Here is a 530,811-nt window from a genome sequence, read left to right as displayed (position 1 = left end):
AGACACTTCAGGCAATACTGAAGGAACTTACATGCAGAAAGACGCTAATTGGGTGTCGCCCACAAATGAATGGTGTTATCAAACTCCGACAGATACTGTTTGAATGCATCTGGATTTCCAGTTTCTATTAAATGCATTCCCATCCTGTCCAAAGCCTCAACTCGACTACTTGTTCAGAGCTATTGACAATTTGAGAAATTTCAAACGAATGCACTCTAAGCCACAGCTTAAAGAATGCACAGAAAAAAAAAGAGTGAATTGTTGGGAAGAGCTAACCTTTACGTTGTTGATAAACGTGAGTCGCTAAAACCCTAGCTTGATGTATTTGCAGAGATTCCAGACCGGCCAGGAAAAAAGAAATCTGAAAAAAAAAACGCCATTCCAGTTTTCCAAAAATCGGCCGCCTAGGCGGGCTAGGCGGGTTCTTTTTATTTTATTTTGTAAATAGTATAGCCGACCGGCTGTACTCTTGAAATAATATATTTAAAGAGTATGGCCGCGCGGCTGTACCCCTTAAATAATATATTTAAAAAGTATAACCGCTCGGCTATACCCCTTAAATAACCAATATGTCAATATGTCTATGACGAAGATCCATTTTTCCTCTTAACCTGATTTGATGTTTCCAATATGTCTATATGAAATAGAAATAACAATCGCTACTCGACGAAGATCTATTTCCAGATCAGAAAGCAAAATTTCCTTGAGGCCATTGACAAATGAGAACATCACAAAACGTCCTTGACGTTTGCGAAGCTATCACATTGCATCCTTAAAGTTTTTTTGTATCACTCATGGTCCCTAACGTTAATATAGGTGCTCTTAAATAGTCATTCTGTCAAAAAAACCTGTTAAATCCAGGGGTATAATCGTCAAATCAATCCAAAATTATAAAATATATTTTTTTTAATTTCCTTCCCCGTTCTGTTCTTCTGTTCTTCTCTCTCTGTTTCTCTTTTTTTTTCTTCTTCTTTTTCTCCTTTTCTCTCTGTCTTTCCTCCTCTTTTCTTCTTCTTTTCCTTCGCGTGGTCCTTCGCAAAGCTGCAACTCACCTCTCCAGTTTGCACCAGCAGAGGAGAGAAAATTGTGCTCAGTCGGCGAGTTGAGAAGCATTGGCGTCTTATTGGGTGGGGCACGATTCAAGCTGGAACTACCCCTTGATATCCCACCCTCCCCAATTTGATTAGACTCCACAAATTGGTAAGACAGAAAGCAAGAAAACCACTAAGACAGGTAAAGAGTACGGAAGATGTGGGAATGCAAGCAATTATTGGGAACCATTTTTGTCAGATGGAGGAGAAAACAATGTTGGGATAATTATGTTTTCTGTTTTGTTTCTTTGACTTTTGATAAAATCATGCTTTCATCTGCATTCTTATTCTTCGAGTTTTGGACCCGACTCATTCCAACAGATGAGGGAATGAAAGATGGTTATGTTATCCCTTCCAGAAATTATTGTGTTCTTAATTCGATGAAGTTTGAGTTGATTTGGACCTTATTAGAAATTAGTGATCGCCAGTATCTTTAGGGGAAGGAAAGAGATCGGTGGGTGTATGGGATTCATGCCATGGAAGGAAGGAGGAGTGGGTGGGGAAGGAAAGGAAGAAGAAAAGAATAAGAAAAGGAGAAAAAAAAAAAAAACGGCCGTGGGCAGGAAAGGAAGAAGAAATGAGGAACAAAGAAGGAATGAGGAAGAAAGAGAGAAAAAAGAAACAGCGAAGGAAAAGAAGAAGAAAAGAGGAGGAAAGAGAGAAAAGGAGAAAAAGAAGAAAGAAAAAAAAAGAGAAAGAGAGAGAGAGAGAAGAAGAGAAGAAAAGAACGGGGCCATATCTGGCGGAGAGAAAGAAGAAGAAGAAAAGAGAGAGAGAAGGGAAGGAAATAAAAAAAATATATATATTTTATAATTTTGGATTGATTTGACGATTATACCCCTGGATTTAACGGTTTTTTTGACAGAAGGACTATTTAAGAGCACCTATATTAACGTTAGAGACCATGAGTGATACAAAAAAACTTTAAGGATGCAATGTGATAGTTTCGCAAACGTCAGGGACGTTTTTTTTAAAAAGCTTCTTATAATCTATACATAAACAATCTCTAAAAAAATACCATGTTCTGCATGTTTTTGGTTCATTCTTGACATCAATTGTTGCGCCAAGGCATTAGATATCCTCATGAAGGATCTCAAAGTTTTTGCCAAAGGTAATCAGGAGCTGTTCAAAGAAATGCATCACATGTGTATGGGTTCAATCCAACAGGGATCATAAGGCACTCTCTATGTGTGGAGATATAATGTTTATGAGGAAGAATATGATGAAAGAACTCAGGCAAATAATTGAGGCAAATCCGGTTTTCCGTGGCAAACTGAAGTATATCCTAGCATCAAAAGTCATAGATTACATGAACTCATTAACCAAAGGTAATGCTTCCTCTCTAGTTTTGGTCTTCCTTTCGATTTTGTGATTGCATATGTTCATACATATGCCAGTGTGCGTTTGTGAGAGAGAGAGAAAGAGAGAGAGAGAGAGAGAGAGTACTTGTTATTCTCATATTTAGTAAAAGATTTAGTCACTTTCTGTTTTTTGTAATTGGGAGAGACACTGACTTGTGTGTTTAACTTGACAGCTTGAATTGGCAGCATTAACAGTGTAAAGACCCTCGTCAAAATCCAGTCATTAAGACTCTTTTCGTTGATCATGTTTGTGAACCACAAGAAAATGTTCGTTTGCCTCCACCAATTGAAAACAATTTTTAAGTAAGATATGTTCTGGTGACATAAATTTATTTTTCCTAAGTATTTGTCCTCGTTAACCAATGATCCTGCTCGGTGTCTACACTTACTGATTTTTGTCCAAATCCAGTTATTAAAACCCTTTTCATTGATCATGTTTGCGAATGGCAGGACTGTTTGTCTTTGTCTCTATCGACTGGGAACAGTTTGCAAGTAAGATATGTTCTGGTAAACTGAAATTCTTTTCGTATTGGTCCTCATTAACCAATGTTTCCTGCTCATCAGCCATACTAGCTGATTTTCTTTTTCTATTTTTAAACAAGATTTTGTTTAGTCTTTCTGGTATCTTCTAAGATTGCTCTAACCTTATGTATTTAGCCTTCACAAGCAACATTAAATCCACTTCCAACTGCTTCTACTGAGCCAAAAATTTATCTGTAACACAAGATGCGCTCTCTCCGGGAGCAGTATCTCTCAATGCTGCAAAGAGCCCAGGTATTTTATTTTAGTTCTTCAAGTGATGTTGTTGGGTACTGGTACCCTCTAATTTATGTTTCAAGTGTGTTGTCATTTTACACATTGCATAGTTGTTATTATTAACTTTTGATTAAAGTTTTGTGGCTACAGCTATAGAGGTTATTGACTATCCATGCTTGTCCATAAAAATGTTCTTTCTGATTTTGGATGAGGTAATCTGAATCAAATATATGTACAGAATTACATAATTATAGAACTTGTGTTTCTTGACCTTGGTTTTCTTTCATTTGTTTAGGTAAAATCAACTGTCACTGATCCTAGCCAAAGTCACATGTCTGCGGTTGCCATACCCAATGGTTTGCCCGCTACTGTTGCCCTGACACTAAATGAGGGCTCATCTCCAGTGAGCATGGATTTTCATCCCACTTGGCAGACTCTTCTTCTATGTTAAGTAATGAGAAACTATGTTCTTTTTTTTCTTTTTTTCTCTCCCATCGTTTATAAATTTCCTGTCTTTTTAGGATGATCGTGTGCAGTAACTACTTTTGATAGTTCACTCATGAATCCTGCTAATGTGATTCTTCAGTTGGAACCTGTGTTGGAGACATAGGACTATGTGATGTTAGTTCAGGGGAAAAGTTGCTTTCAAGAAATTTTAGAGTCTGGAATCTTGATGCAGGCTCGATGGCCTTAAAGGTGCGTCTACTTCTGGATTATGCACTACTCTTTCAACCTTACTGATATGATCCGAAATTTGAACCAATGTCAATTATTTCAGGAAGCTCTGGTCAAAGATTCATATGTATCTGTTAATCGTATCCGATAGAGTCCTGATGGTTCTATATTTGGTGAGAATGTTCTCATACTTAAATGGTATGGAGTTGCTGATTTTCATTTCTTGTAGTTCATATTCACTGCCGTCGTGTTCTTTATTGAAGAGGGGTTGCATATGCAAAGTGCATTGTGCAATTATATTCTTATAATGGAGGCAACAACAATTGGAAGTAAGTTATGAAAAAGAACACATAAATTCTCAAGGAAACTGCAACTTTTGAGTATGTGACCTATAAATCTAACCCATCATTTTTCTTACGTAGATTGATGCTCACTTGGGAAGTGTAAATGATTTTGGCATTCTTTTCCCCTCACGACCAACTTTTGGTCATAACTTGTGCTGATGACAAGACCGTCAAGGTTGGTTTCATTAATGTATGTTTAAGGTTTGGGATGTATTTTGTGGCCAAAGACTGTTTCTTTTGAAGGTCATGAAGCTCCTGTCTATTCTGTCTATTCTGTCTATTCTGTCTGTCCTCATACCAAAGAAAATGTCCATGTAAAGACCACTTTGGGTATTGATGTTGTGGTTCTGGTGATGTTTATGTTTTGAATCATCTGATTTACTTTCCGGTTCCTGCAATATACTATACAACACTTTTTTTCATGCTTCATGCCTCAGTTGTCTTTTCAACATCAGTGGATGGCAAGATCAAAATATGGTTATATGATAGCTTTGGAGGCAGTGCTGTACCAAACTGGCTCATAGTGCTGATGTTCGAAGGTTCAACTTATATGGCCTGCACTGCAATTGCCATCTTTTATTTCCTGATTGATATCTTCGGGTGAATATAGTAATGTTAGTTTTGATTGGGATCATGTGGGCTTTTTTTCATGTGGGATCCGCCAAGGAGGGAAACAATCAGAGTCACAAGCGACCAAGAACAAAAGACAGATATGTTAACATGAGATATAGCAGATGAACCCTGGAGATGATAAGTACAGCTATGTTAACATGAGATATAGCAGATGAGCACAAGAACAAAAGACAATTATAAATGACACACAAATTAAGTGTTATGTTTGTTTTAGGTGAACCTGGAGATGATACTTAGGGTTGAATCCCATACTCAAACTCATACAGATCCGACTATGGAGATCTAACCAAACATGTTACCATTGAAATTGAATGAAAATATGGAAAAATGGGTACAACTAGTCAACCAATGGATCTCCCTGTCCCCATCCATTTCATGTTTATGCATTCTTTAACTCATGTCCTGCAGATAACACATAAAACAACAAAAGTGGATGCTTATTGAATGTAAACAAGTAACTCAGGATCACCCTCATTGCTCTCCAAGTGTTCCTGCTGCAGAAAGTAGGATTAGATGTAAACCTGAACTGAATCTCAACCAATGATTCAGCAATTTTTTGGCCGAAGATGAGGAGGGTTTTCCTCTTCTACAGCAGCTATATTATCTTGCATGTCTCTGGGAGTTTTTGATTTACTCTTTTTGCCCATCTTACGGATCCAAAAGCTGCATTTCACCCAGATTACATTACTGAGAATTGACAATAATGAAATTTAAAAAGAAAAAATATTCAAAAGAAGAGATGACTCAACAATTGGAGCCCCAGAAACCAGCATACTCCTTTTGGCTCAGTTAACCAGACCAACTCAGTTTGTAACTAAACTAATCAATACAACAAAAGAAATATGAAACTGAATATTCAGGTAAGAGAATATTTGTTCATCATCAGCTTCCTAGCAACCAAACATAACATAAACCAAAACAGAAAATGGAAAATACTGATTTTCAGAGATGCTTTTACCTTGTTGATAAATGTGAATCGCTAAAACCCGAGCTTGATGTATTTGCAGAGATACCAGACCCGCCAGGAAAAAAGAAATCTGAAAAAAAAAAAAAACGCCATTCAAGTTTTCCAAAAATCGGCCGCCTAGGCGGGCTAGGCGGGTCCTTTTTATTTTATTTTATAAATAGTATAGCCGAGCGGCTATACTCTTGAAATAATATATATAAACTGTATGGACGAACGGCTATACCCCTTAAATAATATATTGAAACGGTATCGCCGTTCGGCTTTACTCATTAAAGAGGACCTAAGAAGCTGCCACCGATACCAACAGCAATGACATCCTTCAGGGCTTTTCCTGTGGCACCAACCTACCAGAATTGCCAATTACTTCACAGTTCAGGCAATATGGACACTAAAAAAAATTGTAGTGATTACCCAAAATCCACTTCGAAAACTCTCAGAAATGGATCTTGTCCAGAACTTCCCAAACATCTAGGACCACATTTTTCCCATTACTCTGTATAACTGCATCCCTTGGAGCATGAAGAGCTACATGAAGCACTGATCTATTTTCTGTGCTGTTTATTTGAAGGCACCACCCAGAAAAAGAAAAACAGAATGCACAAGAATCACATGATAATGGCTTCAGAAATAAGCTGGTCTCATCTTTACCATAAATCCTATAAAGCTATCAAATATAAGTTATTGTGATTTCAGGGCTTTTCCTGTGACACCAACCGATACAATCTCCACTCAAAATAGGTAGTTTGTTTGTTCTTGTAAAAAAAAAAACAAATCATGCTCGATGTTGTGATGAAGCAAACCCAAAAAGTTTGTCATTGCCTTGATTTATATATTTTGCAGGTTACAAGGAAGCTTGAGGGTCACACCAAAAGAGCCACTAGCCTTGCCTTCTCAAACACTCTGAATGTGCTAGTTTATTCTGGTGCTGATGCATATTGGAAACTACAATTGCTTTCAGACATGGCTTCTACTCTAATGTGACTTCTGTTATTTAAAGACGTCATTTTGGCCCTGCAGATTTTTGTGTGGGGTGCTGCTGGGATGGAAAAACAGAGAAGCAAATTGAAAGGGATGAAATAATGATCAAAACCAATATTCTAGATGCAGTTAACTGAAGAGCTGGAGCCAAACTTATGAGCAATGAAAAAGAACCATTTTGCAGTCTAGGTAAACTAAGTTTAATTCTTCAAAAAAAGACCCTCACATTTTTCCTCTCAACCTGATTTGATGTCTCCAATATGTCAATATGAAATAGAAATAACAATCGCTACGCGATGAAGATCTATTTCCAGATCAAAAAGCAAAATTTCCTTGAGGCCATTGACAAGTGAGAACATTTTTTGAAGCTTCTTATAATCTATACATAAACAATCTTAAAAATATACCATGTTCTGCATGTTTTTGGTTCATTCTTGACAGCAATTGTCGCTCCAAGGCGTTAGATATCCTCATGAAGGATCTCAAAGTTTTGGCCGAAGGCAATGAGGAGCTGTTCAAAGAAAAGCATCAAATGTGTATGGGTTCAATCCAACAGGGATCATAAGGCACTCTCTATGTGGAGATATAATGTCTATGATGAAGACTGATGAAGGAAAACGCTAGATCATTATTCATTGTCATATAAATAAGGTACAACAAGCACCATATATGTATCTTTTCAATATGGTTGATATATTTGCCAATGATCCTCGTACAACTTGTATAAGAATTGAAGAAATATTATTACATAACATTCTATAGTACTATTAGCTACTACATTTTCACATCAGAAAAATACTAAATTCAAAATTCAAAAAATCACTGCTCTTATCATTGACCTCGAGGGTCTTGCCATCTGTTGGTACTAAGCAATGAATCCCATCCTTTATCTACAATTAAGAATCATACAAGACATCAACCATACATGCAAAACCATATAGAAAGGATGAAATTTTTGACGATAATTCGTGTTCAGCTCAACACATGACCTCTATCAAATACAAGGGCATTATCAATTCTCACAAAAACAAAGGACATTCTTCATGCTGTTCTCTGAGTTGTAAGTGACATGTTGCAGGACATTCATCTGAGTAGTGCTACAGAGAAGGATTCGATCAACTGATATGTTGTATGGCACATTTGAATCGTGATCCACTGGGGAAACAACAGGCGGCTGCTGGAAATGATTACTGTTTAGATGATCATTTCCTTCATTCTCATTGCCTAGAAAGGGCTGTGGTTGTATTTCAGTGCTCATGTCATTTATATTGACAGGGAAGCTTGTATTGCAGCCAGCACCAAGCAGGGTGTCTTGCTCCAGTGAAATGTTGCATTGGGATGTGATATAATCAATCAATTGTTGGTCTTCAGAGACCTATGAATTTGACAGTTACAAAAAAAAAAAAAAAAAAAAACTATTTGTGAGAGATGTGACCAAAATAAAATTTCAAATCTAACATAAGAAATTAAAGCAGGGTTTGAGTGAAGCATCATAAAATATCATACATCTTTGGAGACAAACAGCTCAATCAACCTTCTGCACTTGGAACCAAAACTCTGGTCCCATCTCTTTCCTGCAAAATGTAAGTAGAAATACACAGTTACATTTAATTATATGTTCAGAAAAGGACTTTCTTTTGGAACTAGCTAGGGAAAATGGGAACTTGTGAGCTCACTGCCATGGCACTTGAATCTCTGTTAGAAGATGAGTTCAACCAAATGGGCTGGTTTGATATTAATGGATGTGCATAAATCCTGCTCATGAGCAGCCATGGTTAAGGATATAAAAAAAACTAATTAATTTCTTTTGTCAAGATATGTATGGTGGTAATTGGTAATTATGATTGAATGAGTAAACAAAAATGCTAAAATGAAAAGGATATGTAGGTACCCAGAGTCTAAGGACAGAGAAGAAGGAAGCTGGGCAAGAAGATCACAGGAATTTATTCTTGAGTGCTGCATTGTATCTCTGCATGGAAGGACTGGATAAACTGGAAAAATAAGTTCATTTCCTCCATTAGTCTGAGTGTTCTCATCAGCCCCCGAAAAACAACAATCCATCAACTCAATAAATAACGGCACTTACAGTACAGGGAGTTCGACTAGTGCTGCAAACGTGCCTACTAAATTTTAAATTTTTATCTAGTATGGTTTTGCATTTTAGATTTATGTGGTTTTAGCTTTGAGGGCATTTGAGTCTATTTAAGTGGATTTTTGGCTATTTTTGAAAGTTCTTTACAAAACTGACATTTATGAAAGTAAGGGGTAAATTTTGGCTATTTTTGAAATAATATATGTAAACGTATAGCCGCCCGGCTATACTTTTTCTTTTTTTAAAAAAATTTCCTACGCAAGGTTCATTCTTTCTTATGGAACGGATGTGCCTTGCTGCCAATCAATGTCGTTGGCCAATCGTGATTTGTGTAAATTTCTATCGACACTCGTTTCTCACCTACGCGTTAGGTTCACTCTCTAGTTTCGGAACATGGCCAGAAACTTGAGAATTAAAACTTAAAATCTAAGCTCAATATCCTAACATATCAACTCTGTTAAGAATGGAGTGCACTTAAAATCTAAGCTCCATACCCCAAACTCTGTCAAGGATGGGGTGCAACTTTTATTTCGCTTTGCCACCTCTCACCAAGAGCCACCTTTTTGTATGAATATATTGACAGGATTATTACACAATTAGGATGGGTCTAGATTGAGTCCAGATGATCTTGATCACATTTCAACCTTGTCACTTGAGCCAAAACTCACCAATCTCTCTTTGACAAAGAAGAAAAGGGTCGGGACGATTGATCGGGATCACTAGTTATAAGTTTGGGCTCGAGTGGGATTGAATCTCTAAGAAAAATTAAAGACAAACAATACATGATCTGATATGCAACTAAATATAAGAAATCAGAGGATATCCATTATTAGTGGCAATCTACAAGCAGGAGGAACTGTTGGAAATTTGGCTCACATTAAGGTTGCAAGTGAAGGAGACAGCGACCGGTCGCAAGGTTTGGGCGACCAGTCGTTTTTGGACAGAGTCGAAGTCTGGAACAACATCGACGAGCGACCGGTCGCCAGATCTTTGCGACCGGTCGCAGTAAGCAAAAGCGACCGGTCGCGTGACATTTGCGACCGGTCGTCCAGAAGCAGATTCAAAGTCTGGAGGGAAAACCTCTGGCGACCGGTCGTCCCAATCGTGCTGTGACGTTTTCCTTACGTGTTTTCAACTGTGTTTTCGATGGCTATCGCTTTCCACAAGATTTCAGAGGCCTAATGGGTCACTTCTGAGGTAAAAGAAGGTGGACTACCTGCTGGATAGTTGGGAGAGCACTCATTGCCAATTGGTTGTCTTGCTTTGAAGGATTCACTCTCCATTTTCTGGTTTAGTGGAAGGTGGCTGAAGTGGGAGTTGTTTACTTGCATGATCTGATCTTTAGCCTAAGTGGGAGACTAAAGGAAGGAACGTGGAAGACAAGATGGTGCCTTATCTTATGTCCATTGGTCTGTGTAAGTAATGGGATGTAAAGCAAGACATTATAAGATGTGAAAGCAAGTTGAAGTTAGGTGTGGTTAATCTCAAGGTGGTCAAGTAGCTGGGTGCTATTGTGTTCAAAGGAGGTTAACTCACCAAGGGAGAACGTGAGAGAGAGCAATCAGTTCAAGTTTAGAGCTGAGTTGGGGTCTTGAGAGTCTGGACACAAAGTAGGGAAACACCAAGGGTTGTGAGAGTGTTCACAAGTGCATCAAAGTGTTGAGCAAGGGGTGTGAGAGAAAAGAGAGCTTGGGGAGAGAATAGAGTTCTAAGGGGGTTTTCTGTGTAAAACCAAAGTTGTAACTTATTCTTTCATGAAGTGAATTTCTCAAGGGGATCACCAAGAGGATGTAGGCAATTGCTGAACCTCTATAAATTCTTGTGTCACTTTGTGCTTGGTTGTTGTCTCAAGTGTGTGTGTGTGTGATTCATCCATCATTGTGTGTGTCACAAAGTCCATCAACAACAAGATCATTAGGGGAGTAAGTGAAAGTGTTTATCCATTTTTCACAACAGGAACCCTATGAGGGTTCATGAAATGCATATTTACTATTGAGTTAAACATTAAATAGCATCACCATCAACTCAATATGAAATAGAAATAGCAGGGATATCTTTAGGACCTTCGTCCTGATGAACTCAATAAATAGCATCACCATCAAAATCGAAGAGAAAAAATCACATAAATTCATAATCACCAACGGATAATGAAAAATTGTTAATTAAATTTAGTGATAATCTGAATGTTTAATCAACTAAAGGCAAGAGAACAAAGGAAATTGTCATACTGTAAGATTAGTGATGACTGCTACCATTCCATATACTTTGCAACTGCATCAGGCCTGAAATTGTTACGCTCAATCATGAGAAAGAGAGAGGGGCAGGCAGATCTTCAAAACTTACATTTTATCGATCTGACAAAATCAATGATTAACTACAAAGACATAATAAACCTTCACTCCATCATACCATCTTGAGGACTAAATTATTCAATTATAAAGTTACTAAGCTATTCCAAATATGATTCATTCCGCCCACTCCCAAGCTCATTCACGTTTGTTTAAATTAACCCAAAGATTATTAAGCAAATCCTAAACTGAAACAACGTGTTCATATACTTGAAGAAGTGCTAGCAGTGCACTGACCCGAGAGAAGATGAAATCCATTCCCGAAGGGTTTGAACATTCAACATAGTTTCAGCTGTTGTAAAGGTCTTCAAAACTACCACAACTGCAAATATCAAAAGAATATGAATGAACGATAAGAAACCCCACATAGAGCTTAGATTACAACAGTCAATATTTAGTGATATAAATAAACTTAATGCTTACCGAGGGTAGTTTCTGGGTTTAACCCTGCAATATTTCTGCCAACATCAATAGGATCAACGTTTGGAGGTAACCAGAATATGTTAAAGAGTCTCGAGACAAAGGAGCGTGAGGGTGGAACCTGGGTGGCTAGATAAGATTAAGGGTTCAGTGCAAGCTCAGAGCGAAGCGAGGGTGCTAGTGAGGATATTCTGATATTCTTTTTCCTGCTCGACCTGGCAACTCGAGTACAGGTTAGATATGGAACTTTTTATAGTTTTCATATTGTAGTAGATTAAGAGGTACAAAATATCTCTCAATTTCTCTCGATTTTGTTAGTCTAACAAGCATTTGCCTTTCTTGGGGTGAATTGGTGAGAAGAGTCCACGGTCAAGTTTACTCCTGAACATCTCACACTGATTATTTGTTCATGCACAAGCAGATAGCATGGTGCCGCTGAATGCTGATTGATATACTTTGCTATGCTTGACACTGACAGTAAAACACTAAGATACAAGTGTCAAACTAAATTATTAGGGCCAAACAATGACTTGGCCGGGGTGAGGGTGGAGATCTACTTGCTCCTTAACTCAACAATATGTAAACGGAAGTAACAAGTAACAAAACGAGGTTCCACAATTGTTTCTCAAAATAACAAGTAACATTCAACCTCTTCACTCAACTCAACAATATGTAAACGGAAGCAATAAGTAACAAAACGAGGTTCCATAATTGTTTCTCAAAATAACATGTAACATTCAACCTCTTCACTCAACTCAACAATATGTAAACGGAAGCAATAAGTAACAAAACGACGTTTCATAATTGTTTCTCAAAATAACATGTAACATTCAACCTCTTCACTCTTACTCAGCCTGCAAACAACAACAAATAGTGTATTAGAGGAGATGCAGACATTCAATCTCTTCAAGAAAAAAAGAAATACTTATGATAACCATTCGAGCAGATGAAATTTACCACTTACAAAAGCAATGGGACCAATTCCAGGACCATCCAGCATAACAAAATCAGCCGCACCAATTCCGCAGTAGGCAAAAACACCCATGCATGCATGCAAAAACTCTTTGAACTCAATCAATCCCGGGAAAAGCCGGGGATTCAAAAAATGCATAAGACCAGAATTTCCAATAGTCATATTGGGAAACACCATTGCTTGCAACTTCAGCTTGGCTGCAGTAAAGTTACCATGATCATAAACCATGCCCCTTGCGCACACAGAGTGCTCGTGAAGAATATCTTCAAGTGAGGTTTTGAAGAATTCTTGTCCAAAATCCAAAGTAGCTAACCTAAATAGAACCAGGGGGATCCGAAAAACTTTTTGATATTCCACATAATCACAAAACTCTATATAAATTCATATACACAAGAATAAAAAAAGAAAATGACTAATTGCTCTACATAATCCAAATGAGGATTGTTATAGGTCTGAGTTAGTTAGGCTAATGGGTTACTTAGTAACACTGGTTGTAATACGATCATTCTTACAAAACATAATAACATAATCCTATTATTCTTCTACAATTCTCTGAAACTACTCCTCTATTTCTTTAGTGTTATCATATGGTACCTTGATGTATATATTCTAAAAACGAAGAAAAAAAAAGGAACCTTGAAGGTCGAATATGAGATCCAGAAGCCTTTTCAGTTTTCACAAAATCAAGATTATATTCCATACAAGCCAAGGTTAACAAATTAGAAGTAGAAAACAACTAAAATAAAATAAAAAATCAATTATTTAACAATTAAAAAAATAACATTAAAATAAAAGAAAGAAACCTCTGAATCGTGTGAATCGTCTCAGCTGCAAGTTCTCCCTCCAGGACCTCAGCTGCGAGTTCTCCCTCCGGGATCTCAGTTGGGAGATCCTCCGGGATCTCATCTGGGAGTTCGGCCAAGATTTCCACGAGCAGCTCCGCCAGGATCTCCGCTGGAAACTCCTCCTCTGGTAACTACTCCTCCTCCTCTGGTAACACCTCCTCATCCTCCTCTTGTAACTACTTCTCCTCATTCGGTAACTAATCATCCTCTTTTGGTAACTACTCCTCCTCCTTGGTAACTCATCCTCCCTTCTCCTCCTTCGGTAACTCATCCTCCTCCTCTGGTAACTACTCCTCCTCCTTCGGTAACTCATCCTCCTCTTCTGGTAACTAACAACTAAAAGACACTTTAGTTTCCTAAAATAAAAGAAGCAGAAAACAACTATATAAAAAAAATTCAATTATCTCATAATTAAAAAAGTAACATTAAAAAAAAACAATCACCTCTCATGCTTCTCCTCTGGGATCTCCGATGTGATCTCCGCTGAAAACTCCCTTCTAGTAACTCCTCATCCTCTTTCGGTAACTACTTTTCCTCCTCTAGTAACTACTCATCCGCCTCCTCTTTTGGTAACTCCTCCTCCTCTTCCGGTAACTCCTCCTCCTCCTTCGGTAACTCATCTTCCTCCTCCGGTAACTACTCCTCCTCCTCCTTCGGTAACTCATCCTCCTCCTCCGGTAACTACTCATCCTCCTTCGGTAACTCATCCTCCTCCTCCTCTGGTAACTATTCCTCCTCCTTCGGTAACTCAACCTCCTCCTCCGGCAACTACTACTCAACCTCCTCTGGTAACTATTCCTCCTCCTTCGGTAACTCAACCTCCTCCTCCGGCAACTACTACTCATCCTCCTTCTCCGGTAACTCCTACTCATCTAGTAACTACTCATCCTCCTTCCATAACTCATCATCCTCCTCTGGTAACTACTCATCCTCCTTCGGTAACTACTTCTCCTCCTTCGGTAACTCATCATCTTCTTCCGGTAACTCCTCCTCCTCCTCTAGTAACTATTCCTCCTCCTTCGACAACTACTAATCCTTCTCCTCTAGTAACTACTCCTCTGGGATCTCCCCCGCTTCTATCTCCTCTACTGGGATCTCCACAGAGCTCAGCTTGCAAACAACAACAAATAGTGTATTAGAGGAGATGCAGACATTCAACCTCTTCAAGAAAAAAAGAAATACTTATGATAACCATTCGAGCAGATGAAATTTACCACTTACAAAAACAATGGGACCAATTCCAGGACCATCCAACATAACAAAATCAGCCGAACCAATTCCGCAGTAGGCAAAAACACCTATGCATGCATGCAAAACATCATTGCTTACAACTTCAGCTTGGCTGCAGTAAAGCTACCATAATCATAAACCCTGCCCCTTGCGCACACAGAGTGCTCGTGAAGAATATCTTCAAGTGAGGTTTTGAAGAATTCTTGTCCAAAATCCAAAGTAGCTAACCTAAATAGAACCAGGGGGATCCGAAAAACTTTTTGATATTCCACATAATCACAAAACTCTATATAAATTCATATACACAAGAATAAAAAAAAGAAAATGACTAATTGCTCTACATAATCCAAAGGAGGATTGTTATAGGTCTGTTATGAGTTAGTTAGGCTAACGAGTTACTTAGTAACACTGGTTGTAATACGATGATTCTTACAAAACATAATAACAGAATCCTATTCTTCTTCTACAATTCTCTAAAACTACTCCTCTATTTATTTAGTGTTATCATGGTACCTTGATGTATATAATCTAAAAACGAAGAAAAAGAAAAGAACCTTGAAGGTCGAATATGAGATCCAGAAGCCTTTTCAGCTTTCACAAAATCAAGATTATATTCCATACAAGCCAAGGTTAACAAATTAGAAGTAGAAAACAACTAAAATAAATAAATAAATCAATTATTTAACAATTAAAAAAATAACATTAAAATAAAAGAAAGAAACATCTTAATCGTCTTAGCTGCGAGTTCTCCCTCCGGGACCTCGGCTGCGAGTTCTCCCACCGGGATCTCGGCTGCGAGTTCTCCCCCCGGGATCTCAGCTGGGAGATCCGCTGATTGCAACGGTTCACTCACTCACTCTCTCTCTCTCTCTCTCTCTCTCTACAATCTCTCACTCTCTCACTCTACAATCTCTCAGACTCTTTTAATACTATTGTAGGAAAGGGGCCAAAGGTTTAGGGTTTAGGGGAATCCGGAGAACCTTTACAAATTACTGGGCCAATTGTTGTCCCAGTTTTCACATTATATGGCCATCGGGTCACGTCAAATTGACAGTGCCACTCCTGTTAGGTCAACAAATGAGAGTGCATAGATTTTAAATACAAATTTTTTATTTAAAAAAATACAAAACAAAAAAACAAAAAGATTGGGGAGCTAGGAGTAAAGTGAGGAGAGTTCATCTTCCCAAAAACGACCAAAATACCCTTGGATTAGTGGGAAGAAGTATGGCCTCCGGAGATTATACCCAGACGACCTTGAGAATTAACATAAATTATTATGAATGAACAAATTACAATGAGCACAACTTCTCTGGTAACTACTCCTCTGGTAACTACTCCTTCTCATTCGGTAACTCCTCCTCCTACTCCAGTAACTACTCCTCCTCCTCTGGTAACTACTCCTCATCCTCCTCTTGTAACTACTTCTCCTCCTCCTCCTCCTCTGGTAACTATTCCTCCTCCTTCGGTAACTCAACCTCCTCCTCCGGCAACTACTACTCATCCTCCTTCGGTAACTCATCCTCATCCTCTAGTAATTATTCCTCCTCCTTCGGTAACTCAACCTCCTCCTCCGACAACTACTACTCATCCTCCTTCTTCGGTAACTCCTTCTCATCTAGTAACTACTCCTCCTCCTTCGGTAACTCATCATCCTCCTCTGGTAACTACTCATCCTCCTTCGGTAACTCATCATCCTCCTCTGGTAACTACTCATCCTCCTTCGGTAACTACTTCTCCTCCTTCGGTAACTCATCCTCTTCTTCCCGTAACTCCTCCTCCTCCTCTAGTAACTATTCCTCCTCCTTCAACAACTACTACTCCTCCTCCTCTAGTAACTACTCCTCTGGGATCTCCCCCGCTTCTATCTCCTCTACTGGGATCTCCACAGAGCTCAGCCTGCAAACAAAAAATAATGTATTAGAGGAGATGCAGACATTCAACCTCTTCAAGAAAAAAAGAAATACTTATGATAACCATTCGAGCAGATGAAATTTACCACTTACAAAAGCAATGGGACCAATTTCAGGACCATCCAGCATAACAAAATCAGCCGCACCAATTCCGCAGTAGGCAAAAACACCCATGCATGCATGCAAAAACTCTTTGAACTCAATCAATCCCGGGAAAGGCCGAGGATTCAAAAAATGCATAAGACCAGAATTTCCAATAGTCATATTGGGAAACATCATTGTTTGCAACTTCAGCTTGGCTGCAGTAAAGCTACCATGATCATAAACCCTGCCCCTTGCTCACACAGAGTGCTCGTGAAGAATACCTTCAAGTGAGATTTTGAAGAATTCTTGTCCAAAATCCAAAGTAGCTAACCTAAATAGAACCAGGGGGATCCGAAAAACTTTTTGATATTCCACATAATCACAAAACTCTATATAAATTCATATACACAAGAATAAAAAATAAAAAAAAATGACTAATTGCTCTACATAATCCAAAGAATGATTGTTATAGGTCTGTTATGAGTTAGTTAGGCTAATGAGTTACTTAGTAACACCTAATACGATCATTCTTACAAAACATAATAACATAATCCTAGGCTAATGAGTTTACTTCTATTTCTTTAGTGTTATCATGGTACCTTGATGTATATAATCTAAAAACGAAGAAAAAGAAAAGAACCTTGAAGGTCGAATATGAGATCCATAAGCCTTTTCAGCTTTCACAAAATCAAGATTATATTCCATACAAGCCAAGGTTAACAAATTAGAAGTATAAAACAACTAAAAAATCAAAATCAAAATCAATTATTTAACAATTAAAAAAATAACATTAAAATAAAAGAAAGAAACCTCTTAATCGTCTTAGCTGCGAGTTCTCCCTCCGGGACCTCGGCTGCGAGTTCTCCCTTCGGGGATTCAGCTGGGAGATGCTCCGGGATCTTAGCTGGGAGATCCGCTGATTGCAAGGGTTCACTCTCTCTCTCTCTCTCTCTCTCTCTCTCTCTCTCTCTCTCTCTCTCTCTCTCTCTCTCTCTCTATAATCTCTCACTCTCTCACTCTACAATCTCTCAGACTCTTTTAATACTATTGTAGGAAATGGGCCAAAGGTTTAGGGTTTAGGGGAAACCGGAGAACCTTTACAAATTACTGGGCCAACAATTGGCCCAGTTTTCACGTTGTAGGGCCATCGGATCACGTCAAATTGCCAGTGCCACTCCTGTTAGGTCAACCAATGGGAGTGCATAGATTTTAAATATAAATTTTTTATTTAAAAAAATACAAAACAAAGAACAAACAAAAAAACAAAAAGATTGGGGAGCTAGGAGTAAAGTGAGGAGAGTTCATCTTCCCAAAAACGACCAAAATACCCTTGGATTAGTGGGAAGAAGCGTGGCCTCCGAAGATTATACCCAGACGACCTTGAGAATTAACATAAATTATTATGAATGAACAAATTACAATGAGCACAACTTCTCTGGTAACTACTCCTTCTCATTCGGTAACTCCTCCTCCTCCTCCAGTAACTACTCATCATTCTCCTCTTGTAACTACTTCTCCTCCTTCGGTAACTAATCATCCTCTTCTGGTAACTACTACTCCTCCTTCGGTAACTCATCCTCCTCCTCTGGTAACTACTCCTCCTCCTTCGGTAACTTATCCTCCTCTTCTGGTAACTAACAACTAAAAGACACTTTAATTTCCTAAAATAAAAGAAGCTGAAAACAAATATATAAAAAAAATTCAATTATCTCATAATTAAAAAAGTAACATTAAAAAAAAACAATCACCTCTCATACTTCTCCTCTGGGATCTCCGATGTGATCTCCGCTGAAAACTCCCTTCTAGTAACTCCTCATCCTCTTCCGGTAACTACTTTTCCTCCTCTAGTAACTACTCATCCGCCTCCTCTTTTGGTAACTCCTCCTCCTCTTCCGGTAACTCCTCCTCCTCCTTCGGTAACTCATCTTCCTCCTCTGGTAACTCCTCCTCCTCCTTCGGTAACTACTCATCCTCCTTCGGTAACTCATTCTCCTCCTCCGGTAACTACTCATCCTCCTTCCGTAACTCCTCCTCCTCCTCCGGCAACTACTACTCATCCTCCTCTGGTAACTATTCCTCCTCCTTCGGTAACTCAACCTCCTCCTCCGGCAACTACTACTCATCCTCCTTCGATAACTCCTCCTCCTCCTCTGGTAATTATTCCTCCTCCTTCAGTAACTCAACCTCCTCCTCTGACAACTACTACTCATCCTCCTTCTCCGGTAACTCCTCCTCATCTAGTAACTACTCCTCCTCCTTCCATAACTCATCATCCTCCTCTGGTAACTACTCATCCTCCTTCGGTAACTATTAGTGACTCATCATCCTCTTCCAGTAACTACTTCTCCTCCTTTGGTAACTACTCATCCGCCACCTCCTTTGGTAACTCCTCCTCCTCCTTCGGTAACTCATCTTCCTCCTTCGGTAACTACTCCTCCTCCTTCGGTAACTCATCCTCCTTCTCCGGTAACTACTTCTCCTCCTTCGATAACTCTTCATCCTCCTCTGGTAACTATTCCTCCTCATTTGGTAACTCAACCTCCTCCTCCGGCAACTACTACTCCTCCTCCTCCTCCGGTAACTACTCCTCCTCATCTAGTAACTACTCATCCTCATTCGATAACTCATCATCCTCCTTCAGTAACTACTTCTCCTCCTTCGGTAACTCATCATCTTCCTCCGGTAACTCCTCCTCCTCCTCTAGTAACTACTCATCTGGGATCTCCCCCGCTTCTATCTCCTTTGCTGGGATCTCCACAGAGCTCAGCTATGGAGAGGCAAATCATATGAGAGAGAAAAAAGAAAAAGAAAAGTAAAGTTACAAGTCGGACCAATAAGAGGAATTCGAAGAACTTTTACAAGGCCTGTTATCTGCCTGTTTTCATGTTATATGCCCAACTTCTAGGCCCAACTATTGACTTATTTTAAACAGGCCTGTTATCGGCCCGTTTTCATATTATTGGGCCAATTTCTAGGCCAAACTCTCTCTCTCTCTCTCAATAAGACAAAACTATGGATCCAAGTGGGCCCATGCATACAGAAAACATTGAAAATGATGAAATCAACAAATAGTTGAATAGTTATAATTGAAGTCATAAACGGAAAGGTTCTAGTCATTCAAAATATGAGAATTTCGTTAGTTTGCTAAAGTCAAGTTTCTTTTGCTCTCCGTTTCGTCGAGTGTGATAAAGTGAGAAAAGCCGAGGAAAGAAGAAAATACTCAACCTGCAAAGACAAAATAGTATGGTATTATACACTGCTCATTAATACATATTACGCTACTAAAACAAACTATAAAATTACCACCTGAAAATTGAAGAGCACCAATTTAGGCACCGGACAGATTGACAAACTTTGCAGCACCCATTGCAGTGTGCGCAAAGACGGCCATGCAGGTATCCACAAATTCAGTGAAGTTGAAGAGCCCGGGAAAGGAGTGCGGATTTATAAAAAAACAAAGTGCGGCCTCGCCAATCGTCAATTGGGGGAAAGTCATATCTTGCAGTTTTAGCTTCAATGCACTTAATAAAAGCCGTCAATTGTGAGGAATAAAAGCCGCCAAAAATTATCTTCAGAAAATGATTATTTCAAAAACCCATTTTTCATACTTAGTCAATATTTTAACATAAAATAATTTTTCATGTATGATATGAATGCATGAAGAAACTAAGGTCAATCTAGGTAAAAAGCCTTAGATGTTCAATCCACTATGGTGTTAAACCCTATTTGGTTTATGTTAAAACTTATTGAAAATTAGTTTATGGAGCTATGAACTAACGTGGTTTATATAATTTAATGTTTACTTTTATTTCTACAAAGACTATAGAAATTGTAAGTACCAAAAAAAATAATCATTAAATTTTAAGCTAATAACTTTAGCTAGCCCACCCATTGAAAAATTTCTAGTTCCGCCCTTGGTTTGCAAGACTGCATACAGAGGAAAACAAATTATTAGAATACCCTTAGACCCGAATCATCGATGCTCTGATAATAATAAAAAAATTATATGCCACAAATATTTTTCAGAAACCGAATACTGCCACTCTTTATGGGCCATGCTCTCCACCAAACATTCGGTTAATCTTTTCTTTGAGGGATGCAGCCTGCATTGTGGCATAGACAACATTAATAACACTACATTCACCCAATCCCTTCCCCCCACAAGACACTAGTTATGAACGGCCCAACCCCACCTCTGCCAATATCCAAGGTTTCAGGCGTGGCACGTTGCTGATTTTCACAGATGCCTTTATGTTGTTGATAAATATGAGTCGCTAAAACCCTAGTTTGATGTATTTGCAGAGATGCCAGACCCGCCAAGAAAAAAGAAATCTGCAAAAAAAACGACATTCAAGTTTTCCAAAAATCGGCCGCCTAGGCGGGCTAGGCAGTTCCTTGTTTTATTATTATTAAATAAATAGTATAGCGCGGCTATACTATATTTAAGTTTCATAATTGCAATAGACCCGCTATGAGAAAAGAAATCTGGAAAAAAAAAGCGCCATTCAAGTTTTCGAAAAATCAGCCGCCTAGGTGGTTCCTTTATTTATTTATTTTTATTTATTTATAAATAAATAGACTTTTTTATTTTTTTTATTTTTTTATAAATAAATAGTATAGCCGCGCGGTATACTATATTTAAGTTTCGTAATTGCAATTCTGTCTGAAGGTACTCTATCTTTCAGAAAAAGAAAAATAAATAATTCAATATGAGGTCTCTCAATTCCGAGACTGATTTATAGTTTTTCTCTGCCTATGCACTAGGAGCATATAAGCATGGGAATATCCAACATTTGAGTTTCCGATTTCGCCATTAAATTGTTTTGGTAGCTTTTCATTACATCAAGGCTGGTCTACACAAATGGAGGTGATGCCATTTTGGTGTTAGCATCAAATGGCATTCATTTTCTCTGGAAATGGCCATGGGACCTTAATTATAGTGGAGTGCTAAAGAATGACATGCTTTATAATTCTTTCCTATAAAAGTAAAACCCACAGATGCAGATGAATTTTCCATATGGGCCATACAGAGCACTTTGCACCAAAACGTCTAGCGAGGCCCACAAGGGTTTCTGAATTGACTATGCCCAACATGCCTCTGAAACATTAAACTCAACGCATTTCCTTATTTAATACACTGCTTACGATATTACGCAAGCCTCCCCATATCTATTAGAAAAGTGGTACACAATGTGATATAAAAATGTGATATGCTTGGCATTTTACTTATGGACTGCAAAAATCGATCAGAAAGAATATAATTTCTAGCTAATCTATATATATAAAGCAAAAGACAGAGAATGGTAAAACATTCAAAATACCAGAAAATGTCCTTGATTAATGCAAACATTAAAAATTGAAATTATTCATTAAATGAGGATAATATGGTAAATTCACACTTTTTCATATTTAAAAAAATTAAAATTAAAAGAAAAATCAGATAATAGATCATATTTTTATGGAACATAACTACCCATTATCTTTTTTAATTCTAAAATAAATTTAAATTTTTTTTTAAAAAAAAGTCACTCATAATTGCGTGTGGAGAGGCTAGTATATATAAAACCTATAGCTCCTTTATATAGTATAGATATAAATATAAACTAGCCTCTCCGCGCCTGTGAGAGGCTTTTTTTTAAAAAAAAATTTAATTTATCTTAGAATTAAAAAAGATAATGGGTAGTTGTGTTCCATAAAAATAGGATCCATTATTTGATTTTTCTTTTCATTTTAATTTTTTTATATATGAAAATGTGTGAATTTACCATATTATCCTAATTTAATTAATAATTTCAATTCTTAATGTTTGCATTAACCAATGGTATTTTTTGGTATTTTGAATGTCTCACCATTCTCTGCCTTTTCCTTTATATATACTAGCCCCTTGGCACATGTGTCACACATGTGCCAATTGGTTTTCTTTTTTCTTTTTTATTTTATTTTTAGAATTAAGAAAAGATAACATTGGTAGTCATGTTCCATAAAAGTAGGACCTATTATCTGATTTTGTTTTTATTTTTATTTTTTTAATATGAAAAAAATGTGAATTTACCATATTATCCTCCTTTAATTAATAATTTCAATTCTTAATGTTTGAATTAACCAATGGTATTTTATGGTATTTTGAATGTTTCACCATTCTCTGCCTTTTGCTTTATATATATAGATAGATAATACTAAATTTGGACAAACAGATATATAAAACTATATTAATTAAAGCTGAAATTGTTCCAAACTATCCATATAAAAAGCTGAAAATACAAAGTCTGAAGTACGCTTAATCTAAACACAACAACCTGAACATACAGAAACACAAACAATGATGTGATTCTCTTCTTCTTCTTTGTCCCTCTAGCCATGGCATTCTTATTCAACACCACCCATGTACCTGAGGATATTGGAAATCGCTAGGCACACCCATACACAACACGAAAAGCTTTAGCCTAAAGCTTTCCCTGGCAAATCATCTCGAGCAAATCCATCTCCTTTTTGACATGGTCATCATCAGGCCCTTGCATCAGGCTCTTAATCTCCAACGCCAACGGCATCTCAGCCTCCATGCTGCTGCCCCGATATTCCTCAACCCCGGTTACCTGGTCAACCAAGAAAGATCCACCAAACCCATAACTTTCAAAATTGAACAAATTAGAAACAGAACCCATCTGACTGTACATATTATTGGACGTCTCATTACTGATATGATCAGGATGATAAGATGTCAGGGCCCAGTTTAAACTCTCGGCATTGTTTTGGTTGAAGTGAAAGCCCCTGGAGTGATCGGATGAGAGAGCGTTTCTCTGCTCGGTTGTTTCGGTTGAAGCTGAAGAAGTCGAAGAAGAAGAAGAAGAAGAAGAAGAGAAAACGCTCCTGATGTAGTCCTGCAAGAGAGAGCTCTCGGGGGAATTAATGTTGTTGTTGGGGTCTTTGTTGGTTTTCTTCTTTGAGTTTTGCTTTCTCTTTGTTGCGTTCCAATGATTCTTGATTGTGTTTTCGGTCCTCCCCGGCAGCCTCTTCGCAATTTCCGCCCATTTGTTACCGATTTGCTTATGGGCTTCGATGAGTATTTTGTCTTCTTCTTCGCTCCACATATCTTTCTGCAAATTTGCATGCACGCAGTAAGTATACATGCGATCACCATATATATAAAACTCAAAAGCTCATTTGATCATGCATAGTTTGACCTGTTCAGTAGAAAACAATGCACGTATTTCATCGTCCTAGGGTTTTATATCTATATGCATCCATTTTTAATTAGGTCAAGTACTCATGATGAAAGTGTCACCTTATAGTTCAATAACCTCAAAAGCAGCGAAGTAGAGATGAAAAAGGGTCAATTCTGTTTTAGTTAGTCCAATTCAATAATTTGTTAACTTAGGGCCCGTTTGATAACTTCAATTTTAATTTTTAGTTTTTAGTTTTCATTTTTTTGCTAGAATATAGAGGAGAAAGAGGGAAAATGGAAGTGAGAATGAGAGTGGAGATGAGATTGAAAGGGAAGATGGGAGGGAGGAGTAGCAAAAGTGAAAATAAAATTTAAAAACTGAAATCTATTTGAAATTGTTTTCACTTTCAAGTTTTTGTTTTCACTTTTGTTACTCATCCCTCCCATCCTCCCCTCTCATCTTCCCTCTCAATTTCATTCTCACTTCAATTTTCCCTCTCATTTTCCTCTATACTCTAGCACAAAAAATGAAAATGAAAAACTAAAATTGAAATGGTTATCAAACGGGCTTTAGTAAAAAAAAAATCAATCAATATATACTAACTCGACCATGACAATAAGTATAGTAATAAAGAAATGAAAAAGAAAATTAAGTTTTTACATGTAATCAAACTTTATATAACAAAATTATTTTACTCATCTATATACAAAAATTGAAAATATATACGAGAAAAGAACAACACCGAATCTCATATTAACTACATAATTTTGGTTCTCTAAATAAATTTGACTTTAACCCAACTTTGGTAATAAATTCTATGCTTATGGATGATAATTTGACATTTTTAGTCATCCAAATTTAAATGAATTCGGATTCGGATTATTTTATACTCATGAATCAACCCTGACAAGGGTAGTTTTGAAAATTCATCATATATCTATATTATGCTTAATTATTACTGTCTAATTAAAATCATGTGATCCAACCTAGCACTGGTCGAAACGCAAGCTCATGCATTGGCAAGCAGATATCGACAAATCGGACCTTGGGGCGGAGCTAGACTCTACATGGTGGGCGGGGGGGAAATGAACTTAATTACACACAGATTTTCAGGTTTATATAAAACTTCAAAGGAGTTTTGGGACTTTAGGGGGCCACAACCATCTCAGGCCTATATGTGCCTCTGTCCTAAATCGGATAGTGCTTTGTCAATATGCTTTACAAAATATGTAAATGGAGAAATGACAATGACAAAATAAGACAATGTAAAGAGTGTATATTCACGACATGCGTCAAAAAAGTAAATTTATCATAATTTCTAATAAATATATAACCAAATATGCGCGAAACCATATATGTATGTAACTATATGCATATATGTGTCTATATACATTAATATAATTATGAACCCAACGAAGGACCTAAATTGAGAACTTGCGAATGTCAGCTATTAGATTAGTCTAATAGTGAAAGAGATATTAAGTTCAAATCTCCGCTCGCGCAATATAGTAATCAAATATAGTGATTACTCAATAGGGCCTATTAAAACAAAATTTTAATGAAAATAAAAGGGTCTATATAGTGAAATTAAGAAATAAGCTAGAGGTATGCTTGCATCTAGTTATGTTAATGGAGTTGGATATATAGTGAAGAATTAAGGGGAAAGGGATATAAACCCTAATGTCAGGCCGCAGATGGTTGTGCCATCTTTCTCTACATTGCTTTCCCACTCTCCCAGTCAGCATCTTAGCAATTTGAGACCACTTCTTAATGCCAAACCTCCCAACCAATTGCACCAAAAGTCTGCAAATAGAGATTTAATTGCATTACCATTCATCACATAGAATTACAGAAACATCAAAATTAAAAAATTCAATACCGATCAACCTAGCTATATCGTACAAAATTACAAATTCAGATAGAGCAAGAAAAAATAAATCTCTACCTGTCTTCTTGGGGGGTCCATTGGCCTTTGATGATGGTGGGTTTCTTTTGCAGTGCCTTACTACTGGTGGGTCTTCTCATACACAAACTCTTGGTCTTCTTCTGATCATCAGCTGAGAGTCTCTTGCAAAACTCAGTCTCTGTGCTGCTGCTGCTATTGCATGTGACCTCATCTGAAGGCAAACTTATGTCCATAGCCGATGATGATCCGAATTCTCCAAAATTGATCAACGGCGGAAGTTGTATGCAGCTTTGTGGGCCCATCTGCGCCTGGTCATCTGGAATTTCCTGACCATCCAGATGATGATGATGATGATGATGATGATGATGAGCACCCCAATAGGCCCCCCGAGCACCATGGAAGCCGATACCATCAGGTGCTAGAGGAACAGCCACAAAATCATGAGGATTTGTGTTGTAATAAATCCCACTGAAGGGGTTTGATGAAGACCCCTCAATGGTAGAGAAATGATTGATATGATCAGAACTGGTTTTGAAGTCATCATGAGAATGAGAATTCAGATTCAAATGGGACCCATGAAGGGGTTGATGATGATGGTGATGATGAAGATGAAGATGCTGATGATGAGGATCAAAATGAGGAACCAGGGAAGAAAACAAAGGCTTGTAATTGGGTGGTGGTGGGGAAGAAGAAGAGAGTTGTGGGCGTAGGGAATTAATCCCATTGTTGGTGTTGGAAGGATGCTCTGGTTTCAATTTCATAGGGGTTGAAGAATCAGAGAAAAGGATTGAAAGGAAAGGAAAATTATCTAATTCTTTCAAGTTTGTTTCCAACTCCATGCAGTGGAGAGAGAGAGAGAGAGAGAGAGAGTCTAAAGAGAAACAAAAGCTCAAGAAAGGAAGGCTGGTTTAATGTTGTGCTGTAAATGGGGGGTGCGTTCTCCTCTATGTAGTTTTTTATGAGTGAGGTCTGAGTCTGAGAGCAAGGTAAATGTAGGGCCCAATCTAGCCATCCAAGGGCTCATGTTTCTTCCCTTCAGTGACTGTTCAGCTTCTTTAACATTGCTTTTTCTCTAATTTTCGAAGCAAAAACTAAAATAAAAATATTTTTACAACAACAAAAAACATATGCAAAATAATCATTAGGTCGTTAGGAAAATTCTCAGACAGGGTTTCGCGACACGTGGCAGACATGTACCGCCCTTCGTTATGTTTTAGGGCCCCCTATGTTTTATGGCGTGACATTACCCTTGTATTGTATTTTCTTCATGAAACGCAGCGCTTCAGTGTGTGTTTTTCTTTAATAAAATGACAGCCAACGGTGGATTGGATGCACTTTGCCCGAGATGGACCTCACATTATTTCTTTGCATTTCCAACTAGGAAAAAACAAATTTACAGCTCCTTTTAAAATAATTTTAGCTTTAATTATGAAAAGAGTCAAGCTAGCTAGGAAATAACAACTCTCAATTTCATTTGCAGCAGAAAAAACTCTCAATTTCATTGAGGAAAAAAAACCTATTAATTAAATTCATTTGAATATAATTATTTTGATCAACATAGTCTAGCCCAGTTACGTACATACCTAAGATAAAGAGCATTGACTAGCATACCTGGGGTCTCATGTTCGAATCCACACGGCATCATAGTTGTGTGTATGTGAAAAATCCTAAAACTCTCTAGTTTAGACTATCACTTGTAGAAAAAATAAATTAAATAAAAATTTATTATTCTTATTATTTTACTATGAAATGATTTTTTTTTTTCAAGGTTATCAAATTTTATCTCAGTCAAACTTATCTACCAGTCCAAGTCAGGTAAGTCCCAGTTATTAATTATGCGTGCATGAATAAGGCCTGCCAAAAATGTAAATTACAAGGAAATATCAATTTTAACTATTGTTATATTTTTCTCTTTGCCTTGGTTAAACATAGTTTTTTATCTTTAATGGAAAGTGTGATGCATGTTGTAAGGTTCAAGTACTGAATCTCATAATTACAAACCTCCAAATCCTACTTACCCTTTTTTTGATAATAAATTTATAATTTAAAAAATAGAATAGAAAAAAAAAAAGGGGGCCTTCAAAATGAAGGATTAGGGCAATGAAGTAATTATGCAGATGGGTTTTGTAACCATATATTTTGTCCATTTTTGGAAAGGAGGTTAAAACCTGGATTGGATTTGTCTCAACTCAAGCCATGCATGACCTATGAGGTGTATTTGTCCAATTAAGGAAATGCATCTTTTCTGTAACTGAACTTTTAATGCATCCTAAATTGGCATCTAATTGAATGGATATCTATTTATTTTCATAATAATAATTAAGGTCTTGCCAAATTTTGCTTTGGATTTTAAATTTTGTTCAGTTACAGCGCAATATGCCCACATGGTTAAAGCTAATTACTCTAGCAAAATAAATCTGAATTTGACTATTTTAATTAATTTTGTTTTGTTTTTTGGCTTAATCTATTTGACTATTTCCACTCCACTCTTCTAAAATACTAGGTAGTGAGTTAGAGTCACATGTACCAGAAGAACTTGTATGGAACAGGGACAACACTATTTTGCTATCTCCAATTAATCACATACTGCCACATGAAAAAATTATCACGCATGACATAACGTGAGTGGCATAACGTGATTGGCCGATGATAGTAAAATAGTGTTATCCTCGTTTCATATGAGTGTTTCTCCACATGTAGGATTGAATTTAGGGAAAGCGCTGCAAAATTGAATATTAGTTTTAATGTGCTTTACTTTCAGTAAAAGGCTTAATCAATAATAATAATTATATTAAAAAAAGTCAAAATACATTAGCTTTATTTTCGCTGTGGTTAATTGATGACAAACAAGAGGCCCTAGATTCAGTACCTTTTGTCTCTTTAACCGCTGAAATAGATAAAGCAATATTTTACCTTCCACCTGAAATTTAACAAACATTTTAGTTACAATTTTATTGGACTTCAAAATTTAATGAACAACCTCGAAGCTTGTTGTATTTGTTTATCATTTATTAAGAAAAAATAATTAGCAAAAGACGAAATATTTAATACATGGCTTGGTTTGCATGAGCCCAGTTTAGTTGAAGATTTGAGACTTAGAAATCTTAATCAAACCGGACGAGCCCATCCCAACCCAACCCAACCCATTGCAGGCTGCTACTTGGCCACGGACTTTATAACTGCTGTCCACGTGGCAATCAATATCTAGTATCCTACGGCTGAGAAGTGATGGAACAAACCCCATCAACCACAACAAACAATAATGGATCAGAATCAGATATCATAAACTTGCTGATAAATAATTACTATATAAAACTGCATTTCATAGAACTACACCTTGATTACATTTATAAATATTTAGCTAACAAGTGCTACATCTTCTTTTGTGCCCTTTCTTTTCTACCCAAAAATTAACACAAACAAAAATGGAGACCAGGAGACAAGAGGTTCGTTCAGCAAGGGATGAAGAGGTTTAACATCAAGAGTTTTTAGCCCACCTCAAAATCAAAAATCAAAAATCAAAAGTCAAAAGTCAAACTGTCACATCCTGGTTGCGCTTTGTAAAGCTTGCCCCTACAGAACACTGCCGAAACACCAAAAAAAGGACAGCCAGCAGCAGAGCATATGTTCCCCCCCCTATAGGATAGCTGAAGTTACGCATTTGCAATATGATACCCACCCTCCTCTTCTTGAGGTATCATACCTTCCTCAGCTTCATCCACCCCACCACCATACGGGAGTGAGCGTGGAGGTGGCGGCGATGACCGTTCACGTTCCATCATTGCTTTATGAAAACTCCACCCTGCAGAGCCTCCACCTGTAGGCAGAGCCTTGTCGAACCTCTCAAGACTACGACTACGGCTGCGGTTAGAACCTCTATGTCCTGACCCCTTGTCAGGGCTTCGGCCTCTATCATACCCATTGTTGTGACCACGGTCATACCTGTCCCATACAACAAAATGCATTCCAACCGTCACTCCTCAAAGCACATTTGACACCACAAGACATCAAAGTTTAATTCCATATTATAAACCAGCCTGAATAGTATTGATTATTGAAACTTTAATTTTGTACTTGTTTCTGTGCCTAAAAGTTCCACAACTCTTTCATGCAAAGATTATATCATATTATTTACAACCAAAGCAAAAAGTTCAGCCGAATAATTCAATCCACTTTGGGAAACAATCAGATCCACAATAATACACATAAAATAAAAGCATCAATAAAAATAGTCCCGTACCTGCCAGAAGAGGGAGTAAATCCCCATCCGCCTCCCCTCCCACCATCCCTTCCACCATAACTTGAATCATTTCGTCCACCACGACCCCCATCACGGCCACCAGACCCAGAACCCCAACGTCTGAACCTGTTCATCCCACCACCACCACGGGTAGCCATCTCACGAATTTCTGGGGGGACACGCTGATTTGCCCCTTCCAAAACTTTGATGAGATCTGATGCATACTTTGAATCCTGATCACCGAAGAATGTGTAAGCCAGCCCAGTGGCACCAGCTCTTCCAGTTCTCCCAATTCTGTGAACATAATCCTCCACTCCAGTGGGGAAGTCGTAGTTGATAACCACCCTGTAACAAAAAGAACACTGCAATCTTAACCACCAATTTTATACAAATCTTAAGCAGGTACGGAATGCATGGTAGAAGCACCAGATTATCTGAAATAATTGTTTGGCCAGACAACTATCCACAGATCCACGATTCTAACACAAGTATAGATATATGACTATAAGCTGGGCAGTGCGAAACCTTATGTCCTTGATGTCCAATCCTCGAGCTGCAACATCAGTTGCTACAAGAATTGGAGTCCTCCCAGAGCGAAATTGATTCAACACGTAGTCCCTCTCACTCTGAGATTTGTCACCATGAATTGCAGCAGCTCCAAACTGGCGGGTTAGGTTGCGAGAAAGTTGATCGCACATCTTCTTGGTTGAACAAAAGATTATTATTTTGGATCCTGGCTCTTGAGATCGCAATATTTGCTCCAGTCGCCTGTGTTTCTCCATTGGGGCGAGTACTTCAATATACTGTAATACACAATATTTTTTTGGTAAAGCTGTAAGACAATATTTCAAGACTACATAAAACACAAACTCATTATTCATTCCTCAATTGGTGCTGGGGATCAAATATGGAAAAGAATTTTTCTTTTTAAATAGAACATTTAAGTGATCATTCTGATCACCTAGAGTGATATTCTAACAAGTAAGAAAACATGTATTGATAAGTCAACTAATAGCTATAGACTTTAGTACGGCCAGCACAGATAGAGTATAATACCTGTGTGATGGATTTATTCGCAACCAGTTCATCGACATTGCCAATGTTAACCTGAACAGGATTGACCAGCAGATCTGCTGCAATCTTGCGAACCTCCTTCGGCCAAGTTGCTGTATACATGAGGGTCTGGCGGCGAGCAGGTACCTCATTCACGATCTTCCTTATTTGAGGTTCAAAACCCATGTCCAGCATACGGTCAGCCTCATCCAACACTAAGTACGAAACTTGATGGAGGCTGATTCTCTTCATTTCAAGAATATCATTCAAGCGGCCAGGAGTGGCAACCACAACATCGGCTCCTCGGTCAATATCTCTCAACTGTGGACCCTTTGGAGCTCCTCCATACAAACACTAGAAACAAAACAGAAGAATCATTTAAAAGGAAAAGATAACGACTGGAATATTACAGTGGAGTTGGAAAAAGGACCAGAAGTAACATACCACACAAGATATCCTTGAGGTCTTCCCGAACTTCACTGCCTCTTCTTGAATCTGTGTTGCCAGCTCCCTTGTTGGTGATAAAACCAACACAGTGGGACCCAACTGAGGGTCATTACGGCTGCGCTTGAGATGGATGAATCCTGGAAGTAAATACCCCAAGGTCTTCCCTGAACCTGTTTTAGCAATGGCTACTATATCTCTACTTTGAAGAGCAACCGGCCAAGACTGTGCCTGAATTGGAGTTGGGGCAGAAAAACCTGCATTTTGTACCTGGAAAAAGCAAAAATTCCAGGAACCCCTATAAGCAGACGTACTTGCTTCAAGATTTGTGATTTGTTTTCTTTTTGGGCTTATAGAAGAGTGGAATGGCAGAAGAAGCAACACCCCCATTGCAGGCGACCAAAGCTTGCATCAGCAAGCTGGAGCAGGAGGAGGCCTCTTCTTTCATTCGGGCCGAGTGGCAGACTGAATCATGACCAACGGCAGTCCCAGCCACAAACTTGGGTGATTCGGAAAGCCCTTTCCAAAAATTGGTCCACCGTAAAAGGGCGCTCCAAATTAAATGCAAGCCCCCACAATGAGGGCAGCACAGCGTACGACATTAGCTCCTCCCAGGAGCAAATATCGCACCTGCGACAAAAAGTACAGATGGCAAAAGAATTAACATGAGTCTGAAACTCAACATTGGACCTCCAGCAATCACATAACTTTTCACAAAACACTCGGGGTTACTTACAGCAGCTAATGGCCAACAGTATTGCACAAAAAAGAAATACCAAAAAGGATAAAAATAACTCAATACCTCTCTAAGAATCTCAGATGGGAAGCCAGTAGCTTCAAATGAAGTGAAGGGTGGAGGCACATTATCACCCTAACAAATGCGGCAAATCAAAAGAAAACAAAACATCATTCAGACATACAAGATAACCGTAAACAAAATCACAGCAGCTCTAAACAAACCAACTATCTGACGGAATCACAAATTCGTACCATATATATATATAAAACTAGACAATTGATAATAATAACAATTATAATATAGGAGTGCATGCATGTCAGCCTATAGATTTGTGTTTAGGAGAGGGAAGGGGAGAGAGAGAGAGAGAGAGAGAGAGAGAGAGAGAGAGAGAGAGAGAGAGAGAGAAGTGGCAACATAACTCCATTGAAGAATCCTAATACGACATGAGAAGCCTCTATCATAGTGAAACACATGCAAGAAAAGTGTGCATTTTGCACCAAAATTCTTTATTTGAAGAATCAAACTAAACCAACAATTACTAATGGATAAAATATAGAAGGAAAAAATATCGCACCAAATAACAGAGTACTGCATAAAGCATCACAACCAAAAACCAACTTACGCATTATGATACCAAGCATATATAAGAAATTCATTAATACTCACAATAACAGATATTTCATGTCGACGACTATAAGCCTCAGCAGACAAACCAATTCCAGTGTCTGATGATCCATTTCCTCTCAGAGAAGATCCTCCAAGTGCACTAAGTGTCCCATTCGGGGTATTATGAGAAGAAACTGTTGCACTTCTTGCACTCTAATTCATAAATAAGAACACCATATCAGTTCCCATATGAAAGCGCTTACCAAGCAGGTTGCATGGAGCTGCAACAGTATTAAGAAGTCATCCAACAGCTCCTCTAAACACAACCCTAAAACAGTCCAAAACTTTCACGGAAAATATTTTGGTTCGCAACATGAAAATACAACAAAACATTCTACTAGCAATATGGGAAAACATATAAAGTTAAAGGTAACAACACAGACGGTCTATATAACTGAATATACGTCAAATCTGTACAGAAAATCTACCACCAGTACTAATAATATGGACATCTACCTGCTGATTTCTTGGTCCCGCGTCAAATTTTGACCCACCATTGCTGCCTCTGCCATACCTATCATCTCCCTCATCAGGACGACGTCCTTGTGAAGATTGTTGAACATGAACTGAAGAACTTATAGATTGTGCCGAAGACGGCTTTAATGGAGGAGCTGAGCCCGTAGGCCTGTCATATTGGGTAACATTAGTCTCGGGGTTCCAAAAGTAAAGATACCCAGTTTTACCATCAACCAATCCTCTCCATGGTTTGGGAAGAGTGGGGTCCTCCGGAGCATATCGAGGACCACTAGAGGCAGTTGCAGTGGCAGCCATGGCAATGGAACACTATCCTATAACATTACAAGGAAAAACGGAAAATACAAATGTTAGCAACAAATACAAACACAAAGCAAACAAATTAAGAAGAACAATATCTCCAATAATAAATCAATATATCGGACAAGTGACATGCATTATGTGAAATTACCGCTAGAGAGGACATAGAATTAAACCCCAACATTTTGAGAAATAAATACAAGACATCGGAAACCTAAAGTTATGAAGAACTTGATAATTATAAAGGCAGAAAATCCGTTCCCAACAGCAAAATGAAAAGGAAAAAAAAATTACATTTATGCCCCGTTACGAGAAAATTAGAGCATATGAAATAAAACGAAACAAAAGCCAACAAAATTCTAAGTCTCCTAAAGGAACCCAAATAATCAAGGATGCAATTAAGGTCTAAACCTAGCGTTATCGGAGAAGCCCTAAGATAATCGGATATGCATAAACCCTAGAACCAACTCAGACGAATCATGCATGCGACCTAAAAAGAATACAATGAACACACAGAGATCTAAGAGATCTATAAAGAGGGAGTTAGGGAGACGCAGAAAATCGGACCTGACGGCGTCGTTTCGGAAAGTAAAGGAATGAGAAAAGCTGCGATGGGATCTGATGGCGTAACCCCCTGGCTCTGTGAAAGTGGAAAACTACGCTTCCGAAGGGTGAGAAGCGTAGAGAAAAGTGGGAAGCCAAGGAGACGAGCCAATAGGTTATTTATAGAAATATCGGCCAGAAACTTGGGTGTGTTATTTTGACCACGGTTAAATCTTTTTATTTATTTATTTTATGGGCCTTTTATTTATTTACAGCGCCTGAAGAAAATATCAGGCTCGTTCGTTCGTTAGCACTTGGAACCTTCGGTGGGTGGGTGGGCCTTCATATAATGAATTACTAGTTTGTTTTGGATCAAACTCATCATCAATTTGCATTAGATTTTACAATCTTTCTTGACGAGAAAACAAAGGACTGGATATAGAGCATATGCTTAAAAGGACGGCTTTACTAAAAAGTAGAAAATAAAAGACATCGTTTTTGCATTTTGCTTTGCAAGTGTATGTATATAAGTCGGTCCTGACTGAAGCTTTGATCAACTGAAAATACGAATTTTGATTTTTCTTTTTGCTGTATAAAAACCCCTCCTCACCGGCGACCAGTATGAAAATGGAAAAGTATTCTTTTCTCAATCGATGGGGTCTAATTTACGAAAGGAGGACCCAACTTGGGTGCAATAACCCACTCGTTTTCTCTCCATCTTTTCCAGACAAGAGAGGGAGATGGGGCAGAAACCAGGCAAATAAGACTTGAGACTTGAGACTTGAGAGAGCATCAATTTTAAGACAATTTGAAGTTAAAAGTCAGTTCATAACAACTACCAGAACCGAATATCCAAACTTGAGAAAAAATAAAATGCAAGATCTTTTCTTGCTTGTCGCGGTTTCAATGCCATAAAGTTACTTAAGCAGATGATTTACAAGGAATCAATTGTTCTTTGACATTATACACTTGACCAAGTCTAGTATACGAAAGTAGTCATAGAAGAGTGAGGATTCTTTACCCTCGAGTCCATCTCGATGATGCCTGTTGCTGCCTGCAAGATTGTTACATGGACTCCCACCAACTACAAGATCAAAACCACCAAATAAATTCATATAATGCTCCAGGCTGTCACCATTCAGCTGCTGTACATCATCAAGGTCATACAAATTCCCTCTCTGGTTAGTTTGTTCCCACCAACTCCTCACAACACTTCTGTTCACTGCAGATTTCTCTACCGACACGACATTCTTCAGAGGGATACCAAGCCGGTGAAGAGCTATTTCTGCCCCACCAATCCCAGAGAAAAGAGAGAGGAGGTTTATGCCATTAGGAAACATCTCTCTCAAAACTGACAGATGGTATGCCACGGTATCAACCTGGAATAAGTTGAACTTGTAATCAAAATGCATATAATATCTGACAAACAGAAAATTCTAACTTGAAACTCTACTAGGGAAACCATGCAAGGGGGGAAAGACAAACAAACAAACAAGCAACCATTTACATTAACTATTTCATGATTCTTACGGCAAAGACATAAACTTTTTCAAATTTTCGGGATTTACCCGCACATATGAATCAATGCATCATATATTAAAAATGAATATTAAATAGATCTAAATTCCAATGAAACAAAGACAGAATTCACTACCTGGAATGAATTCCCGAGTGATTTGTATCTGTCAGTCCTGCTTATTCCCCTTGTGTGGTTCTTTGGGAATCCCAAAAGCATTTCCACTTCATCAGGCTCAAGTGGGGCGACCTTGTTTCTTCCTACCCACACCAGATTCCACTTCCGGCATTCATCAAGAACATACTTTTGGACTCCTAGTGGTGGTTCACCATCATAATCCTCAATAGCCTTCCTGATCCTCTCTGTTAATTTTGCACTGGCAATGCAAGTTTGCAAGCAGTTCAGCTTTGTCCGTGTGTCCCATGAAGGCCACCATTTCCTTGTCAAGGGAAATGCCTCATGTATGGTGTTTGGAGGAAGCGGAATAAGAGGAAATCTATTATCAAGAGGAAGATTGTGAACATAACCTCTTTTCCTCGCGGCCGCACAAAAGTACTTGGAGTCAACAAACTCCGGTTGCACGTCATACAGGAAGCGGGATATAGTGGTCCAAACCCCTTTAGGAGCAAGTGCCACATTCTCATAGTAGAAATATGGTGGCCCTCTAGCTGCCTCTGGAAGATTCCTCTGTGTTTTCAAACATGGTTCAGATGGGATGCCAAACCCGACCATTGGATTTGGGAGATGAACCGTCTCATCATCTTCGCCTGTGGTCTGGTTCCCAAGTCGCATCTGCCTTTTCTTTTTCAGCATCTCGTACTCAAGAAGTTTCCTCTTCTTGTATGCATGATTTGGTCTAGGCTGCAAAAGTAGAACCACCAATCACAATCTACTGAACATGGCATGAATAAATAAAACTGATTTTGTAGAAAACTCAAGAGACTATTATATTCTATACTACTAATACCTTCTCTTCAAGAGGAAAATTGACATCTTCTGCCCTTGCCATCTGAGCAGCAAATATGAAATCAGTCAACTCAACAACCGTGGAGTCAAGACCTGCGGTGTTTGAAAGAGGAAAAGTGGGGCTGAGGAAGGAGATACTGGTAATCATAAACTATTAGAATTGAATAAGAGACTGAGAAAGGATGGCAATGGCATAATCAACTGACTCAACTAGCAGAATCATCCAAAAAGAATCAAAGCAAAAGTAAAGTTATACCACATCTTTCTATTGCTATTGAAGCCTCCTCTACCGTGTACCCCATATTGACCAAGGACGACATCTTTTTCTCTTTCTCAGATGTAGGATTTATGATTTCCTGCAAAATAGTTAAATTAAAATGTCTTTGTCGTGAACCCACTATCCCTTGTATATTCATGTGTTAGCATATAAAATAGCGTGGACACAAGTTTTAATGATATTGCAGAAAGAAAAATGATATAGTATATTTGTTGCTTGGAGGATTGGGGAAAAATGAAATAGAAAGCTTAGCAAAAATAAAAGGAAAATGTCAGCTCACAACCGTCTAAAAGACATAAAAATCCATAACATACAACCTATTAATGAGGTCAATAACTACCTCATTATCAGAAAAGCTATCCATATCTGAAAAATCATCCAGAAAACTCCCTTCGTTATCAGAAGAACAGGGATTACAATCAACTTGTTGCTGTGCTTGAGGAGAACTTTCAAGAGCCTGCGAAAATATAGCAAGAAAACAGATAAATGTGAATTCTTCTCCTTCTTTTTTCCTTTTAAGTCCGGAAGAATTTATGTTCTTAAAGTTTGGGAACATGAGACCCAGGATACCTGTGATCCATTCACCTTGCAACAAAATTTTAAAATATGTGCTTTGTGTTACCAAGCTCAAACCCAAAATTATCTATATCTCCAAGAATAAGTATCCAAAGCAGCATTGGCAAGCGAAGAAATGTTGACTCACCGAATATGTGAGGAGGGTTTCCAGAATTGAATCCGTGTTCTCCTCTCCTGGATATTCCATAAAAGCGATGTTATATAGTGTTATAATTGAAACAGTCCAGGGAAAAACTCATGCTGAAATGACATGATACAGCTTACCATGTTCCTGAATTGCTTTGGCAACCATTTTTCCAGAAAATCCCATCCCAATAAAATGATCAACAACTTTGGAATTGGAAGGACCTGGAGATGAGCTCGACTATAGGAAGAAAACAGAATTGCATGTTAATTATGTAATATATATTAAATACCCCATCAAGATATTCATCTGGTATATATTATATTTCAGAAAAACTAATGCAAAAACATTTACCTCCCCACAGCCCACAACAGCTTCTCCACCAGGAACTGTCAGACTTGAAGAAGAAGATAAAGTGAAGTTATCAATTTCCAGCTCATCTTCTGTATTCCAGTCAATATCATTCCCATCTTCGCCAGAAGTATTTCCATCCTGCACAAAGTTTATATAAACACACGTGAACAACAAAAAGAAGTAAACTGGACTGGCAAATACTAGACAGAATGATTTTAGTCAACTGAGGGTTCACGCATTACAACTGCAGTGAACTAACAATACATCTATCAAATACAGCCAAACAGCCCAGACTGTAAAAAAAATTTACAAAAACCCAATAAATAGCTGCCTAAATTCCACATTCAGCAAGAAAGATCAATCTTTAAATTCGGAAGAAAACAGACCCCGCAACAGCAGGTGTTAACAAATTGTGTGCAATAACCAAAAAGGTCTGCAAACAGCAATAATTTAATAAATTCAAAATGAAGAGTGACTAAAAATTAACAAGGGACTAATGAATACAGAACTTAGTTAGAAAACTAGTACCATTTCTCTTCAAGCTATGTTTGGCCCACGCAGAGGTTTGCAAGCTGTCCAAGTAATACACAGAAGGAATAAGTGCCAAAAAAAATGCAAAGTTTAAATAATTTCCTAACTTCCATAACAGGCTTTGTAATAGACAACTGGGATTACATACTCATACTATTATGTACCATATCTGTAATAAAAAAATATTACTTAAAAGATCAAGTAATGAAAGTTGTTGAGCCGTCTAAAGAATGACTCAACCAAGCCATTGGCTGTGGCATACGGATCTTTTTTATAGGGAGATTGATGATGCAGAGCTTACATGGGTGGTTAAGCAATAGTAATCGTGTCCCAGATGAACCCAGCTGCAGAGCTATCCCAAGAACCGTTGCTGAAGAGATTCTCATTAATTAGTGTAATGTTAATGAAGGAAACAAGAAATAATAATATCACCATCAACAATAAAGTTACAATCATAAATTCTCATGATAATACCTAAATTGGAAAAACCGTACATAAAGACAAAGTAGCCCAAAATTGGTAGCGAATGAATTCAGGGGAGTTGCCCTGACTACCATCACAGGAAATCATTCTTAGCATCTTATGATTCAGGGCAGACACGTAATACTTTTAAATGTAAAAGCTATGTTGTCATTGTATGTTATGGCTGAATCATTTTAAAACGTATGCATCATTTTGTATGTTATACTTGAATTCAATTTCACCATTGATGTATTTCTATCTCCTAAGATTCTAAATGATAATTTCCAAACTTAGTGAAAAATTTCGTGCTTAGGGAGTTTAAGTCTTACAAACAGTATAAAACCAATATTCAAATAGTAGTAACATGCAGGACGTTATCAACTACTTCTGAACTGGAGTTGACTAGTACTTGACACGAACACGCACAACCCAGAAAGAAGCCGACAAAACTCAATTATCACCATTATCACCAAAGGGGTTGCAAAGAATATAACATCCATGAGGCCACAAGTTAAAAAATTCATTTAGCATTGCCAAAGAAATATTTGATTTTTCATATATTCTTTAAACAATAAATGGCCAGACATTGTAGATTTCAATATGGACCAAACCCCTTTTATCCCCTATTCTTCCTAATTTCAGGATTTGAAAGCCACAACAGTCTCCGCCATCTAATAACATCCACAAAACCCCCTCTTTCTTCAACATCAAGCAGACTAGGAAACAATCTCTACTCTCTATTAATGTAAAACGTAAACCCCCCATTTGTTTACTGAGACAATTGAGGAAAATGAGGAACGAAATCTTTAAAAAGTTCTCAATATGTCCTACTTTCTATGGCAACCAAACAGTGCATTACATTACATCAGTTGCATAAAGAAACTCTTAATCATTAACAGATTCATAAAATTAAATTAAAAAACCCTAATCAACAACAAACATGACGAGAAAGTAATAAGCTACAACTTATAACCGCGATTTGAAAAAAAAAACTAGCCTTGCTCAAAGAAAATTTACCTCCGCAAGCTGAAAATGCAGAGTACCTCTGTGATCGTGAAGGCCTCCTTGTTAATATCGGAAATGCACTTCACCTCACCAAAAATTCGCCTTGTGGCTTTGTACGGTGAATATGAATAGAGCTCCGAGCCTCCGCCCGTTGAAAAGAGAAAAGGGAAAAGGGGCGAGGAAATCTGCAGGGAAACAAGAAGAGCTACTTGCAGAGAAAACCTAGAGAGAGATAGTTGTCGGTCTATATAGAGACACTGGTTGCAGTCGAGAGTTGCGAGAACCAGCGCTGAAGAACCCAAGGGAGGAACATGGTGCCTGCCTGGTGCGTTTGGAAACGCACAACGACACGGCGTGCTGTGAAAAACGTTCAAATACTCGCTCGCTCAATCGGTAACTCCCGCTGTATATTTTATAATAAATTTGGGTTAAATTATATAAATTCATTACAGAAATTAGTTTTATATTCTCTCTCTTTCGTAACACTTTTCTTGAAGCTTCTTTGCGTTATTTATACGAGTGTGAATAGCGTTTCTCTTTTATTTATTCAAATTTTATATATTAACTAGAAAAGCAAAAGTTGGGTCCAGTCAATGGGCCTCACCTTTTGCTGTGTGGTGGGATGAGCAAGTATGTTAATTCCATACTCTCAGGAGTATGAAATTAAGATTCTCATTTTCTTTTTAGTGGAAAGTGACATAAGCAAGTCAGAGCAATAATTATGAAGAGTTATCCCAACTTGTATCTCAACCACTTCACATGGCATGTATAAGTGAGTACAAGCAAAAGACAAAAATATATTTTTTAAGTGAAACTCAAACAAAGTGTCAATAACATTTGTCTATACTCCATATAATAATTTAGCATATAGAAAGGAAACTTTGTTCAAGTTAGAAAATAAAGATATATATGTATTTTTTGGTAAAATTCACAAAAGCGAATAATTGTTTATAAAGTTAAGTTTCCAATTTTCCATATTTACGTGATTTTGTTGATATACTTTTAACGTTGATTACATAGTCCCGTGTCGGGTTTGTTTTGTATGATCTTTCTAATAGGGCATGACAATAAGGAAATGTGTGTTTATTTGTATTTGATGAAATTACTCTTTTGTTACTCATTAATTATCTTATCTTCCCTTTCAAACATTAGGACATAATAAAACCAGCCATCATGTTTAGCAATGGTCACGGTGGTGGCCGCAGCTAGCTTGGAAACTGACCATATCGGCCGACTGACAAGAGGAGAGGGCCGGGGAACATGGGGAATTAAAAACTTTTGCGTGTTCGAATGCTTAAGGGGAAAATGAGAACACAAATCTAACAAAAACAAAAGCGAGAGTGAGAGCCGAGTAATTTTCTTGGCTATAGAATTACGATATGCAAACAATTCAAGTATAATCAGTCTGGCATGAGCATGATCAAGATCAAAATCACTAGAACAGGTGCGATATATCACATTGTCGCCTAGTTACCAAATCTGCAGAGTTTAGGCTACCAAAGAATTCAAGCATATTGGCATAGCAGGCCGCAGTAACACATGGAAACTATACTTATATGCACTTGAACCAATTCTAAATCATTAGATATCTCCACGGAAGCACAGAAAAAGGGCGGGAGGGAGGTAGAGAGAGATTCTATTTAAGTCTGATAAATCTTAGTACATACATGATCCAATCAATAGTCAGTCAGGAGTTTCGAGCGTGTAATGTGCCAGATTGAAAAGGAAGTGTTGGAACTATTTCAAGGAAACAAACTAGGATGTCCATAATTTTTCGCTAGCATTACAATAGTACAGTCTTGCTGCAAACGAATTTGCCTTGGTGTGCCTTATCTAGATACCTAGAAAGGCACATTGCTTTCGGGCATGCTCAGGTATCAGTCTGGACAGAAGCTCAAAAGTTGCTCCCTTCAGCTCTGCACGAGCATCATCATTACAAATGCATTATCAGCAGGATATATATATATATATATATATGTACAGGGATATCAATCACAGAAATGAAGAGCAAACCTTGAGGCTTGAAGTTGAATAGAGGTGGCAAAGGGCGCCCATGAGGGAGACGAGCATTAGGATCACGGAGTTGATCAAAAAATGGGTGGACACAGGCCTCAAGCTGCCAAAATAAAGAAAATAAACAACTACATTTGATATCTAATACGGACATAAGAATTTCAAGTTCAATGGAATTAAAAGTTTAATACTCCAATGCCCCACTAATGTCCATCATAAGAAACTGGATTAAATAGAAGATCAGAATAACTAAATCTCATCCTTGCCATTTTCGCATGAAGACTTCAAAAGAATAAAGATACTTACAGCAGTGCACCTTAGGCTTGGAGAATACTGAAGTAGTCTTGACACAAGATCTACAGCTTCTGGGGGCATGCGCTTGTGGAATATCTGCATGAAAAGAAGATAATACGAATGAAAATGGCATGCAAAACCATCAGAGAAGAGCAATTGTCAGCAAGGAAGCTAGAAACTCACTTTGTGCCAAGGGTGAGCCTTGATTTGGGGGAATTTGAATTCTGTGTAGTTTGGGTTCATACATTTAATTTCCTCACGAGTTGGTGTTCCCAGTACCTAATTTCGGAGGAGAAATGCTAATTCAGTTCAAATTGCAGAAGCTGATTGATCAAAATTTCGAGTTGATCGAAAGATGGATATATACTTTCCACCATGCAGAAGGTAGCGAGAACATTACCTTAATAATCTCAACAAGCTGATCAACTCCACATTCACCTGGGAACAGAGGCTACAACAAGGGTTGCCAAAACAGAGATGAAAAAACAACAAAATGTGAATCCATTTCCTGCTAAAAAATAAAAGAATAAGTAGAACTTTTTATCCTGTATAGAAAACCTGTCCAAGAAGCAGTTCAGCAAGAACACAACCCACAGACCATATGTCAATGGCAGTAGTGTATTCAGTTGCCCCAAATATAAGCTCAGGTGCTCGATAATAACGAGAACAAATATATGATATATTTGGCTCGCCTTTGACCTGTCATGGATAATGATGAAAAAGTTCAGACAAAACAAGGAAGGCAGACCCAAACATACCATGCATGCAACTGAAAATGGATCAAGACAGTTGGCGTCATCTGCATGAGCATGAACAAGAACACAAGTGTAGTAATGCATTTAAAGTTGTACTGGTGAGTCTAGTTTTATGCATTCATCCATGCATTATATATTGCTCTATCTCCAATAAATGTTCTACTGCAAGAAATAAGACACTAGAAGAAGAGAATACCAGGACTTTTGCACTTCCAAAATCACACAGCTTAACCTGATGAGTATGGGGATTGACCTGAAAAAACATATTGCAGTGCCAAAATCAAAATATGATTAAGTAAAAGAAAAGGGGAAAAAGGAAGAAGGATATATTCAACTACAAACCAAGAGATTCTGCGGCTTAATGTCTCTGTGGCATACACCTATCCCTCCATGAATATATGCCAGAGCTCTACAAATCTGACAAGAATGAAAACCAAGCAAAATAAAGTTACCAAAAGAACTCGTACCTGAAAACCCTAAAATTTCTGTCATAATCTTTTGCACATTAATATACTAGTCAACATCTGATTTTTCAATTTAGTTTCTACAGATAGTCCAAAGAACAACAAAAACCTGATAAGTATAAAGTTTGACATATATCAGAGGCATCCGCTGATTGGCTTTGCTATAGTGCTTTGACACACGATAAACAGTCTCAGGTACATATTCAAGCACCAGATTCAGATACAGCTCATCCTTATCTGTGGTTGAAAAGAAACAATGTTTGAGTGACACAACATTCGGATGGTCAAGAAGACGCATTGTTTGCAACTCTCGGTTCTTGTATCTCTTGTCCTGCAAAACCTTCTTGATTGCAACAGTTTCTCCAGTTTCAAGGCATTTAGCCTGCAAAATAAGATAATTGAGGCTTCAAGTATGTGATATGTGATAGTCAAAGGAGGTCAGCCTTCCTATTATTAAAGATTTTTTTCTCTTCATAAATAGATAACTAAGAATCTGTAAGTCAGACATTACCTGAAATACAATACCAAATGAGCCTTGCCCAACAACACGCTCTGCCATGTAACTTATGGTCTGCACAATGAATCAGAGAGGATTTCATGCTAAGTGCTTCAACATGTCAGATAAGCATTGAAGTTTAAGATACTGTAACTTATAGCTAACTAATAGCACTAATAATGGATCAGGATTCTAGCACAATGTAGTATCTTAACTTGCAAGGACAAAAATATTGAAACACTCACTATTTGAGGTTAAACAAATTACAAAATACTGATTTGGGAGACCATGTATCTCCTTTGGTTTTAAGTTATATACTACACGTTTGCCGAAACTTAGGTATGGCGCTTAGCCTTTTTCTAATCTAAGCCTTCTGTAGCTAATATCTAATTGGGTGTTCATATTTATGTGCACATATTGTCTGTATATATATCACATTAGCATACGCTTTCCATATTAGTGATTCTATAATTTAATCCCTGATAAAAACATAAAAACTTCATGGCACTTATCCAATTCTTTTCCTGAATGATTCATGTCGTAACATAATTTATCTATTCCTTCATCCCACATCTTAACCAGCAAGTAATTACAACTGTGATTATTAAACTGAGCAAAATGCACCTGTTTAGGCTGACCATTTCGACCACCAATGGTAGTTACAATAATGTGGCCAGTTTCAGTTCCATTGCCATTCACCACAGCTGTTTCCATTTCCTAACAAAAATAAATAAAACTGTCAACAAATAAATGAAATATAAGTTGAAGTTCTTAAAAGTTATATAACTATAAATAAATAAATGCTGCAAAACAGAAACAATTCAACTTAAGCAAAGCACCTTTTCATCTTTGATCTTCATTTCATTAATTTCCTCTGGGAGCTTATCAGCAAACTTTGTGTTGCCACTATGATTTTCAGCAGCCGGAGCAGCTGCTGTACCAGCTGAAGCCATGTTTCTTGTACTGTGTAAGAACCAACAGGTTCGAGTTTGCAATTTCTATGGGAGCTACGATGATTTATAACCTGAATTTTTTATAATAAATAAAATAAAATAAAAATTATAAATCACAAAACTACACTACAACAACAGTATAAGTAAAGAGAAAACCTGTGAAGCTGCAAGTGCCTGGCATTCTACATTTGCTAGCTAGCTGAGCTCGTCGTCGATCTGAACAACTTCAATACTGGGCTGGGGAGTTGAGCGAAAAAGAAACCCTAACGATTTTCTAGCAACAGAAAATATGATTAAAAAAGAAAGTGAAAAGAGGGAGAGAGGGAGAAAGTTTTTTAACTCCTTGGAAGTTTCAGAGACGTTTCTTACGAGTTTGACTAAGCGAGACCCCTTTGGATACTCTGTCTTTCTGATTCTGAATAAACAGAGCGGGACCCAACCTGTTTTATCAAATCTAGTTAAGAGTTAGTTGGTGTCCATGTTTGAGACTGATTTCATACGTGGCACTGAGCTGGACCGTTTCAAGACTGACGCCACAAGGTTGGCTGTCTATATAGTAGACACATGAACACTGTTAAGCAGTTTACGCATATCGTTCGTGAAGGAAATTTTATAGCAAATACTTTGGCGAATGATGGACATAAATATGCTCATTCGCGTACGGTTTAGTGCACGTTTGTCATTGCTTATTTGGGGTGATAAGTGATTTTTTTTAAAATTTGGGAAACTCAACTCGTTTGGTAAACTGTAAGAAAATCATTTATTGTTAAAAATTGCTGTGAGAGAAAGCTATAAGGGAAAACAGCTAATGAGGTACTTTCATTTTCTTATTATATAGGAATCAGTTTCGAAGAGACGCTGGGTTTAATGATTATGCAACAATCATTTTCTGATTATGTGAAAATCAATACCAACAACACTTTTAACAAAAATTTTACCAAAAATTTTACCAAACGACAAACTGCTTTCTCTCACAGCTGATTTCTTTCACAGCAAATCCAACAACGATTATTTTCACAGCACAGCAATGCCAAACTGGCCCTTAGTAATTTTCCTTTTAATTCATATTTTTAAGTTAAATTTGATTGAAGAGATTCTTAGAAGATCCTCTTAGATTAGAGCTACAAATCTCTTAACACGTATCCTTATTAAAATTGCATGTTAACATAAAAGTACATGTGTAGTTGATAGTGTTGATACATATTCCTTTCCAAGCTACAAATCTATTAATGCATAATGTTATTCTTATCGCATTTTGATACCGCAATATAGCCATATTTTGTCATTGAGTCGACGATTGATATTTATACCACATCCTATGTGAGCATCCCTACTACAGGCAACTTATCACCTAACTTCATCATGTGGTAGGCTGGATAAAACACTCTCAAGATGATGCGAACAAAATATACTAATTACTTTAAACAAATTTTGTATATTGGCACATAAATCTTTATTTTTCTTCTTTAAAACAAAAATCTTGCCGCTTAAACATGAAATTGGAACAATGTTTAAGTTCTGATAGTTAGAGCATCTCCAGCGGGTCAGTTTTGTCAAGGCAAAAGGGAGCCCGGGCTAGGTTTAAGCTCCCCGGCAATGAAAGGCAGCCCGAGCAAAAATAGGCCCCATTTATCCATGCAAGAATTACCTGAATTGCTGCTTGGGTTTGCTGACATCAGCATGATGTCAACAACCAATTTAAATACCAAATATATATATATATATATATATATATATATATATATATAAATACCAAAAACATCATATTTTTTTTTCTATAAATACCTAGCCATGTTATTCACTTTCCACATCAAAACTCCATACAAATTTCTCTGCTCATATCTCATGTGAATAGTCATTGCTTTTACTTGCCATGGCAATGGGTGGAAAATAAAATAAAAAAGGGTATGGCAATCACTATTCACATTAATAGTGTCTGCCCTTACTTGCCATTGCCTTTTATCATGGCATCATGGGTGAAAATGCTCTTAAGATGCCATTGTTTGAGTGGGGGTAGAAGAAAATGTGGCAAGACTTAATCGTATGTATCATAATCATACCCATAAATCGGTGCATCCAACAAGTGTCATGGAAAGCCTATGTTTGAGTTTTATATCTAAGGTCATCTCCAACTTAAGGGGCTAAATCCAAAATATCCCAAATTATTGCCTAAAACCTCTCCCAACTCAAGAAAATGAAGGGGCCAAAATTTGGGAAAACCCAAACTTGGACCCAAATACCAGTCTAGGTATTGTCTGGATCCAAAACTATTAATGGAGTCCACCTACATATGAAACAGACCACATGTGAAAAGATTTTGACGTGGGCCCTAGCGCCAAACTTGCTGCTGCTTTTTGTCTTCTTATACTCGGCCACGTGTCGCTCTCCTGTGAATCCGTTGGAATCCAACGACAACATTTGAATAAGCTGCTAATTTTTTTTTGGGTATATACATATAACTTAAATTAACGATCTACATTAAATCTAATCTATTTTAACGGAATAAAAAATAAAATAAAAAGATTCAACGGCTGAAATTTAAATCAAACAGTCAAAATAATATTTTAAAATAATCTAGATCAGATCCAACCCCAAAACTCACTCTAAACTCTATAATACCCATCCATTTATCAAATAATCTACCAAAAACATTTTATCTATTTCTCAATTTATTTTTCCTTTGTCAATCTCATCAATCTCCTTTCATTCTTGTTGAAGATGTCCACAAAATCTCAAAGATATGTGAATTGTGTGTTTTCTTTTGAAATAAAATTATATTTGTGGAATTTTAAATTTTTTAGGTCAAATTGTTCAAAAAATTTAATTATGAAGTTATTTAAAAAGATTGAATGAAGAAAAGTTATCCATAAAAAAAAAATTAGACTTAAATCATTCTTAAATAATTTAATAAGTTGCGGACTTAAAATTTGAGTCCGGAGGATTGGGAGAAAAAACTATTTGAGTTCAAGCAAAACCCAAATAATTACTTTTTTTAGCTGAAAAATTTAAGTTTAACCCCTCATGGGCTGGAGAAGGCTTAATATGGCCTCTTTTATATCTATGTTTGAGGGAGAAAGTCTTTTTACTCTTTTAAAGTGTGAAAAAATGAAAAGTCTGAGGTTGTACCTAAGATATGGGCCTTATATTAGAGAATGGGCCCATTAAGTCTTCATTGTATTTCACGTCTGTCGTCCTAGTCTACGGGCTCACCAATATGCCACAGCTTAGCAAACCCACAAACCCCTGTCCAATTAGCCCAACACGCACCTAAACGTTGTCATGATTTTTTTTATTTTTTTATTTTGGAGCAGTGATGTTTTTTATAATTTTGAATACAAGCAACAAATACCCTTTTTCACTCGACTATATCTCGTTGGCGGTTGTGATGATTTTTAATAATCAGTGTAATTTGAGGCTATAAATTTATAATAATAAGGGTATTAGGTTTCTAGATGTAAACATGGAGTTGTATCAAATGCTATTGGGGGATGAAGATTTCAGGTGAGATCAAGAACATAGAAAAAATAAGCAGCAAAGTAACCAAAAGTCAAAAGACATGCTATGCTTTTTCCAAATAGTTTTTACAAACCAAACCAAACTATTTCTTGATAATAACACTGTCCCTCTAGAAGAAGGGGCCAATCATTTTTCATTAAAAAATAATAATAATAATACTAATAATAATTCATAAAATTCACTGTTCAGCAGAAACATTGAATTTGTAAGAAACAAGCAAATCAATTATGACAGATTTGTGTCGTAGAATACGGCTCATCCTGATGATAAATAAAATAATTTAAATGTCCTAATTAAAGTGCTACCGATACGGCGTGATGGGTGTAAATTTTGATATTATTCACGCACGAGTAAGACTAATCTCTATAGAGAGTTATCCATATTTCAAACATTGCGTCTTCGACTAGCATAGTTAATTAATTTACTAATTGTTTATTTATTGCTGATCCAGTGATGACTTGGAGTTTAGAACAACAATGGTACACTTTTTAGAACCATAATTACCCAGCTCTATCTTTTACTACATGATTAATTAGTAAAGCGATAGAATGATTATGAACAAATTAGACAATTTAATTATCAATCTGCATCTAATACGTACATGATCATTATCAACAAACTTGGTTTACTTTACTGTAGACAAAGCAATGGCATGATATCTGGAGTAACCGATTTAACGGTTTTCTGTTGTCATCGATGATGTATAAGAGCAAGCATGATGCAACCGTCACTTTCACTCGAAAATTTCAAGAATTTTTAGTTGCCCGTGTTTTAAGGTACAAGGCAACCCAAAAATACGCCACTCAAATTCATATTTATTTTAATATTGCCGTATTTTTTGGTGTGAAAAAGTCGCTACAATAAAGTTATGTAACATTGATTTGCTGCTAAATTCAAGCTCTTATATTCCTTAACTATGTGGTTGGGGGTTCGATCCCCGTCCATGGGAATGGAGCGCATTTCGTGGCCAGCTGTTTACCTCATTTAAAGAGCTCCCGCGACGAAAGGGATTAGTCACTACTATCAGCGGTGGACACCCTTGGATCTCATCCAAAAAGCTCTTACGGTTGTAATTGGGTGAGTACTAAAGTCGTGATTATCTTTTGTAATCTGTTGACAGCGCGTGTACCGTAGTCGTGATTATCTTTTGTACCCCATTTTTTGAATTCTTGTTTGGGTCGAATATAGGTTCAAGTGATTAGTTGTCTTTGTGGCTATTGTAATTGAGCCTTTCGACTTTTATCAATGATATTTCTATCGTTTGGTGAAAAATAAAATTATATCAGGTGAAAGAGAAAAATAAGATCATTACGATTACGATCATGTACTCTGTCGCTTCCATTGGTTTCCAAGCAAATTTTAATGCATCATGTTGGCATCACGTCTGAGTGTGTTGGGAGGCCCTGATTTTGGGATTTGAGGTTTAACTTTTTTTTTTTCTTCATAGAAGCTGAATAAGTCCAATTTATAAGATCATGCACTAGATATGCGTACGCATGATGTTGCACGACAGTTGGTTTAGAATTTGATTTGACACGTGCCATGCCATGCCAAATCGGTTTCCCAATTGATCCTGACCGGCTGTTTGATAAGATCCAGTTTTCTTTCTTTCTTTCTTTGAATTTCTTACTTTATCCAGAGCAAATCTCGTTCAAGTCACTATTTGTTTCTTGACTAAGAGTTGATGAGGAAATATGAACACGTTTTGTTATTAAGTTGCTCATTACTGAGATTATGGATGAAGAATCTCGTGTGTTTTTAGGAATTTGTTAATTGTGGGTTTAGGAAATGGTTAATTTATCAGCTCATGTGCTTATCGATTCCAATTAAATATATACATACATTCGCATGCCCATAATAATAATCTACCAAGCCTTATATTGATGTATACATGTTTCCACCATATTCATTGAATTCTAAAATGACTAATATCTTTTAAGTCTTTATATTGATGTATACCCCATTTTCTTTTTTGGGTAGAGAAGAGAACCCCCCAACCCAGACAATGAAAATCAGTTTTTTTTCCCTGACATAAGCGATATTGGGCGAGGGATCGAACACATGATATCGGGTGCAAGGTAACTGCTCTTAAGCATTTGAGCTACAATCCCCTTGCTATTGCATATGTATGCTACGAACTGGTAAGGAAAATGGCAGGAGCAAAATAAGGGGGGGAAATTGGACACATGTGAATGAAGCAAAATGATGAACGCAACGCAAACTTTGATATGGTTTGGTTGAAACAAGCCAGGGTTGGGAGAAGCTGACGCTGCAAAACGAAATTGGGTTTAAGACTAACTAGAAATGTCCTGTGCTCACGTGAAGAAATAAGCTGTTTGGTATGAAATCTTAGATCAGCGTATATTCTATATCGAATAATTTCAGATTTCTAGTTGGCCGGTCATCCAAGTTGTCTTTCTGTTCGAGTATTTTTGTTGTTAAGGCAAAACTAAAAGCATGTGAGGTGAGTATTACGGCTGAATTAACTATTAAAAAAAAAAATACAAGAAAGTGGAGTTGGACAGAAAATTAAGAATTGAAAACGGACCCCTTGGAAGGTTTAACGTTGTCATTTTGTAAACTGTAGAGTCATGTGTGTGCACAGTGCAATGAGCTCTTTACCTATATATAATGTCACCCCTGCACATCATCCTGTGTCATTAGCCATATACGGAAACTTCAAGTTAAAGCCTCTGTGATCTCAAAACAAATTAAGATATGATGATCACATTTAAACTAAGAAGCCTCACATTCTTTATTTTCATTGCCTTTTCTATTTGGTGTTCAAGCTTGTTAGAACCTTGTGATGCTAGAAAAGGCGGCAAGCAGTACTGGAGGCAGAACAAGGGTGCATTGAGGAAGGAACAAAAGGGTTATGGCGGCAATCACCACCGCCACCCGGCAGGTCCTAGGGTGTCTACGACACCGTTGAGGGGAGACAATTACATCACACCAGAGGAAACTGCAGCAAAACTGCAAAAAAACAGCGGTGGGAATTCCAACGTCTTTAATGTGTTGGACTATGGTGCTAAAGGCGATGGAAAAGCAGATGATACCAAGGTGAGTTTGGAAATTACATAGCTCATTCTGTTCCACTACTATTTGTATTATAATATTGACTAGTTCTCTTGCATTGCAATGCAGGCTTTTGAAGCAGCGTGGGCAGCAGCTTGCAAAGTGCAGGCATCAACTATAAATGTTCCTTCCGGGTCCGTGTTCCTCGTCAAACCAATCTCTTTTTCTGGCCCTAATTGTGAAGCAAATATTGTATTTCAGGTGAGTTTTCAAATCTTAAACCCACATCATGTTGCCTCTTATCACAACATTAAGAGTAGCAGCAGCATTCCAGTATCATGAGTTATAATTTTGCTGATGTATATATACGTTTGGTCAAATGTCATGCAGTTAGATGGCAAGATCATAGCTCCAACAAGCTCAGTAGATTGGGGTTCAGGTCTTCTACAATGGCTCGAATTCACGAAGCTAAAAGGGATTTCAATCAAAGGCAAAGGAGTAATTGATGGGCAAGGTTCAGTTTGGTGGAGTGACTCACCCACATACAATATTCCTGCAGATCAAACATATAGCAGTTCACAGGACACGGTAATTAACTATTCATCCATCTTATGTCAAGCCAAAACGCAGCCGGCCAATGTTTTTATTATGCTGAAAAAAACCTCATTGCCACTTTTATTTCTAGTGAAACTAATTGAGCACGCGTGACTTTTCATGTCAACTTTCATCCGCAGGTCATAGAAAGTGACAGTGGAAAAATGCCAAGCACCAAGCCAACCGTAATAATCTGATCACCTTTCAGCTCCTTGGCCAGTTCACAAAATCAATTACTTATTCTGACCGGTGCTATATATTTTGTTGTGCACTGCAGGCTCTTAGGTTCTATGGAAGTGACGGCGTGAGTGTCACTGGTATAACACTTCAAAACAGCCCTCAGGCCCACCTCAAGTTCGACGCCTGCACGAATGTTCAGGTTTCTGATATAAGTATTTCCTCCCCTGGTGACAGCCCCAACACAGATGGAATCCACCTCCAAAACTCTCAGGATGTTGTCATTTTTGGCACCAGTATTGCTTGTGGTAATTTTTCAAAATTGGACCATTGAGTAGGGCTGGACCAAAACAGAAAGCCGAATCAAAGGAGATTAAGCATAAAGAACTAGAATTTTAATGAATGCAAAAAAACTTTAACATAAACATGGTCAAAACAGAGAGCCGAATCAAAGGAGATTAAGCATGATCTTAATCAGAGTCCAACTAGCAAGCATGTTGACCAGCAACATAACGTGCATAGCACAACTTACTTCTTTACCAAGTGAATGACATTTAAACATATGATCTGCAGGGGATGACTGTATATCCATACAAACTGGATGCTCAAACATATACGTACACAACGTGAATTGTGGACCCGGACATGGAGTCAGCATCGGAGGGCTAGGGAAGGATAACACTAGAGCTTGTGTATCGAACGTCACAGTCCGAGATGTTAAAATGCACAATACACTCACTGGAGTCAGAATAAAGACCTGGCAGGTACTGTTTCATATTAGAATACATACATCATTATGCCCCTTCTCTAATAATTGTAAGTTTTAAATTACAAATAGAGCAATCAAGATTCTATAGTTGTCCGTGAGTATATGTATGCCGAACCAAATTATATATGGTTTTCTACTGCAGGGAGGATCAGGGTCAGTCCAAAACATAATGTTTTCAAACATTCAAGTATCAGAAGTTGCAACCCCAATCATGATTGACCAATTCTACTGTGACAAGAGCAAATGCCAAAATGAGACATCAGCCGTGGCAGTTTCGGGTGTAAACTATGTAAACATACAAGGAACGTATACGACGAAACCTGTGCATTTTGCATGCAGTGACAGCGTACCGTGTACCGGTGTTTCTCTAGACACCATACAGCTGAAATCAGTTGATGAAGGCAAGCAATTGTATGACCCTTTCTGTTGGGAGGCGTACGGAGAGCTCAAAACAAGCACAGTCCCTGAAATTGACTGCTTGAAGAAGGGGAAGCCATATTCAAGCAGCACAGGAGCTCAGTCTGGAAGTAGTGATTCTTGCTAAGCTCAGGCTTAGCTTAGCTTAGCCTAGGGAGTTGATTAGTTAAAAATCAAAAACACGTGTACATACCTCAAAGTTTGGACGGCTCGTCTCTGAAGCCTTTCTTCTATGGCGGTACCTCAAATTACGCATACGGCCATAGAACAACGACGTTTGCAGTTGGAATGTCTTTGTCTTGTATTTTGTTGCTTTTCCTGCTACAAGGTTCTGTTTTTATTTGATAGATTACATTTCGCCCGCCGAATATAAATTAGCGGGATTGGAGTTTGGACTGATCTGGATGGATTGAACTTAATTAGATATTAATCAATGAAGAAATGGTTTATGTTTTTATTTCGTCCAGTTATTAGTTGATTAAAATCAGGGAAGAAGGGTGAGAGTTGGTATCAAAGGGTTAGCAAGCATCTATGGCGATGGTCATGATAACTGAGAACAACAATGGTGCTGTAAAATTTAATCTCATATTATGAATACAGATTCATGATGGTGCCTAATTATAATTAAGCAAAATCATCTATGGAGCTAGACGATGTAAAATTTGTGTTAATAAACAAAATCATAAATTACAATATTGGCCTATACTAATTATGATTTGCCAAAACCAGTTGCAGCCTTCATCCTTTTGCGGGTTTGGATCCTTTCAGGGCTTGGAAGTCCTGTCTTATCCTCGTACTTCTTTTCTAAGGCCTGTTACCACAAGATAACACAATAAAAAACAAATTAATATAACACTAATTGAATATTTAGGTAAAGAAAGCCCATTTGGAATTTTATGATTACTAACCTGTAGCTGTGCACAAACGGTTTCAAGAACTCCTTCACTCATTCTATCAAAGAAGAGAATACCCTGCAGATAAAGGAGTCATATAAGAGGAGGGAAAAGAAGAGCAACCATACACAAATCCCTTCTCACTAAGATCCTCTTTAGGCCATGAAACTTTAAACAATGACATAGATTGCCAGAATGTCCATATCATAGATTTGTATTCTCCGTATACTAGATGCCTCGACGCAATTTCCTTTTTTTACCCAATACTCAGGGGCATGTATGCAGATGTCTCATCTATATTTTATCATTCATACTTTTGGTTTCCATTTATGTAACCATATAAGTACTTTATTTAGCTGGCAAAAACTTGTGTGACCTTCCATACTTTACTCAAGTCAAATACACTTCAAAAAGTGATATTCAAGACAACAAGCCCATCTCAGTTTATTAAATTCTAGCTAGGTACCCCACAAGTGGAATGTCTGCAACTAATCCTAATCTCCATAGCATGGGGATCCATCCTCCACAATGGCACAGCTTATGCAAACTATAAGTCATCAAATCCAAAGAAATCTTGCACCTAACTCTGCAAGTTCTGCTTTCCCTAATGCAAAAGGGAACCAAATCTCCACTGTAAATTCTTTTTTTTTTGTTTCTCCATTGTTAAATTACTAAATAGTAGCTGAATAATGAACCTGCAAATGGTCAAATTCATGCTGAAACACCCGTGCTGGAAGACCCGACAAGTTGACTGTAAACCTTGCACCGTTGATGTCCCGTGCATCTATTTTCACAGATTCTGGTCTCTGCAAGCACAAAAAGTTAGAGACATCCAGAGCAATACCATGTATCACTACATACACACACAAAACAAGCAGTTTAAGCTCATTGTACAGTATGAAAATTGTATTAGGTGAACACGACTTATATTAAGATTCAATTTCTTGCACATTTTTCTTAGTCATTTAGAAACCAATTGGGGATAACTTAAAGCTCTAATACACATGGAAAGACATTAATAGCAGGGTCAAACAAAGCAGACAACTTTGAAATCAGCATATAGCAATAGCACGCACCACAACATCAGCATAAATCCCCGGGAAGGATAAGCAACCCTCGTTAAAGGGTCGCGTTTTCTGGGAATATCTGGAAACCCTTGGATTCACAAGCACAATTTCCTCCCCTTCGCCACGCTCACCAACTGGATTGAACACCATGAGCTGCACATTGATCCCTACTTGGGGCGCCGAGAGCCCTATGCCATCGGTTCTGTGTAAAAACCAAGCCAACAACTCCTGTGAATTGCAAGAACTTCTCAAAATCCCTTTTTTTTCAGGAGGGGGGGGGGGGGGGCACTTAGCAAATTAGCAAACGCCAAAAGCCATGGATGAGGGAACTCACTTGTACATTATATCAAACATTTCGTCTACCAAAATCTTCAACTTTTCGTCGAACGAATCGATTCTCTTGTTCTTCGCTCTCAGTATAGGGTCCGGATATTCCACGATTTTCAGAGGCGTCTCAAATTCAACATCAGCAGCTATATTCAATCCATCGCAAAATCAAATAGGAACGAATCAAACACATAAGAACAAGCTTTTTCTTCTTCTTTATTAATATTTTTGGTAGCAATATTGGAGTTTGGCTTACCAGTGGCCACTTCGTCTTCTTTGACTGAGAAGCCTCGTTTGGCCTGAGCGTGGACAGGAGTCGACCGGTTCATGGTGGATACTAGCCGGACGGTTGAGGAGAAACGAGTGAGCCGGTGGAAGATGGCGGGAAAGGTGGGCTGGCGGCAGAGAGTTGGAAAGAGAGCGTGGGATGAGGACAATGGCTGGAGCCAAGCCGCACAAGCCATGCCCAAGGTGGAGTAAAACAACTGTGGATAGTTGGGCCGGAGGTGTTGCCTACTCAACGACTGAGAAGATATATATGCATCTCGCGTTTTTTGGGCTTCTTAAGAATACGACATCGTTTTGGGCCTAACCGCGGTGATTAACTAACTGACCAGGGTCCAGGAGAGAGAAAGCATACCAATAAAAATCGCGGCTTGCTGTGTTGGCTCCTCCTCTCATTTTGATCCTTCCTAGTTCCTCCAGGTGAGTCTCTCTCGCTCTCTCTTTCTCTCTCTCTAGTATTTCGTCGTCCGTTTTGTGAATTCTTCGTTATCAGATGTGAATCGTAGATCTGCCTAATCGATCTTGATCTCCATGTAAAATGAAACCCCTTTTCGTTTTTTCAATTCACGAGATGGATCTGACTGAATTTTTCATTACGATTTTAAAGAATATTGGATTGATTTTGCTTTATGTTATTGTAGAACGAAATCCCAGCATGAGAATTTTGCTAATTTTGATTTTACTGTATGGTCTGATCGTATGTGGCAGATAATTTGATAAAAATGGGGCTTACCTTCACGAAGCTCTTCAGCAGGCTCTTTGCCAAGAAAGAGATGCGAATTCTCATGGTGGGTCTCGATGCCGCTGGTAAGACCACCATCTTGTATAAGCTCAAGCTCGGAGAAATTGTCACCACCATCCCTACCATTGGTAAGCCCCAATCCAATATTTTGATTAAAAACTCAATATTTTGATTCAAATATTTAGATCAATTACGTTGTGGGGTTATAAATTTTCCGCACATGAAGAATTGTATGTTGGTTTTGGTTTCATTGGTGATTTTTCTCCCAACCATCTGTTGTAGTGAAGATGACGATTTGTTTTATTTCTCTGAATTCTTCCGGATCAAAATTGTTATCACTTGTCATTTTAATTACGGGAGTGGTTCTTCTGCAGGATTTAATGTGGAGACAGTAGAATATAAGAACATCAGCTTCACTGTGTGGGATGTCGGGGGTCAAGACAAAGTAACTATCTCTCTCTCTCATTCATGCATCTATGTGTGCGTCCATAGATGCACACTGTGATTTTATCCTTGGTTTTGCAATAAATTTTTAGTCATTGTAGGAATCTGCTTATTGTTTCTGAAAGTCTTCTAAATAGGCAGTTAGATTCATGTATTATGGGTGCAATAACATTTTATATAATTTATTTTCATGGAATAATTAGAGATTTTGAAATTACCTTTTAATGTGTATCTTCATCTTATGAGGACATTTTTCTGAAGTTCTAATTATGTGTAGCCAGTGACTGATCCAACTTCTTCCAAATACAGATCCGTCCATTGTGGAGGCACTACTTCCAGAACACACAAGGTCTTATATTTGTGGTTGATAGCAATGATAGGGATCGAGTTGTAGAGGCAAGGGATGAATTGCACAGGATGTTGAATGAGGTAGCTACTTGTTTCATGTCTTATATTTTTGTTTTCCTTATTTGTGCTGGGATTTCTAAAGTTCCCGTCATTAATGGATCCAAGGGGGTTGTATGCTTCTAAATTAAGTTTTATGTTATTTTGTATTGTTCTGTGTTTACTTGGATTTTTTGGCCTGGTAAGTTTTGGTTTGGTTTGGTTTGGTTTGCGACATACTTTCCCAAAGTGATCTGATAGAGCTCTGTTTGTATTAAGATAGAGCTCTGTTTACATTCCCTGAAAGTGATCTGAACCTTGTTTAGGATGCAACAGTTGCACATACTCTTAGCACTAGATTTTGAAGTTAAATGTTTGATATGGTTTCAGGATGAACTGAGGGATGCTGTTCTGCTTGTATTTGCCAACAAACAAGATCTTCCTAATGCAATGAATGCCGCAGAAATAACTGATAAGCTTGGTCTTCATTCTCTCCGCCAACGTCACTGGTAAATTATTTTGTTAATTTTCACCCTGCAACTGTTAGTTCATAGTTGAATTGAACATCAGTTATGACCATGACTTTTTGTTAATTTGTGTTATATGGTTGATCAAATTGAATAGGGAGCTAGCCTAATGGCTGAGACTGGAATTATGGCATTATTTGTTTAACATGGGAAATTTCACTCATTAGTTTCTCTTAGATAGGATCATAGGAACTAGGAGTATTGAAAACTCTGTGGCACGTTGAGTTAGCTATGGATGGTTCAAACTAAACAACTAAGAAATTGGGAATGAATTTTTCTTGAATGTCATGTGAAGATATCAAACGAAGATGAATACTGGATATAATGGTTTTGAAGATAGAAAATTTTGGCCTAAAGTATTGTCGGTAATGTTGCTCTTTTTCAGGTACATCCAGAGCACTTGTGCAACCTCTGGAGAGGGTCTGTACGAGGGGTTAGACTGGCTTTCCAACAACATTGCTAGCAAGGCAAGTTTTCCCAAATTAAGTTTTTTATTTTATTTTATTTAATAAGAGTATCCGATCATGGTATTAATTTCTGGAGTATTTTACTACGCAGCATTCTTAAATGTTGGACGAATTACATTAACAATGGTTTTTTTTCAATTACCATCCATATTTGCTGTGTCTGCTTGACCCTTTCGATTCTATATTTCTGACAACACTCCCTCTGTTAATTTACAGGCATGAGAGTCGAGGTCAAGGAGTTTGGTTGCTTGACTTGGAGATTCTGGGGAGGATAGTTTTCCTTTATTTCGATGAATGTTGTAATAGCAGAATGTTTTGGCGAGACGTTGTCAGAATTCATGTGTGTATTTGCTACTCTAGCTATAATGTTTAGCTGTAAACGAAGTTGCTATGTTGTTACAATCGTTTTGACGCATGAGCCAAGTTTATATTTATCATGTTTGCTTCAATTGTCTGCTCTTCGTGTTTCGACCAAAACATCAAATTTTGAAGTTAAAAAAGAAAAGAAAAACAGAACTAGAGATCATGCGCGGCTGTATTTTCTCATGTTTGAGTGTCAATAATCCTTGGTTGATACTCCATAACTTTAATTTCCTGGCTGAGTAAACCCTTCTGGATTTTCATTTCTAAGCTCTTCTTTTTGAAAGAGTAATATTCTAATTACTCTAATGTACGGGAAGGGGGATTAACCTCAGGTGCAATAGAGTACGGGTAGGAGATTAAACTCAGGTGCAATAGGGCCGGCACTTCACATGTGCTTCATTTCTAGGCCCTTCGAATCTTTAAGACTCTTTTGGGCCCCGAATGGGCATATGGATTCAAAACCCGACGTGAAGTCTGTTCTCAAAACCCAATTGTATTGTACGGTGGGCCCTACTTCTACCTTGCTAGCCCATCTGCTCCGTCTCTCTTTCTTCGATTAGAAGAAGAGAGCTAAAAAAGAAGTCGGCGCATGCTTTCCTCCTGAGTCTCCTCTCTGTCTCCGGTCTGGATAATGATTTCGAGTTACTTTCTTGTCGCATGCTTAATTTCTCTTACAAATATTTACAAATGCCTTTTTTCTTAATGACTTATAATTTAAACTTTTAATTAACAATGTGTTCATCTTTAAAATCTAGGGCATTTAGATCTCTGCGTTTGTGTTATTAACATCTCTCTTTGATTATAACACAATTACTTTTTCATCCCCTAGCTTCTAGGTCAAATATTTAAAATTCCATTGTAAAGTACCTCTAGAACCATCTCATTGTTTACAGATTTTGTCATCTAAAATACTCCTAAACCTATATGTGCGTGCATAATTTGATAATAATATCATAGCACTTAAATGAGAATTCAAATTGAAAGAACAGTTTGCTCAAAAATAGAAAATTTATAACAAAATTTCATTTTTTGAATTTTAATAAATAAAACATACGGCGCCAATTTTTTTATTCATAGAAAAACTCATATATATATAAACGATATCTTACTTTAATCTAATCTTAGAGAGAGGGGGATTCGAACTCGAATACAGAGTGGGGAGCACATCCGCTCTAGTCAACTTGACTAAGTCCATATTTGCAAAAGCATATATCCTTTAAAGATTACAATTTATTTTTCTTAAGAATCTAAGCTAACCCTTATCCTTATCTCCATACCTGCACAAGATTTGGCCAGGAAAGCGATCTTACTCGCCATGTTAACACTTAATTGACAAGTCAGAAGCCATAAGTGAGTTAACACATAAATGAAACTTGCTGTCATCCAAACCTAATTAATTTGAAAAAATCTATGAAATCCCATCAATCTTATGGCAACACAAGACCTAATGGATAGTGGTGAGGTTTGCAAAAAGGAGAAGCACCATCAAATCCACAATGTGAGTTTGTCTTTGTTTCTTTTTATGGCTGAGGACAGCTATCTCATTAATCCTTGACCTCAGCCACATAAACAAAATCAATCTCGTGGCTGAGATTATCTAGACTTTCATTTGTGAGTGCAGTGGCAAAACTAGTGGCCCAAAACTCAGATTGTTAGCTGTGATCACATGTCGTGCTCTAAATCAAAGGATCATGGTGGTGCTCAAACAACCTCCTGGCCAGGCTGGCCACTAATTCCTCATCCTCTTTTCTTTGAGCACTTGTTTCTGTCCAAACTTTTTCTAATTCAGAAACAAAAGCAGACGTACGTGTATCTCCCAACTCCAAGGTCCTTCCCAATTACTATATACATGTATATATGCATTGTATTAATTACGACGGTGCTGATCAGTCTAACTTGTTTTCTTCTTTGTTAATACTTCCACTGGTAGTTTTAATGTCAATTGTTCATGCAACGATTGATAACTGTTGATTGATATTGCATAAAATTACGTAAATATATGAATATAAACTTTAATGTTCGTGTATGAGATAATTGATAACCATGAATCGATATGGATGTTATAATATATGTACAATACGTGTCTTGATCTCATGGAGAGCCACAAACCCACAACAACATGGGTTTCTAAATGTAGAATGCTTCCACATGACTTTTGCAGGAAGTGTCAAATAATAAGTACATAAATGTAAGGTTTTCGTGGGGTTGGGGGGAGAAGACTTTCTTATTTAGACATATAATGAGTGGCTAATACTACGCTGGTTAGGTATTTAATTTAGATTGGTTAGTCTCTTTCTTTTTGGTCTAAATCAAGGATCACGATTCAGATTATGCCAATTTGTCCTCTCCTCCTCTTGACTTTATACGTTAGCATGCATGTACGGATGAGAAACAAACGTATTCATCTTTTATTCGGTCAGTCAAATTATTTAATTAAACACGACATATATATAACTTTTGATGTGTTTTGCAATTTCTTTAGTACTAGAATGAATAGGGGAGATAGAATGCATGTGTACTAGAATGCATGCGTATCCATCACCATCTTCCTCTCGGTTCTTTGGCTCTTGTGACTTCTCTGGTGGTTTTGGTCTTGCATTGGGTGCCTTGCCAATTGGTTATTGGTGGTGCAGCATGTCTCAGTTTCTTGTATTACGGACTTTCTTTCTGTTTCTTAGTTGTTGTTGTTTCCTTTTTTTTTTTTTTTTTTTTTTTTTTTTTTTTTTTTTTTTTTTTTTTTTTAATTTGATTGGGTAAGAAGCTTGGTTCTAGCCTTGAACTGAGGTCTAGCTGCTTTTACCTGGTTCGTGTATTTCTGGCTCTATTTGCAATCTATCCCGTTTTGGTTTCTTTGAAACCAAACATTGACCAAAAAAAAAAAAAAGAATGAGGAGTCGAATAAAACGTTTTCGATAAATATGAATACTTTTATCACAAAACGTTTTTGAGGTTTATGAAACTATCAGATTGTGTCCTTTTTATTTTATTTTTTGTGTGTGTTATTTGCCCGGATTAATGTAGGTTTTGAGGTTTCTCTTTACTATAATATGTATATTTGTTTTTTTTAAGGTTTCTTCATACAATTATATGAGTAGGTCAAGCTCTTTTTGTATTGGTGGTAAAAGGAAGAATAAAGAAGAATCCTTTAGAGACTTGTTAGATTTGAACTTACAACAAGATCCAACAAAAAGAGAAATCCAAGAATGGTATGTGTGACCTAGCTAAAAATTTGACTAAACTTAGGACATGATTTTAATAAATTGATTATGATTGTAATAACATGAGAGAATTGATAATCAACATTACGTGTTTTAAATGATATTTTAATTTTGTCAATAATATTTAGCCTAATGAAAAAGAGCATTAACTTGTAGACAAGAGAAGAGGTCTCGAACTCCAATTTCTAGTTGGGATGAGATATGAATAAGAATTTTGTTGCTTAAACTGAAAAGAATTTAATGAAATGGTGTCCTTATTGAAGTGGGCCGCCTTTGTTCAAAAAGAGAGCTATAGGCCGGCCCTACAAAAGAAGAAAACATCGCAAGAGAGGCTCTCTAGGGCGCCAAGCTAGCAGTAGGAGTAGCAAGGGAAATATATCGTTTGTGGGTCCCGACTCGAACGCGAAGAAATTAACAATGTCCAGATTTTAATAGGATTCAAAATTTTATAAAAATATATAATGTAGAAATTGGCGAAACACTAAGCAACTGGTAAAAACAGTGAAATCAACAAGATTATGTCACCTCATCATGCTCTGGTGGCTTTCTTCAAGAATTTCCAACTGGCGCGCACATGCATGCATTATCCACACAGTACTTTTACGTGCTTATTAACACAACAATCAGAGACTAAAAATACATAACAATTTATTTAATCTACAATACAATTAAAAAATTAAATGGGAGTATAAGCATATATAGATATATTTGCTGTTCATATACAATATATATATATATATATATATATATATAATACAAAATATATATAAGTGCTCGAACGGTCGAATCATACATTTTCTCTCTCTCTCTCTCTCTCTCTATATATATATATATATATACATACATATGCTCCTTTCAAATTAACTTGTTTTACCTCAAGTTATACATACGTGTTTCTGGGATACATTTTCCAATTTCTTTTTTTGTTCTAGATATTTTTGTATATACAATATTATGCTTACGTAGGAGTGCATGTGTTTATGTTCGCTATTAAGTACAGATGATCATGCATACAATATACATGATTATATAATTAATCAAACCAGTTGGATTAAATCTCTCTACTCCAATGCCGATTAAATACAGCAATATAACGTTACTGGGGAAGTATATTTTGCTCTCCCTCTATAAAAACCCCCAGCTACCCCATTATCTCTTATTATCTTGCCTAACTGCCCTCTCTCTCTCTCTCCCTCTCTCTCCCTCTCTCTCTCTCCCTCTCTTTCTCTCATCTCTCATCTCTCATCTCTCTATCTCTCTTTTCTCTATCAGAAACGCACAATCACACAGACAAGATGGATAAAAAGCCATGCAATAGTTCATCCCAGGATGTTGAAGTGAGAAAAGGGCCATGGACCATGGAAGAAGATTTGATTCTGATCAACTATATTGCAAATCACGGTGAAGGTGTATGGAACTCCCTAGCCAAAGCTGCTGGTATAACACGTTTGATCTCTAAATATTAATTAGTATCTAACATAAAATCAAACCCTAGCTAGAACCTTTTAATCATTTTCAAACTACATACATATTATGTAAATGTCACTAGGAGGTGTATATTATGTCACTAGGTCTCAAACGTACTGGGAAGAGTTGCCGGCTCCGGTGGCTAAACTATCTGCGGCCTGATGTTAGGAGAGGCAATATTACACCTGAGGAACAACTTTTGATTATGGAACTGCATGCCAAGTGGGGAAACAGGTGATCATCACTTTTTTTAAAAAATTTATTTATTATACACTGAAATATCAACATATAGGTACACACGCACCTTGATATTTTAATCACAGAGACAAATACATACATATATGATTATAGTATATGTGGATTTCATAATATATTTCTCTCCGTGATCACCTTCTTAATTCCTTCTTAATTTTGATGACTAAGTAGGATTTGAGATCTCATATACATAGGACCTTGATAGTAGCCCTATTTTTATAGTCTGGGACCTATGAGGGAAGAGAGAGAGAGAGAGAGAGAGAGAGAGTTACAACGTGAACGTGTGGGGAATTTGAGTCATTCTTAGGTTTTTACGAAAATGATATAGAACACATGAGGAACTTATGGCCAGCAAAAATCCGGAGAAAGATCTGTTTCTTGTACTTTCATGGCTACCAAAAATCCCTCTTCAATTCTTTTTCTTCATTTTGATTCTACGTATTATCCATTATTGTGATTTCCTCCACAAGGACGTTTGAAAAAATAAATCTCTAAAAAGTGCATATAAATATATATATGTGCTTAATTGATAGCAGTCTCTCTTAGATGTGTTATAGGATGGACTACTGGAGAGTGGAGGCCTGGGGCAAATCATTGCAGTGGACCCTTCTTCTTTCAAGGGCAACATCAACCCTTCTTCTTTCTTCATTATCACTTTTTTTAAAAAACATATATCCAAAGCTAGCTAATTAAGAAGACCAAGTAATTTATCATGATTTTTTTTAATTAAAAATTAAAAGATGCAGTTACAAAATGCTATTGTGAGTCTCATGTTTTTTGGACCCACCAAATCAACAACTGATAGTCGTTCACGTGTGTGGGGAAAATGTGTATATTATAAGTATAGCTTTATAATTACATAGATAACCAAAAAATTTGAAATCCAAATTTTTTGTATAGTTTGCGGAAAAAAAAAAGGTCTAGTCTCTTCTATGTGATTAACCCATGATATTGTGGGGCATACACCATTTGAGAAAGTAGGAAAAATTAAGAAAAAAAACCCTCTCCCTAGTAAAGTTGAAATTAAAATTGGTAATGAAGTCAAAACAATTATAAATGTTCTTCCAGTATAAGTAAATAAATAAATAAAGTCCAAAGGTTTTGGAAATAGTTGTCTATGTGGGAAGGAAAGAGAAGAAATACCTTAAAACTAGTGGTGTGTGGTGTGTGGTGGTGAAGAAGTTGTGATATATTAAGACGCGTTCTAGACTGGAACCCAAAAAGTATTGAAGGCAATAAAAACCTTCCATTTATTGGTGAACCCTGTAAACTGGTCACATGCCAACCCTCGCATTCAGAAGAAAAGGACAAACTCTTTTGCTTTGGGTTGAAATAGACGTGAACCATACTGTTGTGGCTGCTTAAGGCAAGGACTGAGGACTGGCCCCCCTTGTTTGTACACATAAAGATCCGTCGATGCATGGAGGAGGAGGCAGCAGCTGCTAATCAAAGTATTAATCTTGCAAAACAAGGCAACTGCATGGCTAAGTGGAACTTTACTTAGTAATTTGAATATTATTAATACTAAATTATGTTGATAACTTGAAGCCTCTTCTCCGGCAGTTGGCTCAAATTTTCTGCCGAATACGGTTCGATTTTTTCAACCCCCTTCACCTGGTAGATATGGACAAAACAGAACCATATCGATATAGATATAAGAAATAACAATTCAGAATATGCACATATATTATGTATATATACTATACCGGTTATATGCATAGAGTCTGGGCTTTGCCTTTGAATCTCAAGGATAGAGCTCCCTCGACTAAGCTAAGCCTGAATTGGACAAGTGGTTGGACATGGAAACTAAGCTTGGAGATGGAGATGGAGATGGAGCTGTTATCTGTGTATATACATACACGTACACAAAGTAAATGTTTTGTGTTCTTATAGATGACCAAGTCCTGTGTCCTGATCTGCCTTATATATACGTGTGTGTGTGTGTGTGTGTAAATGAGTCCAGCTGGGAAGGCTTTCATTCTCACCCATAATAGAACATGCTTGGCTTGGAATTTTCAGTAATATTTATTTGCAAAGTTGAAGGTAATTTTTGTTTATAGTTTATGTTTTAATTAATTGTGTTTATATATAGATTGAGATGTTCCATTATTTTCTGCAGTGAGTGTTCTTTCTGCTAACAATGCTTCTGATACCACTTATTTCTCACAGCAGCTACTTTTTCTTATAGGAGTTTCTGTAGCAAATAATGGCAGTACAAATAATTTATTGTGGCAGTTTTAACATTGGATGTTGTGTTTTCTTGCAACTCAGGTGGTCGAAAATCGCAAAACATCTGCCAGGACGGACCGATAACGAAATCAAGAACTATTGGAGGACTAGAATTCAAAAGCACATTAAGCAAGCAGAGAATAATATTATACCTGGACAAAGCTCCGAGGTGAATGATCAAGCAAGCACAAGTCAGGTGTCGATCTCCAGCGCTGCTGTGGACACAATGGAAATTACCCACGCCGCACCGGCTAATTACCCACCAAACATGGATGCTTATCCTTCTTCTTTACCTGCTGATCACTCCCATGAAAACTACTGGAGCATTGAGGATCTCTGGTCTATGCAGTTACTAAATGGAGAGTAATTAAGCAACCCAAATCATATATTATGCTCCAAACTCTTATTTGGATAATTAATTATTAGGTTTGTCTATATAATATATATATATGTTTCTTTTATATATTTATATATATAATATAAACATATATCTTGGTTTATACTTAATTTTAGTTTGTAGTAGGATCGTAAGCTTTGCAGTTTCCATCCCTATATACAGTAAAAGAGAGTATTGGCATATCTATCTATATATATATATATATATATATATATATCTCTCTCTCTCTCTCTCTCTATATATATATATATATATATATATATATATGTACATTATTTTGATGGCTTAATCTAATATGTTTCCCAAAATGAGGTTTCGGATTTGTCTTAATTGAAGCACTAATTAGTCGAGGCTTTTGTATTGAGTTAATCTAATATGTTTCCCAAAATGAGGTCTCGAATTCATCTTAATTGAAGCACTAATTGGTCGAGGGTTTTATATGGAGTTCAATATGATAGGGACTGAAGAAAAGATTAAGATAGAGACCTGTAATTTTAGTGTTTTATGAATAATAAATAAGGCTTAATGTTATTTAATTGAGTTAACACATCTTTTATTTATTTTTCGATGAAGAACACATCTTTTATTTAGGATGTGAAGACCACATGAAAATTTGAAGATATGAGGGATGTGAAGTTGAAGAATGAAGATACGTACACACACACACACAAAACTGAACCACTGGGAAATCGACACGTAGAAAGCCATTACAGCTATTCTTGTAAGATTCCATATCGGCTTTTCCAAAGTTGTGCATGGCCATGTAAAACTGATGATGGACGTGAGCCTAACTTGCAACCACTGCAAGCAAGTTTTCACATGCTCTCTTTATTATCAATTCCCCACACAATTTTTATTTTTCGGCACAAAATAAATTCCTCATAAATTTATGGTATCTACTTCTCCAACGTGCTACCACATGGCAACACTCATCACTCAATATAATTGTCGCTTTCTTTATGGTTTTTATAGTTTTGTGTGTGCGAGAAATTAATCTGTTTTGTAATTTAGACTATCGCTTGTACTCAAAATAGAATATGAAGACTTTCAATTAAGTTGGTAAGTTGATATTAACAACTTTAAACTCTTTAGATATTTTGTGGGTCGAGAGAAACATACAAAAACAAAGTTAGGTCGACTCGTCCTGGATGACACAGAAATTTACAGCTAACCTTAAACTTTAGCATCCAACCCTCATTCAAAGAAAAGGCTTATAAAAGAAGCTCGAGGGCCCATTTCTCCGGACTCTGCATTGCCAAATATGGCAAATATAATCGAGGACAGATCTTTGGTTGTTGCCCGAGGTCATACGAAAAGGAACTTCATCTCTCAGCCACTCCTTTTTTTCAGTCACATGTTTTATGTGCGCAATTTGAATTGATTGCAGAGCACAAACGATAACTATCACGTGGAAGATGAGGAAAAATCACATGTTGGGTCGGCCATGAATGTGGAAAAATTAACATGTGGACATGTTGACAGCAAAAATATCCCCAGGCCCATTGAATTAAGCAAGGCTACTGGTTTTATTTCACTAATGGGCCTTCTCTAATCTAATTTAACTTTTCGAACTAGTGCTAGTTTCATTTGGTTCCGGGTCTCGAATCTCGATCGGCCTGCAAAGGTATCATGGTGGTTCTAAAATGAGTGTTCATTTAGTAGATTTGGATATTAGTGAGCCGTAAAACTTCTCTATTTCCGTTTCATTGCTTTATTCTTTTTATTTCTCTCATCATGTCACTTTTCAGAACATGAGAAAGATGAAGAAACGGAGAATCAAACGAGGGAAAGGGAAATATTATTTCTCCTAATATAGGCTTCGATATTTGTGATTAATTTGTGGGATGGTAATGGTGCCAACAAGGAACATATAAATGGCATGCAAAGTTATTATGTGATTCCATGATGACTAGTCTTGGACATATGTGATGTGAGGACGCATAGCAAACCGTAGTTAATTGGATGAAAGTGAAAGTACTTGGAAAGTCGACATTCAATACACAATGAATTATGCAACGGGATCTTTTTCCTATCAAGGTTATCTTTCGTCTTCTACAATTTATGGTTTGCATGTGCAACAACCAAAGTCTCTAATTCTTTTCTTGTAAGGGTGTGCAAGGAAACATCGGATTTATCGACAATTTTAAAAGTGTTATATTGTCAAATTATCGATTAGAAGTTACCATGAATATTCTATTTAGTAAGAGGCTATTATATTCTTGATGAAAGTTGTTGGATTATTAAATGAGTTCTTCAAGTTGTGGTTTAATACATTATTTTAATTCACAATCCGACAACATTACATGTCACGAAACCGGTAAAGAAAAGACTATTCGATACCAACTACTACTAGAGAGGAAAATAAAGCTGATCCATGCTTGGATCTGACGGCCCATTATACAAAACAGAGGTGGGCTCTGGGTTGCCCATGCATGATCCCAAGTCTGGGTTTGGAGATGAGAAAATGGACATGATATAAGGCCCAACACTAAAATATGACAAGTTCTTAGTAGGTTTCAATGTAGTTAGATTGGCCCATGTTTGACCTTAAAATTTTGGTCAAACTACACTTTTGACCTTACATGAGTTATCCGCCCAAAAAAAATTGTGGCTACATGGTCAATAATTATGAATTATGAATTTGTTTTAAATATAAGCGACAATCTAAATTACAATAGTATGGGCATTTCTCACATGAGACCTAACAATGACATGTAACTCAATATCATTTTTCACTAGACTATACCCTATTAAATAATAATCTAAACTACAATAAGTGCCAGTTTGGTATTGCTTATTTTAAGTGATAAGTGATTTTTTTAAAATTATGGGAAGCCCAACCTATTTGGTAAACTATGAGAAAATCACTTATTGTTAAAAATTGCTTTGAGATAAAGCTATAAGGGAAAACAGCTAATGAGGTGCTTTCATTTTCTGATTATGCATAATTTAATTTCGAAGAGGCACTGGGTTTAATGATTATGCAGCAATTATTTTATGATTACGTGGAAATCAGTACCAACAACACTTTTAACAAAAAGTTTACCAAACACCAAATTGCTTTCTCTCACAGCAAATTTGATAGCAATTATTTTCATAGTACAGCGTCAAACTAGCCTAAGACCTTTTTTTATCTATTATTTAAACACTCACAAATTAATGAACCAAATATTATACTTTTCAAAGATATATAAGACAACGATATTATATCCATTGTACCTCTCAAAATGCAAGAACCAAATTTTTTTTGAGAGGATAAGTTCAAGAAATAAAACGTGTGGCAGAGACACAACGCAAGGCTCATCCATGATTCAGTTACACGAGGTGTTATGGAACCACTTGCCCCAATCCTCCTCCTGACATAGCTTGATCTTCCTTCGTTCCTTCCCCTCCTTCCATGCTCGTGCTCGTCGTCACAATTCCCAGTAACAACAATTGTTATGTTATCCATCACAACATGGCGTGATGAACTCATAACACGTGGCAGTAAATGACTCGCTGGGCTGACCCAATAGAACAAAAGAATGGTCCACCCACGATCGCAGATAGGGTCCCATCCCACAAATGAACCTCATCAACGGTATATGGCATACAATCCAATCCAGAAAAGAAACAAGAGCTACAAGGGTATTATGGTAAAACCGTGCATCTCTTGATCTGGCTGACATCACACTCGCGAGTCACATTCATATTTGGATTGAAGATTAATGAAAGTGTTGTTCATCTTTCTTGGGAGAGCCTTCTTCAAAGCAAGCTCTCCCTAGAATCAATCTCTTCAAATTACACACACCACCCAAAGGAAGAGGGGAGAGAGAGAAAGAGAGATGGGAAGGGCATTTCTGTATGTGATTCTCGGAGGAGGGGTGGCTGCTGGCTATGCGGCTCTTGAATTCACAAAGAGAGGCATCTCTCATGGTGAACTCTGCATAATTTCTGAAGAACCAGTGAGTTTTTTCCTCCCTTTCTTCTCATTTTGTTTTCATGGTATCCAATTTCTCAGAGCTAAACAATTCATGTCTTTGATGGGTATATATATGCTCTTCACAATTGGGTTATTGCTCTTTCGAACATTTAATTCTGTATTCGAATATAAAAACAAGAACACAAACATTAATTCTTATACTTTTCAAATTCCATTCTATGAGATATCAGTTAAGTTGATGGAAGAGAAGCCCAGGGCTTAGAATTGTATTGGAGAATGGTTGATATTCTAAAGAACAGCATTGGCGCTTGTATTAATCTGTATTTCAAATATTATTTTTAAAGGTGCTATCAGTTTATTGGATTTACAATGTGGACCTTCCCACCTATGAACACACTCACTTACAGATATATACTTATATAGTTCTAAATCATTGCATATTTTTTGGGTAGTTGTTCAAACCAGAGTGAAATTTTTCACATAAGTTAAAAGTTGCTTAAGGGAAGAGGGGAGATGATACGCATGTTAGGAAGATTTTGTCCAAAACACCTCTTTCTCATATAAAAAACCCAGTGAGGTGTTTCCTTTAAACTTTAGATATATTTGACTGATGAACTGGATCTGCAACAATAATTAAACATTGAACCGCCTTATTAAGTGACATACTCTTGAACTGGTCCTTTCCGTTGCCCCTTGCTAAATGAAATTTGTGTTATATATCAAACCTTGTATTGTGAGAAGAATTCATATCAAGTAGATAACCTGTTCCCTGCGCCTCTGTTTTACATGTAACGTTCTTTATTTTTTTATTTCTGGAATGAATTTGTAATATAAGTGATAAAAGTTTGTGCAAGTAAATTCCTTGATTTGAGAATATCCTTTTCAGGTGCCGCCTTATGAGAGGCCTGCTTTAAGCAAAGGCTTTCTACTTCCTGAAGGTACAGAGTCTCTTTCTCAGCAATAATAATATCTTCATTGTATATTGCTCTGAACTATTTTTCTTTCCCACATTTTTATTTATGCAGCTCTAAATTGAATGATCTTTTACTGTGATGTGCAGCACCTGCACGCCTTCCATCATTTCACACTTGTGTTGGTGCTAATGAGGAAAGGTTAACGCCTAAATGGTATAAGGAGCATGGTAATTATCTATGACTTCTTTGTTTCCTTTATTTATTTATTTATTTTTTATGTTAATGGGAATTGTAGGATGTGGTATTTCATCGAGAGAATATGCGTGATGCTTATGTGCTATGAAGTACAATGTTGTTTGTTCTTTCCATAATTAACTTTTGTGTTGTCTACGCGTTTGGTTTGACACTTGGTTCTCTATAGATAAAATCAAAATACACAACGAGATATATGAATAATAAAGTTGAATAACGTATCCTTCACTTTCCTTGTGTATAATCATTTTTGTTCTTGTTCCTCTCTCGCTCTCTCTCACACATTGGGGAATTTGGGCCTTTTATTTATAGGGATCGAATTAGTTCTTGGAAGTCGAGTTAAGTCTGTTGATGTGAGACGCAAGACACTGTTGACAGGATCTGGAGAGACCATAAGTTACAAAGTTCTCATCATTGCAACGGGTGCTCGGGTATTGAAACTGATCTCATAATAGTCTTCTACCTTTTCTTGCTGCATATGTTCTGTTAAAGCTAAAAGTAGTAGAATGTGAAATGCAATTATTTTATATGCAATTATTTTATACGCAATTAGAATGTCAAATACTGATTAAAAATGAGGATATTGTATTAGACCTATAACGCTAATAAACTTTTCTACATCTTTGTTAATGTGTTTGTATTTGACATTATTTTCAGAAAATGTGATCTTATCATTCTAAGGGTTATTTCCCAAGGACAGCATTTTATGAAAAATTAGCTTTCTTGCCATAATGGATTGATGTGTGTGTGCGCATGTGTTGAAAGTAGGCACTGAAGCTGGAAGAATTTGGAGTGAAAGGATCAGATTCTGAAAATGTGTGCTATTTACGAGATTTGGTTGATGCAAATAGACTTGTCAACTTGATGGAATCTTGCCCTGGTGGGAATGCTATTGTCATTGGTGGTGGCTACATTGGAATGGAGTGTGCTGCATCATTGGTGATCAATAGGATGAGTGTAACAATGGTTTTCCCAGAAGAACATTGCAGTATGTACTTTTATTCCGATACTGTATCTTCTTTGTTCATCGAGCTTTCTCGAATGCACCCTTTCTATTTGTGGTGAAAGAGTAGTTGTAAGCAAACATATCAACTTTTTTCTTTTAATTTTAATTTTGCAGTGGCCCGGTTGTTCACACCCAAGATCGCAAGTTTTTATGAAGAATTTTACAAGTCCAAAGGAGTAAAGTTTGTTAAAGGAACCATTTTGTCCTCGTTTGATATTGACTCGAATGGGAAGGTAAATGCTAAAATGCTTCTAATTTGAGTTATTATTGACTTCAAATGTCCTCACTTGAGTGTTTATACTCACATGCATGTTGGGTAAATTTTCTTTGAATCCAATCTTCTAATTGATTTGCTAAATTTTTGCTGGTAAACTCTTGCACAGGTCACAGCTGTTAATCTTAGAGATGGAAGTAGTCTTCCTGCAGACACGGTTGTGGTGGGAATAGGAATCCGTCCCAACACAAGCCTATTTGAAGGTCAACTTACACTGGAGAAAGGTGGGATCAAAGTGAATGGGAAGATGCAGTCGAGCAATAGTTCAGTCTATGCAGTGGGAGATGTTGCCACATTCCCAGTCAAAGTATTTGGCGAGTCCCGAAGGCTTGAACACGTTGACTCAGCCAGAAAATCCGCAAGACATGCTGTTGGTGCAATAATGGAACAAAACCAAGCGGGCGAATTCGACTATCTACCATTCTTTTACTCCAGAGTCTTCACCCTGTCATGGCAGTTTTATGGGGACAATGCAGGAGATGTGGTCCATTTTGGAGATTTCTCAGGAGGCACATTCGGAGCTTATTGGGTAAGAAACAGCCATCTTGTTGGTTCTTTCCTTGAAGGTGGTACCAAGGAAGAATATGAAGCTATAGCCAAGGCCACGCGGCTGAAGCCAGCGGTTGAGGACGTGGCCGAGTTGGAAAGGCAAGGCTTGGGTTTTGCTGTGACTGTTAGTGAGAAACCTCCACCGTCACCACCTCGTGAAGTTATTGGTTCTGGCATTGTTCTGGAGAGACCAATATATGCATTCCATGCAACCGCTGGTGTTGTTCTGGCTGCATCAGTAGCTGCGTTTGCATTCTGGTACGGAAGGAAGCGCAGAAGGTGGTGAGCAGCTCTTTGTTCGGGTTGATGTATAATGATGTATTATACCCCCATGTTGTATGGCATTGATAGGTGTAGGAGATTTACATACTTCAAATATTTGGTCGTATTTATTGAAGCAAAACTGTAGTGGATTAATACAAAAATTATATACGTCCTTATACGAAAAATTGTTTCCCTTCATGGTCATCTATTTTGCTCAACCAAAAGAAAAACGGAAAAGACCCAAAAAGAGTTCATGAATGCGATGCAATGCAATATATATCTATGATGATCGATACTTCATTTTTACTAACTCCATTGAACTAGTGTAACTATGTTCATTTGTATTTTCTTCTTCCTTTTCTTAAAAAAATAATAATAACATAACTACGCAGGTAGCCGTTCAAACAAAGAAAGAAGAAAAGGAAAATGATGAGTCGAAACCTGTTTTTCTTGTTACTTATTTGATATTATAAAGAAAACTTCCCAAGCGGGCATTTGGTCTAGTGGTATGATTCTCGCTTTGGGTGCGAGAGGTCCCGAGTTCGATTCTCGGAATGCCCCGAGCCTGCGACCTTTACTTTTTGTTTTTCCTTTTTATGCCCCCGTACAAACGACAACGTAATTTACAATTTGCAGGTAGTTTTTATCAAGTCACAAGGGTAATTCCGTCAACTAAAAAAAACACCCGCTACATACCCCCATGGACACTAGTTTCAGAATTCCCCCTTATCCTATCTTCTTCTACTCACTCTTGCTTCTTTCTATCTCTCCCTCTCAGAGTCTCAGACCCAAAACTCAAATCCACACCACAGCAATGGCTGCCTCTCTATCTACACTCACATTGGGCACCCCATCTTATCTCAACACACCCGCGACATCCTCTTTTCCTCCGCACACCCCCAAACCCAGCCTCCAATTCCCCTTCAACCCCCAAAACCCTAGCCTCACCCACCGTGCCACGCACCTCCGTCCCCTCGCGGCCGTGGCAGCCCCCGAGAAGATTGAGAAGCTCGGCGCCGACATCTCCAGCCTCACCCTGGAGGAGGCTCGCATCCTCGTCGACTTCCTCCAAGACAAGCTCGGCGTCTCCGCCGCAGCTCTGGCTCCAGCCGCCGCGGTGGCCGCGGCGCCAGGAGCCGCCGAGGGGCCAGCCGTGGTGGAGGAGAAGACGGAGTTCGACGTGGTCATCGAAGAGGTGCCGAGCAACGCAAGAATTGCGGTGATTAAGGCGGTTAGGGCGTTGACGAGCTTGGCGCTGAAGGAGGCCAAGGAGTTGATTGAGGGCTTGCCTAAGAAATTCAGAGAAGGGATTTCCAAGGACGAAGCCGATGAGGCGAAGAAGCAGCTGGAAGAGGCTGGGGCCAAGGTTGCCATTGTGTAATTTGTCTAATGAGCTTCTGCTTTTTGTGTACTATTTGAACTTGTAGGTGTTAGTGATATGGGATTGTTCTCTTTCTTGCTTCTTCTTCAAAGTTCAATTTCAATGCAATTGGAATTGTAATTTTAAGGTGAAGAATTTGATTAATATGCTCTTTTAGTATGGTTTATTATGCTCTCTAGTTTTGCTTGATGGTAGAATTGAATTGAATGTGTATGTATGCAGTATGTATGCTACATCTGTATGTATATAATATGGATTATGTTTGTGCTCAAGAAGGAAGGTAACCATTTCTTATGTACAAAAACATTAGGACAAACTACATAAAAAAAACCCCTAAATTATAGGGGGTCATTTTCAAGTTCTTACACAATTTTAGAGACATTTACGAGTACATACTCAAACTCCCGGAAACCCTACAATTTATTATTTATCATTTATTTTATTAATTTGATTTCTTATGTGAAGTCCACGTCAATTAAAAAATAGGTTCCACAAATGCCACATCAGCATTTAATAGATTAACTAACGTTTTGGCTAACGGAGGGGGTAAATTGCAAGGTTTCCTAGAGTTTAAGTATGTACTCGTAAATGTCTCTAAAATTGGATATGAACTTGAAAATAACCCTATAGTTTAGGGGGTTTTATGTAGTTTGTATGGCTTTTGTTCAGAATGAGGCCAGCTAATCACGACAGTGAATCGGTCCCTCGCACTCAAGTTTGAATCCTCTCATTATATTAGTTCCCGTTTCGTGGAATTTGGGTGGTCCACGTTATTCATAATCCCTTTCATTCTTTCATTTTCAATTTGCAATTGGAATTGGAAACCAACCAAGGTCAGGGTGGGGAAATGGGAAAAAGAAAATATATGAAAATTGGTAAAATGTAACGAAAATGGCCCAAGTCTAAAATGTCAAGCCTCTTTTTCCGGCTAATAAAAGAGCTAGCTAGCTTAGGCTTAGATCATCCCATTGACAGGACATGAGGTGTGTGTGTAATTGATGGCTTGTAATTATTCCAACTTCGATCATCCCATGGATTCGCTGGAAAAACCTGTGCGTGGATATTAAGCTAATCAACAAACAACCGAAGAAATAATTATGCAAAAGCTTCTTGCTATGCATAAAAAGCAAAAACTATAATAGAGAAACTTTCAAGCTAGGAGGAGATAACACTTATAAAAAGCAAGCAAACCGCCACTGACGACGACGCCGTTTCGCAAACGCTCGCTGGGATCGCCAATCAGCGTTGCCTTTTAATATGGGCTCCGTTCAACGAAGGCTAGAAGTGACACGTGGCGAATCATCCTAACATAGTACAACTCTTTGAGCCGTTTGATGTCCCCAATGCCGCCACATCGAAACTGCAAACACATGCATACTCGTGGAGAAACAAACCCTTTGAATCGCTACAGAAACAAACCATACATGGCCCTAAATCCCGGCGAGTATGCTTCCTTAACGTACTCTTGCGGGTACCTATATTTCAAACCCAAATGTCAGCTTGCCGGGTACATAACGTGGAGATGGCCGCTCTGCTAGAAAAGGACAACAAAAACAAAATAGCCGCTTCTTCTCGCCCTCTTCTCTGCTACTCAGCTGTCAGCTCCCCACCACCGCCTCATATTCCAATTTCTCGCCACTTTACCACGATATTTTCCCTTTCACAAATTTCAGTTCTCTCTCTCTCCTCTTTTCTCTCTCTCTCTCACGCACACGGCGTTTTCAAAATTTGATTTTTAGTTTTCTCTCTGTGTGGAATTTGATTCCATTCCTTTCCATATTTTTTTTAATATTTCTCTGAGAATCGCTTCCTGAGCTTCAAGCTTTTGGTTTCTTCAGGTATACATATATATATATTTTTTCATTTCGTTTTTTTACTATTTATACGACTATTTTATTCCATGTATGCATTATTCTCGTCTGCTAGTGCACATTTAGTATTATATTAGTCCCATTTTCGAGCTCTTTCTTGACGAAACCAAAACCCTAGAATGTGCTGATTTACATACTTGCTTTTGTTTTTGCTTCTGGGGTTTGTATGCAATTCGTTTCAGCTGTAAAATCAAAGTCTGAGCTTGATTTTCTCGAGAGAAGATTGTCCTCGAAATGGGAGCGGCCCCAACACGATCTACAGCCGTAGAGGGTGGTTCAGCTTCTGCTCTTGAACCACCTAAAGGTCCAGATGCAGAGGAGAACACGATCGTCGAAGATATCAACGGCTCGGGCGGAACCCAGCCCGGTCCAGGGGGGTCCGGTCGAGAGAGCTCTGTTGGTGATGTGGGTAGCAGTAGGGTCGGTGAAGTGGTCAAGACTCAGGTAGTTGAGCCCAAAAGTTCGACTCAGAGAAGTTTTGGGGACCTGAATGTTGGTCTCTCGGATACTGAGGAGGGTGGGCTTGTAGAGTCGAGTTTGCTGAAACTGAGAGGGGGTGAGGGTAGTGTTGAAAAGTTGGAGTCTTTTTCGAGTAAGGAGAAAAAGGCGGTGACGGATGCTACTATGGCTATGGCTGGTGTGAACGGAGGGGTTGAAGAAAATGGGAGTTCTTCGGATGAATTTGAAGAAGACCAAGATGGGAAACATGAGATCATTGAGGGTAAGATTGGTGTGAACGGAGGAAGGGCTGAAGAGAATGATAGTTTTTTGGATGAGATTGAGGAAGACTCAGATGGGAGACCTGAGATCACTGAGGACATGGGTGACGAGGGACATGAGTTTTCTGTGGGAGATTTTGTGTGGGGTAAGATTAAGAGCCATCCATGGTGGCCTGCCCAGATTTGTGATCCTTCTGATGCGTCGGAGTATGCAGTGAAATTGAAATATAAGGACAGACTTCTTGTTGCTTATTTTGGGGACGGCACATTTGCTTGGTGCCATCCGTCGCAATTAAAACCCTTTGAGGAAAATTTTCAGGAGATGTCGAAGCAGAGTAGTTCCAAGGCTTTTGTTAATGCCGTGCAGCAGGCTGTGGATGAGATTGGAAGACTTGTGAAGTTGAAGATGAGTTGTGTCTGCGTAAAGAAAGAGTTTTTGAGTGATATTAGTCAACCCTTGGCATTGAATGCTGGAATTAAGGAAGGAGTTGTTGTGCCTGAAGGTAAAGTTGGGAAGTTTTTGGGTCATCTATCTGAATCAGCAAACCTTCTTGCTGAGTTGAAGCATGCTGCACAAGTTACATCCGTGAGTAGTGTGCTTGAGCTCACTGTGTTAAAGAGTTGTCTGTCTGCATTTTATTTTTCAAAAGGGAGGTATCAATTGCCTGTATTCTGTGAAGCCCAGCCAATTCCTGGTCTTGAGGATGATGAGAAGGCAGTGGAAGTGCCTGTCCAAGGGCCATTTGAAGACTGGCTTTCTTCTCCCGGAGGCGCAAAGACTGGCCAAACTGATCAAACATTTTCGCGAAGTTCACCTAAAATTTTAGAGGATAGGCAATATCAAAGAAGGAAGCAGAAAAGCATTGCTGATCTCATGGGAGGGGACGATGATATTCAGGTGAAAACTAAGGATGGCGGGATTATGGCTAATGAGGGAGCAGTATCAGAGAAACCAGAGCAGAGGAAGCGGAAAGGCAGTGAGAGTCATGATGAGAGTAATTTGGTTTCTGATGTAGTAAAGAGAAAGCTCAGACTCTCAAAGTCACCAACAAGCACTCTTACCAAAAAAAATATGAGTGTTGAAAATGATTGTAGCGGCAGCAAGGAAGAAAGTAAGAAGGGTCGGTTATCAAGGAGACGGAAGAAGGATGAGAGTTTTGGCATGGATAGTAATGATGGTAAGATGAAAGAAGAAACTGGTGACAGCCCTCTTTCAAGAGATGGGGAATTGCGCAGTGGTGGTTTACAAAGTGATATGAAAGACCAAATTGACAACCGCCCCTTGTCGAGGGAAAGGAAAAAGAGCAAGTACTTGTCCCCTCCGTTCACAAATCTTAACATGCTGAAAAGGATGCGAGACATAGAAATAGAATCTGAAGTTTCTAATGAAACTCAGTTAGGGGAGCGGGCTGCTTCTAACCTTATTGGGTCCCCTCATATGTTGAATTGCTGCACGGAGACATTAAAGAAGAAACACTCTACAGAACTCAGTCCTAAAGCACCAGCAGAAGATGAGGAGAAGAGCATTGATCCAATGAAAGCTAATGCATCAGCTAGTCTAGTGCTATCTGAACTCCGCTCTGCAGCTCTTAATCCATCATATCCAATCAAAAGGAAATCCTTTGAGATTTTTAGTGACTTTATGGCCATATTCAGAGATTCAATTTATCGCAATGGCTCCAACTACGAACTTTACAAGAACCGCCAACCTCATAGGAAGAGAAAGAATTTAATATCTGAGCCTGGGTCACTGGGGAAAGACCCAAGTCAAACCGCAGAAAATGTACCTGACGGTGAATCTGGGCACAAGAAAATCAAGAAGAGCTCTGATAAGCCTATAGGAAAGCATGCTGCTGGAACACCGGATTTGAAGACAAGGCGGAAGAAGAGGGATGAGAAAGCTTCACCTGCATCCCTTTTTGTGACATTTGGCCCTGGTTCCTCTCTGCCCACGAAAGTTGATCTTATCAAGATATATAGTAAATTTGGAGAGCTGAATGAAATGGAAACTGAGATGTTCTACAACAATTTCTGCGCTCGGGTTTCCTTCTTAAGGATCTCTGATGCAGAAGAAGCCTTCAACCATTCGCAAAATGACAGTCCGTTTGGTGCTTCCAATGTCAACTTCCGGCTCCACAATCTCTCGGCTGCTTCGAAGGTCCGTGAACTGAGTGAAATATCCAATTCTCCACCAGCTAAGTCCAGGGGCAAGACCAAAAGTCAGGCAGTAGGAACAAACTCACAGCCCCCTGTTGATGGTGAGGCGTCACAACTCGACTTCATTAGGCATAAACTTGAGAAGTTGACCTCAATGCTGGACAATTCGGATGGTAAAGTGTCAGCTGTAACGAAATCCAAGTTGGAGAGTGAGATAAAAGAGTTATTGGAGACGGTAAGCACAATGGTTGAATCTTCATCTTAGATCGGTTCACTGTTTGTATAATGGACCTTTTTGTTTCTACACACAATCCCTAGTATGTCATATAAGCTAGTGATCCATATGTAGGTTTAGGGATAATATTTCTACTTTCTTTTTGGATGCTTGTGGATGAAGTTATGAACTAGTTTCTTCAACTTATCAATATAGAGATCAACAGGAGCTTTTGGTGAGAAGCAACTCTCAGTGTTGATTTTCAGCCACCAGTTTCAGTTGGATGTAAATTTCACTTCTTTTTGTTTCAACTCCTACACCAAACAATACATGAGCACCTCTCTCGCTATTGAATTCTCCTCGGTCGGGTTCACAATTCTTTAAAACGTTTCGAAATAATTTGCTCTAGTTATCAGAAATATGCCTGTACTGTAGCCAAACTTTCAAAAGCGGGCCATAAAGTGCCTTTGACAAAAGAATGCCTTTATACTTATGCTAATCATGATTCAAAAAAGTTGGGCAACGAGCTAGCCTGTGACTTGGGTTTGTTTTTCCCACAACTCACAACATTATATCTCCAATTCAAAAAAGCAACGAGCATGGCAAAGACATCATCATATTAAGCCAATATTATATGATAAACAATAAAGCTCCTAATATTATATCATAAACAAGAAAGCTCCTAAAATGAACGCCCAAACTAACACAAAATATCCAAGTTCCTTCGTACATTTCGCCGTAATTCTTCGTCTGTGCATAATTGCAAACAGAAGCAATACATCTAATTTGTTCCCAGTTGGTGTTTAGGTACACAAGGGTCTGATGTAGAAAGTGACTGGACAGAATTAAAGAATTCAAACATGCACATTCCAGGAAAACTCAGTCATCAACAGGATCCTGAGGTGTTTCCTCTGCGCTGCGCTTGATTGTGATCACAGGGCACTCAGCATGCTTCACGCAAAATTCACTCACTGTCCCAACAAAAACCCTGCAGAGCAAATAAAACAGGGAAACTTTCTTAGTTAAGTGGATAGCCTTCAATAATATGATAGGTATATAAGCCAACTCTGCTTCAGGGCTATCAGAATATATATGAAAATTGCAAAAGATGTTAGAAAAGGATGTCGGCAATGTAATAATACTAATAACTGTGGTGGAGATCAGGCATGTGTATATAAAAGGCAAGCACTTAAAGCATACCTCTGGAAAGGACCAAGGCCCCGGCAGCCCACAACCAGAAAGTCTGGCCGCACACGCTTCACCTCATGACAGATTACTTCCTTGGGATCCCCCTTTTTGATCCATGCTTCACAACCAACCTACAAGCATTCCAATATATAGATTTAAACTTCAGAATACTAAGTTGTATGTTTCAGATGCGATTATTTAATAATGCTGTCCCAAAAGACACACGTCAGTACCTCAATTGCATGACATCTTTCAACAAAGAACTCCAGCAGATGAAGCCCTCTGGCGCGGTCTCTATTCCTCAGATTTTTGAAATCCTCAGGTGATGCATAGACACTGTCCATGTCATCAAAACCTATTATCGAAACAGGGCACAACATATTATTACAAGTATGGTGAGGAACATGGTTCAAAGTTGAAACAAGTGGCAGGATCACATCGTAATAAGAAGGAAAAAGGATAAGAAAGTTTCTGAGCAATGGAAAATGAAGTGTTAAGCATGCTCAAACACAAGAATATACAAAAGCTCAACTAGATACAATATAAATGGACTATATGCATATTCATTCACATTTTTCATATAACAATGAACTCAAATCAATTCAGGGTCATAATTTCTCTATGTTATGATCATGGTCGATACTTGAGGACCACAATAACAACAGTTATGATGATGATGATGATACTTGGGTCACATAACTCATTTTAGAATGACAAGAAACTACATGATTTAAAATGAAGTCACCATAACAAGCCAACTTTGAGAAACAATCATATAACCCAAGGGAAATTGTACAAAAAGTGGTCAGATCTTGTAACCGATCAAACTCAATATTGAACTCAAATTACAAAAACTCACCACTTAAACGAACTAGCAAATTGACTATAAAATTGAAAGAAGTGGCAGAAAGCTTAAAAAGTTATCAAGCACCTTTCATACATACTCAATGCCTCCTGTTTGGTACCAAAACTTACTAACGATTTCTTAATTACGATGAAGATTATATCAAATCAATGATCATCACCGACTAATTTCAATTTACAAAACCAAATGACATCAACTTACTGATCGCAAAGCCAATTTTTCACTCACACATAATCTGCGATTCTTTTAACATTTTCCATTAGAAAACTATAGGTTCGGTTTTGACTTCCCTATCCTTTCAATTTTTGCTTCCGTTTCCTCCATTTTCTTTGCAATCAAATCAAGCATAGCACAAACATAAGTATTGAATGGGAACAACAAAAGAAAAACAGAAAGAGAGAGAGAGAGGACCGTCTTCGTCAGGGACTTGGACATGAAGGAAGAGGAGCTTGAAGCCAGAGGTGTTGGAGCGGACGATCTTCTGCAGAGTCCACTCGAAGGCCTTTCTGCTGCTTATGGAGGCGTGCGGGTACCCCTTGATCGTCGACTCGTTCACTGCCAGCATTATCCGAGTTGGCTCACCCTCCATCTTCTTCGCTCACTGAGTCACTCCCTCGCTCACCTCCAACTCTATCTCTCTCTCTCTGGTGACTAAGTCGGTAAGCAAGCTGAAACACTGGCTGCTCTATTGTTTCCCCGTTTTGTATTTAATTTGCAAGCCATAAACCCGAGTGCGCGCACCACTCATTGGGGCGTACGATAGTTTATATTTACAAAAGGATGCTAACATGCGCGCTTCTGTTACTGCCAGTCTGCCACCCGGCAATATATAAACCCAGGTGTCATTTGCCATGGTTTGCCAAAAAATTGGCGGGGCGTGAAGTGTCTTTTCAGTCTCTCAATGAGTCACCGCCAGTCCGATCCTTTTTAATTACCAAATTGCCATCGAATTTATTTATTTATTTTTGGAAAAATTGCCTCCATTCTTTCTTTTTATTTTCCTCCAGAAAAAAAATGCCCAACCATTTTTATTTTTATTTTTATTAGTCGTTCAATCAAGGTACTTTAAACGTGTATCACATCATCCCGAAAAAAAAAAAAATTTGTATCACATCACAGTATTTGTGATACAAGGAGAAAACGCGTGTCCCTACATAATTGATTGTCCTATTCTTATTACTGTTATAAACCATTATATTACATGATAATTTCTTTTTGGTAACGAAATATACCTACAACTAAAAACCTACATAATAAATAATTAATACAAATATGCACCGTTCAATTATGAATTATATTTTTTCCAATTGAATTATTATTATTTTAAATGAATATTATATAAATCAAACATAGAAGTGAGGTGGACATGAAGCTACTCGAAAATAACAAAAAGTGGAGTAAATTATTCTTATTTGGAAAACAAGTGTAGAGGGTATTACATTTTGTTTCCGAGTTTATATAGAAAGCTCTTCCTCTTCGTTTATTGATAAAGATGCAGTTTTACAATCAAATTAAGAATGGGTTTTTAATTAGTCAATTAGAACTTAATTCAAAATGCATATATGAGCTTAGTCAAGTTGGCTAGACGAACGTACTTCTCACTTTGCACCCGAGTTTGAATCCGCTCCAGTAAGTTAAATTAGATTAAAGTAGAATATTATTTGTATAAAATAAAATAAAAAAACTTAATTCAAAATATTTGCCTTGCATTGGGCCTTTGGGCATGGTTCAACTCCATATTGGGCTTTTTTTCTTTCTTCCAATAATCAAATTGGGTTTGTTTGTATTTTTTTCCCGTAGGAAATGGGCTTCTTCATTGTCTGCAATAATCGGGAGTCATTTTATAGTGAGGGCCTTATATATGACCCTTTGGTGAGGTTCTATTCCTTAGCCGTTTGATCAAATTAATTGACCTGATCTAACGGTTAAGAGATAGAACCTCACCTAAGGGTCATATATAAAGCTCTCATTATAAATTTCTTGCAATAATCGGATGGTAATTTGTGCAATAAAAATCAAATAAGCCGACTGTGAGATTCTTTAGAATCCGAACTAAACTTCAAATTGTTTTCCGGGAAAAGGTAGGCAAGTGCGAGTTTTCTCTTGGCAGCAGGCAACCATATTTCCTCCATGAGTCTCTGCAATAAATTCCCACCATTTAAAGACAAATAGGATAACGATTACTTTAACAGCAAGAAAATGAAAATACAAAATGGAAAATTGGAACAGAGCTTTCTTTTTTAAATTCAAAATTTATGGAATTTCCAATTATAAAATTATCTCTACTCCATAAATGTTACATTATGAATATACGAAGGAAACTAGTAATAGTGATACACGTATATATCTCCCAAGTGTACAAAATAAAACCAACCAAGGTATACAATAAATTATCTTCCCTAATTGGCCTTACCCAGAGATTGCATACCACTGAAAGACACCCTACCAAAACCCAGATGACCAATCTGGTACAATTCTAACCAAACCCTCTCTGCCTCCAGCCTGGCACTCACACACTCCATTTGGTCTGATGAAATTTCTGGCATTCTTTCCTCTTCTTCTCTCTCCACCTCACACTGACGATGGTGATCATCATCATCAATACTGCTGCATTTTCTCTTGCTTTTACGCTTTTGCCCCTTGGATTTCCCCAGTCCCAAACACTTCCTGCCCACCATCCAGGGCACTTTAACGAAGGCAAGAGTGAGAAGATTCAGCAAAGCGCAGGGGCAGCAGCAGAGTGCCACGCAGTCGGCTATCAAAGCGCCGCTGCATGACTTGCAATACTTGCCAGAGCACTCGATCCGGTCCCCCGCGTCATCCACGGCGTACCGGCTCTTCCTTGGGGTTGTGTGTCCTGCAGCTGAGGATGTGTCGCCCTGATGATCGGATGACGTCCCGCGTTTACGTGACGACCGAGGTGGGTTAATCTCGTCCATCTGGATTATCTGACCTGCAAAAAATGATGAGAAAACTTTCAACTCCGATGAATTTGTATGCGGGTGCTGGGTTTGGAATGAGGAGCATATATCTTGATACCAAGTTTATATGGGAGAGGGCTTTCCAACTTACCACGTAAGGGAATATGAAAGATATTGCTTCATGCATTTTTATCTTGTTAATTACACAAGGGTAAAAGGGTCCATGTAAATATTTTGAAGGGAAGAACGATATAGAGATTCACGCGCAGCCAACTCGATTGAGCCCACTTCGATAGGCTATTGGAAATAAGAAGGAAAAAACACTTGTCTTGACGGTATAAGTTATATAATTAAGGATCTTTCTTCAAATAATACTTGTATTTGGTTTTGTATTTTCGTTTTTAAAGTGTTACGTAAATTTAAGTTTGATTTGTATAATTGTAAGATCCATTGAATAACTTCCCTTTCATCCTCAAGATTTCTCTGATATAACCGAGATTTAGGAAGAATAAGCAAAGATGACACACCAAATCAATATATGTGCTAAATCCCTAATTGAATCACATCCAAACCAAATAAGTCCTAACTAAGCTATCTATCTACTAACCCTAATATTTCCTTAGATTTGAGTACTGAGAATATCTATAGATCTAGTGTTCGAGAAAATAATATACAATTGATTCCAAATTTATTTTACAATCTTACCTACATTTTGTTCATTAAAGGAAGGTTTAATACTATCCAACTTTTTTTCTTTGGGACTGAGCGATTTCAATTTGACTGGCTCAGAATGTTTTCAAACTCTAATAGTACTTAGGGTGTCACCTAAATCCCTTGTTTTCTTGGAATTTTTGTGTACGAAACATCCATGCTGTGACAGAGATTACATATAAAACTTACCTACAAAGTAATGGATGTACAAAAATGTTTTCTTTTTTTCACTGGTTTTGGCAGATAAAACCAAAAAGGGCTTGAATGACAGATATACCCTATTACCATGGTTTTTCATGTGAAGTGACAGGCAATGCGAATGAGGCAGCTGTTCACTACTTCACTGGCGAGCCAGGGCAAGTTGGTAAAATGGAGTGGTGTTAAAGATGAGAGAAAGAGAGAGATACTGCAGAGCAGTAACTCTGTTTTTCCTTGAATGAAAAAGGTGAGGTTGAAAATGGAAATGAGAGTGAGACGAGACACGTCAGGCAGAGGCCAAGTTTATGAATAAGTTTCCCTCAATGTGTTTTCGTGAAACGAACGATCACTTCATGTCCCATGCCTAATTTAGCTCTGGAGCAATTCCTGCTCTGCCCTATCTCGCCCACAGGCCCTTTAGTGTTGGGCCCATTGTCCTCTTAAGTGCGTGAAACACTTATATTAAACGGGGATAACATTATTTTGCTATTCTCGATTAATCACATTATGTCATGCGTGATAAATTTTCCATGTAGCAAATTGTGATTGACTATGAATAACAAAACAATGATATTCCCGTTTCACAAAAGTTTTTCTGCTAAGTACGCCAAACTTAATTTCCTAGGTCCGTCCAAGCGTAACCCATCAAGTTATTGAGTTTTATCTCAAAAAGTCTCGGTACAATTTAGAATGATGGTTAGCTCAACTTAATTTACCCTTGTATGGACAATTAAATTTTGAACAATATCCACCGATTAATCACAATTCGACATTCTCTAAATCTCATTATAAATCATCTGAGCCATATCTCACCTTTAAACAAGAATCATCTCATGTGCAATTTGACCTCGAACCTAATTCTTTTGAGGAGAGCTTCAACCTAGTTTGTATCTCTTAGGGGTCTATAAAGCTACCCCATTCCTACCGTTTATTTCATGACTTCATCTTCACCAATGAATTGAATTTCTCAAAGAATATAACTTTCATTTTTTCACACAATTATTCAATTTATTATTTCACTATCAATTGCATGTTAATCATAATCATAACCAGTGATGCATAAAAAAGCATGCAAATGGGCATTCTTTACTTTCCAAAATAGAGTTCTTGACTCAAGTACTTGGCTTTATAAAAAATAAAAAATGATACCTCTAGGCATATGCCGAAAGCCATGTGCAAAAGGAAAATGGAGGTCGGCCTCTTTATCCCGAAAAAGACAACTGATGAAAATTGAAATTTTTGTCCGAATGGAATTTAATTGGAAATGATACCTTAAAAGCGTGACAGAGGAAGAAAAAAAAAAGGTGGGATGGTATCAATTTCCCTATATGCCGAAAGGTATACTTGATTTTAATAATGCAGTGTCAAAATCAAAGTGATGATCAAACGAGACCCAAATTGAAGAAATAAAAAAAGAAATTCTAAACACAGATGGGGAGATAAAAAGAGCATGGAAGTTCACATGGGGGCATAAAATATGCACCCAACTTCTAAATGGCTCGTGATGTGATGAAAACAGCGTTATTTTTTTTTTATTAAAAGGGGCAATAATGTACTAAATTCACATAAACTACACGAATATTAGGACTCAAACTCATAATCTTGTATGAAGGGAGTAATTGTTTCAAAGCACGACACTAATGGGTGATTTGCAAATAGCGTTAATTTTGAGGTGAAGTATAAAGTAATGCAGTATTTTTTAAAATAATGGCACAATGGTGTTGAGTGTTTTGACTAATACTTTTTGAAAATATAAATTCCATCATGTTGGGCAAATGCCATGTCTTGGAAGCCGAAAGAATCATTTCATCAAACAAACAATAATCAAGATTGGCAGAGAAGAGATTCTATTGTAATGCGAAAATCAAGAGATGGGATTTGTGGATTTGAGTTGTTGAATAAGAGAAAAAGAGGAAGGGATTAATTAATTAAACATGGAAAAGAAGAAAGTCATTGATTCAATTTTGAAAAAAACAAAGTATCATAATCCGGTTAGATTTAGAATTTGAAGGAAGAAGCATGTATATTATTATTATTATAATTTATTGAGCTTTTTCTGAAAGTAGAAAGTTGAAAGAAACAAGACTTTCTTTCTTCTCATCTCCTCAAGTCTCAAAGCAGATGGGCTTACAACAAAAAGGTTAGACATTAGTGGGACCGATCCACAGTGAAATAATCAGCCAATCAGCAATTAGGTAATTAGAAAGAGTGAATAGGAGCAGATAATGCGCGTAAGGAAAAGATTGAAGAGAAAACAGAGGTGAGCAAGAGCTAGAGCTGGCTTGCACATTTCAATTGCATGAAAATGTCGTTGGAATATATTGAAATGCAGAGAGAGAGAGAGAGAGAGAGAGCACATTCTTAATTACTTGACATAGCATAAGCAACATTAATTAATGCAGGTGCAGTGCAGCAGGTTGATTGATATGGAAAAGAAAATAATAACAACTGACCTCAGGACCTGGACTGGAGAAGCAAGCAGATCAAAGCTTCTTCACTTTCACTGCAACTAAGTCCAGGAAGATTCTTGTCTTGTTGGTGATGGATTAGAGCTCATCTCATGGGTTGGGTTGGGTTGGGATATCAGAAAGAAAGCTCTGTGACTGTATAAGTGTAGTAATGGAAGCACAACAAGCTTGACCGATCTGATCTCAAATGCCCAGATTATATATAACCTTTTCTTTGTCTAACATTTCTGCAACTGCAAGCAGAATCACTCTCTCTCTCTCTCTCTCTCTCTCTGCTTTTATTAATCTATTGTTTACTGACTTACAAAAATTTGTTAATGAAAGCAAAAGATTTTCCTTATAAAAAACTCTGGAAGACAGAATAAACAAATTAAAAAAAAGTACTACTACCATCCTCAGTCATAAGTTAACAAGGAGAGAGAGAGAGAGAGAGAGATGGATGGGGATGGGGGGTATATCATAGGCATTTGGTTTCATGAGTACCGATGACAGCGAATATAGGGAATTGTTCCCAAATGCCTACCGAGCTCCTTTTCCACTCCCCTGCTGCTCTACCTCTCCTCCTCCTCTAATTTTTTACCTGTCTGTTAATTAATTAGAGTAAATTTATTAATTAGTGTAAGGAATGCATGGCATGCAAATTCAAGTTTGAACCTAATAAATTAAAGAGGAATATTTGACCAATGAGCGGCAGCACAATGTGACCACCAGTGTGCGTCATATCTCATTTGGTTCTTCTCTCAAGTCAAGTTTGAATCACCTCCTGTCAGCGGTCTGTCACGCGAATCTTTCTCACACCCCCCACCCCCCCACACACACACACACATGTATATATACACATTACTTACTTCAACTTCAATATCTCTATCCTCTTCTTCTTCAACTTAATCTTTAATCATCACCACCACAAATGCATGTCCCTGTCCCTGTGTGGAGAGTGTGCCTCTCACTCTCTGCTCATCTGCTCATCTGCTCTCTGCATCTCTCTCTAAAGAAACAAAAGCTGACGGGTAACCGGCCTCACTTATAAAATTTAGTGGTTGCCAAAAACCTGCATATACAAACATTCACCATGGCCATCATTGCTATTTGGTTTCAAATCTCCAAGGGTCTACTGGTGTACCACTACCGCCAGCCCAAAACCAAACAAAAAAACCATAAAAACGAGCATAACCAAACATAAAACATTATGGCTTTTACATTTTTGTACTCGCGCCCTTTTTAGTTGGTTAAGGTTTAGCTAAGGAGGTATAGGCCCATAAAAAATGGGCTCATTTTGCATGTCCAACTTCTTAATTTAGGGTTGGGTTCAACTTGCCTATAAATTCTCGCAAGCAGCCCTCCCTGACTCATACTGAAAAACCCTAGTCTTCCTGACTTTCCTTCGGGAGACCATTTCTCTCCTCTCCTTATCTTGCCCGCTTGCAGCCGCTTCTATTTCTGCTTCTTCGTCATCTTCTCTATCTTCTTCTTTGTTATTCTGAATTTGATTTCGTTTATTTGAATAGACTTGTGGGTTATATGTTAATCTGGCAACGATGACGAGTGCTTAAATTTCTGACACCTCTTGTATGAGAAGGGCCTGTAAAAGGGCTCTTCCTTGAGCACAGTTAGCAACTCTCTGAGCCTCACCCTTTTTCTTTCTTTCTTTCTTTCTTTACTTTTGTTTTCGCAATCACCCAGATAAATTGTTATTAATACTTTGTTTCATATTTCTTTTATTTCTCTGAAAGATTCATTTTTGATTGAGAATATTTTTGCCCTTGTCTATTTGCCCAACATTTTTTTGAACTACAAAGATCGTTTTGTTTTTGAACTTTTAGTTGTTCTCTAAAACACTGAACAATCTACACATTTTCTATCCCAATTTTTCAATTTGGAAGTAATTGGCTTTTGGATTCATTGCTTTTGTTGGTAGAATGAGAACCCAACTTAGGTTATTCTTGCAACAATTTTATTTGATCTTCTTCATTAAGATTTGCCAATTGCAATACATATGGTTTTGAATTGATGTAGGATGCTAATATAATCTCTCTGGTTTAAGACGAAAACACGAAACAAACACGGATACTTACATTCATTTCTAAAGTTTCCAAAACTTTCCATTTTGCATTGCTCAACCTAAGCCCCAACGGGAAATAATAATATCAGGATGGAACCTAAATGTAATGCTGGCTTTGGTTATAACAGTATCTCAGTGATCCTGACAAAAGGTTTGTGAGCTTCCTATTGGACAATTCATATCGAACTTGGACATTGATGGACCCGTTGCCCATAATCTTGTTCTTCGACATGCTTGTCTCCTCAGCCAACTTTTCTGCCACTTCCTCTGTTTCAATGACTTGATCGAAGCAAATGTATCTCCCAAATGCTGTCTTGTTCATTGCCTCAAACACGCGCACATGCGCGTTTGCCAATCTCATCATATCTACTGTGGCTAGCAGCCCACTTTGGTACATTTCTTGGGATCCTGTAATCATATTTACACAGTAAAAAAAATGGAAACTAGAATTTGTGTTTGTGTATGCATTTTGGAAAGCAAAGGTGTGTTTGATGAATGATGATGGGTACCTTTGAGATATGCAATTGTTGCTGTTGGGTTTCTGGTAGAGAATTCAGGACCAGTGATGAGAGCTGGGCAGATGGTTGCCAACTTCATCCCCTTCTCCTCAGCTATTCTCCATGCAGCCTTCTCAGCCCTCAGCTTGCCCAAGGCATACCAGAGCTGCCATTTTTTTTTTTCAAATGAAGTTAAAATACTAATAATTTGTCAGCAGAAAAAGAAAAAGAAAAAAAGAGGGATGTAATTTGGATGAAAATAATACCTTTTTGTCTATACAAAGTGACTCGCTGCTCCAGCTGTCATGGTTAATTACAGGGGAGGGGTCATGCAGGTTGCTGCTGTCTTGCCATACGCAGGCTAAAAGTGAAGAAGTCAGCACACATTTTCTCACAGAAGTTGTCAATGAACATGCCTTCATCACATTCTCACTGGCCTTCACTTCTATCTCAGCCATGGATTTCTAATCACATGATTCAAAAATGTTAACAAATAGTCTCAGCCATGGATCTAACAAATAATCATGCCAACAATATATGTATAATTGAAGTCCAAGTTATTGAGTGGGATGAAGTTTTTCAACTTGTGTTTGAGTGTGCGCTATGAATTCCAATTACTTGCAAGTATAATTGGTTTTGTCTGAATGATTTGGAATTTGGTAAAACGTATACATCTCTAGATTGACACTAAATTTGATAGAACTCGCTCACAGTGTAACCAGAGAGGCCAGCGGGGTCAGTGAATGCAGAGGAGTGGAAGACGCCACAACAGCCATGGAATGCTTGAGATAAGCTTTCAACATCTGCTAGATTTGCCATAACTGCTGATATCTTATAATTATTGGTCCTTGTCCTCATCTCCCCCAACTTTTCTACATCTTCTGCAGAGACCACATGATATATATTAAATATATAATAATAATAACAAAAACTTGTTTGCTTGCAATCATACCAAAAGCACATAGACACATACGCGAAAACTTAATTACAAGAATAGTTAAAAGCTAAATCAATAGGACTGCAATCAAACAAAACAAAACAAAACAAAAATGAAGAAGACAATGGAAACTTGATCGAAATCCAAGTTTTGACCAAATTGTTTGAAGTATTGAAGAAACGAAAGCGACCCGAACGTGCAGTTTGTTAATTACCTGGGTTATCAACGAGGATGCGGACAGAGTAGCCACGGAGGAGGAGGCGGTTGACGATGGCGAGGCCTAAGAAGGAAACGCCGCTAGTTACACAAACCAATCTGTCTTCTTCTTCGTCGTCGGTCAAGTCGTTGGTTTTGGATGGAAAACGCAGGTCGTTGGGTTGATGTTTTGTGCGGTGGAGGCCTGCGGCGGAGGCCACCAGCATACGACAGAATTCCTGTAACTCAACGTTGTCCCTCTCTTCTAAAACCACAATTCCCATTTTGGATTTGATCTAAGGCTAATAATATCAGTTGGCCCGTTAATTATCTGCCTTCCCCTGGTTCTTCTCTTCTTCTCTTCTTTTCTTCTTTTCTTCTTTTCTTCTTTTCTCAGGCACAGACACAGACAGTGACAACTGACCACGCTAGAAAACTCACAAGACAATATATTTCAGAGACAGACAGAGTGTTATTATTATGTAACTAATATTCTGTTGACCAAAAAAAATAAATTATGTAACTAATATTCTATAATCTCTAGTCATGCAAAGCTCACTTTAATCTCATACCTCATAAAAAACTGCCCACAGCCTAACAGTCTAGAGCTAGCTAAGCTAACAGGCTTGCCTTGGCTTAGCTAGCCAGTTAGCCTTACTTTTACTCTTTAGCATTTGCAAATTTCAATAAATCAAATTAACAACGGTGCTATTATTTCCAATTTATATCCTATTTTTTCACTCACCTTATTTTTAAAATTTTAAAAATAAATTTACTCATTTGTAAAATGACTTTTAATAAGAACTTAGGGAAAAAAACCTCAACTCGTAACACATATGTTTTCTATTGCTCTCTTATGACTCCTCAATTTCACTTAATAAGATAAAAAATAAGATTAAACAGTTTCAAGTATTAATTCATAGTGCTTGCAAAATGGTGCCAAGTTTATGAATAACTAGATAACTGCAAAGTTGGTTAAGCAGGCTCAGATTAGCTAACGGTGCCTCAAATAGTTTCATAACAAACTTAAGTCACAAAATTCTCTTTATTGAATCATCAATTCTACTCATGGGAATGGTTTTATGTTTTACCATGAAGGTTAAACCGTCAATGAATTTTGTGTAGTTGTATATAGAACCATGACCTGTAACATGCATAAAAATAGGTGTTAGAAGACAAATAACTAACATCATAATGTTTACTGTATCACCACGTCAGCTGGTGATACTCCCACTCAAAATATGCCATGTGTCTTAATTTTTTAACAACTCAAATTTTATTTTACACCTGGAATTCAACCTAATTTTAACCCTTTAAAATAAAATTAAGAAAATAAGAAAATCGAAAGAAGAAGAAAAAAGAGCAGAGCCACCGCCCACCGCAATACGCCAACCCCGCGCCGCCTGCTCTGGCCGTCGTCCCTTCCCTATCTTTTATCTCTCTCTCTGTTGCCCTTTTTTTAACTTTCTCAACCTTTCAGTGACTATCCCCTAGATCCATACATATTTTCTCGTTGATGAAGGTTTCCCTAGCAGATGTGATTCGCGAAGAAGATTGGGATGGGAGGTGGGTGTATCATATCAACCGTAACACAATCCCCAAAACCCAACAACGCCCTTTAGTCTCACAAACGACACCCCGACTTGAGTCTTGAGGGGCCGTCAATCATGCTTTACCATGTCACCATCCAAATGCTTATTAGATCCAATATAATACCTAATCTTCTTTGTGATACATGGTTGCAATAATTTATTGGGCTATGGGGATTTGGCTTACTCACAAGCAGAGGAAGAGGAAGATCTGGGTGGCGTGGGGGTTGGGGTTGGGTTACTGAGATATTCTCTTTTCTTTTTTCCTTTAAGTTTTTTTTTATTTTTCTAATTTTATTTCAGTGGATAAAAATAAGTCCAGCTGTAAAATAAAATTTGAGTTGTTAAAAAATTAAGACACATGGCATATTTTGAGTGGGAGTATCACCAGCTGACGTGGTGGTACGGTACCATTCTATAATTTCTCGAGTAGAGACTCAGTGGCGTGAGGTGGAGAGGTGTAATTTGCTTGAATTAATAATTAAAGGATATTTTGGGAATAATGGTGGATGAAAAGATATTATTGTGTTTTTTCATATTTACATGATGGGTGGTAAGATAAGATGGATGAAAATAGTAGCACTCATAATGAAAATGTTATTCAATCTCTCATTATTCAGCTTTCTTTTTGTTTGTTTTTTAAATTAATAAAATACTAATTTTGGAGTGCTGTGAATAGTAGCAGGCTGCTTTAAATTTAAAAAAGAAGAAGAAGGATACATTCAATAAATAATGTGATGTGAAGCTTTTTTGAAGTAAAAAAAGTAGAGTATTGTTAAAAATGAGAAAATTGATATGGCTTGGCTTGGCTTGGCTGGGCTTTAGGTTTGAAGAAGGGCGGGTTTGTGGCGGCAAGAGCAGCTCACGTGTTGAATGACAAGTGAGCACGGGATATCATCTACACACCACGACCACACACGCGAGACGAGAGTTAGTTGCCACCATTAAGATCGTAACTAACACGTATCTGATGTGACAATTATATCATTAATGTAATTAAACTTTTTGGACTTTGTTTTAAACTTTTTGGACTTGTACAAGTAAAGTCCAAGTGTGGACCACCACACTCTAATTAAATATTTTGGGCTTAGCTTAGCTGGGCTTGAAAAATTTAGGCCCAAAACAAACAGAAAATAAATCAACTCACACTGAAAAGAAAAGAGAACAAGGTGAATTTACAGCAGTCTGGTCGAGTCCGCTGGTGTAAAAGTCGTCTTGAGGGCGTAGAGAATCTCAGAGATAGTTATGGGCAGCTTCCCTGTCCCCCACAAGAAGCTCTCCTTGGAAATTAAGGTATTTTATTTTCTGCTTATTCATGTTCGATCAATTACACTTGTTTGCTTCATTGTCTTCTCCAATTTTGTTTCTGCTACTCTGCGACTTCCGCGTTACTAAGCTATTGTTGTTGTTAGTTGCGTTCGAAAAATCGGGCTAGGCGGGCTAGGCGGCCGCCTAGGCGGAGCGGCTCTTGTTTTTATATAGATTTTTTTTTTTCTGACTTTAAAGAAAACCAACCTCACGCTGTCTCCTCCTTCTCTCTCTCTCTCTCTCTCACGAGTCGACGACCACCATCAGGCCGCGACGACCCCTCGCCTAGTCCCCGATTTTTCGAACATTGATTGTTAGAGCTAATTTGGGTTTTCTAATTTGACTTTGAATCTCACTCACCCAAGAATTGCCATGGTTTCTGCTTGGCAGGGGAGCAAAACAGATGTAGTCATTTGCAGTTATGATGATCATTTCCTTGTGAGTGTTGGGTTTTATTTTTATATTTTTTTTGGGATTGGGGGTGGTGGGTGCATGGAAAGACTGCAGTCTTTTTGTGCCAACTTCTAATATTTTAAACACTTGCTCAGGTCATTGCAACTCAAATAGGAGCTATGGGCACCATACTGCAAGCCAGGTATTCTGCATATTCATTAGTTTCATTTCTGTGTCCGAAGCTTTTGTTATTACTAGTGTTGTTTACATTGATTTGTACTTTACCCATTTGATACCTGAAAATTGCTATATGCCTATTGGCAATGAATGGTGTAGTGCCCCGTCGAGGAGCTTATGTGGTGTATATTATTTTCAACTTCAGGAAGGAGGAAGGGATGGCAATCCATCCAACATTCAACGTGTCTGTAATCTTTGGCAAGCGAGATGAGGTAAGATTGCCGGTGCAATATAGCCTGTTAGTTTTATATATTCCTTGCTGACTGACTTTTGTGCTCATTTATATCCTCTTTAACATCTGCAGCCAATGCTAGTGTCCTGTGCTCGTCAACTTATTGAACACATCAGGTATATCTCTATTTATAGGAGTTTCTTTTTCCTTATTCAATACCAGTTACTGATCCTGTTAATTTTTTTTTGGGTGAATATTGTGAAGCAAGGTTCGCTTGTTAATGTTCTATTTCTAATATGTTTGTTGAACAGCCTGTTTCTTTCAGAAAGTACTAGCTGAACATGTAATGTTCTAACACAGCGGGTTGTGTTTGCAGTAACTCAGGCTCCTCCAGGCCATTAATGCTTTCTCTTGGTCTCAAAGACCATTCAGTGGTACTAACCAACCCCCTAAGTCTATAGATGCTTTTTGGCCAATATATTTGTTGTAATTCCAATTATGTCATGCAGGAGACATTGAAAGGCATTGTTTCTGCTGTGATCGGGAATCGTCTCTGGTAGTAGTGTGAAGTTGTGATCAGGATTCGCCCTGCCTGTGACGAATGAAGTTTGCTATCGAAACCCTTAATTACTTTCCAGCAAGAATCAATCCAACCCTCACCACAAGTAATCAGTAGTAGGGTGTCATCATGTTATAATTTCATTGCTTGACGAGTAGCACACATCTTACCTTGGAGACAATTCGAAGAATTGAAGAACTGATTGATGAAACAGATTATTTAAGCTCAATTGTAGTTTCTCTTATTTTGGCACATTCTGATAACTTTTAGTGAATTATACATTTAGGCCGTTGATATGACTTAACACTTGACAAATAGGGTTGATGGTTTCGATTGAATTAGAATCTGTTTTGTTGTTTTATAATCCAAATTGAATTTGATTTGAAACTTGGTTCATTTTTTAACCCTACTAAAAATAAGATTTTATTCTGTTTTGAGAGTTGTTTGGTCGACAAGTTGCATGTGCAGCCCTTGAAGCTGACACAACGGGTAGAAGGCGCGACTATGAAGAGAACTATTTTTTTGGTCGAACAGAAAAAGAGAGAATTGAACTAATATGAATTATAATTACAATATCAGTTCAATAAATTACTTGTTACACAACGGGATTCAAGGAATAGCATTCTCAAAATTTGAACGTCTGCACTAACACACATTCACACATATGGTACACTACGAGTACAACAAAAGAAAGAAGAGGAAGAAAATTGCTCCTATTGCAGATTCCACATACAATCAAAGCACCAACGAAATCATCAAGCGGTGGCCACAACACCGCCGTCACACTTCCATCTTCTTTCAGCAACATTTTCTATTTTTCCGCCGAAGCAATTGTATGGTTGACAATGGTAGACTGCAGACATGACATTGCCATTATCCTTCACTTCCGTTTCTAATATTTTCGTCTTTGTTGGTCATAACTTTCAATTGTCTTTCTAACTGCAAAAGTACGAGAAGACATCTTCTGATCACTTACAAGAAACATTCTGATTACAGATAACCCAAAAATATATTTCTCTTCCCCCTAGAATATAAAATCTCCAACAAAAGCCATTCAGATAAATACACAAACCTGGGCATTTTTCAACTTCTGTCTTTGCAATTGTTCAACGAGATTCCCGACACTGACATTACAGATGGAGTATAAGTAGAACGTTGATAAGAAGGTCCAAAATTACATCACCAAAAAAAACTTAATTACTCATATACCTCTGTTGCAGATGAATCACCAGAGACTGTAATTCTCTCTCCCTCCCGGAGGCCGGAGGCATCTGCATCAAATATGACATGTGGCATTGTCAAAATCTAGCTCAAGCTTAAAGTCCATAAGACCAAATTACTTTCAAGAATCAGATGTAACACAAACTACCACTAGAATGGGGAGAAAACTATTGTAGCTTATAAGCATTTTCAATTAATAACGACTCATCAAGCAACAATATTATAAAGTCACTTCATGTAAAACGAATATGATTTCGAAAAATGGCTTATATGTTAAAGGTAACTAAACCCAACCTTTACCTGCAAAAGATCACTGCTGCTTGCGTCAATGGACTCCCCTTGTGTTCCTGTGTGAAGCTGAATGTATCAAACCCAACAAAAATTTGCAGACACAGTTAAAGGCCAAAAATGTGAGATGAAAAGTTTGGGAAATTACCAGAGGTCTGTTCCACATATTTGATCAATTTAACTATTTCTTCCTGTCAAATGAGGAAAACAGAAAATTGAGACATAATATCTCCTCTACAAAATTGGGTAAGAAATAGAAACTGGCACATACCCTTTGCAAGCTGTTTTGCTGCAGAATACATTGTAATGATGGGAGAACAGTGGTGGCTCCAAGGTTTGTGGTTGCTGGACTAGCTGAACCTCCACAAGCAGGACCAAAAAAGCAGTTCGAAGGACCCTGGAAAATAGATTAGAATAGCAATGGTTATAAGCCCATTGCCTAAAAGATAAAAGTTACACCCCTACTGTTTTATGAAGTGAAACATCATAAATAGACAAATTTAATGCAGCTAGCTATTGAGCATATACTAAACTAGGAGGAGAATTACGAGTTAGATTCAAAAATCACAAAGTAGACATAAAACCCCAATGGGTGCTGAGCAAAAATCTGATGAAAAACTGAAACCAGTAGATGGGTCAAACAAAATGCAATTGCATTCTTGAGAGCCAAACTTCTGATGAATAGCAGAGAACATTCTAAAGTATATATGTTATAAACCCACAATTCAATCAATTTTGCAAACCAATTTCCAATAACCAGGCCTCATAAAGATAAAAATTTACAAGTGGTAGCTACAGCATAAGCAAACTGGTAAAAGAGAATAAAAATTCTTCAAGATATCAGATTAATGGCTCTGCCCTTGTGTTAACCACAAGCTGAGCACATAGCGAGGATAAATTCTTTATTCATATGTACCTTGGGACTGAGGTCCGCTGAAGTGACCTTGAAGCGCCCCTTACGTTGGACAACTGCTCCTTCAGACATATCCTCAGCTGCATAAATAAATGCAATACCATAATAGCTTTAAATAAGGACAAATAGGTGTGGCATCAGAAATTAGACATAGGTAATAAATGAGAAGCACAGAACCACAGAAGACAAACCAGAAGCAGGGTTATTGGCATGACCCTTCTGGCGATACAGCAATGGACCACTATAGTTCCGCTCAGGTTGATGTTTTAATTGTAGATGATCCCTTCAAAATATCATGTATGCAGTTATATAAAACAAGAAGTAACTACATATGGAATTCAAGGAGCTTTCGTTTCATTCAGTCAGAGATAGCATGAGCATGCAAACAATGCTTGATGCATTGAAGGGGAGAGGCAAAGCTCACTTTCTTCTGGTTGAAAAAAGGGAAAGAACAATAGAGCATTCTACCGATGAGGTCATTCTAGAGAACCTAGCATAATAAACAAACCAAAAAACTTTATCCTGAAGAAAGCTTACCTCTCCCCATCACCAATAACCTTTTTAGGAGAAAGCACACTATCCGGTAGTACTGAACCACTCAAAAAATTTTTAGGCTCGGGAATGACATGACGTGGTAAATAACTACTTTGACCTGAAGTCTCACCCTCGCTTCTTCCATTTTCTTGAACAATGGTTCTAGGACTAGTCGCACTCCCATTATCCTCACAAACATCAAAACAGCCTCTGCATCAGAAAACATAATTAATTACATAAATAATATATTTTTTAAAATTAAATGAATTTTTAAATGTTTAAACAGCCAAGCAAACATGAAAACAACTTTTACATTCAAAACATGAAGTTTCCAAAAAAGGGAGCGATTACAGCCCCAAGGAAAATGAAAATGCTAAATAAATTTACTCCAAATAAACACAAAGTATCTCAATAAATTTTGGGAAATCCCATATTACATAAAATGCAATAACTTGCAGCAAACATCTTAATATATTGTATAATAATTTCAGACTGCAATACAAAATCTGTTGCAGAATGATAATTCTTAGACAACTATTTTCCCTGCCCACAAAATCAGTTTTTGTGTTATCAGTGGAAAATATGACTAAAAAGGGAAAGCAGTCATACTTAAGTGCTTGAAGAGGTTTAATAGGAAATGAAGCAAGTGAGCTGTCCAAATCATGAAGATCGTTGAAACCATCCTAAAAAAGGCAGATGCCAAACACAAAAGGATAATTAGAACTTCATAAATCGAATATCTGAGGGCAAGGGAGATTAAAATAAATCAATACAGATATCATTTTTCACAGTAGTTCCCATACCTCCTGTGCAGCATTTGGTTGGTTTTCCATTTCAATAGCTGCCCCCTCAGCTGGAAAACTAACATCTTCATCCTTCTCATTTTGCTTCTTACTTGATGCATTGGGCATGCCATCTTCCTGAATCTGCAGGCAACACTGTGTCAGAAATAATATAAAAAATAAAAAACAATAATGATAAATGAATATTCCATTGACGAATAAAACAATTTTCTTAAGAAATTAAGAATAACGAAGTATACATAGGCTAGAAATTCACATGACTTACAAGGGCAGCTTGATTTTTTAAATCCTCAAGGTTGAAATTCCAGGCACTGATTCCTCGGATATACTCTTGCTGCAAGTGAGTACAATTATATCAGGATAGTGTTGATATTTGGCTACCCAAACTCCAGGAATAATGATCTTAGATATTGAGGAAGATGATTTGATTACACATTATAATGCATGCACACAGAGACAAATTTGACTATGATGAAGAATACAAACTTAACCGAAGGCCCTATTATGTTCCATTCGTTTGCAGTATTAGACAAAAGCTTCCTGTTCATAAAATATAAATGTTATGGGCCTTAAAGAGGGCGATGGACTCATATCTGTGACTTTCTGAGTAACTAAATAATATGTACTCATTTAGACCTTTTAAACACTAAAGTGCTGAAGACTAGAATGTGGAGGGTAAACTTGAAATGCCGAAGCCTAAAAGACCAATCTAGACTACAAGAAAACACCTAACCAAATTTATATAATTTTGTACACAACTCTCACCTGCGATAAGTGTTCTTTATCCCCATACAGAGCCTTATTCTGCACAAGGAGATCAGCTTCTTTTGCCTAAAACATAACAAGTAAAAAATGAAGCTGAAATTATGCCACACATCACAACTAAATAATCAAGCAGAGAAGAGAGTCTGAGAGTAGCACAAGACCTTCAGCATCCTAAAACGATCACCTAGTGGAGAAAGGCCATCAAGAATAGTACGAGCCAGATAATCAACTGGTCGTGCATGTTTGAAAAAATGGTGCTTTAAAAGCTTCTCTGAAGTTGGACGTTTCTTTGGATCCTTCACTAAGCAAGCAGCTACCATCTCTTTGAAAGACTGGAAAATGTAGCACTTCATGAATTAAATTTGAGAATGGAAGATGTGAGTTTCAACTGGCCAACACAAACCTTTGAAAATCTCCTGTCTCTTTCATAGTCAAGGCCTGGGGGTGCATTTTGTAAAGTCATCAGCAAAACCTGCAATAAGGGTGGAAAAGTGAAGAGAAAAGTTGTACATTCTCATTATAAGCACCACTGAAACACTTCTAGCAGGAAGATTTCATTAAATATCAAAAAATCAAGATATTTACTTTCATGGGTGGATACTTGGAAAATGGGGCATGGCCATGAGCAAGCTCAAGTGCTGTTATTCCAAATGACCAGATGTCTGCTCTGTTCATGGAGAAAAAGGTAAAACATAACATAAGAAACTTCAAGTCTTCAACCAAAAATACATTGCAGTAGACAAACAAGTGAAAAAAGAGAACAAAGAAAGTCAGAGATCGGCTAAGCAACCCACTCACTTGAAGTCATAGCCATGCAATTGCTGCATAACTTCAGGAGCCATCCTGAGGAAAAAGAGCAAAATATAGTATTTTAACATACGTAGAACTTCAATTGCCCTAAGTGAATCAACAGTGGCAATAGGATCTTTAATATTAGAGCATCATATGTAAGTCTGAAGGAAAAGATTGAGAAAATACCAGCACGGAGTTCCAACAAAAGTATTTCTGGAACGCTGTCTATCTCCAGTATCAAACATGCATGCTGACACTCCAAAGTCACCTAACTTGACTGCACCATTAGAGTCAATTAAAATATTCCCAGCCTGAAAATGGAAGTTAGGAACATGAATAAGAAAACAAGTGCATCTCTCGATTATAAAAAAAACTTAGTGCAGACCATCCTTCAACATAAAAAGACATAAATAACAGCATGCTAAGAAATATAAAGCAAACTGAACGCAAGCTTGTCACATACAGAGGACACACACATGTAGGCCTATGCACACCTGTAAGAGGTTTTGTACAAAGATTTAACAATATATCACAAAGCATACAATTAATCTCTTCAAAAGCAAATAAATAAATTTCTCATGTATTGAACCGGAACCCTTTGTTCCAAGGATACAAATTTCATTCGTTCTCTAGAAAAGTCAATGATTATTACATAATGAAGACAATCAACAACTAAATATCCCTGAAGTACATGAATATACACAAAAATTGATGGTAAGATGATAGGATCAACAAGCCGAGTATGATACCTTCACGTCTCTATGGATGTGGCCATGAGCATGTAGATATACAAGAGCTTTTAGAACCTCATGCAATAAAGTCGCAATAACAGGCTCTTCAAAACCTTCAGGATATGCAGATTTCATTATATGCAGGCAGGATCCCCCAGCCATATATGGCATCACGACCCAAAGGCTGTGGCCAGCAGTGAACGAACAATGTGCTCGTAATAAATTTTGGTGATTAATCAAAGTCATCGTATGTACCTCCCTCCGGATACCATCCTGCATAATTTGACAAGAAAGATACAATTTTAGATGGTCCTTCAAATTTATACTTAAATCATCCCATCAAACAGCTTCAAGACAACAAATCAGTCAATCATACAGAAAATGTTCTTGGAGGGCATTTGAATTCGTATGATGACCTTAAAAAGTGTTGTAATCAGAAACTTATTTTTTTCTCAGATAAATCCTGTTATAAATGCCTCACAGTTGTACCCAAACTTTAAGAGCACATTCAACATGAAAATAATGAAGAATAACTCTCCCATAAACTCCTGAAGTCATCCATGATGTGATGGGATTCCTTCTCAAAATAGTATGCAATACATGCATAGATTTCAATTAGTCCAAATATATTAAGACATAGAACCCAAGTGAACAAGACAAGCCAAATATTAGCACCATTTAGATGTCAACCAGGTGCATTAAAAAATAAACTCGACAGATAAATTGTGATTTACAAAAGAGAGTAGTCCACATACCAGGTCATTATTGCACTTTTCCAGATCAAGAACCTTGATAGCAACTATCTCATTAAGTGGTATACAGAGTGCCCTGTACACAGAAGCACTAACACCTTCACCGACTTCTTCATATAACTTATAATCTTTTGCATCCAGAGGAAATCTTTTGTCTGATACATACTCCATGCTTTCTTCTTATATCACACTGTTGAAACCCTCTTTACTTCTAGATATCCCAAAGAACATGAATAAAGTGTACCCAAAGGAAATAAGCATCAAATTAATACAGGGATTCCAATTTGATAGCATTTTCCCTTGGTTCAACACAAAATTGCATGTTCATCCAGTAACTCCATTCAGATATTTCTTTCACCAAATGCTTCCATTTATGACCTAATTAATTTCAGGAACTCTAAAACAGCACTAGCTAGTTATACAATAGGCGACAATATAATTACATACACTGACAAGAATTCTGGATAGAACTTGCTACCATTCAATTGAGCAGGAAACCGTAAGACAAAAGAAAGGTATCAATCTGAAGCACTTTTAGAAGGAATTAGCACTGAGAGCACAAAGCCATATCTAGTAACGTCATCAATAGTGCAGACTAACGCTGCCTGACTTTGAACTGCCCACTATTCTCACAAGACCAACTTGAGTGTTTATCATATATGGTGCACGCTGATGGCAATGATTGATGTCTTAGGAAAAAATAAGAAACAATTCCTACAAAATCAAAGAGGAACAAGTTAGCCATATTAACACAAGAAAGAAGGCCAGAAATGACTACTTCAGCGATCCAGATTATTATTTTGGCAGAAATAAGGAAAATATCAAACTTGAGGCCATGACATTGCTCATATAAATCATAACAAATAAAATTCCAATAAACATAACTTAACCCACCAATGGGTTTAGTGAACACCAAACACAGTTCAAAAATTAATCTTAGCTCAGTAATGGGTAACCGCACTTGCTTTCTGGATCTTAAAGGGCCGATTGTATTGGAAAGTACAAATCTACTTAAAATTGTGTCCAGAAAACAAACCATCTTACAAGAGCTCTTGTTTGATCAGTTTCTGAACAATTCCCACTTCCTTACAGTCATGCTTCTATGCAACAATTTACTCATTAGAGAAGTAGAAAATAAACCTTCCTTGCAACAATTCATCACAACTTGGATTTTTAAGACAGAAGAGGGCGGAGGCGGGGGATTAAAATTGCGATGCTACAATCGACCATTCTAAATTTCCACATTTTTACAATCAAATTAGCAACACTACACATTCAAATTTAAAACTTGCCACCTCAGAACCATAAGAAATCATCAAACTGAATTCCAGTTACCCATTTGTCAGCTCCACCAAACCAGATTACTAGATTTTAATATAAACATGAAGAAATGAAATGAATTAAGCAAAACAACAGAAAAAATAACAACACTTTTTAATTGCTGCTAAACAAAGTTATGAACTTGAAAAAAAATCCGCTAAATTCAATTGCTTTAAGTGTACGGGCGGATGATGAACCTGAAGAATTATCAGCGGGAGTACCGAGTACGTATGGAGTAGGGTTTCGCCAGCAAAGTGGAGCTCGTTGTGTTTCGTCGTGAAAGTGGACGAACCAGAAGGTCCAGAACTGAATCTGAGTTGTTCTGACAATTATTCAGACAAAATGAGAACTCCCCCCACAAAACGACGTCGATTCAGCTCAAATTGCTCGTCGATTGAAGTCCCCCGATTGTCTCTCTTATTCTCTCTCTCTCTATATCCAACTGTCGCTCAGGCTTTGGTCCTCAGATCGAATCTCTCACCATTTTTTTTTCTTTTTTCTATAAATAATTTCTGTTTTTAAACGAAATTTAAATAAATAAATAAATACAACAGGTAAAAGGAAAGCCCCTTTTTCTGCCTTCAATTTTGTGGGGAAAATCAAAATCAAATATCATTGCAGACAAAATATATATATATATATATATATATATATTTTTTTTTTTGGTAACAACAAAATATATTTTCACAGGGGGCGAGGCAAGGCCAGGGCAACCGTGATTGCAAAATGGGGTGGGCCCCGCGTCGAGATTTTAGTTCAAATAGTCAATGTATCGGAGGGAAATTGCAAGTATCGGGTATTTATCGTGATCGCAGCCCCTGAGAGAGAGAGCCCTAAATTTGGGTCACGAGAGAGACAGTGCATGATTAGCTGGCTTTAGAACAGAGGGCTCTGATGAGGCCCGTCCGCTGTGGTGCCTTATTCAACCCAATTGACGATATTGGGCTTGGGCCAAATTATTCTTAACACACCCGATTTCAATGGGTTGAGCCTTGACTACACTCGAAATTACTTTCCTAACCCCAATAGTTAAGATAGGCTTAATGCGGGCTTTTGAACCAAGCCTTTATATGAGGAAGCTTTTGGGTGCAACTGAGAGAGCAAAACACCGTCACATGATGTTATTAATGCACGATGTAACATGTAATAATTTAACGGATTTGGCTACATCGCGAGACGGTATTTCAGCAGCACACAATAATTTCGGCCCAAAACGAGCACACATGTATGTCTGACACGTGTATGAGATGGTGTGTATCTTAACAATGATTAAAGATGTATAATAATTGAGGACGTGGGATTGAATTGGCACCTTTAAATTAGGTGGGCCAATGACTTTGTACACAAGACAAGAGTGGCGGCAATGCATGGATGTATGGGGGAGTGAGTGAGATGAGATGGGTGCATGTGCATGTGCATGGATCGTGGATTATAATCTATCTAGATTGCAGTGTACGAAAGTGAAGGTGGAGATGGTGGCCGGGCCCGACGGCAACAATGACATGAAATGGAGCCCAAATTACACGTGGCACAGTGTTGGAATCCGGCTTTAGAATTTATACGTCCTAAAGCTTTGAGGGTCCCACCATGCCACTCTCTTGTCTTGTCGGCCGGAGGAGAACCCACTCGGGTCTACCCGCTGTCACTCGAGCCACCTGTCTCAAGGTGAGATTTCCATTTTCCCACCATGAGCCATGGCCCCGAAGGCTTCAAGCCTTTAAGGAGGGAACCGATAAGACTTGAGACTTAAGTTAAACTTAACAACCTTTTTTAGTTTCTAATTATATATTAGAGCTTGACACAATTTCAACTAATTCATATATTCAATTCATCATCTGTTGAAATAAATACAAAATTCAAGTGTATAAGTGAATATTATTAACCACTTAAGCGACGAGCATCTGAACAATAACAGAAGTTTAATTTCTTAAAATTGATTACTTAAGCATAAGTTTCTGTTGTTCCAAGCATATGTAATTAAGCTGCAAGCTCGTAGACAAATAGATGACTAGGCAGATCCCTCACCTTTATTTAATTTGTAATTTTGGACCAGAAGTTGAGATTGAGAACAACATGGAAGGACACAAGGAAAACCGTGTCAAGTCAAGCTTTAAATTTTGTGCAGTTGTGCAGTTGTGCAGGTGAAACCGTGAAACCATGGAACAAAACAAAATGTGCTCAAAATAACTATTTCAACAGAAAACGACGTCGTCCAAGACGCCCTTTCCTTTTTCGTTTTTTTCTTCTTTGTCCGTTTTGTCAGCATAAAATTCTTTTGTAATTTTTTTTTTCTTTCCCAAAATGAAATAATTAAAGAGTAAAAGGAAAAAGGAGGATAAGGAATTGTTTTGTTTGCTTTTGCGAAGGGGAAGGGGAAGGGTCAAAGAGGGAAGGACCCAGCGGCGCAATCAGCCACGTGTGCGGCAAAGATTGAGAACGATCTTCATCTACCTTACGTCATCTTTCATCGTCTACAGACTCGAGACTCGAGTCGCACTCGTTACGGCATGATCACCTGCTTCGCCTCCTATTTTTACCTATGTATATATATAAAATATATAGATCTCTCTTCCCCTCTATGTCCCCAGCTTTTGCTTACTAAAGCGGCAAAGCTAACTACTAGTACTACTCATACAAAGCTCACTTTTTTCATTTTACTCTCTCTCTACATTTGAGCTGAAACCAAACAAGCAACCACAAGAAAGAGATCTCTGCAGCCTGGAAATGGAAGTAAGGAATTTTCGGAAACACAACTTCTTCTAGGGTTTCCTAAAATTCCCGTCCTAGTTTTAGCTCTATAGCACTTGCAATCTTTGTTTTAAGTTAAAATCATCAGCCTTTCTTTGCTTTTGCCTTTTTTTCTTTTTTTAAATAATTAGTCTGTGGGATCAAAATGGAGCTTTAAGATATATACTTTGCTCACCGACTTTGTGTCTCTGGCTACGCAAGGCATTCAAAGCTCTTATGTGTCGCTCAAGTTATGATCTTTTAGCTCCTCCAATGGTTTTGTCAAATTTGGGTAGATTGTGTTAATTATCTGCTACTCCATTGGCCTAGACTAGTAGAGAATTTGTTTTGATTGGTCAATGTGTTTGCTTAACTGCGGGTATATTGACTGCGCAATGGTGGAAATTTTGTGTTTTGGGAAGTAGGTGCGACTTGTTTGGTTGGTTGGTGATTTTCCCAGAAAGTGAAAGAGGAATGTGGATGGAAATTTGAGTGGGGAGAGAATTTAGTGACTGAGTTTGAGGTGCAACCTTGCAAAAATGACAGAAGGGCGGAAGACAAGGCGTGGGATACATTTTAGCAAACTCTATTCGTTTTCGTGTATTCGATCTACTTTTCATGATAGTCATTCCCAAATTGGGGAAAGAGGGTACTCAAGGGTTGTGCATTGTAACGACCCTGATAATCCTGAGGCACTTCAGTTGAGAGACAGGGGAAATTATGTTTCGACTACCAAGTATACGGCAGCTAATTTTATTCCCAAGTCTTTGTTTGAGCAGTTTAGGAGGGTTGCAAATATATACTTTCTTGTTGTAGCTTGTGTTTCATTTAGTCCATTGGCGCCTTTTAAAGCTGTTAGTGTTCTGGCACCCTTGTTAGTGGTGATTGGAGCTACTATGGCTAAGGAAGCTGTTGAAGATTGGAGGCGAAGAAAACAGGTAATTATCTACATGTCAATGCATTGCACCGTTGATTTTACACGCGATAGCTTAAGCTTATTTAGTCATTTTTTAATAACTCTGTAAAGAATTTGGAGTATAATTGCATTAGAATTATGGTCCTCAATTGTAACTCTCTCCCGCTGGGGTGGGCAAGGGGGGGCAGCAGTTTAAAAGAGTAAAAGTTAATCAGACAATCAACATATATTTTTGTTAATGTTTTGCAGGGAAGGTTACAACTTACATTATGTAGTCATATTTGTTGCAAACGGTCTTTTGAGCATTTGTACCGATGGAGATTGTGTACATCCTTTTAGTATGTATTGATGCTTACTGTCTATATCCAAAATGGTTGCAGCATAATTGGAAAGAGCAACATTATTAGGATACCTTCAAATTAATGTTTTGATGTTTATTTATTTGTTTGTCCTAATTAAGTTGGCTATATCTTGAAATGGTTTCAGGATATTGGGGCAAACAATCGAAAGGTTAGAGTTTATGGTAGGAATTATACTTTCTACGAGACCAGATGGAAGAAACTCCGAGTTGGTGATCTTGTGAAGGTGCACAAGGATGAGTACTTTCCTGCTGATCTGCTTTTGCTTTCATCGAGCTATGAGGATGGGATTTGCTATGTTGAAACTATGAACCTTGATGGAGAAACCAATTTAAAATTGAAGCATGCATTGGAGGTGACATCCCATCTTCAGGATGAAAATTCCTTGGAAAAATTTAAAGCAGTGATCAAGTGTGAGGACCCGAATGAAAATCTGTATTCATTTGTTGGGACTTTGTACTATGATGGCAAACCTTACCCACTTTCCTTACAACAGATGCTCTTAAGAGACTCTAAGCTGAAAAACACTGAATATGTCTATGGTGTTGTTGTGTTTACTGGTCATGACACGAAAGTGATGCAGAATGCTACAGATCCTCCTTCAAAGAGAAGTAAAATTGAGAGGAAAATGGATAAGATAATCTACATTCTTTTCAGTACTCTGGTTGTGATAGCCTTTGTCGGATCTGTCTTTTTTGGAATTGACACTAAACGAGATATCAGTGGTGGAAAGTATAGAAGGTGGTATCTTCGTCCAGATCATACCACTGTGTTTTATGACCCCAAAAGACCAGCACTTGCTGCTTTTTTCCATTTCTTGACTGCCCTTATGTTGTATGGATATCTGATACCAATATCTCTGTACGTATCAATAGAGATCGTGAAGGTACTACAGAGTATTTTCATTAACCAAGATCAGGATATGTATTATGAGGAAACAGATAGGCCAGCTCGTGCACGCACGTCTAATCTGAATGAGGAACTTGGCCAGGTTGATATGATACTTTCTGACAAAACAGGTACATTGACATGTAACTCCATGGAGTTTATTAAATGCTCGATTGCAGGCACTGCTTATGGCCATGGTATGACAGAAGTGGAGAGGGCACTGGCAAACAGAAGGGATGGACTGCCTAAAACTGGTGACATATCATCTGATGTACTCAGGGATACAAGTGATGTTGTTGCCTCTGGAAAGTCAGTTAAGGGTTTTAACTTTAGAGACGAACGCATCGTGAATGGCCAGTGGGTCAATGAACCTCGTTCAGACACAATACAGAAATTCCTACGGGTTTTAGCGATGTGTCATACAGCCATTCCAGTTGTGGATAAAAAATCAGGAGAAATAACTTATGAAGCTGAATCGCCAGATGAAGCAGCTTTTGTCATAGCTGCCAGGGAGCTTGGCTTTGAGTTTTTCGAAAGGACACAAACAAGCATATCATTGCATGAGTTGGATTTTGAAACTGGGAAAAAGGTTGACAGGTTAGCTCCATCTGTACTGTGACCTGTTTATTTTTACATTCAGGCTCCTTGTAGTCTTTAAGCAGCTGGAAGGCCATAACAATTACAGCATGCGTATGTATGTGCGAGCTCATGCATACATGTAACTAATTACTTATTTTAGTTACTTACTACAACCTTTGCTTTGTACAATATATATGTGCGAGCTCATACATACATACATAATGTGACTAAGTTTCTATATCCCAGGGAATACGAGCTTCTTCATGTCTTAGAGTTCAGTAGTTCGCGGAAAAGAATGTCAGTAATTGTAAGGAGTCCAGAAAATAAATTATTGCTCCTTTGCAAGGGTGCAGACAGGTTAGACTCTTGAATTCTCATGCTTACAGTTCACCGTTTGAAGGTGCCAGCAGGGTCTGTTGAATCCATGATTTTCATTTATCTGCATATGTCCAGTGTAATTTTTGAAAGGCTTGCAAAAGCTGGGCGGCAGTTTGAGGATCAGTCCAAGGAGCACATTCATAAATATGCTGAGGCAGGTTTACGAACTTTGGTGATTGCATACCGCGAGCTCGGTGAAGAAGAATTTAAAATATGGGAAAAGGAGTTTCTGAAGGCCAAATCTTCTGTCACCGAAGGTCGAGATGTACTGGTGGATGGGGTTGCTGATAAGATTGAAACGGATTTAATTCTACTTGGTGTTACAGCTGTTGAAGACAAACTGCAAAAGGGGGTGAATATTAAATTTTGATAGCATCTGTGATAAGTCTTTTCACCTGTATTCGTTTATGCCCAATAATTGTTATTATGTCCTCCCTGAATTTAGAGCCCTGTACAATTCAACACTGATGTGAATTGGAAGTTCATATCAGAAGAACAAAACTATGGCATACTTTTATATTCATAAGGGATTGTTTGCGTTCCTAGATTAATAATTCCATACTGATACTGTTCTCTGGGACGCAGGTTCCTGAATGTATCAACAAGCTTGCCCAGGCTGGGATAAAGATATGGGTATTGACTGGGGATAAGATGGAAACTGCAGTTAACATAGGGTATGTCAGCAGTTTTAATGCTAGATTATATCTTCTGCAAATTACATATTATAGTTATTTTAAATTTTTTGTTACTAATAGTTTTTGTAAATTTTACAGGTATGCTTGCAGTTTACTTAGACAAGATATGAAACAGATTGTCATCAGTCTTGATTTGCCAGATATAAATGCCTTGGAGAAACAAGGGGATAAAGATGAAGTTGAGAAGGTACAGAATCCTAAAGCAAAAAACCATGACATTCTCTTTTTCCTTTATTTTTCTTTTGCCCTCAGGTAATTTCTGAAACCTTGATTGTTATAAGGCTTCTCTTGTAAGCATAAGGAAGCAAATTGGAGAAGGTGTTTTGCAAATTAATCAAGCTAAAGAAAGTTCTAGCCCAGCTAAGTCATTTGGCTTGATAATTGATGGAAAGTCCTTGGAATTTTCACTCAAGAAGGATGTGGAAAAATCGTTTTTTGAACTTGCAATTAATTGTGCTTCTGTTATATGTTGCCGTTCTACACCCAAACAGAAAGCTCTTGTAAGTATCTCGCTCATGAGCATGTCAATCCAAATTATCCAAGTTTTTTCATATGGCCATCTGCTGGCATCAAATAATCTGATAGAACTATTAAATATGTGCAGGTTACGAGATTGGTAAAACTTGGAACAGGTAAAATAACACTTTCTGTTGGTGATGGTGCAAATGACGTTGGCATGCTTCAAGAAGCTGATATTGGAGTTGGCATTAGTGGTGTTGAAGGGATGCAGGTGACTGTATTTTTAATCTGATTTGTACACCTTTGCAAGATTTCCAATAATAATCAACATAGCATGCCTTCAATCCGAACTCCTCTGGGGCTGCACAAATGTGGCATTTCACATACATATTTTTTCTATTCTTCAACATCTTCAGTGCATGCTTGTTCTAGTATTCTATTTTCTTTTAATATATTCACATGTTTATATTGCTTGTAAAAGATTTATATGCCCGGATTTCTGTCAAAGTAGTAAAAGCTAGTGTTCATATTGTATGTCTGTTTCCCAGTGGTTAGTAATATATATTTGATCTGCTGCTGGTGGAGAAATTAATTTTTCGGCATCTTATGAAAGCCGTGAGAATAGAGAATATATATGTCTATCACACTATTTACCAATAGTTGTTTATTGTGATTTTTGGTCTGACAGCTCTCAGACGTGTAAATTAAAAAATTTATATTTTACACCCAGCTTCTGATTCCTTTTGATTCCTAAACGCAGGCGGTAATGGCCAGTGATTTTTCCATAGCTCAATTCCGTTTTTTGGAGCGGCTCTTGCTTGTACATGGGCACTGGTGCTACAGGCGCATATCAATGATGGTAAAACATGTTTCTTATAATTGTCACCAAAAAGAAAAATTAAAAAGAAATAAATAAAAATGCTCTTCCCTCAGTAAGTTGAGGAACCAAAGCCACCCTTTCAAAGTAGACAATCGTTGTTTCTTTTTAATCTTTTGGCTTTCAGTTTCCTTCTTATTAGCATGATTATTGCCAATAAAATTGCGTTGTAATTTGTAATATGTTTTGCATAGTCTGGAGGCTTAGGCAACAAAGAATCAACGAATTTATGCATGCCCTGTTGATAGGTGCCATTCTATTCTTTTTGGCTAATGCAGATATGCTACTTCTTCTACAAGAACATTACATTTGGGTTTACTCTGTTTTGGTTTGAGGCCCATGCTTCTTTCTCTGGTCAACCTGCTTACAATGATTGGTACATGTCATTCTACAATGTCTTCTTCACATCACTTCCTGTGATTGCTCTTGGTGTTTTTGATCAGGATGTTTCTGCACGACTATGCCTTAAGGTATACAATTTTTCTCTTTTGAAGAGCTTAATATACTAATAAGGAAAAATGAATGGGTATTCAGGGGGTAATAGATACTGAACAAGCTATAGCTCTAAGGTGACAGTTGACTGCAAAATCATGATATATTCTCTATGTTACTGCTATATAGCTTGGCGTTTGGTAATTAGAGTATTCCATTTTAAGAGTTCTGTTAGCAATTATCAGCTCTAGTAGCATGTGCTTCATATCTGTTAGCAATTATAGTCCTTGAAGCTTTCTGGAGCTACGAGAGTTATTTATTGTTCATTCTTGTTCTGTTGACAGTATCCCTCCTTGTATCTGGAGGGAGTGGAGAACCTCCTCTTCAGCTGGACCCGTATACTTGGTTGGATGATTAATGGCGTTTTGAGCTCCATAATTATCTTCTTCTTTACCACCAATTCCATGGTTGGCCAGGCTCTCCGTAGAGATGGTAAAGTAGTTGACTATGAAGTCCTAGGGGTCACAATGTACACTTGCGTAGTGTGGGTTGTAAACTGCCAAATGGCACTCTCCATCAACTACTTCACTTGGATCCAGCACTTCTTCATCTGGGGAAGTATCGCCTTCTGGTATATATTCTTGGTGATATACGGTTCCGTCTCACCGAATGTTTCCACAACAGCGCACAAAGTTCTCGTGGAAGCCTGTGCTCCCAGTCCTCTGTATTGGCTGGTGACCCTCCTCGTCGTCATTTGCACTTTGCTACCGTATTTCTCATACCGGGCTTTCCAGACACGGTTTAAACCAATGCGTCATGATGTAATACAACAGAAACGATTAGAAGGTTCAAACCATGATGAGACTTCTGGCGAGTTGCCTCTGAGAGTGAGTAGCAAACTAGAGCACCTGAAGCGGAGATTGAGGGCTAGAGAATTGTGAACAGCCAAACCGTAGTAGTAGGGTAATGAACTTATGTGATCAGATGAGGGAATAGTTGGTTGTTTGTTTGTGTATATGTTTGACAGTTTGAGAGAGGCATTTGAAGTGTAAGTTGGGGGCAATGGCCAAATGAATATTGTAATGGACAGGACATGTACTTTGTATACCACTCACCTCCCTTGTAGGTTTAGCCATGTAAAGCTGATGATATATCAAATTATAAGAAAACAAAAAGAAGATCCAGTTTGATATCCCCATGCCATGTCCCAATTTTTAATCTTGCGAGTTGCACCCATTAAAGTGAAGTTAAACCAGCAATTGCTTGCTGCAGCCTATGTTTTTTGCACACTAAACTAACAATTAAACCATGATTAAAATGATGCAGAGATTAAAAATTAAAAAGATTGATAGAGGGTGATTACTGCAAATCCAATCCCACTAATTTTGCAGATCAACATTACAATCAATATATAAGATATCAAATGGAGCTGGAAGGTCCACCAAGAACATAAAACTAATTGCATTAACCAGAGGAAAGTTAACCCACGTGGTGGATTATTAGTTTATAATTAACAACACTAATACCTCCACAAAGCAAAGCCATTAAGAGACCCTTAGCATGCATTTAGCGTGCAGTACGGATGCGTTTTATTTGAAAGGCTCAAGGCTGGCCAGTGGCCTGGCTTCAATTGTTTATTGTGTGAAACACAAATTGCTAGTCTGGCTGGCATGAGGAGAAGGTCAATTTGCTGCTACTGCTTCCGCTTTTCAAGTAAGAACTTTCTGATCAGCACAATCTTTTTTCCAAGATACTTGTGGCAAATGGTTTGTTGTTCTTGTAGCCGGAAGATATAATCACTTTCGTGTTTTTCACGTTATTCAACGGATTTCATAATAATCTATAGAGTGCTTCATTTTCCTTAATTAAAAAGACTGAGAAGGCCTTGACATTCAAGACCAATGGATGGCTTCTGCCTGAGTTCAAGAGTTTTTTAATGTTTGAATATAATTAAGTTGGACTTTGGAACTTTCGTTCTTCTTATTTAGGGTTTAGGTATATTGTCACTTTTGAAATTACTAATGAAACGAGAAATTGAGTAATACTACTACATGTATGATGTATCGCATTTGCTGATCATATCTCTCGTATATGAAATACATGTTGTCGCACTTAAACAGTAATTAAACAAGACTTGCAAATTAATAATGCGGGTTATATCTAGCCACGTGGCTTTTCTACTAATAATGTGGGTTATATGAAGTGTGTGCATACGTATGTATAATGTATGCTTAGACATGAGAATCAGTAAACTCTATACACATAAGGTCAGCAATTAGGCGACACATTGAATTGAAATTGATATTAACATAACCTCAAAAGTCCACACTAGTAGTCGGCTTTTTTTTCATTTAAATAATAAACGTAACTTTGGCATGGCTTCATGTGGCTTCTTGTGTTTCAAAGAGTTTTTTTTTTTCCCATCAATTTAGGCCAAATTGCATATATAATAATAATAATAATTGCATATTGAAAATTGATATTGCTTCCAAAACAAGGTTATCTAACTTATCCTATTCTGTTACTATCCCCATTATTAATTTCCATGTCACTTTTATCAACGGCTCTGCTGGTTTTCCGGTGCACGATTTTCCTTCTAGAAGTCTACGGCCCCACGGGGTTCGCATGGGGTTAGTTCTAGAACCACCACGTTTCAGTGATCTGTTTGAATACTGCTTCTTTCATTCTTTTTGTCTATCAAACCAAAGAAACTAGGGCAAGTTTATCTTATTTTATTAATTTGTAATTAGATTAGAAAGAATTGAATTGAATTATGTTATTTTATTTTATTTTATTTTTCTTTATTAAATATTGAACCCGTCAAGTCTTTTTAGCTTGTTACCACTTAATTGTTACTAGTGTATTAGTACTTCTCTTCTCAATATTAAAAGGATTTTAAGTTTGAATCCTCTATCACACGCTAGTAAAAAATTATATTTATAACTCGTGCAATATATAATATCATAATTAGACAAGTTGAAAAACAAACTCGAAAATTATATTGCAACAAACACAAGATAAGAGTGTAAGTTTTAACATAAAGAGACGTTTCAAAATTAAAGAAAATTGAGAAAGGGACTTTTAGTGACCATTTTACAATGTTAACAACCTAATAACTTTTTTTTTTGTTGATAAATAGTGATAGAAGTTTATTAGATCATCAAACGGTCACAAAGAGTATAAAGGAAAAAATAACTGAAAATGGAATCATCACAATAGCAATATAGGACATAGGCAAAACTTTCCCGAGTGATATGAGCTAACTAAAAACCTAAAACGATCTAGAAAGAATCACTCCCAAAAAAACAATTTTTCTAAAATTGATAAAATTGAGAAGAAAAAAAAATCAGATTCATTATATTAACTTGCCTATTTTGCTTTGTTTGTTTCCCAATCCAAATAAGCATCCAACACTAACAAGAAATTGTTGATTTATTTCCCTTTGTCTTTTTGTGTGGCAAGATATTGCCCTTTTTGGTGCATCTTGCCTTTGTATCCAGACACGCGGACACGTTCGTGGGGTAACGACGTCAAGCGTGTGAAATTAATGAGCGATAAGAAGGAATAAGGAAAGTTTACCAACACGCTCACACACGTAACACCTTAGAAACAAGAAAGAAACAAACTTATGAGAAGCCCAAAGACTCCACCGTTAATAATGTCACAACTTCATTTAATCCCTAATTACTTATTGATTTAATTATCACCTTACTCCGCTCCTGCCCCACGTTATATATCTAATCTCTCTCTCTCTCTCTCTCTCTCTCTCTATATATATAAGCATAGAGGGAAAACCAACTTACTCACAACCCTTCTATTTCTCCCCCACAGCCAAAAACAAAAAACAAAAACAAAAACAAGAACAAAAAATATGCAAGACGACGATTTCGAACAGGGACTGGTCTGTCCCAGCTTCAACAGCTACGCCTCCAGCAAACTTGCAGACGTCGCAGCCAAAGTCTGCCGAGAGTTCGACCACCTCAATTTGCTCGACAAATCCAATAACTCCGCTGAACAGCAAGAACACGATGATCATAGAAACGACGACGTCGACGACGACTTCGAGTTCGTCTCCTTTCAAAGTACCGGAAGCCAGGTATTCTTTGACGACAACCAGATCGGTCCCGTTTTCCCCGTATTCAACCGCGACCTTCTGCTTGACAAAAGGCAACGAGATCTCGCGGCCGCCCCTAATAATAAGGCGGTTGCAGAGGAGGAGGATGACGACGATGATGCTGCTCTGCCGTCATCGTCGTCCTCCGACGTGGACGAACTGGATGCTGTCCCACAGGGGACGTACTGCGTTTGGAAGCCGAAATCCGCGGTGGCACAAGACGCTCGCTGGAAGTGCAAGATTAAGAGCAAGTCGACCGGAACGTCGTCGTCTAGGCGGTGGAGCATAAGGGATTTGCTGCGGCGGAGCAACAGCGAAAGCGGTAGCAAGGACTCGTTTGTGTTCTTGACCCCTTTGTCGTCGAGCTCCAAAAAGGCAGCAGACGAAGAAACCAAGGAAATTAAGAAGAGCTCCGGGTCCGGGTCAGGGCCTGGGCCGAACAAGCCCAAAGGGTCGAAGGCGGTGTCGATGGCTCACGAGGCGTTCTACGTGAGGAACAAGACGGTGGCCAAGGACGGGTATAACAAGAGACGGTCTTATCTTCCGTATAGGCAAGACCTCGTTGGGTTCTTTGCTAGCGTCAACGCCATGAGTAGGACCTTCCCTGCTCTCTGATTGGCAGGTGCAGGTTCTAATCATAGTTTTGTCCTCACTATAAGCTTAATTATAGTTTTGTTTTTTTCTCCGAGCATATCTAAGTTATAGTTTTAGACGACTGATGCTTATTTTGCCTAATTTTGGACTTAATTTACTTCCCGTACATGTACAGGTTAGTGTATTTGAGTGAGTTTTAAGTTAATTGATAGTTCAGATCAATTTTATGGGTTGTATTTCATTTCGGCATGAATTTAGTCTTTTTGGCTTGGAATTCTTTTTGTTTGACAGACGATATTGTAAACTATATAATAGACTACGACAATAAGAATCAAACTTGAGTGCAAAGGATAGATTTGCATTAAGGTTATTGTAAATTTGTTAGCAAATCTTCTCTTGTTCTCAAAGCTCATGTATATCTATAATATTTTTGTTACTGTCCACATATATGATACTTTTTGAGTTATGATATTGGTAGAATTATGAACCCCTAACCCTAAATATAGCCATTCATGTATAAGATTCCGGCACATCAACGATTAATAATTATTCGTGCATGTAACTTTTCGAGTCCCAATTCAAACTCAAACTCCGATTCAAACTAGCCACACCTTGATTAGGTGTAGCTATTAACTCGACCTACCGGCCACACTTTGACTGGGTGTTGCCATCAACCGGACGAACTTAGACTCAAACTATAGCCTATGAATCTTCCGTTACACACAAACCCAAATAATTAACTTTGATGTGGACTTAGCTCCACGTGTAGCCCATTATGTGGTGGCCCCATGTGAGGGGGCGTGTTGAAGAATATAAAGTCCCATATCGAAAACTTGACTGAATAAACTACAACTTATAATAAGTGGTTCCACTCCTAATAACACCAAGGCCTTTTGAGATAAAACTCCACACCTACTAAGCTTTGTGGGCGGCTAAGTTGGAGACAATATATCTGAAATTTAACATTAAGATTGCTTTTAAAAATAAAAAATAAAAGTTATACGGTGAAATTGGCTTTTGAAGTATATATTTGGGTGTAATGTAAATGTAAACAGTTAAAAGTTGATATATTTGTAAAAAGTCAATGAGAAAAAGTGAACAAAAATCTTACGCAATGCCTTGCTCTTGAGGCAGTAACTACTCAATACATATGTTGTCTCATATATAAGGCTTGATTTTCAATGTTTATGAATTGCCGCAAATTTGGATGGTAGCTAGCTAGCTTTAGGTTGCGCAATAAATTATGGCTCGATTATGACGCAAATGCGCACGGTGTTAAAAAAACGACATTTGGAGGGGACAATTACAAAAGCGAAAGAAAATAAGAAAAAGGTCATTACAAAAGGCAGAGAGGTATTTGCGCGTAATTACGTCGTTTGTGCTCACATCCACACCAGCACTAACGAATAATAAATTATATCAGTATTAGGGTTTCAATCTTAATCCGAGAGACAGTGAAATGAGAATGCGATGAGTGATTCGTGAAATGAGGTTCGAGTTTTGTTGTGCTCTGCTTAAAATTGGAGGGACCACAAACTACAATTAAATTGATGGTGAGTCCGGTGCTGGCTGTCATCGGGTCCCAGACTTTTTTCTCTGTTGTTGGCCTGCCGTCTCTCTTTTATCCGAGTTTGAATCATTCTCTCTATAAATTAGATTAATTTATAGTAATTTAGATTTATCGTGTGCATTCAAAATATAGTATATGGTCGTCGGTCCAAAAATAAAACTTGTCCCTGTTGAAAAATCAGAATATTTTTCTAGCTTGAATTCTATTCTTTGAACATTTGTCCAACTGAACTGGTTACGCCGCTGCTCTGCTGCTGTTATTTTCCAATTCCGCCACTTTTGCACTAATGTTGGAAAATCCGAGAAAGTAAAAGCCGGGATCTTCACTTCAGACCTTCAATCCTGAAACTTTTGTGGACAAAATGGGAACACTACGCAAGCAAGTTGACCTAATTTTCTGAGTGCAAATCTGCCAGCTGCTAAGCTCTGAGAGCCCCATTTTGCTCCATTCACACAAATAATTGCTCAAAATAATCAAAGATTAAATGATAATTAGTGTTTGGGTAGCTGATTGGCTCCAGAATAAAGTGGGTGTCTCCATCCTTTGAATTTTCAGACCAGTTTACTGGTTGGCAGTCCTCTCAAATTTCAATCGGGGGTTTTTGCATTAATTGGCCACCATAGAATACCAGGATACCAAAGGTGGCGTCCCTCTATGTTTATTAACAACATTAATGGAAAATTGATGGTTTAACAAATTAATAAGTATAGCCAAATTTGCCATTAGAGTTTAGCCCGATAAAAAATAATGACCTTGACTTGTAGACTACTAGACTAGTGGTCTCGAGTTCAAACTCCATTCATTTAGTTCCTCTATGTTTGATTAATACGCTTTGTACAAATCTCATTTGGTTGTTGGGTCATCGGTCTCATCTCAAGCTGAGCTAGCCATGTCCCGATTGACAGTTTCAAAATATGCTTTGAATGTGAATTCTCAGAAAAATACTTTCACCTACCTCACCTTGATCTTGTTGACATAAAATAAAAGAAGAAAAAACAATGTGAAAATGTGAAAAAAATTAGGAGTGTGTATCAAGTTAACTTCATTTGTGGAACATGCCTGGAAAAGCACATTATATTATTAACTAACGCCTAAAATATTATTAATTTTGTGATCCGAGAGGTCAGGATCGTGCTTCGCAATACAACGGCTTGGAAATTGTGCACCATTATATATAACATGTACTATAGGGCTTCGAAAAGCCTTTCTTCTTGTTGATCAATTCCATTCTAACTTATATTATATAATTGGTCTTCTCTATAAAGAAATGTTTTTATGGGTTGAGTGTAAAAAACCTTTTTATGACATCCCAAGTGACATTTCAAGGGACTCAATTTGCTATTAATGTGATTAAGTTATCTCGGAAGATTGCTCGTATAAGAAAATTTATAAAAATCAACAAAAAATATGTATCGTATCGTAGGAGATAGATAAATCGTATCAAAAGATGATGAATATCACTCTTCTTATAATCTCTTATATCATGATAAATTAGACATTCTCGTACTTTTCAGTCTCATCACTTTGTCAAAATGATGATGTAGGGATGAATTACCAAAACATTGATTCATCCAAAATGCTCATAAGGAAAAGGGTCATTTGCTGTCACAATTGGGCAATTGTTCCATGCCACATTTTTAGATGTTTTGCTGTCCACTCACTAATCTAGTCACTCAAGTCTGCAACTTTACCAAAATGCCAAAGCTAATTGGTTGGATACATTGAAAGGTCAAGGTTCTTCTAAAATAGTCTGATAAGTTCATCAACGGTCAGAAATGCATCGTAAAATATCTGGCGGGAAAACATATTCCCATGCTTCTCGTGACTATTCGTGATTGATCTACGCTCGTTCATCATCAATTCAAAATTACGATACTTTCCTTACACAAATCAACGTCATCTTTTGTATGGGCCATGAGTGGTGCAAACTTTTTTATACTCATCCGACGTGGCACTGCAGATATCCGGAAACGCCAAACAAACAAAAAGCGCTGGAAAGCTCGTAGAATTCAGCTGAAGCTTCCAGCACATGATCTGAAGCTCCATTTCACACTTTGCAACAGAAAAAAACTGTCTGGAATTCCTCAAGAACATGGTCACTCTGCAACTGCCGAGTAGCAGAGCTCTCGATCCTTCATCTCCGCCGTTGCTCCACGGCTGCTCCTCCTCCTTTTGGGGCGGACGCGTGTCTTTCATAAATGGCCGTTCAACGATGAGTCGTCCAGAGAAGCTTCGCTCCAATGGCGGAACCGTTAGGATTCTCGCGATGTCCAACAGTTCGTCATCATTCAAGATGAACTTGAATGAGTACATGGTCACTCTCGACAAACCGCTCGGAATTCGATTCGCGCTCTCCGTCGACGGCAAAATCTTTGTCCACTCCCTCAAGAAAGGGGTATTTCCGTCCGCTCTCTCTCTTCTTTCAACAAAAGTTCAGACCTTTTGGTCTGACTGATTCTGTTTCTCTGTTTTGATTGGTTTATTTGTTTTCTTGAATTCGATTTTTCAGGGCAATGCGGAGAAGTCGAGGATAGTAATGGTGGGTGACACACTGAAAAAGGCTGGTGATTCGTCTGGAGAGAGGCTTCTTGAGGCCAAGGACTTTGGTGATACACAGTATGCTATTAACATTTTGCATTTCATAATTTCATTGAATGAATTTTGGATTAAATGTCCCAATTAGCCTTTGAAAAAATTCAATTTTGTTTGTGATTTCGCTGCGAAAGATTGTCAGTTCATTTTTGTTTTTGTTTTTGTTTTTATTTTTTTCAGTCTTTGGTTTCTTCAGGAAGATGCTCACGGAGAAAGCAGGATCTTTTAGCCTGGTTCTTGAGAGACCACTCTCACCTTTTCCAATTCAGCAGCTGCTTCTTTTGAATGATCTTGATAATCTTTTCAATAGAGGTCGAGTTCCTTTTGCCACTTGGAACAAGACTGTGTTGGCTTCAAGTTTGCAATCAGCTACCGAAAACACTGGGAAGTCTGGCTTTGTTACGTTCTCCTCAAAGTTTCTAAAGTCACAAGGATGGAATTTGTTGAATGGCCAAAATGGTCGTGTTCGATCACAAATGCAGACGAATACTCTTGCCCAACCCTTGAGCAAACTTGTTTGTATATTTTCTGAAGAGGAGTCGGAACATGGAGAATGGGCTCATGGAAATTTCCCACTTGAGGAATATATTAAGGCACTGGATCGCTCTAAAGGCGAGCTATACTATAACCACTCTATTGGCATGCGCTACAGTAAGGTGTGATATGCATCAAATTCTTTGACTATATACTTGTACTGAATAACTTTTTGTTCTTTCGATAGCATAGTTTGTATGAGTTGGAATTTTCGTTGACTTGCTCATTCATTATGTTTTTCATTTGTTAGATTACAGAGCAAATATATGTTGGATCATGTATACAAACAGAAGATGATGTGGAGACATTGTCCAATGTCGCGGTGAGTGCTGTTACACCATGTATTTTTATGCAAAAGAACTTTTTTTTGGTTGTTGTGTCATTGGAAATTTGTAGTCTACATACGCATTGTGATATTGTATCAACTTCCTTTCCATATCTCTCTTTAACTTCTATGGAAATTCTTCATACAGGGAGTCACTGCTATACTGAATTTCCAAAGTGGAACTGAGACAGAAAATTGGGGAATAAATTCCAACTCAATAAATGAGTCGTGCCAAAAATTCAACATTCTGATGATCAACTATCCAATAAGGTAAACAAATAAAAAATTCTGTACAATCTTCTATTTATTGATGATATAAATTTGCTAGATCTTCTTTTGAAGTCACTTCAAATCATGGAGGTTGTGCATGTGCTTGCTTCTTGTGGTTTCAACAATTGTTTAATCAAATATTAATCAGGAATAATGTTAGCACTTCTGATGAATTATTAAATTTCAGCATCTGACTAGTTTCTGGACATTTAGCTTAAATGCATTAGTAGTGTCATGTACTTTCAACCAAAGAAGGAATTAAAATTAATTTAGGATGATATTCCTCATAATGTAATGCAAATTTCAGAAACGGAAAGGACTTTCTGAATGTGTCAAAGGGTAATGCTTTAGTTGCTTATAACTCACTAGCTAGACCTCATAAAATGTTTGAACATTTTTATTTTTGGCAGGGAGGGAGATTCTTTTGATTTGAGGAAGAAACTACCATTTTGTGTGGGCTTATTATTACGCTTATTGAAAAAGAATCTTCGTGTTTTTGTGACTTGTACGACTGGTTTTAATCGGTCTCCTGCTTGCGTAATAGCATACCTGCACTGGATGACTGATACTTCCCTTCACGCAGCTTATAATTTTGTAACTGGGTTGCATTTATGCAGGCCTGACAGGTTATTCTCGTTAACCCTCCTCATTTTTTGAGTTCTATACAGAATGAAAAGAAAAAATTCCCTCGCTTGTGACTGACTAATCAAAAGAAAGAAGTCACTTATTGTGATTCCGGTATTCTTGAAATTTTTATGCAGACCGGCAATTGCTTGGGCAACATGGGATCTTATAGCCATGGTGGAAAATGGCAAGCATGAAGGACCTCCAACACATGCTGTGACATTTGTATGGAATGGGCAAGAGGTAGTTGACAAGTTCAGTTTCAATTCAAGTATATAATGTATACTTTAGCAGTGGCGATGGTCATTGAATAAATCTGAAGGGACAATGAAAGAAATTTCTTTCGCAATGCCTTACATGGCCTAGGACTAGTTCTGTAAATAGTTTTTAAGCATGTAGTCTTTAAAGCATATTATACCTTCTATATTTGAGCAGTAATGGAACTACTTTGTGTCTGTTGGTGCTTCGTCTCTGTCTCTTTTTACAGGGGGAGGATGTAACCTTGGTTGGAGATTTCACTGCAAATTGGAAAGAACCAATTCGGGCAAATCACAAAGGTGGATCACGATGGGAAGCAGAAGTTAGACTTTCACAAGGAAAGTAAGTGAAAAAGCATTGTATTACTTATTTTGTTATTGTCAAAGGGATCAAAATACGAGACCTGATGCCCTTGGTTAACTCCAGTGCTTGAAAAACTTGTAAAGCTGATGCATTGTGATTTCTATTTTTCTTAATTAACTTTATCACTTAAACCTCAGAAACACATTTAATATGCATATGTGTAGAGTTAGAGTTTTATACGCATGAGTTTTTTGTTTAATTTTTTCAAGTTTTCTTAGACTAGCTAATCTGGAAGTATCACATGATGAGTTTATCTAAATTTCGTTTTAAATGGTATTATGCTCATGACCTGCAGGTATTACTACAAGTTCATTGTTAATGGGCAATGGCGGCATTCGACATCCTCCCCCTCTGAAAGGGATCAAAGTGGAAATGTCAACAATATAATCATCATCGGTGATACTGCCAGTGTGAGACCTTGTGTTCAACAACAGATAAAGGTCAGTCATTGCACTTGCGCATTTCTGTTTCGTCAATTGTTTTCATTTTGATATAAATTTAAACAAGTATTAGTACATTAAATCTCTGGACTTGTTTTCTCTTCCAAGAAGCAGAAATTGGACTTGTCCAGTGCGTATGCTTCCCAAAGGATAATGACACATGATGTGCTATTCGGGAAAGATTGATCTTTCTCCTTTTATATATCCTATGATGACTATGATCACTTCACTTGTGGGGGGTTGTATCTCCAATTCTGATGGCTGTTTTGACTTTTTTGATAGGATGTGAATGTTGTGAAGGTGATTGAGAGGCCACTGACAGAAAATGAGCGGTTCATGCTGGCAAAAGCTGCTCGTTGTGTTTCATTCTCTATATGCCCAATTAGACTAGCTCCGAAGTAGATGGCTGGTGATTTCCATCATACGGTCGTCGTCTTACATTTTTCTTTTTCTTTTCTGAGGCTGGTAGTTTAGAACATATCATGGAATTAGTTTCCAAAGTAAAAGACATTTTCATAATTGTAACTTGATTCGATTCTTGAGGTGGTTCTGTATGATGTTCATAAATTGAGTTGGTATTTGCACTTGCAACATCTAAAGAGTTGGTAAGTATATCTTATGTTTAAAATGCAAGCCAGGTTATTTTCTTACGATGGGCCCTTTTGGAGGGTTTTGCACCAGTAGTAGTAGAACTAAGAAGAACAGTATCAAAACAGAGACGAGATAGACAGAACAGAGAGATTGATTGTGCCACTCCACACCACAATCCGGACGATGGATGAAATTCAAGCCAAAATGAATAGTGGTCTCATTTCATGCCTGCCTTAATAAGATTGCATAGAATGAAGTGTACGTTTGTGCTGCGTGCATACACGTTTGTGAATGAGAATGTCATTTATACCATGTCTTTATGTCATTTTGCTCTTATTTATAAATGTATATATATTATAGATGTATATAAGTATTTGTGTGTGCTCATGTGTGTGTATATATATATATACTAGCCCGCCAATTGGTTTTTTTTAATTTAAATTTTTTTTAAAATTTTTAGAATTAAGAAAAGATAACATGGGTAGTTATGTTCCACTGAGAGGTGGGTAGTTTATCTGGGGCGGATGCCTCCTAAAGATAACATGGGTAGTTATGTTCCATAAAAGTAGGATCTATTATCTGATTTTGTTTTTAAATTTAATATTTTTAAATATGAAAAAAATGTGAAGTTACCATATTATAAGGGTAGTGTAGCTGAGCCCATATATCGGGATCGGGATTAAGGCTTTGTTGAGTTGTAGCCTTTCTTTGCTGGTTTCTACTTAGCTCACGGGTACTTTTTGTGCTGATGTGAACTGGAAAATCAATTTGTTAGTAAGTATTTGTAGTCCAACACAAATCATATAATTTGTAGTTCATGGGTAAATTGAATGGTTTTAACTCAGCAACTCAAACTTTGGAGAATCGATATACACTTGAAATTGAAACCGGGCTCCTGCCTTTGATATTTCAAATAGTATGGCCGCGCGGCTATAATCTTTGAATATAATCGAATATTTTAATATTATAGCCGCGCCGCTATACTTGTTCAATGTATTCGAATATTTTAATAGTATAGCCGAGCGGCTATATGCTTTGAATATATTCGAATATTTAAATCATATAGCCGCGCTGCTATACTCTTAAAATATATTTGAATATCTTAATAGTATAGCCGGGCGGTTATACTTGTTGAATATATTCGAATATTTGATAGTATAGCCGGGCGGCTATACTCTGAATATATTCGAATATTTGAATAGTATAGCCGCGCGGCGATACTCTTGAAATATATTTGAATGTTTTAATAGTATAGCCACGGCTATACCCTTTAAATATATTTGAATATTTAAAAATATATATTTAAATCCAAATTTTCATGATTTAGCACATTACTTTTAACTTAAACCCGTTGAAATGACTACTGTATATTTGCTCTGATTGCTAATGAATTCATGGACACAGCAAAAGGGTTACCCGGTTATTTCTGTCAAAGTCAAAGATCAGAATTTGGAGTTTGACCAGGTTTCCTTTTGTTTCCTTTTGTCTGAGCTCTAATGCAATAAAAACAAGGGAGCTTTAGTAGTATACCCAAAATAGGGGTTGAAATTATAAAAAAACCCCACATGGAATGCACTTTAGAAACATACCCAAAAACCATTTACTACATAAGAAATGAGTGTTGAAGTTCCTATAAATTACATGACTGCCATTGATTAACTTAAAACAAGCCCAACATAAAAAACTCAAAAAACACCCAAAACAAGCCCAGCAAGCCTGAAGTACATTGTTAATACCATATCATAGAAGTACATTGTTAATACCATGTCATAGAAATAGATTGTTAATACCATTTCATACAAAAATTCAAAAAAAAAAAAAAACCAAAAAAGCCCAGCAAGCCCGAAGTACATTGTTAATACCATATCATAGAAATACATTGTTAATACCATGTCATAAAAGTACATTGTTAATACCATTTCATACAAAAATTCAAAAAAAAAACAACTCAAAAAAGCCTAGCAAGACATCCGATATCCTTTGCAGAAACCACCTCCAATTGTCCACAGTTTCACCAGAAACAATCGCAAAGGCAAAAGGAAATACCTTTACAAGAAAAAGAAAAAAAGTACACTGTTAATACTATGTCATAGAACTATATTCATAGTAAAAATCACATTATGCATATCATAAACTTCAAGTGCACAACTATATATAGAGCAAAATATCGAGCATGGTTTGTTACTGAAAATCTGTTAATACTATGTCATAAAAGTACACTGTTAATACTATGTCATAGAAATCCTCAATTGCAGGGTATGAACAGTATAACAACTGTTCATACCACTTACTGGAAGTTAACAACTACATAATTTCATTTGCATAATAGGTACGATAAAGAATCCAAACAGTACCAAACATCAAAACCAAGTCAACACTAAATAATGGTTTGCGCATTAAAATCACAAAGAACCTAGATCACCTAGAATCTAAATCCAAGAACATTAATTATCATTTTTTTTTTCTTTTGTTCAATTTGTATTAGAAAAGAAAATGAAGATGTAGTGGCAAGATGCCACACCAACAATACAAATATATAGTTTAAGTTCTTATATGCAAAATCATTGTTAGCTAACTCATAGTGGAAAACTGGAAGGAAAAAAGCATGCACTCTCTGCCTTTCTCCTTAATAATATTACAAACTCATGAGGATCTTTCTCCCACTAACTAATTCACATCATCATCAATTTGGACATCAATTTGGACAAATTTTACAGAAAAAGTAGTAATTCCTTTTGCTAATCCTTCAACTTTACAAGTAAATGTAAATTCATTTGTTAATTCCTGTTTGATGCAACTGTTTTCCAACTCTAATCTCACTCCTTCCAGTGGAAAGACAACATAATGAGAGTAAGTTTTTAATATTGTACTGTTATGTTCTATCCAGTTTGTTTCCTTTTATATTGACACTGCAATTTCTTGTTTCTGTTCCAAAGAAAAAAAAAAATACAAAATATATATGACAAAGAAGGGCTACAATGAGATGAAACAAATCCTATGGCCTATACAAACAAGTGGTCTAACATGCTTCCAATAGCCATAGCATAATTAGAGAAGAAATTGCAATTGTTACCCAGCTCAGGTACGCCAATGCAACTGCCATATGGTATTTTTGGCATTCCTCTCCAAAATTGCAGTGGCTCAAGTTACTAAAGTACAACACAGTTATGCAAGCTGAGGCAGAAGCTGCTGCAAAAGACATTGTTGCTGTAACCTGTTAGAAAAGGAATCAGGTAGCTAATTGCTTCAATGACCTACAAACCCATTGAAGCAATTTAGGTAGCTGCAAAATGAGCATTGCCTTAAACAAATATTACAATTTTTTTTCAAGACAAGAAATGGCATGTGATGCATCAACGATATGCTGAAATCTGCCTCATAAGCCTACATAATCAGGTTACATAAAACTAAACTTAGATGGCAATTTGCTCACAAACATTAGATAGCATACACATATAGAGCCAAACAAGCCAACAACAGTGAGAAAAACATGCATAATGAATTCTAAATCACTAATTCCAATTATTATATCATTCTAAAATCGAAAAGCCAATACATCAATGACTCATATTGACTAATTAAGTATTTTACACCAAGAACTCATCCCAAAATTCTAACAACCACCAACTCTGCCACCGCTGGTGTGCAAAAGAATGAAGAATCAAATTGAATCACCATATCACCATCGCCAAAACCTCAATTCAATCATACACTAAGCAAACACAGAAATTAACAACAACAAAAAATACAAGAAATTAAAATTTTCACAATAACCTGTAAGAGCTTTTGCGTATGAGAGACTATGAGTAGTTCTTCAGAGAATCTCTCTCCTGGCGTCGTATCCGTACTGAGATCGACGAATGTTATCCAACGATCATTCCAAGTACGATCTCTGCCTTCCTTGCCATGCTCATTTCTCTAGAGGAGTTCTTAGCTACGTCTCCGTTCGAGGTTGCTGTGGTTGACCTCGCTCGGATTCGACGGCGCTGGAGAAGGAATTGGAGGCTTGTCGTCGGCCAACGAAGATTGAGACGGAGATGATGGCGGTGGCGCCGAAGGTGAAGAAGGATGTGGTGTGTTAATTGGAGCATCCGACAGAGATGGAGGAAGGAAAATCAGAGATGGAGTTTTGGGCGAAGGTGAATCGGCGGCGGGTTGCGGCGATGGCGTCGACGAGAGCTATGGTGGAGAGGACGAAGTTGGACTAGGAGAAAAGCCAGAAGCAGAGCTCAATGAACCTCGCCATTGTTGAAGAAGAAGAAAAAAGTTCGAGATGCTGGTTGATGAAGATTGAGTTGATTAATAGACAAAGCAAAAGGGCAAAATAGTAATCAAACATAGCTGTTGAATTTAAGAAATCGATAGCTGTAAAATTTTGGGTTTATTTTGGGTGTGTTTATATATAATGAATGGTATAGGGTATATTTATAGTTTTATGTCTAGGAATGGGTATTTCACTAAATTTCTATAAAAACAAAGCATTATGCATTTCTAAGTGAAGTTGCACTTAGAAATGCTATAGAAAAGAAACACTTGTCTGCGGCTGACAGATTTGGTAATCATATTTTTATGCACACTTGCTTGTCACTTTGATAGTGAAAATGATAGTATTTAGTTTTCATCATATTTTTTTCCCCTTGACAGGAATTTTGGCTTGCCAGCAGTCTTTTGCTTCATTGCTTCTTGTTGGGCAACTCAACTTTGGAGAGGTAGACTTCCTGCCTGTAATGGGTGGTAGCAAGGAGAATCGATACACACCTGGAGTAGATCATTGGAGTCTCGCTGTTAAAGATGGGAAGCGCTTTGCTTTCACTGCTGAATGCACTTGAAATTGAAAATTGGGCTCCTCCCCTTGATATCGGCTATACTGTCTAAATATATTCGAATATTTTAATAGTATAGCCGAGCGGCTATACGCTTAAAATATTCGTCTAGTGATTTCATCATACGGTGGTCGTCCTACATTTTTATTTTTATTTTCTGAGGCTGGCAGTTTAGAACAAATCATGGAATTAGTTTCCAGAGTAAAAGACATTTTCATAATTGTAACTTGATTCGATTCTTGAGGTGGTTGTGTAAAATATTCATAAATTGAGTTGGTAATGGTATTTGCACTTGCACAACAATTAAAGAGTTGGTAAGTATATCTTAATATGTTTAAAATGCGAGGCAGGTTATTATCTTAGGATGAATACTGGTTTCATTTCATGCTGACACATAAGATAAGAGGGCATCTACATATGTCGCACTCGCATGTATATGATACCAAAAATGTCGACATAATGTTTGTTAGAAAAGAAAAATGTCGACATATAGAATGATAGAAATTCATATAATGTTTGTTACTGAACACATCCCCCTCCCTCCCTTGTTCTCTCTCTCTCTCCCTCTCCCTCTCTCTCTCTCCCTCTCCCTTTTTGGTGTTGTTACAATTGCGCCCAAACCTACATTGTCCCTATTTTCACCTCTTCTTTTTTCTATTCTTTTGGTTTGAACCTTTTGATTCTTGATACAAAGCCGCGGTTGCCAATCAGCTAGTGATGATGCGTTCTGTCCGGCCACTTTACGCTGCTGAGATGCACAAGAGCAGGGAAGCGTTTTGCTTTCACTACTTTCAATCCCAACTTCCTAAATTGATTCGGTTTGATTCCTAGTAATTTCTCGGCACGACAATGTCACTTCAAAATTTATCGTCTAACTCTATGAGGCCTGTCGACCCAGCAACCACTGGGATTTGATGGGACTCTTCGTGCTGAGAGAGGAAGACCCAGAAGATCATTTGTTTTGCACGACTTGTGATTTACATGGTATGCATCGTGAAGCAGCAAAATGGAAGAAAATAAATGGGTACAGTGCAGGCATGAACTCATTTACATGCCTTGTTTTTACATCCTGCATGAAATTCTTCTTGCAATTTCCACTTTTATTTAACTATGTAATTTTGGGATGGGTAGCCATATTGCAAATTCTATTGTGGGCTTTAGTTGGGCAGCCCAAAACAAATTGCAAGCCCACAAAGGTGAGAGAGTGAAAGCAAAAATTAAAATAAAAAAAAAACTTGACCTAGCAATATTGTTCATGATTCCCTACAAATCCTAAGTATAGGGACATGCCGACAAAATCCGTAGAATATAAGACATATATATTCCCGGGAGCCAGAAAACAGACAGAAAAGCCAGAAATTAGTCATATAAACCAGAATCCATTTTCGACCCAAAAAAGAAAAAAGACAAATCCACAGGAACCATAAGTTTGAAGTTTTGAGGATAGGACCTTATCTTTTTAATCTATCACCCATCATGTCTGTCGCATGTCAGCCATTAATTCCATTTCACCCTACGATAGACAAACCCTAGAACCAGAACCATGTCTTCTTCTTGTTTTTTTCTTTTTCTTTTTTATTTATTTAAAAATAACTCACATTTAGCTTGTGGTGGTAATATATTCATAGATTAGGATGTAATTAATTAGTCAACTTTATCAACATTGAATATATGGAGAGTGTAGATATGTAGCTATTATGGCTTTGGAAATTCAAGACAGAAGGTTCATATATGCAATATCTTAATATATTTTTAATTTAAGAAAAAGAAAACACCATGGCCTGGCTAGGCTATATATCTAGGCTCTAAAAGTCCCTGAATATTGCCAGCCACCAACTTTTACAATGAATCAAAATGCAGTAGATTGTTGAGTAGGCAAATGTGAGTTACTTAATTTACTTTCATTTATGAACATACTTGAACTTGTCTATATACATATTACGTTATGTCACTCACTAAGTAATTGAAGAAGGGAAGGATATCGGGATGGATGTGAAGGAAGTTGAGGTTCCACCTTAAAATCAATTGGCAATGTATGGATTAGTCCAACTCTGCATTTACAAGATTTTATAACTTTTCAATGTGAGACATTTTCACCACATTCTCACATGATGGCGGGGTGTTTCATGAATGAAATTGTACGTCTTATAGTATTGTTCAAACTATTAGCTAGCTAGGAAGGAAATTAGGAATGAAATGATTACGTATCTAACTCACTATCGCATTAGTATATAAAAATGAGATGCATCTAACTCATATATACTGCATTATACATTACATATTAGATCATATTTCTTTTGATCACTCACACTCAGAGAACAATCAACAACGGCTATAGGAAGAAATCGGATAGGAGCACCAAGTGGTGTGCACACTCTAAAGTTGAAGATAGAAGGTAAAAACACCAACGGCATTGTGGCACGTGTCCAATTAATAAACAACCAAATGCATGGAAGCAGCAATTTCCGATGAAGGAAGGAAGAAAATAGTTGGTGTTTGTTATTATTAACTTGTGTTGTGTGGCGACAGGCGGAGGATGGAGAGAGAATGGAGAGATATGCATGGGTGCATCTCCAACGTCCAAACCTCATCCTTGAAGATTAGAAGCTCCCGTTTACTTGGCTTTCGCTATCACAATTCAAATGCAGAGATAGCTAGCTAGGCCCCTTGGGTGGATATATCATATTCATATAGAGGAGGAGGTGGTAGGTTGGTGAGGTGTATAAAGGCAGGAAGGTCCAGGGTTCGTTGCCCACCATGTCTTCAGCTTCGCTAGTTAAGAGCTTCAAACTCACCTCTTCTTCCTCCTCCTCACCCTTCTCTCCTGCTACCAGCAGGAAACCTAGTCCTTGCAGTGTTTCTGCCAGGCTCACTACTTCTCCTGCTTCTCGATCTCCTCCCCCTAACCTCATCCAAAACAAGCCTGTTGTCTCTGTTCCTGCTCTCACTCGGGTACTCTCTCTCTCTCTCAACTAGTACTAGAACTATATAAATATATTATGACAATGTGACTAGCTAACCCTAGCTAAGGTCTGCAGAGGTTTTTTTTGCTTTGTTTATCAAACTGACATTTTACAACAACTGTGATTTAATTGATTAACTGGTTTCGTGGCATTTTCCACTCTGGTCTTTGGTTCACGTGGATAAAGTAGTTAGAATGAGAATTAATTACTATATATATACGTGTCAAATTATTTATAAATGGAAGCTTCCAGCCTTGAACACGTTTGATTATATTTAATCCGTTTTGTTGTCACACAACTAATCCTCTACTTACCGGGACGACGTGGACGCTGCTCATTGATTCACCATCATCTCTTTATTGGTTCCTCATCACGGCTGTTTGATTTTCATCACTCAGAAGTGACACGTGTATGGTCAAAATCAAAAGGCAAAGAAAAAAAGGAAAAAAGAAAATGACACATGTATGGTACTAATTTTACCATCAAACACTTCCTCTCCAATTTTAAAATTGACTGGTGAAAGAAGGGTATAAATATTCAAGGGCCTACCATTCTCGCCACACGCACCAACTTAATCTAAAACTAGAACTGAAAACGGTGCCGTTGAGTCAATAAGTAAGAAAATATATCCCTAGCGGATATTCTTTGTAATCACTGGTTGTTATTGTTCACTGTATGTGATTATATATGGAAAGTGTAAATCTCTTGTTAACTGACAACATGTTATATTTCTCTGCGGATATTTTGTAGAAGGAAGAAATGGGAAAGGAATATGAAGAGGCCATTGCATCTCTCCAGAAACTTCTCAGGTACTTTCTTTCTGTTCAACTACTAGTTTGTGTTTGTGTTCACATTTGGGATGCATGGCATGGGAGGATTAAAAAAATCAGTAAAATGCTTGTTGGGTTAATTGTTCATGCAGTGAGAAGGCAGAGCTGAAAGCTGAAGCAGCATCCAAGGTGGAGCAGATAACAGCCCAATTGCAGACAGTCGATGGCAGCAGCACCAAGACTTATGATGCCGTCGAGAGACTCAAGAGCGGCTTCATTCACTTCAAGAAAGAGAAATATGAGTATGTACACTTGAATGAAGCTCATATCATTTATATTTAGTTTAGCCATGCATTTTGCTTCTTAATTAAATTAGTAAATTTGTGTTTTTCACTTCACAGCACCAACCCAGCTCTGTTCAATGAACTTGCCACAGGCCAATGGCCCAAGGTATAAATTTATATTCATATATCTGAATGATAATGAGTTTTTTTTTTTTGTGTGGCAGTTTTGAATGAATGAATGTCGTTTGTTTTGCAGTTTATGTTGTTTGCATGCTCGGATTCCCGGGTTTGCCCATCACATGTTCTGGATATCCAGCCAGGGGAGGCTTTTGTGGTCCGCACAGTTGCTAATTTGGTCCCACCCTTCGATAAGGTTTTATTTCTTCCTTATCAGATTAATCACATTCACAATTCTAAATTTGTACAAATGAATCAATGACAGTTTCTAATTTTGGAAGCCTGGAATTGTTTCAACAACAGACTAGATACTCTGGGACTGGGGCGGCCGTTGAGTATGCTGTTTTGCATCTTAAGGTAATCACTTTCATTCATCTCCAGTTTTTTCTTCCTTTCTGGGTTAATTTAAACTAACTAACTTGATTTGTGTACAAAAAAAGGTTCAATACATTGTGGTGATTGGGCACAGCGCTTGTGGTGGGATTAAGGGACTCTTGTCCATCCCAGAAGATGGAAAAACCTCCACGTACGTAAGATTAATTAAGAACAAGGCCGCCTGCCTCTGTTAATCTTAATTATTATTTTGTATTTAACCTTGCGGCTTGATCACGATTCATGTCATGATGATGCAGTGACTTCATAGAAGACTGGGTGAGCATCGCCTCCCCTGCAGCGAAGAAGGTGAAGGCAGACCATGGCGCTGATGCTCCCTTCGCTGAATTATGCGCCCATTGTGAAAAGGTTCCCTGCTCTGCTCTGCTCTTCCTCCTCCTCTGTTTTTGCATTGCGTCATTGCAATTTGCATGCATGCATGCTTATTATTGAATTAATTTAACAAGAGGAAATGAATGAATGAATGCAGGAGGCGGTGAATGTGTCTATTGGGAATCTGCTGAGCTATCCATTTGTGAGAGATGGTTTGCTGAAGAAAACTCTGGCAATCAAGGGAGGCTACTACGACTTTGTCAAGGGAGGTTTTGAGTTGTGGGATGTTGACTTTAGCTTCTCTCCCTCTCTCTCCGTATGATCCCATCTTCATCTTCGAACCATCCTTTTTCTCTTCTTCTGCCCTAATAAGTATCCATCCCATTATGTTTCTTTCTTTCTTTCTTTCTTTCTTTCTGCAACTGCAAATGCAATGTAAAATCTAGTGTATTTCCCTTCCCTTTTTTCGTGTCTCTTGTTTGTATCTACTACATGGTTCGCAAATAAATATATAACGGAGAGCACGTTGGTTGTTGGCTTGGCTCCCTCCCTTCACCTTGTTTGTTTGACAAAATAAAAAGCACTTTTTCTGGTTTATTTTCGTTAGAGAATACTGCAATTTTTTTTTCTGGTTTGTTTGTTTAGGTAAAAGAGGTGGCCACCGTACTGCAGTGGAAGCTCTAGGGGCATCACCACCAATTCCATTCCATGGGTTAGAGAGAGAGAAAGAGAGAGCCTTAGAGATGATGATCGTTGCAAACATGCGGCTCCATCTCCTCATCATATGAATCTAATTACGCATATATGATGACGTGAATTGGGTTATGTAGACCAACAATTCAAGCCATCTTTCTTTTATCTAAAGTTTGGGTTGTTTTCTTAATTTCTTCTAAGCTTCTGCGTCGGTCGGTTATTGGAAATATTTTAGAAGAGCTGAAAGCCAACCACGAAACCACAAAAACCAAATCTTATTGCTCCCTCCCTGTCAGACAATTTCCATCTGTTCAAGCCAAACTAATCAAAGGCTTGAAATGAAGACAGCAAGGGCAATATAACCAACATATACTGTGATGGAAAACATTCACAGCTTTCATTCAAAGCCCTGTCTACTGACTAAATCAGAAAAACCACCCTCCACGAATCCACAATAGAACAGTTCTTTATCCGATCAATACGTGCGCCCTCAACTCCAATTCTTACAAATTTTGCACTTTCAATAATGGATGTATTGAATTCTTGGTTGAATCATACGGACAATGCATTCTCCGTCAATACAATCCCTGTTCTTGTCAAAGCATTATAAACACAATGTTGTGCAGATACACAAGAGTTGCTTAGAGTTCTTCTACATCATAAACATGAAACTGCCATATCAAGGATGATGATTAATTACAAAAGTTCACAGATATATGTACAACCGGACCCTTTTAAATAAAACCATCAATACCCAAAAACAAATGGTAATCTGTCCCATTTTTCTTGGTTAACCGAGAATTTCATTAGATCAGAGGCGATTCGTCCCATTTTACATACACAAATCAAAGCATTTGATTGGTCATGTCTCGTCGGCCTTTGGTTCAAGTACAACAGGGATCTTCTCCTTCTGATCACCACGCAACACCTCCACAGTCACCTGCGTTCAAATACTACATTATTATGTTGAACTACATATATAAGCTCAATATTAATAAATAAATAAATAAATAACTACCCTATTCTTTTTAAGTCCCAAACAAGCTCAGATCTACATTAGTTTGGCCAACTGGAAGCCCATCTGAGACCAGAAATACTAGAAAACCTAGCACCAGATAAGTGGAGAAAAGTTTGCTTGTACTAGGGTGGGTCAAGACTTTTTACAGGCCACATATAATCTGGGAAATAATAAGGGACAAAGCGAAAGGATGAAAGACCATACCTTATCACCCACTTTACATTGGTCGAGAATTCTATACAAGTCGCTGCCATTGCTGACCTTTTTACCATTCACAGATGTTATAATGTCACCCAAGATGAGTCTGCCATAGGCATCACGCTTGGTTGGTAGCAGTCCCTGCAAATTGGAGGTTTATCAGCTCCAGTTGAATGGAAGCACAACTAACATCTTTTCACAATTCGGTTCTAGTTTAATCATATTATCTACCAAAAGGAAATTAATTTCTGTAGTACAATACTTATATTGGAAAAACAGAAAGGGGAAAGAGTACCGCTTTGCCAGCTGGACCATTTGCTGGTGCGTCTAAGACAAGCACTCCACTAACCCCCAACTGTTCAACAGATTGATCAGGTGCAAACTTAATTCCTAAAACAGGTCTAGTGACCTTCCCAAATCTGACCAACTGGTCAACAATACCATTTACCTGAATATGTAAAATATTCAAAAGAAAATCAGAAGAATTATCTCAAAGCATGACAAGAAGGAATGTTAACAGAAGGACCTTCACATGATGTCTACTCACAGTGTCAACTGGAATTGAAAATCCAACACCTGATGATGCACCAGAAGGTGAATATATAGCCGTATTTATCCCAATAAGGCTTCCTGTGCTATCTAGAAGTGGGCCCCCACTATTACCAGGATTAATGGCAGCATCAGTCTGTATAACATCTTGAATTGGACGGCCAGTAGCAGCAGAACTAATTTCTCTGCGAAGCCCACTAGATAACATGAAAAATGCATCAGTAAAATGCGTAGTTTCTCATTGACAGGAATCCACCAGCAGAATGCAAACCCTAATGAATAGAAAAGCAACACCATTGCAGTCCATTCAATGCTAGAAGTCATGCATGACTCATCAGTTAAAAGACCCAAACAAACATAGAATCAATAGACTACGTACCTGATAACACCAGTTGTAAGAGTATGGTCGAGCCCAAACTGCAAAGTTAAACACGAAATCAAATTGTCAGTTGAGATCGACCATACAGTTAGTAATACTGAAACCTTTCATAGACTTTTGTGAGAGAAGAACATCAACTCTGTTAATAGCTATAGAGCATCTCCTGTTTGATACTAGGTAACTATGTGCACAACCATGCTGTGGGAAAAGCCTTTCTTGAGTACTGATTTTAATTTCCATCTACTTGAACATATATTTTGGTAGAAAAGATGGGTAAAATTACTGCATTTAAGCTATTCTCTATGGACAATTGAATCGATACATTTTAAGTGAACTAAATGAGTATATCAAGTATCTTAGTAATTCACAGGTTGTCTATCTGCTTGGTATTTTAAAACCTCATGATATCCCCAATGTATTTGAAATAAAAAGATGAGAGTAATGCATCAAAACATGTAGGAAATAAAACTATACTTACAGGATTGCCAATAGCAAACACTTTCTGACCAACAAGCAAGTCTGCAGAGACACCAATAGGTATAGGCCTTAGTTTGTCTTTGGGTGCATCAACATGTAAAACAGCAACATCCTTGTCTTGGTCAAATCCAACAACTTTTGCATCAAAAGTTGACTGGTCAGCAAGTGTGACCCTGTAAATAACTAGCAGTGATTTAGATGCAAACCATGAGGAGAGGTTCCATTGTCACTTTTTCAATTAACACCACAAAAGAAAAAGAAAAGAAGACAATAGAGAATCTCTGTCAAACAATCTAATGACGTCAAACCAAAAAATTATCTCAATTTGCAAGCAAAAGATGTCTCACACATGACCAGAAAAAAAATTATACTCGGCCCTTAAGAAGAGTGATATGGGGAAGCCAATCAATTAATCAAATATACAGTTCCATAATATCCCCACCACAAACGTTGACAGGATTCTATCGATCCCTCTTCATTCTTATAAACACATCCTGTACTCTCCAGACTCCATAATTCTGGTGACATGATGCTTAGGTTGAAGAATAAATGGGCCATCACAGAGCCACATTTTACAACCCATAATGGCATCTAGCCTGTAGGCTATAAACTACAACGAACTTATCAAAATTGAAGGAGGTCCAAACGTATATAGAACTCGTATATCTGTTGTCCACGACATTGATGTTGAGGCAAAGCAGAACTACATTAAATCATCAGATTGTTCTGATACTACAACTTAATTAGAATTGCCGAACCAAAATTGGATGTAACAAAACAGTAAATACATTTCAACGAAGAAAGAATCAGAAACCAACTAACCTGAGATCAGAAGCACCACGAATCACGTGGTAATTGGTGACAATGTGACCGCCTTTATCCCATACAAAGCCTGACCCAGACCCCTGCGGTACCTCAAACACGTCCAAAGTAAACGCATCCTGCCTAAAACCAACAAACACCCACCACCACCGCTTCAAAATCACAATCCCAACCCAAAAGTAGAAACTAAACATAAATTAAAAGTAAGCACAACTGAGAATGGTCAAAGTTCAAAAATACCTGGCTGCAAGATTGGTGATGTAAACAACAGAGGGAGTGTTCTCCTGAAAGAGCTGAACGGTAGCGAGCTCATCGGACTGCAACTTTCTCGGCGGAGTGACCACGAAAGCCGAGGCCGGATCCACATCGGCGATGAAGAGGGACAGAGCTAGAGCTACCGAAGTGCAGAGAATGAGCAGAGAATCCAAGGCGGGCGAGAAGGGGTTCTTGGTGGTGAGCAGACGCTTGTGGAGGCATGGAGGACAGTAAGTCTTGTACGGGATCAAAGACCTTTTCTGGGTTTTATGGTGAAGAAGGGAGAGGATAGGTGAGCTTGTTGGGCTGGGGGATTTGTGGAGGGAAATGGATTTGGAGAGCGGAAAAGTAATGAGCTTTCTGTTTGGAAAGCGAGAAAACGAGGGAAGGGGAGAGAAAGTTGGGGAAGAGTGGAAGTTTGTGGGAATGAGTGAAGAAGCAGCCATCTGGGTTTTGGGGACAGCTGCCCTGGAAGGATTGCCTAGTTTGATTCACTTCTTATTAATATCCAAGCCTTCATATAACGAACGAACATTGTAGATTAGTGTAGATTGTACTCTAGTGGGAGAGTTGGGACTGTCATAGTTGAGTGTGAGAGAGTAACTGGATATATAGTACAAATAATTGGCAAAAGAGTTATTTTTGTTCACGCTTTAGTTCTCGTATTTCAATTTTATTTTTCTAGTTTCAAATCTAACACGTTACAAATCATGTCAAAATTATTCCAATTCCGTTATAAATTCTGTCAAATCTCATGCTCAAAACATAACGAAATTGAGAATAATATGACATAATTTGTATCCTTTCAGTGAATTGCTCGAATTTGAAACTACATAGATAAAATTGACAAAATTAAAACTACATAGACCAAAGATGTAAAACCATAGGTGATTGGGAGGTGACCTTTAGCCTAAATAATATATATAAATTATTTTTTCTTTTTTTTCTTTTCATATTTAACGGCTAAACTGCCGGCCCAGACAAGTAAAGGTTAAGCCCTTTTTGGTTTGCTAGCCAACGAGAATGAAAGAGACTGCGGCGAAAAAGCCCATAGGGTTTTCCGTTATGTCCAATGCGTCAAATTACAACTGTTTTTCAACATATCCAGGCAATTTCATGCTTACGAAGACACCAAACACTTACAGTTTGAGTGAGTATTTGTCCACACGCAAAGCTTTGTCAATATGGTAAAGATTTATTTGTCTTCAGCCATTCTATTAATATTCGAAAGTTCATATCCTTTTCCTAACAAACATTTTAAGTTTCACATCCTTATCGTAACAAACTACTAGGATGTTTCAGATTCAATTCAATCCATCCCGATCAATCACTCTAATTCATTTCGATGACTTCAATGGATGGATTATTGTAAAATTATAAAATATGAAACCCAGTTATGGGGTTAAAAGTAAATCCTACGAGTCCCCAAAAGAAGTCGGCATGCATACTCACAAGACCCATGAATCGAAAGAAGGAAAACCAATTGGCGATATGGGGAGTAGCCCAACTCCCCCCATTGCCAGTGCATCAGCAGCCAGGCAAGCTTCAACTCCAAACTCGTGGTTTTGGGCATGCTCATAAAAGTCACAAAGAAAAATGATAAGTTACAAGATTTTCCCAAGGGGTCTTAATTCCTTTGGTATGCCGTCAAAATTTCCAGCATTTATATCTGATTGTAGCATCGGTCTTTTCCCAACTTTCCAAACAATGCCTTCTGCCAGGTGCTCCTTATTTGGCGTCAACATTACAAAGTTTGGATCGGCTCTTTGATAACTGCAAAATGGCTCAAACAATCAATTCATTTTACGTGAGACAAGTTCCATATACCTTCAGGAACATTATTACAAAATGAAGAGTGTCGCATATCCTATTTTGAAACAAAACGCACTACATGCCCTCGAGGCACTCTGGACTAGGACCAAATGGCCGGCCATTGACCATGTACATGCGCCAAAATAGGATAGTTTATCCAAATATGGAAAAACAAGAAACAAATGAACGAACCTGGCTTGTCTAAGATTCTCAACGCGAATGCCAAAACCATAACCTGTATCCCCAACAGTATGATCTCTGGTAGCTGCAATACACAAGGGGTCAGCTTGTACTCATTCAGTACTCGGACACGCACATTCACATGCAAAGCAGGACTTCTTCTATGTCATTCAGGCCCAAATCCAAGACCATTGGTGAATTTTTGTATAGCATAGTAATCTTGGCAATAACATGTTTCCTGATTTTATAATTAGGTCATAAAAATTTACTAATTAGAGATACCTGAAATGCTGAATGTGAAAGAAGGTTTCCACCATGATTTAAATGCCAATGCTATAGATGAGCTGAGAGGGCCCACCTTTCCCTGCATGGATGAATAATGAGTCTTTCATGAACTTGACATGATCCAAAAATTGCAAGCACAAGATTACATTGAATATGCTACCTTCAGCAAAAAGTTTTTATTGGCTTGCCAGGATGCAGCTACTTGAAAGGTGGAATCTGGGACTTGAAGTACATAGCTTGATTCTGGTACATCGTTTGACGATTTGGTATCATCAACCCTTTAAAACAGCATCACAATATAATCAATTATCGCCAAATTTGTTGCATATCAAATATATTTGATTATTTACCTGGTCTGCAATTCAAAGCCAAAATCGATATAATTCGTAATTCCAACTACTTCATTTTCTTCGAGGGGATTTTTCACCTGTTTAGTTAAAGCAGTTCAAAGTTAGTCAGTACAGTATATGATGATTTAAATACACAAATTAAATTAAAAAGAACTTTTCTGTAGCATATAACAAACCAGGGATAGACAATACCCGTCTTTGGACCACCACATGTTGATAGAATGAGGCAATGAACTGCAGTATAAAAATCACAGCTTGAGCTCCACAAAAAGAGTTATATAACATGCTGTCAATTATGATTTAGAACTCGAGTATCTAGCATTGGAACACAACCATGCATAGATAAAGCAATTAACTTCAAGTTTTGGAGGTGCTAGGAAAACTATTGAATGTTAGCTCCTAAAACACTAGAGACTTTGATGGAATCAATTAAACTTAACAAATGTATCAAAACTAAACAAAAATAAACCTGAGAACTTTTTGATAGCTCGAGACCAAAGTTGAACGATGGACTCAAAGGGCTGCTTGATCCCACTCCATAACCGATTGCACAACTCCAATTCTTTAAATTTCTGTATTTTTGACCTTCTTTACTCCCATCTAAAAAGAATTAATCAACAAGATTTACATTTGAAATAAAATTGTATTAAGATCCTTTTAACATATAAATAAGCAACATCAAAAGAAGACAAAAGAACTTCATTCAATCGTTCAGGGCCAAAGGCTCCAGTTATGAGAAGGCATATGAGTGGCTTACATTCAGGCTCATACTGCACCCCGGCTGTTAGTCTTCCCATCTTGCTCACCAACCATGCCCTTCTTGGACATTCATCTTTCACTGCAGAAAAAGATAGTTACATAGCACACAAAGTTTTCACTGCACCTAGTAAGTGCAGATAGAAATGATGACTTCAGAGTTCTCTCCCCTTCTAAAATTCAGATGATGCAAAATTGCAATCACGGGTTATTAGAGGAGTTGATAACATCTTAATTCACATCCTTACGAGATAAACTTGATAGCTATGCCATAATTTAGATATTACCAAAAATTAACTGAATGTTCAGAACAACAACACTGGTAAGTATAACTCATGGGAAAAAAAAAACCCATAAAATTGAAATTCAGGTTACATACTGGAGAAAGGCATGGCTGTGGCGCCAATTGACAAGTTTGTGGAGCCATATCTCAATCCCATAACACCAAAGTCTTCAGAAGTTATTCTGCAAGAGTAGTGAGCTCTGTAAATATTATACATTCATGTGTATGTGCACCAACTATCCCAAAAGTCATTTGGAATTTTTATTAAAAGGTTTTTACCTTTTTTTCAGCAGCATTGGGAAAATTCCAAACGCTCCAAATCCATATTTAGGGTAGTAAGCACAGGCCCTCATCTGCAAAGTCCTAAAGTGACAGAAAGTATGGCAATATATAAGTAAATAACATGGCTCTGGATATGAAAAACCGAGAAATTAAAAGAAAAAAAAATGACACTTCAGAGAGATGTTCCTTACGGATCAGTATTCGATACAAAGAGGTCCATGAATGTATGAGGATCATCAACATCACTGCTCAATGAAACAAGCATTACGAAATTGTTTATGTCACTACATGTACGTCCAACTTATCGCCCAGAAAAAAGGCAATTCATGTACAATGGGAATCTGAATCTACTTCAAAGTACCTTTGCCAGCGGAAGAAAGCATTTCCAACAATACTCTCCTCGGGTTTGTGATCAAGTGGTCCTGAAACCTAAACATGTTAAGGAAAACGGGAAGATATTTCCCGTGGATTCAAACCATCAACTTTGAAATTTCAGATTCAGCTAAATCACGAAGGATACAGTTGCAACCAAATCGACATGAGGATCATCTATGGGCTTTAGCATGATCATTGTGCTAAAATGCCTTGCTTGTTCAAAATAATCGTCAAACAGACATTTCAAAGCAAGCTTCCCAAACAACAAGTCATATGAAGACTCCAACATCCTGCATCGAAATTACTCACAATATAAAACAATATTTTGAAAATATATATACATAACAATTTAATTGCAGAAAATCAAATGCTGGCCAATTTCAACCAGGAGTGGTATTCATAAGCAAGCAGTGAAGACCAGTATTCAACATAGCTAAGGGCTTATGCACTGGCAAAAAGAGCCTTGTGCTAAAAAATTGAAATGAAATATAATGAGTCGAGAATGGGAGCATAGGAGGTGTAATTAGAGCAGAACCTGGTGCGGGCTGCGAGAGGAGGAAAGTCGAAGAGAGGTGGGACCAGCACCATAGGCGGTGGTGGCTCCTTGTTCATCAAGTTCCCCATATCTATCTGCTTTGCTTTGCTAACAATGTCAATGCTAGGGTTTCCGAGTATTGAATGGATACATAGACATGGAAGATGAGGAAGAAGAAGAAGAAAACAGTGAAGAGATTGTTGCTTGTTACTTGTGATTCCGTTTTTAGGAGCGAAAGTTGCGAGATTGGCTTCACTTTACCAAAAAAATATTAGAAAATGAAATTACGAAACCGCGCCCGCGCATATCTCCACTCTAAACTGCAGAGGAAAAGGCTCAAGCCTCGATGACCGTTTCAACGCTCCCACCTACGTGGCAGGTCCAGGTGGTACTCCAAACTCTTCAAGTGACACGTCATTCAAAAACCCCAAAGTTCACTTTTTCACTTCTCTTGGGCCTCCAATGAGGACCAGAGGGCCCAACACTCATTAACATCTTGGAAGAAAACTCATTAAGGCCTGGAGCCCATTGGCCATTATTAACTTTATTTATTTATTCAATAGAAAGGATATTAGGAAAATAGGAAATCAAACGCAAGTGCTCGTATTAGTTTGGGATATGACTAACTCCTTAAGCTACAAATCTCTTGCGATTATGAATAAATTTTAGAAAGTAAATATTGTACATACAATGTCATTAAATTTCTATAAGAAGAAAAAGATATAAAAGTTATGTCGCAGTTTAAAGCTTAAGTTTCATAAAATAAAATAAAAACCCAAGTGTTTTCTTTATGTTCACTCATTTTATTACTTATGTTACCCAACCCAAACGCTAATGAATTTTAGGCTACGTAAAATCAAGCAACTCATGTCATTTCAATCATTTTCTAATGAAACAAAACTAGCCTAAACAATGTTCCAATTCCATTCAATTGTCTTTGTCCTTATTGAATTTTTTCGGTGCAGCTTACTGCTTTTGTTTGGCCTCAAACTTCAAAAAAGGTTCCTCTTGACTCTAGAGTTGTCTTGCTAATTAATTTAAAGACAAGTTTTGGACAGCGATTACAATTAATTTTTGTCTCAATTTATCTTTTTGAGTGACCTAAAGACACGTCAAAAAAAGTGGACCATACAAAAGACACGTCATTACTTGACGGATTTTCTGTCAATCAACTTAACAAAAAGCTTAAATTTGTCAGATTTGAAAACAATTGGTGTAAATTGATGAAATTGAAACTTAGGAGTCCATATTGAGAATGACCCCAAACCTTGAGGAGGTCTTTTGAGGGAGCTTCTACAATGAATAGTTTAGAGTGATGAGCTTATTTGAGGGATTCAATCTTACCATCAAACCATTTAAAGTGTTTAAGTCCATTGATTTTCTCGCATTTGTTGATGATGGGATTAAACTTCTCAAATAAGTTCCTCACTCTAAACTCCTCATTATTCCCTTTTCGGTCTTTTGATGTTAGCCCAATAAAATAAAAACCCTAGTGTTTTCTTTATGTTCACTCATTTTAGTATTTATGTTACCCAACTCACACGCAAGTGAGTTTTAGGTTATGAAAAATCAAGCAACTCATGTCATTTCAATCATTTTCTAATAAAACTAAACTAACCTAAACACATGATGTTCCCTTTCCATTCATTCATTTTTGTCCCTATCGTATTTTTTCGGTGCATCCTACTGCTTTTTTTGGCTTCAAAGAAGGTTCCTTTAGACTCTAGAGTTGTCTCGCTAATTTAAAACAAGTTTTGAACAGTGATCAAAATTTATTTTTGTCTCTATATCTCATTTCGAGTGACCTACCACGTAAAAGAAGAGAAAAACACAAAAGGGCATTGAATCCGTCACATGGAAAGTTATTCAGCATGTTAAGTTCGAACCCATGATTAAATATAAGGAAGTATATTATAAAATGACCTAAAATGTCAATAATGATGTATAGAATTCCAATTTGAGTTTGTTTCCTAACGAATGGGATTCCGTGGTATACATTGTTACGGTCCCACTTGAACAGTTCGACTAGGTTTCTATTTGCACGTAGATGTTAACAAAATGAGACCCCACCCACCAGTCCACCGCTTTTCTTTTTTTTTTCCTTCCACTTTGGGTGGCCAATCCATGATCACTTTTTAAAGATTATGATCTAGTGGCTCCAATTTCTCATAAATACACCACGAACCTGTCTTATATTTTCCCTAACCTTTTTTGACCAAGCTAAAGTTGATCAACTGCCTCCTCAGCTTTTGAATGGACAAAAAACGCTATACAAACTCATTACAATTAGCCACCGACTTAAATTATTAAACAACACTGATTTTGCCAATTAATTCCAACTAATTTTTATTATTTTATTTAATGACCATTTAACAAGATTTTGGTTTTTCAAAGGAAAAACAGAAAGAAGAAAATAAATTATACTACCAACCACTCTTGCCTTCTTGTTTACCGTTTTCTATTGCATAGTGGAATGTTATGGTCCAACTCCGAAAGAATCATTTCATTGTCTTGTCTATTCTTAACTTTTATATTCAAATGGTTCAATGGAAAAAAATAAATAAAAAAGCTCTCCCATTTTTAGCTAGGGTTTAGTAATGAAACTCAAAATTGTATTATTAACCCTTTCATTTCTAGTGGATCACTTATATTAGAAGTCGATAATGATTAAACTACAAGTACGAATTTTTTCTAATACAACATTCTAAATAATATTAGGAAGTTCCTCATATTTTGAGTTCTCTATATGTTTATATTTCACATCGAGAGCTAGATTTTAATTTAGAATTTTTCAAATAAAGTGTAGAGAAATTTTCAAATCATGATTTTTATTTATTATTTTTAGTTGAACACAATTTTTATTGTTTATATTTTGGCTGAATAACAATATTTAATGGTTAATGGTATAATGGTATATGTTAATATTAAATTAATAATCAGGTAACCGTTATTAATGAGGACAAAGAATGAACAATCTCAGCACAAAAAAACAAAAAAGGTAAAAGGAAGGGGATGGCTGCACATAAGGAAAGTATGGCGCGAAGTTCGACGATGGTTCTCTAGCTACAAAAAGCTTCAAGCTTGGGCGTTGAATCTCGTGAATGTAGGGAATCTTTCCTCCTCTTCATCTTTCTCTTTTCCAATCGGTAATCTCATAATTCTGTTCTTATGTTCAAAATCTATTTGTTTCTTTTGGGTTAGATTCATTCCTTGAAAAGCAGCAAGGCCCAAATTCAGATACGTTTCGTCTGTCACTCTGTATCAAGAGTGTCTGAAATACTTGGTTAGAACAATCTCTGTAAGTACTGAGGTTCAACTGTTTGGTTCTACGTTTTCAATGGGTTCTTGAATATGCCAATATGGTGTGGGCTTGTCTAAATTCAAAACTTTTTTGGTGGGTTATTGAATCTGGGTTTTGTTCATCAGTATGCTGATATGTTCAGTTTTCATTTTTGTTTCTTCTTTTTGTTTTTGGGTGAAATAACTTTCTCGGTTGCACGTTTTGAGTAATGACACCTCTGCTTAGATGATGGGTGGCTGTTTTCCTGGTGATCAAAATTTCTGGTTAATTCAAATCATAAGTTCTGCTTAATCCAGCTGTTTTATTTCTTCTCTTTTGTTGCACTTCTTTTTACTAGTTTTGGGATGTTTTTTATTTTTGGCTAGATACAAAACGGGATCTAAAAAGTGTCAACCTTGTCCTTTTTATATACATCTTTGCTGATGATGAATCAGCTTATAATTTTAGTTCTTTGGTTAGTAGGTTCGTTTTACTCTTTTTTTTCTTTCCAGTTCTATGATGATCAGAATGTGTGTAAATTTTATATTATTTTTCTAGATACAACAAGATACAGATTCCTAGTTACAGTAGCTGATATTGTTTGCTTCCCATAATCTTGTTAACCTACAGAAAGATTGCAATGACAACTTGTTTACCTGCTGGAAGTGGCAAACTGCATTATAGGGTGAGGGACTTCAAGGGACAAGGTTGTAGAAAGGCTTCCTGGGTTTCCAGTGTGACATTCAGTGGAAACATACATAAAGAGCTTTCGTGGTATGGGACCTGATTACTGCCTTGGTCCTGTAGTTAATTTATATAAGACGTTTGCTTTGTTTTTTCATGTACAAAACTCCACATTCTTCTGAAGTTGATGTCCCTGCTGGTCCACCATATAGATCTTTTTATGCCACACTTATGCTTTATTCCACAATTATCCAGGTCAGCTGGGGCATCAAAGTTCTTGCAGATCCAGAGATGTAACTTTTCTCAATGTCCAATTAATGAGAACTCAAAGTCCTTAAGAACAGTCACTGTATCAAGCCTGAGAGATGATTCCACTAAGTTTTTTGATTTTGCCGTTATTGGTAGTGGAGTTGCTGGCCTTCGTTATGCTCTTGAAGTGGCAAAACATGGATCTGTTGCCGTGATTACCAAGGCTGAGCCTCACGAGAGCAATACAAACTATGCTCAAGGTGGTGTTAGTGCTGTGTTGTGCCCTTCGGATTCTGTGGAGAGTCATGTACAGGATACAATTGTAGCAGGGGCTTATCTCTGTGACGAGGAGACTGTCAGAGTATGTTATTGGACTTTTAAGTTGACACAAATAAGTTGCAGATGATAATTGATTATTGTCAATAAGTTGCAGATGATAAATGATTATTGTGATATTTTGTCCAGGTTGTCTGTACAGAAGGACCTGAAAGAATTAGAGAATTAATTGCAATGGGCGCATCATTCGACCATGGGGAGGATGGAAACTTGCACTTAGCAAGAGAGGGGGGTCATTCTCATCACAGAATTGTTCATGCTGCTGATATGACTGGAAGGGAGATTGAACGGGCTCTGTTGGAGGCAGTTCTTAAGGATCATAATATCTTCATGTTCGAACACCATCTTGCAATAGATTTGCTAACTTGTCAGGTTTACTTTTTCCTCATGCTTTGTTTGTGAAAGTGTGTTTCACTTGCTCCTGCACAAATTGGCTTTAGTGGATTGACTTTCAGAAAGGCAACTAGGTTCTATCATAGTATTAACTCTAACACACACCTAGGAACTAAGTGAAAGCTTTGGTGGTCTAAATTAGCTCCATGCTGATTTGATATAGTTAAAATTGATTGTAGGAATTGTATGAATTCTTTTCTGTTTTTTACTAACAGAAAAATGTATTTCTGGCAATACAGGATGGTTCTGACACAGTTTGTCTTGGTGTTGACACTTTGAATACAGAAACACAAGAGGTGACTACAATTTGCCGCATATTCTCTTTAAGGTTTTGTAGGGGAATATTTTGCTAGAATCCATCATCTTCCTTGCCTTTGTCCGTTAATGGAAACATATATCCGTATTTGTTTACAAAATTCCCTTATTTTGCACTTTCAGGTGATACGATTTATTTCAAAGGTGACTTTACTTGCGTCAGGTGGGGCTGGGCAAATCTATCCGACAACTACAAATCCTCCGGTACTTAATGTTTTTGAAGTACCCCTGTAATTTTTTTTCCCTCTGTATATCCTTGAACAAAGATGCAATTCCTTATTTGAGTAGTTAAGAGACAAAATTGAGTGATTGTAGAAAAATATAATCAGAGAATGATTACCTGTTTTATCATAAGTAAAATACTCTATCTGATTGCTTGTGATTTATTCTTATAGGTGGCCACAGGGGATGGAATTGCTATGGCTCATAGAGCTCAAGCTGTGATTTCCAACATGGAGTAAGTAAACATACATCACTAATCTGATTATTTTTTTTGAGGAAAAAAAAACTGTGTTGCAAATCTTGGTTAATTGATTATGCGAGACAATCAAAGGGCCATTTCAAAAATTTTGTACAAACATTACAACTTTGTTCCATAGCGCTTCCGCTCACAAGTTTTTCTTCTAGTATGGTTCAAACTTATAATACTCTGCTGGTGCCCAAACTGGCAAATTAGTTTTGAATGATCCTCCAGTGGCAAAACCCATGTTGTCATGATTTGTAAGGGTGGAACTTGATATTGGATAAGCTAGCTTTAAGTGTAATATTGAAGGCTTTTGAAATTGTTAGCTATCCCCCTTTTATGTTTTTATGGTTTGTTTTTCTTCCACAGGTTTGTTCAGTTCCATCCTACAGCCTTAGCTGATGAAGGCCTTCCTGCCAAACCTACCAAGGCTCGAGAAAATGCATTTCTCATCACTGAAGCCGTCAGGGGTGATGGAGGCATCCTCTACAATTTAGACATGGAAAGGTTCATGCCACTCTATGATGAACGAGCAGAACTTGCTCCCAGGGATGTGGTGGCAAGGGGCATAGATGACCAGCTTAAAAAGCGTAATGAAAAGTATGTGCTACTTGATATAAGTCACAAGCCGAGGGAAAAAATTATGTCACACTTCCCCAACATAGCAGCTGAGTGCCTTAAGTATGGCTTGGACATAACTCGTCAGCCAATTCCAGTGGTTCCTGCTGCTCATTATATGTGTGGGGGAGTCCGTGCTGGACTCCAGGGAGAGACAAATGTACGGGGCCTGTATGTGGCAGGTGAAGTTGCTTGCACAGGTTTGCATGGAGCAAACCGTCTTGCTAGTAACTCATTGCTTGAAGCTCTAGTTTTTGCACGAAGAGCAGTCCAGCCCTCAATTGATCACATGAAGAGCTCTAGCCTCGACTCCAGTGCTTCAAATTGGTGGTCCAGACCAGTTGTGCCTGTATCACTTGAGAGCAATGTCATCAACAAAATTTTGACAATGACCAGGGAAATAAGAAAAGAAGTGCAATCAATCATGTGGAAGTATGTTGGAATTGTTCGGTCTACGACAAGGCTTGAAGCAGCAGAGCAAAAGATTTGTGATCTAGAGGCTAAATGGGAGGAATACTTATTTCAGCTAGGATGGGAACCCTCAATGGTGGGGCTTGAGGCTTGTGAAATGAGGAACTTTTTCTGTTGTGCAAAGCTAGTGGTGAGCAGTGCCCTTGCTAGGCATGAGAGCCGTGGACTTCACTACACAATTGATTTTCCTCATCTTGAGGAAAGTAAGAGGCTACCTACAGTAATATTCCCTTGTTCATCTGTACGGACTTCGTGGAGTTCACGACAACTACACAAACAGCCAATTTGTTAGGAAGTGCAATTGTCATGCAAATAATTTAAAATGATAGGGTCTCATGATCATCAATGTCTCAAGTTTTGGCCTCCAGAACCGTTTTGGTTGGGGGTTGAAGCATCCGCAATTTAAGCAGCTTCTGGTGAAAGCCGCATCAGGTTGCACCTTTTTACTTTTGGTTTATAATTCCTTTTACCTACTATACTTGTTTACTGATTCTTTGTTTAAATAAAAGAAAGAAAATTTCAGCAGAATTGGTGACATTTACTTTGGCATTATGCCATTGTCACATTATTGATATCAGAAGAGTGTCAAACCTAAGACACATCGTTTGTTCACATATGCTGTATAACTTATAAGTGGGTTCTCCATCTTCTCGACTGAAAAAGATGGCCTGCAGTTTCAGAGAGCTCCTGATGTTTCTTCCTTATAGGGTTAGCTGTTATCAATGTGCCAAATACGAGTAATGCTAGGGCCGTCTGCTGCATTTTTAATTTCGCCTTCTGATGATTGCATTGCTAATGCCTAATGCAAGCAATCCACAACTACAGGGAGTTCTTTCTCAACTTTGCTACGAATCAGGTTAAAACCCAAAGTTGAACTGGAAGAATCCCTTTAAGCTGATGATGATCCACTCATCAGGATGGTATGAAAAAGGGGATGAAATACAAGAATTTCGATGGAAGTTGAGTATTGTTCATTTCAATGAACATGTTTTTGCTCTCTTTTTGAAGGCAGCAAAAACAGAAAAACTGGTTGAAAACTATTTACATCCAGTTAATACTTTTTCTCGAGCAAAAGAAACAAAAAAAACCCGCTGGGATCAAATTAAAAGCATATTACTTAGTGGCAATTACATTATAATCCTGCCCAAAATGTTATGTTTAAAGCATAACCCTCAAAATCTACAGAGGATTAATATGTGCTAATTATGTTTACCGAAGCAGAATCTACAGAGGATTTACAATTTTACATTACTATTTTATTTTCTCCAGGGAAAATTGCATTATCCATTCACGTGTGAATAGATGCGGTGGACCATGATGTCATGTTCTCTATCGTTTTTCCTGAAACCAATTTCACTATTTCTGTACATACATACTTTTGTGCCAATTGAATTTAACCCCAAATTATGTTCTGATAATTTGCTAAGCCTACCATGGATCTTGCCAGGCTACTTTGTGCACTTGGGCTTTTAGTTTTGGTTCTGCCTGAGCAACTGAAGGCAGTGAATGTTGGGGCTGATGGCGGTTCTAGGAGTTGTGGGTTTCCAGCAATATATAACTTTGGGGACTCAAACTCTGATACAGGGGCAATCTCAGCAGCCATATCTGAAGTTCCTCCTCCAAATGGTGAAAGCTTCTTTGGACATCCTTCTGGCCGCTTTTCTGATGGTCGTCTCATTATAGATTTCATAGGTAAGCAACTTCTCTATTTGTCATGTCACACTCTACATGACTCTTTTCCACTCGGCTATATCGGGCAAATAATAGATGACCTATTATTTCTTATTTGGTTTTAAACTTTGTGCAGCTGAGAAATTGCAGTTACCACACCTCAGTCCATACCTGGACTCACTTGGGACCAATTTCAGGCATGGTGCAAATTTTGCAACTGGTGGTTCATCTATTAGGCCGGGTGGCTACAGCCCATTTCATCTTGGCATTCAACTTTCCCAGTTCATAAGATTCAAGTCTCACAGCATTGCTCTCTATAAACAACTTAATTCAAACAGTTAGTCTTCTCTCCTTCCCACTACAGCAAATTTTGATCACTTCATGTCTCATTCCATTGAATATATATATTGGCACCAGGAAGACTTCCTAGGCCAGAGGACTTCTCGAAAGCTCTGTACACATTTGATATTGGTCAGAATGATCTCGCCTACGGTCTTCAACACGGGATGGTAGAAGAAGTTAGAGCCTCCATTCCTGCAATCCTGAGCCAATTGTCCCAAGCAATCTCTGTATGTATGCATCAGCATTATTAACTTAGTTGGACCTTGGACGTGACCGAAACATAGACATGTACTGATTTATATGTGCCATATGTTTCAGCAACTATACAAGGAAGGAGCAAGGTTTTTTTGGGTGCATAACACAGGCCCACATGGGTGCTTGCCCTATAGTGTCATCTATGATCAATCAAAGCCTGTCAATCTGGACCAGAGTGGCTGTGTGAAGCCTCTGAATGAGGTGGCTCAGGAGTTCAATCGGCAACTTAAGGACAGCGTATCACGGTTAAGATCAGAGCTCCCTCTTGCAGTATTTACATACGTCGATGTGTATTCAGCTAAATATGCACTGATTAGCAATGCAAAAAGTCAAGGTAACTTCAGTTACCATTATCAAACATGTGATGGTGATTCAAGAATCATTTATGTCCTAATATTTCTGCGTATGGTGATGACAGGTTTTGTTGATCCATTTGACTTCTGCTGTGGCAGTTACTATGGCTACCATGTTGACTGTGGAAAGAAAGCCATAGTGAATGGAACCGTCTATGGTAATCCTTGTAAAAATCCATCAAGGCATATTAGTTGGGACGGCATACACTACTCTCAGGCAGCGAACCTGTTGATTGCTGAGCGCATTCTCAATGGCTCATTCTCCAACCCACCAGTTTCAGTCACAGAGGCTTGTCGTCTCTCCAAGAATGTATGAACACCATGCCATGAGTCGATAACCACGGTTTGTTTGATTAAAACCATTAGCTGTGTACACTTTTGGCATTAGTGAGGGTTTGTTTTAGCCTTTTAAGTGATTTGTCCACTAGGAAACTTTAGATCAGAAGTACTTTTGAAAAAAGTGGAAGAGCAAGTGAGCCACCCATAAATACCCTCCATTAATTTCAGATGTTCATTCACCTCAAAGACAATTGCTGCCCAACTACTCGATAAGCTATGACTTTTGAGGCTTCGAAGACAAATAAGCCATTTTAGTTACTCTGAAAGCACACACATACATGTAGTAAGAAGCAATTGAAGTTGTCTAACAGGCATTTTGGTGCACCAACAGAAGAAAATGATGCTCCACCAATTCTTTATTGAGTATTAACATTGAGACATACAAAGAAGAATCTGACAAAGGAATTTTATCACGTCTAGAAACAATTGAAGCAATAATAAGCAAACCTTTTTCTTTTGACACTTACAAATATTGGAATTATTAAACTCATACCAGAATCTCTTTCCTGCTGTCATTTACTTATTCTTTAAAAATTTCCACGACCACCTAACAATCGCAAACCAAATAAACCTCTACTAGGACATCCTTTACATATACGAGCCTATATACTTGATTGCATCATAATACCTCAATGATGCCATTTTCAATGATTCTGGAGTTGGCAGTGTCAAGAAGTGTCTCTAATGATCTGGGTTTCCTGCTCCGAACCCTGCCTGCTTCTTTCAACAACTCAGCCAACCTCCGCTTCTCATCGGCCACATCAGGATTTGCTGTTCCAAGTTTCTCTTCTCTCATGCCAACAACATATTCCAGAATTTCAATGGCATCATCCAATCTGTGTTGGTTACAAAAGAGACATTAAAGACTTAAAGCATTAGAAAAAAAGAAAAGAAAAAAAGAAAGAAGAAGAAGCTTAAAGCATGCTATATACTTTAAACCTCATTGCAGGGTGAGAAACCTTATAGCATAAGATACTAAAAAACACAGCAAAAGATTGAAAAAGTGAATGCCAGAACAAGGAAGAGCATAGTACCTTCCCATTGCATCATATGTGCCAGCCAAATTACTATACACCCCTAATGTATCAGGGTGATATGGCCCATACTCCTTTTCTAAGATGTTCCGTGCTTCTTCAAACAGGTCTGCAGCCTCATTTATTGAATAACGCTGAACACAGACTAGACCCATTTGGTTGAGAGCAATACCAAACAAGGCAGATTTCTTCTCTCCAGTGGCCCTAAACTTTGATATGGAACTCTTGAAGGTGTCATAAGAATCAGAATAATTTCCCATCATATAGTACATGACCCCCATCTGAGCCTCAATTCCTGCAGTTGTGCTTTGGTGGCCAGGGGCGTCACCAAAGATTTTCAAAGCCTTCTTGAGTAACTTCAGGGCTTGCTCCAAATCATTCATAGATTGATAGATAGCAGAAACATCAATAAGACCACTAGCAATCTCTTCTGAGGGGGTGCCAGGATTGGGCTTCCCATAAATTCGATGTGCATTTTCACAGTACGACTTTGATTCCTTAAACTTTCCTATCTTGTTGTATAGATCAGCTAAACGAACATAAACAGAAGCTACTGCTGGATGACTCTCTCCTTTAGTTGTCTTAAACACAGTAAGTGCTTTCTGGTAAGAAAACACTGCCTCATCATACCGAGCCAAGGATAGGTAAGCGTCTCCAATGCTGCAATCAATTGAAGCAGCATCTACTTCCTGGTCATTGGCAGACATGGACATGCCTGCTAAAACATAATGCTCAAGAGCAGCTTCATAGTCTCCTTTTGAGTCACAAATAAGTCCCATGAGTCTTCTATCTGCTGCTTCTTCAAGGGAAGCAGGGGAACCATTCTCCCTGTGAATTTCAAGAGCCATCTGGCAGAGCTTCTCGGCCTCATCGAATTGCAATGCTTGAACATGGGCCTCTGCTACATATCGACATGTCTCACCAAGACGAGGGTCTGTTTCTCCCAGGACTTGCCTTTGTATTTCCATACCTGCTGTATAGAACAGTATTGAATTCTCAATCTGACCAGTCATTGCATAAATATCACCTAATTGCATGCACCCTGCAAACTTGGCTAGTGCATGGTCTTGGCCATCCTCTATAGCTGGAATATCAATGGCACGCTCAAGAACTGGAATTGCCTCATTATACTGGCCTAAGCTGCAATAGATTGCTGCCAAAACATGCAAACACATGACCAACTCTAAACTGGGTTTCTCCTTTGTACACTTCTCAAACGATTTCACTGCCCGAAGAGCTAACTCAAGCGCTTTCTGGGGATTTTCACCAGAACCAATCAAATCCCTTGCTTGTTTAAGCAAGAACGGGCCAAGGTCAGGGTTATCCAATCTCGCCTCAAGAGGATCCTCGACTCCATTCTGAAACCTGACCCCATGTAAAGCAAAACTTCTCTGCTTGTTCTTTGAGAATACTGCATTGGATTTTTTCGGATTCATCTCATACCTCTTATCAAGCGGAGGCTTATCATGTGGAGAATTGCTCTTAGGACTTGATTTTGCAGACGGTGTCTTTACCCTCGTTGTTGGGGACTTTTTAGCAGCAGACACAATTGCTTTCTCAGGTGTTGAGTCACTACCAGTACCCGCCTCTTTAGTTTCTAACACAACCTTTTTTCGTATCTCCAAATGCTCATGAACATATCCAACAAGATGGTTCAATTCGGAATCGATCCTCGACTCCGCACCAAATGATCCAAAGCTAGCCCTGGATGGAGATTGATCAGAGCTCTGCATCTCACAGACATTGTGATACAACTGCTCAATAGAGGTGTCAATCCCACCATCCATAGCCAGACCAATGGAGCCACTTTGAGGACTTTGAGGACTTTGAGGACTCAATGGACTTCTTGGAGAGCCTTGCTGACTATAGCTTTCCTTTTGAGGCGCATAGTCTCCATTGGGTTCATCTACTTCACTGTTCCCATTCGGTGCATCCATAGCCAATCCAGGCATTGCTTTGTGCTTGCTCTGGAGTACGAACAAATGGAATCAGAGCAAAACCAATTAATCAAACAAAAAAAGTACTTGTGACCAAGTCATTGACTTGGGAAATTCATCATAAGCTTGGGGAAAAAATATTTGTTGGCACATATATATAATCCAAAAAGTCAACGAAATAAACATTACAATCCCAAAAATGTTTTCATATCAGAAAAAGATAACCCAGAAGAGAATGGAATTCAATAGCTATGGTTGTCTCCACTTAATACATAAACGACAAAAAAAAATCAGAACCTGTCAAGCAGACACAGAAACCAAACACTAACAACAAAGACAAATAAAGAGGCAATGCCAATAAGGAAAAAGCTCGAAGCTTTAGCAGCAATAAATACAGAAAATAGATAGAAACAATAAATGAGTGTTACTTGAATATTATTGTGAGAGAAGCGAAGCTGAGAGAATGACAAAGCTTGAGGCGCCTCTGTGGGTGTCATGTAACAGATAGACACACAGACGAGCTGATGATGTGTCTCTGTTTTCTTAAATATATATACAAGTTTGAGGGGTAGAAGAAGACAAAGAGGCAGAGAGACAATGGAAGAACGGTGAGGGGCAAATTGGGTAATTGAGAAATAAATATATACAGATAATATATATAAGTGTATATTTAGTCTTAGGTGTGGGGTTGCAGAAGAGTTGGAATGTTGAAGCAATGAGGAAGGCGACCTCCCTCCCACTCTTCTCTCTCTCTCTCTCTCTCCGTGATTTTCATTATTAATGAATTTTTAAAAAAATTAATTTTGATTTTTTCGCTGTGACGTCGCAAGTTGGCGGGATTAACGGCTTTTCAACGCCAAAAGGCGCTGGAAATGTTCGGATGACAGAGCTGTTTGTTACGGGAATATGAAACTTTAATCTCACTTTAACACGTGGCATGAGTTAAAAGGAAGAAGCCTCGGCTTTTGTGGACTGTGATTTAATGATTGGTCGGCTGTTTGTACGATTCCACGTGGATCACGCCCAGCTGGATTCGGCTGGTCGCGAGTTTCGGCCTTCGATGATAATTTGATAATGGGCTATCAGCCAACTGGACTTTGTGGGCCCAAACATGTTCAAATTGGAAAGTTAGCACACCCACTATATTTTTCAAGTCGGCTCACCTTTCTAATTCCTTCCTCCTTGGTTATTAGTAATGCATGAGTATTAGAATGATTTCAATTCCTTACTTTCTTTGCTTCTATTTATACAAAATGAAAAACAATGAGAGGTCCATGTTAAAATCCGTAATCAGATACACTCAAAATTAGAAATTATATCAACTAGGAGAGTAGTTGATCCAATTTCTATTCCTTATTCTCTTATTCTTAAGTTCCTCAATTCATGAGTTCTCCCATTCCTTATAAGTAAACATGCCATGAAAGTGAAAATTGTTGACGAATGGGATAGCAAGGCTTTTTAAAAATAAAATAAAATAGATAAACACTATGTTACAAAGGATACTGCTTGTATCCTTACTTGGAAGGAGATACTCATCCTTACTGCAAATCACATTTTGACACATGTGTAAAAATAAATTCATCAAAAACACTAAAAAAATAAAACTTTACACACATGTCAAACTATTCTTGACAGAAATGTAGAAGTTCCTACTTACAGAAAAGGCAACAAGCAGTGGCGGATCCAGGATTATGTGGCCAAGGGGTCACAGTGTAAAAGCTCCGAAATTTTTTTACAAAGGAAATAATACTAAAAAGATAGAAAGATAGTTGTGATGGAGGTTGGGAAGTTAGGGTTTGAGAGGCTGGGAAGAGAAGAAGTGAAATTGGGATTTTTTCCCCCCCCCCCCCAAAACCTAGTTCAAAACGACATCGTTTTGAGACCAGGTCAATTAAAAAAAAATTGATTGAGCCTTGGACCAAACGACGTCGTTTGGCAAGGCTCGTTTTAAAAAAATAGAAGGCAGCGCGCGCGCACAAGGCGCGGCGCAGCCCAGCAGATGGCTTGGGACTTTCTCTTATTATAAAGTTCCTCAATTTATGAGTTCCCCCATTTCTTGTAAGTAAACATGCCATGAAAGTGAAAATTGTTGGCGAGTGGGATAGCAAGGCTTTTTAAAAATAAAATAAAATTTATAAACACTATGTTACAAAGCATACTGCTTGTATCCTTACTTAAAAGGAGATACTCATCCTTCTTGCAAATCACATTTTGACACATGTGCAAAAATAATTCATCAAAAACACTAAAAAATTATAACTTTACACACATGTCAAATTGCTATTGATAGAAATGTAGAAGTTCCTACTTATAGGAAATGCGACAAGTATTTTCCTATTACGAGAAACAAAATAACAAAATATTGTAGAAAATTTGAGTAACATGTGACTCGTTAAACTACACCCTAAAATACGTGAATGTATTTTGCAGAACTACTCTCAAAAGAAAAGAACAGAAATTTGCATAAATACCAACCTTTAAGCATATGCGCCACGAAACTTCATACAAGTTCAGGTGATATTTATGTAAATTTTCCAAGAAATGAATAATCAAAGTGATAACGAGCCTCAAATCCCGATGATTATGGGCAAAATAAGACACCCTTTTGGTTCACTTGAATTAAGGAAATGATCCTCTTATGTAGGGTCATGGCAGACAAAATCAAATGATTTGATGTTGTTGGAGACATCTACTGCTATACTATTCCTTCACAATATCTGATTTGGTGTTGTGATGGTCAAATGCCAACGGCACCTACTAATAATATGTCCACGGGTTGATCTAACTATAACAACATTAACCACCAAAATGAATGATTTTCAAGAAAACGGTAAACAAATAATGTTTTTTTTCCCCTTTATATTTACTTCATAAAATATAAAATGAATGATTCTGCTTGGCCTAAATGTTTTTTTTTTTTTTCATCATAAAAAAAAAGGGTTGAAATGAAGTTGAGTAGGTGAGGCACCAATTCCATGATAGGGAATCTAAAGTTGATGCAGCAACAAACAAGTTTATTATATTTATATAAGTGATTAATAAACTAATTAAGTTGGAGCTATCTCATCTTCTTCAACAGCAACAACAAGGACAAACGCCGACCTGAGACCAGTTGTTTGGACCTTAAGACTTATGGGCCTTCTTTCTACCCCCCGTTGGGTTTTTTTAATGATATTTTTGTCTATTTTTTGTAAATTTTTTTATAAAGGTTGCTTTCAGAAAAATATGTGAAGAGAAAAGTATTTATTTTGCAAAATCATTTAAAGATAAAGAGTATGAAGCTGGGTTTTGTTCTTCTCACCAAGATAGCCCTGGCTGGATGGCCCTGCAATTTTTTTTTAAAGGTGCACGTGTGCAAGAGCATTCATTCTTTGGTTGTCAATGTCATCAGGATGAAGAAGAAGAAGAAAGAAAAAGCATCATATTTTAGCTTTAGCTCTCCTTTTTGCTTGGAGTTTGACTTTGTTCTGAAATCAAGTGGACACATTATTATGGATCACATAATTGCCCAATAAAGGTAGCTTGGTCCATGTCATGATTGGCTCATGATAAATCTTCTATGACCACCTCAACGAGAAATTATAAATTATAGAATAAGCCTATATTACCGTATCAGTTTGTGATATTTTCATTCAAAATTTGTCATTTATTATTTTTAAAAACAAAGAAAAACAGAGAACCACCCACCCCCACTATTCTTTTGCCCGCAACTATTTTGCACCGTGAATTTTATGAAGAAAAAAAAAGGTTATTCTCTAATCCGAATGTTCAAACGGATGCCATTGTAAATATGAGGAAAGCATGAAGGAGTAATAGAAAATATATAGCATCCATATGATAATAACGTCTGCTCACATAGGAGAATTTATGATATATGTAACATCAATATGTTAAATTTATGCAGAGAAAGTTTTATGTACTAGAAAATGAAAATGTAAACGTATACATACGTAACCGTTGATGAAAAACCTTCACATATATAATTTTCTGACCACATGAAAATTAAGTATGCCCTTAAATTTGTCTAAAAACATATATAAGATGCTCAAATTTTGTTCTTGTCTTGAGTAATGCCAAAGCATTTGCTTGTCAATACCATCACAGAACATGACATGAACTTTTCACTCTCCAATTACAGGCCATTTAAAGATGGCAGTGGCAGGCAGCTGTAAAGAATCAGTGAATTCGGGTCATTTCATTTCGCGGCAAAAAGCAGAGGCCAGGCCAGGCCGGTAGATTTATATACATCTCCATTAATACTTTCTTTTGCCTGAGTTTTTTGGTTTGACATTCGAAACAGAAGAGAGAGAGAGAGAGAGAGACGTACCAGAAATACATGTGAGTGAGTGATGATAATATTGGTCAAGGAAGCATGCAGTGGTGCCATATTGCATGGCAGTGGTGGACCAGACCGAATCAAGAAATTAGCTTTCTCTGTAAAACTTTGCTTTTGGTTTTGGAATATCTTCAAAGCTCGAATGAATTAAGAATCTACAAGGGGCCCTTTCTGGTCAAAAGAAAGTCCTACTGACATTCCCCCATCCCATGCCCTGTTTTTTTCTAAAGTCAAAATCCTCTGTCTCTGTCTCTCAGACTCTCTGTCCTCATGCACTGGTTCTGTACTACGCATATAAAATAAGCTTAGCCTTAGCCATACATAACATAACCAAGAACATAAGCACAAAAATCAATTTATTTGTTTTGTTTTGTTTTGGTTACAATAAAGATGAGATCAGATTGCGCATATAAGAAGATTACCTTACCTTACCCAGGTTGAAACCCTTTTTATCTGCAACTAGCTCCACCACCATGAACATTGAAACCTTTGCCGAAAGTTAAAAAGATTTAACCTTTACTTTCGTAACTTTTATCTGCTACCTTAGCTTTCGGGCGTTTGCCTTATCAGCCATCATGCTTTATATCCCAGGACAGGAAAAAGTTTCATTCACATCCATCATTAACGACTAAGTATGCGTACAGTTTCTCATTTCTGATATGCATGTATCAAATCAATACACTTAAAAATCTTTGACTCGAATATATATACATGTATCAAATCAAAGATGATATGAGATTGAAAAAAATAGAAAAGGTTCATCTCATCTGATTGATATTTGATGCTGCATGGGACTCATAATATATCCTTGTGATCAGAAATAATGGAATTCATGAAATATATAGCAACCTTTTCCACTGTTTATTAGTTCAATGATGTGATGGTTGAAGGCATAAACAAACCACATTTGTAGGCTAATGTAGTACTGTTCATCCTATTACAAAGAGAGGAACCAAATGGGCAATGCTACATAAATTATATGCTTTTGGTGCAGATGGAAGTCATTCTGAAAGAGAGATGACGGGAGAGCAGGTAGCTATGCAGGAGAGAAATATTCTGGTTGAATGAATGGTGGGCCCCAAGCTTTTGGATCACAACGAATGTTCTTAGTTATAGGATGGTAAAACCAGAACTTAGTAGTATTATAGTGTGGGACAAACCAGAGTTCTACAAAATCCAAAACAAAAGGATAACAACATTAATTGCTTTATTTTTCTTCAAGGAATTACATATCATCAATCTCTCTCTAGATGCTTACACTCCCACTCAGAAGCTATTCTCTTCATCCTATGGTAGACTGCTATAAATACCTTCCATTCCCTCTGCCTTTCCCTTCAAGTCTTGTTCAGCTTCCTTAATTAATTGCCTTTTTGTTTGAGTAGTAGTCTTTCAACCATCATGGACTACAGAGTTGAGTCTTCAGAAACTCTGAGGTACTTGACTCTCTCTCTCTCTCTCTCTCTCCATATCAATCTTCTATGCATCATGCATGATACTAGTTGTTTAACTAATGACAATATATACATGTTTTTGTGACTTTTAATGATCAGGAACAAGTGTGCAGCATGCTACAGACAATTCAACAAAATCGAGCACTTAGTGGAGCACATGAGAACCTCATATCACTCAGCTCATGAACCCACATGTGGAATCTGTAAGAAACATTGCAGATCCTTTGAATCTCTCAGGGAACATCTTATAGGTAATCAAACCAATTAATCAATTAATTCTACTCTTGCACGTAAACACACACACACATATAATATATATATATATATATATATATATATATATATATATTATATTCTTTAATACTCCCAGAATTCTTTTAATTTCTAGTTAATAGTATGTATGTATTGGTTTTTGTTCAGGGCCATTGCCAAAACAAGAATGCAGGAATATATTCAGCACCAGAGGATGCAAATTCTGCTTAGCTATCCTTGACAGCCCTTATGCTCTCAGGGTTCACCAGGACAGATGCCAACTCTCTGGTGTAAATGCTGTAATAATCCTAAATTAACACACCAACTTAATTATGAATTTTATTTATTTCTTTCTTTCAATGCAAATTAGCTCAATTCTTAATATTATTCATACATGCAGGGCCTACTTGGTCGCTTTGCTAATTTGGGCATTCGTGACAATACTGAAAATGGTAGCACAAGAGGCACCCAAGTTGTTGCACTTGCTTGTAAAATGGTTGGTGGGGGCAGTGATGGCTCCCTGGATCTGTGCGCAAAGGTCTGCCTCATCGACGAATACGAAAACATCATCTTCCAGTCTTATGTCAAGCCACTACTTCCGGTCACAAACTATAGGTAGTTATATTATATGGAAAAGATGATATGTAGGTAGAGAGCTTCTTCTAGTATATACTAACTATAGTACATACATATACGTGTGTATATGCATATAGGTATGAAACAACTGGCATTCGTCCTGAATACTTAAGGGATGCAATGCCTCTGAGGCAAGTGCAAAAGAAGATTCAAGACTTCCTCTGCAATGGGGAACCAATGTGGAAGATTCGACCTAGAGGCGGAAAAGCTAGGATTCTTGTGGGGCATGGTTTGGATCATGATCTTGACTCTTTGCAGGTAGAATATCCACAAGTAATGATCAGGTAATTTTCATTTTCTTCTATCCTACCAAAATTAATTGCAAGATAAGCACAAAATTACTTGTGTTACTAATCATCCCATATGTTGTCTTAGTATCGCAAGAGATGATTGGATCATATATAATTTTAGATCGAGCCCAAAACTTGGGAAACATCATATATGTAGAACTTTCCATTAGTAATTTCAAATGTATGTGACTATATGTAGGGATACTGCAAAATACCCTCCATTGATGAAAACAAGCAAGCTCAGCAACTCACTCAAGTATCTAACACAAGCATATCTTGGGCAAGTACCCTACTATATCAATTTCCTTAGCTTTCGTCTATCTCAAATTCCAAATATAAACCTAGCTAGCTAAGTGAGTACTAATGGAACTTCTACATATTTACAGGTATGACATTCAAACTGGCATTCAAGACCCTTATGAGGATTGTGTTGCAACAATGAAGCTCTACATGAGAATGAGGTCCCAAGTTCATAAGATAGAGGCTTACCCACTAGCTTCTGACCCACAAAACAGGAACAACTTTGCATCATGGCGCCAAAATGAGCTCGAGAGGATGAGCCCAGAACAAATGCTGGAAGCCTCAAGGTCTGATTACTATTGTTGGTGTCTGGACTCCAGGGATATGTAGTGCCTGAAAGTGAAAGGAGGCTATATAAAAATATTAAGGAGATTGGTAGATGATCTTACAAGCTAGCTGTTTTTACCTACGTATAAATAATTAATGTTCAGAAATAACTTCAAGATCGATGGAAATATATATGTTATATTATTTCCATTTGATCGTATTTAGTCACATCTTGTTCACCAAATTCTTGGACTACGCGTGAATTTATATATATAATGCTTAGAATTTTTATCCAAGTACAAGTATAGTTCATTAGGTCAAGTGGTGCATATATTTATACTTACCTTAAACTTTGAGGTTATTTTAGAGCTCTATAATTTTTCCAATTTATGTATTTTCATTATTAAAAAAAATAAACTAACTATTTAAATTCCGAGTTAACAAAAAGGAAATTTTTAAACATTATAATTTTCCCTTCTCATTATAATTAGATAATTTTTTTTCAATAAATGAAAAGGCAAAGGGGCAAGGAGCAACAGCAGCAACAATAACCATAATCTCACGGATTAATGTTTTGTTATTTATTTTTGGTTTGATCACAGATCAATGTCTAGCAAAAGAAATATATAATAGAGAATTTTATACAGGTCATGATCCCAAAATAAACAAACGAACCCACTACATAAAGTGGAGAGGGGGAGAGAGAGAGAGAGAGAGGGCTAGCTCACAGGTGAAGGAAAATCAGTGGCTATGAGAAGCCCAAGGTACACCCTCAACAGCCTAATTAAGGTCTGCACCTGCAGGCTGGCTGCAGCAAGTGATGATGATGATCACCGACAACCTTGTTCAGCAAACCATGTTTCAAATTTGTCCTACTCTTAGTATACCCAGAAAAACCCTTATTAAAGCTAGAGAGTACTTAAGGAAACAGTGGAAGCCGTGGCCTGCAGCCATGGAAGGATATGTCCAAGAACCTAGTTGAAGTTGAGGGTTTTTTTATAAGATTCCAAAAGAACGAGATGGTGTTCCTGTTTCTTGTTAGTAGTCTTTACTCGTTGTGTTAAAGTGATTGACAGGTGTCGAAATATAATTGGGTGGGGAGACTTAGGTGGAATGCTTACCTTGGCATACTCGTGCCAGTCAAGTTTTTCTCGTGATGGAGAGAGGCTGAAAGGGCAGTCATAAGAGCGAATCCAGCGGCCCCGGGCAAGGGGGGGCCTAGGCCCAAAAAGGGCTTCCAGCGGACAAATGCTGTCAGGGCTGTTGGTGGGCTCCACAAGCTTGGGCTGACCCTCATGCAAAACTGGCCCTTGCTCTAGCTTGGGTTTGCTAACATCAGCAACAATTTTTTTTTTTTTTTTTTTTTAAAACTAAAATTTTCAGAATTTTTTTAAAATAAATACTTAGTCATATTTTTCACTTCCCACACCAAAATTCTATACAAATTCTTCTACTCATGTCTCATGTGAATAGTAGTTGTCATGGCAATGGGTGAAAACACCACAAGGCTTTTGCAATGACTACCACTATTCACATGAATAGTAATAGCCCTTGCCTCCCTTTGCCCTTTGACATGGCAAATGAGCGGAAGTGCTCAAAGAGAGAGATGAAGTTTGGATTGACCGGAAAGAGCAAAAATCGGTGCCACGTCATTTCCATTATTTCTTTCTTGTAAGTTTCATTGTATTGGCCAATACAATAACTTTAGATAATAAAATAATGTCAGACAAAACAAGGGAGAAAGATCACTTGTGATGCCACGTATGTCGGCATCCATATTCTTATTATAGTGTGCAACAATAGGAAAAATACTTCATGCCCCGGTGCCAACCCTCTTTCTATCTCTATAGATCACATGTCACATAAAGAGAGAGATATAAAGATAGACTGTGGCACTGAGACAAAGAAGTTTCTTCCAAAACAAAAAGGCATACAAATTACAAACTCCAACTTATATTATGTACAACATGAAATCTTGCATTCCCTTACTACATACAAGAAGCTAGTAATTAAACCAAGATCAAGCATACATATATTAATTATATGAGACAGAAACTCTAAATGATCTCAGCTCAAGGGATTGGATGCACAACCACCTTTCCAGTAGCCCTGGAAGTTTGAAGGTAGGCTAATGCTTCAAGGGTCTTAGAAAATGGATATGGGCCTGTGGGATCAATAACTGGTTTCACCTTCCCACTCTCCAAGTAAGGCTTGAGTTTCTCCAAAATGGACCCAGTTGAGGTGAGCACAAACATGGAGGCTGGTGGTGTTATTGGACCTGTTAATGTCACAACCCTTCCCCCTTCTTTAACCGCCTTCACTCCCTTATCCGACTGACCTGTTTATTTTTTGTTCATTTCAAAATTATTTCCCTTTCATTTCACATAATTAGTAAACAAACAGAAATGAAGAATAAAGAATAATTCTTAATTAATTACCAACTGCATCATACACCACATCAAATTTCTCGGGCAGGTCTTCCACGTTTTCCTTAGTGTAGTCAATAGCCAAATCAGCACCCAAGCTTCTCAGCAAATCAAGTTTTTTAGTGCTCGCAGTGGCTGCCACTCTGGAGGCACCAAAAACATGCTTTGCTAGCTGCCACAAAATTAACACAAACATTAACCTTAAAACAACCAAAACGTATGGGAGGATTGTCTGAGGTAAGCTAGAAGAATAAGAACAAAAATGAGCATTATGTACCTGAATAACATGAGTTCCACAACCCCCAGCGCCTCCCAAAACAAGAATGGACTGGCCAGCAGAAAGCCCAACTCGTTTCAGCCCTTCATAGGCTGTCTCAATAGCCGCTGGAAGGCTAGCAGCTTCCACAAAGCTCAGGTTTTTGGGTTTCAGAGCCAACAATCTTTCTTCTGCAGCAGTGTACTCTGCCAAAGTCCCAAACTTCTTCAGGTTTATGCTACTCTCCTCATTGATATCTCCATACACTTCATCCCCAATGTTAAATTTGCTGGCTTTGCTTCCCAACTTCACCACCACACCAGCCACATCATACCCTGGAACTGTCTGCAAACAAATCAGATTCATAAATTCATTATGATAAGTTTTTAGTTAGTTAACGATTTAATTATGGAAAAATGAAAAGAGAAAAATGAAAAGGGGGCAGCTGAGTTGAGTGAGCTCACAGGCAGAGCAGTGTCAGTGGCCCTGAAAACGCCAAGGATCCTCTTGGCATCAATTGGGTTAAGGGCTGCAGCAACAACCTTGATCAGCACCTGGTCTTCCTTTATTTGAGGAACAGCCACATTTGTTTCAAACTTCAGAACATGTGCAGTTTCTCCATGTTCTCTGTAAATCCAAGCCTTGTTTACGGAGGGTGGTGCGGATACACACGAAGCCTCAGCCATGTTGGATGTACAAGAAAGAAACTTTGGTTGTGGTAGAACAAGAAAGGAACTTAATAGAAACCCCTTAAAAAAAACCAGAGCCTGATTTTTAGAAAGCCAGAGAATGAGATGGGATTGTCTGTTCTGTTCTCTCTGTTTGTGCAATCTGTTTTGATGGAAAATGGGTATTTATATCTGTTTCAAGTTTGAACTTTCATTCAATCATGTCTGCATAGTTTGACTCGTCGCCGCTGTAAAGACGAACACAAATTGCTAATTGGTTCGTTCATCCAGTAACATACAGATAATAACGTAAGCTGTGACAATTTACTGGTTTTGTTTTGATAGTGTATGGGGTCACAATTTCTGGCACGATTCGAAATCCGCACGGAAAATATTCGCACGAATAAATTTTCGAGTCAACCCACTATGATCCGTTTAACAAATAAGTGGGTTTCGAGTCAACCCGCTAACCCACTAAAATACCTATATAATATGCTTATGAAAGGATTCTACCCACAAACTCGCTAAAATATGTAACTTGCCAACCAGTTTGTTTGTTTCTTCTTCATTTTCTTCATTTTTTTTAAATTTTAAAAAAAATTTAAAACCCTTTTTCTCAATCTTCTTCATACATAGAGAGAGGCAAAATATAATCAGTATTTTATATATAAATTTTTTTAAAAAATGCAATTACTTGTTAAATTATCAAAATTCTTTGAATAGTCATTTCTTTCTCTACTTTTTTTTTTGGTCTACATTTTTATCTCTCTACTTACTAGTTTACCACTTAGAGCATCTCCAAGGGAGATGTCAAATGCAAAATGTTAAATTTGAATTTTTGCTATTTCATATACATGTGACAATTTGATATATTGGTTGGAAATGCTCTTAGGGGATTGTTTCCCTCTTTTCGGCCGGGTAGGCCGATTGAAGGAGTTTTTGGTCCTTCTTCTTTTGGATGCGGGGCGTGCCACCACCAAGCCCCGAATTTGGGCTTGAATGGAATGTGAGTAGATGGATGTGTTGCGCTTCTAACTTCTGATCAAACGATTGATCGGCCAAGCAAGGAACCTCCTCTTGGCCTAGGTTCTTTCACTTCCTCGGGCTCGAGGATGGTTAGGTTTCGTACGGATGTTTTTATGATTTTTAAGGTTTTAAGTAAAAATAATGCAATTAAACTAAATGTGCGTATAAACGTAAAGACAAGAATTGAGGTGCGATAAAATAAATCAAAGCGATAAATAAAGCGAGAATGAAAATAAAAGCGATAAGAACAATAAGAACGATAAAATAGAATAGACTTGAAATTGAATTTAATTGAAGTGCGATAACAATGAAAAGCAAAGCAACGGAAATAAACTTGAATCTAAATGACATGAAAATATAAATTGAACAAGAATTGAAACTTACACTAGGAAAAGGAAGAACTCGCTACATTAGGTGCTTGAAAATAAAATCCTAAGTCTAGGAAAAGAAAAGTGCGAGACGAAAGATAGGTTTGTCTGTTTGATGTTCTGTCCTTGTGTCTTCACTTGGTGATGTTTATATAGGGCACTCGTCAGCCCATGGGCTGGCCATTGACTGGCCAATGTCAACTCTTCTTAAAGATCTTTCCTTTTGAAGCCCTCCTAAATCCGTGGGATTGCATTGATTGAGATATTCTGACATGCTTGATTCTTCCTTGCTTTGGAACTTTCGGATTTATCAAACTCATTGATTTCTTTCCTTGTGATGCTTCCGTTACGTGCATATGATCCTCCGAAAATCTGGGCTTGAATTGGTGGCTTAAACTTGGGCCTCCGATTTCTCTTATATTGCCACCCATATAATATACATTAAATTCCAAATATATATAAGCCTAAAATGGGATGAATAAGGCTTAAACTTGGGAGCTGGCCGCACATGCGTATTCATCTACTTATATATACTTATATATATATATATATATATATAATATTATATTATCACAATATATGAGATGGAGGGCTTAAGCTTGGGAGCTGGCCGTACATGCAACAACAATTGCATATATATATATATAATATCAATACAATATTAGATAAAGGAAGTTCAATAAAGCCCCGGCCGCATGTTTTGAAGTTCCAGCCCCACTTATTTGAATATATATATATATATATAATAATACAACTAAACTTTCCAACTCAAACAAATCCTTTAGCCCAATTTGCAAATAACCTAGATGCCCCAAACGTGGCCATTTCCACACTTTAGTCTAAAAACCTTCGGCCGCATCTTCCTCTCAATATACTTCGGCCGCATGTCCCTTGGAAAACCCCCGGCTGCACTCTAGCCATACTTCGCACACACTTGGCCGCCTTCAATCTCCAACCACGCTTGAAATAAAATCCGGCCTCGATTGAGCAAGGCCCGACCGCACCTGGTTGCCTAGCTCCGTACCCGGCCGTGCCTTCCAGCAGACCCGGCCGCAACTTGCGAGCCCAAGCTCCTTCGACCGCGCCCAACCATGTTCGCACGTAGCCCGGCCGCATTCAAAACCTCAAGCTATTTTGGCTGCTTCCTACTAGCCTTCAAGCTTCGGCCGTAGCTCCGCAACTCAAGTACCCGGCCGCAATTTTCCAGATTTGGCCACGCCCAGCTGTCTCGCAAGCCCATGTTTTTTTTCTAGTCGTGCCCGGCCTTTTCGCAAGTTCCCACTCTCGACCGCTGTTCCTCCAATCAGGTTGTGTCCGGCTTTGCATTTGAAAACCCGGCTGGGCATAATCCAGCCGCCCTTCTTGAAGCTCCAAACCCGATTGCCAAGTTTCAATATCCCAAGCCGCTTGAATTTCATCAAGTGCTCGGATTGGGTGGATTTTCAACACGCCCAAACAGGGATCAACTCGAAACTCACACGGAAAATTAGCAAGTCAATCCAATACGACACGTTTATTAAATTGATCAAACTTAAATTAAGCATTCTTGACATGTATATGATCCTAACACAACACGAATACGAATAAAGTTTGACACTTTGTAAAAATTAATAACGTAAGTGCGGATCACATTTAAGAATAGAGTAAAACAAAGCTGCAACGGGCAGTCAAATTTTGACATTTGCTCTCGTTGCCTTGAAAATCAAAACCCACGCGTGATATGTTGTTTCTATTGGAGCCCTAACATGCATCATTGCTTTGCTACTATATATTTTTATCTCCACTGGATGGGTGACACTTCAACCATAGATGCTGTCATTAATATAGTTACTAAGACAGAAGGTTGTGGCTACCATAGTCGACCGTAGAAGGTTGTGGCTACCATGGTTATTGAAAATGGTGATTTTATAACAAATTAAAGATTAAGAAAGAAAACTAAGACAGAAAGAGGAACAAGAGGGTGGGGTGGGTCCCATCGGCGGGGTGGTGGAAGCATTTAGTCTATCATGTAAATATTATATAGTATATTATTAGTTAAAGGCTTAACTCTTGATTTGCTCCTTGAATCTGTACATAACTTTCAACTTATTCTATATTTTATAAAATTAAGGATATGAACTTTTTTTTTTTTGTTGCCAATTTGCCCCTTGACGTCTAAATCCGCAACATTTCATCCAATTTGCTGTTAAATATGAGAGCAAAATTGTCATTTTGTATGTTAAAAATATATAAATACTGAAAAATAAAATGAAAAACTTCAAAAAATTGATATATATATATATATGTGTAGGGGCTTTTTCGTTCCGGAAGCTACTGCGGGCCTGGGCTGCCGTAAGGAGAAAACTAAAGAAAATATCCCCTTGTGTCTGAGTTCAAAGATCAGACCCCAAAATGTTTCGAAAGGGTTGTAAAGCCTTAGGAAACACCTTGGTTACCTTCACCAAAGAAAATAATGGCTGCTTACAGATAAATTATTGGCTTGGCATGAGAAACTTGTGGCATGAGAGCAAAATCGACATGAGTTTAGCACCAAAGAGAAAACTGAGTGTTCTTGGGGGGAAAAAGGGTATTAAGGTAGGAGGTGGAGAGTTTGCAAAGAGGTTTGGTTAGGAGAGAAAGGGATGATGGCTTGAGTGCTATTTCCGGCAGCTTGACAGTGACTCTGTCAAATGTCAGAATAGCATAGCAAGAGGGAAAACTGAGGAAGGAGATGAACTAAGCACGAAAATTGCTGGATTTTGCATGCAAGAGAGGAAGCTTGCTCTCTGGATGTGTGTTGTGATGATGGGTAGGAAATGCCTCTTTTTATAGGCGCTGGAAGCTACCATTTTCCAAGAAACCTTAATGGCTTCTATCCAATTTGGCCAAGTCTTTCCCTTCCTTTCTCCTCTCATCTCTTCAATCATCTTCTTGTAGTGAAATCTACTCTGCTCCTCTGCATAAAATCAGGAATTTTGGGAGCTCAAGGACCCCTCTCCCGCGGCTGCCTCTGTGAAGAATTCCTATTTTCATCCATTTCCTTTTTCTTCTTTTCTCCTCTTTCCATGGCCAAATCTGATGAAGAAAAGAAATGGCTATGTATGCTGGTTTGAAAAGTGGCATCCTTCCTTGCGCGCCAATATCCCTTGGTCCCTTGAAGGTTTTTGCTTGGAACTTGTTCCTTCCATGGCTGAAGCTTGTTGAGGCCCAAAAAATCCATGGTTGGGCCCGAATAAATTCCTAACCCAAGACGATATATTATTGGAAAAAGACCCGATTTGGGATATACAAAAATCTGCCATGCACAAGCCACATGCCATGCCAGGTAAAATCCATCATGCTAGAAACTGAGATCAAAATTATAAAAATGCATTTAGCTATGCAAATTCATGCCAATTATCCTATCAAGCGTCATAATTAAAAGCATGCCAAACGACATGTCATGCTAAGCGGGAAATTATTATTTCACACCCAATCGCACTACAAGCTTAAGTGGGCCCAAGCCACTCGAATGCCCGGGGCTTGCTTGAGTGGGTTGTGGTATGGATGGTAACAAATTGTCATGGGGCCCATCGATGGGTTGAGAAATGGAAGTCTCGGGTCGCTTGGGGCCTCGGGACTCAAGCCCATTTTTAGGCCCAAACGTGGGTAAGCACAAGAGAGAAAGTAGCTCATTGCCTCAACTAGAATAGCCCAACCAAAATAGCCCCATTACTCCAACTAAAATAGCCCAACCAAAATAGCCCATTGCCCCAATTAGAATAAGCCAACTAAAAGGCCCAACACTTGATCAGATTATCTCATTCATTGGATTAATCATGTGGTGGACTTAAAAAGCATATGTAATTAGAATAAAAAGGCAGCACAAGTCTTGGCACTCAGCTGGGAGAGAAAATCACGAAGGAGCTTGGAGAAGTCCACAAGTGAAGGGCTGCTGGGAGGCTTGGGAGCAAGTTCCAAGCAAAAATCCTTCAAGGAACCAATGGATATTAGCACGCAAGGAAGGATGCCATCCCTTAAACCAGCAGGTGCACCCACTTTCTTTCCTTCATCAGATTTGGCCATGGAAAGAGAAAGAAAGAGGAGAAAGGAGATGGGTAAGAAAGGGAAGTTCCCCTATGAGGCAGCCGCTGGAAGAAGCCTGGAGCACCCAAAATCCCTGATTTTGTGGGATTGGGCAGAGCTGACTTTGCCACCATGAAGTAAGTCAAGAAAGAGGAGAAGAAAGGAGGAGGAAAGCTTAGCTAGATTAGGAAGAAACCATTATGGTTTCTTAGAGAAGAACAAACCCCAGCAACTATAAATAAGACCTCTTCTACCCAACACAACACAACCCACAACCTTCAGAGAGCAAGCTTTCTTTCTCTCACTTGCAAACCTAGAAATTTTCGTGCTTTGCTTGCCCATTTCCCCCATCTCCCCTGCTTTGGCAGATTGCTACAACTTTGAGAGAGTCACTGTCAAGCTGCTGGAAGCTACAAAAATCACCCAAAACTCTCCTCCTTAGAACTTCTCTTCCCTTCCATTAGGACCTCTGTCCTTCGTAGGAACCCACAACTCTCTCTCTCTAAAGTGCTAAACCCATGATAATTTTGCTCCCATGCCACATGCCTCTCAAGCCAAGCCCGAAAGTTTATCTGTAAGCATGAAGAAATTATCTGTAAGTTGCTGTTGTTTTTGTTGGTGAAGATAACCAAAATACTTCCTAAGGCCTTGCTGCCCTTTCGAAGCATTTTGGGGCTTAATTTTCGAGCTCAGACAAAGGGGACAACTTCATCAGCCCAGCCCACCTGCTGCAGGAAGAAAAAAGCCCATACAAAGCTCTACAGCTGCTCTGTGCATGTGGTCCTCCAAGCTCCTTGCGCAGCTTTGTCCTCCAGCCAAGTGCTGGAGCTTTTGATGTTTCTTATCCTAATTGTATGGGCTTTTCATGACAATAATTAAATAAATGGGCTACCCTTAAGTGTTGGGCTATCTTGATTGAGGCAATGGGCCATTCTTGGTTGGAGTAATGGGCTATTTTCTGGTTGGGCTATTTTGGTTGGGGTAATGGGCTATTTCGGTTGGGCTTTTTGGTTGGGATATTTTCTCTTTGTGCTCACCCACATGTTTGGGCCTAAGAAATGGGCATGAGTTCCGAGGCTCCCAAGCAACCCCGGGACTTCCATTTCTTGGCCCATCAATGGGCCTCATGTCAACTTATTACCATCCATACCACAACCCACTCAAGTAAGCCTCAGGCATCTTGCGTGGCTTGGGCCCACTTAAGCTTGTAGCGTGGCGTGTTGTTTGTTTGCTTAGCGTGGCGTGTGTGCAAGCTCATATTACGAACTTTCGCATGTCCTCGGTAAGGTATTGCATTGGGCCGAGAATTTATTTGGGCCGAACCGTGACTTTTTTGGGCCTCAACAATATGTATATACATTCTCTCTCTCTCTCTCTCTCTCTCTCTCTCTCTCTCTCTCTCTCTGTGCAAGGGTGGGAGCATGGATCTGTTGCCGCTACCGGGGAGGAGAGGGATGAGTCTAGTGGATCTCGGGGGGTGAAGGGAGGGGGGGTGGGAGGGAGGTGTTGGGGGATGGGATGGGTCTGGGCAAGGGCTTAGGGATGCGTCTCAGGTGGGGCAAGGGCTGGGGATGGGTCTCGGGTGGAAGCAGGGTCTGTGAGGTTGAGTTGATGAGGGGGTGGGGGTGCATCGATGGGGTTTGTGGTCGATGGGGTTGCGTGAGGAGAGAGAGCGAGAGAGATTAGAGGGGAAAGTGGGGGAGATAAAATGGGAAGGAGGGGAAAGGGAGGAGGAGGAGGAGGAGGACACGGGAGGGGGAGAGACAGAAGGGGAATGAGGGATGGGTTCTTCGGGTTGGAGGGGAGGGATGAAGGGTTGGCATTGGGTTTGGTTCAGTGGGACTCACGGAATTTGTTTTCTTTTTTTTTTTCTTCAATTTTTTTTCCAAAAAATAATTTTTAAAATGGTTTAACAGAAAATTGGATGAAATGTTGAGGATTTAGGTGGCAGAGGGGAAATTGGAAAAAAAAAAAAAGGTTCATATCTTTAATTTTCTGTAAAATAAAGAAAAAGAAAAGAATAGTGAGTAAATCAAAAGTTAGGTACAAATTTAGGGGGCAAATCAAGAGTTAAGCCTTAGTTAAAAGATGGTGGATTTCCTAATTGTTATGTTATCAAACATAATATAATCTTTTGATGGATTGCCTTTATCTATATCCGTTGTGGAATGTATGTGTAATTGGTAAACTTGTAGAACAATAAAAAAAAAAAGGGCAAAAAAGAAGAAGAAGGAAAATACTTCATGCCCATGTGCCAGGAAAATACTTCATGCCCATGTGCCAATATCATTCTCTCTCTCTCTCTCTCTCTCTCTCTCTCTCTCTCTCATGAGGTTACATAAGAGCATTTGTAATGGTTAGGAGCAATGCAATTTTATTGTATGAAATTGAACTAAAACAATTAAATCTCACTTGCAATGGTGTGATTTAGTTCATTGCAATAGATGCAATTGCAATAGAGAGTGCTATGTGATGAACCCTCTATTGCAATTGCAATAGACTAACCGTGAGATCCACATGTCAATAAAAAATATATAAAATACAGCAATTAATGCATTATGTTGTTAAGAGCATCTGTAATGGTTGTTCAATAGTTCAATGCAATAGAAAAAAAAAACAACAATTAATTTGTTTTTTCAAATATATTCAAAATTGGTCTTTTTTTAAAGATCTCTTTGAGAATATTTCAATGATACAATTTTTTAGTGTTATTAAATTTTATTTGAGTATGTAAAAAAACATGTAAGTAAATATAATTATTGATATGAAGCTATTGAACTGTACTATTGCAAGTAAAACTGCAGTTCAATTCAATAGATGCCAAAATAGTTCAATATTGAACTATGAACTATTTGACATCTATTGAATAACTATTGTGGATGCTCTAAGAAAAGCAATAGAAAGATAGACATTGACATCAAGCTAGAGAAGCATTTCTCATCACAAAGGGGTATACAAATTACAAACTCCAACTTATATTATACAACATCAATCTTGCATTCCCTAACTACATACAAGTAGCTAGTAATTAAACCAAGATTAAGCATATATATATTAATTATATGAGACATAAACTCTAATTGATCTCAGCTAAGGGTCAGGGGATGGGATACACAACCAGCTTTCCAGTGGCCCTGGAAGTTTGAAGATAGGCAAATGCTTCAAGGGTCTTAGAAAATGGATATGGGCCTATGGGATCAAGCACCGGCTTCACCTTCCCACTCTCCAAGTAAGGCTTGAGTTTCTCCAAATTGGACCCAGTTGAGGTCAGCACAAACATGAAGGCTGGTGGTGTTATTGGACCAAATATTGTTACAACCCTCCCTTCTTCTTTCACTGCTTTAACTGCCTTGTCCGACTGACCTGTTTTTTTTTTTTGAATTATTGAATTATTTCCCTTTCATTTCACGTAATTAGTGAACAAATAGAAATGAAGAATGAAGATTAGTTCTTAATTAATTACCAACTGCATCAAACACCACATCAAATTTCTCAGGAAGGTCTTCCACATTCTCCTCAGTGTAATCAATAGCCAAATCAGCACCCAAGCTTTTCAGCAAATCAAGTTTTTTAGTGCTTGCAGTGGCTGCTACTCTGGAGGCACCAAAAACATGCTTTGCTAGCTGCCACAAAATTAACACAAACATTAACCTAAAAACAAACAAAACAATATATGGGGGGATAATTGAAATTGCTTTTGCTAAGCTAGAAAAATATAAGAACAAAATTAATTAATTAATATGTACCTGAATAACATGTGTGCCCACCCCCCCAGCGCCTCCCAAAACAAGAATGGACTGGCCAGCAGAAAGCCCAACTCGTTCCAGCCCTTCATAGGCAGTCCCCATAGCCAATGGAAGGCTAGCAGCTTCCACAAAGCTCAGGTTTTTGGGTTTCAGAGCCAACAATCTTTCTTCTGCAGCAGTGTACTCTGCCAAAGTCCCAAACTTCTTCAGGTTTATGCTACCCTCCTCATTGATATCTCCATACACTTCATCCCCAATGTTAAATTTGCTGGCTTTGCTTCCCAACTTCACCACCACATCCAGCCACATCAAACCCTGGAACTGTCTGCAAACAAATCAGATTCATAAATTCATAATGATAAGTTTTTAGTTAGTTAATGATTTAATTATGGAAAAATGAAAGAGAAAAATGAAGAGGGGGCAGCTGAGTTGAGTGAGCTCACAGGCAGAGCAGTGTCAGTGGCCCTGAAAACGCCAAGGACCCTCTTGGCATCGATTGGGTTAAGAGCTGCAGCAACAACCTTAATCAGCACCTGGTCTTCCTTTATTTGAGGAACAGCCACATTTGTTTCAAACTTCAAAACATGTGCAGTTTCTCCATATTCTCTGTAAATCCAAGCCTTGTTTACAGAGGGTGGTGTGGTGGATACACATGAAGCCTCAGCCATGTTGGATGTAAAAGAAAGAAACTTTGGTTAATTGTGGTAGAACTAGAAACCAACCAGTGCCTGCTTTTTATAAAGCCAAAGAAGGAGAAGGAAAATGGGGAGGGAGATATTGCATGTCTGCCGAGTTTGACTATTCGCCTCGGTTGAGATACTAGGCTTATCACATACTACCTCTCTAATAGAGATGGCCCCGTTGTATTGGTGGGTTCCGCCTCTATTAGAGATGTGGTATGAAAAATATGGTAAACATAGCATTACCCATTGTTAATTGGTTCGTTCATCCAACAAAAGATAATAACGTAAGATGTGACAATCTACTGGTTTTGTTTTGAGCAAGTGAAAAATAATACATTATTATGTCATATTCTCAAAAGCTAAAACAAAGCTGCAATGGGCAATCAAATTTTGATAGTTGCTCTTGCTGCCTTCAAAATCAAAACCCATGCATCATTGCTTTGCTACTATATATTGTTTATCTCCACTGGATGTTATGTTTGACACTTCAACCACAGATGCTCTCATTAATTAAAGATTGCGAAAGAAAACTAAGACAAACTGAAAGAGGAAGAAGGGGGTGGATCCCACCGGCGGCGGGGTGGAGGCTGGTGAAAGAACATTTATAAAATATAATGGTCCATCACGTATGTATATTATACATGTTGGATTATGGGGTAACAAGAACAAATTGATTTTATTTATTCAACAATAGATGGGTACAAGGCCTTATAGAGGACTAGGCTTATTGGCCTTCAACAACTAGAAACTTGTTTACTAGGCTTATTGGCATTTCACTCTTTGCTGCCTTATTGGCCTTTTCACTATTGGCTTATTGCTTGAGACTGGACAACTGTAGTTTTCAGCTTACTTCTTTGTTCAAGGCAACAAGCTATATAGGAGAGTCACCGACTTTGTATACAGCTATGTCGGTTAATTTATTATACTACAGCTATGGTTAGTTTATTATATTACAATTTCTTGATTATTTTATAATAAAATATGCTTTTGATATCATGATATTTTTGGAATTACCGACTTTGTTTAAGTCGGTTTGTTCATTTCTCAACTATTCTAGATTATTCTAGATTCAAATGTGCATTACTTTTCAACAATACAGTATATTATTTGTTAAAAGATGGTGGATTTCCTAATTGTTATGTTATCAAACATAATATAATCTTTTGATGGATTGCCTTTATCTATAGTGGAATATCTCTGTGTGTACACAACCAAATAGCTCTGCTTCTAGCTTCAAGATAGGCAAATGCTTGAAGGGTCTTAGAAAAGGAATATGGGCCATTGGGATCAATCACTGCCTTCACCTTCCCACTCTCCAAGTAAGGATTGAGTTTCTCCAAGACAGACCCACTAGAAGTCAGCATAAACATGAAGGCTGGTGGTGTTATTGGGCCTGCCACTGTCACAACCTTTCCCCACTTTTTCACTGCCTTCACTGCCCTATCCGACTCTCCTGTTTTGTTAATTTCCAAAACACAAAAGCAGATAAACCATAAATTAATTAATTAATAAAATGAAGAATGAATTATATCCATATTGAAGTGTTTTGTTTTGATATATCAGCAGAGAAAGAAACAGCAATGAAGAATGTTCAAATATTCACCAACTGCATCATAGACTACATCAAATTTCTCAGGCAGGTCTTCGAACTTGTCCTTGGTATAATCAATAGCAAGATCAGCACCCAAGCTCCTCAACCAATGCAGTTTTTTAGTGCTTGCGGTAGCTGCCACTCTGGAAGCACCAAAAACATGCTTTGCTAGCTGCCCCATGTGGAAGCAAATATCTACAGATCTACAGTTTTTTAAGGACCCAACTTTCGTTAGGTTTAGGGGAGGAAGAGGCACGTTTGGATCAAGTTTCAACACATCTGCAGGTTTTCCGTACTCTGCGTACACCCAAGCCTTGTTTACAGAGGGAACATTTGCTTCCGCAGCCATATTGTGCGTACAAGAAAGAAAACTCTGTTCTTTCTATCTGTGATGGAAAGAGGTACGGAAACTGGGTATTTATTATTAAGTTTGAAGTTTGAAATTTGTATTTATGCATGTAGATGCGTTTACGTTTAGGGTTCATTCATAGTTTGATATTACCTCAACTAAGTCAAATGTTATTACTTTAATGGCGGATATGACGAAAGCTGTTTAATATGTTCTTGTTCAATGCTGATTTCCTGAGACAGGTTTTTCTAGTTTGGACGGTTTCCGTCGTTTTTGTTTACAGCGTTAACCAAAAAATCTGCTGTCCCCAAAGTTGGTGGCTAACTTAACAGTGTTAATCTTCTGTCAAGTGGGTGGACATGTTCAAACAATTAGGAAGGGAATAGCCAGGAGACAATTAGATGAATAAATAAAGTCGTTTCTACCGCACCAGACAACAAAATAAACAAGGGTATATCTGACTGTTCAACTTTGTTACCAGCTCTAAATCGTTCAACTTTATAAACACAGCAATGAGCAACTAGGAAGAAAACAGAGTGCAAAGTACCCAAACTCCCAACCAACTCCATTTAAGTATATAAAACATGCATCATCTCACATCCCATTATTACAAGACTTGAAGTTTAAACAACCAGCAGCAGATTACAAATACATAAAACACAAACTGACGGATTTAGACTCTCATGTCGATCCGAATGAATTATCCTTTTCACGAAGGTATATCTTTGCAAACTAGGCAAGAGAACAAGAAGTTACAAATCCTGTTTCAGAACAATGCACTTGGAAAAAGTTTAATTTCTTATTTTTCTTATTTTTCACAAGCCGATATACATATGCAAAACTCCCGACTTCGTATATAATACATATAAGCATCTCACATCCCCATTATTACATGTTACAACAATTTAAGTTTACACAACCAGCAGATTACAAATACATAACTTACAAACTGATTGATTGCCTGCCTGCCTGCCTGCACAATCTCTATCATCTTTCTTATGGGATGGGATGCACAACCACCTTCCCTGTAGCCCTGGAAGTTTCAAGGTAGGCAAATGCTTCAACAGTCTTGGAAAAGGGATATGGGCTTGTGGGATCAAGCACCGGCTTCACCTTCCCACTCTCCAAGTATGGCTTCAGCTTCTCCAATACAGTCCCAGTTGAAGTCAGCCCAAAAAAGAAGGCCGGTGGTGCTACTGCACCTGATACTATTGTCACTACCTTCCCACCTTCTTTCACTGCCTTCACTGCCCTATCAGACTCCCCTGTTTTTTTTGTTGTTGCCAAAAACATCATAAAATAATGAGTCTCTGATTCATTCCTGGTAAATAAATAAACCAATAAACTCCCTTGTTGGTGGGTGCATGCCTTATATGGATGACATCATGTATCGAATTATTAAAGAAACCAGAATGAAGAATCTTACCAACTGTATCATATACCACATCAAATTTCTCAGGCAATTCTTCAAACTTCTCCTTTTTTGGGTTCTGCACAGCTTTCTCATTCAGATCCCCATATACGTCATCCCCCACCTTAAACTTTGTTACTTGGCTTCCCACTTTCACCACCACACCAGCAACATCATACCCTGGAACAGTCTGCAAAACAAATTAATTCAATAAACAAGAATTCTTGCTACATTCTTTGTCACTTGCCAGCCCAGCTGGATTACTAGTAACAGTAAACATGCTAAATGGTAACATGCAATAGAAACAAAACAAGGTGACAAAACTTCCTTCATTAAAAGCCCAATTCAAAATACAGTCAAATGCATTAAAAGAAAATGAAAGAGAAAGAGGCTCTCACAGGTAGAGGAGAGTCAGTGGCCTTAAAATACCCAAACATCCTCTTGTAATCAACTGGGTTAAGAGCTGCAGCAACCACCTTGATGAGCACCTGGTCTTCCTTTATTTCAGGCACAGGAACATTGGGATCAAGTTTCAAAACATCTGCAGACTTTCCATATTCTGAGTACACCCAAGCCTTGTCTACAGATGGTATGGAATCAGTTGAAGCCGCAGCCATTGATGACTAAAATGCACAGAAAAACCAAACTTTGAGGGGAATTGAAGGGTTTTCTTCTTGTAAGCAAATGAGTGTGATGAGCAAACACACTCAGATAGCTCTTCCACTTTAATAGAAAGAGATCAATATCAACCATGTCATCATGGGAGGGAGGACCTATGAGACCTTGACAGCGTGTCGTTTTGTTGGTGAAGGAGAAGAATGTGGTGGAAGCTTGGATATTTACGTACGTACGCGGCCACAGAAAGAAGAAAGGAAAAATAAATTTCAAATTATGCATCTGGACGCATATTATGACTCAGGTTCATTGTGCCAGAAGAGAACAGGACAATGCAATTGGAAAACGTTTTTTTTTTTTTTTTTTCACAAGAAATGTATGCAATTGAAGTTTTGCTTTTTGTTTTTCTTATTTGTCACACTCAGTAAGAAAAATAAGAAGAAAGAAAGAGAAGAAAAAGCAATATACTTTTTTTTAAAATTCTTTTGAATTTAAGTTATAGTCTAAACTACAAGATGATAAGGTTTCTTGCACGTGGCATAGTTTGACTATTTGCCATAGTAAAGACAGACACAAATTGTTTTTTTTTTTTTGACATGTGAAAAATAAAATTAGAGCGGACAAAAACCCCACTAAAACTACTAGCCCACATCACCACATCCACAATTAATCATATGCCCAAACAAAGCCTACAAACCCAACATGACCGAAACCCTAAAGCAACTCATGAGCCTAAATGAACCCTGCCACCACCACCTGAAGAAGCATTGTCATGGCCACACCCACCATCGTATCCATAACAGATTTGGGGAAAATATAATTTCCATTGATCTATCTGGGTATAATAGTGAAAAAAAATCAACGAAAACAAGGACCATGCCAAAGAACAATTGAGTGATTTGCAGCAACCTTGGTCAAAGACGATGTAGAACTAAAAGAGAACATGAGCAGTGTTAGAGAGCGGGTTTTGGGAGAAGGATTTGCTTGAGAACATAGCCTAAAAGTGGTGATGGAAAACTTCAATTTGAGCATGGCTAAAAAAATCACCACAAGGGGTTTCTTATTAAAAATTTCACAATGAACTTATTCACTAACCTAAGACAAACACAACTTATTGATTGGCTCATTCATCGAGTAACATACCAGATAATAACGTAAGCTGTGACAACTTACAATTTTGTTTTAATGTGTATGAGTAAAGTTTGACACTTTGTAAAAAGTAATAACGTGTGCCGATCACATTTAAGAAAAGAGTAAAACAAAGCTGCAATTGGCAATCAAATTTTGACATTTGCTCTTGTTGCCTTGAAAATCATAACATGCATCATTGCTTTGCTACTATATATTTTTATCACCACCGGATGTTTGACACTTTAACCACAGATGCTGTCATTAACATAGTTACTTTACTTTCTTTTTTTTTTCCCAAGAACATGGTTACTTTACTATCTAAATCGAATTTGGAACTTTCAAGATGGTCGAAGATTGTGGACCCATAGTGGAATATCTTTGTGTGTAACTGGTAAACTTGTAGAACAGTAAAAAAAAAAATAGATAAAAAAAAAGGGCAAAATAATAAAAAGGTTAATGGAACCACTAGGCTAGGTGTTTTCGATCCTTATTGATTATTATTATTATTATTATTGTTTGGCGTCCTCGTTTCCTGGTTACATTGCAGCAAAAATAACACAGCAACAAGCAAAGCTAGTAGCATGAAAAAAAAGTAACGAAACTCCAACTTATGTAACATGTTTCTCATATCCCCTTCTTTATTTTTTATGAGGATCTCACATCCCCTTAATACATGTGTGCGCGCGAGTGCGCAGAAGCAAACTCTAACTCTGTATTTCATGGAGATGAGATGGGATACACAAACACCTTTCTTATAGCTCTGCCACTAGCTTCAAGATAGGCAAATGCTTCAAGGGTCTTAGAAAAGGGATATGGGCCATTGGGATCAATCACTGCCTTCACCTTCCCACTCTCCAAGTAAGGGTTGAGTTTCTCCAAGATAGACCCAGAAGAAGTCGGCGTAAACATGAAGGAATTATGAAGAATGAATTGTATCCATAATGAAGTGTTTTGTTTTGATATATCAGCAGAGAAAGAAACAGCAATGAAGAATGTTCAAATATTTACCAACTGCATCATAGACTACATCAAATTTCTCAGGCGGGTCTTCCAAGTTGTCCTTGGTATAATCAATAGCAAGATCAGTACCCAAGCTCCTCCACCAGTTTAATATGTTCTTGTTCAATGCTGATTTCCTGAGTTAGGTTTTTCCAGTTTGGGTCATTTTTGTTTACAGAGTTAACCAAAACATCTGCTGTCCCCAAAGTTGGTGGCTAATTTAACAGTGTTAATCTTCTGTGAAGTGGGTGGTCTTGTTCAAAAAATTAGGGGAAATAGCCAGGGGTCAATACGATGAATATATCTGACTGTTCAGCTTTGTTACCTGCAATGAGCAACCATGAAGAAAACAGAGTGCAAAGTACCCAAACTCCCAACCAACTCCATATAAGTACATAAAACATGCATCATCTTACGGGATGGGATGCACAACCATTATTACAAGATTTCAAGTATAAACAACCAGCAGAAGATTACAAATATATATAAAACACAAACTGACTGATTTCCTGCCTGCACAATCTCTATCATCTTAAGGGATGGGATGCACAACGACCTTTCCTATAGCTCTGGAGGTTTCAAGGTAGGCAAATGCTTCAACAGTCTTAGAAAAGGGATATGGGCTTGTGGGATCAAGCACCGGCTTCACCTTTCCACTCTCCAAGTATGGCTTCAGCTTCTCCAATATAGTCCCAGTTGAAGTCAGCACAAATGTGAGCGCTGGTGGCGTTACTGAACCAAAGATTGTTACAACCTTCCCGTTTTCTTTCACTGCCTTCACTGCCCTGTCAGACTGCCCTGTTTTTAGAAATAAAAACATCATATATTTTCATTCTTTGACTCATTCCTGGTAAATAAACCAACAGGCTATAACATTGATATATTATTTCCTTTCCAGACTTCAGTTGGTGGGTACATGCCTCATATGGATGAAAACATCATGTATAGAATTGTTAAGAAACAACAATGAAGAATCTTACCAACTGCATCATATACCACATCAAATTTCTCAGGCAGGTCTTCAAAGTTATCCTTGGTGTAATCAATAGCCAAATCAGCACCCAAGCTTCTCAGCAAATCCAGTTTTTTAGTGCTTGCAGTAGCTGCTACTTTTGAAGCACCAAAAACATGTTTCGCTAGCTGCCTCACATTAAAAAAAAAAAACATTAATCTATTAGATATAATCAATTGTATAGATATTCAGCTCTACTTAATCAGAGCCCAAATTAGTGCAAATGTTTGCACTTCTTGACTAATTCCATATGCAGGACATTCTGGAACTAGATATAAATTTACTTTACCTGAATAACATGTGTTCCCACTCCCCCAGCGCCTCCTAAAACAAGAATAGATTTACCAGCAGAAAACTCAGTCCGTTCAAGCCCTTCATAGGCGGTCTCCAGAGCCAGGGGAAGGCTAGCAGCTTCAACAAAACTCAGATTTTGGGGTTTGAGAGCCAACACTCTTTCTTCTGAAGCAGTTTACTCTGCCAAAGACCCAAACTTTTTTGGGTTCACCAAAGCATTCTCACTGAGATCCCCATATACTTCATCCCCCACCTTAAAATTCGTCACTTGGCTTCCCACCTTCACCACCACACCAGCAACATCATACCCCGGAACCGTCTGCAAAACAAATAGATTTAATAAAAAAGAATTCTAGCTACGTTCTCTGTCACTTGCCAGCCCAGCTGGATTACTAGTAACACTAAGCATGCTAATTGAAAAACACAGGAACATGAATGGAAACATATCAAGGTAACACAAGTTCCTTCCAGATCAACTAGATGAAATTGAATTTGATTCTTCAAAGCAGCTTCTTTTTTCTCAAGTATTTTGATTAACACAAAATTGACTAAAAACACAATCACTTGTATCAAAAAGAAAAAAAAGAGAGGCAATTATACAGCAAAATGGATCCAACAATACCAGGCCATCTTTTCAAGCTGCCAAACAAACAAACAAAAAAGGGAAAGAAAAACCTATAAATTCGTAAGGATTAACATTATTTTCAAAACCCCAATTCCAAATACAAGCAAATGCATTAAAAGAGAATGAAAGAGAAAGAGGCTCTCACAGGTGGAGGAGAGTCGATCTCCTTGAAATACCCAAGCATCCTCTTGAAATCAATTGGGTTAAGAGATGCAGCAACCACCTTGATGAGCACCTGGTCTTCCTTTATTTCAGGCACAGCGAACATTGGGATCAAATTTCAAAACATCTACAGACTGTCCATATTCTGAGTACACCCAAGCCTTGTTTACAGAGGGTATGGAATCACTTGAAGCTGCAGCCATTGATGACTAAAATGCACAGAAAAACCAAACTTTCAGGGAAATTGAGGGGTTTTCTTCTTGTAAGCAAATGAGTGAGATGAGTGGACACACTCGGATGGATGGGAGGGAGGAGACCTTGACAGCGTGCCGTTTAGAAAGAAAAAGAAAGAAACTCGAAATAATGAATCTAGATACTTTATCACTTGGGTTCTTTGGCCACAAGAGACGCGGTAGCAACGGAACCGGGAAAAGTACTATAAAAAAAAAAAGATAGCTCTTTTTTTAAATAATTATATTAGTATAATCATTCTTATCATTAGTATATCTAGATTAGTATTTATAGAGAAATTCTCCAATAAGTATTTTATGTTAAGAATTGATTACATACTTCTATTTTTGATTGTTGGATTGCATTTATTAAATGCGTTGGTAGTCTCTTAGATGCAATCCAACGGCCGAAATTAGAACTATGTAACAAATCCTTAGTTTAAATATTTATTGGAGAATCTCCCAGTATTTAGTGAGCCAGGATTGTAACATGGCAGAAACAGGTCAGTCGACCTCTTTTAAATATACAACATGGATCCTGGCTATACAATATAGATATAGTTAGACTCTCGTGTCGATCCCAGTAAATGGAGAATTCTCCAATAAGTATTTTATGTTAAGAATTGATTACATATTTCTAATCTCAATCCAATGTATGTTGCATATTAAATATACTAACACATTTAATGAATGCAATCCAATGACCGAGATAAGAAATATGTAACAAATCCTTAACTTAAATACTTATTGGAAAATTTCCCCGAAGGAATTATCCATTTTACGAAGGTAAATCTTTGTAAACTAGGCCAGAGAATAGCAAGTTACAAATCCTGTCTTAGAACAGAACAATACACTTAGAAAAAAGTTTAATTTCTTCTTTTTCTTACTTTCCACAAGTCAGCCCATTACACATGCAAAACTCCCAACTTCATATTATAATATATATAAGCATCTCACATCCCCATTATTACAACACTAAGTTTACACAACCAGCAGATTAGAAATACATAACCCACAAACTGACTGATTTCCTGCCTGCCTGCCTGCCTGCACAATCTCTTCCATCTTTCTTATGGGATGGGATGCACAACCACCTTCCCTGTAGCCCTGTAGGTTTCAAGGTAAGCAAATGCTTCAACAGTCTTGGAAAAGGGATATGGGCTTGTGGGATCAAGCACCGGCTTCACCTTCCCACTCTCCAAGTATGGCTTCAGCTTCTCCAATATAGTCCCAGTTGAAGTCAGTATAAATATGAAGGCCGGTGCTGCTACTGGACCTGGTACTATTGTCACTACCTTCCCTCCTTCTTTCACTGCCTTCAATGCCCTGTCAGACTCCCCTGTTTTTTTTTTTTTTTTTGGTTTTTCCAAAAACATCATATAATAATATCAGTCTTTGATTCATTCCTGGTAAATAAATAAACTAATAGATTCCCCTGTTGGTAGGTGCATGCCATATATGGATGACATAATGTATAGAATTGTTGAGAAACCAGAATGAAGAATCTTACCAACTGTATCATATACCACATCAAATTTCTCAGGCAGTTCTTCGTACTTCTCCTTGGTGTAGTCGACAGCCAAATCAGCACCCAAGCTTCTCAACAGCTCCAGTTTTCTAGTGCTTGCAGTTGCTGCTACTTTTGTAGCACCAAAAACATGCTTTGCTAGCTGCCCAAATTAGTGGAAATGTTTGCACTTCTTAACTAATTCCATGTGCAGATTGAGTTATATAAAGCATGAGGACATTTTTGCAATTAGAAATCAAACTACTTTACCTGAATAACATGTGTTCCCACTCCGCCAGCGCCTCCTAAAACAAGAATGGATTTACCAGCAGAAAATTCAGTTCGTTCAAGCCCTTCATAGGCAGTCTCAATAGCCAGGGGAAGGCTAGCAGCTTCAACAAAACTCAGATTTTGGGGTTTGAGAGCCAAAACTCTTTCTTCTGCAGCAGTGTACTCTGCCAAAGACCCAAACCTTGTTGGGTTCTCCAAACCTTTCTCATTGAGATCCCCATATACTGCATCCCCCACCTTAAACTTTGTTACTTGGCTTCCCACCTTCACCACCACACCAGCAACATCATACCCGGGAACCGTCTGCAAAACAAATTGATTCCAGCTGATTACTAGGAATATAAACGTGCTAATGGGAAAATGCAATAGAAACATAACAAGGTGACAAAACTTCCTTCACGATCAACTCAACTAGATGAAATTTACTTTGATTCTTCAAAGCATCTACCTTGTTTTTCCTTAAGTATTTAGATTTGCACAAAATTAGTTACTTATACAGCAAAATGGATCCAACAACAGCAGGCCATATTTTCGGACTGGACTGCCAAACAATTAAAAAGGAAAAAATAAAAACCTATAAATTCCTTAAAATAAAGATTATTTTCAAAACCCCAATTCAAAATACAGGCAAATGCATTAAAAGAAAATGAAAGAGAAAGAGGCTCTCACAGGTAGAGGAGAGTCAGTGGCCTTAAAATACCCAAACATCCTCTTGTAATCAACTGGGTTAAGAGCTGCAGCAACCACCTTGATGAGCACCTGGTCTTCCTTTATTTCAGGAACAGGAACATTGGGATCAAGTTTCAAAACATCTGCAGCCTTTCCATATTCTGAGTACACCCAAGCCTTGTTTACAGAGGGTGGTGTGGTGGATACACATGAAGCCTCGGCCATGTTGGATGTACAAGAAAGAAACTTTGGTTAATTGTGGTAGAACAAGAAACCAACCAGAGCCTGCTTTTTATAAAGTCAAGAAGGGGATGGAAAATGGGGAGGGAGATATTGCATGTCTGCCGAGTTTCACTATTCGCCACGGACGAACACAAATTGTTAATTGGTTGGTTCATCCAGTAACAGACAGATAAGGCTTATTATCACAAAACGTCCCTAAGTTTTACGAAACTATCAGATTGCATCCTTAATGTTTTTTTGTGTCATTCGTGGTCCTCAAAGTTAGTATGTGTGATCACAAATGGTCTCTACCGTTAGGTTCTGTCAAAAACTTCGTTAGTTTGTTGACGTGACATTTATATATATATATATATATATATATATATATATATATCACAAAACATCCTTGAGGTTCGCACATCTATCACAAATGGTCCCTACGAAATTTTTTTAATTTTTAATTTAAAATTCATAAAATTTTGGTTTTCTTTTTTATATTATTTAAAAATATATATATTGTATTTTAAATACATATGACACTATATTTTTGAAGATGTGGGCTCCACATATATGCAACATCAATAAACTAATGAAGTTTTTTTAAAATAATTTAAAATTCATAAAATTTAAAAATGAAAAAACCATTTATAGAAGGATTTTAACCTTGAGGACCATTTAGGAACCCTAAACCCTTGGTTTTTTCATTTTTAAATTTTCTGAAATTTAAATTATTTTTAAAAAACTCCATTAGTTTATTGATGTGGCATATATGTAGAGCCCACATCTACAATAATAGTGTCATGTGTATTTAAAATTCATAAGATTTAAAAAAGAAAACCAAAATTTTATGAATTTTTAATTTAAAAATTTTAAAAAATTTGCAGGGACCATTTGTGATAGGTGCGTGAACCTCAGGGATGTTTTGTGATATATATATATATGCCACGTCAGCAAACTAATGGAGTTTTTGACAGAACCTAATGGCAAGGACCATTTGTGATCACACATAGTAACCTTGAGGACCACGGATGACACAAAAAAATATTAAGGATGCAATATGATAGTTTCGTAAACCTTATGGACGTTTTATGATATTAAGCCGACAGATAATAACGTAAGATGTGACAATCTACTGGTTTTGTTTTGAGCAAGTGAAAAATAATACATTATTCTGTCATATTCTCAAAATCTAAAACAAAGCTGCAATGGGCAATCAAATTTTGACATTTGCTCTTGCTGCCTTCAAAATCAAAACCCATGCATCATTGCTTTGCTACTATATATTGTTTATCTCCATTGGATGTTATGTTTGACACTTCAACCACATATGCTCTCATTAATTAAAAGATTGCGAAAGAAAACTAAGACAAACTAAGAGGAAGAAGGTGGTGGATCCCACCGGAGGCGGGGTGGAGGCAGGTGAAAGAACATTTATCATATATAATGGTCCATCATGTACATATATTATACATGTTGGATTATGGGGTAACAACAAAGCGATTTTATTTATTCAACAATGGATGGGTACAAGGCTTTATAGAGGACTAGGCTTATTGGCCTTCAACAACTAGAAACTTGTTTACTAGGCTTATTGGCATTTTCACTCTTTGCTGGCTTAGTGGCCTTTTCACTATTGGCTTATTGCTTGAGACTGGACAGCTGTAGTTTTCAGCTTACTTCTTTGTTCAAGGCAACAAGCCTATATATAGGAGAGTAATAACTTTGTATACAGCTATGTCTGTTAGTTTATTATACTACAACAATGGTTAGTTTATTATATTACAATATCTTGATTATTTTATAATAAAACATGCTTTCGATTATCATGATATTTTTGGAGTTACTGACTTTGTTAAGTCGGTTTGTTCATTTTTCAACCATTCTAGATTATTCTAGATTCAAATGTGCATTACTTTTCAACAATACAGTATATTATTTGTTAAAAGATGGTGGATTTCCTAATTGTTATGTTATCAAACATAATATAATCTTTTGATGGATTGCCTTTATCTGTAGTGGAATATCTCTGTGTGTACACAACCAACTTTCCTATAGCTCTGCTACTAGCTTCAAGATTGGCAAATGCTTCAAGGGTCTTAGAAAAGGGACATGAGCCATTGGGATCAATCACTGCCTTCACCTTCCCACTCTCCAAGTAAGGATTGAGTTTCTCCAAGACAGACCCACTAGAAGTCAGCATAAACATGAAGGCTGGTGGTGTTATTGGGCCTGCCACTGTCACAACCTTCCCCTCCTTTTTCACGGCCTTCACTGCCCTATCTGACTCTCCTGTTTTGTTAATTTCCGAAACACAAAAGCAGATAAACCTTAAATTAATTAATTAATAAAATGAAGAATGAATTATATCCATATTGAAGTGTTTTGTTTTGATATATCAGCAGAGAGAAACAGCAATGAAGAATGTTCAAATATTTACCAACTGCATCATAGACTACATCAAATTTCTCAGGCAGGTCTTCCAAGTTGTCCTTGGTATAATCAATAGCAAGATCAGCACCCAAGCTCCTCTACCAATGCAGTTTTTTAGTGCTTGCGGTAGCTGCCACTCTGGAAGCACCAAAAACATGCTTTGCTAGCTGCCACATGTGGAAGCAAATATCTACAGATCTGCAGTTTTTTAAGGACCCAACTTTCTTTAGGTTTAGGGGAGGAAGAGGCACGTTTGGATCAAGTTTCAACACATCTGCAGGTTTTCCGTACTCTGCGTACACCCAAGCCTTGTTTACAGAGGGAACATTTGCTTCCGCAGCAATATTGTGCGTACAAGAAAGAAAACTATCTGTTCTTTCTATCTGTGATGGAAAGAGGTACGGAATATATTATTAAGTTTGAAGTTTGAAATTTGTATTTATGCATGTAGATGCGTTTACGTTTAGGGTTCATTCATAGTTTGATATTACCTCAACTAAGTCAAATGTTATTACTTTAATGGCGGATATGACGAAAGCTGTTTAATATGTTCTTGTTCAATGCTGATTTCCTGAGACAGGTTTTTCTAGTTTGGGCGGTTTCCGTTGTTTTTGTTTACAGCGTTAACCAAAAAACCTGCTGTCTCCAAAGTTGGTGGCTAACTTAACAGTGTTAATCTTCTGTGAAGTGGGTGGACATGTTCAAACAATTAGGAAGGGAATAGCCAGGAGACGATTAGATGAATAAATAAAGTCGTTTCTACCCCACCAGACCACAAAATAAACAAGGGTATATCTGACTGTTCAACTTTGTTACCAGCTCTAAATCTTTCAACTTTATAAACACAGCAATGAGCAACTAGGAAGAAAACAGAGTGCAAAGTACCCAAACTCCCAACCAACTCCATGTAAGTATATAAAACATGCATCATCTCACATCCCATTATTACAAGACTTGAAGTTTAAACAACCAGCAGCAGATTACAAATACATAAAACACAAACTGACTGATTTAGACTCTCATGTCGATCCGAATGAATTATCCTTTTCACGAAGGTATATCTCTGCAAACTAGGCAAGAGAACAAGAAGTTACAAATCCTGTTTCAGAACAATGTACTTGGAAAAAGTTTAATTTCTTATTTTTCTTATTTTTCACAAGCCGATATACATATGCAAAACTCCCGACTTCGTATATAATACATATAAGCATCTCACATGCCCATTATTACATGTTACAACAATTTAAGTTTACACAACCAGCAGATTACAAATACATAACTTACAAACTGATTGATTGCCTGCCTGCCTGCCTGCACAATCTCTATCATCTTTCTTATGGGATGGGATGCACAACCACCTTCCCTGTAGCCCTGGAAGTTTCAAGGTAGGCAAATGCTTCAACAGTCTTGGAAAAGGGATATGGGCTTGTGGGATCAAGCACCGGCTTCACCTTCCCACTCTCCAAGTATGGCTTCAGCTTCTCCAATACAGTCCCAGTTGAAGTCAGCCCAAAAGAGAAGGCCGGTGGTGTTACTGCACCTGATACTATTGTCACTACCTTCCCACCTTCTTTCACTGCCTTCACTGCCTTCACTGCCCTACCAGACTCCCCTGTTTTTTTTTTGTTGCCAAAAACATCATAAAATAATGAGTCTTTGATTCATTCCTGGTAAATAAATAAACCAATAAACTCCCCTGTTGGTGGGTGCATGCCTTATATGGATGACATAATGTATCGAATTATTAAAGAAACCAGAATGAAGAATCTTACCAACTGTATCATATACCACATCAAATTTCTCAGGCAATTCTTCAAACTTCTCCTTGGTGTAGTCGACAGCCAAATCAGCACCCAAGCTTCTCAACAGCTCCAGTTTTCTAGTGCTTGCAGTTGCTGGTACTTTTGAAGCACCAAAAACATGCTTTGCTAGCTGCCCAAATTAGTGGAAATGTTTCACTTTAATTCCATTTACAGTTTGTGGTATATATAGCCTCCGGACATTTTGGAATTAGAAACAAAATTACTTTACCTGAATAACATGTGTGCCCACCCCCCCAGCGCCTCCTAAAACAAGAATGGATTTACCAGCAGAAAATTCAGTTCGTTCAAGCCCTTCATAGGCAGTCTCAATAGCTAGGGGAAGGCTAGCAGCTTCAACAAAACTCAGATTTTTGGGTTTCAGAGCCAAAACTCTTTCTTCTGCAGCAGTGTACTCTGCCAAAGACCCAAACTTTTTTGGGTTCTGCACAGCTTTCTCATTGAGATCCCCATATACTTCATCCCCCACCTTAAACTTTGTTACTTGGCTTCCCACTTTCACCACCACACCAGCAACATCATACCCTGGAACAGTCTGCAAAACAAATTAATTCAATAAACAAGAATTCTTGCTACATTCTTTGTCACTTGCCATCCCAGCTGGATTACTAGTAACGGTAAACATGCGAAATGGTAACATGCAATAGAAACATAACAAGGTACAAAACTTCCTTCATTAAAACCTCAATTCAAAATAAAAGCAAATACATTAAAAGAAAATGAATGAGGCTCTCACAGGTGGAGGAGAGTCGATGGCCTTAAAATACCCAAGCGCCCTCTTGTAATCAATTGGGTTAAGAGCTGCAGCAACCACCTTGATGAGCACCTGGTCTTCCTTTATTTCAGGCACCGGAACATTGGGATCAAGCTTCAAAACATCTGCAGACTTTCCATATTCTGAGTACACCCAAGCCTTGTCTACAGATGGTATGGAATCAGTTGAAGCTGCAGCCATTGATGACTAGAATGCACAGAAAAACCAAACTTTGAGGGGAATTGAAGGGTTTTCTTCATGTAAGCAAATGAGTGTGATGCGCAAACACACTCAGATAGCTCTTCCACTTTAATAGAAAGAGATCAATATCAACCATGTCATCATAGGAGGGAGGACCTATGAGACCTTGACAGCGTGTCCTTTTGTTGGTGAAGGAGAAGAATGTTGTGGAAGCTTGGATATTTACGTACGTACGCGGCCACAGAAAGAAGAAAGGAAAAATAAATTTCAAATTATGCATCTGGACGCATATTATGACTCAGGTTCATTGTGCCAGAAGAGAACAGAACAATGCAATTGGAAAACCTTTAATTTTTTCGCAAGAAATGTATGCAATTGAAGTTTTGCTTTTTGTTTTTCTTATTTGTCACGCTCAGTAAGAAAAATAAGAAAAAGCAATATACTTTAAAAAAAAAAAAAAAATCTTTTGAATATAAGTCATATATCCAAACTACAAGATGATAAGGTTTCTCGCAGCATAGTTTGACTATAAAGATGGACACAAATTGTTTTTTTTTTTTTTCAAAGATAAACTTCATTAAATAAACTTCAACAGTACAAGACATCTAAAATACCAATCCCAAGAGGGTAACAAATTGACATGTGAAAAACAAAATTAGAGCGGACAAAAACCCCACTAAAACTACTAGCCCACATCACCACATCCACAATTAATCATATACCCAAACAAAGCCCACAAACCCAACATGACCGAAACCCTAAAGCAACTCATGACCCTAAATGAACCCTCCCACCACCACCTGAAGAAGTGTCGTCGCGACCATGCCCACTACCGTATGCATAACAGATTTGGGGAAAATATGATTTCCATTGATCTATCTGGGTATAATAGCAAAAAAAACAAAAACAAAAACAAGGACCATGCCAAAGAATAATTGAGTGATTTGCAGCAACTTTGGTCAAAGACGATGTAGAACTAAAAGAGAACATGAGCAGTGTTAGAGAGTGGGTTTTGGGAGAAGGATTTACTTGAGAACATAGCCTAAAATGGGTGATGGGAAACTATGACTAGAAAATAATCACCACAAGAGGTTTCTTATTAAAAACTTCACTGTAAACTTATTCACTAATCTAAAAGGAAAAGATGAGAAGAGAGGATGAGGAGGAGAGGCGGTGACACTTTTTTATCCTCCCTCCTCTATGAAGTGTTTCCTTTAAGACTCACAGAGGTAGAAATCAGCTTGACAAACACAACTTATTGATTGGCTCGTTCATCGAGTAACATACCAGATAATAACGTAAGCTGTGATAACTTACAGTTTTGTTTTGATAGTGTATGAGTAAAGTTTGACACTTTGTAAAAGGCAATAATGTAAGTGCGGATCACATTTAAGAAAAGAGTAAAACAAAGCTACAACGGGCAATCAAATTTTGACATTTGCTCTTGTTGCCTTGAAAATCATAACATGCATCATTGCTTTGCTACTCTATATTTTTATCACAACTGGATGTTTGACACTTTAACCACAGATGCTGTCATTAACATAGTTACTTTTCTTTTTTTTTTTCTTTTTTTTTTCCCCAGAACATGGTTACTTTACTATCTAAATCGAATTTGGAACTTTCAATATGGTCGAAGATTGTGGACCCATAGTGGAATATTTGTGTGTAACTGGTAAACTTGTAGAACAGTAAAAAAAGAAGAAAAAAAGGGCAAAATAATAAAAAGGTAAATGGAACCACTAGGCTAGGTGTTTTCGATCCATATTGATTATTATTATTATTATTGTTTGGCGTTCTCGTTTCCTTGTTACATTGCAGCAAAAATAACACAGCAACAAGCAAAGCAAGTAGCATGAAAAACAAGGAACGAAGACTCCAACTTATGTAACATGTTTCTCATATCCCCTTCTTTATTTTTTATTAGGATCTCGCAGCCCCTTAATATACATGTGTGCGCGCGAGTGCGCAGAAGCAAACTCTAACTCTGTATCTCATGGAGATGAGATGGGATGGGATACACAACCACCTTTCCTATAGCTCTGCTACTAGCTTCAAGATGGGCAAATGCTTCAAGGGTCTTAGAAAAGGGATATTGGCCATTGGGATCAATCACTGCCTTCACCTTCCCACTCTCCAAGTAAGGGTTGAGTTTCTCCAAGATAGACCCAGAAGAAGTCGGCGTAAACATGAAGGAATTATGAAGAATGAATTGTATCCATAATGAAGTGTTTTGTTTTGATATATCAGCAGAGAAAGAAACAGCAATGAAGAATGTTCAAATATTTACCAACTGCATCATAGACTACATCAAATTTCTCAGGCAGGTCTTCCAAGTTGTCCTTGGTATAATCAATAGCAAGATCAGTATCCAAGCTCCTCCACCAGTTTAATATGTTCTTGTTCAATGCTGATTTCCTGAGTTAGGTTTTTCCAGTTTGGGTCATTTTTGTTTACAGAGTTAACCAAAACATCTGCTGTCCCCAAAGTTGTTGGCTAATTTAACAGTGTTAATCTTCTGTGAAGTGGGTGGTCATGTTCAAAAAATTGGGAAGGGAAATAGCCAGGGGTCATTACGATGAATATATAAAGTGGTTTCTACCCCACTAGATCACAAAATTAACAAGGGTATATCTGACTGTTCAGCTTTGTTACCTGCAATGAGCAACCAGGAAGAAAACAGAGTGCAAAGTACCCAAACTCCCAACCAACTCCATATAAGTACATAAAACATGCATCATCTTACGGGATGGGATGCACAACCATTATTACAAGATTTCAGGTATAAACAACCAGCGGAAGATTACAAATATATATCAAACACAAACTGACTGATTTCCTGCCTGCACAACTCTATCATCTTAAGGGATGGGATGCACAACGACCTTTCCTGTAGCTCTGGAGGTTTCAAGGTAGGCAAATGCTTCAACAGTCTTAGAAAAGGGATATGGGCTTGTGGGATCAAGCACCGGCTTCACCTTCCCACTCTCCAAGTATGGCTTCAGCTTCTCCAATATAGTCCCAGTTGAAGTCAGCACAAATGTGAGCGCTGGTGGCGTTACTGAACCAAAGATTGTTACAAGCTTCCCGTTTTCTTTCACTGCCTTCACTGCCCTGTCAGACTGCCCTGTTTTTGGGAATCAAAACAATCATATATTTTCATTCTTTGACTCATTCCTAGTAAATAAACCAATAGGCTATAACATTGATATATTATTTCCTTTCCAGACTTCAGTTGGTGCGTATCCCTCATATGGATGAAAACATCATGTATAGAATTGTTAAGAAACAACAATGAAGAATCTTACCAACTGCATCATATACCACATCAAATTTCTCAGGCAGGTCTTCAAAGTTATCTTTGGTGTAATCAATAGCCAAATCAGCACCCAAGCTTCTCAACAAATCCAGTTTTTTAGTGCTTGCAGTAGCTGCTACTTTTGAAGCACCAAAAACATGCTTCGCTAGCTGCCTCACATTAAAAACAAACATTAATCTGTTAGATATAATCAATTGTATAGACAACCAGCTCCACTTAATCAGAGCCCAAATTAGTGCAAATGTTTGCACTTCTTGACTAATTCCATATGCAGAACATTCTGGAACTAGATATAAATTTACTTTACCTGAATAACATGTGTTCCCACTCCCCCAGCGCCTCCTAAAACAAGAATAGATTTACCAGCAGAAAACTCAGTCCGTTCAAGCCCTTCATAGGCGGTCTCCAGAGCCAGGGGAAGGCTAGCAGCTTCAACAAAACTCAGATTTTGGGGTTTGAGAGCCAAAACTCTTTCTTCTGCAGCAGTGTACTCTGCCAAAGACCCAAACCTTGTTGGGTTCTCCAAAGCTTTCTCATTGAGATCCCCATATACTTCATCCCCCACCCTAAACTTCGTCACTTGGCTTCCCACCTTCACCACCACACCAGCAACATCATACCCAGGAACCGTCTGCAAAACAAATTGATTTAATAAAAAAGAATTCTAGCTACGCTCTTTGTCACTTGCCTGCCCAGCTGGATTACTAGTAACACTAAGCATGCTAATTGAAAAGACACTGGAACATGCAATGGAAACATATCAAGGTAACGGAAGTTCCTTCCAGATCAACTAGATGAAATTGAATTTGATTCTTCAAAGCAGCTTCCTTTTTCTCAAAATTGAATTTGATTTACACAAAATTGACCAAAAACATAATCATTTGTATCAAAAAGAAAAAAAGAGAGGCAATTATACAGCAAAATGGATCCAACAACACCAGGCCATCTTTTCAAACAAACAAACAAACACAAAAGAAAAAGAAAAAGCTATAAAATCGTAAGGATTAACATTATTTTCAAACCCCCAATTCCAAATACAAGCAAATGCATTAAAAGAGAATGAAAGAGAAAGAGGCTCTCACAGGTGGAGGAGAGTCGATCTCCTTGAAATACCCAAGCATCCTCTTGAAATCAATTGGGTTAAGAGATGCAGCAACCACCTTGATGAGCACCTGATCTTCCTTCATTTCAGGCACAGCAACATTGGGATCAAATTTCAAAACATCTGCAGACTGTCCATATTCTGAGTACACCCAAGCCTTGTTTACAGAGGGTATGGAATCACTTGAAGCTGCTGCCATTGATGATTGTTGGACAGAAAACCAAACTTTCAGGGAAATTGAGGGGTTTTCTTCTTGTAAGCAAATGAGTGAGATGAGTAGACACACTCAGATGGATGGGAGGGAGGAGACCTTGACGGCGTGCCGTTTAGAAGAAAAAGAAAGAAACTCGAAATAATGAATCTAGATACTTTATCACTTCAGGTTCTTTGGCCACAAGAGACGCGGTAGCAACGGAACCGGGAAAAGTATACACACAAAAAAAGATAGCTCTTTTTTTATTATATTAGTATTATCATATCATTAGTTTATCCAGATTAGTATTGGCTTAAATGTCGAAATGGTCCTTGTGTTTTATCTTATCGACCAATTTAATCCCCATGTTATTAATTTGGCCAATTTAGCCCCTGTGTTTGTATCTGTTAACAAATTTGATCATTTTTGTCAAAATTATGTTAAAACCTAAAAAAGGGACATTTAAAATTAATTTAAAAATATGTAATTAATTATAAAGATTTAAACTCAAATAATAATAATGCTAAAATGATTAAAACCCACACAACCAATGGTCTCGATTCTTGTAGGAAAAAAAAGGGGTTCTTAGGCAAATTGATGCATACTCTTTTCTTGCAGCAATTTTTCTTCTCTCTTATGTTTTAGATTTTATCATACTCTACCATTCATCTCTCTCTCCTCTCCGATCCATTGGCCTGAATGTTGTCGACTTTTGCTGCAGCGAGGATGATCAATTGGCGGTAGAGCCATCAAGGTTATGGTGACCGGCTATGAAGATCTTCGTGATTTGTCAAAGAGGAAGCCGTGAGAGAGAGAGAGAGAGTTGTTGTGGTTTAGGTGGGGTTGGAATGGTGGTGAGGGTGGCTATGAGTTTGGGGATAGAGTGGTGGTGGTGAGGGTGGCTGGGTTTGGGAGGTGGTTGAGGTGTGTGCATGAAATTGGGGAATGTGAATTTTTTTTTAAAAAAAATCATTTTCAAATAGATTTTAAAATTTTATAATCAATTACAGTTTTTTTTAATTAATTTTAAATTTTTTTATTTTTATTTTTAAGGGAATGGACCACGTTGACTAACATATACAAACACAATGACCAAATTGGCCAAATTGATAACACAGGGACTAAATTGGCCTATGAGATAAAACACAGGGACCATTTTAACATTTAAGCCCAAATTTAATTAGGAATTTCTTTTTCTTACCTCTATATAGAAGTTCTTAATTTATTCCAAGGACTCTTCTTCCCTTGAACTTTCTCATCTAACCCATTTAAATCGCTGTACAACAAACCTTCTTCATTGCGCCACCAAGAACACACTATTAGAAAAATGCTCGATAGGGACCCTTTTATTAGAGACACAAATAAAAACAATCTCTACTGAATGTTATTAAGGAATGATAATAGAAACAGTCTCTATAAAATACTATTAGGGACGGATTAATAAATTTTGTGATTAATTATTTGAATATGTTAACAAATAAGGCACAAATAACTAACAACCGTGCCTAAAAGCCCTCCACCATCTTCACTAAAGGCACGGATAACTTAAAAACCATGACCTATAAGCCCTCCACTGTGTCATTGTAACAAGTACCACTTAAAAACTTATGGGAAATTGACTTATATATATATATATAAGCAAAAGGTAGAGAATAATAAAATATTTAAAATACCAGAAAATGCCATTGGTTAATACAAACATTAAGAATTGAAATTATTAATTAAATGAGGATAATATGGTAAATTCACACTTTTTCATATTAAAAAAAATTAAATTTAAAAGAAAATTCAGATAATGGATCTTATTTTTATGGAACACAATTACCCATTATCATTTTTAATTCTAAAATAAATTTAGATTTAAAAAAAAAAGCCTCTCACAGAAGTGCGTGTAGAGAGGCTAGTAATCACTAAAGATAAACCTTAACCAAATATACTCACTTTATAAATTTCAATTGGAAATACTCACTTTGTAACATGAAAGTACCCAATTGCCCTTCACATAAATACATATGTATTGACTCTTTATCCCCTCAAAAATTCATTTTCTGAAACCATTTTCTCCCAACTCCCCTCTCTCTCTCTCTCTCTCTCTCTCTCTCTATATATATATATATATATATATATATATATATATATATATATGTATACATGCATATATATGTATACATGCATATGGAGTGTTATGCTTTAATTGCTTAATTGTGTTCTAAATTTATGCTCTAGGCGCCGCTCCAGCCTCCTCTCCTTTGATCTCTAACTATAAGTCCTCTTCTTCTCCGTCTTCAAATTTCAGTACTCCTCCGTATCACTGAGGGATTTAGGAATTACGAGTCTCTCTCTCTCTCTCTCTCTCTCTCTCTCTCTCTCTATATATATATATATATATATATATATGTGTGTGTGTGTGTGTGTGTGTGTGTGTGTATATATATATGTATACATGCATATGGAGTGTTATGCTTTAATTGCTTAATTGTGTTCTAAATTTCTGCTCCAGGCGCCGCTCCAGCCTCCTCTCCTTTGATCTCTAACTATAAGTCCTCTTCTTCTCCGTCTTCAAATTTCAGTACTCCTCCGTATCACTGAGGGATTTAGGAATTAGGGGTTAAATTTTGAAATTCCAATTTAGGGATTCATGCAATGCCTTATTTATGACATGTGCCTCATTTTTGTAACCGAGATTGCACTGGTATAGTCATGATTATCTTGGTTTCTCGGGGTTACGCTTGGCCAGAAAGAGAGAGAGAGAGAGAGAGAGAGAGAGAGAGAGAGAGAGAGAGAGAGAGAGAGAGAGAGAGAGAAATGTCGGCTTCGGTGGCGTTGAGGTGGGTAGTGGGAGTTGGTTTCACTCTAGAATATATAAAAAGTTGGTTTATTAGAAAACACAACTTGTGTGAGTTGAAATTTTGTGCAAGGAGTTGAACAAAATAGAATTTGTTTTCTAAAATGTCATTTTAGTAATTAAGTTGATTTTGATTAGGGATGACATAAATCCCGTTGGGGGAGATTTCTGCAAAAAACATGGGCGGGTATGGGGATCCCCCATTTTAAAAATACCTAATAGATATGGGCCGGGATCCCCATTCCCGAATCCGGTGCTATAAGTGTTGTATTTGTTTTTAATTAATACATATAATATTACATAACAATTAAAAAGTTACCCTAAACTTCGTAAGATGGTGAAGCTTTAACTTATTTTTATTTATTATTATATAATTTTATTAGTTTAGTCAAATTAAATTGAGATGATTTTGAGGAGTTGAGTGAAATTTTATTGTTGAATTAAATGTAATTGAGTTGAATAATAGTTTAAGGTGTAATTAAATGTTATAATATGATTTTATTTTATTTTAAAAACCTAGGATTCGGCCGGTTTTAATGATACCATCCATAATTTTGATTCCAATTCTTGACAATAGTAAACGGTTTTAATGATAATCAAATTTATTTTCATTCTAATTCATGACAATTGTTAAACAAACTAATTTGAACGCATGACTCTGATTCATGCTTACCCCGATTTCTAAGAGTATCTCCAACCGACATGTCAAATTACCACATAGACATGAAATGACAAAAATTGAAGGTTATAGTTGCTCTAACCAATGTCAAATATTATTTTAATATTTTTCAGCCATGGACTCCACTATCATTTACTTTATTTTAAAACTTTATGCATTATGAAAATCGTGTGGTAATCATCATAATCACTTCACAACCCATTAAATTTCCCTTTTTTTTTGTTAATCCACATTTAATTTCAAAATTGAACACCCATAAATAAATCAGTTTATTTATAGGGTAATGCTAGGCTTACCACATTTTTCATACCACATTCATACCACCTCTCTAATAGAGGTGGAGCCCACCAATACAATGGGGCCCACCTCTATTAGAGAGGTGGTATGAATGTGGTATGAAAAATGTGGTAAGCCTAGCATTTTCCTTATTTATATTATACGTACTAATTAAGGAAATTCATATAAGTTACTAGTTAGTAGTTAGCATAAAAAAAGAAAAAAAGGCAAAAAATTTGAAAAGATAGCTAAGCAACGTGTCAGCATCGGAACGGTGATCCTCTCATATGTTGGGAATTGTACCAATAGCAGACGAGAAGTACGTCTGAGGCGTACAGCTTATAGAAGCGTCCAATATATGTATAGAATATAGATAATATTTTTTACCAAAAAAAAATGTATATATAATAGTAATACGTAAACCCGAGTTTACAGAGCACTCTTAAAACAGAGTACATTTTCGTAAACTCTCTAGTCTCCCTCTCTCTCCATTTCTTTGAGTCAATCTTCTCTCCCCACCCCCCACCCAAAGAAAAGAATTCTTGATTGCACAATGTCCGCACTGCGAAGAACCGCCCTCCCCCTCCTCTTCTTTACATGGGTATGGTGGATGATCACTATTGCAAGTGTTGCTTTACCACCTGCCGCCGCCGCCCCAACCGCCCATACCTCCCCGACCTCCGCTTCCGCCCCCCGGCTCCGGCATCGGCTTCAGCCACAACCTCCGCTTCAGCCACTACCGGCACGACCTCCGGTACATCCACTACCGCCACGACCTCAGCACCACCACCAGTACCATCCGAGGTGGATCATCCTTGCCCAGAAGATGATGAGGAGCTGCCCGTGAGCACATGGCCGGGAGACACTCCCTAGCCTGAAACCTGGACTCCTCGTTCTGATATGGCGGCGGAAGAATCAAACAATCTTGGCGCCCAGAAGTCTAAGGTTCTTGCTACCGCCTCGACTTCCGATACAATCCCAATCTCCCCTACATTCCCGACGACCTCAGCACCACTTCCAGTACCATCCGAGGTGGATCATCCCTGCCCAGAAGATGATGAGGTGCTGCCCGTGAGTACATGGCCGGAAGACACTCCCTGGCCTGAAACCTGGACTCCTCGTTCTGATACGGTGGCGGAAGAATCAAACATTCTTGGCGCCCAAAAGTCCAAGATTCTTGCTACCGCTACCGCCTCGACCTCCGACACAACCCCAACCTCCCCTACATCACCGACCGTCCCTACCACGTCATCACCACCACCAGTACCATCCGAGGTGGATGATCCCTTGCCAGAAGATAATGAGGATCTGCACGTGAGTACATGGCCGGCAGACACTCCCTGGCCTGAAACCTGGACTCCCCGTTCCGATATAGCGGAGGAAGAATCAAGCAATCTTGGCGGCAACAATAATCTTTCTGACTCGCTCCTCCCTTTGGCCATTGCTGCGGTGATAATTGCTAGTGTAGCAATGATCTTTGTTAGAAGAACAAGCGGCGCTGAGGTTGGAGAGGAGCCTACCCAGGACGAGGCCGTTTTGATCTTTCCTCTGCCACCGAGTGTGAATGCGAAAAATGCGAAAACAGTGATTAACTGCAATTGGGTTCGGCTTGTTACGTTCTTGGAACATCATCCGGAGGTGCCTTACTTGAACGTTGTGATTCTGTTGCTCTCTATCATTTCGTGGTTGTTCTTTCTCCGTCATCAACATCCATAATTACCATATATCCATAGGTACGTATATCAATGTTCTTTACTTGTTTCTTGAACAATCTTGGTCTAAATTTTGCTTGCTTTCTTATAATTAACTAACTTTCTCCACCATTCTTGGTTAATTTTGCAGGTTGCAATATGATTTGTCCATTCATCCTTGACCAGTGTAGCCTGTGTAGTGTGTAGGCATTCAATTCAATATTGTAGTTGTAATGATGAGGAACAAGTTTTTGGGCTATTTCAGTACTGGGTACCCACGCACAAACAAATAAGAAAAAGGCCCAAGAGGCCCAGGCGCTTGCGAATAGAGCAGACTTTGTTGGGAGAGGTCCCCGCTTTGCGCCCGACAGTACCTCGAGGGTTAGTCCCCGCAATCGCGCGGGGGATACCTTGATTTTGACCAAAAAAAAAAAAAAAAACCAAAACTGGCCTGATTTATATAAATTTTAAACATTACTAATTCATTTTAAATGAACAAATATGTCAAACAAAAACGTCTGTAAATATATCGCTAACTTTTAATTAGCCCGCTAACTTTTGTAATTTCATTAGGCTCTTAATCTTATATCGCTAGCATTAAAACTTTAGAAATCAACGTGCCCGGTTTTTTATTTTCTACAGTCAAAGGAGGAAGCAAGTCATGTTCTAGTTTATTTTCCACGCATCATACGACATTTTAATCGAGAAAATATCGTATCAGATACAGTTCTAATTTTATTAGGTGTAGGATACCGGATACAAATTTAAGGCTTAAATGTCGAAATGGTCCTTATGTTTTACCTTATCGGCCAATTTAATCACCGTGTTATTAATTTGGCCAATTTAGCCCCTGTGTTTGTATATGTTATCAAGATTTAACGGTTATTTCAACTCTGATGTTGACGATTTTTTACAGCTACACTCCTTGACCCTATATGAATACAATGACTGTATTCGATCGTCAATTTAAAATATTTACACTAGTGGATACCACAAAATCTTATGTTATATTTAATAAAAGTATAAATAAACTCTTAATTATTAGTGAATGTATTGTTTTGATGGCATACGCATTCTACGAAACTAGTTTCAACGATCCAACCGTCAAACTTGTTTGTTTATACTTAGAGATCATATACACCAAAAATCGGAAAAAATAAACATTCAGAGATCAAGTAATGAGACAAAACATTTCGACAGTTATAAATGAAAAATCACGATTTAACGGTTATTTCAACTCTGATTTTGATATTTTTTACAGCTATACTCCTTGACCCTATATGAATACAATGACTGCATTCGATCGGGAATTTAAAATATTTATACTAGTGGATACCACAAAATCTTATGTTATATTTAATAAAAGTATAAATAAACTCTTAATTGTTAGTGAATATATTGTTTTGATGGCATACGCATTCTACGAAACTAGTTTTAACGATCCAACCGTCAAACTTGTTTGTTTATACTTCGAGATCATATACGCCAAAAATTGGAAAAGTAAACATTCAGAGATCTAGTAATGGGACAAAATATTTCGACGGTTATAAACGAAAAATCAAGATTTAACAGTTATTTCAACTCTGATTTTGATGATTTTTTTCAGCTACACTCCTTGACCCTATATGAATACAATGACTCCATTCGATCGTGAATTTAAAATATTTACACTAGTGGATACCACAAAATCTTATGTTATATTTAACAAAAGTATAAATAAACTCTTAATTGTTAGAGAATATATTGTTTTGATGACATACGCATTTTACGAAACTAGTTTCAACGATCCAACCGTCAAACTTGTTTGTTTATACTTCGAGATCATATACGCCAAAAATCGGAAAAAATAAACATTCAGAGATGAAGTAATGGGACAAAACATTTTGACGGTTATAAACGAAAAATCAAGATTTAACGGTTATTTCAACTCTGATTTTGATTTTTTTTTTTTTACAACTACACTCCTTGACCCTATATGAATACAATGATTGCATTTGATCGTGAATTTAAGATATTTACACTAGTGGATACAACAAAATCTTATGTTATATTTAACAAAAGTATAAATAAACTCTTAATTGTTAGAGAATATATTGTTTTGATGGCATATGCATTCTACGAAACTAGTTTTAACGATCCAACCGTCAAACTTGTTTGTTTATACTTCGAGATCATATACGCCAAAAATCGGAAAAATTAAACATTCTGAGATGAAGTAACGGGGCAAAACATTTCGACGGTTATAAACGAAAAATCACGATTTAACAGTTATTTCAACTCTGATTTTGATGATTTTTTTTACAGCTACACTCCTTGACCCTATATGAATACAATGAACTAATTCGATCGTCAATTTAAAATATTTACACTAGTGGATACCACAAAATCTTATGTTATATTTAACAAAAGTATAAATAAACTCTTAATTGTTAGTGAATGTATTGTTTTGATGGCATACGCATTCTACGAAACTAGTTTCAACGATCCAACCGTCAAACTTGTTTGTTTATACTTAGAGATCATATACACCAAAAATCGGAAAAAATAAACATTCAGAGATCAAGTAATGGGACAAACCATTTCGACGGTTATAAATGAAAATCACGATTTAACGGTTATTTCAATTTCGATTTTGATGATTTTTTACAGCTACACTCCTTGACTCTATATGAATACAATGAACTAATTCGATTGTCAATTTAAAATATATATTTTCTAACAAAAACCCAATCCGAACTACAATAATATATTTTTCTAACAAAAATCCGATCCGAACTAAAATAATAAATTTAAAGCTACTTAATAAATGTATATACCGTTTAATTTCTTAAGTGTTATGCATACAAAATAGAAAAACAAAAATAAATTGGTTTAGGCGACGAAATATTTGGATTACGTCACGCAAAGATTTTAAAAAGTAATTTTTTTATTTTATTTATTTTTGTAAAGACTTTGCGCGATGAACAACACTTTGTGCAACAAAGGTTAGTAATTGGTCGCGCAAAGCCATGCAAAGATTTAAAAAAATATTTTATTTATTTTATTTATTTTTGTAAAGACTTTGCGTGACAAAACAATCTTGGAAGCGCAGTACTTTGTGTAACGAAGTTAGAAATTGGTCGCGCAAATTCATGCAAAGATTTAAAAAATAATTTTTTTATTTTTGTAAAGACTTTGCGCGACGAATCATACTTGGTAGCGGCAATACTTTGTGTAACGAAGGTTAGTAATTGGTCGCGCAAAGTCATGCAAGGATTTTTAAAAATAATTTTTTTATTTTTTATTATTTTTTAAAGATTTTGCATGACGATTTTTTGTCGTCGCACAAAGTGACTTTGGGCGACGATTGTGTTTCGTTGTGCAAAGATTTGTCGTGCAAAGTGACTTTGGGCAATGATTGTGTTTCGTTGTGCAAAATTTAGTCGCGTAATACTTTTAGCAACGATTTTTTTTTGGTCGCGCAAGGGTTTTTTTTTACTAGTGTTTGTCTCACACCACTTCCCTTCTGCCCTTGAATATTGCAGCCTCAAGATGCTTCTGTTCATTTGAAACTTCATTCTTTATGGTTTCATTTGTTTCATTTGCTGCATTCTTTAGGTGCTCTTTGGAGGCTTCCATGGTTGTTCCTTTTGGTTATGTGGTTTTCTGGTTCCCCTATGGAGAATCATCATATCTTTCCCCCTCTAACTCTTCATCTTCATGAGGCTCTACTTTTGGAACTCCTATCAGAGAGCTCCGTTCTTCCTCATGAACTTCGTTTGAGCTTTCCTTTTGTATTTCTTCATTAAAGTAAAGCTCAACATCAGACACTTTGAGTTCGCTTGGCTCTTCCTTTGGCAAGCTTTTCTCTTCTGCTTTGCTTGTAGCGTTTCCGTACTCATCATCTTGTATTTGCACATTGCTCATGTTTTCTTCTGTCGTAGTGATTGTGGTATGCTTCGTTTCACCTGTGAACAATGCAGTAGATGGAGTCTCTTTTAATATATCACTTTACGGAGTGTCTGAATTTAGCATTTTCAGGTTTAATACTCGTATTGTATACGTATGTACATATTTTTCATGTTTAATGCACTTGTTTTTAACAAAAGTTTTAATAATACACACAAAATTCACGTATTATTCACATATTATTGAATAAAAATAAAATATATTAAAATATTAAACTACTAATTATTCACTAAGTAAATAATAATTAAAACATAACAAATATTGCTACCTCAAGATGCTTCTGTTCATTTGAAACTTCATTCTTTATGGTTTCATTTGTTTCATTTGCTTCATTCTTTAGGTGCTCTCTGTTTATCGTAGCATCTTGTGATTTGCTGAGGCCTTCTTTTGGAGCACAGTCAGAAGCTTTTTCACTTGTTTCAATGTCAAGATTGGAGGCGTCCATGGTTGTTCCTTTTAGTTCTGTGGTTTTCTGATTCCCCAATGGAGAACCATCATATTTTTCCCTGTTAAAAAAGGAATAGGCTAATATTTTGATTCAATTAGAATACTTTCTCATTACAACGTCAATCATATTTATACAATGGTGATCCTAGAATTAAGGAACTCATCAAGGAGCAAATACAAGAAGTCAGCTGTACTACTAAGGCAACAAATATACAGAATCAATTGTAAATCAATCAACCTAAACTATAGGGATTTCGGTGATGTCTCAACACTCCCCCTCAAGTTGGAGAGTGGATGTCAAGAACTCCCAACTTGCACAGCATTGTTGAAAATCCTTCTTTTCCTAAAGGCTTTGTCAGGATGTCCGCCACCTGTTGTGAGGAAGAAACATGTTTTGTAACTATTGAACCATCCTGGATCTTGTCTCTGATGAAATGGCAATCCATCTCAATATGCCTTGTTCTTTCGTGAAAAACCAGATTAGCAGCTATATGTAATGCCGCTTGGTTGTGGCAATGTAGTGTGACTGGTTGTGAATGTGTTGTTAGCATTTGTCATATGTTGAATTAGTCTACTAGCTCATTAATGAATTAGTTAGTTTAGTCATTAATGGGATTGGTAGAATTAGGTTAGGAGCCTACCTTAATTTAGGGAAGAATGGTTTGGTTGCCTAATTTGGTAGGCTTGACCTTGGGAATTCAAAGGTTGGGAGCTCAAGGTATTTTGTCTTACTTGTACTTCCACTTGTATAAATATGCTTGCTTGTAATAAAAAGAAGAATCAATGAAAACTGAATACAAGTTGAAAACCAGAAAATTATCTTCTCTCATTTTCATATTCTCTTATATTTTCATATCCTAACTTCTCATGTTTTGGCATGGTATCAGAGCCTAATGGCTAATCCTTAAGATCCTCTACCAAATTGAGAGTCGTTGGCGTATCTTCATGTTACTGTAAATTCTCTTGTTTCTCCTCTCCTCTATAATCAACATATTTTTCTTTCTACCTTAGCCTTTTTCGCAGCTTCTTTTGTCACTGCATTTTTTTTCCTTCATTTTCTTTCCCTTCCAGTATTAAAATAAAAATAAAAATTGTCATTACCTTGTTTCTGCTAAATTTCCTCTCTGTCATCTGTATGAGCAATAAGCCCCTGGGCCATGATGGCCTGATCTGTTTCCTTTGGGCAGTACGTCCCTTGATCACCATGATCCCTGTCCTCCGTGAGCTTTGTCACCGCTCACCGAGCCGTCGCCTTCCTCCGTGAGCCTCGTCACCGCTCGCCGAGCCTTCTCCAGCCGACCTTTGTCTCTATCGTGCCGTGCTTCTCTGTCGTTGGTCCCTTTGCACAATCGTTGGTCCCTTAACTGGTGTTGTTGCTCTCTTGCACATGTGCTGACTCTCTCTTTGTATTGCCGGCACTGTCCCGGCTCCTTAGCTTGCCTGTATCGCTCATGCAGCTCTGCTCAACTCTCTGTCTATCTCCTCATATCCCTATCTCTCTCTCTGTATCTCTGTATCTCTGTATCTCTCCATTTTTCTGAGCAAAATACTTGCTCTCTTCTCTGCTGCACACTTTGGACGCCTGCCTGCCTGCCCTCTGTTGCCACACGTGATGTTCCTTTTGACACAATTTCTTTCACTTGTTTTTTCGTTCCAAGTATGGCTTTTTCCCACTTGATAAATGGGTTTCACTTCTCTTTATATTTTAAAATTGTTTTCTCACACCTCACACCACTTCTTCTGACTGCCCACAACTCTCTCACGTGCACCCTCATTTTTTCTTTCTCTGAACTTCCCTTTGTTTATCAAAAACTTGTGCTCCCTTATGTTTCTCCTCTTTCTTTTACAAAGGTTCTATATATTATTAAATAGCACTTTTTTGTCTCTCTTTTTTGGTGGGTTCCTTTTTTGTTTGTTTGTTTCTTATCACATATTGCCTTTCTTCATCATTTCCTCTTGTGCCCACGTGATAGGTGTCTTGCTTGTTCCCAAACATTCCATTTTCTTAATACTACTATTCTCTTTTTTATGGTTTCTTTTCTCACCACCAATCCCATACTTCTTATTTTATTCCCTTTTATTTCCTTAAATTATTTCTTCCACTCTATTTCCATACCATTTTTTGGGGTATATTTCTTCCCCCTCTGTTACCCACGTGAAGGGTGTTCTCTCCTCATCCCTTTGTTCTCATGCACATCATATTTGTGTGGGTAAAGTTTCTCTGCCTACTCATTTCTCCATTAAATATATATATGAAAAAGAAAAAAAATTTGCCACCTCTTCTCTTCATTTTTATTTCTTCTTTCTTTTTGGGTTGTTGCAGACTCCTCTCCATCTTTTATTCCTTTCCTCCAGTTGTCAGCTGCCCATCTCCATTCCACCTTTCCTTGCATTTGTTTCTGCCACGAGACTGCCATGTTTAAATCTCTTTACTATTATTTCATTTTCTCTTCTTTCAAATCTCGACCCTCTACCAGTGTCAGATTTGAGGGGGAGATAGATGCAACTTTATTTGGGTGCTGCAACTTTATTGTCATTACCGGTGTTGCTTTCTCCAAATCTCGACTCTCATACGTCGTCGGATTTGAAGGGGAGTGACATTGCTGCTCATCTATTCCGCTGCAATTCTGTTACCTATCTGCCATGACTGATTCTTCTACATCTGAGCTTCAGTCAGCTTCTGTTTCTCAAGTGCCACTGCTTTTATGGTTCTGACAACCCCTTCTCTTCAGGGGGAGAGGAGGAGTGAAGAGAAGTTGTGTCTGCAATAATGGAAGTATTTGTGATGCTGCTAGTGTTGTTGTTGCTGCCTACTATATTGCTCTTGCTGGTGCCAGTGTCTTAGATTTCTCTCACTGGTGCCAGTGCCACTGATCATATGGCTCCATCGACCCCTTCTCTTCAGGGGGAGAGGGGGAGTGAAGAGAAGTTGCCTCTGCTGTTGTTACTGCCACAGTTGTTTGCCCTGCCTTGTCTTGCTGGTGCCAGTGCCTTATATTGCTCTTGCTGGTACCAGTGTTGCTCTTGCTGCTGTCAGTGTTGTTGTCTCTTGTTGAGGACAGTGTTGTTGTTGCTTCTACCGTGTTCTTGCCTTTACCGGTGTGTTTCCGATGTGGTCATGCCCGTTGTCCTTTGCCTTTGCTTGGGTTTGGTTTGCCTTGCCTTTTCTTGGGTTTGGTTTGCCTTGCCTTTGCCTTTGTCGTGCCTTGCCTTATCTTCACAGGGTTTCTGTGTCCTTTACCTTACCTTTGCCGTGTTCACAGGGTTTCTGTGTCCTTTACCTTACCTTTGCCGTGTTCACAGGGTTTCTGTGTTCTTACCGTGTTCACAGGGTTTCTGTGTTCTTTGCTTTGCCTTTGCCTTATTCGCATGGTTTATGTGATCTACCGACCAACCGGCTGCACTTGGATTTGGTGTTGCCACCGACAGACCGAAATGATTAACTTCAATGTGGCCTTTGCTCCACGTGTGGCCCACCATGTAGTGGTCCCACGTGAGGGGGCATGTTGAAGTGGATCGACATTTTATTAAGAAGAAGCTCGATGCAGACATATTAATGAAGGAAGTCTCTTGTTATAGCTTTCCACAACTCTCTTGGCAAGTTGGGCATTGGTGATATCTATGCACCAACTTGAGGGGGAGTGTTAGCATTTGTCATATGTTGAATTAGTCTACTAGCTCATTAATGAATTAGTTAGTTTAGTCATTAATGGGATTGGTAGAATTAGGTTAGGAGCCTACCTTAATTTAGGGAAGAATGGTTTGGTTGCCTAATTTGGTAGGCTTGACCTTGGGAATTCAAAGGTTGGGAGCTCAAGGTATTTTGTCTTACTTGTACTTCCACTTGTATAAATATGCTTGCTTGTAATAAAAAGAAGAATCAATGAAAACTGAATACAAGTTGAAAACCAGAAAATTATCTTCTCTCATTTTCATATTCTCTTATATTTTCATATCCTAACTTCTCATGTTTTGGCATGTGTTAGTTGCAAGTCTAGTAATAGATACCGCAACCAAGAGAGCTCACAACATGTGCTAGCCATGGCTCTATATTCAGCTTCTGCTGAAGAGAGAGACACAGTCTTTTGTCTCTTTGTCCTCCAAGAGATCAACGAGTTTCCTAGAAACACACAGTAACCTGTGGTCGACCTGCGAGTCGTCGGACACCCAGCCCAATCAGAATCACAAAACGCCTTCAACTTTAAGTCATTCTGTGTTGGAAAGAGTATTCCTTGGCCTGGAGTGTATTTAAGGTATCTCAAGATTCGAAGAGCAGCATCCATATGTGGGATGTGTGGCTCATGCATAAACCCGCTGAGCACATGTACAACATATGTGATATTGGGCCGTGTGATCGTCAAGTAGATTAAACGTCCCACGAGCCTTCTATACTTGGCCTGGTCCTTGAGTATCTCCCTTTCATTTGAGAGCTTGATGTTTTGTTCCATGGGAAAACTCACTGGTCGTGCTCCCAAAATACTTGCATCTTTGAGAATCTCCAAGGTGTATTTCCTCTGGGAGATGCATGTACCTTGCTTGGAACGGGACACTTCAATCCCTAAAAAGTACTTCAAATCACCAAGGTCTTTGATGCGGAATCGAGTGTGCAAAAACTGTTTGAGAGAATTAATCGCAGCTACATTATTTCCTGTAATCAGAATGTCATCGACATAAATTAAGAGAGCTGTAAAAGACTTCCCTTTTTTGCAAGTGAAGAGTGAATAATCAGCTTTGGATTTGATGTAGCCTGTAGCTTGTATGGCTTCTGAAAACTTTGCAAACCACTGTCGAGATGCATGTTTTAAACCATACAGAGACTTGTTAAGGCGACATTTGAAGTATTCTTAGTAAAGCCGCACGGCTATACTCGTTTAAAAAAAAACCCCTCCCTATGCGCTGGGCGAGTTTTTATTTTATTTTATAAATAATATAGCCGAGCGGCTACACTCCAGATTTTTTATTTATTTATAAAAAGCGAATAGCTGTTCGGCTTTACTGGGGTATTTTTTCTAAAATTCTTTTTTATAAATAGTATTGCCGCGTGTCCAGTGGCGGACGCAGGATTACGTCGCCATGGGGTCATAGTGTTAAGTTTCGAAATTTTGTAAATAAGAAAATAACACTAAAAAATATAAAGATAGTACTTTCATTCATAATTTTTGGCAAAACAAACAATACAAGCTACAATTGTCCACGACGAGTTTTCATATTTTGAAAACGTTGCATTATAGCTTCGTTATCAATACAAGCAAAAATATCTCTTTCAATGTAAACAACCAAGCTATCGTTCAACCATTGATCTCCCATTCTGTTGCGAAGTGGATTTTTGATAATATTCATGGCCGAAAATGCTCTCTCCACTGAAGCAGTTGCAACAGGTAAAACCAAAGCTAATGTAATAAGCAAATACACATAAGGAAATATTTCATGCATCCCTGTCTCCACCATTTTTTCCGCAAGCATGCCAATCCCTTGCAATTCTGAAAAATCACTACTCGAACGCATATGATGAACATAAACCCCAAGTTGATCTTCAAGCATCAATAAAGCTCCATCCGAAAAATCTTGAGGATAAAATTGAGCAAGACGAACTAGCTTTCGTTTGTTAAAAGCTACAAATGAATTGTTCGGACTCAAGCAAGCCAAACAAGTAAGCAACTCAGTATTTACCTCATTGAAACGATCATTTAATTCCACAAGTTGTCCATCAATGACATGAAGAAAGAGCTCCACACGATAATGATGATTGTTTGTCTTGATTGGAGCATTACGCCGTGACCTCCCAGGAATTACATATTCCTCATCCATGTTAGGAACCATAATATGATGTTTGTAACAAAACGAAGATGCTTGATCAACCAATTCATCAAACTCATTATTCCTCATAAATTGTAGATTTTCCTTGCATGTTTGAACTAAACCCATTGCATTCACAATGTCTTGATCTTTCTTTTGCAATGCTTGAGACAAAGTATTTGTTATTCCCAATATAGCCTTCATCAAAAACAAGTGGAACACAAACTCAAAAGATTGTATTTCCCTCCATAACTTAAAGGCTTCACCCGAACTATCATTGGGGTTATCCTCAACAATCATTTGAAGCACATTCACCACAGATGGAAACATACAAATGATATTAATCAATGTAGCATAATGCAGCATCTTTAGCTATGCTATACTCCAACCAATCAAACTCATCAAACCATTGAGCAATGAAACGTCTATTAATTCCTGACTGATTAGTTTGTGGGAATCTATGACCTTTAGGTTGACAAGGCCCCTTTTGAAGATATGCTCTTCGAATCTCATCTCGATGATTAGGACTATAATCTGTCATCGGTGTTCTTAGTCCAGGGTCTGCCTGAAGATTAGCCAATATCTCTTCTAATTCAATAGGTCTTGCTCTTGCACTTGAACTACCCGGATTAAACTCACTATCCATACGCACTTTTCTCTTAAAGTATCGTTCCATGATAATTTTTTCTACACATAAATTAATTAAATCCATCAATTATAAAGACTAACCTAATCCAAATAATAATATCAATCAATATAAACTCTACTAAAATATCCAAATAATAAAATCAATCAATATCAAAATATCAAACAAATTCTAATTCACAAAGAAAATCAATCAATTAATATAAATTCTAATCCAAATAAGAAAATCAATCAATATCATAACATACCACACCAATAAATTATAATTCATGAAAGATATATCAATTTCCTACAAATTTTCCAAAGCCCAAAATAATATATGTAAAATTATAACTCACTTGATTAAATTTGATGAGAAGCGATGGCAGCGGCGACAAGAGGTGGTTGGCGACGGTGGCGGCCTGTAGTGGTTGGTGGTGGAGGTTGGGGGGATTAGTTAGGTTTTTAGAGGAGAGGGAATTTTGAAAAAAAAAAAATTAGGTTTTGGGATGAACTAAATGCTGCTGCTGGGAATTAGAATCGGGTAGATAGGGGCTGCTGATGGGTTTTTTTTTTTTTTTTTTTAAAACCTGGCTTCAAAACGACGTCGTTTTGAGCCAGGTTTTTAAAAAAAAAATTTAACACGCCTGGACCAAAACGGCGTCGTTTTGGCCAGGCGGTTTTAAAAAAAAAAGAACTCGCGCGCGCAAGGTAGGCGCTGCCTGCGCCAGCTTCTTCTTCTTCCTCTGCTGGGTATTTCGTCGAGCACTTGGTGTGCGCCATGGGGTCGCACACCAGCCAGCCATGGGGTCGCACCAGTCCTTCTCCACTACGTTTCCAAGCTTCCATGGGGTCGCCTGACCCCATTTGTCCCTCTGTGCGTCCGCCACTACGCGTGTCTATACTCTTTACATAGATAATGTGACTTTAAACAAAAATATTTATTTTTCCCCGATTTTTGTTTATCGATAATACTAGTCTAGAGCATTATCCATTACTATTAGGCCGTTAACCGAGTTTCTATTATTCCCTTTTGAGTTTTTACTTTTCCAGAGTTATTACCCGTATAAAGAATTTAGCATTTTCACGTTTAATACTCATATTGTACATGTACGTACTTATTTTTCATGTTTAACACGCATGTTTTTACAAAATTTTCAATAATACAGACAAAATTCAGGTATTTTTCACATATTATTGAATAAAAATGAAATATATTAAAATATTAAAATACTAATGATTCACTAAGTAAATAATAATTAAAACATAACTACTAATTGAAGTAATTAAAAAATAGAAATTCTATCTATGCTATTCAATGGGTATAGCCAAGAGGTTATACGATTAAAAAAAAATCTATTTATAGAGTATAGCCGCGCGGCTATACGCTTCCCACAAAAACACATACTACACAAGCTCGGCGGGTCTTTTAAATTCTTTTTAATAAATAGTATAGCGGCCCGGCTATACTCTTTAGATTCTATTTATATATATATGGACTATCGGAAATTACAAGAGCTAGTATATTTTGGATTGACTCCCTAAGTACTGCTCGTGTGTTTAGCGGAAGACAGACATAAGGAGACCGGTAGGTTTCTTCTCTTCTTTTTATTTATTATTTTTTGGTTTAGACAGACATATGCAGCTTTATTTTTTCTTCGCTGCATGATACGCATGAATTGGTTTAAATGTTTATGTAGTCGTTTCAAACTTTGTAACTATTTCAATTTGGGCTTTCGATATACTTCGAAGAACAATCTGTACCACAAAACAAAAAAAAACAAAAAAAGCTAAACCCTAAGTGAGAAAACCTTATATTAAGAGAGAAAGTTTGAGCCGCCGTCCCCCAAGGGTCGTTGGCCTCCATCCCTCTCTTCCTCCTCTTCCCTCCCCTCCTTCCTCCTTGCACATCCCCCCTAGCCCCTCTCCGTCTTGAGACGAGTTTGGTGGCTGCTTGGTTGTCCTACATATGCATGCAGGAAAACATGCCGATTAGAAAAGTTTCTAGGAACACAAGGTTGAAATGTACACAATTTGGTTTTGCAATTTTTCAGGCCACATTCACATACTACCGCCTGTGGAGAAACTTGTTGCTTTCTCTCCCTCGACATTTTAGTCGCCACAAGATGACAATGGCAGTGATCAGTACCACTACTATAAGCAGGTGGTCTGATGAACTCCCAGAGGAAATCATGCAATTGATTCTGCAACGGCTATGCCTCCCAGACTATCTCCGCTGCGGCGCAGTATGCCGTTCTTGGAGAGCCGCCCTAGCCGTTAAGCGTTGCCCTCCTGCTCCTCAACTTCAGCTTCCCTGGCTCATGCTCCGTTCACACCCGTTCTCTCTCAAAGATCATTACTTCTTGAGTCTAAGTGACAACAAAACTCACAAGTCGTCGTCGTTTGGCTCTAACGATTATATAAGCAGGCGAGATTGTGTTGGTTCCATCGAGGGGTGGTTGATTATGGTTGATAGTGAATTTTGGCGTCCCGAGGGTTTTTTGTATCCTTGGTCATTCTGCTTGCACGCCTTGCTAGATTATCATCTCAGGTACCTTTATACTACCCTCAACTTCTTCTTGAACCCGATTTCGGGTGTTCGGGTGATGCTACCATCACAATCCACCATCCCATACATGTACGGCACCAGACCTTTCTTTTTCAAGAAAGTGGTAGCCTCTTCAGTGCCATTGCTAACGACGTCGTCGTGGTCAGAATCAGATGATCATCATCATCGTCATCAGATAATAAACTCATCATGTCTTGTGGCTGGCCTTTGTGGGGAAGGCCTTTATTTGGCCTTTTGTAGACCAACAGATAAATCATGGACCATCATTGAGCCAGTGCTAGAGGATAGACGTTTCACTACTCTGGATATTGAAATAATTGATGGGAAATTATATGCTGCAAATCAGGATGCAGCACAGTATTTGATCGTGTACGATCTCCAAATGTTACATGCTGAAGGCCATGCCAATGCCGGGCCTCCTGGTAATAAGTACAGTGGGCCGCCTCAAAAGTTGGTTATGCTTCATCCAGGGCCAGTTCGTTCCCTGTCCTCTAACACTACGGGTGGCGTCAAGTATTTTACCGAAAGGGAAGGCCTTCGCTTAGCAAAAGATCCTACAACAAAGGACTTGTTTATGGTTTTCCATAACACCAGTCTTGCTTTTGAGAAGGATCCAATAATTCCCCTGTCCCTCCTCTTAGATCAGGATTATGTCATTCCACCTCAAACTAAAGGATTTCGAGTGTTCAAGCTTGAATGTAACAACAATGGTCCTCAGTGGGTAGAGGTTGAAGACCTCGGCGGCGATAGGATACTGTTCCTGAGCAAGGCTAGCAACAAGCTCATCTCTGCTACGAGCCTCAGTCTTAGTTATGGCGATTCTAAGAAGAGAGTTGAAGGAAATTGCATTTGTTTTGCTTTCGATAATTCTTGCTTAGCATCACCGTGGATGGGACGCGACTTTGGGGTGTTTTCCTTGACAAACAAGAACATCCAGCGTTTTATTGTTCCCAATGATCACCCTCGCACTAGCCTATTCAATTCTCAAACTGTTTGGTTCACACCATACATTGAATAGCTAGCTAGCTAGTTTATTTTTATTATTCATATTGGTAACGTATGGGTAACTTCAGTAATGGTATCTCTTGGTATATTTTCTTTTTCGAGATTTAGGGTTGGATATAAGAATTTAGAAAAATAAAATAAAATATCACTCAAATAATCAAAGTGATGAACACAATGGCTCTGTACACTCCATTTTCTTGTATATATGCCTAAACAGAATGCACTAGAAATTGGCAAATAGATTACAAATTTACAATTAGGCACTTTATACAAAAAAAGAAGGCTTTTTATCACAAATGGTCCTTGATGTTTACGAAATTATCACGAATGGTCCTTGAGGTTTTTTTGTGACACTAATAGTCCTTAACGTTTGGACTTTTTATCACAAATGGTCCCTGCCGTCAAAAATTCTGTTAAGTGTATGATGTGGAAGATAAGTGGAGCCCACATGTCCAATCACATCGTGACATGTGGATTAAATAAATAAATAAATATTTTTTTGATGAAAATCCATTAAAAAACCATTCAAATTTGGCCATACCTTAGATCGATCTTTCAAATCCTGCTTCACTATGTGAAATGAATTCCCATTTGTTTCCTCCACAGGCTCTTTGTTATTGGACATCTTTTGTTAATCGGAAACAGAGTTACAGAGATAGATTGAGAGGTAAAAGAGCGAGAGGGAGAGAAGGAAGGTGGTGCTTGTGTTTCCACACAAAATATGTTTTAAGCTTTAAAAGGAAGAATCTCTCTGCTTCCACATATAAAAGAGGTTCGCACTTTTTTTATGTGAAACTTCTGTACGTTTTTTACCTCTTTTTTTTTTTAATGGAGGTAAAAGAGAGAGAGAGAGAGAGAGAGAGAGAGAGAGAGAGAGAGAGAGAGGCTAAATGGTTTTTTAATGGATTTTCATTAAAAAAAAATATTTATTTATTTATTTAATCCACATGTCACGATGTGATTGGACATGTGGGCTCCACTTATCTTCCACATCATACACTTAACAGAATTTTTGACGGCAGGGACCATTTGTGATAAAAAGTCCAAACGTTAAGGACTATTAGTGTCACAAAAATACCTTAAGGACCATTCGTGATAATTTCGTAAACGTCAAGGACCATTTGTGATAAAAAGCCAAAAAAGAATATTGAACTTATTCAAGCTGCACAAGCACACATACCACACTCAAACCTCTTAGAACAAGCACACCCGCATGAAACCTTTATTCATCCAATTCTTCAACTGTCGGAACCATCTTCTTGGTTTTGTTTTATTTACTTATTTTTCTGATTGTGTCTTTGAATGAGAAGACTTGCCGGTAATGGCTTTCTTCACCTTGGAAATTGAATGCTTGATACCTGAAAGGATATTATGGGATTTCTAATGTGAAATCTTAGCATCAGCATCTCTAGAGGCTTCTACAATGACGGGAGAATCATAGCCTGGCTCTGCATTTTTGTGTTCATTTTCTCCCGTCTCTTCATATGTTTTTACTTCTTCAGCATTTTCGTGCTCTTCTTCTTCTTCTTCAGTTTGCACTTCTTTGCTAGCTGTTGTATCTTTCTCCTCAGGCAACTGAATTATAGATGAAATATTCAATATTATAGGTTACAAGGATTTATGTTAAAATGGTAATTAAGAACGTTTGTTTTCTATTCACTGACCTCGCCCCGATTTTCGTTTGTTCTGATCACAGAACTTTCATTGGTCTTCTCTACTTGATACTCTTCAGCTATTGCTTTTTTTTCCTGATGGCTCTCTTCTCTGACAGAGTCTGCCTCAGAATCCTTTGGAAGTTCCTTACCCTCCTTGATCTGATAATATACCCCTTGTTAGTACTTTCTCTAATATATAGATAACTGCAGGAAAAAAATATGATGGGGTAGTCCAATTGTATATTTGACCTCGTCATTTGAAAGTTCAGTCTTAATTTTTTCATTTGCTTCAACTGTTGTGTCACACAGATTCTCTTCGGTTTGAAGTTCTTTGTCTTCAGTTAAATGTTTAGCCACTTGTGTAGTTTCTTTCGGGGATTCCTGCACGAGTATAGATAACAGAATCTTTAAAGATTGAACTTCACACATAATGAAAAACTAAGAGAAGAATGCTTTCTATGCTCTAACCTCATTGTCCCGATTTTCATTTCTTGCGGTATTAAATGTTTCACTCTTCTCTCCTTCATATTTTTCAGCTATCAACTCATTTTCTTGTTCTCTATGGCTGATGTTTTCTCCACTAACAGAAATCGGCCGCAAATCTTTTGCCTCTAGCTTTTCGGCCTCGATCTGTTAAGTTTCCGCCTCAGTTAATACAGAAATTACAATGCGAGAAAAGAAAATAAAGGAGGAGGGTGTTTGGGGAAAGGGAAGAAGAGAATTAGAGAGACGACATTTAATATCCAACTACTGTCCAATTTCATTATCTAACCTCTTCATTTGAAACTTCATTCTTCCAGGTTTCATTTGCTTCAATTGTTGTCTCACACCACCTCTCTTCTGCCCTTGAATCAGATATTGCTACTGTTGATGCTCAAAATGGTTGGGCCATTATTGAGTCCAACTTAGTGATGAGGTGTGATGGATGATGGGTGAAGGCTTGGACCTTCAGCAGGTATGTGAGGGCTTTGGCCAATTTATAAATATACAAAAGACAAGATATATGTGGTTCACCCTTAATGAATGGGCTACGTCCACAGAGAAGATGTTCTCATTATGATATTGTTTACATTTGTACAAGGGGGTTAGACCCAAAGATAAATGGAAGAAGGCCTAGGGCCTAAAGTACAAAGCTAGGAGTCTGGAGCCCAGGGGTCAAGTCCCCGGGTCTGGAGACCCAGGACCCGAAGGCTGGACTAACAGGAGAGTCCTGAAGAGGGAGCCCCCAGCTCAGTTTTTCATCCTCTCTTAAGTGGAGAGTGGTATGCTTTTATAGGTGAGAGGGAGCCTTCACTTCTTGTTGTTTTCCGATGTGGGACTCCTCTTGCTTTGCTTAGAGTTCCTTTTAGTCTTCTAGTTGCTTGGTCAGTTATGGTGTCAACAGTAGTCCCCCAAGTTCGCGAGTAAGAAGATACTTCTTGCTTGGGGATTTGTAATTTTAAGTGCACTGGCCGAGCAACACCGTAGTTTGTCTTCAAAGTTGTATAGTGCACTATCCCCAGTCCCCCAAGTCCCCGGGTAAGAAGGACTTTGGAGGGAGAGAAGTTGCAACAAGAACCTAAGTGGTTTGAAGGGAGAGAAGTTTTTTTTTTTTTTTTTTTTTTTTTTTTTTTTTTTTTTTTTGGGCTAGGTCAGCCAATTGGGTAGTCCCAAATTCCTTCTACATGCTGCCTGCCGTTCGGCAGGTTTCAGGTTTTTTTTTTTTTTTTTTTTTTTTTTTTTTTTTGAGCTAGGTCAGCCAAAAATTGGCAACTCCCCCAAATTCCTTCTGCATGTTGCCTACCGTTCGGCAGGTGCAAAAATTTTTTTTTTTTTTTTTTTTTTTGCTTGGTCAGCAAAAAATTGGCAACTCCCCCAAATTCCTTCTGCATGTTGCCTACCGTTCGGCAGGTGCAAAATTTTTTTTTCAAATTTTTTTTTTTTTTTTTTTTTTTTTTTTTTTTTTGTTGCTTGGTCAGCCAAAAATTGGCAACTCCCCCAAATTCAATTCCTTCTGCATGTTGCCTACCGTTCGGCAGGTGCAAAATTTTTTTTTTTTTTTTTTTTTTTTTTTTTTTTTGGGGCTAGGTCAGCCAAGTAGCTAGCCAATTGGGCACTTTCACTTCCCAAATTCCTTCTGCATAATGCCTACCGTTCGGCAGGTGCAAATTTTTTTTTTTTTTTTTTTTTTTTTTTTTTTTTTTGGGCTAGGTCAGCCAATTGGGTAGTCCCAAATTCCTTCTACATGCTGCCTGCCGTTCGGCAGGTGCAAATTTTTTTTTTTTTTTTTTTTTTTTTTTTTTTTTTTTTTGGCTAAGTCAGCCATTTGCTTTGGTAAGGGAACAAAGCTTGAGGGTTTAGCTTCCTTGCCGAACGGTAGGGAGCATGGAGAGGAAAATAGAGTCCCTCACGGGGTTGGCTTTTGAGGCTTCGGCAAGGAATTGGGGCCAACATCAAGGGCTGGCCTTTTAGGGGGGCCGGGCCATTTGGTGAGCTAAGATTTATGGGAGCCCCCAAAAAAAGTTGCATGCCCCTTGCCGTTCGGCAAGGGGTTTAGAAAGTCCCGGGCTTGGGCCTAGAGATGAGTCTAGTCCCGGTTTTTGTTTGAGCGCCAGTTTTTGGGTTTGGGCATTTTAGCGATAGTTGGTAGGTGAAATAGGGCTAGGCCCAAGGTGGGCTTTTGGAGCTAGGTTAGCAAAAAGGAGCTAGGTCATTTTGGAGCTAAGTCAACAAAAAGGAGCTAGGTCATCTTTTGGAGCTTGGAGCTAGGTCGGCAAAAAGAGATATGTCAGCAACTGGGTGAGTGTGAGCTAGGTCGCATTTTGGAGATAGGTCAGCAAGTCGATGAGCTAGGTCGCATTTGGAGCTAGGTCAGCTAGGAGCTTCGGTACATCCCTTGTCGATCGGCAAGGGAATTTGTTGGCAAATTTTGAGGCCTTGTGGCCCATTCTTCGTCATGGTGAAGTAGTGAAGCCTTTGGGGATTTTGACATGGATTTGGAGCTGGGCTCTGGAAGAAAGAGAATGAACCTTCAGAAGGGCCTGGGTGTGTTTGGGCTAGGCATGTGTCGTGCCGTTCAACAAGGGGCCATGTGGGCTTGGGTTGAGCCTAGAGTGTTAGGCTAAGCTAGGCAAGGAGCCAAGGTGTCGGTCCGCAAGGGGGGGGGGGGATGTCGAAGGCAAAAGGGATGCTAAAGGCACAAGGGTGCCGAAGGCAGAGGGGTTTGCCAAATACATAAGCTTGTATGTCGCAAGGAAATGTGCCTAGGCACGGGGGTGCCAAAGGTGGACTTAGGCACGAGGGTGTCGAAGGCAAAGGAGATGCCAAAGGTGACACAAAGCTTGCATGTTGCAAGGCAATGTGCCTAGGCACGGGGGTGCCGAAGGTGGGCTTAGGCAAGAGGGTGCCGAAGGTGAAGCTAGGCGCGAGGGTGCCGAAGGCAAAGGAGATGCCAAAGGTGACACAAAGCTTGCATGTTGCAAGGCAATGTGCCTAGGCACGGGGGTGCCGAATGTGAGCTTAGGCATGGGGGCGCCGAGGGTGAGCTTAGGCACAGGGGTGCCAAAGGTGGGCTTAGGCAAAGGGGTGCCGAAGGTGAGCTTAGGCAAAGGGATGCCAAAGCTTGGATGTTGCAAAGCATGGAGGTGCCAAAGGTGGGCCTAGGCACGGGGGTGCCGAAGGCGAAACAAGCTTGCATGTGGCAAGGGGAAGAGCTAGGCATGTCGCAATATAAAATGCCGAAGGGCATGGGGTGCCGAAGGTGCCAAGCTTGCATGTCGCAAGAGGAAGTGGCTAGGCACGAGGGTGCCGAAGGCATGAGACTTGCTTGTCGCAATATAAAATGCCGGAGGGCATGGGGTGCCGAAGGTGCCAAGCTTGCATGTCGCAAGAGGAAGTGGCTAGGCACGAGGGTGCCGAAGGCATAAGACTTGCTTGTCGCAATAATGCCGGAGGGCATGGGGTGCCGAAGGTGCTAAGCTTGCATGTCGCAAGAGGAAGTAGCTGGGCATGAGGATGCCGAAGGCATAAGACTTGCATGTCGCAATAATGCCAGAGGGCATGGGGTGCCGAAGGTGCCAAGCTTGCATGTCGCAATAATGCCGGAGGGCATGGGGTGCCGAAGGTGCCAAGCTTGCATGTCGCAAGAGGAAGTGGCTAGGCACGAGGGTGCCGAAGGCATAAGACTTGCTTGTCGCAATAATGCCGGAGGGCATGGGGTGCCGAAGGTGCTAAGCTTGCATGTGGCAAGGCATGGAGGTGCCAAAGGTAGGCTTAGGCACGGGGGCGCCGAAGGTGAGCTCAGGTACGGGGGTACCGAAGGTGAGCTTGGGCACTAGGGTGCCGAAGGTGGGCTTAGGCACGGGGTGCCGGAGGTGAGCTTAGGCACGGGGTGCCGAAGGGGAGCTTAGGCACTGGGGTACCAAATATGAGCTTAGGCACGGGGGTGCCAAAGGTGGGCTTAGGCACGGGGGTGCCAAAGGTGGGCTTAGGCACGGGGGTGCCGAAGGTGAGCTTAGGCACGGGGGTGCCAAAGGTGAGCTTAGGCACTAGGGTGCCAAAGGTGAGCTTGGGCACTGGGGGTGCCGAAGGTGGGCTTAGGCAAGAAGATGCCGAAGGTGAGCTTAGGCACGGGGGTGCCAAATATGAGCTTAGGCACGGGGGTGCCAAAGGTGGGCTTAGGCACGGGGGTGCCAAAGGTGGGCTTAGGCACGGGGGTGCCGAAGGTGAGCTTAGGCACGGGGGTGCCAAAGGTGAGCTTAGGCACTAGGGTGCCAAAGGTGAGCTTGGGCACTGGGGGTGCCGAAGGTGGGCTTAGGCAAGAAGATGCCGAAGGTGAGCTTAGGCACGGGGGTGCCAAAGGTGGGCTTAGGCACGGGGGTGCCAAAGGTGAAGCTAGGCACGGGGGTGCCGAAGGTATAGCTAGGCACGGGGGTGCCGAAGGCAAATGAGATGCCAAAGGTGACACAAAGCTTGCATGGGGCAAGGCAATGTGCCTGGGCACGAGGGTGCCGAAGAGAAGGAATGCATATGTGCAAATTTTATTATTATTTTAAGAAATTTGGGTACCTTGTGGATATTTGAGCTTGTGGCATGTCCTTGGAGCTGGGCCTTCAGAGCTTCGGCAAGGGCTTGTCCTTCGGCAGGAAGAATGAGGGGCTTGATCCCGCGAGTTTCCAAGTTCTTGGTAGGTGGGCCTCATGAGCTGGGCTTTGGCAAAGGCCTGGGGTTTGTGCTATGTGGAGCTGGGCTTCAGCGGGGGCTGGGGGCTTCCAGATTTGGAAAGGGTGTCTTGGGGGGCACTTTACGAGCTGGGTCCATGGGGGTCCGAGTGTTCGTTTAGTAGAAAGGCCAAGGTGGCGCGAAGGTGTGTTTGAAACTTCAGCAATGGAGTTTTATGCGATGTTGGGCTTGAGCAATGGCCTTGGGGCCGGGTTCCAAAGCTGGGCTTCGGCAAGCCTCCTTGACCCAGGTGGTGGCTAGGGTTTTGAGGGTAGATTCGGATTTTTAGAGGCTGGGTCCTTCCGTTTTTGAAACGTAGCTGGGGCCTTTTTGTAGCTGGGCCCTTGTGCTTTTATAGCTAGGGTTTTTATACCTTCGGTAAGGGAGTCCAAAGATTGGAGATAAGGGCCAGGGTTTGGGGAGAGGAGGTGCAAGTCCCCTATTAGCTTAAGACATGTCGTCACCTTTTAGCTTGAGGGGCTGGGTCAGCCAAAAATTGGTAAGTCACTCCTTCACCTTCTGCATGCTCCCTGCCGTTCGGCAGGGAAGCTAGGCTCCAAAATATATTCGGAGCTGGGTCCGTAGTTCAGCTCGGAGGAGGTGCCGATCGGCAAGAGATATTCGAAGGTATTTTGGTGAGGGGCTGATCTGTCTTCGGCGAGGAGTGGGTCTAAGTGCCTAGTTTTCGCATCGAGTTGGAGCTGGGTCCGTGGTGTCGTTCATCATTTGTTCGTGGAGGGGGGTTCATCCAATCTAGGACCGTCTAGGGTCTGGGTCCTTGACTGACGGCAAGGAAGTGATTGGAGCCTTTCGATCCTTCTGAAGTGTGGGCAAAGTTTTTAGCTGGTCCTTCAAGGCGTTCGCGATTTCTCTTGGCTTCAATTGGTGCCGTAGGTTTCAAATGCTTTTGCCAGAGCTGGGGTGTCTTTGGCAAGAGCTTTTGAAAGATAGATAGATGACTGCAAGGGTTTTTGCAAGGAGAAGACTCAAGTTCGTTCGGCAAGCTCCGACTGATAGACCTTCGGAGCTAAGGCTGGGGTCTCTTGTACTGTTGTAAGGAACCTGGGTCAGCCAAGCAAGGGTGTCGTGACCATGGCAAGGGTATGGTGGGGTGCCGAAGGCAGCGCACGCCGAATGATGGAGCTTGTGGGACAAGCTCAAGTCCCCATATTTTTACTCTTCAAAGAAGTGTCGGTCGGTACTTTGAACTGAGATGTTGGGTTGGCCCTGCAAGCCATGCAAAGTATAGCCACACTGATTGGCTTTCTTAAAATATCATCTTCTGCAATTTGTTGACCTGGCATTCAAGGTGGCTCCAGTAAGGCATTGCCTAACGGCAGCCTAGGTGATGTTGATTGCATGGGTGCCGAAGAGCACTGGAGAGGGGAGAACGACAGAAGCCTTTTGTGTCAATTCCCACAGACGGCGCCAAACTGTTGATGCTCAAAATGGTTGGGCCATTATTGAGTCCAACTTAGTGATGAGGTGTGATGGATGATGGGTGAAGGCTTGGACCTTCAGCAGGTATGTGAGGGCTTTGGCCAATTTATAAATATACAAAAGACAAGATATATGTGGTTCACCCTTAATGAATGGGCTACGTCCACAGAGAAGATGTTCTCATTATGATATTGTTTACATTTGTACAAGGGGGTTAGACCCAAAGATAAATGGAAGAAGGCCTAGGGCCTAAAGTACAAAGCTAGGAGTCTGGAGCCCAGGGGTCAAGTCCCCGGGTCTGGAGACCCAGGACCCGAAGGCTGGACTAACAGGAGAGTCCTGAAGAGGGAGCCCCCAGCTCAGTTTTTCATCCTCTCTTAAGTGGAGAGTGGTATGCTTTTATAGGTGAGAGGGAGCCTTCACTTCTTGTTGTTTTCCGATGTGGGACTCCTCTTGCTTTGCTTAGAGTTCCTTTTAGTCTTCTAGTTGCTTGGTCAGTTATGGTGTCAACAGCTACCTCAAGATGCTTCCGTTCATTTGAAACCTCATTCTTTATGGTTTCATTTGTTTCATTTGCTTGATTATTTAGGTGCTCTCTGTTTATCGTAGCATCTTGTGATCTGCTGAAGCCTTCTTCTGGAGCACAGTCAGAAGCTTTTTCACTTGTTTCAATGTCAAGATTGGAGGCTTCCATGGTTGTTCCTTTTAGTTATGTGGTTTTCTGGTTCCCCAATGGAGAATCATCATATCTTTCCCCTTCTTCATCTTCATGAGGCTGTACTTTTGTAACTCCTATCAGAGAGCTCCGTTCTTCCTCATGAACTTCATTTGAACTTTCCTTTTGTATTTCTTCATTAAAGTAAAGCTCAACATCAGACACTTTGAGTTCGCTTGGCTCTTCCTTTGGCAAGCTTTTCTCTTCTGCTTTGCTTGTAGCGTTTCCGTTCTCATCATCTTGTATTTGCACATTGCTCATGTTTTCTTCTTCTGTCGTAGTGATTGTGGCATGCTTCGTTTCACCTGTGAGCAATGCAGTAGATGGAGTCTCTTTTAATATCACTTTACAGAGTGTCTGAATTTAACATTTTCAGGTTTAATACTTGTATTGTACATGTACATACGTATTTTTCATGTTTAATACACTTGTTTTTACAAAATTTTCAATAATACACACAAAATTATTGTATTTTTCACATATTATTGAATAAAAATAAAATATATTAAAATATTAAACTACTATTATTCACTAAGTAAATAATAATTAAAACATAAGTACTAATGGAAGTAATTAAAAAATATAAATTCAGATTATGCTATTCAATTGGTATAGCCGTGCGGCAATACGTTAAAAAAGAAAAATTCACATATTATCCTAATCTTACCTCCACCACTGCAGTTTCATTTTCTTATGTATTATTTGTGCTTTCTATATCTTCTTTCTTTTCTTTGTCTGAGGATTCTTGGGAGTTCTGAATTGTTCTATCCTCTTTTATGCAGGTAATTACTTCTGCACTTTCCCAGGATGTTTCTGTCTTAATTTCCTCAGGTATCACATCCAACACATTTTGAAGCTACCCTCCATATTTCTGCAAGGTCTGTGGTGCATCTTCTTCATCATTTGATGTTAATTGTGCGCTCATTTCTGTAACCGAGATTGCACTGGTATAGTCATGATCATCTTCAGCTAGAATAAGGATAGATTTGTGGTTTCTCGGGGTTACGCTTGGCCAGAAAGAGAGAGAGAGAGAGAGAGAGAGAGAGAGAAATGTCGGCTTCGGTGGCGTTGAGGTGGGTAGTGGGAGTTGGTTTTCACTCTGGAATATATAAAAAGTTGGTTTATTAGAACCTGAAATAGAACCTGTGATGCTATTAACTTTGAGCCGAGGTGACCACCTGTGATGGAATATATAAAAAGTTGGTTTATTAGAACCCGAGCCGAGGTGACCATCTCATAAATTATCTTGTTTAAAACCTCCTATAAATAGAACCTGTGATGCTTGTAAAAAGGGATCTTTTTCTCTCTTTTGGGAATCTTGAAAGAAGAACAGCATACAAGGAATACACAAAGAAAGCCTTATTCCTTATCCTTGTTCTTATCCCAAAGTAAACTCGGCCCAATGAACCAATTCTCTTCAGCTTCTCACCTAGGAAATTGCGTTAAGTATTTGTATTTTCATACGTTAGCTACAGGAATATTTGTGGGTTAAACACATATTATAATATATATAAGCATCTCACATCCCCATTATTACAACACTAAGTTTACACAACCAGCAGATTAGAAATACATAACCCACAAACTGACTGATTGCGTGCCTGCCTGCCTGCCTGCCTGCACAATCTCTTCCATCTTTCTTATGGGATGGGATGCACAACCACCTTCCCTGTAGCCCTGTAGGTTTCAAGGTAAGCAAATGCTTCAACAGTCTTGGAAAAGGGATATGGGCTTGTGGGATCAAGCACCGGCTTCACCTTCCCACTCTCCAAGTATGGCTTCAGCTTCTCCAATATAGTCCCAGTTGAAGTCAGTATAAATATGAAGGCCGGTGCTGCTACTGGACCTGGTACTATTGTCACTACCTTCCCTCCTTCTTTCACTGCCTTCACTGCCCTGTCAGATTCCCCTGTTTTTTTTTTTTTCAAAAACATCATATAATAATATCAGTCTTTGATTCATTCCTGGTAAATAAATAAACTAATAGATTCCCCTGTTGGTAGGTGCATGCCATATATGGATGACATAATGTATAGAATTGTTGAGAAACCAGAATGAAGAATCTTACCAACTGTATCATATACCACATCAAATTTCTCAGCCAGTTCTTCATACTTCTCCTTGGTGTAGTCGACAGCCAAATCAGCACCCAAGCTTCTCAACAGCTCCAGTTTTCTAGTGCTTGCAGTTGCTGCTACTTTTGAAGCACCAAAAACATGCTTTGCTAGCTGCCCAAATTAGTGGAAATGTTTGCACTTCTTAACTAATTCCATGTGCAGATTGAGTTATATAAAGCATGAGGACATTTTGCAATTAGAAATCAAACTACTTTACCTGAATAACATGTGTTCCCACTCCCCCAGCGCCTCCTAAAACAAGAATGGATTTACCAGCAGAAAATTCAGTTCGTTCAAGCCCTTCATAGGCAGTCTCAATAGCCAGGGGAAGGCTAGCAGCTTCAACAAAACTCAGATTTTGGGGTTTGAGAGCCAAAACTCTTTCTTCTGCAGCAGTGTACTCTGCCAAAGACCCAAACCTTGTTGGGTTCTCCAAAGCTTTCTCATTGAGATCCCCATATACTTCATCCCCCACCTTAAACTTTGTTACTTGGCTTCCCACCTTCACCACCACACCAGCAACATCATACCCGGGAACCGTCTGCAAAACAAATTGATTCCAGCTGATGACTAGTAATATAAACATGCTAATGGGAACATGCAATAGAAACATAACAAGGTGACAAAACTTCCTTCATGATCAACTCAACTAGATGAAATTTACTTTGATTCTTCAAAGCATCTACCTTTTTTTTCCTAAAGTATTTAGATCTGCACAAAATTTGTTACTTGTATCAAAAAAGAAGAAAGGCCAATTATACAGCAAAATGGATCCAACAACAGCAGGCCATATTTTCGGACTGGACTGCCAAACAATTAAAAAGGAAAAAATAAAAACCTATAAATTCCTAAAATAAACATTTTTTTCAAAACCCCAATTCAAAATACAAGCAAATGCATTAAAAGAAAATGAAAGAGAAAGAGGCTCTCACAGGTAGAGGAGAGTCAGTGGCCTTAAAATACCCAAACATCCTCTTGTAATCAACTGGGTTAAGAGCTGCAGCAACCACCTTGATGAGCACCTGGTCTTCCTTTATTTCAGGAACAGGAACATTGGGATCAAGTTTCAAAACATCTGCAGCCTTTCCATATTCTGAGTACACCCAAGCCTTGTTTACAGAGGGTATGGAATCACTTGAAGCTGCAGCCATTGATGACTGAAATGCACAGAAAAGCCAAACTTTGAGGGGAATTGAAGGGTTTTCTTCTTGTAAGCAAATGAGTGAGATGAGTAAACACACTCAGATAGCTCTTGCACTTTAATAGGAAGAGATCAATATCAACCATGGATGTCATGAGTAAACACAAGCAAATGAGTGGAGTTGTTTGTTGGGGTTTGTCCCCACCATTTTATAAATATAAAAAAAAAAAGTATTTGATTTAGTTAGGTTCAATTTGGATTAAAGCCTCCTATTAATCACAGGATTAAAATCTCTTTAGTATTTGATTTTTTTGTTTTTTTTGGGTTATGAAGGAGGAGTGGCAATCGAGAGTCTTCCGTTATGATTTTCGTCAAACTGTTCAGCAGTGTTGAATGAATCAATTATTTTTTGAGTAATTAATATAAAAGTGGAAAGTTTGTTCGGTTAATTAATAGAATAATGGTAAATCAAGAAAAATCTTATTAAAGCATCTTTTTTCTCTCATAATAATGTCATTAAACAAATAAAAAATAAAGAATTAACTATAGTTAAACTCTTGAACATGTGTCACTTTTTAAAAAGAATAGTGATGGTACACCGTGGGTTAAAGTGGTGAACAAAAATACTTCCATATCATGGGAGGGAGGACCTATGAGCCCTCTGCAGCGTGTCGTTTTGTTGAAGCTGGATATTTTCCTACGTGGCCATAGAAAGAAGAAAGGAGAAAAAACACCTGAAATTATGCATCGGGATGCATTATTGCTCGAGGTTCATTATTGTTTGAGGACAATGTCTTGTTTTTCTTATGGTTCACACCAACAATAAGAAAAATAAGAAAGAAAGAAAAGAAAAACCAGTACTTTTTAAGCTTGCCTTTTGGAGTATGGTCAGCAGAAAAATGGGTACAAATAAACAGAGCCATCTAAAATTTGCAATTGTATTTGGTTGATGTGTTAATATCCAGCCCAATTGTCAGCCCATATCATCTCTCTCATTGTCCATACGCACACATGCCCATATGTTACATTCTGCAAGTCTTACAGAACCAAGTCCTTTGGCAACTCCATTTTAGTTTTTGGATCCAACATTGCCAGGATAATTGGGTTAACTGTGATTCTCTCTCTTTCCCAATATGCAGGCATCTGTTAGGAGTTACTGTTATAAGTTAACAATTAAGCACTCTTAATAATCTTAAATTGTCCAAAAACACATTGTGCCAAATCATCCTTGAATCATGACGAAGATGCAACATAAAAGTAACTTTCTCTACATAATTTGCAACATTTCTTAAAAATTAAGTGACTTTTTAACAGTCCATCTAATCTAACTCAGTAAATCTTAAGTATATGAGGAACTAGATGGATTTCAGGGTACAAAGTGTGTAACCAGAGATGAGGGAGCTGGAGGCAAAGGCAAGAAAGGCAAGGAAGGACAATGCCACGGCCGCACGAGCCATATCTGGGAACTTGTCTTTGCCCCAATTCGACTCCCAGTCGTCAGCCCGAATTGCAGCGGATGAAGATGCTGATATCAAAAGGTATGTCAAAATCTGCCATGCCAAATTCCACATTAAGTTATATATAATACAGCATACAACAGGTAATCAGAATGCAGAATTCCACCTCTGTTCTAGGAAAACCTGTCTGCCAAGTTTCATAAGTGTGACAAATCCATCTGATTTTTTTTTTTGGGGTGTCCAAATATAGTGTACTTAAGCTGTTAATTCCAATATGTTTGCTACAAGATGAGGTAAATTTTCTACCAATGGATACAGTTTTAAACAGAGAAAGCAAAAGTTGAATCATTACTGTGGAAAAAGGCAAGAAAAAAAGGTACTCAAAAGGTGGTGAAAGAAAAAGTCAAGAACCAACTGATCCAAATTTATCTGATGATGCGATTCCGTGTGGGGCAATGGCCAAGATGTGAATAATAAACATCATTAATCATCAACAACAAACCAACAACAAAAAGGAAAAAAAGTATAATAAACCAATAAGTAGATGACCATCCAAGTGCTGAAGGACCACCTTCATAGGCTGTGGTCCCCATAATTATCAGAAAAATGCCGAGAGAGAGAGAGAGCAAACACTTCCTGTAGCATCAAATAATCAAAGACGAGGGGCCAGGGGAGGGCGTATGCATGGGGCTACGTTAGGTAGGATAATTAATTAATGTAAGAGCCTCTTGTTTATACATATATACACAAAGAGTCAAAGACTTGTGAGACTTGCCTGATCCATCAAGAAATCAAAGTAATGGCGGAGATGAAGCTGCATTACATGTTTTCCGCTGGTGAAGAAATAGGTTAAATCATAGGTTTGCAGCCCTGAATACACAAATCCTATCACATTCACTGCCAAGCAGTACCTACAAATTCACAATTCCAATTAATAATCTCCCTATAATCCCCCAAACCCACATACCATTTTTGCCCAAAAGGAAAAAAGAAACTAAATAATTCGACAAAATGACTCTAAAATTTTAAAGTTCAAAGCTTTGTTTATGTTGCAACAAGTCATCAGACAGAAACTGACAGAGCATAAAAACCAGAGTAAAAAAGTAAGCAATACTTTGTCGTGAAACAGAGGAAGGGGCTGACAATTGACAGACCTGAACTCCTTGTAGCGATAGTAGGAATCTAAAGCCCAACCCTGGTTCTTGTCAGCCGCCATAACCGAGAAAGAGATCAAGCAGAACACAAACCCAGAAATCCTAAACCCAAGCAAAGTCCTCCTCACCATGTTTTCCCTCCTCGACCTGTTCAATATCGATAAGTTGGCTCTCAAAGTTCGCATCTTTACACCACCACCATTAGTACCAGTAGCAGTAGCACCACCACTTTCTTCTTGAACCTCTGCGAGCCCAGAAAACCCAACTTGTGGTTTGGGATCCACGACCTTGGGCTCGACCTCGAAAGACCGGGCTGGCACAGCCGGTGGCGATGCCGGCTTGGTGTCTGAAGGTGTGACTCTGAACTCATGAGTGTGGTAGGCTTGATGGGTTGTGTGTGTTGTTGGAGAATCGGATGGTGGAGATGGGGACTGGAACAGAGGAGGTGAATAAGACTTGATACTCGGTGGTGTTTCTGAGATGCTATTTCTTTTCTTTTCTTCTTCTTCCTTTTTCACTTTTTCTTCTTCTTCTTCTTCTTCTTCTTCTTTGTCTTGGGGTGGTGGTTGGTTTTCTGTTTTCATATTCTTAGTCTGAGATTGAGATGGAGAGGAAGTTGAAGAACGGGTTTCTTCGGCATCCATAACTTGACAGTTATCCATTTCTTCAAGACTTCAATTTGAGAACCTTGTAAATAAAAAGGAGACTTGACTTTGAGAGCCTCCTAAAGATAGGCCAGTGGGAAATAATAGCATATCAGTGTGGCACTGTGCATCAGTTAACCTAAAAGTTACTTGTTACTTCCACATTCCCTAAACTTGTTCATGTTGCTTTCAGAGTTGGTGTCAATTGGACCACCACACAGACGCAGCCAAGCGCTAAAACTGGTAGCCAAAGGTTCTGGGCGGTGTGTGGTGGGCGCAATAAAACAAAAACAAGTAAATTCCATTTGAGCAGTAAATTTTTTTTTTTCTTTTTTTTTGGCCATAAATGAGTACAGATTATTAATACAAGTAACAAAACAACACTGAATAATCTTACAACAGCATCATGTACTAACTACTACATATTGCCTCTGACTGGTCCTCAATTTCTCCTATAGCCCAAATCAGTCACTTATTGACTGCTATCCTCCGCAGTCTTGAAAATACCAATGACTGATCAAATTTCATATTTATGTATCAAAGACTGCGCATAATTATTAAATGTTATCAGAAGACCACCGAGGAGAATGTTTTGTTCAGTCTCTTGTAAAGAATTCCCGGGCTTCATGGTACTGTTCTAAGACAACATTGAAGAGGGGATGTATTGGTTCCAACAAATTGGAATAGGAACCCATTAATGCTCTAGGCAACACTGGAGAGTCTTCTTCATCCGACCACATATGTTGGCATACAGAGAGACCACTCAGACAATAGCATGTGTGGTAGAAATCCCTAGATAGCCCAGGTTTGTCTTTCATCCCACCCTTCTCCTCCTGCATCAACCAGATCAAAATTAAAACATTAACCCCTGGGAAGCAAGAAATCTGTAAATTGAGATGTAATATTAAGCTAATGCACAAACTAATGCGGACGCAATATTAAGCTTATAAGCAATCCATTTGAAAACCAATCCAGTCAAGCATCCAGTTATCACAGAATGGAGTTATATTTGTAAAAAAACACCTGTGAGCATAAAAGTATGTATTGCTGCAATGCCAGGCTGTGAAAAAGTGGCTCCATTTCTATAGGCCTCTTGACGAAATTATAACCGATATCATTGAAATTCACTGCACAGGGAGCATTCGTCCATTCATACAAGAATAGAAAGATTATAAGATAACTGCACAACACATAAAACTATAACACAAAATAGAAAACACGGGATTAAAAAACAAATGAATTTGGGTAAATAATAGACAGCCAAAAACTTTAAACTTGTCTGAGTCAACCAACCTCCCTGCCTAGAATGGCAAGCATCATCAACATGAGATGAAATGCCTTCAAAACTTTCCCCCACTTCAGATATACTAGATGTCGTAGAAGTGTGCGTGCCATTCGTAGTATGGTGTCCTCCAGCATCCAGGAGCACGAGTTGTTCATCAATAATTGAACGCACTCTTTGTAATAATGGAAAAACACCTCCCTGGTCAATTAATATAAATAATTCAAATATGACTCAAAAGGATCCCCAAGAAGATATAGAAAAAGGCAGAGAACTACCTGCCAAAAGGAGTAGCAACCATCAACCAATTTATTAGTCCTCCCCTGAAATCCAAACTCCTTCCCTTGTCGAAATACCAACCAATCCTAATACAATAGCCAACTACTCAAACAGAAGAATAAAAGGCTTCTAAAAGAATACTGATCCAAATTGAATATTTACAATCATCTGCATATCACTACACAAAATAGATGCAAAGTTTTCTTACAATTAGTCTGGGCAAGTCCAAATGATTGATTTGATTGATTAGAATCATTGTAGCCACCCCACAAAAGGTGTACCTGAAGAAAAAAATTGTCCGATCTATGAAAGGCCTTACCAAATGCCCACGACATGCACACATGTATGTTGAGAGGTGAGTGGAAGCCAGAATATATTACCCTAAAATTTCACATAATCTGACAAAGTTATATACAATCTTCAGAATAGGTAAATGGCAAAGGACATAAAAATAGGCAGACAGACAATTTAACTTGTGAGTGGATGGAATAGGAAACCTAAAAGTTCACAGAGATTTTTGCTAGTACATCTGAAATCGCATTACTACTCAGTAGTATAAAAAACTAATACTCAAACTCATGATTCCACTTCATCCACATAACCAGGGAAAGAGGCTATTGATGTTGACATTTATCATATTTAAACATTTATGAGTCTGAAACTTACCCGCCATGAGCTTCAGAACCAGGTTCCCCAGAAATGCCACCTTCATAAGTTTGACAACTGCAAAGGGAAAAAATTTAATTTACCCAATATATTATGCCATTCATATCAAGAAGGCAAGCTTCAGTCAATGACTCAATCAAATTGAAGCCAACAGGAAGAACGTTACTAAAGAACATCAAAGACAACATATATATATATATATATAATGCAAAAATAACTAAGTACGTTAAAGTGTGAACTGAGCTAAATTTCCAATAAAATTAAAGACTAGGTAAGAAACCTTAAGATAAAACTTCCAACATTATGAACCAGTTCATCATCCAAAATGTTCAAAATACTTGCTACCTGCAAGAATGAGTAAAAACGTCATCATGAAAAATACAAAAGCATATTGTAAACGAAGAACTGAACTATAATGCATTAAAAAGGATGTGCACACTAAGAATCTGCACCAATGTCTTTGTGTATGTATTAGAGAGACGGAGGGAGAGAGAGACTAACAGAAATCGCAGTGTAGCAAGCCCGGACATCAATTTCTCCACCATCATGCATCCTAAGGAAAAGTAATTAGTGCTGGTAAAAGAAATATCAAAGGTACTGAAATTTTCATTGCACAAATATATGTCCTTGTGCAAATAAATAAGCACCAAAAAATTCTTTGCAAATTTTGCATATTACAGACAGATAAAGGCAACACAAACTCAAATACTGATCAAAACAAAAACTGTAAGGCTGCAAGAGGGAGAGAGAGAGAGAGAGAGAGTTGGGATGCTGTAAGGAATCAAATACAGTTCCAAGTGAAGTACGCATTTAGGAAATTGAAGTCATAATCTAATCTCAAAATAAAAAACCACACAGATTAATGTGATATCGAACCTGAAGCCACCGCTTGGATGTTTCATTTGTCGCAAAAACTTGTATAGTTCACCTCTGAAAAGTAATGATGACGTCAAATCACTTCCAAAAGGCTTGGAAATGCACTGTTGTAAAGAAGTTTTTTATTTATTTGAAGGAGCCTAAACTGACCACCTATTAATTGATGAGAGAGCTTGATCACCGCCGACAGTTATGAGTGCATTGACTGCAGCATAAGTTGTTGCCAGATGTGGCAGCTGAGAAAACATTGAACACGTAAACTATTGTAAGCAAAAGACTCCATGATATAGCAGAACGGACAAGTAATTCTGTATAATTCTAGCTCTCAAAATGGAAGCAACCAGGAAATTTAAGGTTGGAAATAGCAGTTCTCGTCAAGCTATTACAAATAACACCAACAGAGTTTAACAAAGATATAGTGAGAGCATTTACTTGCCTGTCCAGGTCCGCCGCCATATCCACCACTTTGGTCCTGGAAGCAAAAGAAAGCTCCATGAGAACTTAAACTTACCATTCCATGCCAACACAAAAAGATGGCAAACTAAAGTACCGGCCTTTCAATTATGTTCCATTTAAGCAATGTGCGATTGTCAACACAACTCCCAATCAGTTATATTCACATACCTGGCAACGGCTAAGGAAGTCAATGGTGTTATGTTCCAGTTCATCATCAACAGACTCCCCTAGTAAAGCCAATGAATGCACAATCCAATAGCACAGCCAAGGTCGACTGAAAACAAATTTACATGTCATAAAAATAAAAACTTCAATGAAAACGAGCCTTAAAATTCAGCTCAGAATCACCAGAAGAGAGAGAGAGAGTATACTTGGCATCCAAAGTGCAGAACGGGGGAGGGAGTTGTTTGAGGCCTCTCGTTAAGTACTCTATGTGATTATCACGCTGAAGTTCGATCCTTTAAAATCAACACCCCAAAAAAGAAACACCATTTAAATTTCTAGAACCAACCCAAAAAAAAAAGGAAAATTGTTTCTAAACCCTAGGATTGATTGAGAGTGAAAAGTTTGGAGCTTTATTACATTACGGATTGGGCGTTGGGGGGAAGGTTGCCAAAGAGATCGTAGATCCGAAAGACCTGACTCTCCACCTTCCATTGATCGTGCTGAGTCACTGTTGCAACCCGAAGCTCCATCTCTACCGTCCTCCCTGACCTTCCACAGAAATTCACCGTATGCAGTTTGAGTTCACTTCACTTTAATTCCACACGCACGCACAAAAAACCCAAGTTTAATTTGGGCTTAGTTTGTTACAGTTGTGAAGTTTGGCGCGTGAAAACTGAGCCCAAGTATAGTGGGCTGTCACAAGAAGCCACAAAGTCCAGATTTTTGGTACATCCCATCCCACAACACAGTTGAGAACAGCTAATGGTGTCTCTGCCCGCGCTGCCTCAATGCCGCCTCAACCTCCACCTCAACCTCCACAAGATAAGACAAAGGCAACTAGAGTACTTCCCATGTGGTCCAATAGAGGATGCATCTGCCACGTAAGAGAAGATTGTGATCATGATTGTGATTGTGATAGCTTGTTGATTACTATCAATTTCGAATTCCCCTGTTAACAATTCAAGTTCAAGTTGAAGTTGGAAATTTGAGATGAGTGAATTATTAGTCGCTTCACCTCCCCCAGTTGCATATCCGTGTGGGGTAAGTGAGCGAGTACCTTTGGGTTTTTTTTTTGGGTGAAAAGTGCCTTTGGGTTTTTTTTTGGGTGAAAAGTGCCTTTGGGTTTTTGGTTGGGCATTTGTTGACCAAATCCATATGTACCTCCAAACAGCTTTCAAAAGTCACTGAAAAAACACAAAGGCGATGGACAAATTGAAATTGAATTAAAGCTGTCCCGTACATGCGAGTTAGGTAAGTTTGTTAGGATATCAGTTCTAACTTTTTTAAGTTCGAATCTCCTGCCATAAATTAGAGTAATTTAGATTACTTCCACTAAGAAATTTGTAGATGGAGTTCACTCATTTTAATAACTATATGTCTTATACATATAGGTGAGTATATAAAAAATTAGCGAGCGAAAAAAGAAGTGTGGGAAGTTGCATTATTTCGTCTCTCTAAGTAAAAATGCAACAAGACTTAATCTTTTTCTGAGACACAAATACTGCCCAGCACAGTAGAAAGGACCATCTTTTGGGTTCGGACATTTGCCAAAAGGCAAAACAGAGTGTTTTCCGACAAGTACACTGTACAAGTGCGTAGCATGCATAGGAAAACATCAGGTGCACGATGCGAAAAGACAAAAGTCTAGAAGGGAAGAACAAATAAAAGTAAGGAGCGTTTCGTCGTCCCCACCAGATAACAAAGACAAGTTTGTGTGAGAGACTGAGCTTAGTTTGCTTTGCTTATTATAAATAAATGGGAAGAGGGCTTTGAGTTGCAGACAGCACAGAGGCTTCTCTACTTGTCTTCAGACTTTATATCACTTTAATTTCTGATTTCTTCTAAGGCTTTGGTGACCAATTTTATCACGAAATTCATAAGGAACATGGCGATGAAGGGTGTGATTGCATCTGCCGTTCGAACTCTTGCTTCATCAGGGAGCTCAGCATCATCAACCACCTTCACCAGGCACCTCCATGTAAGCAATTTTTATAATTTCAAATAATTATTGCAGCAATTAATTGTAATAATTGAGCTTAATTCTGTAAGTGTTGATCAGGATATGCTGCTTAATTATAAGCCCCATCTTACAAGCTGCTTCCTTTTCCCTCCAATTTTTTTAATGAGAAAAAAATTCGGTTGATCACCTTTGAAAAAACTATTCTTGGCTTGGGGTTTTTTTGTTTAATTTATAAAAATTTCATATTTTGGGTCCTATTGATTTGCTTTCACTATGATCAGGCATCTGCTGGAAGCAAAAAGATTGTTGGGGTGTTTTACAAGGCCAATGAATATGCAGAACTGAACCCCAATTTTCTGGGTTGTGAGGAGAGAGCGCTGGGCATAAGGGATTGGCTGGAATCACAAGGCCACAAGTATATTGTCACTGATGACAAAGAAGGACCAGATTGTGGTTAGTGCATATAAATCCAGTACCTTTTTTTTTTTTGTATACACAATGTCATAATGCATTAACAGAGATGCCTCAATTATACAGTCAAGATGCTTTTAGACTAAAAAAATTATGATAAGCTTGTCCTGGTAGCATGTTTGTGGCCTTGAAATTTGCCTAAGCTTGCTCTTCAAGTTGTTCATACTTCAAACTAATGACAATTTTCGTCTTTTGCTGCATTATATGCAGAACTTGATAAACACATTCCAGATCTCCATGTTCTCATATCAACCCCCTTCCATCCTGCCTATGTCACTGCTGAAAGGATAAAAAAGGCCAAGAATTTGCAATTGCTTCTCACGGCCGGAATTGGTTCTGATCATATTGATCTGAAGGCTGCTGCTGCTGCTGGATTAACAGTTGCAGAGGTCACAGGAAGCAATGTGGTTTCGGTTGCAGAAGACGAGCTCATGAGAATCCTCATTCTTGTGCGGAACTTCGTGCCCGGGTATACTCAGATTGTTAATGGGGAATGGAAAGTTGCAGGTATTGCCCACAGAGCTTATGATCTGGAAGGAAAGACAGTGGGGACTGTTGGTGCTGGACGTATTGGCAAGCTTTTGCTCCAAAGGTTGAAACCTTTCAACTGTCATCTCCTCTATCATGACCGGGTCAAGATTGACCCAGAATTGGAGCAACAGATAGGGGCTAAGTTTGAGGAGGATCTGGATGCAATGCTTCCAAAATGTGATGTTATTGTTATCAACACACCCCTTACTGAGAAAACAAGGTAATAAGTCAAGGCTAATCTTCTGGCTCTTCTTTTTCTATGTTTTTTTCTTATTTCTTTATTTCTTGATAGAGACCAATCTTCTGACTTTATTACTATATAATTGTGTTTATTAGCTTATCTATGGCTAACAAGCTGATAAGATCAATACTTGTGTGTTATGGACTTATGCCAAGACTAATCTTCTGACTTTATTTTTAAAATTTAAGATTTTCTGATTAAAGAAGACCAATCTTCTGATATTAATATCAAATTGTGTTTAGCACCTCATCTGCTGCTAACAAACTGATAGGATGAATACAACCGTGGACAATCTTCTCTTTTTCCCTTACTTCCTTGAGGGATGCATGTACAGTGAAAGTGTTCTAATTTAATAGAATTTTGATATTGTGACTCAGAGGGATGTTTGAAAAGATAGAATTTCACACTGTAATACTATTCGAAGCATTGAGATGTGAATTAAACTTATTGGATATTGATCTTTTGACTCAGAGGACTGTTTGACAAAGAAAGAATTGCAAAGTGTAAGAAGGGAGTCCTGATCGTTAACAATGCTCGAGGGGCAATCATGGACACACAGGCAGTTGTTGACGCTTCCTCCAGTGGACATATTGCAGGTAACGCATAATCAGGTCCAAATCAATGAATTTTTAAGAATGGATAAAACTTTTTGCAGTACATAATTCTAATGTTCCTCTACCATTTTTCTGGTTGATTATATTTAAAAGATATGTGATGTTGATAGAAATTTCCTTATCTGAACCACTTAAGAAGACAGCATGAAAGAACATATGCTTCTAATTCTCATGATTTCAATTTGACTTCAAATTCTCATTCCTTTGTTTGTGAATGAAAAAACAGGTCTGTCATGAGATGCATAAGAAGAATGTATAGATTATGTAAAAGGTTACTTAACGGAAGAAAAAAGGTCCATGTCATGCACTCTTTCGACTTTGGCTAATTATTTAATTTGCTTCTATGATTTGCCAGGTTACAGCGGCGATGTTTGGAATCCACAACCAGCTCCAAAAGACCATCCATGGCGTTACATGCCAAACCATGCTATGACCCCTCATATATCTGGTACCACAATTGATGCACAGGTACATTTAGCTTTTAATCATGTTCTCCTCTAAGCTTGTGGTTTCACTTCATTTGTTCCCCTTCCTTCCCACAACTCAAACTGATGATGGAATTTGTGCAGTTACGTTATGCTGCCGGTGTTAAGGACATGCTTGACAGGTACTTCAAGGGAGAAGACTTTCCTGCACAAAACTACATTGTCAAGGACGGTAAAATAGCAAGCCAGTATCAGTAATAAATTCGGTGCTTGTGATAAAGTCGGCTAGTTTGTGTTCTCTTGCAGACACTAACTATGAGTGAGCTCCTACTCAATAATGTAGCCGAAACCGAAAGCTTTTTATAGGGTCTGTGCACCCAATGTTTTTCTTTTTTCCTTTTTCTGTTGTAGTTTCCGCCTTCTTGTGAGTTTATGCTGCCTGGACGGACAGTTTCCCTTTCAATAATAAGAACTTGTTAGCTATTGGTACTTATCTTTTTACACTTTTATCCATTCCTATGTCATCTCAAAATTAATTAATGAAAATAAATTAAAGTATAATTTTGTTTATTCATAACACAAAAAGGAAATAAGAAAAATGGAAAAGTCAATCTGGACGTGACCACTAGTTTTGAAGATGTGTACGGATAAGATTTGTTCATAAAATGTGGAAGATCAAACGGCCATTCATCCAGTAAGCTTTCGTTTCAAAAGGCGATTTCGACGGTCACCAAATACCACCACCACATACCATCTCACTAGTGTAAAAACAACACAAAGAAAAACAGAGCCAAAACCAAAACTAAATTCACCTTTCTCTCTCTCTCTCTCGATCTGCAATTTGTTGTCTCTCTCTCTCTCTCTCTCTCTCTAAACGGTAAATTTCAAGACTCAATCCTTTCTGCATTTGCTTCTTAATTTTCATTCAATCCTGTTTTGTTTACCTGGAAACGGCAGAAAGTATAAGGAAGGTAAATAACATTTCTTATTCAGGATTCTGAGTTGTTGTTTCAAGGATCAGATATTGTCTTTCAGAAGAAAAGAAAAAGTTACTAGCTTTCCTTTTTTAGCTTCTCGCTTTTATTAGTTTCTGCTGTGTTCATCATCATTCATCACGGTCTACATTCTAAATGACAGTGTGACAAATGTTATAATTTGAAAATAAAAAGAAACAAAGATAGTTGTTGCATTGCATCTGTATTAAAATTGCGACTGCTTGAATTCGTTTTGTTTTCTTAAGTTTTATGAATGTTTCTCGTGGCAAATGTGGCTAACTTGAAGTACTAGATTCATGACGTTTTATTTCTATTGTTGGAGTGTCTTTTGAGGTTTGTTTGATACTGTTTTGTCCATCTATGTTGCATTTGGGAAAGCAGTTGGCATTTGTATCAAAATGGTACATCTCATTTTGTATTTTTCATTTTGCGTGCGATCTGGGAAGGCAGTTGTTGATGTGTTTCTCTGTGTTGGTAGCTTAGAGCTTGTTGGAAATGGAGGAAACAAAACCAGCAAAGAGGAAACCCGTTTTCAAGAAGGTTGATCAGCTGAAACCAGACACCAAGGGACACACCCTGGTTGTAAAGGTTGTTAGTTCGAAGATGGTATTGCAGAAGGCCCGACCTGAAGGGATCCAAGTTCGTCAGATGAGGATTGCTGAATGCTTGGTTGGTGATGAAACCGGAACCATCATTTTTACTGCCAGAAATGACCAAGGTAGTGCTTTTATTAGCCATTGCTCTTTATCTTGTCTTGATTTTCCATGGTTTTCTTTTTTCTGTTACATTATTATCATGCATCATGCATACATAAATTTCTACTCAAGTCTTCTTTCCAAGTTACTTGCTTGTTAATTAATTCTTTTCCCTTCTCTTTTTTCCTTCATTTTAATGGTCTACCTCACAACTCATGTTTACTTGCTTAAACTCAAACAAACAACTGTTGTTTGTTTTACTCTTTTTGTATTGAGAATTGCAGTGGTTATTCCGAGGGGAGTCCTTGAGGAACAATAGTACTGAATAAATTGTTGATACTTGGTTGCAAAGATATAAGATGAGTTTTTATCTTACACTGTCTTGAACTTTCTTATGGACAGTTGATTTGATGACGACTGGCGCTACAGTGATTCTGCGTAATGCAAAAATAGACATGTTCAAGGGTTCTATGAGACTTGCTGTGGACAAATGGGGTCGAGTTGAAGTAACCGAACCAGCTAGCTTCGCTGTTAAGGAAGAGAACAACTTGTCGCTGGTAGAATATGAACTGATTGATGTTAATGAACTGGCTAATGCTGGTGCTCGTGAAGTGGTTAGTGTTGTCGAAAAATGACCTTCCCTAGTGCATACACATCCCTGCAATTCTTGGATCATATTTCAATCAGTAAAGATATGGATTTTTGGTTAATGTGGTGGCACATTGATATGTAGTTTTTCTTGGTCCGTGCAATTGATGCCTAAGAAGATTTTTTGTTTAGCAGACATCTTGAAGCTGTTTCTATCGGAGTCTACTCGTACAAGGGGAGGCTGCTGGTTTTACCATCTTAACTCTGGCCTGCTGCACAGCTGGTAACTCCAGTCAAATAGTGTAAAAGGAACTTGCTTGGTTTTTTAAATTTGTGTTACTCTATGAACTGTTACTGTTATGAGATATCATATGGTTATATGCAAGTGGAGTTTCTGCCCTAAGTTTTTTGTTGTTGTAGTATTTTCTCTTCTATCCCCTACCACCTTTTTTTCAAAGTATGGTGTTGTTTGGATGGTTAATCCTCAATTAATAAGTTGGAAGCTATATGCCATTTCTTTTCTCGGCGGGGAATCAAAGGAAAGTAGAGGAAGGTTCTCTAGTTCAGTTGATTGGCAAAATTCATACACTATGGTTCAAAATTCGAACAAAATCGGTAAATCCTAGAGTAAGGGAGAAATGATAAAAAAGAGAACTCTTTGTTCTATCTCATTAGCATAATCTGTTACCACCAAAGTACCAATCAAGCCTGCTAGATACATGCATAGCACAAGTTCTCGGTACAGTTTTCCGGGTTGTGCAGTTCTCCTGTGAATTTCTCAGTCATGAATTTTCTTACAAGTGAGGGCAAGAACTTCTACTATCAAGTCTCTCTATTTTGTTGAAGGAATTGGAGGTCCTTCATTTGCATGTTAACAGCTTCTTTTGATAGGGGCTTTGGCTCTCGAACACTGCCTTCATCACTGCCTTCACCTACTTTCTGTGCCTTGTCCTTGACAATCCGTTGTATCTCAGACTGCTCAACGGATGGATAAACAGCCTTAAGCATGACATTTAGAAGTCTCTCGTCTTCTTCTTCTATAGGGTCCTTCCCAAAGCAGCAGAGGTAGATCCCTTCAAGAGCCTTCTCGATTCGAATCTCCAATGGGATAATTGGGGTAGCAGCCTTTAGTTTTGCCCTTCTCTGCATTTTCATACATCAGTTTCACTTAGAACCCTGAATAAAAACTTCAAGCCAAGCCACACATGTTTAGCAGCATCAAGCATACGTCTTCAATTTTACACTTGAACAAGAAGATACTTGAAAGGGTAAACAACCAACCAACCTCTTTTGCCTCGTTGATCAAGGAAATGAAATTCTGCTCTTCAAATTCGATATCATTCGAAACCCGCAGCCTCGCCGCCCCTTCTAAAATCTCCTCAGATTTCAGAAGACCAGCACCAATGGCTGCTACCCAGCAGCATAGTAGAACATACAGAGGATCCCCTGCCTACCCAAAAAAAAATATTCCAACTCAAATCTCATATTTTAATAGAATTTTATACACACACAAAGACACAAAATTAAAGATAAGCATTTGATTAGAGTGAACAAAAATCAATACCCGGCCACGTCGATCTTGAAATTCATAAAAAGCTCGAGAATCAGTAGTTGTACACTTCTTCCCCACCCGCCTTCGAAACTCTGCAAAATCAATAATGTCTCCACCAAGGCCACCTTCATCGCTCAGAATTCTTGCTATTAACCCAACAACAGGGAGAGAGCCAATGACCTTGCTGGCGAAGCTGGAGATGGAGTTTGGATTATCCATGTAAGCTTTAACAGAGAAGAACCCATTTGAGTTTGGCACTTTGGACCTGTTGGGTCTCGTGGTGTCGCCATAAATTTGACCGAGGTATAGCAGAGAAGGTGAAGTGGGTTTGCAGGTAGAGTTGCAGAGATGGCTTGTGACGGTGAAGCTTTGGGGGTTGAAGTTGGCTTTGAGAGAAGGCGAAGTGGATGACACAACAACCATGGCTGTGTGTTTGCAGCAATGGAAGTTAATCTCGTTGGTCACTGATTGGCCTCTCATTTATATACGTTATCTTATCCGCAAGAAAAGGGGCCCATGCTTTTTTAAAGTCGAATGTGGCCGCCACTCAGAAAAACGGGCTGGGACCAAGCAAAGGCCCATCATTTTTTCATCCCGGAGATTTATAGATCCAGAACGCAGCGTTTCGCTTGCAACGAAACGAGCCCTAGAGTCAAAATAATAAATAAATAAAAATTAAATGGAAAAAACATTCCTCTTCCCTCCCACGTTGATAAAAGAAACTGTGAATTTGGCGGCACCACTCCCCCCCACCTCTGAAACTCCTTTTTGTATCCTTCCTTTCCCTTCTCTTTTTTGTCTTTCTATATCCCACCCTAATTTCTCGGAGTTAAACTTTAAACTGTAATTATCTCAACTTAATCTTAATAATTATGTATAATTTATGTACGTTTCTTTATGCGCCCCTCTATATCTGGAACTGATCTTATTTCTCTGTTTCCGTGCCGCTTTCTCTGTGTCTGTGTGAACGCGAAACCATCAGTTCCACTAAGCATGGGCGCTTACAACAACGACGGCGTTTTGTCGCCGATATACAGTCTCGGTTCCTCCCACGACGTCAGAATCTCGAAGCATGTCCACGACAATGTCCATGGCAACATTTACCTTGATCCGGTACTCTTCTCCATTTTCACTTTTGATGCCCCCATTGTGTTAAGCACTGCGAGTTTGGAATATCTATTTTGCTTTTGGGATTCAAAAATATATATATATATATATATATATGTTTATATAATGGGTTTTTGAATCTATAAATAGGAAATGAGTAATTTTGAAGATTTTGGCATTGTTATTAAAGTTTTGAAATTAATGAAATTGAATGGAAAATTATTAAATGTCTTTTTTTGTTGTTGCAGCTCTCTTTGAAGTTCATCGATACCGAGGAGTTTCAGAGGTAAATTGAGTTTGTACATTAAATGTGTATCAGTAGCTGTTGATGTTTGCTATGTACTTAATGAATTGATTTTGAGTTTCTACAGGCTTCGTGACCTCAAACAACTGGGTAAGTTTATGCCCTTTGTAACATTATACCCAATATCCATGTATTGTGAACAAGGCTTCTGATTTTTTATTTATTAGGATATGACTTGTTGTATTTGCACTCCTATAAAAAACAGAGTGTTTGCTTTGTTGTGTAATTGAAGTTTGTATGTCATCATGTTGAGATTGCTGTTTGCTTACTCGCCAAGCTTTTAACATGTTTCAGGAGTTACGCACTTGGTTTATCCAGGGGGAGTACATTCCAGATTCGAGCATTCGCTTGGTGTCTATTGGCTTGCTGGTGAAGCTGTTCAGAAGCTAAAAAATTATCAGGTATAACGCTGTTGTCTGTCATTTAGTACTGGTAATTACATATAATGCAATTTTTTTTTTGAAATGTTCTTATATATGCTTGCCTCATTACAGGGCTCGGACCTTGATATTGACCGCTTTGATCTCCAGACCGTAAAAATTGCAGGTGATTATAGTTATTTGTAACATACTGCCCCTCTGTTGAGTTGTCTGAGTACTTTTGTTCATTGAAATTGTAGGACTTTTGCATGATGTTGGCCATGGGCCTTTCAGTCACTTGTTTGAACGCGAGTTTCTTCCCCAAGTTCGGAGTGGTGTCCATTGGTATGTTTTTCATCTTTTATTAACTATCCTTTTATATGGGGGAATGCCTTCTGTGTCAGTTGTTTCTTATCACAAAAAGAATTAGGAGAGAAAGAACCTATAGTTGGAGCCTATGCTTTGGAAGTTTTTTTCCCCTTGGTTTTGTGCAAATTCTATGTATGTTTTATCTCATATATGAACTTTCTAGGTCTCATGAGGATATGTCAGTGAAGATGGTTGACCACATTGTTAATCAGCATCATATTGATATTGACCCTGAGATGATTAAAAGAGTTAAGGTTAGTAGTTTATTCCTTGAGAGGAACTATTAATGATACTTTACTTATGACCGGAGATGATACTGTTTCCATGGTTGATTTTTGTTTTCCGTTTGCAGGAGATGATACTGGCCAGCTCTGAATTTGCAATGCCAAGAGTAAGATGCTTAAAAACCAGCATTAGTATCGCATCTGTTCATTTTAGAACTTTTTCTTTTTCTTGTCATTATATTTGACGTTACCTTTTCCTTTCTTTTAAATTATAAGTAGAGCTCAAGAGAGAAGCGTTTTCTGTATGAAATTGTTGCAAATGGCCGTAATGGAATTGATGTGGACAAGTATGTGACACTTCAAGATTTTCTGCTGTGTTACTACTCATTTGTACTTCATTTTAACACTTGTTATGTAACTTTCATACTGGAATCTAATGTTATGAGATGTTATTCATTAACAGGTTTGATTATATTGTCCGTGACTGCCGCGCTTGTGGGCTGGGATGTAACTTTGAGTTTCAAAGGTTATTATCTGATGTTAAAGTTGACTTCATTATGTTTGGTGCCTCTCATAGTTTTCTTTTTAAAAAGGATACATGAATGATCTCTTCTAGCATCATATATTTTACCCCTCTATCAGATTAATGGAGACAATGCGGGTTATGGATGATGAGATCTGCTATCGTGCCAAAGATTGTCAGTATCTTGTCAAATTCATTTATCAGATTAGTATTTGATTTTTGTTTTCTGCTGCTAATGGTTGTCTATTGTCTAGATCTCACTGTCCACAAGTTATTTGCTACTCGAGCTGATTTGTATCGAACAGTTTATACACATCCAAAAGTAAAGGTATAAAACAGATATTTTATTGAGCATCCCAGATTTTTTTCATCTTCATAACGTTTTTCTCTATTTCCCAGTTTTACTGCCTTGTTAGACTTTGAAAATGATTTTATCTTAAGTGAATAACTTTTGTAGGCCATAGAGCTTATGGTGGTTGATGCCCTGGTGAAAGCAAATGATTATCTAGACATTGCCTCTCACATTGAGGATCCCTCTCAATACTGGAAGGTTTTGAGAATCAATTTTCCAAATTTGGTTTCACTTTCAGTTGACTCCCTAATTCTTAGAATGCTATGCTTGAAATTATTTAAATGTAGTTAGATGACACCATTATTAGAACTATTGAGACAGCTCCAAACGAAGAACTAAAGGAAGCTAGGGACTTAATCCTGCGGATTAGGAGGAGAAATCTTTATCAGGTAAGTCTTTGCTGCTCACTCCCTTTCTGGACTCAATGAGAAATCAGAGAAGGTAACTTATGGATCTCTTTTGTGGTTTGATAACGTTTGATGGCAGTTCTGCAATGAGTATGCTGTACCCAAGGATAAAATGGAAAATTTCAAAAATGTCACCGCTCAAGATATTGTTTGTTCTCAGGTTACGATCCAGCCAGTCCTTTCCATTTCGGTGTTTTGTTGCTTCACTGCTAAACATTGTCTCACTACTAATGCCATATTACTTATTTCACAGAAAAATGGAGTGACACTGAAGGAGGAGGATGTTGCTGTTTGCAACGTCAGGATTGATTTGACTCGTGGGAGACATAGTCCTCTTGAAAGGTACTTGAGGATGTCTTTTAGCAAGCCTTTTGTTCTACATTTTGGTGCAACCATTATTAAGCATCAAATGATTTTTTTTTTTTTCTCACTCTCTCTCTCTCTCTCTCTTTTGTATGCATGTATCTTTTCCAGTATCAACTTTTTCCAGGTACGTCACTTAACCTGTGCACTACTTTTTTGAAGTCTCTTAACCTTTTATATGGATACATCTATACTGAGTCAGGATGATCCAAAATTCTGATTGTTTTATGATGCAACTGTTCTGTATATATATATATTTGGTCAAAGAATTGTTTTATATATGGTTAGTCTTGTTTGTGTCAATTAGACAAGTTTGATGTGTCTATTCAGGATTATGACAGTGAGGAGAAATTCACTATACGTGAGGACCACGTTAGTCACTTGCTGCCTACATCATATCAAGATATGATAGTGAGGGTGTACTCCAAAAAGCCTGAGCTGGTCTGTCAAATAAAATATTACCACAGTTTGATCACTGTTTTTATCTTCACCTTTCTTGTCTCGGACTAAACATATTCATATTCTTCAACGCAAATGTACAGGTTGGAGCAATTTCTGAGGCTTTTGAAAACTTTCAGTTAAAAACATATGGGGTCAAGGCACAAGTACATGCAACACCAGAGAAAAAGAAACGTCGTATCTTATCATGAAAGAAGGCTCCGTTATCTATTAAGTTGGAATTATGAGAGTAACTTTTGCCAATCAAGTTGGATATATTTTGTATAGGTATATGGCCATTCTCAACTGGGATTACCACAAGGCGCGATTTTGTATACTCCTTCAAATTTTAGTCGAAAATATAATGAGTGGAACCGCTTTTGAACTCTGTAATGCTTCTACAAGGTGTTAGGTGTAGTTCATGCTCCTTCTTTTGTTCAAATGTGTTCATGTCGGCATGAAATGTACTTTGAAAACTTTTTATCTTATGGTTCTGGCATATTCTATATCACAGATACAGATATATTTATCCGTAGAGATAAATAAATCTGGACTTTTGGGAAGGACCCTTTGACAGGCAGGCTGCTAGAATCACGGGCACTTTCTCTGATCTATGAACCCCTCTCCCCCCGTGAACCCCTTGACTCTCTATACCAGTAATGGCCTCTGCTTTTGATGCCTAACCCAATTAAGTCAAAAAGAGAAGGCTTCACGGGCATGTTGATGTTTTGTTCAACAGCAACTTATCCAGCTCTCTCTATACTAAATCATTGGAGAGGTAACTTTGAATTACCGTTTTCCTTTTTACTGAGCAAAGTAAAAAGTATTTTCAGCTGGTAAAACTTGCTACTTCTACTTGAACAGAAGCCGCACAATGAATCTGAATTATGCAAAGAACACACATTCTAAGATTGACCACAGAGCCACTATGGGTGTACGGAAAAGGAGCCAAAGTGCCCTTCTTTCTTCCGTATATGTTTCCTATCATGAAACCGAACATACCCAAATTGGCAAAGACATTACAAGGACAGCCCTTGACCACACGACCCAAGTTCTCTTTTCTTCCACGCCAACCACAGCTCCATTTGTTTGTCATAAAATCTTGGCCAACCCTTACAAATTTGGGAGGTAATATTTCTAGGACTTTGGCCACACCCACACACCATAGCATTTTTGTATAAATAGAGAAACAGAATAAAGAACTAGTTGCTGGGGAGATTGAATATTTTTTGCTGACATTGAACAGATGGCTGCATGCATGGTGGCATTAATGCAACCATGTGCCTGTTACATGTCTTTCTATCATTGGCTCACCCTATCATGAACAAAAATAAATAAATGAAATCACACTTTATTAAGATAATGTTCAACTGAAGTCACAGAATGTTTCACTGCATGCTAGGGTGGTATGATTTTAGAAAACTCTTTTCAGAAGGTAAAATCACTTTTGTTTCTTAACCTCATGAATTGTGTTTAAAATACATAAATGAATGTATCCTAGTATAATCCAAATGATTTTTTTTTTTTGGATGAAAGTATAATCGAAATGATTAGTTAACTTTCAGATAAACTAAGAAAGATAATGGCAGGTCCCTGAAAAGGATAGATCACAAAAATAAAAATCACATTTTTATAAGAGGGTTGTGGTAAATAATGTTTTATATTGGAGGTACAAGCATTAGAAGAAAAGAAAATATTAAAGGAAGTAAAAGGTATGTTGACTGCAACAGAGAGTCCTCCTGCTTCTTTCTCGTTTCCATAAAAGCATAAATAATAGAGAGAGATAGAAAGAGGATGAGAGAGATAGAGAGAGACTGAGGTGGGTCAGAGACTGACGTCGCCTTCAGGCAAAATCCATGTGCCCACATGGATGATAGTGAGGGAAACAGAGTAGAACTGTTGCTTGATTTTGGTGACACCATTTATAGTCCTTCCTTCTGAGTACATCCTCAACATTAATAGCGAGCCACAAGCAGAGAGCTTTGCTCCTTGGCTTGCCCTTTCCTCACTTTGACGCCAAAAGGGTGCGTCAGTATTTGAAAATAAAGACTGAAAATGAAGGAGAAGAGTGAGAGTGGCGGTGGGTATGTGAGAGCGGATCAGATAGATCTGAAGAGTTTGGACGAGCAGCTCCAGAAGCACCTGAGCAGATCATGGACTATGGAGAAGAACAAGAAGAGAGAGGAAGAGGAAGAAGAAGAAGCAGCATCAAGGCAGACTGCTTCTACAAGGCAAGACTGGGAGATTGATCCCTCCAAACTCATCGTCAAGGGTGCCATAGCTCGAGGCACTTTTGGTACTGTTCACCGTGGCATTTATGATGGCCAAGACGTTGCTGGTATTGCACTTTTTGCTTGCTCTTTCTTATGGAATTTGTTTTGGGGTCTTTGACATTTTGTTTGGGGTTCTTACTCTTGAGGGTGCCCATGTAATGAAAACTAATACCAATGTCTCAAAATTCGTTCTTTCCTTGGACAAACTCATCCTTTTGTTGATACACGCGTGTTAACATGCATGTTTCAGACTTCTTCTTGAGCTGTCCTCAATGACATTGCCATGACTTATGAGGCTTTCTATGTTTAGGAAGAAGATTATGACATTTGTATTGGTTTGCACCTGTGTTCGAAAAATCGGCCTAGGCAGCCGCCTAGGCGCTAGGCGGGAGGACACCGCCACGGTTTACCCTTAGGTGGCGCCTAGGCGGTCTGTCGCCTCCTCTCTCTCTCTCTCACGAGTCGACCACCACCACGAGGCATCGACGACCCCTCGCCTAGGCCCTGATTACTCCTCTAGGCGCTAGGCCCCTGCCTGCCGCCCGCCTACCGCCTAGCGATTTTTCGAACATTGGTTTGCACTAGGTGAATTGCAGAAAAAGAAAAAAAGTTCGAGGTGTTTGGCTAAGGTAGGATTGTTTTAATTTTAATTTTTACATGAATGATGGAGAAGATTGAAACTTTTGGGTTTGAGGGCGATTGAAATTTCTAACAATGTTTAACTAGCTTTTTGAAGTATTTACTGTAGTTGGGTAAGGAATAAGAAATCTCATTGGTTTTTGGTTCGTAAATGAAATAAAAGTCCTTGCACAGTGCTTTAGTAAGTATCACAAGAAATCGCTCTGTCTCGATGGTGTCATACAAGTTTCAGGCTTCTGTGCAACTTAGTGGTGAAGGGTTTTTCTACTTTTACTTCTGCTAGTTCCTCAAATCTCTACCAATATTCTCCAATGTTTCTTAGGTATGAAGTTGAAGTGAGGGATTTCTTGAAGGCTTCCAAATAATTTTTTTTTTTCTTCTTCTTTTTCTTAATATTCCTGACTTTGATTAGCAACAACACAACCAGAGGGAAAGTATCTTTCTTATGCACTTTTGTTAAAAATCATAGAGTGGCTTGTGATAAAGCCTTACAGATCTAGCCTCACAATGTCCGTGATTCACGGATTGGGAGCAGCTGTGGTAGTTAGCAGTAATAATTGCAGTTTTTTCTATAAAGAAAGAAAAAAGAAAAAAAAACCCTTTTTGTTTTAATTTATTATAGATATGTAGTATTTTTACTTCTCACTCGGTGACAACAACAGCTGGCGATTTTAAAGCAAATGTGTAGAAAAAATTGACTCAATACTGGCTAGCTACTAAGCTTCCATATGACTTTTCATCTTAACGTTCATAAAACTCTCATGCAAATTAGTTCAAGCTAAAAACAGAACTTAATAGTCCAAATTGATCTATGTTGAAAGCCATAATTAGATTCGGATCAATGCCAGATACGTTGTATGATAATTGTCTCATTAAGTTCGATGTTATGCATTTTATTTCTGTTATCTGCGTGATTGTTTTAGGGTGGAGAGAACTCTTGTTTATTTGTGTTTGTATTCTAACCTGAACCATAGAACTATCTTTTTGTTAACTCTTTACTTTCCTTCCTTTTTCAATATTCAGTTAAACTTCTAGATTGGGGAGAAGAGGGGCATAGATCAGACGCTGAAATAGCTTCTCTAAGAGCAGCTTTTACTCAAGAAGTTGCTGTCTGGCATAAGCTTGACCACCCTAATGTAACCAAGGTAACATTTCCATGTCTTCACACTGGAATGTTGTGAGCTTTCATGTAACCTTGAAAAGCATAAGCCTTACACTCTTAACCTCTTGGTTAGACCTATGTATCAAGAGAATGCACAGTCGTGTTCATATCCAACATAAATACAAGATAGCTGATGCAATGTTGAAACAAAATTAACTTTAAAATGGATGTCGGTTCTCAAGTGGGATGTCGCTTTTTTCTTTGCCCCGCCCAAGATTGTGTCGGGCACCTGCAAATTTTCTTCAATAAGATTATTATTGTTACATGAATTGGGATGCCTATGTCAACGTAGTTTAGCTTACTCATACCAACTCTTTCTTTTCAGTTTATAGGGGCTACAATGGGAACATCAGAGCTACACATACAAACAGATAATGGCCAAGTTGGCATGCCACGTAACGTTTGTTGTGTTGTTGTCGAATATTGTCCTGGTGGCGCACTGAAATCTTACCTCATAAAGAACCGCAGAAAGAAGCTTGCATTCAAACTAGTTGTCCAACTGGCACTAGATCTTGCACGAGGGTCATATTCCCACACCCCATCTGTATTTTATTTTGTTCTTCGGATCTTTTGATATATCTTAGATTTTTCTAGTTCCAAGCATACATATACATGTTAAGTATTATATTGAACTTGTTCTTTGAACGTGTTATGTGTTTTTTTTTAACGTGAGGATTAAACTGCCATTCTTTGTATTTTTGTAGTTTGTGCTATCTTCATTCGAAGAAGATTGTTCACAGAGATGTTAAAACAGAAAACATGCTTCTAGACAAGACACGAACAGTAAAGATAGCGGACTTTGGGGTTGCTCGTGTTGAGGCTTCAAATCCTAATGACATGACTGGCGAGACTGGAACCCTTGGTTACATGGCTCCAGAGGTATACCCTTTGATTCTGTAATGAACTCTCTCTTGAATGCATCTCTTTTGTTTGAATTCTTCAAGCTTCAGAGTTCTCTCTGTTAGTTAATAAGAGAAAGGTGTCGTGTTGCTTACCTTGCTCAATTTTGTTTTAACTGACACGTGCAAGGATTTATCCAATAAAGGATGAGCTTTCTCTCGCTAGATTTTGTTGTTATTATTATTCCGTATATGAGTGCATTTGCATATGCTTTGTGTATCCGGACAAATTCATTCCTGATAGAAACTTCTGCTTCAGTAGGTGACATCAGTAAATAAGGAGAAAAAAATATTTGTGTGGTGGAATGTTCTCAAAATAGAAATTTCATTCCAAATAATGTCATGGTCTTGTAAGTTCCTTATAAGGAGAGACACACGCCTTTATGTCATGATCTTTGCCTCAAATATTTCCAAAACTGCAGATGGAGCCGGAGTGCCATAACATACCTTAGTGCTGTTCCTTGGCTGTGCCGTGATGGACAGCAAACCATTACATGATAATGGGGGCATGTTTCTAGGAATTTGCTCACTGCATCTTTTGTCCATTCAATAGCTGCTTCTTCATATTACCAAAAAATGATGAGTTACTTAGACTGATGCTGCTTGTTTCAGCTCTTGGATATCTGTTTATGATCAATGAGTTTCTTTGCAATCATAAGATAATATTGTAGAAACGGCTTCCTTCTATTTTTCTCAATATTTCTGTATCTGACTTATCAAAATGACTCGGGATGGAACAGGTTCTCAATGGCAATCCATATAACAGGAAGTGTGATGTGTACAGTTTTGGTATCTGCTTGTGGGAAATATACTGCTGTGACATGCCGTATCCGGATCTTAGCTTCTCGGAAGTGACATCAGCCGTTGTCCGCCAGGTAGATAAAATCCTTAAGATATCTTATTATCCATGAGATACATGATTGCATAAAAACTTGGCCTTAGAGAAATAATCATCTACACATAACTGCTATGAATATAATTGGATATCATTCATTGTCAAAGTTAGCTAAAAGAGAAATCAAACTTATATGAAACTACAGAATCTGAGGCCTGAGATGCCTCGTTGTTGCCCAAGCTCTCTTGCAAATGTAATGAAGCGATGTTGGGATGCAAACCCTGACAAGCGGCCGGAGATGGATGAGGTGGTGGCCATGTTGGAGGCTATTGACACATCTAAAGGTGGAGGTATGATCCCTGGGGATCAGCCTCAGGGCTGTTTCTGTTTCCGCAGGTACCGAGGACCGTGAAAGTTTTGCTCCTTTTCTGGCAATAGAGAGTGGGGAATGCGATGGTTCTGGAAATTCAATTTGTATTTTACTGAATTGAATAGGTTGAAAATTAAGAAGAGTCACAGTGAATACAAAACCGTGGAGGCTGTTGTCTAAAGAGGAGCTCAGCAGTATCTGTTACTTTGTTGGACTATAGATTTGTAAAGAGTTTCTTTCTTTTTGCCAAGTTCACCTATTTCATAAAAACCATGAAATTTACAAGCTTAATTGCTTAATATCAATTCATGAGACGAGCTTGGATAGATGAATCGATATGACTTAGCGCCCCATAACACCAAGTTGGTAGGTTTTAGTGACTTAATGTGGCGATATTGAAAATTTCATGGTACAACCATTTCTGTGATATAAATTTCCCCAGACATATAAGATGCAGGACAGGACCAATGTTGTTAAGAAAACTGTTTTTGCTACTAGTTAAAATACCAAGTGGATGCAACAATGTGGTGTTTATAATATGAATCAATCTGAACTTGGCTCCAGTGATAGTCTTAAAAAGAACACAATCTCCAACCAAATGCAACAATTCTCTCAAAATGATATGGTGGTCGCCGAATCCTGGAATTAAATTACATACTCAAACGTGGTGCCTCAAATAAATTTGCTCAAATTGGCTAATAAACCCTTATATGGGATAAATGGTCTCTCTAGCCAGCAATCTTGTAGCTTGGATTGGCTAGATTTTCCAGCCCAGAGACTACTTGGATTGACTCTATCACATCACCAACCTTGAGATCTGCCAAAAAGTCCTCATTTTGTGTCACATATCCAAACACTGCATAACGACCATCTAATATATTGGAATTACTGGGAGTTAGTTCACTTTCCTTCAGTAGCCAAAAAATCTGGCTGGATGCAGAATTGTCCTCAAATTCCTGTCAACAAAAATTGAAAATCATTTCAATCAAAAGTGCCATCTCTGGTTAGCTTCAAATGCATCTCTAGAGAACAGAAACATTGATCTTACATCTCTGGCCATAGCCATTGTTCCAAATGCATTAAAGGGCAGCTTTGTTTGAGCCTTGTATAGTCCAAGCTCCTGTCCAAATACCAATTTCATAATCAATGTCATAACAATTTAAGCAAATACGGGTATAACAATGACAAGGAAACATTTAACACAAGTATTATATCAGAATGAGTTAACACACAAACATAGAGGGACAGAGGCAGGAGAAGCTTACTTCCAAAGTTGATCCATAAAAAGGTAATTTCTCTCCCTCCACCGTGATTTCTAATGGTATTGTCCTGGTTTTCTCTGTACTTGGATCTATGAAACCCTCTGCTGGTCCTTCAGGATCACCAGTTTGTACAACAAAACCATCCGCTGCAAGCAAAAAGCAAGGGGATCTTTAAACATCGTTGAGAAGTAAAATTTGAAGTTTAGAGGTCGGATGAACCACTCAAGATCTCTCCCTGAGGTAGCTCAAGAACTTAATTTATTTCTTTCTAGATTAGCAATACTTCCAAAAATATTAATAAAAGAAAGTACTGGATATTTACTATGAGGTGTTACCTCTTTGGATTTCCATGCCATCATAAAAGTGTCTTTCCACCAAGTCTACAAAGTTCCCAGCAGTTACTGGAGCATTGTAACCATCAAGAACAATACGGAAGACACAATCAGTAAGGGTAGGATTATCCTTAAACTTGACCTTCATATCCACAGTTGCTCTCCCCTTCAATAGAGGCATGCTTTGGTATTCTTCAGGCACTTCATAAGGGAATCCATCCACCATATCCTCTTCAACACTGCAGAAACCCAATGCCCCAGGAAGATCTCAGCTGCAGTCAATGACAAGGGCGTATATGAGGATACACATGTTATAACTAACAATCCTCACACACTTCAATGCCTTTTGAGCTCTAGCTCTACTCAACATTAGAGCATAGGTGGTGTTTTTTCTAATAGTTCACTCAAACAATACCAGCTGTTTAAGTCTTAGTTTACTAATGTTCTTTCTATCACTCGTCTCATTAACATTTAATCATCAAGTGGTAATGTCTTCTCATAAACACCAAAAGTCTTAGAACAGCCTCTTTGCAGCTTATTTGAGACAGAAAACATTCATTTGGTAATTCAAGACCTCTATGAGGAAACTCTGAATACAAGAAAATGGCAGCAGATAAAACTAATTAGACAGTGAACATGCACGAGTTCCTAAATCCTCTATGACATTTTAATAAGTAAGATATGGTAACAAGACAGAATCAAGTATTGCAAGGTTAAAGACACACATACACAAGTTCCTACTTTCTATCTTATTTTCACACTGAGCTTCTTACAGCCATTCAGGTATTTCATGAGAGGTGTATTTTTTTTCTTTTTTTGCGCAACAAAATTAAAAAGCCATTCTTCATTATGCCACAAAGTAATGTTTCTGCCATACTCACCCCCCAACATATTGAAGTAGCTCCTTCTGTTTTTCTGCTACTCCGTCTCTATTTCTATCCTCCACAATCTGTTGGAGTTCATCCATTCCAGCTTCCAGCTTTCCAAGCAATTCAACTCCATGGTACTTCTTCGATTCAGCTAATCCAGATACAATTAAAGCCTTTCCCTGCTTCAGCGCTCGAGATGCCTGCCTCAAATTCTATATCCAAACTCAACTCTCAGTTACCATCTATTGAAATTCCTTAGATATAAACGGAATGAACACAAAGAAAAGAAATGGTTTGATGAATTACCCTCTCAACAGAATCGAGTGCTTTGACTCCGGCTACCTTGAGACTCTCTGTAATATCTTCAAGTGGTTTTTGTACTTCCCTGATAGCTTTATTATTGATAGGCAGAGCATATCTCAACAAAGCCCCCGGGTCCTTTATTGGGGGTCCAGAGATCAGTACAGAAAGATCAGGCAACACTGGGTTAGCCGCATAGGCATTGCTAGACCAGTCCAATGCAGGAACTCCTGTTACTAATCCAACGGCCAAAGCTATAGATATCGCACACTCCTTTATGGAAAATGACTTCCCTTTCTGCTGAAACAGGTGAAAACGCTCAGTGGGTCCTATCTACAATCAACTTTTGCAACAAAAGATCATATCTTTCTGAAAGAACTTCAAGTTGACTTGGCCTATTTGGTATCCACTACAAACTACACACATTTCATGAACTTAAGTACCCTATATTCTGAACAGTCAATACATTCTAGTATTCTACTAAATGCTGAATAAGAATGCCAATGAAACAAAGAAAGAACCTGTAAAGAATCAAAATTTGTACAAACCAGAAAAGAAAAGGGCACCTGTCTGTTCTGGATCTGGCATTTAATAGGAAGTGGTGAAGAACTGAGGGTTCCAAATTGTTTATGGGAAATTGAGAAGCGAGTACGGTTTGTGGGTATGCTCGGACTGATGAATTTGGAGGGGGTAGCTGGAGAAGCAGAGTGGTGGCAGGAGAGAATGGCTGCCATTGGACTTTAAACTTTTTCAGTAATAGTTAGTATACACACTACAAAGTAACATCAGCCTGTTTTTGTGTACAAGACTGAAGAATGAGAGAGAGAGAGAGAGAGAGAGAGAGAGAGAGAGAGGAGTACTAGATAAGGTGATTGGTAAGTTGGGGTTGGTCTTGCACACTGCTCTACTTGTTGCTCATTTTCACTCATAATGGGAGATTTGTGGCAGCCTGGCACATGGGCATTGGGTCATCTTCATCCTCAGTCCTCAAGTTCTGGATAAGATTTGCAATTCATGGATTGGAATCAGAACTCTTTGATTTTTCATAAACACATGGATTTCATTGACCCCTTTTCATTTTGTTTCCAACCGCTTGGGTCTGGACCCAGATGAAAAAAATGCCAAGTTTGTTGAGATTTGGGTCAGGCTGAGGTTGCCCACTTCCACAGTTTTATGGCTGGTTAGGGCTTGTACCTTTGAGGCCTTGACAAAAATGGATTGGTTTTGTTTTTTCGGTCACGGGCTGGGTTTTTTTTTTTGCCAAATTTAGCAATAGCGTCCCTCTATCTATTTTCAACAAAATTATTCTCTTTTTTCTGGTCAACCAACATAATTACTTGAAAAAATGTAAAAACAATGGGGACTGAAAAAGTTGGTGCACGTTGAGAAATTTGCAAAAGCATGAATAGTCACTGAATTCACCATGAAATCGTAACTAAACCACAAACAAAGAATTGTCAATGCAGTGCTTCAGTTACTTGGCGCAGCCGCTCAACAAAAATGTATATTTACAATTCTAAACCAGAAAATTAATCCCAAAAAAGAAATAAAGTACTTGCTTTTTCCATATCAAAATTAACCTAAGGAGATGAGAAGTTAAAACTAGGAAGTTGATGTGCAGATGCAGAGTAATTATCAGACTCTAGCAGCAGCAGCTGCATTTGTATTCGAGAGCTGCACTTCGGTAGTAGTAGGCTTTCCAGAAAGGTCATCGTCGTCTTTTGGAGTTGACTTGCAGTACGCTGCATAAAGTATGAGTTGAATAGCACCAGAAACTGCACCAAGACCATTGCTGACCTGCATGACATAAAGACACAAAGTAATTAAGCACCATAAGTTTAATCAAGAACTAATAAAAACGATTTAATCAGATAACTGAAGTTAATTATAATTACCAGCATGTAGATGTCAAATTTGATGAGAGCATAAGCTGTCCAGCAGCAACCATTTAGGAAGTTGGTCAATGAGAGGTAAAATGGCATGTATTTCACACTCTTGGTTTTGATAACCTTTGCCTGTCAAACCAAAAAAAAAAATATTGCGTAACTTTTTATTATTACTAGCTAGAGAGAAAAGTTAAAACTTTATGGACTGGAATTACAAGGTGTTGCTTACCATGATTGTAAGAGGAGAACCGTACATTATGATATTGAAAATATCACAGACAATGCCGACCATCAGAGACCTCTTCTTTGTGCCGTGCAATGCTGTAAGCGATATTGCGGCAATGGCGAGAAAGAAAACAACATCAAATCCAAGCCCAAAAGCTACCTTCTTCTGCAAAATTCAACGACAAAAAGCACATTAGTTATATGTACTCTCCTCATGAATAAATTATCAAACACCTTTGGCTCCTAGCCTTGTATAATGTAACTTACCCTGCCTTTACTCTGAGCATAAATGAAGAAGACGGCAAGATATGCGAGCTCCAGAACAAGCCCAACTCCATTAATGGTGACCACAAGAAGGCTGTCCGGGTGAACAAATGGCATGCCATACAAACACCAGAACAAGCAGTTCAACACTGTTGCAATGTAAGGGTCCGGCTTGAATTCTTCCACTGTCTTTTTCTTAATGATTCTGTAAAATGTTGGACTGCATTCCAAAAAAATTCAATCCATGGAACAAGTCTTTAATTTAGAAATTAGAAAGAAAAAAACTAATGTACTGCACCACAAGGCATACATGAAAAGGCAAAAAAGAAAAAATCAAGCCCCTGTAGTTAATTGGGACCATGAAGAATCTTGTAAAACTCTAAATTCTATAATTGGCTAATTTGATGCACACAATTACAGATTACTTGCAAATACAAAATGTTTCGATCTCTTTTTTTTTTCTTTCAAGGTTTGGAAAACAGAACACGTCAAATATCTTGTAGATTCACAATTAATCTATGTAACAATACTGAATCACAGAAGGAGCTAAGCTAAGCGTTGCAATGTACGAATGAAGAACATCACATATGCTATAATCTTCTCTACAATCAAAAACTTGAACAAGAAAACCATCACATCCACACACACAGAGAGAGAGAGAGAGAGAGAGAGAGAGAGAGAGAGAGAGAGAGAGAGGTTACACTGGGGAGAGGAAAAGGCCAAAGGAGATGACATTGCCTGCAGAAAATCAAAGTAGCCAAACAAACACAAAATCAGAACACTCAAATCATCATCTCTTTCCTTTATACAAACGAAATTCCAGTACGAACAGAAAAATTCACAAAGAACAAAAAGCAGAAATCAGTAGCATTTGAATTTGTTGCAGAGAGAAAGAGAACTCTTCCGCGTATATATATATATAGCTACAGAGAGAGCAAGGGGAAGGCACCACGTACCAATGATACCGACGACGTTTCTAGCTGCATCAGCGGTCACCATCTTTGCGTCGACTTGCTTGCTTCTTCGAATTTGCAGAGAGAAATTAGAACGAGAACGAGAACGAGAGTGAGAGAGAATGAGAGAGTGTGAGATTTCGTGAATCTGACGGCTGATATTTATATAGCAGCTCTGGCGTAGCCTGCTAGGAATTCAAAACCTTTTATAAATTGGATTAATATCCAAAATTAAAATTTTATCTATTTTGGGATTTATTTCATGTATCTGACATTATCCAGGATTTTCGTTTCAAAAATTAATTAGTTGTTGATGAATTGGACTCTATCCATTCATGTGTCTATCTCCTGGCTGATGATCATGACGATGATGATCTGATGCGTTACGTGGACTCTCATTTCTTGTTTCTGATTAGATCACAGCCTTCTATTGGATTGTTTGGGGTCCAAGCAAAGCGCGGGGCGTGCATGAGTTTCATGGAATCCCGACCCTTGGGAGGTGGTTACGATAGTTACGGATTGGGTCTCAGTTTCCTAGTTAATTACTTACTCTGCCATCAATTTGGATTGAAGGCGCCATAAACGTTTTGCCTATTTATCCGGTCTCATTTTATTGGTCAGCTAATTGATCACGTACCTAAATTGTGTAAGATCAATTTCAACTGATTTCTTAGTTTTATGCTCATATTTCCTAATAAAACAGGCTAATCCACTTATGATAATGAAAATAATGATATGGAATAGGATCAATGCCAATTAATTATACGTCGTTGAATCTAAATTGGTAAATTAAGACTCAATTAATTATGAGTCCTGCTATTTTCTGACCCCTTGTTTAATTTCTCCACCCACCATGTAAAATTGAAAAAAAATACAATCCTATCTTTCCATTCCACCCACCATTATTCCTAAAATACCCATTAAGTATTAATTCAAGCAAATTATCTTTATTAAGAATAAAAAATATTAAAAAAAATACTGCCCGAATTATTCAATTATACCAAAAAAATAATTAATGCCTAACCTCACCCATCCCCTTTCTCACCGTCCCGCTTCTTATGCCTTTAACTCTGCATAATAGCCTTCCTTTTCTTCCATTTTTATGCGGAAAAGCTCTGTTAATATGAGGTAATGGCTTTCTTTTGGGTAGGGTTCTTTGTCTTCTTAATTTATGGTTGATTTTTTTTTAGTTTTATTGTCACAATGTACATAATTATTTGGGGTTTTCAGTAATGATATGTAAAAGAGGGACAATACAAAAATAAAACAGAAAACTGTAAACCATAATGAAGTTGAAAAAAATAAAGATAAGGTGTCTTTAAAATGTTGAAGATAAGGTGAGGAAATAGGATAGGGGCAGAAATAGCAGCACTCTTAATTATACATGGTTGGATCTGATTAGAATTTGATTTTTTGAATAATATTGGTCTCCAAGTCAATGCCCTTATCCACTCGGCTAAATTGAGTTGAACCATGATTATGCATTAGACATTTTACGTGAATTCTTCTACTTCGAGTTATTTGAAAGCTGCCAGAGGTTATATGAAAAAGGAGTTGCTAATTTGCTCAAATACATGTCTCTGTCTTTCCTGCCAAGGCCCTATTTCAATATCATGTTATTTTATATTTTGTCTTCTGATCCAATGCACCCTCAGCTCATATATTATGGTAAGACTACTTGTTGGGCTTTGGGGATGGGCTTACATCCCTATATTCTTGCATATTTTTATGCATGACAAGCTGAATGAAATTTTTATTTTTATTTTTAAATACAAGTGGTAGTCTAAATTATAAGAGCAAGTCCACCCATAAAGGCAAAGGCAAGGCTAAGGCAAGGCAAGGGCTGCCACTATTCATGTGAATAGTGGCAGCCTTGCCTTAGTTGGCTCCACCCTTGGAAGGCTAGGGCAAGGGCAAATACTATTCATTATACTTTATTTTTTATTTTTTATACTTTAAACCATTAATTATAACCTTTTTAGATAATATTTTCGGTTGTCATGTGTCACTATTTATTATAAAATTCTCACCTGAAATTTGAGATAACATTTTCGGAAAAAAATTTCGGATAAAATTTTTGGTTGCCACGTGTTCATTTTTATTATAAAATTCACATCTCACCATACAATTGAAATACCTACTCACTCATCATACAATTGAAATACTCCCGGTCTTCATAGTCCGACATAATTGAGTACAATGACGAATCAATCATTGGCGGAGGCGGTTCCACCGGATCACGACGTGGGGGAGTATTTTTCTTCAGAGGACGTAATAGTGCCATTATTTCCGACACGGAACGCACCACTGGAACCGATTGCGGGCATTGCTCACTTGAGGAGCCATGTGTAATGGTTTTCCTCTTTTTTGTTTTGCCTTGAATAATCTATTTAAAAAATGAAATTAGAAATGCAAGAAAGAAAGAAAGAAAGAAATATATATATATATATATATATATATAAATTTTACCTCGTCGCCAAGATTTTGACCTCTTCGAAAGTTTGTCCACGAGCCTCCAGCTTCGATGGAAGAGGCCATTTATATTTTTCCACAAATGGAATTTTGTAATAGAAAAATGCGAGTGGAAAGTAAAAAATATTGGAAGGAGAAGAGTTGGTATGAAAATTTGGTGTGGAAGGTGAATAAAATTGATAGGTATTTATAGGGAAAAAATCTAGAATTTTTTGATATTTTTTAAATTTTTTTATGAATTTATTTCGAATTTTTTACAATTTTTTTGGTAGAAAAAACGAGGATCGTCGGATTTCTGCAAAAAAACTGGATCGGAGAGCTGGGGGATCGCCACGTGGCTTCTGCCCGTTGGGGCTGGCAGGCGCTGACGTCAGCGCCTTCGGGCTTCAGCCCAGGCAAAATCTGCCCGTGGGCTTGCCCAGGTACGTAGGACCCACCACTTGCCCGGGCTTCTTTTCTTCCGCTGGAGCTGCAATGGGCTAGCCCGAGGGGCCTTTTGCCCGGTTTTGGTGCATGGCTGGAGGGGCTCTAAGGGGGAGGGAAATTTCATACGCACATTACCGGACCACTAGTCTGTAAGTCAATGTTCTTTCCCATTGAGTTAGACCCCATTGACGAACGAATTGAATTATTAAATAAATAGTAATGGTGGGTATGAAATCATTATCATGGATATATATATATATATATATATATATATATATATATATATATATATATATATATATATTAATACCTATAATAAATCACGTGCATAGTAAGTGTTTAGGGGTCCAATTAGTGCTAGATGAGCCAAGTTCCACCAGTCTTGCTGTTAGTTAATTTAATTACCACATGAAGATGTGAGATGGTGAGTGCAAATTTGAATGAGAGCTAGCTAATATACATAATATAGAGATTAATAGAATGGTCCCCTAAGTCCAGCCAGAGAGAAGTGACTAGTGGAGAAGACAAAGGCATAGGAATTGATTGGATAAAATGGATGTGTGACATGTACTCATTGTATTAATCTCATTTGTTAAATTCATTAAAATAAGAGGAATGCTATTCACAATCGCTCAAAAGCGATTGTGGCCGAACTTGCTATACACGTGTCATGGCTAATGCGCTCTCAAAGTTAGCTATTAAAATAGTATAAAATATTACTATCACTTGCAGACAACTGCAACATCGGATACACAACAAGCATGCTGACATTCTCTCTCTACTTGTTACCAATTTTACCCCTCATAGGCTTTGTTGTTTTTTTTTTGTCGAAGGCTTTGTTGCCTTTACTAACTCCCTCACTTTTGTTTTTGGTCAGACTTTACTCTCTCATTCTAACTGTAGAAAGAAGAAAAGTTGCAGAGGCAGGAAGAAGAAAAGTTGGTCAAATCATTCATTTTGCAAATGCAAAAATTGGCTGAAAACATAGTTTAGAGCTATACAGCTCTCTAATCTACAGTCTCCCAAATCATTAATAGCAATTACAAATAAATAGACCTTAAACGATAAACAGTTACTTTTGACAATTGATTAAATCTCCTTCCCCTCCAAATTCCACACATGAAAAGGAATACCATCACTTGCTTGCTGCATTTGGGCATGAACCTTCCATTCTATTAGGCAGTCCAATATTTTTGTGAACCTGTAAAATTTACAATGAAGATGTAATTGATATGCAAAATGACAAAAATTTACAAATGATAATAGAACTTAAAAGAAAATATCAACATTGTTAAAATCTTTACACTACCTTTTTTTTCCTCGTATTTTTTGTCTCTATTCCAGACTTTATTCTCTTAGGAGCTCCTTTTGTCTTCGAAACTTGTGGGTCAAGCACTGATATTGCATGCATATTATCATACATATTCTCACCATCATGTAGTTCACACGTGAGATTTTCTGGGGTTTTGAGAGATTGATTAGCCATTGCACATTTTTTCAAGGCTTCTTTGATTGCAAGATATGCAATTTCAAAACTTTCTTGAGATATTGACCCCTCAGTACTCAACTCGGTAGCTTCTTGAAACAATTCATCAAAACATTGTTTCTTGGACTTAAGGTCTTTTGGGATATGGTTTATGGTATATATGTTCTTCACACTTTTAGTCCACCGCTCCAATATATAGTGAGATGGGATGTGAAAAATTCCCAAAGATTGGAGTACAGACATAGCATGTCTACAAAGAAATCCCATGTATTCAAATAGATGACAAAAACAATAAATCTCAGAATTTCTTGCATCCCATACTACCATGAACTCATATTTTTTCTCAAAGTCTTGAACTTTAAAAGTCTTACTCATATTGTCTTCACTTTCTTTTAGAGCATAACATCCTCCAACTCCTAAAACCTCAACTTGAAACTTCTTAAGAACTTCATGTGTGTAAACTATGGACATTTGTTTTTCAAAAGGTGATGGAGACTTCAAAGCGGGCTCTTTATGCCTTGTATTAAAATCTGCCTGAGCTTCTTTTTCATACCTATCTTGTAGAGCCACCTTATATTGTTCAACAAACTCTTTTAAAGCTGTTTTCTTATTCACATATTTATCAAAAAAAGAGTTTATACTTTCAGAACGTTGAGTTGTAGACATTCCAGCAAAAAATGTGTCTCTCATATAAGCGGGCACCCAATGTAAACGATCTTCAAATAAAGATGCAAGCCATTCATCTTTATGAAGCTCAAATCTTTCCATCAAATCCCACCATCTTCTCTCAAAATCTTCACATGTCCATGAATATTTAACACATCTATTGAATACTCTAATAAAATCTTCATGTTTTTTAATAACATGACTAAGCTTTTCGGGGACTTTTTTCAATATGTGCCATAGACAAAAGCGATGTCGTGAGTTTGGAAATACCTTTGCAATAGCCGATTTCATGGCTTTGTCCTGATCAGTTAGTATAGCTGTTGGAGGTTTTCCACCCATTGCTCTAATCCATGTTTGCATTAACCAAACAAATGTTGATGTAGTCTCATCTGCAAGCAATGCACATCCAAGTAGTATAGATTGAAGATGGTTATTCACACCAATAAAAGGAGCAAATGGCATCTTGTATTTATTTGTGATATATGTAGTATCAAATGAAACGACATCTCCGAAAATCTTGTAATCGTCACGACCTTTTGCATCAACCCAAAAAACATTTTTCAGACGTTGGTTTTCATCTAAATCCATTGCATAAAAGAAATTAGGGTTCTCTTCTTGCATATGCATAAAATGCTCAAGCATAGCTTTAGCATCCCCTGATGCTAATTCTAAACGCCTATCTTTATCAAGAAGATTTCGAACATCCTTTTCCATAAATCCAATACTTTCATATCCCCCATGTCGTTTGGCCATTGCAGCAAAAATCTTACTTGTTTTTACACCAACTGCATGTAAATCATCAATACTACTTTTGTCCATAGAGGAAATACTCCTATGACATGGAAGATAGTGTGCATAGTTGGGACAAAGTTCGTGGTTATGTTCTTTGATAAAATTATGAACAACCCATTTATGATCCTTCATTTTTTTCACATGCAAGGTTGCTTTACAATCTATTTTAAAGCAAGATCGTGGATTAGAAGCATCATAATCTCGTTTCTTTCCATGTCTAGTACACCCAAACTTCACATCAATAAATTCTTTAGATGCCTTTGATCGACGACTGGTTTTAATTGCGGCACCAAATCCTATCAATTTTGCATACTTTAAATAAAAAGATTTTGCCTCTTCATGTGAAACAAATTCCATGCCAATGTAAGGTTCTAATACTTTGTCTTTTTCATCAACACCCTCTTCAACATCTATTAAATTTTCATCCACATATACATCAACATCCTCATCACACTCTTCAACATTTTTGTTTAGATCAATATTTAGGCTCATTGTCACCTACATCAATATAGGGAAAAAAAATATTTATCAAAGAACAACTGAATTGATACCATCACTATATAATGATATCCAAAAATAAATTACCTTAACAAATTTGGTAATACATACATATAGAAGAAAAAAGAAGATTACCTGATGACAAAGAATTTGTCTTCTCTTCACAAGCAATAATATGACGCCTTTTGTCTCTAGCAACTTTTCTTCTTCCTGCCTCTGCAACTTTTCTTTTTTCTACAATAAGAATGAGAGAGTAAAGTCTGACCAAAAACAAAAGTGAGGGAGTTAGTAAAGGCAACAAAGCCTTCGACAAAAAAAAAGCAACAAAGCCTATGAGGGGTAAAATTGGTAACAAGTAGAGAGAGAATGTCAGCATGCGTGTTGTGTATCCGATGCTGCAGTTGTCTGCAAGTGATAGTAATATTTTATACTATTTTAATAGCTAACTTTGAGAGCGCATTAGCCATGACACGCGTATAGCAAGTTCGGCCACAATCGCTTTTGAGCGATTGTGAATAGCATTCCTCTTAAAATAATTGAAAGTAATTAATTAAAAAGAGAGCGAGAGGGTTTGCGAACGGAGTCTAACCAGTGGAGAAAGGTATTGACTTATAAATCAGTGATTTTATATTCGAATTCCTGTGGCATCTTGTAGTATGTGTGTGAGAAATCATATTTCCTTGTAGTTAGATTGTCGCTTGTATTAGAGAGAGAGAGGGAAGCATTATACTTGTTCTACTTTATGATGATGATGGGTGATGTTAATGGCCATTATGGACCATACACACACAGATTCACTATAACACAAAACATATCTGATATCATCAAAATCAGAAGCATTGTTCCTTCTCAAGGCCCTCCTTTTTATTTGTAGCTCTCTCTCTCTCTCTCTCTCTCTCTCTCTCTCTCTCTCTCTCTCGATTTTGCGTAGTTTCCTCCAAGTCACCAATTCATTCTCATCGATCCCCTACTTTTTGTTAAAGGGGCTTCAGCAGCAGCACAATTGGACCTATCTAAAGTTGAAATCTCCAATCCAATTCTAGTCAAAAGATACCCTCCTTCCTTCCATTTAGTCTCGTTACCTTACCAATGAAGTAATTGGACAACAAAAGCAAAGCCACCCAACACTCCCTTCCTTGCATTGCATGAGAGAGAGAGAGAGAGAGAGAGAGAGAGAGAGTATTGATACCTTTTTTAACGTGTGAAACTGTATTATTAATGTTAATGGTGCTACTTGGAATATACTCCACATTAATTCTGAAAACATGAACCTAGTTATACCCCACTACCATCTTCACGAAACATGATCACTAAGAATTTTGTTTAACAAATGATTAAGTAGTGGTTGTTAGGGTTTGTTTTATCTGTGCTCTTTTCTCTAAGAATTTTATTTTAACATTTACTTTATAAGATTTGTGCCTAAATTCGATACTAATCTTATCCAACTTGATCATGACGATGACTTAACTAAGTTCAAGAAAGAGATTGCGATGCTTTACGGGTCTTCTTCCTTCTTCTTGCTCGCCTCATTTCCGATCTGAAGAAGAATATTATCTGGTCCAAAATATGCACCTAATATTCTTTTATAGACAAATTCTCTATGCATCATGTTATGTCTTTTTAAAATTGAAGCGATTAATGAATTTGAGACTATAAATCTTAAATTTAAATTCTAATTAATCATTCAACACCTTAAAAGACTTAAATCGCGTATACAGTATAGGTAATATTTTCTCAACTCGTCCGTCCTTCACATAACCGGAATGTGCGCGCCCTGTATACAAGTCCATTAAAAAGGATAAAAGTGATGATGGGCTGTTTCCTTGATTCCATTACTGACTCAGAAACGATATTGATGTTAGCTTGAAGAGAATAAAAGGCTGACAAGATATATATATTGTGCTGATGTTAAAATTGTACGTTAAAATGTTTACATCTTTCTTGCCTAAAGAAACAGATTCTCAGAACGTGTTATCTTCTGCGGAGAAGTGAATCTCATTCCTTCTTAGGATGGGAAGTGTTTATTTACCAGTGTTTTGATTCTTTTTTTTAAAAAAAATAAAAAAAGAAATCATATTTATTAAGTGGAAGAGGAGACTACAGATATTCCCACATTGCAAGCCATTGGCAGACAACTGGCCAACACATGGAAAGTGGAAATTTTATATCTGATGATAATCTATTTAGTTTTCTTTTTCAAACCATATTTTTAAATCCTTCGATGTTAATTAGATCTCTAAAATTATAAGCTAGCTACTTTGCAATATTATATGTATGTAGCTTTCATTGAGGGACACTCCTTGTAAGGCCCATTCCAGATTGTATTTCACTAATTCAAACCGTCTATTTTGTAGATACTTATTCAAAGATCATATCTACAAAAAAACCACTTGAATCCGATATCATTCGACCACTCAATTGAGTTACTGAAATTTTAGTACTTTCTTAAAGCATCGTGTTCATTGATTTTGTAGAACACAATTAGATGTCGAAACGGTTTCCGATTTGTCTAAGTTTTTGTAAGTATGATCTATGAATGAAAACCTAAAAATAGTTTGGATCATTGAAAAAAAAAATTGTAAAGTACCCTAAAGGGGGTCTCTCAAATAAAATTATTTAAAGGATGCCTCAATATATATATATGATTCAATCACCAGCGCTTGTTCAATTTAAGATGCTTACACGCATGTGCACCTCCATCATTTTCTCATTATACACCACATGTCTTGATCTAGATACCTCAAGTCAATGTTGTTTAAAATTGCGAATTAATTAATTATAAGTGTATTTTATTTTCTAGATATTAGGCCACCAATGAGGGGTTGACATTAAGGAAATTTCCTCCCAAGTTTGATCAAATGGATCACCTTGGTGAACACCAAATGTGCATCTTTATCTATTTTTTTTTACTTTTTGCTTATAATCAATATACGATAATTAACGTAGAATCAAAGTTAATGGAGTACGCAAGGGACTTATAGTTTAAGTAGTTAGGAGCAGTCACTTGAGGTCCTGTGGTCCTGTGGTCGAACTTTTCCTCTAATATTCCTTTGAAAAAAAGTTAGTGAAGCATTAAACATTTGGGAATGGTATACAATATTCATGTGCAAGGTTGTTGCAACTTGCATACATCCAATCGGGTAAAAAAACACAAACAGAAAAACTAGCAAAAGTATACCATCCTTTTGAAAATGTGTCTTTCCACCTCTGATGTAAGTCGACTGGAATTATTTAATTAAAAAGAAGAAAACAAAGTATAATTTTTCATGAAAAGTGTTTATGTTTGGTGCTTTTCCTATAGCTAGCTAGCTTAGAGTATTTCCTTTATTTCCCACCACAAAAAGAAAAGCTTCGATTCTCCGGGTCCCATAACGACGTGGTTCTCCTCCAAGTGCAGTTGCTAAAGCCCATGACAACGATATGCAATACATGCACAAACTCAAACTATTACCTGCAACGCAACTCTTATTTTCCTTTGTTGCTACCTCCAATCTCCAATCATCTTATTCGCTGGGTTTACTTTGTTTACACACAAATATACATAAATAACTAAATAATATTATATTTCATATCATCATCAATGGATCGCTTTTGTGTAACATGTGAATCTGGAGCTTGCTAATCCGTTCAGTCTACATACAATGCATCACACGACAAAATACATACGTCTCTTATCTTGATGCTCTTTATTGCATTTAAATAACTTGACTATAAAATTTTATTAGAGTCGAGATTTTTTCAAAGTCCTAAAGTCTAAGTAGTAAATTTAAGAGAGAGAGAGAGAGAGAAGTGTTGCACTACTAATTGAACTATTGAAAACATCATAATCAAGTGCTTCATAAGTGCTTGGCACAATGTCACCACAAGCACTAAAATATGGCCTGTCCACTACCTTACCTTATAAATATATTTCTATGAGTGTGACAGCGTCACTTAAAGAAGAGAATAGTAGCCAAGAAAGAAGTATAGTCTATGGTTTTTGAGATTGAGATCACAAGTCGCGTCAAATATTGGCAATATGAAATGAAATATTCTGCGTGCATTAACTTACATGAGAAAAGTGAAAGGGAACTCCCACCATTTTTCCATATCAACTTAATTTAATCCAAGCCACTCATGACATCACCAATATATTCCTCGCCTCCCCTCCTTTTGTTTCTTCTGTTTTGGACATTGTATAGGGGAAGGTTATAGGTTTACAGCTAGGTTTCTCCAACTCTCTCTTGGAGATCGATGAGAGTTCGATTTTCGTCTTCTCGTTCTTATAAATGGATATCTAATTTCTCTATCTTTCTCTTTAAAAAAGAAAAAAAAGAGAAAGACAGACGAGTCTAACAAGTAACAGATGAAAATGAAATGTTGAGATTCTCCATTAGCCGTGCATTTAGCAATTAGGGAGTTGGAGTTAGGGTTTGGATAATAAAATATGACAAACATGTAGAGAGAGAGAGAGACAGACATATACTTGGCTGGCCAGGTCAAAAACGATTTTAAAAAGAAGAGAATCAGAACCGTTTATCCCAATCGGAACAATTGGGTGATGTGGATCCGACAATCCCCCGACCTCCAAGCATGGGGCCCTGTTTAACGTTCCAGATTGGCTGGCACCTGCACCACCATAAGCCTTCAAACCCATTCCCTCCTCACCCCCATATGAACAGATGCGCAGTGGGCCCATTTGCAATTTCACAACTTTATTGTGTTTAATAAATTAACAATATTCAATGTGTATATCTTCTTTCGCCATAAAAATCTAGTTTAGTGAAAAAATGCATTGAGATGTGTATATATTCTCTCCATACTGATTTAGAGTAGTCAGTCTCTCTCTAAACTTTTTATTTTTTTTATTTAAAAAAAAAAAAGAAAAAAAAAGCAACTGAAATAGACATTTTTGTCATGGCAAAATTTTAAAATAAATAAAATTGTGCCATCATTCAGATTAAACTCCAGTCCAAAAGCAGTTTGAAATTACGCAACTCTCCAACGAGAAAGCGTCGTGAAATACAATTTCAAAGGGCAGTTTCGTCCGGGGGAGTAATATAAAAGGCGGTGGAGTCGCCACTTTCAAGTTTAGCTGCAAAAAACACCTAGAAGCGCCACACACTGATCACCTTCCTCGCCGGACGTTTAATTAAGCTCCGGTGATCTCCAAATCCCATATTTATTTCTTTCTAAATCTCATATTAGCACCGCCTACCTTTCTTTCATGGAGGTTTGGTGCGTAAAATAACTCGTGTGTATTATTAGGACCTAAACCCGTCTTAATTAGTCTAAATTGTTATTAATCTCCCTCCATATAATATAGCGGAGGTGGTAGTTTCGGAGGCGCGGAGGAATTTGGGAAGCGGAGCTGGAAAAAATCGGTGGTGGTGTGATGGGATTTTGTATATGCCCCTTGGAGACTCCGGCGAGGTTGCTGTGGAGCACCAGTTTCTTCCGTCACAAGATTATGATCTTCTAATTAATTCCACACCCACAAACCCCTCAATTACAAGCAGAGCCCATACTAATAATATTCTCAGGCCACCCACCTGATAATTAGTACTGATCATCACTCTTTAAGCAAGACTCTACGGCGGAGATCTCGCGCGACCCCCTTGGCCTACCCGCGCTCAGAACTCACCAGAACAGAGCATCATCAGTGACCGACGATGGAGCCGTGCCGTTTTTTCTTTGACCCTTCGACCACATCGTCCGCTTGCCAGCAAGGTGGTGGCAACATGCTGTTCCTCGGGAATGCTGATCACGTTTTTCGAGGTGATTAAATCATTTCTGCGTAAATTTTTGAATTTTTATTTTTTGAGAGTATTATTTAGCTGATATTGTTGTTTGGGATGTTGATGATGATGATGAAGGGCCGAGATCGGTTATGGGATTGATGGATCAAGAAAGCTCGAGGAGGCGAAGTTTATTCAGCTCATCGTCATCGCAAGATGAACTGTTCGACGAAGAATATTACGACGAGCAGTTGCCGGAAAAGAAGCGCCGCCTCACTCCTGACCAGGTTATTCTACCATCTTAATTTATTTGTCTAAAATAATATTCCTTCTGCCTTCACGATTAATAAGCAGACGTAGATTAGACCAGTTGGTTAAGTCAGCCTCTTCGTAACAAGTTCAAATATTCTTCTTGTAGATTAGATTAATTTAGACTATTGTGGATACGAAGTTCAAATATTCTTCTCGTAGATTAGATTAATTTAGACTATCGTGGATAAAATAAAATAAGGAAGGAATATATGAATTGTGGTTCAAAAAATGAAATATATGTTGATGCTGGCATATTCACCTTCTCAGCATCAATTCATGAAAATCAAAGTCTCTCCTTTGCTAGTGGGAATCTGATCCGATCTATCTAAATTTTGTTCGCTTCTGTTTTGACTTATAATTAATGAAGTGATGGATGTGGTGGGTTGATGAGATTCAGTGTGAGTGACTAATTAGAGAGTATTGATTATTTTCTGATTTAATTAATAATTAGTGTTAAATTAATTTTGATGAATAGGTGCATATGCTGGAGAAGAGCTTTGAGACAGAGAACAAGCTGGAGCCAGAGCGGAAGACGCAGCTGGCCAAGAAGCTGGGGCTGCAGCCAAGGCAGGTGGCTGTGTGGTTCCAGAACCGCAGGGCTCGATGGAAGACAAAGCAGCTCGAGCGCGATTATGATCTTCTCAAATCTTCTTACGACTCCCTTTTGTCTAATTATGACTCTATCCTTAAGGAGAATCACAAGCTCAAATCCGAGGTACTACTACTGCGCTTGCTTCCTCATTAGTGAATTGATTATATAATTATCTTGTTAAAATGGTTTAATCAACTCTTTAATTATTGTTACACTCTAGTGGAAACCTAGCTAAGCAGCTGGTGTAGTAACACAATTCAAAATTGCTGGTGGTGTCTATATATTAGTTATTCTCTTATTCGGATGTCCACACGTTATTATCGTGCGGATGCTATTGTAAATAGTCAGTAAAGCAAGGAAGGTTAGTACAAAATATATTACGTTCGCACGATAATAACGTCCGGATATCTGTATAGGAGAATTTCTTTTATATATATAGCGAACATTAAAAAAAGCCACTTTCAGAGTCACATGATGAATATACTATAGGGTATAAAAAAGATGCATATTCTTCCTTGACTATTTCTTTCTGATTAAAATAAGATGCAGGATAGTAATTAGTGGTTATTTCATCATTATCAGTAACTTCTGTTATTAATTAATTAATTAAATGAAATCAATTAATGCGCAGGTGGTTTCCATAAACCAGAAACTTGAAGCTAAAGAGGAGACCAGCAATATCAAAGCAGCAGCATTTGCACCTGATCATGCTGACGACGACAAGTGCGACCCTCTTGTTCCTGCTGGTTATGAGATGAGGGATGCTGTTCCAATAAGCTATGCCGCTGGTCTGCAATATAGCTGCAGCGTCAAAGTTGAGGACCGCCTGAGTTCCGGGAGCGGAGGAAGCGCAGTGGTGGATGAGGCCGAAGGTCCTCAGCCTGTGGACAGCGGCGACTCCTACAATTTTCTCAACGAGGACAACGTCCACAATAATTACCCTCATCATCATCATCATCATAGTGGGGTCAACTCAGAAGAAGATGACGGCAGTGATGACGGGCGGGGTTACTTCTCCGATGTGTTTGCGGCTGCCGTGGAGGAGCAGGTACAGCAGGAGGAGGGTGTGTCTATGGGCTGGTGGGTGTGGTCCTAATAATTTCCTTAAAAATAAGAGTGTCCTACTATGTATGTATGAGGTGTTTCTATATGTTGAGCTCATTGTTCTTCACAGTTTACGAACACGAATGTGTAATATTAGTGTACGGAGCAGCTTACTTGTGCCTCAGATACTCGATATTAATCTGTGCGCCAATAATAAATGCAAGTGTTTTCGTCAATGGCGTCTTGGCTTCCCACTTGTACTATATTCTAAGCGTTGCCTGTCCTATATTCAATGCGGAATTTCCTACGACATTTTTTAATACGTTGAAAAAGAACAAACACATCGAATAGCCAAAACTAGAAACCCCATTTGTGAGTTGAGCAGGGCCTCTCTGCGAGAAGAACTTGATGATTTTAATCTAAAAAACAAAAGATTTTACATAATTAACAAAATGGGTAAAGAAAGGGAAGGAAAGGGACCTTCCAGGACCTGACAATGGGCTTGTGCAGCTGCAAGTGGAAGGGAGACGGTTGGAATGGGAGCAAGTTGTGGCCAAACGACCGGTCATGTTCCTCCTTAGCTCTCAGCTCTTCTCATGCACTCAGAGAGATGCTGAGGCTGAAAGAGAAAGAACAGCATGCTTTGCCCTACTGAGGTTGTGTCAGCTCAGAGAAACACACCCAGACTCGTAATAATTTGCAAGATCATCTAAATTTGGGGAGCGACTGAGAATTTTGAGAGCATAAAATGTAGTAGGGTAGAAATTTATTTTACCCTATTCACGAATTCGCCTCAAAGTCAAGTGCAGATAATAAGGGTAAATTTAAAGACTGATTACACACCCTGCTAAGCTTTCTTGGTCCTAACATACACCCAAACAAGGCAACCATTGGCTTGGCAATAAATAAGCTAATCAAACGCAAGGGTGAGGCAAAAGCTGAGAAACTCCAAGTTTTAATATAATTCTTCCCACGAAGACAAATTAAAGCAAACCCCCCACAATCATTGCTATTGAGCTAATCATGATAATTGACTTGTAATGCATCCATCTACTACTAATACCTGTTACTTGGCTACAAAAGGGAAGGCTGTCCCAAGACTACTTGAATAGAAAATTCCTCAACCGGCAATGGCATAGCATAGCGCCTAAAAAGATGAAAACCAACAACCTAACTACTAAATTATAGGTGAAAACAGAGCAAAACAATAACTCTGAGCCAGTGAGACTTGGGACTCATCAGCCAGCACAAATAAACAGGAGAGAGAGAGAGAGAGAGAGAGAGAGAGACATGTATAAAGAATGAAATATTGCCTAAACCTGCTTAACTTCAACATTTGCCAATTTCTCTTCTTTCTTTTTGCTTTTTTTTTTGTTTTCTTTACATTAGTTCCCGCTATATCTATATATGGGTCTCGCTCTTTTTGTAAGATTTGTCATTTGATTCCCTTTTCCCTTTCCGAGCAACAAATTCTGAAAGCTGCAGCAGAAATCATTCCAAAATTGGATTTTATCTGCACATATCAAACTTGTACGGGCACTCACTCGAATCCTCTAAGCAGATATTGTTGTATGAACAGACTGCTTTCATAACCAGCATCCAAGTTAGCATGTCAGCTTTACCTTTATGTACAGATGATACATGGTTCAGCAGCAGCAGAAGCAGTGACCTCCTTCATTTTTCAAAACTAGTGGTCTGCTCAATTCTGATCCAACTCAACCCAACCCAAAATGGGGTTCCATGACCATTTCCACCCACAAAATCTGTCTACTGCTGCTTCATGGCCACTGTACCAACCAACCCTGTCTGGATTAATCTCCACAAATTCAGAATCATACAACCCAAGATCAACCCTCTGGTTCCTTCCTTTTCTTGTTAGATTTCCTACTTAACTTAGTTTTTTCTGTTGAATCCAAAATAGGAAGCAGCTTCAGGTCAAGAACACTGCTGGGCTCCAACTTGTCCACTGTATCTGAACTAGGAAACATCTTTTCATACATGATAGCAGCATCAAGGGAGTATATACGCAGGGCAAGGGCAGACATAGTAGAAATTTTAGCAGCAGCTGAGAATGACGACCAATACCACCACTCATTCCTTAGGTACTCAGTCTTTATCATGTCCTCCAGCACAATTGTCGCTTGAACCATCTGAAAAGCAAAGCGTGTTATTTGCAATCCCGCCAAATCTATGGACTTAACAGTACAGATATACATAGTAGTGAACATAACAAGAAAGTGATAGAGACATACAAATAAACATACTGATCCTTCAAACAAATAAAAAGTTACCAAAGAAAATAAACTAACAAAATATTATGCAAAGAATAACTGAAGGTTTTTTAAAATACACTACTGTCTTTCACTTATGCCAAAGAATAGGATATTTCAGATGTCGATCATGTTTTTCCACACTAGTTCACTGGTATATTCTATTAAAAGTAATCAAAATCACACTATAACAAGCTACTATCAAATCTCCAACCAACAGCCAAATCTCTGCTAAAATGCTAAAGAGTTCTATTGGGTAGAAAACTGCCAAAATTTTATTTATTTGATAATTATCATATTATTTGACAATTAGATGGTGCGCCTAACCACTGAATTCTATAAGGGTTTAAGAATGCTCCACCACATAATAACTGAATTATTAACAGAACTTCTAACAACCTCAAATAAAAAAAAGCTAGTTATTTAGCTTATAGAAGATTAATCTAAAATGCTGAAAAGTATTCCATAGAGTAATACAATTTTAGTAGTGATTATGAAAGCACTATCTAAAGAAAGAATCGAGGGAATAAAAGACTTACTTCATATATTGTCACTGCTGCTTTAACAAACGTACGCCAGGCCCATCTCCTTTCCAAGTGTGCTTTTGATGGTCTAAGAGCTTCTTCAGGGATTGCTGCATCTATATCCAGTAGATTGATCTTGAGTCGCCTAGAGATCTGACAAACTTTGCCAACTAAGGGCCTCAAAGAAGACTGGGGGACCACACAGAAGCGACCAGCACCCACGACAGAAGAATGACTACCTGAGGGTCTCTTCTCTCCTTTTTCCAGACATCCCAAAGTTGGGATGTTGGCATTTAGCAACCCACCACCTTTCCCGGATAGACTGCTACAGCCTGCAATATCAACATTAGTCTTTCCTTGTAAAACTAGCTGTTCAGCAGCCTCTGGTCCATTACCGTGCACACCGACATCTTTCTGAGTGACTAACTGTAGTGTAGAATCACTGAGATAAGGAGATAAGGATGGGACAAAAGATGGAACTCCCTGGGAACCTATAAGACCTATTTCCTGTATCAAATCCTTGTTTGAATCATTTGTCACAAACTTGGAACAGATCTCTTCAAAGTCATACGGGCAAACTAACCCTCCGTTCTGAAACTTTATCAACTTCGCACTAAGCTCAGAATGCACGCTTTTGGAAGTTTCAACACTGTTTAGTTCACCTCTGCACTCTTCCCGATTTATCTCGCACTTTAAACTTCCCTTACCTTTAGAAGAATCACTTATTTCCTTTCCCTTCTCACAGGCTGCTGAAAATGGAACACACCTACCATCACTATGCCCCTCCAGTTCAGCATCAGTGACGAAGGTTCTGTGGCAAGAGAGGCAATGATGTCTATTGGGCCAAATGGGTTCCAAACATTCGCACCTGTACATTTTCTCATCATTGGTTAGTCTAGCCCTCTTACCCCGCTTTTTTGAGATGTCAGTGGTTTCCAACTCTGAGCATGGACCGTACATCTTCTCCAGCAAAGTGGCTGCCCTAGTAACAAGACAATCAGATTCTGTTTTTTCACCATTTCTAGCCACTGAAATAGCAGTTAGGAGCTCATCCTGACTTTGGCTTCTAGTTTTCTGAAACTTTTGGAACCTCGACTTTTTCCACTGCAATATCGACTCTTTCAGCTCTCTTTCCTTAGGGTGTTTATCCTTCAACCAACCTATAAGTTCATCAATTTCTGCATCAGTTTGATAAGAAACCCAAGGTGCACTAAAAGCAATAGCACTGTTTGGTTCAAATAAATACGGACAGCCAGCTTTAGACCCCTCTAACGGCAAAGAACTATCCACACCAGTTGAAGCACAACTTTGCATAACAGAACCCCTCCATGTGGGGTCTCTGCCATCTGTCATATTCATCCCATCCTGCACTGACACGGTTCGATCTACAACAATCCGAGCATGTCCTGAAGCCCAGTATAAGCCACCCAGAGAATCAATTCCTAGAAACTCCCTTCGTACGGACAGCTTCAAAAGCTCAAAGTCTACACTGGTAATTGAATCCTGTAAAAGTGATAATTCACTTTTGACAGAATTCAACTCAAGGTGGTAGGATTGTGATTCATTCACAGAAGCAGGTGACATGTGCTGACCCACATGATTACTCCTCACATCTGAAGGGATACAAACTCCTTGCTGATCTAAAGGCAGAGAAACATCCATTTCCATATTGTCTTGTGGGTGACCAAGGCAACCTATCTTTCTAATAGAGCCATTGATTTCATGTGGCAAAGAATTTGATGAAGGGAACTCAATCAGTCTTGAGGATATGTCACTTTTCTCTGAAGCCGCATTTGAAGAAACATTCCCTGGTGTACTGGTGTCATGCACAGCAGCATGGACATCTTTTGCCCCAGCTTCAGTATCTACAGAATGTTGGCTACTATATTCTGCATTACTGGCAGATGGGTGTTTATCTAACCCTTGAGCACCCTCTAGTGCTGGTAGATCATCGGAGACTACATTAAAGGGGTTAGACCTGCCACTCAAAGCATGTGCCTGAAGAACAAATTTTTCATGGTTTTCAACAGAAGTAGAAAGCTCTTCCTTTATTCCGTCTTCTTCGAGACTTGGATCAACCTTTGCAGCTTTTGCAATCAAGATCTCTTCTTTCGACTTGAGATTCTTCCATTCTGCAGATAAAGACCGCAATTTCTGCTGCAACTCTGCCGATGTCTCAGAACAATGCTCAAGGTGTTGACGAATAACAGCTGAATTAAGCAACTCATCACATAAGAACTTAAGCAGGAATGTTCTCTGCAAGCACAGATGGGAAAGCTGTTAAGTTTATAATTTATTACAGAAAGATTAGATAACACAACAAATCTATCAAGTGACCTAGCACATTTATACCAGCATGGAATACCTGTTCTTTCTCATGGTAACAATCAATTTTTTTCTCATGGTTATATATTATATTAAAATGTTATCATTTACAACATGTGAATGATACTGACAGTTGGGTTGGAAGAGAGGGAAAGGGGAGGGGGTCCAAGAAAAGTCGAGTTGTGTATCTGAACCTAAAAACAGAAATATTGAACACTAAGTGTATATATGTATCATTTCTTTTCATTTGTTAAAAAAATTATTATTAATTGGCTTTCAGTCTTCATCTTCACTGTCGTAAGGATCAACAAAGCACAAATGGTACCCAGTCCAAAGTTGGAGCCAACACATGTGGAAGGCGAGAACTTGCCAGGGGTCTATCCAAGCCTGTGAAGATTAGCAAGGTGAAAAAGGACACACTTTGAGACCACACTTATACCCACCCAAATGAACCCCTTCAAGGCTGTTTTCAATGCAGAGTAACATCCTGGCAACTGCTAGTTTAGAGTATTTAACCAGCTGATCCACCATTATATTCAAATCTTAGACAATACCATAAAAGCTTAGAAGTCAATAGCACAGCCAGAAAAAGGGCATGCACTATTTCAACAACCAGAAAAAATAAGCATGCAGAAATGCAAAGAGAAGCAAGGAAATGAAGAGCTCCACTGTTGTACAGCTTCGATTGAAGCGAAAAAAGGGGTGATTTTCAACTGGCGCCATGCCAGATCCACAAATATTTGACTAGACCAATAGTACAATACAATCTCTTGTAGTTAGCCATCTTGCAAGTGTAGTATGACTAGAAAAAGAATATGTATAAAGGCATCAATATACAAACCTCATCCACGTTGAATTCCCAATACTCGTTCTCTTCCATTTTCACTGCTAAAAGTGCAAGTGCCTCCAAGTAAGTGCGGGTAACTTCTCCCTGGTAATTTTTACGACGGCGTTTTCTAATGACCTGATGATGTTCTGATGCATCTTGAACCGTTTGTTTAGAAACAACACAAGAGGGACAATACCAGTTTCCTTCTGGGATCCTTGCAAGAGGAGGATTTAAACAGTAAGTATGATACTCAGCATCACAAGTATCACACAACAGTACGCTGTCGTCATCTTTATCAATGCCACATACTTTGCACACTCCATCATCCCAAGGGGCTTTGGGAATCCCACTTGTGGAAGCAAGTAAATCATCGATTTCCTTTTTCCTTTCAGCACTTAAGCATTCCAACTTCGCAGTCTCTGCAAGCTTATGAACAAGCGTAATAACCTGCATGGAGAGAACAACTGAATCTGGGAAGGAACTTAAGTAAATTCTTGTACCTGTAAGTGGAGTAACATTTGTGAACAGCCTGCACATGAATGTGCCTGGCTGTGGTTATTGGGAAGGGATAGAAAGGTACACACCTCCTTCTCATATAATGTTTCGAAAGTTTGGGCTAACGTCTCAGCCAACTCAACCAAATCAGGCTGATCCCCATAAGCAATTCGTAGATTACTCCATAGCTGCAAAGTGAAAGTAACGATCAGAATTAGTGGACTTTACTATGTTAAAATGGTGGGATACAGCACAATTATGAAAAAGACCAGATATTCACTTTTACTAACATGTACACTTATCAATGTACAACCATATAAATTATAGTAAACAACAATTTACAGCCTTAAAGTTTCAGTACTGTTTCTAAGGTCACTTGAAAGATAAGTCTGCATTGAAGGATGTTGCAAGAAATCTCATTGTCATAGAAAACAGACCTCACGGACATCCTCAAGAAAAGCTTCATGTGATCCCCCATAGGATCCAGCTGCCAATCTCAAATCAATAGTCCTGAAGTCCAAAGGCCGAGATACCATGGCCGGTGATCCAAGAAGCCCCTCATCATCGTTATCACTTGAATTTATCAGCTTTCTTCCCAACAAATTGCAGAAAACCTTTGTGTCATCTGCAGCAGCAGCACGACGCAATACAATGCGACATTGTTTCATAATAACATCAGAAATAGATATATTAATCTTCCGCTTTCTTCCCTTCTCAGCCTTTTGTAGCAAGCCTTCACCCGATACATCTGCTAGCACTGAAAGAACAGCTTTCTGTGCGCAATCAACAAGAAAAGGTGTCCAATTTAGAACAAAGGTTATAATAACTTGCTAAACAAAAATGTAAACATAATTTTGGCATATGAAAAGTCTTCCAAAACCTTAATCCTTAGTTTAGTATCAAGCAAGAGATTCAACCAACTCAAAAACAAGTTTAGTATGCCAGTGTACAATGACTTTTCTTCTTAAATTTATAACACGATCTTTAAATGTTAAGCATAAGAGGACGAGGAGGAGAAGGAACAAAATAAAGCAAGAAGCAAGAAGCAAGTTCAGCAAAAATTCACAAATATTCCTTCTTGGGTACTCAGCTAAAAAATACTTTTAAGATGGCCTAAAGCTGCCATGCACCTAATCAAGCAAAAGAATTCAATGACATTTTACAGCAGATATTCAAAGAGAGTGCATAAGCAAATTTCCAATTTAAGTTTAGAAAAAGAAGACGCTAACTTAAGATAGTTAAGCAACATTTTAAAACTTATGAAACTAATAAGTTACAGCAAATTTACCGCATCCCGAAACTGTAAAGTAAATTACAGCATCAGAATATTAGTTGAAAGGAATATTATAACACAATAAATTCCGCTGATTCACACATTACATTCCCAACAAACTTTCATATTCTTATCAAGTACAGATCCAGGAAAAATAGCAATGGTTAAGCAATAACAATGTTACTGAGGAAAACACCTTTGTAGGTCCTGATGCATTGCCCTTATAAACTTCCTTACTGATTGAATGTTCCAGTATTTTCCTTGCCCATTCAGGTGGATCCTTATCCAAAGCCTCATAAACACATTTTCTGATTCTTGTTCCCACATTAGTCGGTAGCTTTCTAACAGGTTCCAGCACCTGTGCCCATACTGGCGTATTACTACCATTCCCCAAATTCTTCTCATTAGCACCTGCTCCACCATCAGACACCTCCTCTTCCATTGTAAGTACGTCATTTTCTCTGTTAAATGAAGCAAAAATTTGCTTTGTAGACTCTGCAAGCAACTGAAGTGTAAAGAAACAAGAGGATTAATATGCATTCTTTTCACATGTCATTGCACCAGACCGACACTTTAAGAGAATGATGCATAAAAACAGGAAAGAAAAGAAAAAGATAAATAATACTGCAGTAACAGCAACTGAACAGATGAACTGAATCAACCCTCACTGGAACCGAGAAGAGACAGGTAAAGCCAACATCCTAGCAAGTAAATTCTGTTTCTAACATTAGAGAAGAGTATTGCCTAATAATTCACAATAGAAGAGTACTCTCAAACAATTTGCAATGTCACAAATTTCTGAATGTAACTATTCAACCAACTAAGCCTTATATGCAGCCTAACATGTTGAAAATTATCAGTCATATACAACAACTGCCAGTGCGAAAAGATACGGTCTTAAGGGAAGGCCAGAGACATTTAAAAGCTAATCTAGATATTATATTTGTTCTTAAGAGAGCACCTTGTTCAATCCCTCGTTAGGGTCAAATGCTGAAGATATAGATATGCCTAATGTTTAAGGAGGTATGGAGTGATTGCAGTTTCTGATTAAGGAATACAAGAACTTACTAAGGAAAGCTAGGGTAGGAAGTAAATTCTTTACAGGTTAGAGTGAGGTGTGGGCTCCAGCAACTACTGAATTTATGGACATTTCTTTCTTCTCATTCATTCTGAATGGGCAGGTGCAGTTCATTATGTTAAAGAGGTATGTATTCACGGTAGATGGGGTAGTCATACTCTATGTAATCAAGATAATATAATGTAGCTTTCTCTAGAAGGTGGTTCATTTGCAACAATACATAAGTACTTCCACGGAAACTAAATGATGGAATACTAAAGCACCATAAAGGGATAAGAGCTGATCTTACAAGTGCATCCGCTTCCATCCCAGCTACTCCAGTTAAAGAGCCACAGAGCACCCCACCATCACCTTGTAAGCAGCGAAACACTTTACTGCTTTCGCGAGCGGTAATCTCAGCAGATTCAAGGTTACCATCCATGGCTAATACAGCCAAGACGTATCTCCGTGCTAACTCTGGCCAAGTCAGTTCATTAATTGGGAGTATATTAAGCTTCGTTCTTTTCACCGGAATTGAACTATCAACATCTTTCTTCCTTCCCCGTTTTGACTTCACATCTCCAGAATCAAAATTCGGATCCACCAGGGCAGCAACCTTGGACTGCAACTCACCTATGAGCACTCTTAGCAGTGATGCATGAGCTTTTGTCAAAGCTATGCCAGAACATCTGCTGTAAGTAACAGATGCAAGCTTAGCTTGAGCTGCCTCCTTCATCGCTCCAGTTTCCATGTGTATGAACGCATGTGGATTATTCCCAGCTACTACCAAGCCAGACTCAGAGCTAGAAGATAATTGTCCACTAGTATAATCAATTCTATGTGAATTTAAAGCTTGAGAGCCTTGGATTTCCCTCTCAAACTTCTCTGTACGATCTGAGCTACCGAACCAAGGGTTAACTAGTTCCTCCTCAAGTTCTTCCAAAGAGAACGCCTCCTTTAGACCCAAAATTTCATCAAAGCGTGAAAATAGTTCCCAAACCTGAGTAGATAAAAAGAGGACCAATAAGTTTCATGCCTGTCAATCATGTGGTATCTGAAACACAAAACTAACACAATTAGAATAAATGCAAAGCAGCAAGAAGCATCCCATACCTGATAAACGTCACCAACAAGTGCAGGAGGAAACCTCAAGCACAATGGCTTCCCAAGAGGAGGTGGATGATCATTCTTGGGATCATCCTTGACCAACTTCGCTTTTTTGGACCTCCTAAACAAATTGTCTAACACTTCTTCTTCTTTACCATGCAATCCAGCTCTCATTTCAACCACTAGAAGCCCATTTCCCACAGTTAGCTGAGTAGAATTAAAACCTCTATCGCTAAGATATTGATATTGAGAACAGGATTGGGCACCAGGAAGCTGCTCCAAAAGTTCTTGCACAAAATCGACATCTAATCCAAATCTATCCTGGTCCAGCCATTTCGCTAATATGTCATAAAACGAGCCAGGTTCGTCGTAAGAGCCAGGTTCGTCGTCCGCCTGAATTACAGACGGGATGCTAACAGAAACTGGTGAGCTACAAAACTTGTCCAATGAAGTATGGTTCACTTTGTAATCCTCGTTTCTTATAACCCCATTTTGGAAGCCCTGGGCATTTTCAACATGCTTACAGACAAATTTAAAAATGCCTTTCTGTTTAAATATTTCAGAACAAGCATTAACAATTTTTTGTGAAATCATTCCCCAAGCTGCAGACGAAGAATGGTCTTCTATTGAAATCTCACCAATGTCATCCCTTGTACCCAAATCAGCAGATGAAAGAGTTCCAGATTTTCCACAACCAGAATTATCTTCAAACTGCAATTCAGCTGATGTCTGGACATCACTGGCTTCCTCCGACCAACTCCTCAGGCAAGACAAAATATCATTTTCCATAGGCGGAGAAGGATCTGATAGAATCATATGTATGTTTCCATCATTATCACAAGTAGGGTCACGACTTTCCTGATCAATATGACTGCAAAAGTTACCAAGTTGTGGCCTAGAGAGGATAGTTGAACCATTAGGAATTGGCAATGCAGAGCATGAACACCTTCTGATCCGAAAAAGAGGACCAGAATCACCACCGTCCAAAACTTCACATACGAATAATGAACCAGTAATCTTATCATGCCAACACGATCTATAGCCTACAGGGGAGATCAGGTTAGAATCATGATAAGAAGGCCTTGTATCAACTTCACCCAAAGAAAGAACAAAGAAATCTTCAAACTGCACCGGAAGTCCCTCCTGGAGAGAAAAAAATACACAAGAATCAACAAAACAAAACTAGCTGAAAGGACCTCCACACTACGGTGCTTATGGAGCATCATCATTAAATTTACATTACAACAAATAGAGAACATATAAACTTACATTGTTTTGCTGTGAGCCAATGCGACCATTTTCTTCTGCACCAACTTCTGTCAGTTTTACATTATTCGCCAAACCACAGGCAGAAGCTTCCATACTTAGACCATTGGAAGAGAGCTCCTTATTTTCAGCCAATCCATTGGTGTATAAAAATCTTGACTTTCTTTTTCTAGGTAGATAGGTCTTTTCTATATTAGACAGAGACCCCTCCCTTCTTATTTCAGATCCCACAGAATTGCAGTTAGGCATCAAGCCAAGATAATACGCAACTTCATATACTGAATCAAATGTCTTCCCATTTGGAGCACGGTACACTAAATATGGTTCACAATTGCCTATTGACTCTTTAAATTCTACATGCCAACCTTCCTCTAGTACACCATGCCTCTCAGAAACAAAATCTTTGAGAGCCTGTAAAAATATATCACTTGGACTACGGGATGGTATTCTAATAGACGCATTATTACTACTCCTATGCTTTCCAAGAGGGAACCTCAAATCTACTTCCTCAAAGCTTCCACCCATTGTCTGTGTATGGTGCAATATATCTTCAAATCCCACTTTAACCGTATGTGTCATTACTGCAGAAGCTTTTTCCAAGCCAAATCCGTTTCCAGGGTACAAGAAGTTTGAATATGTCACTGGGGCACCAAATGGATTGCCACCAAAAGAATTACCACCGGGAGTGTGCTTTCTATAATCAAAATAAGTTTAAGCAGTAACTACTTATGGACAACATGCATTTAAAGAAATTTATAAAATATTAACCAATGAGTAATAGACAAAAGAGGCAAGAATGATAAGTTTAGAAAATGCAAGAAAATATCCATAATACAGAATAACTTTACCATTTTAATTTTAGAAATTAAAGCAGTGGCAAAACCAACAGGCGACAAAAATGTTAGAAATGCATGTGGACAATGCAAGAAATAAGGCAATAGTTTGCACATCATTATGCCGCCCCAGTTTTGATTTGCGTTAGTGGTGGCAGATTAAAGGTGGAGAACAACAACAAAAGGCATAATATGGAAGTTGATCTACAGGGCTACCTGGGTGCAAGGATGAAAATATATGCTGACAAACCGATAGTAGGGGTGAAGCAATTTCTTCCACCGTATCCTTGAAATTTCACCAATGTATCCAAGATTTCCCCCTTATCCCAAAGATTTCCCCTATATCGGCCTTTAACAGAGCAGAAATGCTTGATTTCCACCGATATTGATTCGAAATCGAAAGAAAGAAGAGGAAGAAGACGCAAGGACGACAAACCCGACCCTAATAAATGTTTTGAATCACATCTAATCCAAACCCAATCCTAATTAAGCTACCCATCAACCACAAAAAATTGGCAGTTGCAAATATAAAAAAGATATCAATATATCCGTACATTTGAGCACCAATATTATATTCACGATATTTTCATCCTTTTCCAGGGTGTAAAGGCAAACTCTTTCTGTTTAAAAGTAAATAAATATACAAAATCATTTTGGAAATTTTTTTTACCTACTTAAATTTCTTTGTAGGGATACCAAAGGTCCAAATAGAAGTTAAAAGCTGCCCTTTTTCTAGTTTTCGTACATGGTTTATACGAGAGATTAGCATGTATACAATAATCCGACTCCACAATCCAATTTAAAGCAGTTATAAACAAGAAGCTTAAAACAGGCCTCACCTATTTTAAAAATGTCACTTTTTTAAAAAGAAAAATGTTCCCGGTAAACAAGAAATTTGTAATTAACATACAAATGTATCAATTTGGAAGGGAGTTTCCATGCCAAAACTACAACTCCTTAAGTACGCGTGAAGCTAGTGGGTTTCGAATGTCAAATGGACAGTTTCCATGCCAAAACTACAACTTCTTAAGTGCATGCGAAGCTAGTGGGTTTCGAATGTCACGTGGAGAGTTTCCATGCCAAAACTACAACTTCTTAAGTGTACGCAAAGCTAGTGGCTTTCATATGTCACGTGCAGAGCGAGAGCGAGCAAGGGAAGCAAACATCAAGCCTGTTAATTGGACTTATGGGTGCAAAAAAAGGGGAACCCTGTGCCAAACTGGTAAATTCCATAGCAGTCACTAAATGATGGCACTAGCATGGCCCATATGCTTGCAAGCATGCACTGATAGCAAGTAGGTGCTGGAACAAGCACTAGTCTACTAATATGGTGAACAGGGGTCCTTGGGCATGGCTTGGAAATGAGCCTCCAAATCAGTCATCAAGTAATTTATGATGGGAAATGTGGTAACCACAAAATATCAAGGGATGGCATTCTTGGTGAGATACTAAAAAGCCTTTACTATCATTCTTTTTAAATTAATTTTCATATACGAGCTCAAAGAATCAAAAGCAGAACCTTTTTTTTTTTTGAACTGGAATCAAAAGCAGAACTTAAAAAAGCACAAAAATAAGTTTAATAATTGAATATCTTGGAAAATGTTTGAAACCACCTACCTCAAATCGCGCAACTCCTCAATGTCGTCGACGTCACTCGGCGGCGAAGCGTTGATATCCAGAATCTGCTTGGACTTAACTCCAAGCGGCCAGCGCTTGCTCCTAACCCCAGTGCCCGTACACTCCTCACAGACCCATTCCTCCAAATTCACGGCTTGGCGGCCGCGCATTCCGGCGCAGGTGAGGTGAAAACCGCGCTCGCAGCCGTCGCAGACGACCACGTGGCCGCGAACCTCGGGCTTGCCGCAGAAAGGGCAAGCGGAGCCGCGAGCCGAGCCGGGAACACCGGCGGGACCGCCGGGCGGCGGAGAAGGGTGGTCGTGATAAGAGCGTACGACGTCGTAAGAATCGGGTAGGGTTTCGGGCGGGGAAGGGATCTCATTGAGATCGATGCCGAGCAAAGAGCGAGTGGGCTCGGCGGCGGCGGGCCTGGCGTCTCTGAGTTCGTCGCTAGTTGAATCGTTGAGTTCCATTATCCGAGTCGGGGTTCGGAGCTCGAGGTCGGTGAGTTCCGATGTGACGCTCGAACCATTGTTGGGGTTCAGAGCCTGGGGGAAATTGCTTGGATCCGACGGCTGAGATTTGACAACGAAACAGAAAGAGAGGTTTTGGTTTTGGTTTTGGTTTTGGTTTTGGCTCTGGGTTTTGAGGGACAAAGAGAAAAAGAAGACAGAAATGAGACCGAAAGAGGACCGTATCGAAGGGCCCTGACCTGACTCTCTCTCTCTTTTTCTCTTTTATTTTTTTCTTTAAATTTTGAAACTGTGAGTGCTGTTGATGTTGCTGTTGCTGTTTGCTGTTGCTGTTGTAAATGGATGAGAAGGGTAAAGTAGGGCGGAGTCACCGGGGATTTTATATATGCGTGTACTCGCTGTTGTTGAACGACAGCTGCACATGTGGACCTATAAGGAGAGCCCTAGACTGGACTTGCCTTTCCAAACAGTACAATGATGCAATCGACACGAGAACCTCCTGGGTTTACAGTCCCTAGAAGGCTCTGCTCTTTCAACGTCTCTTTTTATCACATGTTATGTGCATCCTCTTTTCTATACAATAATAATTTACTTTTTTTTTTTTTTTTTTTGATGAAATAATAATTTACTTAGAACTAGGGTTAATAGATTTTATACACCACATATATATATATATATATATATATATATATATATATCATGGATGGATGGTGCTAAGAGCATCTCCATTGTAAGATGCGTAAATTGGAGGTGTAATGTCTATTTTAGCTATGAATTTTTCAGTGTCATTTCGTTTCTCGTAAAATATGTAGATGAGGTGTCCAAGACAGTAAATTCGATGTATTTGTCTCGTGAATGGAATATGAACGACAAGTATATAATAATGTGGTTCCTCATATGATTTGACAAATGTCTAGTGTCTGAGATGCATTCACCTCATGCACTGTAAAATAATTGGCAATGTAGTTTATGACTTGACATAATTGCCTTATCCACAAACTTCATATTGGATTTCTCATGAATCTCCGAGCAATCGTAAATGACACGTGTCTAACTTGATAAAATTAACTTATCGATCCACTTATATTATACCACGTGTATGTATATGTTAATACTACACCAAAGTACACGTCATATGAAACATGTCTTCTATCAATATTATAACATTTAACAATCACACCTTAAAACTTTATAGTCGTTGTTCCGAAAAGACAAAGAAAAATGATAGAGAGAAAGATAAATAGAGGGATGAGAGAGAGTGGTGGGGGATGGGGATGGGAAATTGGTGTCAACGTCGATACCAGCGACAATGGAGAGGGTCTATCAATGGAAGTAAATGTGAAAGTTTGAGATTTTTGGAGGTAGATTGAACATAGATAAACTTTTAATATAGGATAAACTAAAAAAGAATTAAAGCATTAATAATTCTCTAAACTATAGTTGAAATTTTATAAGACGAATATTTAATAAGTTACCATTGCCATAATAAATACTAAATATTTAATTAGCGGTGGATTATCTGATAAGACGAATACAGAAAAGGCCAATCCAGATAACCTGTAGCTTTTAAAGATGTTGCTCTTGTGGCTTCTTGGCCCATATTTAATATAAGGAACTTGTCTACATGGAATTTGCTGGCCCATATCGTGCGGCTGTTGTCATCATTGCTCACCCCCCTCCCCCGTTACCCAAAACCTTGCATATTTTTCACGTGTCATTGTGTTATTGATTGGGGATAGTAAAACAATGTTATTCTCATTACATGAGTGTTTCTCTCTCCTGTTACGTACTCAAAAGGAAAGATGTATATGGATGGTTTTCATTTTCAAATTGAAGATACATTATTTGTCATATTTATTTGGCTTATTATCACAAAACATCCCTAAGGTTTGCGAAACTATCACATTGCGTCCTTTATGTTTTTTTTTTTGTCATTTATGGTCCTTAAAGTTAATAAGTGTCTTCACAAATAGTCATTGCCGTCAGATTCCGATAAAAAGTCTATTAAGTTGATGATGTGGCACATATATGGGTCCCACATATCCAATAATATGACGCCACGTGGATTAAATAAAATAAACATTTGAAACTTATAAAAAATTTAAAAAAACTTAAAAGAAAAGAAAATATATTAAAAACAAAAAACACAAAATCACCATCATCTTCTCCATCGCACTAAACCCTAACCCCCACCATTCTTCCTTCCCCCATTTTTCTCCTCGCTCCCACCCACATCTCCTCTCTCTCTCCCTCTCACACCTCCAACAGCCGCACCTATCCTCACCCACCCTCCGCACCACTGCCCCGCCCTCCTTCTTTTCTCTCCCTTTTTGTCTCTCTTCCATGTTCTCTTTATTTGACAGCAACCAACCTAAACTCCACCCCCCTCCCCTCCAAGCAAACCCAGACAACCACTAAACCCACCCAACCCACTCATTTGGCATTTATTAACCACCATCCAATTTTGGTCTTTGGTGGTGGAGATTAGACGGGCAGTGGGTGAGGTTCCTGGCATATCAAGGTTTGGGTTGGCTGTTGTTGGTGTTGATTTGGGATAGCAGGTTGGGATATGGAGGAGGCTGGATATGGGGGTTTTTGTTTTTTGGACGAAGGATGTGGGGGTTTGGTGCAATGGAGGAGGTGGTGATTTTTTTTTTTTGGGGTTTCTAATTTTTTTTTAAGTTTTTTTAAATGGTTTATAATTTGAAATTAATTTTTAAAATGTATTTTTTATCTAATCCATGTGGCGTCATATTATTGGATATGTGGGCCCACATATGTGCCACATCATCAACTTAACAGACTTTTTAACGGAACTGACAGCAAAGACTATTTGTGAGGACACTTATTAACCTTAAGGACCATAAATAACAAAAAAAAACATAAGGGATGCAATCTGATAGTTTCGCAAACCTCAAGGATGTTTTGTGATAATAAGCCTATTTATTTATAAGATTTTTATTTTTGGTACTTCCCCAGGTACAACCAGCAAAGTTTGGAAAAAGAAAATTTAACACCTAAGTACTAATTTTGTTGCTTTGTCAAGAAAAATAAATATTTAAGCAAATTAGGCAGTCATGTACTAAACATTTATTTTTCCCATAAGAACAATCTAATTTTTTATGCTCTGCACCTACCAAACGAAATGGAAAGTTCCAAGTTGAAAAGGAAATGTGATATGTAGCGAAGAATGGGTGATTGCGAGGGAAAAAAAACAAACTAAAAAGTAATAGATGCCCCATCCCATCCTCTCTCATGCCCAGAAAATAAATATGAGAAAGGGGCGGGTGCACCGACAACATTGGCGCGCATGTGGTGGCTGTAGTGTTTTGGAACCAAACTCCAAAAACTTTATATGAAGACGGGCCATCACCACCTCAATACTAGGGTCACCCTATCACATACCATACCATACGATCCTAATGGGTTCTCAAATTATCAAATGGGACAAACCCCTGTTCATAAATAATAACCAAATCATATAGATTTGGATTAAACCAGTTAATTGGAACAATGATAAGTTTTAAATTCCACTTATCGTATATCACATTAAGTTAGAGTAGTTTAAACTATTGATTGTATTAAGATGTCTATATCAAAGTTTCTTCCATCAAGTGGCAGAGCCTCTCCTAGGCCAGAAGTGGCCCTGGCCCCCCCATTTTTTTGGACCTCTCTCCTATATTATATTAATGTAATAAATATACAACTCACTAATAGATAATTTGTAATTTAAATTAATGGCCCCTTTAAATTTGAAAAATTTAGTTCTAACATGTGTTTTGAACACTTATATGTATTTGATATACTTGTATTTTCTATCTCGGCCTCCCTGATCTTATAGTTCTAGCTCCGCCACTGCTTTCATCATACGTGGTCGTTAGGGAGAAGCCCTAAATTATCTTAATATTGATGTTAGATCAATGACCCTTTGTGACTAATGACTTTTTTAATTGAATTATAAATGCAATTCCATAATTTCTCATATAAAAAAACTATCAATTGTATAAACACAAATTCAACTCATTATTTTCCATTAATTTAAAATTTAACGCGAAAAATCGTGGACGCACCAATATGATAGAGCATCTATCCAAAAATTTACGTTATTTATTTGCTTTCAAATTTGCAAGCCAAAATTTCATTTTCCTGTGTTGGAGCGTCAAGTTCAAAACTATCCAAGTTCCAAACAAGGAAACGACCGAAAAATATGTCCTGTAATAAAAAGATGACGACAATAATGAGAGGCAGTGGCGTTTTAGAAATTTAAGCGAAAACCGTGGGTGGATGAGAAGCCAAAATCACAACAAACAGAATTAATATGATATGGGAGGCGGTCACATGCAGGATCCCGAGTCTGCCGGCCCAGGTCGGGTTTTTTTCATACCCAAATACCATAAGCGGCGTCGTTCGAGTCTCATCATCTGTCTGCCCAGCCCAAGTCTCGCCGGTTACAGAAACCCAAAAAAATCTCTTATTTAAAGTCCGCCTATTTTCTCAGTGTGGACTTACTCAAAGCTTGTTTGACGCCTGCTCTTTGTTCGATCGCATTTTTCTCATTCTCTGTCCGATCAGTCTCTTCTACTTCTCTCTGGTACTCCTTCTCTCTCTCATATAATTGATGCTGCTGTTTTTGTTTTTATTTTGAAGCTCAAATCCCATTCATAACCACTGTAGAATTGGAATAAATTGTCCGATTTGAAGGGGAGAATAGTACGATTAGGGACTGTACCGCGAGATCTTGTAGTTTGCTCAGACTCACCTTTTAACTTCATCATCACCATCATCATCATCGTCATCATCTTTCACTGTTTTTAATATTTTTATTATAATTTGTTTATTTATTTAGCATGGTGCTAGTGCTTGGAGCCCTAGATCTTTTGCTAGGTTCAGTTTTACTGATTCTGTTTGGTTATTGGAAGAATTTTGGTTTCATCGTTTGTTCGTTTAGGAGAAACTTTGAGGAGGCGATTTGCATTAGCTGTAATGTAATTTGTTCCGCGTATTGTTATCGTTATGTGTAGTATTTTCATAATGCATTAGAGAATTGGAGGATGAGCTTGTGGTTTTCTAGATCTTTCAAGCAACTGGAATTGAATTTCTATCTATATTCTTTGCTATTGTGGATGTTGTTTTATTGCATTCGAGTTTGCTTGTTCACCGTCGTAATTAGTTTGTTTCAGAGTTGAAAGCCAACAGTAATGTCAGAGACAGCTCTGAGAGATCTCAACGCCATACCTGGATCTGAGAAGAAGAATGAAAGCTCTAGCAAAGGGAGCATAACTAAGCCCTTAGCTGGGAATGCTAATGAAAATCAGGAAGAATGCCAGAAGAAAGCCACTGCTGCTTTGGGTGCACTTTCTATAAATGGTGCCGAAGTTGCGAATACTGGTGTTGAGGTTGGAATTGCAGAAGTAGAATACATTGAGTCAGAGAATCTGAATGATCTAGAGGATGTTGATACAAGTCTCAAGGTATTCATTATGTGCCTTCTCATAGTGTTTTTGTGTAAACCTGACCTTTCGCCTCTGATGACTATGCATTGATATGTGTATGTATGTAGCTAACTGTATGATGTGCATACATTTCTTGTTTGATGTTTCAGACACTCGTAACTGGACTAGAATCTAAAGATTGGGTTCTGCTGTGTGAAGCACTCAATAATGTGCGTCGGTTTTCTATATTTCATAAGGAAGCCATGCTTGATATGTTGTAAGTGTCATGTTCTTACATAATGCTCTTGATTGTCAGAAGTATGTGTTATTGATGACTGTCAGTGTTGACCGATTTAACTATTGTCATCATTTTGTTCAATAGGGGAGATGTGATCTCACTGGTGGTAAGGTCTCTGAAAAATCCAAGAAGTGCTGTTTGCAAAACTGCAATTATGACATCTGCAGATATTTTCAATGCTTACAACGATCTTGTAGTTGATTCATTGGACCCTCTGGTAAACTTGAATTCTTTGAAGTTTTGCTGCTATATTGGTTTGCTTTGTTTTTATAGTAAAGGATTCTGCTCTTATATTTGATTTAATTGTTAGTATTTTCCCCCAATTTAATCAAACACGACCCTTGCAGCTTCTACAACTGCTTCTTAAGTCTTCACAAGACAAACGATTTGTATGTGAAGCAGCCGAGAGAGCTTTAGTAGCGATGACCACTTGGGTTTCCCCTCCGTTGCTGTTACCAAAGTTGCAACCGTATCTGAAGAACAAAAATCCTAGAGTTCGAGCAAAGGCATCAATGTGCTTTTGCCGAAGTGTTCCACGACTGGTATGAGGACTTATATATGCTAAATTCCTTGCCAAATTGTTTATTGAATTGTCATTTATTTATCAAAAGTGAATTTATTTATTTTTCTGAGTAACACACAGCATTTCAATTCAGTGCTCTCATATAATTTTACTTTCTTTCATACTTTTGGCTATTAATGTTTTGATTGGTCTTGGTAATATTTCCTTCACCCCCCCAACCCCCAAATTGCTATTACATTGGTGTCTAAGTTCTATTCAGTTGTAGCAGCAGTTGCTTGTTTTCTTGTGCCGCTTTAGATGTTGCATCTTTTGTGTGGAGCAGAGTCTTATTAGGTTTTTTTCCCCTTTACTATCTGCCCATATGTAAACCTTTATACTGGTTTAGGGTCTGCTTATTGTTTGGACTCTGTGTTCTGAAACTGGAATTGGTGGAAATAGCTTAACCTTTCGTTAGCTTTCAAAATCAAGTGCTGAAGTTTCTTTGAATTTGTTTGTTCCTGTATTTATATTATGTAGATTCATCTTGCCCCATCGACCCCTGTACTTGCCCATTTACTTCTACACGAAATGTGTGCTTAAGAACAACAATCATGTGTTTTCTCCTGTCAACCATTATTCTCTCTGAGTCTACGTAGTTATATTGTTGTACATATACAATTGAATCTATTTTCTCACATGGTTGTATGTACATTTCCATTTCAATTTCTTTTATCTACTTGTCTGTTATCACATATTTGCACGTTTTGAGATAATGAAAACAGGGTGCATTTGGTTTCTTCCTGTTATATGCACTTATCCTGTGTCTGTCAACAGGGCGTTGAAGGCATCAAAGCTTATGGGATTGACAAATTCATTCAGACAGCTGCATCCCAGCTTAGTGACCAGCTTCCGGAGTCGAGGGAGGCTGCTCGAATTCTCCTTCTGGAGCTGCAGACTGTTTATGAGAAATTTGATGATCTCACTCCGGCATCAGTATCTGAGCATCCAGAACCGAGCTCTTGGGAGAACTTTTGTCAATCAAAACTCTCGCCTCTTAGTGCACAAGCTGTTCTTCGGGTTACCAATATCTCTCGGGAAGGTCTCGTTATGGGCTCCTGACACAGGTTCATATTGAACACGCACGAGTTTGAGTAGTATTATCCCCATTTTGCAACATATATGAGCTTTAGCAAGCCTATATCTGCCCTTGATTTGATTTGCTTCATCAAAATCTTTTTCATTTTTCGCGTCTGTAAATTCTTTGAAAGGTTGATATGTTTGGTATTATGGTGGGAGCACGTAGTTGATCCAGAATCGTATGATCATATTCTTCACACATGTCATTATTACAGCTAGGCCTTGTTCCTTCAATCAACGCTGATGAAATGTTGAGATGTTTCTTTTTTCAATCATTTGCTGTCAATCTGCCCCCACAATGACAATGTTCCTCACCCATATTATTGGGTCGAAAGTCTAATCAAGCCATTCATTATAGCTAACTACACCCGCTTAGCTTTGGGTTTTAGATGCTTTGTGATCATGACCCTTGTTTTTCCTTAGTGAGTACAAAAATTTATCTTCTAACTGGCTTAATGTCTAAAAAATAATAAGCCATTGCAAGGAGAAGAAAATTCCAATGCAATTTTCATCATCCATCTCTTAATTTGGGATTTTCTAGGTGCTCTGTTTGTTTTGTTGAACTTATCGAGTACAAAACAATAAGATGCGAACATATATATAGTAATTTATTTTTTTTCAAAAATCCTTTAGATGAGCAGTTGCTGAATGGTTCAGCTTGGTGGGTAACCGATCTAGTTCAACTTTTCTGGTGGATGCACCCTACGTCCTTTTTTCTCCTTTTAATTATAAAATTGGAAATTATATATCGCTCCATCTTACAAGTAAGAACAAACTTTGCTACTGCAGCACAAGATTGTTCTAAGATAAAAATTCGTGCACGTAAACCCCATGCTCAATCAAACATATGATTTAAAAAACCAAAAAGCATAAAAATTCGTGCACATAAATCCTATTCTCTCCTCTCATTCTTAGTCCCATTCTAACTCTTATTTTTCTCTATGTTTTAGCGCAAAAAAATGAAAACTAAAAACTAAAAGCGAAATGGTTATCAGACGGGCTATTAGTTTTACTTTCATTAACACTGCAGGGAGCTTCACCTTAACCTAGATAAAGAAAGAAAAACATGAAAACTAAAGGCAACAGAGAGAAATCTCTGGATCTTCTTACGTTTCTTTTTCGTCTGGACTCCATTTGGTTTTTAACCACCTATTCCATGATAGAGACTAGTTAACCCTATCTCCTCTGAATTAATTTTAAAATTTGCCTCATTTACCCAGTGTTTTAGGTAATCTAATCTACTTTATGTTGTCATGAATAAATCTCCTCCCTCTTTGTAAAACAGAGCTGCCTTCTTATTGGTTGGTTTCCAATTAGTACATTCTAATGCTCTTCTTATTTTTCTAACCCACAAACTCCATTTTTCTTCAGATACTTTCAGCTTTCCAATACAGAATGAGAAGTAAGGGGATTTTACAATGAGTGAAGAGTTTCCAGGTGATGCAGTGCAGATTGTGGCAATGGCAATCTTCTTTTCTGTCATATTGTTATTTGTGGGAATTGGGTTCTTGATCTTAGTCCATGTTTGGATTGTTGGGAGGGCTTTCAGAAGAGGAGGGGTTGGTAATGGCTCTATGGTTGCCATGGCCACCAGTACAGGTGGCACAGCAAGCATGTCCAAAGATGACCTAGAGAAGCTTCCTAGCTTTGATTATGTAGCCAATTGGGACAAGCCAAGCAGCCCTGTGGATTGTGCAGTGTGCTTGGACAGCTTCAAGATGGGCGAGAAGTGCAGGCTGTTGCCTCTGTGCAAGCACAGTTTTCATGCTCAGTGCGTGGATGCATGGCTTTTGCAGACACCCATTTGTCCCATTTGCAGAAGCAGGACTGCTGAGCCTGGGAAAGAAGGGCCTGTTACAGATGCTAGCGTTCATCGGAGGGAAAGTCAAACAACTGGAAGCAGGCATTTGAGTGATATTAGAATTGAATTGGGGGAGAACCAGACAACAGAAAGTGGGCACCTCTCGGTCACCTGAGTGAATATGTTAGCATTGCTGCATAAGATGATTTCACATGTAATATATGCCAATCCTCTGTGTATATACACATGCAATATTTTATACACCCTCTTATTGTCAGCTAAATTTATTCTTTTTGGCTAGTTGGTCGGTGTGTCCTTTCTCTTAACCCAAATTCGAGTTCTCCCTCTATTTAAGGTAATTTAAACTATCGCTTGTATATAAAAAATAAAAAACAAACTCTTCAATGCAAGTCAGATCAGAATATGATTTGTTAACTAAGTATATATCATAACCATTCAAGTATAATTGTTGAAAAATAGCAGTTTAAATACACTCATGAATGGAATAAACTAAACTTGGAAGGAAATCAAATTCATGCTTTTAAAAGTAAAACAGTAGTTTTTCTGATAAACGTAAACCAGTCGACACCCGTAAGACGTTTGATTGTATTAAGTGTGATCTAAAAATGATTTACTGTTCTCTTTTTGGCATTTCATTCTGTTTCCGTGGTTTGGCTTCAACTTCACTCTCTCCCCCGACAGAAACACTCTGTTTGCAAGGAAGACACAAAACACTCCCTTAGTAGAAGGTAAAATATATACCAAAACCCCAAACCCAAAATAACCCTTTCATTTAATCCCAAGAAAGAATCTAACCTCAACCGTCATCTCATAATTCTTGTTCTTAAAGGAGCTGAATTCACAGGTTGGGCTGCTGTGCCATTGGCGATACCGCTTTCGCAGAAAACAAACAAAGCAAAGCAAAGCAAAAAAATGGAGCAAAAGAAGAAGGACATGATTCGAATTGAGCGTGAATCCGTCATCCCAATTATCAAGCCCAAAATCATCATGACCTTGGCCAACCTCATTGGTTCGTGCTCAACCTTGCTTTGCCCTTTTCGATTGATTTCTGGGTTTTGTTCAAAGTTTGTTGCTTTGGGCACTGGCGGCTTCATTTTAATTCATGGGTCGTCTTTGTTTCTTCAATCTACAAATTTAGAGTCCCTGCATTTCTCTGAAACTGATCCCTTGTCTTAATTCTTGATACCATTTATGGTTTAGATGCAAAGATTTGTCTTTTTTTTGTTTTTTTGTGTTGCTTAGTTTCGCATCATGCTACTTAACGAAAAACTGGGTGTTCGTATTTCTGCAGAACATAGTTCTGACCGGGCTGAGTTTTTAAAGCTCTGCAAGAGAGTTGAGTACACAATTCGGGCTTGGTATCTTCTACAGTTTGAGGATTTGATGGTATGCTCATATTTTGAGGGCCATGTTGACCCTGATACTATTCATATCTACAATTTGCATTGTTTATTTTCTCGTGTTACAGCCTGATATTTTCCGCTGATTATCATAAGTTTTGTTTGACACATTTTCTTTGCAGCAACTTTACTCCCTCTTTGACCCTGTAAATGGGGCTAAAAAATTGGAACAACAGAATCTTCCTCCTAAAGAAATTGATGTACTTGAACAGAATTTCCTGACGTACTTATTTCAGGTATGGCTGCTTCACTGTGTTTTAGTTTTTAGTTTTTCCTTGTATGGCATACAATTGAAAGAAACATGAAAAACAAAAAAAGGAAAAAAAAAAGAGAAATGAAGGCTTTTGTCACAATTGAATGATTATATTTATGCAAAGGAAAGCCAGTTTAAGTGTAGGAAATTAAATAATATCTGAACTGCCAAAATAGGACTAAACCAAATTCTTTTACTATAGAGTTTTACGAACTATCATTCTACAACAAGGGTGGAATATTTAAATTCTAGTTATGATACAGGTGATGGAAAAGAGTAATTTCAAAATAGCAAGCAATGAGGAAATTGAGGTTGCGCATTCAGGGCAGTATCTTCTAAATCTACCCATCGTGGTTGATGAGTCTAAGGTTTGTAATTACAGATATGTATTTCTAAATTTCAATTCATTAAGATTCGTAAGTGCAAACCTGCAAGTGTTAATGTAACTCTTGTTTCTTATTGTTTATTGTTTTTTTATGGCCCCTTCGCATATGCTGATCCCTTGTATTGTGCCTGTTGAATGCAGCTTGACAAGAAGCTTTTAAAGAAATTTTTTGAAAGGCGTCCTCAACCAAACCTTCCCGATTTTTGTGACAAGGTATTGTAAAGTTCAGCATAAAACACTATAAACATTTGGAATGTTTAAACCCAGTATTTTGAGTTGCTGATTATGTAGGATTGCACATATTTAGCTTATCCGCCTCTTCCTAGTTTGACGTAGGAAATATTAGTTAATCTCCCACCCTCCCTCTCTTCCTTCCACTATATCTCTTTCTCTAGAGGTCTAATCTGCATTTTTTATTTATAACTTCAGTACATTATCTTCCGACGCGGTGTTGGACTTGATCAGACCACTGATTACTTTTTCATGGAGAAAGTGGACATGATCATTGCACGCTTTTGGGCTTATCTTTTACGAATAACTAAGTAAGTAATTCTTTAAATGTTTTTGGTTATTGACCTTCTGCTACTGGAAAGTACATATTTTTGGAAATCATGGTCAAAACTGTTTAAACTTTAAAATCAGTGGACAGTTTTAAGTCATTTAATGGAGTCTATTTGAAACATCATCTTTTGCATCATTGGTGATTGGTATCACCAAAATTATTGAGAAAATAGCTGAGAAAATGTTCTTTAGATATTATTTGATTTAAGCTTAGCATTTCTTTGTGTATTTCGTTTTTTGGTGTTATTCTTGTTGCAGGGTCGGAAAACTTTTATCCAGAAGATCAAGTGGACGACCTAAGACAGATCCAAAGAAGAATGAGGAAATTAGCTCTGAAGCAGATGGAGAGGATGAAGACTTATATGTTGAACGAATCCGTCTAGAAAAAATGGAACTAAGGTTTTTTCTGCATGGCTTTAGTTTTAGTGTACTGTTTTTTTCTTTTTCTTTTTTCTTGAGCTGTTAGTTCTGGCAGACTACTATGCTGTATGCTGGCTATTCTATGCAGTTGGGTCTTATTTCCTCACTCTTGCTTGCTTAAATTTGGTTGGATGGATCCTGAAATTTTCTATCCATATTGAAACTTTGATTTTTTTTTTTCTCCATGTAGCATGCCTTGAATTACTCTCAAGTGTCCTAAAACTTTCTTTTCATTGTGATTCTAAAAGTTCTCTGTTACTCTGGATTCTCAGTGATACTCTTGATTTCAGACTATACTTATAGACGATCATGCAATAGCAATTAAAACCATTTTAAATCTGATTCCCTCTTTATGAAACATGCATACGTATAAATAGAAATATGCCTTTGATTTCCCTGCAAGGAGGCCTTTGATTTGACTTGAGTTCCTTGTCTCAATCTTATTGTGACTATTTCCACTTTTTGAAATTTATATGCTTTGTCCTTCAGTGCTAAAAATTTGCTGAGCAAGACCACGATCAAAGAGCCAACCTTTGATAGGATAATTGTTGTTTACAGGTACTGTTCTTTTTGTTGATAATGTCAAATTTTTTTCCTAATTTCCTTGTGAGCAATTTGGCTGGTATTAGGTTAGGCATATCAGTGTTGACAGTTTTAAATTATATTTTTGAGCATGTAGTCTCCTAGTTGCTTCGTGCAGTGTATTTTCTTCTAAAGGGAACAGAGCTTTGTCTAATATAGGAGAAAGTTCAATGCATGATACTTTCATAGGTTACAGATTTTTTTTTTTAAGGGTGAAGGGGTTTAGTTGCCTTGCCTCTAATTGGATTGATGCTCTAGGAAACAAGTCCTGAAAGAACCATGAAAAATAGTTTATTGATAAGAGAATTATGACTCTTCAGGCGAGCAAGTACCAAAGCAAAAGAGGAACGAGGAATATATGTGAAACATTTCAGAAATATTCCGATGGCTGATATGGAGATAGTTCTTGTGTGTTTCTCTCTCTCTCTCTCTCTCTCTCTCCCCTTGTGGAATTTTATACTCCTCGTAGCCCTTGTACCGCTGATGACCTGGTGTAGGAACCTTTTGCCTTTTACAGCCTGAGAAGAAGAACCCTGGGTTAACCCCAATGGACTGGGTCAAGTTCCTTGGCTCTGCTGTAGTTGGGCTGGTCAGTTAATTGAGATAGCAATGAAATTTGTCTTGGTGTACTGTTTGTCACTTTTTCTCGGCAAAATTTGGCTTACCATTTCCTTCTTTACAGGTTGCTGTTGTTGGTTCGATTGAAATGCCTAAAGCTGAATTTTGGGTTATTTTTGCAGTTCTTTCCACTGTGATTGGTTACTGCGCTAAGATATACTTCACGTTAAGTCTCTTATTACAGTTCATGTTTGGATTATATATTATTCTTTTAATTAATACGCATGTACACAAAAGAGTCTGTCACACATGAAATTAATATGCATGTGCACAAAATTGATAAAATTAATATGCATGTCACACATGAAAAAGAGAAGAGGGGAGTCTATATATCTGTGAAAACTTTTCTCTGACAAGTTGACATGATCAATCTTGTTCTGATGATGATGACTGGCCATGGGCTGTGGTTGCATGTTTGCATTGAGGGCTCACTTTGTTTGTTGTTCTTTTAATTGAATAATTTGTCAACTACTCATGTGCCTATGGCTTTTCAATTGTATGCAGTTTTCAGCAGAACTTGGTAGCATATCAGAACTTAATAACACAGTCCATGTACGACAAACAACTCGATAGCGGAAGGGGTACTCTTCTTCACTTGTGTGATGATGTGATTCAACAGGAAGTAAGCTGCAAGCTTGATAAACTTGTATTTTTGTGTGTGAATTATTGATGCATCTAACTGATACGTATGGAGAGCTTATTCTTGACCCATTGGAGTATAGTCTAATTCTCGTGGTTGCATGTACTTATGTGCACTCATATGTATGAGTCTGAACGCAATTAGAAGGATTTTTTTTTAGGTTTATTATGTCATACTTGATTTTTGTCAATTTAACACTTGATTTATGAGGGCCACCTTGTGAATAATCAAGCGTAAGCAAGGTCAGATATCGTATGACTAACAATGTCAGGTGAATGAGATGCAGTTGCGACATGTTAATAGTATAACTCAAAACTTTTTTGTCATTTTAAATTTGAATTGATTCAAGCTTAATATTAGCACTGATGCAGGAAGAGATTATGTTCAATACAGGACGAAAGGCTTATACGGTTACTCCATTTCTTGAATGTGCAGGTCAAGGAGGTGATAATTGCTTTCTATATACTAATGGAGCAAGGGAAAGCTACAACACAAGTACACATCTCTTAGATTGCTTTTCTACGTACATTTATCAGTTTGCTAAGTACTGCAAGAAATACAATGTGCATTCTTGAGTAGTAGAGTACTGATGAAGTCCTACTTGGGGATGATTTTATTATAGGATCTGGATAGGTGGTGTGAGGAACTAATTAAAGAAGAGTTTAACGCCAACTGTAATTTTGATGTGGACGATGCAGTTCATAAGTTGATGAAATTAGGAATTGTTGCTCAGGTAAGATTCCCTGCAGCCCTGATATCATGAGGGATGCGATAAACCGGCACCCTTGCTTGCAGAAGTCCAGTAACTAAAATGCTGAGCACTTTTCTTTTCTCGTTTTTTTTCTTTCTTCTTTCTCACTTGAACTTACCCATGAATTAGGATTCCGTTGGACGGTTCTACTGCGTTGGGCTGAAACGTGCTAATGAGATCATCGGCACCACCACGGAGGAGCTTGTCCTTAAGGCAAAACAAGGTGGGAGTGCTTGATGCTGTCGTGAGAATTTGGGTAGCTTTCTTTCCTATGTATACCTAGGAAAGTAACTTGAATCTGTTTGTGGCTTGGACAGGTGATACTTCTGCTCTCGAACAGCTCTAGACCATCGTCATCTTTGATGGAAGATTTCACTCAATTATTTCGTTCTTTGGAGTTGTTTTTTTTCTTTTTCCCTTTTTCACGTACAGTTATTTGTTTATATGTCTAATCTTTGGCGAGGTTTTTATTTTTCAATTATATAGGGGTATTTAGAAGTGTGCATGTAACTCAAACTCAGCTAGATTAGATTCCAGAATTTAGTTGATTATCCGGAATGTTATATAAATTGTGGGCAGACATTGTTGTAAATCAACAAGTAGCAGGCAGGCAGGCAGAAATGAGACTTGTTCGTTGATGAGATTATTCTTCTGAAACGACTCACTCAGCGCATGCAGCGTGAATCGTTTTGGGTGTCGGCAGCAATGGGGAGGAAGGAGGGAGTTGGGGTTTCCTTTGTTTTCCATTTATTTTTAATCTCATTTCTAGTTTTCAACTTTTTTTAAGGAACCCCTACTTTCCCCAAAAAAAAAAGAAACCCAAACAAACGAAGGGCAAATGTTTCACAACTAAGTCGCATAATGAATTCAATGGCTCTAGTGCGTTAATTATGTGTTATTGGGTTTTCATTTTGAGGGTATTTGGTTATATTCAAGTGAGGTTCTTGTTATTTTTAAAATTTATAAAAATCGACATCAAATAAATTATTCCCTCTGTTTTTCTCCTTTTTAACATCCATCACGATCAGCTTCCGTGGGTAATTTAGGTAAGCCAAAAAGAAGATATAAGTGTATCAGCTTAGGTCATTGACTTTGCCGACATTTTTTGTGTGGCTAAAGTAAGAAAGGAGAGTCGGAAATTCACACACACGGTACCATAGGAGCTTGAACCCATGACTACTATATTATATATAGGGTGGTGATTTTTCCACTTCCATTTTATTCATTTACACTCCCTTTTGGTTTTTTTAATATTTTTTACTGTAAGATAAAAGGAAGCGTAAGTGAACAAAAAAGGGGTGAGAACATATAATTTTTAAAAAAATAGGGTGTAAATGAATAAAATGGGAGTGGGAAAATCAGTACCTGGCTATATATATTGCACCAATGCGCATTTTATACGTGCACCTGCTACTCACTCAATCTTACAAAATTATTTCACAAGAAAGAAGAAAATCATCAGAAGAGAAATATGGGGAGTACGATTAATTCGCAGCATGTGGAGGATGAGGGCCACGTGGTTTTGTTCCCCTTCATGTCCAAAGGCCACAGCATCCCACTCCTCCACCTCTCCCGCCTCTTCCTCGCTCGCCGCCTCCGCGTCACCATCTTCACCACCCCTGCCAACCGCCCCTTCGTTAACCAATCCCTCGCCGATACCTCAGCCTCTGTGATCTCCCTCCCTTTCCCTCAAAGCATCTCCCCCAAAATCCCCGCCGGCATCGAGAGCACTGACAAGCTCCCTTCCATCGACCTCTTCTTCACCTTCGCCCTCACCACCGGCCACATGCAGCCCGACTTCGAGCGAGCCCTCCAGACGCTTCCACGTGTCAGCTTCATGGTCTCCGACGCCTTCCTCTGGTGGACCCTCGACTCCGCCGACAAGCTCGGCTTCCCGAGGTTTGTTTTCTACGGCTGCGGCAACTACGCCATGTCTGTGTCCAAAGTCGTTGCCGAGAACCGCCTGCTGCAAGGGCCCGAGTCGGACGACGAGTTAATAACCGTGACTCGGTTTCCTTGGATCAAAATTACCAGAAAGGACTTCGACGAAGCTTTTACAAAGGATGATCATGACCAACCAAGTCAAGCCTCTGAGTTCAATATGAAGGCTGTGGTGGCAACAATTCGTAGCTTCGGGATGATATCCAACAGTTTCTATGAGCTTGAGCCTGTGTTTACTGACTATTGGAACAGTGAGTGTGAGCCCAAGGTCTGGTGCGTGGGGCCTCTGTGCCAGTTGGCACAAGATGAGCCACACGACGATCATCATGATAAGCCCATCTGGATTGAGTGGCTAGATGAGAAGCTGGAGGAGGGGAGTTGGGTTTTGTATGTTGCATTTGGAACGCAAGCTGAGTTGTCAGCCGAGCAGCTTCAAGAAATAGCGAAAGGGTTGGAAAACTCAAACATCAATTTCTTGTGGGTCATACGAAGCAAAGGGTCAGAAGAAACTGCGGGTTGGGATATAAATGGGTTCGAAGAGAGAGTGAATGGGAGGGGAATGGTGGTCAAAGAGTGGGTTGACCAGAGGCGGATCCTGATGCATGAGAGCGTGAAGGGTTTTGTAAGCCACTGTGGATGGAACTCAGTGCTGGAGAGCATATGCGCCGGAGTGCCGATTCTGGTTTGGCCCATGATGGCTGAGCAGCCATTGAATGCGAGAATGGTGGTGGAGGAGATCAAGGTCGGGCTGAGGGTGGAGACGTGTGATGGTTCAGTCAAAGGGTTTGTGAAGTCGGAGGGGTTGGAGAAGATGGTCAAAGAGTTGATGGAAGGAGAGAAGGGCGAGGAGGTGAGGAAGAAGGTGAAGGAGTTTGCTGAGCTGGCAAACAAGGCTGTGAAGGAGGGTGGCTCGTCATGGCTAACGTTGCAATCACTTATAGATGAGACAACATTAAGTAGCAAGAAACTAGATGATGAATCGGGATCTCATAATGAGTAGTTGGTAGGCTGCATGCATTTATTTACTTCTCTCTCTCTCTTCTTCTTTTTTTCCTATATATTTAAAATAAATCTAGAAATAATGGTACTTTATTTTTCTTTGCTTGTTTGAAAGAAATAATGTTGCTCAATGAGTCTCTATTTTATATTTTACGTGTACGGTTAGAACTTGTTAAGTTTATATCCTAAATGCAACTCTCAACTCCAAATCCTTGTCACTGAGATTTAAAACCAACCACATAAAAACCCAACAAGTAATTAAAAAGGAAAATGAAAACAGTCGCATTCTCACACCTCTGTTCACCGCTGCTTTTTTATAATGGTGAATCTCTACAAGAGTTTGGCTATCAAAATAATTGGATTTTGAATTGACAATTCAGTGGGAAAAGTAGCCGCCTCCACAATCCCCCATACGTACAGTCTGGTTTCTTCTGAAATCAACCGCACATGCATTTAAATCCTGCAAGTTTTATTTGGCGTCTATTGTATGTCCCGGTTCTTCCAGAATGTTTTTCTTTTTAGGGTGTTGTAATATCGGCTCGAAGTTGTTGTAATCTATAACAAAAATGCTAGTTATATTACATTGTATACTACTTCTCTAATAGAAGCGGATTTCATAGGCTCCACCTTTAATGATATTAAACACTAATTATATTACATTGTGTATCACTTTTCTAATATAAGCATACCTTATTATATATATTGGTAGGTTCCATCTTTAATGATATCCAACACTAGTTATATTACATTATGTACCACTTCTCTAATAAAAACGGATCTCATTATATCAGTAGATTTCACCTCTAGTGATATTCAACGAGTGGGTATGTCATTGATGATTTGATGATGTACATATATATATATATATATATATTAGCCCCTTGACACATGCTCACTTGGTTTGATTTTTTATTTTTTATTTTATTTTTAGAATTAAGAAAATATAACATGGGTAGTTATGTTCCATAAAAATAGGACCTATTATTTGATTTTGTTTTTATTTTTATTTTTTTTAATATGAAAAAAGTGAATTTACCATATTATTCTCATTTAATTAATAATTTCAATTCTTAATGTTTGAATTAACCAAAGCATTTTCTGATATTTTGAATGTTTCACAATTCTCTCCCTTTTGCTTTATATATATAGATAATATACACTTGTTTAGAAATTATTTGTAACAACAAAATCAAAGAGAAGATGGCCACGTCAAATTCACAGCATGAGGGCCACGTCGTTTTGTTCCCCTTCATGTCCAAAGGCCACACCATTCCACTCCTCCACCTCTCTCGCCTTTTCCTCGCTCGCGGCCTCCGCGTCACCATTATCACCACCCCCGCCAACCGCCCCTTCATCGATCAATCCCTCGCCGATACCTCATCAGCCGCCGCCACCGTGGTCGACATCCCTTTCCCTCAAGACACTGTCCCCGGAATCCCCGTTGGTATCGAAAGCACCGACAAGCTCCCTTCCCTCGACCTCTTCTTCCCCTTCACCATCTCCACCGAGCACATGCAACCCGACTTCGAACGGGCCCTCCAGACGCTTCCACGTGTCAGCTTCTTGGTCTCCGACTCCGCCACCAAGTTCGGCTTCCCCAGATTCGTCTTCTACGGTTTCGCTAACTTCCCCATGGCGGTGGGCAAAGTCGTTGCCGACATGGGCGGAACCACACTAAGGGCTACAGTGGGCTGTAGCCCAGTGTTGTTTTTTAAGAAAAAAAAAATATAACTTATATATTTAACTTATTTTCAATATTAGCCCAGTCAGTGGTGGTATATAGATTACCTTATTTCCACTTTCAACATTTAAGTCAATGTCTTTGTCATTTTACTTTTATTTATTTTTATATTACTCCATTTACTTAAGTTTACAATGTAAATAAGGAAGTGCCCCCCATTTGGATTCAAATAAAAATACTAGAAAATCAAATTCCCACCAAATCAAAATATGAAAAATCGGTTTTAGTACAAAATACGATTTAGGCTACAAATGATGGCTCATTAAGTCAATATATACTTCATACTAAAATCCCATAAAATCAAGTTTTCTTATTTGATGTGTGAGGAATAAAAGCCGCCAAAAATTATCTTCAAAAAATGATTATTCTAAAAACCCATTTTTCATACTGAGTCAATATTTTTACATAAAACAATTTTTCATGTATGATATGAATGCATGAAGGAACTAAGGTCAATCTAAGTAAAAAAGCCTTAGATGTTCAATCCACTATGGTGTTAAATCCTATTTGGTTTATGTTAAAACTTATTGAAAATTAGTTTATGGAGCTATGAACTAGCGTGGTTTATAGACTATAGAAATTTTGAGTACCAAAAAAAATAATCATTAAGTTTTAAGCTAATAACTTTAGATAGCCCACCCGTTGAAAAATTCCTGGTTCCGCCCTTGGTTGCCGAGAACCGGCTCCTGGAGGGGCCCGAGTCAGACACCGAGTTAATCACGGTGACTCAGTTTCCTTGGATCAAAATTACCAAAAAGGACTTCCACGAATCTTTTAGAGACAGTAGCACTGATGCTGCTCAACACGAAGCCTTTGAGTTCAACATGAGAAGTGTGGTGGCAACCGTCCGTAGCTTCGGCATGATCGTCAACAGTTTCTATGAGCTCGAGCCAGTCTTCACCGACTACTGGAACACAGAGTGTGGGCCCAGGGCCTGGTGTGTGGGCCCTCTTCTCCAGCTGTCACAAGATGATGATATTAATAGCACTAATGATGAAGATGATGATAAGCCCATGTGGATTGAGTGGCTAGACCAGAAGCTGGAGGAGGGAAGCTGGGTTTTGTACATTGCGTTCGGGTCACAGGCTGAGCTGTCAGCTGAACAGCTCCAAGAAGTTGCTAAAGGGTTGGAGAATTCGAACGTCAACTTTTTGTGGGTTGTGAAGAAGAAGAGTGGCGCTACAGCGTCCGATGGATTGACCAAAGAGTTTGAGGAGAGAGTGAAAGGGAGGGGAATGGTGGTCAAAGAGTGGGTTGACCAGAGGCGGATTCTGATGCATGGGAGCGTGCAGGGTTTTTTAAGTCACTGTGGATGGAATTCAGTGCTGGAGAGCATTTGCGCCGGAGTGCCGATTCTGGCTTGGCCCATGATGGCGGAGCAGCATCTGAATGCGAGGTTTGTGGTGGAGGAGATGAAGGTGGGGCGGAGGGTAGAGACGTGTGATGGTTCAGTCGTGAAAGGGTTTGTGAAGTCAGAGGAGTTGGAGAAGATGGTCAAGGAGTTGATGGAGGGAGACAAGGGCGAGGAGGTGAGGAAGAAGGTGAAGGAGTTTGCTGACTTGGCAAGCAAGGCTGTGAAGGAAGGTGGGTCGTCGTGGCGGTCGTTGCAGTCGCTTATTGATGAGACAATAGGCAACAAGGAAGAGAAATCAATGAGCAGTTGATGATGGGGTGTATACGTCGCTTTAATTTATCAATATTTTATTTATTTACAAAAATAATAAAATCTTGGTAAGTTTGTATTTATAATTTATCTACCATCTGCAAAGGACCCACTAATGTAGTTGTTTGGAGTAATCGTTTGCTCAGACAAGATATTGGGTTCGAGTTCTAGCATCCATGTAGTGTATGTGAGTTTAATATATTATCACCCCTCTCAATAAGAAACATCTTTAAAAAATTGATTTATCTACCATGATTGCTTCACATTCTTAAGAAAAGAAAGAAAGAAGGCTTACCAAAATATCATATTCTTTCTCTTTCGTTCTTTCATTTCCTTTTTTGAAAGGACAAGATAAATTTCGTATTATATATTTCGCTTAACGTTTCCTATTGAAAACCAGACAAGGTGGTGGTGATAGATACTGTACAGGACGAGTCACGAGTGGCATGTGGGATAGGGCAAATGCCGAAAGTCAAGTGTATGGCTATTGATAGATACTGTACAGGACGAGTCACGAGTGGCATGTGGGATAGGGCAAATGCCGAAAGTCAAGTGTATGGCTATTGATAGATACTGTACAGGACGAGTCACGAGTGGCATGTGGGATAGGGCAAATGCCGAAAGTCAAGTGTATGGCTATGAATAAAACTGAATGTACTCATCATATTATCTTCCAGTGCATATAAAAACGAAAATTTCAGTTAAAAAGGAAAAAGACAGAGAATGAAACCATAGGTGACAGGTCTAGAGTTTTATATTTGTTTTTTCGACTATTGGAATTGGCACTGTGTATGTGCACCCTACGGCTGGTGTATTGGGTTGGGTTCTTGCAAAAGCTCACATGGTGCAAGGAAGATATGTTTTGTATATTTTCTTTGGGCCTCAAGAAGATTATTTCAATTTCCACAACTCAAAGAAATAACAACGGGCTGGAGAAATAAAGGGTGAACTGCCTCTTTGTAGCCTTGTAGGTTAAAAGCAAGAATGAGTCAGAGCCACATATGGGGGCATTGTAGAAGGAGACTGAGCTCAGGAAAGGTGGAGAGAGTTGGAGGGGTAGCTGGGGAAGGAGGTGAGAAAGAAGGTTACCAGATGGTGCAGAGTGATGGCCAAGTGATGGCATATAGTTTTAGGTGGTTCGTCCCGACACACGCTAGACTTGCACATTGATTGAGAGCTCATAAATTTTCAGTCAAGATGATGTATCCTGACTACCGATTCATATGTTAATTTCAGAAAACAGAAACAGGCCACATCCAAAAACAGGCAATGATAACTGAGAGAATATAGTCATATCTCTACAAGGGATAGGGGATCAAGACCACATCAGTTATTAAAGTCATTCACACAACTGAAATTTTCTTTAACCAAGAACAGCAAAAACCACAGTTATGAGTTTCAAATGAAATGGGTTTGGCCACCCACCAAATAACAGGCATACTAAGTTTCTAGCACTACTGTCAACTAGAATCGATGGTACCAGATCACTATGATTATGAAGTTCAAAGGGACGGAAGACAACGATACATGAACCTAGCTCTTCTCAGCATTGTTCTCTAGTTCCTTCTTCAGCTGCAGAGAGAAGTCATCGTTGACATCATCATCATCCCAATCATCCTCCCATTGCTGTGCTGAATCTTTCCCTTCTTCCTTCTCATCCCACTCTGTCGGCATAAACAAAACAACGGAGTCAATAAAGAAAAAAGTATCAATACAATTGAAGATGATGATTTATCCTATTAAATCATGTCCTGTCACTTTTATCCCTTTCAACATATCTTTTTTTCATAAACAGTTTAAAATGAAGAGGTGAAGCCCCAGCATACGGCTACTTCATATTGTACATTCCAAGTTCCAATGCTGTTATTTCTCAAACCAGGCTGTTGCCAGTTCTCACAACCAAAGACAGAGATCCCATAAACTCCTAAAACAAAACGCAACATCCTATTCAACAGAAAGAACCAATACCATGATGCCATCTATCTCAACTAGAAACCTCCTTTGTATCATTGCAGGGCATTGGTGCTCTGATGCGGCTCGAATGATTCATATTACAATCAAGATCATTATCTTAGTAGACCATAATAGATGGAGTATACACTGGTATACATGAATACATGCTCCTTAGAACAAATCTGTTTATCAAATGGATTAAATTTAATCTAGAAACAGCTCGAGAAAACTAGTGGGAATGACTTTTTGTTAATTAAAAATAACCAGGAGGCAAAGTGAAACAAAACCCACCTCAGATTATCTACTATATGAATGAACATGCTCATGAAAAAGTAATTTGGTTCACAAAAATTCCTATTAAGTTCAAAGGGAAACAAACAACTATAGAGGCACAGCTACAGACTAACTAAAAAATATGAATATAATTATGATAATTAACAAGAACGGACCAGGGCTCCAAAATTACCTTCGTTGATGTTGAATTCTTCGAACTCGTCGTCGTCTTCAAACAAATCTATCTTCGGGTCTTCGGATGCTACCTTCTGATCCTTCTCCATTTGGCAAAGCAAACCACCCTGCAATCAATGAACCAATTACCACGCTCAGATTCAGAACCAATTAAAAGAGACTATTGACGGCATCAAAATATGAAATTTGAATTAGATTATCGCGAACCCTAATCGTATTCAGCGTTCTCAATCAGAGGCTACCTAACATGCGATGCGAGAGCGAGCAAGAGAAAGAGAGCGTGAGAGAGACTTACTAGTTAGTTACTAGTCAAGATTCAAGAGTCAAGACAACGAAGGGCGATCCAGTGGTTTCTTCTTCCTCTAACCTCAAGGGACTGGTTATGTGCTCGTGTCGTGTTTTTAGTCTTTGGAGGTTCCTCTTTTTTCTTTTCTCATCCCATAAAGAAAATTCTGAAAACAATTACTTAAAAACTTTTTCTGTAAATAGAATATTTCAAAAGTATAGCCGCCCGGCTATACCCCATAAATAGAATTTCTCAAACGTATAGCCGGTCGGCTATAATCCGTAAATAGAATATTTCAATAGCACAGCCGCATGGCTATACTCTTTAAATAGAAATTTTCAATTGTATAGCCGTTCGGCTATACTATCTAAATAAACTTTTAGTATCTTTAGGTCAATAGATTTTTGCTAATAATTAGTAATTATTTGTTTCTTTATTTTATTATTATTTTTTTTTCCCATTGGCTAATTATGGATCATGAGCCTAAATTTTATGTTTTTCATTTTTTCCCCACCAAAGGGCTTTCACCATTGGGACTAAAGTTGAGGTTAAAATTAAATAAAGATGGAAGGGGCTTGTAGCTTACACAAGGTCCTAGGTTGAATTATCCCCTCCTCAATATCGATTGTATAGAAAACAAAAAATAACAAAGTTGAGGTTAAAGAATGTGTGCCTGCTACAGAATGGCAATAGGGTTTGGCTTGATAAAAGACAAGGAGAAGACTTTAGATGTTGGAAAGATAATGCTGCTAAGTCAGTCTAGTCTGCCTTGTATGCTCGAGAAGATTTTTTAACAACACACGGCCAAAACATAGAATGAATCAACAGCGACGTTTTCTCTTGTTGTTATAAACTGCTTGCATTGGATTTGGCCGGCAGCAATACTTTCTAGTAAGGGAAATGGATGGACCGAGGATAATTTACATATTAATTAATATTTTAATGAATTTGGACGAAGTATCCAAGCCTTTTTAACCACATTAAACACATGGTGGGATTTATCTACGTCCCATCAAACTGTTCAAACAAGAAGGAATTGTTACAGAAGCTGTCTGCTCAAGTTTCTGTTTTGACCAATTTCAGTGACACATTTTGAGTCCATAATTCAATCCAAATGTGCTGCAAACTAATCCAGCCTTGGTCAATTATTCTCAAATTCTACAGATTGAGTCTACCTCCAAGAGACTACTTGGTTTTTGATGTGTTTTTGTTCTCCACATAAGAAGTACTGTATAATACCATGGATGAGAGCAAGCTTTTAAACCAATATGTTATCGTCTTCATCCTCATCACCACCATCTGCTATGCAGCTTCTCAGCCTTCTGCGTCTGATTGCAGCCTTCATTTTGACCATGAAGCATTTCCTTCTCCAAATTCAACTTGTGAAGAGGGAGACTGGGGAGGGTTTCTGCGCAAGAACTGCTGCGCTTCTGCATTCAACGACTACCTCTACGCGCTGGGGCAGCGGGCAAATCAAACAGGACAAATATATCTCAACTCTGCCGAGCAGGGGAGTTGCTTGGCTTCGATGACGAATTTGCAGAAGAATGTTTTTGGCTGTGGGATTGAGAAGCTAACAAGTGGTGCCGGGGGCTGTTCTGACTTCTCTGTTGCTGATGTTACTAATAGGTTGGGTAACAGGTTGAAAAGTCTTGAGGGGAACTGTAAGTTTCAGAGTTCTGATGATGGAAAAAATGAGCAGTTGTGTGGTTCCTGTGTGAAGAGTTGGGAAGACATAGGAGCATTGCCTTCCACATCCACCGATCCAGAATCTATCGAGGTCGAGACCAATGTTTGCAGGTTTGCAGTCCTGGTGTCACATACAAGCATTAAACTTGAAAATAAAGCACATCTCCTTGCAGTTTATACCTGCCTTGGGTCACAAAAATTCTTCACCAGTATGTAGCCTCATGAAACTTCTTACAATCTGTGTGTGTGTTGATTTGTTAAATGTTACAAGTTCTCAACACTATATCTGCTGATCAAGTTTTTCTGTAAACCATCTCTTTCTCCTTGGCAGATAATAATCAACTACCACCAAAGGGCAATAGGAAAATAAGTACAGGTAAGGCTTCTTCCATCACTGAATTATCACTTGCATTTGCAGAGCTGAAAATATATACTGAATTGGTTGCTTTTGCTATCTATTATGGTATTCAATGGAGCTAGGTTTATGGATTGTGATTGGAGGCGGCATCGTAGGTGTCTTCGTTTTAGTAGCACTAGCTGTATGCATTGTATTAAAGAAACGTATCCAATCAAGTCCACCACCAAAAAAAGACGGTATGCCCAACAATAATATTCCATAGCTGTATCAACACCAAATCTAAGTTACACCTTGCATATGGTGCATACTAATTAAGCCTGATTTGTATGTAAACAGAAGCATTTAAGGATGATCCTTTTGAAGAGTCAGGCTGTCCAAAAATTTCTATCAAGGAAGTGTATTCTGCTACAAACAATCTAAGCCAATCAAATTTCATTGGTGAAGGAACTGCTGGTGAGCATTTAAATAAAACATAGAGCAAAATGGATCTCATTTTCTTCTCGAGAAAGCATATATCAAATTTTGAATTCAGCATTCTCCAGCACCAGTTTACTTATTATATAATCTGATCATTGGTTGGGTTTTTAATTTTCTGGTTTTTATATTTTGTTCTCAATATAACAGGGAAGGTGTATAAAGGAATACTGTCAAATAATCAGCATGTAGCAATTAAGCACATCATCAATGATGGAAATGTGGAGACATTTGCCAGAGAAGTTACAAGCTTATCACACATCAGACATCCCAACCTCGTTACTTTGCTTGGTTATTGCGTAAACGAAGATGAGTGTTTCCTTGTCTACGAGCTTTGTCCCAATGGAAACCTCTCAGAATGGCTTTTTGGTATGCATATATATTCCCCTGCCTTAACATGAAGTTTTAGCTTTTTGAACGATAGGTTTGTGCAGACTAACCAATTTAAATAAAATGGTAAACAACAGGGAAAGATAGGAACCTGCCCTGGATCCAGAGGCTTGAGATAGCGATTGATAGTGCTCGAGGTCTATCATTTCTCCACACATATCCAGAAGGCTGCATTGTCCATCGCGATATCAAGGTCTGAGGCTCTGAGATCCCTACTTCCTTTTACCTTTATATACCTGGCTGATATGTTGTCACCTAAATGAATGAGAAAGTTGGACACTTTACATTTTCTGAGATTTTTTGTTCTCCCCTGGCAGCCAACAAACATTCTCCTTGGGAAGAATTTTGAAGGCAAGCTATCAGACTTTGGACTCTCTAAGATCATTGAACTGGGTGAAACCTATGTGAGTTCAGAAGTGAGAGGAACTTTCGGTTACGTTGATCCTGACTATCGGAGCAACAACCATGTAAATTCATCAGGAGATGTCTACAGCTTTGGAATTGTACTTCTACAAATCCTATCGGGGAAGAAGGTTGTCAACATGAATCTGAACACACCAATGCCATTAAGTAAAATGGTCAGAAACCATTTCCTCCCATAATCTTTTTTCTATATTCAAATTGAGTGTGTTTTCCATGTTACTGATAATCAATGTTTCTACTTGTTAGGCTAAAGGCCTCAACAGAAGTGGCGGCATCAATGATTTTGCTGATCCTAAACTTGAAGGAGAATACTCAGCGGAAGCTTTTGATCTCACACTTCAGTTGGCTCTGTCATGCACAGCACTTAAACAACGAAGACCTTCCATGGAGCAAATTGTTGCAACATTACAAGAGGCCCATGACATGTCAACAGAGGCAAAGGCCTCCACTCCTGAAGTTTCAACAGATACTAGCATTCAGTATTGAAAGTTTAAAACCACGAAACAGAATCAGAAACTATTAATTACTTTCATTCTAATGAGAATGTTTTTTTTCTTAGATATATTTGGGTTTGTATTGTAACACCACATCAATGCCATTAGCTAATACTTCAGAATACAAATGCATTTGTGAATGTAAGTTTAAGTTCATGTTCGTGTACGGATCTGTGCTAGAGTTCTAAACCAGCACTCTAAATTCAAGGATTGCTGAAACTAAAATGATACTAGCATCCTTAATTAGAACTACTTCAATACTGGCTTGTGCCGTGCTTTAGACCGACCCGTATAGATTTTTGTGTGTCTTAATGACAATTTATAGAAACTTAATCTTAGTTACTAAATGCAAATACTTCTTGTTAGAAGCTAAGGAGCCCAATGTATTCCATCTAGCTAGGTCAGTCTAGTGTACTGCTTTCCGACTGCTTCTGCTCCTTTAGTACACTATATTTAATCTATTACAGGTCATGGTACCTAATATTTGAGAGCGAATGATTCAAACACTATAGAATTGGAAAATTGATGGTCATTGCTAGTCTACCTGAAGTATAATTTACATCCATGTCACAAAACTTTGTTCCTAACTATTCTTTCGTTAGTTCATTTTCCTGTTCCCTGATTACAAATCTTGAACTAACTAATTGTTCGCTCATTCTACAGAGAAATCAGGTTCATCTGGCTTAAACAAACGAGGCATCCCCATACTGGTAGAAGCAGCCTCAACCGCCTGAGCTTTCTGGGCAATCCCTCTTTTCGTATTTGCAGCAAATTTGGAAGCCAGAAATGTGACCCCAATATGCGAGCCGGTATTGCTTGTACTCTCCCCTGATCTCCCCTCATTCTCATTATTCTCATAATTTCCATCTACTTGTTCTTCATCATAGTAGTAGTAACCCTCTTCCTCTTGGCCTGGGATTTGCATATAGTAGAAGCTCTCCTGCATAGCCAAGTCCCTTGCCATCTTTCTCTTCTTAAACCTTCTCCAAGCGGCTTGTATGAAACAAGCACCCCATGTCCTCCATTGGTGGGAATAGTACCTAAACGCATGCTGTAGTTTCTTGCTGTGAAGGCGCTTGAACTGACCTGCAACGAATTTAAGGTCCTCGGCTCGAAGTGCAAAGGCTTCAACTTCGGTTAGGGCTCTCACAGTCCTAGTGGAAGAAGGCAGATTAAGGCTAGAGCTTGGCATCAAGGCCCATGTCAAGAGTTCCTCACCGCAGAAGTCACCCGGTCCAAGAGCGATGGAGTTAAAGAACCCGGACCTCCCTCCATTGGTTGTGGAGCTCTCAAGCTTCCCTCTAATGATAAACAACATCTCAGTTACTGGGTCACCCTCTTGAACTATATGTGTGCCTTGGATACTCAAGGATGAGACAAGACGTTCACATATGGCATCAAGAAGCTGGTCGTCCATTTGTGAGAAAAAAGGGACCTGCACAATGACAGAACAAGATTTATCAAAGTAGGATTCCTCCGTTGGCAAACATTCAACTGCTTTCATTGCATACATGATCCACTGATTGCTTTAGAAAAATATCCCGTCATGCAGTAAAAATACTGTTTTTCATATGTGTTGCATTAATCATCAACTTTTCTATGCTGTAAATAGAGAAATCTGGAGTTGTAAATCGAATGGAATAGTGGAAATAAACGATAGGTCCACCAATTTTGGACACAGCTAAACTTCCAGATAGGACTGAAAAGCCAGAAGAAATGAACTTTTTGCATGAAACGGAGTAGGCTTAGAAGGGGGAAGAGTATCATTTTTCACTTGGAATGAAATCCAAGATCAAAGGAAAACAAAATACATAAATAGCATAGTAACAAAATTGGATCCAAAAGGAGAAACCGTCTCCCTGAACTATAAGGGTGGTCCTGTAACCAGATACAGGGTTGAAGCATCACCAGAAATAACAACGTAAGTAGGAAGATACACTTACACGACGAACAAGGTTAAGGCATAAGTGTCGCTGGATTTCATGGCAGAGGTCTAAAGGCAATGAGCGCAATATGGATTCTTCATCAACTCCTCGTGTGGCAAACCATTTGTATTGCATAAATCGGCGTACACGTTCTCGCAAATCCTCAGGTAATTGGCGATGCCTCATCCACTCCTCAGTATCTGTTTGCTTAATCCTCCATTCTTCGAATTTTATCGACATTGATTGCAGATAAGTCTTCAACAAGGGGAAAGAAAATATTATTAAACAGCACCAGTATTTGCAAGTATTACTCATGAAAACTTGCAGGTGAGTAGTATACAAAATGTCACAAGTCGGAGATTGGAAGAACATGAATCCCCATTGGAGGCGCTATTCTTACAAAACGAGTTCTACTGGGAAAAATAAAATCCATACAACTGCAACGCTGACACAATCAGCTAACTGTAAAGCAATCTGAATGGATTTATATTAATCTAGATGATCTTTACAGTTCTCTCAGTGAACTGCACGGTCAACTACCGGCTAATATGCATGGTGACTGTAATAGCTCTAGTTTATGACTGATTTGTTTTGCAGGGCCTTAGGTGGCATGAATTTCTTCTTCTAAGCATTTTGTAGTTTTACAAATTAGATGATGGCTCTACATTTATGGTTTCTTCCATATGTAAAAACCAAACAGGTGAAGTATATGCCAAGTACATTATGCTGTTTAAATGTATGTAAGGCCACACATTACCCTGTTAGCGACATGAAAATCAATAATAACATAATGAGTAGTGGTATCGAAAAATTAACTCTCATGTAATACCTGCATGTTTCCAATCAATAGTGAGAAAAGAATTAAACCAGTAAGACAGAGAACAATGGAAAACATTATTTCCCAAAGATATGTGCTCGTCTTCAAAGTCTGCCCGTATGAACTACAGAGAGAAACAAATGATCAGCATTAACAGCAATAAGAATGCTACATTGTAAAAGTGAAAGTAAATGCCGCAGCTTACACACCTCCACAGAAGGCAAATTAGAATCATACCTTAAGTTTCTTAAACCCCACCAAAAACAATACAAGTACTTCTCAAAGAAGCGCGAGTTCGCCACATCATTCTTGAAAGCATCCCCAAAGATTCCAAACTTAAATTTGATATTTTTCTCATTCTCTGCATCACAATTCGAAACAACTTGGGTGACATTGAGCCAATATTTCCGTTCTGGTAGCTCCTTGCTATTACAATCCAGAAAACTAGTAAGGCAAGACACAGTCATGGACTCGCTCTCCCTTCTACACTCCTGTCTCCAACAAGAGAACTGCCGCCCTATGGACGATAGATACCACACAGCTCCAACTATCTGGACCATTAACACCAACCATGTAATAGATTTAGCAAATTAATTAAATTTTCATAGGACAATATTTACATGAGTGCTTTGCTTGGAAATGGTTGATTGCTTACATGACTGGCTAGCATGAAAAGAAGGAGATTGTATGCAGCTCCTGCCCACGCAGTCTTCGCCACAACGCCGGTGGTCTTGATGATGCGCTGATTCAGAGGAAAGATGAGGAAGATTCGAGGAACATACTGAGTCAGAACGAACAGAGCCAGAGTGCTGTTGGCATGATCAGCTCTCGAATTCCTGGTGGCCGGAATCACTAACCAGATAACAATCTGCGCAAAATTCAAACCAAATCCTCAACTTCCACCATGAAAATACTCAACTCCAAATTAACATCAATTAATCAATTAATTGCAAATGCCATGCCTGCGGGACTGGAATGGTGGCAGCAAGATCGACGACGAAGTCGGATTTCAAGTAGCGGATGGCAATCTGGCGGGGGTCCATGACGAGCTCGCCGCGGCCGAAAACCCTAGAACTGGGATTGACGTAGGCGGTACGGAATTTGATGATCATGTGGAGGAGGTAGAAGAGATCGGTGAAGGTGCGGAAGCAGGTGACGATGACGGCTAGTTCGTTGTTGGAGGACAAGCAAGCGGGGCCGTCGACGTTGGGAAGGTAGAAGTAGAGAGGGTCGATGAAGAGGGCGAAGATGCAAATGACGAGGAAGACGTGGTTCCAGTGGGCTACGATGTCGCTGTCCGGGTCGAGGACTTGGTGGTTCCATAGGATTTGGAGCGGGTGCTCTTCCACTGGGATGGCTACGCCGGAGCTGTCGGCGTTGTTAGGGTTGCTGTTGGGGTGGAGGGGGCGGAATTTAGAGGCCGGCGTGGCGATTATTCTATTCATCTTCCATGGCGGACTCCGGGGTTAACTCGGACTCCGCGGTATAGAACTCGTCGTACTGGTCCACGCCCGCACACGCACACCCAATCTCGAAGGTTACGGTGGATTAGGAAATCAAGAGAATGAATTTCTAGTGTCAATTATGTTATAATTAATTGGGGATGCAAAGTTTCATGACCTTCAATTGAAAAGGAAGAAGTAATTGATTTAATTCGACCTTTGATCAAAGAAAGAGAGACAGAGACAGAGAAATCCGTACAATGTCATTTGGGGCGGAGGGTAGGGGGGTGAGACGTGAGAGTGAGAGAGAAGGGCCGCGAATTGGTTCGCTATTTTTGACCGTTGAGATTTTCGCGGGAAACCGGAGAAAACGCGTAGACTTCGGTTAACATTATGTCCGCTGTTTCATTCAAATTCAACTCGAATTTTAGCTCTTTCATTCGGGTCCTCGGCAATGGGCTCTCTTATTCGGGCCGTGAGATACAGATCGCAGAATATTCGGGCCATCATATCGTCTAAATTACTGTGCATATTTACTTACATAGAAGAATTAAGGAATTAAAATTGGATAAATTACTCCCCGTAGTTCATTCCATTTCTGATTTTGAGAGTATATGTTCTTAGTAAACACATGAGAAACATGAATTAAAATCATTCAAATATGCCATAAATTAATCCAATCTACGAAGAAGAGGGAAATTCGAACTTAAGTGCAAATGGCATCCTCATTACCCTAATCAATTATTCTAACAAACTTTTGTAGAAAAACAAAAAATAGGAAATTAGGAATGAGGGTGTTGATCAAATTTGTGGATGCATCCCCTTTAGAAGGCCCCAATGATTTTTCTTCACACCAATCATGAATTACTTGTGAAATTGGGCACGCATACGAACCTTATTGCCTAAACTGGGTTTCATTGAATGGAAGTTGGGTCCAATTCCGTAGAAAGAGAGAAACAGAAAAAAGAGACGTGCAGCTTTCTTTTCTGGGGCCTGCCTTCTCCATCAAATGTTTGTTTCTTTCTCATATACAAGAAATAAACTTTTGAATTAAACCAAACAAAATAAATAAATTGGGTAATTTATATATTAATATTGGAAAGAAAAAAAAAAAAGCATCTTTCATATATCATTAGGCCCGCCATGAATCTCATTTATGGACATGGCACGTAACGAATATGTAATTCAACTGGGTTGCTATCATATGAGAGGGACATCCCCGACAATCCAAACAAGGAAAAGAAAAAAAGCTTCGAGAAAAAAAATAAGTAAAATGGAGTCAATAAAAATTTGGGCTTCTTAGATCTAGGTCCACAACGATTAGCTATCATTGGGTTTAGTCCTCGCGGTTTTAGTTTTAGATGCAGGTCCTTTTACATTTATTACTTTTTTGTTGTGTCAATTTTACCCTTTGAGGTAAATAAGGAAAACACATCGAAAATCTAAATTTAATACATTATTTCCTTGTAATTGAATTCCATAATTTAAATTTTGAATTCTTTCCTTCATAATATTCCTAATATATGGACAAAATACAATTTAATCAATACAAAGTAAAGACCCACAAATTATACCAATACAAGCACCCACATTAAATTATATACCTGACATACAAGTAAATAGTGTTATTATTAGTAACGAAAAATACTTAGTGATAAATCATGTTACCTATAAGTTAGGAACATAAATTAGAAAACTACCTATAAGTCAGATAAAAAAATAGAAAACTACCTATATCTCCGGTAAATAAAAAAGATAAATGGTAAATCGTATGTTACCTATAACTTAGATTCATAAACAAAAAGGCAAAAAAGTGTGGTACCTATATCTCATGTATGTCAAAACACAAGTCAATTAATAAATTTTTTTTTCTTAAAGGAATATGTTACCTATAATTTATATATATATATGAAGAAAAATATATCAAAAAATGTATTACGTACCTATGTCTCCGGTATACTATACATAAAAGAACAACTAAAAAGAACAAAATAACTGAACATGATTAAAAGTTGAGCATATATTCAACATAGAATAATAATAATAAGATTACCTCATTAAGAGTTGTTGGATGAGGAAAGAAATATAATATTGGCTAATTATCTCATTAAGGTAAGTAATCTAAGATAATGGGCAAGGGTAAATTGGATAAGGAAAGAAATATAATATTGGCTAATTATCTCATTAAGGTAATCTAAGATAATGGGCAATATTGGAAAAAAAAAAAGATTTTAAATATATAAAATAAAAAGATTACATCAGACAATATTCAAAAAGGAATGTAATCCTATGTGGCACAAAAATCAAAGGACTTGTATCAAAGTCACCAAATCCGAGGATTAAACCCAACTTCTAGATGAGAATTTGGATCTATATCAACTTTTCTATAAAAAATTTCAGCAATAATTTATAGAGTAATAATACCCGTTTTTTTAAAAAAAAAAAAATTTCACGTTTGATATTGGCCGGCTGGATATGATAGTTATAGCCTGCTGCTATGTTTTTTATAGTATATGCAAGTGTAATAATATAAGATTTAAGTAACCCTTTTTTTTCCTAGAAAACAAGAAGAAGAAGCATTTGCAGTTGAATCTTAGACATAGGGAACAGTAACATTTTGGACACCTTGGCTGCTGGAAACAAACATGTATTTTGTCTAAAGATTTCCAGTTATGTTTACCAAGTGTAACTAACGAACTATGTGGAGATTATTGGACTTTTAAAAAAAAAAACTTCTCATTTATGAAACCCAACATTATATCACTTACAAAGAAAATAGCCGACGAGGTCTAGTCGAGTGAAAATGAACCTTAATTTGTAGACTAGAGGTCTAACGTTCGAACCCCCATGACATCTTAGTTGTGTGTGTGTGAGAAATCACATAGGTTGTAATTTAGATTATCGTTTGTACTAAAAAAAAAAAAAAAAAAATAAAGAAAATAAAAGAAGAAGAGAAAGTCTAATTTGAGCATTGGATTGCTTTATGCAGGATCCGTGTTGTTCCACAAATTATGCTGATCTTGCTTTCTCCAGTTTTCAAATTTTATATAAAAAATACATGCAATTATTTGGTTATATGCAATGTTCAGCTGATGACCTAAATAAGATGCAGGATCAGCATAAAACCCGAATTCTATGGCCTCGTTCGATGGTTGTAACTTGTACTATATTATTATATACATGAATTCCGTTCCACCGATTTATTTTACTATAAAAATATAGCCTCCCCTTTTGCACCATTTGGAGATCCTTTGTGGAGATTCTCCTGCGTTTTTATGTGTCTGCTTGTTTGACATTGCTAATTCAATGCTAGCTGGCTTTCTCTATCAGGATATATATATATATACGTAGAATAGATCTAGATCACCTAGCTCCTAATTGCATTGCAATTTGCATGAGAACCCCTGTAGAGTTTTAAAATTATATAATGTGGTAACAGGGTTTTCAGTTGATACATCCTTAAATTGTATACGGTCAATGCATTTATGTTCGAAATATTACGATGAATTGATAACACCACGTTATATATTAAAAAAATTAACTGTTTTTGTAAATGATATATTTTCCAAAAGCATTTTGATATGTCTCGTAAAAAAAGAAAGAAAAGATTGAGTATGTGATAAGTGTCGATGATTCAAGATAATGGGATCCAATTTGATCCAAGATATCCCTATTTAGATTCAAAAATCCCATAAATGAAACCAGAAAAAAGAAGAAAAGGTTGATGAGTAAGGCAGTATTGGGGCATGACATGAACCAGTAGTGGGTGTGGTGACCACTTGAAAAAGAAATAAAGTAAGAAATTAATGTGACAAAATGGGATTTACACTTTGCTAGTTTCTTTTCATGATCTCTTTGGCGTCTACTGGGTTCAATTATAATTTCTAATAGCTTGCCTACACTTGTGTTACTCCTCTCCACATTCAGCTGATGTGAATGGCCTGCCTTCCTTCTTTCACGATGATTCATCATCTTATCTTCTTTTATAATATGGAAAATTGTCGTAAGCAGATCGTCTTATCTAATCTTCAGCCCCTCTTATTATCTGTATTTGCATTTTCCATGGTTCATTCAACTGAGTCAACTCGGTTGGTCCAACTCAGAATTGAAACTATTAATTAGGTTTGATTAACTATGGTTAGGCTTGGGTTTAATTGGTGTTATTTTCTACAATATGCTGCTGGTGCTGATGAACCACGTGTTTGAAATTAGGTGAGGTTCTTCCCTGCACACACACATATATAAGCACTAAAATGGATTCCATGGGGTCGCCGACCTAATTTAATCACTTTCATAAGCATGAACCACAAGCATCTAGGAATTAGAACAGTGGGGCTGATGGGGTCCATTGAGTCCATTCATGCAGGTAAATGCCTGCATTTCCACCAAAAATTGTTGGTAAGATTTGGACACTGTTTCAAGACCCTTTTTCTTTGCCACAATGTCTTTTTGGGTGAAAGACTGGAGCTTTTACTTGCACAACTCAAATTCTAGCTAGCCAGCCAGCAGTGCAGCAGATTTTCCAAGGTTCTGCTGCTGCCTTAGAAAGAAGTTGTAAATTCTTTTAGAATCTCAGGAAAGGAAGTATCTTGTTCTTGTTATCTTGTAAGGTTGCTTAAACTAATTCTAGGTTACTTTTTTTGTTTAGGGGGTGCTTACCAGATTTTTAGACCTTAGGTCTAACTAAACCCCACTAGCTAGGTAGCTTAAAGCGACTTCACTTTGGTGAGCTAATAAAAGATGAGAACTTTAGCTGGGAAAAATCTTTAATTTCCATTAAGGTCTATGCAAATCAATCCCCATTTGCAATGGTGAGTCAAAGCTCATTGTCATTCAACAGCAACTCACTCTTAAAGAAATTCTATACGTGTATTGAATTGGTGTACCGAAACATGCAAAAATTATTTCTTTAGTAAGTGGTAGGCTACTTGTCTAATGAGAAGAACAATCATGATTCGTGAACAAAACAATTTATTGTTTAATTAGTTTGTCAATTTCAAAAATGAAATGAGAAGAACAATCATTTTCTCCTAATAATACCAAAATTCTCTCACACACAAAACACACCCATTTATTATAATAGTCTGTAAAATTCTGTGGACTGTAGTAAAAAACACAACAAAATGAATTTTCCCTTTCAGTCCTGACTCCTAATCTACTCAGTTCCTGAAAAATTTACAGAAATGCCATTCCCGCGACTTGTCTGAGTTATAGATAGAGACCAATGATTCATTGCCAAGTGAGGACGTACACAGACTCGCCGTTGATGGGTTGCAGTTTAATTGCTCTGTCAGAAGAGAAGAGCCAGGAAAAAGAAATATATAGATATATAAATATAATATTAAGTGTCAAGTGTTAAAGAATTTCCAGTTAGTGCATGCCTTGTTTACAGAGCACTTTCTCCACTCCCTGTATTTTCTTCTCTCAGAGAGAGCCAAGTGGAGAGGAGAAGGATACCCCTCCTCTAGAGTTTTCCATCTAGAATCCAAGCTAAAGCAAAACAACTTTAGCTGAAAGAGAAAACCAAACTCAAACCTACCATTATTTACGCACACACAAAAAAGAAGAAGAAAGAAGACCCCTTTTCTCTCTCTCTGTCTCTCTCTCTCTCTAAGACCCCCCCCACGATATTCTATTCTGAAGCTCCAATTCCAAGTATTCAACCACCTCTCCTCTTTCCAATACCATTCTCTATATTCGTTTCTGGTGTTTCGTATTTCTTTTTTATTTGTCTGCATTGGTTGGTCTTAAACTAGTACCTTTGTCAAATCTCGTTAGGAAAGAGAGAGGGACAAGAAAAGAAATAAAGACCGTATCTTTATTATTTTCTTTATCAAATTTCTTGTTTTTCTCGACTTGGTTGAACTGGGGAGGGTGTTAATCCACTTGGGTCGGCTTTATGTCCTTCAACTTGCCTGAAAAAATGGATTTTGTATAATTCTTGGACAGCCCATCATGGATCTGGAGGGTGTGGTCCGTAGCCATCCAATTAAGGTAATACATGTGGCACAGTGTGGCAGTGTAAGTATTATAGTATTCCAATTCCAATTCCCAGCTTTCTGATAATTGCTTCTTCTTCTTATAAATTGTTGCAGAAAGACTCATGGAAGACACTGTTAACTTTAGCTTATCAGAGCTTGGGAGTTGTCTATGGAGATTTAAGCACTTCTCCTTTGTATGTTTACAAGAGCACTTTTGCAGAGGACATTCATCATTCAGAGACTAATGAGGAGATTTATGGGGTTCTCTCTTTTGTATTCTGGACACTGACGCTGATACCTTTAGTGAAATATGTGTTTATTGTGCTTAGAGCTGATGATAATGGTGAAGGTGGGACTTTTGCTCTGTATTCACTGTTATCCCGGCATGCCCGAGTGAGCTCCTTGCCCAATTGCCAGCTTGCAGATGAGGAGCTATCAGAGTACACTAAAGATGGTGTTGTTTCAACCAGTAACAGTGCTTTTGGGTCGAGTTTAAAATCCACATTGGAGAAGCATGGAGTGCTGCAAAAGGTGCTTCTTATTCTGGCTTTGATTGGGACTTGTATGGTTATTGGTGATGGGGTGCTCACACCAGCAATTTCTGGTACTAGAATGTTTATGATATTATTGAAATTTTGGGTTTTTAAGTTGTGCAATTGGGATTTCAATAATGAGAATTGCTTCATGTGGCTGCAGTTTTTTCGGCTGTTTCGGGTCTGGAGCTTTCCATGTCAAAAGAGCAGCATCGATGTAAGTTCTTTTCTACCGGAGCTTTCATTTCATGCCTTCAAATCAGTTACACTGTTTAATTAGTATATTAATTACAACCAGTTTTGGCTATGTGGTGGATGTTCTCTGGCATTCTGCCATCTGGATAGAGCTTAACTTTCCACTTAGAAGCTAAAAGAATAACTTAGAAATTGAAATTAGATTGACTAATCAGCAGGATTACAGACTGCTAACACAGTAGAGAAAATTCTGCCATCTATGTTAATTCCAAGATGCTTTGGCTGCACTGCTTCATAGAATTTCTTTGCATCTATTCCCAATATATCTGCAACGAGACTTTTAGCAGATGCAAATCATTGTTAGGTATCTAAATCTTACTTTTAGGAGATGCAAATCAAGGGTGTTCTAAATTTCAGAGGCTTTCTCTTCCTTTCTATTGCACAGACGTGAACTAGTGACAAGCAGGCAATACCTAATTTTAGAAAATGAAAACACTGTCATGGGACCCGACAAATATTAAGACAAATTATCCTGCTTTATTTAAAGTCAAATCATTATCAAGCTAATAAAATATAATTAGAATGATTAGTGTGGAACGCCCAGTTGATTTTTCTCTGTATTTTTTTTTGGGTAAGCAGTTGATTATTCTTTGTTTTTGTAGAAAAGTAAAGGTACAACATGTGGTTGAAAAAAATATAGTTTCAACTTTCATGAATAGACTATTGAGAGTAAAAAGTCGTGTCTTTTTATAAAGTGAAGAAGATGTAGCTATAAGATGAAGGAGAAAGTAACTTATTTTGGATAAGACTCTGAATAATATAATAAAAATTGAAAGAGTGATCTAGAGCAGACATCTATCTAGTTGGCAATATGGTCATAGCTAGACTTGTCGAATTGAGTTAGAGTAATGACTGGAGCCCTCCTAAGAGGTATACATAATTATAACTTTTGACCAAGCCTTGACCCACTTGCTGATGGCTAAAACATTTCATTAACCAGAATGAAGTCACCATCTTATGATTATATTTTCAAGTGCCACTAGTGTTCTAATTAAATCATCACCTTCATAGTCACAGTGGACAATACAGATTACACCTCTACTTTCAGAACTTTACCAGTTTCAAAAATCCCCTTCGCATACAGCCATTTATCATGTACTTGTACATTTGTGTGTGTGTGTGTGTGTTTCACAATTAGCATCCTTTCCAGGTGGACTTTTATCTATAACCTCATTTGTTGATGATCCTGCCAACTTTAATTCTCTAGTGTTTGCTATTTGTGGACATTGTGCTCTCCAATGACAATTGCATAATGGGTTACAAAATCTGTCTAAACCGAAAATTGTTCTATCAATTGGACTTTGAGCAGCCATTTGATCAAGTAGTGTAGCCTTATTAGTTTCAATGCTGTTTGTGAATATTTATTGTATATATACACGCATATTACTTTTTCTGGAAAGTTATTTTAAAGCTTCAACAGCAGATTTAACACTACACTACTTTGACCAACCTGGTAGGAAACTTAATGGGGGATTCTATTATGCCTGAAAAGTTATGATTTCTTACTTGAACTCAACATATTGATTATGTGCAGATGTTGAAGTCCCAGTTGCTTGTGTTATACTCATATTTTTGTTTGCCCTTCAACATTACGGGACCCACCGGGTAGGGTTCTTGTTTGCCCCAGTTGTGATCACTTGGCTTTTCTGCATCAGTTCCATTGGTGTATACAACATCTTCCGTTGGAATCCCCAAGTTTATCAAGCACTCTCTCCATATTACATGTACAAATTTTTGAAGAAGACCCAAAAGGGAGGTTGGATGTCCTTGGGTGGTATACTGTTGTGCATGACAGGTACAAGAGTATGCAGAGTGAACCTTCTTTTCATGGATGGTCACTTTCCTTCTCTGACATTATCTTGTTTGTCTTTGAAGGCTCGGAAGCTATGTTTGCTGATCTTGGACACTTTTCACAGTTGTCAATCAAGGTATTCAAACTGAATAATCTATACTGGTCAAGTGGAGATTTTCATCTGTACTAACTAAGTAATCTTTCACATTTGCCTTGCAGATTGCTTTCACCTTTGTGGTTTACCCATCCTTGATTCTAGCATATATGGGACAAGCTGCATACCTTTCTGAGCATCATGTCATACAGAGTGACTATCGGATTGGATTCTATGAATCAGTTCCTGGTAGGTGTCTAGCCATACTTGCAGCAGTTTTAACTTTGAGATTAAGCTAATTAAAGTTCTCTCCTTGTCACAGAGAAAATAAGATGGCCTGTTTTGGCAATAGCCATACTTGCTGCAGTGGTGGGAAGTCAAGCCATCATAACTGGAACTTTTTCGATAATCAAACAATGTTCTTCTTTGGGTTGCTTTCCAAGGGTCAAGATTATCCACACATCTTCTAAAATACATGGACAAATTTACATCCCAGAGATTAACTGGACCTTAATGTTGCTATGCTTGGCTGTTACAATTGGTTTTAGAGACACAAAATCCATGGGCAATGCATCAGGTACAGTTTACCTCAATGTTTGTTTGCATGCACATACCAACACATGGTCAAGACTCTACATAACCTTTGATTTTTTGTGTGGGTTTTTTTTTTTGGTGTGTAATGTATTATCCTACCAAGTATACTTATTACATGCTTAAAGTTTTTTACCGCATTATTGTATCCTGAAACTTTACCTTTATTATATAGGTTTGGCCGTTATAACTGTCATGCTGGTAACTACCTGCCTTATGTCTCTAGTCATAGTCTTGTGCTGGCACAAAAGCATCTTCCTGGCAATTTGCTTTTTATTATTCTTCGGCTCCATTGAGGCACTCTACTTCTCAGCATCGCTCATAAAGTTTCGTGAAGGGGCTTGGGTCCCCATTGCTCTTTCATTCATCTTCTTAGTGGTTATGTATGTTTGGCACTATGGCACGTTCAAGAAATATGAGTTTGATGTCCAAAATAAAGTCTCCATCAACTGGCTCCTCAGTTTAGGTCCTACTCTGGGGATTGTTAGGGTCCGGGGGATTGGCCTTATACATACTGAGCTCGTTTCTGGGATCCCAGCTATTTTCTCTCACTTTGTTACCAACCTCCCTGCTTTCCACCAGGTTGTAGTTTTCCTCTGCATCAAGTCCGTCCCAGTCCCACATGTCAGACCTGAGGAAAGATTCTTAGTGGGACGAGTTGGCCCTAAGGAATACCGGCTCTATAGATGCATAGCACGCTATGGTTATCGTGATGTTCACAAGGATGACATTGAATTTGAAAGAGATCTCGTTTGTAGTATTGCAGAATTCATTCGGTCAGAGAGACCAGAATGTGATGTCAGTCTAGAAAAACTGGAAGACGATGAGAAAATGACAGTTGTTGGGACTTCATCAACAAATTTAGATGGCATAAGAATGTCTGTAGATGATGCAGATTTCTCTGAAATGGCAAGCACCTCAGAGTTGCAGGAGATAAGGCCTACAGAAAAGCCCAAGAAGAGGGTGAGATTTGTTGTTCCAGAGTCTCCTCAAATTGATAGGGAGGCAGTAGAGGAGTTGCAGGAACTGATGGAAGCAAGGGAGGCAGGAATGGCATTTATATTAGGCCACTCATATGTGAAGGCGAAGAGAGGATCCAGTTTGATGAAGAAACTAGTGATCAATGTCGGGTATGATTTCTTGCGGAGAAACTTTCGGGGGCCAACTTATGCTTTAAGCATACCTCATGCATCTACTCTAGAGGTAGGGATGGTCTACCATGTTTAGTTTTGGTTATACGGTAGGCACAGCTTTGTACTCAATGCTTTCTTTGCTTTCTTTCCTTTTTCTTTTCTTTTTGCTGTTTCAGTCATATTGTATATGATAGATCATGGCATTTTTATGCTGCCCTTACACTGTAAAAACTTCTAGAGCTCTTAGGCAATGTAAGCGCTGATGCTTCTGGGGTTTGCATTTGAGATAGTGTCACAGTCATGGCCCTCCCCTCATGCTTTCCCAAGTAAATATATGCAGCATTAATAAGAGAATTGGGGCAAGTTTTGGGCTTTTCATTTGGGTTTAATGCAAATCCTACAAGGTTGTAAAGTTTTTCAGCCCATTATGGTTGTTCATCATTAGAGTACTCAAACATGGATAGATTCTTATCTTGACTTGGAAATATCAAAGATGCATAAACAAATGTGATGATGCTGCGATGGATGGAAAACATGATTATTAAGAGGTAGCGTAATCCAAACGTTACAAGCCAAGCCCTGCCCTGCCCCATAAGAATCCCAGAAGGCCAGAAGCAAAAGAATTAAGTAAGAAAAAGAAGGTGATTTTGTTGACCATTAAAGGGAAAACAAAGAAGATTAAAAACATTCTCGCGACCGCGACAGACCACTTTGGTTTGTTACTATAACAATGGGATCTAAAGCACATGATGAGAGATGAGAGATGAGGGTGAAGAGGCAAAAAGACAACAGCAATAAACAAAGCACCAAAGGAACATATAATTGAAGTAACTTATAGTAGGCTACTTGCAGGCGTACAGCCTACAAGTCAAAGTTTTTCAGTATGTTCTCCGGCTGTTCCAAAACTGCATAACATCATCTGATGATGATGATGCTATGCTTGCTTTTCCCAAATTTAGGAAGGAACATGAACAACCAACCACAGCCTAGTGATGAAAATGACCCTAATGCCCCTGTCTATGACAACATTTTCTGGGGGAAAGTGAAGTGACTAACACCAACACCACCAACTATAATTAATTAGAAAGCTCGCCCCAGCTCTTTCAGTCTGCTAAAATCCAGATGTAAAAAATAAACCCAACTTGGTTAATAGAAATTTAAGACAAAAAACAGAGTATATGATTCCCTACTGCTGGCTTTCCACAGCAGTGAGACCACTCTCTCTCTCTTGCCTTTACCTTTTCTTTTCCCTTGCACAGAGCTCCACTGTGTTTACTACCAAACCTTCCAAATTCCTTATACTCTCTTTGTCTCTTTTACCTTCTCTCTCTGAAAAAGGTTTCATACTACTGATTAACACGTAGAAAAAGTGGCAGAACATTGTCTGTGGGGTCTCCTACTTAAGTAGGTTTCCTACAAGTTCAGAGCTTCAATCCTCAGGTGGGAGTATTCTGTTCTTTGATGTTCAACTCTGATCAGCAACAACAATGGCGAGGAACTGGGTTGCACTCGTTCTGATTTGTGTGGTTCTCTCCGGGGACTTTTCATCCGCATCTGCCAGTCCTCCTGCAAGTGAGTATTGACAAGCATACGCCCATTTAAAGTTAAAGTTTGCATTTTGATCACACGCTGCTTCAAATTTGTCATCGGCTTTATCCGGTACTTTTGTATTTTCCTAAATATATGCAGAAATTTTAACTGGGGTTGTCTCCAATGTGTTCTCTGCTCTTGTCAAATGGCTCTGGTCACTGAAATCCACCACCAAAACCGGCACAGGTACATTTTCCAGTGGCCCCCTATTTTGAGGTTGTTAATGTGGTAATTAGATAGTATGTTGTTTTGCAATGGTGATGGGAGGTTTTCAAATTTCTCAGCTGTTTCTGGCCGTTCGATGGTGAAATTTGAGGGTGACTATACGGTGGATACGGTGTTTGATGGAAGTAAGCTTGGAATTGAACCACACACAGTTGAAGTATCCCCAAGTGGAGACCTTCTGGTGTTGGATTCTGAAAATAGCAACATCTACAAGATCTCAACGCCATTGTCTCGGTGTAAGCCACTTTTGCCACGTTAATTTTTGGATTATGCTATTAAGTCTCTGCATCTCTTGTTTGCTACCACTAATGTATATCCAGGGACCCAATTCTAGCTCATCCTAATAGTTAAACTTTCTGTTTGGCTTGATGTACTTAGGACATTGTTTTCTGATTCCTTTCTTGCCTTCACCTCTAGCCAAATTCGAAATTCACTTTTTACTGTTGCTGCTTTTATATTCTTTTGTTTAGTGGAAGACTCTACTTTCTGGATAATCAAGTGCTATCTTTTTGGAGATTTTCTATCTTTTTCTTTTGGTTTGTGACCAGGATTCTCTAATGACCAGTTAGAGTTTTTTGTTTACTCATCTTATATTTCTTTTTCATTTCCCTAACCTAGATTAAAGGACTTTGTGTGCTTTCACATGGGAAACTTGTCTCGTTATTTATTAGTTAATGATTCCCAATGACACTTTTTCTTTCATAATTTCAGCTTCATTTGCATTGTTAGGATAATCAATTTTCAAAATATAAAAGAAAATAAAGAAAAGATGAACTTCCATATTTCTTTGATTTTATATTGATCAGATACACAAACAAATTGAGTTCTGCACTCTTAAAATCTTCTCACTTTCTACAAAGAAAAAATTTCTTCATCAGTTGCCTATTAAATGCTTGTTATCTGTTGAAATATTTCGGTATAGCCTATCATTCTTTTATATGCTGAATGAGAGGATGATATGCAGATAGCCGACCCAAGCTGATTGCTGGATCACCTGAAGGGTACTCTGGGCATGTGGATGGGAGGCCAAGAGAAGCAAGAATGAACCACCCCAAAGGGCTGACTGTGGATGACAGAGGAAATATTTATATTGCAGACACAATGAATATGGTTATCAGGAAGATAAGTGATGCCGGTAAGACTCTGGATGTTCAAGGCATTATTTTGGTTAAGGAATGGCCTCTTTCTTCTGTTATCATGGTGTTCAAGTTATGTAATGGCAAGAAACACTTATATCACCAACAGGAACAGGCTTTTAGAGCAATTTGAATTAAATTTTCCTTTCTACAGGGGTCACGACAATTGCTGGTGGAAAATCGGGCAGAGGAGGTGGTCATGTTGATGGTCCAAGTGAAGATGCAAAGTTTTCTAGTGATTTTGACGTGGTATACATTGGCAGTAGCTGCTCTCTTTTGGTTATAGACAGAGGAAACCAGGCAATTCGAGAGATCCAACTCCACTATGATGACTGTACTGACCGCTATGATGGAAGTTTCCATTTAGGTATAACTAAACAGCTTGAAATTTCAACCCTTTGATTTGCTTTAGGTGATGCAGGTATATAAAATTTGTCGTCCATCATTGCAGGAATAGCAATGCTGATTGCAGCTGCCTTCTTTGGTTACATGCTGGCATTGCTGCAGCGTAGGGTGCAAGCAATGTTTTCTTCAGATGAGGTAAGCCATCACAGGTTTCATATTTGACCTTGTCTTCAATATTTCAACCCAATTCCAAATTATTTTGAATCTACAGGATCGAAGAACTCCTATGAAGAGAGATGCACCAATGGCACCATATCAGAGGCCTCCTAAATCTATCAGGCCCCCTTTAATTCCACCTGAAGATGAACCAGAAAAACTAGATGATGGTTTCTTTGGTTCACTAGGGAAGATTGCTGTTAACACTGGCTCGTCTGTGGCTGAAATCTTTGGGGGATTGTTTATGGGATCTAGAAGAAAGCCCATGCATTATCAGATTCAGCAGCAGTATCATCAAGCTAACAAACATTCAAATGCATGGCCTATGCAAGAGAGCTTTGTGATTCCAGATGAAGATGAGCCTCCGTCAATAGAAACCAGAAGCCCAACCCCAAAGAAAACCTACCCCTTTATGACCAAAGACCAGGACAAGTCCCACCATATGAAGCAAAGTCAAGCGTACTATAATTCATGGGATGGTGAATATCACCAACAGCAACAACATCAGATGCAGATGCAGATGCAGCAGCAGCAACATCAGATGCAGATGCAGCAACAGGAACAACATCAGAAGCAGATGCAGCAGCAGCAACAACGACAGCAGCAGCATCACAGGCAATACTCATCAAGCCCGAAAACATTCTACGAGAAGAGCAGCGAGACAAATGAGATTGTGTTTGGGGCAGTTCAAGAACAGGATGGACGACGTGAAGCCGTGGTGATAAAGGCTGTAGACTACGGAGATTCGAGATACAATCACCACAACATTCGACCGCGCTTCAACTATATGGGTTATAATTCCTCTGGTTATTGACTGTCCATCGAGGAACACAAGAATATCCTTTATGTTGTATGGGAGGTGTGAAGATGAGTTGTAGGGCTTTGCTGTTTGTTATAGTTCCTTTCCTTATTTTCTCAAGGAAATGTTTAAGTTTTATATTGCAAAGCTCTAAGTTAGATGTGTATTTTCCTTTTTTTCGAAATCCAAAGAATCAAGCTAGTCCTGATTTTAGAGCTCATTGAAATTAACAAGAAATTAATTTAATCTCTTGGTTCTCATTCTTAAACAACAGTGAGTGGGGTCGCAATGGTAGCCTAGGTAGGATTTTATCAAACGGTTAAACACGGGTTCAAAGCTAAAACTTTTTTCGGTCTGGGTCAAAGCTAAAACTTAACTTCTTCCAAATCGAGTGACTCTGAGCAGAAATGACATTCGAAAAGTCAAAATTGCCCTGAAGTTTATCAGCGCTTCAGTGGCAGGATCACCTAACAAGTCGAATAGGTACCCTTAGTGGACCATTACCCAAATTATTCTTTTTATTTTATTTTTAATTGAATTATTTTTTCTTCTCAAAGTAGTCTTGTGGTTAGGTTCGGGTTTGAGAAAGGTTTGAGACTTGGATTTAGGGGTTGGGGGTTCAAATTCATTTTTGGAATACTAAAATAATTTTCTAATAATTGAAACTATTTTAAAAATATATTCGGAAATTAAAAATAATTTTAAAGTCCACAAAATTATTTAAGATAAGTAAATATAATTAATTAGTATTTACTAAGTAATTTATGAAATTAATTAAAATACTAATTATTCATTAAATTAATATAATTAAAGAAGGCTAATATATTACTTAATTGCAAATATTGAACTAAACAAACTCAGTTTGTTAATAAAAAATAAAAAATAAGGTTCACAAAATAATTTAAAATAATTAATTACTATTTTTTAAGTAATTTATGAAATTAGTAAAGTATTTAAATACTAATTAATCACTAAATAAATATTAATTAAATTAATTAAAAAAATGATAAGATATTACTTAATTACAAAAGTGAAAACCATTTTGTGCAGTATAGCCGCGCGGCTATACTATTTAAATATTAATATATTTTAAAAGAATAGCAGCGCGGCTGTACTGTTAAACTATTTGAAAATATTTAAAGGGTATAGCCGCACGGCTATACTCTTTAAATTTTAATATATATTTGTTAGGATCAAAGCTAAAACTTAACACATCTTCCAAATCGAGTGACCTTGAGCAGAACTGAAATAGGAAAAGTCAATATTGCCCTAAAGTTTGTCAGTGATTCAGTGGCAGGATCACCTATAAGTCGTATAGGTCCCCTTAGTGGACCATTACCCAAATTTTTTTTCAACAAAATTTAATTGAATTTTTTTTCTCTCATTTGTCCCTTCCATCTTTTATCTCTTTTCTCATTCATCTCGATTTCATCTCTACTATTATAGAGCGAGGCGAAAACAGTTGGTGTCACAGGCTTCACCAAAATCTTGACTTAAACAAACATGGCCAAAATAAAGGACAAAAAGTAAAAATACTAACGTCAACAAACAGCCCAATATCATATAATTTTGAGCAACCATATATGGCCCATCTTTGTAATTTCGCTCTTAACTTTGCATTTCAATTTTCCCTTTGATAATTGATTATAAAAGAAACGCGTTACGCAATTAATAATAAAAAACGAAACCAAATACGTAACTTGAAAGAAAGAAATAGGCTTTGTATTAGAATGATGAAGAAATTAAAGAATGCAACTGTTTTACACAAGTATAACACGTTCTGTGCTAACTGGATATTTGAGCCTTAAATACTAAAGTAGCTAGCACAACTTCATTTGTGTGCACCATATGAGGGACAAACAAACTAGAGATTGGAACATTAGTGGCCTTCACCGGGGCTTGGACCAGAATTCTTGACTCCCCAAAGGGCAAGAACATCACCCAAGTAATGGCCAACCCCTCCCGGGCTCGAACCGGCCTTCCTCGGGTTGTGGTGGAGCTGGTGGCCCCGGTGGTGATGATTCTTATAATGATGAGAAAGAGGACGGGCTTCTATGGCAGCAGCTAGCAAAACGAAGCTCAGGACAAGTAGGGGAACGAGGAAACGCTGGAGTTTGATTTCTCTGGCCATGACTAAAACTCAAGAACTAAAGTCGCTGGTTTTGTTTTGTGGTATAGGTAGCTAATGGGTCGAGGATTTTCGAGTTATGAAGTTTGGTAGAGTGGGGTTTGGTATTTATAGGTGAAATATGCGGTGAGCTTGTTTGACTAATAAAAAATGAGAGAGGAAAAATTAGAATGCCCGTTCAAACACGTATATGCGAAATGGTTCCAGGTGAGGAAGCATGAACGAAATTTAAATCCATGGAGACAGATTCAACATGGGCTATATAGCGTGGTAAGGTACTATTAATTTGAATATGTGTGCCTGGTCGTCTAGGTTTTTTTCTTGCTTTGACCAAGATTTTCTCTTAGGACTTAGCCGCGCAAAGAATATTCAATTTAAGCAGTTTGACTTGTCACAAATACAACTCTCTCACTAGTTAATTTCAAAGTCTGGTTAAGCGCTGCAATATGTTGATAATCTGAGTTTTTGCTATGTGACTTCCTGCTCATTGAAATATACATACGTTTATGATGACTAAAAAGAATTGACTGATTCAGCAGGAGAATATGCAAACATATATATATATATATATATAGGAAGCGTAATTTCGAAGTGCTGCATGTTGATCATCAAGTCTTTGCAACTTTAAAAAATTTAATTATTTTTTAGTAGATATATTACTTTCTTTTTCGTTTTTTGATTAATAAAAAAAAAAGCGATAGTATTTTATTAATAAAATAAACAAAAACAAGTACAGAGCAACTAAGGTGCCGAATATTGATACAACTTCTACAGTGACCAAACGCTACAACAAGTTGAATTGATCTGCATCAACAAACCAAAAGCACATTGTGACTGTCTAATTTTGATACATTAATATGTAAATGACTAAAGAGATTAATTTTTAACTTTTAAAATTGATCATGTACGTAGTCTAAATAAGCTTTGAATACTTAGTAGTTAAAGCCATATAGGAGTAGGTCAAGTTTGATTCGACTTATTCCAACAATAATTAACAATGGAAACTTATACCAAGTACCCGCAATATATATCCAAGATGCTGTTAGCTATAGGCTTTTTCAAAAAGATCCATCACTTAAGATAAGGAGACTGGTCATCCTTGAGATTTTTTTATTATTTCCTCCTATTATGTGGCATGCAAAATGAGGTAATTAATTATAATAAGAGAGAGGAGATGTTTTCCAAAATATCAGATTTGACATTCATAACACGCAGGAGGAAAAAGAAGGGAGAAATTTGAGAGAGCAACCTGGTCATTATAAAATTGGTGAAGAAAGAAAGAGAAGTTGATCTCCTCCAAAGTCAATAATGTGCTTAATGTCCAAGCCAAGAAAGAAAAAAATTGCTTAATGTTAATATATTAAACGTGCTTCATGTTAGGTTGATTTAGGTGTATTTAATTGGGATTTTAAAAGATTATTTTGGGATAAATAAGTCTTGTGGTATTCAATTAAAACTTTTAAATGATATAAAAGAGTTTTATGGTATTCCATTAAGACTATTAGGATTTTCAAAAGAGAGTGACCAAATCTAATGGTATTTAATCAAGATTTTAATCAATTAACAAAAAGTCTTATGGTATTCAAAATCTCGCTAATTTCAAAGGACTTTTTTAAATGTGGAATTGTATGGGAGTTTTTAGTGGGAAATGTAAATACTAAACCCTATCTCAAATCCCACCATAACCCATGAGACTTTCCATATGGGATTTTTTTTTCTCTACTGGTGTTGAAGAAGGTTTCATCAAGCCAGTGATGTGCTCGGCATATAGTTGGAGATGGTCTTTTACCTAATTGATATGTGATTCATTAACACTTCAATTGTGTGGAAGAATCTATTTATTGGACCATTCGCCTTTTCATCCTTATTATGTACTTCGTTACTTTAATTTGATTTCTTCATATCTATTCATCCATAATCTTTCATGCACTGGCAGATCCATAGAGGCGTAAGGAGGTGCAACTACACCTCCCCTTGCCTGAAAATGCATTGAAGATGCTGGAGTAAATATATGTGATTCCTATTATGTGGAATGCAAAATGAGGTAATTAATTATAATAAGAGAGAGGAGATGTTTTCAGATTTGACATTCCTAACACGCAGGAGGAAAAAGAAGGGAGAAATATGAGAGAGCAGCCCGGTCATTATAAAATTGGTGACGAAAGAAAGAGAAGTTGATCTCCTCCAAAGCCAACAATACAATGTGCTTCATGTCCAAGCAAAACAAATTAATGTGCTTCATGTCCAAGCCAAGAAAGAAAAAGTTGCTTAATGTCAATTATTTTAAATGTGCTTCTTGTTAGGTTAATTTAGTCAACATATTTCCGTTGACAAAATGGAAAGAGATCCATGGAAATCTAATCTTCACAACGTGTATTTATTTTTAGCAATTTTTACAAAAATAGCCAGAAATTAAGGAGAGAAAAAGAACAGAAGAGAGAGGTGACAGAAATACACGTATGTCATATATTCTGCCATTTTTTCTTGGCCAGAATCCAGATGCATGCAACAGGTTGCGCGCGCGCAATGCCCAATGCCCAATGCTGCTGCTGATCAATTCATTTTCTAAGTTGAGTTAAAAGCAGCCAATCTATTTAATAAAATTAATTAATTAACAATAAACAAGCTCCTAATTGATGAACCCTCAGAATTATGAATATGATTAAATCAGAGATTCCTCATAGTATAATATGATTATACCACCACCGACTATTGCCTATTTGATTCTTGGATGTCAGTTAATGCTTTGGCGCCAAGGACAGACAACGGAAATTAATTACGAAATGACAAAAACATAATCAAGCACGGCATACAATCATATGAGCGATACAAACTTGTATAACACGAGAATAACATTGTTTTGCTATTTATAATTAATTACGTTTTATCACACGTGATAAGAATTTAATATAACGAAACGTAATTGGATGGAAATAGTAAAACAATGCTATCTAGTGACATTCAAGGCTTTTGTCATATGACCTGGCTTGTGGCGCCACAACGGGAGCTCTTTGCTAATTAAAATCACCAAATTTGGGCGTTAAGCAGTTAACTTACACATCACATATGACAATAATATCAAGTTAAAAACGTAAAAGATGCATTTCTGTATCTGTTTTTGTTTAACAAGCTAAGTACGTACAAACATGGAAGCCAAATACTATAGGGAGGAGAAGGAAAGCCCCGTAATTGACACCTGGGGGCCGGTAATGCATTTCATGTCCAGCGAGATTTCGGTTACAAACCTAGAGACCTGTATTTCTCACAAATCATATATATTCGTATACAAACACAAACATAAACAGACCTGAGACCGACCCAACCAAAGGGCTAGGGCTTGCAGAAACACAAGGATTTAAGGACCCTTAAATCCTTAAAAAAATTCTGATAGATTAAGAAGCCCTAGCTAATTGTCAATAATGCCGTCGAAAACCGCCGCCTACCACGCCGTTCCACCTCCAAAACCGGACCTTGCCGAATCCGATGATGTCGAAGAGTTGATGCCCGCCAAGACAAGCGGGTGCTGTTTATGGATGCCCTGCTTCGGCTCCGAACCGTCCTCCAGCGACGGGTCCTGGGAGCGGATCCGGTACAGCGGCGACCACGTAGATCCGTGGTGGAACCGGGGCTGGAAGAAGATCCGGGAGTGGTCCGAAGTAGTGGCGGGCCCCAAGTGGAAGACCTTCATCCGCCGCTTCAACAAGAGCACCGCCAACAAGCGCTCCCCCAAATTCCATTACGACCCCATGAGTTACTCCCTCAACTTCGACGAGGGCCCGGGGCAAAGCGGTAATTTGGACGACGATTACTTGTACAGGGGTTTCTCCTGTCGGTACGCGTCCATTCCGGCCTCCGCTAAGTCGTCCATGGATTTGGGGAAGGACGGGCCCTCATTCACGTGAGAGTCGCATGATGAGAGAGAGAGAGAGAGAGAGAGAGAGAGAGTGTGTGTGTGTGTGTGTGACAGTGCGTGTGAATGAGAACGAAGGAAACGGAGGGATATTCGGTGCGCCGCGTGCGCTAACGTGCGCTGGCGCGGAGTTTTGCGGGAGAGTTGAGACGGAGACGGAGGAGGAGGAGGAGGAGAAGAGAGAAAAGCGCGGCGGTTGACTATTTTGCTTTTTAGGGACCCGTGACTGTCGGTTGACTCGGGGGTGTAGGTTCAGATTTTTTTCCATTTTAATTGATGTTATATTTTGACCGAAGTAAAAAAGGGAAAAAATTGATGTTCTTTTAATTAGTAAATGGAATAGGCTCCATGAAAATGGAACAATTGATTTCTAACGAATTTTGTGTATGTGAAGGTAAGGTTTGTGGTTAGGTGCAAAACAAACATTACGATATATAAAAAAGGTTTTAAGTAATTACAAGTATAGCATGTGTTAAGCCAACTGGATATGATGGTAAGTCCATCCCTTTTACGGAGAGGAGCATTCGAACATGGCCTAACACATCAATTATCTATATAATTAAGCTTCAAGGTCAGTAATCATAGTGTCATACAATCTTGTATTCTTTTCTGGCTTACTACCTTTAAGTGATGCAATTCCCTCCTTTTTCGTTGCATTATTTCCTCTGTGTTTTCGAGTGGCGTTGATACCTCCTCGTACATGCAAATTTATAAAATCCAATGGACTGGAACTTGTTAATTATTAGGGCCCTACTGATTTGCCCATCATGCTCTCACTCATTCACTCACTCACTCAGCTATCTTTATTTCCCCTTCTCATCACTACTGTCTCTTCTTTCTGCAAGTCATCCCCATCCCCCATCATCACCACTTTCTTCATCCACCATTCCATTATTATCTTTTCTTTCTGGAAGCACCTTCCCAATCACAGGGCATTTCGTCTGCACATAGATAAGTGTAGGTTCACGATTCATCACACACACACACACAAGAAGAAAAAAAAAACACAGACACGAGTTACGCTGACAGTGTGCCAACCTCCTTGCATTCTCATCTTCATACATTAGAGTAATTAGAAAATCAAACTTGGCCATCTTTATAAAGCGACAACTGGGTCGGGCTTGGCCTATGTACAATAATACTACACATCCTAAGCTATAGCCTATATATAAGGGACGAATCACTAATGTCCTATATTTTTTTGTTTTTTTTTGTTTTTGGGGTCAACATCACTAATTTATCTTATTCTGTGATTTTAGTTGGCCTGTCTGGACATCCTAATGTTACCTATCAGCGGGAATATGTGGAGCGAGCTCAAATAAAATAAGACGTTGGGTTGGCGCCTTGGTGACCGTGTGCTGCATTTTCCTATTGCGGGGCCTTAAAAACAAAACACCATAATTCAAGTTCACCATGAATTGAATTCAATATCTACATATTCGAATGCAATCCCAAAGTAAACAAATAAACTAATGCCATTCAAATCTGTTTCTTGGTACAAATTTGAAGTTTTTCACTAAAAAAAAATATGTTTTTATCAATATTTTAGCATTTCATTTCTAGCAATTTTCACATCTTATCTAAATCTTACCCTATTTGAATTGAAATTGAAATTAACACAAGGGATACAATGTGGAAAACCTCTGCTCAATTTTTGAAAATTATGAGGGAATTGATTTCAACATGGCCACATGGGAATGGCAAAAAGTGACCCCACTACAGCCAACATTTGAATAAAAAGTTTCTCATTTCAGGAAAAGATTCTGTGAGTACAGAGCTTTCGTGGATCCCACCACCACTGCAACCCTGTCCAACTTCCCTACCGGTAAATTATGTCTAGTATGTTAAGATTGCATTCACATTATTCTCTGAAAAAAGAGAGATAAGATTTCCCGATCAATGCATCAAAAGGCAATAAAATAAAGCAAATGCACAACCACAAAATTGTCAATTCAGGGCAAAGGTCAAAACTTGTAAGAGGAGAGAAACCTTCTAGCTGCAAACATTTTAGTTTAGACTCATTTCCATGGACTACAACAGCATTTGCATTTTTCCAGCCAGGATAACTTTGGTAAACTTGCAATTGAGGTAAAGAAAAAAAGAAGCTAAAGCAATCCCTGTGATCAGATGAATATTTTTTCCTTTTTGTAGCACACAAGTGTTCATAACTTTGTCCCAACAACAAGAATGACATAACCCATATCTCAGATGGTGTTCACCAACAGAAAGCCAATATAGTCATTCCCTAAAATTAGAAAACGCCTTCTTCACAAGACATTATATATCCTGGTTTGGTTTCAAAGGGCACGATATGGCACACAATCAATCATCGCAGATACATAATTAGCATTACAAAAAATTTTGAGAAGGAAAAACTAGACTAAGGTGTAACAAGCTTTGATCATTGGACTATTAAGCAACCAAGGAAACAATAAATAAAATACCTCTCATTCTGCTCGCATTCTTCCCATCCATGGCAAGTCTGTATTAAGAGAGGAAGGCATACCCATCTGTGTATCAATAGAACTCGAAAACTTGCCCTTCTTTGACCAGAGCCAGATCTTGGAAACAGAATAGCTTTCACCCTTAGTCACACTACTGATCTTCTTTCCCTCCACATCACTATCAATTGAAGGATTACCATCGCATTCTATCCCTCTTGTTAGCTTTATATTGCAGTCTTGTTGATCATTCGATAAGGGAACCTGAAGGTCTGAATCACCAAGCACATACTGATATGAACCCATTGAAAAACATCTTCTTGCATCCAAATTACTGCTACTAGTCTCTCCTACTCCAGTCTCCCCTCCTACCTCAACATCTACCTTTCTAAATTTGCCAAGTCTCACAGGCAAAATCCCATTTTCAACAACAATTTCCTCAATGTCCATGGTCTTTTGCCTAGTAGTGAACCCGTTTTCTCTATTACCAGGATACCCTTCTTCTTCTCTATACTCATCAAAATCAAAAATTGGGTTTTGAACCGAATAATCGGGATTGAAGAGGGTACCCCTACAAAGAGGACATGTTGAATTTGACAGTAGCCAAGTATCTATACAGTTGATATGGAAAGCATGGCTACACGTAGGAAGCAATCTGAGCTTGTCCTTTTCAGAAAATTCACAAAGACAAACAGAACAATCAAACGGCTCTTTCAAACCCACTATGTCTCTATATTGGAAAACAGGAAGAGCATCAATAAAAGCTTGATCAAGACCAGAATCATGAAGGTGGAAGAGTTGCTGCAGCTGTCTCTGAAGAGCATCAGAAGTAGAAAGTTCTGGGTACCTATTAGACTGAGGAGAAGAAGGTGAGGAAGATGGGTGCTTTGTAAGAAATCTAACGAGCAGGTGCAGCAAACCAGAGATGAAGAACAGTACAGCCAGAATTACTATTATAAAAAGAACGGCAGGACTTATTTTTGTACCAGATGATACTGGTGGATTCGAATCTCTATGAAAAGTAGCAACATATGGGGGCGAAGAGGGAAGAGAAAAAGGAGGGGGGTAGCTCAAATAACCATCTCTCAGCTGGATTTGATGCTGAACCCAAGACATCTTCAAATGGGTGTGGCCTGAAAACCATCTAAGATCTTTTCCTTCTGACATTCGACAGATCATATATATCGTTACAACCAAAGACCATGCTCTTCTCTACTCAGAGATCAAACACAAACCCAACTTATTTTGCAAGCAAGCGAAGCTAAAGTCAAGAACTTTTTCTTCCATCATCACCAGAGTTTCATGCCGCCAACAACTTTAGAACATGGCAGTAGCAGTAACTGCCCAAATGGTGCCAAAATTTACTCAACTTCTTTTGTAAGTATGAATTCAATTTCCATATCAAATTGACTGATTATGCGAGAGAAGCTGACAATAGAATATATGTAATGAAAAAAAATGGAGCATACCTAACTTGATTCCGGGAAGTCCGCCATTCATGTATTTTCAAAAGCTCTGGAACTTGATGATGCTCTTGCTTTGTTTTGCAACAGATAACCCTAAAGACTCAGGCTTTTTGAGGCACTTAAAATTATATAGCGAAAGAGAAGAGGAAAGTGAGCTTGGGGTTCCTTTCTCTTTCTCTTTTCTCTCTCTCAAAGTGTCGCTTTCTCTCTCCAAGTTCTTGATTGAACCAGTGAGGCCAGAAGGGTGACAGGGGCGAGAGTTCCTAAAGTGCCAAAAAGAGGAACTAAAATAATGCTCCACCTGCTCGTGGGAGCGCGTGAGGGTGGTATGGTCAACCGCAAGCGACAAAGTGCTAACCCTCAAAACATGGGCTTCGAGGTGGGCCTGGCCTGATTTCAAAAGTCATTCCAGTGGATTAGGGTGTAGGATAACGAACCAGGTGGCTGAGTTCTTTTCTAGGGCACACCCAAGTGGCTGAGTTTTGTTAAATTAAATTAATAATGACAAAATTTTGGTAGTGTTAGAGATGTGACACCCAATCTAAATTTTTTACTCAATTTGTATAAAGAATCTCATATTTATATCCACAAGTTTTTTTTCCATTTATTTTATTTTTTTCTTCTAGGGCAACAAGTTTTAGGCAAGTGGCTGAGTCTTCTAGGCCAACTCTTCTTTATTATGATGTAAATTATCAACTTAAATTTCTTACGCAATCAATGACCTAAAAAGAGGGGAAATTTAAAAATTTGAAGAACATGGGCTAACAAAGAATTTGGTTGATTATAGTTGTACCTATATTTAAATTCAGCTAATATGTTACAATTATTGAGCATTTAGGTTAAAGATATAACGTGTAAGAGGGTTTAAATGGGGTGTGCCTTTTTTTGTTGTATTTTCAAAGACATTTTCTATTGAGAGGGGCCATAGCATGCTAAATTCACACACATTATAGGGATGCTAGGACTCGAACCTAGAACTTTTTCTGGAGGAGCAATTGCTCTGAACCACTATACTAGTGGGTCCTTTACAATGGGGTGTGCCTTTAAAGTATGAAAATGTGAACACTTTATCTTTAGTTTAAAGGCAATTAGGTGAGGGTTTTGGATAACAATCACATTTTAGTTGGAAAACTGATCACCAAAATGACAAAGGAAGAGTGTCTGCTGTAGTTAGGTGAGTGAAACATATAATTCCATATATTCTATTCAAGGCTAGTTTGGCCAGATGTCTCTCTCTCTCTCCCTAACCATCACCATTTCTGTTAAGTTTGCTAAACATACTTAATTGCCATTTGATGATGTTTAATTTGCCACGCAAACTACCTGCTACTGCACAGGATAATAATTTCTCATCTATCTAGCCAAATCCTTGCCAGTGGAGTACTTATCAGTGGTGACGTTTTAATTACAAGTTTGATTTCCTGTTGTTACCAACTGCAGGGCAGGTGGCAAATAATGCAAAGTGAATGATTTTAAAATGCTTTTACGAAGACTCATGTGATTCGGAGCAATTGCTCCTTCAAAAGCGTCATTGGTTCGAGTTTTAACATTCATATAGTGTGTGTGAGTTTAGTATGTTATTGCCTCTCTCAATTGGAAAGATTCTCAAAAAAATGCTTTTAACAACTGTTAACTAATCTGCCATTCTAGATTAACATACAATGAATTTCGTAATCTTCAAGAATGAATATCTTCACATGATGAGCATTAAGCTTGGATGGTCCAACTTTTCGGGCATAATGTGTGGACCAAAGCCGTTGACTTCTCATTTTGAGTCGACATCCGATGTCTAGTAGGTTTAAGAATCAGTGCTTATTAGGTCCGCTCTCTCAGAATGGAGAAAGTGTCCATTTTGGTTTTCACCTTCATCATTTCTTGCTTGACTAGAACTAGAAGCGTTTTCTTGTGAAAAGGGTATTGGTGCACTACCAAATTTCTGTTCAAATTCATGATTTTGTCTGTTACTAGCTCATAGCACTACTTCAAATGGCAAGCGAGAAAGTTTTACCTTCATCACTTTCATCATTCCAAAAAGATTTAACTCAGAAAAAGAGAAGTAATGGGTACAATATCAGAACAAAAGAAGACATGTTAATAATAATAATCTCAGATCTTACTCAAGACATGAGAAAGTGATATGCTATTATGGATTTACTGCTCTGTCATGATCTTATTAGTTGAAAATACAATTTTTTTAATTTTAATTTTTCTAAAATGATATGCTATTATGGATTTACTGCTACATGGAAATATAGATATCCAACTTTGATTTGGAAAAAAAATATATTTTCCAAATTAAAGTAGGCTCATAGACTGCGGATCATAGACTGTGGATCTCTCTTCTTCCTCTCTTATGGCTTTGATCATTAGGACAACTTGGTTCATGCTCGGCCTAGCCTCTGCAGAACGGTTCACACACTTTATAGCTACTTGAAGCAAGTTCACCATCCTCTCCTCGCTTGCATATTCTGACGTTAAGGACTTGTCAAACACTTCTGCAGTCCATTCCTCTCGAACCACGGAGTGAACCCAAACTGTCAAATCAACCCCATTATGCTGCACAAGTTTGCCTGTAAGGAGCTCAAGAAGGATCACTCCAAACCCGTAAACGTCTCCCTTAAAGGTGCTGGAGGCCTTGGCCCCTGAAGCCTTGCCCGGCATGAAGTTGTCTTGATCGTTGATTTCCATGAGGCCATATTCGCTTATGCAGGGCTCCATGTTCTTGTTCAGCAAGATGTTGGAAGATTTTAAGTTTCCATGAGCAATCCCTTCCGCTCGAAGTTCCTGATGCATGAAAGCTAATGCTTCTGCAATGCTGGCAGCAGCCGATAGCCTGCTGGTCCAGTCAAATGCTTGGCCCCTATGGCTTCCTGAATCATACAGTATATACCTTAATTAGAATCCTCGAATCTTATTTGTTTATAACAAGTAAAATATTGTCATGTCACATGTCACATCATTTAGTAATAACTAATCATGAATTCATTGCCACATCAATTGGAATTTTTCGTGTGTGACTATAGTATTATTGATATTAATTAGGGGTTCACATAAGGTATCATCAGCAACTATTTAGGAAAGTGCAAAATGTTTACCGTGGATGAGTCTGAATAGGCTCCCATTCTGCTCATATTCATAGACCAGAAGCTTTTCTTGTTTGGAACAGTAAAAGGCAAGGGCCGGCAATACATTAGGATGCTTTGCTTGGTACAACCTCTCCATCCTCTGCTTAAAATCATTGCTTGAAATTGCCCAATCTTTAATCCTTTTCACAACCAGGACCATCCCATTCTCAAAGATGACCTTGTAGAGGCTACCATACTTGCCTCTTCCAAGCAACTCAGCAGGGGCTTTGAGCAAGTCCTCAAATTTCAACCCATTGACCACGGGGCTTGTAAGGACTATGAGTGAGGAGGAAGCCATAGCTACACTCTCATCAGCTGAAAACGTGACCGAATATTGTGACTTACTCAAACCTCCTTTGTACTCACTTGACGCAGCACTGAGTTTGCTGGCACTTTCATCAACTGCTGCTACTTTGTTCACTGAATCAACCTGATCTTTGCTTTTCTTTTTGCTACATATCCTGAGAACTACTAACACAAGACAAACCAAGGCCAACACACCATACCCCATGTATATAAACATTTGATTTTTTGAGACACCCTTTTTTGTGTTCGAGTTCTCATCCGCTGTCATGGAGGAAGATGAACACTTGTTTGGCAATGGATCTCCACATAATCCAGGATTACCAAGGAAGCTGCTTGCAGTGAGAAAGCCATTCACGTGCGGAATTTGACCTTGGAAGTTATTGTTGGAGACATTGAATGTGTCAAAGTTGGAGAAGTCGAAATTTGGTATCTGTCCGGTAAGCTGATTATCTTGAGCAAGGAAGGCTGTGAGGCCTGAAATCCGAAACAACTTTGGTAACTCACCAGAGAACTTATTGTTGGAGATGTCAAGCCTTTTCAGGTTATTCAACGCAGCAAGCGACTCAGGAAGGTTTCCTGAAAGCTGGTTGCTGCTTACAGTCAAGCGAGTGAGCTGATCACAGTTTGCAATCTCAGCTGAAATTTGTCCACCAATGTTGTTGTCATCAAGGGCAAGGATGGTAAGAGAGGCAGCAAGAGATCTCACGTTGCAGAGCGAAGCAGCATCAAGCGTGCCGGTGAGGTTTTTGCCATTTAGAAACAGCTTTGTGACAGAAACATTTTGAGAATCACAAATTACATTCTGCCACTGGTCCTTGCAAGGATCAGAGGAAGTGTTCCAACCCCAAGTGAGGCCAGGTTGAACACCATTGTTAGAAACCTTAGCAAGGAAGATGATAAGTGAATTCTTAACCTCATCCTCCACAGAAGTTGAACTGTGGAGGAAGAGAAAGAATGAAATGAAGCTCACCCAGATGGAAATTTTGTTCATTTTCAATGATCTAACCCTTCATGCAAAGAGGGTTTTCACCATATGGCATATATGGTATTGTGGAAGAAGAAAATCTCAACGCTAATGTGGTTGCCGGCTCTACAATGAGCATTTGTATTCTTATTATTTACCTTGATGCTACAGAGTATGCATATAAAGCCATTGGCTAGGATAACTAATATTTCAAATATGGCGCCGGCAGGCCAAAAAAAGGTTGGAAATGTTCTGTCAAGTCCTTTTTGATGATGTTATGTTTACAGTGACAATGTATACGCTAACAATGATTTTGGATTATCATAATCCTAATTAATTAATACCATTGGTGAAGTTGATTTTGTCACCTAGACTTTATGATCCAATGGCTCACAAGATGTCATCAATCTTTGACCCATTAACAGGGGATGCCATGTAAATTGTAATACAACTGCACGAATACAATGCAAAAGCAGTCATGGCCCTACAGTGCTGCACTTGTTTAACTAACAATGATTAATTCTTTAATTAAGTCTTCCTTAGCTTTCATGCATATTTCTTAATCTACCTATCGCCTATCAACAGGTCCATCGTAGTGACTGCAGCCTTGGCTTGAGGGAATATTGGAGTTCACAAAACTAAAAGCATAAGACAAAGATGAGCTCAAGCTGAAGTCGATATTTCTGAAACAGATTCCCATCACTCTGTTCACAAGCATCTCGTTCGGCCCAAATCTAAATAAGACAACGCTCTTGCTAAATGCCAATCGCTGTATTATTAAAATCATTGGTAGTAAGTAATTTAACACACGGCATGAAAATGAAAGTTTAGTGTGTGATATAAACCAAGAAGGTGTAATTCGAAGACCAAGCTTGTTGTTGCAAATGGGTCGTAGCTAAGGGATTAAGAGCAGTTATCCTTGCACCTGACGTCATGTCTTCGAATCCCCCTCCCTCAATATCGCTTGTACAAATAAATAAAAAACCAACCTTGTTAAATTGGCTGCATAAATTACAAATACTTGCAGATCTTAACTTAAAAATAAAGAGGATGCTTAAATTCATTGTATTGTTTGTTTTTCTATGATCCAATTTACCTTAGCATATGCTGGAGAGATGCATGTTATCATCAGATATCTAGTCTCTAACTATCTTTTCATGATTGTACAAGAAATTGGACAACCACCAATATCATGAACTTTTTTAAGCAGACGGGGAAAAAATCCTTCATAGATCTTCATGTCTAGCAATTTCATTAGCACTTGAAGCAGTCTGTCCATCTCTCTGATATCCTCAGTGCTCTCTTCTAACTGAGTACTATCGGTAATCTTCTCCTTCTTTGCATAACGTCCACAGTACTCAAATCCTGCACCAAATAAAGTTAAGACATCATTCCATATCCATTCAATACTTGTAATTTTTCTCAAAAAAAAATTCAGCTATTGGTTGTAATATAGTACTGGGATTTGAACATTTTCCTCAAGCAAACCTCTCATGAACCACCACCCCAAAACAAGATAATGGGATCTGCAAGAAAAGAAGCAGATCTAACCTTTCAATTTCTGGACAAAAGGCGTACATGAAGTTTACTTGTACGTTATTGAGATCAGTACACTTCGAAATCCCCAACAGAAGATCGAAGGCACTTTTGCCACCAGCATGTTTCTAAGACGAATGCAAACTTTGAAATGACTGTAAAAGTTTGCCAGCATGTGTGAGTATGAGAACAATTTAAACACAAGAAGAAAGCATTTTGTTTGTAAAATGTTTACAACATTTTAAACATAAGAATATTTAAATAGCATCGCGTAGTATAGCCGCACGGCTATACCATTTAATATATAAATTAAAAAAAGAAAAGAGGACCCTCCAAGTTTCATTAGTTTGTACTTTATATATTTTAATTTGCTAGTTTCAACATATCCAAAGTAGATATTAATAAGCCACTACTATATAATGTTTTAGTATAACTTTTATAACATATATTATTGGTATTCAATAATATATGAGAGTGATTTGTATAATACGTGAACTTTGTGTGAATTATTGAAAATTGTAAAAAATATGGTTATTAAGCTTTAGAAATGCGTATGTACATGTACAATACGACTATTATATGTTTGCTTTTTAAAAAATAGTAGACATGTATAGAATACGAATGTATTATTGAAAAATACATACATACATATATACTTATATATATAAAAGACTATAAGATATTAATTAAATTAAAGAAGTTGGGGGGAAAACAAACTATTTTTATATTTTTATAAAAAATATTTTAAAAAAATAACATAAACACTTCTCCCGACGAAATTTCGTCGGCATAGGTCTATGCCGGCAAATATTCATCGGATTAGGTTTCTCCAGACAAAAAAACCTCTGCCGACGAAATTTCGTCGGGAGAGGTCTTTTTAAAATATATATATATATATATATATATATAAACTTAGGATGTTTAGGTTAATTAATTTTTGAAAATTTTATTTTTATTAATTAAATAATATATTTGACTGATTTGATTAGTTAAATTAGTAATTATATTTTAATTATTATTTATTTAGTGAATAATTAGTATTAAATATGTTAATTAACTTCATGAATTATACTACTTAATAAATAGTACTTCAATTTTTCTTTTTCTTTGTTTCCTTTAATATTCACTAAGTAAATAATAACTAAAACATAACTACTAATCAAAGTAATTAAAAAAGAGATACATATTATGCTACTTAAAGGGTCTGTAAAATAGTATAGCCGCGCGGCTGTACTTTTGAAAAAAAATTTAAAAAACTGGGTATAGCCGTGCGGCTGTACTATTTTTACATGTAAAAAAAGAGGAGCCCAGTCATTAGGCGCCACGTGTCAAGACAACTCTACTTTTAAAAAGAATTAAGAACACAGAGTATAGCCGCGCGGCTGTACTCATTTTTGTTTTTTTAAAAAAGGACCCTCCAGCGATCAGACGCCACGTGTCAGTATACTATTTTTGAAAAAAAAAATCGTAGTATAGCCGCACGGCTATACCATTTAATATATAAATTAAAAAAAGAAAAGAGGACCCTCCAAGTTTCATTAGTTTGTACTTTATATATTTTAATTTGCTAGTTTCAACATATCCAAAGTAGATATTAATAAGCCACTACTATATAATGTTTTAGTATAACTTTTATAACATATATTATTGGTATTCAATAATATATGAGAGTGATTTGTATAATACGTGAACTTTGTGTGAATTATTGAAAATTGTAAAAAACATGGTTATTAAGCTTTAGAAATGCGTATGTACATGTACAATACGACTATTATATGTTTGCTTTTTAAAAAATAGTAGACATGTATAGAATACGAATGTATTATTGAAAAATACATACGTACATATATACTTATACATATAAAAGACTATAAGATATTAATTAAATTAAAGAAGTTGGGGGAAAACAAACTATTTTTATATTTTTATAAAAAATATTTTAAAAAAATAACATAAACACTTCTCCCGACGAAATTTCGTCGGCATAGGTCTATGCCGGCAAATATTCATCGGATTAGGTTTCTCCCGACAAAAAAACCTCTGCCGACGAAATTTCGTCGGGAGAGGTCTTTTTAAAATATATATATATATATATAAACTTAGGATGTTTAGGTTAATTAATTTTTGAAAATTTCATTTTTATTAATTAAATAATATATTTGACTGATTTGATTAGTTAAATTAGTAATTATATTTTAATTATTATTTATTTAGTGAATAATTAGTATTAAATATGTTAATTAACTTCATGAATTATACTACTTAATAAATAGTACTTCAATTTTTCTTTTTCTTTGTTTCCTTTAATATTCACTAAGTAAATAATAACTAAAACATAACTACTAATCAAAGTAATTAAAAAAGAGATACATATTATGCTACTTAAAGGGTCTGTAAAATAGTATAGCCGCGCGGCTGTACTTTTGAAAAAAATTTAAAAAACTGGGTATAGCCGTGCGGCTGTACTATTTTTACATGTAAAAAAAGAGGAGCCCAGTCATTAGGCGCCACGTGTCAAGACAACTCTACTTTTAAAAAGAATTAAGAACACAGAGTATAGTCGCGCGGCTGTACTCATTTTTGTTTTTTAAAAAAGAGGACCCTCCAGCGATCAGACGCCACGTGTCAGTATACTATTTTTGAAAAAAAAATCGTAGTATAGCCGCACGGCTATACCATTTAATATATAAATTAAAAAAAGAAAAGAGGACCCTCCAAGTTTCATTAGTTTGTACTTTATATATTTTAATTTGCTAGTTTCAACATATCCAAAGTAGATATTAATAAGCCACTACTATATAATGTTTTAGTATAACTTTTATAACATATATTATTGGTATTCAATAATATATGAGAGTGATTTGTATAATACGTGAACTTTGTGTGAATTATTGAAAATTGTAACAAATATGGTTATTAAGCTTTAGAAATGCGTATGTACATGTACAATACGACTATTATATGTTTGCTTTTTAAAAAATAGTAGACATGTATAGAATACGAATGTATTATTGAAAAATACATACGTACATATATACTTATACATATAAAAGACTATAAGATATTAATTAAATTAAAGAAGTTGGGGGGAAAACAAACTATTTTTATATTTTTATAAAAAATATTTTAAAAAAATAACATAAACACTTCTCCCGACGAAATTTCGTCGGCATAGGTCTATGCCGGCAAATATTCGTCGGATTAGGTTTCTCCCGACAAAAAAACCTCTGCCGACGAAATTTCGTCGGGAGAGGTCTTTTTAAAATATATATATATATAAACTTAGGATGTTTAGGTTAATTAATTTTTGAAAATTTTATTTTTATTAATTAAATAATATATTTGACTGATTTGATTAGTTAAATTAGTAATTATATTTTAATTATTATTTATTTAGTGAATAATTAGTATTAAATATGTTAATTAACTTCATGAATTATACTACTTAATAAATAGTACTTCAATTTTTCTTTTTCTTTGTTTCCTTTAATATTCACTAAGTAAATAATAACTAAAACATAACTACTAATCAAAGTAATTAAAAAAGAGATACATATTATGCTACTTAAAGGGTCTGTAAAATAGTATAGCCGCGCGGCTGTACTTTTGAAAAAAAATTTAAAAAATTGGGTATAGCCGTGCGGCTGTACTATTTTTACATGTAAAAAAAGAGGAGCCCAGTCATTAGGCGCCACGTGTCAAGACAACTCTACTTTTAAAAAGAATTAAGAACACAGAGTATAGCCGCGCGGCTGTACTCATTTTTGTTTTTTTAAAAAAGGACCCTCCAGCGATCAGACGCCACGTGTCAGTATACTATTTTTGAAAAAAAAATCGTAGTATAGCCGCACGGCTATACCATTTAATATATAAATTAAAAAAAGAAAAGAGGACCCTCCAAGTTTCATTAGTTTGTACTTTATATATTTTAATTTGCTAGTTTCAACATATCCAAAGTAGATATTAATAAGCCACTACTATATAATGTTTTAGTATAACTTTTATAACATATATTATTGGTATTCAATAATATATGAGAGTGATTTGTATAATACGTGAACTTTGTGTGAATTATTGAAAATTGTAAAAAATATGGTTATTAAGCTTTAGAAATGCGTATGTACATGTACAATACGACTATTATATGTTTGCTTTTTAAAAAATAGTAGACATGTATAGAATACGAATGTATTATTGAAAAATACCTACGTACATATATACTTATACATATAAAAGACTATAAGATATTAATTAAATTAAAGAAGTTGGGGGGAAAACAAACTATTTTTATATTTTTATAAAAAATATTTAAAAAAAATAACATAAACACTTCTCCCGACGAAATTTCGTCGGCATAGGTCTGTGCCGGCAAATATTCGTCGGATTAGGTTTCTCCCGACAAAAAAACCTCTGCCGACGAAATTTCGTCGGGAGAGGTCTTTTTAAAATATATATATATATATAAACTTAGGATGTTTAGGTTAATTAATTTTTGAAAATTTCATTTTTATTAATTAAATAATATATTTGACTGATTTGATTAGTTAAATTAGTAATTATATTTTAATTATTATTTATTTAGTGAATAATTAGTATTAAATATGTTAATTAACTTCATGAATTATACTACTTAATAAATAGTACTTCAATTTTTCTTTTTCTTTGTTTCCTTTAATATTCACTAAGTAAATAATAACTAAAACATAACTACTAATCAAAGTAATTAAAAAAGAGATACATATTATGCTACTTAATGGGTCTGTAAAATAGTATAGCCGCGCGGCTGTACGTTTGAAAAAAAATTTAAAAAACTGGGTATAGCCGTGCGGCTGTACTATTTTTACATGTAAAAAAAGAGGAGCCCAGTCATTAGGCGCCACGTGTCAAGACAACTCTACTTTTAAAAAGAATTAAGAACACAGAGTATAGCCGCGCGGCTGTACTCATTTTTGTTTTTTTAAAAAAGGACCCTCCAGCGATCAGACGCCACGTGTCAGTATACTATTTTTGAAAAAAAAATCGTAGTATAGCCGCACGGCTATACCATTTAATATATAAATTAAAAAAAGAAAAGAGGACCCTCCAAGTTTCATTAGTTTGTACTTTATATATTTTAATTTGCTAGTTTCAACATATCCAAAGTAGATATTAATAAGCCACTACTATATAATGTTTTAGTATAACTTTTATAACATATATTATTGGTATTCAATAATATATGAGAGTGATTTGTATAATACGTGAACTTTGTGTGAATTATTGAAAATTGTAAAAAATATGGTTATTAAGCTTTAGAAATGCGTATGTACATGTACAATACGACTATTATATGTTTGCTTTTTAAAAAATAGTAGACATGTATAGAATACGAATGTATTATTGAAAAATACCTACGTACATATATACTTATACATATAAAAGACTATAAGATATTAATTAAATTAAAGAAGTTGGGGGGAAAACAAACTATTTTTATATTTTTATAAAAAATATTTAAAAAAAATAACATAAACACTTCTCCCGACGAAATTTCGTCGGCATAGGTCTGTGCCGGCAAATATTCGTCGGATTAGGTTTCTCCCGACAAAAAAACCTCTGCCGACGAAATTTCGTCGGGAGAGGTCTTTTTAAAATATATATATATATATATAAACTTAGGATGTTTAGGTTAATTAATTTTTGAAAATTTCATTTTTATTAATTAAATAATATATTTGACTGATTTGATTAGTTAAATTAGTAATTATATTTTAATTATTATTTATTTAGTGAATAATTAGTATTAAATATGTTAATTAACTTCATGAATTATACTACTTAATAAATAGTACTTCAATTTTTCTTTTTCTTTGTTTCCTTTAATATTCACTAAGTAAATAATAACTAAAACATAACTACTAATCAAAGTAATTAAAAAAGAGATACATATTATGCTACTTAATGGGTCTGTAAAATAGTATAGCCGCGCGGCTGTACGTTTGAAAAAAAATTTAAAAAACTGGGTATAGCCGTGCGGCTGTACTATTTTTACATGTAAAAAAAGAGGAGCCCAGTCATTAGGCGCCACGTGTCAAGACAACTCTACTTTTAAAAAGAATTAAGAACACAGAGTATAGCCGCGCGGCTGTACTCATTTTTGTTTTTTTAAAAAAGGACCCTCCAGCGATCAGACGCCACGTGTCAGTATACTATTTTTGAAAAAAAAATCGTAGTATAGCCGAACGGCTATACCATTTAATATATAAATTAAAAAAAGAAAAGAGGACCCTCCAAGTTTCATTAGTTTGTACTTTATATATTTTAATTTGCTAGTTTCAACATATCCAAAGTAGATATTAATAAGCCACTACTATATAATGTTTTAGTATAACTTTTATAACATATATTATTGGTATTCAATAATATATGAGAGTGATTTGTATAATACGTGAACTTTGTGTGAATTATTGAAAATTGTAAAAAACATGGTTATTAAGCTTTAGAAATGCGTATGTACATGTACAATACGACTATTATATGTTTGCTTTTTAAAAAATAGTAGACATGTATAGAATACGAATGTATTATTGAAAAATACATACGTACATATATACTTATACATATAAAAGACTATAAGATATTAATTAAATTAAAGAAGTTGGGGGAAAACAAACTATTTTTATATTTTTATAAAAAATATTTTAAAAAAATAACATAAACACTTCTCCCGACGAAATTTCGTCGGCATAGGTCTATGCCGGCAAATATTCGTCGGATTAGGTTTCTCCCGACAAAAAAACCTCTGCCGACGAAATTTCGTCGGGAGAGGTCTTTTTAAAATATATATATATATATAAACTTAGGATGTTTAGGTTAATTAATTTTTGAAAATTTTATTTTTATTAATTAAATAATATATTTGACTGATTTGATTAGTTAAATTAGTAATTATATTTTAATTATTATTTATTTAGTGAATAATTAGTATTAAATATGTTAATTAACTTCATGAATTATACTACTTAATAAATAGTACTTCAATTTTTCTTTTTCTTTGTTTCCTTTAATATTCACTAAGTAAATAATAACTAAAACATAACTACTAATCAAAGTAATTAAAAAAGAGATACATATTATGCTACTTAAAGGGTCTGTAAAATAGTATAGCCGCCCGGCTGTACTTTTGAAAAAAAATTTAAAAAACTGGGTATAGCCGTGCGGCTGTACTATTTTTACATGTAAAAAAAGAGGAGCCCAGTCATTAGGCGCCACGTGTCAAGACAACTCTACTTTTAAAAAGAATTAAGAACACAGAGTATAGCCGGTCGGCTGTACTAATTTTTTTTTTAAAAAAAGAGGACCCTCCAGCCATCAGACGCCACGTGTCAGTATACTATTTTTGGAAAAAAAATCGTAGCATAGCCGCACGGCTATACCATTTAATATATAAATTAAAAAAAGAAAAGAGGACCCTCCAAGTTTCATTAGTTTGTACTTTATATATTTTAATTTGCTAGTTTCAACATATCCAAAGTAGATATTAATAAGCCACTACTATATAATGTTTTAGTATAACTTTTATAACATATATTATTGGTATTCAATAATATATGAGAGTGATTTGTATAATACGTGAACTTTGTGTGAATTATTGAAAATTGTAACAAATATGGTTATTAAGCTTTAGAAATGCGTATGTACATGTACAATACGACTATTATATGTTTGCTTTTTAAAAAATAGTAGACATGTATAGAATACGAATGTATTATTGAAAAATACCTACGTACATATATACTTATACATATAAAAGACTATAAGATATTAATTAAATTAAAGAAGTTGGGGGGAAAACAAACTATTTTTATATTTTTATAAAAAATATTTTAAAAAAATAACATAAACACTTCTCCCGACGAAATTTCGTCGGCATAGGTCTGTGCCGGCAAATATTCGTCGGATTAGGTTTCTCCCGACAAAAAAACCTCTGCCGACGAAATTTCGTCGGGAGAGGTCTTTTTAAAATATATATATATATATAAACTTAGGATGTTTAGGTTAATTAATTTTTGAAAATTTTATTTTTATTAATTAAATAATATATTTGACTGATTTGATTAGTTAAATTAGTAATTATATTTTAATTATTATTTATTTAGTGAATAATTAGTATTAAATATGTTAATTAACTTCATGAATTATACTACTTAATAAATAGTACTTCAATTTTTCTTTTTCTTTGTTTCCTTTAATATTCACTAAGTAAATAATAACTAAAACATAACTACTAATCAAAGTAATTAAAAAAGAGATACATATTATGCTACTTAAAGGGTCTGTAAAATAGTATAGCCGCGCGGCTGTACTTTTGAAAAAAAATTTAAAAAATTGGGTATAGCCGTGCGGCTGTACAATTTTTACATGTATAAAAAGAGGAGCCCAGTCATTAGGCGCCACGTGTCAAGACAACTCTACTTTTAAAAAGAATTAAGAACACAGAGTATAGCCGCGCGGCTGTACTCATTTTTGTTTTTTTAAAAAAGGACCCTCCAGCGATCAGACGCCACGTGTCAGTATACTATTTTTGAAAAAAAAATCGTAGTATAGCCGCACGGCTATACCATTTAATATATAAATTAAAAAAAGAAAAGAGGACCCTCCAAGTTTCATTAGTTTGTACTTTATATATTTTAATTTGCTAGTTTCAACATATCCAAAGTAGATATTAATAAGCCACTACTATATAATGTTTTAGTATAACTTTTATAACATATATTATTGGTATTCAATAATATATGAGAGTGATTTGTATAATACGTGAACTTTGTGTGAATTATTGAAAATTGTAAAAAATATGGTTATTAAGCTTTAGAAATGCGTATGTACATGTACAATACGACTATTATATGTTTGCTTTTTAAAAAATAGTAGACATGTATAGAATACGAATGTATTATTGAAAAATACCTACGTACATATATACTTATACATATAAAAGACTATAAGATATTAATTAAATTAAAGAAGTTGGGGGGAAAACAAACTATTTTTATATTTTTATAAAAAATATTTAAAAAAAATAACATAAACACTTCTCCCGACGAAATTTCGTCGGCATAGGTCTGTGCCGGCAAATATTCGTCGGATTAGGTTTCTCCCGACAAAAAAACCTCTGCCGACGAAATTTCGTCGGGAGAGGTCTTTTTAAAATATATATATATATATATAAACTTAGGATGTTTAGGTTAATTAATTTTTGAAAATTTCATTTTTATTAATTAAATAATATATTTGACTGATTTGATTAGTTAAATTAGTAATTATATTTTAATTATTATTTATTTAGTGAATAATTAGTATTAAATATGTTAATTAACTTCATGAATTATACTACTTAATAAATAGTACTTCAATTTTTCTTTTTCTTTGTTTCCTTTAATATTCACTAAGTAAATAATAACTAAAACATAACTACTAATCAAAGTAATTAAAAAAGAGATACATATTATGCTACTTAATGGGTCTGTAAAATAGTATAGCCGCGCGGCTGTACGTTTGAAAAAAAATTTAAAAAACTGGGTATAGCCGTGCGGCTGTACTATTTTTACATGTAAAAAAAGAGGAGCCCAGTCATTAGGCGCCACGTGTCAAGACAACTCTACTTTTAAAAAGAATTAAGAACACAGAGTATAGCCTCTCGGCTGTACTCATTTTTGTTTTTTAAAAAAGAGGACCCTCCAGCGATCAGACGCCACGTGTCAGTATACTATTTTTGAAAAAAAAATCGTAGTATAGCCGCACGGCTATACCATTTAATATATAAATTAAAAAAAGAAAAGAGGACCCTCCAAGTTTCATTAGTTTGTACTTTGAATATTTTAATTTGCTAGTTTCAACATATCCAAAGTAGATATTAATAAGCCACTACTATATAATGTTTTAGTATAACTTTTATAACATATTTTATTGGTTTTCAATAATATATGAGAGTGATTTGTATAATACGTGAACTTTGTGTGAATTATTGAAAATTGTAAAAAATATGGTTATTAAGCTTTAGAAATGCGTATGTACATGTACAATACGACTATTATATGTTTGCTTTTTAAAAATAGTAGACATGTATAGAATACGAATGTATTATTGAAAAATACATACGTACATATATACTTATATATATAAAAGACTATAAGATATTAATTAAATTAAAGAAGTTGGGGGGAAAACAAACTATTTTTATATTTTTATAAAAAATATTTTAAAAAAATAACATAAACACTTCTCCCGACGAAATTTCGTCGGCATAGGTCTATGCCGGCAAATATTCGTCGGATTAGGTTTCTCCCGACAAAAAAACCTCTGCCGACGAAATTTCGTCGGGAGAGGTCTTTTTAAAATATATATATATATATATATATATAAACTTAGGATGTTTAGGTTAATTAATTTTTGAAAATTTTATTTTTATTAATTAAATAATATATTTGACTGATTTGATTAGTTAAATTAGTAATTATAATTTAATTATTATTAATTTAGTGAATAATTAGTATTAAATATGTTAATTAACTTCGTGAATTATACTACTTAATAAATAGTACTTCAATTTTTCTTTTTCTGTGTTTCCTTTAATATTCACTAAGTAAATAATAACTAAAACATAACTACTAATCAAAGTAATTAAAAAAGAGATACATATTATGCTACTTAAAGGGTCTGTAAAATAGTATAGCCGCGCGGCTATACTTTTTAAAAAAAATTTAAAAAACTGGTTATAGCCGTGCGGCTGTACTGTTTTTACATGTAAAAAAAGAGGAGCCCAGTCATTAGGCGCCACGTGTCAAGACAACTCTACTTTTAAAAAGAATTAAGAACACAGAGTATAGCCGCGCGGCTGTACTCATTTTTGTTTTTTAAAAAAGAGGACCCTCCAGCGATCAGACGCCACGTGTCAGTATACTATTTTTGAAAAAAAAATCGTAGTATAGCCGCACGGCTATATGTTTCTGTTTTAAAAGTACAGTCGGTCGGCTGTACTCTGTAAACAGACTATTTTAGCAGTACAGCCGCTGGGCTGTACCCTGAATATTAGAAGTATAGCCGATCGGCTATACGCTTTAAATAGAATATTTTAAAAATATAGCCGCGCGGCAATACCCTTTAAATAGCGAGTAATGTTATTTGGACACACAACATTGACACACTTAGTGACACCCGCTGATGTGTCAATGTATCATTTGCTCTTCTTTTCTCCTCGTTTTCTGTTAAGCGAATGATACATTAACACATCAGCGGGTGTCAACTAAGTGTGTCAATGTTGTGTGTCCAAATAGCATTACTCAAAATAAAATTTAAAAGAAAATTTATTAAACTTATATTTATTTTTTAAAAAAATCTCTCCCTGGCTAGTTTGTCTTATTAGAAAATATTTTACAGTTCGGCACGGAATTTTGTTTATTTAAGTTGTGTACTGCTTGAATACGACGTCGGTTCGTGCATTTTGCTCCCACCGACTCACGCAGCCTCTCTCATCTTACTTTCCTCGCGCGCGGCCATGACAAAACTGTCAGCAGAAGCGTCCTCAGCAAGCAATACACAGAATGGGAGTCCACGGTCTATGGGAACTACTGGCCCCCGTCGGCCGCCGCGTGTCCGTCGAAACCCTAGCCGGAAGAAGACTCGCCATCGGTACGCCCACCCATTCTCCAAACCCTAACCCTATTTTCGATATGAATCACCTTGCTAATCTATTTCGTGTGTTTCACTGGGCAGATGCGAGCATATGGATGGTGCAGTTTATGAAGGCAATGCGGGACGAGAAGGGAGAGATGGTTCGCAACGCGCATGTACTCGGCTTCTTTCGTCGAATTTGCAAGCTACTGTACCTGCGGACCAAGCCCGTCTTTGTATTCGATGGCGGAACCCCAGCCCTCAAGCGCCGCACTGTGATCGCTCGAAGAAGACAGCGGGAGAATGCCCAGTCCAAGCTTCGCAAGACTGCCGAGAAATTGCTTCTCAATCATGTTAGTATTATCTGCAATTTGTCTTTTCATTGTTTTGAATTGCTTCATAGGAATTGTAGAATGTGATGTTGGAAATTTGGGTTTGTGTGCAAGATTGGTGGTGGGAGTTGTAGAGTGATCTTTCCTGTCTATTTGTTCGACTTAGAATATGAATTATGTGGATTTTAATTTATTTTGATTGTCATTTGGTGTGCAAGGTTATTAATGTTTACAGATCTCTTTTCTTGTTGAAGAATTATTCTGCTGTTGTTTGATTATAGCTTCAACTGCATATGAAGACTAGGTAGTTGAAAATAAATAGCATATATTTCTGTTATTGATGCGTGAAATTGATGGTTTGTTTTAGTTCCAGTTGATTTATCTATATTTGGTTGTTGTTGATAGCTTAAGGCCATGAAGCTGAAAGTCTTGGCTGAGGATATTAAGAACCAGAGGCAGAATCAAAAGAATGATGCCAAGGGTAAGCAAAGTCTACCAGATCAACCTGGTAGGATGGGAGATGATAATTTAGAAAAAAATGATATGGCCTTGCTGAGTAGCAACCAGGAAAAGCTGGATGAAATGTAAGCTGAGAACACAGTTGCGGTCTTAGTGGATTAATCTGGTTTGATTTATGATTTTGACTGTTTTTATTATTATTTTAGGTTGGCAGCATCTATTCAGGCCGAGGAAGAAGGGGGTTCAGCAAAGAATGCATCAAAATTTACTGCCGCTGTTCCTTGTGAGGAGGATGGCGAAGAAGATGATGAAGAGATGATACTAGTGAGTTCTACGAGACTGATGAAATTTACTGTGTATGAATTGGAATTTTCAGAGCAACCTAGAGCGGCCACCAGTGTAGTGCATATTACATAAAAATGGATGATCTGGATGTTTTTTTGTTGTTTCATTTTTGGTCTATAGAATATTTGGGAGTTTACTCAAATCCCATAACTGGAAAATTAAGACTTCCTCTCTATGGGTCTGAGATTTAGGGCTCAGTCATTAGTGCTTAGCAGTAGCTTTTACTTATGTGGAAATGTAATGTGGTTGCTGCATGCCATTTATTTTGCAGCCAGAGATGCACGGTGAAGTTGATCCAGCTGTTTTAGCTAATTTGCCTCCATCCATGCAACTTGGACTTCTTTTGCAGGTAAGTATACATATTTGTTGTTTCTGATTTCAGAGAGTGAAGCTGAGAGAACTGATGAACGGTTTTGTGACTAGTCAAATAAGCAGGATAATGATGCTAAGGGTAAGAAGATTATGTCAGATCAAACTGAGATGGTGGGAATCAATTTAGAAAACTGCGAAGCGGTCTCAAGGAGTTGCAATCAAGAAAAGCTAGATGAAATGTAATTGTATATAACATGAAGTAGTTGTTTAAGCATGTATTTTCATGATTTTATTGATTCTTTGAATTTAAATTTAGGATTGCAGCATCTATTGCGGCAGAGGAGGATGCTGGTGCAACTAATAACGCGTCAACATCAACTGCTTCTATTATTGTTGAGGAGGATGTTGATGAAGATGACGATGATGATGAAGAGATGATACTGGTATGCTCTTAATATATATCAAAGGGATGATACTGGTATGCTGTTAATAGATATCCAAGGACCAAATCCAATGTAACACCCAGGTTTAATGAAACAAGGATTTTATCTAAGGATGTAATCTATTAAGTTAAAATCATTGGATCTGAGTATTGTTGTTCTATACTCTGTCAGGATGACTTAATCAACTTGGCAATCATGATTATTCCTCTTGGGTCTGTTAGATCTAATGCCTTAGTGTTATTAATTAATCATGGGATTTATTTACTCTGTTTAATTAAGTGTTATTATTTATAATGGGATTTCTTTACTCTGTTAAATTAATGTACGGTTGTATATATTTTATAAACTATCTTGCAGCCAGAAATGCATGGTAAAGTTGATCCAGCTGTATTAGCTGCATTGCCCCCATCAATGCAACTCGATCTTCTTGTTCAAGTAAGATTTTGTTTATGCTGGTCATGCCTTCTTGTTAGATTATGGGTATTAGCTTTCAATCTTTGCAATACTCATTCTGATGTCAGTCGTTGATTATTTCCCCCTTAGATTAGAGAGAGGTTGATGGCAGAAAACCGACAAAAGTATCAAAAAGTCAAAAAGGTTGGTTCCTATTTAATTGTTAAGTCATGTAATACATATGTTTTAATTGGAGCTCCTATTGAGGATAAGTTGCTTCACTTAAATAAGGTTCTATTTTTTGAATTTTATGGATGTCTTTTCATGGGTTCTTCTCATGCACATTTAGGATCCTGGAAAGTTCTCTGAGCTACAAATACAATCTTATCTTAAAACTGTTGCTTTCCGTCGCGAGATAGATCAAGTACAGAAAGCTGCTGCTGGGAGGGGGGTTAGTGGTGTCCATAGCTCACGGATAGCCTCTGAGGCTCACAGAGAGTTTATCTTTTCTTCATCATTTACTGGTGATAAACAGTGAGTAGTCACAGTTTTTCTCTTTACCTACAAGAAGATATAGCCCAGTTGCAAATTTTGTTGCATTGGTTGGCTTCTAATGAACTCCAATGTTTTAATATTTTATTTCTGATCTTTTGACTATTTATTATTCTGAGTAATGAATTTGTGGGTTTTTGTGTTTAATTGTGTCAGAGTACTTGCATCTGCAAGAGCTGATAAAAATGGAGATAAGCAACAAGCACCAAAAGAGCATCCTTCAAATTCCAGGAACAGTGTTCCATCTACCAATAATGTGACTGGAGCAACCCCAGATGAATCCACAAGTGTTTTTGATGACAACATTGAGACATATTTGGATGAGAGGGGCCATCTTCGAGTCAGTAGAGTGAGAGCTATGGGGATCCGTATGACCCGTGATTTACAAAGGAACTTGGATTTGATGAAGGAGATTGAACAGGAGAAAACAAATACAAACAAGATAATCAACACTAGGAATGTGCTCGATGAAAGAGACATTGACATTTCAAAAAGTTCATGTAGTAATAGAACAGTCATAGAAACATCATGCGGTGATAATGGTGATTCCATTGACACTGGTGTGTTGAGAAGTCATCCTGGTCAAAAGAAGGTTTTGGAATCCTTAGTTGGTGATAATAGCTTGAATGACAGAAATAATCAGTTTACGTTAAAACTTGAAACTCCTATAGAAATATCTATTGAAGACGGTGGTGAGAGCAAGTCTTTTGATGGTGATGATGATCTTTTTGCTTCTTTAGTGGCAGGAAATCCTGTAACTACTAATGCTAATGATGTATTAAGAAAACCATCTTCTGGTTCTGATTCAGACTGTGACTGGGAGGAAGGAACTGTTGCAGTGAAAAGTAAGGAGCCTCGTGTGGAAGGCAACATGAGCGATGACAGTGAAGTGGAATGGGAGGAAGGAGTTTGTGGTATTACAGAAAATACCTCATCTTTTCCTTTTGAGTGTGGGAAAACAGTTTCTAAAGGTTATTTTGAAGAAGAGGCTAATTTTCAGGAGGCAATAAGGAGAAGTCTTGAGGATATTGGGGATGAGAAGTGTGCTTATGCATCATCTGCAGAGGAAAAGTTGCAATGTTTTGGAGGAGAGGCTCATAAAGGTGCTGAATTTATTGATAGAGAAACTAAGATAGTTGAGGCAGTTTTGGTCGGGAAAATTGGTAAGCGACAAAATGAATCATCTTGCGATATTGTTGATGGAGTCAAAAAGATGAAAGGCGTTACATACTTGGATTCTCCTCCAGCACAAACAATGCAGAATGTAAGCGAAAGGGAAAATTTCTGTGGAGGAATGGAATGCGCTGAATCTGTTACTCCGTCAGGAACAAAGGAGGTCCATATGATTACTGAGCAAGTCTTGGGTACTTTCAATGAGGATGACAGTTTATCTACCTTGCCCAATACCTTAGAAAAACATAAAGCTCATTCTTTTGATGCCTTGTCTTGTGATGCTACCGATTGGGTTGATGATCAGAAGAATGAAATTGAAGCTGAGCCATCATGTCATATAGTTGAGATGGCTAACCCAGCTGCCTTAACGGGGTCATTGACAGAAAATCTAACAAATGATTGTGATGTTGATAAAACATGGGTTAAGGGAAAGAGTCATGACAATTTTTTTCAGGAAAGTGACCACAGCTGGGACAAATCTTCACTCAACAGTGATGCGAATGCACATGTTGAAGCCACAGAGGCTAATTTGGAGGAGGAAATGCTAATTCTCGGCCAAGAATGTATGAATCTGGGAGATGAGCAGAGAAGGCTTGAACGTAATGTAGAATCAGTCAGCAGTGAGATGTTCACTGAATGTCAGGTGTGTGCTCAAATTTTGTCATTATCTGTATGGCTTTTCCATCAGCAGAACATTTGTTCTTAGAAATAAATGACTTGGCATCTTTATGTATCTTACTTTTGTAGGAGCTACTGCAAATGTTCGGTATACCGTACATTATTGCGCCGATGGAAGCAGAAGCCCAATGTGCATATATGGAACTTGCAAACCTTGTTGATGGTGTTGTGACTGATGACTCCGATGTGTTCTTGTTTGGGGCGCGAAGTGTGTACAAAAATATATTCGACGATCGTAAATATGTTGAGACATATTTCATGAAGGTCTGGGATTCTATTGAATTACATGACATTCTTGTTTTCCCATTTCATAAATTCAATTGGTCAGAAACCTGAATTCTGTTCTTTCTTTAATTTACGAATTAGAAGATGCAATGCATATTATGCTCATACAATTTTCTTTTGTCAGGACATTGAGAAGGAGCTTGGCCTAAGCAGAGAGAAGTTAATTCGTATGGCACTTCTTCTTGGAAGTGATTATACTGAAGGAGTTAGGTAAACTGTTGCATTATTAAGTTTTTTGTCCTTGGGAAATGTTGGGTGTGGTGCTGCATCCTTTTGGATTTAGCTTTTTGGAACTATATATGGTTAATAACTAAAGATTCGTGTTGCGAATTGGACCTACTTCGGGAGTTATAGAATTTACACAATCTATTGTTGTTCACAACTATAGAGGTTTGGAATTCTTGGGTTTCCTCAATTTGGTGGTGATTTAGAATCTATTGGTTTTTCTTTTGTAGTGGGATCGGCATTGTCAATGCTATTGAAGTTGTGAATGCATTTCCTGAGGAGTATGGCCTCCATAAATTCCGGGATTGGATTGAATCACCAGATCCTACCATTCTAGGGAAGTTTGATGGTGAAATGGGATCAAGTGCAAAGAAAAGGGGGTCTAAGTTTGGGGATAAGGATATCGATTCACAGAGCAAGAAGGAAGAAGTCACTGCATTTGACCAAAATAATTGTCACGGTCAAGAGCACAAGCAGTCAGCTGATCTTATTGAAGAAATAAAGCAAACTTTCATGGATAAGCATGTAATTAGATTACCCTGTTTCCTGCGTTAGGCTTTTCCTCTGAATATTTAAGTTGTAAACGAATTATATTCCTCATCTTTGGATGCTCATATTTTATCTTATGCAGAGGAAAGTGAGCAAAAATTGGCATATTCCCCCCTCTTTTCCAAGTGAAGCAGTTAGTGTTGCTTATACTTGTCCACAGGTGGACAAATCAACTGAGCCCTTCACATGGGGAAAGCCAGATCATTTTGTTCTTCGCAAGTGAGTTCTCACCTAACATGAGGGTTGTTTATGGCTAATAATAGGGTGCTTCCTTTCTATTCACATAAAATGTCTGTTTTTCTGATAATCTCTGTTTGTAAGTAGATTATGTTGGGAAAAGTTTGGTTGGGGTACCCAGAAGGCAGATGAATTGCTAATACCCGTTCTGAAGGAGTACGACAAACGCGAGGTAGGTTACTTAAACCCCTCTCTCTCTCTCTCTCGAGCACACACACATGCATGTCCATTGCATTTTAGCAAGCTTTGTATTGTGTCAATTATTTATTGTAAAAGAAGATCATGACATCATTTTGTTACTTGTTTGGTGAAGACTCAACTGCGGCTGGAAGCTTTTTACACGTTTAATGAAAGATTTGCAAGAATTCGTAGTAAGAGAATCAAGAAAGCTGTTAAAGGTATCGCTGGAAATCAATCTTCAGAATTGATAGATGATGCTGCTCAAGAAGTTTCTAGAAGTAGAAAGAAGAGAAGCATAAATACTGATGAAGCTGGGGATGAAAAATCAGAGAAACTGTCAGAGGGAACAGAGAAAGGTGTTTTTAGAGATCAGAGAAATTCTAAAGGAAAGTCAACCATTAAGCAGTCGAGGAAAAGGAGGACCACTGAAGTGCCTGTTCCATCTGAGCGACCAAAGCCTGCTGAAGTGGCACGAACAACTAATAGAAGATTGCATGCAAATGGAAAAGGCAGAGGAAGAGGTAGGAAGGTATTGGGAAGAGGAAAGGGAAAAGAAAATCCCAGTGCTGAAGCATCTGAAACCAGCTCTAGTAAGGGCGATGATGATGATGATGGGATGGACCTTCATATGGAGACAGTAGAAGGGTCAGGAGAAGTGCGCAGGGTAAGCTTCACATTTTCTTTATCTTTATTTTGGTTGAAATAGATAAAGAACTTGATTATTGAAATCCTTCGTAGGCCACTGATTCTTATTGATTTGTGACTTGGTTCAGAGCATCTTTATATATGAGCTAAACTGTGCTACTAATCCACCCTGGCAAAATTCTAGTCCTGGCCTGGCTAAAGGTTTTGTTTCCTTGATTGCTGTTTCTTTGTTCCTCCTGGCTAAAGGTTTTACTTACTAAATAAAGAACTAATGTTATCATGAAACTATCATAAGCCATCGAACTTATTACTATCTAGTTTGAAGATTCTGAACATTGTCGGTCAAATGGTGTGATTTTGTGCATTCAATCCTCCTTTGGGTGTCATGATGAGTAGTGTGAGCATCCATATGAGTTGAGTGTCACCAGGCCTTTGGTTAGTTCGACATGGTGCTGCTTCATGCATTTAGATGACTACCTGAGATCTGTATCATATTGAAGAATCTAATGTATGTCGATTTCTTCTGTCTTTAATTTTTCCTGTGTTTTTTTGTTTGGATTTCATATTCTCAGTCAGGGCGTTTGCGGAAGCCTGTAAATTACAGTGTCAATGACTTAGAAAATGATGATGTTGATGATCCACTAGATCACTGTGATACAAAATGCTCCAATGAAGAGTCAGGGGAACAACTTCTATCCTGGGACGAGGAGGATAAATCCGAGGAAGGTCCTTCTCGTTTCAGTGAGAAGAAACAGCAGAATGCAGGGAACTTGTCTCCTAATGCGGGCCTGTGTAATGATTATCTTGAAACAGGAGGTGGGTTCTGCCTTGTTGAAGATGAAACTGGTGAACTTGCAGGAGGTGGGTTCTGCCCTGTTGAAGATGAAACTGGTGAACTTGGTCTCAGCCAACACCATGATCCTTCTTTCGAGGCAGAGGTTTCTGAAGACTACCTTAAGATGGGAGGGAGGCTGTGCAGAGATGGTGAGAATGACCGAGATGAAATTGGTGTACAAACTACAGCTGCTGCCTCTGAAGATTCCGACCTTCTCAATTTCTCCGGCTTTGTCAATAAAGTTGATTTTGGTAATGCTTCAGTTCAATCCAGCGTTGGCACTAAAAGACCTTTACAAGGATTTGAAGGTTGTGAGAGGACAGATGCATATGATACTGAACAAAGTATAAATGATGAAATAGCTTCAAATAATGACGATCATTCAAAGTTGGGCGTGTCACTGCAGGAAAATACTGTAGATAATTCAGGGCAGCCATCCGTAGGGGTAGGAGCTCTAAGTGCAATGCCTTTCCTCAGGAAAAAAAGGCGGAAGACCTGAGGCTATGCATAATTAATTCTGTAAAAATATGTCTGCGTCATTGTGTGATTATCTTGTATTTATGTAATCATCATTGTGGTCTGGCATTAAGGCGCGTTTGATGTCAGGCCTAGTTTTTAGCGGAGCCCAATTTCATACTCATTTTATGAGCTTTACCTGGCTCAATTACTGGCTGGTTATAGGCCTATTTAAATTTATGGTAATTCTGCAGACACCAACTGCTGAGAATACCAATTTTAGCCTTCACGTAATTTGAAAAAGAAAAGCCAAGGACCCCAAAACCCACCCAAGAATTTCATGTATGGGGTTGAATTTCTCTCTCTTTTTGAGTCTTTAATTTCATGAAGGGTAAAACTGTTGATTTTAGGGGCCTCAAGTATATTAGTAGGCCCAAAGGTTTGCCAGGCGTAAAATAACTGAGCCGTTTTGCATGCCCGATTACCCCCATATCGGTTGTCTTGCGTCTTGGTTTGGGTTATATTTTAGGCCCAAAGTGAGGAGTTTATTCCAAGGGTTCAATTCTAACATAAGAGCATTCACAATGGGGGGGGTGTATATGGGGGTGTATGTTAAATATACACCCCTTGTCACCGGAATCGTCTCCAATGGGGAGATGTAAAGGGATGTAAATATACATCACCACCATGGGGATGTAAAATAAAATGTATATTTATATCTATTTTTACATCCCTTGCAGGCGGGACCCACCTGAGAAAAGAGAAGAAAAATAAAGAAAAGTCAACATAAAAGGCTGGGACCCACAGCTACAGTAATTGCTGGAAAAAAAATTCACATGTTATTTGCTCATTTGTGGTTTTCATGCTCCCCCAATGTTTTTGGATGAAATCATATCTTCTCCGAATTTAAATATTTTTAGATATATTTGTTTGAAAAATTAAAATTAACCTAATAAAAATAAAATTAATTTTATAAAGTAAACATAAAATACAAAATTTAACACAAAAACGAATTAAGACAAACAAAACAATTATACATCTTATCTTTTACATCTTTTCCCATTGGAGCAAAAAACGTATTTACACCCCTCGGAGGTGTAAAGGGGATGTAAAAGTGGCTTTACACTCCCGAATTTACACCCCCCCACTGTGGATGCTCTAACAAATGTAGAAAATTAATGAACTTGAACATCTTAAATGGTTCGATGGTGGGATTAAATTCCTCAAATAAACTTCTCACTCTAAACTCCTCATTGCAGAATCTTACTGTTTACTCTAAACCATTAAACATTTTAAATGGTTTGATGGGATGTTTACTGTTTTGTCAGATACAAATCGTGCATTCAGGATTTTGTTAAAAGTAACTTTATTTTTTGGTCGAAATTGTTAAAAGCAACTAGTACTTGGTAACTTGGGGGTTAATTTGTACTCACCACTTTAACCCAAGGTGTACCATCACCACCCATCTCAACACTTGACACGTGTCCCTTGACATAACCATAGTTAACTCTTTATTTTGTGTTTATGCAATCATGGTTATGTCGATAGACACGTGTCAAATGTTGAGATGGGTGACCTTGGATTAAAGTGGTGAGCAAAAATGCTCCCGGTAACTAGGTAAGTATAACATTTTCTCATCTGGTGGAAGATTTGTCTTATCGTATACGTGGCACTTCATGATAGGGCCTTCCTGTAAATTTCACAAACTCTTGCGTACGGGAGCGGATGACCAAAATGTTCTTTTCTCATGTAGTCGTTTGGTTTTCGAGAAAGTGTGGCTCGGGAAAAAATTTCCAACGTTTTCTCGAGAAAAAAAATAGAAAAGAAAAAAACCCTAATCTCCCAAATGAAGTGTGACAGGAGTTCTCATTCCTCCTCTTAACGACGTCTCTGCATCTCCCGGCAATCAGATGCAGTCGGAATCGGCAAGCTGACCGGCGAGAGAACTCCACTCCTCCAGAGATCGCTACTTCCTCCCTCCATTGACCCAGGTCTCTCTTTTTCTCTCTCTCAATCTGTCTATATAAATGTATATTTTTACGTATGCTTACAAGTTACAGTCTATCACTGTGAGTGAGTGCATTTTGGGTTCTTGTTATAACAATTATTCTCGTTGCTTGAATTTGGAAGTGGGTTTGTTGGTTCTTCTTTTGGTACTATGAAATTCTTCCATTTAGTTGCATGATCTTTCATCGGTTCATTTGGTTTTGACTTTTGTGCAAACTCTATGCTTAAGCAAATATGTAATGACTTTCTGCTTGTGAAAAGAGATTGAAGTCACCACCAATTCATATGAATTTATTTTCTTTAGGTGGAAGCATGCATTTGTGACTAATTTGAATTCCAACCTGAAATTCTGGGTAGTTGATATCTCAAAATTATGGTAGCCTGTAATGAAATTCGAGTCAGTTTTGCTTTTTAAAATTTAATCTGAGTAGTTAGAACCATTTCTCTCTCATTCACACCCACAAACACATCACATCTGTTTATAGAACACATACATTCAAAATCCCTACTCTATGAAATCATGTGATAGAACATCTGTTGGTTTGGTGTTGTCATATAGCATTGCCATATAGCATTGTCATATAGCATTGCCATATTAATCTTTGTTATAACTTATACTAATAAAATGCAGTCGAAGTGGGTATTCTGTTTTGATATATATGCAAGTAGGTCAAAACTTGGCATCATGATGGCCAATTCAGGAGATTATTGCTGGGTGAAAACTGCAAGTAGTAATTGATCTTGAAAAACATTATGCATTGTTTTTATTTCATTTCCTGCATTATGCATGTTGATACCCTTGGAGTTCCTCAAGATAGCATTATAACTACTTCCCACGTTTATGTTCACCATATTCTTTCATATAGCACCAAACTACTGGTTTCTTATTTGATTGTTATTAATTTATTTTAGGAGTTGGAAATGGATCATTATGACCTCCATAGACAGAGAAGGGATTTGAAGCACAAAGGAAGGAACGTTGTTTGGTCACTTGCAATGGATAAGTGTTTAATTGATGCCCTTGCTGTTCAAGCTAGAAACGGAAACAAAATTGACAAGTGCTTTAATGAAAATGCCTACACTGCTGCTTGTATTGCTGTGAACTCTCGTTTTAACTTAAATTTAAACAATCAAAAAGTCATTAATCGTCTTAAGACCATAAAGAAGAGGTATAAGGCAATGAAAGATATGCTTAGTCAAGATGGTTTCAGGTGGAATCCAAGTACAAAGATGATCGAGTGTGACAATGAAGAGCTTTGGAAGAGATACATCGCAGTGAGTCTTTTTCTTCTTTCATTTCTCGTGCTTTTATTTGTAGTGTGCATATTGGTGATATTGTCAATTCAATAAATAGGCACACCCTGATGCAAGAGGGATTCAAGGGAAGCAGATAGAGATGTATGATGAACTAAAAATTGTATGTGGAAATTATCAAGCCCCTAGTCGCTGGGCTAAGATGAAGGATGGAGGCCATCCAAGTGACATGAAGAATTGTGAAGATGATTCTACCTCATTTCTTTCTCCAAGCTCCGATGACCTAAGTGAAACAGATGGAACAGAGTCATATAGTGGACCAGATGAGTATACCAAGATGCCAGATGGTAGTCAAGACCCCCCTCTGATCCAGCCCCTTAGACAACTTCCAAAACGCCCTCGTGGCTCAGAAGCCCTTCAGGATGCAATGATGGCTGTGGCATCAAGCATTCGTCGGTTGGCTGATGCAATGGAGCAAAGAAAATACTCTATTGATGCCTCTGAACTACTAAAGGCTGTGATGGAAATTGATGGTTTGGAAGAGGCTAAGCAGATGTATGCATTTGAGTATTTGAATGCTGACCCTGTCAAAGCTCGAGCTTTCATGGCATACAATGCTCAAATGAGAAAATTATACTTATTTAGACAGTTCTGGTGGTGGAAGTAATTGTCGACCCCAATTGTGGGTTGGTATATAGTTCTTATTTTTACAACAAGACTTGTATGCTGGGTGTTTACACATACTAAATCACCTGTGGTCTGTGTTTTGGGAGGTGTCTGTATAGATATTAGATATCCGCATGATCAATAGAATTGTGGCTAGCAGCCATCTTTTGCAAGCTTAAGTTTGTAGTAGGAACCAGACGATTCCTTGATTTCACCATTTATCTGATCTTTTTGTAAACTTGGAATATCTGGTGTACACTCCCCTCTTCTTTCATCATTCAATTCTGTCATGAATTAATTTTTTTCATTGCCTCTGCATTTTGTACCCCCCAAATTGCCTTTTCCAAATGCTTTTAATTATTTGTTGTCTTTTTTTTAGTTGAAACCTAAAAAGGTTGCATTGGTTGGTGAAAGTGAGTAAACCCAGTTGTTTTGGTTCATTTTTTTCGTCAAAACCGATCATATTTTTAGTGTTCATTAAAGGATCATTCATGCAACAGTGAACACAAATCAAAACATTTGAACAAATAATAATTAAATGCCTAAACGAATTCTATTTCGAGTAAAACTATGTAGAACGTGATTCTTGAACGAGAACTTAAAATTGAACAATTCGAATCATGAATTATGGTGTTGAATGGGGTTTTTTTTTTTTTTTTTGGCCAAAGTTAGGAAGGGGTAGAGGAGGGAAACTCACACACACAAATACCATGGGGGCTTGGACTCACAGCCACTTAAGAGCACACTAAAGACCTGCAATCCAACTAACACCCCATTGGTGGAGTTGAATGGAGTTGACCCAACCGAATAATTAGCCCCGTATTTAGCATTATCGCTTGCGCTTTTGCCAGTTATTGACTTCAATGATTTATAACTGGAAAAAGTTTCAAGGATAAAGAACTATTGATAAACAATCGAGACAAGTGACTTTCCCGGGTTAATTTTGCATGAAACAAGGTTCTTACATTCTGTTTCTAAAAGCGTTTCAAGATCTTTGTTTATTTGTGCATACATTTTAAAATGCAACCTACTGAGGAAACATGATCTGTAATAAATATGAATTTTAAAATAATAAAAAACACCAAATATTGATATATAATGCTCTTTTGTTGTTGTCTTTCTTCCTTGATGATTTGAGTCTGGTCGCTTACGTAGCGAACCATCTTCACAATTCTTGAAATGGCAGATCATCTTTATTACTCTGAAACCTTGAAAAATGTGTAGGACAAAATTATGTTATTGATGCCATCCATTCTTGGATCCGTTTCAAACTCAGGGTCGATATAAAAGAACACCTGCAAAAGTAAGAGGTCTTTTAGTAGAATGGTTTTGCTTAGAAAACAATTACTGATTTACAGAACACTACTTACAGGCATGTCAATCTGCTCCCCAGGAAGAAGGCGCTGCTCCTCGAAGCAAAAACACTGTATTTTATTGAAGTAAACTGCAGCCTGAAAATAAAAAGAAGCAGAAATTATTATGACAGATCACCTTCTAGAAAAATAGTTATGAAATACTTAACAGGAAAAAGGAAAACAACAATTATCGCTAGTCAAGCATTCTAATGCAAAAGACTCCTACAAGCGAGCCTTCAACTTATTATATTGGAAAATAAAGCTTGGAAATTTATTTTCTTTTTGCCGATTACTGCATGCCCAAGATATCTTTCAAAATTAGCTACAACACGATATACAACTCTCTGGACAAATTACGAAGTCTAAGTTTATAACTCTCTTGGACCCCCTTAAACATTCTAGTCAAGATGCTAACATTTTAGACCATTAAACCTCCTAAGATAATCAACATCTAAAGTAAAAATAAATCAACAACTCATTTACATGCGAGCTAGATAATCAAGGTTTATGAAACCAATAAAAATAACATATTGGAATACTTTTCATCGCAGAGTTGAGAAATCCATTTAGAACCCACATGACAAGACACTAAGAGAAAGAAAATCGAGCAGTACCTTCATAGGGGTAACATTATACGTAGAGACACCAACTATTGGAGTTGAACTTAGATTTTCAGCGGTATAAAAAGCAAGTGCACTTTCTCCAGGTTTGACCCTTACCTTCCAGAAATAAAGCAAGAATAAGTGAAGCATCAAAATCGTAGAGAGGTCCTTTACCATGAAAAATCAGCTATAACAATAATAAATAAACATAATGTATGAGAAAAACCTCTCTTTGTGTAGGAATAAACTTCCATTGCATTCCATCAGCCACATCAGCATTGAACTGCACCACAATCTCCCTAAAGGAAGTTATCATATGGAAAAAATTAATGCTGGGAACTTCATTTAATCAAAGTCATAGAATGATACATCTTGGAGAATAACACCTTTTCAGAAAAGAATAATATAATTTTTTTTTTAAATTACAAGAATAATAAGTTTTTATAAGACAGAAACAAAACAAAGGTTTACATAAAAACTTTTGAAGTTGAGTGGAACTAGTGTAATTAGGACAGGGGTAGTAACCTAGCAAACATTCGTTTATTAATATCTTAGGCTTGTGGTGGAGATGATAAATCAACCGGAGAACAAAAAATAAGGATTTAATAACTGCGAAAACATAAGAAGAGGGCAAGCTACTTTTGAAGCAGAAAGCAGACCTAGTAGTGACTGTGCCATCCTTAGTATGCCGAGCAATCTTCTGCTCAACACTCTGCAGAAAGCAAAACCGTAAGGTCTTGTTGTAATCAATCAAATTGGGGAAAAAACAAACAAATTATTAAAGCCCAAATGAGTTAAAAGAATCAGACCTCACGGCGTTGGACAGTGCCTCCATACCCAGTAGCTTGGCAGAATCTTCTGTAGAGAGGAACAGCTGCATAAGTGCTTGCCACCATTGCGAAAACCAAACCCGTAAGGTACAACAGCATCTTGCGTGATTTCTGTTGTGCGGTAGCCTGAGAAGAATAGGGTCGCTGGATTCTCAACAAAGATTGAGAAGCCAATGGTGGAAGCTGACCGCACTTTTCAAAAGAGCCGAGCTTGAAGCCCCAAATAGTCCTATCATGGCTAAAATGCCTCTGATATGCACTGCTACTACTACCTCCGATGAAGTTATAATTGGGTATGCATCTGGATCATCATCCATTAGCAATTAACATTCAAATTTCATGCCAAAGGCAGAAGGAAATCATCAAGTTCTCTGCTTTAACAACATTTTTGTAAGCAAGCAACATACCTGGATTCACAAGGGAAATGCTGTGAGTTCTTGAAGTAAGGCGACAGCGGAAGGGCTCTTTTGCAAACCCTTGACCATAACATGTTTGAAGAGTGCCAGAGGTCACTTGATATTCACTACTGGCAGCATATCTGCAACCAAACAGAAAGTAAGAAGACGACTCTGCAAAATTCAACCTTGCAATCTGACAATGCCTCCAGTCGTCCTTACCCGTTCCCAACCAGTTCTCGGAGCCCGGAAGGAGAAGCAGATTGCGATTTGAGATTTGGTAGAGGTCGAAGAATTCGCAAATAGAGCGAGCGCGTCGAAATAACGAGTCTAGGGTTTTGCGGTTGGGAAATGGAAGGCGTGGTTGAGTCTGAGATTTTCATTTTGGAGCGAATTGTTTGAGAATTGGGGGGCAGCTGCCACTAATGCGAGTTCGTGTGACGTGTCATATTCGTATACTGAAGCGGAGTAACCTTGAATTTTATTTACTTACATAAGTTAAAAATGATTTAGGGAGAAATAGATACGATAATGTTATTCAAATCACATTTTTATACCACATTATATGGTCCGTAAGTCATTCAAATAAGTGAAACTCTATCATAAAAATGACATTTGGAGGTATGACTATGTGTTTGATAGTCTGTATCAAAACTAGTTGAGTTTTTATTTAATCATTTTTTAATCATGATGGCATCACTCTGGTTTAATTAAACTGAAGAGATTAGTGGATTTTATAATGTAGTAGATAGTTAAATTAATCAAGAATTTGCATTTGTATGTATGTTTCTTGTTGTATATTCACAAAACTTAAATTAATCAAGAATTTGCTTCATTTTATCTTGTGGAATCCCCAAAATTGCATCTTTACAGCAAACAGACAACATTTAAAGACAAAGGATGACAACATTTTTAATATTTCTTATAAAAAATAGTAATACCTTTTTCCTCTAGGTCATATATTCCTATGCTATGCTTGTTTGTGACTAATTAAGAGTGGTCAGCAAATTCAGAGAGAGAGAGAGAGAGAGAGAGAGCAGGGAAGCATGGATATGGTGGGTGATTGTATGTGGTGGGGTGTGCTACCTTTTGCAGCCATGGTAATGGTGGAGTTCACAGATGTGGGCATATCAACTCTGAGCAAAGCAGCAATGTCCAGAGGAATGAGCACTTATGTTTTTGTTGTGTACTCTAATGCCCTTGCCACCCTCCTTCTCCTTCCTTGTTTCATTTTCCAGTAAGGGGCATAGACAGTAATTCTCACACCCTTTCATATCCTTCCTTTGTGCAATTCATCATGTAAATGTAGTGATTATTTATACCTTCATGTAAAGTAATGAAATTCTGTAATTTACTCTGCAGAAAGAAGCCGGTTTCTCATACTCTTCCACTCCTTTCTGGGTTTTACCTCCTTGGCCTAATTGGGTAACATTAATTAGCAGCTAATTGTGTCTGTCTAGTGTTTATGCTTGCGCTCAGCACCTCAATTATCTCATTTGGCTGAAGAAAAATGCTGTTGCAGGAGTTCGAGTCTGATATTGGCATATAATGGCATCAACTACAGCTCCCCAACAGTTGCATCAGCAATGGGAAATCTTATACCGATTTACACATTTGTGCTGGCAATCATTTTCAGGTAGGTAGGTATGTTAGGCTTTAGACAAGTGATCATATATATTGCTACCTAATTGCATTTTTCTTTGTCATTTTTTATAAACTAGGATTGAAAAACTAGACTTAAGGAGATCAAGCAGTCAAGCAAAATTGTTGGGAACTATAGTATCAGTATCTGGGGCATTTGTAGTAATTCTTTACAAGGGCTCAGCAATCTTAAAGTTCAAGGCTTTATCACCATCCAACTTCCCTCCCCACCAGAACTTGATCACCTCACAACAGACAAAGTGGATCTTTGGAGGTCTTTTCCTTGCCTTGTCTTGCCTTTTGGCTGCAATATGGAACATTGTTCAGGTACCTTTTCAATCATTTAGAGATGGAAATTTCACTTGCAAACTAGCAAACTCCCATATAGGGAACCCTGACCTTGAATTTTTCCCTCTCTATCTGTCAGGCATCCATTGTTAACAACTGTCCATCAAAGGTGACCCTAGTATTCTTCTACACCTTCTTTGTGACAATCCAATGTACAATATTTTCACTGATTGTGGAAAGAAATCCAAATTCCTGGACATTAAGGCCCAACATCGAGATGATCGCCATTGTCTGCTCAGTGAGATGAACTATAAATCTTGGATTATGTTGCTATTTCAGTCTCTTTGATGCCATTTTGTTTACGGTGGTTATAAATTGATATGTACTGATATAGATATTTTTAGGCTGTATTTGGGAGTGTCTTTCGGATTGGTGTTCATACTTGGTGCTTGCACCAAAAAGGGCCTATCTTTGTAGCCATGTTCAGGCCCTTGGGAGTTGCCATTGCAGCAGTCATGGTGGTCATCTTCCTAGGCGAAGCACTTCACCTTGGCAGGTTTTATTTATATCTAAGTCATTTCATTCAACTCAAAATATATATTCCACATACACTATGCATTTATATGGTCAATCCATCAAAAGACATGTATTACTAGTTAAGTAGATTGAAAACTTGATTGAATTTCCTTCCAGTTTGGTTGATATTTACGTCTATAGCAGTGTGATTGGATCTGTCATTGTTGCAATTGGATTCTATGCTATGATGTGGGGACAAATCAAAGAAAAGAGCATTGTGATGGAGAATGAAGTGCACAGCTTGGCATCATCCACCCAACAGACCCCTCTTTTGCAATGTAGAACCTCAGAAGATATATGACAAAGAAACTTGCAATATTTCATTCATGGATCGGATAAGCAAGAGGAGGAGCTATAATTATAAATGAACTATATCCTTCTCATTAAACTGTATTTTCTTAAATCACTGTGGAGATCACAATGAAAGATGATCGCCCTTATCTGTGCAGTGAGAAGAACTATAAACTTGATCCTTGAAAATGTTTGCTATTTCAGTGTCTCGTGTTTACGATTGATATATACTGCTCTTGATTGTTCAGGCTATATTTGGGAGTATCTTTCGTGTCGGTGTTCATACGTGATGCTTAGCGTTCGAAAAATCGGCCTAGGCGCTAGGCGGCCTGGGCGGGTCGGGTCATTTTTTTATTCCTGACTTCAAAGAAAACCTCACTCTGCCTCTCTCTCCTCTCCTCTGAGCCGTCGGCTCCTTCTCTATCTATCTCTCACGAGTCACGACAGATCACCACCAGCAGGCCTCCACCCGCGACGACCACCACCAAACTTTTGAAGAGCAGAGTTGTGACATTTTGTAGCAACAAAAAAAAAATCAGTTAAAAAGATTGATTGTTGTAAAATATCTAGAAACTATAAATTCCTTCATATATAGGTGATGTACAGTTGTTCACAGATGATGTATGTATCAACAGCTCAAATAATAATGGCGTATTGTAATCGGTTTGCGTGCCACTGCGGATATTGAAGACTTGCAGCTTGCTCTGCCATTATCTTGCGATTAATCTTGCATCTCTAAGGGAGATGTCAAATGTAAAATGTAAAATTTGAATTTGATGGCTTATATAGCAATTTGACATTTCGAAAAAAATTTAACTCCATTCAAAATGTTAAATATCATATTATTTTATTATATTTTTAAAAACAAATTGGGCTCACATAATGCACAAAGTTTTAAAAGAAAGTAAATAATAGTGGGGTTCATGACTAAAAAATATTAAAATAATATTTAACATCAAGCTTTTTATGTTATTTTTGACATATCTCTTTCAACCTTCAAATTCATGTAGGATTTGACTACTCGGTTGAAGCATCTTTAAACTTTAATTTTTGTCACTTCATGTCCATGTGGCATTTTAACATATCAAAGATGCTCTAAAGATGAGGATAAGCCATCACAATCCTTTCTTGACTCGGTGGCTGAAATCATTAAATAAGTACATAAAACAAAGAGTTTGGTTCTTCACTAGCGAAAGTGAATCACTTGAAGATGTATATCATTACTTATTAATTTCCTTTTTTTTATAATTAACATTTGGCGGTTTCGAAGTTGAGAAAAATGATAATAATGCCTGAAGCATGCCATTTTGCAGAGAAAGGAGGGCAAGTTAAGGCATGATATGTCCATGTTAATGTATGTCATCAACAGTTATTTTTTGATGCATTAGTTGGTTCTGGTTGTCTTTGAAAATGACACATTTGTTGAATGTAAACTAATGAACTTGGATTACCTAATATAGAAGGAACTTTAGCAATTGCTTTCTGTAATAAGTTCATTATATATATATAGATGGTTTGACTTGCTAGTGTATATCTTAATGATCAAATTAAAGTGACAGAGAACAAGTCAGTACAACTTCTGTTTCTCTTGGCTACTTATTCTTTAGAGGAAAGAAAAAAAGGAACAAGGAGTTTTCCGATTTCTGTGACCGTGGAGAGAGTAAGAGATGGTATTGGAATTTCGTGCATGGCGAAGCGCTGTTCCGTTTGCTGCCATGGTAATGGTTGAGTGCGCAGAAGTTGGAGTATCAACCTTAAGCAAAGCGGCCATGTCAAGAGGGATGAGCAAGTTTGTCTTCATTGTCTACTACAATGCCCTTGGTACCCTCCTGCTACTCCCCTATTTCATCTTCCGAAGGTGTCTATGATCTATCCTTTCTTTTAAATATTTTTTTCTCTAACTATTGTTGATTTTATTTGTATTTTGTTATTGGGGGAGTGTTCATTTCAATGTAACGTTTGAAGTTTGATTGTCCCCTTGTGCAGAAACAACCGAGCTCCTTTGAGTTTCAAACTCATTTGCAGATTCTTCCTCCTTGGCCTAATAGGGTAACCTGGACACTTAACACTTACTGCTCTCTCAACACACACAGATCTTAAATTTCTTATTGAAACAATTCATGCAAACATATAAACGATGGAGAAATTGTAACTGCAGGAGTACAGGGAAAATTTTATTCTTTGCTGGTGTCAACAGCAGCTCAACTACTCTTGCAGCAGCAATGGCAAATCTTACCCCCATATTCACTTTCTTGCTTGCCATAATTTTCAGGTAGTGGGGTGCAGGTTAATTTGTAATGTTACACAGAGAAAAGATTTTTGATTTTTTGTTTTCCTCACAGAAGTAAAACCATTTTTTTAGTTCATCAATTTTATACTTCTATTCTATGATGGTTTAATTTTGACTAAGAAAGACTTTCAACTTTAGGATGGAAAAGCTAGATTTGAGAAAACCAATCAGTCATGCCAAATACTTGGGCGCCATTGTATCAGTGTTAGGGGCATTGATAGTGACCCTCTACGAGGGCCCTGCTCTTTTGAAGACTTCCTCACCTTCTGGCTTGACTCATCATCAGCCTCACCTCTCACAGCAACATCATCAGCCTCTCCTCTCACAACGATCAAAATGGATCTTTGGAGGACTTCTACTTGCAATTCAATGCCTCGTATCTTCGACATGGAACATCGCGCAGGTAAAATAAAGTCCCACAACTGACCCTCTTACTTTGGTATCATTTTGACCATGTCTTGTTAACTTTTTTTTATGAGATGGAATTTTCTTGTGACATGGTGATGAACTTATACTTTCAAATTGATAAATATTGTTCTGAAACTGACATGAACTTATACTTTCAGGCAGCCGTTGTTAAGGATTACCCTGAGGAAATGACCATAGTTTTCTTCTACACCCTCTTTTTGACATGTCAATGCTCAGTTATCTCCTTAATTGTGGAAAGAAACTCAAATGCATGGAAATTGAAGCCTGGCATTGAGATGATTGCCATTGTGTACGCGGTGAGAAAAACAAAAAAACTTCTTTTTTATGTGTTAAACAAAATGTTTATTGATTGAGGAACTATTATGATCTTCGTTTCATCATAGGCAATCTTTGTGAGTGTCTTCCGCATCGGTGTTCATGTCTGGTGCTTGCACAAGAAGGGTCCTGTTTATGTAGCCATGTTTAAGCCCTTAGGAATTGTTATTGCAGCGGCCTTGGGGGTTCTTTTCCTTGGCGATGCTCTTTATCTTGGCAGGTACGTGGTACAAAAAACTTCTACCAGAGGGTTATGCAAATAATATGCGTCTCTTTGCATGCAAAAATGCATCTGAACCAATTTACTGAGCCTATAGAGTTCAAGTTTGCAGAAAAGCAAGCATCCTGTTTATTGATTGATTTATTTATTGTGCAGTGTGATTGGATCTTTTGTGATTGTGCTTGGATTTTATACCGTGATATATGCACAAATCAAAGAAAAGAGGATGGCTCTTGACAATGGAGCTCAAATATTGGAACCATCCACCCAGACCACTCCTCTGTTGCAAAGTAGCAGTATCAATCAAGTATGAAGAGGCTAATGTCGAAACTGGAGCAGCAAAAGTGAAAGTCACAAGAATGTGTATGTAAATTGTCTATATTAATCTATATATATAAAGCAAAAGGTAGAGAATGGTGAAACATTCAAAATACCAGAAAATGCCCTTAATTAATTCAAGCATTAAGAATTGAAATTATTAATTAAATGAGGATAATATGGTAAATTTACTTTTTTTTCATATTAAAAAAAATAAAAATAAAAATAAAAACAAAATCAGATAATAGGTCCTACTTTTATAGAACATAACTACCCATGTTATCTTTTCTTAATTCTAAAAATAAAATAAAGAATAAAAAAGAAAACCAATTGGCACATGCGTGTTATATGTAATGCTAAGATTTTGTTAGCATCAAGTACGGACTTAGGGTTCAAAAATGGAGTGGGCTAACTTTTAAGCCGATTTTCGGAAATGCAAAATTCCTTCGAAATTTTAGTAGAATCTCCTATATTCATTATCATGGAATTAGGTATTATTACTTAAAATGTTAAAATTCAATATAAAAATTTAAAAAAATTAGAAAAACAAAAAGTATATAAGAAGATTTAAATAAGTAAAAGACCCACACTCCCCTTCTACGCCTTTATGACATGTTTACTAATCTAAAGAGGAATTGAATTGAAAATGAATTGAATTGAGGAGGAGTTGGATCGAGGAGAATTGGATTCCAGATTCCTATTGAAGTTGTTTACTAAATCATATGGATTGAGGAGAGTTAGATTCCGGATTCCTATTAAAGTTGTTTACTAAACCCTATGAAATTGGAGTATGAGTGGTACTAATTACTAAAATGTCCTTGTTGTTGGGTTAAAGTTGATTGCAAAATTGTGTGAGGATATAATGGGTAAAAAAGATGAATTCTGAATGGGTTAGTTCTTCAGAAATTAGAATACCACTTCCAACCCAAGAATTGATGTCACGTGCTCTCTCCAAAGTGGGTTCATGAGTTAGTGGAAGTGGTTATATGGTTATTAGTTGTTGCATAATTGTAGGAGTCTACATGTCCCTAGACTTTAGTTGTTGAGTAGTTGTAGGAGTTTACATGTCCCTAGACTTTAGTTGTTGAGTAGTTGTAGGAGTCATGTTATCCACTTTGATAGTGGAGGCGTCGTTGGAAAAGTTTCCCTCTTTCTATGCTTTCAGTTAGAGTCCTTATTTGTATAAATTTCAATGGCTTTTTATTAATGAAATATCAGATATTATCCCTTACTGTTAGCTTGTCCAACTTGGAGGTTTGTATTCCCTCGAAGCAACCCTTAGGCCTTCTCCAACCTATGAGGGGCTAAACCCAAATTTTTCCCCTCCAAAAAGTAACTATTTGGGTTTTGCTCAGACTCAAATCGGTTTTTCTCCCAACCCTCCGAACTCAAATTTTAAATCCGCAACTTTATTAAATTGTTTAAGAATGGTTTAAGTCTAATTTTTTTGTTATGGATAACTTTTCTTTATTTAATCTTTTTAAATAACTTCATAATTTAATTTTTTGAACAATTTGACCTTAAAAAATTGAAATTCTACAAATATAATGTTTTTGGTAGATTATTTGAGAAATGAGTGGGTATTTATAGAGTTTGGGGTGAGTTTTGGGGTTGGATCTAATTTAGATTACGTTAAAATATTATTTTGATATTTGGATTTAAATTTCAACCGTTGGATCTTTTTTTTTTACGGTTAAAATAGCTTTGATTATATATATATATATATCGTTGATTTAAGTGAATATTAGAATATAAAAATATATAAAAATAAACAAATAACGTCACTACAAGACAAAGGCAGCATCTTCCACATGGGCTGTTGGCGGGCCCCAATTTGGGTCCAAATTTGGGTGTTCCCAAATTTTTGGTCCTTCATTTTCTTGGGTTGTGAGAGATTTTGGGCAATAATTTGGGTTTAGGTCCTTGGGTTGAAGATGGCCTTATCGTCTAATTGTTATCCCAACTAAGCCTTTCAAATATTATTGCAGCCATAGGTGGCCGTAAGAAGAACACTACATACCAACTCCCTGTACCTAATCACCCAATCACACGAGTCATGTTCCAAAAACATAACAATTGAATTCCTCCAAAATAAGGAATTCAATTCCTAATTTTACATGGGCCCCATTTACTTGTCAATTTCTTGATGTATAATAAAAGCAGGAATACTCCACACTTGGAATTCAATTACTGAAAAATTCCAATTCCTAAACACACCTGTCGGCAGCTCTCCATTCCCAACCTCCCACCGCCCCATCAAAACAACCACAGCCACCATTCTCTCTCTCTCATCTGCACCCTACGAATTGCAAATTCCAATGTTCCAAAATCTAACCAATGATCATCAAGACATCAAAATTCCATGGGAAACACTAACCCATAATCAGGATCAACCAGAGAGAGAGAGAGAGAGAGAGAGTGTGTGAGAAACTTGAATTTCGGCCGGGCTTTCTTTGAGCAAAATTATGTTATATAGAGCATGATGTTAATGGTTTGACATAATCGAGAGAGAGAGAGAGAGATGGCATGGGGATTTATTCACCAAGATGCTCTGCCAGTCGCAGCCATGGTGACAGTGGAGTGCACCAACGTGGGCTTAAACGTCTTATTCAAAGCAGCCACCTCAAGAGGGCTAAGCTACTATGTTTTCATCGTCTACTCTAACGCAATTGCCACTCTGGTTCTCCTCCCTCTGTTTTTCATATTTCGCAGGTCATCAATCTCTTACCAGACCGACTTGTCAAGTTTTGTATATCATCCAACAAATAACATATACTAATGAATTTATTTCTTCTTTTCCAATCTGTTACAGAACAGGGCTTCCTTCATTCAACCTCTCTCTGCTCTCCAAAGTTTTCCTCCTTGGACTAATTGGGTATTTTGATTCATTTTGTTATTTATACAAAATAAAAACCTGTTTTTCTTACATATAAATTGCTTATGTTTGATCAAGCAGGTTTTTGGCTGATATTTGTGGATATAAAGGTCTAAGTTACAGCTCACCAACTCTATCTTCAGCCATGAGCAACCTCACTCCAGCGTTTACCTTCATCCTTGCTGTCTTCTTCAGGTTCCATCTATCTTTTCCCCCATTTTTCTTTTAATTCCTGCACCTGTGGACCCTATTTCTTTTACAAATATCTTCAACAGGACAGACATTTTATTCTCCAGAGTAAAAATTTTCAAAGATGGGTCCTTTTGATTTCTTGTGAGCTAATAGTATGATTGGCTGGTTATGTTATATATGTGATGGTGATGTCTAAAATGACATTACTGGCTGGTTTTGTGTTTTTTTTTTAATTTTAGGATGGAAAAGCTAGCCTTGAGAAGCTGTAGCACTCAAGCCAAAATCATGGGCACTTTGGTATCAATATCAGGTGCACTGGTAGTGGTTCTCTACAAGGGCCCTACAATTTTATCCACTCCATCTGCAGTTTTAGGCACATCAGAAAAAATTTGGGTTATTGGAGGGCTACTACTTGCTGTTCAGTACCTTCTGTCCTCAACCTGGTATATCCTTCAGGTACACATATTTCCCACGAGCCCATTGCAAAATTTCTTCTTCTTTTTTCATTAAAGAGTTCTAATTCTCTAGAGGGTTAGAATATAGGTGTTTAGAAAATGGTTTTCTAAATGATTTTGATCGTTCTGTTACAGACTCATGTCATGAAGACGTACCCGGCAGAGATAGTTTTGGTCTTCTTATTCAACTTGTGTGGGACAATTATATCGGCTCCAGTATGTTTAATTGCAGAAACAAACTTGAGTGCCTGGAGACTAAGGCCTGGCATAGCATTGGTCGCCATTATATGCTCGGTAAGAAAGTAAAAAACTATGAAATCAATAGAGCATGTGCTGCTGCCGGTGATGTATAATTATCAAGATGTCTCTGATTCTACAGGGATGCCTTGGCTCATCTTTCAGCTCCCTTGTGCACACATGGGGCCTGCACTTGAAGGGGCCTGTGTTTATATCAATCTTCAAGCCATTGTCAATTGCCATTGCTGCTGCTTTCAGTGTCATATTCCTTGGTGATGCCCTCTCTCTTGGGAGGTCTCTCTCTTTCTCTCTCTCCTCTCTCCTTGTTTAATCAACTTCAAGAAGAAAGAAGCAACCAGGCTTTGCTGCTTCTATGTGTCCTGTGTTTATTGTGTTGCTTATTTTGCAGTGTTGTTGGAGCTATAATACTTTCCATGGGCTTTTATGCTGTGATATGGGGTAAAGCAAAGGAAGACGAAATGAGTGAAGACTGCCGCTTTGAAAGCTCGAGAGCCTTACCTATTGCTATTGGGAAAACCCCTTTGTTGGAAAGCCACAAAGTTGAAAATATGTAAAAGAAAATTGTGTACAGTGTACAGAGATTTTTTTAAAATTTTTTTGGTCAATGTGAAATTCATTAGATAAGGAAATTATGTTAGATAGCCTAATGACATAGGATCACAAACACAATCCCATAGCAAAAGGCCAACCACACACAATAAACAAGATCCAACAAAATGAAAAAGGTAACAAAAGCCCACGCCAGAACAAACAAACTAGGGCCAGCAAAATAACAAACAAACATATTTTAAAAAAACCCTTATTTCCCGCCCCCCCCAACGTACAACTGCTGTCAAATGTGCACGTAACGTTTTTGGGGTCATAAGCTTTGGCTTTATATATAAGTCGACTATTTCTGGTAATGTTTGGCCCAGCCACATCTACCAAAATACATCTGTCAAATGTGCACGTAACGTTTTTGGGGTCATAAGCTTTAGCTTTAGATATAAGTCGACTATTTCTGGTAACGTTTGACTCACCACATCTACCAAAATACATCAACTCATAAATAAGCTAAAGCTTAATGAGCCAATATAAATATACGGGTTCCCTCGCTGATTGCAGACCAATTTATCTTGCAAAAATGAAATGAAATTTTTTGTATCTGATCAGAGAAAGCATCAAGACCAATTATATATATATATATATTCTCGCCATATTCTCTCACAAAAGTTCAAAGTAGCACACTACTCGTCATATTATCTTATATATCACAAAAGTTCAAGATAGCGTTCTACTCGCCATATTCGCTATATTCTCTTATATATATCACAAAAGTTCAAGATAGCGTGCTACTCGCCATATTCGCCATATTCTCTTATATATATCACAAAAGTTCAAAGTAGCGTGCTATTCGCCATATTCTCTTATATATATCACAAAAGTTCAAAGTAGAACACTACTCACCATATTCTCCATTTTGAAACTAAGAAATGATGCACCATGCATTATTGAAAATTGATATCCTAGATTATTATATAATAGATGCCTTTCATACTAGTCATCTAACTTTGCTTGCATTATAATTTATGTGGACTCTAGCAATAATAATAATATATACATTTTGTCAACCTTCTACAGTTCTACGCAATATGCTATTATTTGCCCCATCTAGCTGACCAAAGAGACGTGTCACTTTTTTTTCTTTTTTTTGTTTGGATGGGAAGAGCCGTGCCACTTGTTTTCGTTAGGAAAAAGAGAACCTTAATGGGCCAATTATCATACCACATTTCATATCGCTATCAAACCATCAGTCTCCCTCTTGTCTTTATTCCGTCCATAAGCACATGGGTGGGTGTTACTTTGTGATCTCAGAGACCCATCTCTGTTTCTAATAAGTGGAGTGTGCAAGAGAGAGAAAGAGCAGAGAGAGAAGAGAGCAGAGATGGCAGGGAGGTCTTGTTACAGGGATGCCTTGCCATTCATGGCCATGGTGACTATGGAGTGCACGAACGTGGGCTTGAACACTCTCTTCAAAGTAGCCACTTTGAGAGGAATGAGCTACCATGTCTTTGTTGTCTATTCTTACTCTGTAGCTGCTCTTTTTCTCCTTCCAGCACCCTTCATCTCTAACAGGTCTCTCTCTCTCTCTCTCTCTCTCTGAAATCTCATATATATTCATCAAAGTTCATTACTTTAACAAAACAATTGATAAAAAATTAACAAAGTCTTCATCTTTTGTAACATGCATGCCTGATTTCTTAATCTGCAGATCAAGGGTGCTTCCTCCGCTCAACTTCTCCATAATGTCTAAAGTTCTTCTTCTTGGGCTTATAGGGTACAATCACACATATATCTTCATTTTCAATAATAATAATTAATTAATTTGATACTAAATTGGGCTTCTTGGACTGCATATGGGCAGGAGTTCATCTCAGATCATGGGGTACACAGGCATCAATTTCAGCTCTCCAACTCTTGCTTCAGCCATCAGCAACCTTGTGCCTGCTTTTACTTTCATTCTTGCCATCATTTTCAGGTTCTTTCCCTCTTTCGTGATCATCCACACTTACCATAATACCCTCAAGTGATAAAAATCCAATGACCTAAATAGAATAGTGGTGTTGCTTTCTGAAAAAGGGTCAAGAGACCAGAGAAATTAATCAGCTACTTTTGAATTAGGACAAGAGAGAGAGAGAGAGAGAGAGAGAGAGAGAGAGAGAGGTGTGTGCCACAGTGTGTGTGTGTGTGTGTGCGCGGCCACTTGTGGGCGCTCTTGTGCTTTTACTCCTCTGTTTTCTTGCTATGACTATGAGTGGCAGTGGGCCCAGACTCAACATGAGAGAAATAATTAATTGTTGCCGCCCTTCTAGTTTGTTGTTATGGTAAAAAAGCAAAAACTAACTTTATTCTCTCTCTTGTTTACCCACCGGAAAAAAAAAAAAAAAAAAAAGGATGGAAAGTGCAGCCTTGAGAAGCAGTAGCAGTCAAGCCAAAATCTTGGGTACAATAGTTTCACTTGCAGGTGCATTTGTGGTAACTCTCTATAAGGGCCCACTAATTGTGTTTGCTAATCAATCACCGTCTACTTCACATCACCAACCTCTTCTAAACTCAACAACACCAACAAACTCAAACTGGGTCCTTGGTGGCCTTCTGCTAACAGCTGAATATATATTGGTACCACTGTGGTACATCGTTCAGGTAAATTATGCAATTCTTCAGCTGTTTTTGTTTCTTTTTTTTTCTTTTTTTTTTTCTGAATATTGTAAGCCTTATTTCCAAAGTGATAAAACCTTTTACAGGCACAAATTATGAAAGAGTACCCGAACGAATTTACTGTAATTTTTTTCTACAATGTATGCGTGGGCGTTGTAGCTGGCGTTGTTGCTCTGATTACAGAACCAAATTCCAGTGCTTGGAAGTTGAGACCGGATGTTGCATTGGTCTCCATTTTGTGCTCAGTAAGAAATTAACAGACTATACTGAGCAATAGTTTATGTTGTATTATTGCATATAAACAGCGCCTATCTAAATATTGCTGTTTCTTTTTTTTTCTCTCTTTGTTTAGGGGTTATTTGGGTCATTTTTGAACAATACTGTGCACACATGGGCCTTGCGCTTGAAGGGACCTGTCTATGTGACAATGTTCAAGCCTTTGTCAATGGCCATTGCTGTTGCCATGGGTGTCATCTTCCTTGGTGACACTCTTCATCTTGGAAGGTTTGATAACATAACTAATCTCTTCCCTTAATTTTATGCTTTGGCTTCTCCCCAAGATTGAATGGGGATAGCAAAACAGTGCTATTCCCGTGACATGCAAGTCCTTCTCCTCCATCTGGTCACTGTTTAAATTTTCTGCATTTTGCAGCCTAGTTGGAGCAACAATAATATCGATCGGGTTTTATACGGTGCTGTGGGGAAAAGCAAAGGAAGAGGCTGTTGAAGACTCTGTAGCTGAAAGCCTGGAAGCCCCATCTTCCCACAAGGCCCCATTATTGCAAAAGTATATTAAAAACGACAAGATGTAATAGATCAAACATTTGCAAATGTAAATATGTGTGAAAGTCGGATACAAGATGTTCAACGCCTATTTGCTTACTAGAACTGTTGAACATGATTAATTCTGGTTGGAGAACATCATTGCAGATGTTGTAAATCCCCATGTGACAAAAGCCCGCCCTCTCAACAGACAGTATTTCTAAGACCGAAAACTTAAAGCCTCAATCTATGTTGAAGAATGACACAAAAGAGGACTTGATCCCTTGAACTTCACCAGCCCTTGGGAATTTTATGGGTTTTTCCGAAAGGATGTTGAAATAAGGTTTTGGGAGATTGAATTCTTGCAAGCAGAACCCTAATGCAGTGTTGGAAATCGTGAATTATTGCACACAAAAAATCTGTTTAATGCATGTAATTAAGTGTATTTCGTATTGCTCTGTTCTGCGGGTTGTTCCCGGCATGTAACTCAAATGTTTATTCTGTAATGGATGCATGACACTCATGAGGGGCAATGAGATTGGAGACTTACCTCATTTTGATAGGGTGGACTTAACACTTAGCTGGAAATCCAATTCTACAAGGTCATCCAAGACCCTGAAACTTGAGGACATAAAACTTGCATCAAATTGATTTCATATGAAGAATATGTTTTTACAATCCCAAACTATGCTCTTGTACAAGTGACATTATTTCCTTTTGCCCTTACTATCAAATAATCTATGACTAAAAAAAAATTAAAAACTTATCCCATAATGATGACTCTGAAATTTGGTTTGGGACAAGTGTTATACTTGGTTTCCTGTAAGAGCATTCTATAATTCATCTATGTCGCTGGCTAAAGGAGAAGAGGTCTTCCGTACTTCCTCTTAAAAAATTTCTTTAGTCTCTTGTACTTCCTCTAAAATTGTTATCTCTAGTTTTAGGGTCATCAAGTGTCGACTGTACTTCCTCTAAAGAATTCTCTTTACTCATAAGATCATCAGACATGGCCGAAGATATGCAATGTGTCATGAGGATATCCAGTGTTGCTGCCCTGGCAGTTTTCGTCTGTAGAACAACCATCTGCGCAGGAAGTATGCAATTCAGCCATCGAAGGAAAATTGCAGAGCATGCATGCATAATCCATGCATATGTGTGCATGAGAGAAAGAAACAGAGAAAGAACCTGATTGTATTCCAAGCCAAACTTTAGGTACTCGTCATCACAATTCTCAACCATGCTGGCCAAGCTCTTCAGATTCTTCACAGACATACCATTGAAAGTAAGAACCTGCACAGATAGCAGAATAAATTTCACAAGTTCATTGAATCTTATTTCACCAATTTTTCCTCAAATCATTTGCTGCATCTCATAGAGAAAGGGAAAAGAAAAGCTTAGTTCCTGACCTGATTGTTAACGATGTCCTCATATCCAATGTTAATGTCAGCAACAAGTACCTAGCACAATTTTGAACAATGTAAGACATAAAAGAAGGGTAACAAGAACTTATACTAATACAGAAAAACATGGAAAGATAGAATGAGAGAGAGAGACCTGAGAAACAACAACAAGCTGTTCATCAATAGACTGTGCCATTGCATGTAAATGCTTGTCCAACAGTTTGATTGGAACTTCAAATAGATTTCCAAACTGGAAATGAATGAAAACCCCGAGGTTAGGATTTAGAAACATAGTACTGAAATCTAATATATTTATTTTATAATTATACAACGAGAGCAGAAACTAATAGGCATATATATCAGTCATACAGAGAGAGAGAGAGAGAGGGCACACCTCAGAACGCAAATATGGAAGAGAAACAGCTGTGAAAACAAATCCAGCAATGATATAATAGGAAGGACGTTTTCCCTCAATGTGTGAGGGGATGAGTTCCTTGTGTTTTGCAAGTTTAATGTTGAATTCAAGTGTCTCTGAGTTACGAAGAACTTTTACTACAGCATTGTCACCAATGTATTTTTGGGAGACAAGGTAACTGAAACCTATGCGCTCTCCATGCCTGAATGGAACTAGAAAATTGATACAAAAAATGCTGTGAATACTTAATATAAAGAAGCTTCTGGTATTTAGACATGTACTGTTATAAATTTTTTTTTATAATAACAGTAATAACAAGTATGTGTTCTTTGAAAAAATGCTATAAATTACAGTCCAAATACCATATGTCACACTTCATTTGTGAATGTTCAAATGCCACTCTTCTATAAAGAATGCAACATACCAACACACATGAACGCAAAAGTGACTTGAAAAGAGAACAGAAATCTTTCAAAATCATAAAAGGTTTACCTGTGCCATCATTAGCAATGTTAACCCCATCAAAGCTAAGAATAACATCAGATGGCTTCAGCAGTTGAGATTCTGGAGATGTAGGTTCCATTCTTCTAATACGCACACCCTTTTGATCAGGTCCCATCCCCATTGACATGCGAAGATCAGGATTTTCCATCTTTTGCCACTCAATTCCAAGAATTGGGAAGCCTGTATATGCGCCATTCTTCTCATAATCCTCAATGAAGTGCATAATAACCGGTATGGGTATGACATAGCCTATATTTTCCGCATCTTCATGTTTAAGGGACTGAAATGCAATGCCCACGCATTTTCCCTTATCATTAAAGGCAGGTCCACCAGAGTTTCCAGAGTTGATTGCAGCATCTATCTGCAAAAAAGCATCTCAAGGAGAAAAGACCCACGAAAACACGGTAAGACTCAAAATCAAGTGGTTTATAGTTTCATCGTAAGATACTAAAAGGCAAATAGTATATCCCACCTGCATTCCCAGAAGCTCAGTGGAGCCGTGAACATAAGACAGTATCTCCATGCGTGACACAACACCACTAGTCACAGAGATTGTGTCACCCCCAATTGGGTACCCAACAACAGTCACAGCATCTTGGAGTGCAGGCAAACACCCAAATTTCACAGGTGAAATCCCTTCCCAGAACTCATCATCACTCACAGTAAGCATCGCTGAAGCATCACCAATAAATGGAAAAACAAAAAACAAAAAAGCAACAAACTTTAACATGTTAGCAGCAAATAAAAGAAGCGAAATTAATAATAAAAATTAAAAATGTTGCATACCAATATCACACTCAGTTCCAATGGCTAAGACAGTGGCCAAGTACTTGGTATCAGAGCCTCGTTTCTTGAGCTTAACCTGAGTATGATGATCCACAGAATGCGCATTCGTCAAAACCCTTCTGCCCCCTATCACAAACCCACTACTGCTGGAGCTGTACTGCTTCTTCCTCTGCCAAGGCAACGAGAAATTAGGCGCCGTGTGCACGCAAAACACCTTCACCACGGCGTCCATGGACGGGACCACTCTCGGAGCGCTCTCCCACCTCGGCACCTCCTGTAGTGGCTGTGAAACGACAGCCAAGGCGTGCCCACAGTCGCCGTTTTGGTCCACAAGTCTGGGAGCCGCTATATTATTGGGCTCGGTTGAAGGGACGGAAACGGCGTCGTTAATAGTGGCTGCGCTGGTGGGATTGATATATTGGAGATACATGGTAGTGGTGGGTATTTGGTATTGGTACAATTGTAAGAAATGTGGGTTTTTGAGTTTTGGATTTCTTTTTTTTCTTTTTATAATAATTAAGGCGTAGAAAAGGGGTCGTTGAGTCAGTCGTCATTAAAAAAAACAGGAAAACTGGATTTTCAGACCGACCGGAGACTCATACAGAGTCAAAGGTGGCTTCCTGGAACCTGCGCGGTAACTAACTAACCAGAGGTTGAGGAGTAGAAGACAAGTAACGAACGGAATGGGAACTTTTTAGCTATCGTGCGTTCACACTTCACATGGTTATGAGAGACGTCAGACTTGGGCCTTTGTTATTAAAAACTATTTAAGGTACCAACAGGAGTTGGTCCAAGTAGAAGGGGCTTGGATCCTTTAAACAAGAGGTCCTGGGTTCAATCCCAGGCGCTTGCGAATAGAGCAAACTTTGTTGGGAGAGGTCCCCGCTTTGCGCCCGACAGTACCTCGAGGATTAGTCTCCGCAATCGCGCGGGGATACCTTGGTTTTCACCCAAAAAAAAAAAAAAAAAAACTATTTAAGGTGTGAATCCAGCTGGATTCGGTGAAATGAGTTGGATTATTAAATATTTCTAATGTTATTTGTGCAATCAAGATAGGGGAGAGGGATTAGATGCAAGACGACGGGCACACTCTCTTGATCAACTAGCCTAACTTATATCCGCCAAAACACTGCTTCATATTGATCATATCATTGAGTCATATTTATATAAATATGTGGGAAAATTTTAGGAATGAAATGAAAATAAAATGAAAAAGAGCACGGCAAATACATAAATGACCCAAGGGACAGGGAACTGTACAGCTCAACTTCTATAATTTTCTCAAATGGATCAGCCGGTAATAATGTTACATGATATTGCCCAAATGTTTGTAGCTGGAAGAAATGAAATCGACAAACAAGTAAGATCATGAGACGCTGCTCAATCTAGGAAAACCAAACTTCATTTCCTCGCTGCTTTCTTCTACTGTTATAAGAATCAGTTCAAATCTGAAGAAGACATCAACCCCAACTGAGGGTCTAATTGGTACACAGAAACGGAAAGAACCCATGAATTGTCAGCTTCTATTCTTATTCTCCATGACAAAATGAAATCCGTGGCGTAGTCTATACTCCGTTCCTTTTATGAGCATTCGTTGTAAAGTTCATCTAAGGTCATCAGACATTGCTGAAGGTATGCAATGTGTCAGGAGGATATCTAAAGTTGCTGCCTTGGCAGTTTTTGTCTGTAGAACAACCATCTGCACCCACAAGTAAGCATTTCAGCCATTAAAACAAAAATGCAGAGCATGCATACATGCTGCAACAGTGTGTGCTAAACATAGAGGGAGGGAGAATGAACCTGATCGTACTCTAGGTCAAACTTTAGGTACTCATCGTCACAATTCTCCACCATGCTGGCCAAATTCTTCAGATTATTCAAAGGTTTGCCATTAAAAGCGAGAACCTAAACAGAACACAAAATATTTGAATAAGTGCACTACCAACATAACTTCAGAAATTTTATCCCATTGTCATTTGTTGAATCACAAACACGAAAGAAAGAGAAAGGAAAAGAGAAAATAAAAAGGAAAAACTTCAGATATTTTATGAAATAAAAATAAATGAAAACTCAAATGAAACAAAGCAAAAAAACCCAAGTTGAGTAACATATCTCTAACCTGAGTGTTAACAATGTCCTCATATCCAATATTAATGTCGGCAACAAGTACCTACAAGAATTTTGAATAAATGTAAGCCATGATTGCAGAGTGAAAAGAACTTGGTCTAAAACAGAAAAGAAAGAGAAAAATAGATGAGAGGGAAACCTGAGAAACAACAACAAGCTGTTCATCGATAGACTGTGCCATTGAATGTAAATGCTTGTCCAACAGTTTCACTGGAGCGTCAAATTCATAATCCTTTCCATACTGGAAAGTAATGAAAACCCAGAGGTTAAGATTTGGTAACATAGTAACAGAAAGTTTGCTTTTATAGACCAAACATAAAATCATCCATCTTCATTTTCTTAATTAAGCTTGGAGGTGCCATTGGGCACACCACTCTAGCATAACTTGTACTAAGGGGCCCTTTAGTACCACCAGTTCTCGCCGGCCAAACATTAAGCCTGGCATTATTATGTGGGAAAAAGTAAACCCTGCCCTGATTCCTAGGAACCACACATCTACATATCTACATGCATATGAGAGAGACAGAAAGGGTGAGAGAGCATTTGAAGTATGAAATTAAGGTCGCACCTCAGAACGCAGATATGGAACAGATACCGCTGCAAAAACAAAACCAGCAATGATATAATATGAAGGAGGTTTGCCGTTGATGTGTGCCGGGATGAGTCGCTTGTGAGTTGAAAGTTTTATGTTGTACTCAAGTATCTCTGAGTTACGAAGAACTTTTACTAGAGCATTATCACCAGTATACTTTTGAGACACAAGGTAACTGAAACCTATGCGCTCTCCATGCCTGAATGGAACTATAAAATTGATACCAAAGAGTGTTAATATCGAATATACAAAAGCTTAATTAAAAATTCAACTTCTCAGAAAAGTGCATAAGATGAAAAGGAATAGTAACATGATTCTGTCCTTAGATGGAATGCTACAAATGGAAGCGGGGTAGAGTTGACCTGTGCCATCATTTGCAATGTTAACCCCATCAAAGCTAAGAATAACATCGGATGGCTTCAGAACATGTGATTCTGGAGCTGTAGGTTCAATTCTTCTGATACGCACACCCTTTTGATCAGTTCTCATCCCTATTGACGTGCGCAGATCAGGATTTTCCATCTTCTGCCATTCAACTCCAATAACTGGGAACCCTGTAAGGCAATTAACAGCCAGATTCAAAGTAAGAAGAGGAGAAAATTTTCAATCACCAACACCGAATCATAAGCCAATGTTCAATGTGGCCCCACTGGACTGCCAGGCACATTTGCTGGAAGGGCAATATACAAATAACAACAATTACAGTAAAGGAAGTTTCTGTTGTGGCTTGTCTTGCTTTAAAGAAGTAAAATCTATAACAAACCTGTATATTCCCCATTCTTCTCATAATCTTGAATGAAGTGCATAATAACTGGTGTTGGTATGACGTAACCTATATTTTCCACATCTTCATGTTTAAGAGACTGAAATGCGATACCCACGCATTTTCCTCTATCATTAAAGGCAGGCCCACCAGAGTTTCCAGAGTTTATTGCAGCATCTATCTGCAAAAGGATCACAGGGAAAAAGGAAACCAGGACAGGTCAATGATCAGGTATTTAGGGTAGGTAGTCATAGAAGACATTGTCCAGAAGATATTACCTGCAGTCCTAGAAGCTCAGTCGATCCATGAACATAAGACAGTATCTCCATACGTGACACAACACCACTTGTCACAGAGATTGTGTCACCCCCAATAGGGTATCCCACAACCGTCACAGCATCTTGGAGTGCAGGTAACTCTCCAAACTCCACAGGTAAGACTCCTTCCCAGAATTCATCATCACTCACCGTAAGCATTGCTGAAGAAGCATCATGGAGAAAAGGAAAAAGAACCCTTTAATTGCATAACTCATGAATTAAGGTATATAATATATTAAGATAATAAAGTCACAATAATGAGGATGCTACCTGTAATATATAGTGAAATATTTAAAATAAACAAACTGCATATGTTTCCATTTCAATCCAATAAGCTCTTAATAATTAAGTTTCTCAAAATGCAAGTTTTGCAACTTCTTGTCAACAAAACACATGAAAAATTAGTTCATAAGCAAATAAAAGAAATCGAATGTTGCATACCAATATCACACTCGGTTCCAATGGCTAACACAGTGGCCAAGTACTTAGTTTCAGAGCCACGTTTCTTGAGCTTAACCTGGGTATGATGCTCCACAGAGTGCGCATTGGTCAAGACCCTCCTGCCTCCTATCACAAACCCACTACTGCTCGAACTGTACTGCCTCTTCCTCTGCCATGGCAACGATAAATTAGGCTCCGTGTGCACACAAAACACCTTTACTACGGCCTCCATGGCCGGGACCACTCTCGCCACGTTCTCCCAGCTCGGCAACATCAACGGTGGCTCAGAAACGACAGCCAAGGCGTGCCCACCATCGCCGTTTTGGTCCACGTGTCTCAAGCTTCGTCGTTCCGGTGAAGCCGCTATGTTGAGCTTCTCGGTCTTTCTGGGCCGGCCTCGTCCACGGCGACTGGGCTGGGAGCTACTAGGGTCAGTGGCGGTTTCGTTCGCGGGAACTGAAACGGCGTCGTTTGCGGTGGTGGGGTTGGTGTACTGGATATCCATGGTGGTGATATTGGTATCTTCAGCTACTGGGGTTTTGGGTTTTGGACCTCTCTTTCTTTTATTATCACCCATTTTTAAAATTGTGGAGAAAATACAAAAAATGGGGTTTTTCTGGGACTGTTGGTCTGAGAGCGATGAAGCTTGCGATTAGGGCTTTTCTGAAGATACAGAGAGGTTCCAGAATCAACGACTTCCTTGTTTTGAATCAGACGCGGTAGCAGATGACAGTTGAGGAAGGAAATGTGAGAGAGTTTGGGCCTACAACTTATTTAGAGCCCATCACCAAAAGTAAAGTAGAATTCTATGGTAAGGGTTTTATATACGGCCTAGGTGGTGTCGTATTTTTTAATCATTGGATAACATTATTCAACGGTTGAGCGATAAGACCTCATTTATATAAGGCCCTCACTAATAGTTGGCCATCTGCCATACTTTTGCATGTGTGACTTGTGAATGGTTTAATTAAACTTTTTTATATATAAAATTATATTCTATCTAAATTATGAGTGAGATTTGAACTCTGGTGCAGAGTGTGGGGAGCACATCCGCTTGAGCCAACTTGGCTAAATATGATTGAATTAAACTTTTAAAGTTGTATTTTCACTCAATTAAGATGTATTATTAGTCAACTTGTGAATTTGACATAACTAATTTATCCAACCAGCACTGTTCATATATGCAAGGATGTAAAATTTGATTGAAGTGTTTAAACTATTCATCCCATTTCTATATTGGTTTAGAATACGTTTTTGAGTTTTGTCTTTGTAATTCTATTCTATTCATCCTCTATTAGAATTACAATTATAACTGAATATATGAACCTAAGTACAATTTGGCAACAACAACAAAAAACTAAGTATAATTAATGATATACAACCATCCTTCTTTTTTGTCAAACATTGAGTTGTCATTTCAAAAGCAATACCGGACCGGTGTAAGATAAATTAGAGTAGCATTTTTACCATCACTTATGCACTAATTAATTTGTAATAATTTTTCTGCCAAAATTAATATTTTTTTGGTTATGTGTAATCAATTAAGGATAATATTTTCCTTGTCTCCTACCAATGAATCTCCACTTGAGACTTCATTTCTGAGAGAGTTGAAGTGTTGAAAACTTGAAGCCAACCACCAAAAAACCGGTGACCTTGCACCCTACTCTTCAACAGACGGTGCAAGGCCCCTCCCTCTTCTCTCTCACCTTATCTTATCTTTTACTGTGATTGCCGACGAAAGAAAATCGTAGCTTCGCTGCTACAGAGTCTCTTGGGAAACCACTTTTGAGTCTGTGTTTTGATTTTTATTGCTCTTTATTCCGTCTGTCTCTTTCTGATTGAAACTTTTATCCACCATTTCACATGCTTTTGTTTCTCTTTTTTTCATCACGCTGTTAAACTCTCTTCTCTCTTTCTCTTTTTCTTCCTCATTTCTGATTTCAATTCTCAGACTCTGTTTGATCTCAATCTCACTTGGGTATTTCTTATTTTGCTATTTTCTTAAATCTCAAGTCTTTTCTTATTTATTTTTGTTTTTACAATACTGGGTTACTTTGATTTCAACTTATCTTTCATTTTTCATTTCTGGGCAATCTGAGATCTCAGTTTTTGTCACTGGGTTGTGCTGATTTCGATCCAATTTGCTTACTTTCCCTCGAATTTCAATTCGAAGGCAATGTCACAAGGCTATGCGATCGAGCTCTACTTCGATCCAGCCCTCGAAAACCAGGTCTTGAAGGCTTGGAATGTGCTCGCTCGCCGTCAGATTAGTACCCAACTCATTGAAATCGAATCACGCCCCCACATCACCCTCTTCTCCAGCCCTTTCATTGAACCCGCGAAGCTCGAAAACGTAATCAAAGCCTTCGCTTCGAAGCAAGAACCTTTGGCGTTGTCTTTCTCCTCAATTGGGAGCCTTCCACATGACAACAATGTCCTGTTTCTGTCACCAACTCCTTCAGTTTCGTTGCTTCAGTTTCAGTCCCAATTGTGCGAGGCAGTGAAGAGAGAAGGCGTTGAAATTGGGGAGGAGTATCGCACAGATTCTTGGGTTCCTTATTGTGCTGTTGCTCAAGAAGTGCCAAAAACTCGGATGGCGGAAGCGTTTTGCGTGTTACGGGACTTGAAGTTGCCGGTTGCTGGGTATGCCATGGATATTGGGTTGGTGGAGTTTTCGCCTGTTCGTGAGTTGTTCTCATTTGTGCTAGGTAACACAGTGGAAGCATGAGGTTTCAGAGCCATTCTGTGTTAATCTAAAATTTAATTGTTGTTTAATGAATATGTTACCCTTTGATGTTAGTGTAGATTACTGTCTATGGTGCTACTTATAGCTTAGTTACAGAATTTGCATTTGATGTTCTGACATTTTCATTTTATCTTCCCTTTAGATTGATAATGTGTTTTGTTCATGTTGATGATATTTTGAAATACTTTTACTCTTCCATCCTATTCTGTTGGTTTTAATGTTTAGTCAATATCAGAGATGGTAAATTTGATCAGGTGTATGCCTTTTAACTTCATATGGTCCCTGGAGGTTTTGGTTATAAATTTCTAAATTTTATACTTTTGGTCTGATGGTGTAGGTTTTGGCTGTAGTTTTTTTAGTGGTGTAGCCTTGTGACGGGTAGTACGCTTCTTCTATAGTATGGTTATGGCAGATGGTGTATCAAATTTCTGTTTTCAACTTCTTTTGTAATATGATCGTAGACTGATTATGTCATGTATCTTTCACTAACTTGGCAAACTCTTAGTTTAATGAATTGGCAACTTCTGCCACAGGGCACAGGGATTGATTTTTACTGCCCTCATCATATCATTTAAACCCTATGCCCCAAGTGAGTGAGCTATCGAACTTGTTTTACTAGTCTTTCTAGTGCCTTGGTTTTGTTGGCTCATAAGATATATCACCTTCATCTTCTGAATGTGTGTGTACACGCTTGTGTATGCTGTGTGTGCAGTGTATTTGTTAGACTACTCTCATCTTTGTAATCTTCTACTCTTAAAGTTTGAAACGCACTGCATAATTTTAGAACTCCTTTTCCTGATTGTGCACTTCTTTATGAACAAAAGCTAGTCTTGTACTTATTAACTATAGATCCTTAGTATTGGTTTGCAATTTTTTGTTTCAGAGAATTTTGAAATCTCTCTGCTTCAACAATCTAGGTATGATTTGTGGTAATCATCCTTCTCAGACTCTTCCTCATATGTAATTGAGCCAAGAATTTTTGTATGGCTTTCCTGTATTGTTGACTAAAGACAGCCTTCCATCTGCGTGCATGAGTGTGTGTGCCAAGCATCTCTGAATCTTCATTTTATATATGATCTCTTTACATATTTGATTTCTAGGTGCATATCTGACAGACTATTATCTACAAGGAACTTACATCGTTGTACACTCTTGTGTATATCTCTGCTTATTCGTTTTATAACTACTATTGAAAGATATCATTTTGAAGTGACCTATAATGTCAAAAGCTACTTACTTTGGTTTCACAAAATGGGCTGAATTTTTGAAAAGTTCATGAAATGTGATGATACAGACAGTCTACTGTGAATCTTTTCGGAGGTCTTTTTTATTTTATTTTTTGTGGTTTTTTGTTGTGTGGGGTAGGGGAAGGACGAAGGTTTCCAAAAGGCCTCTCTGCTGCTTTGTAGAGTTAACATCATGTTGCTAATGGTTTTCATACTTTCAATCCAATTAGTTTTGCCTATTGTGAGCTGCATTGGTTGCCCGCAACCCATTCTTGGGGACTTCACTCTGTCAACATGATTTTGATTGTTCTTACAAAACCTGTTTGATTAAATTCTTACAATGGACAATGAAGCTCTACATGGGATTGTGCGCATCTCATGCTCTTGGTAGATTCTTTATAAAGCGTGGAAGTGTCTTTTCGTTTTTCTGTATTTGGTACAACAGCCAATGATATTTAATAATGGAGGTTGTCCGTGTCTTTTCTTCACTAGTGAGTTTTGATCGACGGTGAAAGGCCACCCAATCCATCTACAGTCCGGCCCTTGTCTTTGCGTGTTTCACGTTTGAGCTTTGTCCCTAAAGTCAGGCCACCCAATCCATCTAGATTCTTTATGAAACCGGGATAGGGAAGTTTTTCCCCCTTAGCAGGGGAAGCTGTTCTGTGCCGTTTTGCCCATAATGGAATTAGCTCTGGCTACCCTACCACATCAAAAGATACTTGGACTTTGTGTCGTTTAAGAAAGAAAAAGAAAACATAACAATATTTGACAGGACATCAGTGGTGGGATTTTGTTGACCGCATAATTGCTGTCGCGAAATGTTCCATTTCATGTTGGGAAAAAAAAAAAATTAGAATACTTTGAAATAGAACATCTTGAAAGGTCCATTATAATTCACTATGGGTATCTACACCAGCAATGTTTTAAATTTTAATCTGTTCTGCACTGATAAATCGATGGTAGAAATCTCACATTTGGAGCTAAAATTATTATACGCCCTTGTAACAAAAAATACAATAAAATGAAAAGAAAAAAAAAATGTGGGCATTATTAAGATATGAATTTGTATGGTTTTATGCTGTTACTACTTCTAACTAAGGCTCTACCCTTAACTAAGAAACTAAGCCTCCCTCGTTTCTGATAATCGCCATTAGAAAATGGTTCCAGTAATCAACAGGGCCTGGCATGCACCAATGGACGCAGTCATTGTAACCCTTCATCCACTGGTTGCCCCAGTGAGCTCCAGGGTGCCCATCTGCCCTCATCAGCATGGCCCTCGTTATATCCAAAACCCCAAACTTCTTCCCCTTCATCTCCCCTTCTCTTCTTCCTCTTTCAAACTCCTCAATCTGAATGTTCCTCATTTCCCAGTCGAAAGTGCCCAAATCAATCTGCGCCTCACTGAAAGGACTTGTTCTGTTGCAGTACCCCCCAGTGTTCCAAGCCCCATTCTCAAAGTGGGCAGGAGCAAATGTCCTCAACAAGGCAATGAGACCACCTCTGCAGTTCTTGCAATCTTTGATGTGCTTGAAAACTGTTCGAAACGCCATCCGAACGGCGTGGCTAATGTTGTAGTCAGTGACATTAGGTTGATTGCAATAGACGCATCCGGTCAGGTTACCACCTTCATGTAAGTACATTACCCGGAAAAACCAATGCCCGCCTGAGACGATTGCGTAGTCTAGATCGGGGAGGTGCCGCGCCCATTGATCGTCGAGCCGGTCAAGATGCAAATTAAAGGTGCCGGACCCTGTGCCATTAACCATCCTCTCATCTGCAGCTATAAGATATTTGGACCACAATTTCATGAGGGTGAAGTCATGTTGAGGAAAATACCATGTCCTGAACCTGTCTTCAGAATCCTTGTAAACGTCTTTTGGGGATTCTTCCTGCAATATTATAAGATTCATATTATCAAGATGAACTCAATCAACCTCAAACTCAGTTTATGTTGGATTAGAGTTAAACCAACTAAAGCGCAACCTCATTGTAATTGTAAGTTTTAATTTAAGACTGCAATTTTATGAATGACTTGCGAGTATAATAAGATGGTTGAAAAATTAAAAAAAATAAAAGGGTAGTTTGCCTACCGATATTTTCCTCCTTTTTTTCATTTTATTTTTTACAATGACGATATTCTAAACTACTCTAATATAAAAAGCGGAAATACAAGGAGCCAGTCGCACCGCCTTGTCCACATCTTCCACCGATATTTTCCTTCACCCATACAAATTCTGAAGTATGTCTACGGCCTGCATGTTCTATTAGTTGTTTGGGTTGACTTAATGCAGATTGCGACCGTCATTAAGAACATGCATATGAAAACTATCAAACAAGAAATTTTGGACTAGATCAATCAATCAATCAATCAAACAAGAAATTTAAGGTTGAAGAGACAAACAGGCAAACAGTAATAATTATTATATAAAAGTATTCAACCATACGAAGGAAAAGAAGAAAAAAAAACAAAAAAGCAGTGGAAATTTGAGTTGCCACATACTAATATTCTTCATTTATGCCTTCCTTCCTCTATATTCATAACTTTCTCTGTCCCCAACCCCAGATTAGGCTAATTAAAATTATATCAGAGGAAAAAATTATGCTAATTAAATACCAAATTTACATACTATGACAAATTATACCAACCAAGCAAATTGATAAAGAAGTAGCAAAAAATAGTAAAAACTTTTGATTGAGATTTGTATCAAATTAAATTATTCTTCCATAAGTAGCGGAATGCTTAGGGTCGTGCGAAACTACCACATTAATTATCACAATTCAAGCAAAACCCGGAAAAAAAAAACTAGAACCCAAGTTGGAAAAAAAGGGTCGTGTGATTTCTTGAAGAATTACCTGTGACAAGAGGCAGAGAAGAGACTCCACATGGTTGCGAGCCACAGAGTCTCCGATAAATGCCATTTTCTTTCCTCTCACAATTTCCAAAAAGGTGTTGGGATCGAACAGAGGAAGCTCACATTTGTCTGGCTTCCATCTCCAATTAAGAAAATCACTGTCCCTTCTGCCATTTTTGAAACAATTTTTTGATTCTGGAATTGTGGCACAGCTTGAATTGGTGTACATTGGCCCTCTTAATTCTGGAACCCAGTGACCCTCATACAAGTCACACTTCTCCTCCTCCTTCTCTACAAAATCAGACACACCAATATTATCTTTTAGAACACTCCCATCCCATCAAAAGGAGTTTATATAAATAATTCATGACCAAAAAAAGAAAGTAATTACAAAAGAGAAGATATGAAAGTAATGGGTTGTTTGTAAAGCTACTTGTAGGTGGTTGGAGCTTGATGTTATTGTGATCAAGGTCTTGGTGGTCTTGTTCTTGTACTGCATGAAGGTTTGGCTGGATTTGAATAGAATTAAGGCCTTGTTTGGCTATGGTAAGCAAAGGGTTTGGAGAATAGATAAGGAAAAAGCTGAAAAGGGTGGCTATGGCTAGAGAAGTGAACAAGAAAGGAACCAATCTGCTCCCCATGTTCAAGCCTCTCTCCCTTTTGGCATTGTTATGAAGCTTTTCTGGGGAAAAAGTACAAAAACTCATGACTGTCTGTCTGGCATAGAGAGAGAGAGAGAGAGAGAGAGAGAGAGAGAGAGAGGAAATAAGGCAAATGATTTAGCTATGAGGAAGAAATTATAAGGGGAAGGCTGAGGAGATTCTGCAACTCCATCATTAAGTAAAATTGATACTGATGGATTTTGTCCTGTGTTTTGATAGAGAGCCAAAGAGGCTCTTTATATTTGTACTTTTTTCCCTTTTTGGTTTTTTTGCTTCACTGGGATGGAATGATGAGCTTTTGCTTTCCTTTTTCTTTCTTTTGTTGTTTTTATAAATTCAATGGTTATTATTTTTGGAAGAGAAGGGCAAATAAGAAATGAGAAATGAGAGATGGCTGGCTGTTGTGTGGAAAGTAACGTCAGCCGTGAACACGCGGCAAAGCCATGAAAGTAAGTAACCGAGGTCTGAAACGAGTGAGCTTTGCATGTGAACGTTTGGGGGTAGGTCCATTACTAAATTGACCTGAATACTCGGCGCAATCACTTCGGGTTCGGAAATTTTGTGCACTTTTTGATGGGGGTTTTTTTTTAGTGGTCTTAAGGCTACCCCAAGCGTGACGAGAGGCCAGAGTTCCTTTGTGAAATGGCAGACAGACACTAGTCTACGAAATCGGGTCAACCCACACAAATTTTATTTTATTTTATCTTATCTTAATTTTGTGCACCATGGCCAGCTACGTGGAAAACATCCAAATGAGATTTCCATATGACCCTCCTCCTTAAGAGGGCATGAACAAATGTTGTGGTGCAGACTAGGTCTAGGTTTATCCGATGTTGATGCATCATGCATGCATGCATGCAATGAAATGATACATCATCTCGTCATTTATCATTTGGATGAGATGACATTTCCTGTCCTTTCTCAACAACAATTCAAAGGAATGCCTAATAACTACGTTAGGTTCATTCCCACAAGTCAAGTATTATATTGCTAAAAGTACACTTATTAAATTCTATTGCCTTTTTTTATTATCAAACATGAGAATGCAAACAATTGATTTGGAAGCCAATAAATGCATTTCGATGTTTTCCTTTTACCTTTTCTTTCTTTGCAAATGGATATGAATCTTTGACCTAATTAGGTATTAATGTAAAGAAAATGTTATGGTAAGAGGTAAAAATGACCCATAAATAATCGGGATAATTTGTCCTAAAGACAGGGATGCCATTACCGACATTCTAGTATTGAAGCAAGGTATAACAAAACAAATGAAAAAGAAGGTTCATAACATCCCTCCTCCTACAAGGAAGAATGAGACCATCCCATCCCATCCCATGATGAAATACTTTGCTAATCTTTCACACTTGGATTCGAATTGCATCTGGTCCCTCTGATTCTGAAACCCCAAGACCATACGACGACACCTGGAGAGCCTAAATGCATTAAAATTAAAAGCGACATGTGTTTTGTTGAACTTGTACCCTCCCCAGACATCGACATATAAAACCTTTATTCCTTAAAGAGATTGTTCGAAAAGGGCAACTTTAAAAAATTAAACATGAAAATTCTGACTGACGTGTCAGACAACAGAAAGTTCTCTTACCCTTTTTAATGCGAAAACTTGGTCGCAAGAAATAGTCCTAAGTTATGAAAAACGTTTTGCTCCATATAAGCGAGAGGAGTGAGTCTGTATTTTCATTCAACAATTCTGACCATTTTATACTTTATTTAGTCTTATGAAAATTCACCGGCCTGCCTGACCAACTCGCCTAAGTCTGCTGTGGTGACACTTGCAAAGACTCCCAAGGCACGCACCAGTCAGGCATAACCTTGGCATTCTGAGAGATTTGTACATGGTTGCAACTTGCAAGCGTTGTGGTGATCAAATTTCATATGGTCGACAAAATCCTAGATTCAAAAAGACCAGAAACCGAAATCACCATGCAGGTTTAATGATCCCAGATTCGCACTTCCTACGGCATTCTAGGAAAAAGAAAACAAAAAAAGCAACATTCTGGTGCATAAGAAAAAGACATTTAACAGACGATGTGCCAAGCTGCATACCCAGCCAGACATTGAATTGTTAGCGGAAACACAGGGTAACATGTTTAGAACAAATTTAGCATACAATCACAAGTACATCCAACTATGCAGTGGAGGACTCTGAGAGAAAATGAGCTGAGCTAATTTCACATCCATCGTCTACCCACATTCTTTCCATTAAGCTGCAACCAAAATTGTACAACAGTTGCCAGGGTGGATTACAACATGTTCAGATTCGCAGTATCAGTACAAGAATATAAACCGTAAAACGGCCTAACACCCAAAACACACAACACAACGTTGGGGAGTATACTGGTTTGCTGTGAAAAAGGCAAACCAGATCGGACCATGGAAATTTCACAACCGAGTCAAAAGGCATTCATAATACAAATGAATCAAATGCAGCAAAAGTGAACTCTCTGTCCAACATTCTCTAGGTTTCCAAAAAGGTCCCGACTCTGGTTATAACTTATAATACAAAGAAAAAAAATCAATACGGTGACAGCCTGTGCAAATTTCAATAACCAGAATGTGATAAGATAACAAAATTCGGCAGTCCTGACTAAGTAATAACTATATATATGTAACAACTGGAGAAAAAAAAAATTAATGACAGAAAATACAACCCGGCCTTGGCCTGGGAGGTTCATACAACCACTCTCCCCTATAAATAGGATTCAGTAAGGATCGGGATTGCGGTGTGTACCTGAATGGGCACAAGTCCCATCACTGAGCACCAATGTCTCGGCTTTTGGCAGCACATCAAAGATGTTTTCAAGAGTTAGATATCTACACAGAAAAACTCGTCTGCGGAGGCCATCAGAACAGATTCAGCTAAAAAACTGCTTCCAGGACCCCAGGGGTTTCTAAAGTTAGAGGTGGTGCGGATTGGTGTTCCGCACACTGAACACATGTGCCTGTCCTTTAGCATTTTTGACTCTTCAAATAAACAACTCCAGTATGTTTCCAATGCAAAACCCCGAAGTGCTGCAAGAAGCAAGAACGCTTCATAATTAAGAAGATATGTTCAAGGGAATTGTGGAAGAGTTTTATTTTGATGCATAATAAACATGTAAAACCCATCCAATAAAATAATGAAAGTTCCCAATAAGCCACAGGTGGAAACACAATTTCTTTTTTTATTATGATGGAAACTCAGGTTGCAAATAACAACTTGCACTATAGACAAGACCATATTCCGCTAATCCTTGAAACAAACTAAGGATTTTATTGAAAATATTATAAACAAGAAAACGTTTCACCAAAGCTTCCAAATGAAATAATAAACCTTAATTTAACTGATTGCAATAACAAAGAAATGGAAAAAAATATCTTCAGAAACTACGATGAATAACATAAATTCAATTTCATCACTGAAATTGTGACACCATCCAAGAACATTTCTCTGAGCTTAAATTGCCATGGTAGACTTTACAAGTAGTTGAGTTCCATTAGTAATCAGACCTCCATGGGTTTCTAAACATGTCCAACAAAATAAATTACTTAAATACAATGACAACCAGAATTGGAAAAGCTAGAAAAGCTTACCAGGCCTTGACAGGTTAGCCGCACTGTGCCATGATTCTACTGCCATGAAGGTTGCTTATAGCTAATTCGATCAACAGCATCCAACCCACTATCAGGTTCCTTTCTCTTCAATGTGCCTCCAACCTGAAACAACTTGAAAGGTTCCTCTACCTGAGCTTGCGAACTGGGAACAGAAAGCTGCCTTAATCCGGAAGTCAACCTCTCATCTCTCCGTTCTGTTTCTGCAGCTCCTGGCCCGGCATTAAGGTCAAGACCCTGACTACCCCATTTCCTACCATCAAGGCTAACATTACTACTACCACCGGGAAAGCTCATCATATAGGGCCGAGTGTAAGGAGATGGGACTACACCACCTGGTCCCACCAGCTGTGAGGGAATGGTGGGCAAACAAAGTGGCCCACCAGATGATGAATCCACATATGCAGTTGAACCAGAAAAGGAGCTCGATGACAGAGGGAAATTTGTTTCAAAAGGAAACCCTGGATATTGAAATGTAGTAGCAGGTGGAAATGGCACTGCAGTTGAGGACGAAAGCACTGGCCCCCGGTATATTTCAGGACCAAATGATGCGTTAGCTGTGGGAGGACACAAAACTCTCTGTGACCCAGCCACAGGACCATAACTCTGCTCACCCCGGCCAGGAAAAACTGAGGGGACTGTGATGGCAGGATATGAGTTTCCTGGAGGGATCCATGCTGAGAAATTCCCAAAATCAGGGCTGTTTATTCTTAATCCAGAAACAGGCGTCCTTAGAGACACACTGCTTTTTAAATGCTGGGTGCATGGTGCTGTATCGGTGGCCACTTCATCAAGGCCAGGGCCATTGTTTAAATCAAAGTCCCTGGAGTCATTGACCCCACCATTAGACAGTCCAACAGATAATGATGACCTACTTGCCAAAGGATGCATCTCCAACCTACAACTACTGCTTGCAGAAAGTGACCCAATATCAGGACTCTCATCAACTCTATTCAAATCAAGATCAAGCCCTCCAGCGCCTCGATCACGAGACCCAGACTTAGAACCCATCACATGTGCAGAGTTTTGGGAAACAACTTCCTCATAAACTCTCTGATCAGGAACATTCAGGTCAAAGTCCAATGGAGGGCGGACTTGTTTGCTGGAAGCAGTATCACCAATAGGTGTATCGGTTGCACTGAGTGATGTTTCCAAATTCTTTCGGGGTTCTGCAGGTCGGAATGCGCTGGTAGCTGCAGAGCCTTTCCATCCAAGTTCACCCTTACTCCGCATTGGGTTTTCAGGAGGGACAAATGAACCTTTGGCAGGCGCAACTACAGTAACTGATGCAGGAAAGCTCCCTGACATGGAAGATATTTGAAAAGGTAAAGGGCAAGGAAAATGAAAAGAAGATGATGTTCCGGGATCTCCTGCTTTAACAAACTCTGGTTGACTCCCTTCATCAACAGGAAAGCCCTCATTCAAATCAAAGTCCAGCTTTACAGCAGCATCTGACCCCGACGCATTCACACCAGATACTTGTCGTTCCTCCATCCCCCCTGATTCAATAGCTTCTGACTTAGACCAACTATACTTGTCATGCTCCTGATTTTCTTTCTCAGGTATTGATGGTGACTCTACATGGGGAACTGGTCTGTCAGAACAGTGACCAAAAGAATCTTTTCTATCCGTAGTTTCCCGTGCAACACAGCTGTTTTCCAAGACTGGCACAGAAATATCCCTCATCTCTTTCTCAGTCTGCTCAGAGTGACCTGCAGCCTTAATGTCATCTGTGTTTTCACCCTTAGACTCCACATGTAAAGTATTTCCAGAACCAGAACAAAGAGCAGCATCCTCACTCTTCCCCTCCTTGGACTCTGAATGAATTCCTGCCACAACAGATGGTTTTTGCTCTGTCAGTAGGGCACTATTTGAATCCTTTTTCACATCACGGTTCTCCTCAGCCACTTCAGAGGATGAGCAGGTAGACAGTTCATTGTCCTGTTCAGCTTTTGCACTCCCGGAGGCTGCTTCAGATACAACTGGTGTATGGCTCCCTACAGTTCTTTCATCTGCATAATGAACACCCTTATCTTCACCAGAAAAGGAAGACATAACTTGTAATTTAGAATCTGAAATGCCGCATGCTAAAGTAGGAGGCCCCAATTTTGCTTGCTCATGAAACTGGTTAGATCCTTCAGCCTCCAACTGACCCTCTTTTCTAGCATATGAAGATGGCTCTGATGCAGAAGCATCACATGGCTCACCAGGCTTCGCACCAGCCCCCAGGGATTGCCCATCTATATTTTGTTGCATATTTGAAGAACAATTCAAATTTGCATTGCACTCCAATGTTCTATCCCGGCAGCCAGATGATGTGCCTTTAATGTCACCAAAAACATTAGTTGGCATGTGGGTAACAGAATGTCTTGCTTCATTCCTGCCTCGCATTGAATCACAAACATTTCCCATCTCTGAAGTAGCACCACTGTTGGCCCCTCCATTAGGTTGACATTGGATTTCAGCAATTTCTTCACCCACTTGTTTCAACTTGCCATCGTTTTCTGAGAATGATGGCTCAGGCACAGGAGAATTCCTCCCAGGCGAACCTGATGGTGACACATTCTCAGATTTGGACATTTCTCCAGCAGCAACACTAGCTAGCAAATTCATCCCAACATCATCACCAGGTGAAGCAGTACCACTACCTTCAGAAAATTTCACACAGCTTTCAATTAAAGCATTCATGGAGCTTAACGATGCCTCGTACAATTTTCCTGTCCTTGAAATAACTTTTGATGAGGAACCAGCAGCCTTTGATGCCTCTGTTGGTTTATCATCATCTTCACCAGTCCTATCATGTTCACTGGAAAAAGGTAGCATGTTACCATCTTCAGAACCAGACAATCCCTCTTTGCTGTGATACATATCTGAGTTCACATCTGATGTACTATTCCCCTGCAAGGCATCACTTCTGCCCTTAGCCTTTTTATCATGGTTGTCATTCCTCTCTGCAGGAGAAGAAGCTCTGCTAACAGGATCTTCAAAACAACCTCCGGAGGCACCTCTACCAGGACTGCGACCCGTGTTTGACAATCTGACAATAATCCGGTTATTTCCATGGTCAACCAAAGGCAATTCAGGAAGTTTCTCGTAGGACACTCCAGCTGTTGAAGCCTTTTCAGGAGTCAAACTTCTACTGGGGGTACAAACTTTTCCTTGCCCTGTTTCCTTATTAACTCCTGATACAGAAGACCCATGAAGGCCATTGCTTGATTTTCGGTGGCGAGAAGCACTGCCAGAAATTTTGGTCACACTAACTGAACCAGCAGATGAGCTCCTTGCATCTTCTCTATATAAAGAACCCAGAGTCTTTGCATGATCACTCGATTGGCTGTTGTTTTGAGACTGGCTAGAACTGCTGCTCCTTTCCTCCTTAATTGGTGTCAATGGAAGATCTGAGGTTCCAGCACCCACCAACATTCTGAAGTTTTGATCCTTTGAGACATTGCCTGATGATATACTCGACAATTTCGTTGACCCAGGAGAAGCAGAAGACTTGGAAACAGTTTCACCAGAGCCAAGTTTAACTTGAGGTGTTTTAGACACAGAAGGTTGCATAGTAGAGCCTTTTGAGCCAACCTCAGAGGAAGTTCCAGTTTTCCTACTCCCAACATGAGAAACTTCAGAAGGTGAATGCTTCGTAGGCCAGGAAACACTACGACCAGATCCAGACTTTGATTCATTCAAATTCATCTCAGCTTCAACACGTTTCTTCCACGTATCAACTAAACTCCTAGCTTTCTTCATGATTTCAGAGTTTTTGTGAGTACGTAAATGATTCACAGACTTGCCAACATTACAAGTTTGTAGTGCATGAAGATTCACTGGCAGCTTATCCAGTGAGCGAAGTAAAGCAAAAAGAAATTCATCAACAGATTTATCACTTTCTTTGGGGCTACTACCATCACCAATTTTTCCCTTGTGAACCTCTTGGAGCCATTCATCCAATACAGGCACACCCTTCAGTTGTACAAATTGTTCAAGGCAATCCAACCTATCAGTAACGGCTATCACATCAACAAGCATTCTTCGGCCACCCAAATCTATTTTCTTATCAGCACTTTCGGGTTGCATAAGTTGGACTAACTTCTCAACTCCCTCAAAGTCTACAAGTCCTCCTTTGTCCGTTATTTTGGCAAGCTCAGACTTTAACATATTTTCAGGTCTGGACTGACCAGACTCACCATCCTCTGTTTTGATTAACCGTTCTCGTTTTGCTGGTTCAGTGCCCTGATCTCCTCGTTCCCTCTTTTTTCCTTTAATCAGCGAAGAAAAGGAGGATGTGCTATTCTGTAAACTATCTGAACCAGATTTTAGCTGTGGTGTTGATGATGGACCGTTCAAGGGTTTCGGAGAACGACCTCCCGACTGCACTGCCCCATGCATTTCTAGTCTTGTCTTGTCTAAAAGCTGATCGACTTCTTCCTGTCGTTCCTGTGGTCAAAAGAATAATCAATATAAACCTAATATAATCAATCATGACCCCGGGATGGTGAAACAAGGAAGAAAGAATCAATACTCACATTAATATAGTCTTTGTCAGTTAACCACCATAAACACTTGTTCTCAGTATCATACACTCGTCTGCACACAAATGAGGATATCCCTGAAGGAAGTTCAACACCTTTACGAAGGAATGCGACTTTACACGGATGGAGTAATGATGCAGCAGGTATCTCATCCTTGTGAAAGGAATAAAAGACCTCGTTTGGGGCAGCTTCTAGCGAGACCCCTTTGGAAAGCTTCACATCAGCAGGTCGATAAAGCCAACTCACTCCTAAACTTAGGCGATCCTCCTTGTCTAATTTTAGCCTACGAATTATTCCAATGAAAGGTGGGGAATCCTGAGGTGGCTTGAAAAGTGCACAGTCACCAACACAAATTTTGCGTCCATCCTATAACAAGTGAAAGTTTCATTAAAACTAAATTAAGTATGGAGTACACTTTCAATGCATCAAATAACATAAAAATTATACAGAAATTATGGATAAACAAAGGAATATGAACATGTCTAGAAAACAGAGGCATAAGATTTTCAGATATGAAATGATAGTTCACACCATCTAAAAGCTTCACGATTAATAGAAATGAAGGTCAATTCGTAAAGGTTCAAGTAATGAACATAAAAGTAGGATAATCCACAAACAAATTATATAATTCGATGCAGAGTGAAGTCAATTAAATCAGTACTCCCATTCAAAAATAACCAAAAAGTTCCTCTGAGATACTGAAACCAGGCTTATCCAAATGACTTCTAAAGAGCAGCCAATCTGAAACTAACTTACAAGAGAAAATATAATTTCTAAGGGAAATGATCAAGAGAGTTGCTGTCTATCAAACTCTTTCTTTCAGAATTAACGATAAATAAAAGAATATAATTTTAAAAACGGTGAGAGAAAGACCAGCTTCTTTGTCAATAATGATTATCAGGCACATTCAGTCAGGATTTAAATAAACCCACCAAAGTGACCAACCATAAAACAAACAATTCAAAATGGGTAATGCGATATCAGGTACTTAACAATATCCAAAACTGAAACCAACAAATTCTTCTATGAAATTATCAAGACAGACATATAAAGCCTCTGTGATAGAGGAACACGTTAAATTGACCGAACGTATATAAATGGTACAATTGTCCTTAGAAAATGGTATGTTTATAAATGAAGGAAAAGACCCAGTAATCTTCCTAGAAAAAAAAAAAAACTAGATAATCCTACTAGCGACGGAAAACCGAAAAAGGCATAAATACCCAATTGGATGATAAATTAACCAAGTAAAATCCAAACCCACGAAAATTGAGAAACCCACAAAGGAATTTCAGCAAATGAACAGTACAAAAAATCCAAACGACGACAAACAAAAAACCCAGAAGTAATTAAGTGCAAAATCCCAACAACGACAAAATAACTAATAAAAAGCTCAAGGCAATAAAAAACCAGCAGAGTTTCACCACAAAATCAGGAAAAACGAAATCAAAACGCGCCGAGAGAGTGATATATATACTTTGCAGAAGGAATCGGATGCGCTAGAAAGGTTGGAAGCTACAATCGTGGCGTTGGAATGAGGGACAGGCCACATGTGCCGACGCCGTTTCGACTTCTCAGCTGGCGACCCATGCATAGCCCTCCATCTTGGTTTTCAATTTCCGAGTTATCGATCCCACAATCGTCCTTGAGATGAAACATCAATCCCGAGTCGAATTCAACAGCAGAAACCCTAGATTCGCGAAATTCGAAGCGAGATAAAACCCTAGATCAAGCCCCAGATCTTCGATTGGATGAGGGGTAAACGCCAAACGGAACGATTCGGAAGTCTAGGGCTTAGGTGGCAGAGATTTAACCATAGGTCCGGTCAGAGAAAGGAAGAGAATTGAGGGATTGGGATCGAAAAGGAAGGAAGTTTATTCAATTAGCGAAATCCAGAGATTTCGTGCGAGGAGCTCGGGATGAGAGCGAGAGAAAGATTTGCTACGAAAGAAGAAACGGGGAATGGGCGAGAGAAAGAGAGATAACGAAAGGGGAAAATGGTTTGGGGCCAAGAAATTGCCCGTGTTGCCAAGGTAATGCTATGGTGTGACAAGTACCACGACGTCGTTTCAGCATTCGCAAACTTTAAATAAAAAAAAAGGTATGTGATTTATGGCATGATTAAAAAATTAAAAATTAAAACTTTCTAATCTATTCTTTTTTATTATTTAAGAAATTCTATAATTGCATTTCAAAAAAGCCACTAGCTATAAAGGGCCATTACAATAACGGAGCGGTCTAACATCAAAATTAAGACAATATGATGCGCATCCACTAATGATAACGCAGGATCAAAGAAACTCTAGCATAAGCATCCCAACTAAGATTGCAAATTCATAATAATAAAAAATAAATAAAACTTGAAAAAATCAAGTCATAACAATACAAATAAAACTCTCACAAAAGAGAGATGAAAAGCTCTTCGATAGAAGTTTCAAACACTATTTTTATGGGCTGTATAATCAGATATATCAACATGAATTAATGTCATTTAAAGCTAGTATCCTTTGTTGATATTGCACATAACAACTAACAAATAAGTTTTTAACAATTTTGATATTCAAATATCCAATAAATTGTTTGTAATTAAGCTTTAATTCCGAAAACTAAAGGAAATTATGTCCTGCATGTTAAGTTTTGAGTGGTAACATTGTAGTCAAATCATCCTTAGTGGCATTGTATTGGATTGTGTTGTTTAAATTGCTAATGAGTATTTTAAGAATTGATGAATAAGTTGGTTTTGTTGTGTCTCGTATGATCGTTATTAGTGTTTTGGAGAAAAATATGATTTGAGTGTTAATAGGACACTAATTATGGTGTCTTTGGTTTAGTAGTTAGTTCCATAAAAAGTGGGATTTTGACTATATCCGTCATCTTAACATTTTTCAGTAAAAATTAGCATTTCCGCTTGCACATGTAAATAGGTTTAATTTTTTCTTAATATTTACACACTTGGAGTGGTAACTCTGTTTTTTGTTTTCTTAATATTAACACACATCTTTGTCACCAATGAGTAGGGGATCAAACTTTTGATCGTCAAAGCATACACATATGTTGTTAAGTGGAAGACATGACATCTGTAACATGTTCGTGTACAGCCCAGCAGATGGTGATTGACAAAACAATCACGATCATCAAGCAATCAGGGCCGTCCATCTCCCTACATCTGGTCCATCGATCACAGCGGCAAAAAGGTTTTCATACTTTGGGGATTCTTTATCCTGATTGGTCAGCCTCAACCAACTTCAGCAAGAATAATGGCACACCAGAGTCATCCCCCATCCACATGGATTGTCGTTTTCCCCCATCTAGTGATGTAGATTAGAGTTTGCTTGCTGCATATATTAAGCAGTTTTCAGAAAACCCCATTCCAATGTCATCCAAAACCCCTTTGAGAGTCTTTGATGGTGATGGGCAAAGAAAACGACTGGTTTGTTTGGGTGCGTTCTCTAGGCTTTTAAAAAGCTTTTTCCAAAGTGATATTTGAAAGCAACGTTTTGCGAAAAAACAAATCAGACATTACGTTTGATACTGACCGGGAAATAATTGTTTTTATTTGAAAACCTCAACAAACTTACACGCACAGGAAAAATATACAATTTAGAATGGTTGGTAGTTGATTGTAAGTTATAAAAGGAGACGGGGGAGTTGGACTTGGCCGGATTGATGGCCACGTCATTTGTTACGAATGCGACCCGTCTAATAAAATCATAATAATTCCAAAATCAAGAAAATTCACATATGTAGACGTTTTCATTTGTGACAAAATATTGGAGATTTCTTCGTACAAGTTACATGCATGCAACTTAATAATGCCTCTTCAATCTGACATTTTTGTCAAGTTCGTACCTCCTTGTTGTGGCCCATATAAATCATAAGGCCGTCAATTAATTATTTATAAAATTTTACTAAGATCAGTCGTTCATGTTTTACCGTGACCGTAACATAGATTTCACTGAGTACCAGGATTAAGTTTATTACAAAACGTAATTGTCGGAACCTGTTGGAGCTGACAATATAGATAATAGTATATGGTTGGCCTACAAAACCTGCTTACGGCATTTACTTTATGCCCCAACTTTCTTAATCTGATGCATAGACACAGACACCTAACCAATTAATATATAAAGCCGGAATGTTCTGGATTTCAGAGGCCGGCTTTGAAATTTTTGTTTCTTTCAGGAAATTGCTGTCCAATAAGATTTGGTTCACAGTTGTAAGGCACCAAAGTCATTGAAAAACTTGAATGCTTGAAAAAAAAAATAAAAAAAAACCCAACCTGCAGAAATGTAAATGCATTCTGCTGGTCTGGTTGGTAATAATTATAACACACATTTATACGCGGTGGTCCAATAGTTGCTTCTTCTGGTTGTGAAGAAGAGTCAAAGCATTAGAAAGGGCAAGGTCGTAGGTTTACATATTCGTGCAACCAAACAAAATCATATTGCGTAATGATGACGCAGGGTTTTATTTATATATGCTATTAATTAGAGGGGCCATATATACTTAAATTCCACAAACATTTACTTGTAACGGGATAACATTATTTTGCTATCCCTAACCAATAACATGATAGCACGTGAAAGAGCTTTATGAGTTGGGATAGCAAAAAATGCATTCCCGTTGCATGAAAGTCTTTCTCCTAAAATCTTAGTCATATTACGTCACAACACGTTTCATTTTTCTTTGATGTGCCTTTTTTTTCTGTTGTTTATTGATGAAAGAAAGGAGGGGAAGGGAGGGAAGTGCGTGTTTAAAATTGAAATTATGAACTGTGGATGGAAATTGGGGTTATTTGAAAACGACAGATGGAGGCGTCTATCTATTTATTGTTATTAGTGGTTAGACACGGCACTGCTTCATCTGATGTGGTAAGCATTTTGCATGCCTTTCACAATTATATCATAATCATCATTCATGCATCAACAACCACCACCTCACTCTTTTTGGCTTTTTTCTTTTTTATTCATATTTTCCTATTTGGTTAAGCAAGTATTAAATGGGCAAGAACAGCACAGTACGAACCACAAATGAGCCCAACTTAAATTGACTGAATCGGCCCAGCCCGGTCTTTTTTTATTTTGATTTTGTTTACGTTTAAAGGTGGTCCAAGAAGGTGGTCCAAATTTAAATAGTTTGTTGGGTCTGTTCAAAGACCATAGAAACAAAACCAAAAAAAGGCACTTGGGAAATCTTGGGTTCGAATTTTTATCATATTTATTAATCAATACATCAATCATATGTATTATTTACATAATTTGACATTGTTCAGTTAGTTTAAAGAACGACATTTGTAAAGGGCTTGTAACTCAAGCGGTTAAAATCATTTACACTTGCATTCAAGGTCCTAAGTTCGATTTCTACAGCTGCGAAGATGCAACTGATGTACGCACAAAGTCCAATGGAAGAAAAAAAAGCTATTGTGCGGCCCATAGTTGTAGTCATAAATTAAAAATGTTGGTTGAAACTCGGATTGGATCTAAAGACTAATAATGCAAAGGACTGAAAAATCCGCAACACTCTATGAATTGAGGAAATTCCAAGAATCTTATTAGGATTTCTGACTTTATTATTGAAGGCTAGCTTAAATATTGATTAACATGAGATTGCTAATTTGCTAGGTTTCGCAAGATCGGCTTCAAAATCTGATCACAATATATGGTGATCCTGGATTCGTACTGATCTCTACATGGGGCGATGGAATCAAATCTATATGTGTAATATCTGGTGATTGATTTTTGAAATTAGACGTTTTACCAAACAGACACTCTCACATTGTTATTGGGTCAGTCCATGGCTACCATTCCATTTCTATGTCTGCCAAATGCAACCTTTTAATCGTGACCCTGCCTTGTCATTGTTTGTCTCTGTCTTCGCCAACCTTCAAGTTGCATGTTGCTTCACCAGTTCTATGGAGATGAGGGTTGTCTTTTGGTCAGGGCACACTCGTATTACCTACTACTCTTTTGTTAATTAACTAGCTTCTTAACTTAACACGTATAAAGTTAACGGAGTTTAGCCCAATAAAAAAAGAACATCACTCACAAACGACTCGTCTCATATTCGAACTCCAATGAGACCTTGACAGGGTATGTGATAAAACCCACTCATTTTCCTAACTTTAACTTTAGGAAAGAACAAAACATAACACATATAAATCAGCAGTATAAATATATATTTACTGTGTCGGCTCATATATACGACACATTTGTTTGTTAATTAGGTCAATGGTTAATTCCATGCAACGTAGGGAAAAAGAAAAAGGTTAAAAAAAGAATATAATAATGTGGGCACATGAAAGTTCCATACTTTATGTTATATAGAAAATTAATAATATTAGTGCTCGTTCAATTTCACCTACAGTGAGGATATTTAATAATATTATCATATAGTATATTGACTGACGTGTACAGCAATGTCCGGGGTGTAGCTCATCACATGGGACTTTCTTTCTAGTAGGGCACCATTCAATTTCACACACATGTGACTCTGTCAAACGCCCAAGACAAAATCGTTTTGAGATTCATATTATTTTCCATCTGCCATATCCTCTCTGTTGGTTGAGGTTTTCGGTTTGAGTTTGTATTTTCTTGGCTGCTACAAATGCACATTCTTATCCGACCCACATCAATTGCAAGCCCCATCCCCATTTTGTTTTTGTTCATAATTAATTCATCAATATATTAGACTAATCTCTCTGCATCACGCTCTATACGAGACTTAGGAAATTTTTATTTTTATTTTTCGCTGTTGTCATTGGCAAGTGAAACATTCTATACCAGCTAGTAAAAAAGACTTTGAGAAGAGATAAACATTAACTTAAGCATTTATGTGTAGCTTACCACACGTGGGAAAATAACTGTTTTAACTGACGCCTTTAACTCGAGGACAAGGGGTTGTTTTAAACTCTGGTGAGCAACTGCTTCCACAGGCCAGAAAAAAGGTTGACCCAAGAAAGGAGGAGAGAAAATAACTTGTCCCCAGAGAGAGGTCAGGCCTGCAGATGTTTTGGCTCACATGGCCACTTAACTTCCCACCAGAAAGAAACCTTACAAATGAGACTTCCCCCCTGCAATATATTAACTATACTATTCTATACCTCGATTGTGTTTTTTTAAAGCTAAAATTTTAAGGATCCATTTGGTCACATACACATAAGCATAAATTATATTCCCTTTTCCCCTTTGATTTGAATCGAACATATTTTTTTATTAGTTAATTAGCAGCTAATAGATGATGCTGTGCAGCGTGTTTCCTTAATATATATTATATATAGTTCCCTACCCTTTCTTAAAATTAATTTCTTCAAATTCAACCCAACAAGAAATCACCTGTATTAATTTCATGTATCCACCCCTTTTTTTATTAGCACAAACTTGAATACAAGGAGCGGACTAAGTGCCTTTCTCAATTAGCTTAATTTACGTTGCATCACTGATCTCACTCGTCTACATTATAAGAGTTAACGATTAACATGACTTACAAATTACATGATTATATAAGATCCATCATAGTTCTCTTCGACTCTACCTTCAAATTTTGCATGCATGAAATGAAAAGCAGGCAAAATAATGACATATTTCATCATCACTTGGGGAAAAATACTGCAGGATGGAAGTCCCTACTGAAACCCAAAAATAGCATTTGGTATTTGTGGAATATCCTAATAATATAAATCGGATGGCCGCACCGCAGCCCCCTATGCGGTCCAAGCATAACGCGGTAACGTGCGCGTGCTTTGACTTGTATCATTTTTTGAACTCTGCAATTTTCGCGTTGATTTATACGTATCCTTCCGACCTTCTAAGTACGTGCATTGACAACAAACGGAGGAAACTGGAATTTGGATATTATTGAAGGTTTGACATCCTTATAAAAACTACAATAGTACAAACTAAGCAAAGCAATTATGATATCGAATATGGGTAAATCTTCTTTAGTGACCAGATGCAACAACATGTTAACTTAATATGGAGAGAATCATGCACAACCCGAAAAATGACTAAAATTCCCTAAGATTTAATCATTTGATTTTCGAGGATGGGAAAATATGATTCCCATAGTATAAACATCTGGACTTTGTTGGTGTTTTGGGTTGTTTATTTTTCTGATGTTTACATTACAACTAAACTAATTGACTAATTAATTAGTTAAACAAGCAAAGCAGGCAGCGGTGCACATGTTACAACCAAAAGTCCAAGTTTCTTTGACAAGCTAGATCTGACTTAATGGCACCCGCACAACACCACAGAGGAGAGGGCTAATGAGTAATAAACCAGTCTTAGTTATAACCCAAAAAGAGAAACCGAAACTTCTCCGCAAGTGGTGCTCAAGGTTAGAAGACAAGTACATCTGCCATCTGGCTGTAACCTGGTTGTCACTTTAAAATTCTTGATCGATTCGGTAACCAGACAACCCAAGATTGATGATGCATGTCAATACCTGCTTGTTCCTCATAATTATTTGAACGGATCAAGATTTGGATGCCCATTTACTTTGACTAGGCTTAATTTACTGAACCTGATCATTAGCTAATTAAGAAATATATTATTATGAAGCTGGCCCTGGACCTTCCAATTCTTACCACAGAGCACTACTTTAAAAAAAGAATTTATATTTCTTCTCCTGCTTCATTAGTTGTTCACAGCAGCACCGGAGAATGAGTTCATACTCTCACTCATCTCTCTTTCTCTCTCAATAAAACCCTGCTTGCCTTTACATTCCAAACCTTCAAAGATCCCAGATTTCAGTGGAAAGTGCGTCAAAGTTTACTACTTTCATGGGTTCTCTGTGTTGTTTTCTCTTCTAATATGCTGTACAAGTCTCATATCTAATACCCTGATCACGCTTTAGCATTTGCTTCCTCTGTTTCCTGTGGAATTGAATTTCCAAGAAATGGCTCCAAACTCGGTCGTAGTTACAATTGAGAAGCCTGACAGCTCTGCACTAAAGGTTAATGGCTTGGATTCATCTGTGTTTCTTGAGAAACAAAAGGCAGTGAGCACCAAGCAATTCACATGGGTTCTTCTTCTCAAAGTTAATAGAATATTTGCTTGCCTTTCATGGCTGCCAATGGCATTCAGGGCCATGTTTGTTTCACTTAGAAAACGCATTGCCTTATCTGACATGAGTGATGAAGAGCCCAAAAGCAGAGGAAGGTTGTATAAATTCATCAAAGCTTTTCTTGGTTTGTCAATTGTAGCTCTGGTCATTGAAGTCATCGCCCATTTCAAAAACTGGAATTTGAATCTGATTCAGCCTTGGGAGGTTCAGGGTTTGGTGCAGTGGTCCTATATGACCTGGTCAGCGTTCAGGGTTGACTATATTGCTCCTGTGGCTATAATTCTCTCTAAATTCTGCATTGTACTTTTTCTGATTCAATCTCTTGATCGACTGGTTCTGTGTCTTGGATGTTTCTGGATCAAATACAAGAAGATAAAGCCCACAGTAGCAGCAGATGCTTATGACATTGAAGATCCTTCTACTTTCCCAATGGTCCTTCTACAGATCCCCATGTGCAATGAGCGAGAGGTAACAGAGCAAACTAGCTCCCTAAATTTACCTCTTCTTTTCACTCTCTTTCTCTGTCTGTTGCCAATTGACTTTTGCTTATCCCCACATTTACCTTTCTGGGGATTGCTTTAAATTTTCTTAACTTCATGGGGTTCTGTTGTAATATTACCTTCTTATCATGTAGGTGTACGAGCAAGCAATTGAATCTGCTTGTCAGATGGATTGGCCAAGAGACAGACTTTTAATTCAAATTTTAGATGACTCGGATGATAGGAATTTGCAGCTTTTAATCAAAGACGAAGTCTCAACATGGAACCAGAAAGGTGTCAACATAATCTACAGACATCGGTTGATCAGAACTGGTTACAAAGCAGGCAACCTTAAATCAGCCATGGGTTGTGATTATGTCAAAGACTATGAGTTTGTGGCAATATTTGATGCTGATTTCCAGCCCAACCCTGATTTCCTTAAGCTGACCATTCCTCATTTCAAGGTGATTATTATATATACAGTACTCAATCAAAGATGCGAGCTTTCTTAATTAATCGTTGTAATGACTTGAGACTAACGATCCTGCGGTTCGTCACAGGGAAATCCTGAATTGGGACTTGTCCAGGCTCGCTGGTCCTTTGTGAACAAGGATGAGAACTTACTTACAAGGCTCCAAAACATCAATTTGTGCTTCCATTTTGAAGTGGAACAGCAAGTCAATGGTGTCTTCCTCAATTTCTTCGGATTTAATGGAACTGCAGGAGTTTGGAGAATTAAGGCTTTGGAAGAATCAGGAGGCTGGCTAGAGAGAACAACAGTTGAGGATATGGACATTGCCGTTCGAGCACACTTGAATGGATGGAAATTTATCTTCCTTAATGATGTCAGAGTCCTTTGTGAATTACCAGAGTCTTATGAAACTTACAAGAAGCAACAGCACCGCTGGCATTCGGGTCCTATGCAGCTCTTCAGATTGTGTCTTCCTGCTATCTTAACTTCCAAGGTTTTCCCTTCATTAACGAACTTTCTTTGATTATTTCTAAAATTGTTACATTATAAGTTTGTATGTTGTTTTTTTTAACTTTTTGAAATTAAATTTGTGCAGATATCAATGTGGAAGAAGAGCAACTTGATATTTCTTTTCTTTCTTTTGAGGAAGCTGATTCTTCCCTTTTACTCATTCACATTGTTCTGTATCATACTTCCATTGACCATGTTCTTGCCTGAGGCTGAACTGCCTCTTTGGGTAATTTGTTATATCCCCATTTTCATGTCGTTTCTAAACATTCTTCCATCCCCAAAATCTTTCCCTTTCTTGGTTCCATACCTACTGTTCGAGAACACAATGTCTGTCACAAAGTTCAATGCCATGGTTTCTGGGCTATTTCAGCTGGGAAGTTCTTATGAGTGGGTGGTGACAAAGAAGACTGGAAGATCATCTGAATCAGATTTGTTAGCCCTTGCTGAGAGGGAATCACTGTCTTCAAATGAAGAGAAGATACTAAGGAGGAATTCTGAGTCTGGTTTGGAATTGTTAAGTAAACTCAAGGAACAAGAAGTAGCTCCCATCCCCAAGAAGAAGAAGAAAAATGGGATCTACAGGAAAGAGCTTGCGCTTGCTTTTCTGCTACTCACTGCATCAGCCAGAAGCTTCTTATCAGCACATGGAGTTCACTTCTATTTCTTGCTTTTCCAAGGGCTGTCATTTCTTGCTGTAGGGTTGGACTTGATAGGTGAGCAGATGGGCTAAAACCCTAAAACAAAACAAAAGTGCAATTTCCCCATAGTTATTTTTGACAGCTATGTTGAACCTCAAGGACAGAGTTGCAGCTCTTGGTGTTCAAAGTTGAATTCATTTTCATGTAGAAACATTTCCCATTTGTTAGAAAGAAGGTCATGGGTAAGATATAAGAATTGAGTTAATTGTACAATGGTATATGTCTTCAGTGTATGAAGTAATGACAATCAGTATAAACAACTCAGCTATTTTTTCATTGTTTTTTTTTTTTTTTCTAATATGATGCTTCCTTCTCAATCTATCTCAAGCAGCACGTCATATATGAACTCAGTACCATTATTAGCCTTTCACCAAAGGTAAAAACTAAAAAGACATACAAAACCCACATCAACACAACCAAGAAACAGAACAAACCAAACTTGTACTATAGATCACTCAAAACTTGAAAGAGACTTAATTTGTTACATGAACCCCGGCACGGCACACTGGGATCGGATTTCATCAAACTTTTGTTGCTTAAATTATAAGCTGCCAGTGAAGATGTTCATTCTGCAATGATTATATGTCATCAGCGTATAATATTGAGGATCCCATCCCAGTAAAGAAAATTCTTGAACTTTTACGTTCCTCTATGTCACTACTGTGAATGGAACAATACCAAACAGTCAAATGACAGAAGTGTAGCATATGGTTTCTCAATCGTGTATTAGCTGTTAGATGTAGACAGAAGTGTAGGAAGGCACAAGCAATCAAGGCGAAAACAAAGGATGCTTTTGTCATACAGATGGAATCTGATTTAGGAAGATTAAGGCTATCATATGCAGACATGTTACATGTCTCTATCTAAATGAATGAGAGCATTTAACATGTTCAGAATTACCGAAAAAACCAACTAGTTTTTTGTTTTGTGGTGGTAGTTTTTTTATATTTGGTTGAAAAGTCTCAAGATCGACTCACATGAATATGGGGATTATATATATTTATGATAGTTCAATATTTAGTTGTGGCTAAACCCGTTCCAGCGTCGAATAACTTTGTTGCAAGGATATTGGTGGTTGAAAATTATATTTGTAAGTTAGTCAAAATAAAATTACTAAGGGAAAAAAAAGAGGATAAATAGAATGATTGGGCCCTAAGAGTCAGGCCTAGGTCCTTAGCCACAGCACTCGGGCTGTGACTCGTTTTGTGTGTGCCAAACGGGCTGGTTCATGGGTTAAGGTTATGGTTGGCGGGCTAAATGCCAACATATTGTAATAAAAACACATTCTCTGCGATTCCATCAGTCGACCTAATGCCAAGTGGAAAGGGCCATTGATGGCAACGTGTAGCATTTGAGTAAATTCACTGTAGTCACTGACCACTGGGCACTCACTTGACCTGACGTTTCTCTCATTCGAATTTCAAAATTCAACAGCTACAAGGTAGGATCTTCAAGCCCCACAGTCACTATTTATCCTTTTAAATACTAGGGTTTCATTGTCGTCATTGGTAGAAACTAAATTCGGTTAACTTTTACATTTTGGCTTTCCTTTTATATTTGCTGTGCTGGGTCTTGAAAGTTAGACACAGAAGCTTCAATGGCGGAAGAAGAGGGTGATGCTTTTTATGTGGTTCGGAAGGGGGATATCATTGGCGTATATAAAAACTTAAGGGATTGCCAAAACCAAGCCGGTTCTTCGGTAAATTTTTACCACCTTATTATCTATGTTATAACATTTGAGCATGATTCTCCTCTGGTTTTGGCCCATTCTTGATCAATCTTTGGAGCACCAAGCTTAATTTTCTATTGGGTTTTCTTGATTGTGTTAGAATAACCGTTCCCTTTGTTGTTCTTTTATCATTTTTCTCATGGACAACGTTAATACTGAAACTTAAGACTAATTTCCTATATGCAACTGAAATTTCTTCCTACATTGATTGGTTGTGGTGTACATTCTGAAAAAAGTTTGTGCTTTCTGGTGGTAGGCTACCTTCCCTAATTGCGAGTCTCTAATTGTAGCTTTCGTGTCCACAAATGTTAGAGTAAAATTAGCTTCCATTAGGTTGTATATGTGCCCATCTGTTGCTAACTCATTGGTAACGAGGGGTTTTTTGCTTCTATTTTCTTGCTACTGGAAAATGCTTCAGAATATTTATGAGGTTTGTTTTCTTTTTAGGTATGCAATCCTTCTATAAGTGTGTTCAAAGGCCACGGTTTGCCTAAGGAGGCTGAGGAGTACCTTGTCTCGCATGGGCTTAAGAATGCTTCTTATACTATCTGTGCCAATGATGTGAAAGATGATCTTTTTGGAATACTTGCTGCTTGCCCTTACCAGGTTTGATGATGTCCTGTTTTAAAAAGGCTCTTTGGGTTGTTCTGTTCTTCTCCATGGCGTGTGGCATGAAAGTAGTTTTTGTATCATAGACGATCTTATATTTAGTTACTGATTGTCTAATTGTTCATATTTATAAACTTTCAGCAGCCCGATTCTTCTATAGTAGAATCAGCTGTCAATGACTCAGCACCAAATAGATTGCAGGACATGGTTGGGTCTACTTCATTCCCAACCACTCAGAGAAGGCATTTCAAATCTGATGATCATATTGAAACTCTATCTGTTTCTTATAGTGGTGTAAGTTTCTATTTCTCACAACCACTGATATATAACATGCATAATATATTTGATTACTGATTGCCTAATTGTGTATGTTCATAAATTCCAGCAGCCAGATTCTTCTACAGTAGAATCAGCTGTCAAGGACTACTCACCACCAAAGAGATTGCAGGATATGGTTGGGACTAGTTCAATCCCTACCTCTCAGAGAAAGCATTTCAAATCTGATAATCCTATTGAAACTCTAGCAGTTTCTTCAAGTGGTGTAAGTTTCTAGTTCTCACAACCACTGATATATTATGTTATGTCGATCTATCCGTCTAATCTCATTGTTATGGGTGTGTGAAGTAAAGTTACCTATTTATGCCTGATCTATGTCTTTTTCCAGCATTCCTGTATACTTGAGTTTGATGGTGCTTCAAAAGGAAATCCTGGACAATCTGGTGCAGGAGCTGTGCTACGAGCTGAAGATGGAAGCGCTGTATGCAGTTCATTGAGATAATTGTGGTTCTTTTAGGGCTTATTTTCTTGTCAAATGTAGCTGTTAACCGTTCATTTATAACATGGGATTTTATAGGTCTACCGGTTACGTGAAGGGGTGGGCATTGCAACAAATAACGTTGCTGAATATCGAGCTGTAATTTTGGGATTGAAATATGCTCTTGAAAAAGGATATAAACACATTCGCGTTAAAGGAGACTCTAAACTTGTCTGCATGCAGGTTTGTATATGTTACAGCACTTGAGTTTTTGTAGTCTTTCCCTTTCCCTCCCTTTTGTTACCTGTATCCTTGAAAATTCATTTCATATTTTATTTGTTTATTAAGTCCTACGAGCTCTTTGATATAACAGATTCAGGGTCTCTGGAAAACCAAAAATCAGAATATGGCTGAGCTGTGCCAAGTGGCCAGGGAGCTCAAGGAAAAGTTTATGTCATTTGATATCAATCATGTTCTTAGGGTATGTACAGTTGTGTGCTGGAAGAAATTTTTGTATGTAATACTTGTATAATAAATCTTCAAGACTCCAAGAACTTAATATGATGAGAGCATGGGAATGGATCAAAAATTGAACTCTGTTTGATTCTGTTAATTGGACAATGGTAATTTGATCAAAATCTGCTTCGGTGGCCCGAGAATGAGATAATCTGCTATTGCTGCAGGATTACAATTCTGACGCTGATGTACAAGCAAACCGAGCAATAAATCTTCAAGGTCAGTGGCTTCCAGCTCTGTTGAATTCTTGTGATTTTCATAGTCTATACTTGGTTTTCCATTTATGAGAACTGCTTGGATCTTATGCTTGAACAGATGGACAAGTTGAAGTGGATTGGAACGGGAAGTAAGCTCAAATGATGGAAAGGGAGACATTGTTTTGTAGGCTGAGAGAATTGGAACCAGGACTTGTTTAAACATATGCTTTCAGATTCTGTTGGTTAAGATGTATTGAAATGCACTGCTTTTGAACTTCTGATGGAGCAAGAGCTCCTTAATATGTACATCCCAATTCCTAATTTCAACTCTGGTCTGTGTTAAATTCTCAGTGATCATTTTGAAACCCAAACTTTGTAATTTCCAGCTGTTAAAATTGGTTTAGAGAATCTTCATTCAAACTAAGTTGCTTGTTAATTTACACATGTAATAATGGTTGATGAGAAGAAAGAAAATCAAATGGACGGCTCTGATTAATTTCAAAACTTGAAAGACAAATATGGCTCTGTAAATGGATAGGGAGCCAAAGGCCCAAAAGGCCCAATTTAATGTGCTTTGCATCATCTCTCACAAACAGACTACCCTCGTTCTACTCAGACCAGTGGCTGGATATTGCTTTGGTGAGAGAACAGAGAAGTCAAATTGAAAGATAAAACTCACCCAAAACAAATGGCTACGGTTTCAGTCTCAGCGTTCTCACCTCTGGCCTCGCTCCGTACACCCAATCATTCCCATTCCCTTGCAATTCCCATTTCTTCTCCAACCCTTTCGTTCCGAAACGTTTCCACCTCTTTCCAGCGTTTAACGCACAAGGACCCGAGGTCCCGTATACCCACAATTATAAGGGCAGTCGAAGAGGAAACCCTAATTCCAGTTGAAGAAGAAGCGCAAAAACAAGAGGAATCAGCCAGCAGCGAGCAACAGGAACAGCCCGTTTCGGTCCCCGTTTCGCCCTCCGACACTCTAACCATGCTCTTTCAGGTACCCAGCTACCAATTTTGCCCAAGTTTGCAACTTTGTGTTTAAATTCCGTATCTTTACGTTTTCTGGAGTCCATGTTATTCATGCGCAGCAAATTTCCATGAAATTGTTGTTCTTTTTATCTTTCTGAAGTTTAGCAATTTATGCATATGCTTCTTTGTTTTCTGATTATGAGGAAATTTGTTAATGACAAGTTTTTAGCTTTAGTATTAAATGTGACATTTCTTTTGCATAATATTTCAAGGCAGATGGAACAATGAGTGACGCCGCTATCCCTTCAGTAACCAAAGCCTTAGAGGTACATTTTCATTTTCAGATATGTGGATGTTGAAATTGTGAATCAATGTTGGATTGGTGTTTCATAATTTGTTACTCATTCATGCATTCTGTCACAGGAAACTCAAGGTATTACCAACTTAAAAGTTGAAGTTGTTGAGGGTATTGCAACTGTTGAGGTGCGTATAAAAGAAACTTTCTTAACTGGGTAGTAACAAATAGCAAAATATAAGTAATCCATTATAAGTAGAGTTTATCAGCTGCTGAATGCTTAATCTTACTCAATTTGCCACCTACTTTGCTCTGTTCACAACTTATGTTTTTGGATGTTGCTTGATTTTACTTATTTTCCTAAGTGCCTTGATCGCATCTTATCGCTTTTGGGTGTTTTTGATTCTGTGAGATACATTTAGGTTGTAATGAGAAGCATTTTTTGTTTGTTTTTCCAGTTGACAAAACAGACAACAGTACAAGCTACTGGGGTGGCTTCCAGTTTGGTTGAGACCATACAGAGTTCAGGATTTAAGCTACAAACATTGAATTTGAGCTTTGACGAAGAAGAGGAAGTTGCTGTATAGAGCTTGTGTGCTGGTCTAGGATAAACGAAAGTGGAGAGGAAAAAGGCTGAGAAATATAATGTTGAAGCTCTGTTTCCTTGGATCATCATTCATGGTTTGTATTTTGTAGTTAGATAGGCTGCCTCTACCATGTTTTGGTGAAGTTGAACTTTAGACAGACATAGTGGATAAACGATTTTACTGTCCTCGTTGAGATGGTTTTTGTGAGGTGGTTGTACTTCTACTATGTAAATTTGCATGATGCTATTTCTGTTAAAAGAAACATTCTGTTTTATACCTACTCATCTTAGCAGCACCATGACTTCTTAGTTCCATTAGGTCAAGCTTAGATAGGTTATTTTAACTCCAGTTCCGGCCCATGTATATGACCTGGTTAGGTTTTTCTAATTAGATCACGCAGCCTGGCCAGATATTGCTGGCCTAGGCCCACCCGTTATAAAAAAATATACACAAGTGTCTTAACCTTTGGCAGCGAAATTCTATTGTAAGGGTGCCATATATGGACTTTTCATGTGAATCCTAATATTAGTCACATGATCATTTTATTAAGAATAATACTTTCCTCCTTGCTTGTATTATAAAGAGGAACTCCTCCTTATCTATTGATGTGATGCAGCTCAGTCGCCAATCTGATACATGTCTCTCATATAATGAATCATGTGACTAATACAAATGTTCGCATCTATAATACATCACCATAAAACGACTCACTTTAAGGTGAGATATAAGAGCATGTCCAGCCTTGAGCCAAGACTGGGCAAAAGGCCCCCCAAGGCAGCCCAAGAGAGCTCCAGGGGGAGAGAAATGGCCCGGGAAATGGTGGGTCCCATCAAACTAGGCAAGCCCACGGGCAGATCTTGCCTGGGCTGCAGCCCGAAGGCGCTGACGTCAGCGAGTAAAAAAAATTCAAAAAAATCCAAAAAATTTTCAATTTTTTTTTAAAAAAATACCAAAAAATTATAGATATTTTCCCTATAAATACATAACAATTTTATTCACTTTCTAAATTGTTTATATTTTGTTGCATAATCTTTTTTTTTTCTTGCCCTTGCCCTAGCCTTTTAAGGGTGGAACCAACTAAGGCAAGACTGACACTATTCATGTGAATAGTGGCAGCCCTTGCCTTGCCTTAACCTTGCCTTAGCTTTCATGGGTGGAACATGCTCTAAGACACTTGTGTATATATTTTTAATTTTAATACAAGCAAAATTTGTCTAAATTCATCCATGAAGAGGGAGATTTGAATTTAGTTGTAAGGAGGCAGACTCAGATCTGACCGACTGATGTACGCTGCGTGTAGATATTGACATGATTAGCTAAGTTTGGTGTGTGAAAAGAAAGTAACCACATGGACGACTTGCTGTTATCCACTTCTTTCTGACCCATACAATTTTTTTCTTTTGGTCTGACTTCTGACCCATATAATAAGCATGGAGAAAGAGAGCCTGGAAGCATAAGCAGGCTTTACTGAGATGAGTCTGATAGATAATAGCCCAATGACCTAAAATATGATCCGTACATATTTGTATGTTTCTGTTTATAGATAGATGGGGCCTAAAGCCTTGTCTGTGCAGCAGCAGAGTTATCATATCATTGCCCCAATGGCTCCGAGACGTGATGGGTCTTTTGGCGTTTCTCCATGGAATGGCGAAGCGAAGAGGTAGGTGAGAAGCAAGCTACCAATGTGTTTCTGATTCTGAAATCTGAATGGTTGAATGAATTTGCTTACATAAAATCCAACGGCAGAGGATTAACAGCAATCCACCCACTCTGTCAATAATGATTTTTGGGAAGTGTGATATAAAGTTATCCCCTTTACCAAATGAAAAAGGAAAAGTAAATTGTCCCTACTGAATTTAACTGGGGGCATGTCTCACTTTAACTGTACTCAAATTCGAATCGGACTGGATTCTAGTGTTTTTGTTCGAACCAAGGGGCCTTTGCTTAACTTGTGCCAGTTCATATATGCACCTACGTCAAAACCCAATTTCGATAATTTTGTATGTATATATATATTATCGGCAATTTGGGTAGCGCATATCACACTATTATTGATAGAAATGTAGGGATTCTTACTTACATAATAAGGAGGGAAGTATTGACAGTAGCACATATAATAAGATTAAGATGAGCTGAGGGCCCTAGCTGAAAGGAAAGCCTGGAAACTGTGATTTTAATAGGATCTTTCTCTGACATATCCATACCAAACACGTTACTGTGAAATCATATTGTTGCTGTCAAGTTTAGTTTTGGAGTGTTGAAAATTTGTTAATGCCTTGCAAATTACTTAATATTCATATATTTGTTGTTCTGAAATGAAACGCCTGGTAGAAAGTAACAAATATATGGATCATTTAGGGTTAGGTCCATCTAGGCATATACTGATACTGCAGACATGTCATTGATATCACATGCATGCAGCAGCTTCCTATGTTTGACTAATAAGAATATGAGAAACAGAACCAGCAGTGTAAGTTCTTACGGAACCAGAACCAGTTGTAATCTAGCTTTGCTCAATCAATTGTACTGTCATAGATATGTCAATTACATCGTCGGATCCTTCACAGGAACCAGCTGTACATTACAATATGAGTATTAATGTCAATACAAATAAACCCCAGTAATCCCAAAACAATGCTGGTATAAAAAAAAGGGATCAAACAGATAGGGAAGCAATTAATGAAATTTAGGAGAGGAAACGTAGCTTCGGCTACAAGTTAATATTTTATGAGACAGGCCTCGTGTGGAGGAAATTAATTTATTGTGAGGGGGTGGGGGTGACAGTGACACAGAGTCTGATGAGATGAGTGAGAAAGAGTGAAATAGATAGATATAAGATAATAATAGTTTAGCGGACAGGTCTCATAGGGGCAGGTGGGTCGAAGTCTCAAGACAGATTTTTGGACATCAAGCCATAACTTATGCCTCACTGATCTGCTCATTTCATCAAAGCAGCTGGCATGCATATCACCAGCTTGTAGAAATATCTCCTTTTGTCCCTTTTTCCAACACTATTTATACCACATCCCTGCTTCTGCTACAAATCATCTCAGTCTTTTCCTTCGTAGGCTTGACATTTCCAGCTGTTCTACAATGGCTGCTTCCAAAGCCATTCTCCTTCTACTTGTTGCTCTTCTCTTTGTTACTACAAGGGTAATTATTATTTCCATCCCAATTTATTAGCATTTTTTGTTGTTTAGTTTCCCATATCTTGGATGTGTCTAAATTGGTTTGAAATCCTTCATTTTTTAGGCTTTTTCTTCATCACTTGAGCACCATGAAGAACTGAAGTTAAAGGTACTATTTTTTTTTACTTAAAACAGTGTGGTAAAGTTGACTTTATATCTGGAAGTAACAAAAAGGTTTAATCTTGATAGTGTTTTTGACCTTCAATGTGGTAAATTTAATTACTTTCAGGCTGCTTATTCCAAAGTCTTAGTACCTGCACCAGCTCCTCCTAAGCTTCCAATAGTCAAGGCACCGGCTCCACCACCCCTGGTCAAGGCGCCAGCTCCCCCTGTTCCAGTGATCAAACCACCCAGTCCAACACCTGTTCCAGTGATCAGGCCACCCAGTCCATCACCAGTTCCAGTGATCAAGCCGCCCACTCCACCACCAGCTCCAGTTCTCAAGCCACCCACTCCTGTCAGTCCTCTGCCCCCAGTGAAGCCACCCACTTACCCACCACTGCCCCCAGTTAAATCCAAAGAGGGTAAATATTTTCTCACCACCGTACCATAGAGAAGTGAATTTTTCATGCCTTTTGATGCAGTAAAAAAATGCTAATCTTGATTAATTTTTCATGTTGTTTCTGCTAACTACTTAATTTGGTTTTTGTGTGAATAATTTTGTGATGGGGCAGATTGCATCCCTTTGTGTGACAAGAGGTGCCAATTGCACTCAAGGAAGAGAGTCTGCATGAGAGCTTGCATGACATGCTGTGACCGCTGCAAATGCGTTCCTCCCGGAACTTTTGGCAACCGGGAAAGATGCGGCAAGTGCTACACTGATATGGTCACCCATGGAAACAGAAGCAAGTGCCCTTGAACACAAATCACAACTTTCTCTCGCTCTGTGTTTTTGAATTTTAAGGCCGGCCATGTTTGCTTAAGACTGTATGAGAGAGGAGAAGCGAGAAAATAATTGTTTTTCAGTGCCTTTTCTAGTTTCTTTCTACTGCTTTCTACTGCTTCCTGCATCTATTGAATGGGCAATTACTACTTACTAGTATGTATAATGTATGGCCTCGGCTCTTTGATTCAAATTTTCAATGTCATGTAGTAGATGTTAATTAATATATATATTATTGTACTTTTTAGCACTTGGTGGGTACAACATTTATAGTGCCTGCTTTCTTTTACAGCTAGAAGAAGCATTATGGTTGACATTTTCAAATTCTAGACCCGGAAAAATTTCGTACAAATAATCTTTGTTTTGCGAGAACAAAGGATTTTGATATTCCCAACCAATCAACCTATGACAAGAACATGGTAGTTGGCTTTCTAATTCTCCTTCATATGCGATTCCCCTGAACTTTTGTTCTCCAATTTTCCCTCATATGTGAATGTGATGTGTAAATATTCTCCTCGATGCTCAGTCTTGATGAAATCCCACGGGGTTTTCCTTGTAATTTGGTCATTGGCTTCCTAAAAAAACAATCATAAATGCCAAAGTGAGGAGAATCCAAGGGCTTGAAGATGTGGGCCTCAAAGCATAGCCTAATAGCATTGCGACCTAATAATATTAATAGGTGGGCCCTAATATTTCCTTCATGCAGGGTGGGCCCCAACATTTCCTCATGCACGATGGGCCTTTTCGCCTGTGTTAATAGCCAAGCACCTACCAAAACAAAAATGGATGGATCTTTCTTTGTAGGTCCATATATTTTCTTTTTCTTTTTATAATAACTTTAACGGCATTTTATTTGAATTAATTTTGACTAAGGTTCTTTGCAAGGCATGTGTTCCCACATGCATGTATAAGATTATGAGGAACAGCACCAGTGGTATGCTTAGGGAAATAGTGGTATTCTAAGCGTGTAAAAATTTCTCTCTCCGCCCTTTTTATCACTATTTATACCCCCATCCTAGTTCTCCTACAAACATCATCTGCCTTCCTATAGTTCTTCGACTTTTCTACTACATTAATTCCTCTTGGTATTCCACCTGCTGCTTACAATCAATGGCTCTCAAGGCGTTCCTCCTCCTCTTCGTCACCATTCTCCTAGTTACTACAATGGTAATTAGTTCATTATATACTGATAATTTGATTCTTCATCGCCCTAGTAAATAGATGAGAAAATAAAATTTGTTTCTTCGTCCTTACGGAAATAAATCTACATATTTACCTGTGCTCTTGTTTGAACAAGATTCTTGTTTTTGTAGGTTTCGTCTCAGGACAATCCTGAAGAGGAACTCAAGGCAAAGAGTAGAGTAAGTACATTGATTTATACACTTATTTAGTATCAGGACAGTGCTAACTGTTTAATTATTATACAACTTTGTACATTAATAGAAATTATTGAGGGAAAGTTCAACATTTAATCCCTTTTCAGCCAACGAAGCCAAAAGCCAAGACACCATCAAAAGGCAGGTCACCACTATACCCAAAATATGGCAGGGGAGGCAAGACCAACCCATTCCCCAAGTCGCAGCCTTCACCGGCACTGGACGAGCCTTATCCTCCATTTGACGAGATTCCAGGCGATGAGCTAACTCCACCACCTCCAGTAGCTAATAAGCTAAATAAATCAGTCTCGTCGATTGAGAATTGACCAATGAATGTTAGCCAGAACTGAGTATAAGTATATATGAGAAAGACAATAAAGTATATGTACTAAGACTCTTATTATAATTCAATAATATCCATCTATTTAATTGCTCAATGTCATGTACCGGATGATTTCTATATTTCAAAAATAATATGTTAGTATTTAATGTACGCATATATATCTTATTTCTTTTTTGAGATGGACGATTTCATTGAAAAACAGAAACAACATTACATATTGTCTTCGAGCATGGCATCAATATCAACGAGAATATCAAGGAGAGTCCCGATATCAAGACGAGACACTTCATAAAAAGATAAAGCAAAACTGTAGTAGATAATGTCCAAACCCTTCAGGCACACGCTCCTAAAAACTACACCCCAAATCTAGTTTTGAGTTCAGAGCTGTCAATTTGTCTGCAAGGCAATTTCCTTCTCTATATTTATGAGAAATACTGCAATCTTTGGACCTAAGCATCTTCTGGCAGTGGCAGCTAGTCACCAAAATGTGATATGGATGCTCTTCCTCCAACTCTTAAGAAAGCATTTGCACAACAATCTGAGAATTAGATTCAATATCAAATGGGAACCATTCCTTGTGGCACGCGAAAGCAATTCCAAATTAAGAAGATGGCATTTTCGCTGCACCAATTCAGCCAAGTCGAAAAGGCCCCCAATTTTTTGGACTACATCCATTACTTAATTTCTTAAAAATTCTATATTACAAAAGCGTACTTCAACTTCAAACACTCAAGTAAAAAATCCATAAAAAAAATGTACGTATTCCTTCGGCAACCCAAAATCAATGGGCAACAGAATGAGTGACCCAATTCAATTCCTTATGAAACCATTGTAAAATTTCTTAACTTTTTTTATGTAGGTACGTAATTCTTCACATGCTCACATTAGATGGCATGTGATACCACATATGGAGTGCTTATGAATTGGAACCACAACACAATTAGCTTCCTCTTGCTCATCAATTAGATATGTAGTGTTCGTTGTTATAAGTAGATTGTTGGATCCTGTCACTACTGGCACTGCAAAATTGAAATAATCGCATTACTTAAGAAGAGAACATCTCATAATTTGAATATTGATTAGATATGTAGTGTTCGTTGTTAATTAGATTGGTGGATATCCTTTCACCAATGCCATTTGCACTTCAAATTGAAATAATCGCATTACTTAATTTATAAGAAGTTCGTATCTCATAATTTGATTATCGATTAACAATTTTAACTTCAAAAGACTTGTAACTCAAGCATATGTAATGTAAGATCATTTACCCAAAGTCTTTGTATACTTGATTTTTCTTCTTTCCAATATTGTATATATTAACTCCGTTTAGTTTGGTCCATGCGTGACTGCCTTTTTAGTTTGAGTCGAACAGTTCATGTGGAGGGGTCTGAACGATCAGAGTAACAAGTGAAGTATAGGAGCCACTCAGCCATATATTGACCCACAACCCCAAATTGTTTTTATATACTGTTAATACAAATGAGGCTAGCAAACCTAGGAACCTCAAATACACCCGGCTGAAGGAGGAAATGTAGCTAAGTTTGGCTCCAAGAGTTTTTCCATCGCGTGATCATTCGAAGGATGTTCATTTTTTGGTTACAGTACATACTGTGATGGGAATAGAGATGATAGTCGAATGCATGGCCACGGTCGTCCTTGGGGAAGGAGGGTCGAACTCAGAAGTCAGATGTTGGACAGCAAGCCATGACTTTTAGTTATGCTTATGTCTCTTGTTCTGATGAATCAGCTTGCAAAAATTTCTCTCTCCATTACCCTTCGGCATGCATGCACCGTGCACCTACGCTACATATATGTTTATATATATACTACTTGTTCTGCTAGCTAGAATGTTCATCTCACTTCCTTAGCTAATATATCTACAATGGCTTTCAAAGCTATGCTCCTGCTTGCTACTATTCTCTTAGTTACTGTAAGGATATAGAGTCTATGCCTCATATACATTGATTTTTTATAAGTGTTGTCTACAGTTAGGTGTGTTTAAATTCCTGATATCGATCCTGTCTTTGTAGGTTTCCGCAGATGAACATCCAGAGAAAAACGCAAAGTTTTGGGGGGTATGATCCTTCTTTCCAATATTGTATATTAACTTGATATCACTTTGCACATCCTTCAACTATAGCTAGTGACTAAAATTTGAAAGCAGTACTGTTATCCTCTCTGGTATTATTGAGATTGATGTTTTATACATGACACGATACATATAGATACAGCTATTTCCTTGGGTTGGGATCATATTTGTTCTCTAGTGCTAATTTCCACGGATTTGATATGCTCAATTAAATATTGAACTCATGATCTATACAGCTATTTCCTTGGATGGATTGGGATGATGAACCACTATTCAATGACCCAATCCCAATTACGCCACGATCTCCACCACCGCCACTGCCACCACCGCCACCCAAAGCACCGGCTCCAGTACCACCTCCAGCGAAAGCACCTGCACCAGCTCCTGTGTCCCCAGTTAGGTCCATTCAAATTGAATAAATCTACGCACTAAGTTATCTAATGCATGGCACCAAATTACAGCTAGCTCAACACTTAGGAGTAGCTAATTGAACTCAAGAAGAGTTCATTAGTCTCATTCATTTAATTGTAGATACAATTATTTTTACCTTTAATTTTTGAATTATTGATAATGCATGCATGCTTGTGCAGCCACCTTCGACTCCGACTCGGAAAAAGGACGGCGATGATTCCTCTTTCCCAGGAGGCGTTATTCCACCGTTCGTTCCAGTTACACCGGTCTTCCCAATTGTACCGCCTGTTCCAATATCGGGGAGTGGAACCCAGAGTCCGAGCACAACTGGTCCCCCTCCCAACACCAAACCGTCACCCCCACCCGACACCAAAACCCCAAACAACTCCCGTCAATGCACGTGCGCTCCTCCAGTTCCAGTAGTGAAGAACCCTAACCCTAATCCTCAGATCAAGGCCCCGCCTGCTCCACCCTCTCCCATCACGTCCCCATCCACTCCACCATCTCCTCCGCTGAAGGCCTCGTCTCCACCTCCACCATCACCACTTCCCAAAAGAGCACCGCCGCCGCCTTCACCTCCGAAGAAGAAGGCATCGCCTCCACCACCACCGTCGGACGAGGAGGAGGGCGCAACGGAGGAGGCACCAGCTCCCTCGCCAACAGCTCTAACGAAAGCACCAGCTCCAATACCTCTATTGAAAGCACCAGCTCCAATACCTCTAGAGAAAGCACCGCTGCCGCCTCCACCTCCAAAGATTAAGGCGGCACCAGCTTCCTCCTCAAAACCTCGTCCGAAAGCACCGCCTCCGAAACCTCTGGTGGACGCACCTGCTCCGAAACCTAATCTGGTGCCCAAAGCACCCGCTCCGAGGGCTAATCGGGTGCCCAAAGTACCAGCTGCACAACCTCCACAAAAAGGACCGGCTCGGAGACCTAATGGGGGACGGAGAGCACCTGCTCCAAAACCGGATCGGGTGCGAAAAGCACCCGCTCCAGAACCGCTCGTGAATGACCCTGCTCCGATACTGCTACGCTGACATGTTCTTGAAATTTTGAAATCAAGGTTTTTCGTATTTTCCCCTCGCGTGAGTTAATGTCACGTGAGCTGAACAAGTATGAGAGAGGCAAAAAAGAAAATAACAAAAATAAAAGGCTTTTCTCTCGTTGTTAATTTTGTAATCCATCGTATCCTCCTATCCATGCATATCATAAAATAAAATGGGCAATTCAATTGACCCTTTTGAGTATCCAGTGATTTGGTGCTTCGTTTTAATATGGCGCCCAAGGATGTGCACGATTTAAAGTTGAGAAAGGATATGCATTTTGATTTGGATCCTCTCTCTTAACCTCATATGCAAAATATTGTTCAGCATCCTTAATTTTTAGGAAAGGAAAATCAGTATGAGAAACTTTTTTTTGGACGAGTAGATTGCTTTTAATTATCAGCGTTTAAAAAAAGAAAAACAATCTTACAACAGATGGAAACTCGAAAGAAAACACACTACAAGGGGAGGGGTGGTTTGTAAGTCAAAATACTTTTCTACTAGACCAGACCCGTTAGGGATAATATTTTATTTTTAATATTTATATAAAGTTAATTTCATAAAAATTGAAATCCACTACTACTTCTATATAAAATTAAATAATAGTTTAACATTAAAAATTGAACCAATTTTGGGATGCGAGAGGAATACACATATATAAAATCGATTATATGTGCAAATTCCACCGCCACAAATTTGATACGAGTAATTGATTTGCATTTTGTATGTAAATCAATTTTTCATTAAAAATACAAATCAAATTTTCAATTTGACACGAGTAAATTGATTCTTTAATATCTTTTATACACATGCCAAGAACATATCGTAAACTCATTACAAATATAAGCAGCCTCACATAAATTATTCATTAGAAAATAATACAATCTCGTAACACGAACTAAAAAATGCGATATTTGTATTAGATATAAGTTATTACCAACCCAGGGAAGTCAGATAGGCAAGCAATGAACCACGAAATTCATGAAAATTCAGCTTTTGGGTTACAAGTTTGGTGAGGCAGGCCTCGTGTGAAGGACATCATCAAACGGATTTGTAACACATACTCTAATGGCAAATGGATCTAAGAGTTTAGTTTGGTGCATGGGCACCGTCCTTGGAGAACTCTCAAGTCAGATTTTGGTTAGCAAGCCATTACTAATGTCTCAGTGATCGGATGAAGCTGTCACATGACACTTCAAAAATCTATCTCTCTCCACCTAATTTCAACACTATTTATATACCATGTTCTTGTATCTAGCTAAATATATATGTACAAAATGGATTTCAAAGCTATGCTTCTTCTGTTTGCCTCTGTTCTCTTAGTTTCTACAGAGGTAATTAATTATAAATTTTCATTTTTATCTTTAATTCATCTTTATTATTTTTCCACACAAGTTTTGAATTGGTTCATCTGTCTAGGTCTCATCTAATCATGGTCCTCATGATCAGGAACTCAACATGAAGGTATTACATGTCTTTAATTATATCAACAACCATGCATATATATTGAGTGTTAATTTTCTACAGTTTATTACTGTTCTATTGGATATCGGTTCATCAGGATCGGAGTGAACGCCACAGTTTATTTAGTGTTTGGATATATCCAAGGATACCTAAATGGAATCCAGTATTCAGGGCACCACCATCGCTGCCTCCGATGAATGAAGCGGCTCCTACCGGGGTACCCGTGGCCATGCCACTCACTACTAGTAATGCAGCAGCACCACCACCACCATTGTCTACTCCCCAAGTTAAGACCAACGGGGGTAAGGACGTGTCCAATTTCATGAAAAGATTAAATAGAAACGTGCTTTTGGGTTAATAACGTTAATTACTATGTGTGTTTTGCTGATTTAATTAATTTAATTTTGTGGGTATGGAGATTGCGTCCCGTTGTGTGACAAGAGGTGCAAAATAGAAACAAATAAGAAGATCTGCAGGAGATCATGCATAGCATGCTGTGACCGCTGCAAATGTGTTCCTCCGGGAGATTATGGCAGCAACCTGGACAAGTGTGGCAAATGCTACACCGATATGAACTACCACGGACAAAAGTGCCCTTGATTAATTAATCCTCAAATCAACTAATTAATTAAGCATCTATCCATCCATCCATCCATCCCACTAATTACGCACGAGATCGATGTAATTAATAAGTACTGTGAGACTTGATTCACAGATGCCACAAAATAAATGGGTTATGTATTACTTAATTTCAATGTCAGTGGCTTATATAATTAGTTAATCAAAGTCAATTCATGAAAATTGAAGTCTATATATTGCTATTTCTAAATAAGATAATAAAGTTTTTATAATTATTTATATGGATTTGATGGAACCCTTCCCCAATGGGAAAGTAGATTGATTGATGCTGTTATTAGTTCAAGCAGAAATATTGAACGCAAAAAAACAAGGTGGCTATTCGTGATGAGCATTCTTTGTAATTGTCACCTGCAGTCCAGCAAATCACATTGCTACAACTCATTCCCATCTGATCTGCTTTTGCTAATAATAATATCTGGACCCAAAAGAACAAAACTCGAAACATAGAAACTGGCTTCAGTGAAATTGGCCAGTAGTTACGTACAGAAGAGGACACAGAGAAAAAGCTAGCTTGGCTAGGGAATTTGGCTTTATAAATAGGTGAGAACCAACACAAGGAATTGCAAACCAGTCAATTGTTTACTTGGACAAGATCATAAATCATCACTTATATATTTATAGAAATGGCTTTCCAGAACCAAAAGGTTGCAGCTGTCGTGGTGATTTGGGTTGCAATTGCTAGCTTGATGCTGGCTGTTTCAGCAGCAGTTGGCAGTCCTGAAGCTGCTCCTAGCCCATCTGCAGCACCAACTCATGTCATCGCATCAGTTCCGTCGATTCTGATTGGTGTTTTGGGCTTCATTATGTATCTCTTTTAATTTGTCCCAAGCTATATGCTTCATGAAAGATTATCATGTTCGTGTTGCTGTTGTTGTTGTTGTTGCCTCTTCTGATCGATGTGTAACAGTATTTGAATGTTAGAAATTCCATATATACGGGTTTCCCATATATTGTTGTACTATTCTATAGTAAATAAAGGTTGAATTAATTATATGTTATACCCATCGGTTTTTGTTTTATTTATTCATACAAGCGATATTGAGAAAGAGAGATTTGGATATATGACCTCGAGTGTGTATGCATATGGAAAACTCATTTTAACTACTTGAGTTACAAGCCTCTTATATTGTACTCATAAGTTTGGAGACAAGTAGCATTAATCTTATTTTTCTTTCTTACTAAATTTAGCTAAAATAACCTTTAAAATCATGAAAATTTTTCTTATCTTTTGTTGTTATCGTCCAAATACGAAATTTTTGACAAAAAATAGAGAAGATTTGGTGTGCAACAGAGGAAGAGGAAGCCAAAATGCTTGCCGAAGAAAAGAAAAACAACGGCAGAGGAGAAAAAGGAGCCACTTGCTCTCCATAAATGTAGGGAGCAAAAAGTTTGTTAGCCAAATTAGGGAGTTGTTCAGGTTCATCTACCAGATTTTCCTCCAAAACTTCCTATTTTGACTAATTAAGAAGTCGATATTACAATAAAATCACATATTCATCTGGGCCTCGCTCCTATATGTAACTGGGCCCAGAATCGAGGCCCAATGGACAAATAGGCCGAAATTCATTCTGGAGAAGACTAAGAAAAATACAGAGAAGAGTAAGAGGGAAGCGTTGAACGACGTTTGTGAGGATCGGAGGGAAAGCGGCAAAGTGAAAAGAAGAGAAGCGAGAGATGGGTGGTGGAGAGAGAGAGGTAGGAGAAGGAAGCAACGTAAAAGCAAACGCGAAGAGAAGAAGAAGGATATGGCTGAAGAGGAAAGAGAAATGGCTTGTAGTACTTGGCGTTGTTCTGCACGCCGTTTATATGCTCAGCATTTTCGACATCTACTTCAAGTCCCCCATTGTTCATGGCATGGATCTCGTTACCCCTCGTTTCAAAGCCCCTGCAAAACGCCTCGTTTTACTCGTCGGTACGCCCATTTTCCTTCTCAACTTTACTCTGTTTCTTGTTTGAGTTTGCTTTAAAGCTTTTGAGCTTGTGCTGCAGCTGATGGTCTGCGAGCTGACAAATTCTTTGAGTCCGATTCTGAAGGAAAGTTCAGAGCTCCATTTTTAAGAAGCGTGATCAAAGAGAAGGGTCGGTGGGGAGTTTCACATGCTCGTCCCCCCACTGAGTCAAGGCCTGGACATGTTTCTATAATTGCTGGGTTCTATGAAGATCCCAGTGCTGTTACGAAAGGTTGATTCTTTTTTCTTTTTCCTTTTCTTTTTCGCATTGATACAGACGAATGGCTTGACTGAAGATACCCAATTCGTTTCGCAGGCTGGAAAGCTAATCCTGTTGAATTTGATTCGGTATTTAACCGAAGCCGGCATACTTTCTCTTATGGTAGTCCTGACATAGTTCCAATCTTCTGTGCTGGCTTGCCTCACACCACCTGGAACAGTTACCCTCATGACTTTGAAGACTTCGCTACTGGTATCTCTGTTCTTTTGTTTTTACTTCTCAATTTGCAATTTCTACTATTAAAGTTTACATATTTAGTGATTTTTTTTTCCTTCAACGCTAATGGTTTAAACAAATTTAGGCGTGATAATGCTTTGGGTACAAAGATACTACTGCTGTACACTCTGTTCTGTGGTTCTCACTTTCAGCTAATGCTTTACCAATTTGTATGTGTTAATGCAGATGCTTCCTTTCTGGATGAGTGGTCTTTTGATCAATTTAAGGGACTTCTGAATAGGTCCAAAGAAGACCCGAAGTTGAAGGAGTTACTTTTACAGGATAATCTTGTCGTATTTTTGCACCTACTTGGCTGTGATTCAAATGGTCATGCGCATAGGCCCTTTTCGTCCATTTATCTCAATAATGTTGCGGTTGTTGACAGTATAGCTGAAAGGGTTTATAATCTTCTTGAGGATTATTACAGGGACAATCGTACATCATACGTATTTACTGCTGATCATGGAATGCATGACAAAGGTTGGATTTTCTTGTACTTTAGAAATTTTTTGCTTCACTTTTTTCACTGAATTATAATAAGTTTGATCCTACATCATTTTTTCCCTTATAACGGTTCTTACATGTTATTGTTTTACTGATAGGAAGCCATGGAGATGGGCATCCTTCAAACACTGATACTCCCCTTGTTGTTTGGGGAGCAGGTGTTAAACATCCCAAGCCAGTCTCCAGCGGCAATCATTCTGATTGTGGCTTTCGTTTTGTTGATGAACATATGCATGACACGCCAACACCTACAGAATGGGGCCTTCATGGCATTGAAAGGGTGGATGTTAATCAAGCAGATATTGCACCTCTCATGGTTGTCCAATTTGTTTTCTCAAGTTTTTTCCCTTTATAACACCCTCAAGTTTTTCACTCTTATTTGCTGATTGATTTTTCTGGCAGTCAACTCTTCTTGGTCTGCCATGTCCTGTAAACTCGGTTGGAAGTTTACCCCTTGATTACATAGACATGATAAAGGTATAGTCAACCGGTTTGAAGGTGGATTTCTTGTCTTTGGTTGAAAGGATGTAAAATATGTTATCCCTTATATCTTCGCCAGCATATGTATATTCTATTTGATTAGTTCTGCTGGTTCAACTAGATTATAAATGGCTAGACAACTGAGATTTCCTTTTTGTTTCATTGTCCAGGAAGATGAAGTTGAAGCTGTTGTTGCCAACACAAAGCAAATTCTCAACCAGTTTCTTCGGAAATCACGTATCCTTTGTCATATGATTATATATCTAAGTGATGAATAAAGAGTGTTTATAAGATAAAGATATTAACAACAGTGTTTTTAAGGATATTCACTATATTCAATTCTACCGAAGCTTTGAGGAACTAAAGTAGGTAGAGACTGCATATTTAGTAATCTTGGATTTCTTGACAACATTAGAGACGAAGCAGTCAAATTCGTTATATTTCAAGCCTTTCAAACCACTGGGCGATTATTCCTCCCTATTGGATAAGATTGAGGATCTAATATCTATTAGAGACTATGCAGCTGCAAGGAAGCTGTCTGAAGATCTCCGAGTCTTGGCGCTGCAAGGACTTCACTATTTTCAAACTTACGATTGGCTAATGCTCATGACTGTAATTATTCTTGGGTATATTGGTTGGATGACCTATATTGTTCTCCATGTGCTGCAATCTTATACTTCATTGGCAGGGTATATGTTTGGAAAGGAGCAAGAAGATCACCAGACAGATAATACCAGAAAAGTAATGTTTGTGTAAGCTTGACCTCTTGTAAGCTTTAATAGTGGTTTTCAAATTGAAAAATGGAGTTCACAAATACAGATTTTTTTTAAAAGAAAAAAAGGAGCTAAAGTAGAAGTTTGGGAATATATGAGATTTGGATGTCTATAAGGGTTTTTATATTCTCTAGCTATACAACATAACTCATGAATCTCATTATTTATTGTAGGTACAACTTTGCGGATGCCTTTTTCTGGGACTACTTTGTATTATACTGTTTAAGGAGCATTCTCCTCCTCTTTACCATGCATACACATCAATGACAGTATTTCTGTGGACACAAATCTTTAGTGAATATCGGTTCATCAAAGCATTATGGAAAGAGTTATATGGAAGAAGAATCAATTACTTTGCTAAAATTCTAGCCACTGGTGTTTTCTCAGTATTCATTCTTGAATTCTTGGTATTGAATCAAAACTATAAGTTTTCATGCTGCAAGCCATGTTAAATTGGTCTCTAAAATTCTGAACAGTGTAATTTTGGCAATTTCTGCAGGTGAATAGCTTTACTCAGAGGAAGCTATACACTTGGTGTTTCCTGGTTTCTGGGGTCATATCCTTCCTTTATCTTTTAAAATTGATTCCTTGGAGATCTGGCGTACCAATCTTTGTTTGTGTTGCATGTTGGTTCTTGTCTGTATTTACTTTGATGCCAGCAGAAATTCCCGATAATAATCGTCTAGTGTAAGCCATCTCTTCTTGAATACATCTCTATGGTGTTGGGATGGGAGGAGGAAGGGGTGTGTGTGGTTAGTTTTTCAAACAGTTGCAGATTTCATTGTTATTGGAAAGATCTTAAGAGTTGTTAGCACATTCTCCAATTCGGACAATGCCTTTATTGTACTGTGTGAAATCTGGCCGTGGTTGAGATTTCATTCATTCAATTTTTTTACTACTTTTTAAAATGAAATACATATTATCAGAAGGGAGGGTAAATCTGGTATATGCTCAATGCATACCCCTGAACAAGCCAATATATTAGTTCCAAGAACTAAAATCAGCTATCATAGATATCTTTATTAGGTGTGTGTAAAATTAAGAAAAGAATATGAATGCATGTATAGTTAGTCAACAAAGATAGGCTATTTAATAAAAGTCGACAATATACTGTGTCAATTATCTTGAGTTCTGTGTCTTTTGTAACATTTGGATTGACCTTGAAAATGATGTGCATTCTGTGACAATTCATGTTCATAGGATTGGGAGTGGAGTTCTGATTATTATGATAGGAGTAGCTGCTAGGTTGCTAGATCTGCATACTGAAGGAAACAAGTATTGGCTAAGTATCTGCAATCATGACAAGAAGCAACCTAAATTTCCCATGCTCTTTCAGTTACAGGTACTTAACCCATCTCTGTCCTCTGTTGGTATGGAAGGATGCTTAATGTATAGGGTGTAACTTAACAGATATGGAGATAAATTTTTTTTTAATGCTTGTGAATTAGGCTCTTTTGGTTGGATTATCATCCGTGATGGTGTCAATATCAACCTCTCATAGAACACAGAAGCAAGAACTACTTGCTTTGCACCAGATTACAAATTGGTCCATTGCTGGTATGCTTTTGAACTCTTCCCTTCTAGGTTAATGATTAGTATATCAGTGGCTGAAGAATTTATAACTGCAAATTACATGACTATTTATATTTATCTTTAATTTGTCTTGTCATAGGTATCTCGATTGTACTTCCATTATTTTCAGCAAATGGTCTCTTGTCCCGGCTTACTTCCATATTTCTTGGTTTTGCGCCCACATTCCTTCTATTATCTATTGGGTACAGTCTATTTATATGCTAACTGTCATGCTTGCCTTCATTTAAAAGATTTTTGAATATGCGGGTTGTTAGGATGAATTTTTTTATTATCTTTTCATTCATTCTGAAAACTTATGCAGATATGAAGCTGTCTTCTACGGTGCTCTGGCTCTTGCACTCATGGCATGGATACTAGTTGAAAACACACTTATTTACTCGAGTAAGGTGAACAGGCTGTCAAGCTCCTTTAACAATATGGAAGATAATGTCATACTTGATGGTAGATACTTGCAGCTGTCTGATGTGCGAATTCCATTAATCTTTGTAAGTGTGATCTTTTCTTTTCATTACTATACTGAAGAAATTGCCTGATTGTTCTAGAAATTTAATGATTTAACTGCTCATGATATTGATCTCTGATGTCTTTTGTGGTGTTAGATGGTTTTATTTAATGTTGCCTTCTTTGGAACGGGTAATTTTGCAAGTATCGCAAGCTTTGAGATTTCATCTGTCTATCGATTTATTACCATCTTCAGTGTAAGTGAAGGTTGAACTTTCCTTGGCATCTATCAGATTTGTTGCCACTGCTTAGCTGATATTATTTGCTTGTAATTGCAGCCGTTTCTTATGGCCGCCTTACTTATCTTCAAGTTATTCATTCCATTCCTGCTCGTCATGTAAGTGCAGTTACAATTTTGTGTGTGATAACAAGCTGGTTAAAACACCATTCTTATTTTGACACTGTTCGTTAATTATAGAATGGAAAAAATGCGGTTTTACTTTACTAGCATGTAGAGTAAATTCCTTTTCTCTTATATATGAAATTGTAAGAAATTGTGGTTCTCATATAATTTGTGCTTGACTGACATGCAGATGTGTATTCAGTGCAATAACAAAACTAAACCGACTTCCACGGTTGGGATGCTATTTCCTCGTTATTTTGTTCTCGGATGTAATGACTATGCATTTCTTCTTCCTGGTAAGGTTACTATGTTCTTGAGATGAAATTATGTTTTGGACTATGTCATTGTATTTTTGTATTGTAACGATAGGAGAATTACCTTACAAAGTAATGTTTCAAATGATTTCCTTGGTTAGAAATGTCTGATCCACGCAGGATACCACACTATGCGTACTACATGTGCATGGACAAACACTTGTATTATACTGCATCAGATCAATGCTTTCTCGAAAACCCTACTAAACATTTTGATTGATATCAGGTCCGAAATACAGGAAGTTGGATGGAAATTGGTAACAGCATCAGCCATTTTGGAATCGTGAGTGCTCAAGTAGTCTTTGTGCTGTTGCTTTTTGCCGTCACAAATATATACACAAAAGATATCAACATTGGTTCAGTGGACCGGTCCTCTCGGAAAGCAATGTAAGCAATGCTAAATTGGGATATTGGGCATCGAAATAAATCACCAGTTTTCAGGAAAGTGAGCATTAATGTTCTTAAGGCGCCTCTCACGGTTCTAATAGCAGCTTCCCACTCTACAACTTTGCCCTTTCTTCCTACGACTGCTGTTTGTTTGGAGATGAGAGATTCCGAGCAATGGGATTTTCCAGTGTTCCCTATTCAATTGAAATTTTTGGCACGCTTCTTACATGTATTGATTAGTTGATACAGTTTAACCAGTTAAACCCATTTACAGATCATTGATCAATTTGTAAATAAATTTATTTATGTTTATGGTTAGCAAGATCTTGATTAAGAACAGAAAACAAGTTGGGCTCCCATTTCAAGCCTATTTACATATTTCAATGTCCAATTTCAGCTCATCTGCCATTTTACAGGGCTTGTTTGCCCTGCCCATGTATTCACATGGGCTTCCTAGCCAAGTGGACAGAACAATTAGCAGCAAGCAAGCAACTCGTTTGAAAATAAAATAGAACAAATACTTTGGACAACAATAAGACACCGAAAAGAAGAGAAAATGCGAGAGCATATTATAAGCCTTAATTGGTGATTTGCCCCCTAAACTTACACCTAGCTTTTGATTTATTCAATATTTTTTTTTTAGAAAATTAAGGATATGAACTTCTATTTTTCGCAAATTTCCCCCCGCTATCTAAATTCTCAACATTTCATCCAATTTGCCATTAAATATGAGGGCAAATTGATCATTTTCATGTTAAAATAAAATAAAAATATTTTAAAATTTGAAATAATTATACTAACAATAAAGTAAAAAATATATATATATCTCTCTCTCTTTCCTTACCCAAATCCTAGCCTCCCATTTTTTAAAAATAAAATAAATTTATTTTTAATAACATAACAGAAAATTTGATGAAATGTTGATGATTTAGGGGGAAATTGGAGGAAAAAAGAAGTTTATATCCCTAATTTTCTATAAAAATAAAAATAAAAATATGGAATAAATCGAAAGTTATGTACAAATTCTAGGAGCAAATCACAAGTTAAGCCCATATTATAATGACGGTTGGTGAATTCTGAAGAAAAAGTATGCCATTTGCTTAAGCTCTTCGGGGAAGCTTTCAGGAATAAACTCGACGTTGACGAAGACATAGACTTTGTTTTATTTTGTAGACTTGGTGGAAGTTTCGTCGCCCTGGGGCCATTTGATTGGAGGAGGGTTATAAATTCATTTCCATGTATATAAGAAAGACATCAACCATCCTGGTTTTCATTCTCCTCGACCTCTACTGTGTTTGTTAACAGATCGGAAAAAGCTATAAGAAGAAGATGAGCAATCAGTAAGTAAAGTTCAATGTTCTTTTTCTTTCTTTCTCAATGATTTTTTTTTTCTTTTTATAGTAAAAATTTAACAAAGTTAGTTGCTAAATTAACACCATATCTAAACTGTGTTTTTTGGTTTGATTTTTTTATGACAGATTTAGCAGCGGCCTAGAATTGGCAAATGTGCTGTTGACCTCTGAACCCCTACACGAGTCATGGGATGCAATTCAGAATGATAAGCAGAAGGTCAACCCAAATGCACAAGCAACCTTACACATTAATACAACCCAACAAGCAAATCTTACCATCATAACTTTTCTTACTTCACCCATGTCTTTGAGAGGACAAGAAGGCTTGATTTTGTCATCAACTTTTACAGAAAGAAATCTCCCTGACTTTGAATTTTTGTGCAACAAAAGCAACCCAAGTTTCTCCATCAATGAAGCTGCAATCAAGCTCTTTGCCTCTCGTTTTGATGAGCTGTATCTTCTGAAAACTGAGGTTCGTACCTTGTCTCTCTTTTCTTTTGTTTTTTTGTCTTTCCTTAAACTCATCATTTCTACTTTTGACAACTTGTGAATTTGGAGAAACCTTAGAGAAAGTCTAACTACAGTAATCTGATAGAGTTTCCTATTTTGTTTGTTTGATCATTTAAAGTAATGGACTTTTTCGTTATCATAATTAGTTGAAATTTGACAAACTATATTGCAATTGAGTACGTGACTAGTTTGTATATATGTAACTTTTTATGATGTTTGTGGCACAGATTTGCAGATCAAATTCATTAGTAATTATCACTGGACACTCTATGGGAGGCTGTGTGGCTACGCTCTTCACCTTATGGCTGCTAGAAAGCCTCAACTTATCAAAAGCCAAACGCCCCTTTTGCATTACTTTCGGTTCACCCCTTATTGGTGACGAACACCTCCGAAAATGTCTTTCACAATTCCCAAATTGGACTTCTTGCTTCTTGCATGTAGCCTCTATCCAAGATCCTGTACCTAAACTCTTCCTATCCCCAAATCCAACTGCTCTTGGAACCGGTACTCAAGTTAGTGCTTATATGCCTTTTGGAACATTCCTGTTGTGCTCTGATTCTGGTTGTGCTTGCTTTGAGGACCCAGATTCGATTTTGATGTTAGTGGCAGCCAACTCTCAGGGTGATCAGACCCAAGATCCTAATGTGGGGATTCAGTTTTTTGATTACGGACAGCTCTTGGAACCTCTCAGGCTCAAGGCATTTTGTAAAGATGTCTTTGAGTTGGCTGAAAGCGATAGAGTTCCACTTAAAGCTAGCATTATCACACAACTGGCAGCAATATTTGGAGTTCCCCAATCACAGGTAGCAAAGTTTCAATGCAAATATGTGATTTCATAATGATTTATGTTTTCATCCTATAAGCCTACAATACATACATTATTTGCAAAAAAATGTTAGCAATGTTCCCCGTCGTTAAATTTTACTTCTACTAATTCCTTCTCTGCTCCTTTGTAAAAGGCATTGCAACAGCAACAACCCTACATAAATATTCTGATAAAGAATATGGAAAAACATGAATATAAATTAGCAATACAGAAGACGAAGACTTCCAATGCCTCCAAGAAATTGAATGATATAAAAGTGTCCATGGTCTACCTTGAGTGGTACAAGAAGGACTCAAAAACTAGGGAAATTGGATACTATGACATGTACAAAAACAAGCGGTACAGGAGTGACATCAACGTCGAAGAGTATAAGAAGAAGCTGTCGAATTACTGGCAGGACTCGGTCGAAGAAGTAGAGAATAAGCCCCAGAAAGAAGGAGCTGCCTTCCGAACTCGTTGGCTTATGGGAGGTACAACCTACAGAAGGATGATGGAACCACTTCACATTGCAGAGTACTACAAGGACAAGGATGGGAAAAACTACAGAGAGGAAAGGCCTAAGCATTTCATTCTGTTGGAGAAATGGCTCAAGGAAGAGGAGGAAAGGAAGGTAGCAGAGAGAATTAGAAGAGGGGAGACAGTCGAAGACGGTCCAAGCAAGTCAAAAGCACAGAACGTGGCTTCTAGTCTGACTGATGATTCTTGTTTTTGGGCACATGTTGAGGAGGCTCTTATCTTATGCAATCAGAGTGTTCAAGAAAGGGAACAATGCAAGCAAAAGTTGATAGAGTTTGAGGAGTATGTGTTGGATGCCCTCAAGAATTTTGCAGTAACCCCTGATATTTTCTTGAAGCATAGCAGCTTTATGGCATGGTGGGAGCAGTATAAGGGAAGCTCAACAACACAACTGGCTCGTATCATGAAAGATCGCACGTACCACGATTATGAGAAAGGGGTGCAGGTGGTTTTCTGATCTCTAATAATCCAATGAATAAGTTTCATATGCCAGCCGGATGGAGCATGTTGAAATTTGTGTGTCTTGTTGGTGTGCTTCCATTTGTATTTTCTTTCTCCTTTTCTAGTAGGCTTTGGTGGTTGAATAAACCTGTGTTGGTGGCTTTGTTGCTTTGTAAGGGTATTGCAAATTGGGTTTTGCTGCCAATCTTGGAATTAGCAGAACTTTGTGGCTTGTTTTAAGTTGTATTAATCTTGCAGATGAATTTACAAAAGAAAAGCTTGTAACTAGTGAAGAAGTTGTAGCTGTAAGTTGTGTTGTGTACATGTCTGGAGTATGGATGAGCTGTTGTTAATTAACTTGGATGTTGTCATGGATACCAAAATTTAGCAGAATACATACATGTATTTGTATGGGAACAAACCCAGCTTAGATGGGACCACCATGATGCACATCTCTGAATCAACAGCTGCCAATTAATCTCTGTAATTTGACCAACCTTTTTGTGTTTTGATTCAAACATTTTTCCCACTTTCGATCCTCGGTTGGCCTTTTGGGTTTTCTGCTCAAAGGCAAAGGCCATAATTATGTCACACTGTCTTCTTCACACCGACATACTTTATGATTTTACTCACTGATAAGATTGTGGAGTTTATTTATTTGCACGTATTTGAAGATTCTTATAATTTTCTCTTGACAAAGTGATAATTAAAATAATTCAAATGTACGGGAGGTGGATCAATCTCGAGTGTCAAGTCCAGCGCTAATGATACACCCCTGGATGCATCGATTCATAAATACAACTAGATCACCGCTATTTAAGATTTAACAAAAAGAAAAAAAGAGCATGGCCAATGGGGCCCATCCCATTTCAAGAAATGGCGCTGAGGCTGAATTAGAAGTTTCCTCTTGCTGCTTGCTGCTTAGATTAGTAATCAAAGTTTTGATTGTATCTTCCTTTTCTTTCATTCAGAAATATTGACATGTTGTATACCACCATATCACCACACATGAATCTTTCTTTTTTGTGGTTTTAATAGGAATAGGATGCTTCTAGTTGTAAATGAACCTTGTTCAACATCAATGGAAAGGGAACTTCACACAGTTTTGTCCATAACGGACTAAGACCAACTGCTATGCATTGTTTTTGCATTTTACAGCTTTGATTTATAAGGACGTTTGGATTGAGGAAAACATGTATTACTTCATTTTCCTCCATGCCGTCACAAGCTCCCCCAGGAGGCCTTGTGCTCGGCTTTTTGTCGCCGGTGGTGGCCATACAAGACTGCTGCGGGCACAAAATTCTTTTCGGTGTCTTGACACTTTGTTTGAAAATGCGACTCAAGCTTTGTGTAGAAGGGTGAATTGAAGGATGAATGGCTTTGTTAAGTTAGTGAGTCACAGCTCGGAGCTCATACGAGTCATATAAGTTTCTACGGCTGTGCCCGGGGCTCAGCCTCCATAGAAGGAAATGTATATATATTAAATATAGGATTATTCGCAACAATGGTCCCTCAACTAAACCCCAAGTTACACTTTGGTCACCCAACTCAAATATTAGTTGCAGAAGTCACTCAATTAAGTGTTTTGTTGCACCGTTAGTCCTATCGTTAAGTCTCTCTAACGGTAGGGACTAATGGTGCAACACAACACCTACTTGAGTGACCAAAATGTAACTCGTATAGTTGAGGGATCATTGCTACAAATAATCTTAACTGAAAAGTCACATATGCCCATTAATAATCTAAGAGATGCTTGCCACGTCATCATTTTAAATAATAAAAAGTAACAGACTTGACGGTAGGACTAACGGTGCAACAAAACACCAAATTGAGCGACCTCTGCAACTAATATTTGAGTTGAATGACCAAAGTGTAACTTGGGGTATAGTTGAGGGACCATTGCTGCGAATAACTCTTAAACATATTTAAAGGGTATTGCCCCGCGACTACACGTTTTAAATATATTTGAATATTTAAATGGTATAGCCGCGCGGCTATACGCTTGAAATATATTTTAATATTTACAGAGTATAGCCGAACGGCTATACACTTTAAATATATTTTAATATTTTAAAAGTATAGCCACGCGGCTATACTCGTTAAATATATTCGAATAAAAATTAGCGCTCAAGAAACCCAAAAATAAAAAATGAACTAAGAAGTGGAAAGCCATGCTTTCCCTTGATTTGGGTTTTGCTTCGATTCCTACCCTCTGGATTTGGGCAAGCTGCCCTTATGATAGAAGATCTACTGGAACTGGAGGATATTGCATATTTCTCGGCTCTAATCTCATAAGCTGAAGTGCTAAGAAGCAGCAATCAGTAGCTAGATCATCTACTGAAGCTGAGTACAGATCTTTATCCTTGACTCAGTCTGCCTATGAAATTACTTGGATTGGAAAGTTATTTACAGATATTGGTCTAAAGCTTTCTTCTATTCCAGTTTTATGGTGTGACAACATCTCTGCTGTAGCCTTATCAAATAATCCTGTTTTTCACTCAAGAACTAAACACTTCGAGTTGGATTTTCACTGCATTAGAGAACAAGTTCTCAATCACAAGTTAGAGGTCAGTCAAGATCAGCTTGCTGATATTCTTACCAAGTCTTTAGCTAAGCAAAGGTTTCTCTTCCTCAGATCCAAGCTGTCTCTTCAGTCCCCTCCGTTCAGCTTGAGGGGGTGTAAAGAGAACCTCTCAACAAGTCAACAACAAGTCACGACTAGTCAAAGTCTGTTAACGGAGGTCCTGACAGCACACATGGACGGAGTTATGAAATTGATAATAAAAGAAAACGTTGAGAATGGAAGCGAGAGAGAAAAAACTTTGAGTATTAAAGTTAGAATTTTGGAAAACTTGCGGGTAGTTGTCTTGGATACCAAAGATATAGACTAAACATGTATGTATGGGAACAAACCCAGCTTAGATGCATATCTCTAAATCAAACAGCTGCCAATTAATCTCTATAATTTGACCAACGTTTTTTTTGTTTTGATTCAAACATTTTTCCCTCTTTCGATCCTCGGTTGTAATCAGCTGTACTCAGCCAGCCTTACTGACTTGTGGGGTTGGCCTTTTGGGTTTTCAGCAAAGGCCGTTATTATGTCACACTGTCTGTCTTCTTCTCACCCACTTTATGATTTTAAACTTTTCAATACAAAATTTATACTCTACGATTTGACTGCCCGATAAGATTGTGGAGTTTATTTATTTGCATGTATTTGAAGATGATTGCATTCTTTTCTTGACAAAGTTAAAACTAAAATGATTCAAATGTACGGGACGGGAATCAATCTCGGGCGTACGAGAGTAGACACACTCTCTAAGACAACTGACCTAAACTCATGTCTACTTGAAGATTATTAGATGGAGTGGAACCATGTCAAAGTCCCTGGATGCATCGATTCATAAATATTAAATACAGCTAGATCACCGCCATTTAAGATTTAACAAACAGGAAGAAAAAAAACAAGAGCATGGCCAATGGGGCCCATCCCATTTCAACAGCCATCTAGGTTTGCATGATCCATCATGTGACGGACGAAATACGCGCCAAATACATACATTGTTGCACCTCTCCCTCTCTCCCCCAGTTTGCCACCTAATTAACTCAGCTCGATTTAATGATAAATTTAATACATCTACAAAAAGTAAAAAACCAAAAAAACTAAATTGGCTTTGTTTTCTCTATTTTTCTATATAATTGAGAATTATTCATAGAAAATGGCCGTCTACTGTGCGTATTGTGCATGCCAGATAAGATAACCATAACCCTACGATGATTTAAAATGGCCCGCACTCCAATACTATCCCTCCCTCCACATCCCAACAGCACTAATCTCACCAGGGCATCTCCGTCATTTCACAAGCATCGATCTGAAGTCCAGCCCAGCCGCAGTTCAAGTGGGCCATACATCGCTCTCCTAAGCACTCTCTTCCCGTGATAGACGGTAGATAGAATGCCGCGTGTCCCCCCCGCCCCTCCCTCTCTACCGTAAAACCCTCTCTTCTATCATGCCCTCTTTCGCTCTCTCACTCTCTTTCTCTGTCTGTCTTCTGTCTGTCTTCCTTCTTCAAGCTCATTTGTTTCTCTGAGCTGAAGCAGTTGCACAAGCTGCAGCAGCATCAGCAAAGCACGCAAACGGCACCATGGCAGCGTTCCTCATTGTCTTCCTCACATCTCTGCTAACTCTCATCACTCTCCCCGCCGCAGAGTCGAGACTCTACAGCAACTACTACCAAAAATCGTGCCCGAGATTCAACCAAATCGTCCAAGACACCGTCACCAACAAGCAGATCACCAGCCCCACTACCGCCGCCGCCACCCTCCGCCTCTTCTTCCACGACTGCCTCCACAACGGTTGCGACGCCTCCATCCTCGTCTCCTCCACCCCCTTCAACAAGGCCGAGCGCGACGCCGACATCAACCTCTCCCTCCCCGGTGACGCCTTCGACGTCGTCGTTCGCGCCAAGACTGCCCTCGAGCTAGCCTGCCCCAACACTGTCTCCTGCGCCGACATCCTCGCCGTCGCCACCCGCGACCTCGTCACCATGATGGGCGGGCCCTACTACAACGTCCCCCTCGGCCGCCGCGACGGCCGCGTCTCCAAGGCCTCCGCCGTCGAGGGCACCCTCCCGAGGCCAGCCATGCCGGTGTCTCAGCTCATCCAGGTGTTCGGGTCCAGGGGCTTTTCCGTCCAGGAAATGGTTGCCCTCAGTGGGGCCCACACCATCGGGTTCTCCCACTGCAGCGAGTTCAGCTCTGCGATCTACAACTACAGCAAGTCGGAACAGTTCGACCCGCAGTACAACCCGAGATTCGCCGCCGGGTTGCAGCAGGCCTGCGCCGATTACCACAAGAACCCGACGATGTCGGTGTTCAACGACGTCATGACCCCCAACAAATTCGACAATGTCTACTTCCAGAACTTGCCCAAGGGTTTGGGGCTTTTGAAGTCGGATCACGCCTTGTTCAATGACCCGAGAACCCGGCCCTTCGTAGAGCTCTACGCCAAGGACCAGAACACCTTCTTTCAGGCGTTTGCGAGGGCGATGGAGAAGCTCGGCGTGCACGGGATCCAGACCGGGAGGCGAGGAGAGATTAGGCACAGATGCGATGAGTTCAATTAACTGGTTAATATTCGATTTATTCAAAATAATTATAATATAAAAAAAGGACTTTTGTTTTAATTTTCATTGTTGTTTAAGTGCATTTACATTAGCTTAAGCATTCGTGGTGAGATTTGTGAGAGGAGCTGCTGATACTATGTATACATACATGTTTAATTTTTGTATTAAGGGGATATTTATTGAGCTTAAATTAATATACTTTTCTTTTTCTTCTTCTGTGAATATTATGTGTTCAAATTTTGTTGCATTCTTGTTGGTTTTGATCTTCATGGCTCCGAGTATTGTATATTTTGTATGTTTGTTTGGGTGTCTTGGTGTTGGAAATTTCGTGGTTTAATTAGGCAACTAATGGGGAAGTTCGTCATGGGTTGTTTATTGTAGATTTGTCTTAGGAGAGTGTGTTTGTGGAAACACGATGGCAGCTAATGGCATTGGTTGAATATAACTAAAGATTATAATAATAGTATTAATGAGCAAATTAAGGCAGTGCTTTTTTAATTTTGGAAGGATCATTTATGAATCAAGGCCTGCTCAAGTTTTGAGTCAAATTTTGTCTCTTGTTTATGTCTCTACTCGACAACAAGAAGAAATTGGAGTTTGAGAAACTTGCGTTATTATTATTGAATGTGGTAACAGCTTCTCATGTCGACAGAAGGAGGAGTGAGTGAGACAGTCATGTGGGTTTCGATTATTATTGACAACAAAGATTGTCCCTTGAGGAGGAGAGAGGGTTTCATGCAGCGGGTATAGTATTTTTTGGTATCCCGACTAATAATGTAATGACACATGAGTTTTATTCATTTTATTTTCCTACTCTTATTTTGTATAGTATTAGAAATAAACTTATGAATTATAGTCCACTTAGCTTATTTGCTGAAATTCAGCTAAAGTAGGAAGACTTTTAGCTTGCACATTGCTTTTCCAATACTCTTTTCAAATATTTTTAAAATTTGTATTTAAATCAGTCTTTCCAAATATTCTCACCCCTCTTGTTCTTCCCTCTGCTTGTTTCATTGGATGTTGACACTCAAAATTCAACGGATTGAGCTGGCTCCAAGCTGCATCCAAAATCCAAAAGGTTGAAGGTTGGGTCCACTGGCCCAGGAATAGCCTTAAGTTCTTGTGGTGGGTGGGTTTTGTCTCTTGGGCTTGTAAGCCTAGACTCTCCAGCCTTGGGTGATGCCCTTATGTAAGAATTCTATAGTGAGGGCACTAAATATGGCCATTGGGTGATGCCCTAATGTCTTAATTGTTGGATCAAATTGGTTAGTCGTTGGATCGAATTCCATATAGTAGAAAGATTTTTCATTTTTCATTTTTCATTTTTTTTTGGTCGGAATCAAGTTTCATTAATAGAAACGCAATGCCAATTACATGATAGTGAAACTCATAAAAATGAGTCCAAATAAAATGCAACAGTAAAAGCCCACTATAAATAAAACTCAAATAGGCATAAAGTCTACAATTGACATAAAGCTAGAGCCCAAAACTGACATAAATTTAGAGCCCAAAATTGACATAAAGCCAGAGCCAACCAAAAGCAGAAACACCACAAAACGCCAAAGTACCGCTGTCGCTGCCTCCATGAAGACTGAGACATCGCCACCATGACTAATGATGAGTGAAAGAACTGCAAACACACCAAAACACACAAAACAATTTCAAAAACTATAAATATGAAAATCCCTCGCAATACATAAACCGACTATCAAAGACTCATTAACTCCTTCAAAAACGAAACCACCAAAACAACAAGAAGGAAACAACAACCAATCCAAGAACAAACTCGAGAAAACACTTCCCAAAGCAAAAAAAAAAGACAACATCCTAAGGAAGGTGGGAGGTGGTAACAACCCAATAATGGAAGGATGTGGTGTAAGCACCCGAGCAAGAGCTCTACACATCTTTCGAAGGGGACACGCAAAATCACATTTGGGATGCAACCCATAGGGGTCAGTAAATCCAAGAGGGAGATAGAGTCCTTGAAGAACCATATATGGAGGGAGGAATTTAAAGGGTTATGAGAAATAAAAAATAAAAAAAAAGGATGATAAAATAGATGGAATGAAGAGGAAGATGAAAAATGGAAAATGGAAATTGAAAGGAGTATCAGGGGGAGGAAAGGAGGGGTAGTTACCGCCTCCCCTTGTTGCGTTGAAAGGTTATGAGGCTTTGAGAGAGAGTGTGCGGCGCCTCTTAAAGTTTTATGTTGGCTTACTTGCATAAAGATTAAGGATTGAAGATTCAAACAACATTGCGAGATTAAGAGCTAATTGATTATAATTCACTCTTTTATCTACACTCTTCCACCAATCCATAAACTTAGTGAAAGAAGTCATAAGTTCAAGCCGTAAATCACAAAACCCTTTCCTTAGAACTCATTCAACAATTACAAGTTCACAACAACATGACAAACAAAAGCCGAAAAAAAAAAATCCAACAATTTGCTAAATGTTTTAATCTAGTCCCGTATTTACAACTGAACAATGTTAATTATGTAATTCTCTTTAAACAACATAATGTGACCTCATAATATTTAAGGTATATTGTTTAAATTATAGGATTGAGATTGTTCAAATTGAAAACTTATGGACCAAATTAAAACACTCAAAAAATTATAATGGTAAAAACTGTACTTAAAAAAACTCCTCAAATTATGTACTCAAAATTCGGACGAGTTGACACTTGACCCGCCTAATCCACCATTGAGTTGACTCCGACTTCGACTTCCTAGCCCCGATTGGAGCAAGTCCTCCCAATCCACTTCATCTTCTTCCTCCTTCTCTTTTCCCCTCATCATCTCCAACATCCTCCTTGCTTTCTCCCTCGCCCGGTCGCTTCCCTTTTTCTCCACCTCTCTTAACACCTCAATCGCCCCGGCCACCTTGGCCAACCCCTTAAACCTCAAACCACCATAACTCAGCCCACACAATGTGGCCACACAACTCTCCTGAGTTGCCTTCGAGTCAAACTCATTTCCTCTCAAGACACCCAACAAACATTCCACCCCACCCGCATCCAACATCGACGCCCGCCCGTCCGCACAAGAACTCAAGTTGCACAATGTGAGTAGTACCCGACCCGTCATATGACCTGACTTCACCATTCTCAAAAGAATCGGAACCGACCCGAGTTTAACCAATTTGGAGCGGTTACTCTGAACGAGTGTAAGGTGATACAAAGCGAGTGCCGAGTCATGCCGAGTCCGCTCGCTCTCGGATCGGAGTAAGTGAAGCAAAGGTGGCAAGGCACCCAAAACGCCAATGGCGGTCTTACAATCGTCATCAAGCGCCAAGCTAAAGAGTGCACCGGAAGCGTGTTCCTGCGCCTCAGGGGATCCTGCCTTAAGCACATCAATCAACGGAGGGAGAACTCCTGACCGTACGATCTTAATCTTGTTTGACTTTTCCAACGACAAATTGACTAACGCTGCGACCGAGTTCACCTGAACGCCGGTGTACCTGGATACGATCAGAGGTCGCAGGGCGGAGAGCATCCGAGGGGTGCAGAGGCTGGCCCGAGTGTCCTCTCTGGTTCGCGTGATCTTCCTCAGTGAGGCCAGAGCCTCCTCGATTTCGAACACGTGTGGGCTTCTGAGCTTGATCAAGATTTCGTCGTCTTCTACGGAGACGAAGGATGAATTGCTGTTGCCCGGGTTTAGGGTTTCAATTTCGGAGGAGGAAGACGAAGGGGAAGAGTAGCAACTCGGCTGCGTCGAGAAGGGCAGAGGCGGAGTCAACACGGGCGCGGTGACCGATTCGTCGGAGCTCGAGTGGAAGTGAGTCGGACGCCGAGTCACCTCGGTGGCCGCGTGATTGAAATTCACTTTAGGGGTTTCGTTGATGCCTTGGATCAACAACTCGTTCTCCGAAATTACGAGCTTCTGGGGCTGGGTTTGGTTCTGGGACTCCATGAACGCATGGACGAGCTGATCGGCGGAGCTGAAATCGAGGGGCTTGGGAGGGTCTATGGAGGACTTGCGGCACCAGTTGAGAATGGCGGATTTGAGAGCGAGGTTGGAGATTACAGAGGAGAAATCGGGTGGGGGAGAGTCCACGAGAGTGGGTGTGAAGTTGAGGGCTTTGCAGACTTGGACGCAGGCACGCTCGAAGGTGTGGCCTGAGGAGACGATGACTGGGTCAGCCATTAGAGAACCAGAGATGGGGCAAATGAACTCTTTTGGAGCTTGGGCCTTTGCAGTTTTTGATGGAATGGCCGTTGAGGACCTGTGGAAAAGCTTCCATTTGCGCCTGGGGCTGGGACTGCTTATCTCTGTCACTCTGTCAGGGGTTTGGAAAGCCCATTCGTTTTCTTTGGCTTTGTGGATCATCAACTTCATGATAGCCTCCTGAAACTCCATGCGCGAATTGTTTGTTTGAATCTCTGAAACAAGTAAGTGAAGCCCTTCTTCTTCAGCTTTGCATATGAACGAAAGACATGAGGTTTAAGCGCATGTAAGGATGCTTGAACCCCATGATCCTGAATTGTTTTCGATAAAAGAAGCGGATTTTAAGACGCTAAAGACGAAGAGATTATATTTTCGATAAGCAGAAATATGGAGGTTGCTAAAATTGTGGAGAATTGGGAGAGAAAGGAGGCCTGAGGAGAAGAGAAGAAAAGAAAAGAAGAGAAAAGAAATGGAGATTCTTTAGATTTTTAGGTACGGCGGTGTGAATGAGAGAAAAAAGATACAATTGTTGTTGTTGTTGTGTCTGATGGAGCCTGCGAATGGGATTCTCATTCCTCTGCTTTCGGAAAATTAGCCGAACCAGAAAACAAATACTCGACCTATAATAACTCAACAGCGTGTTTTTCTCCTTCAGCTTCTCTTGAGTTGGGTGGGTTGCGTTTCAACTTTCAGGTATTTTTACCCAAGTCCTTTTCTAATCATTTTTTAACTACAATAACTGGAGACTATTGCATGCACTGTAATAGACATGCCGGAGATTCTCCAATAAGTTTTACATATTTCTAATCTTGATTGTTAGATTGCATTCATTAAATATGTTGTTAGTTTCTTAAATAAAATCCAACGATCGAGATTAGAATTATGTAACTAATCCTTAACTTAAATCCTTATTAGAGAATGTCTCTAGACATGCCTCTAATAGTATGTATGTCCAGTGACCAAATAGTGAACTATGGAATGAAAGCATTATATAGCAGTCAAAACAATTGACTAATTTCTTGCACTTCATAATAAAAAATAAACCACGGAGAAGAATATCCATGAAGTCTATTCTTTAATTTAGTACCAAGCCTAGCCAGTGACAAGCCAATCCAATTGCCCACCCATCAATTTCATTACATGGAAAAGCCCAAAAACTAAAACACTTTTCCTTTTTTAGGCTGAATCGATGGGCGCTTTTGTTCTCTGATTTCTATTAGAAAACAGAGGACGAGGTAAAACAATGGATGCTGCTCGGACTTAGATGATAATATGACAATTCTGCTATGAATAATATGTTGTTGAATTTTCGACCAAAAAAAAAATATGTTGTTGAATTTTGGAGGATTGAACAGATGTAAATCCGTGATTCAACAGAAGCTTTGAGAAGAGATGATGATGTGGCATTTTCTGGACCATCCATCTCATAGATTAACCTTCTCACTTGGCACTTTTGCAGACAAAATACCTGCTGCTACAGCCGCTTGATCCCACCACTGAAAGTTTAAAGAAAAAGGTACTCACTCACCTCCCCACTTTATCTTTGAAAAATGTTATTTTTGTGGGCATATGTGTCCTGACTTACTTTGTTTGCATGGAGATGTCCAATTAAGTCACCACTCTCATCATTAGTGCATATACTTAATCGTTAAGTTTCTGTAGCAATTGAAATACGAACTTTTATCAGTGTCCTAGGCTGGATCATATCTTATCTCCCTTTCTTTACCAAAGTGATTGATTCCCTTTTTTCTACTCAACATATGGCCCACCCTTGACATAAACTAGCTTCCCTTTTTTTCGTCCCTTTCCTTTTGACAGATCTAAACCAATTTCAGAAATGTTAAATCTGAACATTTTTATAAACCAAATGCAGAAATGCTTAGTTTGAAAGAGGTAGTCTTTCCATTTTCAATGGTTGGACACATCTTTCATCTTTGTTTGCATGAGGAGATCAGAGCCGTGATTTGGTTGTTGTCGATATTAATGCATATTTTTCTCAATGTTTTGCTTCCAAAGTGGTTTTCTTGTGAAACACACAAGAAAAACTGATTGTTTTCTTATATGGCATCTAAGTTTGTTGGTTTTCTTTCTTCACAGAAAATGCTGAATTCAGCCTGGGTTGTATTCATAAATCACTTGCACTTTTCACGAGAGGGCCCAAGGTCAAAGAGCTTTACTTTGATTTTTTTTGTTAGTAGAATAACATCACCTGAAAAAGGCTGAATAAAATGGGCACTTTGAGTTGTGGTTGTCACTGTCAGGCATCCAATAACTTAAGCTTGCATAATTGCCTGCATTAAGTAGGACCCGCCTTTTCCACACAGCAAACTATAACCGTGTCTTTTTGCTCTAATCTTTCATTAACATTCAATTACAGCATCCGGAGGGACCTTGGTGTTGGTGGCAGGCAGTCTACTTTGTATGTACTATATTGGACATGCAGAATGTTGATTCTTTCGCCTCTTTCTTGATATCATGCTGCATCCTGCATGCATATACATAGAATGATTATTTATACTTTGTGAAAGAAAGACCTTTACAAAGTGGCATGAGCCTTTTTGTTTGCTTATAATAGTGCATGGCATCCATCCTCCATGTCTATGTGTGGTCTATTATTTTGCTATAAGCTACAAGTTATTTGTGTTGTTTGTTTGTGGAAAATTGGGTAGAGATTGCATTGATTCTAGACTTTAGAAAACATAGACATATGGTACGAATATAATTTAGTTGAGAGAAAGCAAGGGACTTTTTGTGGGGTCTTGCTCTTGGCAAGTTTGTGGAGCAGGGAATTGGATTCTCATTTCTCAGCTGGAATTTGAAAAAAAGAGAGAAAAAGGGAGCACTTTTCTCCACCAATCTCCCTTTGACAAATGCCAGGACTTTGCATTATGCTTTAAACTAAATATATATAATAAATAATTGTCCTGCCCAATTCGTTCATGTTGATGCAAGTTTATATAAAATCTAGAGCTAGGATTTTCTCTAATTTTATGCCCTCATCTACAATAGGAATAGGATGTGCTTACTTCCAAATACTCCCACCACCACTAAAACTCATAATTTATGAACAGATGACTATGCCATTCGTGGCACCAAATCTATTTTCACAACAATGGATGGGCTTGGTTTAAGGGAGACCATGGTTTGGCTGTTTTGCTTTCGGACGGGCCTTGCTAAGTTTTGTAGGTGGGCTCTAGGTGTGGGCATCGGAGCCGCGGAACCGATGAACCGGACCGACTTGGGCTGAATTTGTTAGTCAGTGGGGCCTACCTCCTATATATTTGGTAGGATTTCGTAGGAAAATGGTTCGATAGGTGGACCCCTTTCGGTTTAGCGTGTGTGATGACGCGTACAACAAACTACAAATAAACTCGTCCGTTTATAAGGAGGAAGAAGAAGCATCTCGTGGAAACTAGGAAACATCCGCGTAGTAAATTAAAATCCTATCTGGGTTTGGCTTATGCCACAAGCCAACCCAGACCGACCACCCTCGCTCCCCTTCCCTTATAAATCAAACACAGAACAGAGGACAAGCCACCTTTGTTTATGCGTTTGTTTCGCCAAAAAAATTCGAACAACTGAAGATCAAAGATAATTCAAAGACATCAATCAAATTAAGACATGACAGGAGGAACCGAAGCTTTTCCGGATTTGGGAAGGCACTGCCAGCACTCCGATTGCCACCAGCTCGATTTCCTCCCTTTTCAATGCGACGGTTGCCATAAGGTAAACTTACCCAACAACAATTCACGTCATAAATCTTATGTGTTTATATAATTTCTGAAAATTTGGCATTTATATATATATATAATATATCTGTAGGTGTTTTGTGTTGAGCATCGGTCTTTCAAGTCCCACGAGTGCCCCAAATCTGATCACAACAGCAGAAGGGTGTTGGTCTGCGAAATCTGCTCCACCTCCATAGAAACCACCGACCGCGACGGAGAAAAAGACCAGAAGCTCTTGTTAGAGAAGCATCACAAGTCTGGAAATTGCGACCCAAGAATGAAGAAGAAACCCACGTGCCCGGTTAGGCGGTGCAAGGAGATCCTCACGTTTTCCAATACCAGCACGTGCAAAACTTGCCAGGTTAAGGTGTGCCTCAAGCACCGGTTCCCCGCCGACCATGTTTGCCGGAAGCAAACGACGCCTTCCTCATCGTTGTTGGTGGGTAATGGTGTGCGCTGGAACGAAAAGTTCATGGCTGCTTTTGCTTCAAGGAAAGGAAAAGAATGCGGGAAGAGCGAACGCGATTCCAAGTCTTCATCGACTGCGCCTTCTGTTAGAGCATATTAAGGGATAGCGTCATGGGTCGTCTGTTGTAAACGTCTGTTACTTTTTTTTAAAATGTAAAATCACAAGGAGGAGGGAGGGAATTCGAACTTGGATATGAATAATTCCAACTTGAGTTTTTATTAAACTCAATTGGAGGGAGAGGGGATTCGAACTTAAGAGATAATTTTACGATCCAGTAATCATCATAAATTTTACCAATTACAATTCATGGTTTGATCTAATTGAGAATATAATAAGCATTTTTTATCCTATTGAGAATATATACTCGTACAAAAACCAGACATTCACGTGCAATGTACAATATAACTGAAGATTAATGTGTATAATTCATACATTCATTTGCTCATGTCCTCTGTTTCTATCTATAAAATACAACAGTAAACACCTATTTTTCAAATCAACAAACACCTATGGAGGATAAATTATTCAAACTGATCAACCCCCTCTCAAACCTCAACTTCAACACAGGATTTCACTCAATTTCTTCCACTACATTTCTGACACAACAGGTGAAAGTACAAATGAAAGAAATGGCTCTTTAGATAGCAACAATGTTCTTTCCTTTTTTTCAATGGTATTTTACATTGCATCATTAGAAGTAGAGATTATGGTGGTTGCCGTTTCGTACGGGGCAAGAGAGCTAGAAGAATCTTTTTTCTTGGTCCCTGCAAATCAAGCAAGCCTTTGTGAGAAAAGTTCAATTTCATTTCCAATGAGCAGGTAGAGACAATGGATGCTAGAGGGAATGGACATATACCATTGGTATACCCAGCTCTTTGAGGTCCTTATCCCCCATCTGCTTCAAAGCAGTCATGTCAACCTGTAAATCAGATAATTAAGCATGAAAAAACACGAAGTTGAGAGAACCAAAAGAAAAAAAGAGAACCTATAAGTCACTTCTTCATTTATATTAGTATTCCTCATTGGATTAATCAGATTTCCACATTTAAAATACAGATAGTCAGTTGTGACATTCCTTTTTGTTTTGTTTTGTTTTATTTTTTTCTGGCGCTATCTCAGACATCAGATTACAATCAAATGAAGAAAAGCACACCTATATCAAAAATCACATTCCGCAATGTTTTTATAAGAATCAAGAGTGGGTAACTTACTTCTTCAGCCTGGAAAATAATGGCATATTTTCCCAAACCAAGTCTATGCAACAAGCCAGGAACAGTTGGAGGTTCATCCCCCTGTACAAATGCAAGACAAAGAGAGACAAACTCATTAAAGTCAACTGGCAATACTAAATCAGATTTCCCAAAAGGAAGCTAAAGTGTTGAATAGCCACAAAGGAGTACCATAAGTGAACTTTTCTGCATGCTGCCACTTGCTGGAGCAAATTGTGCAACTGACCTGGCAGCTTGAGGTGTAGCTTTCATTGTGAAAAGTAAGGAGTCTGTTGGCTGAGAACCACCAACCATACCATTTCTCAGGAACTGGCCAGATCTAGAGGCATCAACTGCCCTAAATGATGATGCTGGGCGCAGCTCATCAAAATTTCTTGGTGGGGATCTAGCTCTGAATCCATCCGTAGGTTGAGAAGAGTAGAAGTTCCTTCGTGAATTTACCTGGTATAAATCAGCTGAACTTTCACTGGGAGGAATTTTCATCATCACGCTACTTCCATTTGTTTCTGATTCGTGCTGCAGCATCTGATATCTCACCGATGGATGAACAGGTTTTGACAGCTTTACACGAGGGTCCATCCGCTTGCGCTCTTCAACAGCTCCACCAGTTTGCTTAAATAATCTTTTACGCAACAACTTCAATCTGAGGTCATTTCGACTGATTCGTGAATCTTCACTTGTTTTAATGGACCAGAGTCAATACAAAGAAACCGTATAAAGAACAAAAGGAGTTGGTAATATGAGATTAGATAATTTACCATGCAGTTGTTTGTCACCCCCACTCCATTTTCTACCATCTCCTCGTTGCCTGAAAATTGATATCGAACACATCATGACAGAACTAAAGACACATGCTACTGCCTCAAAAACCAATTCTCAAAATAGCATAAACACATTACTGCTATAATAAACAAATGATGATTTCTGCCAATTTTAGAAGCGCAGTTCTCCGGTTGGTTGCTAAACTAATTAAAAAAGAAAGGCGAAAATGAATATTTTTATGCTTTTCATATTATGCACCCAATTAAGGGACAAAAGACACCAGCCTGCTTCTATATTCCAATCCTTTGTGGTAAGGTTGCGATTTGACCATTCTCAAAATGAAAATGCTTCAAGAGCTAGTTTTGCAGTGGTGGTAGTTTGCACGGTAGAAGACATAAAAAAGATTTTGGGCATGGATAAGATGAGTTCATAGTAACAAAATGAAGGAACCAAACTATTGGAGAATCACATTCTCAATATAAAGTATCTGAAGAACTTCTCAAACAAGTAGTAAGCTGATAAGCCAAAGTTACAGAGATTAAAGAGACAGAGCAATGTACCGTTTGCCAGCAGAAAATGAAAGACCATGAGCATTACTCCCAAGTCTGTCTTCCATTGATCGCTTACTTCCAGAAACTAGCCCACTATAGCCATGCACTCTCGCAGAGTCTGATGCCGATCCTCCCCTCTCCACAACCTACAAAACATTTCCACTAATAAGTAAATAAAAACACACAAATCAACCCAAATTCGCCTTTAAATCGGTTCAGCCCAAGATATAGCCATTCAGCGAAGACCCACAACCCAAAAAATTCATCAAATTATCAAAGCAACCAAAAAAACAATTGGAGCATTCCACTGCACAAAAAATAGCTAAGTAATACGAGGAAATTCGAGCTCATGTCTTTTCGGAAACAGAACAAGAAAAAATAAAATTGAAACTGACAAAATAAACCTAGCTCCCTTTTGCAGCTGAATAATGTGAAAAATTATATAAAATTGAAGACAATAAGAAAAAAGAAGAAGAAACCCTTTTTCCCGTTTGTCACAGATTCAACGCAAGCAAACAACCGGTAATTGGTGCAGAAAACACAGAAAAAGTATGAAAGCAGGAAGCAAAGTACCTGACCAGAGCGACCAAGGGTGATGGTGACCCTGGGCTGCGACATGTCCGAAAGCAAAATGTGTAATTGAGGAAATTGATTTCAGAGATCTAAGAAGAAGAAGAAGATGAAAAAAAGACAAAGTAAAACCCTATCTATCCATCTCTATGTTTCGATTTGCAGAAAGGCATCCATGCGTGGCATTGCCATCTTACAGGTCAGTCCTTGTGAGGATTTCGCATGGTCAAGTCAACCTACTGGGCTGGGCCAACAGTCTACCACCTTTCAAGCCCACTTCTTTTAGAAATTACAGAATCGTATTTCAGGGCTGGGTCAATGGCCAAGTCGATGACCAAATGATCTCAGGTTCGAATCCTATGGCGCGCATGGCACGTTAGCAGTGTGTGTGAAAAAACTCCTTTCTTAATATCGCTTGTAATTTTTTCTTTTAAAAGTCCATGTCAATGAAAGCAAATGTGTCTAAACCAATTATAAAAAAAATTAAGAGACAGATTTGTTATTTACAATTTATAAAAGTTTCTTTTAAGCTTTGAAAGCAACCTCACATTTCCTGAATCGATGACCAATGGGTTTTGTCCAAGTGTGTCATGAACTTATCCAAAATATATCATTGAAATGTCGGTTGACACAAAAATTGGTGATCAATTAAAATTACATCAATGTTGGAGCTATGAGAATATGACAAGTCCAAGGGATAGTTTCATACTAGAACAAAGATCAGATATTCAAAAGATGAGCTTTTCTTATTAATCGTTTTATTAGTTCTTGAACTTAGACTCGATTTGCATTTGAGTCTCTCAATTTCCAAAATCGTTTTTATGGTCTTCAACTTCAATTTCATTAGAACAAATAGTCATGCTGTCAATTTTGTTAACTTTTATGTCAAATGCAGGGAAAAAATGGTATTTTTGTATCAAAATTGATTAAAATATGAATAAAAAATTAAAAAACTAAAAAATTAAAATTAAACTCTCTCCCCCTCTATCTCGACTTCTACTACCCCAAACTTGATTTTTCCTTTTTTTTTTGTTGGTTTTTTATTTGATTTGATTTTATTGTTATTTTAAATATATGAATTTTTATTCATTTTTTTGTTTTTAATATAAAAATACCATTTTGCCCCCTACATTTAACTGAAAAAGTTAACAAAATTGACGGCATGACCATTTGTCCTAACGAAAGTGAAGTTAAAGGACCACAGGAACGATTTTGGAAATTGAGGGACTCAAATGCAAATCGGGTCTAAGTTCAAAGACTAATAAAACGATTAACCCAATTTTTTTTTTCCTTTCACAAATACAGAAGTGGACTGTTTACACATACTTTTCAATACACACTAAAGCTTATTACATGTTTGCTGTTGATTCTCTGATCTCTTCCAAGGAGATGGTCTGCATTGCACAAGAGTTGTAGGGAAAACAAATTAGACTATAAAAATAACATGCAAGAACAGGAAGTACATAAGATTTCTCAAACCGCATTACGTAAAAGCTATTGTTTAGATTATCCCAACAAACTACAATTGATGAGCTAAAAGAAGAGTGCATAAGTTACCTGTTCCGGTCCAGCAAAATCATTGTCAGGAGTGAGAAAGAGCATGCAGTGGCACTCCTTCCTGCCAACACAATCTTACGGTTTTAAAATGATCCGGGTTTACATATACTTGAACTATTTGCATATAATGCTGGTTTGCAATAGTTCAGATGTCAAAGTTAAAATGAAATAAGCTTGAGATTCTTTAGCTGGATTTGAGCAGAATATTCGGATTAAGTACACATATACCCAACTTCAACAACAAAGAACAGTTTTTTGGCATTCCTAGGGTCATCTGGTTCCAACTTGCAACAAAACTATCTGCGCTTTAATGGAAATATCTGAACAGCATTTGTTCCTTACTATATTTTTATCCAGTAAGCAAATCTAACATGAACTCTATAGCCCATTTATCTTTGATTTCAATGTCTGAGTACCAAAATAATGAAATGGAAACTCTAATAAAATAACCTGATTGGTATACTACTTTCACAAAATAATGAAATGATATTTACCTCTCTCTCATAGGAACACATGGGCAGTTCCAAAAGCCTTGGCCAGCCTCGGCAGGTTTGTCATCATAATGCCTGCGACAAAATGAGGTCAGACTTGGAAAGCATGACATGATATGAACACGAAGCGATTTTGACACTAAGAACTGGTACGGAGTTTGAGGCATAGGACAGAGTAGGAACATCCTAGTGAAGAACAATATCAAAGAGCAGATGTTTACCGACAAGGGCAGAGTGGCGCTCCCAATGAATCTTTATGGTCTGCCAATCCCTGTTGAAATTGAAAGATCAGTTCAATTTACTTGGATAAATACACTTCAATCAAATGAAGAGATTAAAATGAAGGACCCAAGTATATATATATAATATCAGGATTCCAAATCCGTAAGGGATCTTTTTGTCCCAAATCAAACTTCTCTTGTGACATAAAAGAACATGAACTACAACAGAAAGATATTGAACTGAAGAACTATGCCTATGGGGATCATTTTGAGGGAATAGTTTAAAGATGTTTCATAATCTATAGGATCAAAGGGCTCGGGGTAATATGTTCTTTACGGTTCTAATCCATGGTGGAAGCTTATAAAGTTATCGGTTTTGAAGTAAATTTGAAGTATACAATGCTACACAAGTAAGGTCCAATGAGTAAATAAATACATACCTTGATAACAACAGAAGTCACTCCCTTATCCACGCAGAAGTATGTTCCAGACTTGCGAGCATACTGCTCAGAGAACTTCCTCATAATTTCAACAGACTTCTCTGATGGTTCCGCTGCCAGAACACAAAATTCATAGCATACATTAATCCAAAGTTCACATTTTAAAAACGAAAACACTATCAAAAGGGGGATGAAGATGCTTTGAAATGAAATGACACATATGACATCCTAATTTAAGCTGAAAATGTTCAAAATTTCCGGCCCCAAAAGCTCAAGTCTACTAATCAAGCAAGGTTTTTAATTTGGCATTGCATATATCACATTTTAAAGGTTTAAAACACTTGTAAAGAATCACTTAGAGCAACGCAAGCTTTCAGAAGCTCGAATATATTACATAAATACCAGGCAAGAACGTCAAATTGGGGCTACAATAATCTGAAAACCCACTAATTAAAAATGATAATACAACGAAAATATGAAAGAAAAAAAGAAGGGAAAAAAAAAGATGTTTCAGAATTGCGAACCTTGAGCTCGGATTACATGGCGGTGGGTGGAGCGTCTGAGAGGAGAAACGAAGGAGGAAATGCTGACGCCGAAGGACGGAGCTTGGAGTTGCAGAGTCATGGCCTGAGAGCGAGTGCGGAAGAGAGAACTGGTGTGTGAAATTAATAATTATTGGCCGTAATAATCTGTTTGTTTATATAATTTTGGGGGATTTAATTTGGATATTTTGGAATTTTATGAGATGGGTTTGGGAATTGGCATTGAATTGAATGAAGTTGAAGCAAAGCTGTGCCCGCCACTCGTTCGTTGTGAATATCGGTTAAGGAAAGACACCAACCACTCGGTCCGCTACCAATGAATCCATCTCTCCCTCCCTCCTTACTTATTAAAAGGCCTTGGGCCTGTTTTTGTCTAATCAGCCCAACCCATCCACGTATAGACCAAATTTTGACCCATATGATTTTTCTTTTCTTTTCAAATTGACCCAAATAATTGATTACAATCTTTATCTAAGCTTGATTTCCAGGTTGCTTGATTATGATGAATCCTATATAATTGAACCCCATTTGGTTTGCTTCAAATTTCAGGTTCAACTAGTGGAGGTTTTGATTGTAGTCCTCAAACCTAGTTAGTTTGTTCGAATTTGATCGGATTGAACTCTTCAACTTTAGCATACGAGTTAAGTGTGTTGAATTGCATATGTGGGTTATGTGAGCTAAGCAGATAGTGTGGATCGCCCCTTTATAGTCGAATTGGAATCCCCATTTCTCTAGGTTAGAGTAGTTTTTTTTTTGTCATTCGACAAAGAGGGGAGGAGGAAGTATTATATTTGGGTACCTGAAGAGTGTCTCCTACGTGAATCGAACTCGATTGCACTTGACAGGAGGGAGAGAATTTGGCTCACTTTTCCATTGCGGTGCCACCACATGTGTAGGTTAGAGTAGTTTAGACTCTCGCTTTATAGAAAAAGTTAAATATAATGTAGGCTCTATGTATATTTATAGATGGTGGATATCTTCTTAGTCGAAAAGTAGGAATGGTAATGATTCAGGGCCAAGCCAAAGATTAATAAATGAGGACCTAGCTATGAGTCTAGCATGATGCGTGACGGATTAGTTTGTGAACACATATTAGATTACTTGAATATCTATTTGTATTATGAATTCATGAGAAACGTAGAGACATATCCATATCATCTGCACTGCACTGTCTGAAATGAACTCTGAATCATGCATGCCGCCTTTAATTATTAAGATTCTGCACTATCATATCGCGAGATTGACAGCCTAATAAAAATGTCTTGCATTAATCAGCATCGAGTAGGTAGACTAGTAGCTATAGCCAGAAAGTACTTAACTAGGGCAAGACCGTTGATCGAGAAGAACAATATAAAAAATTGGCTCCACCACAAGCACTAGCTAGGGCAAAGGCCTAATTTCATGTGTGTGTGTGTTTGTGTAAATATGCAGCTTAATTACTTATCTGTACTGTCAAAAATAGGTGGAAAAAAGGTCATCAACTCAAACTTTTCAGTTTTCACAGAGAGAACTCAAAACATTTCAGTTTTCACAGCAAGAACTCAAAACTTTTCAGTTTTCACTGCAAGAACTCAAACTAGCTAATCAGCTCCCCCAATGGGTCATGGGAATTATGTACTCCAATCTCCATCATCTGTATATGGTAAAGCCCACATCATACAGACAAAATGTACCCAACATCATACGTATAATTTGGCAAAACTCTCAGCTGCAATAGGTGGACTGAAGAACACAAGTAATTATTATCTATTTTCCCAGTCTCAATACATGTACTTTGCACAGAATCCCACTGGAGAAAGATCTCATTGACAAAATGAACAATTATGACATAGCATTGCTAAGCTGAACACGTATATTAAATTAAATTAGTTTCTTTTTGCTACAAATTAAGAGCAAATATATATATACACTTCCATTTTGAAAATACTTTGAGCTATGCTAATCAACCAATTAAAAATACGGTCCAAATATATATATATATATACAGACCTCAAATTACAAAGTTACATGTATATATGGTGAAAGGGTAATGTATTGATCTTTTTTAATTCACATATATGAAAATCCCTTTGTACGAACCCTAACACAGATCCTGTAGATCTAAACTGGAAAAGGAAAATCAAGTAGAACCAGTACTTCACATATATAATCTAGAATCGATTTCTTCAGCAGTTACAAGTACAACACAAACAATAGTTCTGATAATTTAAACAAGATAATCCATACACACACACACACACACACACACACACACACACACACACACTCGGAGAACAAAAGAGTTTCTTACCAAATATAGTGACTTGAGTCTAACATAAACTATAACAACAAAACCAGGAAAGACAGAGCCTTTATGTAGCTAACAAGATCTAAAGTGTACATGAAATAAATCTAAGGAACAAGTTGCCAAACCAAAAGAAGTTGAAAATTTGAGATTTGCTTTGATTCAACACTAGCAAATCGTCGTCGGACCAAGATGCTTGATTCCCCCAAAGCGCAAAGACTTGCAATAACTCTTTGAACTTTATTAAGGAGAGAGATCGAGATTCTTCACTCGCAACCAAGGAGAGCGAGAAAGCTAGCTGATTAGCTATAGCTAAGCTAAGCTAGGGTTGTCTTTCTGCTGGGCGCTTGAAAATCATGGTGATAAAATTTTCTTTTCGTTGGGTCGCTTCTTTTTCTTCTTCTTCTTCTTTGGTGGTGATATTAATGAGAATAATGACACTTTGGGTGTGGGTTTTGTGGGGTGGTTGGAGTTGGAGGTGATGAAGCAGCAGCAGAGGGTGGTTTGGGAGCAATGATGGTGAAAAAGAAGGTAAGAGGAGGACATGATGATTGCTGTTGGGCTCTGGCGTTGAAAGAAAGGCAAAGCCTAAATATCTAGGTTTTTTGTGCCCCTCTCTTTCTCTTTCTTTCTCTCTGACATGTTAGAAAGAGAGAGAGAGAGAGAGAGTGCGTGTGACGGTGTGAGTGATGATGACATTCATTCATGAAGCCCAACACTCCACAATAAAATAGGGTTTTGAGGCAGACAGACATGGCTAGCCTCATCTGAAAACTCCCATTTTTATCTCTTTAATTTGGGGCCACTCCACAACTACTAACTCATAATTAATGCAGCTTTATTATCCAAAATAAATATATCTTAACAAATAGACTAGATTTTGGCAAAGTATAATTTGCTTAGGTAAGCTCATGAGCTCTAGCCCAAATACTATTATAATAAAATGAAAAAGTGATAAGTTTCTAGTTCCAAAAAGTGAATTTGAAAAAAGCTTGATTTTGCACAAAATAATGATAGGTAATGCCTGGTTAATGTGTTAATGTTGAGATTTGGATTTAATTATAAAGCACAAAGTTCTTGAGTAGCTACTACTCGCACCGCCATGAAATGTATGTGATCAGATTGTTCTTCACATTATAATTTTCACATGGTCAATGTTGAAAAATCTGTTTATTAATAATGCGATGGAGACAATCCGACCAACAAAAAAAAGTGATTGAGACACAAATGAAATTTTGAAAAATATACAGAATATTTAGAAGATGAAAACGTTTTGAGCTCAATATTTCATGCGTACAAATTAATTATTTTTTAAAAACTTTTAAAAATAAATTATTTGTACAAGGGAAGTTGAAGAATGAGGGAGATGCTCGAATTATAGAACTTAAAATGAAGTTAAGAGCGGATGTGCTCCTTACTCTGTATCCGAGTCAAATTCCCCTTCTTGTAGTTTAAATTAGTTTAAAGTTGATTATCGGTTGTATTTTTTACCACTAGAGAGTTAGAAAAGAGAAAGTTGAACAACAGAACATGGAAATGGAATCTATAGTTTCCAGAATTGGATTGGATCCCAGCAGCAGCAGCAGGGTAGCATATTCGGCCAAATTTGAGTGTCTTCCCCACCTGGATATCATATTCAGGCTAAACTAAAAGCTAAAATGCAAAAGTTGAAAAATCCAGTTTAAAGAGAAAGTTGGTTTAGGGTACCCAGTTGATTATCGGTTGTATTTTTTACCACTAGAGAGTTAGAAAAGAGAAAGTTGAACAACAGAACATGGAAATGGAATCTATAGTTTCCAGAATTGGATTGGATCCCAGCAGCAGCAGCAGGGTAGCATATTCGGCCAAATTTGAGTGTCTTCCCCACCTGGATATCATATTCAGGCTAAACTAAAAGCTAAAATGCAAAAGTTGAAAAATCCAGTTTAAAAACGATTCAAATAATCTTCGATTGTTCTGGACCTTAGGTTAGCATTTGAAGCCACTTAACTTTGACTGGTTACTGGTGTTTGCCTACCCACCACGATTACATTTACATAGGTAATTCGTTTTTACCTCTTCCAAGCAAATGTGTAATGGAGATTAGGCAATTATATATATATATATATATATATATATATATATATATATATTCTTTTTTGGGTTAATTCTTTCTTAGATTTAATTCAAGATGTGAGACAAGGTAAGTAAATGAGTTCTGAATTTCTTATATTTTTAAATACAAATTATAGTTTAAATTACAAGAAAAATGAAAATTTTCACACGCACACTACTAAGATGTCACGAAAGCTCAAACCTAAAACAACTAATCTGCAAATGTAGGGCATTTTTCACTGAGTACACTCATTGGCAATGAGTTAAAAGATTAAGATTAATAAGTGAATGTGAATAACCAAAAAAAGAGAAGAGAAAAGTCAACAGAAAGGAAAAAAAGGGTTAGAACATTCTACAACGACGACAAAAGAACAAAACGCATGTTTCGGCAATGGTGGGCCCTGTAGGGTTATGTCGGTCCAAATAAAGGGTGAGGGGTCCACACGAGCGAAATTAGATGAGCAGTCCTTGTCGTATAGTAACTCCAGGGATGATGAAATCAGGAGTTTTTAGCTTCTGAGTCCTCCATGTGCTATTTAGCTTAACTAGAGTACAAGCTAGCATTTACAACACCTTTACGTTCACCTTTTTCGTTCTCTCTTTGTTCCTTTCTTTTTTCATGTAAGTTTACAATTGTTTCCAAAAATTCACAGATACAGAGGGTGGATTCTGAATTTACAATTTGATTTGATTAAACCAGCTCTTTGCATTTCCTTTCCGGCCATTGGATTTGGATGTCAACATAGTGCGTGCATTCTCTCTTCTTGCAGCAAACAATCAATCAATCTATATACAAAGGGTACCATCCATCAATTTACCATTCCAAAGATTTCATCTCCACAATTCCTGGATTTTGAGATACCAAAAGAGGAGCTTCCGGATATTTTCACACTTTTGGATGATCATCACATCAATCTGTGTGCATGCTTCCTTTCTACAGTAGACACTGATCAAGGGAAAAGATGATACCGGTGGTACCTTGTGGCGCAAGCTCAGATTCCAACCTGAGCTGTTTGCGTTGCATCTTCGTTTCCGGGAGATTTAAAACCACACTCAAGTCTTATTGCTGCCAGTAGTTCAGGAGACACAGCACCCTGTGTAGAAACCTTCTTCCCCGTGTTGCTTGCTTTCCTATCATTATCTCCTGCAGCACCCCAACCCCTGTAAAGTATAACTTTGCTAGGCTCCTGGGAGACTAGAACTCCACCCGTTGCTTGCTATGAGAGAGTGTGTGTGTGAGAGAGAGAGAGAGATTCAGTCAATTTATAATGCAAGTGAAAAGGGGGGGAAAGAGAAGTAGGAGGTACTTGGGCGGGCATGCATACCTCCAGTTTCAAAACCACTTCCCTGACTGAAGTTCCTTTTGCTCTGCCTTTGACGTTCACTATGGCAAGAGGATGCTTCTCAAAGTGAGCCTTGATTGTCTTCGCCACTCCACTTACAATATTGTTCCTTCCTAAAAGCAATAACAGAAACAAACTATTTAGAACTAATTCAAGCACATAAGCATAAGCCTATATACAATTGCAGTGGAAAAACATAAGGTTCCAAACTTCTGTTGTTAAATTTAACTTACACTAACTACTAATGTTTGCACTAATTCAAGCATTTTCATAATAGAAAAGGAGATAACCGGGAACCAAAAAGTTTAAGCACTAGCAAGAGCTGGAATTTTCTTACCAAATAAACAACCATTTTAGGAAATGAATGATTAACAAGAAGAGAAAAACTGGAAAAGAAAAATGGAAATAACATTACCAACTGCAAGCACAGGGCGTTTTTTCATCTTGAGGGCTTGCTTTCGCAGAAGAAGCCTCTCCCCGTTGGAAAGATGCACAGATTTCGAGGGCCTCTCTTTAAAATCCTTTCTTACCATTACTGGGACTGACGGTTCAGATTCACTATTGCCAAATCTACCTGATGAGTCCTTGGCCTCAATCTCAGAAACACGATGCTGTTTGTCAACAGTTGCAGAACTGTTCAGACCATTTGACTGAAACCCCATAAATCATACAACATAATAAGTTTATAAAAAAGGATCAAGAATATAAACACGCATAGGACTTCATGATAATTGATATTACCATAGCATCTTCTGGGAAAAATGTAGAGATTGAGACTCCCTCTTCTCCATTTACATCCTTGAACAAATTTGCATGAGTTTCATTTGTAACCGGTTCACTTGAAGAGACTGGCTCAACTTCACCATTTTCATCCTCACAACAGATCGAAGAGAAAGTAATCACCTTATCCTGTTGTGTGGCTAACTGACCGTTCACTATAGTACCCATTCCATCATTCAATTTCATGGGAGTCACATGAGCTTCTTGTTTGCCTCTACCCTTGAAAAATAAAACATGCACTATTTCAGATATCACTCCTGCAGGCTGCAGAAGATACTGAGGTACTAAATATAAACATGCATAGGAGTTCATGAAATTGATATTACCATAACATCTTCAGGGAAACATGTAGAGACGAAGTCTCCAACTTCTCCATTTGTATCCTTGAGAAAATTTGCATGTGTTTCATTTGTAACTGATTCATTTGAAGGTCCTGGCTCAACTTTACCAATTTCATCCTCCTCATTTGTAACTGATTCATTTGAAGATCCGGGCTCGAATTTACCAATTTCATCCTCATCCCATGTCGAAGAGAAACTAATCACCTCATCCTGTTGTGTGGCTAAATGACCGTTCACAACAGCACCCATTCCATCATTCAGATTCACAGGAGTCACATGAGCTTCTTGTTTGTCTCTAGCCTTGAACGATATAACATACACTATTTCAGATGTTACTTATGAAGAAGATACTAGGGAGATAATAAATACATATTATATAGAATGAAAACCAAGTCTGACATATTAGCATAGTCTTTACATCAACATTCTTTTCATGGCAAACAGGTTTTACAGAATGAGAGAGAAAACATGTTTAAGTTCAGTATCTGATGTTAAACATTCTTCTGATTGAACAATATTTGCCTCCTCTCTGACCTCATTTATATAAAAACTGTTAACTTTACTTCCTTTTATAACTTTTTTTAGTACAAGCAATTGGGGGAAGGGGGTTTACACAAATATTCATTGAAGAAGTACATAGAAACATGAGATAGCTCACCAATTCATTTCTTGATTCACCAACCAACTGCATATTGTCCGCTTCCTTGTCTTTAACCTGGTTCAAGAAAACATTGCATAATTTGCCTCACTTTGAATGGGCACAGACGGCATAGAATTTTGAAAGAAAAGGATAAAACAGAAATATAGAAACCCAGGACAACTCACCAACAGAAGCTTCAATTCGTCTATGTTTTGGTTAAGCCTCAAAACATGAAGTTTCAACGACTGCACGTCAAAGCAGGAAACAAACAGAAAGGAATCAGATGATGAAGTAGAGATGACATTGGGGCAAATATAAATGGGAAATAGACAAATAAATATCTCCATAGTTTTTCCTCAAAACAAACAAGTCTATATTGTGCCAAGATCCTTGTCATAATGGACTTTACATGCCAGTGAAACTAGAAGCTTCATTTGACGGGTCTACTGTATACTTTTATAACACAATTCTAACCAAAAGGCGAACCTTTATCATCAGTTTTCAGGGTAGATCAACTCCTATGTTTAAGTATTTAACGTGAAAACAGTGGAATTAGATCACTTAGTCATTAATCCAGTCTCTTTGGGGCAGGTGCTATGAAATTTATGTTATGTTCCTTTATTTTTTTCAGTGTTTTCAGTTGCAGGGCAGGTTGATGATGACAAATAGCTTAAATGCAAGTGAGCAGATGGGCAAGCCAATTTTACCTCACGACGCTGTGCCTCGATAGAACGCTTCATTGCTTCTCTTTTATTCAGAAGAGTCTGAGGTCTCAAAGAAGCAGGCCTGCTGTAATTTTTTCCACGATACACAATGATTGCATAACCCTTACTCACTCTCTCCACTGCCACTAGTATCCCGCCACTTTCTGCCTCTAAGGTTTGTGCTACTTGCTGAACAGCTTCAATGCTTTTCTCATTACATATTATCTTAACGAGTTCCCTATACTTCCAATGAAGATGCATGTTTTCGATTGTTCCATCAAAGACTCCTCGTCTACCTGAGAATTAAAATTGAAGACTTATCAGAACTACTTCTAAAGGAACTAGATATTTTGATGGATTTTCAATATGACCTATAATTTAATTCAAAAGGAGGAAATAATCAGGTAACAAGTAACAACTAGTGAGTTCAAGAGAGAAGTATAACTCACCCATCAGTAGGAACGGCTTCATTCTCAAGCCAACCTTCCTTAGCATATATCTTTCTTCTTTAGTTATACCTTCCTTATCTATTTCAGGTTGTTGGGGGATAGCTGCATTCTCCAGCTCTGCTAGAAGTTTTTCTGCCTTTGCTTTCTTTTCTAAAGCCTGTTCATTACAGATAGGTCATTTGCAACACAAAAAACAGCTGAACCAGAATTCACCAAACTATAGCATCTCAACAAAACCATACCATGGACAATTTAATGCTAGTCCTATTGACAACCACCTCAGCAGACTTTAGCTTTCGTTTTGCAGATGGAAGGCCCATTTTATGATCATTGGTCCATTCATGTTTATTTTCTGGTTCAGTCCTGGGTTCAAGCTCCTGTCTAGTTGTAACTGAGGTACCACGCTCTGCAATCTGTTTCTCAGCATGTATTGCATACTTCCTCCGCTCTTCTATGGCAGAAGAAACTGCAGGCGGCAGAAAATCCTTTCCCCTATACAAAACTATAAATTCCCTGTCCCGAGCAAGCAGAGTTCCTCCAGTCAGCCTCTGCAACAGAGTACATTTCATTAAAGGTAGCAATAACCACAGAGTTTTAAAATGAAAATATCAAAAATTACAGAAGAAGTCCTAGCTATCTCAATTTGAACGTAAATCGACAGGATTAACAAGCCATGATGTATTCTAGTAATAAAAAATAGGTAGCATTGAAGAGATATTCCCAGCTTATTTTCAACCTTTAATTCTTCAGCCATAATCTCGGTATTAGTGTTCTGTACCCCTCTTTTAACAGCTATTTTGGCAATCTCACATTTTTCCCAGAGTTTGACAATGGAAGAGGCCAAACCTTGAAGATTTCTATTTCTGCCTGTAAAAAAGGGAAGAAAAAAAATATAGTAACTAAACACTGGCCAGAAAACAAGAGTTGTAAGAACATAAGCCAAACTCACCCAATACAAAATGGCATGGTAAGGGTCGGCCGAGTCTCCTGATTGTGGTCATTTCATCATCTGTTAGTTTAGGTTTCAGACCATAAGGAAGAAGGCGGAATGGTTTCCTGTATCCAGGAACAATGGCCGGTAGAAGGTCAGCATCAACGGGAAGAGGTTCATAACCCCACCAATCAGTAAACCGTGGACCCAGTCCTTCTAACATGTGGTCAGCTTCTTCAGTAAGTTGTGCCTCTCCTGGAAGTTGAAACCGAACTCTATCTTGCAATCCAACACCTTTCACTAACATTGGTTGAGCTCTTTCATTGGTTGTACTTGGTATTATAGCAGAGTTTACTTCATTTGAGATCTCATTTATTCCATCATTGATGTGTGCATCAGGCAGTGCATTATGGGAAGTGTCAATTGTCGAATCTTCATCAACTTTATCACGCAAAAAGTAAGGATACTTATAGTTCACCCCCCTATACAAAACTATCTTACTTCCAGATCTCCAAACAACCAGCCCTCCAGTTTTTCTCTGAGAATGTTAGAACAATACCAAAATCAGGCCACTGCACACCCTAGAGAGATGTAGTCGACATTACCAAATGGATAATTCAACAAGCTGGATGCTTTTGTACTATGTTCATATAAAGAATGAAAATCCAATTAAGTCTTAATACAATGTCAAGTGACTCAAATCTATAACAAGTGATAACGCATTGCAATTCAAAAACCAAAACCTGTTGGAAATTTTAATTAAAAATACTCCTACAACCTCATATAAATTCAGTGAATTAAATAATACCCAAAACACCGCAATCATACACCATAGTAAATACAAGCAAACATGCTTAAAATAACCCCTGTACAAACTAACAGATGCGGAAAAACAACTTTATCAGATTTCCAAAATTTATCATTACACATGACAATAATGTCAGATTTTTCTCCACTTACAAAAATTAAAGATTTTAGTAAAACACTTGACAGAATTCAAAAAGATACGAAATGGAATTTTGAAACAAATGTACAGGAATTTAAACATAATAACAATCCCAAACTCACATAAATTCAGTGAAAATGGAGCCTAACCTCCAACATATCATGAGTCCTCTTCATGTTCATCCTGCACAAATCCTCACACACAATCTTCACAACCTCGGACCCCCGCCAGTTCTCGTGAATCCCATTCACAATCCCTTCAGTGATCCCAGCCTTGCCAATCTTCAGCTTCTTCCTCAGCCCAATCCCAACTGTCGTCAGCCTCCTCAACTCTCCCTTCCCCAAACTCAGCTCCGCCAATGTCGGCACCCTCTCCTCTTTCTTCCCCGTCTTCTCCAATTCCTTCTGCTTCTTCACCTCTCGCCTCACCTCATGAAACCTCGCAATAGCTCTGCCCGTGCCTGGTTCCGGGACTGGGTTTTCAGGCGTGCTCCAGCTTGAGTCAAGCGTGTGCCCGACCCGGTATTTCGGCAATCTCTGCGGCAGAGGAACAAAGATTTCTCCGGCGGACTTCGTATCGGGTTGGGGTTGGGGTTTTTGGTTATTCTCGGTGAATCCAAGACTTCGGAGCTTCTCGGCGATGCGTTGAATGGCGGACTTGGGGGCAAGGGTTTTAGTGTCGGTGGTGGAGCTCCGGATTGCGAATTTGGAAGGTCTAGGATTTTGGGAGGGAAGGGTTTTAGGGAAGGAAAATAAGGGAGAGAGGGATTGGTCCGTTCGGGGTTTTGGCGGGAATGGATAAGCGGGAATGTGAGTTAGAGGAAGCAACATTTCATGGGAGTAGAAGAAGAAGATGAAGAAAGCTCTGAGCTTCTGAGTCTGACTGTTAACGAGCCAATTGTTCTAACGACTATATCTATCCTTAATCACGTGACTCGCGCATGACCTCCTTCACCAAATAAAATTGAGACCATCCGATCTGCCTTTAAAAAAATATATAAAAAAAAAGGGACCATCTGATCAAATAAATAAATAAAAAGAAAAGGAAAAATTGAGACTGATTGATTATCAAAAAATATTGAGCCATGAACCAAGGTTGTTGGTGTGAGTGGTTCAGCACTCTCATTCCTTAAGAGAGGTCAGGGGTTTGATCCCTGCTCTTGTATGGAGTCACCACTTCAGCCAGCACTTTACCCCTTACGGGCCGATCCGGTGTGAGAGGAGATTAGTATGTGTTGTGGTTAAGGCTTAAATGTGTCACCCATAGTTGGGGCCCATCCAGAACCACCTCGGTTCAGACCAAAAAAACATATTGAGCCATGATTCCATAAATCTAATCCAAATGATTTTTCTTCATCTTTCTTAAGTGTTAAGTTTGTAGTCAAAACGGTAAAACATAGTTTTAAACTTGAGTTGGGTCAATTCGTTAAGGTAATGTAACAGGGCATTTACATCGAGTTTCAATTTTGTTTTTCGTAGATTAGAGTAAGTTAGAGTAATTTATAATAGGGTGTTGTTAAACGAAATCCAAAATAATGTTCCAATCACAGTACAAATTTAACAGCACCCTTTAGAATATTAACTTGTAAAAAAGACCTATTTTTTAAAACTTCGGAATCTCTTCACAACCTTCTTCTCGTAACCAAATAAACATACAATCTGATAGGAATAAGTGAACTACGCCTTTTACAAGGCACTGAAAACATCTCTGAGAATACATACCGGTCCATTCCATTGTGTGTATCAACCACAAATTATTGTTACAAACAGCATGCTAATTTACATTTTCGGCTTATACCACAGAAAGAAAAATTACAGTCCCCTTGTACAAACAAATCATTATGATTGGACGGCACACTTACTTGTGTGACGATTTATAGAAATTACATGGACTATATACAATTACAATTGTGTTTTCTGATTTACAATAGAATCATTATGCACAATTTAAATGCAGATCCAGCTCATAAACATGCAAGAGGGAGAATCACAGTTAGATGAGAAATCCCAGAATGAAGGCGTATTCTGTCCTGTAGATGACAGAGACACATTTTCAGGAAGCAGAAAACCAAACAGAAACTTAAAATCCGCATTTGAGAAAAGAAAGTAAATTTATTTATTCAAATATGATAACATGAGACTACATTAAATTTTGGGTACTTTTTTTTTTTTCTTCTATGTATCAGCTATATCAAACATGGTGTTGCTACTTTGACACTCACGTTTGGGTGTGAAGGTATTGATCCACTGTGAGAGGTTTTGGACCACCAAACCAATCAATCAAAAAGATATTCTCAATGTCTAATTTGAAGAACTCGAAGTTGTGATTCTTGGGCCAATCTGTTCACCATCCAACATAAATAAAAATCTCTTTAGTTGGTGAGCAAAATATGAACAATGAAATTATGAAACAACTGCAGGTGGTATGTGAAATCTTTGTGTAATTACCCTTCATCTCTGGATGCTTTGAGAACAAGGCATTCTTAGCAAACTCTGTTTCTTTGGAATCTTTATCAGCAATCTTCAACTAAGCAAAACCAAACGTTCCAGGTTAGTCAAAATTAACGTGATTCCTAGTTTCCCTCGGGATAGCATGGATCAAAAATAAACTTGCTGTTGCAACACACCTTTCCTGTAAGTGTAATCTTTGCACAAGTGGGGTTCTCAGGGTCTGTCTTCCCACAGGTTCCAATAGGATGTTCACTAACTGTCAACGAAGCCCTCTGGTCTTTCAGTGCATTTCTTGCAGTGGGATCCAGAGTTGTCAAGTAGAAGTATGGGATACCCCTACCTTTTCCAGGTTCTCCATCGCTAAACGAGACCACATTCCTGCATTGTTTTTTTATTATTATTTTGACCTTCATATACAAGGGCTTCAGCCAAACATGGAGCATTATTTGGAGGAAAAGGCAAAATGAATGAATCTATCAAAATTAGAATCAGAGTGAAGAAAATGGCAATATGCATTACAAGCGCACTCTCCTGTCAGTGATCTTTATGGAAACACTTTCCTCCTAAGGGGCAGAAATAAGAAACAAAGAAACGAAACAAAATTTTCATGTCATGCCTCAAGCCAACCCAGCAAAATACTTTTCGTTTGGGGCTGATCTTGCAATTAGCACTAGGTATTATATCTGAAGACAGCAGTTGAAACTTGAAACACAAGCAGCTAATATACGAGGAAGTAACGCAAGAATATAGATAAGAATTATAAGCAATAGAAAAACTTACCCAAAGGGTGCTCCTCCCAATTCGCTTGAGATTGTACTGCAAAAACAAAATGATAAGTGAGCTTCAATATATCACAAAAACACAAGTCAATATTTTTCAAGCAAGATTGACAAGCAATTGGGACTTGTAATAAACAATTGAACAGTTATCAGATTTCTATTTGACATTTGTATTATGAAGAATGAAACTTGTTTAGATCATATTGATTCAATGGTGTTCTGTTAAATTTCAGGAGCAGAAAAGTTCCTTCCTTTCTTTCCTTCACATAATTTGGGTTGACTTATTCATAAATTATCCATGTTCCTATAGCACCCAATTGCAGCATCAATTCCTTCCTTCATTAACACACATAAACTAAATTGCAAGAAATTATAGCAATCACATAGCCAAATAAGATCATATTTCCGGTTAATTGGAAACCAAAGAATGAAAAAAAAAACATATAATATAATCGACCCAGAAGCCAGTTATTGTAGCAAAACTGAGCCCCCAATTTAACTTAAAGCATTTCTTCATACGATAATATAGACCAATAGCAGAGAGAGAGAGAGAGAGAGAGAGATTATACTTTAAGACACCCCAGGAATTCTGAGAGACCAACCAACGAGCAGTGGCAGCAGCATTTTCCGGGTCGGGTTTCTTCAGTGAGAGTAGCCGTCCGTGTACAGGTCCTTGGATACCCAACAGGACAGAAACCAAGTAGATTGCATAAACAAAGTGAACAAGACCTTTGATCTTCATGGCACTGTTGTGTTTTCGTCCTTGTTTTTGTGTGTAGAGGGGAAAGAAGGAGATATGTATTTATACACAAAATCTACAGGCTGATGACGGGTCCAACTACCAGTTCCCGTTGTGTGCTTTCTTGCAGCTTAACTCAAAAGCCATGAGGGGAGGTTATATCTTCTGCAAGCGGGTCTAGGATTTCTTTTTTCTTCTAACAAATCATACAACCTAAGAATAATCGATCAAAATAGGTTTTTTTTTTTTTATATAACCTAAGATATGTTTAATTGCATACACACATTTTCTTATATAAGAAAAAAAAAAATAGCAATATACTCCTATTCTACCATGATTTTCCACTTATGTCACAATTCCTGGTAGTAGATCATTTTCGTTAATATTGGTTATTAACTTTCACATATATGGTTTAACAATTTTCATTTTTTAGTTATGTGTGGTTTAAATTTTTCCTTTTTCGGGTTTAAAATTCATAGAAAATATTCGTTGTAATTTACTTTGTACTACCATGAGAAATACAAATATTTTAGTTTATTTTTCTGACGCTTGTGACACTCCTAGCTAAGAAATAAATTTTGGTTTTACAAAATACAAGAAGGGAAATATGGAAATAAATCTTTTACAAAATTAAAAGGAAAGAAAGAAGAGGAAGTTGCAGACATGACTAAAGAGTTCGCATGCACTGAATTGCAGCCTCTTGGGGAGATCGACAAGGGATGGGTCCCCCAGCATGGGTTTGGGCCTATCTGTTTATCAGTTTTATTGCGGATAATGCCTCTATCTTCTCCGGCCCACCTTTTTTTTTTCAATTTTGTTCTCTTTTCTTTCATATTTCACATGAATTGTCCAGGTGGAGCTTGTACAACACTCACACGTCACAAGTCACAAGGCTCACAACGATAACTGAAAAACCCAAAAAAAAAGAAAGAAAGTTGTGCTAGCGAAAGTTGTCTGCGTGTGGGATCGTATTCAACCTTCGATAATTGTAGGATGCATCATGCATGGGGTCACTATTCGTAACATTACTGAAACGAAAGATGAGAAGAAAGACAAACAGATGTGGGTTACGCCAGTTACTCAAAGATAATGTTTCAATCCTTTTTATTCGAGTTCGATTCTTCTCTCGATACAGTTGAATAGTTTAGAATATCGTTTTATTCAAAAAGAGAGAGACGAATTTAGTAAGTCCATATGGAGAAGAACCCGTTTGATAAAAAAAGGGCTCTATAAGCTGGGCTTTGATTGGGTCCAATAATGAATGCAGCCTGGTAGTTGCCCACCTGAGAGGCGGGTCTGAGGTTCGCGGAAGCAGAATGCGAATAAGCAGCCAACCGAAAAGTCAGCGGTGTGCTACAATTGTCAGCGGAAATAACAACGATACAAACCCAGAGTCTGACATGACGCATACCAACAAGACCATCTCAGAAAACGAAACCCTCCATTGGAGGCCTTCAAGATCTCTTCCTCTGTAACTGAGAAGAAGAAAAGAAGAAGAAGACGAAGATCAAGAATGGGGTTTCTCACTTTTGCAGCAGCAGGCTGCGGCCTTATTCTGATGGGTGCATACGAAGCCATTTCTACCTCAATCCAAATCCCAGACCAAGATTCAACTCCGTCGTCACCTCCATCTTCACAATCCTCAAATTCAAGAACGCAGACGAGCATCCAATCTCGCACGTCGTCGATTTATTATCTCGCTGCCTCTGTCATCTCGTTACTTTTCGTTCTAAATTCTTTGGTTTCATTCTTTGACGCAAACGACGCGAGTGACCGAGTCGGCTCAGCCCTCCAATTGCAAGTGATGGCAATCGCCTCGCTCTTCTTGCTCTACGCAATCACGGGTCTCCTGGTAAACTTCACAAATTCCACTTTGCCTTGTTCGTTGCTCAGTTTGGTTGGTCTTTTCGCTTTCATTGAAGAATTTTTACTGTTTTACCTTCGAAAAAAAGACACTAGTGGGATTGAAAATCGGTACTTTGATATGTTGCTTGTGCCAATTGCGGTTTGTATATTCTCCACAATGCTTGAATTCAACAACCCAAAATCGAATTACCCCAAATTGGCTCGTGGGGTTGGGTTACTTCTGCAAGGAACTTGGTTTTTGCAAATGGGTATTTCTTTGTACACCAATTTGATAGCTCACGGGTGTTCTTTGCACGAAAAGAGCAGAGGGAATTACACAGTGAGGTGTAAGGGGCACCCTGAATATCACAGGGCTAGAGCCATTGTCACACTTCAGTTCAATTGCCACCTTGCTCTTCTAGTGGTTTTGGTTGTGGGAGTGTACTCAATTATTGGTAAGAAAACTGGAGGCAGGGGTGATGTTTCAAGCTATAAGCCGCTTGGCGCCGAAACGCATCAATTTGGTAATCAGAGCCAGTTTACTTTGGATTCTGAAGATGATGATGTTGATGAAGAGATTAAAGAAGAAAGAAACTTGGCAATACAGAAGGCCGGTGAAGTCGAATTGGGGATGAATGGTTATGGTTCTCACAACAAGTGAGGTATATTTTACCAATTTTGATACTGTGAATGTAAAACTCCTATTTTTATCTCTTTCAGTTTACCACTGGTATAAAAGTGACCTGGGATACACTCTTCTTCTGGTTTTCAGTTATGTAGATTTGATTTTAGTTCATGTGATACATTATGTTGCTCTTCAAACTTTTTCAGTTTTTGTTTAATTTGATTACTCTGTGTTTGTGATTTGGTTCCTAAGTTCAGTTTTTGTTCATTTCTTTGGGTCGACATACGAGCACTACTTTGCTTCTTCTGTCCCAAATAGGATATATGAAAAATTGAAAGAAGAGTTGTGTGCTATACAGGGAAGAAGATTTGTGTATTTATTGATATCTTTGGTGTTTAAGCTGGAAGATCATACAAGAGCAGGTTGGATTTTGAACTTCCATTATAACCTAAACAAGTTTCCCACTTCCTAATTCTGTAAGAAACTCCACTGCTTGCTTGAATGATTTTCTTTATTTGGGAGGGGAGGAGACAAGCGTTTGACACTCAACATAGAAGACAACAAGCAACTTACTTTTTAAATAGCCAATGCGGTCATACATATTGGAAAAGTATGTTCGGCCTAAGACCAGTTGTCTCAAGTTCAAAATCCCCAGTTCAAAATCCCTAGGCACTGGCGTGCGTTATTGCAAACATACATACTTGGCACCAAGATGAATTTGAAGGCAATGCATGCTTTGTATATATAAATCAATTGACTGTGGTTGCAGTTGTAGAACTAAAATGAACAAGGTATAAGGCACTGCCCTATATGTGTGGGCTGGCTTGAATACTTTCTCCCAAATTGAAGTAATTCCCACAATAGAAATCCTTTGTGCAGGATGCCCCGTACAGAGCCTGAATAATTCCAAAAACGTGCTTCTTATTAGACAAAAAATGAAAAGGCATTTTGAAATGATACCAAATACCACTTTTTTCGTTTTAATAAAATATCATTTTATATTAAAATCTTCATTTCTATTATACTAAATATGATCAAACGGCTGACAGTGGTTTATAGATGTCTCTCGTTATTTTATCACTATAATTTGGATATCTAGAGCCATTGTAAGGCCAGCAATGGCCTTGGCCCCCCACCCCCACCGATTTTTCTCATTGCAGTGATATGTATATGTGCTATAGTTAACATGTTTGGAAAGAAAGTTGTATAATTTTGCTTATGGCCCCTCATCTATGCTCTGTAATTAGACTAGACACCATTCATGTCTTGTGTGTGTTGCAGTAAAGTACTTGCACTAATTACTGAAAAAATAAGCAGCCGATTTAGTTCATCAATATAATTGAGGCTCTCCTATAGTTTAGACTATCGCTTGTATTAAAAAATATTAGACATATTCTTAACACAAAAAATATAAATAAACCCTATACCATTTAATTTCTATAAACAAACCCAAAAAACACCCAAAAAATAACTGGCTCTATTTAATTTAATTTTAATTATTAAATTACTTTGATGCCTATTGAGTGTTTTGGGTTTTTTTATATGAGGTTTTGGGGTTAGGCTTGTTTTAAGAAATAGATTTCAGTTTTGTAATTTATAAGAAGTTAAAAGCCTCTTTGTTATGTTGTAAATGAGTTTTGGGTGTGTTTCTAAAGTCCATTTCATATAGGAAATTTTTATAATTTGGGCCCCTATATTATGTATAATAGTGAATCTCCCAAAATATTAATAATAAGAGGCTCCAAAAAAAAAAACGTGGTGCTTTTAATCGTATCACTTATTTAATTTTGAATATTAATATATTTATTATTCATGTGTTTTATTTTAATATTACTTATTATTCTTGTGTTTTATATTGTGGCCTCCTCAAACATAAAATTCTGGCTCGGCCAAAGTAGTCCACTATGATATTACCTCCATCATTTCCGGGATACTATGTGCCTCCATTTTCCATATGGTAGTTCATTATTTCCTGTACGAAATTAACTTTGACGAGAAAATTAACACCATTTTTATGTGTTTCTTCTCGAACCTCTAAGACTAGGCTTTAGTGTAAAGAGTCCAAGTCATATGTAATTAGTTTGGAAGACCCACCTCTATCTCACCGTGTCACGACCGTTTATGCAAGTCTGCTCATTTATAAACCTATAATAAATACCCCTCCACTGCATGAGGGTTTTGCACAACATACCCAAAACCAAAGCCATTTCCTTACAATGGCATCATCCAAAACTTCAACTCTTTCTCTCTTCGCAATCACTGCCCTCCTCTTCATCCTCCTTTCTCTTCTCTCCTACGCAAAAGCATCAGAAACCCACAACAACAAAACTTCATCACCATTTGAGTTCCTTGACCATCTCAAGGGGTGTCACAAGGGTGACAATGTTCAAGGCATCCAAGACCTCAAAAAATACCTTGAAAAGTTTGGTTACTTGAATGGCAATACCAACAATGATGACTACTTTGATGATGAATTGGAGTCGGCCATCAAAACTTACCAAATCAATTACCACCTCAAGGTCACCGGAACATTAGATGCGAAAACAGTATCAAAAATGGAGATGCCTCGATGTGGTGTACCGGATATCATCAACGGTACCACCTCCATGAGATCAGGAAAGAAAAGGGGAGGACATGGTTCAACTCACACAGTTGCTCACTTTTCTTTCTTCCCAGAAAGCCCAAAATGGCCTGCCAATAAGTATCACCTCACCTATGGTTTTCTTCCAGGCACCCCATCTGAGGCTGTGGGCGCAGTTGCACGTGCTTTTGCAACATGGCAGGGCAACACACACTTCACGTTCGGCCAAGCCCAAAGCATTGAGAGCGCTGATCTGAAGATCGGTTTTGGAAGGCGTGATCATGGAGATGGACACCCGTTTGATGGGCCGGGCGGGACCGCTGCCCACGCATTTGCGCCTACAAATGGGAGATTTCACTACGATGCTGATGAGACGTGGGTTGTGGGTGCTGTGCCTGGTGGTGTGGACTTGGAGACTGTGGCTTTGCATGAAATTGGGCACCTTCTTGGGCTTGGCCATAGCTCTGTTCCAGGAGCTATCATGCTTCCTGAAATCCTCATTGGAGTGACCCAGCAGAGCTTGCATGCGGATGATATTCAAGGAATTAGAGCTTTATACAACACTTAATTATCATCTTGACGATGATCAGATCATCAAGAACGTTAAAGTCAACTTTTCATTTTTGAGATATTCACCTGGAGTTCGAAGCTCGGGATATTCCCCTATTTGTAATTTGTAATATTAATTTCGTCAGTTTAATGAAGTATAAGTTCATTTCATCTCTGAAGTTTCTTTCGTCCGTAGAAGTTTGATTATTGTGCTTGAAATTAGAGGGCACCTTACAAGAGTTTATACTTTCATTTCAACCCAAAATCGAATTACCGAAAATTGGCTCGTGGGATTGGGTTACTTGTACAAGGAACTTGGTTTTTGCAAATGGGTATTCCTTTATACACCAATTGGATGGCTCATGGGTGTTCTTTGCACGAAAAGAGAAAATAGAATTACACAGTGAAGTGTAAGGGACACCCTGAATATCACAGGGAGCCATTGTCACACTAGAGTTTAATTGCCACCTTGCTCTTCTAGTGGTTTTGGTTGTGGGAGTGTACTCAATTATTTTGGTAAGAAAAGTGGAGGCAGGGGTGATGTTTCAAGCTATAAGCCGCTTGGTGTGGAAACGCATCAATTTGATAATCAGAGCCAATATTTAGTTTGGATTCTGAAGATGATGTTGATGAAGAGATTAAAGAAGAGGGAAATTTGGCAATCCAGAAGACCGGTGAGGTAGAATTGGGGGTGAGGTAGATTTCAACAAGTGAGGTAGATTTCAACAATTTTGATACGGTGAATCCTTTCAGTTTACTTTGTGTAAGTGACTTGGGAGACACTCTTCTTCTGGTTTCCAGATATATATGTAGATTTGATTTTAGTTCATGTACTGTGCTGTACTATACATATCTGGGTTGAATACTTAAGGCATTGAAGTCATTCCCACAACAGCTGATATTCTAAAACTGGATCAATATTCGAATCGATCACATTATCGATGTATATTCGCATCGATCACATTATTGAGGAAATGATACATAGCAGAAGACTAATTCCTAAGCAGCCAGACTAATTCCTACAACGTGCCTCTTATTAGACAAGATGAAAAAGCAACTTGAAATGATACAAGTTGCAATAATATATGAACTTGTACTTTTAATAGTAGTCGACGAAACCAAATACCACGTTCTAACAACATACCAGTTAATATTTTAGGATCCCGATTATCTTTATTTCTGTTATACTAGTTCATCAGCTCTGTTTTATATCAATCTATTACCTTCCATTCCATCGACCTTTTCCAGGACACTAACATAGCCAGACTAATTCCAACAACGCACGTGTTTCTTACAGCCAGACAAAATGAAAAAGCGATTTGAAATTATACGAATTGCAATACTATATATAAAACTTGTACTTTGTCGCTGAAACCGTGCACATACCGTTTGCTTTTAGTACAAGAGTGAATGGGGAAGGGGGTTAACTTACACAAATATTCATTGAGTGAATCTCGGCCTAAATAAATGAAGGTAGAAGACCTCAATCAACTGAGTTATATACAATTTTTTTTTGTTATACTAGTTCATGACATGAGCTTTATTTTATGTCCATATATATGTGATATTACCTTCATCTTTTACAGGACACTACGTATCTCTATTTTTTCCTAAGACGGTTAATTATTTCTCTAGTATGAAACATTAAGTTTGACCAGAAACATTAAGCTTGGAATTAGGTATTATTTGGGTATTTAGTTAATCAATATTTGTTGGCGCTAAATCTTGAATAGATAGAGATGAGTGCAACTTACAAGTGGGATGGACGATCAAGAGATCGATTGGGTGTTGGATGCCGATTCTTCCTGTCCTTGGATGCTGATCCTGAATAGAAGATAAGCGAAGCTCGTAAAGTCTATGGAACCGGTGTGGAACCAGCCTAAGACCCTCCGATGCTCGAGTAAGATTGTTTTTAAGAGCTCTTGCTGTTGACTATATAGTAGTATAAAAGTCAAGCTGAAAAGTCTTACCCCTTTGTTGATGGTGAAGGGGTGTATTTATAGAGGGCATTTGGGATGCTTGTGGTGTTCATTTCCGATGTGGGACTCGTGGGAGGGCCCTGTGAGGTTGACACGAGTCCTTAGATATTTCGGGCGGGTGCTTCAAGGCTGATTATGTACAATCGGTAGGGGATACCGATTGTAGGCTGTGTTGGGCCCTGTAATGATCTTTTGCAGCTTTGAGACAATGTCATCGGTAGCCGATGCCGATTGTTCGAGGCCTTGGGTACTTGGGTGAGCTTTTCTGATCCACGTGTCGTTGTATGAGTGGAAGGTCAGATATGGTACAAACAGTAGTCCCCCAAGTTGCCGATTGAGAAGCTTCTCGGTTGGGGACTTGAATGTGTCTTCGGCATTCTGACCCGGGCTCGATGGTCTTATTGTTGCCGATGGTGGTATGTAGTCCCCCAAGTGCCCGAGCGAGCGAGCTTGGAAAGAGACGGCATGATGTGCCGATGGCCGAAGGCTGAAGCTGATGGCTGAAGCTGATGGCCGAAGGCGGATGGCCGAAGGCTGAAGCTGATGGCCGAAGCTGATGGCCGAAGGCTGATGGCCGAAGCTGATGGCCGAAGCTGATGGCCGAAGGCTGATGGCCGAAGGCTGATGGCCGAAGCTGATGGCCGACGCTGATGGCTTTGAGAAAAGGCGCTGGAGAAGTGTCTCCTAGAAGGTGCCGTTCGGCATGGCTGAAGCTGATGGCCGAAGGCTGAAGCTGATGGCTGAAGCTGATGGCCGAAGGCGGATGGCCGAAGGCTGAAGCTGATGGCCGAAGCTGATGGCCGAAGGCTGATGGCTTTGAGAAAAGGCGCTGGAGAAGTGTCTCCTAGAAGGTGCCGTTCGGCATGGCTGAAGCTGATGGCCGAAGGCTGAAGCTGATGGCTGAAGCTGATGGCCGAAGGCTGATGGCCGAAGCTGATGGCCGAAGCTGATGGCCGAAGGCTGATGGCTTTGAGAAAAGGCGCTGGAGAAGTGTCTCCTAGAAGGTGCCGTTCGGCATGGCTGAAGCTGATGGCCGTTGGCTGAAGCTGATGGCTGAAGCTGATGGCCGAAGGCGGATGGCCGAAGGCTGAAGCTGATGGCCGAAGCTGATGGCCGAAGGCTGATGGCCGAAGCTGATGGCCGAAGCTGATGGCCGAAGGCTGATGGCTTTGAGAAAAGGCGCTGGAAAAGTGTCTCCTAGAAGGTGCCGTTCGGCATGGCTGAAGCTGATGGCCGTTGGCTGATGGCCGAAGGCGCTGGAGAAGTGTCTCCTAGAAGGTGCCGTTCGGCATGGCTGAAGCTGATGCTGAAGGCTGATGCATGATGCTGAATCATTGGGGGGATGTGAAGACATCGCACGCGCCGAATGATGATGGGTGCCGAAGGCCAAAGGCAGATGCTGAATCATTGGGGGGATGTGAAGACATCGCACGCGCCAAATGATGATGGGTGCCGAAGGCCGATGGTAAATGCCGAATCATTGGGGGGATGTGAAAACATCGCACGCGCCGAATGATGATGGGTGCCGAAGGCCAAAGGCAGATGCCGAATCATTGGGGGGATGTGAAGACATCGCACGCGCCAAATGATGATGGGTGCCGAAGGCGAAAGGCAGATGCCGAATCATTGGGGGGATGTGAAAACACCGCACGCGCCGAATGATGATGGGTGCCGAAGGCCGATGGCAGATGCCGAATCATTGGGGGGATGTGAAGACATCGCACGCGCCAAATGATGATGGGTGCCGAAGGCGAAAGGCAGATGCCGAATCATTGGGGGGATGTGAAAACACCGCACGCGCCGAATGATGATGGGTGCCGAAGGCCGATGGCAGATGCCGAATCATTGGGGGGATGTGAAGACATCGCACGCGCCGAATGATGCAAGGGTGCCGAAGGCCGAAGGCCGATTGTAGGAGGTGCCGAGGGCATGGCTCAAAAGGGTGCCGAGAGCACTCGTGAAGGAGAACGACATAGCGTTTTGTGTCGCTTCCCACAGACGGCGCCAATCTGTTGGCGCTAAATCTTGAATAGATAGAGATGAGTGCAACTTACAAGTGGGATGGACGATCAAGAGATCGATTGGGTGTTGGATGCCGATTCTTCCTGTCCTTGGATGCTGATCCTGAATAGAAGATAAGCGAAGCTCGTAAAGTCTATGGAACCGGTGTGGAACCAGCCTAAGACCCTCCGATGCTCGAGTAAGATTGTTTTTAAGAGCTCTTGCTGTTGACTATATAGTAGTATAAAAGTCAAGCTGAAAAGTCTTACCCCTTTGTTGATGGTGAAGGGGTGTATTTATAGAGGGCATTTGGGATGCTTGTGGTGTTCATTTCCGATGTGGGACTCGTGGGAGGGCCCTGTGAGGTTGACACGAGTCCTTAGATATTTCGGGCGGGTGCTTCAAGGCTGATTATGTACAATCGGTAGGGGATACCGATTGTAGGCTGTGTTGGGCCCTGTAATGATCTTTTGCAGCTTTGAGACAATGTCATCGGTAGCCGATGCCGATTGTTCGAGGCCTTGGGTACTTGGGTGAGCTTTTCTGATCCACGTGTCGTTGTATGAGTGGAGGGTCAGATATGGTACAAACAATATTTATTCGAGATTAGCTAATCTTCCGCCAGTCACTCCCATATAGACAGACTAGTTCAAATAAATACTATATACTAACTAAGAATTAGTCTCTTATTTGAATATTTATCTTCCCGGCCATCGTCTCGAACATCAAAGACTTATTTGAAGACTCCAAGTCATTTATTTGATATTGAAGACTTAGCTAAATCTCACACCGCGTGTTTCGATCGTTAATGTCAAAGGTAGGCTCATTTATTTATAAACCTATAAATACCCCTCAAAGTATGAGGGTTTTGCACAACACATCCAAAACCACAAAAGCGTTTCTTTACAATATTGGCAATGGCAATGGCATCATCAAAAGCTACAACTCTTTCTCTCTTCACAATCGCTAGCCTCCTCTTCATCCTCCTTTCTCTCCTCTCCTGTGCAAAAGCATCAGAAACCCACAACAAAACATCATCACCATTTGAGTTCCTTGACCATCTCAAGGGGTGTCACAAGGGTGACAAAGTTCAAGGCATCCAAGACCTCAAAAAATACCTCGAAAGGTTTGGTTACTTGAATGGCGATATCAACAACGATGACTTTGACGACCAGTTGGAGGCGGCCATCAAAACCTACCAAATCAATTACCACCTCAAGGCCACGGGAACATTGGATACAAAAACCGTATCGAAAATGATGATGCCTCGATGTGGTGTGCCAGATATCATCAATGGCACCACCGCTATGCGATCAGGCAAAAAAAGGCACCCTCACCACCACGGGGGGCACACAGTTGCTCATTATGCTTTCTTCCAAGGAAGCCCAAAATGGCCTGCCAATAAGTATCACCTCACCTATGGTTTTGCTCAAGGCACCCCGGCTAATGCCGTGGGCGCAGTTACACGTGCTTTTGCAACATGGGCAGGCAACACACACTTCTCTTTCAGTCGGGCTCAGAGCGTTGACAGCGCTGATCTGAAGATCAGTTTTGGAAGTGGTGAACATGGAGATGGACGACCGTTTGATGGGCCAGGTGGGGTCCTAGCCCATGCTTATGCGCCAACAAATGGGAGATTTCACTACGATGCTGATGAGACGTGGGTTGTGGGTGCTGTGCCTGGGGGAATGGATTTGGAGACTGTGGCTTTGCATGAAATTGGTCATCTTCTTGGGCTTGAGCATAGCTCTGTTGAAGGAGCTGTCATGTTACCTGGAATCCGCGCTGGATTTACCCAGAGTTTGCATGCGGATGATATTCAAGGAATTAAAGCTTTATACAACACTTGATTATCATCTTGATGATGATCAGATCAGATCATCAAGAATGTTGAAGTAAACTTTTCATTCTTGTTTTCCCTTTATCAAACAAGGTATCTCACCTGGAGTGTACATGAGACATTCACCTGGAGTTTGAAGCTGGGGATATTCCCCTATTTGTCATTTCTAACATTGATTTCATCAGTATAATAAATTATAAGTTTTTTTTTTTTTTTTTTAATGAAGAAATTATAAGTTCATTTCATGTCTCAAGTTTCTTTCGTACTTGTAAATTAGTATTATTTTATTTTAACTAGAGGGCAACTTATAAGAGGTTATATACTTTCAAGTCATAAAAACGAAAAAGTGAAATAGGGGTCAGTTCGATTTAGCTATTCATCCATTTCATCATATGTAATCTCCGACAAGACCAAGAAAATCCTCTTTGCAAATCCAATCGCAACTGTTCATGACTCAATTGGACGAAATCATTTAAAATCAGGCATTGGAAATATGAATTACGGCAATGTCTAGTAGGGTACACCACACCATCTGTTTTTTTTTTTTTTTTTTTTTTTTTTTTTTTTTTTTCTTCAGTTTAAAAGAACCGACTATAGCAGGTTAAGGTGCTGGGGTATTTTAACGTTAACATGACTATCTTTTCCTTGCTCTTCAAAAAGTCATTGTATTGCACTTATATTATTAAAGAAAACAATCATTAAAATAGTTTTGTGAGGCATGATCAATATAAATCCGTTCCACATAATTCATTGAAATAGTTTATAAGTTTACATATTAGCTTTCAATGACTTTACTCATAGGAAAAATTGTTCACATGTCATATACGTTTGTGTGTCTTCCATGATGTTTTTGTAGTAATAGCAAGGATCTCTGAGTTGAAAATTGTAGGTCACGTTTTGGAGCAGATGCCAAAGCTTCGTAATTACTAAATTGTTTAGCAATGCAATTGTATTTCTGTATGCAATTAGTGACTCTGTGTTTGGCAATAGTATTTTTTTTCTTCCTATTACAAACCTTCAAAGTCCAAGCCCCACTGAAATACTTAAATATGGGAAGTTAAGTAGGAAGACTAATGCTGGAGACGGCCAAATGCCTCACACTTTTCCACCACAAAGATCTAGAGATTTCAAAACCTTGAGAGTTGATGCAAGTAAGAAAATTGGCCTATTCAAATCCCAATACTTCTTTGTTAATCTACAAATAAGCAAAGAAATACTTTTAATAAAAGGAAAAACAAATCTCCTCTATGAAACTCAACACAACCCTTTCAATCATTATTTAATCTTTATCAATGTGGGAGACAGTTTCACATTCTTCTTTAGTTTGGCTTACTCATCTAAGAGCCACCACGTGAAAATGATGACCACGACGAGTTCAATGATCATCTAAATTCCACCAACCCAACTATGATGACGAAAGAAGTTCTGACAAAGCCCTAGATCATGAATAAGAGCCACCACCACATGAACTATGTACTTGCCCTCTCAATAGAGCTAGCGCAATGACAACGCCAACGAAACGAGTTCTAATGGAGAAGAAGAGGAGCATGGCCGGCCCTGAGATTTTCAAGGCCCTGGGCAACGCCGAAAATAGACCCTATATATGTATACCACACAAAAAAAATCTATGTGGATGTAGAATATTATAAAATGAGATCTACATAATATCATTTATTTTATATATATCTCTATATAAGAAAGGATCGAAGACAAAAAAGCAAACAAGAGATGTATCTCTACATAATATTATAAAATGAGATGTAGCTGTGTGGTTTTTTATATATATCTCTACATAATATTATAAAATGAGAGATGTATATAAAAGCATTGGAGTACTAAAAAGAACCTGCATATACATCTCTCTATAAGAAACGACAGAAGACCCCAAAAAAAAAAAAGCATTGAACTACTAAAAAGAACTTGCATACTTGAAGACAAAAAAAAAAAAGCATAAGGAAGGAAACACAATGCTGGGATTCGAACTCGGGAAGGACTTGAATTAAAAACCAGGCCTAACCAACACCGCTGGCATTACTTTATGTCATCATATATTTTCTTTTATTTATATAACCGTTTAATATGACCTGACAATGACCAAAAAAATAATAATTTTGGGCCCTGGCTCAAGGCGGTCGCACTTCCTGCCCTGGCTCAGGGCCGGGCCTGAAGAGGAGTCAAGATAGAATTTTAATGGAGAAGAATAACTGCAAAGAGCGTATTCACTTTATGATTTATATATTTTCTGATTTTAGCGTAATTTTTATTTATTTACCAAATGTATTTTAATTTTAACCTACAATAACAGATTTAAACTTCTCTCTCTCAATTCGTATCCTTTGGTGTATGTGTAGAATTTTCCATTAGTTTAAATCGTTTAATTGATGAAGTTTATTATGTGTCATTCTTAAACTTCAGTTATAAGCAAATTGGCTTAACTAATGCAAGTATACATCGTTTTCTACAAACTAACAAAACTGACAAATATTGACACATGTGGAATGGTTCTTCAACCTTTCATTTTAATACCAAGAGTGGCTTTTAAGAATCCAAACAGAGACATCATATACTTAACCTCTTCAACAATTTTTTTTTTCGGTCGAAGACCTCTTCAACAGTTTGAGAATGCTAAAATAGGTGAGCTACATTAACGAAATTCTCTGCAACCTCTTTCTCTCTCTTTAGAACTGACAAGTTGACATTGGCTCTTCAAAATATCTATTTTACCTTGGAAGTACAAAATCTACATTGAAAATACTAAAAACTTCCACTTTTTCTTTTCATATAATAAATACATAGACATTTTTTTCACATGTTTTTGAAGAAACCCACATTATTAAAAGTGCTAAAAAACAAACATTATATTAATTGAATTGAAGAGTATGGTGATGCACAGTAGCAAATATAATCCCTTTTTTTTTCAACTAACTTACCACATAAGTCAACAAACTCCAATTTGAAGAGTTTAATTTACTACTCATTGGAGAAAAATGAATTATTCGAATTTCGGAATTTTGTTCAAACATTGGAAAAATAACATGTCCTACCGTACTAAGAGTTACGTAGTCAATATATTTAAATCGTGTTTCATGATCGAAGGAAGGACTTGGCTAAAAAGACTTCATAGGGGTCTCCCTTAGAATGACTACTGTTTAAGACTCAAAACGACTCTTCATAGCGTAGATCTTTCCGAGCTAAGAATAGTCAGTAGCATTACTTCTACCAAAACTGCAAATATTTCCCAAATAAAAAAGCACCAAAAAAAAAAAAAAAAATAGCCAAATTGAAGTCGTTCCCCAGTAGCATGAATTAATGTCTTTATTAGGCAAAAAATAAATAGAAAAGATATCCAAATAAATACCATTTTTTTTATATAAAAAAATGCTAACAATATATTTCTTGTATATTTTGGCAACCCAACAGGCGAGATGGCTCTTCTCTATGTACTTTTTCAATTGATTTAATAAATTTATTTCTCTACTATGAAAACTAACTTTGACCAGAACATTAAAATTGTCTCCAGCGTTGAGGTCAGTGGATCAAGATGTAGCTTCGACATCTCTGGCGCGCTAGTCACGCCCATGAATCCGAACTAAGAACAAGTCTCATCATAATTGTCTTCTCTTTTTTCTTCTTCCACCCGGCGATTGTCATGTCTCCAACCGCAAGACTTAGAATACATTTACTAAGGAAGGCCCAGCTTTCAATCTGAAGGTGAAAATTAGAGTTGCACCGTCTCACGACCGTTGATGTAAGTCTGCTCATTATACACCTATATATAGCCTTCCAAGTATGAGGGTTTTGCACAGCATATCCGAAACCAAAATTATTTATTTCCCAAATATACAATGGCATCATCAAAAACTTCGACTCTTTCTCTCTTCGCAATCACTACCTTTCTCTTCATCCTCCTTTCTCTTCTCTCCTACGCAAAAGCCTCAGAAACCCACCACAAAAAAACATCATCACCATTTCGGTTCCTTGACCATCTCAAGGGGTGTCACAAGGGTGACAGAGTTCAAGGCATCCAAGACCTCAAAAAATACCTCGAAAAGTTTGGTTACTTGAATGGCAATACCAACAATGATGACTACTTTGATGATGAATTGGAGTCGGCCATCAAAACTTACCAAATCAATCACCACCTCAAAGTCACCGGAACATTAGATGCGAAAACCGTATCAAAAATGGAGATGCCTCGATGTGGTGTACCGGATATCATCAACGGTACCACCTCCATGAGATCAGGAAAGAAAAGGGGAGGACATGGTTCAACTCACACAGTTGCTCACTTTTCTTTCTTCCCAGAAAGCCCAAAATGGCCTGCCAATAAGTATCACCTCACCTATGGTTTTCTTCCAGGCACCCCATCTGAGGCTGTGGGCGCAGTTGCACGTGCTTTTGCAACATGGCAGGGCAACACACACTTCACGTTCGGCCAAGCCCAAAGCATTGAGAGCGCTGATCTGAAGATCGGTTTTGGAAGGCGTGATCATGGAGATGGACACCCGTTTGATGGGCCGGGCGGGACCGCTGCCCACGCATTTGCGCCAACAAATGGGAGATTTCACTACGATGCTGATGAGACGTGGGTTGTGGGTGCTGTGCCTGGTGGTTTGGACTTGGAGACTGTGGCTTTGCATGAAATTGGGCACCTTCTTGGGCTTGGCCATAGCTCTGTTCCAGGAGCTGTCATGCTTCCTGAAGTCCGCACTGGATTTACCCAGAGCTTGCATGCGGATGATATTCAAGGAATTAAAGCTTTATACAACACTTGATTAATGTTGTTATTATTATAAGTTATAAGTTTAGTAGTTCATCCAAAGTCATCATGCTTTCGTATTTTTTTTTTCCCTGTATCAAATAAAGGTACATCTCCCGGGTGTACGTACTTTTTAGATTTTAAGCTGGATATTTAGTATTGAAGCTCGTGATGTTCTCCTGTTTGTAGTTTTTTAATATTAATTTCCTCAGTTTAATAAAGTATAAAGTTCATTTCATGTCTGAAGTTTCTTTCTGTTAAGAAAATTTGGTTAACAAAATGACAAGTAATTATACTAAGATTCTTTCTAAAACAAAGACATCACCATAACTGTCCAATTAAATTGATGTCTGCGCTTATATTCAATTCAATGTGTCATTGTCAGGGCTGTTACTTATTGGGGTCGACTAGTTTTGCTTTCTTCCTAAGCTCTGGAATTTGTCCTGTCTCTCCCTTCTTGTCCAAATATCATAGAATAGAAGGAAAAACGGATCGAAGAAGAAGAGTTGCGCTAGGCAGGGAAGAAGATTGATGATATTAATTTTATTAAGGTCTTTGATGTTCGGTCTGGAAGATATTATAGACAAGCAGCAGGTTTGATATTTAACTTTCATTTAGTTAAACAAGCCTAGATGAAACTATACGGTGTGCTTATTCTTCTTCAATTAATTTAAGTGAGGAGTCATTAGGGTTAGGGAGGACTAGATATTCTACACTGCAATTTAAAGCATCAAAGAACATGAAACCTTGATGATGTTAGAGGTGTGAGTTAATGTCTTACAAAGTACTTTTTGTGTTTCGATTCATTTGCAAGTTTTCGTGTTTTGATTCGTGAATCTTGCATTCATGTACAATCAGAACGCATATATGCTTGGATTTAAGTCGTATTTTCTCTTTTTAATCATTAGAGAAAGAAAGGGATTCAAACTTTTGACTTTTTTCAACAACATTGAGAAAAAAAAAGTACTACTATGGACGAATAGATATAGTAGTATCTTGTTTCATAACCCCTTTAGTTAAACAAGCCTACATGAAACTCGTTTAGTTAAATATACCTAGCGTAGATATTTTCCGAACTAAAGATAATACTCAGTCGACTCTCTTAGTTGGCTTCTTCATGATATGGGAAGGGAAATTTTGTGGCTCACGATTTCTCATCACCTCCAGATGGGAGTTCAAATCAAGTTGAGTTGGAATGATCAGCGGCTGCGCAAGAAATAGAACCAAACCACCAAGGGATATTTGCACACGGTTGCTATTGAAGGCATGCATATGCTTCGTCATCTATGTAACGTCAGCAAACTTGCATGATGATGATGGTAAAGTAAAAAAAAAATATTAGTTGTGAAAATACCTGTAGGATGTCTATATATGCCTAGAGGGGGTTAATAGGCCAATTTAATATTATAATCAAATAAATAAAAATAAACTTTGATAGCAGGATTGATATGGTTTATCAATCCTGAAACGTGCTGGAAATAAAATAAAAGAACACAGAGAGAATTATTTTACTTGGTAAAACCCCACCTCTGGGGAAAATCCACGGGACTCCTCAGTCCAACACAAATCCACTATAGAACGATGATTACAAGAAAACTTGCATGATGATGATGGTAAAGTAAAAAAAAAATATTAGTTGTAAAACAAAAGTAAACATGATGATGATAGGTATACAGAGTCACTTATTCTTCTCTTCAATCATACGTCTCCAACCTCAAGACTTAACTATAGTTAAACTCTAAAGTAATAATGCTCATGTATTTACTATGGAAAGCCTAGCTGTCAATCTCATTCTGGAAATTGGAGTTGCACCATGTACCTTGGATACAAGTCTGCTCATTCTAGACCTATAAATAGCCCTCCAAGTATGAGGCTTTTGCACAACATATCAAAAACCAAAAGTAGTATTTATTTCCTTACTCATTTGAGAAAGGGGTGTCCCAAGGGTGACAAAGTTGAAGGCATCCAAGACCTCAAGGAATCCCAAAATGGCCTCCCTCTAAGTATGGTTTTCTTCTGCAAGGCACCCCAGCTAAGACCATGAGTGCAGTTGCACGTGCTTTTGCAACGTGGGCCGGCAACACACACTTGTCGTTCAGCCAGGCTCAAAGCGTTGAGACCGCGGATCTGAAGATGGGGTTTTTTAGGGGTGATCATGGAGATGGAAGACCATTTGATGGGCCGGGTAAGATCATAGCCCATGCTTTTCCGCCGTCTGATGAGAGATTTCACTATGATGCTGATGAGACGTGGGTTGTGGGTGCTGTGCCTGGTGGTTTGGACTTGGAGACTGTGGCTTTGCATGAAATTGGACACTTTCTTGGACTTGGGCATAGCTATGTTCCAGGAGCTGTCATGCAACCTCAAATCCCAACTGGATATACTCAGGGCTTGAATGCGGATGATATTCAAGGAATTAAAGCTTTATACAACACTTGATCTTGGTGATGATGATCAGGTCATCAAGAATGTTAAAGTCAACTTCTTATATTTTTATGTTTATCAAATAAGGTACCTCACCTGGAGGGGAGTGTACTTAGAGTTAGAGTGTGCGATAGTACAATATTGGATTAAAGTATCAGCATACATATATATATATATACATGACGCTGGATATTTAATTGTTTTAATTAAAGAACCTCAGATATTCTACTTTCAAGTCATAAACGATTAGTAATTAAAAAAAAAAATTTAAACAAGGGTCAATTGGATTTAGATGAATCAACATGATACATTATTGTTTGACAAAAAAATCAAAAACTACTAGTCATCATCTAAAATTAATGAGTGATAATGTGACCTAAAATCAATTGTTGTCAATAGATTGAGAGGCCCAAAACGATTTATACTATTAAGACACTCTCAACAAGTTTAAACTAATACTTTATCATTATTAAACTTATGTTGAGCATATGCAAGTACAGTCTACAGTCTATCAAAGAAATACTTTAACACAACAAAATTAAGTTGAGGTTCCGTCTCAAAATCAATTGTTAATGGGAGAATAAGTAGTCCAACTCTCTATAAACCCTTTTAAGGTTTGTTAGTTTTTCAATGTGAGACATTTTCGCTTTCACATTCTTTCAGATGCATCTGAATGGTTCTTCGATCTTTGATTCTAATACTAATTTGAGTCTTTCCAAACAAAGAGACAATGAAAGTAAAGTGATGATCTAGTCTTATATGTGTCAATTTTAAAGAGCCCAGGCCGCCCCCCCCCCCCCCCCCCCCCCCCCTCTCTCTCTAGATAGGCTAGTTTAATAGCTAGCGTAGATATTTCCGAGCTAAAATAATCAACTATCTCTTAGTTGTCTTCTTCGTGATGGGAAGGGAAGTTTTGTGGCTCAAGCTCTCTCACCTCCAGATGGGAGCTAAAACCAAGTTGAGTTGGAATCAGTGGCTTTGCACGAACTAGGATGGGATCCACCAAAGGGACATCTGCACATGTACGAGGTTGATATTGAAGCCATGCATGTAAACTTTAGAAGCTATAAACAAACTGAGGAGGGAGACCTCTATTATACACATTTCCCAAGATGTCTTGCCCATGAAGAAACACCAAGAAAGATCCTTAATGCAATAGAACAATGAATCTCAATCCTTATATAGAACTAGGAACCTTTTAGCTTTTACATATTTAATCTAAAACACTAATATAAAAGCCACTGGATGAGATAAGTTTGAGTTCTTGAGTAACAATGAGTCTTTGGCAATCCCACAATGATTAGAAGACCACTTTCGTGAGATTAACACAAGATATTAATCTTACATTCTCCCACTTAGTCAAATAATTATTCAGACTCAAAATTAATCACTTAATGACCATGTAGAACTATCAACACTTCTCTATTCCTTTATCAAGCCGATGTCATAATCAAGAGACTCATATAGAACTGTCGAAGCACATTGAACATATAACATTAAAGGATTTTACAACCACACATATGAGCAATCAAAAACACATAAGGCTTCCAACTGGACTGAGATCGAAGAATTGCTATGATCAAGTGTTATAAGATCATAACATTTCTTAATTAGCTCACCCTTCAAGACTACCAAGGTCTTTCTGTAAACAAATGAAATAGTTTTATCATGGATACAAACTGCAAATAACAAGATTGCTAGCTTCATTGCAGCTTTAAAACTTAATCCATTTGACAATCAAGCAGTAACACAAAATAACAATAAAGAAATACCTCAATTATATTATCAAAAAAGTATTGCGAGACCTATCGTTTGGACCCTGAGTTCATTTCAAAGAGAACGATGAAACAAGTGCAACTCACCGCTTTGCTATAACATATAAGGCAATTCTGGCCCTAATATTTTAAATTAATTTTTAATATTTTATATCTTTAAGGGAATGGACTACATTGACTAACATATACAAACACAATGACCAAATTGGCAGCACTACAGTTTTTATACATAGGAGTACATCCAATAGAAAGCTTACACATGGACAACTTTCAGCCACACAACATTACAAAGTTAACTAACAACATATTAAGATTAAGTTAACAAAAGACATAGAACTTAATTAAACATAATAATGAACAGTGCTGGAAACTGAGCTAAGCACTTGTTAATTTCTTCCAGTCTCCCCAGTGGGTGGGTCACGGAGGATGGCAACCTCCACAAGGAGCCCCTCCCGTTCTTGGAGCAGCGCCCTCTTCCTGTTTTCGAGAGTGCGTATTTCGTTCTGGAGAACCATTTGAACATTGAAGCCAAAATTAAAATAAATGTTTTGAAAAAAAAAAAAAACACAAATGAGATATGAAAAATCAATAATGGCCTTAATGGTATTGTAATCTAGCAGGGTAAAAACGGCATTGCGTATCTATCTTTATTCACGAATTGACCCCAACGTGTCTTGTCTTTTCTCATTCGAAACTATTCCCAAATTGCCAATTGGTCCTTTTGCAGTTGAGGACATACGTGGTTAACCGTGCCTCTTCCGAGTTTTTAACTCTGCTCAAGGCGTTACGCTCCAACAGTCCAACTACGCCCGCCGGCTTCTTCTCTCTTTGCAGAAATGAGCTGCATTGAGATGTTGAGGTGGTGGGATCATTGGGTCGAAGAAGCTCTTCAGAAACTTGAACACCTGCAACTCCTCCGTTCTCTCAGACTCATTTACCTCCAAAATGGACCAACCCATGAAGCCCAAACCCCGTCGAAGATGAATTCCATGTGTTCGATGAAATGCAGCCGTGGGACCGATCCTCTGTGGAGGTCCACATTCCTGAACCCACGTTCCAGAAATGGCTCCACGACATTCCCAATTCCGGTACGGTTCAATTCAACAACTATTTTCCAATTTGCTTTTTGTGGAATTTTCTCTGTTTTGAACTTACATTACGTTTATGGAATTCACAGGAGATGAGGAAGGTACCCATAAGTTCAGAAAGCTTCTACTATTCTCTGGGAATGACTATTTGGGCTAGAGCTCACATCCTACCATTGGAAAAGCTGCTTCCAAGGTTGTCTTTTTTGCATAATTTTTGTAAAGACTGCATCTTTAAGTTACTATGTAATAATAAGGATTTATATTCAACCAGGCAGCCCTAGAACATGGGATGGGCCACAGGGGCTCTGCTTTAATCTGCGGATATACCGATTACCATAGGCGACTCGAGTCATGCATTGCAGACTTAAAGAAGAAAGAGGTATGAGCTGCTCTGTTTATACATTATACTCTGCTGATTTAACTTCTTTATGTGAACTTTTTCATTCATTCTCTTCTTCCTGTTTATTGGCCATGGCCCATGCATGGTGTCAAGGGTCATTTGGTAGAAATTTGGATTTAGACTATGCTAGCTTTAACTGTCAGAAATATTCACACGCTTTCCCAGTCAATGAACATCATTTCCTTTTTCATTTCTAGACGAAGTTTAATTGTGTGGTTTTTTTAGAGCTCTAAAGCCTTTGATTCTGTTGTTTTGAACTTTATGTCTGGTTTATTGAAATACTTTTTTTAGGTTTTTTAGCTCAAACCTGAAAACTGGTGCAATCTTGTTTCAAATTTATCCCCTAGGATTGCCTTCTTTGTCCCACAGGATTTGCAGCCAATATGGCGTTGATGGTAGCTATGGGAAATGTTGGCTCTCTCTTGGCTGCTGGAAAAACACCTTTAACTAATGAAAAAATTGCCCTTTTTTTCTGATGCACTGAACCATGCGTCAATAATCGATGGTATTCGTCTTGCTGAACGACAAAAATCTGTAGAGATATTCGTCTATAGACATTGCGACATGACTCACCTTAATGCATTGTTGTAGGTCTTAAACTTTTTGTTTTGAATTTGTGTCCCTCTTCTAATTGGATATGCACTTCCTTCTGTCCATAGCTTAGAAATGCATTTTGTGTTGTGACAGATCAAGTTGCACAATGAGGAAGAAAGTCGTCGTGACTGATAGGCAAGTGTTCCTATTTTTAAATGCTACTTTCTGTACCATCATTTCAGTTGGAATCATATACACATTCATATAAAGTGTTCCTATTGATTTTATTTGTTATATTTCTTATGAATTGTTTTTGTCTTTCACTACAACTTGTTTAGTATGGACGGAGACTTTGCACCAATGATTGAGCTTGTGAAGCTACGCAAAGCGCATGGCTTTCTGTTAGTTATTGATGATGTAAGTCCTCTTGAGTTATTCCACAGTAAAACTTGTGAAACCTTTTTAAGGTTAATCTTGTACACACATCAATGATTGTCTTAATTATATTTTGAATGAATTCCCCAGTTACACCCAAAAATCAACTTGTCCTCCTCATTGAATAAATGTCTTTAGTACAGGAAAAAGTTGGTCTATTTTTTTCGTTTTCTTTTTATGTAGGCATAAGGTATTAGTCATAAAAAGAAAGTATTCTCTTTGACTCAGGCTCATGGAACATTTGTTTGTGGTAAAAATGGTGGTGGAGTGGCAGAGCAATACAATTGTGAAAGAGATGTTGACATATGTGTTGGGACTTTGAGTAAGGCTGCAGGTTGCCATGGCGGATTCATAGCATGCAGGCAAGTGTTCATGCTATCTTTTTTCTTAGTAACAATAACAGATTTTGTAATTTGTAAATGTTAGGTTTATAGTAACTAGCAAATATGAAATGAAAATGCTGTGCACTATTCCTGAATTTCTCTGAAATATGCTAAAATAAGGAGGGAAAACTGTGGCAGTTGGTTTTAAAACTTAATACTTCAGGTGTTGAAATAATGGGTTCTTGTGTGTTCCATTTCTTTCTTTGTAATGGGTTCTTGCCATATAAACAGCAAAAGGTGGAAGCAACTCATACAATCAAGGGGTCGGTCTTTTATATTTTCAACTGCTACGCCAATACCAATTTCTGCTGCTGCCCGTGGTAATATATAATTTTGTTTGTTACAGGTGCTTTAGTTGAATATAATCAGAGAAGCTAGTTCTGAATGTTATGTCAAATTATGGGTTTTTAGAGCCAACATATGTAATAATCACTCGAATGAGCCAAGTTCAGGAGCCGGCTCGAGCTTGGATTGTAAGCCCCATGTATGATTGTTCACAAAACGGAATGGAACAATATCATAATATTGAGCAGTCTTCTACATTACTGTGGCTGTAATTTATCATGCATTATTCACATGCCATGATTATAGCATTTATTTTCTTATCTTTATTGAAGTTTTTCCCTTTGTTAACAATACAAATATAACTATGCAGCTGCTCTTATTGTGGCAGGAAAGGAAACATGGCGTAGAAGGGAAATTTGGAATTGGGTGCAGGACCTTCGTGCTCTCACTGGAATCCCCGTAAATAGTCCCATAATATCTCTTATGGTAGGGAGGGAAGAGAAGGCTCTGCAAGCAAGCCAGTTTTGTTTCCCTCTCTATCTGTTTGTGTGATTTGGAGATCATTCTACAACTGTATCTAACTTTGTTTATCATCAATGAACAGGAGTTTGTTGAAATCTGGTTTCCATGTGACTGCAATCAACAGTGCCACCCAACTCATGCAGGTCTGTGACAAGTCTTCGTTTCTGCTACAGTATATTTACAAGTTTGGGTTGTGCTCATCTTGTTCATTTTGTATTATGATGCTTTGCTATTTGACCTGATTTAGTTCTGTTGAGTTAAATCTACCATTTAGCTTGTATTCATGAGGTCGAAAGATTAATTGACACAACCCTATTATATAAAAAATGATTGGTCATAGTGAAAATAAGTCCAAAATGCATGTAACAAAGTTTGGAAATTGAAATCTAACTCGTTGCACTTGGGAAAAATGTGGGTCTATAGTTTAGTTCCTCCTCCACAGTGGATGGGTTGAAATTAATGTTGTTTCTTTGTGTACTTTACATATTTTTATTTGTACTTTTTCAACAGGCTACGCGTGACATTGAGCGCAACGCACACAAGAAACGATATTGAGAGGTTCACAGCCGCACTCTCCCTTTGTGTCAATTTCCAAGAAATTGGCATCCACGGCTGAAATGGTGGATATGCAGGGCTTTAGGATTTGATTTGTTTTAGATCCCAATAGTTCATAAGCGTACTGAGAAAACACATATAGTGTAATAAGAATTAAACATCACTTCATTTAGACCTTCTCGTACTTGTGACAATGGAATCAGATTTCCCACTATATTCACAACAAAAACAAGAATTTGTAAACATAACAGTAATTTTATAAAATAAAATAAAATTTTGAATACTAATGGGTTCATTCTCCAGGAATTAAATACCACCTCCCACCCAGAAATTAAATTCCTCCAAAATCAAGAATTCAATTTCTAATTTTGTATGGGCCCCACTTACTTTTCAATTCCTTGATCTGAAGTAAATGCGGAATTCAATTCCTGATGAGAATTTCAATTCATGATTAGTAAACACACCAGTAATGTCTGTAAAAACTCTAGCGCTATCAAGCTTCCTATATAAGTTCTCATCAAAACACCGCCTGCATGATGCCGAAACTTGTCATACTTGATCTCCTTGCTCGGTGCAAATCTATTCAAGTCTGCCCTGTCCAAACTTGCATCAAGCATTGTCAAGAATTTTTCATAGCTAGTAACTAGACGGTAAGAGTTGCGCTATTTTTCATAGCTAATAAAACCTTAGGTTAGACAGTGACTATGCTGTCAAAAAGAGATACCGTCCTATTTTATATTGGATAAAGTTGTATAACACTTTTGTAATTCAATTAATTAAATAAGTAAAATAAAGGTAACTTTTCGAATAATAACCACAAATGAATTACTGTAAAATATCATATTCATATCAAATAAATCTTCATTACTCTCACATTTCTGTAAAATTAAAAACAGTTACAGACACTCTTTATTTTGATATGGAGGGGATATCAGGATTAGAATACAAACGTGCTTGTCTATTCCATTCTCATCTCTCTCAGTTAAATTTAAAGTAGCATAGACGCTTTGAATCTATTTTGAATATTTAATATGAGTATGATAATTTTGAATTTTATTTTTTCAGTAGCACATATAAAGTTGGAGAGGAAAAGCCTTTATACTCAAACTGTTGTGTTTTGTTAAGTGTATATTCTCCCCAAAATCACTTATGGGGAAAAACATCTCTCGTTTTGGGCTCGTTTCGGAGTGATTCTGGATATAACAATAATCACTTCTATGGAGTAGCACTTCTTCATAGAATCACTTTAAAATCACTTAAAGTGATTATACGGAGAAACACATAAGCGATTCTGGCCCTCCCAAAATCATTCCAAAACGAGCTTATAATCACTTTAAAATCAATAAGCAATTTTATGGGAAGAATCTCATCATGTGCTTCTCTATAAAAACCACTTAAGTGAATATATGAAGAAGTGATTCTTGGCCTGAGGGCTCGTTTGGGAGTGCTTTTGGAACAGCAAAAAGCGCTTCTAAATGGGTGAAAGCACTTCTGTCTTTTAAAAATGGTGTTTGGCAAAAATTGCAAAAGCGTTTTGGGTGAGATCCAAAAGCACTTGGAGTGGTTTTGGAAGAAGCACTTGAGAGGTGCTTCTTCTTAAAAGCGTTGCAAGAGAAAAACAAGAGAAGCACTTGGCTCCCTTTAATGAAACTTTTAAAATACCAAAAATATCCATATTTAAATTTGTAAAATGCCAAAATACTCTTCTCTCTCTTTCTCTCTCCTATTAAAATGCCAAGATGAATGATTCTCTTGTTCTTCGCTCCCAGTATAGGGTCTGGATATTCCATGATTTTCATAGGCATCTCAAATTCAACATCAGCAGCTACATTCAATCCATCACAAAATCAAATAGGAACGAACCAAACACATAAGAACAAGCTTTTCCTTCTTCTTATTAATATTTTTGGTAGCAATTATTGGAGTTTGGCTTACTAGTGGCCGCTTCGTCTTCTTTGACTGAGAAGCCTTGTTTGGCCTAAGCGTGGACCGGAGTTTGGGATCCTGTGAATTTTTATTTTCTATGTTTATTATAATATTTTGGGATTCTTTAAATTTTTTTAAAAGTACTTTTAAAAGCGCTTTTACTGTGTCATCCAAATACTCAACAAAACATCAAAAGCGCTTTTATGTAGTGTAAAAGCACTTTTAAATGTGACATTGAAACGACACACTGCTTCTTTGTAGAAGCGCTACTGACATAAGCACTTTGGAAAGAAACACTCCCAAACGAACCCTCACTCTCAGAAAAGTCATGTCGTGATTAATTTGCGTATCTATAAGTCAAATTTCTTCTCAAACGAGGGCAATTTTGGATGATTTGATAATTTAACCAATCATGATGATCGAAACTTAGCACGACAACTCTCTTATTAAAAAACAAATAGTAAAGTTTTTCTCATTTTGCCGTTACAAAATTCTGATGGAGGATTTGATCATTTGACCCCAAAATATGAAGGGAAGATATACATCTGGAGTCGTTGACCGAGGGATAACACATGTAACAGATGAGGTTAGGAAGTTAGGAGGATGTGAGGTCACAGTCGCAGCGCAGCCAAACAAGCGCCAACAAGCAAAATCTTTTTCTTCATCCTCATCATCATCCATTTTACATTACTCAACTTGAAATTCAAATTGCAGAAAACATAATTGTTTTTTTATTTTTTTATAAACAGCAACAGCTATTATTGCGTTGCTCAATTTCCCCGAAACTTCCATGTGCTGAGACCCCGATTTCTCTCTGATTCTTTCTGATCTCTCAGTCTCATCAGAAGAAAGTAAATATTCCTTTTTAAAATCAAAAGAAAAACCCAGAAAAAGTAGACATAAAGGTTGCCCACTTTCTTAACCAATATTATTTTAATGCCTATCAATAATTTGAATTAGATCCACCTGGTTCAGTTCAGTTTATTTAAAGCAACTCCTGTCGCCACTGCAAGACTTGGGGCCGCTCTTCTTCACCATGCTTCTGACACCTTCTTCTTTGAACACAGGTACGTACGATCGACATCTCTCAACTTCTTGTTGCTTCAATTGCTGCACCCTTGCCTAGTTTGGGATTGCTGTCACTTTTAAAAAAAGTTGCTTCTCCTGTGCTTTGAAAATAATTAGCTGTAAAGTAAAGCAGCTCCATGTTTGGTAAACAATATTTTTAAAGTGCTGTTAGTACAAAAAACAGTGTAAAAGCGTTTGGTAAATTTTAATATAAAATTGTTGTAACTGTGAATAATGACTAAAATAGACATGATGTTAAAAGTGTTATATACTAATCATGTGGTGGTAGTTGTAGTGATGGAGTGGAGGTGGTGGTGGTGATGAAGGTGGAGTTGGTGGTGGTGAGGATGGCAGTTGTAGAGGTGGTGGTGGTGGTGGCAGTGGCAGCATGGTGGTAGTTGTAGTGATGGAGTGGAGGTGGTGGTGGTGATGAAGGTGGAGTTGGTGGTGGTGGGGATGATGGTTGTGGAGGTGGTGGTGGTGGTGGCAGTGGCAACATGGTGGTGGTGTTGGTTGTGGAGGTGGTGGTGGATTTGGAGGAGGTGGTAGTGGTGGTGGTGGTGGTGGTGGTGGTGGTAGTGGTGGTGGTGGTGGTGGAGGAGGAGGTGGTGGTGGAGGTGGTGGATGAGGTGGTGGTGGCGGAGGATGAGGAAGAGGATGTGGTGGTGGTGATGTTGGTTGTGGAGGTGGTGGTGGTGGATTTGGTGGTTTTGGAGGAGGTGGTGGTTGTGGTGGTGGTGGTGGTGGATGAGGTGGTGGTGGTGGAGGATGAGGAAGAGGATGTGGTGGTGGTGGTGATGTTGGTTGTGGAGGTGGTGGTGGATTTGGTGGTTTTGGAGGAGGTTGTGGTTGTTGTGGTGGTGGTGGTGGTGGCGGTCGTTGTGGAGGTGGAGGTGGTGGTGGAGGTGAAGAAGGAGGTGGTGGTGGTGGAGGTGGTGGAGGAGGTGGTGGTTGTGGTGGTGGTGGTGGTGGAGGATGAGGAGGAAGAGGATTTGGTGGCGGTGGTTGTGGAGGTAGTGAATGTGGTGGTGCAAGTGGTGGAGTTGGATGTGAAAGTGGAGGTGGTGTCATTTTTTAAAATGAATGATGGTATTTTGGGAATTAAAAAAATTCATTAAATGTTCATAACTGCTTCTTTTGAAAGCAGCTTTGAAAAGCAATATAGAGCCTGCTTTTAAAAGCTGCTGTCAAAAGGCCATTGCTTTTAAAATAATCGGGATATTTTCTTTTTACCAAACACCTAAAACTGCTTAACTTTAAAGTGAACCAGGTTTTTGGCCAAAAAAAGCAATCCCAAACAGGGCCTTAATATCTCTTTCAAATTTGTAGCTGTTACTTTGCAAGTTTCGAAAATTAGGCTTTTTCTTTGATCGGTACCGGATTTTTACCAGATTAGATCTTCGACAATGTCGCTCTGATTTGGTTCAGGGTATTATATGAATTTGTGTAGTAGTTTTCTTGTTCTTGTTCCTGAATTTATTTTTATTATGACGATTTCAATTTCAATTTCTGCTCTTAACGAGCAAGTAATTGAATTGAAACCCCTTGATTGGATAGGTTTTGTTTTGGTATTTTGGTCGGCTTGGTTGGTCGTCTGTGTAATTTTAGATGGTTGCCTTTTGTGGATGGATCCGTGTAGAAGCCACTTGGCTCCTATTTTATCTGCCAAAGTAGGAAACTTAACAGAGTAGGCAACTTTAAGTCGGTGATGAATGAGTCGTGTCCAACTCCGTTTCTTTGGTCTTTTATTTGTTTTGCAAGCCAATTACGAACTTTCTTGGACCCTTCCATATCCGCAGCCTTTCCTATCTGTATTTCTTTTTAATATATTTTAACTCCTAAAACCCTAAACGACTACCAGAATTGAATTCCAACTTTTCGTTTTCTGGGTTCTATTGTGACTGCCTTGTAGGTGCGGATTTAGACTGGTTTGGTTGATTTTGTGGCCTGCATTGTTGTGAAGGAAGGGAAAGAGGGTTTGCTTGGATTAAAGTTGAGGTTTTTTGTTTCTGTCTTTTTTGATTTTGTGGTTAATAGAGTTGAGTTAATGGGTGGGAGAAGTTCAAAGGAGGGGAGTTTTAGGCAGAATTCATCTTCTCGTTCTACTTCTTCATCGTGGAGCTATCCTCAAGTTCCATCGCCATATGTTCAATCACCATATGCTCAAGAAAGTCAAAGCTATCCACCACCCCAGCAAGCCTATCCAGCACCATCACAGCCTTACTATCCCTCATCGCAGGATTATGGTGGTGGTGCTCGGGCAACTCGTCCTACCTTGGAGAGGAAATATTCAATAATTTTTTGTAGTTACAAATCCCTAGAGGAGGTAAGATTACTACGCTGTATCTTCTGCAAGCTTTCCTTTTTCTGGTTCAAGTTTCTTACCTATCTACCATGGTCAATTATGTTGACTCAACTGCAATCTTTGTAGGTGACTGAAGCTCTTGCACGTGCTGGTCTTTGAGTCTTCCAATCTTATCGTTGGAGATGGCCATCCACTGCCTGCAGTAGCAGAAATTCCAGTGTTGTTTTTGATAGTGGATGAACATGGTATAAATGATTTCCATTCTTCAAAAATGCAAGGAGTTAAATTTGACTTTCAATATATTTTAATATATACTTTTTCAAGTTAATCAGTGACAATCATTGTGAGGATAATTATTGTTGTTCGCAAAAACATTTTTTTTTAAACCCTTTATAATTATTTTTTTATATTACAATCCATATTTTTTTTAATTGTGGTTCGCAAAAACATTTTTCAGACCCTAATCAACACAAGATCAAAAGAATACCTCCTAGTACAGAGGTAGGAAAACAAACTGTAAGCTGGGTGCATCATATATACTCATATCATCAAGCCTTTAGATGAAAGAAGAGTGGAGGTTGGAGTTGAGACTCAAGGTTAGTAGTCTTACGCCTCCCAAATATTAAGGTACTTCATTCTTATTATAAACTACCTTAAAAAAGTTGTGAATTTTTAAGAAGGAAAATCATATCCAATCTCAAAGCAATGGATCTTTTGAAGTTTACTTTGAATGCAATCAAAAAGCAACATCCGAGAACTAAATTGTAGCCAATTACATAATATAAAAGAAAGATATTTAAAAACAGAAGAGTTTGCAGCCAATTCATTGTCATGAGTTTGATACCACACCAATTGTAATGTGCACGCAGACTTTAGTAAAGACACTGCTCCAATCAAAATAGTCAACCTGCAAAGACGAAACAAAAACAAACATTACGCTGTGGAAAACAAACTGTAAAATCCCACCACCAAAAAACTATAAAATTACTACCTGTATATGGAATAGCACCAATCTGATCAACAAACAGATCGACGAAATCAACAGCAACCATTGTGGTGTGCGCAAACACACACGCAGGCGTCCAAATATTCCACGAACTCAAAGAGTCCGGGGAACGGGCGTGGATTAATGAAAAACAAGAGTGCAGCGCTCCCAATCGTCAAATGGGGGAGACACATGGCTTGCAATTTTACTTTAAGTGCACTGAAGTGATCATCATCGAGCACTCTGCCCCTGGCTGAGGCAGAGTACTGCTCGAGAAGATCCACAAGCGATGCAACCCTACACACAAATCAAATATTAAGGCTTCTCCACTGCCTAAACACAAATCTGAAAAGAAAACATGCAACAAACAGAGAAAAGGAAAATTCAGAAAACAACTAAACCACTACCTCTAATTTGTGTAGGGTTGCATCGCTTGTGGATCTTCTCGAGCAGTACTCTGCCTCAGCCAGGGACAGAGTGCTCGATGATGATCACTTCAGTGCACTTAAAGTGAAATTGCAAGCCATGTATCTCCCCCATTTGACGATTGAGAACGTTGCACTCTTGTTTTTCATTAATCCACGCCCGTTCCCCGGACTCTTTGAGTTTGTGAAATATTTGAACGCCTGCGTGGGTGTGTTTGCGCACACCACAATGATTGCTGCTGATTTCATCAATCTGTCTGTTGATCAGATTGGTGCTATTCCATATACATGTAGTAATTTTACAATTTTTTGGTGGTGGAATTTTACAGTTTGTTTTCCACAACGTAATATTTGTTTTTGTTTCGTCTTTACAGGTTGACTATTTTGATTGGAGCAGTGTCTTTGCTAAAACCTGCATCTGCGTGCACATTACAATTGGTGTGGTATCCAACTCATGACAATGAATTGGCTGCAAACTATTCTGTTTTTAAATATCTTTCTTTTCTATTATGTAATGCTGTAATTAGCTACAATTTAGTTCTCGTGGATGCTGCTTTTTGATTGCATTCAAAGTAAACTTCAAAAGATCCATTGCTTTGAGATTGGATATGATTTTCCTTCTTAAAAATTCACAACCTCTTTTAAGGTAGTTTACTTTGAATGCAATCAAAATTGTTGGCCCTAAACTTGTTGGCCCGTTTAGAAAAGTTGGCCCAATATTTTTCTTGTAGTAGGCCCACACCTGAGACTGTAAACCCTTGTTGGCCCGTATTGGGCCAAGTCGACCCAGTATTTTTCATGTCATAGGCCGACACCTAAACCCTAAGTCGGCCAAATATTTTTCGTGTTATGGGCCCAACTTTGGGCCCACCGAAACATGAGATCTGTTAGATTATGAAAAAGATGAAATCTTTAACCCTAAAAAATAGCTCTACATGAAAACATAAATATGAATCGGAAAACAGATCTCTAATTCATAAAAAGATGAATTCTTTAACCGGAAAAAATTATCTCTATATGAAAACATAAAATCAAATCGGAGAACAGATCTTTCCCTCAAAGTAAATCATTGGGAAAGATAGATCTCAAAGAACATGAATCATCGGGAAAGATACTCAAAGACTTCATATTTCTCTCATAAACTCTATACATCCGATTATTCAAAAGATAACGAACATGAACTAAAGAAAGAATAAGAAAATGAACATGAACTAAAGAGAGAGAATGTGATGTTAAAATTATCTGAGAACAGATCTCTAATTCATAAAAAGATGAAATCTTTAACCGGAAAAAATTATCTCTATATGAAAACATAAATTCAAATCGAAGAACAGATCTTTCCCTCAAAGTAAATCATTGGGAAAGATAGATCTCAAAGAACATGAATCATCGGGAAAGATACTCAAAGACTTCATATTTCTCTCATAAACTCTATACATCCGATTATTCAAAAGATAACGAACATGAACTAAAGAAAGAATAAGAAAATGAACATGAACTAAAGAGAGAGAATGTGATGTTCAGAGAAAATTATCTGAGAACAGATCTCTAATTCATAAAAAGATGAAATCTTTAACCGGAAAAAATTATCTCTATATGAAAACATAAATTCAAATCGGAGAACAGATCTTTCCCTCAAAGTAAATCATCGGGAAAGATAGATCTCAAAGAACATGAATCATCGGGAAAGATAATGAACATGAACTAAAGAGAGAACAAGAAAACGAACATGAACCAAAGAGAGAACAAGAAAACGAACATGAACTAAAGAGAGAGAACGTGATGTTCGGAGTCAGATAGATGTGTGCTTATATAGTATCAATTAGGGTTTGCCAGAGTTACGAAACTACCCTTTGTCATTTACTATTCTTACTTAAATTCCGGTTCGTCAACACGCGACTCCAACTCGTTTTTCCTATGCATTTGTTATCATCTTGACCGTCCAAATTTATCTAGCGATAAGGAATGTGCCACGTCATTTAACGAATTTTTTAACTTCTTTAAACTCCTTGCACTGTTACAGTCAACAACTCCCTTCCCTCCTCCCTCATCTTCCTCCCTCCCTCCCTCTCACGGACATCCCTTCACCTCTCTCCTCTGCCTCACCAAAACCAAATCAAATTAAGATTGAACCATGACATGCACATGCAGTATGCAACAAATATAAATCTTACATAACAAACCCTAAATTAACCTCTCTCCGTACCCATTTATCTCTCTCTCTCTCTCTCTCTCTCTCTCCGCATTATCACGAAGAAAAGCAAGCCAATAGCGTAAGTTTTTCATTCATCTATCTGTCGAATGCTTAATTCTACTTGCTTTGTGTTTGATATTTTAATCGGCTGAATATACTTCTTTTCCTATTATATTCATTGTTTACGCTACTGATGTAAATACTGGAGCTGTGATTCGCTGCAAAGTTTTTATTGACAAACTTTCCAGAATTCAGATATTTCATAATTCCATTAAGCTTGACTTAGATGGGCTTGCCGCGCTTCGAGTCCGTGCCTTTGATAGTGGTGAATGTACTTTTTGAAATGCTAATTATCACGAGATGTTTGGGGCCATTGAATTCTCAATTTCATTTCTTGGTAGTGCACTCATTGTTGATGCTCTTTTTTCTTTTCTTTTTATTTGAGAGTCAGAGGTAGTCGCCACTCTCTGTGTGTGTTTCAGTAACTGAGCTTCTTGAGAGGCAGAGGTAGTCGGCAGGCGATCTGTGGCTTCAGATCCATTAGCCACACAGAAAAGGAAAGGAAAAAGATGAGGTGTGGTGTTTGGAGAAGGAGACGGGTGTCTGTAGGTATATTGCTTGTTTCTCATAAATAAATAAAACGTTATATAGAGCTTACCTTGAATGTTTATTAGAATGCCCCAGAAGCAGTGCTGTTATGGGAACCTATAATTTTACACAGCAATCATTGGATCCATTCTTCGCAACTCAATGCGCAAGCCTGAGGAGAATGTGGCTCAATTGTCTTCTGGTCAGTTGATACGATACGATTCTCTCTCTCTCTCTCTCTCTCTCTCTTTTCTTCTTGGTTTTTCTTTCTTTTCTCTTTCTTTATTTTCCATTGGAACACCAGTTTGAGAATGCTATCAGTTTGTTTCCTGTCATTAAACTTCAGAGTCAAGACAGTGTTCTTGATTCTTCTGTGTTGTTTTGTGATTTGGGTCATGCTATAATATCGTAGTCAGTTGGCTTTTTAGATTTTGCGCCTTTAGCTCATCGCGGGTATTATAACTGAATGCGATCATGTTCTTGGAGTTTCTTGTTTTCTCAACTTGGGATTTTTGTTTTTCAAATTTACCAGTTACCACCTTCTGTTAACTGGTTTCAATTGAAAATGACATCTTTTCTGAAATCCCAAGTTTCAATCTTTTCTGAAAATATTAAAAATATGGATTAGAACAAGTGTGCAAAAATATACAAGATTGACACTTGTTAAGGGTTTTATACTTTTCAGCTGGGCTTGTCTAGGATCATGACAAAGCTAGCCATAGTTTCAAGGTTACTCACTGCCAGTACCTAAATAGGATAATGAAATGACAGCAGTAAGTATTGGAGAACTCATATGAACACTAAATCTTAGCCAAGCTGTTTACAGTTGCAATGTATTTCTAGGAGAATTGCTTAATGTATTTCTATACTCTATAGTACTGCTTGTGCTTGGGAGAAACTCAGAAATTCTAGGCCTATGACAGCTTGGGCTGATCTGTTTGATGCGAATTAGCAACAATAATGTTGAGGGAGGAGCTTTCCATCCTTTGGTTAGCTAACAAAGGTAAGCAGGCAACTCTTGACAGAATCCTTGTCTAGTACTTACGAGCACTTGTATAGACTCCATAGGCTATTAGATTTTGGGTTTTGTGTCAGGTTTTGCTGGAATCGCATAAGCACTAATTCTTTGATTGCTCCTTTTATGATGATGATGATACATAGTACTCTAGAGTGCACGGTGAATATGGGATCACTCCTGGTCTCATCTTTGTTAATTGGGCAGCTGTGCTGCTCAATGGAAAGGTAAACAAGTGCATTATGTTATGTAGTAAAAAAGCTTTGCCTGGCTGGCTGGGATTGTGGATCATATCTGGAGGTGGAGAAATGACAGGATTTTGGGAATGAGAACAAAGCTTGTCATGGCTGTGCTGTATTCAAGGCTTTGCAAGGCTTTGCATTGTGTCTGTTCTGTTGTGTATGCTACTTAATTAATACTTAATAGTGGAAGTGGTTATTGACGTTGTCGGTTATTTCTGTTTTATTACTTAGACCTTGTACTATATTAAGAAAAGGCACATAATCTCATCATTTGCAATTTGCAATTTGCACGAGAGGGGAATGCATCATGCATCAATTTGCACAACTGACTAGGCTTTTTTGCCTATTAAAGTTACCATACCAACCCAATGGCGACTTTTTTGAATTTACCAATTCCATTCCTGAATCTAATCTCGCATGCATCCCTCAGTTTCATGTCAAAAGATCATCTGAAGAAATCTACATTACAGAGGTAAAGCATGCATTCTTCCAGTATCATTGTTCAAACAATGATATATCCAGTTACTTTGCATTTTTTACTAGTAGGGTTCTTTCTTCTTTTCATTTTCCTTTCCACAATGTGAATTATGATCGTCTTATGAAAGATGTTATTGTATGTCCTATTAATTGCTTCTCTTGTCGAATAATGTTCTTGCATTCTCTGTTTTTCTCTACGTATTTGCTTCCTTTTGGCCCGAATTTCTGCAAATGTCCTTTGTTCTCATCCGATGCTAATGTCTGTCTTGCATTATACTATAGAAATTTCTGTTTTGCTTTATATAGCAGCTTGTTATGTTTTTGGCTATTTTCGTTTCTTATGTGAATTGCAGAGTGATGACATAAAGTTGTCCAATAACCAGTCTGATTACTGGAGAATTTTTCCTGTATCAGATGATGTTGCAATCAAACATGGCTGACAGAATTCTATAATTCTAAAGGCAACTTCACAGGGACGGGATAAATTGACAGCTTCTTTGACTTACTTTAGTGCGCTAAATGAGACGAAGGAGGTAATGATGTGATCTTTAACTTTTTTCCTAGTTCCTGATTTGTTTTTTATGATTCTATTTTAAATTTTGTTCTTATTTTGCTTAAGTTGGTTCGTCTCTGCTTGTAGATTCTCAAGGTTGCACAAGGAGTCATGGTTTGTGACCAAGTCAAGTTTAGTTTGGATAAAAGTGATGCGTCTCCAACCATTTTCCGTTCCTGGGCCCCTGCTATTTATCAGGAGGTTGGTATACTCAATTTCTTTAACTTCAACTCTAATGTTGCTTTGGGGATCTGAACACTATCAAATTATACAGGTTGTGCTAAGGCATCCAGTGACTAGAAATGGTTCTCTTCAGACATGGGTATTGTGTCTGTGTCTGTGTCTGCTTCTGGGTTTGTCCAGGCCAAGTAGCCTGGTAAAGCTACTATCAAAGTGCTCTCCATATTTTATTCATTCAATTATGATGAGGTGCAGGGTACTGTATATGTTCTTTTGCGTCCTCATAGCAACAAGTGTCCACTGACCTTCTTACTCTTTGCTTTGTGGAATCTTTTAAAGTTCTGTACGTTGCATTGGCGAGAAGAGTCTATTAGTGCAGACTTGGTCAAGTTTACTTGATGTCTGCACTTCTCTTTGTTTACCCCAATACTTAAATAATTAAGCTGTAAATTTTATTATTGTGTAAAAAGACAAAAAATGTCATCCAACTTAATAATTAACCATAGGCTCAGCGAGAAGGGAAGAGTGTTAACTTAGCTGTGCCATGTTCTGCGTTTTGGTCAGGACTTAGAATTTACAACCACAAACAAAAAAACAAAAAAAAACAAAAAAAATCCGCGAAAGCAAAAGTGAATCTCTTAGATTAGATCGATCACTTCATATCCCTCTCATCGATTCGTCAGCTTAATTGATTATCTTCCCGGTCTCAGTTTCTCAAGCAAGCAAGTCAGTTTGTGTTTCAACAATTTTCGCTTCCAATTTAGGGCTTCTCTGATAATTCGCGCTAAAATTGGCTGAATTTTCTTGGTGTTTGGTTGCAGGATTTCTCGAGTCTCAGTGTGCCCTGAGAAATCAGCAATGGATTTGGTCTCTGGTTACAAGGTGATCTAACTTCTCCCTCTCTCTCTCTCTCTCTCTCTGTCTTTCTTTTGTCCTTACAAACTCGTTTGGTCTCTTATGGCTTCGTGTGCAGGGGGTTGTGGGGCTCGTTTTTGGCAACGAGAAATCTGGTTCTTCAAATGAAGATAGGTACTTCCCTCCTTCTGTCACCAAATTCCATACACATTACTCCCGCTGTTGCTTAGTTATAATTGTTGAATGGTATGTGACCAATGTACTCTGTCATTGTTTCAGTATGTAGCTATGTTGAATGCTTGCTCGATTGTATTAGCAATGGTAAACTGTCAGAGGACAGGAGGACTGCTATGCTCGAGCTTCAATCTGTTGTGGCAGAAAGCTCTAATGCACAGCTAGCATTTGGAGCAATGGGTGATTGCTCCTCTTCTTGTTTGCAAATTGCAACAGTGGTTTAGTTTTTCATTTTATGTTTGTCATCTATGACATTTTTCATTCATTTATTTTTTTCTTTTTTGCAGGCTTTCCTGTTATGATGGGCATATTAAAGGAAGAACGCGATGATGTTGAAATGGTTGCTAAATTTTCTTCTTCTTTTCATATTTCCCCTTAATCTCATTGTTTTTCCCGAGTTATCATGTTGTAGAATCCATTCTGGTGTTTTATTGAAACTGTTTGGGTGCCACTGATGAAGCTGTTTTTATTTTCTGATAGAGATATTTCACTTTTACTGCATCTTTTTAGGTTTCTGGAATGCGAATGTGATTGTTATGTCCTTTTCACCTGTCCCAGTGATTCTTATGAATTTTCCTCCAAACGTAGTTCTTAATGTCAATTTATATTCATACATAAAGTCTCATTTATGTTTTCTGCATATGCAGGTTCGAGGTGCCCTAGAAACTCTTGTAAGTGCCTTGACTCCTATTGACCATGCAAAAGGCCCAAAGAATGAAATTCAACCAGCTCTAATGAACGCTGATCTGCTCTCCAGAGAAGCAGACAACATTTCACTTCTTCTGAGTTTGTTGGTTAGAGTTCTCTAATTATATTTGCAAAATCCTTTTCATCATTCTATTTAAATTTGCTTGATTTTTGCTATATTTTTTTGGTTCATGCACATAGTTTGACAATGTTTATATTTATTTTGGTTGTTTTTGCAGTCAGAGGAGGATTTCTATGTACGATATTACACTCTTCAACTTTTGACAGCTCTTCTCACAAATTCTCCAAATAGGTATCAGTTTAGAACTACTATTTCCCTTTAGTCTAATTTTTTTGAATTCTTTTAGTGGTTTTAGAAAGAATTTTTTCTGAGTTCCTCTTCAGGTTACAGGAAGCCATTCTGACCATACCTCGTGGTATAACTCGCTTAATGGATATGCTTATGGATCATGAGGTACAATTCACTGAATGATAATTTATCATTTTGCATTTAACTCTATTATCAACATGTTTCGCTACAATTTAACTTTTAAGCTAAAATTCATGTTTATTGGTCATCTCTCTATTTGAGGATTTTTTTTGAAATCTTTTGGAACCTATGAATTATTGAAATATGATTGTGGTATCAATCTTTTCCTGTTGTTCAGTCATACTGAACTATTGTGTTTTCCTTCTAGGTTATACGAAATGAGGCCTTATTACTTCTTACTTACTTGACCCATGAAGCTGAGGTGAGATTTTTCTCCCACATGATCCTTAGTCACTTCTTTTTATTTAGTTATATTTGTTGAACCTGTGACTGAAAAGTGCGTTTCTTTCCTTTTTTTTTTTGAAAAGAGACTCAATATTTTGTTGGTGTAAACAATAAAATTACAATCTAGTGGGCAAGATGTCCATTCCAAAAGTACAACAGAACACTAATACATAAAAGCTATCAATTGCTAAACCATCAGAACTGAAAAGTGTGTTTTTACATTTTTATTAACTGATAGATTGTTATGATATCAGGAAATTCAAAAAATTGTGGTCTTCGAAGGTGCTTTTGAGAAGATTTTCAGCATCATCAAAGAAGAAGGTGGTTCCGATGGTGGTGTTGTTGTGCAGGTAATTCTCTTTGACTTATTCTTTTCATATTTAATTCGCTGTGTGACTTGTTTAAGTGTCATTGCTGATAAACCACTTGTCAAGCTTCCTTCTACGGATTAATTTTGTAAAATTGACATGAATCAAAAGCCTTCGTTTCTTTGGTGGGTTTAGACTTTATAACTATACTGATATTTTCACCAAATTTTATAGGTAAAATAAAAATTTTCCATTATTTCACTGCAAGGGATGCAAACGTTTGTTTGTTATATACTAAACTTGTAAAACACTTACTTGTCATGTTCTAATGCCTTGATTATAGAGGGATGGCTGTTGGCACACTGTGTTACAAAATAAAATGTGTGTGTAGTTCATAAATCAAGTTCCCATTTCTCATACGTGCTCATCTCTAAAAGAAATTGAGAAATCAATTGATTTTGGAAATGGTTCTAATGTAATACACTTCTGCAGGACTGTATTGAATTGCTGAACAATCTTATTCGGAAGAATGCATCTAATCAGGTTTTTAGTTTTTTCTGTTGCTCTTATTCTTGTAATCATTGTTGTCATTTGTGCATTTTGTTTCTTTTTGCTTCTAATTAAAAGCATGTGTCATTCAGGTACTACTGAGGGAGACGATAGGATTTGACCCCTTCATGTCAATTTTGAAGCTACGAGGGAGTACTTACAGCTTCACTCAACAAAAGGTTAGATACTCGATTTTCATAACTTTGTATTGCAGACTGTTTTATTTATTATGGCACAACTCTTACTGGTAATTTGTTGTTGACATTGAATTAAACTCCATGCCAGTAGACAATTAATCTACTCAGTGCGTTGGAAACTCTTAATTTGCTAATAATGGGAGGTTCGGAGGCTGATCATGGAAAAGATGCAAATATGCTGACAAATAGG

The 530,811-nt window shown here is 38.0% G+C and overlaps 92 protein-coding genes, 4 long non-coding RNA genes, 2 other non-coding genes and 6 pseudogenes across 136 annotated transcripts in view; 57 read left to right on the top strand and 47 right to left on the bottom strand.

Moving 5' to 3' along the window:
* Positions 1–22,916: 22,916 nt before the first annotated feature.
* MYB118 (myb domain protein 118) lies at positions 22,917–26,688 on the bottom strand. Of its 2 annotated transcripts, XM_088251069.1 has the most exons (4): positions 25,816–26,688; positions 25,547–25,673; positions 23,402–23,801; positions 23,192–23,300 (listed from the first exon to the last, which is right to left on the bottom strand). In XM_088251069.1, the coding sequence occupies exons 1-4, from the start codon at positions 26,613–26,615 to the stop codon at positions 23,287–23,289; spliced, it is 1,341 nt and encodes a 446-aa protein (XP_088107195.1). In that variant the 5' UTR covers positions 26,616–26,688; the 3' UTR covers positions 23,192–23,286. The 2 variants fall into 2 exon arrangements, with proteins under 2 accessions (XP_088107194.1, XP_088107195.1); XM_088251068.1 differs by having other exon boundaries at positions 22,917–23,801.
* A 2,408-nt stretch (positions 26,689–29,096) lies between these two features.
* LOC110757017 (DEAD box RNA helicase family protein) lies at positions 29,097–34,420 on the bottom strand. Its single transcript, XM_021958569.2, has 9 exons — positions 34,260–34,420; positions 33,375–33,706; positions 32,919–33,071; positions 32,316–32,384; positions 31,514–31,783; positions 31,073–31,423; positions 30,542–30,819; positions 30,017–30,361; positions 29,097–29,718 (listed from the first exon to the last, which is right to left on the bottom strand). The coding sequence occupies exons 2-9, from the start codon at positions 33,687–33,689 to the stop codon at positions 29,430–29,432; spliced, it is 2,070 nt and encodes a 689-aa protein (XP_021814261.1). The 5' UTR covers positions 33,690–33,706; positions 34,260–34,420; the 3' UTR covers positions 29,097–29,429.
* A 602-nt stretch (positions 34,421–35,022) lies between these two features.
* DRM2 (domains rearranged methyltransferase 2) lies at positions 35,023–40,452 on the bottom strand. The gene is made up of 11 exons (XM_021961398.2): positions 40,059–40,452; positions 38,881–38,949; positions 38,577–38,620; positions 38,049–38,186; positions 37,835–37,934; positions 37,698–37,744; positions 37,335–37,451; positions 36,974–37,073; positions 36,719–36,810; positions 35,890–36,612; positions 35,023–35,614 (listed from the first exon to the last, which is right to left on the bottom strand). Exons 3-11 carry the CDS (start codon positions 38,577–38,579, stop codon positions 35,180–35,182), a joined length of 1,755 nt encoding a protein of 584 aa, XP_021817090.1. The 5' UTR covers positions 38,580–38,620; positions 38,881–38,949; positions 40,059–40,452; the 3' UTR covers positions 35,023–35,179.
* A 1,208-nt stretch (positions 40,453–41,660) lies between these two features.
* Positions 41,661–45,427, bottom strand: SK13 (shaggy-like kinase 13). The gene is made up of 13 exons (XM_021961948.2): positions 45,178–45,427; positions 44,908–45,092; positions 44,693–44,785; positions 44,084–44,143; positions 43,682–43,954; positions 43,451–43,525; positions 43,305–43,361; positions 42,912–43,052; positions 42,754–42,804; positions 42,537–42,632; positions 42,366–42,449; positions 42,060–42,162; positions 41,661–41,962 (listed from the first exon to the last, which is right to left on the bottom strand). The coding sequence occupies exons 2-13, from the start codon at positions 45,019–45,021 to the stop codon at positions 41,880–41,882; spliced, it is 1,230 nt and encodes a 409-aa protein (XP_021817640.1). The 5' UTR covers positions 45,022–45,092; positions 45,178–45,427; the 3' UTR covers positions 41,661–41,879.
* A 5,787-nt stretch (positions 45,428–51,214) lies between these two features.
* Positions 51,215–53,980, top strand: LOC110756373 (Pectin lyase-like superfamily protein). Its single transcript, XM_021957828.2, has 7 exons — positions 51,215–51,597; positions 51,682–51,813; positions 51,943–52,140; positions 52,287–52,331; positions 52,424–52,631; positions 52,897–53,087; positions 53,235–53,980. The coding sequence occupies exons 1-7, from the start codon at positions 51,256–51,258 to the stop codon at positions 53,634–53,636; spliced, it is 1,518 nt and encodes a 505-aa protein (XP_021813520.2). The 5' UTR covers positions 51,215–51,255; the 3' UTR covers positions 53,637–53,980.
* A 95-nt stretch (positions 53,981–54,075) lies between these two features.
* Positions 54,076–56,316, bottom strand: PDF1B (peptide deformylase 1B). Its single transcript, XM_021966806.2, has 6 exons — positions 56,053–56,316; positions 55,804–55,942; positions 55,479–55,671; positions 55,098–55,208; positions 54,418–54,480; positions 54,076–54,320 (listed from the first exon to the last, which is right to left on the bottom strand). Exons 1-6 carry the CDS (start codon positions 56,258–56,260, stop codon positions 54,219–54,221), a joined length of 816 nt encoding a protein of 271 aa, XP_021822498.1. The 5' UTR covers positions 56,261–56,316; the 3' UTR covers positions 54,076–54,218.
* Positions 56,317–56,346: 30 nt separating this feature from the next.
* On the top strand, positions 56,347–59,094 carry ARFA1B (ADP-ribosylation factor A1B). The gene is made up of 7 exons (XM_088250034.1): positions 56,347–56,501; positions 56,790–56,951; positions 57,198–57,268; positions 57,577–57,696; positions 58,042–58,160; positions 58,564–58,645; positions 58,862–59,094. The coding sequence occupies exons 2-7, from the start codon at positions 56,804–56,806 to the stop codon at positions 58,865–58,867; spliced, it is 546 nt and encodes a 181-aa protein (XP_088106160.1). The 5' UTR covers positions 56,347–56,501; positions 56,790–56,803; the 3' UTR covers positions 58,868–59,094.
* A 4,221-nt stretch (positions 59,095–63,315) lies between these two features.
* Positions 63,316–67,105, top strand: LOC110763972 (MYB-like transcription factor EOBII). Its single transcript, XM_021966893.2, has 3 exons — positions 63,316–63,663; positions 63,798–63,927; positions 66,220–67,105. Exons 1-3 carry the CDS (start codon positions 63,522–63,524, stop codon positions 66,542–66,544), a joined length of 597 nt encoding a protein of 198 aa, XP_021822585.1. The 5' UTR covers positions 63,316–63,521; the 3' UTR covers positions 66,545–67,105.
* On the bottom strand, positions 64,958–66,213 carry LOC148296150 (uncharacterized). Its single transcript, XR_015834390.1, has 2 exons — positions 65,655–66,213; positions 64,958–65,562 (listed from the first exon to the last, which is right to left on the bottom strand). It is a non-coding gene; the product is annotated as an uncharacterized LOC148296150 (long non-coding RNA).
* A 2,853-nt stretch (positions 67,106–69,958) lies between the features above and the next one.
* MDAR4 (monodehydroascorbate reductase 4) lies at positions 69,959–73,940 on the top strand. Its single transcript, XM_021966593.2, has 7 exons — positions 69,959–70,518; positions 71,383–71,434; positions 71,557–71,637; positions 71,975–72,093; positions 72,431–72,650; positions 72,783–72,901; positions 73,052–73,940. The coding sequence occupies exons 1-7, from the start codon at positions 70,399–70,401 to the stop codon at positions 73,775–73,777; spliced, it is 1,437 nt and encodes a 478-aa protein (XP_021822285.2). The 5' UTR covers positions 69,959–70,398; the 3' UTR covers positions 73,778–73,940.
* Positions 73,941–74,244: 304 nt separating this feature from the next.
* On the top strand, positions 74,245–74,316 carry TRNAP-UGG (transfer RNA proline (anticodon UGG)). Its single transcript has one exon. It is a non-coding gene; the product is annotated as a tRNA-Pro (tRNA).
* Positions 74,317–74,460: 144 nt separating this feature from the next.
* LOC110764176 (large ribosomal subunit protein bL12c) lies at positions 74,461–75,302 on the top strand. Its single transcript, XM_021967119.2, has one exon. The coding sequence runs from the start codon at positions 74,570–74,572 to the stop codon at positions 75,134–75,136; it is 567 nt and encodes a 188-aa protein (XP_021822811.1). The 5' UTR covers positions 74,461–74,569; the 3' UTR covers positions 75,137–75,302.
* A 1,279-nt stretch (positions 75,303–76,581) lies between these two features.
* On the top strand, positions 76,582–80,446 carry LOC110757760 (PWWP domain-containing protein 6). Its single transcript, XM_021959513.2, has 2 exons — positions 76,582–76,974; positions 77,190–80,446. Exon 2 carries the CDS (start codon positions 77,242–77,244, stop codon positions 80,146–80,148), a length of 2,907 nt encoding a protein of 968 aa, XP_021815205.2. The 5' UTR covers positions 76,582–76,974; positions 77,190–77,241; the 3' UTR covers positions 80,149–80,446.
* Positions 80,447–80,697: 251 nt separating this feature from the next.
* On the bottom strand, positions 80,698–82,874 carry LOC110765399 (universal stress protein A-like protein). The gene is made up of 4 exons (XM_021968545.2): positions 82,562–82,874; positions 81,519–81,640; positions 81,298–81,416; positions 80,698–81,085 (listed from the first exon to the last, which is right to left on the bottom strand). Exons 1-4 carry the CDS (start codon positions 82,737–82,739, stop codon positions 80,977–80,979), a joined length of 528 nt encoding a protein of 175 aa, XP_021824237.1. The 5' UTR covers positions 82,740–82,874; the 3' UTR covers positions 80,698–80,976.
* Positions 82,875–84,429: 1,555 nt separating this feature from the next.
* LOC110765249 (uncharacterized) lies at positions 84,430–88,391 on the bottom strand. The gene is made up of 2 exons (XM_021968366.2): positions 87,130–88,391; positions 84,430–85,103 (listed from the first exon to the last, which is right to left on the bottom strand). The coding sequence occupies exons 1-2, from the start codon at positions 87,137–87,139 to the stop codon at positions 84,550–84,552; spliced, it is 564 nt and encodes a 187-aa protein (XP_021824058.2). The 5' UTR covers positions 87,140–88,391; the 3' UTR covers positions 84,430–84,549.
* Positions 88,392–89,979: 1,588 nt separating this feature from the next.
* LOC148296149 (small nucleolar RNA snoR1) lies at positions 89,980–90,076 on the top strand. The gene has a single exon (XR_015834932.1). It is a non-coding gene; the product is annotated as a small nucleolar RNA snoR1 (small nucleolar RNA).
* A 425-nt stretch (positions 90,077–90,501) lies between these two features.
* On the bottom strand, positions 90,502–92,641 carry LOC110762842 (NAD(P)-binding Rossmann-fold superfamily protein). The gene is made up of 5 exons (XM_021965578.2): positions 92,159–92,641; positions 91,719–91,888; positions 91,274–91,471; positions 91,020–91,173; positions 90,502–90,918 (listed from the first exon to the last, which is right to left on the bottom strand). The coding sequence occupies exons 1-5, from the start codon at positions 92,421–92,423 to the stop codon at positions 90,608–90,610; spliced, it is 1,098 nt and encodes a 365-aa protein (XP_021821270.2). The 5' UTR covers positions 92,424–92,641; the 3' UTR covers positions 90,502–90,607.
* A 2,232-nt stretch (positions 92,642–94,873) lies between these two features.
* LOC110754794 (proteasome assembly chaperone-like protein) lies at positions 94,874–96,784 on the top strand. 2 transcript variants are annotated; one of them, XM_021955966.2, is made up of 7 exons: positions 94,874–95,021; positions 95,427–95,474; positions 95,585–95,631; positions 95,812–95,878; positions 95,971–96,014; positions 96,215–96,272; positions 96,348–96,784. In XM_021955966.2, exons 1-7 carry the CDS (start codon positions 94,974–94,976, stop codon positions 96,396–96,398), a joined length of 363 nt encoding a protein of 120 aa, XP_021811658.1. In that variant the 5' UTR covers positions 94,874–94,973; the 3' UTR covers positions 96,399–96,784. The 2 variants fall into 2 exon arrangements, with proteins under 2 accessions (XP_021811658.1, XP_088106171.1); XM_088250045.1 differs by lacking the exon at positions 95,427–95,474 and having other exon boundaries at positions 94,896–95,021.
* A 142-nt stretch (positions 96,785–96,926) lies between these two features.
* Positions 96,927–105,036, bottom strand: LOC110757848 (Protein kinase superfamily protein). The gene is made up of 21 exons (XM_021959619.2): positions 104,714–105,036; positions 103,200–103,910; positions 102,463–102,717; positions 101,900–102,024; positions 101,720–101,764; positions 101,507–101,588; positions 101,325–101,393; positions 101,083–101,253; positions 100,922–100,987; positions 100,422–100,490; positions 100,157–100,279; positions 99,963–100,036; positions 99,357–99,563; positions 99,011–99,102; positions 98,823–98,899; positions 98,178–98,303; positions 98,055–98,097; positions 97,919–97,965; positions 97,607–97,668; positions 97,470–97,521; positions 96,927–97,336 (listed from the first exon to the last, which is right to left on the bottom strand). Exons 2-21 carry the CDS (start codon positions 103,365–103,367, stop codon positions 97,271–97,273), a joined length of 2,019 nt encoding a protein of 672 aa, XP_021815311.2. The 5' UTR covers positions 103,368–103,910; positions 104,714–105,036; the 3' UTR covers positions 96,927–97,270.
* Positions 105,037–107,080: 2,044 nt separating this feature from the next.
* Positions 107,081–114,018, top strand: LOC110755586 (ATPase E1-E2 type family protein / haloacid dehalogenase-like hydrolase family protein). Its single transcript, XM_021956848.2, has 11 exons — positions 107,081–108,181; positions 108,646–110,003; positions 110,232–110,342; positions 110,439–110,715; positions 110,949–111,037; positions 111,137–111,245; positions 111,340–111,558; positions 111,663–111,788; positions 112,278–112,376; positions 112,673–112,864; positions 113,171–114,018. The coding sequence occupies exons 1-11, from the start codon at positions 107,783–107,785 to the stop codon at positions 113,765–113,767; spliced, it is 3,576 nt and encodes a 1,191-aa protein (XP_021812540.1). The 5' UTR covers positions 107,081–107,782; the 3' UTR covers positions 113,768–114,018.
* Positions 114,019–116,565: 2,547 nt separating this feature from the next.
* Positions 116,566–117,775, top strand: LOC110767741 (uncharacterized). The gene has a single exon (XM_021971414.2). The coding sequence runs from the start codon at positions 116,698–116,700 to the stop codon at positions 117,553–117,555; it is 858 nt and encodes a 285-aa protein (XP_021827106.2). The 5' UTR covers positions 116,566–116,697; the 3' UTR covers positions 117,556–117,775.
* Positions 117,776–121,080: 3,305 nt separating this feature from the next.
* LOC110753195 (phosphoglucan phosphatase LSF1, chloroplastic) lies at positions 121,081–125,109 on the top strand. Of its 2 annotated transcripts, XM_021954070.2 has the most exons (10): positions 121,081–121,499; positions 121,614–121,720; positions 121,893–122,352; positions 122,481–122,552; positions 122,704–122,825; positions 123,236–123,451; positions 123,587–123,692; positions 123,937–124,049; positions 124,366–124,510; positions 124,793–125,109. In XM_021954070.2, exons 1-10 carry the CDS (start codon positions 121,197–121,199, stop codon positions 124,910–124,912), a joined length of 1,764 nt encoding a protein of 587 aa, XP_021809762.2. In that variant the 5' UTR covers positions 121,081–121,196; the 3' UTR covers positions 124,913–125,109. The 2 variants fall into 2 exon arrangements, with proteins under 2 accessions (XP_021809762.2, XP_021809839.2); XM_021954147.2 differs by lacking the exon at positions 121,081–121,499 and having other exon boundaries at positions 121,877–122,352.
* Positions 125,110–126,949: 1,840 nt separating this feature from the next.
* Positions 126,950–129,375, bottom strand: LOC110765481 (uncharacterized). 2 transcript variants are annotated; one of them, XR_015834402.1, is made up of 3 exons: positions 128,876–129,375; positions 128,175–128,355; positions 126,950–127,147 (listed from the first exon to the last, which is right to left on the bottom strand). It is a non-coding gene; the product is annotated as an uncharacterized LOC110765481 (long non-coding RNA). The 2 variants fall into 2 exon arrangements; XR_002528048.2 differs by having other exon boundaries at positions 128,175–128,290.
* Positions 129,376–132,602: 3,227 nt separating this feature from the next.
* On the top strand, positions 132,603–135,706 carry CA2 (carbonic anhydrase 2). 2 transcript variants are annotated; one of them, XM_021956374.2, is made up of 10 exons: positions 132,603–132,876; positions 133,638–133,696; positions 133,810–133,959; positions 134,059–134,107; positions 134,198–134,314; positions 134,422–134,475; positions 134,559–134,644; positions 134,751–134,859; positions 134,981–135,139; positions 135,469–135,706. In XM_021956374.2, the coding sequence occupies exons 1-10, from the start codon at positions 132,682–132,684 to the stop codon at positions 135,505–135,507; spliced, it is 1,017 nt and encodes a 338-aa protein (XP_021812066.1). In that variant the 5' UTR covers positions 132,603–132,681; the 3' UTR covers positions 135,508–135,706. The 2 variants fall into 2 exon arrangements, with proteins under 2 accessions (XP_021812066.1, XP_021812128.1); XM_021956436.2 differs by lacking the exon at positions 132,603–132,876 and adding an exon at positions 133,323–133,502.
* A 457-nt stretch (positions 135,707–136,163) lies between these two features.
* On the bottom strand, positions 136,164–139,794 carry DEG1 (DegP protease 1). The gene is made up of 8 exons (XM_021956171.2): positions 139,200–139,794; positions 138,960–139,082; positions 138,139–138,310; positions 137,661–137,698; positions 137,280–137,478; positions 137,028–137,180; positions 136,739–136,873; positions 136,164–136,456 (listed from the first exon to the last, which is right to left on the bottom strand). The coding sequence occupies exons 1-8, from the start codon at positions 139,658–139,660 to the stop codon at positions 136,379–136,381; spliced, it is 1,359 nt and encodes a 452-aa protein (XP_021811863.1). The 5' UTR covers positions 139,661–139,794; the 3' UTR covers positions 136,164–136,378.
* An 840-nt stretch (positions 139,795–140,634) lies between these two features.
* Positions 140,635–144,390, bottom strand: LOC110755084 (beta-galactosidase). Its single transcript, XM_021956275.2, has 14 exons — positions 144,073–144,390; positions 143,683–143,827; positions 143,524–143,591; positions 143,354–143,407; positions 143,160–143,243; positions 142,977–143,062; positions 142,599–142,679; positions 142,311–142,441; positions 142,034–142,075; positions 141,842–141,918; positions 141,652–141,769; positions 141,489–141,570; positions 141,219–141,291; positions 140,635–140,987 (listed from the first exon to the last, which is right to left on the bottom strand). The coding sequence occupies exons 1-14, from the start codon at positions 144,159–144,161 to the stop codon at positions 140,819–140,821; spliced, it is 1,299 nt and encodes a 432-aa protein (XP_021811967.1). The 5' UTR covers positions 144,162–144,390; the 3' UTR covers positions 140,635–140,818.
* Positions 144,391–147,020: 2,630 nt separating this feature from the next.
* Positions 147,021–151,560, top strand: AO (L-aspartate oxidase). 3 transcript variants are annotated; one of them, XM_021969986.2, is made up of 9 exons: positions 147,021–147,175; positions 147,274–147,370; positions 147,983–148,126; positions 148,292–148,646; positions 148,751–148,993; positions 149,254–149,310; positions 149,453–149,533; positions 149,725–149,786; positions 150,162–151,560. In XM_021969986.2, exons 3-9 carry the CDS (start codon positions 147,993–147,995, stop codon positions 151,171–151,173), a joined length of 1,944 nt encoding a protein of 647 aa, XP_021825678.1. In that variant the 5' UTR covers positions 147,021–147,175; positions 147,274–147,370; positions 147,983–147,992; the 3' UTR covers positions 151,174–151,560. The 3 variants fall into 3 exon arrangements, with proteins under 3 accessions (XP_021825678.1, XP_021825872.1, XP_021825741.1); XM_021970180.2 differs by lacking the exon at positions 147,274–147,370 and having other exon boundaries at positions 147,032–147,175; XM_021970049.2 differs by lacking the exon at positions 147,274–147,370 and having other exon boundaries at positions 147,051–147,218.
* A 644-nt stretch (positions 151,561–152,204) lies between these two features.
* On the top strand, positions 152,205–153,914 carry LOC110756869 (GDSL-like Lipase/Acylhydrolase superfamily protein). Its single transcript, XM_088249955.1, has 5 exons — positions 152,205–152,573; positions 152,689–152,889; positions 152,970–153,121; positions 153,213–153,483; positions 153,568–153,914. Exons 1-5 carry the CDS (start codon positions 152,315–152,317, stop codon positions 153,816–153,818), a joined length of 1,134 nt encoding a protein of 377 aa, XP_088106081.1. The 5' UTR covers positions 152,205–152,314; the 3' UTR covers positions 153,819–153,914.
* A 257-nt stretch (positions 153,915–154,171) lies between these two features.
* KLCR2 (Tetratricopeptide repeat (TPR)-like superfamily protein) lies at positions 154,172–157,522 on the bottom strand. The gene is made up of 3 exons (XM_021958269.2): positions 157,241–157,522; positions 154,876–156,842; positions 154,172–154,677 (listed from the first exon to the last, which is right to left on the bottom strand). Exons 1-3 carry the CDS (start codon positions 157,307–157,309, stop codon positions 154,461–154,463), a joined length of 2,253 nt encoding a protein of 750 aa, XP_021813961.1. The 5' UTR covers positions 157,310–157,522; the 3' UTR covers positions 154,172–154,460.
* A 3,125-nt stretch (positions 157,523–160,647) lies between these two features.
* On the bottom strand, positions 160,648–165,351 carry LOC148296148 (uncharacterized). Of its 5 annotated transcripts, none has more exons than XR_015834621.1 (5): positions 165,073–165,351; positions 164,267–164,410; positions 161,571–161,802; positions 161,140–161,434; positions 160,648–160,978 (listed from the first exon to the last, which is right to left on the bottom strand). It is a non-coding gene; the product is annotated as an uncharacterized LOC148296148 (long non-coding RNA). The 5 variants fall into 5 exon arrangements; XR_015834618.1 differs by having other exon boundaries at positions 161,140–161,429; XR_015834619.1 differs by having other exon boundaries at positions 161,576–161,802.
* LOC110767828 (Exonuclease family protein) lies at positions 162,316–164,407 on the top strand. Its single transcript, XM_021971521.2, has 7 exons — positions 162,316–162,581; positions 162,699–162,850; positions 163,020–163,150; positions 163,252–163,466; positions 163,565–163,771; positions 163,977–164,057; positions 164,164–164,407. Exons 1-7 carry the CDS (start codon positions 162,547–162,549, stop codon positions 164,405–164,407), a joined length of 1,065 nt encoding a protein of 354 aa, XP_021827213.1. The 5' UTR covers positions 162,316–162,546.
* Positions 165,352–166,139: 788 nt separating the features above from the next.
* Positions 166,140–167,829, bottom strand: LOC110763556 (2-methylene-furan-3-one reductase-like). The gene is made up of 4 exons (XM_088250897.1): positions 167,491–167,829; positions 167,048–167,371; positions 166,783–166,942; positions 166,140–166,682 (listed from the first exon to the last, which is right to left on the bottom strand). Exons 1-4 carry the CDS (start codon positions 167,710–167,712, stop codon positions 166,417–166,419), a joined length of 972 nt encoding a protein of 323 aa, XP_088107023.1. The 5' UTR covers positions 167,713–167,829; the 3' UTR covers positions 166,140–166,416.
* An 8,234-nt stretch (positions 167,830–176,063) lies between these two features.
* On the bottom strand, positions 176,064–177,630 carry LOC110765168 (2-methylene-furan-3-one reductase-like; annotated as a pseudogene). The gene is made up of 4 exons (XR_015834570.1): positions 177,322–177,630; positions 176,879–177,203; positions 176,596–176,755; positions 176,064–176,495 (listed from the first exon to the last, which is right to left on the bottom strand). The product of XR_015834570.1 is annotated as a 2-methylene-furan-3-one reductase-like (transcript).
* A 1,112-nt stretch (positions 177,631–178,742) lies between these two features.
* On the bottom strand, positions 178,743–179,501 carry LOC110764441 (2-methylene-furan-3-one reductase-like). Its single transcript, XM_021967458.2, has 2 exons — positions 179,165–179,501; positions 178,743–179,014 (listed from the first exon to the last, which is right to left on the bottom strand). Exons 1-2 carry the CDS (start codon positions 179,499–179,501, stop codon positions 178,743–178,745), a joined length of 609 nt encoding a protein of 202 aa, XP_021823150.2.
* Positions 179,502–180,087: 586 nt separating this feature from the next.
* Positions 180,088–181,726, bottom strand: LOC110754353 (2-methylene-furan-3-one reductase-like). The gene is made up of 3 exons (XM_021955445.2): positions 181,311–181,726; positions 180,928–181,102; positions 180,088–180,766 (listed from the first exon to the last, which is right to left on the bottom strand). The coding sequence occupies exons 1-3, from the start codon at positions 181,527–181,529 to the stop codon at positions 180,498–180,500; spliced, it is 663 nt and encodes a 220-aa protein (XP_021811137.2). The 5' UTR covers positions 181,530–181,726; the 3' UTR covers positions 180,088–180,497.
* Positions 181,727–184,018: 2,292 nt separating this feature from the next.
* LOC110754033 (2-methylene-furan-3-one reductase-like) lies at positions 184,019–186,135 on the bottom strand (annotated as a pseudogene). Its single transcript, XR_002526233.2, has 4 exons — positions 185,734–186,135; positions 184,959–185,282; positions 184,638–184,797; positions 184,019–184,455 (listed from the first exon to the last, which is right to left on the bottom strand). The product of XR_002526233.2 is annotated as a 2-methylene-furan-3-one reductase-like (transcript).
* A 699-nt stretch (positions 186,136–186,834) lies between these two features.
* LOC110754254 (2-methylene-furan-3-one reductase-like) lies at positions 186,835–188,767 on the bottom strand. The gene is made up of 4 exons (XM_088249763.1): positions 188,448–188,767; positions 187,758–188,081; positions 187,491–187,650; positions 186,835–187,319 (listed from the first exon to the last, which is right to left on the bottom strand). The coding sequence occupies exons 1-4, from the start codon at positions 188,670–188,672 to the stop codon at positions 187,051–187,053; spliced, it is 978 nt and encodes a 325-aa protein (XP_088105889.1). The 5' UTR covers positions 188,673–188,767; the 3' UTR covers positions 186,835–187,050.
* A 1,841-nt stretch (positions 188,768–190,608) lies between these two features.
* LOC110764533 (2-methylene-furan-3-one reductase-like) lies at positions 190,609–192,006 on the bottom strand. The gene is made up of 2 exons (XM_088250716.1): positions 191,916–192,006; positions 190,609–190,958 (listed from the first exon to the last, which is right to left on the bottom strand). Exons 1-2 carry the CDS (start codon positions 192,004–192,006, stop codon positions 190,609–190,611), a joined length of 441 nt encoding a protein of 146 aa, XP_088106842.1.
* Positions 192,007–192,214: 208 nt separating this feature from the next.
* LOC110753839 (2-methylene-furan-3-one reductase-like) lies at positions 192,215–194,069 on the bottom strand. Its single transcript, XM_021954855.2, has 4 exons — positions 193,656–194,069; positions 193,131–193,454; positions 192,872–193,031; positions 192,215–192,711 (listed from the first exon to the last, which is right to left on the bottom strand). Exons 1-4 carry the CDS (start codon positions 193,872–193,874, stop codon positions 192,434–192,436), a joined length of 981 nt encoding a protein of 326 aa, XP_021810547.2. The 5' UTR covers positions 193,875–194,069; the 3' UTR covers positions 192,215–192,433.
* A 2,497-nt stretch (positions 194,070–196,566) lies between these two features.
* On the bottom strand, positions 196,567–198,712 carry LOC110753936 (2-methylene-furan-3-one reductase). The gene is made up of 4 exons (XM_021954959.2): positions 198,276–198,712; positions 197,501–197,824; positions 197,183–197,342; positions 196,567–197,001 (listed from the first exon to the last, which is right to left on the bottom strand). Exons 1-4 carry the CDS (start codon positions 198,492–198,494, stop codon positions 196,736–196,738), a joined length of 969 nt encoding a protein of 322 aa, XP_021810651.2. The 5' UTR covers positions 198,495–198,712; the 3' UTR covers positions 196,567–196,735.
* An 18,214-nt stretch (positions 198,713–216,926) lies between these two features.
* Positions 216,927–218,381, top strand: LOC148296147 (uncharacterized). The gene has a single exon (XM_088250715.1). It carries the CDS (start codon positions 216,927–216,929, stop codon positions 218,379–218,381), a length of 1,455 nt encoding a protein of 484 aa, XP_088106841.1.
* A 1,107-nt stretch (positions 218,382–219,488) lies between these two features.
* LOC110754114 (uncharacterized) lies at positions 219,489–227,356 on the bottom strand. Its single transcript, XM_088250714.1, has 6 exons — positions 227,308–227,356; positions 220,796–220,887; positions 220,492–220,653; positions 220,273–220,404; positions 220,033–220,182; positions 219,489–219,943 (listed from the first exon to the last, which is right to left on the bottom strand). The coding sequence occupies exons 1-6, from the start codon at positions 227,354–227,356 to the stop codon at positions 219,749–219,751; spliced, it is 780 nt and encodes a 259-aa protein (XP_088106840.1). The 3' UTR covers positions 219,489–219,748.
* Positions 227,357–228,857: 1,501 nt separating this feature from the next.
* Positions 228,858–230,790, bottom strand: LOC110753750 (2-methylene-furan-3-one reductase-like). Its single transcript, XM_088250374.1, has 4 exons — positions 230,427–230,790; positions 229,712–230,035; positions 229,446–229,605; positions 228,858–229,286 (listed from the first exon to the last, which is right to left on the bottom strand). The coding sequence occupies exons 1-4, from the start codon at positions 230,643–230,645 to the stop codon at positions 229,018–229,020; spliced, it is 972 nt and encodes a 323-aa protein (XP_088106500.1). The 5' UTR covers positions 230,646–230,790; the 3' UTR covers positions 228,858–229,017.
* Positions 230,791–231,794: 1,004 nt separating this feature from the next.
* LOC110758714 (CASP-like protein 4A1) lies at positions 231,795–234,057 on the bottom strand. Of its 2 annotated transcripts, none has more exons than XM_021960727.2 (3): positions 233,247–234,057; positions 232,868–233,003; positions 231,795–232,160 (listed from the first exon to the last, which is right to left on the bottom strand). In XM_021960727.2, the coding sequence occupies exons 1-3, from the start codon at positions 233,906–233,908 to the stop codon at positions 232,002–232,004; spliced, it is 957 nt and encodes a 318-aa protein (XP_021816419.1). In that variant the 5' UTR covers positions 233,909–234,057; the 3' UTR covers positions 231,795–232,001. The 2 variants fall into 2 exon arrangements, with proteins under 2 accessions (XP_021816419.1, XP_021816355.1); XM_021960663.2 differs by having other exon boundaries at positions 231,795–232,185; positions 233,247–234,032.
* A 137-nt stretch (positions 234,058–234,194) lies between these two features.
* Positions 234,195–238,291, bottom strand: ERA1 (Prenyltransferase family protein). The gene is made up of 14 exons (XM_021960481.2): positions 238,032–238,291; positions 237,821–237,907; positions 237,618–237,723; positions 237,430–237,465; positions 237,147–237,229; positions 236,994–237,047; positions 236,619–236,670; positions 236,398–236,462; positions 236,118–236,174; positions 235,660–235,732; positions 235,451–235,537; positions 235,184–235,373; positions 234,914–235,017; positions 234,195–234,723 (listed from the first exon to the last, which is right to left on the bottom strand). The coding sequence occupies exons 1-14, from the start codon at positions 238,142–238,144 to the stop codon at positions 234,487–234,489; spliced, it is 1,344 nt and encodes a 447-aa protein (XP_021816173.1). The 5' UTR covers positions 238,145–238,291; the 3' UTR covers positions 234,195–234,486.
* A 775-nt stretch (positions 238,292–239,066) lies between these two features.
* On the top strand, positions 239,067–242,349 carry FDH (formate dehydrogenase). Its single transcript, XM_021961065.2, has 6 exons — positions 239,067–239,592; positions 239,856–240,027; positions 240,256–240,796; positions 241,289–241,413; positions 241,787–241,899; positions 242,001–242,349. The coding sequence occupies exons 1-6, from the start codon at positions 239,500–239,502 to the stop codon at positions 242,112–242,114; spliced, it is 1,158 nt and encodes a 385-aa protein (XP_021816757.1). The 5' UTR covers positions 239,067–239,499; the 3' UTR covers positions 242,115–242,349.
* A 133-nt stretch (positions 242,350–242,482) lies between these two features.
* LOC110759104 (uncharacterized protein At4g28440-like) lies at positions 242,483–244,568 on the top strand. 4 transcript variants are annotated; one of them, XM_021961302.2, is made up of 4 exons: positions 242,483–242,733; positions 243,330–243,569; positions 243,949–244,160; positions 244,330–244,568. In XM_021961302.2, exons 2-4 carry the CDS (start codon positions 243,347–243,349, stop codon positions 244,336–244,338), a joined length of 444 nt encoding a protein of 147 aa, XP_021816994.1. In that variant the 5' UTR covers positions 242,483–242,733; positions 243,330–243,346; the 3' UTR covers positions 244,339–244,568. The 4 variants fall into 4 exon arrangements, with proteins under 4 accessions (XP_021816994.1, XP_088106502.1, XP_021816920.1 ...); XM_088250376.1 differs by having other exon boundaries at positions 243,335–243,569; positions 243,949–244,568; XM_021961228.2 differs by having other exon boundaries at positions 243,949–244,568.
* Positions 244,569–244,773: 205 nt separating this feature from the next.
* PDE329 (calcium homeostasis regulator) lies at positions 244,774–246,154 on the bottom strand. The gene is made up of 3 exons (XM_088249965.1): positions 245,699–246,154; positions 245,420–245,584; positions 244,774–245,277 (listed from the first exon to the last, which is right to left on the bottom strand). The coding sequence occupies exons 1-3, from the start codon at positions 246,107–246,109 to the stop codon at positions 244,957–244,959; spliced, it is 897 nt and encodes a 298-aa protein (XP_088106091.1). The 5' UTR covers positions 246,110–246,154; the 3' UTR covers positions 244,774–244,956.
* A 224-nt stretch (positions 246,155–246,378) lies between these two features.
* Positions 246,379–250,640, top strand: LOC110753570 (uncharacterized). Its single transcript, XM_021954536.2, has 20 exons — positions 246,379–246,529; positions 246,669–246,799; positions 247,042–247,079; positions 247,165–247,187; positions 247,392–247,498; positions 247,592–247,643; positions 247,717–247,801; positions 247,989–248,079; positions 248,178–248,216; positions 248,329–248,396; positions 248,513–248,575; positions 248,692–248,747; positions 248,827–248,900; positions 249,030–249,122; positions 249,212–249,313; positions 249,411–249,491; positions 249,585–249,673; positions 249,806–249,821; positions 250,025–250,135; positions 250,237–250,640. Exons 2-20 carry the CDS (start codon positions 246,680–246,682, stop codon positions 250,342–250,344), a joined length of 1,416 nt encoding a protein of 471 aa, XP_021810228.1. The 5' UTR covers positions 246,379–246,529; positions 246,669–246,679; the 3' UTR covers positions 250,345–250,640.
* A 1,289-nt stretch (positions 250,641–251,929) lies between these two features.
* Positions 251,930–256,642, top strand: LOC110761598 (Protein kinase superfamily protein). Its single transcript, XM_088250427.1, has 6 exons — positions 251,930–252,470; positions 254,068–254,189; positions 254,532–254,728; positions 254,911–255,085; positions 255,846–255,980; positions 256,146–256,642. Exons 1-6 carry the CDS (start codon positions 252,188–252,190, stop codon positions 256,350–256,352), a joined length of 1,119 nt encoding a protein of 372 aa, XP_088106553.1. The 5' UTR covers positions 251,930–252,187; the 3' UTR covers positions 256,353–256,642.
* A 183-nt stretch (positions 256,643–256,825) lies between these two features.
* Positions 256,826–260,132, bottom strand: CYP38 (cyclophilin 38). Of its 2 annotated transcripts, none has more exons than XM_088250425.1 (7): positions 259,622–260,132; positions 259,080–259,370; positions 258,786–258,985; positions 257,908–258,143; positions 257,576–257,718; positions 257,359–257,430; positions 256,826–257,266 (listed from the first exon to the last, which is right to left on the bottom strand). In XM_088250425.1, the coding sequence occupies exons 1-7, from the start codon at positions 259,805–259,807 to the stop codon at positions 257,039–257,041; spliced, it is 1,356 nt and encodes a 451-aa protein (XP_088106551.1). In that variant the 5' UTR covers positions 259,808–260,132; the 3' UTR covers positions 256,826–257,038. The 2 variants fall into 2 exon arrangements, with proteins under 2 accessions (XP_088106551.1, XP_088106552.1); XM_088250426.1 differs by having other exon boundaries at positions 259,640–260,129.
* A 358-nt stretch (positions 260,133–260,490) lies between these two features.
* On the bottom strand, positions 260,491–262,562 carry LOC110761762 (bidirectional sugar transporter SWEET6b-like). The gene is made up of 6 exons (XM_088251030.1): positions 262,405–262,562; positions 262,150–262,186; positions 261,452–261,668; positions 261,189–261,350; positions 260,969–261,088; positions 260,491–260,870 (listed from the first exon to the last, which is right to left on the bottom strand). The coding sequence occupies exons 1-6, from the start codon at positions 262,445–262,447 to the stop codon at positions 260,709–260,711; spliced, it is 741 nt and encodes a 246-aa protein (XP_088107156.1). The 5' UTR covers positions 262,448–262,562; the 3' UTR covers positions 260,491–260,708.
* A 3,685-nt stretch (positions 262,563–266,247) lies between these two features.
* LOC148296146 (protein FAR-RED IMPAIRED RESPONSE 1-like) lies at positions 266,248–269,309 on the bottom strand. The gene is made up of 3 exons (XM_088251067.1): positions 268,877–269,309; positions 266,609–268,741; positions 266,248–266,500 (listed from the first exon to the last, which is right to left on the bottom strand). Exons 2-3 carry the CDS (start codon positions 268,733–268,735, stop codon positions 266,435–266,437), a joined length of 2,193 nt encoding a protein of 730 aa, XP_088107193.1. The 5' UTR covers positions 268,736–268,741; positions 268,877–269,309; the 3' UTR covers positions 266,248–266,434.
* A 4,491-nt stretch (positions 269,310–273,800) lies between these two features.
* Positions 273,801–276,642, top strand: LOC110761431 (homeobox 1). The gene is made up of 4 exons (XM_021963932.2): positions 273,801–274,498; positions 274,597–274,745; positions 275,246–275,485; positions 275,994–276,642. Exons 1-4 carry the CDS (start codon positions 274,393–274,395, stop codon positions 276,456–276,458), a joined length of 960 nt encoding a protein of 319 aa, XP_021819624.1. The 5' UTR covers positions 273,801–274,392; the 3' UTR covers positions 276,459–276,642.
* Positions 276,643–277,697: 1,055 nt separating this feature from the next.
* Positions 277,698–290,818, bottom strand: MBD9 (methyl-CPG-binding domain 9). Its single transcript, XM_021962545.2, has 10 exons — positions 290,003–290,818; positions 287,556–288,246; positions 286,293–287,429; positions 285,490–286,179; positions 284,319–284,627; positions 283,287–283,622; positions 282,939–283,037; positions 282,367–282,801; positions 279,216–281,456; positions 277,698–278,556 (listed from the first exon to the last, which is right to left on the bottom strand). Exons 1-10 carry the CDS (start codon positions 290,473–290,475, stop codon positions 278,254–278,256), a joined length of 6,714 nt encoding a protein of 2,237 aa, XP_021818237.2. The 5' UTR covers positions 290,476–290,818; the 3' UTR covers positions 277,698–278,253.
* Positions 290,819–294,819: 4,001 nt separating this feature from the next.
* Positions 294,820–298,116, top strand: LOC110761287 (uncharacterized). Of its 2 annotated transcripts, none has more exons than XM_021963840.2 (6): positions 294,820–295,066; positions 295,646–295,946; positions 296,078–296,184; positions 296,290–296,422; positions 296,553–296,747; positions 297,542–298,116. In XM_021963840.2, the coding sequence occupies exons 2-6, from the start codon at positions 295,674–295,676 to the stop codon at positions 297,824–297,826; spliced, it is 993 nt and encodes a 330-aa protein (XP_021819532.1). In that variant the 5' UTR covers positions 294,820–295,066; positions 295,646–295,673; the 3' UTR covers positions 297,827–298,116. The 2 variants fall into 2 exon arrangements, with proteins under 2 accessions (XP_021819532.1, XP_021819464.1); XM_021963772.2 differs by having other exon boundaries at positions 294,821–295,066; positions 295,656–295,946.
* Positions 298,117–298,264: 148 nt separating this feature from the next.
* Positions 298,265–300,035, top strand: LOC110761670 (uncharacterized). The gene has a single exon (XM_021964248.2). It carries the CDS (start codon positions 299,263–299,265, stop codon positions 299,818–299,820), a length of 558 nt encoding a protein of 185 aa, XP_021819940.1. The 5' UTR covers positions 298,265–299,262; the 3' UTR covers positions 299,821–300,035.
* Positions 300,036–300,257: 222 nt separating this feature from the next.
* Positions 300,258–305,868, top strand: LOC110760749 (uncharacterized). Of its 2 annotated transcripts, XM_021963104.2 has the most exons (17): positions 300,258–300,394; positions 300,496–300,675; positions 300,958–301,052; positions 301,189–301,302; positions 301,583–301,687; positions 301,846–301,917; positions 302,134–302,246; positions 302,524–302,664; positions 303,175–303,243; positions 303,588–303,675; positions 303,785–303,856; positions 303,950–304,050; positions 304,390–304,507; positions 304,961–305,020; positions 305,148–305,258; positions 305,406–305,499; positions 305,594–305,868. In XM_021963104.2, the coding sequence occupies exons 2-17, from the start codon at positions 300,579–300,581 to the stop codon at positions 305,620–305,622; spliced, it is 1,479 nt and encodes a 492-aa protein (XP_021818796.2). In that variant the 5' UTR covers positions 300,258–300,394; positions 300,496–300,578; the 3' UTR covers positions 305,623–305,868. The 2 variants fall into 2 exon arrangements, with proteins under 2 accessions (XP_021818796.2, XP_088105900.1); XM_088249774.1 differs by having other exon boundaries at positions 300,313–300,675.
* An 810-nt stretch (positions 305,869–306,678) lies between these two features.
* Positions 306,679–308,364, top strand: LOC110760832 (UDP-glycosyltransferase 90A1-like). Its single transcript, XM_021963201.2, has one exon. It carries the CDS (start codon positions 306,748–306,750, stop codon positions 308,215–308,217), a length of 1,470 nt encoding a protein of 489 aa, XP_021818893.2. The 5' UTR covers positions 306,679–306,747; the 3' UTR covers positions 308,218–308,364.
* A 1,037-nt stretch (positions 308,365–309,401) lies between these two features.
* On the top strand, positions 309,402–311,861 carry LOC110761949 (UDP-glycosyltransferase 90A1-like). Its single transcript, XM_088249855.1, has 2 exons — positions 309,402–309,864; positions 310,624–311,861. Exons 1-2 carry the CDS (start codon positions 309,417–309,419, stop codon positions 311,619–311,621), a joined length of 1,446 nt encoding a protein of 481 aa, XP_088105981.1. The 5' UTR covers positions 309,402–309,416; the 3' UTR covers positions 311,622–311,861.
* Positions 311,862–312,950: 1,089 nt separating this feature from the next.
* On the bottom strand, positions 312,951–314,494 carry LOC110761851 (protein DSS1 HOMOLOG ON CHROMOSOME V). The gene is made up of 3 exons (XM_021964466.2): positions 314,337–314,494; positions 314,040–314,148; positions 312,951–313,284 (listed from the first exon to the last, which is right to left on the bottom strand). Exons 2-3 carry the CDS (start codon positions 314,128–314,130, stop codon positions 313,154–313,156), a joined length of 222 nt encoding a protein of 73 aa, XP_021820158.1. The 5' UTR covers positions 314,131–314,148; positions 314,337–314,494; the 3' UTR covers positions 312,951–313,153.
* An 825-nt stretch (positions 314,495–315,319) lies between these two features.
* LOC110760662 (proline-rich receptor-like protein kinase PERK3) lies at positions 315,320–318,293 on the top strand. Its single transcript, XM_021962999.2, has 8 exons — positions 315,320–316,225; positions 316,348–316,392; positions 316,497–316,610; positions 316,711–316,827; positions 316,999–317,217; positions 317,316–317,431; positions 317,556–317,816; positions 317,908–318,293. Exons 1-8 carry the CDS (start codon positions 315,568–315,570, stop codon positions 318,145–318,147), a joined length of 1,770 nt encoding a protein of 589 aa, XP_021818691.1. The 5' UTR covers positions 315,320–315,567; the 3' UTR covers positions 318,148–318,293.
* A 357-nt stretch (positions 318,294–318,650) lies between these two features.
* Positions 318,651–322,744, bottom strand: CNGC18 (cyclic nucleotide-gated channel 18). The gene is made up of 6 exons (XM_021962824.2): positions 321,860–322,744; positions 321,553–321,765; positions 321,135–321,448; positions 320,910–321,021; positions 320,099–320,335; positions 318,651–319,590 (listed from the first exon to the last, which is right to left on the bottom strand). The coding sequence occupies exons 1-6, from the start codon at positions 322,340–322,342 to the stop codon at positions 318,808–318,810; spliced, it is 2,142 nt and encodes a 713-aa protein (XP_021818516.1). The 5' UTR covers positions 322,343–322,744; the 3' UTR covers positions 318,651–318,807.
* Positions 322,745–327,575: 4,831 nt separating this feature from the next.
* On the top strand, positions 327,576–333,096 carry LOC110760422 (potassium transporter 8). The gene is made up of 8 exons (XM_021962720.2): positions 327,576–328,333; positions 328,435–328,924; positions 329,017–329,070; positions 330,643–330,903; positions 330,984–331,036; positions 331,120–331,243; positions 331,317–331,571; positions 331,761–333,096. Exons 1-8 carry the CDS (start codon positions 328,295–328,297, stop codon positions 332,810–332,812), a joined length of 2,328 nt encoding a protein of 775 aa, XP_021818412.1. The 5' UTR covers positions 327,576–328,294; the 3' UTR covers positions 332,813–333,096.
* Positions 333,097–333,692: 596 nt separating this feature from the next.
* On the top strand, positions 333,693–337,249 carry LOC110757342 (uncharacterized). The gene is made up of 7 exons (XM_021958963.2): positions 333,693–334,290; positions 334,408–334,494; positions 334,593–334,769; positions 335,498–335,668; positions 335,824–336,036; positions 336,121–336,209; positions 336,286–337,249. The coding sequence occupies exons 1-7, from the start codon at positions 334,206–334,208 to the stop codon at positions 337,042–337,044; spliced, it is 1,581 nt and encodes a 526-aa protein (XP_021814655.2). The 5' UTR covers positions 333,693–334,205; the 3' UTR covers positions 337,045–337,249.
* A 5,214-nt stretch (positions 337,250–342,463) lies between these two features.
* On the top strand, positions 342,464–343,470 carry LOC110757672 (uncharacterized). The gene has a single exon (XM_021959403.2). It carries the CDS (start codon positions 342,577–342,579, stop codon positions 343,057–343,059), a length of 483 nt encoding a protein of 160 aa, XP_021815095.2. The 5' UTR covers positions 342,464–342,576; the 3' UTR covers positions 343,060–343,470.
* A 133-nt stretch (positions 343,471–343,603) lies between these two features.
* Positions 343,604–347,239, bottom strand: LOC110757433 (RING/U-box superfamily protein). Of its 3 annotated transcripts, none has more exons than XM_021959140.2 (2): positions 345,512–347,239; positions 343,604–344,008 (listed from the first exon to the last, which is right to left on the bottom strand). In XM_021959140.2, exon 1 carries the CDS (start codon positions 346,685–346,687, stop codon positions 345,515–345,517), a length of 1,173 nt encoding a protein of 390 aa, XP_021814832.1. In that variant the 5' UTR covers positions 346,688–347,239; the 3' UTR covers positions 343,604–344,008; positions 345,512–345,514. The 3 variants fall into 3 exon arrangements, with proteins under 3 accessions (XP_021814832.1, XP_021814755.1, XP_021814909.1); XM_021959063.2 differs by lacking the exon at positions 343,604–344,008 and adding an exon at positions 344,646–344,935; XM_021959217.2 differs by lacking the exon at positions 343,604–344,008 and having other exon boundaries at positions 345,174–346,848; positions 346,978–347,239.
* A 1,810-nt stretch (positions 347,240–349,049) lies between these two features.
* Positions 349,050–351,549, bottom strand: LOC110764620 (pollen receptor-like kinase 4). The gene is made up of 2 exons (XM_021967657.2): positions 350,070–351,549; positions 349,050–349,844 (listed from the first exon to the last, which is right to left on the bottom strand). Exons 1-2 carry the CDS (start codon positions 351,394–351,396, stop codon positions 349,270–349,272), a joined length of 1,902 nt encoding a protein of 633 aa, XP_021823349.2. The 5' UTR covers positions 351,397–351,549; the 3' UTR covers positions 349,050–349,269.
* Positions 351,550–364,410: 12,861 nt separating this feature from the next.
* On the top strand, positions 364,411–372,942 carry UVH3 (5'-3' exonuclease family protein). 2 transcript variants are annotated; one of them, XM_021957932.2, is made up of 18 exons: positions 364,411–364,572; positions 364,657–364,907; positions 365,292–365,470; positions 365,552–365,669; positions 365,962–366,039; positions 366,114–366,241; positions 366,319–366,445; positions 366,803–366,880; positions 366,989–367,042; positions 367,188–367,372; positions 367,547–369,206; positions 369,311–369,505; positions 369,651–369,736; positions 369,982–370,276; positions 370,383–370,519; positions 370,625–370,709; positions 370,851–371,381; positions 371,935–372,942. In XM_021957932.2, exons 1-18 carry the CDS (start codon positions 364,485–364,487, stop codon positions 372,694–372,696), a joined length of 5,037 nt encoding a protein of 1,678 aa, XP_021813624.2. In that variant the 5' UTR covers positions 364,411–364,484; the 3' UTR covers positions 372,697–372,942. The 2 variants fall into 2 exon arrangements, with proteins under 2 accessions (XP_021813624.2, XP_021813688.2); XM_021957996.2 differs by lacking the exons at positions 364,411–364,572; positions 364,657–364,907; positions 365,292–365,470; positions 365,552–365,669 and having other exon boundaries at positions 366,018–366,039; positions 366,327–366,445.
* A 1,470-nt stretch (positions 372,943–374,412) lies between these two features.
* Positions 374,413–376,898, top strand: LOC110767652 (Myb/SANT-like DNA-binding domain protein). Its single transcript, XM_021971292.2, has 3 exons — positions 374,413–374,644; positions 375,573–375,935; positions 376,015–376,898. Exons 2-3 carry the CDS (start codon positions 375,582–375,584, stop codon positions 376,579–376,581), a joined length of 921 nt encoding a protein of 306 aa, XP_021826984.1. The 5' UTR covers positions 374,413–374,644; positions 375,573–375,581; the 3' UTR covers positions 376,582–376,898.
* Positions 376,899–377,481: 583 nt separating this feature from the next.
* Positions 377,482–380,167, bottom strand: LOC110754538 (cytochrome c oxidase assembly protein CtaG / Cox11 family). The gene is made up of 8 exons (XM_021955637.2): positions 379,985–380,167; positions 379,775–379,905; positions 379,347–379,668; positions 379,197–379,249; positions 378,764–378,836; positions 378,550–378,654; positions 377,951–378,031; positions 377,482–377,875 (listed from the first exon to the last, which is right to left on the bottom strand). The coding sequence occupies exons 2-8, from the start codon at positions 379,855–379,857 to the stop codon at positions 377,777–377,779; spliced, it is 816 nt and encodes a 271-aa protein (XP_021811329.1). The 5' UTR covers positions 379,858–379,905; positions 379,985–380,167; the 3' UTR covers positions 377,482–377,776.
* A 569-nt stretch (positions 380,168–380,736) lies between these two features.
* LOC110755727 (WAT1-related protein At5g40240-like) lies at positions 380,737–383,220 on the top strand. Of its 5 annotated transcripts, none has more exons than XM_088250027.1 (8): positions 380,737–380,999; positions 381,125–381,187; positions 381,285–381,398; positions 381,484–381,730; positions 381,831–381,989; positions 382,096–382,247; positions 382,409–382,545; positions 382,807–383,220. In XM_088250027.1, exons 1-8 carry the CDS (start codon positions 380,809–380,811, stop codon positions 382,917–382,919), a joined length of 1,176 nt encoding a protein of 391 aa, XP_088106153.1. In that variant the 5' UTR covers positions 380,737–380,808; the 3' UTR covers positions 382,920–383,220. The 5 variants fall into 5 exon arrangements, 4 of the variants coding, with proteins under 4 accessions (XP_088106153.1, XP_088106154.1, XP_088106155.1 ...); XR_015834387.1 differs by having other exon boundaries at positions 380,738–380,999; positions 382,409–382,715; XM_088250028.1 differs by having other exon boundaries at positions 380,738–380,999; positions 382,412–382,545.
* Positions 383,221–384,110: 890 nt separating this feature from the next.
* Positions 384,111–386,284, top strand: LOC110755882 (WAT1-related protein At5g40240-like). The gene is made up of 7 exons (XM_021957220.2): positions 384,111–384,416; positions 384,545–384,607; positions 384,717–384,830; positions 384,987–385,251; positions 385,415–385,573; positions 385,661–385,812; positions 385,969–386,284. The coding sequence occupies exons 1-7, from the start codon at positions 384,226–384,228 to the stop codon at positions 386,123–386,125; spliced, it is 1,101 nt and encodes a 366-aa protein (XP_021812912.2). The 5' UTR covers positions 384,111–384,225; the 3' UTR covers positions 386,126–386,284.
* A 1,780-nt stretch (positions 386,285–388,064) lies between these two features.
* Positions 388,065–390,547, top strand: LOC110753485 (WAT1-related protein At5g40230-like). The gene is made up of 7 exons (XM_021954427.2): positions 388,065–388,842; positions 388,943–389,005; positions 389,087–389,200; positions 389,437–389,653; positions 389,788–389,946; positions 390,032–390,183; positions 390,299–390,547. Exons 1-7 carry the CDS (start codon positions 388,652–388,654, stop codon positions 390,462–390,464), a joined length of 1,062 nt encoding a protein of 353 aa, XP_021810119.2. The 5' UTR covers positions 388,065–388,651; the 3' UTR covers positions 390,465–390,547.
* Positions 390,548–391,707: 1,160 nt separating this feature from the next.
* Positions 391,708–394,027, top strand: LOC110763291 (WAT1-related protein At3g28050). The gene is made up of 7 exons (XM_021966076.2): positions 391,708–392,025; positions 392,162–392,227; positions 392,315–392,428; positions 392,844–393,093; positions 393,195–393,353; positions 393,461–393,612; positions 393,761–394,027. Exons 1-7 carry the CDS (start codon positions 391,835–391,837, stop codon positions 393,918–393,920), a joined length of 1,092 nt encoding a protein of 363 aa, XP_021821768.1. The 5' UTR covers positions 391,708–391,834; the 3' UTR covers positions 393,921–394,027.
* Positions 394,028–394,492: 465 nt separating this feature from the next.
* Positions 394,493–397,651, bottom strand: LOC110763109 (protease Do-like 9). The gene is made up of 8 exons (XM_021965895.2): positions 396,976–397,651; positions 396,662–396,861; positions 396,178–396,550; positions 395,665–395,897; positions 395,425–395,520; positions 395,277–395,327; positions 395,056–395,160; positions 394,493–394,953 (listed from the first exon to the last, which is right to left on the bottom strand). The coding sequence occupies exons 1-8, from the start codon at positions 397,403–397,405 to the stop codon at positions 394,771–394,773; spliced, it is 1,671 nt and encodes a 556-aa protein (XP_021821587.2). The 5' UTR covers positions 397,406–397,651; the 3' UTR covers positions 394,493–394,770.
* Positions 397,652–398,178: 527 nt separating this feature from the next.
* LOC110763022 (protease Do-like 9) lies at positions 398,179–402,002 on the bottom strand. The gene is made up of 9 exons (XM_021965789.2): positions 401,216–402,002; positions 400,736–400,935; positions 400,458–400,638; positions 400,057–400,248; positions 399,671–399,903; positions 399,242–399,343; positions 399,095–399,145; positions 398,776–398,880; positions 398,179–398,674 (listed from the first exon to the last, which is right to left on the bottom strand). Exons 1-9 carry the CDS (start codon positions 401,790–401,792, stop codon positions 398,579–398,581), a joined length of 1,737 nt encoding a protein of 578 aa, XP_021821481.1. The 5' UTR covers positions 401,793–402,002; the 3' UTR covers positions 398,179–398,578.
* A 765-nt stretch (positions 402,003–402,767) lies between these two features.
* On the top strand, positions 402,768–405,385 carry LOC110763377 (uncharacterized). 4 transcript variants are annotated; one of them, XM_088250901.1, is made up of 3 exons: positions 402,768–403,923; positions 404,495–404,550; positions 404,845–405,032. In XM_088250901.1, exons 1-2 carry the CDS (start codon positions 403,392–403,394, stop codon positions 404,506–404,508), a joined length of 546 nt encoding a protein of 181 aa, XP_088107027.1. In that variant the 5' UTR covers positions 402,768–403,391; the 3' UTR covers positions 404,509–404,550; positions 404,845–405,032. The 4 variants fall into 4 exon arrangements, with proteins under 4 accessions (XP_088107027.1, XP_088107024.1, XP_021821877.2 ...); XM_088250898.1 differs by lacking the exons at positions 404,495–404,550; positions 404,845–405,032 and adding an exon at positions 405,327–405,385; XM_021966185.2 differs by lacking the exon at positions 404,495–404,550.
* A 757-nt stretch (positions 405,386–406,142) lies between these two features.
* Positions 406,143–409,028, bottom strand: TBL22 (TRICHOME BIREFRINGENCE-LIKE 22). The gene is made up of 3 exons (XM_021965987.2): positions 408,473–409,028; positions 408,041–408,330; positions 406,143–407,076 (listed from the first exon to the last, which is right to left on the bottom strand). Exons 1-3 carry the CDS (start codon positions 408,744–408,746, stop codon positions 406,300–406,302), a joined length of 1,341 nt encoding a protein of 446 aa, XP_021821679.1. The 5' UTR covers positions 408,747–409,028; the 3' UTR covers positions 406,143–406,299.
* An 869-nt stretch (positions 409,029–409,897) lies between these two features.
* On the bottom strand, positions 409,898–418,863 carry LOC110759874 (uncharacterized). 3 transcript variants are annotated; one of them, XR_015834377.1, is made up of 5 exons: positions 418,320–418,863; positions 416,837–417,208; positions 412,293–416,747; positions 411,451–411,731; positions 409,898–410,609 (listed from the first exon to the last, which is right to left on the bottom strand). XR_015834377.1 is itself a non-coding variant. In XM_021962046.2 (4 exons), exons 1-3 carry the CDS (start codon positions 418,434–418,436, stop codon positions 412,329–412,331), a joined length of 4,908 nt encoding a protein of 1,635 aa, XP_021817738.2. In that variant the 5' UTR covers positions 418,437–418,863; the 3' UTR covers positions 411,239–411,731; positions 412,293–412,328. The 3 variants fall into 3 exon arrangements, 1 of the variants encoding a protein (XP_021817738.2); XR_002527193.2 differs by lacking the exon at positions 409,898–410,609 and adding an exon at positions 410,720–410,926; XM_021962046.2 differs by lacking the exon at positions 409,898–410,609 and having other exon boundaries at positions 411,239–411,731.
* Positions 418,864–425,258: 6,395 nt separating this feature from the next.
* CSLC04 (Cellulose-synthase-like C4) lies at positions 425,259–428,340 on the top strand. Its single transcript, XM_021966491.2, has 4 exons — positions 425,259–426,373; positions 426,540–426,848; positions 426,945–427,349; positions 427,452–428,340. Exons 1-4 carry the CDS (start codon positions 425,738–425,740, stop codon positions 428,094–428,096), a joined length of 1,995 nt encoding a protein of 664 aa, XP_021822183.1. The 5' UTR covers positions 425,259–425,737; the 3' UTR covers positions 428,097–428,340.
* A 1,164-nt stretch (positions 428,341–429,504) lies between these two features.
* Positions 429,505–432,196, top strand: LOC110759999 (Polynucleotidyl transferase, ribonuclease H-like superfamily protein). Of its 3 annotated transcripts, none has more exons than XM_021962327.2 (9): positions 429,505–429,763; positions 430,241–430,399; positions 430,547–430,696; positions 430,788–430,943; positions 431,067–431,159; positions 431,256–431,399; positions 431,530–431,637; positions 431,840–431,891; positions 431,988–432,196. In XM_021962327.2, exons 1-9 carry the CDS (start codon positions 429,662–429,664, stop codon positions 432,020–432,022), a joined length of 999 nt encoding a protein of 332 aa, XP_021818019.2. In that variant the 5' UTR covers positions 429,505–429,661; the 3' UTR covers positions 432,023–432,196. The 3 variants fall into 3 exon arrangements, with proteins under 3 accessions (XP_021818019.2, XP_021817886.2, XP_021817946.2); XM_021962194.2 differs by having other exon boundaries at positions 429,508–429,763; positions 430,544–430,696; XM_021962254.2 differs by having other exon boundaries at positions 429,509–429,763; positions 430,544–430,696; positions 430,791–430,943.
* Positions 432,197–432,464: 268 nt separating this feature from the next.
* On the top strand, positions 432,465–434,001 carry LOC110760184 (Heavy metal transport/detoxification superfamily protein). Its single transcript, XM_021962442.2, has 4 exons — positions 432,465–432,869; positions 433,114–433,167; positions 433,265–433,324; positions 433,595–434,001. Exons 1-4 carry the CDS (start codon positions 432,558–432,560, stop codon positions 433,721–433,723), a joined length of 555 nt encoding a protein of 184 aa, XP_021818134.2. The 5' UTR covers positions 432,465–432,557; the 3' UTR covers positions 433,724–434,001.
* A 2,587-nt stretch (positions 434,002–436,588) lies between these two features.
* On the top strand, positions 436,589–438,044 carry LOC110755408 (uncharacterized). The gene is made up of 4 exons (XM_021956636.2): positions 436,589–436,876; positions 436,976–437,020; positions 437,141–437,435; positions 437,586–438,044. Exons 1-4 carry the CDS (start codon positions 436,817–436,819, stop codon positions 437,768–437,770), a joined length of 585 nt encoding a protein of 194 aa, XP_021812328.2. The 5' UTR covers positions 436,589–436,816; the 3' UTR covers positions 437,771–438,044.
* A 780-nt stretch (positions 438,045–438,824) lies between these two features.
* LOC110755495 (uncharacterized) lies at positions 438,825–439,607 on the top strand. Its single transcript, XM_021956751.2, has 3 exons — positions 438,825–438,961; positions 439,108–439,155; positions 439,278–439,607. Exons 1-3 carry the CDS (start codon positions 438,905–438,907, stop codon positions 439,494–439,496), a joined length of 324 nt encoding a protein of 107 aa, XP_021812443.1. The 5' UTR covers positions 438,825–438,904; the 3' UTR covers positions 439,497–439,607.
* Positions 439,608–441,368: 1,761 nt separating this feature from the next.
* On the top strand, positions 441,369–443,260 carry LOC110764715 (uncharacterized). The gene is made up of 4 exons (XM_021967767.2): positions 441,369–441,443; positions 441,544–441,588; positions 441,839–441,997; positions 442,193–443,260. The coding sequence occupies exons 1-4, from the start codon at positions 441,396–441,398 to the stop codon at positions 443,048–443,050; spliced, it is 1,110 nt and encodes a 369-aa protein (XP_021823459.2). The 5' UTR covers positions 441,369–441,395; the 3' UTR covers positions 443,051–443,260.
* Positions 443,261–444,305: 1,045 nt separating this feature from the next.
* Positions 444,306–445,384, top strand: LOC148296145 (uncharacterized). The gene is made up of 4 exons (XM_088249773.1): positions 444,306–444,390; positions 444,476–444,520; positions 444,618–444,822; positions 444,939–445,384. Exons 1-4 carry the CDS (start codon positions 444,325–444,327, stop codon positions 445,118–445,120), a joined length of 498 nt encoding a protein of 165 aa, XP_088105899.1. The 5' UTR covers positions 444,306–444,324; the 3' UTR covers positions 445,121–445,384.
* Positions 445,385–446,748: 1,364 nt separating this feature from the next.
* On the top strand, positions 446,749–452,900 carry LOC110764266 (sulfatase and phosphatidylinositolglycan class N domain-containing protein). Its single transcript, XM_021967228.2, has 18 exons — positions 446,749–447,071; positions 447,149–447,340; positions 447,425–447,580; positions 447,791–448,084; positions 448,207–448,424; positions 448,511–448,585; positions 448,759–448,825; positions 449,004–449,329; positions 449,535–449,768; positions 449,861–450,048; positions 450,562–450,703; positions 450,810–450,918; positions 451,034–451,136; positions 451,256–451,439; positions 451,554–451,652; positions 451,734–451,792; positions 451,989–452,094; positions 452,339–452,900. Exons 1-18 carry the CDS (start codon positions 446,834–446,836, stop codon positions 452,501–452,503), a joined length of 2,955 nt encoding a protein of 984 aa, XP_021822920.2. The 5' UTR covers positions 446,749–446,833; the 3' UTR covers positions 452,504–452,900.
* A 745-nt stretch (positions 452,901–453,645) lies between these two features.
* SAG101 (senescence-associated gene 101) lies at positions 453,646–456,453 on the top strand. Its single transcript, XM_021961829.2, has 4 exons — positions 453,646–453,839; positions 453,978–454,323; positions 454,589–455,164; positions 455,321–456,453. The coding sequence occupies exons 1-4, from the start codon at positions 453,829–453,831 to the stop codon at positions 456,158–456,160; spliced, it is 1,773 nt and encodes a 590-aa protein (XP_021817521.2). The 5' UTR covers positions 453,646–453,828; the 3' UTR covers positions 456,161–456,453.
* Positions 456,454–460,152: 3,699 nt separating this feature from the next.
* LOC110758468 (Peroxidase superfamily protein) lies at positions 460,153–461,492 on the top strand. The gene has a single exon (XM_021960372.2). The coding sequence runs from the start codon at positions 460,290–460,292 to the stop codon at positions 461,268–461,270; it is 981 nt and encodes a 326-aa protein (XP_021816064.1). The 5' UTR covers positions 460,153–460,289; the 3' UTR covers positions 461,271–461,492.
* Positions 461,493–463,612: 2,120 nt separating this feature from the next.
* LOC110755986 (RING/U-box superfamily protein with ARM repeat domain-containing protein) lies at positions 463,613–466,116 on the bottom strand. Its single transcript, XM_021957377.2, has one exon. The coding sequence runs from the start codon at positions 465,628–465,630 to the stop codon at positions 463,933–463,935; it is 1,698 nt and encodes a 565-aa protein (XP_021813069.2). The 5' UTR covers positions 465,631–466,116; the 3' UTR covers positions 463,613–463,932.
* A 2,704-nt stretch (positions 466,117–468,820) lies between these two features.
* Positions 468,821–469,938, top strand: PMZ (zinc finger (AN1-like) family protein). Its single transcript, XM_021957576.2, has 2 exons — positions 468,821–469,164; positions 469,261–469,938. The coding sequence occupies exons 1-2, from the start codon at positions 469,060–469,062 to the stop codon at positions 469,732–469,734; spliced, it is 579 nt and encodes a 192-aa protein (XP_021813268.1). The 5' UTR covers positions 468,821–469,059; the 3' UTR covers positions 469,735–469,938.
* A 79-nt stretch (positions 469,939–470,017) lies between these two features.
* LOC110756063 (uncharacterized) lies at positions 470,018–472,950 on the bottom strand. The gene is made up of 7 exons (XM_021957477.2): positions 472,751–472,950; positions 472,187–472,323; positions 471,623–471,672; positions 471,036–471,535; positions 470,847–470,927; positions 470,492–470,554; positions 470,018–470,399 (listed from the first exon to the last, which is right to left on the bottom strand). Exons 1-7 carry the CDS (start codon positions 472,793–472,795, stop codon positions 470,340–470,342), a joined length of 936 nt encoding a protein of 311 aa, XP_021813169.1. The 5' UTR covers positions 472,796–472,950; the 3' UTR covers positions 470,018–470,339.
* Positions 472,951–474,006: 1,056 nt separating this feature from the next.
* Positions 474,007–476,292, bottom strand: LOC110754713 (ferredoxin thioredoxin reductase catalytic beta chain family protein). The gene is made up of 6 exons (XM_021955853.2): positions 475,981–476,292; positions 475,457–475,569; positions 475,017–475,066; positions 474,799–474,870; positions 474,305–474,365; positions 474,007–474,141 (listed from the first exon to the last, which is right to left on the bottom strand). The coding sequence occupies exons 1-6, from the start codon at positions 476,078–476,080 to the stop codon at positions 474,097–474,099; spliced, it is 441 nt and encodes a 146-aa protein (XP_021811545.1). The 5' UTR covers positions 476,081–476,292; the 3' UTR covers positions 474,007–474,096.
* A 4,343-nt stretch (positions 476,293–480,635) lies between these two features.
* On the bottom strand, positions 480,636–487,390 carry CFM2 (CRM family member 2). 2 transcript variants are annotated; one of them, XM_021965360.2, is made up of 13 exons: positions 486,660–487,390; positions 485,583–486,102; positions 485,370–485,500; positions 484,876–485,181; positions 484,634–484,790; positions 484,188–484,480; positions 483,666–483,725; positions 483,499–483,555; positions 482,826–483,140; positions 482,461–482,718; positions 482,135–482,369; positions 481,702–481,832; positions 480,636–481,593 (listed from the first exon to the last, which is right to left on the bottom strand). In XM_021965360.2, the coding sequence occupies exons 1-13, from the start codon at positions 487,338–487,340 to the stop codon at positions 481,369–481,371; spliced, it is 3,369 nt and encodes a 1,122-aa protein (XP_021821052.2). In that variant the 5' UTR covers positions 487,341–487,390; the 3' UTR covers positions 480,636–481,368. The 2 variants fall into 2 exon arrangements, with proteins under 2 accessions (XP_021821052.2, XP_088106512.1); XM_088250386.1 differs by having other exon boundaries at positions 482,135–482,330.
* An 828-nt stretch (positions 487,391–488,218) lies between these two features.
* Positions 488,219–490,595, bottom strand: LOC110754620 (Pyridoxamine 5'-phosphate oxidase family protein). The gene is made up of 6 exons (XM_021955751.2): positions 490,309–490,595; positions 489,741–489,776; positions 489,137–489,338; positions 488,958–489,036; positions 488,732–488,849; positions 488,219–488,539 (listed from the first exon to the last, which is right to left on the bottom strand). The coding sequence occupies exons 1-6, from the start codon at positions 490,479–490,481 to the stop codon at positions 488,503–488,505; spliced, it is 645 nt and encodes a 214-aa protein (XP_021811443.1). The 5' UTR covers positions 490,482–490,595; the 3' UTR covers positions 488,219–488,502.
* A 1,131-nt stretch (positions 490,596–491,726) lies between these two features.
* Positions 491,727–493,187, top strand: LOC110753334 (plant viral-response family protein (DUF716)). Its single transcript, XM_021954261.2, has one exon. The coding sequence runs from the start codon at positions 491,992–491,994 to the stop codon at positions 492,982–492,984; it is 993 nt and encodes a 330-aa protein (XP_021809953.1). The 5' UTR covers positions 491,727–491,991; the 3' UTR covers positions 492,985–493,187.
* A 1,933-nt stretch (positions 493,188–495,120) lies between these two features.
* LOC110766510 (metalloendoproteinase 2-MMP pseudogene) lies at positions 495,121–496,219 on the top strand (annotated as a pseudogene).
* A 4,733-nt stretch (positions 496,220–500,952) lies between these two features.
* On the top strand, positions 500,953–502,069 carry LOC110767452 (metalloendoproteinase 3-MMP pseudogene; annotated as a pseudogene).
* A 3,622-nt stretch (positions 502,070–505,691) lies between these two features.
* On the top strand, positions 505,692–506,895 carry LOC110746762 (metalloendoproteinase 3-MMP pseudogene; annotated as a pseudogene).
* A 1,802-nt stretch (positions 506,896–508,697) lies between these two features.
* On the top strand, positions 508,698–509,096 carry LOC148296144 (metalloendoproteinase 2-MMP-like). Its single transcript, XM_088250713.1, has one exon. The coding sequence runs from the start codon at positions 508,698–508,700 to the stop codon at positions 509,094–509,096; it is 399 nt and encodes a 132-aa protein (XP_088106839.1).
* Positions 509,097–511,645: 2,549 nt separating this feature from the next.
* Positions 511,646–515,298, top strand: LOC148296143 (8-amino-7-oxononanoate synthase-like; annotated as a pseudogene).
* An 8,748-nt stretch (positions 515,299–524,046) lies between these two features.
* Positions 524,047–526,807, top strand: LOC148296142 (uncharacterized). 2 transcript variants are annotated; one of them, XR_015834600.1, is made up of 4 exons: positions 524,047–524,570; positions 524,636–524,751; positions 525,473–525,552; positions 525,645–525,788. It is a non-coding gene; the product is annotated as an uncharacterized LOC148296142 (long non-coding RNA). The 2 variants fall into 2 exon arrangements; XR_015834599.1 differs by lacking the exons at positions 525,473–525,552; positions 525,645–525,788 and adding an exon at positions 526,698–526,807.
* Positions 526,808–527,193: 386 nt separating this feature from the next.
* LOC148296141 (golgin candidate 6-like) overlaps positions 527,194–530,811 on the top strand; it is a 7,179-nt gene continuing 3,561 nt past the window's right edge. For 2 of the 3 annotated variants that reach the window (XM_088250814.1, XM_088250813.1), the window contains exons 1-13: positions 527,195–527,212; positions 527,838–527,898; positions 527,990–528,045; positions 528,151–528,285; positions 528,393–528,445; positions 528,753–528,899; positions 529,032–529,105; positions 529,198–529,267; positions 529,491–529,544; positions 529,822–529,917; positions 530,368–530,418; positions 530,517–530,603; positions 530,713–530,811. The exon at positions 530,713–530,811 is cut by the window's right edge and continues 15 nt beyond it. In XM_088250814.1, coding sequence (XP_088106940.1) covers positions 528,036–528,045; positions 528,151–528,285; positions 528,393–528,445; positions 528,753–528,899; positions 529,032–529,105; positions 529,198–529,267; positions 529,491–529,544; positions 529,822–529,917; positions 530,368–530,418; positions 530,517–530,603; positions 530,713–530,811 — 876 coding nt within the window. In that variant the 5' untranslated portion in view covers positions 527,195–527,212; positions 527,838–527,898; positions 527,990–528,035. Of the gene's footprint in view, positions 527,213–527,837; positions 527,899–527,989; positions 528,046–528,150; positions 528,286–528,392; positions 528,446–528,752; positions 528,900–529,031; positions 529,106–529,197; positions 529,268–529,490; positions 529,545–529,821; positions 529,918–530,367; positions 530,419–530,516; positions 530,604–530,712 lie in introns of all 3 variants that reach the window. The other variant, XM_088250815.1, reaches the window with a different exon arrangement.

The sequence above is a fragment of the Prunus avium genome, chromosome 3, assembly GCF_965620075.1.
Source record: "Prunus avium chromosome 3, drPruAviu1.hap1.1, whole genome shotgun sequence".
In the NCBI taxonomy this organism is placed as follows: Eukaryota; Viridiplantae; Streptophyta; class Magnoliopsida; order Rosales; family Rosaceae; genus Prunus; species Prunus avium.
The sequence above is the reverse complement of the archived record's forward strand: the minus strand, read 5'-3'. Positions and strand labels throughout refer to the sequence as shown.

Excerpts from the sequence above, each read along its gene's own strand:
- MYB118 (XM_088251068.1), bottom strand. The coding sequence starts at position 26,615 with ATGGAGTTGGAAACAAACTTGAAAGAATTAGATAATTTTCCTTTCCTT. Across the intron at positions 25,674-25,815 it reads TGGACCCCCCAAGAAGACAG|ACTTTTGGTGCAATTGGTTG; the intron begins GTAGAGATTTAT and ends CTCTATTTGCAG. Across the intron at positions 23,802-25,546 it reads ATCTGCGGCCTGACATTAGG|AAAGATATGTGGAGCGAAGA; the intron begins GTTTATATCCCT and ends GCAAATTTGCAG.
- LOC110757017 (XM_021958569.2), bottom strand. The coding sequence starts at position 33,689 with ATGGCTGCCACTGCAACTGCCTCTAGTGGTCCTCGATATGCTCCGGAG. Across the intron at positions 33,072-33,374 it reads CGGGACCAAGAAATCAGCAG|AGTGCAAGAAGTGCAACAGT; the intron begins GTAGATGTCCAT and ends TTTATGAATTAG. Across the intron at positions 29,719-30,016 it reads TTTACTCCCTCTTCTGGCAG|GTATGACCGTGGTCACAACA; the intron begins GTACGGGACTAT and ends TGTATGGGACAG.
- DRM2 (XM_021961398.2), bottom strand. Across the intron at positions 37,745-37,834 it reads CAAAGCAATTCAGGAACATG|GAGAGGAGAACACGGATTCA; the intron begins GTAAGCTGTATC and ends TGGAATATCCAG. Across the intron at positions 37,452-37,697 it reads AAACCCTCCTCACATATTCG|GCTCTTGAAAGTTCTCCTCA; the intron begins GTGAGTCAACAT and ends ATATTTTCGCAG.
- SK13 (XM_021961948.2), bottom strand. The coding sequence starts at position 45,021 with ATGGCTTCAGCTGGTACAGCAGCTGCTCCGGCTGCTGAAAATCATAGT. Across the intron at positions 42,805-42,911 it reads CTGAACTGCTTCTTGGACAG|CCTCTGTTCCCAGGTGAATG; the intron begins GTTTTCTATACA and ends CCCTTGTTGTAG. Across the intron at positions 41,963-42,059 it reads ATTCAACTTCAAGCCTCAAG|AGCTGAAGGGAGCAACTTTT; the intron begins GTTTGCTCTTCA and ends ATGCTCGTGCAG.
- LOC110756373 (XM_021957828.2), top strand. The coding sequence starts at position 51,256 with ATGATGATCACATTTAAACTAAGAAGCCTCACATTCTTTATTTTCATT. Across the intron at positions 52,141-52,286 it reads ATAGCAGTTCACAGGACACG|GTCATAGAAAGTGACAGTGG; the intron begins GTAATTAACTAT and ends TTTCATCCGCAG. Across the intron at positions 52,632-52,896 it reads TGGCACCAGTATTGCTTGTG|GGGATGACTGTATATCCATA; the intron begins GTAATTTTTCAA and ends TATGATCTGCAG.
- PDF1B (XM_021966806.2), bottom strand. The coding sequence starts at position 56,260 with ATGGCTTGTGCGGCTTGGCTCCAGCCATTGTCCTCATCCCACGCTCTC. Across the intron at positions 55,943-56,052 it reads AGAAGACGAAGTGGCCACTG|CTGCTGATGTTGAATTTGAG; the intron begins GTAAGCCAAACT and ends GATTGAATATAG. Across the intron at positions 54,481-55,097 it reads ATGAATTTGACCATTTGCAG|GGTATTCTCTTCTTTGATAG; the intron begins GTTCATTATTCA and ends CTTTATCTGCAG.
- ARFA1B (XM_088250034.1), top strand. The coding sequence starts at position 56,804 with ATGGGGCTTACCTTCACGAAGCTCTTCAGCAGGCTCTTTGCCAAGAAA. Across the intron at positions 57,269-57,576 it reads ATGTCGGGGGTCAAGACAAA|ATCCGTCCATTGTGGAGGCA; the intron begins GTAACTATCTCT and ends TTCCAAATACAG. Across the intron at positions 57,697-58,041 it reads TGCACAGGATGTTGAATGAG|GATGAACTGAGGGATGCTGT; the intron begins GTAGCTACTTGT and ends ATATGGTTTCAG.
- LOC110763972 (XM_021966893.2), top strand. The coding sequence starts at position 63,522 with ATGGATAAAAAGCCATGCAATAGTTCATCCCAGGATGTTGAAGTGAGA. Across the intron at positions 63,664-63,797 it reads CTCCCTAGCCAAAGCTGCTG|GTCTCAAACGTACTGGGAAG; the intron begins GTATAACACGTT and ends TTATGTCACTAG. Across the intron at positions 63,928-66,219 it reads CATGCCAAGTGGGGAAACAG|GTGGTCGAAAATCGCAAAAC; the intron begins GTGATCATCACT and ends CTTGCAACTCAG.
- MDAR4 (XM_021966593.2), top strand. The coding sequence starts at position 70,399 with ATGGGAAGGGCATTTCTGTATGTGATTCTCGGAGGAGGGGTGGCTGCT. Across the intron at positions 71,638-71,974 it reads TAAATGGTATAAGGAGCATG|GGATCGAATTAGTTCTTGGA; the intron begins GTAATTATCTAT and ends TTTTATTTATAG. Across the intron at positions 72,094-72,430 it reads TCATTGCAACGGGTGCTCGG|GCACTGAAGCTGGAAGAATT; the intron begins GTATTGAAACTG and ends TGTTGAAAGTAG.
- LOC110764176 (XM_021967119.2), top strand. The coding sequence starts at position 74,570 with ATGGCTGCCTCTCTATCTACACTCACATTGGGCACCCCATCTTATCTC.
- LOC110757760 (XM_021959513.2), top strand. The coding sequence starts at position 77,242 with ATGGGAGCGGCCCCAACACGATCTACAGCCGTAGAGGGTGGTTCAGCT.
- LOC110765399 (XM_021968545.2), bottom strand. The coding sequence starts at position 82,739 with ATGGAGGGTGAGCCAACTCGGATAATGCTGGCAGTGAACGAGTCGACG. Across the intron at positions 81,641-82,561 it reads CCAAGTCCCTGACGAAGACG|GTTTTGATGACATGGACAGT; the intron begins GTCCTCTCTCTC and ends TTTCGATAATAG. Across the intron at positions 81,086-81,297 it reads GGCCTTGGTCCTTTCCAGAG|GGTTTTTGTTGGGACAGTGA; the intron begins GTATGCTTTAAG and ends TTTGCTCTGCAG.
- LOC110762842 (XM_021965578.2), bottom strand. The coding sequence starts at position 92,423 with ATGGGAATTGTGGTTTTAGAAGAGAGGGACAACGTTGAGTTACAGGAA. Across the intron at positions 91,472-91,718 it reads CTGGCCTCTCTGGTTACACT|AAATCCATGGCTGAGATAGA; the intron begins GTGAGCGAGTTC and ends TCATGTGATTAG. Across the intron at positions 91,174-91,273 it reads CACTTTGTATAGACAAAAAG|CTCTGGTATGCCTTGGGCAA; the intron begins GTATTATTTTCA and ends AAAAAATGGCAG.
- LOC110754794 (XM_021955966.2), top strand. The coding sequence starts at position 94,974 with ATGGGCAGCTTCCCTGTCCCCCACAAGAAGCTCTCCTTGGAAATTAAG. Across the intron at positions 95,879-95,970 it reads TCTTTGGCAAGCGAGATGAG|CCAATGCTAGTGTCCTGTGC; the intron begins GTAAGATTGCCG and ends TAACATCTGCAG. Across the intron at positions 96,015-96,214 it reads CAACTTATTGAACACATCAG|TAACTCAGGCTCCTCCAGGC; the intron begins GTATATCTCTAT and ends TTGTGTTTGCAG.
- LOC110757848 (XM_021959619.2), bottom strand. The coding sequence starts at position 103,367 with ATGGAGTATGTATCAGACAAAAGATTTCCTCTGGATGCAAAAGATTAT. Across the intron at positions 98,098-98,177 it reads AGCAAAACAGCTTGCAAAGG|GAAGAAATAGTTAAATTGAT; the intron begins GTATGTGCCAGT and ends CTCATTTGACAG. Across the intron at positions 97,669-97,918 it reads GCAGCAGTGATCTTTTGCAG|ATGCCTCCGGCCTCCGGGAG; the intron begins GTAAAGGTTGGG and ends TATTTGATGCAG.
- LOC110755586 (XM_021956848.2), top strand. The coding sequence starts at position 107,783 with ATGACAGAAGGGCGGAAGACAAGGCGTGGGATACATTTTAGCAAACTC. Across the intron at positions 111,246-111,339 it reads ATAAAGATGAAGTTGAGAAG|GCTTCTCTTGTAAGCATAAG; the intron begins GTACAGAATCCT and ends GATTGTTATAAG. Across the intron at positions 112,865-113,170 it reads CTGCACGACTATGCCTTAAG|TATCCCTCCTTGTATCTGGA; the intron begins GTATACAATTTT and ends TTCTGTTGACAG.
- LOC110767741 (XM_021971414.2), top strand. The coding sequence starts at position 116,698 with ATGCAAGACGACGATTTCGAACAGGGACTGGTCTGTCCCAGCTTCAAC.
- LOC110753195 (XM_021954070.2), top strand. The coding sequence starts at position 121,197 with ATGGTCACTCTGCAACTGCCGAGTAGCAGAGCTCTCGATCCTTCATCT. Across the intron at positions 122,553-122,703 it reads AGACATTGTCCAATGTCGCG|GGAGTCACTGCTATACTGAA; the intron begins GTGAGTGCTGTT and ends TTCTTCATACAG. Across the intron at positions 122,826-123,235 it reads ATGATCAACTATCCAATAAG|GGAGGGAGATTCTTTTGATT; the intron begins GTAAACAAATAA and ends TATTTTTGGCAG.
- CA2 (XM_021956374.2), top strand. The coding sequence starts at position 132,682 with ATGTCTTCAGCTTCGCTAGTTAAGAGCTTCAAACTCACCTCTTCTTCC. Across the intron at positions 133,697-133,809 it reads TCTCTCCAGAAACTTCTCAG|TGAGAAGGCAGAGCTGAAAG; the intron begins GTACTTTCTTTC and ends TTGTTCATGCAG. Across the intron at positions 134,645-134,750 it reads GAAGATGGAAAAACCTCCAC|TGACTTCATAGAAGACTGGG; the intron begins GTACGTAAGATT and ends ATGATGATGCAG.
- DEG1 (XM_021956171.2), bottom strand. The coding sequence starts at position 139,660 with ATGGCTGCTTCTTCACTCATTCCCACAAACTTCCACTCTTCCCCAACT. Across the intron at positions 137,181-137,279 it reads TTTCAATTCCAGTTGACACT|GTAAATGGTATTGTTGACCA; the intron begins GTGAGTAGACAT and ends TTACATATTCAG. Across the intron at positions 136,457-136,738 it reads AATGTAAAGTGGGTGATAAG|GTGACTGTGGAGGTGTTGCG; the intron begins GTATGGTCTTTC and ends ATTTGAACGCAG.
- LOC110755084 (XM_021956275.2), bottom strand. The coding sequence starts at position 144,161 with ATGGGGAACTTGATGAACAAGGAGCCACCACCGCCTATGGTGCTGGTC. Across the intron at positions 143,063-143,159 it reads CCAATGCTGCTGAAAAAAAG|AATAACTTCTGAAGACTTTG; the intron begins GTAAAAACCTTT and ends CTACTCTTGCAG. Across the intron at positions 141,571-141,651 it reads ATAAAAACTTTTTGCTGAAG|GGAAAGGTGGGCCCTCTCAG; the intron begins GTAGCATATTCA and ends TCATCCATGCAG.
- AO (XM_021969986.2), top strand. The coding sequence starts at position 147,993 with ATGACAACTTGTTTACCTGCTGGAAGTGGCAAACTGCATTATAGGGTG. Across the intron at positions 148,994-149,253 it reads TAGATTTGCTAACTTGTCAG|GATGGTTCTGACACAGTTTG; the intron begins GTTTACTTTTTC and ends CTGGCAATACAG. Across the intron at positions 149,787-150,161 it reads GCTGTGATTTCCAACATGGA|GTTTGTTCAGTTCCATCCTA; the intron begins GTAAGTAAACAT and ends TTTCTTCCACAG.
- LOC110756869 (XM_088249955.1), top strand. The coding sequence starts at position 152,315 with ATGGATCTTGCCAGGCTACTTTGTGCACTTGGGCTTTTAGTTTTGGTT. Across the intron at positions 152,890-152,969 it reads TAAACAACTTAATTCAAACA|GAAGACTTCCTAGGCCAGAG; the intron begins GTTAGTCTTCTC and ends TATTGGCACCAG. Across the intron at positions 153,484-153,567 it reads TAGCAATGCAAAAAGTCAAG|GTTTTGTTGATCCATTTGAC; the intron begins GTAACTTCAGTT and ends TGGTGATGACAG.
- KLCR2 (XM_021958269.2), bottom strand. The coding sequence starts at position 157,309 with ATGACACCCACAGAGGCGCCTCAAGCTTTGTCATTCTCTCAGCTTCGC. Across the intron at positions 156,843-157,240 it reads TCTCTCACAATAATATTCAA|AGCAAGCACAAAGCAATGCC; the intron begins GTAACACTCATT and ends TTCGTACTCCAG. Across the intron at positions 154,678-154,875 it reads ACATATGATGCAATGGGAAG|ATTGGATGATGCCATTGAAA; the intron begins GTACTATGCTCT and ends TAACCAACACAG.
- LOC110767828 (XM_021971521.2), top strand. The coding sequence starts at position 162,547 with ATGGACTACAGAGTTGAGTCTTCAGAAACTCTGAG. Across the intron at positions 163,772-163,976 it reads TATCCACAAGTAATGATCAG|GGATACTGCAAAATACCCTC; the intron begins GTAATTTTCATT and ends GACTATATGTAG. Across the intron at positions 164,058-164,163 it reads CTAACACAAGCATATCTTGG|GTATGACATTCAAACTGGCA; the intron begins GCAAGTACCCTA and ends ACATATTTACAG.
- LOC110763556 (XM_088250897.1), bottom strand. The coding sequence starts at position 167,712 with ATGGCTGAGGCTTCGTGTGTATCCGCACCACCCTCCGTAAACAAGGCT. Across the intron at positions 166,943-167,047 it reads GTGGAACTCATGTTATTCAG|CTAGCAAAGCATGTTTTTGG; the intron begins GTACATAATGCT and ends ATTTTGTGGCAG. Across the intron at positions 166,683-166,782 it reads TGTGGTGTATGATGCAGTTG|GTCAGTCGGATAAGGGAGTG; the intron begins GTAATTAATTAA and ends AAAAATAAACAG.
- LOC110764441 (XM_021967458.2), bottom strand. The coding sequence starts at position 179,501 with ATGGCTGCGGAAGCAAATGTTCCCTCTGTAAACAAGGCTTGGGTGTAC. Across the intron at positions 179,015-179,164 it reads TGTAGTCTATGATGCAGTTG|GAGAGTCGGATAGGGCAGTG; the intron begins GTGAATATTTGA and ends TTAACAAAACAG.
- LOC110754353 (XM_021955445.2), bottom strand. The coding sequence starts at position 181,529 with ATGGCTGCGGCTTCAACTGATTCCATACCATCTGTAGACAAGGCTTGG. Across the intron at positions 181,103-181,310 it reads CCACTGACTCTCCTCTACCT|ACTGTTCCAGGGTATGATGT; the intron begins GTGAGAGCCTCT and ends TTTGTTTTGCAG. Across the intron at positions 180,767-180,927 it reads TGTGGTATATGATACAGTTG|GGGAGTCTGATAGGGCAGTG; the intron begins GTAAGATTCTTC and ends CAAAAAAAACAG.
- LOC110754254 (XM_088249763.1), bottom strand. The coding sequence starts at position 188,672 with ATGGCCGAGGCTTCATGTGTATCCACCACACCACCCTCTGTAAACAAG. Across the intron at positions 187,651-187,757 it reads TGGGAACACATGTTATTCAG|CTAGCAAAGCATGTTTTTGG; the intron begins GTAAAGTAGTTT and ends TAATTTGGGCAG. Across the intron at positions 187,320-187,490 it reads TGTGGTATATGATACAGTTG|GGGAGTCTGACAGGGCATTG; the intron begins GTAAGATTCTTC and ends AAAAAAAAACAG.
- LOC110764533 (XM_088250716.1), bottom strand. The coding sequence starts at position 192,006 with ATGGAGTTGGTTGGGAGTTTGGGTACTTTGCACTCTGTTTTCTTCCTA. Across the intron at positions 190,959-191,915 it reads AGTTGAAAGATTTAGAGCTG|GAGAGTCAGATAGGGCAGTG; the intron begins GTAACAAAGTTG and ends TTAACAAAACAG.
- LOC110753839 (XM_021954855.2), bottom strand. The coding sequence starts at position 193,874 with ATGGCTGCAGCTTCAACTGATTCCATACCATCTGTAGACAAGGCTTGG. Across the intron at positions 193,455-193,655 it reads CCATCGACTCTCCTCCACCT|ACTGTTCCAGGGTATGATGT; the intron begins GTGAGAGCCTCA and ends TTTGTTTTGCAG. Across the intron at positions 193,032-193,130 it reads TGGGCACACATGTTATTCAG|CTAGCAAAGCATGTTTTTGG; the intron begins GTAAAGTAATTT and ends TAATTTGGGCAG.
- LOC110753936 (XM_021954959.2), bottom strand. The coding sequence starts at position 198,494 with ATGGCAGCAGCTTCAAGTGATTCCATACCCTCTGTAAACAAGGCTTGG. Across the intron at positions 197,343-197,500 it reads TGGGAACACATGTTATTCAG|CTAGCGAAGCATGTTTTTGG; the intron begins GTAAAGTAAATT and ends AATGTGAGGCAG. Across the intron at positions 197,002-197,182 it reads TGTGGTATATGATGCAGTTG|GGCAGTCTGACAGGGCAGTG; the intron begins GTAAGATTCTTC and ends TCCCAAAAACAG.
- LOC148296147 (XM_088250715.1), top strand. The coding sequence starts at position 216,927 with ATGGCAGTGATCAGTACCACTACTATAAGCAGGTGGTCTGATGAACTC.
- LOC110754114 (XM_088250714.1), bottom strand. The coding sequence starts at position 227,356 with ATGGAAGCCTCCAATCTTGACATTGAAACAAGTGAAAAAGCTTCTGAC. Across the intron at positions 220,888-227,307 it reads AAGTGAAAAAGCTTCTGACT|TAGCAATATCTGATTCAAGG; the intron begins GTGCTCCAGAAG and ends GAGCATCAACAG. Across the intron at positions 219,944-220,032 it reads CAAACGAAAATCGGGGCGAG|TTGCCTGAGGAGAAAGATAC; the intron begins GTCAGTGAATAG and ends TCTATAATTCAG.
- LOC110753750 (XM_088250374.1), bottom strand. The coding sequence starts at position 230,645 with ATGGCTGCAGCTTCAAGTGATTCCATACCCTCTGTAAACAAGGCTTGG. Across the intron at positions 229,606-229,711 it reads TGGGAACACATGTTATTCAG|CTAGCAAAGCATGTTTTTGG; the intron begins GTAAAGTAGTTT and ends TAATTTGGGCAG. Across the intron at positions 229,287-229,445 it reads TGTGGTATATGATACAGTTG|GGGAATCTGACAGGGCAGTG; the intron begins GTAAGATTCTTC and ends AAAAAAAAACAG.
- LOC110758714 (XM_021960663.2), bottom strand. The coding sequence starts at position 233,908 with ATGGATAACTGTCAAGTTATGGATGCCGAAGAAACCCGTTCTTCAACT. Across the intron at positions 233,004-233,246 it reads TATCGCTACAAGGAGTTCAG|GTACTGCTTGGCAGTGAATG; the intron begins GTCTGTCAATTG and ends GTGAATTTGTAG. Across the intron at positions 232,186-232,867 it reads TTGATTTCTTGATGGATCAG|ATTTTGACATACCTTTTGAT; the intron begins GCAAGTCTCACA and ends TTGGCATGGCAG.
- ERA1 (XM_021960481.2), bottom strand. The coding sequence starts at position 238,144 with ATGGAGCTTCGGGTTGCAACAGTGACTCAGCACGATCAATGGAAGGTG. Across the intron at positions 236,175-236,397 it reads GTTGGAAGTTTTATCTTAAG|TTGTCAAACTTATGAAGGTG; the intron begins GTTTCTTACCTA and ends TTCCCTTTGCAG. Across the intron at positions 235,538-235,659 it reads TGGACTTGCCCAGACTAATT|GATTGGTTGGTATTTCGACA; the intron begins GTAAGAAAACTT and ends CTATTGTATTAG.
- FDH (XM_021961065.2), top strand. The coding sequence starts at position 239,500 with ATGGCGATGAAGGGTGTGATTGCATCTGCCGTTCGAACTCTTGCTTCA. Across the intron at positions 240,028-240,255 it reads CAAAGAAGGACCAGATTGTG|AACTTGATAAACACATTCCA; the intron begins GTTAGTGCATAT and ends CATTATATGCAG. Across the intron at positions 240,797-241,288 it reads CCCCTTACTGAGAAAACAAG|AGGACTGTTTGACAAAGAAA; the intron begins GTAATAAGTCAA and ends CTTTTGACTCAG.
- LOC110759104 (XM_088250376.1), top strand. The coding sequence starts at position 243,347 with ATGGAGGAAACAAAACCAGCAAAGAGGAAACCCGTTTTCAAGAAGGTT. Across the intron at positions 243,570-243,948 it reads TACTGCCAGAAATGACCAAG|TTGATTTGATGACGACTGGC; the intron begins GTAGTGCTTTTA and ends TCTTATGGACAG.
- PDE329 (XM_088249965.1), bottom strand. The coding sequence starts at position 246,109 with ATGGTTGTTGTGTCATCCACTTCGCCTTCTCTCAAAGCCAACTTCAAC. Across the intron at positions 245,585-245,698 it reads TTCAAGATCGACGTGGCCGG|GCAGGGGATCCTCTGTATGT; the intron begins GTATTGATTTTT and ends TTTTTTGGGTAG. Across the intron at positions 245,278-245,419 it reads TGATCAACGAGGCAAAAGAG|AGAAGGGCAAAACTAAAGGC; the intron begins GTTGGTTGGTTG and ends ATGAAAATGCAG.
- LOC110753570 (XM_021954536.2), top strand. The coding sequence starts at position 246,680 with ATGGGCGCTTACAACAACGACGGCGTTTTGTCGCCGATATACAGTCTC. Across the intron at positions 249,123-249,211 it reads ATCCCTCTCAATACTGGAAG|TTAGATGACACCATTATTAG; the intron begins GTTTTGAGAATC and ends ATTTAAATGTAG. Across the intron at positions 249,492-249,584 it reads AAGATATTGTTTGTTCTCAG|AAAAATGGAGTGACACTGAA; the intron begins GTTACGATCCAG and ends CTTATTTCACAG.
- LOC110761598 (XM_088250427.1), top strand. The coding sequence starts at position 252,188 with ATGAAGGAGAAGAGTGAGAGTGGCGGTGGGTATGTGAGAGCGGATCAG. Across the intron at positions 254,190-254,531 it reads ACCACCCTAATGTAACCAAG|TTTATAGGGGCTACAATGGG; the intron begins GTAACATTTCCA and ends CTTTCTTTTCAG. Across the intron at positions 254,729-254,910 it reads GCACTAGATCTTGCACGAGG|TTTGTGCTATCTTCATTCGA; the intron begins GTCATATTCCCA and ends GTATTTTTGTAG.
- CYP38 (XM_088250425.1), bottom strand. The coding sequence starts at position 259,807 with ATGGCAGCCATTCTCTCCTGCCACCACTCTGCTTCTCCAGCTACCCCC. Across the intron at positions 257,431-257,575 it reads TTTATGGATCAACTTTGGAA|GAGCTTGGACTATACAAGGC; the intron begins GTAAGCTTCTCC and ends GTATTTGGACAG. Across the intron at positions 257,267-257,358 it reads CAATGGCTATGGCCAGAGAT|GAATTTGAGGACAATTCTGC; the intron begins GTAAGATCAATG and ends TTTTGTTGACAG.
- LOC110761762 (XM_088251030.1), bottom strand. The coding sequence starts at position 262,447 with ATGGTGACCGCTGATGCAGCTAGAAACGTCGTCGGTATCATTG. Across the intron at positions 261,669-262,149 it reads GGCCTTTTCCTCTCCCCAGT|TCCAACATTTTACAGAATCA; the intron begins GTAACCTCTCTC and ends TTTGGAATGCAG. Across the intron at positions 261,351-261,451 it reads ATGCTCAGAGTAAAGGCAGG|AAGAAGGTAGCTTTTGGGCT; the intron begins GTAAGTTACATT and ends TGAATTTTGCAG.
- LOC148296146 (XM_088251067.1), bottom strand. The coding sequence starts at position 268,735 with ATGAGCCTAAATATTGATCTAAACAAAAATGTTGAAGAGTGTGATGAG. Across the intron at positions 266,501-266,608 it reads AAAATACGAGGAAAAAAAAG|GTTCACAAAAATATTGGACT; the intron begins GTAGTGTAAAGA and ends TAAATTTTACAG.
- LOC110761431 (XM_021963932.2), top strand. The coding sequence starts at position 274,393 with ATGGAGCCGTGCCGTTTTTTCTTTGACCCTTCGACCACATCGTCCGCT. Across the intron at positions 274,499-274,596 it reads TGCTGATCACGTTTTTCGAG|GGCCGAGATCGGTTATGGGA; the intron begins GTGATTAAATCA and ends ATGATGATGAAG. Across the intron at positions 275,486-275,993 it reads ATCACAAGCTCAAATCCGAG|GTGGTTTCCATAAACCAGAA; the intron begins GTACTACTACTG and ends ATTAATGCGCAG.
- MBD9 (XM_021962545.2), bottom strand. The coding sequence starts at position 290,475 with ATGGAACTCAACGATTCAACTAGCGACGAACTCAGAGACGCCAGGCCC. Across the intron at positions 288,247-290,002 it reads GAGGAGTTGCGCGATTTGAG|AAAGCACACTCCCGGTGGTA; the intron begins GTAGGTGGTTTC and ends TTTTGATTATAG. Across the intron at positions 278,557-279,215 it reads CAGCAGTGACAATATATGAA|ATGGTTCAAGCGACAATTGT; the intron begins GTAAGTCTTTTA and ends TTTGCTTTTCAG.
- LOC110761287 (XM_021963840.2), top strand. The coding sequence starts at position 295,674 with ATGTCAGAGACAGCTCTGAGAGATCTCAACGCCATACCTGGATCTGAG. Across the intron at positions 296,185-296,289 it reads GAAGCCATGCTTGATATGTT|GGGAGATGTGATCTCACTGG; the intron begins GTAAGTGTCATG and ends TTTGTTCAATAG. Across the intron at positions 296,748-297,541 it reads GCCGAAGTGTTCCACGACTG|GGCGTTGAAGGCATCAAAGC; the intron begins GTATGAGGACTT and ends GTCTGTCAACAG.
- LOC110761670 (XM_021964248.2), top strand. The coding sequence starts at position 299,263 with ATGAGTGAAGAGTTTCCAGGTGATGCAGTGCAGATTGTGGCAATGGCA.
- LOC110760749 (XM_021963104.2), top strand. The coding sequence starts at position 300,579 with ATGGAGCAAAAGAAGAAGGACATGATTCGAATTGAGCGTGAATCCGTC. Across the intron at positions 301,688-301,845 it reads TCGTGGTTGATGAGTCTAAG|CTTGACAAGAAGCTTTTAAA; the intron begins GTTTGTAATTAC and ends TGTTGAATGCAG. Across the intron at positions 305,500-305,593 it reads TGTCCTTAAGGCAAAACAAG|GTGATACTTCTGCTCTCGAA; the intron begins GTGGGAGTGCTT and ends TGGCTTGGACAG.
- LOC110760832 (XM_021963201.2), top strand. The coding sequence starts at position 306,748 with ATGGGGAGTACGATTAATTCGCAGCATGTGGAGGATGAGGGCCACGTG.
- LOC110761949 (XM_088249855.1), top strand. The coding sequence starts at position 309,417 with ATGGCCACGTCAAATTCACAGCATGAGGGCCACGTCGTTTTGTTCCCC. Across the intron at positions 309,865-310,623 it reads CCCCATGGCGGTGGGCAAAG|TGGTTGCCGAGAACCGGCTC; the intron begins TCGTTGCCGACA and ends TGGTTCCGCCCT.
- LOC110761851 (XM_021964466.2), bottom strand. The coding sequence starts at position 314,130 with ATGGAGAAGGATCAGAAGGTAGCATCCGAAGACCCGAAGATAGATTTG. Across the intron at positions 313,285-314,039 it reads AGAATTCAACATCAACGAAG|AGTGGGATGAGAAGGAAGAA; the intron begins GTAATTTTGGAG and ends TTATGCCGACAG.
- LOC110760662 (XM_021962999.2), top strand. The coding sequence starts at position 315,568 with ATGGATGAGAGCAAGCTTTTAAACCAATATGTTATCGTCTTCATCCTC. Across the intron at positions 316,393-316,496 it reads CAATAGGAAAATAAGTACAG|GTTTATGGATTGTGATTGGA; the intron begins GTAAGGCTTCTT and ends CAATGGAGCTAG. Across the intron at positions 317,432-317,555 it reads TTGTCCATCGCGATATCAAG|CCAACAAACATTCTCCTTGG; the intron begins GTCTGAGGCTCT and ends CTCCCCTGGCAG.
- CNGC18 (XM_021962824.2), bottom strand. The coding sequence starts at position 322,342 with ATGAATAGAATAATCGCCACGCCGGCCTCTAAATTCCGCCCCCTCCAC. Across the intron at positions 321,766-321,859 it reads CCACCATTCCAGTCCCGCAG|ATTGTTATCTGGTTAGTGAT; the intron begins GCATGGCATTTG and ends AATTTTGCGCAG. Across the intron at positions 321,449-321,552 it reads TTTTCATGCTAGCCAGTCAT|ATAGTTGGAGCTGTGTGGTA; the intron begins GTAAGCAATCAA and ends TTAATGGTCCAG.
- LOC110760422 (XM_021962720.2), top strand. The coding sequence starts at position 328,295 with ATGGATCTGGAGGGTGTGGTCCGTAGCCATCCAATTAAG. Across the intron at positions 331,244-331,316 it reads ATTCTATGAATCAGTTCCTG|AGAAAATAAGATGGCCTGTT; the intron begins GTAGGTGTCTAG and ends TCCTTGTCACAG. Across the intron at positions 331,572-331,760 it reads ATCCATGGGCAATGCATCAG|GTTTGGCCGTTATAACTGTC; the intron begins GTACAGTTTACC and ends TTTATTATATAG.
- LOC110757342 (XM_021958963.2), top strand. The coding sequence starts at position 334,206 with ATGGCGAGGAACTGGGTTGCACTCGTTCTGATTTGTGTGGTTCTCTCC. Across the intron at positions 334,495-334,592 it reads CACCACCAAAACCGGCACAG|CTGTTTCTGGCCGTTCGATG; the intron begins GTACATTTTCCA and ends CAAATTTCTCAG. Across the intron at positions 335,669-335,823 it reads CAGGAAGATAAGTGATGCCG|GGGTCACGACAATTGCTGGT; the intron begins GTAAGACTCTGG and ends TCCTTTCTACAG.
- LOC110757672 (XM_021959403.2), top strand. The coding sequence starts at position 342,577 with ATGCCGTCGAAAACCGCCGCCTACCACGCCGTTCCACCTCCAAAACCG.
- LOC110757433 (XM_021959140.2), bottom strand. The coding sequence starts at position 346,687 with ATGATCTGTCGAATGTCAGAAGGAAAAGATCTTAGATGGTTTTCAGGC.
- LOC110764620 (XM_021967657.2), bottom strand. The coding sequence starts at position 351,396 with ATGAACAAAATTTCCATCTGGGTGAGCTTCATTTCATTCTTTCTCTTC. Across the intron at positions 349,845-350,069 it reads CCTATTCAGACTCATCCACG|GAAGCCATAGGGGCCAAGCA; the intron begins GTAAACATTTTG and ends TGTATGATTCAG.
- UVH3 (XM_021957932.2), top strand. The coding sequence starts at position 364,485 with ATGGGAGTCCACGGTCTATGGGAACTACTGGCCCCCGTCGGCCGCCGC. Across the intron at positions 364,908-365,291 it reads AGAAATTGCTTCTCAATCAT|CTTAAGGCCATGAAGCTGAA; the intron begins GTTAGTATTATC and ends TGTTGTTGATAG. Across the intron at positions 369,737-369,981 it reads GATTATACTGAAGGAGTTAG|TGGGATCGGCATTGTCAATG; the intron begins GTAAACTGTTGC and ends TTTCTTTTGTAG.
- LOC110767652 (XM_021971292.2), top strand. The coding sequence starts at position 375,582 with ATGGATCATTATGACCTCCATAGACAGAGAAGGGATTTGAAGCACAAA. Across the intron at positions 375,936-376,014 it reads TTTGGAAGAGATACATCGCA|GCACACCCTGATGCAAGAGG; the intron begins GTGAGTCTTTTT and ends TTCAATAAATAG.
- LOC110754538 (XM_021955637.2), bottom strand. The coding sequence starts at position 379,857 with ATGTTATGGTCAAGGGTTTGCAAAAGAGCCCTTCCGCTGTCGCCTTAC. Across the intron at positions 379,669-379,774 it reads CATTTCCCTTGTGAATCCAG|ATGCATACCCAATTATAACT; the intron begins GTATGTTGCTTG and ends ATGATGATCCAG. Across the intron at positions 378,032-378,549 it reads ATAATGTTACCCCTATGAAG|GCTGCAGTTTACTTCAATAA; the intron begins GTACTGCTCGAT and ends TTTTATTTTCAG.
- LOC110755727 (XM_088250027.1), top strand. The coding sequence starts at position 380,809 with ATGGATATGGTGGGTGATTGTATGTGGTGGGGTGTGCTACCTTTTGCA. Across the intron at positions 382,248-382,408 it reads GAAGCACTTCACCTTGGCAG|CAGTGTGATTGGATCTGTCA; the intron begins GTTTTATTTATA and ends TTACGTCTATAG. Across the intron at positions 382,546-382,806 it reads ACAGACCCCTCTTTTGCAAT|GCTATATTTGGGAGTATCTT; the intron begins GTAGAACCTCAG and ends TTGATTGTTCAG.
- LOC110755882 (XM_021957220.2), top strand. The coding sequence starts at position 384,226 with ATGGTATTGGAATTTCGTGCATGGCGAAGCGCTGTTCCGTTTGCTGCC. Across the intron at positions 384,608-384,716 it reads TTCCTCCTTGGCCTAATAGG|GAGTACAGGGAAAATTTTAT; the intron begins GTAACCTGGACA and ends TTGTAACTGCAG. Across the intron at positions 384,831-384,986 it reads TTGCTTGCCATAATTTTCAG|GATGGAAAAGCTAGATTTGA; the intron begins GTAGTGGGGTGC and ends TTTCAACTTTAG.
- LOC110753485 (XM_021954427.2), top strand. The coding sequence starts at position 388,652 with ATGGCATGGGGATTTATTCACCAAGATGCTCTGCCAGTCGCAGCCATG. Across the intron at positions 389,201-389,436 it reads ATCCTTGCTGTCTTCTTCAG|GATGGAAAAGCTAGCCTTGA; the intron begins GTTCCATCTATC and ends TTTTAATTTTAG. Across the intron at positions 389,654-389,787 it reads CAACCTGGTATATCCTTCAG|ACTCATGTCATGAAGACGTA; the intron begins GTACACATATTT and ends GTTCTGTTACAG.
- LOC110763291 (XM_021966076.2), top strand. The coding sequence starts at position 391,835 with ATGGCAGGGAGGTCTTGTTACAGGGATGCCTTGCCATTCATGGCCATG. Across the intron at positions 392,429-392,843 it reads ATTCTTGCCATCATTTTCAG|GATGGAAAGTGCAGCCTTGA; the intron begins GTTCTTTCCCTC and ends AAAAAAAAAAAG. Across the intron at positions 393,613-393,760 it reads GACACTCTTCATCTTGGAAG|CCTAGTTGGAGCAACAATAA; the intron begins GTTTGATAACAT and ends TGCATTTTGCAG.
- LOC110763109 (XM_021965895.2), bottom strand. The coding sequence starts at position 397,405 with ATGTATCTCCAATATATCAATCCCACCAGCGCAGCCACTATTAACGAC. Across the intron at positions 396,862-396,975 it reads TGGAACTGAGTGTGATATTG|CGATGCTTACTGTGAGTGAT; the intron begins GTATGCAACATT and ends GTGATGCTTCAG. Across the intron at positions 396,551-396,661 it reads CTGAGCTTCTGGGAATGCAG|ATAGATGCTGCAATCAACTC; the intron begins GTGGGATATACT and ends GCTTTTTTGCAG.
- LOC110763022 (XM_021965789.2), bottom strand. The coding sequence starts at position 401,792 with ATGGGTGATAATAAAAGAAAGAGAGGTCCAAAACCCAAAACCCCAGTA. Across the intron at positions 400,936-401,215 it reads TGGAACCGAGTGTGATATTG|CAATGCTTACGGTGAGTGAT; the intron begins GTATGCAACATT and ends ATGCTTCTTCAG. Across the intron at positions 400,249-400,457 it reads GAAGAATGGGGAATATACAG|GGTTCCCAGTTATTGGAGTT; the intron begins GTTTGTTATAGA and ends ATTGCCTTACAG.
- LOC110763377 (XM_021966185.2), top strand. The coding sequence starts at position 403,392 with ATGTCACAAGGCTATGCGATCGAGCTCTACTTCGATCCAGCCCTCGAA. Across the intron at positions 403,924-404,844 it reads GTTGTTCTCATTTGTGCTAG|AGAATTTTGAAATCTCTCTG; the intron begins GTAACACAGTGG and ends TTTTTGTTTCAG.
- TBL22 (XM_021965987.2), bottom strand. The coding sequence starts at position 408,746 with ATGAGTTTTTGTACTTTTTCCCCAGAAAAGCTTCATAACAATGCCAAA. Across the intron at positions 408,331-408,472 it reads CAAGCTCCAACCACCTACAA|AGAAGGAGGAGGAGAAGTGT; the intron begins GTAGCTTTACAA and ends CTGATTTTGTAG. Across the intron at positions 407,077-408,040 it reads TTCTCTGCCTCTTGTCACAG|GAAGAATCCCCAAAAGACGT; the intron begins GTAATTCTTCAA and ends ATAATATTGCAG.
- LOC110759874 (XM_021962046.2), bottom strand. The coding sequence starts at position 418,436 with ATGCATGGGTCGCCAGCTGAGAAGTCGAAACGGCGTCGGCACATGTGG. Across the intron at positions 417,209-418,319 it reads CATCCGATTCCTTCTGCAAA|GATGGACGCAAAATTTGTGT; the intron begins GTATATATATCA and ends CACTTGTTATAG. Across the intron at positions 416,748-416,836 it reads CTGACAAAGACTATATTAAT|GAACGACAGGAAGAAGTCGA; the intron begins GTGAGTATTGAT and ends TTTTGACCACAG.
- CSLC04 (XM_021966491.2), top strand. The coding sequence starts at position 425,738 with ATGGCTCCAAACTCGGTCGTAGTTACAATTGAGAAGCCTGACAGCTCT. Across the intron at positions 426,849-426,944 it reads TGACCATTCCTCATTTCAAG|GGAAATCCTGAATTGGGACT; the intron begins GTGATTATTATA and ends GGTTCGTCACAG. Across the intron at positions 427,350-427,451 it reads CTGCTATCTTAACTTCCAAG|ATATCAATGTGGAAGAAGAG; the intron begins GTTTTCCCTTCA and ends AAATTTGTGCAG.
- LOC110759999 (XM_021962194.2), top strand. The coding sequence starts at position 429,662 with ATGGCGGAAGAAGAGGGTGATGCTTTTTATGTGGTTCGGAAGGGGGAT. Across the intron at positions 430,697-430,787 it reads TATCTGTTTCTTATAGTGGT|CAGCCAGATTCTTCTACAGT; the intron begins GTAAGTTTCTAT and ends CATAAATTCCAG. Across the intron at positions 431,638-431,839 it reads ATATCAATCATGTTCTTAGG|GATTACAATTCTGACGCTGA; the intron begins GTATGTACAGTT and ends CTATTGCTGCAG.
- LOC110760184 (XM_021962442.2), top strand. The coding sequence starts at position 432,558 with ATGGCTACGGTTTCAGTCTCAGCGTTCTCACCTCTGGCCTCGCTCCGT. Across the intron at positions 433,168-433,264 it reads CAGTAACCAAAGCCTTAGAG|GAAACTCAAGGTATTACCAA; the intron begins GTACATTTTCAT and ends ATTCTGTCACAG. Across the intron at positions 433,325-433,594 it reads AGGGTATTGCAACTGTTGAG|TTGACAAAACAGACAACAGT; the intron begins GTGCGTATAAAA and ends TTGTTTTTCCAG.
- LOC110755408 (XM_021956636.2), top strand. The coding sequence starts at position 436,817 with ATGGCTGCTTCCAAAGCCATTCTCCTTCTACTTGTTGCTCTTCTCTTT. Across the intron at positions 436,877-436,975 it reads TTCTCTTTGTTACTACAAGG|GCTTTTTCTTCATCACTTGA; the intron begins GTAATTATTATT and ends TTCATTTTTTAG. Across the intron at positions 437,021-437,140 it reads ATGAAGAACTGAAGTTAAAG|GCTGCTTATTCCAAAGTCTT; the intron begins GTACTATTTTTT and ends AATTACTTTCAG.
- LOC110755495 (XM_021956751.2), top strand. The coding sequence starts at position 438,905 with ATGGCTCTCAAGGCGTTCCTCCTCCTCTTCGTCACCATTCTCCTAGTT. Across the intron at positions 438,962-439,107 it reads TTCTCCTAGTTACTACAATG|GTTTCGTCTCAGGACAATCC; the intron begins GTAATTAGTTCA and ends TTGTTTTTGTAG. Across the intron at positions 439,156-439,277 it reads AACTCAAGGCAAAGAGTAGA|CCAACGAAGCCAAAAGCCAA; the intron begins GTAAGTACATTG and ends ATCCCTTTTCAG.
- LOC110764715 (XM_021967767.2), top strand. The coding sequence starts at position 441,396 with ATGGCTTTCAAAGCTATGCTCCTGCTTGCTACTATTCTCTTAGTTACT. Across the intron at positions 441,589-441,838 it reads AAAACGCAAAGTTTTGGGGG|CTATTTCCTTGGATGGATTG; the intron begins GTATGATCCTTC and ends TGATCTATACAG. Across the intron at positions 441,998-442,192 it reads CACCAGCTCCTGTGTCCCCA|CCACCTTCGACTCCGACTCG; the intron begins GTTAGGTCCATT and ends ATGCTTGTGCAG.
- LOC148296145 (XM_088249773.1), top strand. The coding sequence starts at position 444,325 with ATGTACAAAATGGATTTCAAAGCTATGCTTCTTCTGTTTGCCTCTGTT. Across the intron at positions 444,391-444,475 it reads TTCTCTTAGTTTCTACAGAG|GTCTCATCTAATCATGGTCC; the intron begins GTAATTAATTAT and ends TCATCTGTCTAG. Across the intron at positions 444,823-444,938 it reads CCAAGTTAAGACCAACGGGG|ATTGCGTCCCGTTGTGTGAC; the intron begins GTAAGGACGTGT and ends GTGGGTATGGAG.
- LOC110764266 (XM_021967228.2), top strand. The coding sequence starts at position 446,834 with ATGGGTGGTGGAGAGAGAGAGGTAGGAGAAGGAAGCAACGTAAAAGCA. Across the intron at positions 447,072-447,148 it reads ACGCCTCGTTTTACTCGTCG|CTGATGGTCTGCGAGCTGAC; the intron begins GTACGCCCATTT and ends CTTGTGCTGCAG. Across the intron at positions 451,653-451,733 it reads GATTTATTACCATCTTCAGT|CCGTTTCTTATGGCCGCCTT; the intron begins GTAAGTGAAGGT and ends TTGTAATTGCAG.
- SAG101 (XM_021961829.2), top strand. Across the intron at positions 454,324-454,588 it reads TGTATCTTCTGAAAACTGAG|ATTTGCAGATCAAATTCATT; the intron begins GTTCGTACCTTG and ends TTTGTGGCACAG. Across the intron at positions 455,165-455,320 it reads TTGGAGTTCCCCAATCACAG|GCATTGCAACAGCAACAACC; the intron begins GTAGCAAAGTTT and ends CCTTTGTAAAAG.
- LOC110758468 (XM_021960372.2), top strand. The coding sequence starts at position 460,290 with ATGGCAGCGTTCCTCATTGTCTTCCTCACATCTCTGCTAACTCTCATC.
- LOC110755986 (XM_021957377.2), bottom strand. The coding sequence starts at position 465,630 with ATGGAGTTTCAGGAGGCTATCATGAAGTTGATGATCCACAAAGCCAAA.
- PMZ (XM_021957576.2), top strand. The coding sequence starts at position 469,060 with ATGACAGGAGGAACCGAAGCTTTTCCGGATTTGGGAAGGCACTGCCAG. Across the intron at positions 469,165-469,260 it reads AATGCGACGGTTGCCATAAG|GTGTTTTGTGTTGAGCATCG; the intron begins GTAAACTTACCC and ends ATATATCTGTAG.
- LOC110756063 (XM_021957477.2), bottom strand. The coding sequence starts at position 472,795 with ATGTCGCAGCCCAGGGTCACCATCACCCTTGGTCGCTCTGGTCAG. Across the intron at positions 471,536-471,622 it reads GGGTGACAAACAACTGCATG|ATTCACGAATCAGTCGAAAT; the intron begins GTAAATTATCTA and ends AAACAAGTGAAG. Across the intron at positions 470,400-470,491 it reads AAGAGCTGGGTATACCAATG|GGACCAAGAAAAAAGATTCT; the intron begins GTATATGTCCAT and ends CTTGATTTGCAG.
- LOC110754713 (XM_021955853.2), bottom strand. The coding sequence starts at position 476,080 with ATGACTCTGCAACTCCAAGCTCCGTCCTTCGGCGTCAGCATTTCCTCC. Across the intron at positions 475,570-475,980 it reads CCATGTAATCCGAGCTCAAG|CGGAACCATCAGAGAAGTCT; the intron begins GTTCGCAATTCT and ends GTGTTCTGGCAG. Across the intron at positions 474,871-475,016 it reads GCGCCACTCTGCCCTTGTCG|GCATTATGATGACAAACCTG; the intron begins GTAAACATCTGC and ends ATTTTGTCGCAG.
- CFM2 (XM_021965360.2), bottom strand. The coding sequence starts at position 487,340 with ATGTTGCTTCCTCTAACTCACATTCCCGCTTATCCATTCCCGCCAAAA. Across the intron at positions 486,103-486,659 it reads GGACTCATGATATGTTGGAG|AGAAAAACTGGAGGGCTGGT; the intron begins GTTAGGCTCCAT and ends TAACATTCTCAG. Across the intron at positions 485,501-485,582 it reads ACCATGCCATTTTGTATTGG|GCAGAAATAGAAATCTTCAA; the intron begins GTGAGTTTGGCT and ends CCTTTTTTACAG.
- LOC110754620 (XM_021955751.2), bottom strand. The coding sequence starts at position 490,481 with ATGAAGATCAAAGGTCTTGTTCACTTTGTTTATGCAATCTACTTGGTT. Across the intron at positions 489,339-489,740 it reads TTGGGAGGAGCACCCTTTGG|GAATGTGGTCTCGTTTAGCG; the intron begins GTAAGTTTTTCT and ends AAAACAATGCAG. Across the intron at positions 489,037-489,136 it reads AGATTACACTTACAGGAAAG|TTGAAGATTGCTGATAAAGA; the intron begins GTGTGTTGCAAC and ends GGTTTTGCTTAG.
- LOC110753334 (XM_021954261.2), top strand. The coding sequence starts at position 491,992 with ATGGGGTTTCTCACTTTTGCAGCAGCAGGCTGCGGCCTTATTCTGATG.
- LOC148296144 (XM_088250713.1), top strand. The coding sequence starts at position 508,698 with ATGAGTGCAGTTGCACGTGCTTTTGCAACGTGGGCCGGCAACACACAC.